Source organism: Schistocerca serialis, chromosome 5 (genome assembly GCF_023864345.2).
Source record: "Schistocerca serialis cubense isolate TAMUIC-IGC-003099 chromosome 5, iqSchSeri2.2, whole genome shotgun sequence".
In the NCBI taxonomy this organism is placed as follows: Eukaryota; Metazoa; Arthropoda; class Insecta; order Orthoptera; family Acrididae; genus Schistocerca; species Schistocerca serialis.
Genome location: NC_064642.1, coordinates 551,429,916 through 551,901,825, shown reverse-complemented (window position 1 = coordinate 551,901,825; position 471,910 = coordinate 551,429,916). Strand labels below are relative to the sequence as shown.

The following is a 471,910-nucleotide window of genomic DNA, read 5'->3' as shown; positions in this document are numbered from 1 at the left end:
ACAGAAGAAATATTGAATTTAATTGATGAAAGGAGAAAATATAAAAATGCAGTAAATTAAGCAGGCAAAAAGGAATACAAACGTCTCAAAAATGAAATCGAAAGGAAGTGCAAAATGGCTAAGCAGGGATGGCTAGAGGACAAATGTAAGGATGTAGAGGCTTGTCTCACTAGGGGTAAGATAGATACTGCCTACAGGAAAATTAAAGAAACCTTTGGAGAGAAGAGAACCACTTGTATGAATATCAAGAGCTCAGATGGCAACCCAGTTCTAAGCAAAGAAGGGAAGGCAGAAAGGTGGAAGGAGTATATAGAGGGTTTATACAAGGGCAATGTACTTGAGGACAATATTATGGAAATGGAAGAGGATGTAGATGAAGATGAAATGGGAGATAAGATACTGCGTGAAGAGTTTGACAGAGCACTGAAAGACCTGAGTCGAAACAAGGCCCCGGGAGTAGACAACATTCCATTAGAACTACTGACGGCCTTGGAAGAGCCAGTCCTGACAAAACTCTACCATCTGGTGAGCAAGATGTATGAGACAGGCGAAATACCCACAGACTTCAAGAAGAATATAATAATTCCAATCCCAAAGAAAGCAGGTGTTGACAGATGTGAAAATTACCGAACTGTCAGTTTAATAAGTCACAGCTGCAAAATACTAACGCAAATTCTTTACAGACGAATGGAAAAACTGGTAGAAGCTGACCTCGGGGAAGATCAGTTTGGATTCCGTAGAAATGTTGGAACACGTGAGGCAATACTAACCTTACGACTTATCTTAGAAGAAAGATTAAGAAAAGGCAAACCTACGTTTCTAGCATTTGTAGACTTAGAGAAAGCTTTTGACAACGTTAACTGGAATACTCTCTCTCAAATTCTGAAGGTGGCAGGGGTAAAATACAGGGAGCGAAAGGCTATTTACAATTTGTACAGAAACCAGATGGCAGTTATAAGAATCGAGGGGCATGAAAGGGAAGCAGTGGTTGGGAAAGGAGTGAGACAGGGTTGTAGCCTCTCCCCGATGTTATTCAATCTGTATATTGAGCAAGCGGTAAAGGAAACAAAAGAAAAATTCGGAGTAGGTATTAAAATCCATGGAGAAGAAATAAAAACTTTGAGGTTCACCGATGACATTGTAATTCTGTCAGAGACAGCAAAGGACTTGGAAGAGCAGTTGAACGGAATGGACATTGTCTTGAAAGGAGGATATAAGATGAACATCAACAAAAGCAAAACGAGGATAATGGAATGTAGTCAAATTAAATCGGGTGATGCTGAGGGGATTAGATTAGGAAATGAGACACTTAAAGTAGTAAAGGAGTTTTGCTATTTAGGGAGTAAAATAACTGATGATGGTCGAAGTAGAGAGGATATAAAATGTAGACTGGCAATGGCAAGGAAATCGTTTCTGAAGAAGAGAAATTTGTTAACATCGAGTATAGATTTAAGTGTCAGGAAGTCGTTTCTGAAAGTATTTGTATGGAGTGTAGCCATGTATGGAAGTGAAACATGGACGATAACCAGTTTGGACAAGAAGAGAATAGAAGCTTTCGAAATGTGGTGCTACAGAAGAATGCTGAAGATAAGGTGGGTAGATCACATAACTAATGAGGAGGTATTGAATAGGATTGGGGAGAAGAGAAGTTTGTGGCACAACTTGACTAGAAGAAGGGATCAGTCGGTAGGACATGTTTTGAGGCATCAAGGGATCAGCATTGGAGGGCAGCGTGGAGGGTAAAAATCGTAGAGGGAGACCAAGAGATCAATACACTAAGCAGATTCAGAAGGATGTAGGTTGCAGTAGGTACTGGGAGATGAAGAAGCTTGCACAGGATAGAGTAGCATGGAGAGCTGCATCAAACCAGTCTCAGGACTGAAGACCACAACAACAACTGTTCATATTATCAGGGGATGATGAGGATGCAGATGGTCCTGGTATTGAGGACATTTCCAAACTGTCGTTAACATCGCACCACTCTGTATCACGTTCTTGATCATCACCGTCCTCCTCCGATTGAAACATATCTGTGAAGTTCAATGTCAAACGTACAGGAATCAATATTTTCGTATTACCACTACACACTGCGATAGCACACACAAACAATAATAACATACCTTGTAATTGTTCCTCTATAGTTTTAGGTTGTGGGTTTTGATCCATCACTGTAACTTCAACAATTATCACCCTACCAAAGTACTATGCCTGCAACGACGTGAATCAATGCAGAGTGACGCAAATACTGCGATAGCAACTACTACAAAAGGCAACATTGTCGCATCATTATGGGCATGACTGCGCGTAGCAAACACTGGAGATGGTTCAGGGAAGTGCTGTCAGTGTAGCAGTGGACTAATGAATCATAGTCCACTATTACTCCATAAAAAATGTGACAAAGGCTCAGTGCAAAAAGTAGTAATTGGCCCCCTCGTCTATGTTTACCATACCAAATTTAAGTATGTGGTTTTGTATGGTTTTTATACTTCACATAGGCATTATTTCATGCAGGTAACTTAACACGGCAACAAATGTGAGTTAGTCCACTCTTGCTCTCAGAGCCTCATATGTTATTGGCCATGGCGTTTACAGCAGAATTTCACCAATAACTCAAATTTAAATTTTTTGGTGTTTGAGCCACTTTCTACTTATGTACCTTTATTTATGAAGTGAAGTTAAGAATAAGTTTCCTGCAATATTTGGAAAACTCACGAACAAAATTCTACACACTGATGCACCCTCAAACCAATGTCACTGTTAACTGCCGACTTGTCTTTTTTAATACTTCCAAATTACTTTCTGAATGTAAATTGAAGGGGATGACTTCCACCATGCATTCATACAACTTTCTTAAAGTTTGTCCCATATATAAAAAATCTATAGAATGCTTCGTAAATAGTTGTTCCCCTGTCCTTATATTGATTATGTGTAAGTTGTTGCAGTTTATGGTTTGTGCACAGATGTTTTGTGAAGATTAATGAGTTGCAAAAATTTCATTTGTCAATGAGATATCAAATGATCGTTTACCTCAGGTGTAATGTATGGTCCACCTTAACTGTATTCATAATACAGGCGACTGATGACCATGGCTGTTAAGTCCCATAGTGCTCAGAGCCATAATACAGGTAATCACCAGTTTGCTGCAGGATCCTACATTAGTTAGTAGATTGTTCCCATAAGGGGGCAGACACAATGTAAACTTCAATTTCTGACAGTAGTAGTAGTAGTAGTAGTAGTACCAGGAAGACTTTCCATTAGTTTAATTTTCATCTGCATACAACAAAATTATTGTAGCTGGAAAAATATTTAAGTAATTTTTATACTATTCTTATTTGGGTTTAACACTTTGTTGTCACTAGTATGGAAGCCTTTATTACTATATAACATAATCACTCATAATCATACTTATTACAAAACTGTTTGCAACATTTGTGTGTAGTCTATTTTCACACAGTACAATAAAAATATCAAAGTTATTGCATAAGAAATGCAAGCAGAAGACCTGCTGTTTTCATAACCCAAAATCTTCCAAAACTATGCTTCAGGTATTTTGTTTGTTGAGCTGGAGCAGCCAAGCTTGTGACTGAAAATATGACATAAAAATTACCTTTTCTGTGATCAGTCTCAGTTTTATTACACAACTGACTATAATGCATTTAAGGGAGCTCACTCCCATCTCCATACGCAATAACATATGGATGTGTGTGTCAAAGAAGATCCGATACAATTACCAAAAGATCCGATAAAACACTGCCAAAACAATTAGCCATATTGAGCAGTGCGACAAAAAAGAATGCCACAGCTACTAAAATTACATTAGATATTGTATGTTAAAGCACACTGTCAATATTTACAAAATATATGTCAATTCCAACCACAAAATAAACAATGTAGACTTGTTCACAATGGACTGCAAACTTAAGTACTATTCATATTTGCACCGCTAAGTGATCCACCGCTGTAAGTCCAGTATGCAACCTTCACAGACATCAAAATATGCAGTGTTGTCTATGCTGAATATATTTTGTGTGCACTGTTGTTATTGCAGATGTTCCAGGAAGTTAATAGCAACATATATTGACATCCTTTGTTCTGAATGTGGAAACTGCATTCTGCCGCACCAGTGTACAACTCTGAACAGTTCCTGAAAGTAATTTTATGCACATCGGATTAAAATTTATGTCACAACATTTTTGAAGATACTGCAGTTTTTTGTGATTTTGTTAGTGCAGGAAAAAATGTTCTTATGTTAAGAGAGGTAAAAACACTGGCTATTTTGGTTTTATGAACTGCCTAAATACAGTACATTCACACAACATATTTTATTTTTTAAAAATCATTGGTGGAGAACACAACCAGACATAGATACTTTTAAAAACCTTTATTTTCATGCCATTACCACTTTTGGGCTATGATGCCCATCTTCAGAAAGTTAAACTTCTAACATATTTTTGTGTGACTTCCAAAATGTACTTTCATTTATGTGTTACACAGTCTGTTTGCAGCTTTTATTTCTTCAAACATATAGTACAAGCTTAACACTATATCAATCAGCAGCTTGTACGGAAAGCGGGGAAAACAGAAAGAGGGGAAAATGCAGAGACCTGTAAAAGGCCCATAATTTTATTTAATTAAAACAGAGCAGACATTGCAACTTTCCCTACCAAAATGACATACAGGTGCATTGTCAGTAGAAAATGCTGAATCGCCTCAAGATATTCCTAACAATTGTATCCACTGTTTTGGGTAAAGAATAGAGAGATGAATTTTTGTGGAGAGCAGCAAAACATAGCATTCAGCACCTGACATAGCACCAACATGACGATGTGAAGGAAATGAAAATTAACGATAGTCTGCAATAAACTGATTCTAATTCACAATGAAGAAAGGACATTCAATAAATTATCTGTGTTTGGAGGAGACACAACAGGAAAAATCATGATAAATAGAAATGACAGTTTGAAAGAAAAAAAAAAAGGATAAATCAGGTTTTAACCTTCTATTGATGATGTCATTAGAGATGGAACACAAGCTTGGATGAGGGAAGGAAATCAGTCCTGTCCTTTTCAAGGGATCCGTTTACTCATAAATATGACAGCATACATATCACTGGACATCTGTATTTTAAAATAGCCAAAACTGGCTAGTTACTCAGAATACATTAAGTAAAAGTTCAACTTGTTCCAATAACTTAAACAGCTTTTGATGGACAAAATAGTTTTGACCTTTTGAAATGAACTATCCCAGCATTCTCCCTGATCAATTTAGAGTGGTTGAGCAAGGACTGCAACTGCTAGCCTCCTGAATACAAAAAAATGTCAGTTTGGGACACTGTGTGAGGGCACTGAGTAATGACAAGATACCTGTTTCATTCTGCAAGTTATGATGTTCAATCTGAATTTTGTACATGGCATGACATAAAGCTCAATTATGAGTCACTTTTGTGCAGCAATCTTTGGTGGCAGCAAATACCATTGTGATGGTGCATGTAGGATTACTTTACTTTGTTTCAATTTCCAAAAAGGTCTCAAAAGCTGATAGCTACAATCTTACTAGTCTACAGTATCTCTATATTGTATCAAATTATGCAGTAAACCTCATAAAAACATCGACATTCAACTACACTGCCTGATAAAAAAAATGAAGCATCCAAATGGAGAGAAAGAAAGAAAACATAGTTGCGGTAACTACAGAAATCCTTTTTGGATACCATTCATCATATAAACATTACCCATTGTGGCATGTTAAAGAATGTTCCAGCTTCTTGTCACATAGCCTACACCCAGCATTATGTTATGAATTAAGTCATGTAATCTCCTGACCACCACCTGTAGAGGAGCATGAAAAGTCCGAAAACTGATTTACGGAATAAACAAATACTTCAAAAATGTGACTGGGTGCAATTTACTGTACTTATATTGAGCAAACAGTCACAGATTCTTAAGCATCCATGACAGGTACACTTAATCTCCACAGGTTGACAGGGTATGTAATTTGTTTCACTGATTAAAACATTGAGTCATTTACAAAACTCTTTGCAGAGTGGACCCAATTATCAATACAATGAAGCACACCTCTAGCCTGGACACTTGCACTGATATGATTGCAAAGGATGTCATAAAGATGTTACATCCTCTCCTGAGGAAAGCTGGATATTTATACTGGGACAGAATTGACATTCAAGCTTATCGTTCTATTGGGGACGGATTTGGAATTCTTGCTGCCCACAAGAATATCTCAAAATCACACAGACAGTTCATAGAGACATGTTCTGTGCGTCGTTGAGGACTGTCCTATTGAGAAATGGCACCACAACAGTCAGATAAAAGGTAATGCATAAGGATACAGGATGTCCATTACATATTGTTATGCCATTTGAGTTCCCTCAGTCACTACCAGCTGTGATCTGAAGTCATAACTGATGGCCCCCTACACCATGATGCCAGGACTAACACTGCTATGCCTCTCCAAAACATTGGAAAAATGGTCCATCTCCCAAGTTCACCACCATACTTGCTGACAATGGTCATATGGGATAGAGCAAAAGTGTGATACATCACTGAACACAACGTGATGCCATTCATCAGTGGTCCACACTTTCTGGTCATAGCACCATTTCACTTGTCTTGTGTTAATGGCAGCCTAGACATAGGATGGTGATTTTTTAGTCCGGCTGCTGTTAGTCTCTGATCAATGGTGCAGGATGACACAGAATGTTGCAATGTGCAGTGGCTAAATGTGCTTGATCCCTGAAAGCTCTCCTTCATTGTGGGATTTACAAATGTGAAGACTGAGTGAACAAATGACTGAATAAACGTGAGACTGCCATAATGGCAGAAGGGGCAGTAATTTTAAAAATACTACAATCCTTCAGATGCAGGCTGTTGACTACTAGAGTTGTGTTTTGAAATATACGAATTCCATTATAACATCCCTTGTGAGCCACGATGGGGGTTATTGCACAACACATGCCACAATTCCAGTTATGAGAGTGAGTAGCGAATCTCTCAATAAGGCTATAAATGGTAATGATCCTAATTGTTATTGAAGTAGCCCCCTTGGCTGTCTATACATATTTTCCAATGTTTCTGGAGGTCTTGGAAGCAAGCATGGAATTTTTCAACTGCAGTGCTTACAAGTTTATTTGTCACAGCCTGTTGGATGTTTGTGATATCTTGATGAAGCTTTCCTTTCAGCCACCTTCTCACTTGAAGAACCAAGAAAAAAATCACCAAGCGAGAGGTCAGGCAAATATGGCAGATGTGGGATGGCAAAAACAAGGCTGTCTGACCAGATACCCAGTAACAGATAAGACAGTATAACATCTTGCATTGTCATGCAGTAAGAACCATTCCTGAGAATGCCGCGAATCAGGGTGGCGATGTTGAATTGCTTGTAGCAAACATTTCAAGACTCTGATGTAACAAGATTGGTTCACTGTTATACCTGGAAGAACACACTCGTGGTGAACTAATCATTTACTATAAAAGAATGCAATCAACACTGGCTTTGTTCTCAAAGGTTGCCATTTAACTTGTTTCAAGGCTGGTGATCCAGGAGTCCGCCATTCAGCACTCTGACGCTTCATGTATGTGTCTCACTGGTAGCACCAACTTTCATCCCCAACAATAATCTTTGACTGACATGTGTGACCACGCCTGTCTATATCCAGTAGTTCAGCAGAAATTCATCTTTCCTCTTTCTTTTTGTCTGTTAGTGTGTAAGGGACAAGTTTTGCATTAAGTTTCAATTTTCTTAAATCTTTGCATAAAAACTTATGACACACATTACATTCAAATCAAGTTGTTCTGATTTCGCACACACAATTACATGACAGCCTTCTTGCTATAACTGCCTTACACACTTCACATTTGCAGCAGTATGTGCTGTAGGCAGGCGAGCAGCTCTGGGATTGTCTTGCACTGAATCTCTGCCTTCATGAAACCTTTCGTGCCACTCAAAAATACAACTTCTTGAAAGTGTCTTGACTGCATATGCTTGCTTAATCATTGTCCATGTTTCACTAGGAGTTATCCTGAGCTTAATGCAGAACTTAATGTTCGCTCTTTGCTCACAATAAGCATCCACTATATAACCATAAAGAATGTCCCAATAACCCAAAGAGAGTGTTGCTAAGCACATCCCTGTCACGTACTGAGTTTGTGCGGAAACACTGCCAAGATCATTTCATCGATGCAAACATACCAGGTAAATTTAAAAAAATATTGGTTCCTTTTTAGTATTGCAAACTCAGAAAAAAAACCTGCCATGGAACTTTCCTGACAAAGTGAGTATTATGAGCACAGATTACACTTTGTGTTTTAAACAATGCATAGATATTGATGCATTTTTACCAACATTTGAACACATTTTTGAAAACTATAATTTCTCCTTTGTGCAGTTTGTTACTTAAAAAATAGACCACTCCTGTTGCAAAGATTAGAAATAACTGCATGATACAACAAAACTTCTATGGAATTTACTGACTCATTTACTCTTTTTCCACTTCACTTCATAGTCATTTTTTCTGAACACCCATTAGTTATACATCATCTTGTTACATTTTTTAAAGATTTTTTCCTCACTAGCATTTGAATGTCTATACTACCATCCCTTTAGTGGTAGTTAGTAGCACAACAAATATCAGAAAGAGTTCACAATCAAGAAATTGTATCTAAATCAGTGTCTTTTATTTGTTACTATCTTCAAGTTTAAAATGTGTCTTCTTTGAAGTGAGACACACTGTTAAGCTACAGAAAGACATCTCACCTTGTGTTATGAAGCAGACAAGATCAAGTTGTCTGTATACCATAGGGGAAGAATGGAAAAATCAGTTATGCCTGTTAGCTTCACTCCACAGACATCTCTGTTTGGACCCCAATCAAACTTCCACACAACTTCAAGGGATTCCTCCTTTACAGTATTTTTCACAAAGTCCAGAAACGTTTCACAAAAATTTAAACCAGCTGCTGCATTCCATGTATCCTGAAATTAACAACACACACAGTGACCTTTTGTTTACAACTGAATGAATGACAGCTAGATGTCCTGATCCATCACTTTCTTTTCAGTTTGCATACTTGTGTTAATATCCTGAATGTATGTATGTAACTTCTGCCAAAAATTTCTAGATAATGCAAAAATTACATGTGGCCCACCTTTTGGTTTCTTGTACGTGACTACAAATATGTGTAGGCTATTTACGTGAGTGGAACTGCAACTTTTCAACATTAGTAGTGACATACTATAGCTGTAAAAATTTATGCAAGGATTTTTAAATATATCTTTATAAATGTAAATGTCACCTTATGTACTCAAATCAAAATAACAGTACTGTCATATTATGCTGAAATGACAGTAACTTCACAAGTATATTATGATGAAACTACAGTAGCACTGAGTGAAACTTTATGGAAGAAACAATCACTTTCTTTTTCAAATTTATGTGATTGTTTTTGTGAATTCATATTAAATATAACACAACAAAAGGAAAATTTGGACAGTATGAGAGAGGTACTGGCAGAAGTAGAGCTGTGAGAGCAGGTCCTGAGTTCAGTCGGTGGAGCATTTTTCCATGAAAGGCAAAGGTTCAAGTCAAAGTCCAGCACATAGCTTTAATTTGCCAGAAAGTTTCACACAGCACACAATCCACTGCAGAGTGAAAATTCTTTCTGGAAAGACATTATGGCTCTTCATGGTGGTCAAGTATTTTTTTATTTTTTATTTTTTTTTTATTGTGAGGGTTAGTCATAAAGTTTTAATTAACATGTAAAATTAAGTTATGTAATTAACCCTTTTGCTGCTAGGAATTCTTTGCATTCCGTGCTGGGGCAGCTTTTGTTTTGGTTGTACTGCTCATCAAATGCTGGTGCCTGTGCTGAAAGACGGGGTTCTGAATGATATGAAATATTTATTATCCAATTTTTCAAAAACTAATTTTACTTAAAGTTGAGAGAAGAACAATATCTCATTTTATTCTCAACTTATTGGGTTTTATATCTAACTGATAGTTGGGCATGATGCATTCAGTACGGACTTGCTGGCTGCTATGAAGTACTTATCATCCGTTTTGAAGAAAATTATTAGGTGAAAAAATTAGATTTTTGCATATCTTAGAGTCTGATATCTTGGCTTGACAAAGGACTGAGCTTCTTTTTGTTACATGCCATAATTACTGTGCAGCATAAAGTTAAGTGAAAAGATACGCAAAATTTTAAAGATTTTGCAAAGGTAAAAACACATTGCATAAACTTTGCTTATGGTTGACTTTAGCTCATTAAATGAAAATAAGATATCAAAATTTTATATGAAACTGAGAGTAGAAGGATCTCTCTTTTTGTTCCCAAGTTATTGTGTTTTATATCATGATGTGACACGTCGTTTCCTATCCTCGTGCATCACGAATCGTGGTCATAACAATTGCTGTATCTCATAAACAATTCAAAATATCCAAACAAGGTTTTCTGCAAATGATAGCAAGCAATGAGGCACACGCGTTGTATGACAAATACACAAAACTTCTTTTATTCACCGACATATGGAAGTAATTTATCTCCAGGAGAGAGAAGCCGGCAGCTCAGAATATGTCCAGACATCCACCATACTGTAGGAAAATCCAAGCAGGGTGTATACATGTCAAAACACATGGGAATCAGTGTAGCAGGAGTGGTACACACACTTACAGCAGGAAAGGGTTGATTTTTTGTTTGTTTGTAGACACATGTCTAAAATCCTGGTGCACAGTGAAATCATTGCATTACAGTACTGTAGCATGCCATTAGAGCAGCCAAATCAAAATGGCACATGATAAAGTAGTGATGGGCTGCAGAATGTTGTCTTGACTGCTCTAATGGCATGCTACAGTACTTAGGTGCAAGGATTTCACTGTGTACCAGTATATCAGACATGTACCTGCAAATACAAAAATAAAAATGTAACTTTATTTTTTCAAGGTGATAATTAAAACTCATATGTTTCCATTTTATTATTTTTACTGAGTTACACAAAGACAGAAAGCTTTCATTGTTGTTTTTCCTGTGTCCTTTGGTGATACCAAATAAACAACAGCAACAAATAAGTAATGGTAAATAGCTGTTTTAACAAGGATGGGAGTAGAGTGGTATTGGTGTCCCATGGACATCTATGTCTCCATTCTCCACTGACCTCATTCTTTCTATGTTGGCTGTAAATCCTGTGTACAGTGGTATCTGTTCATTTAAAATATACCTCTTGTGGATACAAGCACAGGAATCATCAATTTCAGAGCCCTCTCACCTTCCATTGTGAACAGGAGCAATTTATCAATGAGGTCTTTACTGCTTCCTCCCCCTTACCTCCCCAGTCCAAACAGGAATGAGAAAGACTCCATAATCACCGAAGACGACCTTATCTTCATGACAGATTAAATCTCATCTGACAATACAGGTGTTTTTTATTTTGCTAGTTTTAATTCTGTTTTTTTTTTTTTTTTTTTTTTTTTTTTTTTCTTAACATCTGTTCATCATCTTCCTCTGCTTTTCTTTTTCTCATTTTAAATAGCTGGTTTGATGCTGGAGTGCACTCTTTGGTTGATTCAAATTTTAAATCTTGAGTCTTCTCTGATTACCAGTTGGTCAAAGAAAAGTCAAGGTTGCAGAGTCTCTCATTTATTAAAATGACCAGTTTTGGCACATTTAAAGTGAACAGCTGCGTGTAATCACGACAGTAACTGCAGTTACCAGTGTGATCACATGCAGCTGTACAATGCACCGCCAGCTCCAGCCAAAAGGTGATTTGTTGTGAAGTGATGTTTTTCCCAAATTTTTTATTCACATGCTCAACCCGGTCTTCTGATTGAACTCCCACCAACCATTCCTACCCTCATCATGTACATTTGTAAGGCCTTTTCTAGATGCATGGTGCCATTACCTTACATTTTCCTCAGTCATTGTAAAAAGGCCTACAGATATTATATACTACACAGTGAATTTCAGTTTCATTAAACACCTTTTTGAATTACAAAATCTTATTGCTGATTAGTTCAAATACGATAGGATTGTTTAACAACCATTTTAACTCACCATCACTTAAACTTTAAGTACTCATACACAGAGTGTCTGTGCACATAACTATACAATATGATCACTGCAGATAATATTTTCTAACCAACTAGCTCTTACTTTTTAGACACATTAGTTATTAGAGTACTTTAGTACACTGCACTTACAAAGAAATTAATGAACAACAGAAAATGCCTGTCCAAGAAATATTCATACTATACACATCATTTCATCACAGCACGTAAACATCTTTATCAGTGTAAATAAAACTCACCTTCGATGTTTTGGCAAGCTCTGGAACCATATATTCTCGAACTTCCTCTACAATACCTTCATCATTACGAAATCCACAAATAATACAATTTATGTTCACCAGAAAGCTTTGTGCCCACCACTTCATGAATTTGAACCTGTGAGAAGAAAAGTTATGATTTAAAAATGACATTGTAAAAGGAAATGACAATCATACACTCTTCTGTACAAAAACTGTTGTAACAATAATTGATAAACAAAGCACACAAATCTACAGACTTAAACTATTACTATAAGCTAATAACTAAAAGAAGACAATACTTGAATTAAGTAAATATATGTGAAGATAGATAAATATGAAAGAAGAACAAACTAGTACGTAAAGCAGGACAGATAAATGGTGTTATCAAGAGATATGGCTCAGTATTCAGTGTTATCATACTTTATCTTTTTCAAACATAGGGTGGGGAGTGGGGGTGGGGGTGGTGCGGGAGTATGGTATGCATGCACTTTCAGTTCTGGAATAGAACTTTTCCAATGTTTTCTTTGCATAAAAGTCTATTTTGAAATCATCTGTCACACTTGCTCGTATCTTTCTCCTCTGGCTCATAGAAGTACCCTGCACCAAAGATTTTTCTCTTTTATCAACCATGTACACCACAATTATTACATTAAACCGTTCTTTCGCCTCTAGACACATTCAGGTTGGTGATTCTTTCAACCATCTTTTCAAGAAGAGCTGACAAAAACTAAAATTAATGTTTTCTTATTTTGATATTTGTATGGTAAAACATCTACTGCTACACAGCCTATCTTGAAATACAAGAAGAAGAAGAATTTATGTGGAAATGCATCAAAATCCACTTTTTAAAAGAGAATTTAAATGATTCTGAGAACTTAGGAAGCCTATATAACAATAGATGCCCATTAAAATATGAAGAGGATAGCTGCTACTCACCATATAGCACAGATGCTGAGTCAAAGTAGGCACAACAAAAAGACTGTAAGAAACTGAGTTTTTGGCCAATAAGGCCTTTGTCAAAAATAGATAACATACACACATGCACACACCTGGTTTCACAGGTAGCCCTGCCTTTGATGGGATCGGTGATGTTTGTAACAGGACTGGAGTAGATGGAAGTGGGAGGATGTATGGGACAGGTCTTGTCTCTAGGTTTATAGGTTTATTACAGGGATATGAACCATGAAAGTATTTGTAGCAGGAGTTGTGTAGGGATGGACAAGGATATTGTGTAGATATTACTGGGTGGTGGAATACCTCTGTGAGATTGGTGGAAAGGAAAGTTGGTAGGACATTTCTCATTTAAAGATGCGACAAGAGGTGGTTGAAACCCTGGTGGAGATTGTAATTCAGTTGCTCCAGCCCTGGGTGATACTGAGTAACAGGGGAATGCTCCTCTGTGGCCACACGGTGGGACTTTTGGAGCTGGTGGATTACTGGAAAAATAAGGCACAGGAGATCTGCTTTTGTACAAGGTTGGGGGGGAGGGGGGGGGGGGTAATTACGGTCTGTACAGGCTTCAGTGAGACCCTTGGAATATTACAAGAGGAAGCATTCATCACTACAGATGCGACAGACATGGGAGGCTAGGCTGGATGGATAGGGCTTCTTGGTAGGGAATGGGTGGCATCTGTCGAAGTGGAGGCAATGTTAGTGATTGGTAGGTCTGATATGGCCAGAGGTACTAATGTAGCCATCTTGCAGGTGGAGGTCAACATCGAGGAAGGTGGCTTGTTGGGTAGGGTAGGACCATGTGAAGCGATTGGGGGAGAAGGTATTGAGGCTCCGGAGGAATGTGGATAGGGTGTCTTCACTCCTGATCTAGATCACGAAGATGTCATCAATGAATCTGAACCAGGTGAGGGGGTTTGGCATTCTGGGTGCTTAAAAAAGATTCCTCTAGATTCTCCATGAATAGGTTGGCATAGCACGGGGATGTGGTGTCCATAGCCATGACAACCAACAAGCTGTCTGTCCGCATGAATTCCCACTGTCAAACTGCGGCCACGAAACAACTGGACCACCCTATTGCTGAGCACACCACCCAACACGACAGTCCTCATTTCAATTACTGCTTCAAAGCCTGTGCCATGTGGATCCTTCCCACCAACACCAGTTTTTCTGAATTGCACAGGTAGGAACTCTCCCTGCAATATATCCTACTATCCACTATCCCATAACCTGCTTGGCCTCAACCTTCATTATAGTCTTTGTTCTCGTCCATCTAGGCCCTTCCCTCTTCCCATTCCAGCACTACACAGCCCTCTATTCCACCAATGCACCCAGTCTTTTTACTTCTCTCCTTTTCCGCTACCCGCTACCCCCTCCCTTTCTCCCCCACCCTCTATCTAATGCTCCCATTATTAGCACATTATGTCCCCCTGCCCTACCCTTCTATCACTCCCACTCTCTGCCCCAGCCTCCTCCTTTCCCCCACCCAATTGCTTCTCCAACACACACTACTGCTTGCAGTCTGGGTTCAACTGGTCATGTGTGTGTGAGTTGCGTTTGTGCGTACGCGATTGTGTTACTGGCCGAAAGCCCACTTTCTGACAGTCTTTCTGTTTTACCTATCTGTGACTTGGCATCTCTGCTCTATGGTGAGTAGCAATTATCCTTTTCTTAATACTGTCACATTCCACTCTGGATTTTACATTGTTTCATTTTGCCAGACGGCTTTTCTTCTGTCCTTAACCGAGTGCCGTTTTCCTTTGTTACTATTTTCTAATGCATCACTACACTCAGTGTCTGTCCAAATTTCTCTTCATTCTTAAGTTTCTCTTGTTGCCTTACAAACTGCACCTTATGCTCCACTTATGAGCCACAATGTATCAACCACCTTGGTCACGCACAACAGGCAGCTACAAGACCACACTGACTGTTGGTGCAGTATTCACATCCCATGTTACTCTCACCGATATCATTAATCCTATATCTTTAAATTGATCACTCTCCCTGCATCACACTTCATATTTTCACATGTTATTTCCTGTACCTTTCCTGTGCCACATGGACTTGTATCTCATCCTACCAACTCCTCCCCATCCCCCACTCTTTCTCCTCTCTATTCCAGTTTTTAGCTACTAATTTCAGCTAACCTTGTCACATCTTCCATCCCCCTTCTTCACATTTATCCATCCACAGACCTGCAACCCACATTTAAAAAAATTTTATATATTTTTTCTTTGATATCACTGTGACTTCACACAAATTTCAGTTGGTTTTTGCCTTTCACTATTGCCCTACTCTCTCAGATTTCTCATTTTTCCCCCCTTATTTCATCTGTTTCATACTTTTTGCGATTTTTTCCACATATTTGGGTATATTTTTGCAAATTTGTTTGGACATAATTCTATGTTATTTACATATTTTGACCTATTTTCCCACCACCATGGATCCTTGCTCCTTCCATCTGCATCAATTCAGAAAAGTTTCCTTATCCCTATCCAGAACCCAGCCCCACATATTTTTCTTGCAATGTTGCTTGGCTCATGGAATCCCCCCAAATGGCCCTACCATCAAATTACCCAACCTTGACTGCCACCCTTCCTTCCACAATGACTTCCGTCTGTTCAGATATTGCCAATCCTTAGCCCTCACCAACATATAGTCCAGCAAAACCATATCAACTGAGCCCAAATCTCCTTGCGATACCTTGTCTCCATCTGTGAAATTCTCCTACTACAATCCCAAATTCCTCCATCACATATCACACACTGAAACTCTCGCCCTCCAGGAACTAGAGCAACATGTACAATGCCACCTCAGGAAAATCTCCACCCTGCTCACTTCCTACTCCCACCTTGAACTACTACTGTCCACCACCTTTACAACAACCTCCAAACCTCCCTCACGTCCCTTCATAGCTGTGAAACCCTGTCTTGCAGAGAAACTACATTTACCCTACACTCCAAAACTACCTCCCACAACCGCACAAAATCCAGAACCTTAACAGACCTGAAGCATAGACACGAACCTTTCCTTCAAAAGCCTTAGACCTGCAAAAACTTCAGTCCTTTACAAAGGCCTCATCTTTTGCCACTCTCCCAAACTCTATCATGTATGACTTGTTAAAGACCTTCTCTACTTCTCCCAGTCCCTACAGCAGAAACACTTTCTCACCTCCAACCCTACCCATCAGACTCAACCACAGACCAATGCTGAATCCTGCCTGACTCAGTTCACTCCTCCATCCAAGCATGATCCACCCCCACTACCCCCAAATCACCCCCTGTTAATTTTTCAGAATTTCTTAACCTCAAACCTTGCCTAACCATCATTCCCCAAATCCCTCAACATGAAAATTAACCTTACATCCACAGAAAGAACTGCACTCCACCACTTACAAACTGATCCTGAACATATAATTCTACCTGCTGACAAAGGCCCCACCACTGTTGTTTTGAATCATAAAGATTACCTGGGTGAACCATAAAGGTTACCTGGGGAGAAGGTCTCCACCAGCTGTCATCCACCAACAAACCCTGCCACAGTGACACCATTCCAGAAATACAGCAGGATCTCCAATTTCTCCTCAAATCCTCAGACCCATCCCAGAACCTCTCCCCAGAGTCCATCTCTGTCCTCACCCCTGCCATTCCCCACACTCCTACCTTATACATGCTCCCTAAAATCCATACATCCAACCATCCACAACACCCCATTGTGGCCAGTTACTGTGCCCCCACTGCGAGAATCTCTGCTCTCATAGACTAACACCTTCTGCCTATTACCCACAACCAATTTCTCCATCATCAAATCTCCAAAGTTCCTGTTCCTTTACCACACAGAGCCCTGCTCATCATTATTGATGCCACCTCTCTTTACACTAACATCCCTAATGCACATGGCCTTACTGCTATTGAACACTACCTTTCTCAATGCCCAAAGGATTCCAAAATAACAATCTCTTTCCTAGTTGCCATGACTAACTATGTCCTCACCCACAATTATTTCTCCTTTAAAGGCATTACCTACAAACAAATCCAGGTTATAGCTACAGGCACCCGCTTAGCTCCATCCTACGACAACCAATTCATGGGCCGTCTACAGTAATCATTTCTGAACACTCAGAATCCCAAACCCCTAACCCGATTCAGATTCATTAATGACATCTTTGTTATTTGGATCGGGAGTGAGGATGCCCTATCCCAATTCCTCAAGAAACTCAACACCTTTTCTCCCATTCGCTTCACCTGGTGCTACTCAACATAACAAGCCACCTTCCTCGGTGTTGACCTTCACCTCAAAGATGGCTATATTGGTACCTCAGTCCACATCAAACTTACCAACCACCAACAGTACCTCCACTTTGACAGCTGCCACTCATTCCATGCTAAGAAACCCCTTCCATACAGCCTAGATTCCCATGGCCATTGCATCTGTAATGAAGAGCATTTCCTCTCAAAATATACCAGGGATATCACTGAGGCCTTTGCAGACTGTAATGACCCTCCCAACCTTGTACAAAAACAGATCTCCCAAAACTTACCTTTCCAGTCACCCATCGCCACCCAAAGTCCCACCAAGGACTGGAGCAACTGAATTACATTCTCTGCCGGGGTTTCGACTACCTCTTGCTGTGACCTGAAATGAGAAATGTGCTGCCAACTATCCTTCCCACCCTTCCCACAGTGGTATTCTGCCGCCCACCACACTTACACGATGTCCTAACCCATCCCTAAACTATCTCTGCTCCCAACCCCTTGCCTCATGGCTCATATCCCTGTAATAGATCTAGATGCAAGACCTGTCCCATACATCCTCTCACCACTTACTCCCATCCGGTCACAAACACTGCCTATCCCATCAATGGTAGGGCTACCTGTGAAACCAGTCAAGTGATCTAAGCTAAGCTGTAACCACTGTGCTGCATTCTACATAAGCATGACAACCAACAATCTGTCTGTCCACATGAATGACCACTGACAAATTGTAGACAAGAAACCTACTGGACCACCCTGTTGCTGAGCATGCTGCCCAACAAGACATTTTTCATTTCAATGACTGCTTCACAGCCTGTGCCATCAGGACCCTTCCCACCAACACCAACTTTTCTGAACTGCACAGGTGGAATTTCTCCCAGCAATATATCCTACATTCCCATAAACCTTGTGGCCTAAACCTTCATTGGTCATTGTCTTTACCCATATAGCCCCTTCCCTGTTCCCATTCCAGCACTACACAGCCCTCCACATTCCATCAACACAATCAGTCTTTTTTTAATTTTCTCCTTTTCTGCAAATCTCCTATCCCCTGCTCTCCATCTAACCTCCAACTGCACCTAGATGCCCTAACCTCTCTCCATCTTGTCCCTGCATGCTCCCACTAGCAGAATGTTACCACCCCCACCCCTACCCTGCTAGCCCTTTCCCTCCTCACCCCAGCCTTCTCCTTACACCCACACGGTTGCCTCTCCCATCATGTGCTGCAGCTCGCAGTCTGACTTCAGCTGCCAGATACTGCGGTCACGTGTGTGTGTGTGTGTGTGTGTGTGTGTGTGTGTGTGTGTGTGTGTGTGTGTGTGTGTGTGTGTGCGCGCGCACGCGCACACGCGCATGTTGTCTATTTTGGACAAAAGCCTTTTTGGCCAAAAGCTCACTTTCCGATAGTTTTTTTGTTGTGCCTATCTGCGACAGCATCTCCACTACACGCCGAGTAGCAACTATCCTTGTCATAATATTATTACATTCCAGCCTGAATTTTCCATCGTTTAATAGATGACATTAATATTTGATTACATATTCTGCCTGAAAACAAACATATTTTCAGGCAAAGCTATGAGGAAACAAAGTTCTGGGGTCTGGCTATTTAGTTTATGTGCTTTATGACACTTCAAACAGCAGCAAGTGATACGACTCTCTCAATGAAACATTATTTAGAATTATTACACAAAGTGTATGCAGTTGTCTAGAATCATCTATTAATATAAAATGCTCTGCTGTTTGAAAATAGTCCTGGACATCAACATTCCTACAGATGCCAGAGTAATGTCATGCAGCATCTGGCTGCAGACATAATTTCCAACAAACACTGAGGAAGAGGAGATCTGAATTATTTCTTTGGTGATTCTCTGTGGAACTCCGAGAAGGCACTTGCCACAGAGTTTCTAGAAGAGTAGTAGGCTTTTTAGATGTAAACTCAAATACAGCTAACACATGACACACCAAATCTTGATTTGCTGATGTCAGTCCATAACGCTTACACTAATAAGAAGTAATTCATATGATGTGCACACACAAACGCTGGCTGCAACTGTAACAAATTTAGAGCAGACTATTTTAGAAAGTACACTGGAATTTGACACCACAATTTATTTGGCAATGGAAGCATCATCTTATGATCAAATTATTTCTGTAAGTTCTGCAGAATATTTCATGGTTTGCAAAGTGAGACTAAATTGCAAGGAGAAGGTTAGTACTATTTATCCTCCCATTATTAAAAAGTTTGATTGCTGATGACATTATTCATAATCAAATCATAAACAGAAAAATATTTTTTTTAAAACACAAGGTATTTGTGTGATATGTATGGACTTACTTCATTGTAGTTATATACTGTATTATTTCCCTTGGGACATTTCCACTGCAGAGCATTATAATGTATTCCACTGTTAGTTCTGTCAGTTTCCACATGGTGGTAACAGGTGAAAGATATTTGGCACTGCTACAAGATTGTGTGTAGCTAATAACAGTTCAATTACATTTTGAAAATGACCATCTCAAGTTTTATCACAACCACTTCTCAAGTACAAAACAAGGGCTATCTGTATAGGCTACGTTTGTAAACTAACAGTCCTGCTTTAGCATCCTGTGACCTTTTCCCATGTGGACAGATAGAGGAACATTGATATAAACCGAAAACCATAGATAAATTGAAAGCAACAATCACATCTGTGCTCACAAATATTTCATGAGACATGCCAAAAATATCAGTTTTAAGTGTACCATATCAATTAGTAAAGTATGTTGCAAATGAAGAGGGTTAATCTGGAAATTACGCTGCAGTTAAACCTGACTTCAAGGTCTACTGTTTATGGTGATTTTATTGACTTATCTGCTGCAGATGAATCAGTTCATCATTTTATATTATGTAAATTGTACAACATATTAAAAGACGACTCAAGTGTTGGCAACCTTCTTCAGAATTACAAGTTGTCAAATTTCTAGGTCAGAGTATTCAATGGAGGAAATAAAAGAATGGCCTGCCACAAAACAGTGTTCTTCCCCCAGTTATCTTCAAATGAATGGTACCAGAAGTTTCATATATGTGGATAATCAAGCTATTGCCACTCAGCTAACCCACTTTGAGATGGGAAAAGAAAATCTGTCAGAAACTCTATCTGAACTAAGTGACTACTATATAGAAAACCAACTGAAACCTAACCCATCTAAAACTTAGGCATATCCCTTCCATCCAAAGAACAAGCAGGCTTCAAGGAAACTGCAAGTACTTGAGAGAAAATTCAGTTAGACCAGTGACCAACACCTAAGTATTTATGTGTAACAATGGATCACACCCTCACTTACAAAAAGCACTGCATAAATACCAAACAGAAAGTGTCTGCTAGAGGTAACATTACTCTGCAAATTGACTGGAATCAACTGGGTACACAACCACCTTGGATCTATGCTATCCTGCCACAGAGTATGCATGACCTGTTTGGCACAGATCCAGTTATGCTAAACAAATTGACACTTCTCTGCATGAAAAATATTGGGGTTTTGAGACAAACACCGAGTTATAAAGTTTACTGTTTGACAGGAATAGCTCCACCAGACATTATAAGAGAAGCTGCATCCAAACTGTTGACAGGAATAGCTCCAACAGATGTTAGAAGGGAAGTTGCATCCATGAACTTGCCTCATATGCACTGCTACTGTGTACAGATATTGACCTACCCATCAATGACTGAGACCTAGTAGTAGTTTCTTTCACACAATTCAAAATATCAGTGAACCTCCTAAGACTGCAAGGTTAAGATTACAGAGGATGAGAACGCTGTCTACCTGGGAATCATTAAACAGACTTTGTACTGATGTTTGCAGATCCAAAATGAGAATGTTGAAGTGGGGCTCTCCTAGCCCATCTAGGCTCTGCGAATGTGGCAAAGATGAAATCATGGCCCACTTCATAAACTGTAGTAAATGCTCTTTTGAATGCACATTGGAGGACTTGATGGCAGTGACAACGAATGTCCATGATTTAGCAAAATTCTGGGCAGACACTATTTTATATGTTTTGTCATTAAGTACCATTACATAATACAATTTGTATTTTTATCATTGTTTGCTTCAGATGCAATAATAACTTCCAAAATATTTTACATCTGTTTTCTTGGATTTTTGTGTAAATTCTGGTGGGGAAAGTCATATCCAAATTTTGTTTGTAAAGCTCTGACTTGTAGTGTTCAACTTTTTCTTTACACTTGTATCCACTACGCTACTTTCAACGTATAAATGAAGGTTTGTACAGCCCACAAAGAAATTGCTGTAACAATACATGTTACTGATAGATGGCTTATGAAATAAAAACATATGTAAGTAATGTAGGAGTGGAAAGAAGCAATGTCAAAGCAAAAATTCTGTACGTATAAACTAATAGCAATCTTTAAATGCGAACATTTTTAGGTTAGGCTTTACCGTGACTGTTACTAACATTAAATGAAACAACAATTTCACTGTTACCAGTCACCGTTTTTTATTTCCACGACGCGTTTCGAAGGTTTAAACCTCCATCATCGGGTGGGTTTACATTAGTAAGTATTACATTTGTGTGTGTGTTGTGTTACGATTTTTGGGGGAACTTGTGGCACTGCCTTCAGTGATCACAGGTTCCTTTTGCTGTCGTAACACATCACATGTATACTAATGTAAACCCACCCGATGATGGAGGTTTAAACCTTCGAAACGCGTCGTGGAAATAAAAAACGGTGACTGGTAACAGTGAAATTGTTGTTTCATTTAATAATAATAATAGCAATCTTAATCACAAATACACAATATCTATGTCAAAGATTTATTTGTTCAGTTTTCCATGATTTTCGGCACCAAGTTAAGCTCATAGGACAAAATATTAGTCATCTCCACAGAAAAGCAAACTGGTCACTTTGGACTGCTGTAGATGATGTGGAAGGGTGTGTACAAAGTGGTCATTTGACTCACCATTGTTGACATAATACATGACAGTGGTGTGTATGTGTCAGTCAGTTGCACGGAATCAATGCAATAACATGTGTCAACTTGGAGATGTGACGTAATGGCAGACAAGCTATCATGTTTGGACATGCCCATAACCATACTGTGATTAAACATGCTTGATTTGTTGTTGTATCAACACAGACTACCAATCTGTCTATGAGAAACGCTGTACCGCTCACAGATATGTAACATGGCATAAGAACTGTGGTTGTAAACAAAGATGAGTATCATGCCTTGTGAATGACAGTGGGTTTTAAATATGACAGGGATTACTGCTGACAGTGATTGCAGGTCTGCCTCAACCAGTTTCTGAGTGAACACTGTGAAGGAGGCTGCATGCAACGAACATTTGAGGTGGGTGCCATTTTGCACAGTGTGACATACACTGAGGTGACAAAAGTCATGGGATAGCAATACGCAAATATACAAATAGTGGGAGTATGGTATACACAAGGTATAAAGGGGCTGTCATTCGTATTAAGGTGATTCGTGTGGAAATGTGTCCGACGTGATTACAGCCACATAACTGGAATTAACAGTCTTTGAACACAGAATAATAGCTGGAGCTAGGCACATGGGGCATTCCATTTTGGAAATCATTAAAGAATTCAATATTCTGAGCTCCAAAGCGTCAAGAGTGTGCCAAGAATACCAGACTTTAGGCATTACTTCTCACAATGGACAACACAGTGGCTCACAGCCTTCACTTAATGACTAAGAGCAGCAGCATTTGCATGGAGTGGGCAGTGCTCACACATAAACAACACTGCATGAAATAATTGCGGAAATCAATGTGGGACACATGATAAATGTAATTCGTAGGACTTTGTGGTGAAATTTGGTGTTAATGGGCTATGGCAGCACACAATCAATGTGAGAGCCTTTGATAACAGCACAACATTGCCTGCAGCACGTCTCCTGGGCTTGTGACCATATCGGATGGACCCTAGGTGACTGGGAAACTGTGGCCTGGTCAGATGAGTCCTGATCTTATTTTGTAGGAGCAGATGGTAAGGTTCGAGTGTGACACAGACCCCAGGAAGACGTGGACCCAAGTTGTCAGCAAGGCACTGTTCAAGCTAGTGGTAGCTTCACAATGGTGTGAGCTGTGTTTAAATGGAATGGACTGGGTCCTCTGGTCCAACTGAACTGATCACTGGCTGAAATGGTTATGTTCGGCTACTGGGAGGCAATTTGCAGCCATTCACGGACTTCATGTTCCCAAACAATGACGGAATTTTCACGGATGACAATGTGTCATGTCACCAGGCCACAATTACTCTTGGTTAGTCTGTAGAGAGCAGTCTGGACAATTTGTGTGAATGTCTGATGACTCAGATCTCCCGACAAGAATCCCATTAAACATAATCAAGAGGTCAGTTCATGCACAAAATCCTGAACTGGCAACACTTTTTCAATTAAAGCTGTAGAGGCAGCACACCTCAATATTTCTGCAGAGGACTTCCAATGACTTGTTGAGTCTATGCCACGTTGGGTTGATGCACTAAGTCAGGCAAAAGGAGGCCCACATGATATTAGGAACTATCCCATGACAGCAGTGTAAAGCTATTTGTCTTCCATGGGCCTAAGAACACAAAAACTAGACAGCAGCTGACTGGAGGCATGTAGCGTGGTCCCATGAGTCACAAAATTTCATTTAGGTTACAATTAATCTTTGCTACACTGTTTAAGTTGTTATGAATTGTAAGAGATTAGGAGCTGTCATCAGACAACCCTTTTTTGGGGGGAGGGGGGGGGGCATGCTCAAGTGTAGGCTGACATTTGTGTTGCAGCATGGAAATTTATTAAATAAAGGAAAACTGATTAATATTGAAAGACACACCTGTCTTAAGATAACATTTTGTCAGTATTTGTGGCGTTTAAGTCTTAAGTTAATAAGTGTGTGTTATTTGGATCATAGCTCTGTTTGTGTGTTTTAATCTCCCAGTACAGCCCAAGAACTAATATTCACAGCCAAATAAATTACATGAGGCAGTTACCACTGTAAGACAAGGGTGTCTTACATACTCTTATGGTTATTGTCCATGTCAATTTTCTTATTAACTTTAAAACCTCTCCCCCCTGACTAATCAATGCCCTTTCTCTCTCAATGTTAATCAGCCAAATCAGGATTTTTATTTTTTATCTACAGAATAAATCACCTTTCATTTAGGCCAAAAATGAGGAGAGAGTTCAGGGAAAGGGCAAGTATTCACAATTAATCCCATACAAAGAGGCTATTTCAGTTACAGGGGGGAATTTACATTAGTTGGGAATTTATTAATTTTAATGCAACATTTCAATGTTGTAAATACTTTTAGTACTAAATGGGTAACAGATATAAAAATGCACATGTGTACACACACACACACACACACACACACACACACACACACACACACACACACACACACTCTTTGTATACAGTTATATAAAAAGATTTTAATTGCAAGAAATACAAGTTTAGAGGTAGACAGCTGCCACAAAATAGACACAGTACTTTTCTGAATTTATAGAACACTAGATCTGAATTGACTACAATGGAGAGTACTTAGCAGGAAAATAAATCGTTTAATAATGGCAAGTCTCTAAGGAACTATGACTTACAAACTGTAATCTGGAAAAAAAGCATACCTATGCTTTATTACTGACTGTCATATGTATATATTATAATTCTTGTGTGACACTAATTATTAGAAGATGTATGTTGCTGGCTTTTAAAGAATAGCTGTTGACAGACAAAGTCATTTACTAAGAGGTGCAGTCTTGTCACACCTTTTAAGACTTCTGTATTGCCCTGGATGTGTGATGATCCTGCTTGTCTTTATTTCCACAAATTCAGTCTTCTGTAATTCTTTTAGGTCTTTTATCTCAGTATCTGTTTTCACACAGTCCATTTCTGCACAGTACAGAAGACTATGATTTTTCAGTTTTGACTGGAAAGCCACACAAAACTCTGCTTTCTCATTAATGGGCTGTTCTATATCTGGGCAGCCTCCAGGACGTGCTGAAAAATATATCCACAATTTATGGAAAAATCTAAGTGACAGCTATCTTAAACAACTAACAGAAACTTATTACATATGAGAACAGGGCATTAAATACAAGAGGTGCACTTTGTAGCTACAACTTATGTGGATATCACCGTAATACTTAAGATCCTGGGATAATAAGGCTGTACTCTGACTCAGTAATCTCAATAGAGGAGCAAAGAACAACATGTATGTATATAAAATAAATGAATGACTTAAGATTTGCATCTACAATGGTGGTTTGATCAGTCTGGTAAAAAAAAAAAAAAAAAAGGCAAGAAAAACCTCTCGACATAGTGTCCTTTGAGGGGTAAACATTTGGTCCAGCAATCCTCCAGTTTTTTTCATCCCACTTGAAAAGTAGGTCGTGTCAAACTTTGCAAAATAAGTTGTTGACTGCAACTATCACTTCCTCATTTGATGAAAATTTCTCCCCAGCAAACCAAAGTTTCAAATCAGGAAATAGAAAGAAGTCACTTGAGCTTTAGTTTGATGAACAGGGTGGATGAGGAACCAATTCAAAGCCCAATTCATGCACTTTCGCCATTGTTAGCACTGATGTGCGGGATGGTGCATTATCCTGGTGGAAGAGCACTCTTTTGTGCACCAGCTTTGGTCTTTTTTCTGCCAATGCAAGTTTCAAACAATCCAACAATGAAGCATAGTTGTGCCTTTTTCTAAGAAATCTATGACGAAAATTTCTCAGGAACCCCAAAAAACAATGGCCATCACCCTACGAGCTCACAAAATGGTGTTTGCTTCTTAGATGCAGCTTCACCAGCCTTTGTGCATTGTTTTGATAGCCATTTTGACTCAACATTCATAAATCAGCATAAAAACTCTTGCAGGCTGTGACTAAACAGTGCCAGGCATTGTACTGAGAAGTTGTGCCAGGTGCTCTTTTGGTTGACTGTGAGCAATCGCAGTACCCACCTTCCACCCAGTTTCTTCATGCAGGATATTCTTCCGTGCAGAATATTATGCTCATTTGAGATTCCTGCAGTCTTGGCAACCTCAAGAATTTTTATTTGACAGTCTTGCATTACCATATCATGGATTTTGTCAATGGTTCCCTGTGTGTCGACATCAACTGGTTGGCTGGAGCACACTTCGTCTTCAGTGCTTGACAGTGCAGAGTCCATGTGAATTTCATCCAATTCTGTTTTGATTTGCGCGACAGTCCAACCCTTCAAACGAATATGTTTGATAACGGCATGAAACTCAGTTTTCTCCATTTTAAATGGCAGCCTTCATACTGACCAATTCACACAGTTGTCAACAATGAACTGTATGCTGTACATTGTTGAAATTCTTTATACAATCCTTGGAATAATCAAGCTCACCAACCATGAAGGCAGAAGAGAAATGTTCCATTCTATCGTGGAAATTTACCAGACTTATCAAACCATCCTCTTACAGCCAAGTTAAATTCTGTTTGTCTTGTAATGTCCTTTTTTCCAGTCTTCATTCTTTGCTTCTTCTTTCCATTAGTTTCCTTTTGGCCTAAAACAGGTGAGTCAGTCTCACCCATTGTTCTGAGTAAACTGCCAAACCTATCCTTACTCTCTGCCTGAGGATGGAACTGTTGTTGTTGTTGTGGTCTTCAGTACTGAGACTGGTTTGATGCAGCTCTCCATGCTACTCTATCCTGTGCAAGCTTCTTCATCTCCCAGTACCTACTGCAACCTACATCCTTCTGAATCTGCTTAGTGTATTCATCTCTTGGTCTCCCTCTACAATTTTTACCCTCCACGCTGCCCTCCAGTACTAAATTGGTGATCCCTTCATGCCTCAGAACATGTCCTACCAACCGATCCCTTCTTCTAGTCAAGTTGTGCCACAAACTCCTCTTCTCCCCAATTCTATTCAATACCTCCTCATTATTTACGTGACATACCCATCTAATCTTCAGCATTCTTCTGTAGTACCACATTTCAAAAGCTTCTATTCTCTTCTTGTCCAAACTGTTCATCATCCACGTTTCACTTCCATACATGGCCACACTCCACACAAATACTTTCAGAAACGACTTCCTGACGCTTAAATCTATATTCGATGTTAACAAATTTCTCTTCTTCAGAAACGCTCTCCTTGCCATTGCCAGTCTACATTTTATATCCTCTCTACTTCGACCATCATCAGTTATTTTGCTCCCCAAATACCAAACTCCGTTACTACTTTAAGTGTCTCATTTCCTAATCTAATTCCCTCAGCATCACCAGACTTAATTCAACTACATTCCATTATCCTCGTTTTGTTTTTGTTGATGTTCATCTTATAGCCTCCTTTCAAGACACTGTCCATTCCATTCAACTGCTCTTTGCTGTCTCTGACAGAATTACAAACCTCAAAGTTTTTATTTCTTCTCCATGGATTTTAATTCAAACTCTGAATTTTTCTTTTGTTTCCTTTACTGCTTGCTCAATATACAGATTGAATAACACCAGGGAGAGGCTACAACCCTATCTCACTCCCTTCCCAACCAATGCTTCCCTTTCATGTCTCTCGACTCTTATAACTGCCATCTGGTTTCTGTACAAATTGTAAATAGCCTTTAGCTCCCTGTATTTTACCCATGCCACCTTCAGAATTTGAAAGAGAGTATTCCAGTCAACATTGTCAAAAGCTTTCTGTAAGTGTACAAATGCTAGAAATGTAGGTTCGCCTTTCCTTAATCCATTTTCTAATATAAGTCGTAGGGTCAGTATTGCCTCACGTGCTCCAACATTTCTAGGGAATCCAAACTGATCTTCCCCGAGGTCAGCTTCTACCAGTTATTCCATTCATCTGTAAAGAATTCACATAAGTATTTTGCAGCTGTGACTTATTAAACTGATAGTTCAGTAATTTTCACATCTGTCAACACCTGCTTTCTTTGGGATTGGAATTATTATATTCTTCTTTAAGTCTGAGGATATTTCGCCTGCCTCATACATCTTGCTCACCAGATGGTAGAGTTTTGTCAGGACTCGCTCTTCCCAGGCTGTCAGTAGTTCTAATGGAATGTTGTCTACTCCCCGGGCCTTGCTTCGACTTAGGTCTTTCAGTGCTTTGTCAAACTCTGCACGCAGTATCATATCTCCCATTTCATCTTCATCTAAATCCTCTTCCATTTCCATAATATTGTCCTCAAGTACATTGCCCTTGTATAGACCCTCTATATACTCCTTCCACCTTTCTGCTTTCCCTTCTTTGCTTAGAACTGGGTTTCCATTTGAGCTCTTGATATTCATACAAGTGGTTCTCTTTTCTCCAAAGGTCTCTTTAATTTTCCTGTAGGCAGTATCTATCTTACCCCTAGTGAGATAAGCCTCTACATCCTTACATTTGTCCTCTAGCCATCCCCGCTTAGCCATTTTGCACTTCCTGTCGATCTCATTTTTGAGACGTTTGTATTCATTTTTACCTGCTTCATTTACTGCATTTTTATATTTTCTCCTTTCATCAATTAAATTCAATATTTCTTCTGTTACCCAAGGATTTCTAGTAGCCCTCGTCTCTTTACTTACTTGATCCTCTGCTGCTTTCACTACTTCACCCCTCAAAGCTACCCATTCTTCTTCTACCATATTTCTTTCCCCCATTCCTGTCAATTTTTCCCTTATGCTCTCCTTGAAACTCTGTACAACCTCTGGTTCTTTCAGTTTATCCAGGTCCCATCTCCTTAAATTCCCATCTTTTTGCAGTTTATTCAGTTTTATTCTACAGTTCATAACCAATAGATTGTGGTCAGAGTCCACATCTGGCCCTGGAAATGTCTTACAATTTAAAACCTGGTTCCTAAATCTGAGTCTTACCATTATATAATCTATCTGATACCTTCTAGTATCTCCAGGCTTCTTCCATGTATACAACCTTCTTTCATGATTCTTGAACCAAGTGTTAGCTATGATTAAGTTATGCTCTGTGTGAAATTCTACCAGGTGGCTTCCTCTTTAATTTCTTACCCCCAATCCACATTCACCTGCTACGTTTCCTTCTCTTCCTTTTCCTACTATCGAATTCCAGTCACCCATGACTATTAAATTTTCGTCTCCCTTCACTATCTGACTAATTTCTTTTATCTCATCATACATTTCATCGATTTCTTTGTCATCTGCAGAGCTAGTATGCATATAAACTTTTACTACTTTAGAAGGCGTGGGCTTCGTGTCTATCTTGGCCACAACAATGCATTCACTATGCTGTTTGTAGTAGCTTACCCACACTCCTATTTTTTTTATTCATTATTAAACCTACTCCTGCATTACCCTTATTTGATTTTGTATTTATAACCCTGTATTCACCTGACCAAAAGTCTTGTTCCTCCTGCCACCGAACTTCACTAATTCCCACTACATCTAACTTTAACCTATCCATTTCCCTTTTTAAATTTTCTAAACCTACCTGCCCAATTAAGGAATCTGACATTCCACACTCCGATCCATAGAATGCCAGTTTTATTTCTCCTGACAACGACATCCTCTTGAGTAGTCCTCGCCCGGAGATCCGTATGGGGGACTAGGAAAGCTGCATGCTCTCGGGAAAAATTACGGCTGTAGTTTCCCCTTGCTTTCAGCCATTCGCAGTACCAGCACAGCAAGGCCGTTTTAGTTAGTGTTACAAGGCCAGATCAGTCAATCATCCAGACTGTTGCCCCTGCAGCTACTGAAAAGGCTGCTGCCCCTCTTCAGGAACCACACACTTATATGGCCTCTCAACAGATATCCCTCCATTGTGGTTGCACCTATGGTATGGCTATCTGTATCGTTGAGGCACGCAAGCCTCCCCACCAACGGCAAGGTCCATGGTTCATGGGGAGGAGGATTGAACTAATAGTTCCAAAAGTAACAAACAGTTTTCCACTTTTATATGTGTCTTACTGGCAGTACTATTATTTTACCTCCTAAAGTTAAATGCATCATATAACTTTTTACAATTTTATAGCCTATCCATTAGACTCCATTCAGTCACAAGAGTTCTATCTTGCCCTATCACTGGTTGTCTATCAAATATTCTGCATAAATCACTAATAAACTTTAGTTTCTGATTGTTGGTAGTGTTTTACCATGCAGAATGGCCACTAACAGTGAATAATTATGAACTGGGGCAATTTGTCATAATGTAGAAAGCATTTAAAGTTAAACACGGGTCCAATTATGTTTTGAATGTACTTTTAGTGTTATATAACGACAAAACAAGCAGCAGCAGCAGCAGCAGTAGTAGTCGTAGTAGTAGTAGTAGTCTTCTATGCAGTCTGGAAAGTAGGAGAGTTTTAAATTTTGCATTTAAGAAATCGTTCATGCAGGCAAAACATGCAAACATACCATTGTTTGACCATCACACAGACTCTTGCATGGAGAACATAGTAATAAGCATCACTGGTGTGGAGAAACAACTGAAATAGTTGAAAACAAGTAGCCAGGTTCTGATGGAATCTCAATTCACTTTTACAAAGAGTACTCCACAGCACTGGCCTCTTTCTTAGCTTGCATTTACTGCAAATTTCTCACCCAGTGCAAAGTCCCAAGTGACCATAAAAGCACAGGTGACTCCTGTATAGAAGAAGGTTAAAAGAATAGACCCACAAAATTACAGACCAATATTGTTAACATCAGTATGTTGCAGAATCCTTGAACACATTCTAGTTTGAATGTAATAAATTTCCTTAAGAGGGAAAAGCTTCTGTCCACAGCCAGCATGGGGTTAGAAAGTGTCACTCATGCAAAACTCAGCTTGCTCTTTTCTCACATGAGATCCTGCAAACCATAGGTGAAGGGCAACAGGCAAATCCCATATTTGTAGATTTCTGTAAAGGATTTTACATGATGGCACACTGCCTATTGTTAATCAAGACAAAAACTTACAGAATAGGTTCCTAGGTATGTGAATGGCACAAATACTTCTTAAGTAACAGAACCCAGTATTTTTTTTTTCGGAAAGCAGTAAGTTGTTCTCAGAGGAGTGTTCATCAGAGACAAGGATATTGTCTGCAGTGCCCCAGAGAAGTGTGACAGATCGCTGTTATTTTCTACGTACATAAACGATCTGGTGGACAGGGCAAGCAGCAGTCTGTGGTTGTTCGCCCATGATGCTACGATGTATGCGAAGGTGTAGTCATTGAGTGACTGCAGGAGAATACAAAATGACTTAGATAAAGTTTCTAGTTGGTGTGATGAATGGCAGCTAGCTCTACATGTAGAAAAATCTAAGTTAATGCAGATGAGTATAAAAAATAAACCGATAATATTCAAGTACAACATCAGCAGCATGATTCCTGACACAGTCATGTTGATTAAATATCTAGGCATAACATTGGAAAGCAACATGACTTGGAATAATCATGTAAGGATTGTAGTAGGGATGGAAAATGGTCAACTTTGATTTATTAGGAGAATTTTAGGAAAGTGTGGTTTATCTGCAAAGGAAACAGGATACAGGATACTAGTGTGAGCCATTATTGAGTACTATTCAAGTGTTTAGGATCCACCCCAGGTCAGAATAAAGGAAGACATTGAAGCAATTCAAAAGTGGGCTGCCTGATTTGTTACCGGTAGGTTCAAACAACATGCAGGTACTATGAAAACACTTCAGGAACTCAAGTGGAAATCAGTGGACGGAAGGCAACATTCTTTTTGAGGAGCACTATTGAGAAAATTTAGAGAACAGGCATCATTTGAGGCTGACTGCAGAGTGATTCTACTGCTGCCAACGTACATATTGTGTAAGGATCATGAAGTTAATATTAGAGAGATTAGAGCTCATACGGAGGCATACAGACAGTCATCTCTCTCTCTCTCTCTCTCTCTCTCTCTCTCTCTCTCTCTGTCTCTCTCTCTCTCTCTCTCTCTCTCTCTCTCTATTTGCAAGTGGAACACTAAAGGAAATGACTAGCAGTGGTACAGGAGAACCTCCATCAAACACCATATGGTTGCTTGCAGAGTTACTGGCTGACAGAAAATATGGGGATGGCTGTTGTTAATGCCTGGGCAGCTCAAGCCAGTAACAACATGATCCATGGAAGGCACTGATCAGGATCTGAATCCCAGTGTAGCTTACAGTTTCAATCTCTCTGTGTGTTTAATTACAGTGTGCAGTCAACTGCAGGGTAACATCAGTCACTGTTCTCACCTTATCATGAGAGCTACTAGTCTCTAAAAATAAGTTATTTGTTATGAACCAGGTATGTCAGGCAGCAATAACCTATTTGAGGTCTAACTGCAGCTAGTAATTAAAGTGCTATAACACATTAAAACAGTAAATACTGCTTGCTTTGAGAACAAAATAAGAAAAGCTACTGCATTCTACAGTCTCTGCTGTCTTTCCATAAGTAAGTGCAAGATTAAAGCACGTTTAATGGTACAATGTTTCTTCATGATTTGGAACACACTAAGGCACATGAACACTCTCTTTTACACAGCACAATAAAATGTAGCAGTCATAAGGATATTCATAAACTCATGGTAGTCAATGAATTTTCACCTGTTGCCATATGTTGCTCAAATTTCCTGCCCCAAGCCATACATTTCTTCTGATGTTCAGAGGCCTGCAAACGCTGTCTTTTTGCATCTTCTGTTTCAAAAGCACACAGATAAATTGTACCTTTCCACTTTGTTGCACATATTATCCAGTCATCTCTTGTCTCATAAGGTGTACAAATAAGCATAGTAAGAAGACCACGGAAGCATACAAAATCTGTGCGTAACCTGTATAGAGGCAAAGAAAAGTAACCACAGTTATCCAGGATTTCCATGCATGCAAAATTCCTTTACTCTGACACATATTATAAATAATTTAATAACTGCTATAATAAAACATCAAACAATTGTTATTAAAACCTTCTGACACCCATTAAGTTGTTCCTAGAATTTTTTAGTGTTTAAACACCTATAGCAACTACAAATTTCTTACGTTTTCTCCCAATAGTAGCTTTGAAATGCTTTCATTCATGTCTATATTTACAAGAAATCTTCCTGCCCTGATACACAAAATTATGCAAGAATCACAAGTGACATTTTCACTAACAATCAAGGCAGTGGTGGTACTAAAGGGTTGGCACTAGGGGTACTTAACACTTAGGTTATTTTCACCTTACGGTAATAATTCAAAGAGAAATATAGTTTAAAGATACAATACATTCACTTGAAATTTATGAGATAAAAGTACTGATAATCTCATTTTGTTTCTCCTTCTCCCTGTACTCACTGCTGCATTCAGAGACAGGAAGATAATTTTTTATTACAAGTATTTGTTTAAAATCTATCACAAAATACATTAATGGTAATATATCCTGATTCAAATAGTATCACTGCAGCTGACCTCTGTCATAATATAAGATGCAGACTGTTGAACAGGGGGTTACTGATATTTGCGTGCAGTGGCTACTCCATATTGGTGATCCTCCAGCCAGAGAAGGAATCTGTGTGTCATTGGGTAATGTCTTATTGTAATTCAGGTTTGGGTTGCTTAATCCAAGTGGAATTGCTGAAAGATGGATTTCATGACCACATCTCATTGTCATACACTCCCAATCATCCTTCCTCCCATTGGTGTAATACACACTATCTTAATGGCTAGGTCACTGACTACAGACGAATAAGATCTCGCCACAATATCCTCGCTATAGCCACATTAGCTTCACTATCTGTTTGATCAGCTTTCCAAGTTTACATGTGCCCTTGTTTTTTGAGATTGAGAAAATACTCTTAAATATATTTCTAGCAAGGGAAAAACAACCTGACTATAGCAGCCCTGTGTAGGTCATCTCAAAGCAGAACTGAAAAAATTTTTTACTTGTCTAGAGGACTTACTGGAGAATACATCATTACAGAAAAAAGATGTGTTGTCTATTGGACACATGGATTCATTAAATAATTGCATTAATTAGTTACATAATGGTGACTTTTTATAGTGTTCTAACTACAACCACAAAAAGTCAGTACCTACAATAATTACTACAGACACAAGGATAAGCACTGGTCATGTTCTTACAAACATAACAGAGGAAAACGTATAAATAACAACTTTAGAAAACTGTGTATTTAACTACAGAGTACCTACTACAGAAACCAATGCAGGGACTATACAAAGAAAATTAATTACGCCCATAGCCTTGCTAGCTACCTTTCCCAGTGTCGTCCTGATACCAGACCCACCACCTCTTTGCTAATCCTCCTGGCCTAGCACATACTAATCCACAATTATTTCAATTTTTGGTACTGCCAGGGGTAACTGCATAGCACCATCCTATGCTAACTTATTTATTGCCCAAATGGAAAAATCCTTCCTATCTAATCAACATCTAAAATTCCTTGTCTGGTACAGACTCACTGATGATATTTTAATGATCTAGACTCATGGCAAAGACAGCCTTTGCCCTTCCCTCCATAAATCCACTTTATTTGGTGCTTCTCAACTCAATGAGCTATCTTCTTAGCAGTCAATCTCCACCTCTGAGATGGGCCCATAAATACAACTGTTCATATGAAGTACACCAACCGTCAAAATTACAGCTGTTAAAGTTGTCACCCATTCATGTCAAAAGATAGATACTGCCTACAGGAAAATTAAAGAGACCTTTGGAGATAAGAGAACCACTTGTATGAACATCAAGAGCTCAGATGGAAACCCAGTTTTAAGCAAAGAAGGGAAAGCAGAAAGGTGGAAGGAGTATATAGAGGGTCTATACAAGGGCGATGTACTTGAGGACAATATTATGGAAATGGAAGAGGATGTAGATGAACATGAAATGGGAGATACGATACTGCGTGAAGAGTTTGACAGAGCACTGAAAGACCTGAGTCGAAACAAGGCCCCCGGAGTAGACAACATTCCATTGGAACTACTGACGGCCTTGGGAGAGCCAGTCCTGACAAAACTCTACCATCTGGTGAGCAAGATGTATGAAACAGGTGAAATACCCTTAGACTTCAAGAAGAATATAATAATTCCAATCCCAAAGAAAGCAGGTGTTGACAGATGTGAAAATTACCGAACAATCAGTTTAATAAGCCACAGCTGCAAAATACTAACACGAATTCTTTACAGACGAATGGAAAAATTAGTAGAAGCCGACCTCGGGAAAGATCAGTTTGGATTACGTAGAAATACTGGAACACGTGAGGCAATACTGACCTTACGACTTATCTTAGAAGAAAGATTAAGGAAAGGCAAACCTACGTTTCTAGTATTTGTAGACTTAGAGAAAGCTTTTGACAATGTTGACTGGAATACTCTCTTTCAAATTCTAAAGGTGGCAGGGCTAAAATACAGGGAGCGAAAGGCTATTTACAATTTGTACAGAAACCAGATAGCAGTTATAAGAGTCGAGGGACTTGGAAGGGAAGCAGTGGTTGGGAAGGGAGTAAGACAGGGTTGTAGCTGCTCCCCGATGTTATTCAATCTGTATATTGAGCAAGCAGTAAAGGAAACAAAAGAAAATTCGGAGTAGGTATTAAAATCCATGGAGAAGAAATAAAAACTTTGAGGTTCGCCGATGACATTGTAATTCTGTCTGAGACAGCAAAGGACTTGGAAGAGCAGTTGAATGGAATGGACAGTGTCTTGAGAGGAGTATATAAGATGAACATCAACAAAAGCAAAACGAGGATAATGGAATGTAGTAGAATTAAGTCGGGTGATGCTGAGGGAATTAGATTAGGAAATGAGACACTTAAAGTAGTAAAGGAGTTTTACTATTTGGGGAGCAAAATAACTGATGATGGTCGAAGTAGAGAGGATATAAAATGTAGACTGCCAATGGCAAGGAAAGCGTTTCTGAAGAAGAGAAATTTGTTAACATCGAATATAGATTTAAGTGTCAGGAAGTGTTTCCTGAAAGTATTTGTATGGAGTGTAGCCATGTGTGGACGTGAAACATGGACGATAAATAGTTTGGACAAGAAGAGAATAGAAGCTTTCGAAATGTGGTGCTACAGAAGAATGCTGAAGATTAGATGGGTAGATCACATAACTAATGAGGAAGTATTGAATAGGATTGGGGAGAAGAGAAGTTTGTGGCACAACTTGACCAGAAGAAGGGATCGGTTGGTAGGACATGTTCTGAGGCATCAAGGGATCACCAATTTAGTATTGGAGGGCAGCGTGGAGGGTAAAAATCGTAGAGGGAGACCAAGAGATGAATACACTAAGCAGATTCAGAAGGATGTAGGTTGCTGTAGGTACTGGGAGATGAAGAACCTTGCACAGGATAGAGTAGCATGGAGAGCTGCATCAAACCAGTCTCAGGACTGAAGACCACAACAACAACAACATGTCAAAAAGTCTCTTTCTTACAGGCTTGTCATCCATGGACCCTGCACCTGCAGTGCAAGCCTAGACTTATTGAAATATGCCAATAAACTCACCAGAGCATTTATTGATAGATGATCTCCTAACCAGCTCATGCATAAACAGATCCCCCACACCATCTCCTCTTCTGGTACCAATAAAACTATTAATCAGCTGCTGAACAGTACTACTCTGATCATCCAGTATCACCCTGGCCTGGAATATCTCAACCACATCCTTCACCACTGCTTCAACTACCTCTCACCGTACCATGAGGTGAGGGATCCTATCCGCATCACCCAAAATAGTGTTCTACCTACAGAATATCCTTGTCAATCCCTATTCCAATTCTGCTCCCACTCTTCCACCCCATGGATCATTTCCTTGTGGAAGACCCAGGTGCGAGACCTGTCACATACACCCACCAACCTGCTACAGCAGCCCAGTCACCGTAATTTCCTACCCTATAAAAGGCACGGCCATGAGTGAAAGTGTAACCATTTTATACATCAGCTATGCTGCAGTCACAGTGCAGCATTCTGTGTGGGCATGACAGGTAACCAACTATCTACTTACACGAATGGCTACCGCCAAACTGTCACAAACTGGAAACTTGGCCATCCAGTTGCCAAAAATGCTGTGCACCAGAACAAAAATGCCTTCAACAGCTGCTTCACTGAGTGGGTTATTTGGATGCTGTCTTCCAGTGCAAGTTTCTCTGAACTATACGAGTGGTAATTGTCTCTTCAGCGTATTCTGAATTCATGCAATCCCCCTAGCCTACACTTTCGCTAACCTGTTTCCCACTTACTGAACTTTTTTTTTTTTCCTCTTCTGCCATTGTCCACACTGCTCCTTCCCCATCCAGATCATGTGTTGCCTTCTCCCACCACTCCCTCTTCCCCCCTCCTCCTCAAGCAGCCATTTTCTCTCTCCCCCCCTCTATCTATCTATCTATTCCCCCTTTCCACCCCTCTCCCTTTCTCTCCCCCCTCCATGTCTCCCTTCCATCTCCACCTTCTTCTCTTCCCTTCTCTCTATAGCTCTTATATGCTCCACCCCATGAGAATTACTCTTGTCCTTCTGTGCACTTGCCAAGTTATCTGCTTTTCCACTCCAGGCTTGCACTATCCCACTACCCCCTCCTTGCCACATGCCTCCTTCCCTACCCCTTCCATCAGCCCAGGCAACTGCTCTCTAATATAATCAGTGTCACCATGTCCATAATAGTGTGCATTTGGTGGGTGTCTGTGTGGTTGCATGTGTGACTGTGTGTACTTTCTGCCACAAGAAGAGCCAGGGATTGAAAACTACTTAATACAGTGTTCTGTTATCTGTGTATGTATCATAAATCAGTCCATTTTATTTTGCATGGCTATAATTATGATTGAATTAAGATGGTTAGAGAAAGTAATATGGGAACTAATATTAAGTGGAAATGATGTGAATGATAAATGGGAGAAGTTTTTGAAGTGTCCTCATACCGAAGAGTGATGAAACATACATTGTAACAACAACTGTTTATTAGTGATATAGAGAACAGAACTCAAATACAATGTCCACACAATTGAAGTACAAACTGAACTGTCTCTCCTAAATGTTGCCTGAAATGTGCCTTCATGATGAAGCCCTTAAGTCACGATAAGTGTTGTGGCACGAAGAGCCAAGGACGGTCATTGTTAGGATCCGACCTGGTACCAGAGTATGTCCTTGAGATGATGGTAGCTTCTGAGATGTCAGGCATCGACAGTTATTGGAGATGATGGCTCAGATGACAATAGATGCCAAGGAATGACAGTGCTTCTAGGATGTTGGGTTTTGGCAGATGTTGGACACAGTCCCTCAGATGATAACAACTCGCGGTGGGATGCGTGCAGTGTGGTGTGATACCTGGAAGCAGTAGATGGTGGTCCCGCATAGTATCAATGACAGATACTCATGGTGAGGGCTTAAGGGGAGCAGCTGAATGGCCAGCATGAAGCCCTGGGACATAATTGTCCTGCATAGTGTGACACTGGCAAAAATAATCTCTTGAAGGATACCCACATAGCATTGAGAACACATGTGCGTAGCATAGGAAAGCACTGCCCTGCTTACAGCACTTTTTGTCGCAATCGACACGATGCCTATCGGTGAGGTTTGTATTCCCAGTTGCTATGGTGTCTGCTGGTGGTTTGACTGTACACAGAACCATGGCTCTATTTACAAACAGCCTCTGTGGTTAGGCAGGGATCATACGTAGCCCAAGAAGCGCACACACACTGGTGTGGTGGCCAATATGTGCAGGGGCAGCCCTGCATACACCACATCCCTCCTCCCTTAAAAAGAGATGGTGCAACTATCCCATAGAAGCATTGCACCTAAGAAGGCGGCACAGCACAGCTGCTAGTGCTGACTGCTCAAACAACTGGTACGTAACTAATTACAGTAACACACTCTTGCATTCCATAAGTGCTGAACAGAAAGAAAATCTTGCGTATGAAAATGAAATGCAACATACAATGAAGAAGACTGCTGAGCAAGTGGTGTAGGAGCCACAACCTCTGATAAACAAGAATAGAAAAATGACAAACACTGCATAATAACTTCCAAAAACTCAACACAAGATATCTGAATATACTGAATCAAGCTACTAAAGAACTTAATAAATGGTTCCCAATACAGCAACCACATCGTGTCCTCATAGGGGAATGGTAACTGGCTTCTGTATGTGACAGCTTGGCTAACCAGGCCTAGGTGGAGCTTGCAGCAAAATTTCCAGGAAGGCACAAATCAAGACCCAGAAGAACATGACAGGATCGGCAATGTCAGCAAGAATGATGAACTGGCAGTTCAGCTGGCAGCAACAACAGGAGCAGCCACTGGGATGGCCACGGTGCCACAAAAGGGGACGATGGGGCCAGCTGCAGAGATGCCTGCAATGGCGAGAGGGTCAGCTGCGGCAGTTCTGGTGACAACAACACTGACAAGACAGCTAGTGACGGCAAGAGGAGTGGTGATACCAGGGTCAGTGACAACAAGACCGGCAGTTGGGTCGACACTGTTGATAATGATAAGAACTGACCACAAAAGGGCCAGTGGCAACAGGACTGACTAAAATGGTCACCGTATTATCGACAGGACGGGTGACGACAAGAGGACCAGCAATGCACTGATAGGATAAAATGACTGATGCAGTGGCTGACAGGCTTGACCACGACAGAAGGTCCGACCGTGACAGGGCCAGAGGCTGGCAGTTGCAGGACTGACAGTGGCGGTGTCAACAGCATGGGCAGCAACAACGGGAATAATGAACGAATGTATGCTGTCGCTGACACGTTGGGCGAAGACAGGAGGCTGACTGAGACAAGGCTGGTGATGCGTGGACTGATGACTGGAACTGATGTTGCTTACAGGCTAGCTGATGACTGGAGAGCAAGCCGTGACAGGGCAGGTGTCAACAGGAGTGACACCAAAAGGAGGGCGGCCAAAACAGGGCCGGTGCTGCTGGGAGGGCCAGTCGTGGCACAGTCAGCACTGACAGCAACAGTGATGAGATAGTAGATGCCTGATGGCATCATCAGCAAAAAATCTCTGTGAGCAAAAACTGAGGGCCACACCACATAGCAACACTGCAAATGACCTGACTAAGATGGCCAAGCTTGCCACACACAAAGTTTTAGGTCACCAGTCCAGACACCACTCACGATCGAGCTCATTGAACACTATGGGGAAGACTGTCCAACATTACCAAAAACATGGCACATGCGCTGCTTGGCTGGAGGCAGCTGTCACAACAAAAATGCAAATCTAACTGTCCCACTAAGAAGTTACGTCCTCTGTATGAGTGCCTGAGAAAAACTGAGAACACAAACAAGAAATTTTTGCACATACGCTGGCAATAAAGTGAACACTTCATTGTGTACCTTGAATGCCAAAGGCAAATCATCTTTCTGACCATCAAACACCCAAAAAGTTGGCACAGATACAGAAATGGTGTGCCAAGATGTGGCAGTAGTAGACAAAACCACAGTGAGGAATTACACCATTCAGTAGTTTCTGAATTTACTGCTCCTGTAACTGCACAGTTGAGACAAAGGCAGCTCCGATGATGGGGCAGATACGATAAGACAAAATGACACTCAAACCTTTCAGACCAATAGAATCAAATGAGAGAATTCGCACTTGTACAACACATGAACAGACTGGCTGAACTACACTACACAAGAAGACAATGACCAACAACCCTGTTTCACCAGTTTGCCTAGACTGATAAACTTGCCCCGTAGTAATAATCGTGAAATGTGATGAACACCATTGCCCTCAGAGTCTGACAATTCAAGAACCATAAAACACTGCCCCCTCAAAACAAACCAGCACACAAGCAAAAATACACTCACTTGAAACCATACAAAACAACTTGAAAATGAAACATGCTCTAACAAGGCAAACCAATACACAGCAAAAAACAATAAATAAGGCTTGAAGAAAACAGAAAAATGAAACCATGGAGTGTATGGCAGATGAGAGGAGACAGACATAAAAGCACTTTTAACACACATGAGAAACAGCCTCATTGCCAAGTATGGCTGACTAGAGAAAATCAATGAAAAACCACACACGACCTTTTAGCTCATCACCACTGAAGCACCCTCATACTGAGGAGAGATGAAAGACATGTTATAATAACAACTGTTTATTAGTGATATGGAAAACAGAACTCAAATACAATGTCTGTGGATGGATGTCCACACAACTGAAGTACAAACAGAATTCTCTCCACAGACGATGCTTGAGATGTGCATACACAATAAAGCCCATGAGTTGTGATAGGTGGTGGAGCTTTCAGGTCAGTTGAGCATATACCATCAACCCATATTATGCACGGACCAACAATCACTCTTACTCCCAGTTGCAATAAAATGGAGGCTGACTAGTACGCATGTTGGGCATGATCCATCTGTGATAATTCAGTGTTTTGAATATTCACGTTTATAAATACTTATTCTGCTTTGAAAAATATTAATAAATTATAGTATGGAGACTTTTAGCACAATGTAAATACTTTAGGAGTAAAGGAAATGACTCACTAGTTGGAAGCATTGAGATGTCGACAGGTGCACAAAACAAAATAAAACTTTGCTATCTTATGCACGAATGGATGAATCATTATGCATTCATAAAACCATACACATAATTCTAAATGAAAAACTCATTACACAGAGAGAAAATCTGTATCAATTAACAATTTTCTGGAATTGTAATTTTAAAGGATTGACTTAATGTGATTATTAAATGCAACAATTTTTTTTTTTTACGTGCCTGTCTATGATTCAATATCTCCACCATTTGGTGAGTTTCTAGATTTACTTTAATTATTGGCAACTAATTTACGTGCTTTACAAGACCAGGAAGATACTTATTTCTATGCCATCAATTTGAAAGTGAGATTTAAGATTTTGAGGTTCCTTTTGCTGTCTTTTCTGCATCAGATCTGTCTGTGTGTAACTGAATACATTAGAAGCTGTAGATCTGCTTGGTGATTTTACATAGGACCTAACCCAGAAAAACCATGGTGAAGTATGATAAACAAGTATATTCTGCATTTAAAGTGACATATATATATGTCAAATACAAATATAAAAAATATCTTTTGTGGTGGTGTGAGAAACAAATAGCATGAAAATATCAAAACCCAGAAAGAACCTACATGTAGCACAATCCTAACAGTGGAATTATCAAATATTACTACGGGAAACCAAAAGTTTCTGTTCAAAGACCATACAGTCCAGAATTGGTATGCCACTTAGGCAAAATCACTATGAGCACTGAGAGAGTCATCCCACTGCTGCACCAAGCTGCAGATAGCTATTTGGTAAAACATAATGTCCTGCTGCATGAAGAAGCCTGTAACTGCCAGCTGCACATCCGCATCTGGCAGGAAACACTGATTCTTCAAGGCCTTTTTTAAGGGACGAAGAGCATGATAATCACATAGGGAGAGATCAGGACTATAGGATGGATGCTTGAGTGTCTCCCACTTGAACTATGCATATAGATGAGGCTGGCCTCCCACATTGTCTAGCATCTTGAGTCAAATCATGACCAGCACAGAACTTGGCGCACCATTCCACAACGGAAGTTTTCGACAGACATGCTGCCCCATACGCTTTCATTATCCAATGAATGTCTACCAGTGTTTGTCCTTTAGCAGCCATGAAAAGAACAACAGCATGTTGGCCCTGTTTGGACGCATCTGGTAATAATGTCAACACACTTCACATTTCCATATTTGCTGCAAGCACCTCATAAAGAAACAAATGCCTCACTAATCCTTTGTTACATGTCAAAGTTTATACACCAGCATCAGAGTCATTCTACATTGCATATACTCTGCAGCAAGACCCTCAAATGGAAGCCTTTTGATCACCCCTTATTTATGGGGGCAAGAATCATGTATCTTCCAACTCACGAATTAAGTCCACTGAGCTACAATGCTGAATACCTGTCACTAATAACGAACCAGAAATTTTAATTGTTGACAACTGATCTAGTGATGTAAAGTACCACATTTCTCAGAATAAATGATGGAGGAACTATGGGACTTTACACTCAATGGTCACAAAAAATTTAAGACTTCACTGTTAAACACATTCAACGGAGACCACCAAGGCTCTTAATGTGGATATTATAGGCTCCAGGAATTAATAACAGGATTATGATTTAGATAAAGGCATGCTTACAGTGCAGAACTCAGAATATAAGGATAGAGAAAGCTGTATCAGAGAAACCCGAATTATTTTCAGTTGTGCTTTAAGGAAGACTGCTGGAGCTATTACTGTTTATACCATGTATAAAAGACACTGGAACTGATATCAACTCTAACATTTGCCAGTTTGCAGATGATCTGATGGTGTATCACAAAACAAGGTAATTAAGAGATTGTGAAACTCTCCAGGAAGATCTTGCTACAGCAGGGGAATGCACTGACAATTCTGTTCCAGCAGGTCCGGGGCAACACCTGAGTATAATGTAGTGGTGAAGATGTTTAATGAGTCAACTAACCTTAAGTATCTAGAGTAACGTTTAATAGTAAACTAAATTAGAATTTTCACTTAAAAGAAGTATTCCATAGTGCACACACAACCCTTTATTAAGAAGTGAGGCTTTTAAACCATTAATAAAAAAAAAGAAGGCATAGTGCTCCTTGATTAGGCCTTATTTGCAGCATTGTCATTCTGTGTGGGACACATATTGACAACATCCAGTTTCAGATTGTGAGTCAGTATAAGCAAGAGCAGCAAGATTTTTTCACAGAAATGTTGAGCGCTTTGGTGGTATCACTGACATGATAAATGACATGAAATGTGATTAGAATGACAGAGGAAACTGACAGATTCAGAGCATGCATACAACCCTTATATGCTGCAGTGCATAGGTGACTATTAACAGTATGATGAGTGAGGAAGAATGGAGAAGCTATGGATTAGACCAATCTCATAAAATAAATAAGCTACAATGAAAAATGTCAGTGACTAGATTCTCCTTCACACACAAATGGGGAACAGAGTGGTGCACATTACCAAACAAGGTCCTACACACATTCTCTGAAAGAGAGTATATATTTTCCTATTGTCACAGTTTCAGCCTAACATATTTGTAGTGTCTAAACAATATCTCATTTGTGAAAGAAGGATGGCAGTTTTAGTTCAGCCCAGGGCTGTTTTAGGCAGTATTAAATGAATATACACCTTTAACTACTGCTTAAACCACCTTTAAGATAAAGCATATGACTGCTGCCCTTCTTTCCACAAATGAAGCTGCATTTTGATACTACAATTATGATTTCAAGTTAAAATTATATCTCTTTATCTCTTGGGTACAGTAATTTAATTTGTTAATAATTATTATGTAGTATCAATAAATACAATGCTTAAAGGGCTCTATAACACTCAGAGGAAATAGTGTACTAAATAACAAGCCTTTCAATGCCTGATGTTTAATACTTTGTTGACAACAGAATATTTGTCAACATCCAGTCAATTTTATTATAATCAGTGGTTTTATAAGCTGCAACTGTGCCCTACGTGTTTGCAATACATGTGTCAAAATCACAATATTATGTATTAGCAATGACCCATGTATTTTATACAAGGAGCTACTAAATTTCATGAGAAGCTTTACAACAAAAAGTCCAATATTTCTTTTTTGAGCCTTGTCTGTCTGTCACTTGTTTACTAAAGTCCTGTAAATTTTACAGACTTTCTTATTTACTTAGTCAAGGATCATCTCACCAATTATTATTGTGAATCAGATCAACAATTATTCCCATTTGTTTCTCAAAACATACTTCAACATTCAATTTCCTTTTTGTTTGAAATATTTTATGCAATTTATTCATTATATGCAGTGCCACAAACTTACTGCTATTATCATTACTTGGTTTCCCAGTTACCCATATTCTAATAAAATATCACAAAGTTTTGGGTCAACCATAAAATCTGGTATTAGTGTTCCCCAAATGCTAGTATTGAGTCATTTTAAGACAATGACCATAATTCAGGAATTATCAGCCATCACAATCGGTATGCACAGAGATGGTTGTCGAATAAAAACATCAACGTCAGTTCGTAAGTGTGAATATAGTTTGCTAGAAAACATTTATTCTATCTGCTGTTTCATTTCTGTTTACTGTGCCAAATGAGTAGTCAGTGGTCAGTTTTTATTACAGAGTAACGACGGTTGCTTCATTCATGCACACACTGCAAAATATTCCATTTGTTTCGGTTGATTTGCTATTATTATTATTCTATCCATATTAGATGCCCTACAAAATGCTGCAAGCAATACAGATTTGCTTTCTGGGCAACACCAACCGCTACAGATTTCTAGTTTTATCTGTGCGACGGATAATGACGAGTGGATTCAACGTTTAAAAACTTTCACTTTAGAAACACACTAACACCTACTAAAAAAACACGTGTACTGGATGGAGCAACAAACAGAAGTATTTTCCAGTGCCGTCAAATGAAGCATAATATAAGCTCAATAAAACATTAAAATGCTCGGTATTATTTTAATGCTGTTCGAATAAAATACACTGCAAAGAACACACGTCACAAACCTAGTTCCGCTGTCATCTTTCAAATTATGAGCATTGCGGAGAATCCACTGCAATATCGTGTCCAGTCTCTCATTGACATCTTCATCTTTCTTAACAATATCTTCAATCTTGTAATTAAGGTTGTGTTTTCGTTTCCGTCTGTGGTGGGGAACAAGATACTTTAATTCTGATAAGTCATCACAAAACTGACGCTCTGTGTTGAGACTGTAGTAACCTAATACCTCAGGCCTTTGAAAAGTGGGGAAGGTCCTTGGAACTTCTTGCAAATGAACATTTAGCTTAGCCGACATTTTTCTAACTCACAAAAAGTCTGTCTGTTTACCGCGTGTACCCAACCGACAGAAACAAACAACACTCACAGCAGTGTCAGCAGACGACAACATTGACGACGCAAAGATAACACTTCACTGCAGTTAGCCGGCCAATCGGCCATCAAACGCCTTCCACATACAACTAAAATAATGTACTCTAGAGAAGTCACGAAAGTTGCATTTCAAAATAAATTCCAGTGGCGATACTCGAGTAGCATTTCACACTGCCAGTAGATTTTCACAAGCAACACAAGGAAGCAGTGTGTGTACTGGCGTGAGAATACTGAGTACATTGACTTTATCGAATACTGCTGTTCGTAAGGAAATTCACCGATATGACAACCAGTGGCGGCCGGTGGTATCTGAAGTAGGGTCTCGCACCGAAATTTCATTGTTGCATTTTTACATGAGATATTTACAAGGGAGAAAATTCTTCGCATTGACGCCTGGTTTCCCGACATTCGTTATGATATAAACTTCAGTTTTTTAGATCCACTTTACGAAGCCTGCAAAAAATTGAAGATTTGTGACAGAAAATTTCTGTGGCAAAGAGCCAACTTATGTAAAGAGCTAAATTTACAGTTCTAAAGGATTCTGACAGGACAAATGATCTGGAAAACTTATTTGGAACCTACAATTTGCTATCAGTACCGTAGTTAACTTTCCAACACGGGTGGATAAAGACAGTAGGTCCCTCATTGATAATGTTTTCTTTGATGAGACACAAACCAAGAAAATAGCTGTTTACCCAGTAACAAACACTCTCTCTGATTACGATGCACAGTTAGCCAAGATAAATGATATAGTGCCCTACAGTGTGAATACTCCTCAGTGGAACTCAGAATCATTAATGACTATGGGTAGGTGTTTTAAGAGTAGTTTACAAGAAACAACGTGGGATGAAATTTATTAAGAACCAAGTGCAAAATAAAATTTAGTCTATTCCATGATAAATTCATGTTAGCATTTGAAAATAGCGTTCCATGTAAGCTAATCAGAAGGGACATTAAACATGTAGAAAACCATGGATCACTAAGGAGATTGAAGTACCTTGTGAAAGGAAAATGTATCTTTTTCCAAGAACAAGTAGAGACTCAGCAGTAGTTGCACACTAGAAAAAGTACCCAAAATTACTAAGTAAGGTTTTACAAAATGAAGAAACATCGAAATAATGTCAGATATCACAACATCTGACAACAGAATTAAGGAGATATGGAATGCTGTGAAGTAAGAGACAGGACAACCAACCACAGAAGAGGATAACATTACTATTGAATTATGGAAGGGTTACAAATGACATGTCACAGGTAACAGATGAATTTAATAATTATTTCTTTAAGACAGTAGAAAACTTAGGGACCTACAGTTCAAGAGGAAGATCACAGTAATATGTTGAAGAAGTAACTCTCACAAAATTACATCATGTGAATGTACCACCTATTCTACTTCTGAAATTAAGACGGTCATAAATTCTCTGAAGAATATAAGCCCTTCTGGTTTTGACGGTGTTTCCAATAGAGTAATAAAGATTTGTTCCCTTATAATAAGTCCAGTGTTGTCCAAAATATGTAATGCATTACTAATTCAAGGCATTTTTCCAGAGAGACTAAAATATGCCATTGTTAAACCCCTCTTTAAGAAAGGCGATAAGAGAGACGTCAGTAATTACCGACTTATTTCACTGTTGACATCATTTTCCAAAATTTTTGAGAAGGTGATGTGTTCTAGAATAGTATCTTACCTTGCTAACAATAATATCCTCAGAATATCACAGTTTGGGTTTCAGAAGGCTTCCTCTCCCGACAATGCCATTTACGTGTTCACACACCAGATATTACAAGCATTAAATAACAAAATAGCACTGGTAGGCATTTTCTGTGACCTATACAAGGCATTTGATTGTGTGAACCAAAGTATACTCCAAGATAAATTGAAGTTTTATGGGATTGATGATATAGACAACCAATGGGTCATGTCATATTTAACCAAAAGAATGCCAAAAGTTGTACTTAGTAGTTATTCAGCCAACAGAATCCAGTGACATAACTCTGACTTGTGAAAAATCACATACCTACATTTATACTCCGAAAGTCACCCAACGGTGTGTGGCAGAGGGCATTTTATGTGCCACTGTCATTACCTCCCTTTCCTGTTCCAGTCACATATGGTTCACGGGAAGAACAACTGCCGGAAAGCCCCCGTGCGCACTCGAATCTCTCTATATTTACATTCGTGATCGCCTCGGGAGGTATAAGTATGGGGAAGCAATATATTCGATACCTCATCCAGAAACGCACCTTCTCAAAACCTGGACAGGAAGCTACAACGCGAGGCAGAGCGCCTCTCTTGCAGAGTCTGCCACTTGCGTTTGCTAAACATCTCCGTAACGCTATCACGCTTACTAAATAACCATGTGACGAAATGCGCCGCTCTTCTTTGGATCTTCTCTATCTCCTCTGTCAACCCGACCTGGTATGGATCCCACACTGATGAGCAATACTCAAGTATAGGTCGAACAAGTGTTTCGTAAGCCACCTCCTTTATGATGGACTGTTGTTGTTGTGGTCCTGAGACTGGTTTGATGCAGCTCTCCATGCTACTCTATCCTGTGCAAGCTTCTTCATCTCCCAATACGTACTGCAGCCTACATCCTTCTGAATCTGTTTAGTGTATTCATCTCTTGGTCTCCCTCTACGATTTTTACCCTCCACGCTGCCCTCCAATACTAAATTGGTGATCCCTTGATCCCTCAGAACATTTCCTAGCAACCGATCTCTTCTTCTTGTCAAGTTGTGCCACAAACTCCTCTTCTCCCCATGATGGACTACATTTTCTAATTACTCTCCCAATGAATCTCAACCTGGCACCCACCTTACCAACAATTAATTTTATATGATCATTCCACTTCAAATCGTTCCACACGCATACTCTCAGATATTTTACTGAAGTAACTGCTACCAGTGTTTGTTCCACTATCATATAATCATGCAATACGGGATCCTTCTTTCTATGTATTCGCAATACATTACATTTGTCTATGTTAAGGGTCAGTTGCCACTCCCTGCACCAAGTGCCTATCCGCTGCAGATCTTCCTGCATTTCGCTGCAATTTTCTAATGCTACAACTTCTCTGTATACTACAGCATCATCCGCGAAAAGCTGCATGGAACTTCCCACACTATCTACTAGGTCATTTATATATATTGTGAAAAGAAACTCCCCTGTGTCACACCAGAGGTTACTTTAACGTCTGTAGGCGCCTCTCCATTGAGAACAACATGCTGTGTTCTGTTTGCTAAAAACTCGTCAATCCAGCCACACAGCTGGTCTGATATTCTGTAATCTCTTACTTTGTTTATCAGGCGACAGTGCGGAACTGTATCGAACGCCTTCTGGAAGTCAAGGAAAATGGCATCTACCTGGGAGCCTGTATTTAATATTTTCTGCGTCTCATGAACAAATAAAGCGAGTTGGGTCTCACACGATCACTGTTTTCGGAATCCATGTTCATTCCTACAGAGTAGATTCTGGGTTTGCAGAAATGGCATGATACAAGAGCAAAAAAACATGTTCTAAAATTATACAACAGATAGATGTTAGAGATATAGGTCTACAGTTTCGCATCTGCTCGACGACTCTTCTTGAAAACTGGGACTACCTGTGCTCCTTTCCCCAAGCCTCAATGTTAGGTACACTACTATTTCTCATGTATGTAAATGATCTACCATCTAATGTGCAACAACCAGAATTAGTTCTTTTTTCAGATGACACGAGTATTGTAATCACTCCCAGTATACATACAGAAATGGAAGAAACGGTGAAAAAAGTTCTCAAAAGTGTCATTGACTGGTTTTCTGTGAATAGTCTCACCCAGAATTTCACAAAGACCCATGGAGGTGGAAAGTGATGGAAAGCTTCCGTTTCTGGATGTTCTGGTGTACAGAAAGGATGATGGGACACTGGGACACAGTGTTTATCGAAAGCCTATGCACACGGACCGTTACCTGCATGTTTCTAGCTGTCATCCATCATTCCAGCGTACGGGGGTCCTACGGACGTTGGCGAGAAGAGCTTATGCCATTTCAGATGGAGAAAGCTTGACACAAGAATTGGACCATCTTAAGGTTGTGTTCAAGCAGAATGGCTATACAGATAAACAGATCCGTCGTGCTTTTTTGTTTGGACCTTCGCCTGAACCGCCAGAAGATACCTGCAAATCAGTGGCTTTTCTGCCTTTTTCTGGGAGTATTTCCTCGAAGATAGGAAGAATTCCGAAAAGATATATCAAAAGTATTTTTCATCCGCCAGCCAAGATTAGAGCGCTTCTTGGCTCTGTTAAGGATGACTTGGGTTTGAGGAAGCCCGGTGTGTACAAGATCCCTTGCCACTGTGGAAAGGCTTATATTGGTCAGATAATCTGGACCATTCAGGATCGAAGTGTTGAGCACCAGCGCCACACAAGGTTGCTTCAACCTGAGAAATCTGCAGTGGCAGAGCACTGTCTCACCGAGGGACACAGAATGCTATATGACGAGCCACAAATGGTTGCCCCTGCATCTCGTTATTGGGACTGTGTTTGAAAAGAATCCATAGAGATTCGTTTATCTCATAATCTTATTAATAGAGACAAGGGTTATCTTTTAAGTAAGACTTGGGACCCGGTGTTATCTGACATTACAAAAACAACGGTTTGTGTTTCGACCGTCGGAATAAAATTTTAACTTTCTTTTTTAATTTTTTTTTTTTTTTTTAATTTTTGATAGCGATATCTAGATTTCGCCTGTTTCCATCACTGGCGGCGCGGTATGTTTACTTGCGCTAGAGGGCAGTTACGGCACCTTCTCGCGCACACGTTGTGGGCCTTCTGCGGCCTATATAGGGTCCACCGCTTGCGCTGGGAAGTCAGTTCCGGCGAGATCGTGCACCAGCACTCTAACCTGAAGATGGCGGCCAGTTGGACCGCGGAAATATTGTGTCATGACGTTATGATCTGGCTGCACACCTGAGAAGAATATTATCAATTATTACGCCAGGAAAGCCTTCATAGTCATGTAGACATCTGTTTAAGTAGTTGGGCATTCTGACTGCTGCTTCACAGTATATTTATTCCCTCATGAAGTTTGTTGTAAATAATCCACTACAGTTCAGAAGGAACAATGAGGTACATAATTACAATACTAGAAGAAAAATGACATTCATTACTCAACATTAAGGTTGTCTTTAGCACAGAGAGGGGTGCACAATGCTGCAATAAAAATTTTTGACTACTTACCTAGTGATATAAAATGTCTCACAGACAGCAAGGTAAAATTTGAAAATAAATTGAAAAAGTTATTCCATAGAAGAATCCCTATGTTATTAATGTGTAAAAGGTTGTGGGTATGAATTGCTAACTCAGTCTGGATATCTTGTTTTCATTTTGAGGAATAATAACAATAATATGGTGATGTTTAGAATACAAATAGATGTACAAATTAATTTTCAATATGAGTGTAAAATGACTCATTTCACATCATGACGATTTATCGTGCAAAATGAGCCATGGAACATAGAAGTAACTAACTAACTAACTTACTCTTACCTCACTCACACTGGAAATTCGCCCTGCTCTTCTGTTTTTTACTGACGCAAACTTGTCGGTCACCAGTTGATTTAAGTCTAGGATCTCCATCATGAGATCTCTTTCAATGAAAAGCATCGCCAACGCTGGCAATCTTGCATGTCTCATACCCATTCCAAGGTTGAAAATAACCTTTTCTGCTTTGGCCCACATCATGGAAATTTTAGAATTAGCAGCGTAGACAGCTTAGTGAACGTCTAGGTTGTTTGTTGTTATAAACTTCTATCGACTAACATCTACATATACATAGATACTCCGAAAGCCACCGAACGGTGCGTGACAGAGGATACTCTGTACCACTAATGTTCATTTCCTTTCCTGTTCCACACGCTAATAGAGCGAGGGAAAAACGACTGTCTATTTGCCTCTGTATGGGCCCTAATTTCTCGTGTCTTATCTTTGTGGTCCCTACGTGCAATGTATGTTGGCGGTAGTAGAATCGTGTTTCAAATGCTGGTTCTAAATTTTCTCAATAGAGTTTCTCGAAAAGAACGTCTCATTTCCTCCAGGGATTCCCATTTGAGCTCCTGAAGCATCTCTGTAACACTTACATGTTGTTCAAACCCACCAGTACCAAATATAGCAGCCTGTCTCTGAATTGCTTCAATGTCTTCCTTCAATCCTACTTGGTACAGATACCAAACACTCGAGTGGTAGTCAAGAATAGGTCACACTAGCTTAGTATATGTGGTCTCTTTCCCAAAATTCTCCCAACAAATGGAAGTCGACCATTCGCCTTCCCTATCATAGTTCTCACATGCTCATATCATTTCATATCGCATTGCAACGTTATGCACAGATATTTAAACGACTTGACTGTGTAAAGTCAGACACTGGTAAAACTGTATCCGAACATTACTGGTTTGTTCTTCCTACTCATCTTCATTAACTTACATTTTCCACATTTAGAGCTAGCTGCCATTAATCAAACCAACTAGAAATTTTGTGTGTCGTCTTGTATCTTCCTAGTTACTCAATTTCGACACATTACCGTACATTACAGCGTCTTCAGCAAACAACCACAGATTGTTGCTCACCCTGCCTGCTAAATCGTTTATGTATATAGAGAACAAAAGCGGTCCAATCGTATTTCCCTGGGGCACTCCAGGTGACACCCTTGTCTCTGATGAATACTCGTCATCGAGGACAACATGCTGGCTGATATTAATTAAGAAGTTTTCAAGCCATTTACATACCTGTGACCTTATTCCATGCTCTTGTACCTTCATTAACAGCCTCCAGTGGGGCATCATGTCAAATGCTTTCCAGAAATCTAGAAATATGGAATCTGCCCCTTGCCCTTCATCCATAGTTTGCAGTATATCATATGAGAAAAATATCAGCTGAGTTTTGCAAGAGTGATGCTTTCTAAAACCAAGCTGTTTCATGGACATAAGCTCCTCAGTCTCTGTAGCAAACTGAAGTCTATAATTTTGGGGGAATGTTCTTTACCCATCTTATATACTGGAGTCACCTGACAATGATGTAAATTCTAGTGCTATGTAGGTAGAAGATAATTCATGATGTCATTTAAGCTTATCCAAGAAAATACACAGTACGCAAAACATACTTTCTATCAGATATCATCAGCAAAGTTAGAAAAGCAGAAGGGAAACTTTTGTGGGAGAAACAATAATGAAGCTACAAGATGACCTCAGATATTATCTCACCACACATCTGCTGTTCATCTTTTTTCCACTTAGTTGTGTCCAACTTCCTTTTCTTCATTGACCAATCCATAGATTCACTACCACAGGGGTTGTCAATATCTCCTCGGATCTTGATCATATTTAATGGCTTCATCAACAGAGCACACATTAGTGTCTCCATGTTGTAGATGACCAAAGAGAACTTAAACTAATGGCATAACTTTACAAAGAATTGCAAACAATAATTAAAACTACAACTGGAAAGAACTTTTTTATGACCAAGTGCCTGGCAAATAGTAGTTGCACTCATTATATAGTTATTTTTCATTATGTGATTCATACATTCAGTATTCTGATGTCTTTCTTGCAGTCATGAACTGTGTTTACAGATCAAGATGAAAATTCCACCTAATAGGACAAGATCGAGACACACACTTTTCGCAACCTCATCAACGATCTCATTCTGGTGGGGGCTATTTGAGAAGAATGCACATATTCCCTGTGAACTCGAAAGAAGTATTTTCACATTGCAGTTGATTGATGCCACCGTGGTCATTGTAAGATTAGATTGATGGGCATAGCAATGAACATAATCTGCATCAGGATAGAATTTTCCACAACAGCTTGTACTGGAACACATGAACCAACCATAATTAATTTTTGGGGGTCTTATTTACTTTTAGTTTATGGCTGAGTGCAAATAATCGTAGGTAAACTTTACAGTGAGTAGCAAATACAATTTACAACAACTGTCTGTTTACTTCTAAGAGTCACTAAACGATGTTCCCAGGATGATGACCTATAACCAAGTGGGTGACAGCTGCTTTTCTATCTTCGAAGTAGACTTCTGCCTGTTATCGTCCGGTTATTGGCGGATTGTACTTGCAGGCAATTGGCCGAGGCCAAGTCGATATTTTTATCCTCAGCGCCGCCTGTGACACTGGTGGAACTCGCTCAAGTAGCGAGTCTATATGACACTGGAACCAGCTCACATCTTTGCGCCTGTGGGGCTTTTGTCCTGGTTACATCTTGTTTGGATGACACAACAATAAGACTAAAGTCGATTAGCAAAAATAAATATATCAGTTATCTATATTTTATAAGTTTCATTATTTATACCTTACTAATTATTTAGTTAAAGCCACATACAAAAAGAGTATTTGAATGTTTATTTTACAACAGAGGACACTGTTACAACTATTATTCGTTTAATTCATGTGACATTACCTGGTGTTGTCATTAATAAAATGAACAAAAACATGTTACTTGCTAATACTTTACACTGTATACAAACAAATAATCACTGTCAATGGAAATGAAATGAACACAAAGTTTCTCTCATTCAAATTTTTAAATTACTTCATCAACTGAGGTGCAATAGACAAAATATGTTCCCTTGGGAGTGACCTTTTTCCTCAGAAAACTCATCGTGATTTAATCTCCTGTCATTGGAATTATTTTGGCGATGTAAGATTTATTTCGGTCTCCTTTTTTCTTTTTTAACATGATCAAAACCAAGTTGTCAACGTCGTACATATTTTTGTTCTGTGGTTCTTGGTTTCCTTCCACATCACTGGAATCTCTACTTTTGCTTCCAGCATCTGTTGTTTCTGAAGACTCATGATCTTCACCAGGTTCCAGGCAGAGAAGACTATAAATTCTTGCATCTTCTCCTAAGCTGAGACACCTTTCCCTGAAAAAACTTTTAACCTTTTTCCCCGTTTTTTGTTTCGCTTGTGGATGTGTTTTTTTGGGTAAGTAGTCCTAAGCAGGAAACGTCGGCAGAGCTGTCCTTTTCCTCAAAATCAGGAATTTTACTTAACATCTTGTCTGGACTGAAGGGAACTAAACCGATCCACAAAATCCAAACTTCATATCTTCTTGAGTGCAGGTACCAACTTCATCAAAGGCCGACTTCAGCATGTGAGGAAACTCAATCTTTGGCAGTCTTCTTCTGTTCTTCATCTTGTAAGTGTTCAAAACTTACCGCCATGCATCCTCCAAAGGGCGAAATAATGCCACTTCAAGGGGTTAGCAAATGTGTGTTGTGTTTGGCAAAAGTGGCACAAAACTGCGTTGTTTTCTTCACAGGAATGGATTACCTCGGACACATTGCCTGATACGTTATCTCCAATGATGATCTTATGTCCATCCTTTCTCTCCATCTTGTTGAACCAATCACTGAACATTATCATGTCGAACCAGCCACTTGAATTTCTACTGAATGCTGAACCTTGAATCCCTCCATCACACCAACTAGAATATAAGTGTTCAGCTTTATGAGCCATACAAGGAGTGAGAGGAGTTCCATCAGTAGCTGCAGCCATCATTACACTCTTGCTAATTCTTGAGGTGTCTACGATCCTTTCCAGATGTTTGACACCATGTTTAACCAAGATTTTTGTGGACCCAGGATCACTAGAAAAGTTAGTTTTGTCAACATTTATTGCGTTTTCTGGGTGCACTCCTTCAATAGATTCTTGAAGGTTTTCAAAGTAGTGTTTCGTTTCTTTTCTAGTGATAGCGCATCTTGATTACTTCACATTCTCAAGCAATCTGACCGAAAGCTCCTTGTGATGTCAGAGGAAACTTTACATCCAATCCTTCCAGGTCTATTGTCTTTGAGACGCTTCTCGCGACTGCCCTCACGATTCAGATAGTTCTGAACAATATCCGTAACCAGCAGTGGCTACTATGTAACAGCACAAGAGCAAGTGAACGCCCTAACTTTCGACACCTTGCGGATTTATTGCTTATTTTTCTTTGGGTACTGTTAAATGTAACATCGATGCTGCATTCTGAAAGATACACCAGTTAAATCTACCACACTATTGCTCCTCTAGACTACGTGAAACTTTGTATCATAATCGTTAGCACACTTTCAGTTGTGCACGTTTTATGGAGCTTCTATGCATGCACAACTCGCGTGATGAAATTGCCTTAAGGGCCATATACGAGTACATACAGATATGATAAACAACATGCACGGTTCACAGGCCCTTGCCACTCAACTAGAAGGTCACGTAAGTGCCACCAGGTACTAGCACAGTGCGGCAGACGTTTATCTCTACTCGCTCGGGATAAATCCTCGTAGATAATAGCACACTCCTCAGATATGCTAATTCACTCACTAATATACCGTAATAAAATTAGATCGGTCGTCAGTAAATGTTGAAGTTGTACTGACAGTAAACATATTTTGTGGGTTTCTGAATGAGTTATAGCATATCTAGTTATGAATTTTATTATACAGTAAACCATTTGAGGTGCTGAGAATCGTTGTTGTTGTTATGGTCTTCAGTCCAGAGACTGGTTTGCTGCAGCTCTCCATGCTACTCTATCCTGTGCAAGCTTCTTCATCTCCCAGTACCTACTGCAACCTACATCCTTCTGAATCTGTTTAGTGTATTCATCCCTTGGTCTCCCTCTACGATTTTTACCCTCCACATTGCCCTCCAATACTAAATTGGTGATCCCTTCATGCCTCAGAACATGTCCTACCAACCGAGAATCGTATGGGTCTAAAACACATCACCATCTATTGTAAGACTGTAGTATTTATTCATGCTTCTGAAGTGTGTTGATTTTGTGGTGAGTCAGGTTTAGCTGTGCCGCAGGCCCACATTGTATATATGAAATTCCACGAAAAGCTATATCACTTGTTTCTGTGATATTCACTTAAACAAGGGATCGACAACTGTGTACTTTAGGCCCTTATGGACCTCAGTGCCTCCTTTGTATTCTAGTCGAGTGACCATGTTGGTAGACATTACTACTTCAGTGTAACTGTTTCCACATATGGCACTTCATGTTTGGAGTCGGCTGATTACTGTGCGGAAATTGTCTTTCGTGTGCAGTGTAAACATGAACTATGTTGAATCTAAAAGAAAAATAAAGCTGCAGGTTCGATTATTGGACAGCTTTGTTCTGTCATGAAGTTTCATATTAGAGCTAAATGGACTGCAGAGTGAAACTCTCATTCTGAGAACAGAAAAGTAGATTACCAGGAAAAGTTAGCTGGAAAGGAACTAGGGTCTCCAAAAACAGATCCGTTGGTTGTGAGAGTGACAAAATCGAATAAGCATGTATTCAAGCGAACATTTAATAAGGAAGGGCACAGTTAGCGCCAGTTGTTGTGTGGGAGAGCGTAAGAATAATTGATTTTCAGACAGGAAGTAAATTCGTGAACTAGTACATCTGTTAGTTATTTTGTACATTTGTCCGGAAAAAGCACGAAAACTTCCACTTATACAAAAATGCCAAATGGAGAATTGCGAAAGTTTACGAATTATTTCGTTATTGCTCTAAACCATACTTAATTATGTACAAAACAACAAAATTAAACAAAAAGAAATCTTTTTTTGTCAGATAAGTTTTACATCTTATTATTATTATTATTATTATTACTGTATTATTACTGCTGTTGGGCTGTAGATGTATTAACTTGTTCATAAGCATAACTTTCATATACCAGATGTTATTAATTTCTCACTCTCAGATTTATCTGAATCTAAAAATTTGTGAACACACAGAATGTCCATTCGTGACCCACCACTTTCTGTAACATCTCTAGCATGTAGTGGAAATCTCAGTACTCCACTGAGCATGATACTTTCTACTAAATTCTTTTCGTCCTCGGCACTAAGTGCAGTTCGGCGGCCACACCTAGGAAGATGCCTGTTGTGGATTGTGTCATTCAGTATTGTGTATGGCACCACATATTCCACTGATCCTCGCCTAATACTCATTGTACCAGCTTGGACAGCCTTAAATGCCAGTAAGAGATACTTGGGAGAATAATTTCTTTTTCCCGCTTATCCAGCTTTCTCCTTGTAAATTAGACGTCATGATCGACTTTACAAGGATACAGATTTTCTTATTCTAATAAATAACTACCTTAAGAGCTATTATTTGAAGAACAACAAATTCAGGCTAGGATCGTAACACAATTTACTTACGTATTCATTCTTCTTTTGCGCCTTGACGAGAACACGACTCTCTGTGCTGTTGTTCGATTCCGTCTGATTGAAAAGAATTGGAAATCACACCTTTAATTCAGATGATCGTTAAGTATAAAATGCATTGTTGCAGCGGAATTTCTTCGTTCATAAAATTGTGTTTACTATTTTAACTGAGAGTCAGTGCTGCCGTCTACGAAAATACTAAAATTAATCAAAGATAATAAACTCAATATAGAGAAAAATCACAAAATCTTAACGTCGAAGATCAACTTTACCCTCGACGAAATAAATCTCGGGTGAACAGCCTGGTATGAGTGTGCATAGGACACAATATTTGGGCAATCGACCACGTTGCTGACGGCACTTTGGGGCACAGTGTGTATAGGAGGAAGATGCACACCGATTTGTACCTACATGCGGATAGCTGCCACCACCCGGCCCAAAAGAATGGCGTGCTCAAAACTTTTGTACACAGAGCTCACACCATCTCCGATAGGGACAGTCTCCAACAAGAACTGGACCATCTGAAGACCGTGTTTCGGAGGCATGGTTACAAGGAAGGGCAAATTCGGAATGCTCTGCATCCCACACCTGCAACACCGGCGGAAACTGAGGATGAACCTCAGGAGGAGGCGGCCTTGGCTATTATTCCGTTTTGCGGGGACTTGTCCGAAAAAATTGGACTCATTTTACGCATTTTACGTAAACACCAAGTGAAAACCATCTTCCGTCCTCCAAGTAAAACCAAGAGCCTGCTTGGTAGTGTCAAGGACAGCCTTGATCTACGTAAATCAGGGGTTTATCAGATATCTTGCCAATGCGGTAGTGTATACATAGGGCAGACCATTCGTACCATTGAGGACCGATGCCGAGAACATCAACGACACACTAGACTTCAACAGCCCAGTAAGTCGGCAATCGCTGAGTATTGCGTGTTGGAACTCCATAGCATGGTTTATGACCAAACCAAAGTCCTGACACAGACTTCCAAATACTGGGACTGTGTCGTCAAAGAAGCCATAGAGATCAGAGTAAGGGAGCCGCAACTAAATCGTGACAGCGGTTACATCCTTAGCAAGGCATGGGAACCCGCGATCACCCGGATTAAGAAGAAAAAGAATATTTCCCAGAGTATACCGACTTCGAGGGAGGAGGGAAGAATAACGACAGCGGTACCGGCAGATCCTTCTGAGCGAGAAGACCTAGGACGCAACGCCCAGACGGCGGGAGAACGGACGCTGTACCTGGACCGCGCGCGGGGTGCAGACCGCACCGACTCATAGGAAGCGCATGTGGAGGAGCGGGAGAGGGATTGTTCTATATGTACATGGCACCGGCCCACCACCGGTCACTACATCAGCGCATCTGATGATGGAAACGTGGTCAATTGCCGAAATATTGTGTCCTATGCACACTCAAACCAGGCTGTTCATCCGAGATTTATTTCGCCATAAAATACGCCTGGAGAAATTGAAGAACCATAAGTATACCCTCATTTACGGTAATAACATTTTGCAAATATTTAAAAATTCTAATAATCGTCCTAGTCCCTTTACGGTAAGCGTCTCCTCATTGGAAAGGCGATAAAAGTCTGTACCTTGTAAATTATTTACGCTATTAATTGTCACTTGTCCTCAACAATCTGGACACTATGAGACAAGCTGGTTATTACTGTCCAGACTACAGAGTGTTTCATATATAGCAACACACAGAAAACTGGTATTGAGAACCAAAAGCCTCAATTGCCTTGAAACACCACCAAATGTATGCCCAAGGTTTTTAGAACTAAAATATACATATGTATGATAAACATAAACTTTATGAATGCAGTAACACCAATAATCGCATCATTCTCAAATGTCACAATTTTAGCTGAAAACCTAAGCTCTGTTTACGACTGAAAAAATGTAAAAATCGTTATGCTGAAAAGGGAATTTTCGCTCTGCATTTCTACCATCACAACAAATTTGTGAAGGAATCAAAGGTATTATGATTGCTATTGAAATATCAATACTGGTAATATTGTGGATCGTGTACCCTAGCAGCTGGGATAATGAATTAATGTGCAGGAAGAGAGAAAGCTGGGAGATGTGCCCTCTGTGTCCTCCTAACGGGGCATTTGGAACTGTTTGTAGTTGGAGAGTTTGCGTCCCGACTGCAACACCCTGTGATGTCACTAGTGAGCATGCTACCTGCTGCTATGAACAGGCCTTGATGTGCTCTTGCTTGAAGTACAATGGACCGTACTGTCCACCAGGGAGTTGGCACAGGAGTGAAACCCCTTGAATTTGCTTCAAGTGTAGCATTGTGTTCTGTTCCATTACAAGGCATTACAACAATGAATGACCAAAGGGAGTTGACTGTAAAATATCTCACGCTATATACTGGCTTCTCTACACAAAAAATAATATTAAAAAAGGGCACACATGAAGTGTAAAATTATGGGGAGTTGTACAACACAGTGTTGTCAACACTACAACAACAGCATGCATTGCCACTGGTGGCAACATAATTTACTTATACACTTATTAAAACCACAATTTAAAACCTTAACCCTCGTTGCAGATTTTACGATTGCTTACAGGTAGAACACAAGAACAACTATTATTGGAAAGTAATATGTTCATTCTTAAAGGTCGGATCACACTCAGTAATCTATCTGCACAAATATCTGTGGGTGTCACATCTGTGCAGACAGTGCATAGCACGCGTGCATGAGCACTAACCTGGATTTTGGAGAATTGGCAAAACTGTTCAAATCCCTAGGTTCAAATCTGGCGTGCGAAACATATTTGAGTCAGCTGTTCATCTAATTCTCCCCGTAATACTGCCATATCCCTCCTAAATTGTTTACTTTCTTCCTAGGCTTGTTCCATGGCTTCTTCTTGGTCTACCTCCACTTGTTCTTGCATCTGCTTTACCCACAATGGAATGCATTCATGTTTCCAGAGTTAGAACTGCTCTGTGCTTCCGACGATTCTGTTTTGCAAACCTTTCTAGTTCCACTCTGGTGACTTCCGGGTATTGTTTCTGGGTTTCAGGCAATGCATCTGCTGCTGACATCTCATCTCGAGAAGTTCCAGCATGAGATCCTCTAGGTCTACTGAATCCCCTTGCCTAGTAATTTTCGTTGCCTTCTGAGGCTGTACTCGACTAGCCCTGTCCATGTATGAAGGAGTTAAAATTGAATCTACCCATAAAATTTAACAACAAAGCCTACACACAAGAAGATCGCAGTCATAATATAATTCTCATTTATTGTTTCATCTCAGTTGCACATTTTTAATTAGATTATGGGTTTGATCACTCTGGATCATCTTCAGATGTAATTAGTTGTGTCAGCAACCCGTCATGTCTACTCAGAACCACATATCAGAGTACAACACTAAACAGTTGCTGAATCTCTCAAGATGATTATGTCAACTGCAGAGAAGATTGCAGTCTGTTCTAAAGACATGTATAGACAGCACACAAGCCTCATTAGCTAACATGTTATAGCTAACCCAAAGGGTGATGGAGTGGCTACAGTGTCAGAATGGCAGGCAGTGGAGGGTTGAGGCGGGGCAGCAGGCTAGTGGAGGCCCAGGAAGATGCACCTGTAAAAATTAATATTTTATTTTCTACTTGTATGTCAGTGCTGCATCAGTGCAAGGAAATGACACATCCCCACTCCTCTGTAAGAGGGCCGGGTGGCCTGTGAGATGTCAGCTAGTGCCCAGCCAGCTGGCTGGCTGGCTGCAACATGTATGTGTGCAGCTTTGTCAATGCCTGTGCTCAGTGTTTGGAATGCAACCCCACTGTGTAAGTCATCTGCCTTCTGGATGCCATTCGTTTACTGCATTCTTTCCAGTACACTCTCTACCATCCGGGCATTCTACGCATACTTCCCACATCCTCTCGCAGCACTATTAGCCCTCCAGGTGCAGTGTTTGTATTAATACTTTTGTTATCCTTGAAAATTTGCTCCAGATGTTTCCTCTTCGGCTGCCCCCAGCCCTTGTGGGTCCACCCGTACCATCCTCAGGATTGGTCCAGAAACCCACTCCATGGACACAGTCACTGGACAACATGTGTTACACCCTTGGCTGTTTCATCATTCAGTCTTCCATAACTGATAGTCCACCAGACTTACCAGATCTCACCCACTTCAAGACAAAAACTTGATTGAGAACCATTTCTTGTGTTTGTGTATTAAGCTCCAGACAAGGAGGAGAGGAGCTTCCATGATTTCACCAATAAACTTGTTACTAACAGCCTACCTGGGCATCAGTTTTCCACATTGGGATTCGACGTTGTGCCACAACAATCACAGTTGTATCTTTCACTTGGAATAAACATATCTTTGTAAGTACTGGTTTTATGACCGGACTTTTGGCAGTCTCCTGGTTCCTACCCATCATCAAGCCCAGGGTGGAGTCCTAAATGCCACTGTGAGCTAAAGAAGAATCATTCTTCCATCCACGATAGAGGTCATTCACTTCTAACCTCTACATTTGGTGATAGAAACACTGACATGTCAGAAGGCTTGGCGTCGGAAGTGCTGCAGCGTCTTACATTAGGCAACACGCATGGTGGTATATGCCGCCTCCACAGCTGCGTCGAGGACATTGTCTTCTGAATGAACACTGTTAGGCAAGTGTTTTTTTTTTTTTTTTTTTTTTTTTTTTTTCTGCCCCCTGCAAGTATTATGGCAACTCAGCTGATTTTCTATCAGATGTTTTCAAATGCAGGCTATGACAAGTGAACTCAGATTGTGTTTCGAGGATGTGTAACAATGTAAGTTAGTTTGCACCTGGGTAAGACAGACAATGTAGCTGATTGTGAGCAAGGATTTGGCTTTTTGTTGGGAAGTATATAAAGTGTTAGGTATGAGTAGCCACACAGGTGATGAAGTTGAGTTGTGACAAGAAGCTTTATCATAGAGTTAGGTTTAATTGCCCTCCTCACCATCCTATTTTGTTCTCCGGTTGTTTGCTTTTTTGTGTATTGAGTAGAGATTCCGCAATGTTGGAGTCAAAATACAGGAGTTACCCTTGACGAAACATTGCAAGTTTTAGCAGCTAAGTGCATATCATGCATAAGCAATTGATGGCTGTAAGAGGGGACAAGGGTTCACCTGCTGCTGCAATAGGTTCAACTACCATTGACCCAGTTATTTTTGTTGACAGTTTTACAGAGAGGAGACAAAAGAGAAATGAAAAGTGATCAGCTAGACATGCAGAGCAGACTGTTGAGCAATGGGTAAATTACTCCAAGCATAAGATGGAGAAATTAAATATGGGTAATACAGGTCTGAAAGCAGGTAGGGGAAATAGGTTAATATTGGGAGTTCAACAGCTGCAGAAGGTAGCAAAGTTGCAGAAGTTAAGGAAACTAATGTAGGATTAAAACTTCAAATATCTTGTGGGAATTCAGAGTTTGAATTGGTTGTAGTGTTCGACAAAGTAGATGTGTGCTGTACTGAGATAAATTAATGTACGAATAGCAATATGGATGATACTGATTTACATGCAGATGGATGCTGTAAACTGGTAGTGGTGCCAGGATGAGGTGTGGTCCTGGATGAGCATGTATGGAGAAGTGCGTATACCGATGATTGTGTCCTGTAGAGTGTAGCTGCAGTCACATTACTTCTAAAGGATGCAGATTTGTTGCCACTGGTGATGGTACCACTTTGTGAGGATGCAGGAGTCAAGAGAAGAAAGGAGAAAAGTCCTTTAATACTAATAATCAGGAGAAATCTTGAAGATGAGGAGATACGTAAAATTGATGATATTTGCAATGTAACATTTACTAGGGGTAAGGGACTGCATAATGCTAAAAATGACCTTCAGCAATGCACATTGGAACTTGAAAATATTGTTTCAGCTCAGAGGGAAGCTGTTGCCAATGAGGTACTGGCGCAAGGTTCATCTGTCTTGAAAGACAAACCAGTTAAACTGAGCACAAAGTAATTAATACTTGATTCCTGTGATGTGGCACAACAATACGCAAGGAAGCAGAACATTGTAGGAAGAATTCAACCTGTAAACAAAATTTAAGTAAGAGACGTAACTGGCCACTGATAGTATCATACACGGGTTGTGTGTCACTATAATTTAATGTTATATTTATCTTGCCGATAGATGTCACAAATCAGTGAGTGAGGAAGCAAGAGGAAATGCCAATCATGAGAGATCAAGTGAATATAACAATTTGCTTTTAAAGATGACCTGTTAAGGGAATTTTGTTTTTTTAATCTTTTTAGAGGGAAGAGTTTTGCAGTATTTCTTTTAGTCTTAAATAATGAAAAACTACAGTAGTTACATAATTTTTCACACCTAGCACATGTTTTGAGGCTTTTTTCTTATTTTCAAGTGCATTTGTGTATATAAATACTGGAGGGCAGCATGGAGGGTAAAAATCGGAGAGGGAGACCAAGAGATGAATACACTAAGCAGATTCAGAAGGATGTAGGCTGCAGTAGGTACTGGGAGATGAAGAAGCTTGCACAGGATAGAGTAGCATGGAGAGCTGCATCAAACCAGTCTCAGGACTGAAGACCACAACAACAACAACAAATAATTTTTGTTATGTTTGCACATGTAGTTTTCTCCCTAAAAAAGGAAACTGCAGGTTTGTGTACAGAAGAGATGAGAGGACCTATTTCAAATATGTCTGCTGCTCAGAGCCTCCTCTATGTGGTGAGTAGCAATTTATCCAATTTCAGTCTTGTTATTCCATCTTGGATTTGCAATTATTTGAAACTTCCTTTTCAGACATGCAGAAATCTTTATTTTGAAAACTCTTAATAGTTTAGCAAAAGCACTCCAGGCCATTTTATTTTCACTCTTCTGTTTATTTATTTTGCTGACCATCCAGTTGTCCAATTACAAAAACTCATCAACTGTTTCTCTGACTTATTTTCAATTTGTGCTAATTTGCCTTTCATGTAATTAGTATACATTATTTTAGTATTGTTACTGTTAATGCGACACATCGTTCAGAGAAGAGCTGATCTGCAGGACCCCAGAAATAACAAATGTACCATTTTGTGATTTTTCAAAAAAAATGTCCACTGCGCTGTGCCCTATGGATACTTGTATGAAATACACATACGACAAAGCATTTTGTGGCACAAGAAACTGCAACTTGACATATAGTTTTAAAGATTTTTACAAGGAGGATGGTGACATAATAATATAGACACTATATAAATAATATTCTTGATTAACCATTAGTTTTAGTCACTTTCATCATCATATGATTTATATATTCTTATCAATATAATCACTGATTGAAAGGAAAGTTCTTTGAACAGGAAGTAAGTTTCCAGCGCATTAAACATGATTGAACTTTCAGCTTACCAATATTTAGTACCAAATAGCATCTATTTGTCTGTGTGTCAACAAATATAGACAGACATTATCTGTACACCATGTTGGTATCTGAACTGTCCTCACTTAATTTGTCTGCCATATCCAATGTGAGCTCACTTAACTGATGTCTGCAGTAATACAAATTTTTCGATGCTAGATGTGTCAATCCATCTTCAAAGGAATCAAAATGTTGAGCAGTGAAGTCTAAAGAGGGATATGACAATCACCTAACATCTCAGAACATTTTACCATCAAAGACCCACAATGTTCAATGTGATAAAAACTTACCTTCTCACCACACAGTTTACATCAAGGAACTTTTTAAGCAATACTTATTTCATAATATGTCAACCAGATGATTGGAAATAGTTGTCAATAATGAATGTTATCTGTCTAGTAGCTTTTGGCAGTACAGGATGTAATGCTTTTCGACTATTGCAAAGAATTTTCTATAAAATCAATAATTATTTCTTAGGTTTTTGAGGGCAATGCCCATACTAATTAGCTGGTAGTGAATAATTTTTTTTTAGGCTTATAAACAAATAATGCAAAAAGCTCAGTAACATGAAATATGGCATTTGTCACTAATTTAACTGACCCACAAAAGTTATCCATCTACAACAGCTGAACCACCACACCAAAGACAATCACAGCGCACATAAGCACCAGAAAATTGAGTTGAAAGTGTTCCTTATGCCAAAGTTCTGTGCTGTGTCATATCATGGGATTTTGACAACTGCAAATGGCTAATGGCTTGGCGAGTGTCTCCTGTTAAAGAACTTCATTCTTGAGAAATTTTTGGCACATTCAAGATGCCAAACTTCCTCCTCAATAGACAATATTGTCTACCATACCTACCACTGAACCATCACAATGCAGAAAAAACTGTTTCTCATTATATGATTATTTAAATTGCAAATGAGAAAAAACATGCTACAAAAAATCCTGTGAGTCAGTCATAATTATAAAATGTGAATAAAAATTCCTGGTGTTTTCCTGCATATTTCACATGATTTTCTGATAATATGTATGCTGAGATTTTAGGTTCGAGTGTTGTCATGGTGTGTGTGACTGACAGTAGTATCTGCACATAAAATAAACCTTTTATGCAGTGTCATGTGTTTTGTTAAGTACAGTAAGTAATATAGATGTTTGGCAATAGCCTTCAGAACAGCAATTAATTCTCGTTCCTTCAGAAACCCCTTAAGAATGTATTGCTACCAGTAGCAAAATATTTGTAAGAGTTGATGAGTGACCAAGGAATCTCAGAGGAGCATAATGAAAATTAATGGGTTAATCATCATTTCCACAAAATTAAAGACATTATGATAACATTTTATGCCACTCATCACAGCTGTTTATCAAAAAATCTCTCTGGCAAAGTAAAAAATTTTACATTACAAACTCATTTCTAATAACAGAATAAATTACAGTATTACACCATAAGTAATATTTTCAGTCAGCGATATTTTGTACATGATTGTGCATAACTTACTCTGTACAATTCAGTTCATACGATGTATTTCATATAAATGACAGCTTCATCATCTATCAAAATTATATAAACATCAGAATAACAAAGGCAAGACATGCCACACTTACTTCAATACAGAAAAACTTGATACACTCACACACACACTTGCAACAGTATCGATAATTGCAGGGCAGGTGACACACAGGCTCTGTATGAGCCTTCAGGTACGTATTTCATTGTGCTGAAATTTTATATGTAAAATGTTAAAAGACTGTTGACATGCTTTCTACATATGTGTGGGCATTTTTGTATGTTAAAAAAATGACACAAATAAATTGTAAATATTTTGTACTATTTCATTTAAATTTTGACTGCAGTTTCAATCTCTTGGCATAATTAATAGATGCACACTTTCATATCAGTGAATGAGTGACTGTCATCTCTATGAGCTAGGAACTAGCCACAAAGCTCTCTGGAACATTTGATAAACTGTGCATTTTTGTCAGATATTAAGAGCCATACTATATCATAAGCAGCTCAAGATTATATATGCATGATGGCACTATTTCTTTAAAATTATTTTAATTTGGAAAACAAATATTTGTCAGAAAACTTCTGTAACTTTGTAAATGACAGTGTAAGTTTACATGCAGGAAGTTTTGTTTGACTGTCTACTATTTTTATTTAAGGACACCTAATTTGCGATGTTTGCCCTACATACCAATGGTACACTAATGTGAAGATATTCAGTTAAGGCCATCAAGGGTCTCTACAGGTGCTTTCATCCTTACACACTAGTCTCTTTTTTATTTACAAGTTGATCATCAAAATCTGTACTCTCATCACCATTGCAACACAAAGTCTCCAGTCCAGCTGCTATTCCCATTAAGGAGTCTCTGTCTCCATTTGTTACAATAGGTACAATGGCTAATGAATCTCTTACTGTACTGTCATCACTGAAATGCCTACAATGTTGTTCCTTCCCATGAGAAATATAACTGCTGGGATCAAATTCAGTCTCAGTAGGAACAGAAACAGTCAAACGTAGAATGTCAGAGACAGATGCGGAAACAGACACTGAAACTGAATCCATACTGTCTGTGAGATGTGTGCTACTCTCGGGCACTGTTTCAGAGCCCAGCTCTGATTCTTCTTCCCTCCAACTTGAGCGTTCACCATCAGTCCTGCAATCATCAGTGTCAAATGCTGCACCAAGCGGTCCACTGCCAGTTCCACATATAAGCGATTCACCACCAGACACAGAAGCGTTATCCTGAGTACTGCCTGGTGATTTACAATGTCTATGCATATCATCATCTACTGATTCACTGAGATCAGCAGCTGAAGATGCTGTTGGCTCCTCCACTTCTGGCACTGGACAAATACCCGCTCGAGTTTGGGAGCAGGTAGCTTCACTTGGTCCAGCGTCATCAACTTGTCCTTGCATGGCTGCTTCTTCTGCACCTATCACTAGTCTCTCAAGTGGAGGTCCCAGGCGGTCACCCACTCCTATAATAGAAAATGTGTAAGTTTCTTCTGGAATGCTTTGGAAAAATCAAGATTACTTTTACAGAGACAATCTAAGATAGATAGACACAATAAAAAGACACACAAACACACACACACAAAATTTCAAGCTTTCGCAACCAACGGTTTCCTTGGTCAGGAAAGAGGGAAGGAGAGGGAAAGACGAAAGGATGTGGGTTTTAAGGGAGAGGATAAGGAATCATTCCAATCCCGGGAGCAGAAAGACTTACCTTAGGGGGAAAAAAGGACGGGTATACACTCGCGCGCACATACACACATATCCATCCACACATATACAGACACAAGCAGACATATTTAAAGGCAAAGAGTTTGGGCAGAGATGTCAGTCGAGGCAGAAGTGCAGAGGCAAAGATGTTGTTGAATGACAGGTGAGGTATGAGTGGCGGCAACTTGAAATTAGCGGAGATTGAGGCCTGGTGGATAACGGGAAGAGAGGATATATTGAAGGGCAAGTTCCCATCTCTGGAGTTCGGATAGGTTGGTGTTAGTGGGAAGTATCCAGATAACCCGGACAGCGTAACACTGTGCCAGGATGTGCTGGCTGTGCACCAAGGCATGTTTAGCCACAGGGTGATCCTCATTACCAAGAAACACTGTCAGCCTGTGTCCATCCAAGCCAATGGACAGTTTGTTGCTGGTCATTCCCACATAGAAGGCTTCACAGTGTAGGCATGCCAGTTGGTAAATCACTTGGGTGCTTTCACACGTGGCTCTGCCTTTGATCATATACACCTTCCGGGTTACAGGACTGGAGTAGGGATGAACCAAGAGGTTACAAAGGTTAGGTGGACGGCGGAAAGACACTCTTGGTGGCATGGGGAGGATTTCATGAAGGATGGATCTCATTTCAGGGCAGGATTGGAGGAAGTTGTATCCCTGCTGGAGAGCCACATTCAGAGTCTGATCCAGTCCCGGAAAGTATCCTGTCACAAGTGGGGCACTTTTGGGGTTCTTTTGTGGGAGGTTCTGGGTTTGCGGGGATGAGGAAGCGGCTCTGGTTATTTGCTTCTGTACCAGGTCGGGAGGGTAGTTGCAGGATGCAAAAGTTGTCTTCAGGTTATTGGTGTGATGGTTCAGGGATTCAGGACCGGAGCAGATTCGTTTGCCACGAAGACCTAAGCTGTAGGAAAGGGACTGTTTGATATGGAATGGGTGGCAGCTGTCATAATGGAAGTACTGTTGCTTGTTGGTGGATTTGATGTGAATGGATGTGTGAAGCTGGCCACAGGACAGATGGAGGTCAACATCGAGGAAAGTGGCATGGGATTTGGAGTAGGACCAGGTGAATCTGATGGAACCAAACGAGTTGAGGTTGGAGAGGAAATTCTGGAGTTCTTCTTCACTGTGAGTCCAGATCATGAAGATGTCATCAATACATCTATACCAAACTTTCGGTATATATGTTGTTGTGGTCTTCAGTCCTGAGACTGGTTTGATGCAGCTCTCCATGCTACTCTATCCTGTGCAAGCTTCTTCAACTCCCAGTACTTACTGCAATCTACATCCTTCTGAATCTGCTTAGTGTATTCATCTCTTGGTCTCCCTCTACGATTTTTAACCTCCACACTGCCATCCAAGGCTAAATTTGTGACCCCTTGGTGAGGTTGGAGAGGAAATTCTGGAGTTCTTCTTCACTGTGAGTCCAGATCATGAAGATGTCATCAATACATCTATACCAAACTTTCGGTATATATGTTGTTGTGGTCTTCAGTCCTGAGACTGGTTTGATGCAGCTCTCCATGCTACTCTATCCTGTGCAAGCTTCTTCAACTCCCAGTACTTACTGCAACCTACATCCTTCTGAATCTGCTTAGTGTATTCATCTCTTGGTCTCCCTCTACGATTTTTAACCTCCACACTGCCCTCCAAGGCTAAATTTGTGACCCCTTGGTGCTTCAGAACATGTCCTACTAACCAGTCCCTTCTTTTTGTCAAGTTGTGCCACAAACTCCTCTTCTCCCCAATTCTGTTCAATACCTCCTTATTAGTTACATGATCTACCCATCTAATTTTCAGCATCCTTCTGCAGCACCACATTTCAAAAGCTTCTATTCTCGTCCTGCCTAAACTATTTATCATCCATGTTTCACTTCCATACACAGCTACACTCCATACAAATGCTTTCAGTAAAGGCTTCCTGACACTTAAATCTATACTACATGTTAACAAATTTCTCTTCTCCAGAAATGCTTTCCTTGCCATTGCCAGTCTACATTTTATATCTTCTCTACTTCGACAATCATCAACTATTTTGCTCCCCAAATAGCAAAACTCCTTTACTACTTTAAGTGCCTCATTTCCTAATCTAATTCCCTCAGCATGACTCGACTTAATTTGACTACATTCCATTATCCTCGTTTTGCTTTTGTTGATGTTCATCTTCTATCCTCCTTTCAAGACAATGTCCATTCCGTTCAACTGCTCTTCCAAGTCCTTTGCTGTCTCTGATAGAATTTCAATGTCATCGGTGAACCTCAAAGTTTTTATTTCTTCTCTGTGGATTTTAATACCTACTCCAAATTTTTCTTTTGTTTCCTTCACTGCTTGCTCAATATACAGATTGAATAACATCGGGGAGAGGCTACAACCCTGTCTCACTGCCTTCCCAACCAATGCTTCCCTTTCATGCCCCTCGACTCTTATAACTGCCATCTGCTTTCTGTAAAAATTGTAAATAGCCTTTCGGCACTGTATTTTACCTCTGCCACCTTTAGAATTTGAAAGAGAGTATTCCAGTCAACATTGTCAAAAGACTTCTCTAAGTCTACAAATGCTAGAAACGTAGGTTTGCCTTTCCTTAATCTTTCTTCTAAGATAAGTCGTAAGGTCAGTATTGCCTCACCTGTTCCAATATTTCTACGGAATCCAAACTGATCTTCCTCGAGGTCGGCTTCTACCAGTTATTCCATTTGTCTGTAAAGAATTCATGTTAGTATTTTGCAGCTGTGACTTATTAAACTGATAGTTCGGTAATTTTCACATCTGTCAACACCTGCTTTCTTTGGGATTGGAATTATTATATTCCTCTTGAAGTCTGAGGGTATTTCACCTGCCTCATACATCTTGCTCACCAGATGGTAGAGTTTTGTCAGGACTGGCTCTCCCAAGGCCGTCAGTAGTTCTAATGGAATGATGTCTACTCCCGGGGCCTTGTCTCGACTCTGGTCTTTCAGTGCTCTGTCAAACTCTTCACGCAGTATCATATCTCCCATTTCATCTTCATCTACATCCTCTACCATTTCCATAATATTGTCCTCAAGTACATCGCCCTTGTATAAACCCTCTATACACTCCTTCCACCTTTCTGATTTCCCTTCTTTGCTTAGAACTGGGTTTCCATTTGAGCTCTTGATATTCATACAAGTGGTTCTCTTTTCTCAAAAGGTCTCTCTAATTTTCCTGTAGGCAGTATCTATCTTGCCCCTAGTGAGATAAGCCTCTATATCCTTACATTTGTCCTCTAGCCATCGCTGCTTAGCCATTTTGCACTTCCTGTCGATCTCATTTTTGAGACGTTTGTAGTCCTTTTTGCCTACTTCATTTACTGCATTTTTATATTTTCTCCTTTCATCAATTAAATTCAATATTTCTTCTGTTACCCAAGGATTTCTATTAGCCCTCGTCTTTTTACCTACTTGATCCTCTGCTGCCTTCACTACTTTATCCCTCAGAGCTACCCATTCTTCTTCTACTGTACTTCTTTCGCCCATTCCTGTGAATTGTTCCCTTATGCTCTCCCTGAAACTCTGTACAACCTCTGGTTTAGTCATTTTATCCAGGTCCCATCTCCTTACATTCCCATCTTTTTGCAGTTTCTTCAGTTTTAATCTACAGTTCATAACCAATAGATTGTGGTCAGAGTCAACATCTGCCCCTGGAAATGTCTTACAATTTAAAACCTGGTTCCTAAATCTCTGTCTTATCTTTATACAATCTATCTGATAGCTTCTAATATCTCCAGGATTCTTCCATGTATACAACCTTCTTTCATGATTCTTGAACCAAGTCTTAGCTATGATTAAGTTATGCTCTGTGCAAAACTCTACCTGGCGGCTTCCTCTTTCATTTCTTAGCCCCAATCCATATTCACCGACTATGTTTCCTTTTCTCCCTTTTCCTACTCTCGAATTCCAGTCACCCATGAATATTAAATTTTCGTCTCCCTTCACTACCTGAATAATTTCTTTTATCTCATCATACATTTCATCAATTTCTTCATCATCTGCAGAGCTAGTTGGCATATAAACTTGTACTACTGTAGTAGGCGTGGGCTTCATGTCAATCTTGGCCACAATAATGTGTTCACTATGCTGTTTGTAGTAGCTTACCCACACTCCTATTTTTTTTATTCATTATTAAACCTACTCCTGCATTACCCCTATTTGATTTTGTATTTATAAGCCTGTATTCACCTGACCAAAAGTCTCGTTCCTCCTGCCACCGAACTTCGGTAATTCCCACTATATCTAATTTTAACCTATTCATTTCCCTTTTTAATTTTCTAACCTACCAGCCCGATTAAGGGATCTGACATTCCACGCTCCGTAGAACGCCAGTTTTCTTTTTCCTGATAATGACGTCCTCTTGAGTAGTCCCCGCCCGGAGATCCGAATGGGGGACTATTTTACCTCCAGAATATTTTACCCAAGAGGATGCCATCATCATTTAACCAAACAGTAAAGCTGCATGCCCCCGGGAAAAATTACGGCTGTAGTTTCCCCTTGCTTTCAGCCGCTCACAGTACCAGCACAGCAAGGCCGTTTTGATTAGTGTTACAAGGCCAGATCAGTCAATCATCCAGGCTGTTGGCCCCGCAACTACTGAAAAGGCTGCTGCCCCTCTTCAGGAACCACACGTTTGTCTGGCCTCTCAACAGATACCCTCCGTTGTGGTTGCACCTATGGTACGGCTATCTGTATCGTTGAGGCACGCAAACCACCCCACCAATGGCAAGGTCCATGGTTCATGGGGCAACACACAAACTTTACGAATGCAGAAACACCAATAATTGCAACATTCTCAAATGTCACAATTTTAGCTGAAAACCTAAGCTCTGTTTACGACTGAAAAAATGTAAAAATCGCTATGCTGATAAGAGAATGTTCGCTCTTCATTTCTACCATCACAACAAATTTGTGAAGGAATCAAAGGTATTATGATTGCTATTGAAATATCAATACTGGTAATATTGTGGATCATGTACCCTAGCAACTGGGATAATGAATTAATGTTGCAGGAAGAGAGAAAGCTGGGAAGTGTGCCCTCCGTGTCCTCCTAACGGGGCATTTGGAACTGTTTGTAGTCGGCGAGTTTGCATGCCGACTGCAACACCCTGTGATGTCACTGGTGAGCATGCTACCTGCTGCTATGAACAGTTGATTGTAAAATATCTCACATTATATACTGGCATCTCTAAATCAAAAAAAATATTAAAAAAGGGCACACATGAAGTGTAAAATTATGGGGAGTTGTACATCACTGCAACAACAGCATGCACTGCCACTGGTGGCAACATAATTTACTCATACACTTACTAAAACCACAATTTAAAGCCTTAACCCTCACTGCAGAATTTAAATGATTGCTAACAGGTAGAACACAAGAAGAACTATTATTGGAAAGTAATAGCCTATATTCATTCTTAAAGGCCGGACCACATGCAGTGATCTAGCTGCACAAATATCTGTGGATGTGACATCTGTGCAGACTGTGCATGAGCACTAACCTGGAGAGAGAGAGAGAGAGGGGGGGGGGGGGGGGAATTCCAATTTGTTGTCATATGAGATGAGCAAAGATAAGAAAAAAATAATAAAGTAACTTGGAAATTATTTATGCCTGTGACTTAGGGTGTAGATGGAATTTTTTCTTCATCTATTTGTTGTTATATTTTCTGTGTCAGTTTCTCTTGCAGTTGACAGAAGATGTGAAATAACGTATTAATGAACAACTTTAGGTCTTGTATAAACCAGTTTTTGGTCTTCTATTAACCAGTTTTTACTCCTACAATTGCTCTTCAGCATATATTATTTCTTAGTTATAAGCATACTTGTATTTCATGAAGCAGTTTCAAAATATCTCACTATCAAGTGAAACATGTCAACTGATTTACAAAAGTAATACTTATTGACAACTTATAGGAAGGACTTGTGTTTAGGTTTACACTGATGTTAGTATAAGCACACTATTAACACAGTGAGAACAACATCATAATGTAGCACTGTCCAAGCAGATGGTGAGCTCTGCAACTTAAAACATAAAGTTGATGGTTAGGACAGTAACAACATAGCTACTGATAAGGCCTCCACCACTGAAGTAGCTATCTAACAGGAAATTCCTCACCCCCTCCCCCATCCATCATCCTTGACCAACCACTTCATCCTTTCTTCCCCTGAATAACGATGCTGTGTTTTTAGGTGTTCTATTCACTATTTGAGTCATTGAGTCACTGGCAGGCGCAATGAAAGAGACTGAAAAAACAGGCTTCTGGGCAAAACCCTTCTTCTGAAGTAGAAAACACACACACACTATTACACAGGTACAACTCACACAAACATAACCACCCTCTTTAAATGCTATGTCTCAACAGTTGGACCCCAACGTGTGTAGAAAGTGGCCATGTGTATGGGAGTTGTGCTTCTGTGAATGTAAGTGTGTTACGTTGTATTCACTTCCTGTTTAATTTCAAAGAAAATACAAAGTTTTCAGCTGACTACATTCACATGATAACACTGTTTTCCTTTAGATCTAAGGAATTATCTATGTATTACATTTTGTGAAAGTGTTGGAAACACCCTGGTATGATTACTTAAGAGTTCAAGGAAGAATGTATGATGGGCCAGACATGAGTTTGGCAAGATGCATGTGGTGAGCTCCAGCTTTGAGAAAAACACCTTTTCTTTGAACATCACATTACTTAATGCCACAAAATTTTCTGCACTTTCATAGAATGAGATACATAGCTAATTTCTAAGATGTGTTGCAGCTATAACGTGCCAGTGCACCTGTTGCCTCCCTTTTGCAGCTGTCAGCCACCATTCCCCACCCCTCCCTCCAGCTCTTCACCTCCTCTCCTTCATCTTATTTATGTTGTTAATGATGATCCACTACTTCAACTATCCAGTGAGTTGTTACCTTTACTCCTTAAATTATTAATATTAAAAGTAAAAAACAAAGAACTAACCATACTCATCACTGCTTGCACTAAGAGCACCATTGGTGGCTGTGGTACGTTGTCGTTTAGAATGGGCAGTTGGCCATGAGTAGTCAATGCGTGGCAGACTGGCTGCAACATTGCTACTTGCATTCTCCATGTCAGATGATAGGAAAACAGCACTCTCAGCCCTTGTATCAGTATCACTGGCCACCCCGGCACCTGCAGACCTGCGGGCTGCCAATCCTGCAGCATGGCGGCGCTGTTTCCGAAAAAACTTTCTCGCTACAGTGCTCTGACGTGGATTGTAGAACATCTCAGCATTTTCATTAATGCCACCTGGAGGATCACTTGCTGCTCCGGCTGCTATAACATATTGGGCAGGCTGCCTTGGCAATAAGACGACATTGACACTTGCCTGTAATTGGAATGAAAAAGATGCATTAAAAATAGAACAAAGATTTTATCCCCTCAAAATAAAAAGTGAAAGGAGAATGTTAGTTGTGAAAAGGCTTAACTGTTATTTGACAAGGAAGAACAGCACTTGTGATGATGAGTGACATGTTCACAAAAGAGATAACAGTGATCCATATAGTTGAAAGTTTAGAATTTGTATAAGTCTATGATCAAAGAGTTTCATTACTAGTTTTGATTAGTTTATTAACGGAGCCTGATTTGAAGGTGATCATTACTGACTGAAACTAGTGTGTGTCTGTTCTTTCGGCCAATGATCTCTTCAGTGTGGATGCGCACCGGGCTCAAACTGTCATGGGAATTGGTCAAATGCAGCGAATAATGAGGATAATGGGCATGGGGCACTACATTCATAATGTGTGGATACGTTGAGGATTTGGGTCTGACGGGAGGTGTGCTACGATAGTCCGTGCAGTTGTGATGACCACTGTGTCCAAATGGCTTAGCACTTGGACCATTTACTGAGGGAGCGGGAGACCTGGGTATGAATACCAGTCCAGTATAAATTTTAAACTTTCCTCGTTGATTTAAATCAACGCCTACTTGCAGCCAATATCTGTAATTCCTTTGCAAACATAAAAAAAACCTTGCAATCAAAGATGACACAAATTCTACAATAACAACAATTATTTTCAGACCTTGTGAAATTCTCTGATTACTAGACTGAACAGCTACACTGAATGCAAGCATGGCAGAAGGACACAGAATCCTTACTCACATTCAATAATATTGTGACACTGCACACAGCTTAAAGAAACATTTTATCTCCTTTGCTGTTGACATGTGATTTTATGGGAGCCTTCAGTATGAACAATAATGAATTACACTATTAATGAAAATTATTTGTCATCTTCAGACTTCAGATTGAATATTGGACACAACACAAAAGTTAATTCATGCAAGTTTATAAAATAAATTGATTTTTAGGAAACTAAAGATACAATTTCATACTTCAAGAGTCAAAAAGATACAATATGATTAGTCGTAATAACAGTGAATATAAAAGTCGGAGCAACCACAGACCACTTGACACTTTAGTATTACGTGAATGATGAGGAGACTGCTCTGACTTAAACAAAGATCAATTTTCCTGTGAGATTATTTCATAATCCAATATGACACAATTTCAAACACACTGTACAGAAGTCAGTAACCATTCATAGGTTTCTTACTCCATGAAACCACTTTGTTCACTATATGCTGTCTACATATGATAGAATGACAATAGCAATCCTCTTACATGCTTCTGGGTTTTGTAATGTAGCCATTAATTTTATTCAGACCGAGATTTTCACTGCAGCAGGGTGTGCACTGATATGAAACTTCCTCACAGATTAAAATTGTGTGCCAGACTGAGACTCGAACTCGGGACCTTTGCCTTTCGTGGACAAGTGCTCTATCATCTGAGCTACCCAAGCACGACTCACAACCCACCCTCACAGCTTTACTTCCATCAATACCTTGTGTCCTAACTTCCAAACTTCACAGAAGCTCTCCTGCTAAACTTGCAGAACAAGCACTCCTGGAAGTAGTTTCGCAGGAGAGGTTCTGTGCAGTTTGGAAGGTAGGAGATGAGGCACTGGCAGAACTAAAGCTGTGAGGGTGGGTTGTGAGTCGTGCTTTGGTAGCTCAGATGTTAGAGCACTTGCCTGAGAAAGGCAAAGGTCCTGAGTTCGAATCTTGGTCTGACACACAATTTCCATATGCCAAGAAGTTCCATTAATTTGATTGTTTTTCATTATCTTTAATACCTACTTTCTGTGTTATAAAACCTATGTATCATAGAAAAATTGGAACGATGACTTGAAGCATCAAACTTAAATAGACAAATTAATATATTACAAATGCATGAGATATTATTGCCTGAAAATGTTGTACATGGTATAATCAGATATTGGAGTAACAAAGAAAAAGGTTTGTCCTATGTTTTGATAGTAAGTATATTTAGTACAATAATACTGTATGTTTGGTAGCTGAAGAACAGCAACGTTGGATACTGGATGCATCACTTACAAATTCTATAGACTACTATGACCAATTTCATTGCTTTGTGCAGTGAGAAAACCACTTACAACATTGAAATCACTGTTAAATAAAGACAGGCCTTTCAAGGTGATGGTGATGGTGGTGGTGGTGGTGGTGGTGGTGGTGACAATGAAGAAGAAGAAGAAGAAGAAGAAAGATGAAAGAAAGAAAGATATGTATTTTATCTTGCATCTGGCACAAAAAACCTTCAATAACATTATTACAATACTACCTACACTATTTTTGTTTTGAAGAAGCCCTAGAGTGACTGAACACTGGGTATGGAAATAATATTTGAGACAGTAAATCACAATGGTTGCAAGTGTTCCTCATCATAAGTTATTAGGAGAAAGGTCTCAGAAGTCACTTAAGGCTCGAATGTTAGGATTTGCTGATCCTATTCCTCCCTGGTCATATAAAGAGCATCTGGTCAAATTGCCAGTACTGCTGTAATAGCTGGTCAAGTACAAAAGTATATTACTTGCAGCCTCTCCTAATATTTATATTATGAATAACTACAGTATGAAAGGAATAATACTGTTGACATTTATCAGTTGAAATAATTTCTTCAACATGGACATAGGCTTCTTCCCAAGATTTCCATGCTGATCTTCACTGAGCAATCTGGATCCAGTTTTTTTTTCTGGATGTTGGCCGCATTTTGTCGGATGTCATCTCTTCATCTTGCCCCAGGATGTCTTGACACTTCTCTTTGACTCACTGCAAAGCTAATGCATTATGAGTTTTTGTCAATTTGAAGTTGTTACTGGCCACACATCTTGCCCAACAGCATTTCAGTCTTGCTTCGTTTTCGAACCTGTCTCTCAGATTCATTCCACTGCTCTCTCTCTCTCTCTGTTGCCTTTTAACCAATGCAGACTCAATTTGTGCTGCTTGTGTGTCACTTGTTTTGAGCCCATGTGTTGTTACTAACAGTGTCATAAACCTTCCTTTTTAAATTTATAGGGATAGACAGTTTGCAGAGAACGTAACCAAGTCTTCCAAATGCGAATGAGATGAGGATAATTCACCAGGTGACCTCTGCTGCCAAGTTACCTTCTCAAAGTTGGATTTTATGAGCCAGATAAATGTATTCATTTACTACTTTCAGAGCACACTTTCTGATGGAGACCATTGTACTGACAGGGCTGGAAACAAAGATGGTCGAGAAGTTTTCCACCTTTATGTTCTAATGATACATTCGGAACACATCATCCAGAACCAAGGTGAATAACTTATTTGTAAGGTTCTGTCTCCTTGACTGTTACCTCCTTTCATGGGAACCTTTTCAGTGATCCATTCTTCCATTATTGTCATGTAGAGAGGCATTCTTCTGAATGTAGCAGCTTATGTTGGTATATATGTAGCCAATGCAGGCTCTGTTCATCATTCATTATACTGCCCACGTTTCGATCATGACGAATGGCTTCTAGTAGTCTATGAAGGCCACACGAAGTGGGATATTATGTTCCATACATTTTTCTAACAGTTGTGTGCATACTGATTGAACATGATTAGTTGTAGTGTAACCTTTTCTGAATCCCACCTGTTTGACAGGCTGGCAAAAGTCAACATTCTGACTCATGCAGTTTGTAATGATTTTCGTTAGCAGTGTGTAAAAGACAGATAAAAGAATAATAGGTCTGCAATTCTCGATGTTTAGTGTTGTCACTTTTCTTATAGAGGAGAATGACTTCTTCATTTTTCCACGCCTCTAGAATCTTTCCGTCCATGGCACATTTATTTACCAGGATTTGGAGTGTTTTCTTAAGTGTCTCTCTTCCACTTTTAAGCATGTTGCTCATGATCTGATCTCCTGGCATCTTACAATTCTTCTCAGAGCTGTTGCCATACAATTTTTGTCAATACATTCACATTCTTTCAATCCCACATTCACAACAGCTCTTTGCGCTGTGGCTTGGGTAGTAGGTGGTTCCCTCTCACGATCCAAGTGAGAGCAAGATCATCTCAGGGAGTGGTGAACCCTGCCCTATGTGAGCACTTGCTCCTTTTCACTTCCCTAACTGGAATGGGGGGGGGGGGGGGGGCATTCCCTAAAATCCTTATCCATCCAAATATCTACTAATCCTTATACAACCCTTCATACCTTATCAATCCCTATTGGACTAGAATGAGATACGGTCCAAACCTCCCCTAAACAAAAATGTTGGACTTTAAAACAAGCATACCCCAAGCAAGTAGAGGTGGAGCCTCAGAATCTTGTACTGAAATGTCAGTCTGCCACAGGGATTATGGGAGCGAGAAGGGCAAAAAGACAAATAATCAAATTAAACAACAAAATATGCACAAAAAGGCAACAGGAACAACTCAAACAAAACTTTGTATGCTACTGCATGTAATATTTGCACCATGGCACTCACAAGAGCATATCGTCCATTCAGCACACAAATTACAGAACATCAGATGAGACATATTTGGAATCAGCAAAACAGGCAAAACAACTACTATCGTCAAGTCCTGGCACCTCCTATTTCAGAATAACTCCGACATAAATTTGCATATTGGATATAGCTTTGTTAATTCACAACGGGATGTAACACCTTCTCACCAGACCCCTGCCCATTTTAAGCAGACTGAACTATGTGATCCTTAAGTTGAATGCCAAGATTAGTCTCCAACTCATTTGTGCCTATGCACCTAATTCCACCTCAAGCTCTGGAGAATAGTTATATGATGATGTGACAACAGCAAATCAAACAACACATTTTCCTTAATATTTGGCAATTCTAATGGCAAGATAGGACTGAAATCCCCAGAAGATCCTCCCCTCATTTGAAATTTTGGACTTAGAATCCAAAACCAGAGAGGAAAAATGAAGACGAATTTTCTTAACAATGGATGTTTTTACTGCACGAGTACATTTCACAAGAAAAATCCGAAAAGGAAGTGGATTGGATAAAGTTTGTTGGAATGGCTAAGAATGAACTAGATTACATCCTCACATCAAACAAATTAAATGTTCTCAGAAGTGTCAATGAAGATAGTGACCACAAACCAGTTAGAGCAAGAATGCAAATAAACACTCAACTTGCGAGAAAACATGTTGTGAAAAGCAAGATCCGACTTACAATAAAGGAGCTGAAAGAGAAAAAAAGGCAATAAAACAATGCATAGACAAGAAATGACCAACAGAAAAGTTGAGAGAAATGGAACTGAGTGAACTCTCAACAGAAATTAGCAACAGTATTCGTACAACAGTAAAGAAAGTCCATGCATACCAAAAATGAAGAAATCCAAAATTCAGCATCAAAACAGAACAGCTTATAAAAGAAAGGAGGAACACTGATAAAGGCTCATCAAAATACAGATATCTCGAGAAAAACATAACGAAGGCTATCAGAAGAAACTGCAGAACACAAAATGCACAGACTATCAAAAACAATGTGAACTTGAGGTCTTTTGTTTCAGTCAATCAAATGGTAAGCTGATTCAGAATAGGTGGGCAGACCTTGTTACTGGAAGAGACAAAATTATAAGAACTGTTGAAGTTTTATCAGAAGCTCTAGAGTTAATCAGATAAGTCTACCTAAGGAGAAATAGATGAGCATCAAACTACTGGAACAAAACTCATTGCAGTATTAAAATATTTCAAACATTTAATTTGCAGTTTGAACAGAAAATATTCTGGAATGCAATTTTTTCTAATAGGCAGCTAAATGAAGATGTGTTACACCACATGATCTGTCATGTGTACTGGCCCGGCATCGACTCTGAAATCGCACACATGGTCGCTGCCTGCGGCCCTTGTGCGTCACAGGCTGCCGCCCTGAAGTCATCTTTGTCACCGTGGCCTTCGCCTGAGAAGCCCTGGAAGCGTATTCATACTGACTTCGCGGGACCTTCTTTGGGTACTTATTGGCTTCTCGTTATTGACGACTACTCTAACTTTCCTTTCATTGTCCGTTGCACGTCGCCTACCACCGCGGCAACCACCAACACTCTAGCTTGCATTTTCTCTTTGGAAGGCCTTCCCTCTAATCTTGTCACTGATAATCGTCCGCAATGTGCCTCTTCCGATTTTGTGGATTTTTGTGCCCGTCACGGCGTCATGCATGTCACGGACCCTCGGTTCCATCCACAGTCAAACGGTGAGGCTGAACGACTGGTCCGCACATTTAAGGCTCAGATGAGGAAACTCTTCTGCTGATGATGCGATTCTCCAATTTCTGGCTTCTTACCATTTCACCCCGGCTGAGCTCTTACATGGCGGACAGCCCCGCATGCTACTTCATCTTCTGCGGCCTTCCACCTTGTATGGGTACGGGGATATGGCAGGCAGCCAAAATGGCGTCCTGGCCACATCTTACGACACCGTGGCCAACGCCTGTATGAAATCCAGACGGACACGGGTGTTGCAGTGCGTCATTCGGACCAGCTTCGGCCTCGTGTGCCGGCAACACCTGTTCCGGATGCCGCTACACCTCCTTCGGCTCTACCTGATGCTCGGGATACTGGGGGATACTGGAATCTCTCATGACTCACAACACAGTCCTCTCACCATCATATCCATGCCAGCACAAGAACTGGCGCCACCAGGAGACGTGCCCATGCAGGAACCAGATGACCATCATCTGTTGGAGCAACTCTACTCACCTCCTTCTCCTACGGACGCAGACACATCGCCCATGTCTCCTGTTATAACAACCGGACTTGCTGCAACGGGCAGATTGGTGAAGGGGGTCCCAGCAGATTCGCCCCCTATGTCTCCTGTCATCTCGACCCGTTATCATCGGGGACACTTCCGTCCGTACGGGAAGCCTCCCCCTTGAGACTTTACGGCCAGTCAAACAACACCTATGGACATTAGCAATCTACAGGCCACCTCCATCAAGACCTGTGCAAAAACTTCAAAGGGGGGAAAAGTGTTGTGACTCGCCGATCTTTCTAAGTGCCGCCGCGCAGTTACGCGCATCCTCTACATGCGGCGCTGTCTGCCAGCCATGCAGCAGCAGTGCCACCTAAGCGGCCAGCCAGCCAGCGGCCGCTAGACTTGGACTCAGTTATGATTTGACTGTTAAAGTGTACACACGTCTTACTCTGTTTACTTGATCTGTGACTTTCATGTATTGCGTCTTCCTTGAAATATATGTTCAATTTGAAGTTATAACAAAATGTACATAAACAGAACTTTCACAAGAGTATTATTTTTTAAAAGATAAAATAAAATAAAACAAAACACCATGAAGAAGAACAACAACAACAACAACTAAGAATCTCAAGAGTGCTACTGGGAGAAATGATCCAGCATATTGTTTTAGACAAAGATGCTAAAAAATCACTAATTACATAATGGACTGTACAATATGTGACTTTTTCATGGATCTTTCTGAAAACAAATGTTTTAAGCCATGTAATCTCAATAAACATGTCTTCTATGTCTATGGTTATCATGTTGAAAACTATTAGCATGACATTTTCATACTGTTGGGAACCAAGTTTTTCTGCATCAGTGAAAGGAGTAGTTGAGCCTCAATACTGAATATATAATCAATCTAGAAATTAAACTGAATTTCAGATAGTTGGATTTTATTTAAACAAACCAAAGTAATAGTCTTCTGAAATTTACTTTTATTACAAAACTCAGTAATAAATGACGTGGAAATATGTCTTATGGCAGTCAGATTTTCTACTTAATTTTACTCAATAATGGAAGTATTTACAGTGTTTCCGTATATTTCATCCTGTTAACCATGATGTGTTTATGATGCACACTATGTTTAGAAGGTCTATATGAAAAAGCTTGACAACCCACAAAAACAAGTTTTTAAACACTGTCATCTTGCTTTCAGCTGTCAGAATTTTGTTTTACAATTTCAAGTTTGGTATTAAGACATTTTCAAGCATAAGATTTTGACATATCAGTTTATATTAACCTGTATGTCAAAGTTATGCTTAAACTTAGCTTAAAGCTGAAACTGCAATTGTAAAATAAAATTCTGGCAGCTGAAAGCAAGATGACATCATTTTAAAAAAATTATAGAAGCTGTGGACCCATGTTACAAGAAAGTAAATGACAACATTTTAAAGTTAAAATTGATACAAAATGTATGCCAAAAATGATTAATTTTGCAGTATCTGTGAACATAAAATAAATGTAAGTCTGACGTAGTCCTTCAAACCAGCGGTTAATTGTTTTTATATAAATATTCTTATATGAGAAGATATAATGTGCATCCGTACTCACCAATCCTCGCTTGTTGTCTGTTCGAGCAAGAGTCTGTGCAGCAACACCATTGGCTTCTATTATTTTTGGAACTGGTGTGGCTGCTGACACACTGGTGAGTGTTGCTTGCGGGACAGGCACTGGAGCAGTATCAGAAACTGAGCGGGTTCGACAACAGTGAGTGGAAGTATTTCTGCGCCCCACATCTGCCTGTCCCACAACTTCGCCATATCTGAGCTCAGCCCAGCACGTACGTACATCACGACGACCAACACAATAAAACGTGGCAACAAATAATCCGAGAGCAGCTGCTGAAAACCCAAACAGTGTGCCAAACAAGGCTTCTTGTCGCAGAAATCCAGGAATAGGGTGGACAGTTGCAGCAGCAGCAGATCCCCACGCAATTAAAAACAGTACAAGTGTCACTGCGTGTGCACGCACTTGGGCTGCAGGAGGACGTTCACCATCTTCTGCCTCGCTTGTATCTTCCTGCAAGCAGAGTGACTATTATTATTTACTGTTTCTTAATTACAATGTCATATGAAATCAAATATAGACTGCTATAATTCTATTTGAAAAAGATGGTGGAATGGGGAATGAAAATTCAAGTACTCATAAATGTACATACTCATTTCTATGAGATATTAAACTTTCAAACATCAAAACACAAATAAAAAGGCTGATAGCCATTAAACATTTCTGGTTTTTCATTTTTTATTCTACTTTTTATTTACAGATAATAAATTACTGAATTTCAAGATTGGAAGACAAGTTAGTGGACTAGGAAGAGAAGTTAAATAATATCAAATGGGGTACAGCAGCACTGTTAGATGAGCAAGGAAAATAAGGACCAAATAGAAATCAAACAGGACATATGTTTCAGACATACTAGGTGCTAGTCACTTACGAGGGGTTCTTTCCACTGAATATTACCATTCTCAATGGTGTTACGAAAGTTGAAATAATTTTTAATGGTAAATGGAATAAAAGTGGCACTGAGACCAATTGCAATAAGATTATAATAACATATAATCCACAGAATGATATGAAAATAATGAACGTTAACAATGAAGTCACAGAAACAGTCGATATGTCTTCTTACTTAGGGCAGTTGAAGGGAACAACTGACTGCACAGCAAAAGAAATGCAGAGAAGAACAGAAATGGTAAGGAGCTTTTTTTGGCAAATTAAATAGGGTATTAAAAACTAAGCTTCCTTTTTGTCTGAAAAGGAAAGTTTACACCCAATGTGTATTATCATTTCTGATTCATGGTACTGGAACATGGACCTTTAATATGAAAAGTATTAAAAAACTGAAGACTGTTCATCAAGAAGTGAAGAGAGGTGTGCTGGGAACTGCTAGGAGAGACAGAAAAACATTTAAATTGTTCAAAAAACAACTAGTGTGGAAGACATAATTTCAGGAATAAAAACAAAATAGAGAGGGGTAGAGCATCACGCACCCAGCTGAATAAAATAGCAGACAGACCAGAGACGTTCTTTGCTGGGTTCCAAGTGATAAAGATAAGAATGAGACAACAATCTAATGACAGATGGCTATATGACATAGAAAACTTGCAGGTAAAGCACGGATATGTATCGCTGAAGACTATTATGCAGCAAGAAGTCAAGAGGAAGCCTTTCTCCAGCAGTGGTCGTCAAAAACGGTGAAATTTCCACATATTTTGCGTATTGAATTCTTCAAATTGCATCATATGTTGAGGATGTAATTATATCCATTACTGAAAAATAATCCTTTCCTATAAGGCAGTTTGCATTCTTTTCCATTTTACTTGTCCTGTTGCAGGAAAAATTTATAGCTCGAATGGATAATGTTGTGTGGGGATGAGACTGCAAAAATCTGAGTCTACATGTGGTGAATACATAGTCAGTATAAACATTCTGGAGTTCTCCAGCTGGGTAACACAGGAATGTCCCTTAAGTTAACAGCATATGTCATAAAATCCTCATTTGGTATCTACACTGTGAGCCTAAATGTTATACTTTCTCAGTTTCAAGCTTCACTGATTCTTCCTCCATACCTCTTCTACTACTCAAATGTAAGTTGCGTGTACATTTCTGGAATCAGTAATTTAAAATTTGATGATGTAACTGCACTGTTGTGATATAAATGTGTTTATTTTCCCATGACTAAAATACGCATCACTTACATCAAGTGCTGCAAGCATGATCATTAAACACAATGTGAAGGAAGTCATTAATTATGGGAATTAAACAAACAAAATAGTCTTTTGTATTGAAGAACATTATTATGAATACTTCTGCATGATAAAATATGGTAATGGAAAGTCCAAAAATAAAGACACAACGAATAGTAGAGGTATTGAATCATCAAATGGCACTTAAACAAGACAGAGAATTTTGCAACCCCCCGCACACACACCCACACCCACACACACATACACTCACAACTTGTACAGCTACACTGTGCTGGCTGAAAACCAGTGCTAACAGGTGTGTGTGTGTGTGTGTGTGTGTGTGTGTATGTGTGTGTGTGTGTGTGTGTCTTCACTGTGTCTTTCGATGTATCACTGCCCCTATTATTCACTGATTTTTTACCTTTATTACTAAATTATAAAAATTATTAATAAGTTTGAACCTACAAAAAGAAAATGACAAACAGAAAAGGTGATATGTGAATTTTCATTTCCTCAGTATTCCTCCTGCTCCTGTGTCCAAAGACACCCTTAGTCCAGAAAGCTTAAGACTTCTTTTTCTTCACCTTTCTACAGATAATTGTTAATGTGCTGCTACTCTTTCCTGGAACATTGCTTCTCACAAAGTTTGATAATTTTAAATAGTTCCTTCATCACAGAAAGAGCAAATGGAAAGGAGGGAGGAGGCAACAGGAAGTAAGTGTATGTTACACAAGTGGAAAAGAAGGTGCAGTAGGAAGGAAGAGACATTTCAGTAAGAGAGAAACATGGGCTTACAAGGAACTCTGAGCTAATGACAAAGATTCAAATTCTAGAATATTAATAACAGGCTGCTAGAAACTCGTTAGTTGAAGATGAGAATTAAACCTGCAATAAACATCTGTCTACAACTGGAAATAAAAGATATAAAGGGTGGAGAAAAATTGTGTCACAAAATTTTAACCTTGGATAGCTGATACCAGTAGGAACCGAAATTACTAATGTTGTGTAGGTCGACAACGCACCATTTTTAAACTACGGAAACTTGGTGCCATGAGCTCATATTGGACATGGATTTGCCCTGTTGCTGTCTGTCGGTTGATGGGCAGCGTTACGGCTGTCAGTTCACGCATACAAACATCCCTCCATGATACGCACACGTGTCAAATAGGTCTCTCTGTTTGTCTCCACCAATCGGAGCGCATAGTGCCAAGTTTTCGTAGTTTAAAAATGGTGTGTTGTCGACCTACACAACACTAGTAATTTTGGTTCCTACTGTCATCAGCTACCCAGGGTTAAAATTTTGTGAAACAATGTTTCTTCACCCTGTACAAAGTAAAAAGTAAAGTATAGAACAAGTGTGGGGAAGGAAAGAGAAATCTGAACAAAAGTGTGAAACTAACAACTCAAAGCAAGGCAGAGTTCAAAGAGAGAGAGAGAGAGAGAGAGAGCAGATGCAAATGAAATAAATAAAGACTATGGGACGAGAATGGAGAAGTGAAACCAGATGGAGATGAGAACACGCTCTTCAATACACACTTGGTTCTTATCATACACTTGAATTTGGACACCAGTAACAAAATATATGTAAATGACCAAGTTAACTATGTAGACATATAACAAAGATTTTGATATGCTCGTACAGAAATGCATTGACAAAATTATGATATTCAGATGACTGCTCCCACAATTCAAAATGTGTACTACATGGCGGCTTAAGTTGCTTACACTGTGATAACTGTCCCTGTCAGCAGCTGCTGGAGGTGGAGGTGTTAGTGTCTCTAAGTCAAGATTCTCAGTCGCTTGAGTGCCTTCACCAGGATCACTGTCTACTGTGCGAGCAGATGCTGCCCTTGCAGCCAAAGCCAACAAGACAGCCAGCAACAACACCAAAGCACAGCATGGCACAGCTACTGCCCCTAGGGCTGGTCCACCTGAGAGGAAACAGCGACGCCGTCCAGCGTATTCTCGTAGATTTACAGCACCCGAAATGCCGCACACTATGAGTGCAACGCCCCATCCAACCAAGTAAAGGCCCAGCAATGGCTCTGGCACTGGTCCCTCTGACGGCAATCCATCATCGTCAGCTGCATTAACTGTGTCTGTTGTTTCTGGAGAGCGGGACAGACGCTTGTGGATGTGACTGAAAAATGTAAATAACTGATGTATGTCTAATTTATGTACATTAACACAGTTAATAAAGAACATCTGTCATGTAACAACACACAAATAATGACTGCATTTTTGTAGTGTACCATCCACTCACTAAGTCAATTATACCCACAGAATATTGTCTACAACTGATATTTACACCTTTGGTTTCTTTTTGATGTTTCAAATGGACTAAAATAATTTGATTATTTCCTGCTCAAATTGAGAGAATGTTTTAGGATGTGACTGTTTGTCTCATCTCATTTCCCTCTTCTTTTGAAGTAATAAACAACTTTAGAACAGACACTGGATCTTAAACTTCGTGATTAGCATTTGTGAGAGGAGTATTGCCTGTCTTCTGGTTGGTCCCATCTGACTTCTATTGCAGGTTGCAAATGAAATTCTAATGGTATAGGAGCAGAACAGACAGGCAATTTTACATGAATGGTTTCCATCGTGTGGAATACTTACATCTGAGTTACACTTTCTGTTTCTTTCTGATAAGTTTGATTTATTAGAGTGATTATCTATGAAATTACTATAGTATCAATTTGTTAATGTTACATATCAAATCCAGTTGCTAATTTTCATTCAAAAGTAGTTCCTATGCTCTGGTAATCATAGCCCTGAAAGCTGTACGCTTGCTAACTAATGGATGGTATAAGCAGTTGTAGGTGGTAATGGTGGCAGTGATTTTCTCAGAAATGTGACAATAGATAAGAAACTAGTCATCCTCATTACTTTCAGACCAACCCTTGTACAATATGGCCAAGGTTTTCATTCCTCAGTAGCTCACAGCACTGTATTTAACATGTATAAAACTAGTCTAACCACTTCAGTATCATCTGATATACAACTAGCAGAGGAACCGATACACTTTTTAAAACTGAAGTGTGCATAACTAATAAAAATGCTAACGTGATTACAGGCTTTCTCGGTGTATTTCAGCTATGAAATCTTCTTGCGTTACCAGATGAGAGGTGTTGTCATCTTGCTGCAATGCTTCAATGGATCCTGTATCCATCATCTTCAGGTGAAGTGTCAGGATGCAGTCTGCCACATTCCTTTATATGAGGGTGATTTGAAAAGTTCTCGGAATCACCATGAGAGGTCAGCACTAGTGCAATAAGTTGTTCACATGATATTCATTGGACAGTTGCCTGTAAACATGTGCCACATCAGTGCTCTTGGAAGAGAGCTGTGGCGGTGACGTGACTCTGTTGTTGTTCCCACGTAGTGATTTGTGAAGATGGAAAAACTCGAGATTCGAGCAGTGATTAAGTCCTTCATAAAGAAAAGTATGAAAGCAAAGGACATTCATTCATGCTGATTTCCATAATACACTGGAGGACTCTGCTCCTTCATATTCAACTGTTGCCAAGTGGACAAATGAATTTCAATTTGATCGGGGGAGCTTAGATGATGAACTGCGCAGTGGTCAGCCAAGATGTGTCACTACTCCAGAAATCATTGCAAAAGTGCACAAAATGGTCATGGAGGATTGCCGATTGAAAGTGTGTGAAATTGCTCAGGCTTGCCAGATGTAATCTGAAAGGGTATATTGCATTTTAAATGAAGAAATAGAAATGAAAAAAATATCTGCTACTCTTGATGCATGAGAATGGACATATCGGAATAACGTTTGGCCCATTTCAGAAGAAAAAAACAAGATTTTTTGCAGCAGTTTGTGACCACAGATGAAACTTGGGTGCATTACTATACCCCAGAGACAAAACAACAGTCAAAGCAGTGGAAACATGCTGATTCTTCACCACCATAGAAAGCAAAGACAATTCCTTCAGCAGGAAAGATCACAGCATCATTTTTTGGGATGTGAAAGGGATTCTGTTTCTTGATTATCTCCCCACTGGGCGAACAATTACTGGAGAATACTATGCTAACCTCCTGGACAAATTATTGAAAAAGGGGGGGGGGACAGGTTTAGCAAGGAAGAAAGTCATCTTCCATCAATACAATGCACGCACTCACACATGTGCCATCGCCATGGAAAAATTACACAAACTTAGGTATGAATTGTTGCCACACCCACCTTATTCACCTGATATGGCCTTGTCAGATTTCCACCTCTCCCCAGAACTGAAAATTTTTCTTGGCGGATGAAAATTCACTTCAAACAAAGAACTGATAGCCGGAGTTGACAACTATTTTGCAGGCATGAAGCAAACCCGTTTTTTGAGATGGGATCAAGGAACTGGAACATGCTGGACCAAGTGCATTAATCTACAAGGGGACTACATTGAAAAATAAAAAAAAAGTTTCAGTGATGTAAGTACTTTTTTTTCTATTCCGTTCCGAGAACTTTTCAAACCACCCTCATAGCTCCTGGACCGCTGTCAGATTCTGCCCACCAGCCGATCACACAGCAATGGAATTGCATGGTGTGTTTGGAGCCACTGGTGATGGGGGGCATACACACTGTGGCTCCAGTGCAGGCATTGAGCCCTGGCCACAGTCCCCTTCAGATCAGAGCACTCCTGCCGAATCTTCCTAATTGCAGGATTCCATGCTGAACTGAGAAGACAACCACTGTCTCGAATAATTAATTTGTCTTATAAATGAATCTCTACCACCTCCTTGATCATCAAATCCCAAAATCTGTTAGTGGTACATAAGTGTTTCCTTAAATTCGAAGGTGTGTTCTTTACCGATGCTGTGTTCTGTACGCAACATCAGTGAAAGACACATCTTCTAATTTTTGGAAATGAAGAAGTTATGTAACGCTGACAGATTTTGGGGTTTGGTGATCAAGAAGGTGGTAGAGATTTGTCCACACGAAAAATTAACTAATTGGGAGAGTGGTTATCATCTCAGTTCAGCATAGGATCCCGCAGCTAGGAAAACTCGGCAGGAGTGCTCCATTGTGAAGGAGACTGTGGCTGGGACTGGTATAAATAGACACCGAGACTTGACACCTGCACTGGAGCTGCAACATGTGTCCCATCCACCACCAGCAGTGCCGAGTGCACCACGTGATTCCACTGGCGTGTGATTGGCCGGTAGGAGGAATCTGACAACGGTCCAACGGCTATAAAGGAACACGCCAGACAGCATCTCGACACTATGCCTGAAGATGGTGGATACGGAATCCATTGAAACGTTGCGACAAGATAATGACGCCACTCACTTGATAAAAGATTTCAAAGTAAAAATGCTGACACACCACTGCAATGTTTTAATTACTTTCTATGAACAATGTGCAAATGGCACGACCTGGAGAAGGAAACCGGATGAAACTGTATCTCACAACATGTAGAAATTTCTCCAAAATCTTTTGCTTCAACATCATTTTATCCATATCTCATGGTCTTCCCTACTGTTATGACACATCGCCTCCCCCAGTTTGCTCTCTCCAACTCTGTGCTCTAATTACAGTCTCTCTTTACCACTAATTTGCCTATCAGTTTATGTAGAAATTGTTTTCTTGTATTACCAGTCAGCTTTTGTAATATCCCCATCACTCAAATTTATATTTGGTCCTTGTCACATTCCTTCAAACTGACACTGAAGATTTCTTTCTCAAAAATCACCTCTATCTTTTTCATTTTCACTGCAACCCCCTAACCCCTCTCTCTCTCTCTCTCTCTCTCTCTCTCTCTCTCTCTCCCTCACACACACACACACACACACACACACACACACACACATACACATACACACTCTTCCTTCATTTGCTTTTATTTTATGACTGAGGAGTCATATTTTCCCAGATGTATAAGTATCATCTACATAAAATTTATTCAGCAACTTCTTAAATCGTTGCTTCTTTTATTAAATCTAATATTTTCAAGTCTACATCAGTGTACAACAAATATGCCTTCAACTGCTTCACTTTAGAACAGACATTCTGTGTATAAATACACATCAGCCAACAAAATTTAAAATCATCTTTGTGTTAGAGTGATGTACATCAGCCTATTTCAACTACTAGCATAGCTGCTATTGAAACATTAGTGTATATAACAACATATTGGAGAAAGACTCTAAACTTACCTTATACTGACAGCCATCCACAGCAATGAGCACAGAGTAAGATAGTGTAGCAACAAGCCTACACTTTGACAGATTTTGATGTCTTCAGTTTGATAGATGCCTATGCTGTAGAGGAAAATAAATTTCATTTAATTCCATAGAATTCAACATTATAGTACTACAATATATTATATTTTTTAGCAACACAATGGTAGAAAGTTTGTCTTGCAGAATGGGATAGTATATACAAAAGCAAAACCAAGTATCATTAACAAAAATGAGTGCAACAGCACAAATGAAGCTAGATGATACTTTTAAAAAAAGAGACTTCTTATCACTACACTAACAACAATAAGTCATGAGATGTTAGATCCTTCACTGAATTTGAAAAGTATTTAATACAGAATACTCTATTATACAGTATATGCATAAACCCATCATATGAATTTGGTGATTTAGATTGTATTTGGGATTGTCAGTTCTGTCGTTACTAGTCCCACAAATTAATTTCCGCCACAAAAATTCTGTCAGGTTTCATAAGGCTCTCACAAAAAAAAAAAAAACTCAGCCTTTATCATTCTCAGGCATTTAATAGAGGCTATTTACTGGTTTGTGAAGTAGCATTTCAGGATTAAAAGAAATGTAAAATGGGAATCTTCATGCTAATAAACTGTATCTAGTATGTGAGGGCATTTATCCCCCTCCCCCCCCCCCCTCCCTTTTCCTTTTGGAATGAAGCTTGCAGAAGGCTAAGATATTGATGTGTCATCAGGGGCAGTGTGGTTGGGACCCACAAACGAAGATAAGTGAAGGTATAAGACTGACTTTGTTGAATGTTTTATTTTGGACTTTGTCTAATCATAAAAAGGAAACTATGAAAACTTACAAACTGTATTTGCATTAACAAAACACACACACACACACTATGTGATCAAAAGTATTTGGACACCTGGCACTTACAAGTTCATGGCTCCCTCCATTGGTAATGCTAGAATTCAATATGCTGTTGGCCCACCCTTAGCCTTGATGACAGCTTCCACTCTCACAGGCATATGTTCAATCAAGTGCTGGGAGGTTTCTTGGGGAAATGCAGCTCATTCTTCACAGAGTGCTGCACTGAGAGGGGGTATTGATGTGAGGTGGTAAGGCCTGGCACGAAGTCAGTGATCCAAAACATCCCAAAGGTGTTCTATAGGATTCAGGTCAGTACTCTGTGCAGGCCAGTCCGTTACAGAGATGTTACTGTTGTGGAACCACTCTGCCGCATGCCGTGCATTATGAACAGGTGCTCGATCGTGTTGAAAGATGTAATCGCCATCACCGAATTGCTCTTCAATGGTGGGAAGCAAGAAGGTGCTTAAAACATCAATGTAGGTCTGTGCTGTGATAGTGCCATGCAAAACAACAAGGGGTGCAAGCCCCCTCCATGAAAAACACGACCACACCATAACACCTTCTCCTCCGAATTTTACCGTTGGCGCTACACACACTGGCAGATGATGTTCACTGGGCATCCACCATAACCACATCCTGCCATCGGATTGCCACATTGTGTACCGTGACTCGTCACTCCACACAAAGTTTTTCCATTGTTCAATCATCCAATGTTTATGCTCCTTACACCAAGCGAGGTATCATTTGGCATTTACTGGAGTGACATGTGGCTTGTGCAGTTTGGAATTCCTGTGTGATGGTCTGGATAGATGTCTACCTATTACACATTAAGATCTTCTTAAAATGTCGACAATCTCTGTCAATCAACACTTTTGTGCTGTACGTGTCCCTTCATGTTTCTACTTCACTATTACATCAGAAACAGTGGACCCAGGGATGTTTAGGAGTGTGGAAATCTCATGTACAGACGTATGGCACAAGTGGCACCCAATCATCTGACCTGGTTCGAAGTCCATGAGTTCTGCAGAGCACCCAATTCTGCTCTCTCATAATGTCTAATGACTACTGAGGTCGCTGATATGGAGTACCTGGGAGTAGGTGGCGGCACAATGCACCTAATATGAAAAACGTATGTTTTGAGGGAGGGATGTCCGGATACTTTTGATCACATAGAGAGAGAGAGAGAGAGAGAGAGAGAGAGAGAGAGAGAGAGAGAGAGAGAGATAGTGTGTGTGTGTGTGTGTGTGTGTGTGTGCATGAAATGTTTAGGATTATGAAGTGGAATTGCTGCCCAGTACTCCCCTTCAGGAAGTGAAATATCAGTGCTGCAGATAAACACGCATAAAAATCCACAAGACTATGTCAGCTTTTGAAATTAATAGTACTTTCCTCAGGGAGGATAGGGGGATAGTTTGGGGAAAGATAAAAAGGTAGGACAGGTCACTTAGACCCCAGGCTGAGGAGGACTCACCTGTTTTGAGAATGAGAGGATACAAAGATGAAAGAGGTCACAATATCAGAGAGAGTAGGAAGAGAAAGTGGTAAACACAGTGGCAGCTCCAATCCAAAGTGCTTGAAAATGGCCTATGGCTGAAACTGGCCAATTGCATGGATAATGAAAAGAATAGTGGTTATTTGGACCAGATTTTCATTCTCAAAATATGCTGAGGCTGTGACTCCTCCCACAAAAAAAAATTACAAAAATAATAAAAACAGAGAAGTAAAAATGATATTTAAGAAAGAGAAGTGAATCATGCAATTAAAAACCAGGAAAAAGTTCTTCAGTTCACAGATGATGCCAACTAAGTGAGAAATAAAAATGGATGAAGAGAAAAAGAAATGAATGGTGCATTCAAGAACTATGCACTATTCACATTCCTTCCTCTTAACCTATTTTTACTTTTCACTCCATTATCATCTGTCAAAAGCTGTGCCAGTGCTTACCACTGTACACTAACCTCCTACTCTCTCTGAGCCCCTCCTTCGCCTCTCTTTTCCATTTTGTCCTTCTTGTCCTCAAAACAGGTTGGGCCCCTCTCATTCTTAGGTCTAAGTGACATGCCCTTCCTTCTTACCCTTCCCCAATCCATCCCACTCTCCTCCCAGCGGAAGGAATTATTACTTCTGGCAGTACTGATATCTTGCTGCATGAAAGTAAGTAATAGCCAGCAAATCTGTCTCATAATTTTTAAAACTGCTAATTACTCTTTCAAATAACTAGCCCAAGACCTCAACACTTTGTCAGCATACTTTCTACTCTGCCAGTCTTCCATGTCTTATTCCATGCCCAATCCGTTTTCTGCCTAGGTGGACCTCTGAGTATCTTTCAAGTAGGTTACATCAAGACAGGCTGGTTTCATTACAGCTTCAAAAGCAGACAATGTGAGCAGGCAGGTTAGAAAAAAATGGTGCAAATGGCTCTGAGCACTATGGGACTTAACATCTATGGTCATCAGTCCCCTAGAACTTAGAACTACTTAAACCTAACTAACCTAAGGACAGCACACAACACCCAGCCATCACGAGGCAGAGAAAATCCCTGAACCCGCCGGGAATCGAACCCGGGAACCCGGGCGTGGGAGGGCAGGTTAGAATTTAATGTCCTGCTGATACCAGTAGAGACTGAACACTAACTTATATGGAAAACGACATGGATGGAAAATGAATGTGGGGTCACTATATCTACATCTATACTCTGCAAACCACTGTGAGGTGCATGGCAGATGGTACAACCCACTGTACCAGCTATTAGGGTTTCTTTCTGTTCCATTCAGATATAATACATGGGAAGAATGATTGTTTGAATGCCTCCGTCTGTGCAGTAATTACTCTAATTTCATCCTCATGATCCCTATGTGAGTGATACATAGAAGACAGTAGTATATTCCTAGAATCATCATTTAAAGCCTGTTCCTGAAACTTTGTTAATACACTTTTGCGGGATAGTTTATGTCTATCTTCAAAAGTTTTCCAGTTCAGTTCCTTCAGTTCACTCATTGATATTATAGTCATAGGATACTTTTTTTTTTAAGTGAACAGTTTTGGATTTCTGAACATTTATAAGCTCCCAATCTTTGTACCACTTTGAAATCTTATCAAGATCTGATTGAATATTTATGCAGCTTCCTTCAGATAGTACTTCATTATATATAACTGCATCATCTGCAAAATATTGCCTGTTACCTGAAGAAAAGTGATTGAATTCACTGGAAATGTTTATGGAAACAACAGAAAAGTTAGAATCCAGCTCCTCCAAAATGAAGGTCTAATAGCTCAAAGATTGCAGCACCATGCTACTTAACAACTAAATTGTTTCATTTGTAAGTGTTGTACCTTTTTATCCTGAGCTATGACCCCAGAGTCTTCCTGGTAAACATGCCACTTACTATGCAGATGGCACTTGGCCACTATATTCCATTTACAATGGTGGAAGGTATCTAGTGTTTGGATACTGGTTGGAGGAACATCATAATTAATATGTCTCATTTTTAGCTCAAAAAGTATTCAATGTTCATTCATTCACCTTCTGACACATTACTTCTACAACATGTCTATATTATCTTCCATCCTTTAGAAAGGTGAAACATTTGAACCATTTTCAACACAGGGATGAATCAAGGTAACCACTCACCATACAGTGGAGCTGTTAAGCAACAGAAAAGCACATAAGTAGGAACTGGAAGATGGTAGTTCAGTTCATGGACTTTCATTCTTTTTCAGAATACAAAGACACATACACAGTTACATTTTCTCATTGATGTGGACCAAAGTCTATTTGCGACTCAATGCTTACACTACTTGGGGAGAATCTTCATTAATTCCACTGTTTGAAATCATTTTCAGTATCCACATTCCTTGGTTTTACTTCAGTAATGCCAAAACAATATTTTAAATGTGTTGTTTCAGTATGCTGCTACATTTTTTGCTACAAGACTTTCAATACAATGTTGTGCTACAGCATAACATGCCTTCTTTTCATGCACAAATACAAACAAGGCATTTGATTTCTCCGCCAGTTCTGCCACTTGACCACTCTAGGATTTAATGGACAGCTATTTTGTGCTTTCTTGGGTTTAATGCTCTTCACACAACACTGATTAAACAGTAGTTCTCAGCATTTCTTCTGTAATTCTTTCTATTATGATTACACACTAAGTGAGGTAAAAAAATCAAGTTCTGTAATTATTTGGTTTTCCTTTTCTTCTGTTTTAAAATACAAAGAAAATGAAACATTTAATCTAGTCTTTGTTCATTTTCCCTGGTGCTGTTTTTTGGCCCAACTGCTGAAATCCTTGTGCTCTGATTCCCTTACTGAATTAGCATACAGCAAAGAAATGGAGGAGGTGTTGCTATTGTTGCTAAGAACTATGTCAAGTATGAAGCAACCGATGTACATGATTTTTGTTTAGACCAACATTTAGAAGCATGTGCCATTGAATTTTCTGTAAGTATTCTATCCTCTTAATTGCAGCAATTAGGGAATCTTGACCTCTTTTTGAAGCAACTCAACTTACTTTTACTGCACCTATTTAAATGCAGAAGAAATACTGTAGTTCTTGGAGACTTCAGTATCAACTTCCTAACATAGAGTAGTGGGAAGAGACGCCTGGAAAATTTGATTTACACTTACAACATAGGCACAGTGGTCAATTTTCCAACCAGAGTAACTTCAAATTCAAGCACGCTAATTGACAACGTATTTATAGACCAAGGGGAATCATTATTAATAAAATATTAAATGGTCTTTCTGATCATGGCGGTCACAAAGCTACAATTAATAATATGAACTTCTGGCAGAATAAAACTGAGCCCCAATGGAAGGTGTTCAAATCCATAAATGATGAATCAATTTAGGCCTTTAAATCATGTCTCCAAAAAGCAAATTACAAACACATATATTCTGAAACAGAGGTCAATTCCAAACATAATCTGTTTTACAAAAGCAATTTTTGGAGTGACAAAGTAACTTTTAAGGCAAGTGGCATGGTGGACAGACCTGACTGTGTATACTGGGATTCTATGAATCTTCATGTGCCATTGGAGACAGAATTAAACTTCCTGGTTTGAGTGTTTGGGCAGGAATTTTCAGCAGTGGGTTCACTGGGCATTATTTTTTTTAACATACTGGCAATTCTGTAAGTTACCACCCCTCAAAGAAGTGTTGTTACAACTGGAAAATTGTCCACTTCTTGAACACATGCAACTGGTTAAGAAAAAGTTGGATGGCAACAAGATGGAGCACACCCACATTATGGAGCTATTGTGAGAGACATTTTAAATGAAAACTTTGATGTATGGATAGGCAGACCACGTACTACTGAATGGTCTCCACGCTCTCCGTGTATCACACCCATGGATTTTTTCAATTTGGGGTACACTAAAAAATGGGGTTTGTTCCACCAAGATTCATGATGATGACGAGTTTAAGGGACAAATCCAATCAGAATTTGAAAAACTAAAGTTGTGGAAGATCTGTGACAAAATTTGTAAATCGGTGTTTAAAAGATCCAATGTTTGCTTAGAACAGCATGGAAACCACTCTGAGCATCTTTTGTAAGCTCACTGAACTCTACATGTATTTTTGTGTTGACAATAAACTTTTATTTTCATTTGCTTAATATTATTGCACAACACGCATTTTTTGACAACTGACTTATGGCCCACCGTGTACACAGTATTTTGTTCTTTATTTTACAGTATAATTTTATTTACAATCAACTGTTTTCAATGTCACATGATTGTGATGAGTAATTTTTTCTGTGGTAGAAATGAACAGCCTATCTGACTAGTCTCTTCCTGCCTCTGCTGAAGTTAGTCACACACCACTTACTTCAAACTATGCTCTAAACATGCCAATGTTCAAATTATGAACTCGCATCACAACTGTCTTTTTCTCTTACATGTAGCTGTGACACTTAGGTGTGAACTATGGTCAAGGCTCTTTTATTGGTGTTTTGAAATGGCTTGATAATACCCTCACTCACATACACTATGCCAGGTTTAGTATTTTCACTGATTATTAAGACTACATAATTTCTCATATCTTCTTTATTTGTACGTGGATGCAGTACGCAATACTTCTTTCAATGACTTGCTTATTCAATACAACTCTTGCCAATACGTGGCTTGTGTATAATGGCATGTAAAACTTTTACATAGATGCTTTTGTGTAGCATTAGGGCTTTAAAATGTATGACAAGCATTACTTCTTGGATGTGCTATCAGACAATCAACAGTTTAAGATTCACCAATTAATTTTTGTGAAGAGGTCTGCTTTTCTGACAAGTTAGGATAAATCTATTCATAGAGATTAATTTGCTATCTTGATTACAGCTCTTCACATTCTTACCTCACTGCATACTTATTTGCTGTTTATGCTAGCAGACAGTACATGTAGTAACACTGTTCACGTTTACGTCGCACTTTACTTAGCGTAGACCGGGACTGCGTCCTAGGCATGCCCGATGTTAACTGACTGGGCATGGCCCGCGCTGCCTGAGTTGTTGTTGTCGTTGTTGTTGTTGTTGTTACGCCGGGAGAGGTCGCGTCCGAATTCTCGCGTGCCCTCTGGTGGACGGGACTCTACTTGCAGCAACTACCGTCCGAGACGCGCCGTGCCAATGTGTGCCTCCCACGATCTTTCTGGTGGCTACAGCACTCGTCCTCCTTCGGGGGGTGAAGCCACTGTGATCCACTGCGTCGGAAGGTGGAGCGTCGGGCAGAAGCGATGACCTCCACATCCATTGGAAGGCCTGAGTCGAGGGGATCTGCCAACCCTCGAGCCAGAACCTTCGAATACGGCTGGAAGTGACCCACACGAAGACGCCCCCGTCGTCCCACCACCGGAGCCTGGGACAGAACGGGCGACAAATTGTCGAACTCCGGATCCTGTTCCACCTCGGGAGGGGCAAGACTCAGTGGCGGGGATGATGGGGAAGGGACGACCACAGGTGAACCAGCCTCCTGAGAAACCGGGCCTGCGAGGGGGGCCGGCTCTCACTCGGGCATGTCGAATGATGGCGATGCCGGTGCTGGAGCTACTGGAGGCTGCCAAGGCTGAGAACCATTGCAGTGCGGCAGAGTCACAGCGGGGAGAGGCGGTAACGGTCCCTGAGAAACCAACATGGGTGCCGGCAATGGGGAAGCCGGTGTCCGAGAGGTCGGAGGGTGGGTGTCCAAACGTGGACATAGCTGATTTTGGTGACGACCTACCACCCGGTCCCCCGCCTGCAAGGTATAGAGCCGGCGGCCATTTCGGTGCAGGACCACCGCCGGTATCCAACGTGGATTGCGACCAAACCCACGTGCCCAGACCGACATACCCACTGGAAAGCCAGGTACTCTGTTTTGCGAAGACTGGCGAGGACCAGGCCGGAGGAGGTGCAGGAGAGTCCTAGGTTGGCGCCCATGGAGGAGCTCTGCGGGGCTGCGTTCCCCTATTGGTGTGGTCCGATATGCCATCAGGAAAAACGTCAATGCCTCCTCCGCACGAAATTCGCGCACATACTTTTTCATCTGTGTCTTAAATGTGCGCACCATGCGCTCGGCTTCCCCATTCGATTGTGGATGGGAGGGGGGAGAGCAAACGAGCCGAATACCGAAGCACCTACAAAAATCCTGGAAGGTCTGCGAAATAAACTGTGGTCCATTGTCCGAGACCAGGGTGATTGGCAGACCTTCCACAGAAACGATTTTTGCTAGTGCCTGGATTGCAACATCTGAAATGGTTGAGGAGCAGCGAACCACATATAGGAATCGGGAATAAGCATCAATGACAATGAGCCAAAAGCCATTGAGAAATGGGCCCGTAAAATCGATGTGAACACGTTCCCATGCTTGGGTTGCCGGCGGCCATGAAGAGTACACTGCCCTGGGAGACGCCTGTTGGCTCGCACACTGGGAACATGCGGCCACCAAGTGCTCAATTTCTCTGTCAATACCGGGCCAGTACACATGTCTGCGAGCCAAGGTTTTAGTACGGGAAACACCCCAGTGCCCCGCATGTAATAACGTGAGGACCTCCCTTCGTAAACTTGCAGGAACAACCACGCGAGGAGCTGTATCATCGGTAGCCAGAAGGAGAACTCCTTAAAAGACCGAGAGGCGGTCTCGTAGAATAAAATAATTACGAAGAGGGTCCGAGGCCCGGCCTGGAGGGCGGGATGACCACCCCTGCTGAATGAGGCGAACTAGTTGCCGGAGAACAGGGTCAGCTGCCGTTTCCCTGGCGACTCGAGAACTAGTGATCGGGAAGCCATCAACCGCTTGGCGGGATGCTACATCCAAATGAAAACACATAATCTCCTCTCGATCGAACGTAGGATCCGGGCCCACCGGAAGACGGGAAAGAGCATTGGCGTTGGCATGCTGTCCTGTAGGGCGAAAATGAATGTCATAATGGTACTTAGAGAGGAACAAGGCCCAGCGCTGTAGTCTGTGGGCTGCCCTATCCGGAATCTGAGAGGCGGGGCCAAATAACGATATTAACGGCTTATGGTCAGTGATTAACTGAAACTTCGTGCCATACAAGAAAGGGTGAAACTTGGTAACAGCGTAGACAATGGCCAAAGCCTCTTTTTCCACCTGGGAGTAATGGGCCTGTGCAGGACTAAGAGTTTTAGAGGCAAACGCCAGTGGTTGCTCGGAACCATCTGCGTTGCGATGAGCCAGGATCGCCCCCACCCCATACTGCGAAGCATCTGTAGCCAGGACCAACGGCTAATGGGGGTCAAAAGTAGCCAAACAAGGCGCCGACGTGAGGAGGCCCTTCAACGAGGTGAACGCTCGCTCGCATGCAGGCGACCAATCAAAAGGAACTCCCTTGCGCAGAAGGCAGTACAGGGGGCGGGCTATGGTGGAAGCCCTGGGAATGAACCGGTGATAATAGGCTATCTTGCCTAAAAAAGCTTGTAACTCTTTCAGCGAAGCAGGCCGAGGAAGGTCGACGATACCTTGGACCAAACTTCCTAGTGGCTGGACGCCGTGCCGAGAGATGGTGTAGCCCACATACTCAATGGACGGATGGAAGAAGTTTGACTTATGCAGGTTGCAACGCAAGCCCACAGATCTGAATTTAAGAACGAGGGTGCGAAGGTTGTGCATGTGTTCCTTTGTGCTGCGGCCTGTGACAATTATGTCATCTAGGTAATTAATACAATGAGGGATTGTCGCCGTGACGTGCTCAAAATAACTCTGGATTATCGCTGGGGCACTGGATATTCCGAAGGCCAACCGCTGGTATTGGTAAAGGCCAAACGGGGTGTTGACGACCGCCAGCCGTTTGGAGTCCTCATCAAGTGATATCTGATGATAAGCCTCCGAAAGATCGATTTTCGAAAAATATTGGCCTCCCGCCACGGCGGAGAGCAATTCATCAGCACGAGGCAAAGGATAGGTGTCCACCACCAATTGGGAATTAATGGTGGCCTTGAAATCGCCACAAAGACGTAATTTTACCGAGGGCTTCCTTAAAATAACGAGGGGCGAAGCCCACTCACTAGAAGAAATGGGAAGAACGACCCCTAGGGCTGTCAGCCGGTCTAGCTCTTTCTTTACCTGAGGGCGGAGAGCCAAGGGGATCTGCCTCGCGCGTAGAGAAAGCGGGCGAGCCGACGCCTTCAAAATCTGAAACATGCCCCAGGCCCTCCTCAAAGATATCTGGAAAGTCTGAGATCAAAGATTCCAATGATAGATAGGGAACATCTTTGGAGACCAACTGTATGGTGTCAGCGATAGAAAAACCGAAAGCTTGAAAGGCATCCAGGCCAAAAAGGTTAGCGGAGCTCTCATCACTGACAACAATAAAAGTAATAGGCCGAGTGACTAATTTGTAAGTCGCGTCGGTAGTGAATTGACCCAGTAGTGGAATGAAATGTTTACCATAACCGCGTAGACGCCGGTAAACTGGCGCTAACGGGGGCGATCCAAGGTCGGAATAAGTTTGTGCATTCAACAACGTAACTGCCGCGCCCGTATCTACTTCCAGTTGTAACCAGCGCGACCGAACTGACACCTCGATAAAGAGTTTGCGTGCCGATGCGTCGGGAGCCTGGCCCGATGAAACTTCCTGAATGTCAACGTCCATGTCCTCTGTACCTGCTTCCTTCGAGTCTTTTGAGGCTGAGCGGCAAACTTTAGCAATGTGACCTTTTTTATTACATTTGCGACAAACGGTCCAACGCTGGGGGCACTCTGACCGATCATGATGTATATAGCACGACGCACAGGACGGCAACAGGGGCTGGCGGCCGGAATTCTGTTTACGCGCCGTGCGGGAGCGGCCGTAATGGCTGGATTGTACCGCTCGCACGTCGTCCACCCCAGACACAGTGGACGCGGCCATGCCGCCCTGAACCGCCGCGACGTAGCACCACGCTTCTAGCTGTTGACCTGCGGCATGAGAGACTTCATACGATTGAGCAATGGACAGGACTTCCTCAAGGGAAGGGTCTTCTAACTGCAGGGCCCGTTGCCGGACCTCCCTATCAGGAGCCGAACGAACAATGACGTCGCGTACCATAACGTGGGCATATGACTCTCGCGACTGCTCCGTGACAAAATGACACTTGCGACTAAGACTGTGCAGGGTAGCGGCCCACACCCGGTAAGACTGATGGCGCTGTTTCTTGCATTGATAGAACTCGACCCTAGCCGCCACAACATGCGTGCGGCGGCGATAATATGAAGACAGCAATGAACACAATGCGTCAAAAGACAAGGATGAGGGTTCCTGCAACGGCGCTAGCTGCCGTAAAACTTGATACAGTGAGGGAGATATCCAAGACACGAAGAGAGCACGACATACCTCCGCATCGGTAACATGAAACGCCTGGAAATGCTGCCGAAGGCGATATTCATATGCGTCCCAATCCTCCGCCGTCTCGTCATACAGGGAAAAGGGAGGAGGGAACTGCGCTGGAGCGGATGGCATGGAGAGCAACACCGGAAGCACTTGTTTCATGGTGGCCATGAGCTCCTTCTGCTGCTCAACCAAAACCCGCACTAAATCCTCCATGCCGTGGAGAAGCTGCGAAACCTGAACAACAACGCAACACGCGAAAGAACGACCCTACTCGTCGCCAATTGTGTAGTAACACTGTTCACGTTTACGTCGCACTTCATTTAGCGTAGACCGGGACTGTGTCCTAGGCATGCCCGATGTTAACTGACTGGGCACGGCCCGTGCTGCCTGAGTTGTTGTTGTTGTTACGCCGGCAGAGGTCGCGTCCGAATTCTCGCGTGCCCTCTGGTGGACGGGACTCTACTTGCGGCAACTACCATCCGTGACGCGCCGTGCCGATGTGCGCCTCCCGCGATCTTTCTGGTGGCTACTGCAGTACATTCCATCTGGACATTCAATTAGCCTCCTGTATCTGACTGTGATTTACCATGGCAGATTGCATTGTTGTTTGGCAACAACAAGAAATATGTACACTAATGTTATTTCTCTCTCAACTCGTGAGAAATTACATTCCCAATTTAAAATAATATTCTTTACACTATGTCACACTTATTGACAATCTGCACAATTAGCTGATCATGGTGCGAGAAACATTTATCAAGTACAAAGTATCACTTTTCAAGGTGTACTAGCTTAAATCGATGAGTTTTAATACAGTCTTATTAAGTGAAAGTATACAGAACAGTACTGAGAGAAAACATGAGTTTTTTGCATTATTCTAACGAAGGAGTAATTCAGATACGTACCTGAACAGAAAGCAAAGAACAGCCATAGCTATCCATGTATTTACAAGGGAATGCTTGGATTTTTTTGACATCTGGATTGACTCATGGCAAACAATATAAGTCACAATTGTTGTCACTAAGCAGATTACATTCACAAAGCTTCCAAAATATATTGTGGGATGTGAATATCGAAATTTGGCTCCTGGAAGTCTGGAAGAAGAGAAAGGTATTACAAAGGTGTACTAAGATAATTCGACTTCGTCCTTATTTCATTTATACATGATGGACAGGAAAAGCAATAACCTTTACACTTCCATACATGCAAGTATTTGTCCTTTTATCAGAAAGGAGTTAGCACCAAGTTCTCTGATTCTCCTCAAAAGAAGATTTATCATTATTTTAAAATTAAGCTTCCAGTTTTATTGTAGCATACAACTTCACAAAGAAGGCAGGAGACAAATGTACAGACTGAATGACTATGGTTCACTAAATTATCACTTAAGCACAATCCAGTGGAATAGATGAAGCCACGGATAAATTCTTGGCAACATCTATGAGTACCTGTGTACTTAGTAGTGGCATGTTCAGTATATATGTGGAACAGCTTCAGTGATTTAGGTGACTCTTGAATTCATGTAAGTTTTAAACAGAGTGCATTCTACTAGACACTAATCAGCATGATCATTTGAAACCAGGGAGCATCTACTTTATACAAGCTTCAATACCATGAGAAGGAAAGTTGCTACTTACCATACAGCGGAGACGCTGAGTTGCAGATAGGCACAACAAAAAACCTTTCACAATTAAAGCTTTCGGTCATTGGCCTTCGTCGACAATACACACACACACACACACACACCACACACACACACACACACACACACACGACCAATAAAGCAGTCTGACAATACAAGTGAGCCACATTGAGAGTTAATTGACAAACATTGTAAAAGTCTCAAGAAGATGAATAGAATCCTTCAACATTAGACATAATAGCAACATTGTGAAAACAACAAATATACACAATTTTTAATAATTATTTCATTTGTATTATTGAACAACCAACTTATATCATAGATGCCCATGTCAAGGCCCCATGTCACCTCACTGAATGTAGCAGGTTTGAATTTATGGAGGAAAGAACAAATATTCATCTAGATGGAATGGCACGTCCTGTGCAATTATTAAAGCTTTCTTAAAAACAATCTCAAGACCTATTATCTATCTGACTAATCGCAGCATCAGAGACAACATTTGTCCAAATATTTTAAAGATGAGTGTTTTGAAACAAGTGCTTAAGAAGGGAAGCACACAAGATGTCTCCAACTACAGGCCAATATAATTTATTCTCATCTTTAGTAACAATATTAGGAAAAGGATAGATGACTACTCACCTTAAAGATGACCCACTGAGTTGCAAACAAGTACAACGAAAAGACCATTATAAATGATAGCTTTTCGCCAAAGCCTTCTTTAGCAAAGAAAATACACACACATTCGCACAAGGAAGCACACCTCATCCACACATTACCACTGCCACCAGCTGTTCCAAACTTTAGCAAGACATTCAAAAGTATTATCCTGTCCCAGCTTCAGGCCTTCTTCACAAAATGCAAAACCAGTGTTTGAAAAGAAAAGTAAGGAAGATGTTACCAACAATAGACTGATATAATTAATTGCCACGAGTATTGAGATAACCAGAAGTATTATCCTGTCCTAGTTTAGTGCAGTCTTCACAAAATAAAAACTGCTTAGGGGTTCTCAGAATGGCTTTAGAAAAGAGCTAAGTAGCACAACTACAGCAATCACACAGTTCTCCCATGACCAGTATTGTTTGTTGGACCAGAGGATGCAGACTGCCGGTACATTTTTAGGGCTTCCATAAGCTTTCAACTCAGTAAATCATATGAAACTTCTAAAAAAACTGTAGTAATGTTGTATCAAGTATCCATCCAAGCATCGTCTACCCATATATCTGTTGAATCATAAGTAATGCACTGAACTGACATATAAACTAAATGATAAGACTGTAAACTTTCAATCCACCAATGATACAGTAATACAAGGTGTACCTTAGGGAACAATCCTTGGTCCCTTTCCCTCTCTCATATACATTAATGACATTGCACAACCCATGAACTACCATATAATAAGCTAAGCTGATGACACTTCAGTCTTCTTCTTTGGAAGAGAGTATAAGGAGCTAGTACCTTTCATTACTAGTGATGTAACAGAATTAACTAAATACATCTATGATCAGAACCTCAAGATGAATATCACCGAACCTCAGTTACTGGTATTTAAAATACGCACTTCTCACCACATCCATGTAAATAACGAATGTAACTTCTCAGGAACACAACTGGCACTTGTAAATTACTGGGTGTGTACACTAATAAAAATCTGTGTTAATTTTCTATTTTGAAAAGTTAGTAGCACCTTATATCTTCTTAGCCAATTCATAAAGATAGTTCCTAGCAAAATATTAAAAATGTGCACTATGGAACGATTTATCCTTTTCAGAATGAGATTTTCACTCTGCAGCGGAGTGTGCGCTGATATGAAACTTCCTGGCAGATTAAAACTGTGTGCCCGACCGAGACTCGAACTCGGGACCTTTGCCTTTCGCGGGCAAGTGCTCTAGCAACTGAGCTACCGAAGCACGACTCACGCCCGGTACTCACAGCTTTACTTCTGCCAGTATCCTTTTATTTTCTACGAGATCGAATTAAGTGGCTGTGCAGTTGAGGTTCACCTAAAAAATGTATTGCTGTTACAGAAAAGGGGTATAAGACTTATGCAAGTGATAGGCCTTACAGAATCACGCAGTGAAATGTTTGTACACCAAAAATACTTAACAATATATTATGTATACAAATCTAAATTACTTAAATTTTTATGGGTTGACCAAATGACATTATCAAGTGGAATGATGTGCATAATCACAACACAGATTAAATATAACTACTTTAGGCAAAGACAAAAAATAAAAATAACAGATTGTAGCCTATACATCAAGGATTCAATTTCATTTAACAAACTATCAAATTCTAAAGGGGAATTATTTTGGCGCAAAATCAGAATCTTCTCTGATAGAAAAATGTTCATATTCATTTAACAAATTTTAAGGCATGCTTGTGATATAACCTGTAGCATATCAGCTGCAAAGTAATAAATGTGTAAAATAGATATAAGATGCAACAATTGTTGTGTGTCACAGATTGCGTAAGTATATAGATCCATTCAAATAAAGATTTAAAAAATAACCTCTCATTGGAGCAGTGGATGACAGGAAACTGGCATCGACCTTTTCAAACCAGAGAAAATGTAAATCATAATGTCTGGATAAGGATTTGTAACGTGTTACACTTGACCATGATCCAAGTCTATGACCAAAAACGTGTTTAATGTAAAAAATGAGCTTGTTATTTTGAATGTTGTTATTGTTGATAACCTCGTCTTTAATATTCATTCACAATGTGAGCATGCAGTTAGGTACATTCATCAAGAAACTTCGTAAAACATCTATCTTTATTTTTTTGACATTATTATGATGTCACAATGGTTTACAAAAAAAAAGCACTCTGTAATTTTCTGATAAATACCATGACAGACATCAGTGCCTACCATTTTAAAGAGTAAAATGTGTAAAAGACTTTGACTTAAGAAAGTGTTGAAGAATTTTTTATTTGTTTCATTGTATCTCACTTTTTGTTATGTAATGGGTATCATGTACAACATGGTGTTTATCTTAAAAAGACTTTTAATAACTTTCCTATGGTAGTTACAGGAGGCTTACTGCATCACACCTCTTGTCAGCAAACATGTTTTAACTAACCATCTGCTGTTTTATACATTTCTCAATATCTACTGTGCAGTTGGTGCCGTTTCTTCAGAAGATTCCTGATAATGAGATTTTCACTCTGCAGTGGAGTGTTCGCTGATATGAAACTTCCTGCCAGATTAAAACTGTGCCCCGGACCGAGATTCGAACTCAGGACTTTTGCATTTTGTGGGCAAGTGCTCTACCGTCTGAGCTACACCAGCACGACTCACAGCTTCAGAGTTTGAGTCTCGGTCTGGGACACAGTTTTAATATGCCAGGAAGTTTCAAGATTCCTGATATTTTTCGTATACTAGGGAGATCACTATCATATTTAATTATTTTGGCAGACCAATATTTTTCCAAAGCTGGCTCAATTATTCACTAATAATTGAGGCACAATTTCTCTGTCTTTTCCTTACTTAAATTACGTGATTCTAAATTCTTTCTGAGTTCAGGAGAGTTCACCAGGTCAAATACTTGGGATTTTGGTTTACCTGTAGCTACGGCAGAGAAATGGACATCAAGGAAAAAACAGCAGTGGGAATAAAATGCATGTAATCCCTCAGGGAAACACTCAGCTCAAAATCAATACCAGTGAACACTAAGATGAGAAAATATAACACAGTGATACGCCCAGCATCATGTATAGTTCAGAAACCTTGAGATTGACTAAATGAGAAAAGGATTAACTGTTAATATTTTAAAGAACAGCAATGAGGAAGCTATGGGAGGAAGAAGAACAAGGAAATCTATGTCCTGATGCAACCAACAAAAATCCTACAGAAGCTGGAAAGCAAAAGAATCCAGTGGGTGGGCCATGTAGCTCATATGCAAGAAGAAAGACAGGTGAAAATGACACCTGAAGGGAAAGCAGATGCTAAATGCCCCATAGGACAACCAATGTAGCTCTGGACAGATGACCTGGTGAAGGACTTGGCAGCCCTGTAGATTGATGACACCTGAAGGAGCTGAGCACAAAACAGAACGGAGGCAGTTCTGAATATCCATATTGCTGATATACTCTGTCACCTTTTCAGAAGCATGCATCAATTTGGACTGGTCACCAGTGAAGGCTGTCAATTGGCAATCTTCAAATATATGCTTCATGGCTTGCCTACAGGTCCACAATCATAATTGGAGAAGCTATTTTTCTCCAGTCTGTATAAAGACTCAGCACATCTGCCACATATTGTTTGTATTCAATTTAGGGTAGACTAGGTTTTGCTAGGCTTGTTGAATCTGGGTGGTCTGGTGGTGAGGCAAGGCATGATATGAAAGGCCTGATTGGTCCACTCCTCTATCCAGCAATCAACTAGGTTGAATCTGTTTTCATGCAAAATTGTTGCACTCTTAAAGGGTGAATGGTTAGAGCACACCCTGGGTCTCTTACTGTTGTAGCCAATTTGATGGATTTGTGAAAGAGAGTTGTTCTCGACCTTTCTGAGTTCTCTAATTAGTGATTTCTCTTGGTGCAGTTGAGGAGGAGTTATAAAGTTTAGTGGGGCTACCGAAAAGGATGGTGTTGCCTACTATGCTTGTTACACGGTCCACAGTTTGATTTAGTTAAATATCAACGAGACTAGTGCGAATATTGTTAAGCCAAACCAGTGCACAATACTCTGCTACCAGATAGACCAGACCTAAAGTTGAAGCCCACAGTGGGGCACCTGAAGATTCCCATCAACTCCTGGCAAGCTGCTGCAAGCTATAGTTCTAAGGTCGGCACCTGTGTCCGAAAAGTGATTCTTGATGCTCAGTGATCTAGTTGTGGTGACACTTGAGTATTATGGATGTCAACTGTGGGTCAGTAGTTTGTTCTCAAAGTAAATACTGAGTTCTTTGTTGACCCATTTGATGTTGAGATTGAATGTAAAGATTTCTGTCTTTGTGGCAAGAGGTTGAAATCTCCAACTGCGAAAGTTATTCCCAGTAACTTTCAGATCCTTGGTCAAGACACCCTCAGTGGCCTCTATATCATTACAGCTTATTGCCCGGGCCAAAGTGTCAGAATATCCAAACTTCCAAGAGTTGGTTTCGGGCGTATCAGCCATACAACGGCTAACAAAAAGAGGAAACATAACAGATCCCTTTGGAAGGCCATTGTTCAGGTTAATCTGAGTACTCTATCTGTCACCCATGATCACCTGGCAACAACTATTAGAAAGCTTGGCACTGACGATGATGATGGTAGTTTTTCAGGGGATCACTTTCATGAGTTTTAGTATCATGCCCTGTCTCCAAAATGTCATATGCTGCTATAATGATGACACAGACAGCTGAAGTTTTAAATCATTTTTGGTAGCTCACTTCTACGAACTTAGTTAATGAGAGAACTTGAGCCAAGCAGCTCTGATGATAGCGAAATCCTACCTGTTCAGTTAGGATATGTTGAAGAGTCTGAGGTTTGATCTTGTTATATAGTAATCCTTCCAAAAGTTCGTAAAGCATGCTGAGCAGAACAACTGGTCTTCAGTTTTGAGGGGATTTTTTTTTTTCCTGGTTTTAAAATGGAGGCCACCTTCGCTCTCTACAGTTGATGGAAAACATTGTTGTCTGCAAGATATCGGTGAGACACCTGCCAAGCCACTTTCTTGTGTAATTACTGAAATACATGAGGAATTCTGTATGAATGCCACTGAAACCACGGGCTTTTCCTAATTTCATTTCCTGACAAGCTTGGCAGCCAGAGACAGTGGACATGAGTATGAGTAGTGTCGGCGTGAGTGTGTGTGTGGTGGTGTCTGTTTCAGGACTTTTGACCAAAAACTTATTTAGCAGTCTTTTTGTTGTGTCTGACTGCAGCTCAATATGTCCACTAAATGGCAAGTAGCAATCTATCCTTTTCATATACTGTCATTATTCTATCCTTGATTTTCCATTGTTTGATGCAATCAATGTTAGTTTATTTGTATATAGTTTTAAAGTCCTGATTGGAACAAATAATTGAAGTATTAAAGGTAATCACTCACTGCAGAGGTAAAGCATTGAGCAGTCAACAGTCACACAAATTAGACTTAAATTTTTACTGGTTTGGGAGAACCTCCAGACAAAGGTGCATGTAGTATCACACACACTGTCTAGCATTGATTTCAATCTTGTTTATGTGCTGATTGACCATTCAATGCCTTGAGAGTAATATACTTATGTTTGTACCTGTCCACACTATCATATGCATTGTCAGTCTTCTGCAACAGTCCAAAGTACCCGAGACGATCACACTGGAAGACAAGGAGGCCGTGCAGAAGGTGTGATAGCTGGCAGCCCTTTGTAGACCAGCCACCAGCTCCTTCATTCATGTGAGGGTTCCACCATGCTGGTTTGGGAGAATCTCCAGTCAAGGGTGCACGTAGCATTACATAAACAGGTTCTGTTAAATTTGCCACCTCTATTCCCGCTGTGAGAATATAAAAATACATTTGATTAGAATAACATTTAAAATTATCTATCTGGAGTCTATATCTGTCTACTGCACTTCTCAGCTATACATATTGTCCATCATCACATTTGTTATCCATCTGTGAAGTAGGATCACAAGAACATGAGAAAATATGATTCTGTCATGGTTTTCATCTGGTTTTTGTGGTTATTTGTGAATTCTATGACTTGGAAACTGTTTGTACTTGCTGGATATTTGGACTAGCAGCTGTATTGATGCCCATGTGCATATTTACATTTGAGATTTCTGCCTGAAAATACGAAACACTCAAAATTGCAACTGTGCAACCGCAAAAAACAAAATAATTTTGAGAGCAGAAAGCATAAACAACAACATTTAATAATTTATGTTACAATCTTAAGAACAATGCTTCAGTGGAAATAATCTTTAGCTACGTGATACAATGAGACTGTTTTGTCAATAACAACATACCAGGAAACGTAAATGAACATAAGAGCCTAGTTAAAAATTGCTGCTTATGAACTGAACTTTGTGTATGTGTATGCACACACAACTTAGTAAATAAACAATTTTAGATCGTTTCAGAATTTCTCATGATCTCTACTACACAGAGTTAACTGCAAAGCAAGACTTTTATTTCATCGGCAATATTTAAAAATCTGGTTCCTTCTCTTTCTGACATCACAATTAAAATATCTAAGTTTAATGTAATCTCTCTCTCTCTCACTCTCTCTCTCTCTCTCTCTCTCTCTCTCTCTCTCTCACACACACACACACACACACACACACACACAATGATTACAATCAATGAAGTGCAGCAACAGCAGAAATTCTTTCTATACTATCAGTGCTTTATTTCTACTGGGTAGAAGAAATTTTCTTCAACAGATCTCTCTCTGTCAACTATCATTAGTTGTCGAACACTAGTCATCTGGACTCTGGAAGTTTCCTTGCTTCAGAGTCATGGTACAGAGTTACTGTTAAGTCCAACTTTTGAAGTGTGCCACATTGCAGTAGCTACATACAATTTCAACAACCACTGCCTGGACTCTACAACATTCCTTTCGTACTAGCAGCGTATGGGAAAACCCTGTAGGTAGAACTGGCTCTGTACTTAACAAACTTTATGAATTTCACTTTTGTGCAAGTCTTCATTCTCAACAAATGAAATACATTGATCATCCAATGAGTAACTGAAAGGAAGTAACATCACATGTTTTAAAGTGGCTTTTAATTGATTCAACTTTTTGGACTCTGAGGTAATTCACTTAAAATATCTCTGGTTCACATGAATCAGGTAATGTTATAAAAGAAATGCATTATAATGGACGGAAAAAGGGATAGTTGCACATCAAAAAGAAGCAGCTAGTAATTAATGTTGATGTAAGTTACACAAAACCAACATAATATGTAACAGAAATGAAAGTACTAACAACCACCAATTACAGAAGGAATAAGGCAGAAGAAACAAAGACCCAAAATAGTAGTCGATAAAGGATTTGTTGAACTTCTGAAAACTTACACTTCTGCCTACTTACATTTGGATTGACTACCTTGAAGTGAGTTACATAGTAGATCCATGGAAGATATGCCAACGGAACACTAGTTCCTGCGGTCTCTTCATAACAAATCTCAATGAAACCATATCTCTAGTCAGTCTAAACTATATTTAATTGAGAATACATGTAGCAGTTGGAAATTTTATATCTTGATATCTTGACATGGCTATCTGTACCCAATGGGTTTCATATATATACTAAATCCAGTTATCCACATCATATATATGTGATGTGTGCCCAAAGCTGTAAACATGTTTTTCAGATAATATCATATGTTGTGCAACCTCATTATTCAGGTGTTAATTCTCAATATGATGACTATAGTAAAGTATTCAGATTTGCTGAAAACCAGGTTAATGTAAACAACTGCAACTGTTGCTACAGCATGTAACAGTAAATTTCAACTCAGCTAATCCATAGTTTTGAAAATATATACATACACCATTAGAAAGAAACTTTACTGTAACATGTTTTAATTTTTCAGAGACTAATTAACTAAAAAGGTAATTGGTACTGAAGTTGTGATATGCCTATAACTGATGATGTTTTTTATGCCATTGCACCTATTTAATCCCCAAGTTTTACACTACACTTTCATTGCCCTAAATTTTCAGCACCAAATGACATCCTTCATTAATCAAGTAAGTCCCTAAATATGGCAATTGTACTCATAAATAGGCAATTCATGGTGTAGGTATACAAAATAGTTCTGTATTTTTTTTTACTTGTTAATTAACCATTTACTATAGCTCATTCACTCTAGTAAATCTCAGCCTAGAAATTTTATATGAAGAACATGTACTTTTTAGAATACTAAATTATCATAACCTTCCCTTCCCAAAAACTTCCAGTCTGACACCAGCAACAAAATGAGTTACCTCAACGCATTGTGTCTGTGTCCAGAGAGCAAACGAGCAACATCTATGTGAAAGTTCACTAACATCTGCATCTAGAAGTCCACAATCATGTAGTCAGATTGTTGCCTAAAAAGTACTCAGTTAAGAGTTTCTATGTGAATTAATGCTCATTCAGTCTGTATTATGCAATGAAATGTTTAGAAGTCCATTCAACATCATAACTGTAACAGTTAACATTGTCGCATCATTTCTTCTGTTAATAACATGTATTAGTGATATATCTGTGTGAACTTGTTTGGTTTTTGTGAGCACAGATTGTGTCACACTAAATGTTTATGGTGAATTTAATAACGAAGTGTGTTCAACTGAAAGTATCTCTGTAAACTTCAATTTATGAGATGAGAAGATTCATGATGTGTTGCCACTGAAAATTATCACCAATTGGGTGGTCTAGCCTGGTTCTGTAGATATGCGAATAAAAGTTTTAGTGAACTGGTCATCATACAACAGGCCAATTTAAAGCTGATAAATGTGTGACCCACTGTAACTAAGAAATAGTAGTGCTGCGTTCATTATTTGTATAATATGGTACACCACCCAAAAAGTTTTCAGTTCTGAGTCAACAAACTTATGTGCTAACTAGAAGACCAAGAAGATGCAGTTCAAACCATGTTAGTATAGTTTCAATGTCAGTTTTGATTTATAGCCTTTCCATACTGCCTTCATAATGTCTGTGGCACCTTACCGTATTTGGTTATGCTGTTATGTTCTGTTTTCAGGAACACCTGATCGTTACAGTCATTCTATAGGATGATAGGCCTATGTTGTAACTTACATAGCTACAATATGAAAATGCCAATATAAGCTGAAACTAATTCCATATACATGATGCAACAAACGAGAGGTCATGATAAAATTAAAATTACAACCTTGATGGGAAAATTTGAATTGTGGTACATATGACTTCAACGCACTCTTACTAGAAGACTGTAAAACATTAATAATATGTCTAATGGCAAATATTGCATTATTTAACATATTTATTTGTGTTATTGCTAATGGTGGTGTAACTGAATTAAGGACAAAAGAGTTACCTAATTTGGCACCAATGACACATGATGTAATATCTCTTTCTGGGCGAGACGAATTGAATGGTATGCTAGGGAAAAGCCAGTTATTTTCGAAGACGGACACAAGTAGCTGCCTGGATGATGTAACTGAGTGTCCTTGTTTTTCCAGCTGGTAAAAGAGTGTACTGGGAACCTGAACAGAAGCTTCGATCACCTGAAAAATCATAAAGAAAAATGTAAATATGTTAATAAATTTTTTATTTATTTTATCCAAGGACACATTTTAGAAGCAACAAGCTAATATTTAACCCTTCAGTTGCAAACAAAGTATGTAACATAAATTAAGGAACACTAATAAACCTTGACTATGGCAGTATTTTGCTGTACACCGAAAAGGGAGAAAGAAATCAAACAAATGGTTAACAAATTCTGCAGATTTGGAACTCTGCTCTATTGAATATGTTACGGTATAAGGTATTTCTTGTAGGTCCTCCATTTTCATATTTCTTAAGCACTTACTTTTACATAAGTTTAGGGTAATATATATCTATGATGTCTAATCAGGCCTGCTTCACAATTATGTTATGCATAAAATATAATAATACTACTAAATGATAAATCTTACAATTAGACTTTGTATAACAATAACCATTGAAATCAGACAATGGAAAATCCAGGACAGAATGCAACAATATTATGAGAAGGAAAGTTGATACTCACCATAGAGCGCAGATGCTGAGACACAGATAGGCACAACAGAAAGACTTTCACAATTAAATCTTTCAGCCATTGACCTTTGTCAACAATACACATACACACACACACACACACACACACACACACACACACACACACACTTGTGCAAATGCAACTCACACACACGACTGCAGTGTGTGTGTGTGTGTGTGTGTGTGTGTGTGTGTGTGTGTGTGTTGTTGACGAAGGCTCAGCATCTCCGCTATACGGTGAGTAGCAACTTTCCTTCTCATAATATTGTAATAACCACTGAAATATTAATAAGAGTATTGTGATAATAGTTATTATTATTATTATTAATTATTACACAGCATCTCAATGTTGGTCCTCAAGTGCCCTGTACACAGTGGAAAATGTTTTACTTGACAAAAAATTAACGCACAAGACAGTTCAAAGTAACAAACCTCCTGCATCAAACCAACTGCATGTAGCACTATGACTGCAATTGGCTAATTTGTGTACAGCTTTGAGATGTTGACTTGCCCATCATAAACTAATGAAATTTGCACCACGTACCCAGGATAACAGATATATGATTTGTGATTAGTTAGTGTAGAAGTAAATTTGCCACCTGATCTAGGCTTTTGTACCAAATACTCTTAACAGACGACATCCTCTTTTTTCTTTTTAAAAAAGAAGTTTTGTGGTGAGAAAGATCTCTTGCTAGAACTACATAGCTTTTTATTTCCCACTTTGTGTAGTCAGGGTTACAAAGACATAGCAGAATGCCAGCATATAACATGATTTGTAAGAGAAGAAAGAAGCAAAACAATTCTCAAAAACAACAGTACCCATTCACACACAGATTTTCAAATATTATACTTGCAGAAACACGGTCTATCGAGGATCGAATAGCTGTTAAGACCCTCAGATCTAAATCAGGCATGAGGTATCCAGCTAACAGCACAGTTCATCTTGAATTATTTATAGTAATTACATTTTTAACTAATGCACACCTGTGCAGTGACCCTGGACCTGGAGGTTAGATGATTGAAATACTGCTGAATTTTCACTGCCATTATTTGGCTGGCAAGGGGAGGAGAGCTGATGGTGTAACGTTCCCGATTACCAGTCTTTGCACCAGTGTCCTGGATTAAATTCCAAACTTCTCTGCAGTGCTTCATGAAGTGAAGGTGTGTGACCTTGTTGATAGGGATCCATCCACTGGATGGGGATTGGCCCCCTTGGTGGTTTTCGAGAGGAACAGGCCATGTGCCAGCACTGGGTTTCAGTCTCTCCCTTCCCCTTATCCACAACAACACAAACCCAACACTACACTGCACACACACTCATCAATCACCCACATGAAACAGATGCACAATTGACACTTCATAATAAGTTGATGGAAGGCAAAGGCAAACCACCTCTACCAGGACCTTGCCAAGTGTGGCAATGCAGGATTCCTGCACCTGCTCCCTTGCGCTTATTTCCTGAGTATGGGGCCATCCTGGCTTGATATTAGTTATCTTGGCTTGATTAAAACCATTCTTTTCCTCTTTGGAGTTCAGGTTTCTTTTCTTTCAAAATGGTACTTGATTTCGGTGTTGTTATTGATGAGCTGTGAGTCTTACTATTAACCCCATAACATGTAAACCATTGCCCATATGCTTTAGGTCCTTAATTCACAATGGAAACTATAAGTGCAATTGGTTACACTTTTAAAAAGAATATCATCAATAAATCTGTTACATGTGTTGTGGGAGAAATGAAATGTACATATACTCTCACAACTAAATTTTGTAATATAGTGTACAAATTAACCAACAAGCATCCAGAATACCTTACTGCTTACTCCTTGCCTGGTTGATCTATGGTCATCTCACTTTTTTCTGGCATTTCAGTGATGCATCTACATGGTACAGACACAGACACATTTGTTTATAAGCTTGGGGACAACTGTGAATGTACAATTGCATAAAAATAAATCAAACTATTTTTCAGCAACTTGACTCAATGGAAACAGGTCAGTAGAGTTTCTTCAAGATACATTTTTTTGGTGTAAGAGGTCTTTCAGAAAATAACTGTATTTTATTTCAATTTTACAGATAATTCATCCTCATCCCCTTCAAAGGACTGCCACCCCATAGCTCATACTTTTTCCCAGTGGTGTTTCTCTTTCATGGAGCAGTCCTGGATAGCTTCATTTGAGATGGCCTTTAAGGTCAGTGACGAATTTGCTTTGAAGCCCTCCATATGATGAAAATGGCATCCTTTCAGCACTGACTTTAATTTTGTAAATAAGAATAAATCATAAGAGCCATGATGGGCCAGTTAGGAGGCTGTGATTCAACAGTCATCTGATTTTTGGCACAAAGCTGAATGTGTGGGTGGACTGTTAATGGTGCAAGAACCATGAGCTGTCTCGCCACAACTTTGATCTCTTTTTGCAATTTTTTTTTCATGTAACTGTTGCAAAATGCTTTGATAGTACACATGGCTTGCTGCGTCACCTTTTCTGAATGTGTGGATCATCAGTCGAAGTGGAAGACCTTCCAGGTTAAAGATCATCTTCAACTGGCTAACAGCTATTTTTCAAAACACAAAAACCATTTATAACATTATGTAAGACCCAGAGCATCATCTCCTTAAGCTTGTTTCAAAAGCTGAAACATTTCTGTAAAAGTTTTCCACATTTCCACACAAAATTTTACATTGCATCACTGATCCAGAAAATCACATATTTTTGCCATTGGCACTTAAACACATTATTATATTCAAATAACAATATCACAAAAACTAAATGAGATATCAACACTCCAAAAAAGGAGATAATGTGCAAAGCAGTGCTGCCAACTGCATATCACTAAATATCTCCATTGGTGCGTAATTAAAAATGTTCAATTATTTTCTGAACTCACATTGTACTTGACTCTTTTGTGACTACTGTATTGCTGGACATTAACAGCAGTGCAACCAAAGAGAAAATCAATTGAGGATGCTACCACTCCATCAACATTATGACCTATATTTGCTGGCCAAGATATGTGTCACATTGCAGAAAAAATGCAATCAGATGGAATCAGTTTAAAGGTATACTCATTGGACTACACTTCATATGGGATTCGGTTGTGGACACACTCTGAAACCTTATAGTGTCTGCTACTGATAACTGTTCGTCATACCACAGGAGTTTCTTTCAGTGCTCATTTCAGTGATTTTATTTCAGAGCATTCTTATTAATGGTTTGCACACTCAGCATTCATATTACTATATTGGAGACAATATGTGTTCAATAAGTAACAAAATCTATCTCTAACAGAAACTTGAAACAAAGTGGTTTTCATTCTATTATCACTTATGCCAGCCTATAAAAATTACATGGAACAAGTTCAAGACCGCGAATGAGTCACTACTGGCATTACACAAGAATAACAAAGTACAGTACCACAGGCCTCAGAGTTGATCAGCAGTATGTGTCGTCAAAAACTGAAAAAGTGGAGCTGTATGTATGTTATGAATTCATGGTCCACAAGTAAAATGAATCCTCTTCAGCTGTGAAAGAGTGCAATCGTTCCATATACTTTCTTTGAGGAAAATTCTGGCATTCATCCATGGAACTGGGTTTCATACAGTTGTGTTAGCCGATTCTCAAATTTAATATATATTTTGTCAAGGAAAAAAGAACCACATAATTCTGAAAAGACTCATATAATGAAGATGTCCTGGCAGTACTTAACTAACTACATCTTCTTCATGTAAACAAAAATATTTACGTACATTTAAAAACAAAGATGATGTGACTTACCATACGAAAGTGCTGGTAGGTCGATAGAAACACAAACAAACACATACATACACACAAAATTCTAGCTTTCGCAACCAATGGTTGCTTCGTCAGGAAAGAGGGAAGGAGAGGGAAAGACGAAAGGATGTGGGTTTTAAGGGAGAGGGTAAGGAGTCATTTCAATCCCGGGAGCGGAAAGACTTACCTTAGGAGGAAAAAAGGACAGGTATACACTTGCACACACACACACACACACACACACAACATATCCATCTGCACATACACAGACACAAGCAGACATTTGTAAAGGCAAAAAATATTTATGACAACATTAAACTATTTTTGACTCAACTGGGTAAAAAGAAACTCTCCATTGATTATTTGCACACTTTTAAGAAACATACATTGCCTGTCATCCTCTACACACAATGTAACTCTACTGAGGTTACACCTGGTCAGGTTCAACCGGTGTGTTGCTTTTTTTTTTTTTTTTTTTTTTTTTGTGGTTTTAGGGCGCACAATTTCAATGGTCATTAGCGCCCTGACTACGTTAAGAATGCACCGCGAGGCACAAGTTTAAAACAACAACTAAAAGGGAAAACACGATAAAAGACAGACTGACAGGCATAGGATTAAAAAACAGCATCATCAAATGTCCTTAGAGAGGTTTGTCAAATTGATAAAACGAAGAACACGAGCAGCTGCTCGTGGGTCATCCGCTAAAATGGCATCTAAAGTACATGGCAGGTTAAGATCGAGACGCAGTGTGTTAAAATCCGGACAGGACAGTAAAATGTGGCGGACCGTCAGCAATTGCCCACATGGGCAGAACGGCGCCGGCGCAGCAGTCAGCAGATGGCGATGGCTGAACCGGCAGTGTCCAATGCGTAACCGGGCCAAAACGACCTCCTCCCGCCGAGAAGGGCGGGAGGAGGACGTCCAAGCCGCGGGAAGAGGTTTCAAGGCCCGAAGCTTGTTGTCTGTAAGTGCAGCCCAATCGGCATGCCACAGCGATAAAATGCGCCGACAAATGACCCTGCTACAGTCTGATGAAGGGACACAACAAGAAGCTGTCCGAGGCTGGAGGACCGCAGCCTTGGCCGCGGCATCTGCAGCTTCGTTCCCAGGGATACCGACATACCCACATAACGCTAACCGGAGAACTGACGTCCACCAGCTGCTGAAGAGAGCGTTGGATCCGGTGCACGAAAGGGTGAACCGGATACGGATCACTGAGGCTCTGGATGGCGCTCAGGGAATCAGAGCAGATGACATAAGCAGAATGTCGGTGGCGGCAGATGTAAAGAACAGCCTGGTAGAGGGCAAAGAGCTCAGCTGTGAAGACCGAACAATGGCCATGGAGCCGGTATTTGAAACTTTGTGCCCCGACAATAAAAGAACACCCCACCCCGTCATTGGTCTTTGAGCCATCTGTATAAATGAAGGTCATATTGATGAACTTTGAACGAAGTTCAACAAAACGGGAGTGGTAGACTGAACCGGGGGTAACCTCTTTTGGGAGCGAGCTGAGGTCGAGGTGAACGCGGACCTGAGCCTGGAGCCAAGGTGGCGTGTGGCTCTCGCCCACTCGATAGGTGAAAAATTAAGGTGTTGAAGGAGGCGACGAAAGCGAACTCCAGGGGGTAGCAGGGCAGAGACATACAACCCGTATTGATGGTCGAGAGAGTCGTCAAAAAAGGAACGATAAGACGGGTGGTCAGGCATTGACAGTAGCTGACAGGCATACCGACAAAGCAGTATATCGCGCCGGTAGGTGAGTGGCAATTCGCCAGCGTCAGCATGAAGACTCTCTACGGGACTAGTATAAAACGCTCCGATCGCAAGTCGTAAACCCCGATGTTGTATGGAGTTGAGGCGGCGTAAGATGGATGGCCATGCAGAGGAGTATACGAAGCTCCCATAATCCAGCTTGGAGCGGACGATCGACCGATATAGACGAAGCAGGACGGTTCGATCCGCTCCCCACGACATACCACTGAGAACACGGAGGACATTTAAAGAACGGGTACAACGGGCAGCCAAATATGACACATGTGGAGACCAGTTAAGTTTCCTGTCAAATGTAAGACCTAAAAATTTTGTTGTCTCCACGATTGGGAGAGCAACGGGACCGAGTCGTAAGGACGGTGGGAGAAACTCTTTGTAGCGCCAGAAGTTAATACAGACCGTCTTCTCGGCAGAAAAATGGAAGCCATTGGCGACACTCCAGGAGTAAAGACGGTCAAGAGAACGCTGAAGACAGCGCTCCAGGACACGTGTACACTGCGCGCTGCAATAGATGGTAAAATCGTCCACGAAAAGGGAGCCTGATACATCAGCTGGGAGGCAATCCATTATTGGATTGATCGCGATGGCGAAGAGAGCGACGCTCAAAACTGAGCCCTGTGGCACCCCATTCTCCTGGTGAAAGGTGTCTGACAGGACAGAACCCACACGTACCCTGAACTGTCGATCCATTAAGAAGGAACGAATAAAAAGAGGGAGACGACCGCGAAGGCCCCATGTATGCATGGTGCGGAGAATGCCCGCCCTCCAACAGGTGTCGTAAGCCTTCTCCAAATCAAAGAACACAGCTGCGGTCGGGCGCTTCTGCAAGAAGTTATTCATAATGAAGGTCGACAAGGTAACCAGATGGTCAACAGCAGAGCGTCGAGACTCGAGCAGCCAAACCAATCGAGAGTTAACCATTCGCTCCATCACTTTACAGACACAGCTGGTAAGCGAGATGGGTCGATAACTGGAAGGCAAGTGCTTGTCCTTCCCCGGCTTAGGAATCGGGACAACAATAGACTCGCGCCAGCATGCGGGAACATGTCCCTCAATCCAGATGCAATTATAAGTACGAAGAAGAAAACCTTTACCTGCAGGAGAAAGGTTCTTCAGCATCTGAATATGAATAGAATCAGGCCCTGGAGCGGAGGACCGTGATCGGCCAAGTGCGTTTTCGAGTTCCCGCATGGTGAATGGGGCATTATAACTTTCACGATTCGAGGAGCGGAAGTTAGGTGGCCTAGCCTCCTCTGCCTGTTTGTGGGGGAGGAAGGCAGGGTGGTAATGAGCGGAGCTCGAAACCGCGGCGAAAAAGCGGCCGAAGGAATTGGAGACATCCTCAGGGGCCACTAGGACATCATTCGCGACCGTCAAGCCAGAAACTGGTGAGTGGACCTTAGTGCCAGATAGCCGGCGCAGGCTACCCCAGACAACAGAAGAAGGAGTAAAACTGTTGAAGGTGCTTGAGAAAGCAGCCCAGCTGGCTTTCTTGCTTTCTTTAATAATACGACGACACTGAGCACGTAATCGTTTATAATTGATACAATTTGCCACTGTAGGGTGGCGTTTAAAGGTGCGTAAAGCACGTCGACGAGCACGTAAAGCGTCTCTACATGCTGCAGTCCACCAGGGGACCGGTACGCGATGTGGAGAAGAAGTAGGGTGAGGGATGGAATATTCAGCAGCAGCGAGAATGACTACCGTGAGGTGTGCGACCTGACGATCGCAGCTTGTGAAGGTTTGATCCTGAAAGGTCGCCCTGGAAGAGAAGAGCCCCCAGTCTGCCTTGGAGATGGTCCAACTAGAGGAGCACGGAGAGGGAGTATGCTGCAGGAGATGGATAACACACGGGAAGTGGTCGCTCGAATATGTATCAGAAAGTGCATACCACTGAAACCGGCGTGAAAGTTGGGGAGTACATATAGAGAGGTCTAAATGGGAATAGGTGTGAGATGTGTCCAAAAGAAAAGTAGGGGCGCCAGTATTGAGGCAGACAAGATTGAGCTGGTTGAAAAGATCTGCTAACAGGGAGCCCCTCGGGCAGGATGCTGGAGAGCCCCAAAGGGGATGGTGGGCATTGAAGTCTCCAGTTAACAAAAATGGTGCAGGTAGCTGAGCAATAAGTTGCATCATGTCTGCCCTGGTAACGGCAGATGACGATGGAGTGTAAACGGTACAAATGGAAAATGTAAAAGTGGGGAGAGTAATGCGGATGGCAACTGCCTGCAGGCCGGTGTGCAACGTGATGGGATCATAGTAAATATCATCCCGGACCAGCAACATAACCCCTCCATGAGCCGGGATACCTACCACAGGGGGTAGGTCAAAACGCACAGAGGTGTAGTGTGCCAAGGCAATTTGATCACATGGGCGTAGCTTCGTTTCCTGGAGGGCTACGACGAGTGGACGGTGCAAGCGGAGCAGCAACTTCAAGTCCTCTCGGTTGGAGCGAATGCTGCGAATATTCCAGTGAATAAGTGCCATCGTAAGAAGAAAAGGAAGATGAAAGAAGGGGTCACCTCGAAGGCCGCTGAGGGCCTGGCTTCGAGCGAGCACTGCCGCCGCTATCAGTAGGCGGACAGTCATCGTCCATTGGGTCTATAGGTTCATCGGCCATCGTGGGAAGATGGCCGGGAGGGGGAGCTTCCTCCGCCGGTGAACGGCCAGATGTTCGGCTACCAGCGGTGCGGCCAGGCGAAACGGATGACGGCCTGGGGCGGCAACCGCTGGGTGGCGCAGGAGAAGAAATGCGCCGTGGCGGAGAAGGAGAACTGTGCTTCCTATGAGCCTTCTTGGAAGGACGTTTGGTGGAAGTACCGGTCGAAGGCTGGGAGGTCGAGGTACGTAGGAAGTCTGCACGGGACGGTTCCTTCTTGAAGGCCCGTGCATCTGACTTCTGGGTCTTCGTCTTAGCAGAAGCTGATGAAGGTGCTTGTGTCTGAGGGGTGACGGGAGGAAGAGGAGACGTCGACCAGGCGATCTTAGCACTGGCCGAACGGACGACCGTGGTGCTGAAGGTCAGATCGCATGTCTGGGTTGCCACCTCCCGGGTAGTCCGAGGAGAGGCGAGGACAGTACTATTTCCCCGCTGGGAGCAGCGTGGGCTTCCTACTAGCCAATAGCTTGCGAGCAGCCGAGGTGGACACTTTCTCTTTGACCCGAATTTCTTGGATACAGCGTTCTTCCTTATAGACAGGACAGTCGCGGGAGGATGCGGCATGGTCACCCTGACAGTTCACACAACGAGGAGACGGAGGTGGACAGTCACCCTCATGGGCATCCCTGCCACAAGTGACACATTTAGCCGCATTGGAACAAGACTGTCGAGTGTGATTGAAACGCTGACACTGGTAGCAGCGCGTAGGTGTCGGGACATAGGGGCGAACAGAAATAACCTCGTAGCCCGCCTTGATGCGCGATGGCAGCTTAACACTATCGAAGGTCAAGAAAAGTGTCCGGGTCGGTACAAGGTCATTGTTAACCTTTTTCATGACCCTATGGACAGCCGTCACGCCCTGCTCAGCGAGGAATGATTGGATCTCCTCGTCAGTCAATCCGTCGAGGGAGCTAGTATAGACCACACCACGAGACGAATTCAAAGTTCGGTGAGCCTCCACCCGCACAGGGAACGTGTACAGGAGTGTGGCCCGAAGCAGTTTTTGTGCCTGAAAGGCGCTCTCAGTTTCTAGTAATAAGGTACCGTTACACAACCTGGTACAAGATTTGACAGATCCGGCTATGGCATCTACACCCTTCTGGATAATGAAAGGGTTGACAGAGGAAAAATCCTTTCCGTCCTCAGATCGAGAAACGACGAGGAACTGCGGGGCAGGCGGTAGTACTTTTGTCACAGGTGGCTGGTCACGTTTCCGTTTTTGGGCAGAAGTCGAGACAGATGGAGTGAAATCCATTGCGGAGGAATCCCCCATGATTGCCAGCGTCTCCGATGGCGCGCTCCTTCCTTGTGGGGACCCTCTCAGAGGGCACTCCCGCCTTAGGTGAATGTTTACACCTCAGGTCACACCTCCCGAGAAACAGACGGAGGGACCAATCGGCATGGTCAGAAGGTATCAGCTCAGGCAATCACCCCTCCCCGGGCCTGGCCTTTACCAGGGGGTACGCGCGTGCCTTACATGTCTACCCAGGGCGGGGAATTACGCGTTACCCCGTCACCGGCTACGCGTGCGAACGCGTGGGTTGGCCTTCAGGCACGCACAGGGAGGAAGGAAGAAGAGGAAAAAGAAGAGAGAGAGGGAGAGAGAGGACAGACTGTCTCAAACGCCGAGGCGGAGACCAGAGAAGGCAAGGAGAAGAAGGTAATGAGAAGGCAAGGAGAAGAAGGCAATGAGAAGGCAAGGAGAAGAAGGCAATGAGAAGGCAAGGAGAAGGCAAGGAGAAGAAGGCAATGAGAAGGCAAGGAGAAGAAGACAAGGGAAAGAGTAAGGAAGACAGTGAGGTGGAAAAGAGCAAAGAAAGGAACCAACCAAAGGAAGGAAGAAACGAGAAGTGAAAAAAGCAAAATGACCGCAAATAGAGGTCGTGGAACCGTCCGTCTCCGGACGCAGGCGCTAACGACCCCCTTGAGGGGTGGGACTCCTTTTAGTCGCCTCTTACGATAGGTAGGAATACCTCGGGCCTATTCTAATCCCCGGACCCGCAGGGGGTAGGTGTGTTGCGATTGGCTAACCTTACCTAGACCATGTGGATTGAGGTACATTGGCTCCAGACAGCGACGTAGTAGGTACTGATCAGATTGTCAATGGCATAGGTGGACAATGGCTTTACAGGTAGATGGTTTCAGGTTCGACAAGTAGAGACATCTACTAACCCCAAGATGTCTTTCTGTAAGTGTTTATTAGCACAATAAGACACCATTACAAGACTCTGGGGTCAATCTGTTACTTCATCATACATGTATAGCATATCACAGATCTTGGATGGAATGTAACAATATTATGAAAAGGAGATGTACTTCCCTTTCACATCCCTCAACTCTTAATATTGCAGTGTGGTATCTGTATAAGTGATAAGTAGTATTTGGCTCTCTGTATTTTGCCCCTGCTACCTTCAGAATTTAACTCAAAGTTTTCTGGAGGTATAAATAGTTCCCTTATCAGATCTCTGGGAGGGGCGAACTGCATTAAATGCTGCTGAGAGTAGGAACATGAATCTTGGAAACAAAGTAAGGATCGGTACCTGGAACATACAGAGTTTATATCAAGCTGGGAAATTAGCTAACTTAATGCAGGAAATGGGAAGATTGAAAATAGATATTCTAGGAATGGCAGAGACATGGTGGCCAGATGCTAGAATGTGTGAGGTTCACGGAGGAACTATCTACTATTCAGGGAACCAAGACAATAAGACACAGAAAAGGAGTCGGAATAATTGTTTCAGAAAAAGTTTCAAAATTTGTAATACATTTCTTCCCTCATTCAGACCGAATGGCTTTAATTAAACTTAATGTCATTCCAATTAATGTCAACATCATCTAAGTATATGCGTCCACATCAGATTCAACTGAAGATGAAATTGAGGTATTCTACAAAGAGTTGAAACAACTTCTTAGGCTGGTAAAAGAACATGAGATAAACTTAATTATGGGTGATTTTAGCTCTAAAATAGGAGAAGGAAGATTTGAAGAACTAGTCAGTCCATATGGACTAGGAATACGAAATGATCGAGCGAATGGCTTTGTCAATTTTGTGTCAAGAGGAAAAGATGAAGATAACATACACTTGGTTTGAGCTACCCCCTAGATGCTTGTACACATGGAGAGCTCCAACTGGTCACCCTGACAATATAGTACGAAATCAAATAGATTACATTCTGATTAACATGCACTTTGGATCCTCAGTAATGAGGGCCTGCACCTATCCGGGAGCTGATGTTCCCTCAGACCATGTCCTGCTAGTAACAGAAATAAAAATAAAAATTACAAATGTCAAAGAACATACACAACAATGGAAAATAGAATATGATCACCTTAAAGATGAAGATATCTAGAATAGGGTAACCACAAAAATCAGGAAAAGAATTACAGATACAGTCAAACCACAACTAGAAGAAGGAAGAGATATAAACAACATATGGGAGGAAATGCAGAAAATTGTGACATATGCTGCAGAAAATGAAATAGGTTACAAACAGAAAACATGAGAGAAAGACTGGACGACAGACAAAATTTTGGCATTATTTGAAAAAAGGAGAAAACATAAAAATGAAAGAAACCAGGACAAATACAGGGACATGCAGAATGTCATAAGAAAGGAGATAAGATCAGCAAAAAATAACTGGCTGAAACAATAATGTAAAGAGTTGGAATGACTGCAACAAATACATAATGACTTTAGCTTACATATGAAGATAAAGGAAATGGTTGGTATATATTATAAGAAAATTTTATCAAATATAGAAAACGACCAAGGAGAAATAGCACAGAATTATCAGCAAAAGAAAACTATATAAACAATCTTTTTGCAGATGAAAAACCTGAAATAGTAAATAAAGATGATGAGGGTATAGCTTGTCCTGCCATCACAAAAGATGAAATCAGAAGAGCAACAGTAACGGCAAAAGATAGAAAAGCAGTTGTTCCAGACCAAATAACAGTTGAAATTCTGAAATTATTAGATGATCATGGATCCCAGTTCTCCAAAAAATATTTAATCACATTTATCATACAGGTAAATTTCCTGACAAATGGCTGACATCACACTTCATCCCTTTGCCCAAGAAGAACAATGCAAGAAAATGCACAGGCTACAGACTAATTAGCCTGATACGCCATACCCTAAAGATATTTCTCAAGATCATTTAATATAGAACCACGGCCAAGTGTGAAAGGAATATCAGATATTCACAGTTTGGATTTGGATGGGGTCTAGGTACGAGGGAACCACTGGTTGCGATTCAGGTATTTGTTCAAAAGTGCTAGATCAGAGGAAGAATGTAATGCTGTGCTTCGCAGACTATGAAAAACCACTTGACAGAATGCAACACCAAAAACTTGTACAAATTTTGAGAAGACTGGAGATGGATGAAAAGATATTCTTTGTGTAGAAAATATGTACTGGAATCAAACTGCTGTGGTCAGAACTGTTGGCCAATTGACAGAAGCACAAAAAATCTGTAGAGTTAGACAAGGCCGTGTACTCTCATCACCTTTACTCAGAACTTATATTCCAGGAGGCGCTTGAAGATTGCGAGATAGGTATAAAAGTAAATGGGGTACGGATTAACAACATACGATACGCAGATGACACAGTCTTAATTGCAGATAACACGAATGATCTGCAAGATCTTCTGACTACAGTGGGAGAACACAGCAGGAATCTGAGTCTCAAGATCAACACCAAAAAGACTAAATTTATGATAGTCACTCGCAATACACATGAGCATCAAAATGCAGAATTAATGGATATTAATCAACCCACAGACAGGGTGAATAGATTTAACTACTTGGGAATATGGTTGTGCGAAATCTTGAAAGAAATGAAGGACATGAAAACCAGGGCTGCAAATTCTAGCAAATTTGCTTACAGAAAAGAAAGTGCAATTGTTTCTTATGTCCCACAAAATAAAGATAACAAACAAAAAAAAAAGTTTCACTGTTCTCAAGTATGCATTATGATGCTGAAACTGACAGAAACACAGGAGATAAAAGAAAACCTATTATGATAACTTATTATAACACGTACAAAATTGGAGTTGATATGGTCGACAAATTGTGCTCTGCCTACAACATTCAGAGGGGTGCACAACGATGGCCCATGGTCGTATTTTGTTCGATACTGAATGTTGCCGATATAAATTCAAAGATAATTTATATGGGAAATGGCTAGGAAAGTTTCCGTTGACAGCTGTTTCTTTGTCAGCTTGGATGGGAACTCCTGGAAGATCAATTGGTAAAACGAAGCCTGCTTTCCAGTCTACCTCGGACCCTTACTACATGCATTATTGAAATTCTGCCGCAAAATTGCTGACCTTTAGGTCTTGTTGGTGAGAGAGCCAACAGTGCCGAAGCCAATCCCGGAAGAAGGAAGCGTTGCAAACCCTGTCTCACAACTAGTACAAGATGACTGATGAAATACTCGTTTAAATTCTGCAGACAACATCTGTATCTTCAACACTGTGATTTTGTTTGCCGTGAAGGATGTGAATTGGGTGTTCCTCCAGAAGAAACACGAAAACATCTCTTATTTGTCATATTTTTAGTTGTAAGTTGCTTTTCTGGACTTTGTATGTCGTACATACCATGTAAAACATTTCCTGAACATTATATTTTTCCAAGTGCAGTTCCTTATTTCTATGTTGTATGTTCATGAAATAATTCTCTAATAAAATTATTGAAAATAAATGTAGCACCTTACACAATTCTGGAGCTCATCCATACGTGATATTTTTGAAGTATTGTTAATTTGAATGAATGGATATCACAGATCCGGTGCCAGCATCTATGTGAGTTTAGGGTCACCAGCATAGGAGTGTTAAGGGTATCACCTTCTAAAACTGATAATCAAGGGGAAGATTGAAGGCAAAAGAGAATTGGCAGGAGAAAAATGTCATGGCTCCACAACATCAGACAGTGGACAGGAATAAGACACGCCTGTGACTTGATCAGTGCTGGAAGAGATAGAGAAGACTGGGAAAATGTGATCGCAAACATATCTTAGAGAATATGCAGCAGCAAAAGAAGAAGATCTTCAGAATTTCAAAGAGAGTATTATGGTCAATATTGTCAAAAGCTTTCTCTAAGTCTACAAATGCTGTAAACATAGGTTTGTCTTTCCTTAACCTATGTTCTCAGAGAAGTTGGGGGGTTAGTACTATGTTGTGTTCCTACATTCCTCTGAAATCCAAACTAATTTACCCTGAGGTCAGCTTCTACCAGTTTTTCCATTTGTCTGTAAAGAATTTGTGTTAATATTTTCCAACTATGACTTATTAAACTGATAGTTCTGTAATACTCACAGCTGTCAACACGCACTTTCTTTTGAATTGGAATTATTACATACTTATTTAAGTCTGAGGTTATTTCGCCTGTCTCATGCATTTTGCACACTAGATGGAAGCGTTTTATCATGGTTGGCTCTCCCAAGGCTATCAACAGTTGTGACGAATGTGTTCTACTCCACAGGCTTAGGTCTTTCAATGCTCTACCAAATTCTTTTCACAATATCATGTCTCCCGTCTTACCTTCATCTCTCTCCTCTTCCGCTTCTATAATATTGTGTTTGTCTCAAGTGCATAGACTCCTATACATACTCCTTCTAACTTTTAGCTTTCCCTTCTTTGCTCAGTATGGTTTTCCATCTGAGCTCTTGATATTCATACAGCTGCTTCTCTTTTCTCCAAAGGCCCCTTAAATGTTCCTGTATGCAATTTCTATTGTTCCCCTAGTGAAATATGCTTCTCAGTTCTTACATTTGTCCACTAAGCATTCCTGCTTAGCCCTTTTGCATTTCCTATCAATCTCATTTTTTAGTCTTTTGTGTTCCCTTTCACCTGCTTCATCCGCTGCATTTTTATATGTTCTTCTTTCATCATTTAAATCCAATATCTACTGTGATATCCAAAGATTTCTACTAGGCCTCGTCTTTTTTACATATTTTATCATCTGCCACCTTCGCTATTTCATCTCTCATGGCTCCCTATTCATCATCTACTTTATTTCTTTTCCCCGTTCTAGTCACTCGTAGCCTAATGCTCTCTTTGGAACTCTCATCAACTTCTTGTTCTTTCCACTTATCTAGGTCCCACCTCCTTATATACAGAATATTTTGGCTACTTTGTCACACTGCAAATCCAATACAACAGAAGCTGACAAAATCTCACACTTGATGAAAGGAGCCACAAAAGACATGTAAAAAGTTCTTTTGGTAAAGAATTGTCACAACAATTGACCAATTCATCAAGCAGTGCCAGCATATCAAGGAAACAAAACAGAATAGAATCGGACAAAAGAATTATGACTGATTACCAAATGTGGTTCCCATGTCAGTTGTGGAAGAGCATCACAATCTTGCCGCTCTAATACATCAGATAATAAGAAAATATATAAGCAGTTAATAGCAGCTAGAACTGTCAGACCAAGTAAGTAAGAGATAGTAGCCACAAATTTCGACCCCATACGTCAGGAAGTAATAGAGAATGTTGAAGAAGAGGTGTATCAATCTTTAGTAATAACCTCTTCCACCAGTTGAACATGCCAAGAAGAATGCACTCAAACAACTAGGACTTGGGCCACAGTCATCACATGACAACTCAGCACCCTATCAATTCAGATGCAACCATCTCCTTCACCAAGCATAACACCCTGCAGCAGAACAGACATTCGAAGAACGGAGTACAACACACTGATAGGTTTCCACTGTTGATGCTCTGGACACATTGTACACTACTACAGGGAAAGAAGATGATTGTTTGATAACTACTACACCACCATACATCAACCACCACAACAGTTCTATTCATGCCCATGAACTACAGACTACTGCAATCGAGGTGACCATCTAAGCAGGCGAGGCTACCAAAGATTAAAATCCACCACGGATGACAGTCACCAAGATATCAGGAAATCTCTGATGCATCATCAATGGCCAGCTTGTCTGGGCACTAGTCCAGTCAAGGGCTTCCTTTTTTGTAATTGTCACCAGCTAAAGAAGAATTTGTTCCATGACACAAAAGCGATTATGCTGAAAGTCGCAAATGGGATACATGTACTGCTGACAGGAACATGTACTGCAAAAATAGTTATCAATGATAGAACATACCCCTTCAAATTTGTTGTTTTAACAGAATGTAGACATAATCTTATTCTTAGATGGAACTTCTTGTAGGCATCAAAAGCAGTCATAGACGGTGGGAAATCATAGCTCCATATTGCTGAAGCTGATTTCAACAAGAACACATACCAAAGATTGCTCTGGGTGGTTTTATGCCATTGAAGACGTTGCTAATCTACCATTACAACTAGGTGAGTTTCAGTCATAAATCTAGATGTCCAGTTGAGCTGTTAGCTTTTGCCAGTTGCAAAATGCTACTCAGTTTCACTTAAGAAATCTACACACTAGCAACGATTGTTGATCATGAGTATTGCAGCTGGTCAAGGAGAACTTTGGTTCACTAACTGTCACAATCAGTCACATTTCATCCCTAACAGTATGGGCACAGTAACAGCCTAACCAGTCCAGTAGAGGCAACTTAATGCAACAGATGGAAAACAATGCTCAACTACTACAACAGAAAATGCTGGGAGGAAGCTACTAACAAACTCCCAATAGGATTTGGTCTGATCGAGGAACAATACTAGGCAGTTAACACTAGACAGTTTTAGCCATTCACACCAATTTTTGGATGCTTCAATCTGGATAGGGGACAAGACACACCAAATGCCCCATGGTAAAACACCATATCAACAATGGGGATCATCCACCAATTAGCCAGCAGTGATATAGACTGTCACCAGCTGAATGACAGGAAAACAGGAAGAAGTGGATAAGATGTTGAGAAATGTCATCACTGAATCTTCAGAGAGTTCTTGGTCTCCTCCCACAGTCCTTGAGTAGAAGAAAAATCGCACATCGTGTTTTTGTGTCAGTTACTGATGATGGGACAAAATCATGAAAAACATTGTCTACCCACAGCTGCACTACTGATGACACCCTATTCTGCTTGAAACAAGCAAAGTACTTCCCAACTAAGGCCATGCTGACAGGCTACTGGCAAACTGAGGTCGACGAGGCCGACAGGGCAAAGACTGCCTTCATAGCTCTTGATGCGTCTATGGGGTTCAGAGTTATGCAATTTGGAATATGGACCACACCAACCAACTTCAAGCATACAATGGACAACCTGCTTCAATATCTTACACGGATGATGAATCTTTGCTACCTGAATGCCACTGTCATTTTATGAACATATCTGATGAATACCTAAGCTGCCTGACAACTTTGTTTAAGTTTGCTCAGATTATAGTGCTCTGCCTGAATCTGAAGAAGTGCCTTTTTGTCCTCCACGAAATAAAATTCTTGGGGAACCAAGTTAATGGCAATGGGGTTCGTCCAGATAGAGGAGAACAAGGACCAGTCACAGATATTCTGACTTCTCATCATGTTCATGCTGTGAGAGGTTTTCTTGGAATGTACTCATAATAACGGCGATTCAGACCTTTCTGAATCACTTGTACAGACCCATCCCTTGTACTAAGATAGGTCCCTTGCATGAACTACTGCAGGAAGACACCAAATGTTCGTGGAAAGGTTTGCAAGGTGCAGTCTCAGCATCATATGATAGGAATGCCGAGACACCCACCAATGCTAGCGGTCACGGGATAGGTGCAGTTCTAGTACAAAATCGGGAAAGTGCTGCAAATACCATAGTTTATGATTCAAGAATAGTCTCGAAGTGTGAGATGGACTTCTCTACAAATAAAAAAGAGTGCCTTGCAGCTGTTTGGACATCAATAATTTTCAGCCATATTTATTTAGTGAATCATTCACTGTTGTGATGGATCACCTTCCTTTCCATTGGCCAACTAACCTCAGGGATTTGTTGGGTAGACTGGCAAGATGTACACTGAAGGCTCAGGAGTATGACGCCACAACAGTATACAAGCATTGGTGGACACATAAGGAAGCTGACTGCCTTTCAAGGAATCCCTTGGCGGAACACAGCAGGCTGAAGAAATCTCAGTCATTAAAAAACATTGCTGCTGAAAAGAGGAAAGAACCAGAGTTGCTGAAAGCCATAGAAGCCTGAAGAGGAAGCAACCAACCAAAGGAGAATTTCAATTAATAAATGGAACAGTGTGTAAGAAGAACTATGACCTAATGGGATGGAAATGGTTGCTCATCATTCCCGCTTATCTGCAACCACTTACGCTGAAGTATTTCCATGAAGGTCCAACCTCTGGCCACATGGGATTTGTGAAGACTCTAGACAGAACTAGATGCAGGTATCACTGGCCAGAGCTCTACTGGCCCATAAAGCAATATTTGAGCCACTATAGGGAATGCCAGCAACAGAAACGTATGCCCCAGTTAACTCCAGGGCAGCAGCAACATTCCACCAAATTGAAATTGACCTCTTGGTTAGGTTCCCGAAGTTGATAAACACAAATTAATGGATAACAGTGTTACTATGTGAGCCACTGTAACGAATCCCAGCAACAGAAATGAACACTGCAGTTACCTAAAGAGCTTCTGGTACAATATTCTGCCTGCAGCAGCACCATTCCATCAAACTGGAATCAACTATTGGGCTGATTGGTGAGATAGTCACTGACCGTCCAGCAGTACGTCGTCACAATGGTATGTAAAAATGAATGCAAACATAAGAATGCTGACTGCTTTTTAATGAATCATTTGGCAGAACACAGCAGTGTGGATAAAATATCAGTGATGTCTGCAATAAATAACATAAGATCTAGCATTGCCAAAAACCACAGAAGCTCATCTGCACCCAGGTGTCCTCAAGTATTTCCATGATAATCCTACATCTAGTCACATAGGATTCATGAAGACTCTAAACAGAACTAAATTTTGGTATCACTGGTCAGGTCTCTACCAACCCATTAAGTGCTATGTGAGCCACTATAAAGAATGCCAGCAATGGAAACACATGCCACAGTTAACTCCAGGCCATCTGATACCAATTCTGCCTGCAACGGCACCATTCTACCAAACTGAAATTGATCTCTTGGTTAGGTTCCCAAAGTTGATAAACAGAAATCAATGGATAATAGTCTGCACTGACTACCTCACCAACTAAGCTGTCACCAAAGCTGTTATGACTGCCAATGTTCGACAAATTGCAAGGTTTCTTGTAGAAAACAACATTTTGAAGCATGGAGCATCCCATGTGATGATTTTTAATCACTGAAAAGTTTTCCAGTTGAAACCAGTATCAGAGGTAATTTTACACTGTGACATCACCCACAGGATGATGACTACCTGCCAGACATAGACGAATGGCCTCACAGAATGCTTTAATAAAATGATGGCAAATAGAGAGACTGGGTACAATACTGCCCATTATGACATTCGCCTACGGCACAGCAAAGCATGACACTACATGCTTTACACAGTTTTTTCAGCTCTATGGTTGTAATGCAAATCAACAATGGATATGCTGTTCTCGTTTCAACCACACTATATTACTCAGGATGACTATGTTCAACACATCATACCCGGATCGAGGAAGCAAGGTAGCTTGCTTGCATATAGGTCCTGGCTGCCTATGAGAAGGACTGAGTGTGTGAGGTGTGTTTGCTTGAGTGTATGAATGGTGTGTGTTTCTCTGTTGTCCTTTAGCTGATGACGGCTGTGGCCAAAACCTTTTCGTAAGTGACTTTTCATTGTGTTTTGTGTAAGTCTCTTTTCATTGTGTCTGTCTCCAACGTAATGTGTCTCTTTTATGGGATGTAGCAATCTATCTTTTCCTACACTGTTGATATTCCTACGCGAGTTTCCATTATTTGAAGTGTTGCAGTCCTTCACTGGTGACCCTGCTTTCGATTTTGACCTTGATTGTGGTTACAACATGATAATATCATTGCTTTAATTGACTTAGCATATAGCACCTCTTGATGGATCAGGCAATGAGGCACTCACAGACTAATTTCTCCCTTATCATGCTAGTAAGCCCATTTTGCCCTCCCCACATTGACAGTACACTGTTTGTTGTGATGCTGACCAGCTGTTTCCACTCCCTCCCAAAAAAATAAATTACCAGCTCCACAGCATCAAACGTGTCCTTGTCAGCAGAAGTGTCCTTACGTGAAATTTAACTGAGAATCATCTCCAGCTCAGCTCTTACTCTGTGCACAAAAATCACCAACTGTGCTGTTTTTGGGAATTTGTGGTAAGGTCTTATGGGACCAAACTGCTAAGGTCATCAGTCCCTAAGCTTATGCACTATGTCATCTAACTGAAACTAACATACGCTAAGGATAACATACACACACCCATGCCCGAGGGAGGACTCGGATCTCCTACGGGCGGGAGTTGTGTGGACCGTGACAAGACGCCTCAGACTGCGCGGCTATCCCGCGTGGCAACTGTGCTGTCTCTCACACGTCAGTGGGATTGTCATGTGTGATGAAACATGGTAAGAATTTGGATGCCCTTTAAGTCAACTGACACTGTACATCTGCAGTCATATACCACTGTGTAATTCGTCGCACTTCAAAATTTCTCCTGGACAAAAAACCTCTGCTGCCTGTACTATACATTCTGTAATGTATTCTCTATCCCAAATGGTGTTCCACTCTCTGCAATTCTGAAAGCTATTTGGCGGCTCACTTGTAGCAACGGCCTCTCAATGTCATTTTCCTCTTGTAGAAACAAACTTTATATTTTTAATCGCTTATACCTGCAAATTGTACAAAAAGCTGTGATTATCTTCCATTTGTGTTGCTCGTTTTCTTCTGTTACTCCAATTATTTAGTTATGTATTTATAAATTTCTTTCTTTACACCTTCATAAAATGCAATTTATAAGATTTTGTCACTTCTTTACTTATCTTTAACTCAGTGTTTTCTCTAAGTGCTCCATTTCATCCACCATTCTTTCTCTTACATCACAAGACAAATGCAACATATTGTCTTTGTGGCTGGTGTTGCAATAATGCTCCAACGTGCAATTCTTCCAGCTCGTTATAGTGTGATAGCATTTAAGCACTTTGCTCAGCCTTCAAAAAATATGAAAAGCAAAGAAATCCCATTCCACGTTGAATGATATAGTTTCTCTGGGTTTTCTTTTTATGGAAAATTGCACAGATACCACAGTATTCCTAGTGCAGAATGTAAATCTAATTTAACACAACTGGTGTTGTTAGCTAACTGCTTGGTGTGTGACAAAGTGACTGTCTTGATCTAGTGGCATCTAGCTGCAGGCTTCCTTTTCTTCTTTACCCTTCTGACAGAACTGTCACTCACCCCTCTGCCCCACTTGCCAATATGTTTGAAGTGCTAGACCAGAGAGCTTGCAGAGTGCTGTTTGGCCACGTCTGATCTAGTCTTGTGCCATTAGATTTTCTCTTACAAGAAACTATGAAAAAGCAACATCATACAATAGCCAATATTATCACAGATTCAGTGGATAAACATTGCTGCTTATAAGTTAGCCAAGTTCTCTTTTTCTCCTGGGTAGGGCAAAAAGTCAGCACAGACATAAACCATGTACATCAGTGAAGACCAATAGACTTGTAAAGGTCTGAAGTTGTGTCAATTTCAAACAATTACATCACATACAGGTAAAATATGTATCATGCACTCTCACATAGTAGTCATTAATCAACTACTATCCTTCAAAACATTGGAATTTCTTTGCATTATCAGTGTCAATAACAACAAATTAGAATGTTACCACATTCAACAGATCACTCTAATATGACATTATTTCCAGACATAAGCTTACCTTGGATTCCAAAAAGCTTGTGCTGTTGCTCGTTGAACAAATAAAAAGTCGATTAGGAACTTTTCCACTGTGGTCATACCAACGACAAGTCATACCAGGGAAATCTTCTTTCTTGAAAGGAAATTTTTCTACAGCAAGATTTGACTGCAATGTGAAACCAATAGTATTACCATTATCTTATGTTTTCCTGGAGACCCATATTTGCATCAGGTGTGTAATAACTACTGAAAATGCATTTTTTTAAAAAGAAAATAATGCCTTAAAGTGGAAGAAAACCTCCACCATTAATTTGATTTTTAACGTAATTCTCATTTTGAAAGGAACAAGTGTTTCAATTTCTTAAAAATTAGTCTATTTCCTCAAGTCTTGTGTAATGTGTAACAGTCCAAAAATAATTAGGATACTGGCTGTATTCAGAAGTGCTCATATTCATTTTCCATTCATGGCTACAACAAATAATACTGAACATAAAGTCTTACCTTATGGGAAGGCATTGGAACTGATTCTGCTAGAACCTCTACGGCAGAAACCAAATTTGTGCATGTTCCATTTTCCACCTGAGCTGCTGCCATTAGTGGTTTTGGTAGGTTCATCAAGGAGCTCACTATATCAAGCAACACCGCTCCTAACTGAAAGACAAACAAATACGGTAAGGCAAGTGAATGCGTGGTAAAAATATGAGCTAGAAAGATGAGGTTTTACAAAAAGATTAATTAAATATCTTACTTACTTCTTTCTCCTTGGGGACATAGCTAAGATAGTTGTTAATAGTTCTGGAAATAAAGACTATGTCCATTTTATCTTTCAGCTGTCTACCATCCCCTGTAAAATTCCGGAGTCTTCTTGCACTCTCCAGTATACCGGTTTTTGGAAGACTCAGATTTGCCTATAACACAAAAATAAAGTTTAATTGAATGTAGCGTACCTTGAAAATCAGCATATATACAGGCACTACTACCTTTTCAAATAAAACAGTCACTGATTCTTAGATCATATTACAAATAAACCAGAACACCTTTTCAGTGTGCCACTTAATGTCAGCTTGACTATCCTTCATTTCATTTCCTTGATTCATTTTCTGCATCCTTACACCAATAGTAAAATTTATTTGGAATTTATTTGGAATGTAACCATATGAAAACCAGAAAACTATGTAACAACTATATATGGTTGTTCTCTATTACTGTTATCATGCTGAAATTCTATCTACATGCTGAAACAAACTATTGATGTGAATATAAGCATTACCTGGACATTAATTTTTCTGATTGTCTTTCTAAGGTCTATTACTTTTGAATTGTCAAAACTGAAAATTTAGTCTCCATACATGAATCTGCTGTTAGTCAAGAAATTATGAACTGTTGTGAATTGTGAAAATGTTCATATTCGGTAATATAGTGATAGTGTTATATCAGTGTTTTTCTACTACATGAACTAATACAACTTTGAGGCACTACTGGCATATATATTTATTTTTGGTTCACCACTGAAGAGTATTGCTGATTTGTGTTTTCTTTATGGTCCATATAATGATCAATAAGTTTGGTGTTTTTTAGGAAGATTAAGTGATCGCTGTACCTTAGGTTATTAGTTTTAATGTAAACAAATTACAGTAGATCCAAGACATGGCAGAAAATGAGAAATTCCATCTAATAAATTATTTTCTTCACCACTTAAAAAAATGTACACCAGTCATAACGGAACTCTTTACAGACTTCATAACATATACCATATCATTATGATCTCAGCACCAATCTCACTTCAGAGGGCAACTGAACAGACTTATAATGGGTACACTGTAAACAGTTCATTTAAATCTCACAGAGGCTCATAGCGTCCAACAAATAAAAATCACCTGGTTATGACAGAGATGCACATTAATGGTAACATACTAAATGAAATCCACACACTTAATGAAATTCCTTAAGGTCTATGTGGATAACAAACTAAAATGTAGTCAACACAAAGAGCACTTGATGACCAGGGCGCTAGCTTATTTTGTGTGCATTGTCTATTATATGGAGTTATCTTCTTGGGTAATTCAGCTAAAGTAAACACAGTATAAGGAAAAAATCATTTACTGAATATATTCATACAAATAATAAAAAATTTTCAAAATAGCACCCTCTTGTGTCGATACACTTCTGGAGGCGGTGTTTCCATGCCTAGAAGGCAACAAAAAAAAGTCAGCAGGAGCCAAGTCAGGACTGTAGGGAGGCCAGGGAACCAATGGGGTCTTAGTCCTGGCCAGGAACTCGTTGACAATTAAGGCGCTGTGACTCGGTGCATTGTCGTGGTGAACTTTCCATGTGTCCTTGATGTCGCTTTGGCAGCGCGAGACCCTCCTTTTCAGTCTTTTGAGCACTTCCAAATAGAAAGCTGAGTTCACTGTAGTCCCGGTAGGTACGAATTCATGGTGGACAATGCCTCTGACATCAAAGAAGACAATGAGCATGGTTTTGATCCTGGACTTGCTCATGCGTGCCTTCTTGGGATGGGGCGACGATGGGGTGTGCCACTCTGAACTCTGCCTTTTTGTCTCAGGGTCATACTCAAAAATCCACAACTCATCACTCGTGATAACTGAGTTTAAAAAATGAGAATCATTTTCACACATTTCCATCATTCCTCGGCACCGAAGCACTCGTATGTGCTTGTGTTCGTCGGTCAACACTTTTTGGACGAGTTTGGCACACACCTTTCTCATGTTCAAACCTTCGGTCACAATGCAGAAAACAGTTGTTTTTGACATGTTTAGAGTTTGTACTATCAATTGAAGGCTCAGCCGTCTGTCAGAGTTCAAACAATCGCGCACATGTGTCACATTTTTGTCGACTCGTGCGGTTGACGGCCTCCACTGTGAGGTTCGGCGGTGATCTCCTCTCGGCCCTCCATGAACGCCTTGTGCCTTCGGAAAACTTGTGATTTGGGCAAGCAATCATTCCCAAAGGCATGCTGAAGTAATGGACATGTTTCAGTGGCGGACTTCCCAAGTTTAACGCAAAATTTGATAGCGTACCATTGCTCTACAGAATCATCCATTGTGCCGTGTTACATAAACTCAAAACGGGCTTGACGGAAATGCAGCTCCTGACTCTCCGGCAGCTCACAGCCGAATGAGACAAAGAGCGTTTTGAAGCTAACACCCCCTCCACTTAGCCCAGCAAGTTACAACATGCTGTGGTGTACCGTTGCGTCAGAAAATAATTGGTCACATTACTTATGGAACGCACTCTGTACTTATTCCGCAAATGCAGACAGTACAATATTGTAAAGCTATGTTACTCAATATCTCTTCAAAAATTTTGAACATTTGATGCCCACTTCCCAGCATATTCAGTTTGTGATGACATCATTAAAAATAGAACTTGAACTGTGATTTACACAGTTCCAAAAACAGGCAGAAAAGTAAGTTCCATACTTTCTTGTTCATCGTGCACAGTGCAGTTTTGCAAAAGGTCTTCAAGAAGTTTCCATCAGCAAGAAGTGAGAAGCCCTAATAATTTAAAAAAAGATTTCTGAAATTCAAGAACTGGAGTTCCCCATTAGGTACATCAGTAGCCACAATCCTCACTGTAACACATCTCATTCCAGCAGCACACAGACAATTGTTCTATGATAAATACCAATATGATCATATTGATTTTAGATGCCAATAGGGCATAAATGGTGTTATTTAATACAACTGAGGAAGCAACAGCTTTTTTACCAAACTGTTCACAGCAGTTATAACATAGTTAACTATTAATGCAGTTTCTAACAGATGTTTCACTTTGTAAACTTAAGCTTTGAGTTGTATCACAACTTTCAAGATTCTCTTTCATGATAGGACCTATGGAACACAATGACTGAATGAATTTCACCATGCTAATGTACTGTTATCACATATGATAATGTTTACAAAAACATTCACACAAGACACTAGAAGGAGGGAGAGTAATAAGCTGAGGATAAAATGTCAAGTGGTGCACTAACACTTGCTCCATAAAAATAAAAATAATGTTATAGATGCCATGCTTGAAGTATAAAGGCCTCTGTATACGGTCAAACATGTTTAACACAATCGCTCTTATCTAGCCACAGATTTGCCAAGCAAGCCCTTACATGTTCAAACTATGTTTTTGTACGTTTTACCTCACTTTGAAGCAGACACCATTTGCCTTCGTGTGTATTTTGAAAGTAGTGAGAATGGCAACAACAAATGCAGAAACAGCAGTCCCGGCATTGACTTTGGCACTGTGTTTAAAGGAAAGGGAGAAAACAAGACCCTGGGCCACAGAATGACTTAACATGAGAGATTTATAAATGAAAATATTCTAATTACTCTCAGAACCCGATGACTACATCAACTTGTTTCGAATGGACACTGGAACTTTTTAAAACTTGCTAAGACCCTCCTAAAAGAGCAAACTTGCCTGTCAAGTTCCGTCTTATCTAGCAATGGATTTGTCAAACAAACCTAAACACATACTGTTATAACGTCAAGTTTAACAATATATATTTCAGAACGACACAACACATATAAGACACAGAGTAAGTTGACAAGCAAGACATGTGTACACGTTAGCATTCGAATGAGCACTGAGTCCCAGTCAAGCGGCCGCTGCTCGGCTGGCCACTTAGGTGGCGCAGCTGCTGCATGGCTGGCAGACAGCGCCGCACGTAGAGGACACGTGTAATTGTGCGGCGGCACTTTGAATGATCGGCGAGTCACAACACTTTTCCCCCCTTTGAAATTGTTGCACTGGTCTTGATGGAGGTGTCCTGGAGATGGCTAACGTCCATAGGCGTTGTTTGACTCACCGTAAAGTCTCGAGGAGGAGGCTTCCTGTACGGACGGAAGTGTCCCTGATGATAACGGGTCTGCCACGGTGTCTGAAGATGCGGCCCGGGCTCCATTTTGGCCGCCTGCCATATCCCCGTACCCAGACGAGGTCGTCGGCAGTGAACCGGCCAAGTGAAGGCACCCGTGGCCATGAGGTGGAAGACCGCAGAAGATGAAGTAGCGTGCGGGGCTGTCGGCCATGTAAGAGCTCAGCCAGGCTGTGGTCGCCCATGGGGGTGAAACGGTAAGACGCCAGAAACTGGAGAAGCGCATCATCATCAGCAGCAGAAGAAGTCAGAAGTTTCCGCATCCGAGCCTTAAATATGCGGACCAGTCGTTCAGCCTCACCGTTGGATTGTGGATGGAACGGCGGGGCCGTGACATGCATAACACCATGACGAGCACAAAAATCCGCAAATTCGGAAGAGGCAAATGGCGGACCATTATCAGTAACAAGAGTAGAGGGGAGGCCTTCCAAAGAAAAAATGCGGGCGAGAGCACTGGTGGTTGCCGCGGTGGTAGGCGACGTGCAACGGACAATGAAAGGAAAGTTAGAGTAGGCGTCAATTACAAGGAGCCAATAAGTACCTAAAAAGGGTCCCGCAAAGTCAGCATGAATGCGGTCCCAGGGCTTCTCAGGCGAAGGCCATGGTGACAAAGATGACTTCGGGGCAGCAGCCTGTGACGCACAAGGGCCGCAGGCAGCGACCATGTGTGCTATTTCAGAGTCGATGTCAGGCCAGTACACATGACGCCGTGCCAGAGATTTTGTGCGAGACACACCCCAGTGCCCTTGGTGAAGGAGGCGCAAGACCGAAGCACACAAAGACGCAGATACCACAACACGCGGCGAAGCATTGTCAGTGGAGAGAAGGATAACACCATCCCTAGCCGTGAGGCGGTAGCGCAAAGCGTAGTAGTTCCGCAATGGATCAGAAGTCTTAGCGGACGGGCGATCTGGCCAACCCTTCTGAATACAGCGTAAAACCCGGGAGAGGGTACGGTCAGAACCCATAGCAGCCGCCAGCCTGTCCCCAGTGATGGGGAACCCGTCCACAACCTGCTGCTCGGCAACATCCAGGTGGAAACACAAAAGTTCGTCCCTATCGAATGCCGGATCAGGACCCATGGGAAGGCGAGACAGAGCATCAGCATTTGCATGTTGAGCCGTTGGCTGGAAATGAATCTCATAATTGAAACGAGACAAGTAAAGAGCCCAACGCTGGAGGCGGTGTGCAGCCTTGTCGGGAAGTGACGTTGATGGATGAAACAAGGAAACAAGTGGTTTGTGATCCGTAACAAGATGAAATTTTGAGCCATAGAGAAAAACACGAAACTTATGAAGAGCATAAATAATGGCCAAAGCTTCTTTTTCAATTTGAGAATACTTTTGTTGGGCACCCGTGAGAGTTTTGGAGGCATAAGCAATGGGTTGTTCAGAACCGTCAGAAAAACGGTGCGCAAGGACTGCACCAGCCCCGTATTGAGAGGCGTCTGTGGCAAGAACAAGATGTTGGCCAGGTCGATAAGTAGCCAGGCACGGGGCCTGTTTCAGCATAGCCTTCAATTTCTGGAAAGCCGCATCGCATGACACGGACCAGTGAAAAGGCACGTTTTTATGCAACAGGCGATGCAACGGCTGAGCCACCGAAGCCGCAGACGGTAAAAACTTGTGATAGTATGCTATTTTCCCCAAGAAGGCCTGCAGTTCCTTAACAGATGTAGAGCGAGGAAGGGCATCAATCGCAGCGACAGTTTGCTGAAGCGGACGAATACCATCCCGAGAGAGTTGAAACCCCAAGTACGTGATAGATGCCTGAAAAAATTGTGATTTCTGAGGATTACACTTAAGACCGGCAGTCTGTAAGACATGAAAAAGTGTGCAGAGATTTTGAAGATGTTCTACAGTGATGGAGCCAGTGACAACAATGTCATCCATGTAATTGATACACCCAGGGACAGGGAGCAATAATTGTTCCAAGAATCGCTGAAAGAGAGCAGGGGCGCTAGCAACCCCGAATGGCAAGCGTTGGTATTGATAGAGGCCGAAAGGTGTGTTAAGGACCAGAAACTGCCAGGAAGCAGTGTCAAGAGGAAGTTGATGATAAGCTTCTGACAGGTCAATTTTAGAAAAATACTGGCCTCCAGCAAGTTTAGTGAACAGTTCTTCAGGATGGGGCATAGGGTAAGTGTCGAGGAGGCATTGAGCATTCACAGTGGCTTTGAAATTGCCACAGAGACGAATATCACCATTTGGCTTAGCAACGACAATGACAGGAGAGGGCCACTCACTGGAAGTGACAGGAAGCAAGACCCCTGAAGTAGTGAGACGATCCAACTCCCGTTTTACCCGATCATGAAGGGCCACAGGGATGGGCCAAGCCCGAAAAAACTTAGGCCGAGCAGTGGGTTTGAGTGTGATATGAGCTTCAAAGTCGTTTGCACGGCCTAACCCAGGAGAAAAAAGGGATGAAAATGTCGTCGACAAGGAATCCAGTTGAGCATAAGGAATAGCATCAGAGACAATATTGACAGAGTCATCTATGGAGAACCCAAAAACGCGAAAGGCATCGAAACCAAACAGATTTTCTACGTTGCTCTGCTCGACCACAAATATGGGAACTGTGCGAACGATGGATTTGTAAGATACCTCAGCAGTAAACTGTCCCAAGAGAGAAATCTTCTGTTTATTGTACATCCGTAATTGCCGAGTGACAGGTGACAGGAGTGGAGAACCCAACAGAAGATACGTCTGAGAATTAATTATAGTGGCAGCAGAACCGGTATCCACTTGTATGCGAACATCTCGACCAAGGATTTGGACAGTGAGGAATAACTTCCCTGAAAGGGAAGTAGTGCAATTGACAGACAACACAGAATCAGAATCAGCGTCATGTTCATGAACATCATGCATGCGGTCGGATTTGCAAACGGAAGACACATGACCTTTCTTTTTGCAATTGTGACACACAGCCCAACGTTGGGGACAATCCTCGCGTGAATGTTTCGTAAAACACCGCGGACACGAAGGAAGTTGCCGGGGGTTTTGCTGCAGTTTCTTAGCGGGTTGTTTATGGCTAGGTCGAGGCTGCGCGTGGGAGCGCACTGCGGCCACGTCGGCCGGCGGGGACGCGCCGCACACGTTGTCAACAGTGCACAGAGGTTGTATTTCCCCCAACATCACTCCACGCCTCTATTTGCACCCCAGCGGCGCGAGAAATTTCAAAAGACGGCGCAATGGAGAGAACTTCGTCTAGAGTTGGATTCACCAACTGAAGGGCACGTTGCCGAACTTCTTTGTCGGGTGCCGACCGGATAACAGCATCCCGTACCATGGAATCGGCATAGGATTCTTTGTGAACGTCAGTAACAAATTGACACTTTCGACTGAGGCCGTGAAGTTCAGCAGCCCAAGCATGATAGGATTGATGTGGCTGTTTTTGACAACGATAAAAGGCAACACGAGAGGCTACCACATGCGTTTGCTTTTGAAAATAGACAGACAGAAGTGAGCACATTTCAGCAAAGGACAAAGATGCAGGATCCTTCAAAGGAGCCAATTGCACAACAACCGATACATTTGAGGTGAAATCCAGGAAAGGAACAGAGACTTACATGGTTGTTCGTCCGTGACATGAAATGCCAAGAAGTGCTGTGGAAGACGTTTTTCATAATCAGACCAGTCTTCCGCCATCTCGGTGTAAGGAGGAAAAGGAGGTACTGCTAATGACGAGAAACGCCCCACATTTGATGCCGCGACGAAATCGCGAATCGCCGCTGTTAGAAGCGTTTGCTGTTCAAAGAGATTTTGCAATAGTTGCTCGACAGTAGCCACGGAACCCGGTGGGTCAACAGTGAAGAGGAAAAATACCATGCTCGTTGCCAATTGTTATAATGTCAAGTTTAACAATATATATTTCAGAATGACACAACACATATAAGTCACAGAGTAAGTTGACAAGCAAGACATGTATACACGTTAGCATTCGAATGAGCACTGAGTCCCAGTCTAGCGGCTGCTGCTCGGCTGGCCGCTTAGGTGGCGCAGCTGCTGCATGGCTGACAGACAGCGCCGCACGTAGAGGATGCGCGTAATTGCGCGGCGGCGCTTTGAATGATCGGCGAGTTACAACACATACTAAGAAAGCTTGTCAATTTAACCACACTTTTTAAGCAGACAGTTTTCATGGATGCTGTATTTTGATACTAGAGGGACTGGCTATAAACACAGATCAAACATTTCTAACATTGCCTCTGATGCTGCGTTTAAGGAAGAAGAAAACGAGACACTGGCTAGGGAATGGTTTAAAATGAGAAACATACAACTGGAAATGTTTCACTCAGAGCCTGATGATTACATCAACTTTCTGCAGACGGGCAGTGAAACGTTTAATAACCTGTTTCACGTGACTTCACCTTCACACTGAAAAAGAAGACACAGGTATGTGAAAATTTATGCTTTTCTACTTGGTCTTCTAATGACAGATCATTAAAATACCACAATGTGGGAACGCATAGCCCACATCATCTGTGTAAGAACCAAAAGACTTTGATTTCTTTTATTTCATTTCACTCCACTTGTATGCTATACATACTGATTTTGTTCATAACCGCTTCATGTGTAATATATGGCTGGGTAAAATGTGGTACCTCTACCATTTTGGTAATTGTCAGTGCTATTTTGTTTTTATATTTGATCATAGTTTTTATGGTAGTGGACAGTCACAATACAATGAGATAAATTGTAATAAAACAATTTGTCACTAAACAAATGTGGCAAAATATCGACACAAAAAAGTCCGCCATCTTGTCAAAATTCCTGTCAATGAAAATTTCTCGCAAACATGATCTATGCTTGACAAACACATCAAACTGCACCACACACAGTCATTTGTTTGGCAAGCATAGTTAAGTGTGACAAAATGTTTGATTGTTTGATGGGGCCTCAACAGAATGAGATAGAAATCCAGCAGGGAGTTGAAGCAATTACTCCGAAAAATAATGAGAAATGAAATACATGGAAATATCTTCAGTGGTTTAAAAGAATCAAGGGAGGCATTAAAACTTGGTTCATAAATAGTCTAAACTGATTTTGTATGTTATTTAAGGTTTCCAGCATTTTACTCATTTCTCCCTCTTTTGAAATCCTACAAATCTTAAGTGCACAGTTTCTCTATACACAATAAACTAAACTGATTCACAGAAATGATAAACACAGGGAAAACAACACACAGTTGGGTTTTGAAAGGCAGATACAAGCTCCTTACAGAAATTTATAGCACCACAAATCCAAATGTATTTGTTAATACATACATGTTAACTTTTTTATTAAATGCCTCATTTTTCAGATGACAGTGGTGTTTCATAAACTATTCATAGATGCTAGGTTGGGAATAGAAGATTGGGAACTAAACAAGAAGATTTTTATTTACAATATAAATACTTTACAAGTAAAGAAGATCAGTTATCGAAAAGTAGAAGCTTTGTCCCTCCTCTACCCCCCCCCCCCCCCAAACATGAAGAAGAAGAAAACTTGCTAGCTTTTGGAATGAATCCTTTCTTGAGCTAGAGTACAAATACACACACACACACACACACACACACACACACATATGAAGTGTGTGAGAAAAGTAATGATACTGACACCACTGCGAGCGATCTTGCAATGCTATGTTGTTCTCCGTGTGTAGGTTGGTGTGCTCATCCTTTCCAGATGGCCAGTCTGAGTGTCAACTCCGAACAGTGATTTTTGACAATGCTATCAGTGAAATTGTGTCTTCGTTGTGTGTTACAAAAATGGAATGACAGAATTTAGAGCAACATTATAAAATCAAGTTTTGTGTTAAACTTGGGGAATCTGCAAGTGTGACATTTAAAATGTTGGAACACAACCTGTGGGGAACATTCCTTATCAAGAGGACAAGTTTTTGGCTGGCACAAATAAGTTTTCAATGGCCAAGAACATGATGATTACGATGAACATGAACCTGTCAGGGAGCCCTTCAGTTTCAAAAACCAATGAAAATGTTGAAAGTGTGCATGCACCTTTGAGATCAGACTGAGGTTTAACAAAATGGATGACTGGTGACCTGTTCAACATTTTCACCGAATACCAAATTCAGACAGAAGTTTTGCATTAGTAAAAGGTTTGTGCCAAAATAGCATCAAAAAAATCTCAAAACTGAGCAGGAGGACAATCGAAGGTGTACTGACCTTTTTGAGGGGATTGCCAAACACCACAAATGGTTTATTCGTGTAACCAGAGGCGATGATTCCTGAATTTTTGAGTATGATCCTGAGACAAAGTGGCAAAGTGATGAGTGGCAGAATGAGACACTCCTTGATCGAAAAAAAGCTCGAATGACCAAATCAAAGATCAAAACAGTGGTGATTTGCTTTTTTCACAGTAGGGGTATCACGCATAAAAAATTTGTTCCTCCATGACAAACTGTCCACCAAGTGTTTTACAAAGACGTCCTTGAAAGTCTCAAGAAAAGGGTGAACTGAGTGTGAGTGGACACCACAGACAAGTGGATGCTGCATCATGACACTGCCTGATGCCACATGGCCACTTCCATCACTGAATTTTTTTATCTCAAAAAGCATTCCTGTTATTCCACAGCCCCCTATTCACCTGATCTTCTTCCTTGTGACTTTTTCTTTTTCTGAAATTGACAAACGTATTATAGGATGTCATCTGGAATACATTCAAAAGAATGTGACCGGCACATGTTACAGGCCCTGCCAGCTGAAGCCTTTCAGCACTGGCACCAAGACTGGGAACAACTCCACCGGTGTGTAGCTGTTGAAGGGAACTACTTTGGAGAGGACAATATTGTTGTCTGAAATAAATAAAAGCTTTGGTAGGTAAAAAACCAATAAACGTTTTGGTAGATAAAAAATCAATTTTATTATTTTTCTCACACATCTCACATGCAAGCATGCACACATGAGCCTCTGCCTCTACATGGTGCCAGTTGGATGCACAGTGCTAGGATTACAATTTGGCACATGGGCTGGGCTGGGGTGGGGGTTGTACGGTGTGTAGCGGGTAGAGGGAGAGAGAGGTGAAAGGTAGGAACACGGACTGGGGTTGGGCAGCTAGCAGCTTGAAGGGACGCAGCTGGTTTGCTGGCTAGGAATGAGGGAGGGAGGGGTGGTAGATACATGAGCTAGGCATGTGATGCACACCTATCAGAGCCAGTGGGAAGCAGTGCACTATGAAGGTGAAGTGTAGACATGAAATGGGAGGTGGTGATAGGAGAATGGAAGAAAAACTGTTGGGTGAAGGGTGTGGGGACATTGGGTTAATGGAGACTGAGGTCAGGAGCGTTATGGGAGTGATGTATTTGTTACAAAGATAACTTCAATCCGCATAGTTCAGAGAAGCTGGTGGTAGAGGGAAGGATACAGACAGCCAGCCCAGGTTGTGAAGCAGCCATTGAAATCGAGCATCTTGTTCTCAGCTGCATGTTGTGCCACCGAGCAGTCAACTTTGTTCTTTGTAACAGTTTGGTGGTGGCCATTCATTCTGATGGACAACTGGTTGACTGTCATACTGACACAAATAGCTGTGCAGTGATTGCAGTGGCTGCTTTCACATGTGGTCCTGCTTCTGATGGGGTTGGATAAGCCTGTGGCAGTTGCAGGATATGACATGCTAGGAAGGTGGATTGGACAGGTCTTGCAGTGGGGTCTTCCACAGGGATATGGGGCCTGTGGCAAGTAGTTGGGAGTGGGATTGGCATAGGATAGAGTAAGATGTTGTGCAGGTTGAGGGGGGTGGGGTGGGGGTTAGTCTCTTGGGTAGGATGTCTATCATTTCAGGCATAAAAATAGATAATCAAAGCCCTGGTGAAGGATACAGTTCAGCTGTTCCAGTCCAGTGTGATACTGGGTGGTGGGGGCTCTACTTTGTGGCCTAGTCTTGTGGGCAGTGGGAGGATTAGGGTTGTATGAGGATATGGCAGTGGAAATCTGTTTTCAGACCAGATTTGGAGGGTCGTGCCTGTCCATGGATGGCCTTGCTGTGCTGGTACTGCGAACGGCTGAAAGCAAGGGGAAACTACGGCTGTAATTTTCCCCGAGGGCATGCAGCTTTTACTGTATGATTAAATGATGATGGCGTCCTCTTGGGTAAAATATTCCGGAGGTAAAATAGTCCCCCATTCGGATCTCCGGGCGGGGACTACTCAAGAGGATGTCGTTATCAGGAGAAAGAAAACTGGCGTTCTACGGATCGGAGCGTGGAATGTCAGATCCCTTAATCGGGCAGGTAGGTTAGAAAATTTAAAAAGGGAAATGGATAGGTTAAAGTTAGATATAGTGGGAATTAGTGAAGTTCGGTGGCAGGAGGAACAAGACTTCTGGTCAGGTGACTACAGGGTTATAAACACAAAGTCAAATAGGGGTAATGCAGGAGAAGGTTTAATAATGAATAGGAAAATAGGAATGCGGGTAAGCTACTACAAACAGCATAGTGAACGCATTATTGTGGCCAAGATAGACACGAAGCCCATGCCTACTACAGTAGTACAAGTTTATATGCCAACTAGCGCTGCAGATGACGAAGAAATTGAAGAAATGTATGATGAAATAAAAGAAATTATTCAGATAGTGACGGGAGACGAAAATTTAATAGTCATGGGTGACTGGAATTCGAGTGTAGGAAAAGGGAGAGAAGGAAACGTAGTAGGTGAATATGGATTGGGGCTAAGAAATGAAAGAGGAAGCCACCTGGTAGAATTTTGCACAGAGCACAACTTAATCATAGCTAACACTTGGTTTAAGAATCATGATAGAAGGTTGTATACATGGAAGAACCCTGGAGATACTAAAAGGTATCAGATAGATTATATAATGGTAAGACAGAGATTTAGGAACCAGGTTTTAAATTGTAAGACATTTCCAGGGACAGATGTGGACTCTGACCACAATCTATTGGTTATGACCTGTAGATTAAAACTGAAGAAACTGCTGAAAGACCCAGAGGTTGTACAGAGTTTCAGGGAGAGCATAAGGGAACAATTAACAGGAATGGGGGAAAGAAATACAGTAGAAGAAGAATGGGTAGCTTTGAGGGATGAAGTAGCGAAGGCAGCAGAGGATCAAGTAGGTAAAAAGACGAGGGCTAGTAGAAATCCTTGGGTAACAGAAGAAATATTGAATTTAATTGATGAAAGGAGAAAATATAAAAATGCAGTAAATGAAGCAGGCAAAAAGGAGTACAAACGTCTCAAAAATGAGATCAACAGGAAGTGCAAAATGGCTAAGCAGCGATGGCTAGAGGACAAATGTAAGGATGTAGAGGCTTATCTCACTAGGGGTAAGATAGATACTGCCTACAGGAAAATTAAAGAGACCTTTGGAGATAAGAGAACCACTTGTATGAACATCAAGAGCTCAGATGGAAACCCAGTTCTAAGCAAAGAAGGGAAAGCAGAAAGGTGGAAGGAGTATATAGAGGGTCTATACAAGGGCGATGCACTTGAGGACAATATTATGGAAATGGAAGAAGATGTAGATGAACATGAAATGGGAGATACGATACTGCGTGAAGAGTTTGACAGAACACTGAAAGACTTGAGTCGAAACAAGGCCCCCGGAGTAGACAACATTCCATTGGAACTACTGACGGCCTTGGGAGAGCCAGTCCTGACAAAACTCTACCATCTGGTGAGCAAGATGTATGAAACAGGCGAAATACCTTCAGACTTCAAGAAGAACATAATAATTCCAATCCCAAAGAAAGCAGGTGTTGACAGATGTGAAAATTACCGAACAATCAGTTTAATTAGTCACAGCTGCAAAATACTAACTCGAATTCTTTACAGACGAATGGAAAAACTAGTAGAAGCCGACCTTGGGGAAGATCAATTTGGATTCCGTAGTAATACAGGAACACGTGAGGCAATACTGACCTTACGACTTATCTTAGAAGAAAGATTAAGGAAAGGCAAACCTACGTTTCTAGCATTTGTAGACTTAGAGAAAGCTTTTGACAATGTTGACTGGAATACTCTCTTTCAAATTCTAAAGGTGGCAGGGGTAAAATACAGGGAGCGAAAGGCTATTTACAATTTTTACAGAAACCGGATGGCAGTTATAAGAGTCGAGGGACAAGAAAGGGAAGCAGTGGTTGGGAAGGGAGTAAGACAGGGTTGTAGCCTCTCCCCGATGTTATTCAATCTCTATATTGAGCAAGCAGTAAAGGAAACAAAAGAAAAATTCGGAGTAGGTATTAAAATCCATGGAGAAGAAATAAAAATGTTGAGGTTCGCCGATGACATTGTAATTCTGTCAGAGACAGCAAAGGACTTGGAAGAGCAGTTGAACGGAATGGATGGTGTCTTGAAGGGAGGATATACGATGAACATCAACAAAAGCAAAACGAGGATAATGGAATGTAGTCGAATTAAGTCGGGTGATGTTGAGGGTATTAGATTAGGAAATGAGACACTTAAAGTAGTAAAGGAGTTTTGCTATTTGGGGAGCAAAATAACTGACGATGGTCGAAGTAGAGAGGATATCAAATGTAGACTGGCAATGGCAAGGAAAGCGTTTCTGAAGAAGAGAAATTTGTTAACATCGAGTATAGATTTAAGTGTCAGGAAGTCATTTCTGAAAGTATTTGTATGGAGTGTAGCCATGTATGGAAGTGAAACATGGACGGTAAATAGTTTGGACAAGAAGAGAATAGAAGCTTTCGAAATGTGGTGCTACAGAAGAATGCTGAAGATTAGATGGGTAGATCACATAACTAATGAGGAAGTATTGAATAGGATTGGGGAGAAGAGAAGTTTGTGGCACCACTTGACCAGAAGAAGGGATCAGTTGGTATGACATGTTCTGAGACATCAAGGGATCACCAATTTAGTATTGGAGGGCAGCGTGGAGGGTAAAAATCGTAGGGGGAGACCAAGAGATGAATACACTAAGCAGATTCAGAAGGATGTAGGTTGCAGTAGGTACTGGGAGATGAAGAAGCTTGCACAGGACAGAGTAGCATGGAGAGCTGCATCAAACCAGTCTCAGGACTGAAGACCACAACAACAACAACAGTGTGTGTGTGTGTGTGTGTGTGTGTGTGTGTGTGTGTGTGTGTGCGCGCGCGCGTTGTATGTTTATTTGCACTCTAACTCGGCACTTCTGCTTTCTTTGGTGAGTGGTCTCTTTAACTCCTAAAGTGTTTACAATCTAACAGAACTTTCCTATTATAATTATACACTACTGGCCATTAAAATTGCTACACCACAAAGATGACATACTACAGATGCGAAATTTAACTGACAGGAAGAAGATGCTGTCATATGCAAATGATTAGCTTTTCAGAGCATTCACAAAAGGTTGGCGCTGGTGGTGACACCTACAACGTGCTGACATGAGGAAAGTTTCCAACCGATTTCTCATACACAAACAGCAGTTGACCGGCGTTGCCTGGTGAAACGTTGATGTGATGCCTTGTGTAAGGAGGACTTTTATAAAGGTCGGATTGTAGCCTATCGTGATTGCGGTTTATCGTATCGTGACATTGCTGCTCGCATTTGTCGAGATGCAATGACTGTTAGCAGAATATGGAATTGGTGGGTTCAGGAGGGTAATACGGAACGCCGTGCTGGATCCCAACGGCCTCGTATCACTAGCAGTCGAGATGACAGGCATCTTATCTGCATGGCTGTAACGGATCGTGCAGCCATGTCTCGAACCCTGAGTCAACAGATGGGGACATTTGCAAGACAACAACCATCTGCACGAACAGTTCGACGACGTTTGCAGCAGCAAGGACTATCAGCTTGAAGGCTATGGCTGCGGTTACCCTTGACACTGCATCACTGACAGGAACGCCTGCGATGGTGTACTCAACGACGAATCTAGGTGCACAAATGGCAAAACGTCATTTTTTCACATGTCTCCAGGTTCTGTTTACAGCATCATGATGGTTGCATCCATGTTTGGCAACATCGCGGTGAACGCACGTTGGAAGCGTGTATTCGTCATCGCCGTACTGGTGTATCACCCGGCTTGATGGTTTGGGGTACCACTAGTTACACGTCTCGGTCACCTCTTGTTCGCATTGATGGCACTTTGAACAGTGGACGTTGCTTTTCAGATGTGTTACGACCCGTGGCTCTACCGTTCATTCGATCCCTGTGAAACCCTACATTTCAGCAGGATAATGCACAATCGCATGCTGCAGGTCCTGTACAGGCCTTTCTGGATACAGAAAATGTTTGACTGCTGCCCTGGCCAGCACATTCTCCAGACCTCTCACCAATTGAAAACGTCTGGTCAATGGTGGCAGAGCAACTGGCTCATCACAATATGCCACGCACTACTCTTGATGAACTGTGGTATCGTGTTGAAGCTGCATGGGCAGCTGTACCTGTACACGCCATCCAAGCTCTGTTTGACTCAATGCCCAGGTGTATCAAGGCCGTTATTACGGCCAGAGGTGATTGTTCTGGGTACTGATTTCTCAGGAGCTACGCACCCAAATTGCGTGAAAATGTAATCACATGTCAGTTCTAGTATAATATATTTGTCCAATGAATACCTGTTTATTATCTGCATTTCTTCTTGGTGTAGCAATTTTAATGGTCAGTGGTGTATTTATAAGAAATTTATTCAATAACTCACTGCCAATATTAATTGTAATATGATGGCAACATCATATATTTTATTCTAATGGATAAAACTATTTAATTCATGTGCAGCCTACCTTTGAAAATTGCTCAAGCACATTAGTGATGTGGCTAGTATATGGACAAGCAGAAGTATCGAGGGCATCCCACTGCCCATCAATGGTGCAGTTGTGGTGTGCTTGCTGAGGTCCACTTCCATGGCCCTTGATCTGCTCTCCCTGACAGTCTACTACTACTGTATGACCCACAACAGTTTTGGGCCATATGTACACCCCTTTGTTGTTAGATGTTACTGAGAAAAGAGAAAACATAGTCCACTGATAGACATCAAAAGTAATTCAGAACTTAAAGAAAATTTGTTATTCTTTAGCATAAGAATCACTATGCTAAACATTTTTGACAAATTACAACAAATATATGAACCAAGGCTTAAAATCAGCTCCATGATCTGTGATGGCCATTACAGCCCATATTCCAACAGTCTTATCTGTGACGTGATTTTTTTCAGACAAACGAGCCTCAATTTCACAACTGCTGGAATTTTGCAATTGTTCAGGAAAGGTATGTCCACAATTTATATTCATTTGGATACTTATAATCTTCCAGCTCTATGGAGCTGAGCTGTAAGAAACTAAACCAAAACTGTGAATGAGAAAATTAAACACATTAATTTTATAAAATACTTACGGAATAGTTCATAACTTTTCACACATAAGATAAGCTTGTAGCCAACTCTAAATCAATATGGAAAGAACTAGCAGCTCTAAATTAGATGGCAAAGTACAGAGCACAACCATACAAGAACAGAATTGTAATACTGCCAGACTACCTCCAAAAGGGCTACATAGTTGCTGCAGACTACAGCTGTAAAATGTAATGAAATCTACACTGGAGACCACTGAGACTGAGTAAAGCTGTGCAAAGGATCAGTGTTCTAACAAGGTAATGGACTTGCTGAAAGTAGTCATATTTCTTAAAATATGAAGGGAAAAAATAGACTGGTCTGAAACTCTGAGGCAATTGAGCAAGTAGTTTTTGTATGTACAGGAGAGTTATAATTAAAATTTCAGTACATGAGAGAGCCTGAAAGAAAAATGAGTGATTGTAGGGCAATGAAACTTTGTGGAAACATTTGCAAGAACCAGTGAAAGAAAAATAACTAACCATTGAAAGAAGCACATTTTAATTTTCATATTAATGGATAACATTTGTTAATTGCATAGCATGTTTATGCTCCAGTTAGGAGTATTGCTCAGTGTGATGACCACCCACAGCCACGACAACCTAGAACTGGACTAGAGATATCGTTCCACAATTGTTCGCAGCACTTTTCAAACAGTGGACCGTGGAGTGATGAGCTGCTGTGACACAGCACATGTACTGCTTGAAGACTGCATGCTGCATCCAGCACTCTCAATATGGCAATAGTAACTTCTTCAACGATTTTTGGTGTAATTAGCCGTCAGCCTCTCCCAGGAGCAGTTCTCAAGTCACCAATTATTTCAAACTTTTGAATCACATTCTCCAACACCGATGTGAAAAGAGGACTTTTCTGTGTTCCTTTAATGTGTCGATAATACTAGTGAGCAGCAGCAGCAATATTATTGTTGTTTTTATAAAACAGCTTTACACGCAAATCATGCAGTCTGAACATCATTCCTATGAAGTTGCATATGCACACAGTAAATAGTCTTCCATCTACATGTCTCAAGTAATGAAAGTTTAATTATAACCCCCTTCTACATCCTTTTGTCATTCTTCATAACAATATTTTTTTGAACTTTGAGAACAATACTTATTTCTACAATGACTGCATAACATATCCAACTCCACTGCTGGTCATGATTTTAGTACTCCCATTGCTTATGAACTATTTGTTACCTGAAAGCTCATTACACTAGACAAGAGCACAAAACATGTATGGTGCACGTCTGGAGGGGACAAGAGTCAAAATATGACTAAACACTAAAATTTAAAGAGCAGATGTTTTGTCTCTTCAAATTAATTGAGATAAAAGTTATTACGAAACAGCAATGCTTCGTAACTAGAGGTTTCTGACAATTTAACGGCATCTGTCTGCATTGAAACTGGCCCCCTTCTGCGAATGATCCACCTATGAAACAAACACATCCACAAAACAATTGATCCTTTTATTTATTTCTTTTTAATGAATAGTCAATTTCTGTGCTCTTAAAGAGTAACTTTCTAGTACGTACTACACTTCATACACTGACATTTCTTTATTAATTGCTGTAAGCTGAATGATACAGTAGGACATCACTTTTCACTTCAGGACATTTTTGTCACCTATGGCCCTTAGAAATCAAGTGTATCGCACAAATGGAATAAACTTTTTAGAAGCCAACATATTTTATTTTGATGGTGACTTTGTATGTGTGCATGGGGATAGAGGGCGGAGATACCAAGTAATATACTAGCATGGAGAAAAATCTACACTAGAAAATGCTTCAATTATTGATAGTAGTATACATATGTGATAGCATCTAGCTTTTTTCCTACTTCTATCTAAACTAACTGGAAAAAGACATTCTCAATTCCCAATTCATAAACAGCTTTTGCTTTTTCTCACACAGTTATGTGGCTATTATCTACCACTCGGCATATTTATTTGCAAGTGTATTCAAGATTTTATCCCTCCCTAGCAAGGTTTTGAAAATTGATATTCCCAACATTTAGTTAACATTGAAGACACCTGCAGTGTTGGGTAGGAGGGTTTGCGTGCTTTGAGGATGCTGAGGGCTACGCTGGCGGTAGCACCAACTTGTACAGGCCTTGGCAGAGGAGCCAGGCAAAGTGTGATCCACTTCAGATGGCAAGGAGGGCTCAAAAAGTGCAGGGAAGCCAAGCTTTCTGGGGGAGAAAACCCTAAATATTTAAAGTTCTTCATCATGGGGCTGGGAGTGGGACCAATAACCCCACACTGGAATGAGTCATATTATGCACCCACAACCAGAGCCTTCGATAATTAACATACACGATATGGCTTCAGCAAAGGAAAAGGACAAAAGATTTGGCAATAATAACCTGTAATATACAAACAATGTTGAAAACAAAACAAAAAATGAAAGAAACCGTTGAACAGTTCATGAAATTTAAGTACATATTGTGACACTATAAGAAGTGAGATGGCAAGGGCAAGGAAAGATACTCGTAGATATGTTCTAGTATTTTCTGCTGTATAGTGGAGCGAAAAGAAGAAAAGGTTAATCTGGAGTAGGATTTATAACAACAAAAGGGGTTAAGACAAGCCCTTAGGAATTTGAACTTAGGCTTAGGACAAAAGGTAAATTCAGGAATATAATGATAACACAGCATATGCACCAACACAGGAAGCATGGGAAGGAATAAAAGAACGGTTTTTTGAAGACCTTGAAAGTACATGTAGTGAAGTACACAACTACAATCTACTGCTAGTTTGACGAGACTTTAACGCAAAGGTTGGAGCTTTGCAATCTCAGTTTGCTCTTATTAATAATTTACCACACAAGAAAGAGTACCTGTTTTAGACATGGAATAATACATCTTAGAACATGGAGATTAAGTTTAAGTTAAGTAGTTAATCAAACAGACCATGTGTTATAAAAAGCACGATTTACCTTGTCAGCCGTAGATGTATGAGCTGCAGTGATTCAGAGCACTATGTGGCAAAAGTCATAGCAAGAGAAAAATTAGCTAAGTTAGCTGGAATACAGAAAACTGTAATGGAAAAAAGCAAATTGGACTATAGAAAAACTGAATATACTGAAACTGTAAAGATGCATTAAACAAAAATTGAAGATGTTCTGACAGCATGTGAGGAAACAAGATAAAAAAGAGATGAAAGGGGCAGTGAAACAGGCAGCAGAAGAAACAACTGGGACAAGAGGACAGGAAAGAAATAAATGGTTTGGTGACAAATGTAGACTAGCAACAGAACATAAAAATGCAGGAAGACTGAGAATGCTACAGAAAGAACCAAGAAGAAATGTGAAAGAATTATGGCCTAATGCTCATAGGATATATAAGAAAAAGGAATGGCTGAAACAAAAATTTCAAGGCACAGAAAAACGAAAGGAACAGAATGAAACAAGAAAATGTTATCATGCCATAAGAAGGACGAAGAAAAATTTTTCAACCAAACCAAATGCATGTAAAAATAAAATGGCAAGATAATCATAGATGAATAAAATATATTGCAAAAACGGGCAGAATATTTTGAAGATATGCTCGATACCATCTCAGACCATATATCAATATAAACTAAAAAACTGCTGTGCACCTGGTGAAGATGGGGTGGTGTCGGTAACATATGGGAAAATGAAAGTGAGCCAGAGGATTGGAAAACTGGAATAATATGTCCTGTATATAAGAAAGGAGAAAAATTAGTGCATTAGAATTATAGAGGCATAATTTCACTGAATACAACATATAAGATATTTTCAGAGATACTGACTGAAAGGATAAAAATGTGTGCTGAAAACATTCTCAAAGAATACCAGTCACATAAAGGTACTTTAGACCAGTTGTTTGTTATTAGACAGATAAAGGAAGTATTTTATGAATAGGACATAGAGCTCCACTTCCCATTTGTTGATTTTAAAAAAGCTTTTGATAGTGTCAACAGGTCAGCATTGCATAAAGCGTTGTAAGAATTGGACATCTGTGACAAGCTAAGATGGTTAGTTGAGTTAACAATGAAGGACACAGAGGCAAATGTAAAAATGAATAACAAAATAACCAAGAGATTTAACTTTAAGGGTAGAGTGAAACAGAGTGATGGTTTCTTTGCCATCTTGTTTCACTTGGCACTGCACAGCCTGATACAAAAAGTAGACAAGAGAGGTATAATAATGATGGAATTCAGTCAGATACATGCATATGAATATGCAGATGATATTGCAATTGTGGTAAGAGATGTAAACACCCTTAAACAAATGTACAAAATAATGGAAGCAGAAAGAGTAAAAACTGGACTTACTGTAAAGCAAGACATAATATGTGGTAATCTCCAATTCTAAGATTAGAAGGACGCCACAGAATCTGAAGACCTCTAATAAATGTTTTAAAGAAGACAGCTGCTTCCATTATCTACATGTCTTTTTAATCAGTGATAGTAATATGAAACAATGTATCAGAGAAAGGATAAAAGAAGGAAATAGAGCATATTATCCAACCTTACAGGTATCTAAGAGTACTCTACAAGAATAACCAGGTTAGAGAGTTGTAAAAATAGTTGTCACAAATTGGTCAGAAATGTGGACAATGGCAGAAGGGGATATAAAAAACCTAAGGACTCTTGGAAGAAAACTCCTGCAAAAAATTTATGGGCCTATGAGAGAGGCAGAGGGTTAGAGAGTAGAGGCAGAGGGTTAGAGAGTAAGATACAACCATGAAATATAACAGGTTAATGCGAAAGACATAGAAAAATTTATTTAATCTCAAAGAATACACCAGTTAGAACATATGGAGCGCATGGCGGATCACAGGATGCCCACACAAATAATGAAAGGCAGGTTGTATTCAACCAGAAGGAAAGGTCTACCAAAATTGTCATCAAGGGCTGTAGTGTGAAAGAAGATGATGATGATGATTTAGGTTAACACATAATAGGCCAGTATTTTACAGCAGTCATTAAAGTCATTTTATCTGTGCCTGGCAGTGGCCATGCATCAGATTGATGCCTATGGCTGTTTCGTAAATCAATAAATCTAGGAAACCCCTTCCAACCATCCAAACTCACTCTCCCTCTCTGTATTACTTATGTGAGCATTGTCCCTCCAACACATTCTTCAGTTCAGTAATTCACCTGGCATCAATCTCCACAAGTACCTTCATCTATTACTGCCCCTTTTATCCATTCCTTCCTCTCACCCAGGATTTATTCCTCACCAACTTCATAATGAGTTCCTCAGTATAATTTGATTCATTGGTATGCTCTTTGCTCACCCTCTCCCTTTATTCTATCCTGCATTCTCCCTCCCTCCACCATGAATTCCAGCCTCATATATCACCACATGCAAGAAACTACCTTACCTGCACCAGGACAAGCTCTCTCAAGTTGCATACTCTTATCCTTGTTTCTTTCTAAACATCATTCTCCTAGTGCTTGTCCAACCCTTTCCTTTCTTTTCTTCTGCTTTCCGCTTTCCTTCCTTTCTTCCCTATGCTCCTTACTGACCCACCTGTCACAAATCCTAACTGAAGATGAAAGAAATTTTATACCAATCTACTTCTCAAGCTTCCACAGAACACTGTCTGGTTATCTCTGTGTATGTATTCCACTGTTTGTATTTCAATCAGCATTATACAATTATGTGAACAGCACTCATGACGGAGTAAGTGGCATTTCCCAAAAGAGTGCTACACCTGCTGTACACACATACTAAGAAACAGTTTCTTGTCTCTCAGTAGTAGATTTACAAGGATTTTGTTTATGTGCATTTCTTGTGTTATTATATTAGTTATCAACATCAGTTAATACTATTTATATACTTAGTGATAGTGTTATGACTCGCTAATATCATGCCCTGAAATGAGATCCACTATGTCTGACATTTTGCCCATCCCTCTAGACTGACTTTTTAGCTACTCCCACTCCACCTGCAAAAATCTCTGCAATATCCTGGTCAGACTCTATGCGCCTTCTGCATCCATTTCCCTATCCTACAGCTCCTACTACTGAGACCTTCCCCGCTGTAAAGCTTGCCCTATGCACCCTCCTAACACCACCTATACTAGCCCTGAACTGGCAAAACATATACTTTCATAGGTATAACCATCTGTGAAATCACACGTCGTGTACCAGCTGTTATGTAAACACTATTTGGCCTTCTACATTGGTATGACTACTGCCCAGTTATTAATTATGATTAACGGGCAAAGACAGTGGGTGTATATTGGCAACACACAATATCCTGTTGCCCCATGCTCACAATATCCCATTGTTCCATGCTTTACAACATGACAGTCGTGACCTCGGTGCCTATTTCACCACACAGGCAATCTGGATTCTAACCCCTGAAACCAATTTCTCAGAACTATGCAGGTGGGAACCAGCATTACAACATGCCCTTGGTTCTTACCACCCACCTGGTCTTAATTTACATTACTTTCTTCAGTCTTAACATTTCCTTTCAGTAACTATTCTTTTATTTTCACACCCTTTCAGTCTTTTAAGTTTTCCAATCTTTTATTTTATGACCTGTCTATTCTCTCCCCTTCCACCCTCACGGGTCTACCACGTGTAACACACTTAGGTTTTCACTCTTATTAACTTTTGCACAATGTTTTGTCAGCAATCTTTGCCTTGATTATTAATCTATCTTCCACCTTTAAGTTTTCAAATCTTGTTCAGTGCAAATCCCCAACAAACGGTCTTCCCCTCTCATCCTGTCCGATAAGTCTCCCCTGACTCAGATTCTGGGAGACTTTTGGGTAACTCTCCTCATTTCCTAAACACTGTCTCCTTCCCGTTCACTCATTCTGCCTGAAGAAGGAGCTACTGGCACCAAAAGCTTGCACATTTTCTTAAATTTTGTGTGTTTTCTCCTGCCGCCACCAGGTGAGTGGATTTCTTATCTATTCAATTATACTATATATATTTAGTGAGATACTTAGTTATTTAGAAATGATGCACACACATACTACATTGCATGAAATTGCGCACAGTATAATCAGAAGGTATTTGTAGAGTAAAGACCATCTGGTAATCTAAAAGAAGAAGAGAAGGGATTATAGTGTCTGTACTTAACAGATGGCACAAATGGACTGTTAAATAATGTACTGAGTCCCAATCAGAGAGCTGGAATCCATACAAAAATTATCCTTGCCACAACAGTACGCATTGGAAACAAATGTCAAAATAAGCTATATGGTTAACTGTAATCATCATGGAAGAATGCTACGAATTTGTGCAGGCAATATGCCATTATAGACAGTTTCAACAAGTCTGATCATTTGACAAATGCTGGAGGAATTTTACAAGAATCAAGAAATAATGCCAACATTGAACAAATTACACGGTGAGGCAAACGTCTGGATACACCCCTATAAAACTTCAACGATGTGAGAAATCATAATGGCATCTAGCATGGGATGTCTGTAGATGGGCGCGCAACATACAGGAGCGACAGCAAAGGTGGCAGCCATCTTGAAATCTGCCATGTTGCATCTGGGTTGGTTTGGGTTGGGTTGGTTGGTTGGTGATTTGGGGGAGAGAACCAAACAGTGAGGTCATTGGTTTTGGGTAGGAAGAGGTCATGAAGCATATCATTTTGAACTACCTCTTTCTCAGAAATACACACGTGAAATCTGTCTTAACTTTATTTGTGTAGTAGTTATGGCCTGTTAAAGTTTGAAATTACAAGGAGGTGATCAATTCTGTTAATTATTGCAGGTGATCCACAATGTCACTTAAACAGCAGAAACACATCAAAATTGTGTTGATAAGTCGCAGACGAAGTACCAGAGGTATTGCTGCTGGCTTCAATGCCTGGCATCCTAAGAGAAATGACATTTCATATATGACAGTATTCAGATTATTGGACAACTTTTGCGCAGCGGGTTCTGTGGTGGACAAGCCAAACAATGGACATCCAAGAACAGCCACCGACGAGAAGACTGCAACAGCAATTGTAGCATCATCTATAAAAAGTCTACATCACAGCACATGGTGGTTATGAGCAATATCCGGTGTCAATCAGTGCTTAATCCTGCATGTGTTGCACACACACAAATGGCACCCATACCATTACAGTTGCAACATTATATCTTGGAGGATGACCCTGATCAGTGGGTCCAGTTTGCAGAATGGGCTCTGGATCAGGGTAACAGGAATCCAAACTTCATACAAGAGGTGTTATTCAGTGCTCAAGCTAATTTTTAAGTGCAAGGAAAAGTAAACAAACAGAATCATCGCTACCGGTCAGATGCAAGCCCCTTGTGAATGGATCCCTGTATGATGCCACTTACAAAAAAGTGATGGTTTGGTGTGAGACTGGGACAAAAGAATCGTGGGTCCAGTGTTTATTGATGGAACCTTGAATGGGGAGAGGTATTCACGATTATGTGCTTCCTAAACTGTTGAATCTGCAGGGCGATTTACCAACCTTCTTACAAAAACACAGTGCACTTCTCCACTATTCTACAGATTTCAGACATTTTCTGGATAAACAGTTTGGAGGTCACTGAATAGGCAGGAGGGGTACTACCAAATAGCCACCATGGTTCCCTGATATTACATCTCTTGACTTTTATCTGTGGGGACATTTGAAACCATTTATGCTTAATGCCAACTCTGACAAGTGTCCTGAACTTTAATTCCTACGCAAATAAAGATATCTTACAACAGATTTCACATGCGTATTAATGAGAAAGAGGCAGAACAAAATGATGTGCACATGACACCATTCCCATTTTAAATACGTAACCCAACCCAAGATGGTGGATTTCAAGATGGCTGCTGCTGTCGCCACACCTCCTATATGTTGCCCGCCCCCCTCACAGACACCTCATACAAAATGCCAATATGAGTCCTCACACCATTCGACTTTTATAGGAGTGTATCCAGACTCTTGGCTCATTCTGTATTATATTAAAGCTTTTCTGGTTAGGACTGTCATTAAGCAACTGAATAAAGTCAATAATGTTTTGCCTGGTATGTTTTGTCTCAATTTATTAAGGCATCAGCAGTGGCTGTATGTATTGATATTGTTCTATATGTGCTCTTGGTGACGTATTTGTTCTGCCTATAGTACTAAACACAAGTTTCAGCGCAGGATACAAATTGCACACACACTCTTCCACCATATTAACAATGATGCTGTGTGCAACATGACTAATAAGACCTGACATGTGACTTACAGTGAGATACAGGCATCTATGAGCATATCAATGACTGCTGTACTTTAGACTTAATTTAGCTGAGAAAGATCTATTCTTTGTCGATTTCATACACACTGACCAAAGCTCCAAAACATGGTAGCGTCAATCGATGTGAGAAAATGCTAGAAAGCTTGACCCAGGAAATGCAAAATCTATATAAAACAACATAACAGGAGAAGAAACTTGTAAATATTCATATAAGCTGAAAACTAAGTAGCTGTCAGCTGGTGATTAGTATTGTACATGAAGCACTTCCAAGAAAATGATCGCTTGTTACTTTGGTTACAGTGGACGTGTCATGTACATTGCTTTGAAAGATTAAAGAATAGCTAATGCTGAATGGTATATAACAGTTTGTTTGCCACAACTCATCAATGAAATCAGGAAAAGTAACAAAGAAGATGACTCAGTCTTCATCATGACAATATCAGGTGGCACATCAAAAAATAGGCTATTTTGCAGAGAAAAAAATCTAATTATTGTCTAATTGAAAATATTCACCTGATTTATTCTGTAATAAATTACTTTTGTTCCATTATGCCAAACATAAAATTTGTGGACAGCAATTTTCATCACAATTTTATGAAGCACCAAAAGCAGAGACACACAAATTTGTTTTCATCATTGGTTTGGACACATTAAAATGTTCATTAATTCTGAAGCCAAATATTTTAAGGAAGAATAAAATTATTTGTACAAAAGATGTTCACTTTCCACTGTTGTTAAGTAAAAGCTTAAAGTGTAGCCCTCACAGCAAAGACGCAAATGAAGATGCAGTCATCAAGGCCCAGCAGAAATCCTTGGATAAAGCATGAACATTAGATTTAATTAATAAAAAGAGAAAATATAAAACTGCAGTGAATGACACATGCAAAAGTGATCACAGACATCTAAGAAGAGTCTGACAGTAGTACAAAATGTGAATGCAGGAACAGCCAGAAGAAAAATCCAAATCTGTAGAAGCATACATCAATAAGGAAACGCTAAATGTCAATTTTTAGGAAAATTAAAGACATCTTTGGAGAAAAGGGAAGCAACTGTATGCAAATCGATAGTTCAGAATGCAAGCTGGTACTAAGCAAAGAACAAAAGCTTGAAACTGGAAGGAACATATAGAAGGGTTAAATAAAGGAACGGCAGCTGAAGACAATACTATGTAAAGGAAAGTGGATGAGGATGAAGTTGAGATGGGGGGAGGCAGGAGCAATACTGTGAGAAGAAATTTGCAGTGCACTGAAAGATCTAAGTTGAAACAAGACAACTGGAGTAGGTGACATTTCCTCAGAATTAACAAAGGTCCATGGGAGAATCAACCATGAAATTCCATTTGATGCATTGGATATATGACAGACAAAATGCTTCAAGGAGAATGCAATAATCCCAGTACCAAAGAAAGCAGGTGCTGACAGGTATGAGAATTACTGATTCATCAGTTTAATAAGCTATGGTTGCAAAATAATGACACCAATTATTTACAGAAGAATGGGAAAACTGAAAGAAACTGATCTCAGGGTGGACCAAGAAGGCTGAAGAAAAACAAAGCTATATTTTTATACTGATATGCACATAAGATGGTGGGGTGATGTGCCTTGGTAAGGATCAATGTACCACATGACACTCAGCTAATACCATCATTCTGGCACTTCTGTCTGTAGTGTGTGATGTAGAACTTTTAGCATTCAATTTCATGTTAGTTTAGGTATGTTGAGGATACTTAGAACTGTAATGTTCATTATGGGTGGCATAATGCATACATGACAAGTATTGAGTGAAGTGGAAACAGCAATGGATTTCCAAGCATACAAATGTTTGCAGGGAAAGTCAGAAGCACAAGCAGTGATCCAGAGTGACATTCATCCCTGTCATAGCTCCAATTACGAGAGCAGACAATGGATGGAATACGCAGGTGTGGAACATGGACAGAGAGCCCTTCTTAGTTACAGATCACTATAAAATTATTTGCAGAGCTGAACAATGCTTTTCTCTATGTTGACTGAAGAACAAACTTCGAAATCTGAAGTTATCAGGTATCACATACAGGGTGCAAAAATTAATCTAACACTTATTCAGAAACCTGACACAAAGAAGAAAGGAAAGATTCTCAAAATTTCTAAGTGAAATGATGGATGCCAATAAACTGCTGCCACAATATTTCTGTGCATTGTCTTCTGGCCACTTTCAGGCATAAACTGGCAAAAGAGCACCGAAATGAGTCGTTTAAAGCCAAGCTGGTGCATAAGAGGTGTGACCAGTTGTCACTGTGCATGCGTTGCTACTGTGAATGCGCATGTGCTGCAAGTCTGTGTGGTGCAAGCTCACCATATCACTATAAGACTGATCATCTTCATATGACAAAATTGCAGAATGATGCCACTTATGCAGGGTGCAAAGTTTTATTTTTATAACAGGATTCCATGCATTATCTAACTCAAAACAACAGTCCTGATTGATAATGACCTCAGACAGTGATATTTCCCATGATTTGTTGATAACATAGTTCCAAAAGTTTCACAAGAAAGGAATGATTTGAGGTTTGCTGTTGATGTTATGATTCTGACACAGACAGTGAAGTACTTGGGAGGTCAGCTGAATGGCATGAATATTGAATTTGAAAGAGGTTATAAAGTGAACATCAACAAAAGTAAAACAAATGTTCTCAAATTAAGTCGTGATGTTGACAGAATAAGATTAGGGCAGTGGTTTTCAAATTTTTTGGGTCATGGCTCCCTTGACCTGAACACGAACACCGCAACTCCTTTCACACAAGACATCCAACTGGAAGTGTGAGGTAAATAAATAAAGTTTTAAAAACATTAACATCAATAGTCATTTCTATATTAACTATTGACATTGCACATTTCAACCAACCTTTAATGTTATTATGTCTTTTTCTTGGAACAAAAACAATGGGAGAATGAGCTTGCTGCTTCATCATCATCATCATCATCATCATCATCATCATCATCATCAATTTTTCAAATGTCGCCACAAGATCGGAAACTGTGGCTTGCATCTCCTTCTCTACATTAATTAACCATCAATATTTTGTGTTATTGACTGCCAATGCTTGAAAACCTATCTCATAAACAGGATGTTGCAAAAGGTATTAAAATTTGTACATCCTTGTTACCTACTTAGGGTCACTCCTGCTTCATCAACCTCCAAACTCAAGCAATGATGAGGAAATGAAGTTTGATTTCTATGTGTAGCCTGAAGAAATATCAATAACTAGGTCTTTCCTTCAGCAGTAAGTATTGATGGAAGTTCTGTACTGAAAGAATCTTTGATCCACTGGCCCAGTTGTACTGATTAACTTCTGGAAAGTACTTCAAAAAGGCATCAGTGAATTCAGTTAAATGACCCAGAAACACAAACTTCAATTCTTCAATCAACTGAAAGCCACTGTCTTCTAGAACAATATAAAGAGCAGGGAAAAACATGATGTACATCTTTATCATCCAACTTTTTCTTCCGCAATACTAGTCTGCCATGTACAACGCTGCCAAGGTAACAACACTTATTTGCTGGCCCACTACTAGTGCACAGGTTGTTCCTTTTCTCATAAAGCAAATAAACCAAATTATTACTCTTATCTAACCACTGTGACACTCCTACTGCAATGCTGTGATGCCCCTTGGAGTTGGGACACAGTTTGACAACTCCTGGATTAGGAAATGGGCTACTAAAATTGGTAGACAAGTTTTACTATTTGAGCAACCAAACTGAAAAAATAGAAGTACAGATAACAAATATGCAGCTGGCAACTGCAAGAATCGCTTTTATGTAAAAGAAAAATTTGTTAACATCAAATATAAATTTATATATTATAAAGTATTTCTTGAGAATATTTGTCTGGGGTAGCCTTATATGGATGTAAAATGTGAACAAAAAACAGGATAGACCAGAGGAAAATAGAAGCTTTTGATATTTCGTGATACAAAAGAATGCTGAACATCAGATGGGTAAATAGGATAACTAATGGAAAGATACTGAACTGAATCAAGGAGAAAGGCAATTTATGGCACAATTTTACTAATATAAAGATCAGGTCGATAGACACGTTTTGAAGCATCAAGGAGTAGTTAATGTGGTAGAGGAAATTGTGAAAATTACACTAAGCAAGTTCAAATGGATGCTGTAATTACGCAGATATGAAGAGACTTGCAAATGACATACCAGCCTGGCAGACTTCAATAAAACAGTCTGCAGATCAAAGTCATTTGATTCAAATATTTCAGTTTTATATTTTTATAATAATAACTCATTTCACTGCTGTCACCACTTTTTCTCCCACTTCCACTTACCGTAAGCTCTTCCCTTTATCTTCCCCAACTCATATTCCCTTTGATAACTTCTTTCATTTGTACCATCCAATTATTTCACATTTTGTATAACTTTTTTATTACATGTTGTTGTTGTTGTGGTCTTCAGTCCTGAGACTGGTTTGATGCAGCTCTCCATGCTACTCTATCCTGTGCAAGCTTTTTCATCTCCCAGTACCTACTGCAACCTACATCCTTCTGAATCTGCTTAGTGTATTCATCTCTTGGTCTCCCTCTACGATTTTTACCCTCCACGCTGCCCTCCAATACTAAATTGGTGATCCCTTGATGCCTCAGAACATGTCCTACCAACCGATCCCTTCTTCTGGTCAAGTTGTGCCACAAACTTCTCTTCTCCCCAATCCTATTCAGTACTTCCTCATTAGTTATGTGATCTACCCATCTAATCTTCAGCATTCTTCAGCACATACATTCATACATTTCAAAAATTTCCATAGCCCTGAGAGACAAAATTCTGGTATACACATGTGTTATAGACAATACATTTACAATTTCCCTTATCTCTAATGACATTATTGCTGATAATATGTTAAAAAGTCCAATCTGTTACTCTGATTTAGTAAACAACCTGTCAGAGTTAGGTACAGGCTATATTACTATGACTTTATTGTTAATTTGATACAATACTTTGAAACTGACCGTTAGCTGCAAGCTGTGTCACTGTAATTTTATTGTTGTTGATAAAAGGGTGATATCCCGACAACATGTGTTTCTTTCTACCACACTCTGACTACTCCATTCAACATTGTTTATTCAGAACTATTAATTAACAGATACATAAAAAATTATACAATACACAGCTGAATAATACATTTCAGAGCAAGCCTATCTACACTGAATATTTTCCAATTTCACTCAACTCATAAGCATGTTGGCATTTAGGGTCACAATTATGTATTTGGGATCGCTGTAAGAAATGACAGAGCATTAAAAAAAGACTGAAAAAGTAAAGTACCTGTCTGGGGGCAGTATTTAGTTTCTTTTGATATTACAATTAAAGTAATTGCTTGTGTCTGATTTCCTTGATCGGACACCAAAATGCAGTTCCATTGTCCACTATGTTCTTGAGACAGGTGTTGAATGTCAAGTGAGCTGAAAGAAAGGGAAAAATTTGAGCTGCAAATGTATTATAAAATTACAAACTAAGCATAAATTACAATGTAGTACTGTATTGGAGCTGACTATGTCTCTTAAAAATAGCCATAATGCCTGTGAAAAATGACTTTATTACTCAAATTGGTCACTTGATGCATTTCAGGTTTTTTTCCATCATCAGATAGCTAAAACGTAAGATGAGAACAAATTTGTACATAGAACATGCAAAAATATAACAGGCATTAACAAAGTACAAAATCCAATAAATGAAACCTGCTCAAGTGTACAGAGAGTCGCACAATAAAACCATTATTAGTTGTAAACTATGTGATCAAAAGTATCCGGACACCCCCAAAAACATATGTTTTTCATATTATGTGTATTGTGCTGCCATCTACCGCCAGGTACTCCTTATCAGCAACCTCAGTAGTCATTAGACATCGTGAGAGAGCAGGATGGGGTGCTCTACAGAATTCACAGATTTTGAACGTGGTCTGGTGATTGGGTGTCACTTATATCATTCGTCTGTATGCGAGACTTCCACATCCCTAAACATATCTAGGTCCACTGTTTCTGATGTGATAGTGTAGTGGATAAGTGAAGGGACACATACAGCACAAAAGCGTACAGGCTGACCTCATCTGTTGACTGACAGAGACCGCCGACAGTTGAAGAGGGACATAATATGTAATAGGCAGACATCTATACAGACCATCGCACAGGAATTCCAAAATGCATCAGGATCAACTGCAAGTACTTCGACAGTTAGGCATGAGGTGAGAAAACTTGGATTTTATGGTCGAGCGACTGCTCATAAGCCACACACCATGCCGGTAAATGCCAAATGACGCCTCCCTTGATAAACATTGAACGACTGAACAGTGGAAAAACGTTCTATGGAGTGACAAATCACGGTACACAATGTGGCAATCCTATGGCAGGGTGAGGGTATGGCGAATGCCCGGTGAATGGCATCTGCTAGCGTATGTAGTGCCACACTAAAATTCGGAGGCGGTGCTTTTATAGTGTGGTCGTGTTTTTCATGGAGGGGACTTGCACCCCTTGTTGTTTTTCGTGGCACTATCACAGCACACACATTGATGTTTTAAGCACCTTCTTGCTTCCCACTGTTGAAGAGCAATTCGGAGATGGTGACTGCATCTTTCAACATGATCGAGCACCTGTTCATAATGCACGGCCTGTGTGGAGTGCTTACATGACGATAACATCCCAGTGGACTAGTTTAATTAACCACAATGCAGGAAGACAGATTGCTACTTATCAAGAAAAAAAGACACATTAAGTCTGCAGGCAGGGACAATTAAAAGACACTTACATAAAGCTTTCGGCCATAGCTTCCATCAACAAAAGAGAAATATATGCCATTCATATACACATGCAAGAACACCTCATGCACACATGATTGCCAACTCTGGCAGCTTGGGCCAGAATGCAACTATCACGTGGGATGCAAGTAGCAATCTGGAGGAGGCAGTGAAACGGAAGGGTTACTACTGTAAGGGTGGGTGGAGAGGCAAATGCTGTCTGATGGAGTGTGCAGTGACTAGAATGCCAAGAGGTGCAGCATCACGAGATTGTGTGGCATGAAGATGGGGAATAAAGGAGATAGGAGCAGGGAAAGATGGATGGGTATATTGGCAGAGGGCGACAAACAAAGAGGCTGGGAGACAAGAATGGGGAGGAGATGATAGGACAGAGGGGCTGGAAACTGTTGGATAGAGTGTGGGGACAGTATGTTACCATAGGTTGAGACCAGGATAATTGCGGGAGTGGAGAACATGTTATAAGGATAACTCCCATCTGAACAGTTCAGAAAAGCTGATTGTGGAGGGGAGGATCCAGATGAGCTAGGTAGGGAAGCAGCCATTGGAATCAAGCATTTTATGCTCAGCTGAATGTTGTTCCACAGAGTAGTCTACTGTGTTCTTGGTCACAGATTGGTGGTGGCCGTTCATTCTGGTGGACAGTTGGTAAGTAGATATATCAATATAAAAAGCTGTGCAATGATTGCAGCAGAGCTGGTAAATGACATGATTGCTTTCACAGGGGGCTTGATCCCTCACGTGGAAGGATAAACCTGTGATAGGACTGGTATAGGAAGTGCTGAGCAGGATTGGGCAGGTCTTGCACATCAGGGTCTTCCATGGGGATATGATCCCAGAGGCAAGGTGTTGGGATTGGGAATGGCATAGGGATGGACTAGGTTATTGTGAAGGTTAGGTGGGCAATGGAACACCACTTTAGGAGGGGTTGGAAGGAGCATGGGCAGGATGTCCTCATTTCAGGGACATGACAGGTAATCAAAGCTCTGGCGAAAGATATGGTTCAGTTTTTCCAGTCCGGGCTGGTACTAGGTGACAAAGGGGGCACTCCTTTGTGGCTGGTTCCTGGAGGTGGTGGGAGGATTGGGAGTGTGAAGGGAAATGGCGCAGCAGATCTGTTTGGGAACTAGGTCTTGGGGATAATGACTGTCTGTGAAGGCCTTGGAGAGATCCTTAGTATATTGAGCAAGGGAGTTTTTATCATTGCAGATATGCCATCCCCGGATGGCCAGGCTGTATGGGAGGGATTTTCTGGTGTGGTATGGGTCACTATGCAACATTGCCTAGTGGATGGTAACCTTATTTGTATACATACAGTGCATTTTTTCTTTTCTTTTTTTCAGTTAATCCAAACATTTCTGAATCCAAACACACCAAGCCCCCAATTTGTTTGGAATACTGGGTTCTATTGTAAAGCACACATATGAGGAATAAAGGGCCCAAAACAGTAGCAGTTACTTACCTTTCAACAAGACCCGAATCCTGCAACATGCTGCTTTCTATAAGAGAGTCTGTATTTGATGTAGTAGTACTTTCCTTGATCCAAGTAATAAAAGTGACACCTCTGTCTTGGGTGATGCTGGGAGCACGACATCGTAGTTGCAAGGAGTCTCCTTCAAATACAACCTGTAGGAGGTAACGCAGTCTTTGAAATTTTTTACACTATCAAACATAAGCAAATGTAATACATTGTGAAAAATAGGCAGAAAGACACAGTACTGTATGATTACACCATTGCAGAACTGTCACTGGAAGCAGTCACAACCATTAAATATCTGGGAGTGTGTGTAGGGGACAGTTTAAAGTGGAACAACCATATTAAACTAATCACAGGTAAGGCAGATGTCAGAATGAGATTCACTGGAAGAAATCTCAAGAAGTGTAGTTCAACCGATGAACAAGGTAGCTTATAAAACCCTTATTCGACCAATATTTGAATACTGCTCATCAGTCTTGGATCTGTACCAGATAGGTTTCACAGAGGAAATAAAGAAGATCCAAAGAAGAGCAGTGTGTTTTAAAATTTTGGAATTTCATGCGATGCGCTATCCCTTTAAAAAAAGGAATGTTATACAAGTTGGTTGTGTAGCACAATGGTTAAGGTACGATCCTCCAATGCAAAAGGCTCTGGGTTTCTAATCTCATCAGGCACTTTGAAATTTTTTATTTTTTAATCTCTATCAAAATGACTTAGATAAATATTTTATTCAATTAATTGGTTTAAATGTAATTTTTGTATTTGTATTCCTCTGTCACATCATTTTAATCACCATTTCAACTTTTTCACTTGTCCTCATTTTTTCTTCATATCATTCTCTTTCCACTTGGAATCTCTGTTCATGTGATTTTAATTCTTTTGATGCATTTACTTTGATTTAACTTATTCCATTATATCATCATATATTTTCATCCATGTTTTTGCATTCATTATTTCAATTACTCATTTTGCTTGAATTTTGTTTTACTTATGATTCTTTCTTTTATATAAATCTACATCTGTGCAATTATGTCAATAGTGTAATACAAATTTATATTTTACAAATTTGTACGATGATTACCATCCAAAAAATTTACATTTTGCAATGAAACATACATTTTTGACACCGCACCACAGACAATATAAATAATTTCATCTTTGGCAATATTATGAAAAGGATAGTTGCTACTCACCATATGGCACAGATGCTGAGTCACAGACATGTACAGGCCTTCATCAGAATTACACAAGAAAAACACACACACACACACACACACACACACACACACACACACACACACACACACACACAAAAACCAGTGTCTCTGGCTGCCCAGGCCATTCTGACATTGGCAGCCAGAGACTGTGGTCGTGTGTGTGTGTGTGTGTGTGTGTGTGTGTGTGTGTTGCACTTGCATGTGCACTTGTGTGTGTGAGTCTGTGTTTTGTCTAATTCTGTTGGAGGGCTGTTTGGTTAAAAGCTTTGACAAATTTTTTGTTGCACCTACCTGGACTCAGCATTTCCGCTACGTGGTAAGGAGCTACTATCCTTTTCATAATGTTGTTCCACTGTTTAATTTCATCTTTTGTTTTTTAGCTGATAGATCAGCATTTTCAGATGTTTAAATATTATGATAAATAAATAAAAATAATTCAATTAATATGCATAAAATCTCCTAAGTGCAAAACAGAATGATAGGAAGAAAAAAAATGAGAACAATTGAAAAAGTTAATGTAGTGATTAAAATGATGTGACGAAGAAATAGAAATAACAAAATTACATTTTAATCAATTAACTGAACAAAAATAATGATCAATGTCATTTCAACAAAGATTTAAAAATGAAAATTTTCAAAGCATGTAACGAGGTTCAAATCCACAACCTTTTGCATGTAAGGACTGTGTCTTAACCTTTACACTACACAAACAATTTGTGTAATGTTCCTTTTTTTAAAGATGTAGGGCATCACCTGAAATTCTGAAACTTTTTTTTCATCGGTTAGTTGCAAACGAGTAAACAGCTACAGGGTGTGATACCTGGTACCTTAATCTACCTAACTGTATAGATGGTTTCAAAAAATCAGTAGCACCTCTGGGGACCTCCTTGTGAGTAAAAAATTACACACAACTCTTCTAAAACATTTTCATGAACACAACTTAAAAGCTACAAGCAGTACAAAAATAAATTTGAACTTCTAGCTTGAAATAGCAGTCAGTCTGTAAATAAATTTAGTAATCCTATGTATAAACTTAAATTCTTAGTTTAGAGAGCAATATAATACCCAGTTTTATTTCACCATTAACAACTTCTCCACAAATCTGAACTTAAAGTGGATGAAAAGCTAGTGGCAACTTGTACATCACACTTCATTGTATTACAGCTTGGATACTGACTGGTCTGTAGTGACTGTTTTTATTGTCTCATTTACTCTTCTAGAAAGAAATGAGGTACAACTTAAAAGTTTCTTGATTTATTTTTGTACGAACTGTAAGACCTAAACAACTGACAGGAGGTAGAAAGAGTCAAATTAAGCCATCTTCAAGCTCTTGATGAACAATTCTGCCTGAGATTGATCTTTAACTAGTTCCAATGGATCGATTAAAGGAAATTGTCTAAGTAATCTGAATATCTTTATGCTGGTCTCTACTTTCTGAAAATTCACGAAGATTAGATTTAGAGTTATTCTGATCAGAGTGTTGTCTGAGAATACCTTTCATTTTTGGACAATTAGTCTTTACTAGAACAATAGTACGCCAAACTTATTCAGTTTCAAAAAGGTCTGTGTAAGTAGTAAGGACATGCTTTCTCAGTTATGAGGCTACAAAACTGACATTAATAACCAATGATTCACATACAACAAAAGCTACACATTTAAAGTCCAGGTAGACCTCCATTGCACTCTAAAATTTGCATTCTTTATGCAAGTGTTCTCCTCACTGACAAATGGTACACCTTCTCACCTGCCATAATGTATGCATGCAGGTCAATTGGTAGTGATTTCCTAGTAGAGGTTCACAAGTCTGTGAACGTGTGTGCAGACAATTTCCAAGCTGCAGTCAATTTATTTATTGCAGCTATGGTGATACTGCTGTCTAATCAAAGAATGGTGACTTCCTTTCATCAGAAGATTTCTCTTAGGTTTCCAGGTTGAAGTTCCTAATTCACCTATTTTTCAACTCCAAATGAATCACTTATCTGTTGTTATTCCAGGTACAGCTCAGAATGAAAACAAGATATATACAAAACTAATTTTTTGTAGTTGTTCAAGAAACAATATTCCATGGGATACCTTGAAAGACAGGTACTGAAGACAAATTTAAAATGTCTGATTACGAACTTCATTTACACTGAGAAAATGCGTACTACATGTACAGTTGGGTTTTATTTTACCATACAGGCTTCTTAAACTTAGTCTAAAATCAATTTAATGTCACTATATACAATACTGTGAGAAATTGCTACTTTGCACTGAAATTAGTAAAACTGAACTGAACACTGAATATTCAGTACTGATCTACAAAATGTGTGTGTTCAAATATGGATCAGATAGAGAGGGAGAGGGGAGGGTCAGGGTGGGGTGGGGGGCAGGGGGAGAGGGAGGGGGGAGAGGGAAAGGGAGGGGGAGGGAAGGGGAGTGGATCAGATAGACAGGGAGAGGGGAGGGTCAGGGTGGGGTGGGGGGCAGGGGGAGAGGGAGGGGGGAGAGGGAAAGGGAGGGGGGAGGGGAGGGGGAGGGGGAGGGGGAGGGAGGGGGGGGGGGAGAGAGAGAGAGAGAGAGAGAGAGAGAGAGAGCGCATGCTGCATGACTGTGAGTGCAAATGTGTGTAACAAGCACACGAGAAACTCTCCCCTAGCTGTCACTTCAGACTGCATCATCTGCATGGTAACTAAGATTTTATATACAGTATGGCATAGCAAAAATGTAAAAAAAATTTGAAATAAACAGAAAAAAAATCAAGGAAACTTAAAAAAGTTTAGTTGATGCTGAAACATGAATTCTACAATTTCATTAGGGATCACTTTTAAAAATTGCATCACCACCCTTTTCACCATACATATTTAGTACTCTAATTCTGAAGAATTTGCACAGCACGGCACAGCACAATGTGTTCTTGTAGATGTTGGCAACTTACATGCAACCTGAGTCTTGAGCTAAGCAAGGTCTGATGGTTTAATTTGGTGTACAACACTCTTCAGATGTCCCCAACAAAAGCACCCACAGACTGAGATGTCTGGACATCAGAGCAGCTAAGCGATGTCAGCATTCCTTGGAATTATGTGATCCCCAGATATTTCACAGCAACCAATGTGTGTGGTGGCTCCATCTTGTTGAAACCAAGTGTGCTGAATGTCAAGATTTGGAAGAGAAGGGAGCTGTTAAAAATGCCTGCATCATATTGACATAATGTTGGGGTATCACTCTGACAGCAGAGCCTTCATCTTCAAAGAAGTAACAGCCTATCACTCCACGATATGACACTGCAAACCATGCAGAAACTTGCGCAGCTGACAATAGTGAAGCGTGACAGGATTTGTCTGAACCCAGTAATGCATGTTCTGTTTATTCATGTATCCACTTAGGTGAAAAATGGACTTCATCTGACATCCAGAAGTTTTCAATGAAGTTAGCATCTTCACTGATTCTAATCAATAGGTTTTCACAACATTGTATTTGCAACATAGAATCATTAAGTTTTAGTTCCTGAACAATATGAACCTCGTAAGGATGGAATTAAGGCTATGGAGTATTCTTCGCATGCTCCAGCGCCCGAGCCCCAATGACGAGGCAATTTTTTGCTCAAAACAACCAGAACTCCTTACCACTGCAGCTTACACAGCATCAATGTTTTCTGGAATATATAAAATGATACAAACATATACTAGGCTCTATTTTATTTTCAAAGCCAAACCAATATCTTCAAATTCATAAACTCATGTTTTGATTGTGTGTGAAGAAGGAACGTAATGGCAGGGCGGCATTCCGTAATGGTGCTGAAACACACTTTCGTGCAGCTGTCACACTGTCACCGTGCCGGTAATAGGCACTCACAGTGAATGCATGCTCTGCACCACTCCTCTGCAACTATACGCCTGTTAGTACTTAACAATATGGTGTTTTCCCCCACTTATTTCACATCTGCAGAGCTGCTAACATCAACTTCATACATCCCTCTTTCTTTGTGTCAATCTATATTTACATCTTTCTACATTGATATGAGTGTAAAAAATGTAAATATTGAAACTGAGATAAATGGGTGATAGGTACCAATTATCAAACTTAGAAACTGAGAAACTCTTGAAAAATGATTCAGAACTAGATGACCTTCTAAACTAAAATGGTGAATTTCTGGCAGACACCAAGAGAGTGAAAATGTGCTGCGGATACAATATATTATGAAGAAACTAAGGCACAAGTTTCAATTACCATGGTTTGTTGTTCAAAGAGGCAAGATACTCTTGTTGGCCACACAACATTGGCTTGTGTGCTCCTAAGCACTTAAAATTTTTCACACTGCACTGAATTTTATAATTTGGAATAATTTCAGAGTAAAACATATTACATATAAACTGAGTGTTTAGTAATGTCTGATGAATGATTTCAATTCAACTGTCAACCATTCAAAACATGTGCGAAAACAATATCATTAGAATTATATCTACAATTCTCATATCAGTGAATGGAAAACCCATGATGGAATAACAATATGAAAAGCATACATTGCTACTCACTACATAGAGGTGGTGTTGAATGGCCGACAGACAAAATGAAAAAGACTGCTAGATATTATTCAGCTTTCAGACTAAGCCTAATCGGGCCTTAGAGCTCAGAGACGACAGTGGCAGCATGCATGTGTAAGTTGTGAAGAGTTCAGCTGCCTACATGTGATGAAGGACTTACTCTGATTTCTGAATAATATTTAGCAATCTTTTTCACTGTGCCTGTCTGCCACTCAATGCTTCCACCACAAGGTGAGTAGCAATCCATCCTTTTAAAATTGTTGTTATTCTCTTACAAGAATAATATGAAATGGATGGATTGCTGCTCGCCACATGAAGGGGGAACTGAGTGGCAGAAAGAAACATTGAAAAAAGATTGCCAGAAATTATCAGCTATTGGACAGTTGGACAGAGCCCTTCATAAGAGGTAGACAAAGCAAAGGTACAACTGTGACTGTGTCTGAGGTGAACAGCAGTCTTGGCAAAGTTGGGTTTGGGTACACAAGAGGTATGGGACAAGGAGGGGGGAGATATGGCAGGGTAGGGTGGGAAAACATGCTAGTGTTGCCTGTAGGAGTATGCAGGAACACGGCAGGGACAGAACAGTGAGCTACTAGGTGGAGCATGGGGGGGGGGGGGGGGTGGCTGTGCTGGGGTGGATATGGGAATTGGGGAGGGGGAGTGCGAAGGTGGAGAAGAGAGAAATGAAAAGGACTATGCTGGTACTTTGGTGTATTGAAGGCATGTGTAGTGCTGGAGTGGAAATGAAAGTCATGACTAACAAAATTTGAGACCAACGTGATTGTGGGAATGAAAGGCATGTTGCAGGGAGAGTTCCCATTTGTGCAATTCAGAAAAGATGTTGTTGATGGGATGAATCTAGATGGCGCAGACTGTGAAGCAGTTGTTGATGTCAAGCACATGATGATGGGTGGAATGCTCAGCAACTGGGTGGCCACAGTTTGACAGTGGTCATTGTGTGGACAAACAGCTTTTTAGTGCCTGCAATACACTCATGAATAGAAACATGAACAACTGAGTTTGTTTCTGTTATTCCAGATTTTGATCAGAGAAATTGTCATCAGACAGTTGACAGAGGACTGTTTTTGTGATTAAAGAAACTATTTCTAGCTCGCTGGTAGTCATGTCAATGTCAGTGGACAGAGCTAAAACGGTAGATCACATGACTGCTTTCACAGATGGTGCTACATTTGATGAAAAGGAGAGGCATGTGACAGGACTGAAGTATGTGGTAGTGTGAGGATAGATGGGACAGGTCTTACATCTAAGTCTATTCCAGACATGTGAGCTGTAGGGCAATGGGTTGCTGGGAGCAGGGGTGGAATAGACACGGACACAGATATTGCACAGGTTGGGTGGGCAGCAGAATACTGCTGAGGAAGAAATAGGGAGGCTATTTACTCATTTCACAGCATGATGGTTGGTAGTCAAAAGTCTTGCAGAGAATGTGGTTCAGTTGTTCCTGTCCTGGGTGGTGCTGAGTAGCAAGGGGAATGCTCCTTGATGGCTGTTGAGTAGCTATGTAGGCAATAGTAGGTGACTGGTGGGTCAAGACACGTGAAATCTGTTTCTGGACAAGGTGGAGAGGGTAATTTCAGTCTTTGAAGGCCTCAGCAAGGCTCTTTGAATATTTGGAGAGCAGCTGATTGTCACTATGCATGCAACAACCATGGGTGGTTAGGCTATATCGAAGGAACTTCTTGATATAGAACAGATGGGAGCTGTCAAAGTGGTGGCACTGTTGGTAATTGGTGGGTTTGATGTGGGCAGAGGTTTTGATGTAGTCATCCCTGAGTTGAAAGTCAACACTGAGGAAGGTGGCTTGACGGACTGAGGAACCAAGTAAAATCAAAGGAGAAGAAGGTGTTGAGGTTCTCGAGGAACGTGGCTAGTGTCTCCTCACTCTTGGTCCAGATTGTGGAAATCTCATCAATGAATAAGAAGTTGGTGAGGAGTTTGGGATTTTCGGCACCTAGGATGGATTCCTCTAGATCAGGATGGTGCCATGGGGATGCTGCTTATTGCTGCACTATAGATTCTTCTTCTTCTGCTTCTTCTTTAAGAAGGTGGCAGCCTCAAAGGAGAAGTAATTGTGGGTGGAATGTAGTAGGTCACAGAGGCCAGGAAGGAGGAAGGAGGCTGTAGACTTGAAGTGAGTTGGGCGCTGGGAAAATTAGTGTTCAATAGCCAGAAATCCACAGGCATCGGGGATGTTAGTGTAGAGGAATGTGGCATAGAGAGTAACTAGCAGGAACATGAACTGTAGATAATATGTAGAGTAAATAGCTAATGTATCCCTCCCCTCCTCAGGTCTAATCTGTATCTCCCCCCCAACCTCCCAACTGAGATCACTGCTCACCTCAAAGGCAGTCAGGCCTTTATGCTTGGAGACAGTAGCCAATGTTGTGTGAGTTGCTTATGTGTGTGTGTGTTTTTCCTACATCTGACAATGGACTTAGTCCATCAGCTGATAATTTCTAGCAGTCTGTTTTTCTATGTGCCAGTTTGCTACTCAATGTCTCCTCTGTGTAGGTAAGAATATATCCATTTCAAACAATGGAAACTCCAGGTTGGAATATCAAACATGTAAGGAGAGAGAGATTGCTGCTTACGATAAAGATGATAAGTTAAGCTGCAGACAGGCACAATTAAAAGACAATCACACATTAGCTTCTGGTCACAGCCTTTGTCAGAAAAAGAAACACACACCATTTTTTTTTCTTTTTCTGACAAAGGCTATGGCTGAAATGTAATGCAAGTGACTTAATTCTGCCTGCCTGCAATTTAAAGTGTCATCTTTGTGGTAAGTAGCAAGCTATGTTTTCAATACATCCATTTAATATTGTTGTTATTCAAGATCAGATTTTCTATTGCTTGATTCTTACACAGGGTGATCAGAAAAAGCCTGGAAAGCTTGAAAGACTGTTACAGGGTGAGCTGTGCTGAGAAATAAATGTTCATAAAAAAACTGATATGTTATGCCATTTCAGAGTTAATTAGCACTGAAGTTACCCAACTGAGCCATTGTGCATGCAAATTCAAGTGGTCAGCCAGATACAATTAATGTCAGTTGCTCTCACAATATAGATGATTGCACATGAGACTGCTCATCCTTTAGCTTGGGTTCGAACCTTACTACCGTCTAATGCCTAATTTTTGTACCCACTCTCTCGATCAGGTTTAGGAAAACAAATGAGGAACACATTTGACAATACCATCTCTGGCAGATTGCTTGAATTTCCATGAGCAATTGTTTGATTTGCTAACTTCAATGCTAATTAACTTGGAAACGAGGCACCATATCGAATTTTCTTCTTAACAATTACTTCTCAGTACAACATACTCTGCAACACTCTTACAAGGTTTTCAGACTGTTTCTGACCACACTATATACAGATTTTTTTATAAGCAAATACCTATTCTCTTTTCAAATCCAGTATTGGAAGTCAAATAGATGATTATGCTGACGATAGGTTATGAATGTGATGTTTCATACTTCAATGTGAGCACCAGTCAAATTTGATTGAAATTTAATGAAAAACAAAAGACTTAAACCGTGGTAAATTGACACCAATTCTTGTGTCCCTGAAGTTTTTTATACTTGTCATTTCATATGTAAAATATTAGAGTTACTATATATATATGAATAATCCACATATATTTTTCCAAAATTTAAGGATGAAATACTGGGATGTATGGATTAATTGTAATATGGTTGGTACTATTCCACCTCTAACAATAGATCCTCCTGTAGTGTTGTTGCGGCCTCAGTCTGAGATGTGTCACTGAAGTGAAGTATTAACCACATGTTAACTTGTTAATTACAGCCATAAGTTCTTGTTATCGTTCATATACCGCTAAATAATAATAATGATAATTATAATAATGTTGTTGTTGTGGTCTTCAGTCCTGAGACTGGTTTGATGTAGCTCTCCTACAAATAAAAATAAAAATAATAAACTTAAAATTACTGAAGAAGAAGAAGAGAACATAAACACTGCAGTGTGACGAAAGCACGATATGTGTGAAGGTTGTACTCACTAGTGAAAAAAACCAAAGAAATAAACTAATCACCAAGTGTTTCATGGCCAAAAAGCAAATCATCCAGACATTGAAAAATGGCTCTGAAATTATGCAGTTAAGAAGCAACAATATGGATGCACAGTGACTAGTGAAATGTGCCACCTTGAAGCACCGGCTTTAGCCAAAGCCTTTAGCCTCACAGGTTTCAAAACTAGCCAGGGCTGGCTATCAAGGTTTTTCAGTCAAAACAGATTAGGCTTCCAGAGAAAAACTACCATCACTCACTGGTTTCACCGTGATTACGAGTTTACACCACTACGTAATAAATTTGTGCCGCAAACATTCCTATATATTATTGCAAATTGGTAACACAGATCAAGCACAAGTCTATTTTGAGATGCCGCTTGACAACACCATGAACAGAAAATGGGAATCCAGCATCATGATATGAACAGGCAACAATGAGAAGCAAATTTGTACAGTGGTGGACAAAAATTACCACTTTTTATGGTAGTTTTCTGAAAATATCACTAAAAGGCATATTGGTGAGAGTGAATCTGAAAGGATGGATGGACAATGACTTTGTGGTTGACTGGGTGACACATGCTTGGCTATGTTGCCTTAGTGCGTTAACGATTTTTTTTTGGAATAATTTTCCTTCTAAATATCACATAAAGTGGTAACCTGCACCAATCATGGTACATCTTTGCTTCTCACTGCGACTAGTTCATATCATTAAGCTGGATATTCCCCTTTCCAGTTCATGGTGTTATCGAGCAGCATCTCAAAACAGCCTGCCAATTGATCTACCTTACCAATTTTCAATAATGTACAGGAATGTTCGTAACACAAATTATCATGTAGTGATGAATATTTACTACTTTATCCTTGCAACATGATGGTCCTGGGCAGCTCCCGCAGACATACAACCAAGAAAGTGCAAGACAAGTTACAAAATGGGAAAATTGACTTGTTCATTATCCGTGGAGGCCTAACATCCATCCTGCAAACATTAGATATGAGTATTAATAGGCCATTCAAAGCTGCACTTAAACAGTGCTAAACACAATGGATGGCTGATGAAAACCACAAGTTCATGTTGAGTGCAAAAATCAAGAGGCTGGATTTAACACAGATTTGTGAGCGAAATGTTTGTGGGGCTCCATTCCACTACAACTGGTAGAAAAATCCTTTAAAAATGTTGTATCACATGTTCACTGGACAGAACCGAGGACGATGTTCTATGGGAAGATGGCAATGACAACAATGATTCTTCCGCTAGTGATGATGATGAAAGTGACAATGAATAGAATCATTATTTTAGAATCTTTTTTTTGTAAATAAAACACTAATTAAAGCCAATATTTCCTTTTTCTTCCCCCTAAAACTAGGGTACTCAGATTATTCAATGGTGCTGATTATTCACGTATATATGGTATATTCATTCAGTCGCATTCAATAAAATGCAAACCTTCCTTTAACTTCACTATTTACTGATGTTGATTAACTTTAACCATAGAAAAGAAGTCAAATATACACTATTAGTAAACGGTATTGAAAGTATACTTTTCATGTGCACTGAAACAACTCCAAGTGTAATGCATCTTAATTATTTCGCACACAGAGCTATCCAAAGGGCCTACTACAGTAGGAAGACTTTTCATTTTTGTTTAGATGTGCTTTAGATACACTCATGTTAAGAAAAAAACAGAACACCTTGAACAACTAGAGACAGGATGTTCATACTCACTGGACACAGACATTAATATGTTCAGCAGAGTGATTAGCATTTCAGTCACCTTGGTTCAGCACAAGTCCTGTTGCCTAGAAGGCACAGGGTCCACCATGGGCCCTGATAACTAGTTCCATGTGTGATTCCATCGATGTGAATAATGTGTGAATTGGCGTCCTGGGGAAAAGCCATCCAAGCTGCATTTACCTTGTTCCAAAGTTCATCTGTGGCGGTTGGCATTGGGTCATTTTGCTGCACCCATTGTTTCACCATATCCCACACATTTTTTATTGGTGGCAAGTCTGGTGGTCTGGTGGGCCAGGAAAAAGGCTCACATCCTGTGACATCAAGAAGACACGTATTTGTGCAGCAACATGTGGTCGTGCATTGTCTTGTTGAAAAATGGCGTCTGGGGTTGTGATGCAGAAAGGGTATAGCTACAGGTTACAGGATGTCATTCACGTAGGTCACCCTGGTCACAGTGCCCTGGATACACACCAACTGTGATTTGTGGTTGTACCCGATAGCATCCCACACCATGAGGCCTTGAGCTGGCGCTGTATGTCTTGGGCGACTGCAGTCATTGTTATGCCACTGCCCCTTTCTGCAGCAAACCAAAGTGCGGTTATCATTTTCAAACAAACAGAACCCAGATTCATCCTAAAACACTATCTGACACCATTCTTGCCACTGTTCCATGATGTCCCATACACCATTGCCATCTAGCATGTTTCTGCACATTCAGCAAAGGTAGGCAGAGAAGTAATGTGCACGTAATCCATTCCACAATGAATGGTGACAGACAGTCACCCCTGACACTGTACGATGTGTTCCACTGTTGTGGCAGTGCTAAGGAGGACGCATATCTGTGCTACAATGCCATTATGATGAGGTGTCTGCCTTCTCCGGGGGTGGTCTGGGTTGTGCAACCTGACCCATCTTGTCACATTCTATGATCTTCCATGAACCATTCTGCATGCATTCATTGCACTGCCGAAACCCTTTGTCACACATGAGCAGCATTTTCCCAGATGGATGCATCACATTCTCCCATGCAAATAATGCATTCTCAGTCAAACTCACTGATCTGATGGTATGGTTCGCGCAAATGTCTGCGAGATATCCTGCACATCTGCTCAAGTCACACTGATCCATTACCTTCGGTTTATAAGGACAATGACATCTTACCAGTAGGTGGTGTCGCGCCACGACATCAATGCTGACCTTGAACCCGTGGGCCGACAAGGTTCATATGCTAATCATTTTTGCAGAACATACTAATGTACGTGTCCTGTGAATATAAATGTCCTATCTCTAATTGTTCAAGGTGTTCTATTTTTTTCTGAACATGAGTGTCTTTTGTGACCACTAACGTAAACACTAAAAAATAAGCCAACCATGCAACAACAACTTGTATCCAATTTTGAAGGTGCAGTGCATATTCCAACATACATATTTCAGGAATAAGTGAATTGACACACTGTTCACATTACTTTCTCTATGCCACTGCTGACAATACTTAATTGCAAATAAAACACGTCAGAAATATGAGAGATAATGAAAATTTTGGTTTCTGTCAAAATACATTACACATAAATATCTTTTACACAAAGAATTTAAATATGACCTGATCATGAGAAGGTTGCAATTCAAGAAGATCCGATGACTGAACATCACAAGGAAAGTCTGTGTCTGGCTGAAGTTTTCGTAGTAAATGGCCTTTTAATGATCCTGGTGAATCACATTTGGCCATTGGTGAAATCTTCACTGACATATTCTGAGCCCATGTCAAAATCCAGCTCATTTGGCAGTCACAGTGTAACGGATTGTCCGAGATGTCCCTGAATCCAATGAAAAAAATCATACTTTCCTCACACATATTGAATTTTAACACTAACAACTCTTTTTTAAAATAAGTTCTGACAATAAATATGTATAAATATTTAAAATATATTTTGCAAGTAAATCAGTCAAATCTGTAGACTTTTTTTTAGTTTCTAGACACTTCACAACAGCTCTGAAATATTACTGTGTTCTGTATTATTCCTTACAGTGTATTTGAATAAATGAAGTTGTAATGAGTAAACACTAATTTCTGGAAAAAATTCGAAACTGCAAAATTCGAGTTACAATATTTGAACCACACTAGTCTTAAATTTTATTGGCAGATAGGCATATAAACTGTTTGTCTACAACAGTTAAGTAGACATTAATAAACTAAAGAAACAAGAGCCTGAACCTGCCAAACACATACACATGGACTTTTTTACTTACAACTGCTTTAAGGCAAATAAGTTATCAAATGTCCCCTCACGTATCCTCATTAGGCGGTTCTGATTAAGTTTCCTGAAAAAGAAAACATCAAGTTAAAGAAAGCAATGCATGATTCTCAAAAAGAATAAAACTTTAACTAGTAAATCAAACTTGCCTAACAACACATGCTGATGTTTTCCATTACTACTTCCTTTTCATGCACTTTCAAAAAAAATCAGTACAGCATGCAAATTTCATAAATCTTTAATGGATACAAAATCAGCCCACACCATTCAAACATACTTAAATTGTTCATATCCACTTACAACTTCTCTAAATTTTCAAGTCCATCAAAAACAGTGTAGTCAATTCTCCCTAGTCTGTTTGCAGACAAATCTCTGAAAAAGAGGAAAACATATTATGGAAAGATATCGAAGTAGTTTACACGAGGAAGCCAGCAGTATTTCTACTTCCCCCACCCTGCTTTTTCCAGTATGCAGGCAGTGATCACAGTTCTCTAACGACCCAATAATCTCTAAATTACCCACAAATGCTATGTCAGTATTCTTCATTTATGATTAGTTTTGATATTAGATGATCATCAGATCAACACAGTATTATACAGTGAGCAAGGGCAGTTTACTGACATCAGACATGCAAGTGGGACACTAGAGCCCACTGTATCAGCATCATGGCTCCATAAATACTTGAGTTCACTAATATGACATACAAACAAGTCGCTTGTAAGTCTGATCTCAACAAATGGCCTTCCATGCTGTACTTAAAATACTAACTAACCTGATGATGATGATGATCTATAATTGAAACTATTGTCCAATCTCATCTCAACTTTCATTTCTGTTGTAAAATACTGGCATTCTGAGCTCAAAGATAATATGGTATATTGAACAGACTGAATTCCTCCACGTCAATCAGCTTTGATCCTAAAAACACTGATTTTATGAAACCCAACTTGCTCTTTTCTCACATGATAAACTGAAAGCCATGGGTCAAGGCAATTAGGTGGGTGCAATATTTCTTGACTTCCGAAAAGCATTAGATTCAGTACCTCACCAACAACAAAAGTACGATTAACTTGGATATCAAAGAAAATTTGTGAGATGATTTCTTGGTGGGGAGGATATAAACACATCAAAAAAGTTTTGCATCACCTTGGTTCCGAGAGTTCCAGAACCTGTACAGAAAATTGGAACAGAGATCAATATAAACATCAGTTCCGCCCTTTTTATTGCACCTGAAAACCACACATTGCATGCTGTACCACCATACAGCGAGACCTTCAGAGGTGATGGTCCAGATTGCTGTACACACCAGTACTTCTATCATCCAGTAGCACATCCTCTTGCACTGATGCATGCTTGTATTCATCGTGGCATACTATCCACAAGTTCATCAAGGCACTGTTGGTCCAGATTGTCCCACGGCGATTCGACGTAGAAACCTCAGAGTGGTTGGTGGGTCACGTTGTCCATAAACAATCCTTTTCAGTCATTCCCCGGCATGTTCGATAGGGTTCATGTCTATAAAAACATGCTGGCCACTATAGTCGAGCAATGACGTTATCCTGAAGGAAATCATTCACAAATTGTGCATGATGGGGTCGCGAATTGTCGTCCATGAAGACGAATGCCTCGCCAATATGCTGCCGATATGGTTGCACTATTGGTCTGATGGCATTCATGCATCGTACAGCCATTACGGTGCTTTCCATGACCACCAGTGGTGTACGTCGGCCACACATAATGCCACCCCAAAACAGCAGGGAACATCCACCTTGTAGCACTCGCTGGACAGTGTGTCTAAGCTGTTCAGCCTGACCAGGTTGCCTCCAAACAAGTCTCTGACGATTGTCTAGCCAGACAAGGCGTATGTGGCACTCATCGGTGAAGAGAACGTGATGCCAACCCTGAGCGATCCATTTGGCATATGTTGTTGGGCTCATCTGTACCGCTCTGCATGGTGTCGTGGTTACAAATGTGGACATCATCATGGATGTCGGGAGTGAAGTTGTACATCATGCAGCATATTTCACACAGTTTGAGTCGTAACATGACGTCCTGTGGCTGCACAAAAAACATTATTCAACATGGTGGCGTTGCTGCCAGGGTTTCTCCGAGCCATAATCCGTAGGAAGCGGTCATTCACCGCAGTAGTAGTCCTTGGGTGGCCTGAGCGAGGCATGTCATCGACAGTTCCTGTCTCCTGTATATCCTCCATGTCCCAGCAACATTGCTTTGGTTCCCTCCAAGACACCTACACACTTGCCTTGTTGAGAGCCCTTCCTGGCACAAAGTAACAATGCAGGTGCGATCGAACCATGATATTGACCATCTAGGCATGGTTGAACTACAGACAACATGAGCCTTGTACCTCCTTCCTGGTGGAATGACTGGAACTGATCAGCTGTCGGACCCCCTCCGTCTAAGAGGTGCTGCTCATGCATGTTTGTTTACATCTTCGGGCAGGTTTAGTGACATTTCTGAACAGTCAAAGGGACTGTGTTCAAATAGTTCAAATGGCTCTGAGCACTATGGGACTTAACATCTGTGGTCATCAGTCCCCTAGAACTTAGAACTACTTAAACCTAACTAACCTAAGGACATCACACACATCCATGCCCGAGGCAGGAATCAAACCTGCGACCGTAGCGGTCACATGGTTCCAGACTGAAGCGCCTAGAACCGCACGGCCACACCGGCCGGCAAAGAGACTGTGTCTGTGATACAATATCTACAGTCAACATCTGTCTTCAGGAGTTCTGGGAACTGGGATGATGCAAAACTCTTTTTGATGTGTGTAGTATGTTTTTTTTTTTTGGACAGTCATCAACAGAAGTACCTTCACAAGTGCCCCAAGGAAGTGTGTTGCGATCCTCAATTTGCATGTTGTACATTAATGATCTTCTGGGCAATATTAACATTAACATGATACTTTTTGAAGGCAATGCAGTGATCTATAATCAAACACTGTCTGAAAGATTCTACACCAATATGAAATCAGATCCTTACAACAATTCAAAGTGAGGCGAAATCAAACAATGGAAACTTGATGTTGGAATATCAACAATAAAAGAAAAATAGATAAATTGCTACTCCCATTAAAGTGACACATTGAGTTGCAGACAAGTACAACGAAAAGACACTTAGACATTAGCTTTTGGGCAAAGCCTTATTCAGGGAAGGAAATACACACATAATCATGCACACAAGCAAGCCCAACTTACACACACATCACCATCTCCAGCAGCTTGAACCAGAATGCAACTGCCATGTAGAATGGAAGTAGTAATCTGGAATGGGCAGACAATGGATAGCAGGGTACGGGTGGGGTGCTGTCTGACGAAGTGTGCAGGGACTAGATTGCCAACACACACAATGTCAGAAAGCTGTGGGGCAGGGAGAAGGGAAGGGAGGAGGGGGGAGGGGGAAACAGGGAGTGCAAAGGGAGGCGAGTGAGGAAGGGGAAAGACATGCAAGTGCACTGGTAGCAGCAAAAAAGGAGAGGAGTGAAGAAGGAAAAAGATGGGTGAGTGTGCTGGTAGAGGACAGAATGCAAAGAGGGTGAGTGGACAAGAATAGTTAGGAGGTCATAAGACAGAGAGGTTGGAAGTTGTGGGTATATGAGGTTACCACAGCCTGAGAATGCGATAATTCAAGAACTGAGAATGTGTTGTGAGGCTGTTGAAGAAGGTGCAAGCATATGGAATTGATTCCGAGATATGTGAGTGGCTTGTAGACTTCTTAAGTTATTGGTCCCAATATGTTGTCTTTGATGGCAAGTGTTCATCAGAGATGAGGGTATCGTCAGGGGTGCCCCAGGGAAGTGTGACAGGACCACTAATATTCTCTGTTTACATAAATGACTTGGGAGACAGGGTAGGCAACAATCTATGGCTGTTTGCTGATGATGCAGAGGTGTACAGTAAGGTGTTGAAGTTGAGTGACTGTAGGAGGATACAAGGTGACTTAGACAAAATTTCTAGCTGGTGTGATGAATGGCAGCTAGCTCTAAGTGTCGAGAAATGTATGTTAATGCAGATGAGTAGGAGAAACAAACTCATTATGTTCAGATACCGTATTAGTAGTGTCCTGCTTGAAACCATCACATCATTTAAATACCTGCACGTAATGTTGCACAGCGATATCAAATGGAACGAGCAGTGAGGATCATGGTAGGAAAGGCAAATGGTCAACTTTGGTTTATTGGGAGAATTCTGGGAAAGTGTGGTTCATCTTTAAAGGAGATGGCATACAGGATGGTAGTGCAGCCTATTCTTGAGTACTGCCCAAGTGTTTGGGACCCGTACCAGGTTGGATTAAAGGAAGACATCGAAGCAACTCAGAGGCGAGCTGCTAGATTTGTTACTGGTAGCTTCAAACAACATCCAAGTGTTATGGAGATGCTTCAGGAACTCAAATGGGAATCTCTGGAAGAAAGACAACATTCTTTTCAAGGAACACTATTGAGAAAATTTGAAGAACCAGCATTTGAAGCTGACTGCAGAATGATTTATGCCTCCACCATATACTGCATGTAAGGAACATGAAGATAAGATATGAGAAATTAGGGCTCATACAGAGGCATATAGACAATCATTTTTCCCCTCATGCCATTAGCAAGTGGAACAGGAATGGAAATAACTAGTAGGGGTACGGCATACCCTCTGCCATGCACCGTTATGTAAATTTTGGTGTATCAATGTAGAAGTAGAAATGGTGCAGGAGGATCTGTCTGTGGACTAGGTCGTCCCTGGGTGGCCAGGCTGTATGGAATGGATGTTTTGGAGTGGAAGGGATGACAGCTGTCGAAATGCAGGTACTGTTGGTGGTTAATGGGTTTAATGTGGACAGAGGTATGGATAGAACCATCAGGCAGGAGCAGGTAAACATCCAGGAAGGTGGCACACTGGGTTGAGGAGGACCAGGTGAAGAAAATAGGAGAGAAGGTTGTTGGATGTGAGGTCTGCCAGTTATGCAAAACACCGTTTTTTCTCAGTACTCAAACATGTTTCGGCGCCACTGTGCCATCATCAGTAGGTTTTCATTTTTATTTATCCTGTAATGTGAACATATTTGTTAAATAATTATAAAATTATGTGCATCTTTAGTTCAAACAACAGAATGTTTCTTTTTGTAAATACCTCTACATTTGGTATGCATGTTCACATTGCAGAATAAATAAAAACGAAAACCCACTGATGATGACACAGTGGTGCTGAAACATGTTTGGGTACTGAGAAAAAACGGTGTTTTGCGTAACTGTCGGACCTCACATCCAACAATTTTAACTGCGTACGCAGCCAATACGAAGAGCTGCAAATCAAAATGAGGAGCGAAGGTGTTGAGGTTGTGAAGGAATGAGGGCAGGGTGTCTTTGCCCAAGTCCAGATCATTAAGATATCACCAAGAACCCGAGCCACACTATGGGTTTGGCATTTTGTTAGGCTAGGGAGGTCTCCTCTAGGTGACCCATAAACATGCTGGCATAGGAGAGTGTCATGCGAGTGTCCACGGCTGTGTTCTGCATTTCTATGTGTACCTTCCCTTCCAACCTGAAGTAGTTGTGTTAGGGTAAAGTTAATAAGGTGTATAAGGAATAAGGTAGAGTGTTTGGAGTCTAAAGCACGTCGGGAAAGGTAGTGTTCAATAGTGGTCAGATCATCGGTACGAGAGATGTTTGTGTATTGGGAAGTGGCGTCAACAGTGATGAGTAGGGATCCAGGAAATAAAGGGGTGGGGATGGTAGATACTCAGCGAAGAAAGTGCTTGGTATCTTTGACATGGGAGGCTAGATCACAGACAATTGGTTGGAAGTGTTTGTCAATGGTGGCTGGCACAATAACCAGCTACAATGGGGCATACAGGGTTGTTGTGTTTGTGGATTTTGGGGAGCATGCGAAAGGTGTGTGTGTGTGTGTGTGGGGGGGGGGGGGGGGGAGGGTGTCATAGGAGTGATGGGGGAAATGGATTCAGGGGACGTGTTCTGGGAAGGGATTGAAGGTTATGTTGGACTTCTAGGATGGCGTCATTCTGGCAAAGTTTATAAGAGGTGGTGTCAGATAATTGGCAGAGGTATTCTGCCAGGCAGTCACTGTGACTCATACCAACAGTGGTGGAATCTTAATATGCAGGTAGGATGATTAGGTCAGGATTTGTTTTGAGGTTTCTTCTGCTGAAAGGTTGGTGTTCTGAGGGAGTGACTTGAGGAAGGATGGCGAGATCAAGTTGGAGGCAAGGTATTCCTGGAAAGTGACAAAAAGGTGGTTAGGTGAGGGGATCACGGTTGGATGATGGTATGAACTGGTAGAGACAGGGTTCAATGTTGAAATTAAGTTGGCTTTGGTTGGAGAGACTGGTGGCAAAGAAGTGTCTCCACTGCAGGGATCGGTATAAGGATAGTAGTTGGGTGTAGGGCTAAAGAGGAGGCATTTGGATAGACTGAAACATCTGTTAGGAACAGGGTGGTGGAAAGGATACCAACAGTGTTATGGGAATGTTTTAGCTCTGGATTTGGTCGAGTTTTTGAGGATGTGGCAAGCTGTAAATGTCAGATAGGCAGGGCCTGGGTGCTATGAGGGTTTGACAAGGAGGATAGTGGTGCTCTGAGGCAGCTGTAGGACATCAGCAGATTGGATAACTTACAGAGGTGGTGGCTGGAATGTTCCTCAAAGTGCTGGAGAACAAAAGATTCAACTTAAGAGAACGTAGCAGGGATTGCAGAAGAGCAGTAACTTGTGGAGGCAGCACATGTGGTTCTGTGATGCCTATACCATGGAGATGTGCTTTAGCAGTAGCAGTTTTGTAAGGACTGGTGGAATCTGAAAAGGTGAAGGTCACTGTGAAAGGAGAGGTGGGATCCAGAGAAGGGAAGTTTTATAGTTAGGCCATTGGAGGGAGTCTACGATTTAAGCAGGATTCATGAAACAGGATGTGGGACTGGGTTTTAGACATTGAAAGAGATACTTTTCTGAGCAGATGCAGAAAGATGAAGCAAGGGTCCATTGTGGCAGGGATGGCATAGGGGAAACAGGAATGATGTGGAAATGGGACAATGAAGCTGTTACATGGTTGTGAGGGTAGATGTACAACAGAAAACACAAATAAAAATATCTGAAGACTTACAAAAATACACACAGATACATAAAAATACACACAAATATGTGAAAATATGCACAAATAAGTAAATATGCACAAAATGAGGTGAAATTATGTAAAAATATGCACAAAAACATAAAAGTAGTTCAGAAATGTGGGAGAAAAGAAATGGATGAGGTATGTAAATATGAATGTGTTGGGATAAGGGATGAGAGGGGGGGAGGGGGATTGGTTAGGTTGAGGATCACAAGTTTGGTGACAGGTGTAGGTGTTGAAAATAAAATGCTACAGTATGTGAGGCTGAGGGGTGACAGGAAGGAAGGAATAATTATAATTATCAGTGGGAACAATTCGTGGCATCAGATGGTGCATCAAGAATCCGGACATCACGTAGCTGCGTGTTGCGGTGTGGACGAGATTGTTGATACAGTGTGTCTCGGAAGTGTGTGTGATTTGGAAGGCAGTGAAAAAAACTCAAAAAGGAAGAGAATGAGCAGAAGATGAGAAGAGTAATGCTACAGAAAACACTAAATGGAAGAAAAGCCATTAGGTAAAATCAAACAGTGGACATCCAGGTTGGAATATGAACAATTTAAGGAAACGATAAATTGTTAAATACTCTAAAGTTGCAGACAGACATAATAAAAAGGCACTTATACATTAGCTTTCGGCCACAGCCTTCAGAAAAAGAAACTCACACACACACACACACACACACACACACACACACATTCATTCATCCACAGAAGCAAGCACAGTCAAGCACATGACTGCCATCTCTGGCAGCTCAGACCGAAATGCAACTGTCACGTAAAATGGAAGCAGCAATCTGGGGGTGGGGGACAGCAGGGTATAGGAAGGTGGAGAGAAGAGCACTGTCAGACAGAGCATGCAGGGTCTAAATTGCCAACTGGCACAGAATCAGAAGGCTGAAGGCTATGAGGAAGGGAGGTGGGGAGAGGGGAGGAGGTATGGGGAGCAAAAAAGGAGAGGAGCGAGGATGGGGAAAGATGGGCAGGTGCATTAGTACAGGGCGGCACATAAAGAGGATGAGAGGACGAGAATAGGGAGAAGGCGATAGGACAGGGTGCAGGGTGTGAGGATAGTAGGTTACTGAAGGTTGAGGTCAGGATAATTTTGAGAGTGGAGAGTCTGTTGTAAGGATAACTCCCAACTGAACAGTTCAGGAGAGCTGGTGGTGGAGAAAAGGTCCAGATGGCTCAGGTAGAGAAGCAGACAATGAAATCAAGTATGTTACACTGACCAGTCAGAACATTATACTACCGACCCACTATCGATACAAACCTGTCCAGGCAATAGCAGCATCACCTGGTGAGGAATGACTGCTAGTCAAGACACGTGTGGTGCATGTACTATCAGTGAGCATGCTGTCTGTGTGTAGAATGAAGAAGGTGTGCAACCTATCTGAGTTTGACTGAAGGCAGATTGTGATGCCCCAGAGGCTCGGTATGAGCACTTCAAAAACTGTACGACTTGTCAGATGTTCAAGGAGTGCTATGGTGAGTGTTTCCAAAACATGGCAAAATGAAGGTGAAACCATATCCAGATGTCACGGGGTTTGGTGGCTAACTTCATTACGATGTCAGATGTTGTAGGCTGGGAATTGATTGATATATTGATTGAGAGAGGTTATGGGAACTTAACGGTGAGGTCGTCAATCAGACGATTTCAAAGTGACCCACGAAAAAGAGAGGGTCAGCTAAACGTGGATGGATCCTGTCAGAGGAGTCACACTATAAAACGAGGAAGTTGAAACACACATAGTAGAAGGCATAAAAGGGTAGACCAAATCTCAGAACTGGAAAAAAGCACAGAGAGATTTGACGTAGATCTGCATATCCACAGCTGGAATCATGAAAGATGTGGGGTAAGTATCTGTTTATCTAGCCAAACGGTCAGTCAGTTCATTACCTGGGATACCCACATGACTTGGGACCCATAGAAATACAACTGAGCACACAGCATGGCCAAGGGCAGAGAAAAGGTCATGGATAGCAAAGACCAAAGGATGATAAGACTAGCATCGGTTGATTGTCTGCAAAGCTGTTTGCTGAGTCGGTACATATTAAAACACTGTGGAGGGACACCTGAGTAACAAAATGGAGGGCTCTGTTAATGACTAGCAGCACACATGATCCTGGCAGTAAATGGAGTATTAAGCCAGTAGGAGACATGAAAGCCTATCCCACTTTATCTATCATCTTAGAACCATCAATATAGAAGTCGTAGCACTCTGGAGCTCTGGCAGGATGGGATGTACAAGATGCCAGAAGACTATAGGGGCAACAGAGACCTTTGGACCTTGGAACAGGTTGGTCCTCATCCTTGGTCTAGGCAACATCCAAGGTGGGCAAGGGGGTTGGGGAGGAAATACATGGGGTGCATTCCAGTGGGTGGAGATGGAGATCTCAACAGAGGGAAGTGAGATGCATTCCAACCGGCAATCCCGCCACTGAGCCATAAATCTGACTATGATAATCTAGTCTGCACAAGACCACAGCATGGTAAAGATGGAGAAGAGTAGCACTGTCTGCACCCCAAGATGTGTGGGCCAGGAGGCTGAGAACAGTAAGTTTCCACATGCATGTAGTCTTCAGGTGGCAAATATGGGGCAACCATGTTAGCTTTTTGTCAAAAATAAGGCCCAAGACATGGGACTGTGCTACAACACTAGGAGCTGGTCACTTAAATAAAGTTCTGTATCAGGATGCACTGTGGGTCGATGACAAAAATGCATAACCTGAATTTTGGAGGGAGAAAACTGGAAACCATGGGAGAGAGCCAATGCAGAGGCCTGTTGGATAGCACCTTGGAACCAGCACTCAGCAGATGCTACCGAGCTGCACCAGAAGCAAAGATCATCGACATACAATGCCGGGATAACCAGAAGCCCAGCAAAGGTTGCATGGCTATGAGGAAGAGTGTGACACTTAACACAGAACCCAGTGGGACACTGTGTGACACTTAACACAGAACCCAGTGGGACACTGTTCTCCGGAATTCGAGAGGTGCTGAGTGAAGTGCGAACTTGAATCCCAAAGAGCCAGAGGGATAATAAATCACAGATAAAAATTGGAAGAGGGCCACGAAAGCCCCTGTAATGGAGGGTAACTGAAATGAGATGGGGCCAAGCTATGGCATATGCCTTATGTAGATCAAAGAAGTCCACAAGTTGCCGATGGTTAGTAAAAGCCTGTATGACTGCAGTTTCCAACCTGAGTAAATGATCAGTTGGAGATGGTCCTTCCCTGAAGCCATATTGATATGAGGACAAAAGGGCCCAAGATTCGAGTACCCAACACAATCAGAAGCTAACCACCCTCTCAAGCAGTTTAGAAAGTATGTTCATCAGGCTAATCAGGTGGCAGCTGTCAAGAGATGTTAGGTTCTTCCTGTGCTTAAGGATGGGGATAACTGTACTGTCTCACCATTGTGTGGGGAAGGCACCTGTGAGCCAAATGGGGTTGAAGACCCTGAGTAGACATTGCATCTATATAATGTCCAAGTGTTGGATCATCTGGTTGTGGATGCAACCTGGGCCTGGGGCCATGTCAAGTGAAGAGGTAAGAGCCTGCATGAAGTCCCATTCAGTGAATTATTCATTATTGGGTTCAGCTTGGTGAGAGTTGAAACAGAGGCAGGTCTGTTCAATTCAGCATTTCTGTCACAGAAACGTAGCAGGATAGGAAGAGGATGCCAATGCTTTCGCAAAATGTGTCGCAAGATGCTCTGCAACGACCAATGGAGCAGAACACAGAGCACCTTGAAGGACAAGGCTCTGGACAGTTGACCGTCACTTGCGGCCCAGAAGGCTACCTGCGATAAAGAGGCACATGTCCCCAGGGAGGAAATACAGCAGTCCCAGCATTCCTTTTTACTTTGCTTCATAAGGTAACAAGCCTTTGCACGGAAACACTTAAAAGTGAGGAGGTTGGTCTGTGAAGGATGTTGTTTAAACTACTGCAGCGCCCATCGGCAGTCCTGGACAGCAACTGCCACGTTCTTGGTCCACCATGGCATCAGTCGACAACGAGGGAGGCCTGTGGGGCGGGCGGGGGGGGGGGGGGGGGGGGGGGGGGGACAGCAGTGCCAGCAGCATGAAGCATAGTGGCAGAGATGCCCTGCATGACCTCATCAATGCAATTCGAGAGAGAGGTGTCAAAGTGCACAGCAGAGGTATATAAAGGCCAATTGGTCCTGCGGAATTTCCAACGTGGGGGCCTGGTTCAAACAGCTCTGAGCACTATGGGACTTAACTTCTGAGGTCATCAGTCCCCTAGAACTTAGAACTACTTAAACCTAACTAACCTAAGGACATCACACACATCCATGCCCAAGGCAGGATTCGAACCTGCAACTGTAGCAGTCGCGCTGTTCCAGACTGTAGCACCTAGAACCGCTCGGCCACTCCGGCCGGCGTGGGGGCCTGTCTGCCTGGCAGCGGCAGGGGAATGACAGACCAGAAAGTGGTCACTGTCACAAAGATCATCATGGGCTGACCAACGTAGGGAAGCCACAAGAGCAGGGGAGGAGGTCGTGAGTGGCACTGAAGTGGGTAGGGGAACCATCATTGAGAAGACACAAATCACAGTTTGTAATAAGTTGGTCAATTACAAGAACCTTACCTGTTGAAGTGGCACTCCCCCACAAAGGGGGGTGTGCATTGAAATCCCCATGGAGGAGATACAGAGGCAGGAGTTGCTGTATTAAGGTGGACAATTCAACATAACGAAGTGGCTCACTTGGAAGAAGGTGACTGCTGGAGTCTTTTGCACTCTAACTACTATGGCTTCCAGATTGGTATGAATAGGGATCCAGTCACTAATGACATCAGTGTTAACCAAAGTGCACACCTCTCCAGACACTATCCCGGCGCCAGCACAGTTCCGACAGAATGCCCAACAACCATGGAACATTGGAGAGTGGTCATCACAGAAGTGCATTTCTTGAAGAGGAGGAGGAGGAGGAGGAGATTAGTGTTTAACGTCCCATCGACAACGAGGTCATTAGAGACGGAGCACAAGCTCGGGTTAGGGAAGGATGGGGAAGGAAATCGGCCGTGCCCTTTCAAAGGAACCATCCCGGCATTTGCCTGAAGTGATATAGGGAAATCACGGAAAACCTAAATCAGGATGGCCGGACGTGGGATTGAACCGTCGTCCTTCCGAATGTGAGTCCAGTGTGCTAACCACTGCGCCACCTCACTCAGTGCATTTCTTGAAGAGCTAGACAGAACACAGAACAGGAGAAAACAAGGCGTAGTAGTAGGTGACAATAATACCTGTTGCAATTCCACTGGATTATCATGTGTTGAGAGTCCAGGTTAGATGTAAAGAAGCCAAGAGGAGGTCATTCCACTCGGTCAGTGATCATCACCAACAAGGATGGGGTGACATCCATAAAAACTGTGTCTGCTTTGGGATGAGGAGGAGGGGGCAAAGCCCCCTGGGAAGTTGGGGAAGTCTTATGTTTTGACTTGTGCTGCTTCTTCTCTCTTCCGAGGGCGGTGGAGGTGCTATCAGTAAGGGAACAGGTGGCAGTGATGTCGGGATCGGAGGGAGAGTGAGTGGCTTTGGGGCCCTTGGAGTGTGGGTCTCTCGCCTGATCCGAGGTTGCAAGCCTCCTATTCTGAGAAGGACAGGGAAGGGTGTTCCGACAGGGAACCTCATCCCCAGCAGGAGACAGAGAAGAGAATGTCTTCCTGGCCGAGGAGAAGGAGCGGTCCCTGGAGGGGAAGGGATGGGAGCCACTGAGGGTAAGGAAAGGGAAGGCGGGCAGGATGGATGGCCAAGGAGCAGGAGGAGTCGTCCCTGGAGAGGAAGGGATGGGGGCCACCGAGGATGTAGAAACGGAAGATGGACAGGATGGCAGTAAGTGGGAGGGGTGAGGAGGGGAAGACGTAACTGAGGCAAACATGGAGGAGAGATTTACAGGGTGAAGTCTGTCAAACTTTGGCTGGGCCTCAAACTAGCTGAGATAGTCAAGGATATTATTTCTTGAATTCTTTTTCCCTTCATGTACACTGGACACACTGGTGAGTGGGGAGAATGTAGACTAGAGCAGTTTACACAATTAGGCGGTGAGGTGCAAGGACTTCTCACATGAGGAGCATGGCCAAGTCACCACAGATGGGAGTGGCATCATATCACGAGGACATGTGGCCGAACTTGAGGCAACGGAAGCAACACATGGGAGGTGGAATATACTGTTTCGCATCGCATCTGTACACCATTACCTTGACCTTCTCGGGCAGCGTATTCCTCCCAAATGCCAGGATAAAAGTGCCAGTCTCTAAACCGTGGTCCTTAGTGCCTCTCTAGCCATTCTGGACGAAATGAGCACCATGTTGTTCCAGATTAACCCTCAGTTCATGATCAGACTGGAGGAGAATGCTCCTATGGAAAACTACACAATGTGTCATATTGAGTGACTTGTGAGAAGCAATAGTCAAGGGGGTGTCTCCGAAACAGGGGCTCACCTTTTGGGCACCACGTAGCCACAGCAATAGTCACCTGGCAGGACAGTCATTGCTAGGAGTTCTGATGCCCTAAAAAAATGGGCAATCACTCTTAGGCAGGCAGTAGTAGCTAACCGAGACAGACACAGCAACAGGGAAGTAACCGCTTTTGTGACATTTACGAATTCCTAACCAGGAGCGAATTTTATTACATAATCTGTGAGCTTTAATAGTTTAGTTTCTTGAGTTTCTGCGTGTAAATTTAATATCTAATAGCCACTGTTCTCGCGTTTTCGTTGGCGTCGCAAAGGAAACCGATTTTGTGGCATATTACAAGTTCCTAATCAGGGGCGAATTGTTTAGTTTCACCTGACTGCTTCGGTAGTTAGGTTTTTGAATGTCTGCGTATTATTAGACACAGATCCTGCGTTTTTATCAGGGTCAACAGTAGAGTTGCGCAGCGCGTACTGATAGTCCGTTTATCTGCACAGTTTCGTTTTCCATGGTCTTTAGTATGGACAGGGACTTCGATTGTTGTGTGCAGATGCGAGCCAAGTTGGTGACACTCCGCTCTCAGCTTCAGGCTGTGATGGCTTCAGTTACACAGCTTGAGGCTGCAGTGAATGGGCATCACTGTTGTGGGCCGGCCGTGGAGATCCAACGGACGTCCAGCACGTCCAAGTCCTCTGATCGATGCTCACCGGTGGCCAACCCAGTTACTGATCGCACTTAGGCTGATCCCCCACCTGTGGTCGAGTGGGAGGACGCCCCGGGGCAAAGCAGGTGGCGAAAGACTTCCCAGGCGGCTGCACATATGGCCTCCCCGGTTTGTCTGACAAGCAGGTTCCAGGTGCTGTCTGTGGCTGACAAAGTCGCTGAGCCCAATGCTCTCACCTGTCCTGTTTCAGAGGAAACCACTCAGCCTGCAAGATCCGGGCAATGAAAGAGGGTGGGATTATTGGTAGTTGGGAGCTCCAACGTTGGGTGCATTATGGGGCCCCTTAGAGACTTGGCTAACAAGAAGGGAAAGAAAACCATTGTGCACTCCGTGTGCATACTGGGTGGATCACTCCAGATGTGTAATGGTTTCTCCCAGATGACATAAAGAGCACAGGGTGCAGCCAACTGCAGGTGGTTGTTCACGTCGGTACCAATGATGTGTGTCACTTTGGATCAGAAGAGATTCTCTTTGGATTCGAGCAAGCATCTAACGGAAGTGGTAAAGGCTGCCAGTCTTGCTTGCAAGATGAAACCAGAGCTGACCATTTGCAGCATAGTTGACAGGACCGATTGTGGACCTCTGGTACGGAGCTGAGTGGAGGGTCTGAATAAGAGGCTCAGACAGTTCTGTGACCATGTAGGCTGCAGATTCCTCAACTTGCACCAAACTGTGGTTGGGCTTCGGGTTCCGCTGAATAGGTCAGGTGTCCACTATCCACAGGAGGCAGCTACACAGGTAGCAGGAGCTGTGTGGCGTGGACTGGGCGGTTTTTTAAGGTTAGAGGGTCTCAGAAAAACACAAGAAGGGCTTCAGTCTCAAAGGGTGCAGGCTGAACACAGGAACCATTGGTATAACAGTTGTAAATTGTCATGGCTGTGTTGGGAAAGTACCAGAGCTCCAAGCACTCTGATGCTCAAATTGTTATAGGCACTGAATGCTGGCTAAAGCCTGATATAAACTCAACCGAAATTTTTGTGAAGAACTTAACGGTGTTCCGAAAGGATAGGCTAAACACAGTTTACGGTGCCGTGTTTGTTGCTGTCAGAAGTAGTTTAACTGGTCACGAAATTGAAGTAGATACTGTGGTGTCACCGCCAGACACCACACTTGCTAGGTGGTAGCCTTTAAATCAGCCGCGGTCCATTAGTATACGTCGGATCCGCGTGTCACCACTATCAGTCATTGCAGATCGAGCGCCGCCACACGGCAGGTCTAGTCTAGAGAGACTCCCTAGCACTTGCCCAGTTGTACAGCCAACTTTGCTAGTGATGGTTCACTGTCTACATACGCTCTCATTTGCAGAGACGACAGTTTACCATAGCCTTCAGCTACGTCATTTACTACGACCTAGCAAGGCACCATATTCTGTTACTATAAGTACTATCTTCAAGAATGTATTCTGAACAGATAATATTGTGACTCATGTACCATCAAGAGCAACGTTCATCATTAATGGATTAAAGTTAAGTATCAAACTAATTACGTCCGCTTTCTGAATTCTAATTCCTTGTCATGTTCCAGACCTCACGTCAGTATAGTTCTTCCCTCCTCAGGTCAGCCTGCGTGAGCTCAAACGCGTGCATTTTGGCCTCCACTCGTAACACGCTGTTGGCTCTTCTGCTAACACAAAATTGTCGACGAGGAGTAAAAACGGTGTTCTTAACTATACTGACATGTCGTTGAGACTGCCCTGATTTCATTGTGTAATGGCTTCGCCACAATCTCCAGCCGTACTGTCCGAATTTTATCGCTTACAGAATCAGCAAATGCAGGCATTACTGGATGCCCTTGGACAGCTCGTCCAGGGTCAACGTGCAATGCAAAACGATACGGCAGCTGCCGCTCCACCGCTAATGCAGCCACAACACGCAGTTGCACCGACCTTCAGACCTTTTGATGCTGCCCTAGAAAGCTGGACGGATTGGTCACGCCAATTTGGATTCCATCTCGCCGCCTACAGAATTCAAGGTAACGAGTGGCAGCCTTTTCTTTTGTTGTCCGTCGGTGTGCAAACCTACCATTGTTGTTGTTGTTGTTGTTGTTGTTGTTGTCTTCTGTCCTGAGACTGGTTTGATGCAGCTCTCCATGCAACTCTATCCTGTGCAAGCTTCTTCATCTCCCAGTACTTACTGCAACCTACATCCTTCTGTGTCTGATAGTCAAATTATTTCCCCGACGCGACGTAGCAACTCTGTCCTACGAAGAACTTTTGTCTGCATTAGATGCATATTTCAAACAATCAGTCAATGTAGTTGCGAAACGGTATACCTTCTTTCGTACGAAACGTACGGCAGGTCAGACTCATCGGGAGTGGGTTGCAACCTTGCAAGGCCTTACTAGGGATTGTGCTTTTGAGTGTCAATGTGGACTCCCATATTCAGATACTGTGGTACGTGATGCAATTGCACAGAACGTTTCTGATGTTTGTATAAGGGAACAGATTTTTAAACTAGTCAATCCCTCCCTTCAACAAGTGATGGACGTATTGGATCGGCAGGACACACTTGACTTTGCTCTGGAATCATTTGAAACTTCGCCAGCAGTGTGTCAGGTTAACCGGCCCACCGGGCGAGCTGCACGGAGCAGTAAACAGCCCTCGCGCCCGGCCGCGCCGCTGCCGCCAGGCTCTCAGGCACGTGTGCCGCGCCGGCAAGCAAATGCAGTGCTCAAATCATGCCCGCGGTGCGCTACTAAACATTCGCGTGAGAACTGCCCGTCACGCCAAGCTATTTGCTTTTACTGTACTAAAAAAGGACATGTTCAGAGTGTTTGTCAGAAAAAGCTCAGATCGGAAACTCAGAACCATTCCAGGCCCTTTGCTTCGCGCCGGAATCAGAATCGAACCAAGAATACTCAGGCTCGCGAGACTTCGCCCATGGAAATTCATGTCGTTCATTCCACTCCGCCCAGTGTCACTCTCTCTTACAGTGACTGTGTTCGTCCCACAAATAGTGTGCGTCGACATCGCCGGAACTCCCGTCAAGTCACAAGTGATTTTGTACCAGTGTCAGTTCACGTTGCCCGAGACAATCGCTCTTGTCGTCAGCAGGACAATAAACTTTTTGTAGACTTGGACATTAACGGCAAAGTGATACCATTCCAGCTCGATACCGGAGATGCAGTTTCACTGATCAACCAAGACACTTACAAACAGACACTTACAAACAGCTGGGCACACCTCCGTTGCGTGCCACAAATGTTACGTTAACTAGCTATTCAGGTCAAGAGATCCCTGTGTTAGGACAGTGCAGCCTTCTTGCAACATACAAAGAACAAACAAAAAGTTGTGTCATTTTGCGTCCTTCGTTCTTCTTCTGCAGTGAACTTGCTTGGTTTCGATTTATTTCAGTTGTTTAACTTGTCTATAGTAAATCAGGTCCTATCAGTGAACCAGACTGTGCCTTCAGACAGTGTTTCTTGTCTATGTGAAGAATTTGCAGACATTTTTGCACCGGGCCTCGGTTGCGCTAAGAACTATAAAGCACATTTGGAACTGAAAGTAAACACGCAACCAAAATTTTTCAGAGCGCACAATGTTCCCCACGCATTGCGTGATGAGGTCGCAAAAACATTACATGATTTGGAATCACAAGGTGTAATTGAACGTGTGCAGGCTTCTCTCTGGGCATCACCCTTAGTAAGTTTGCCAAAACCTTCGGGAAAATTGAGGCTCTGTGTGGACTTCAAGGCAACAGTGAATCCACAACTAGTAATTGCAACTTTTCCTTTACCCCGACCGGAAGATCTTTTTGACAAACTGTGCCCAGGCACATATTTTTTGAAGTTGGACCTAGCAGATGCATACTTGCAAATACCGGTGTACGAAGAATCCCAGTGCGTTTTGGTGGTTAACACGCATCTTGGTTTGTATAAATTCAAGCGACTGCCATTCGGGTGTGCATCTCACCTGCACTGTTTCAGCCATATCTACAAACTGTTTGTGCGTTAGTCCCTACTGCAGCAAACTATCTGGACGATATTGTGATCTCCGGGAAGACGGAAGACGAACATTTAGCCAATCTCAGAACATTATTTCAGGTCTTGCGACAAAATGATCTTCGCTTAAGGAAGGACAAATGTGTTTTTTACTTGTGACTTGCCATACCTGGGCCATGTACTCAATGCCCAAGGCATACATCCCAGTCCCATGCACCTCCGTGCCGTACAAGACTTGCCTTCGCCGCAGAATTTGAAGCAGCTACAGAGTGTGCTGGGAAAAATCAACTATTATCACAGATATGTGCTGCATGCCTCTTCCATTTCAGCTCCATTTCATCGCTTACGCCGTAACGGTGTTCCGTTCGTCTGGACGACGGAATGCGAACGCGCCTTTCGCCGGTTGAAATCTGTGTTGCTTTCCAATACTTGCCTTACACCATTCAATCCCCAGAAGCCCCTTTTGTTGATGGTGGATGCATCGGATTTTGGAATCGGTGCTGAGCTTGCGCACAAAGATTGCTTGCACGATCGCCCTATTGCCTTTGCGTCAAAATTGCTCTCGTCTGCACAAAGAAATTATTCACAGATCAAGAAAGAAGCATTGGCTCTCATATTTGGTGTTACAAAGTTTCATGACTTCTTGTATGGTCGTCACTTTACCATAATCACAGACCACAAACCTTTAACATCGCTTTTTCATCCGAACAAGACTGTACCTCCACGTACAGTGCAGAAATTCATTCGCTGGTCTATTTTCCTCTCGCAGTACTGCTATGATATCTTGTATCGATCCACTGCTAAGCACGGAAATGCCGATGCGTTGTCCAGTTTGCCTGTTGCTGAGAATGGGGCATTCGATTCCTCTGAACTTGCTTGCGTGTTCACTGATTCGGAAACCGATGACGTGGTCGAATCATTTCCGATTGATTTTCATTGTGTAGCTACAGCCTAATCTGCCGACCCTGTCCTTGCTACCATCCTGCGTTTTGTTGCTACGCAATGGCCCTTGTCGAAGTCACGGATCAGGGACCCGTTGGTTCGCCGATTTATTGCTCACAACGAGAGACTTTTTGTTCGACGTGGTGTTTTGCTGTTGCGTTCTGATAATGATCAGTCCAAGGTCGTGGTCCCATGTTCGTTACAGTCCTCTGTCTTCAAGCTTCTCCACCAAGGACATTGGGGCATAGTGAGAACGAAACAACTTGCTCGTCAGCACTGTACTTGGTTCGGAATCGATGCCGTGATTACGAATATGTGCTCTTCTTGCATGGTGTGTGCCGAACAACAATCAGCGCCACCGCGGAAATTCTTTAGATGGCCAAATGCCACTTTCCTTTGGCAACGCTTACACATCGATTTTGCTGGTCCATTCTGGAATGCTCGATGGTTGGTTGTGATAGATTCATTCAGTAATTTTCCTTTTGTTGTCCGAATGTCTTCCACGACATAATCTACCACCACCCAAGCATTATCTGCTATCTTTTGCATTGAAGGTCTTCCACAGACAATTGTTTCCGACAATGGCCCACAATTCATGTGCGCAGAATTTCAGTCATTCTGCAAGGCCAATGGTATTCAACATCTGACGTCCACGCCGTTTTCGCCACAGTCAAACGGTGTCGCTGAACGATTGGTCAGGACTTTCAAGTCACAGATGTTGAAGTTGAAAGAGTTGCATTCTTGGGAGGGCGTGTTATTGCTCTTTTTGTCCTCGTATTGCTCTCAGCCCCGAGATGGTCGCTCGCCAGCTGAGTTGCTCCACGGTCGCCATCATCGAACCTTGATGTCTTTGCTACAACAACCGCATTCGGTTCCTGTGCAGCAGCAGACACCTGCTTTTGCCCCAGGCGACGTTGTCTACTACCGCCACTATCGAGGTTCACAGCGTTGGCTCGAAGGGCGCATTCTTCGCTGCCTCGGACGCACTATGTATCTGATTTTGGGGGCCTCTGGTGAGGTGCACCAGCATATCAATCAGATGCGCCTCTGTCGTCGCGTGGGATCTGCCACTCGCTGTCTGCTTTCAGTGACGGTGCCGTCCGGTCAGCGCCCCGGGGACCCATCTACTGGCTCGCCTCAGCCCCAGGTGCTACTGACGCTGCCTTCCATTTTGCCCATGGCAACACGCCGCCACCGCCTGTTCTCCCGCCGGGGACGCCCGCAGTGGACACGTCGCTGCAGCCGCCGGGCACCCTCCTGGGTCACGAGCCACCGATCGCTCCCCGTGACCAGTTGTCCTCCGACATGGAATTCTTGCCCGCTCCAGACCATATGTCGTCTTCGCCCGTTGGATGCCCCGACCCGATGGAGATCGACCCTTCGGTCCCTCCTGTCTCTCTACGGGTGCATACACCGCATGTTGGCGTGCACTCTGGAGTAGGTTTTCAGGCATTCCCTAGCTCCCCGCGGTCCGAATGGCAGGAAGCGGGTGGCACAGCCTCGCCTGTTGTTAGGCTCCCCACCTCATCGCATACATCAACATGGGGTCCTCCCCACGGCAGGCGGAGGCCTTATACCACAACCGTCCGCCGATTTGCGGGGGAGGAATGTGGTGTCACTGCCAGACACCACACTTGCTAGATGGTAGTCTTTAAATCAGCCGTGGTTCGTTAGTACACGTCGGACCCGCATGTCGCCACTATCAGTCATTGCAGACCGAGCGCCGCCACACGGCAGGTCTAGTCTAGAGAGACTCCCTAGCACTCGCCCAGTTGTACAGCCGACTTTGCTAGTCATGGTACACTGTCTACATATGCTCTCATTTGCAAAGACGACAGTTTACTATAGCCTTCAGCTACGTCATTTGCTACAACCTAGCAAGGCACCATATTCAGTTACTATAAGTACTATCTTCAAGAATGTATTCTGAACAGATAATATTGTGACTCATGTACCATCAAGAGCGACGTTCATCATTAATGGATTAAAATAAAGTATTAAACTAATTATGTCCGCTTTCTGAATTCTAATTCTTTGTCATGTTCCAGACCTCATGTCAGTATAGTTCTTCCCTCCTCACGCCAGCCTGCGTGAGTTAAAACGCATGCATTTCGGCCTCCACTCGTAACACGCTGTTGGCTCTTCTGCTAACACAAAAGATACTTCCTGTGAGTTAGTATGGGCAGAGGTCATTGTTGGCAACTGGAATAAAATAATAATTGGATCCTTTCACTGACCTCCCAATTCAGATGATACAGTTGCTGAAAGGTTCAAAGAAAACTCGAGTTTGATTTCGAACACGTACCCGACTCATACGATAATAATTGATGGTGACTTTAATTTACCCTCGATATGTTGGTGATAATACTTGTTTAATTCCAGAGGTATGCATAAAATAACATCTGAAATTGGGCTAAATGCATTCTCTGAAAATTATTTAGAGCAGTTAATTCACGAGTCCACGCGAATAGTAAACGGTTGTGAAAACACACTTACCTCTTAGCAACAAATAATCCTGAGTTAATAAGGAGCATCAAAAATGATTCAGGATTTAGTGAACACAGGGTTGTTGTAATTGAATATTGTAATCCCCAAATCCTCGAAAAATAAGCAAAAAATGTAGCCACTCAAAAAAGCACATAAAAATTCACTTAACACCATCCTGAGAGACAATCTCCACTCATTCCAAATTAATAATATAAGTGTAGACCAGATGTGGCTTGGATTCAAAGAAATAGTATCGGCAGCAATTGAGAGATTTATACTAAATAAATTCACAAACGACGGAGCTGATCCTCCTTGGTACACAAAACGGGTTAGAACACTGTTGCAGAAACAACGAAACAAACATGCCAAATTTAAACAGACGCAAAATCCCCAAGATTGGCTATCTTTTACAGAAATTTGAAATTTAGTGCGGACTTCAATGCGAGATGCTAATAACAGTTTCCACAAGGAAACTTTGTCTCGAAACCTGGCACAAAATCCAAAGAAATTCTGGTCATATGTGATGTATGTTAGCAGCAAGAAACAATCAATGCCTTCTCTGCGCGATAGCAATGGAGATACTATTGTAGACAGTGCTGCCAAAGCAGAGTAACTAAACACAGCCTTCCGAAATGCCTTCACAAAAGACGACGAAATAAATATTCCAGAATTCGAATTGAGAACAGCTGCCAACACGAATAACGTAGAAGTAAATATCCTCGAAGTAGTGAAGCAACTTAAATCACTTAATAAAAGCAAGACTGTACACCAATTGGGTTCCTTTCGGAGTATGCTGATGCATTAGCTCCGTACTTAACAATCATATACAACTGTTCGCTCGACAAAAGATCTGTACCCAAAGACATGAAAATTTGAATAGGTCACACCAATAATCAAGAAAGGTAGTAGGAGTAATCCACTAAATTACAGGCCTATATCGTTAACATCAATATGCAGCAGGATTTTGGAACACATATTGTGTTCAAACATTATGAATTACCTCGAAGAAAATGGTCTATTGACACACAGTCAACATGGGTTTAGAAAACATCGTTCCTGTGAAACACAACTAGCTCTCTACTCACATGAAGTGTTGAGAGCTACTGACAAGAGATTTCAGATTGATTCCATATTTCTCGATTTCTGGAAGGCTTTTGACACGTTACCATACAAGCGGCTCATAGTGAAATTGTGTGCTTATGGAATATCGCCTCAGTAATGTGACTGGATTTGTGATTTCCTGTCTGAGAGGTCACAGTTACTAGTAATTGACGGAAAGTCATTGAGTAAAACAGAAGTGATTTCTGACATTCCCCAAGGTAGTGTTATAGGCCCTTTGCTGTTCCTTATCTATATAAACAATTTGGGAGACAATCTGAGCAGCCGTCTTCGGTTGTTTGCATATGACGCTGTCGTTTATCGACTAATAAAGTCATCAGAAGATCCAAACAAACTGCAAAACGATTTAGAAAAGATATCTGAATGGTGCAAAAAGTGGCAGTTGAACATAAGTAACGAAAATTGTGAAGTCATCGTTAAACTTCAGTTACGCGATAAATCAGTCTAATCTAAAAGCCTTAAATTCAACTAAATACCTAGGTATTACAATTACGAACAACTTAAATTGGAGGGAACACGGAGAAAATGTTGTTGGGAAGGCCTAACCAAAGACTGCATTTTACTGGCAGGATACTTAGAAAATGTAACAGACCTACTAAGGAGACTGCTTACACTACGTTTGTCCATCCTCTTTTAGAATATCCTTACCAGATAGGACTGACGGAGTACACGGAAAAAGTTCAAATAAAGGCAGCACATTTTGTATTATCGAGAAATATGGGAGAGAGTCTGACAAAAAGGATATAGGATTTGAGCTGGACATCATTAAAAGAAAGGCATTTTTCGTTGCGATGGAATCTTCTCACGAAATTCCAATCACCGACTTTCTCCTCCGAATGCAAAAATATTTTGTTGACACCGACCTACACAGGGAGGAATGATCACCACGATAAAATAAGGAAAATCAGAGCTTGTACGGAAAGATATAGGTGTTCATTCTTTTCGTGCGCTATACGAGATTGGAATAATAGAGAATTGTGAAGGTGGTTCGAAGAACCAGGCACTTAAATGTGATTTGCAGAGTATTCACGTAGATGTAGATGTTAGGCTTGCACAAGGCGTTCACAGCCTAGATACCAGCAGTGTGATCCTTATGGTGTCAGGGGACTCAGCCAGAGGGCTACATAACAGCCCCACCACACAGACTGGCTACAGAGCTGGTGACCTAGCAAGGAGGTGAAAGGGCTATGGTGAGAGCGAGGAGGAAGGGAAGGAGGAAGGCAGAGGTGGAGGTGGAGGTAGAGGTAGAGTGGGAGGGGGAGAGGGGGGGGAGGGAGGGGGAGAGGGAGGAGGGGTAGGGGAGGGGGAGGGAGATGGAGGAACCCATGCCAAAGACACTAGGAAAGGAGTTCTTCCCCATCTGACTCACACTACAAGTTTCAAATTTAGAAATGGAGCTCGAACCCTTATGGGTGCCCAAAAAAGAAAGGCCAAAAATGAGGATGAATAGCAACCTATGAAGCAAAAGCAGCAGGATAGCTGGAAAGGAATAAGGGAGAGAAAGAGAAGGAAGCGAAAGGTAAAGCAGCCTGGAAAAGAATAAAGGCTGCAATAGCTCGGGGACCTGTGTGCATAACATGTGCCCACAAAACTGTGGTGGAACTAACACATCGAACTTTAATGCTGGACAAAGTACAAGTGTGTTGGAACACACAGTGCACTGAAAACTCATAATGAAGGGCCTCTGCAACCGATGACCACTGCTAGTGCCAATGTTAAGATCACAACATTAGCAACTATGACTGCAATAGGCGTGTAACCCTGGCATTGAACATTGTCGCAATGGCAGAGCGGTGCATGGTCTGATGAATCCTGATACCTTCTTCATCATACTGATGGGAGGAAGCAAATCCATCGTCTTCCAGGGCAACAGCTCCTTGACACATGTACCGGGTGGAATGGAGGCAATCTGGCAGCAGCTCCATTGTGCTCTGGGGAAAATTCACATGGGCAGTGGAACTTGAGCAAGGTACCATGATGGCCAACGAATATTGTAAACTGGTTGCAGACCACGAACACCCCTTCACGGCGATCATGTTTCCTGATGGCAGTTGCATTTTTCAAAAATATAATGCACCATGACAGAAGGCCAGGAATGTGATGGAGTGGTCTGAGGAACACTATGGCGAGTTGCAACTGATGTGATCCCCCCCCCCCCCCCCCCCTCAATTCACCACATCTGAACCCAATCAAACACATCTGGGATGTGACTGAACATGGCATCAGAGCTCATCGGTCCCCTCCCCTGAATTTACAGGAATTAGGTCACTTGTGTGTGCAGATGTGGTGCCAACACCCTCCAGCGACCTACCAATGCCTTGCTGCTTCCATGCCACAATGTGTTGCCACTGTCATACGTGCCCAAGGTGGACATAATGGCTATTAGGTAGGTGGTTATAATGTTGTGGCTGATCTATGAATAGTCACTGCATGTTGTGCCATGGCGGTCTACGTTGGTCTCGGCCACAGTTTGGCAGTGGCTATTGTTGGACAGCTGGTTGGTAGTCATGACAATACGAAAAGCTGCGCTATGCCTGCAGCAGACCTGGTATATGACATGACTGCTTTCACATATGGCCCAACCTCTGTTGTGGTGGGGCAAGCCTGTGACAGGACTGGAATAGGAAGTGCTGGGTGGGCGGATTGGGTAGGTCTTGCACCTCGGTATTCTGAAGGGATGTGATCCCTGCGGCAAGGCGTTGGGAGCCCTTCACTGCCCAAATCATCTAGTTCCTCCTCTCCACTTTCAGCTATTCTGAACTGCACATATGAGAGTTGGCCTTACAACACATTCTCCACACTCGAAATTATCCTGGCCTCAACCTACAGTAACCTACATGCTCCAGCTCCCTCTGTCCTATTACCTTCTCCCTATTCTTGTCCCCGCAACCTCTTTGTTTGATGCCCACCCATACACCCTCCTCTCTTGCCCATTTCCCACACCTCCCTCTTTTCACTCTCTGTCGGTCCCCTCCCCAACTCCCTGCCCCACAGCCTCCCGATGCTGTGTCTATTCACAATCTAGGCCAAGCATACTCTGCCAGACAGCACTCTTCTCTCTCCCCACCTGTACCATGCTATCACTTTTCTGCACCCTCCAGATTGCTGCTTACTCTCTACAGTTGCATTCCGGTCCCAGCTGCTGGACATGGCAGTCATGTGTACATAAGGTGTGCATGCTTTTGTGTGTGTGTGTGTGTGTGTGTGTGTGTGTGTGTGTTTCCTTTTCTGAAGAAGACTTTGGCTGAAAGCTAATGTGCATGTGTCTTTTAACTGTGCCCATCTGCACCTCAACTACAGTGAGTAGTAATCTATCTTTTCCTTATATTGTCAATTTGGTGTACAGATTGACAACTTGTTTCAAATTTTCAAAAATTTTAAACTGTGCACTTCACAAAACACACAAAAGTAGTATATCCTGTGAATGTAACATTAATGACTCGCCATTGGAATTGATCAACTCACACAAATAACAATTTGCAGGTTTCATTTGTGTGCTTTGGTAGTTAAGCTTTTGAATTTCAAACTGTTTTTTAATATTTAATAGTCTCAGTTCTAGCGTTTTCATTTGTTCCTACCATGAGCAAATTATTTAGTCTCACCTGCGTACTACAGTATTTTAGTTTACTAATCTCTGTCTGTTAATTTAATTTATTAGACACAGTTCTTGCATTTGGTCATTGTCTACAGCAGAGTTTTGTAACTCATGTTAACACCCATTTGTCCATTTGTTTTGAAAGCTAGTGATAGCTCATTGGCATTAGTCTGTCAGTCAAGCAGCAGCCACCTGCCAACAAATAGCAGCAACAGAGAAGTAACTGATTTTGTGACTTTTACAAGTTCTTAACCAGTGAATTATATAGTTTCATCTGTGTGATTTGGTAATGTACGAGGCGTGTTTTTTTAATTAGTACCATTTTGAAATTAAAAAAAAAAAGACATGCTAAGATATCTCAATAATTTTGTTTTTACATGAAAGCCTGTACCTTAATCTACACACTGATGCCATTACAGTCTGATTCTTCCTTGTTTACATTGTGTACTGAGTGTTTAAGTTGCCTCCGATAATCGTGAGTCCCGCCGACTGTGAAGTACGGGCCGTTATAAGATTTCTTAGTGCTAAAGGCCTAAAAGAGATTGATATTCATCGTGGGATCTGTGCAGTTTATGGAGAAAACATTGTGAGTGATGGAATGGTAAGAAATTGGGTGAGAGCATTTAAAGATGGCCACACAAATGTGCATGATGAACAACGGAGTGGGCGTCCTTCGGTTGTTAATGAAAGTTTGCTGCAGGAAGTGGACAATAAGGTGAGAAAAAACTGACGCTTTATGATTTCCTCCTTGCGGGACGACTTTCCTAATGTTTCTCGTAGTATGGCATTGTGACGAGCACTTGAATTACTGAAAATTGTGCACACGTTGGGTACCAAAAATGTTGACGGATGTGCACAAAACCAAAAGTTTTGACAGTGCACTGACTTTCCTTGAGCAGTACCACGACGACGGTGATGATTTCTTAAGCCAAATTGTTATGGGCGATGAAACATGGGTGGCCTACGTTACACCAGAATCAAAGCAACAGTCCATGGAAGTTGAGCAAGGGCATTGTTTTGCTGCAAGACAATGCCCGTCCACATGTGGTGAATCAGACCAAAGATCTCATCACATCTTTTCGATGGAAAACTCTAGATCATCCGCCGTACAGCCCCGATCTTGCACCCAGTGACTACCATCTGTTCCTGCACTTAAAAAAACAATTGGGCGGTCAGCATCTTCAAGACAATGATGAAATCAAAACAGTGGCAGTGGTTAACAAGTCAGGGTGCAGACTTCTATGAGGAGGGTATTCAAAAACTGGTACAACGTTATAACAAGTGCCTCAATATTGACGGAAATATATAGAAAAGTAGATTAAGGTACAGGCTTTCATGTAAAAATGAAAATTACTGAGATATGTTAGCACATCTTTTTTTAATTTCAAAATGGTACTTACTTAAAAAACATGCCTCGTAGTTTTTGAATTTCTGTGTGTGTGTTTAATACTTAATAGACACAGTTTTAGCATTTTTGTTTACATCTGAAAGAGAACTGATTTTGTGACATTTTACAACTTCCGGCCCAGGAGAGAATTATTTAGTCTCACTTGTGTGCACTGGTAGTTTAGTTTCTGAATCTCTGCATGTTAATCTAATGTATTAGACACTTTTCTCGCATTTTCGGCAGTGTCTACAGTAGAGTTCTGTAGCATGTGTCAACAGTCCTTTGTTCGTGTAGTGTAGTTTTCCATGGTCTTTAATACAGATAGGGACTGTCATTGCTGTGTGCGGATGTGAGCTGTGTTTGTAACACTACACCCTCGGCTCCATACTGTGTTGGTTTGGTTACACAGATTGTGGCTATAGTGGATGGGCATCACTGTTGTGGACTGGCCGTAGGGATGCAACGGACATCCAGGATGAGCCACAAGTCTGCCAAATGGTTCACACCGGTGGCCAGCATAGTTACTACTTGCACTGAGGTTGATACCTCACCTGTAGTCAAAGGGGAGGTCGTCTCAGGGCGTGGCATGCAGCAAAAGACTTCCCGGAGGAGGAGGGGGGGGGGGGGGGCAAATGAAAGGTTAGCCTGGCAAACAGTAATAGGTGCATTATGTGGCTGACACTGTCTCTCAGGCACAAGCAGTCACCTGTTCTGTTTCAGAGGAAACCTCTCAGCCTGCAAGTTCCAGGCAGTCACAGAGACTGGGATTACTGGTAGATGGGAGCTTCAATGTTAGATGAGTTATGGGGACCTTTAGGGACACGACTGTCAAGGACAGCACAGGAAGAAAACCAATGTGCACACCATATGCATACCAGGTGGAGTCATTCCAGATGTGGAATAGGTCCTCCCAGATGCCATGAAAAGCACAGGCTGCAGCCAACAGCAGATGGTGGCTCACGTCGATACCAACGATGTGTGTTCACTTAGTATCAGAGGTAATTCGCTCTGGTTTTAAGCAGCTAACGGAAGTGGTAACTTGTGAGATGAAAGCAGAGCTCACCATTTACAGCATAGTCGACAGGACCAATTGTGGATCTCTGTTACAGATTGAATGGAGGGTCCGAATCAGAGGCTCAGACTGTTCTGTGACCGTGTAGGCTGCAGATTCCTAAACTTGCATCATAGGGTGGTGGGGTTTCGTGTTCTGTTAAATAGATCAGGAGTCCATTAAATGCTGGAGGTGGCTTCATGAGTAGCGGGGCTGTGTGGCATGGATTGGGCAGTATTTTAAGTTAGAGGTCCTCGGGGAAACACAGAAAGGGCTTCAGTCTCAAAGGGTGCAGGTCGAACACAGGAAGATATAACAGTTGTAAATTGTCATAGCTGTGTTGGTACAGTACCTGATCTCCAAGAGCTAAAGAAAGCACTGATGTTCAAATTGTTACAGGCACTGAAAGATGGATAAAGCTGGAGATAAGTTCAGCTGATATTTTTGTGAAGGACCTAATAGTGTTCAGAAAGGATAAGCCAAATACAGCTGGGTGGTGTCATGTTTGTTACTTTAGAAGTAGTTTATCTTGTAGTGAAATTGAAGTAGATAGTTCCTGTGATTTAGTGTGGGTAGAGGTCAGTCTTGGCAACTGCAATAAAACAAAACTGGATTCTTTCATTGGCCTCCCAACTCAGATGATACAATTGCTGAAAGGTGCAAAGAAATCTTGAGTCTAATTACAAACATGTACCAGCCTCATACAATTATAGTTGGTGGTGAGTTCAATTTATCTGACATGTTGGCGAAAATACATGTTTAAATCCAGAAGTATGCAAAAAACATCATTCTCTGAAAATTATTTTGAGCAATTAGTTCATGAGCGCATTTGAATTGTAAACGACTGTGAAAACACACTTGACCTCTTAGCAACAAGTAATCCTGAACTAATAACAAACATCAAAATGGATAGAGGGATTAGTGAAAACAGGGTTGTCATAGCAAGACTAAATACTGTAACTCCCAAATTCTCCAAAAATAAATGAAAAATATATTTATTCAAAAAAGCAGATAAAAATTAACTTGACACCTTCCTGAGGGACAATCTCAACTACTTCCAAACTAACATGGTAAATGTAGACCAGACGTGGCTTGAATTCAAAGGAACAGTATCAACACTAATTGAGAGATTTATACCAAACAAATTACACATGATGGAGCTGATCCCCCATGGTACACAAAACAGGTCAGAACATTGTTGCAGAACCAAGACAAAAAGCACGCCAAATCCAAATGAATGCTAAATTCCCAAGACTGATGATCTTTTACGGATGCTTGAAATTTAGCACGGACTTCAATGCGAGATGCTTATCATAGTTTCGACAATGAAACTTCGTCTCAAAATCTGGCACAAAATCCAAAGAGATTCTCATCACATGTAAAGTATGCTAGTGGCAAGACACAATCAATGCCTTCCGAAATTTCTTCACTACAGAAGATGGAGTCAATAATCCAGAATTTGAATCAAGAACACGTGCCAACATGAGTAACTCAGAAGTAGATATCCTTGGAGTAGTGAAGCATCTTAAATCACATAATAAAAGTAAGTCTTCTGGTCCAGACTGTACACAATTAGGTTCCTTTCAGAGTATGCTGATGCAATAGCTGCATAGTTAACAATCATATACAATAGCTCATTTCACGAAAGATCTGAACCCAAAGACTGGAAAGTTGTACAGGTCTCACCAATATTCAAGAAAGGCAATAGGAGTAATCCACTAAATTACGTCAATATACAGCAGGATTTTGGAATATATATTGTGTTCAAACACTATGAATTATCTCAAAGAGAACAGTGCATTGACACACTGTCAACAAGGATTTAGAAAACAGCATTCTTGTGAAACACAACTAGCTCTTTACTCACATGCTGAGTGCTATCAACAAGGGATTTCAACTTGATTCCATACTTCTAGATTTCCAGAAGGCTTTTGACACAGTACCTCAAGAGTGGCTTGTAATCAAACTGTATGCTTATGGAATATCGTCTCAGTTATGGGATTGGATTTGTGATTTCCTCTCAGAGAGGTCCCAGTTTGTAATGATTGATGGAAAGTCATCAAGTAAAGCAGAAGTGATTTCTGACATTGCCCAAGGTAGTGTTATAGGTGTTCTGCTGTTCCTTGTGTATATAAAAGATTTGGGAGACAATCTGAGCAGCCATCTTAGGTCTTTTGCAGATGATGCTGTCGTTTATCGTCTACTAAAGTCAGCTGAAGATCAAAACAAATTGTAAAAGATTCAAAAATGATATCTGTATGTTGTGAAAATTGGCAACTGACCCTAAAAATGAAAGTGGGAGGTCAGCCACAAAAGTGCCAAAAGAAATCAACTACACTATGAATTACAATCACGGACAATTTAAATTGGAAAGAACACACAGAAAATGTTGAGGGGTACACAAACCAAAGGCAGCATTTTATTGGCAGAACTTAGAAGATGTAGCAGATCTAATGAGGAGACTGCCTATATATGCTTGTCTGTCCTCTTCTGGAGTACTGCTGCACAGTATGGTATCCTTGCCACATAGGGTTAACAGAGTACACTGAAAAAGTTCAAAGAGGGGCAACACATTTTCTATGATCTGAGGTGGATATCATTAAAACAAAGGCATTTCTCATTGTGGCAGGATCTTATCGCAAAATTACAATCACCAACTATCTCCACCGAATGAGAAAATATTTTGTTGATGCTGATCTACATAGGGAGAAATGATAAGCATAATAAAATAAGGGAAATCAGAGCACAGAAAGATATAGGTATTTGTTTTTCCCATACGCTGCTTGAGAATAGAGAATTATTGTGAAGGTGGTACGATGAACTCTCTGCCAGGCACTTAAGTATGATTTGCAATGTATCCATGTAGATGCAGATTTAGATCATCCTTCTGGCAGACAAAGGTTCCACCACTGTTGTGACGAATGGGAGTGACCTGGCAGAGGGCGTCCGCCAGTTGTCCAAACCCTCCACCTACAAGCTCTGCCAAAGTGACTTCATCCCAGAAGTCCAACATAGCTTCCAATCCCTGATGAAGTCCTTAGGCCCTTCCCAGGACCTCTCCCCTGAATCTATCTCCTTACTCACCCCAACAACAGCCCACACACCCACCTTCTACATGTTCCCCAAAATCCACAAACCTAACAATCCTGGATTCCCCATCGTGGCCGGTTATAGTGCACACATAAAAAGAATCTCGGCCCTTGTTGACCAATATCTGAAAGCAATTGTCTAAAATCTAGCATCCCACATTAAAGATACCAACCACTTCCCACACTGGCTCTCCACCATCCCCACACCCTTACCTCCTGGAACCCTTCTCATCACTGTAGATGCAACCTCCTTATATAACAACACCCCTAACGCCAATGGCCTTGCTGTTATTGAACACTACCTCTCCCAATGCCCTGCAGATTCCAAACCCACCACTTCATTCCTCATACACCTAACCAGCTACATCCTACCCCATAATACTTCACCTTCAAAGGGAACATATAGAAATAAATTCGTGGCACTGCCATGGGTACCTGCATGTCACCCTCCTATGCCAACCCCTTCAAGGGCCACCTAGAGGAAACGTTCTTAGCTTCCTGAAACCCCAAACCCCTGATCTGGTTCAGGTTCATGAAATCTTTGTAATCTGAACCCAAGGCCAGGACACCTTGTCCTCATTCTTCTATAATCTCAACACCTTCTTTCCCATCCACTTCACCTGGTCCTTCTCCACCTATCATGCCACCTTCCTACATGTCGATTTCATCCTCTCAGATGGCTCCATCCACACCTTGGTCCACATCAAACCCACCGATCACGAGCAGTACCTGCTCTTTGACAGATGCCAACCCATCCGCAGCAAAAAATCTCTCCCATACAGCCTGGCCACCCATGGGAGACACATACGCAGCAATGATAACTCCCTCGCCCAGTATGCTGAAGGCCTCACAAAGGCCTTCACAGACAGGCAATGTCCTCCAGACCTAATACAAAAACAGATCTCCCGTGCCACGTCCCCACGTACATCTGATCCTCACATCCACCCAAAGAACCAACCATCTTGTCACCCAATACCACCCAGGACTGGAACAGCTGAACCACATCCTTTGTTAGGGATTTAATTCATTCCCTGGAATGAGGGACATCCTACCCAAGATACTTCCATCCCCTCCAAAAGTGGTGTTCTGCCCCCCCCCCCCCCCACCCAACCTCCACAACATCCTAGTCCATCCCTATGGCAGCCCCACTCCTAATACCCTGCCTTGTGGAAGACCGAGATGCAAGACCTGCCCAATCCACCACCCAGCACCTCCTACTTCAGTCCTGTCACAGGCTTATCCTATCCCAGCAGACGCCGGACCACCTGTGAAAGTAGCTATGGTTATACACCAGCTTTGCTGCAACCATTCCACAGCACTTTACATTGGTATGACAACCAACTAACTATCAAGCAGAACAAATGGCCACTGCCAAACTGTTGCCAAAAACAAAGTGGACCACACAGTAGTGCAACATGCAGCAGAGCACAAAATGTGTGAGATTTCAATAGCTGCTTCACAACCAGTGCCATCTGGACCCTCCCACCACCACCAACTTTTCTGAGAGCTGCACAGATGGGAGCTATGCTTAGAGTATATCCTTTGCTCCCGTAATCTCCCTGGCCTAAACTCAGATGACTCACTGCCTCCCAACCCCCACCCAACCAACGGTGTGTGTGTGTGTGTGTGTGTGTGTGTGTGTGTGTGTGTGTGTGTGAGCCCGCACTCACTCGCGCCCACCATCCCCTGTCCCATAACCCTGCCAAATTCGTGTTAGTTTTGTTTTGCCATCTCGCATCACAGTTTGTGAAATCGCGTGCACCGCCGTCTGCCAGCTGTCCCCTCCAACTGCACCTATAGCAAGCCCATAGACGACTCTCCACTCTACTATGAGCCGCTAAATGCTTCCTCCCAACCCCCTTGCTGCCTCTCTCCTCAACTCATCACACCACACCACACCACACCACTCCACTCCACTCCACTCCACTCCACCCCACCCCACCCCACCCCACCCCACCCCACCCCACCCCACCCCACCCCACCCCACTACACTCACTGTGGGCCAAGAAAGAGTTGGCAGTCAACTGAGCACAATGTAGGGAGACAGTTGTGTGCATGAGTGTAGGTCTGTGTGTGTGTATGTGTGTTTCTCCTACTGGCCTGAAAAAGGAATTTCATTCTCAAAGCTACCAAAGCAAAGCCGTGTATCTAATGTTCGTGCAACTGTCGACGACACAGTGCTTCTGCCTTTCAGTGAGTCATCTCCTTTATTCCCAAATAATTCGTAATAGATGTAAACTTTAATGATCTCACAGGCTCAGTCAGAGGTAAGGCATGTGGCAGACTTTGGTTCATTGTCAGGATATTGGGAAAATCCTGTCAGTCTACAAAGGTGGCAGCTTCAAGTCATGTATGCATCTCATCTTAGAATATTGCTCATGTGTGTGGGATGCATATCAAGTAGCACTAACAGGGGAAACTGAATGTGTACAGACAAAAAATGGATCAAATGGCTCTGAGCACTATGGGACTTAACTTCTGAGGTCATCAGTCCCCTAGAACTTAGAACTACTTAGACCTAACTAACCTAAGGAAATCACACGCATCCATGCCCGAGGGTGTATAGACATGGGCAGCATGAATGGTAATAGTTTTTTTTTATTTAGAGGAGGGCATCATGGAAATGAAAAATCTGATTTGGCAGACTCTTGAGAGTAGATGCAAATTATCTCATGAACCAGTATTAAGTGAAGAATTCAGAGAGCTACTCCAGCCCATTGTGTATCACTGTTGTAGTGACTGTGAAAAGAAAAGAAAACAGTAGACTAATTACAGCATGCACACAGACTTTGAAGCAGTGATTCTTTCTGTATAAAGTGTCAAAACTGAGTGACTGTAAGAGGATACAAGTTGACTTAGACAAAATTTCTAGTTGGTGTACCATCAGAAAATACAATGCTTTTCGGATCCTAGTTTCCATAAAAATGTAAGTTATGCAGATGAGTAAGAAAAATAAACCCATAATGTTTACATACAGCATTAGTAGTGTCCTGTGTGTCACAGTCATGTTGTTTAAATATCTGAGTGTAACACTGCTAGGTGATATGAAATGGAATGAGCATGCGAGGAACATGGGCAGGGAAGGTGAATGGTCAACTTCGGTCTATTTGGAGAATTTTGGTAAAGAGTGGTTCATCTGTCAATGAGGTCATGTACAGGACGTTTGTGCAACTTATTCTTGAGTACTGCTCAACTGTCTGAGATCCGTATCAGATTGGATTCAAGGAAGACATCACAAGCAATTCAGAGATGGGGTGCTATATTCGTTACCAGTAGGTTCGAAAAACATGCAGGTGCTATGGAGATACTCCAGGAACTCAAATGGAAATTCCTGGAAGGAAGGTGACAAATTTAGAGAAGTGGTGTTTTAAGCTGACTGACGAATGATTCTACTGGTACAAACATACATTTCATGTTAAGGACCACAAAGATAAGAGACGACAAATTAGAACTCATATGGAGGCATACAGACAGTCATTTTCCCCTCCCTCTGTTTGCAAATGGAACAGGAAAGGAAGCGACTGGTAGTGGTTCAGGTTATGTCCTGCCATGCATTGTCCGATGGTTTGGTGAGTATGTATATAGATGTAGATGTAGACATATTATTCTTGAAAAATCATATTACCCAGACTGCTAACAATTCTTTTTATTACTACGGCCATACTAGACAGATCATGCTGTCATCATCACATCATGTAACATTATTAGTTGTACATGCTTGGTACAAGATCCGATGATGACAATGTAGACCTGATGAAACTGGTCAGAGCAATAAAAAGAATTGCTGACGATCTTGGCTAACCTGATTTTTCAAGAGTAATATAACTTTCAGATGGCCCAAACTGATGCAATATAAAACATATACAAGATGTAGAAGTGTCTACAAATGGCTGGAAGAGAACAATCATGAATGTAAAGTACTTCCCTGGCCTCCAAAGACCACAGACCTGAATTCAATCAAACATCTCTGGGATCACAATGATCACTGTATTCACTGTGTTAAAAACAGGACTTGCCAATCTAACAGCCATATGAAGTGTCATGATCTTAGAATATTTTAATTATAGGTTAGATTACAAAGAATATAATAGAGGGAAACATTCCACATGGGAAAAACATATCTAAAAACAAAGATGATGTGACTTACCAAACGAAAGTGCTGGCAGGTTGATAGACTCACAAACAAACACAAACATACACACGGCAGTGTTCTGGGAGACACAAGACGGCAACACCAACTAAGTGTAAGTGTGCCTATTCATAGGTGATTCATTATCTTACTTTTGTAGATTTCAGCTCAAGTCAAAATTAACGTCTTTCTCTCATCTTGTCAAGTGGTACACAGAATTTTTCTTGCTAATTTCGGAACATTATGAGCAGTTACATTTAGTCACGTATGCAAGCTGTTGTTCTGCTCTACCTCTGTTGAAACTTGTGTACTCATAACGTATCTTCACAGTCAGTCTGATTTAGTTCATTGTTGATCTCACGAGTATAGTATAACTGAACAAATTTCTGAAACTTGGCTAATTTAGATTTAAGTTTGTAATCTAGTTTCCATGTGTCTTTGTAATCTCAGCATGTTTTAAGTACAGATCTGAGAGCCTCAAGTTCGCAGATCGTATCTCACAGAAATATATCCTGTCCAATTTGGTTAGCTATCCTGAATTTTATCACTCGTTTTTTCCAGAATTTCTGTTTGTGACAACCAGATGTTCGGGGATTGTGTGTCATTACACGTCACAGTTACTGATTCTCGGGGTAAAATTCCAAATTTGTTTCAGAAGCTCTTCCATGGTGCAACAATTAACAGTTTATTCTTATCAGTGAATTCTTGTTCACTTGCTTCATGCACTAAAGACAAGGGAACAACCGTTTGCCAACCACGTGCACACTGGAGAAGTTTTTCTCCATTGTTATATTTGTCCTGAATTTCTATTATATGTGCAAAAGTGCGTGAATGTCACAACTGAAAGATTTCTCTGACCTTTCCATAATTAATAAGCAAAGATAAATTCTAATGGTGTCTCTAAGACGCAGTTGTAAATGTGACTTCATAATTCAGCAGGAAGTGTTATAAAAAAAAAAAGCAGTCATCACTCATTTATTAATTGTTTAGCTTATTATTTTGTTCAGCTGTTCTTGAATAAATGTGATATTTTTACCAGAGCACATCCTTATGTATTCTCTCTCAAACTTCCATTTTACGTCCTACTGATATCCTTTGTGCAATAGATGAACATGGCCACGTTCTTTATTTAATATTCATTCAACTATCTTAATTGTGCAGATCGATCTCCCACAGATACCCTTCAATAACACTAATACTTCTCACCTTGCCAAAGGAGCTTAGGATCAAGGTCAAACATATGATAAGAAAAATGAAGAGAAACTTGACAGGAAGAAAGAAAAGTTGAATCTGGAATGTTAGACTAGAATTGATGTGGTCATGTGTAGATGGACTGTTCCAGAAAGATAAAGAAGCTGCACAACCACAGTCACCTGAGAATGAAATAAAAGGATTCAGTATTCATTATTCACTTTCAAATATAATGTATCAAGTATGAACTGATGTATCAAGCAGACAGTGATGCCCAGCAGCAGCTGCTGGTGGAGCTTTAGAAACTTCCAATACGAGAAGATGGCAACACACTGTGATGAACACAACTGCAACTGCTAGATCAGTAGCTCTTTATGTTTTCATTAGAATAGTGTTGAACAGAGACAACCTGTCTCTGGCTCAAATAATAATTGCTGAGGACTTCTTTTAATAGCTGGAACTAGTCACTGCTTGGTACTTGTGTCCTCTAATATAGGTCAAGTATGAAATTAGGCCTAGGGGCCAGTGATTGATTACACTAGTCAACAGCCATTTTGCATCTGGGATGTGATACATCAACTAGTATGTATTTTGGTGAGTAGAATCCGAATATATCTTTCAAAATGTTCTAGCATGTACCACTTTTGAGTACTTAAAGGTTTTTTATTTTTCGTATTCAGTATTTTGCTTTTTGCTGTTTTTGTGTTTTGATGTTTAATTGTCTGTTTTTGATTTGCAGAGGAGAGCTAGAAGATTTATAAATCGTCAGTAAATGGTTGGTGTGGTAATCCAGTGGTGTGAAAGAGATCCTCAGTGAGTGTTTCCTGTGAAAGATCATGCAAACTTTTTGTATTTAAAACTTACACTAAGAAAAATGGCAACTAGTAAATCTTGTTGCTGTCTAAACCACCCCAACAACTTTTGTTATGTGTGTGGAAAATTCACTCCAAAAGCCCAAAGAAAACCAACCACTGGTTAGGTTAAGAAGGTATATAAATTGTTTTCTGATTGTCCTATTGATGATCATGATAAAATTTTGCACCTCATATTGCCTGCATAACCTGTACTACAACCTTAACCAAGTGGTTGAAATGAAAACACCGAGCCATGCCATTCACTGTTCCAATGGTGTGGTATGAGCCTAAAGACCATTATTCAGACTGTTACTTGTGTCTTCAAAAATTTTGGGACATTCAAGCAAAACTAGACATAAAATAAAGTATTCAAATGTATCTTCAGTGCATTTGCCTGTGCCCCAAGATGAGGGGTTGCCTGTTCTTGTCTGTAACCAGAAAGCCACGGAACCAGACACCATGTCAAGTGAATCAGAAAGTACTGAACATATAGAAGTGTACTGCCCTCAATATCATGACACTTCGCCTCAGCTCTTTAATCAAAAGGAAATGAACAATTTGGTTCGCGATCTAAAATTTTCGAAACAGCAAGCTGAACTTTTGTGGTCAAGACTACAACAACGGAACGTTCTAGCTCCAGGGACAATAATTTCCTGTTTCAGATCAAGAGGTGCTTCCTTCACTCAATATTTCGATAGGCAGAATTCAATGTGTGTATGTAGAGATGTCAATGGTCTGATGATGCAGCTAAGTGCACACCATAATCCACAGGAGTGGCGACTATTTACTGACTCCAGTAAAACCAGCTTGAAAGCAGCGCTACTGTATAATGGCAATGCATTTCCAATGGTACTTTTGGCTTATGCAGTTGACATGAAAGAAACTTATTGAAAACATGGCTTTGCTGCTAGAGGCAATCAAATATAAGGATCATGAATTGCAGATCTGCTGTGATTTAAAAGTTGTTGCACTCCTTACAGATTTATATGCTAGATTCACGAAATACTGCTGCTTTTTGTGCCTTTGGGACAGCTGTAGACACGAAGAACCACTATACAGTCAAGGAATGGCCTATAAGGAAGTCATATATTCCTGGAAACGTAAATGTGAACAATACCCCATTGGTTGAGCCCAATTAAATCATTTTGTCTCCCCCTCATATCAAGTTGGGCCTTATCAAGAACTTTGTAAAAGCTCTGGATTAAGAAGGTGAGGCCTCACTCACTTAAAAGAAAAGTTTCTCAAACTAAGCGAGGCAAAGCTGAAAGAGGACATATTTGCTGGATCACAAATAAGAAAATTGCTGAAAGATCCAACCTTTGATACCAAACTCACAGATATCCAATTATCTGCTTGGTCTTCTTTTAAAGCAATTGTGAAGGGCTTTTTGGGTAGCAGAAAAGACAAAAACTATATTACCATTGTGAATGATGTGTTGGACAACTATAAGAATATGGGGTGTAGAATGTCACTTAAAATTCACTTTTTACTTTCTCACCTTGATTTCTTCCCAGAAAATCGGGAGCCGTGAGCGATGAGCGTGGTGAACGCTTTCACCAAGACATTCTTACCATGGAACATTGTTACAAAAGCCATTGGAACCCTTTGATGACGGGTGACTATGGCTGGGGTCTTGTTAGGGAGCGTGATGAAATGGCAAACAAATGAAGAGCTCCGTTGTCGCATTTTTCAGAAACCAAAGACAATTAAAGGTGAAAATATCTTCTGAACTAATTAGGACCTTTTATTGGCATCTAGCCCATATATATATACAAAATAGTATTGATTTCACACGTTCTAAATGTGTATTTTTGTTTGACTTAATTGTGTCAATTTTCGCTATTACCGTTTTTTATTCTGCTGTGTATCTACGAAATGTGATGTCATAGAGAAAAACTGATTTTACCAGTGTATTCAGCACCCCAAAATTAGGTAAATCCACCCATTTACAAACCAGATGCAGAAAAAAAGTTTAAATTTGGTAACTAGTGTTATTTAGCCCAAGTGATTAGTGAATCAGTACTTCACAGAACAGTAGCAAAAAAATGCACTCATCTCTGATAGAAATTGTAGTGTGTGTAACGAGAGTAGGATATTGAGAAGAGGTTCTAACTGAATCTAGAGGAAACTATCTGACTTTATAATGTATACCAAGGACTACTCGGTCAGACACCTCACATGTCAACATGTTTACGAGAAATGAATCTGTTTAAATTAAATTAATAACCTGCTACTTCGGCACATCATTCCTGCCAAAACCAACTCTTTGCCACTACTTGCCTACACCTTTCTAAGCAGTCAAGGAGTTTCTGCATCTCCACTATAAAGGTTGGTCAGAATAATTAAAACAATATCAAGATTCACACTGTCTTCAATGTTCATATTGCGCAGGCCCTGCCAACTCTGTATTGGTGGACAGGACCTGTGGCAGGATGCAACAAAAGCACTGAAGAAAGGATGGTTTCAGAAAGCAGTGAAAATTTACCAGCATCTCAATGAGTGTTGCTGTCAATAGTAGCTGCCGAACACTAATAATAATATGCACTGCCACAGTATGTATTTATGAATAATCAAGCGTTACCAGCATCAACTTGTGTTAGCTGCTACTTCCACACAATCTGGCTGGTATTCTTCATATTACAAGCACTAATACTTTAATATATTTCTGCAGTGGAAGAAAACTGCTTGCGGCACCCTGCACACTGAAATAATCAATAAATAATAATTCAAAGGAAGTCTATAACTTTCAATGAAAAAATGTAAACTCCAGCAAAGAGTGACAATACTATGAAAAGGTTTAACTGATACTCATCACAGAGTGGCAGAAAGACACATTGACAAAAAGATGGTCAGATATTATTAATCACACTGAAAAAAAGATTGTTAGGTATTATTAATATCTAGTAGCCTTTTTTTCAATGTGGCTGTTTCCCACTCAATGAATCCTCCCTGTAATAAGTAGCAGCCTATCCTTTTTATATTACTGTAGCTTTTCATGAAATATATTTTAAATCATGACTGTGTTCCTAACTAAAAACTAAAAGAAAATGAAAAATTGTACAATTGGGATAAAAGTTCCGGTTCCTTCCACCATCACTTGCCAACCCTTTCTCCTACACCCCCCCCCCCACCCCCCCCCCCCCCCCCCCCCCCCGCCGCCCATGTTCTTGAATAGAACATAGTAGCAGAGATCAGTCCGCCGAGCAATGAGGTGTCCCTAGAGGTGGAGGCACTTCCAGTCCCCACATCCCCTCTGAAACACTCCTGACACACGTAGGCCCAAAAAGCACGACAGGGGCATATGATTAGCAAGTGCATATTTCCTCAGCACATGTCCAAGAACCAGCCAATAATGGTGTTGAGCTGCCGCAGAGACTTTTTGCAGGAATCCCAGCACCTCTTTTTTCCTTTCCCCAATAAATAAGACAAAAGCCTGACCACTTATGGCCCTACATGCTGATTAAGAGGAAGGGGTCTTGTATATGACAGTGATTTGGTTTTTCCAAGCCACGGTATTGATATAGAGTATGAGATACTGCAGCTGGCAAGATATATTGTACCTGTTGGCTTCAAAGACAGCAAAAACTGAGAGTACAATGGATGTACTCTCTGGTGGATTTCTGTGCTTAAGTACGTGCATATGGTCACAGATTGGCACTTGCCTAGTATAACTTGAAGCCAACAGAACATGCCATTTAATATGTTGCAATTTTCTCTCTCTGGCATTAACTCTGGACTGATCTTGTATGCTTATGACGACTTTGTTGTGTTTCGGACTCTGTTTCTATCCAGCCTTTCACTGTGTGACCTTAGTCATTATTGACCACAAAAAACTGGCATTTGTTCCTCCAACCAACATGTCACTGTATACTCAGTGATACTTAAGTTTTTCTACATAAACCAAGTACAACAGTAAAATGACTTCTCCTAGAAGATGGTTACGGGAAGGCAAATCTATGTTTATAGAACTTGTAGACTTACAGAAAGCTTTTGACAATGTTGACTGGAATATGCTCTATGAATTTCTGAAGGTAGCATGGTAAAATAAAGGGAGCGAAAGGCTATTTGCAACTTGTACATAAACCTGATGTCAATTACACAAGTCAGTGGACATGAAATGGAAGCAGTGGTTGAGAAGGGAGTGAGACAGGGATGTAGCCTATAGCTGATGTTATTCAATCTGTGAATTGAGCAAGCAGTAAAGGTAACCAAAGAAAAATTTGGAGTACGAGTTAAAGTTCAGGGAGAAGTAGTGAAAACTGTGAGGTTTTCTGATGAAATTGTAATTCTGTCCGAGACAGCAAAGGACATGCAAGTGCAGCTGAACAGAATGGACAGTGTCTTGAAAGGAGGATATAACATGAACACTGACAAAAGCAAAACAAGGACAACGGAATGTAGTCAAACTAAATCAGGTGATACTGAGGGAATTAGATTGTCAAATGAGACACTAAAAGTAGTAGACAAGTTTTGCCATTTGGCAGCAAAATAACTGATGTTTGCCAAAGTAGAGAGGACATAAAATGTAGACTACTACTTCTGATAAAGAGAAATTTGTTAACACTGATTATAGATTTCTGTTTCAAGAAGTCTTTTCTGAGGGTGTTTGTCTAGAACATAGCCACATATGGAAGTGAAACACAGATGATAAACAGTTTACACAAGGAGACAATAGAGACTTTTGAAATGTGGTGCTACAGCAGATTGCTGAAGATTGGATGGGTATATCACGTAACTAATGAGGCAGTACCGAAAGGAGTTGGAGACACAAATAATTTGTGGCATAACTTGATTATAAGAAGGGATCAGTTGATGACACTTTCTGAGGCATCAATTTCATATTGGAGATGGGTAAAACTTGTAGAGGGAGACCAAGAGATGAATACAGTTAGTAGATACACAAGAATGTAGGTTGCAGTTGTTATTTGGAGATATAGAGGCTTGCAGAGTATAAAGTAGCTTGTAGAGCTGCACCAAACCAGTCTTCGGGTTGAAAACTACCACCACCAACACCAACACCAACACCACCAACAACAACAAAATGTTCCCAAAATTTCTCTGTAATTGTTTTGCTGCACCTCATATTAGGCTGCATTAATTAATTACTCGGATTTAACTAATTATTCTTGATTTCTCTGCAATAAATTGTGTAGTGTTTTTTTGTTTATTTACAGGTACCAGAGAGTGGTGATCTGGTGGCATGATGTCACAGTTCCAGCAAAGGGTGAACATCAAATTCATTTGCAGATCAGGCAAATTTAGCCTTATAAATAGTTTATGGGGGAGCTGCTTTGAATAAAACAGCCATTTATGGGAAGTTTTCAAGATTTTGGGATGGGCAGGAATCGCTGGAAGATGAGTATCACAGTGGAAGACCATCAACCTCCAGAAGAAGGAATGGTCAAGCAAGTTAAACAGTTAATCAGATTCAGACAGACAATCAACTATCAATGAATTGGCACAAGAATTGTAGACTTGGATCCATTCATGCACCCTGTCAGACAATTTACAGATGAAACGTGTCAGTGCAATGTTTGTCCCACGATTGTTGACACCGCACCAAATGGAAACTCATTTGTTGACTGTGGCCAAGTTTTTTGATAAAAGTGTAGAGGACCTGATGTTTCTTGAGACAATCATTACTGATGATGAGACCTGGGTGTACATGTATGACCTGGAGCAAAATAGGCAGCATCAGAATGACACACAAAACCCTCTTATTGACCAGAGAAAGCATGTCACATCAAATCCAAAACAAAAGTGATACTCATTGCATTTTTCAACAATGAAGGTGTTGTGCACCATGAATTTGTACCAGCTGGACAAACTGTTAATGGCCCAGCCTATGTGCAGGTTTTGAAATGGCTGAGAGAGGCAATACAAAGAAAAAAATCTCTCAAAATGGCAAGCCAGGTTGGACACTGCATCATGACATTGTTCCCTGCCACATATCACTTGTGGGGACATGACTTACCAGAAATGAACATTCCACTCTTGTATTAGTGTCCCTACTTGCTGGATTTAGCACTGGCAAATTGCTGGCTATTCCTCAAGCTCGAAAAGGGCCTCAAAGGTAACCATTTTGCCTCCATAGAAAGCATCAAAACCAACGCAACAGCTGAACTTTGAAAGGACTTTTATCATTGTTTCCAGCAATAGCAGAAGCAGTGGAACATGTGTGTGTGCACTGAAGGAGCCTATTTTGAAGGGTATTAAGTAAAAGTGTATCTATATTGTCATAATAAGTAGTTATAATGAAATTCTGGGAACTTTTTGACTACCCTTCATATAATAATAGAACAGGCATCAGTAATTAGTCTGTAGAAAGCAACATGACAGTAAATAAACACACAATCACAACATTTAAAAATGTAATAGTAGCTCAGAACACTTCCAGAAATACAGGCAAAGAATAAAATAACTGAAATTGCCACTTAATTACAAATAAGACAGAAAACAAGTACCGAAAATGTTCATATTATCTTGCTGCTTTCCTTTGCTAGGAATAATCTGCCAAGATACTCAAGTTGAGCTATATATAAGCTGTGGTACTATCTTAGTGCAATATAAAACTATTAAATACTTACAAACGTTTCAAGTTAGTTAAATTCATGAATGCTCCACTTTCCACTTTAAAAATGAAGTTGCGGCTCAGATCCCTGAAACAAAAAAATGCATTAAATATGTATAGCCTATTAAGAAAAAAAAATTCTTCTTCTGAAGAAATGCAGCCCTAAAAAATATATATAAAAATTACAGTGCTGTGTAAAAATGTTAAGCTAACTAAAAATGAATAGATTTTTTAATAAATGTTCTATAAAAGCATATCAGACTATCTACATTTATGGTCTCAAATACTAAATACGATAACGTAAAGTCCTTGGTGGAATAAAAATCTTTTTTACTAAAAGATAGCAGAAGATCCACAGCAAAGGTGCAAGATTCTGGTGCTTGGAGTTCTTTCCTCAAGTATGAAACACAAAGGAGAGAAATGTACATAAGTGAGCTCCTTTTTAGCAACAGAAGTAAGAGAGAAAGCCTTCGGAGTTTCTGATCAGGAGTGAGAGGCTAAAAGAGTAGTGGCACAGATTTGCTACCTTTAAAGGCTAGAACACTGTATAGAATAGATGGAAGCTTACAAAACAGGAATGTGGTAAGGCAAAATGGGGTAAAAAATTTGAAACTGCAGTCTTCAAGGTGCTCGGCAGCATGTTCATTCATCCTTCCAAATTAATTAAATCTGTTCATTTATGAGAATGATGTAATAAAAAACATAAAACTTTAAAAAGAGAGAGATCAGATCATCAAGAAACACTACTGTCCTCTCAAAAAAAAGATAGAAAATAAATGTAACTAAAGTGTATGAACTATAATGTGTTGGTAGTTGCAACCATTTAAAAAAAAAAAAAAAAAAAAAAAAAAAAAAAAAAAAAAAAAAAAAAAAAATTAAATTTCACTTCCTAAAAGTTTAAGGATGGAATCAGTGTCCTGACAGAATTTTAGAAGTGTTAAAGCCTAAAATACAGACAATGTTTACAGAACGAAATTTGGAAAGTAGGAGAGACATAATGGCAAAAGTAAAGCTGTGAGGATGGATTGTGATTCGCACCTTGATAGCTCAGTCAGTAAAAGTATTGCCTGCAAAAAGTCATGTTGAAGGTTAAAGTCTCAGACTGGCCATGAAGTTTCAGAGAGCAAGTTGCCAAAGAAGCCAGTAGATAGCTATTGGTTAACATATAAACCACACAATCAAAATGTAGCTCATTGCTTAGGTAGTGCCACAGGCATCACATACTTATACGGTAAGTTCTCTCAATGGAGGAGGAAACTGTGGATTAAAAAACCATGTTCTATATGAAGTTCAAACTACCTCATTCCATCTGAGTGAGTGGATGGAGGTATACCGTGGTTGAAAAGTTATTTCACCAGTTTAGATTTATTTTTTTCTTACTCCCAACCACTCACTTGCCCACCTTTCCACGACTACCCTTCTGAAAGCTAATATTAATGAATGAAAGAAGAAGCACATTCAGTCATCAAACTTTCCTCATATGCCTAAGTAACTGTTGGATCAGTATATCTAATTGCTATGGATTTTAATGGGTTCCTGAACCCAATAAAAATGTTTTTAGAGGGAGGGAGGGAGGGAGGGAGAGAGGGAGGGAGGGAGAGAGAGAGAGAGAGAGTGAGAGAGAGGGGGGGGGGGGATGTGTTTTCGGACAAGCTCGAGCTTTATCAGATAGATTGAAACACCCCAAAAATGTCAGAGCACATGAGAAACTTCAGTGGGCAGTCTCATTTCGTCCATGTAAGAACTGAGAAAATATGATATGCATCAGCACATTTCAGTAATTGTGCTATTTAATTAACTACACAGACCACCAAGACTTAAATGTGGGTTACAAGGAGACACTAGGTTGTGAAACACTGCTTGGAACCAGCTTTATGAAACAAGTTTCATAAATGGCTCTTTACACAGTGACACCACGCTTGTCTGCTTGAATTCAGTAAAAAAGATATGTTATGAATACGGAGAAAATATCAGTTTGGTTGATCAGTCACCTTCTTGAAAGAAACTGTTGTGGAGGGGCTTCAGATGCTGTTTCAGCCACCTAAGAATGCTATCAAAACACTTCAAGGATCTTCTTAACAGAGTCCACAATTCATAAAGGAAAGGAAAGTGTGAACTATCATCATCAGAACTGAAACTGTACATTATGCTGAATTTTTTGGTGACTGAAGATTCTTATTTGTCTCTACAGCTTCTATATAATTTTCCAAGGCTTACAATTGCTAAATTTGTTCCAGATGTCTGTCATACCCAGAAGTTAATTGTGCAAATGGAATCCCCAATCCACAGTCATGTACATACCAACTTTCACACGCTATCATGTTAAGGATGTGCTGTTAGCTTCTCAGTTTTGGGAAAACTGCAAACAATAATGTCAAATGCTGTAAGCACCAACATATTGACAGTAGAGGTGGTTTATAACAAGGGATCGACATGCCACAGTACAGTGCATCACTTACCAAGTCAGTGCTAAACAGCAGCAACCAGTGACTAACCATACCAATACCATCCAGAGCTACCAAGCTTGGTTCTTTTTGTTTTTTTGGGAGAGTGGGGGGAGGGGGGGGGGGGGCACAAGGACACCTAAGGTCATATGCGCCCATGTCAGAACTGTGGAACATGAAGACAAAAAAGGAGTCAAAAATGGCTACACATTACACCCAATCGACGGAAGGAAAGACAGCTAAAACTGTGGACTTGGAGAAAGGTCAAAATACTCCATAGAGACAACAAAGGCCCTATACTAAAGATTAAGTGTCCTTCGCCATATTACTATGATGAATAATAAGCAAAACGCGGTTGATAGCCCAACGTGTCGTTCACTAAAATGGCCAATAGCTTTGACAGCAAACATAAATGAAAATGTAAGTGGTTCAAAAATGGGCATTTCATCAGGAATTGGTGAACTGTCGATGGTTGAGGACAATGAGCACAAACTGGTGGGGGATCATCACCTAACAAATGGTGATGGCTAAAAAGACAGTGCCCAATATGCAAACTAGCCAAAATGATCTCCTCACGGCGAGAGGGCCGAGAGGAGGTTGACCAATATGATGCTGGGAGAGGTTTGATTACCCAGAGCTTGTTTCCATGAAGGGAAGACCAGTGGCGACACCAAAGTGACACCACCTGCTGACAGAGGGCAACACAGAAATCATCTGAGGGAATGGAAGAACTAGCGGGCCAAGGCTCAAAGACTGCAGCCTTGGCAGCAGACTCAGCAGCCTCATTGCCCATCAGACCAGTGTGACCAGGGACCCACATAAACATCACAGTGGCTCCAGCAAGAGTGAGCAAGTGAAAGTTTTCCTGGACCCGTCTGCAGTAGTGTCCTTAGGAAGCAATTGAAGTCCAAGGTGAACAAAGGCTGGCACACGAAGCCAAGGTGGTGAAGGATTCACACCCATTGGGAAAATGCCAGGTAGTGTGAAGTTAAGCCATCGGAGCAATAGCTGAAAGTGAACTCCAGGAGGTAACAGAGAAGGGGGACCCGCCCCCATACGCTCAATCAAAGGAGTCACTGAAGAAGGAGGCATAAGTTGGGAGGCCAAGTATGCCAGACAAATGGCAAGCATATCTGCTGCTGAGGAGAAAATCATGGCGGTATGACAGCGGTAGTTCGGCAGCTTCTGCATACAGACTTTCAACTGGGTTAGGGTAAAAGGCACCTGTGGTCAAACAGATGCCACAGTGGTGGTTATATTGAGGCGGCATAAGATGGATGGACGTGCAGATATATAAACAAAGTACCCAGAGTCTAGTTTCAAACAGATAAGTGACTGGTACAAACGGTGGAGTGTGGTCCGATCCACTCTGGAAGTACCGCTGAGGACACATAGGACACTAAGGGATGGGGTACAGCAGGCGGCCAGGTGACACACGTGGGAGGACCAAAAAAGTTTCCTATTCAGCATGAGCCTCAGGAATTTCATAGTTTCAATGAACGGAAGAGCAATGGGCCCAATACGTAAAGACAGCGGAAGAAACTGATTGCGCTGCCAGAAATTCATACAAACGGTTTTGTCAGTGGAAAAGTGAAAAACAGTGTCAATGCTCCACAAGTAAAGACAATCAAGACAATGCTGAAGACACCGCTCAATGAAAGAGGTCAGTGGAAAACTGCAATAGACGGCAAAATTGTCAACAAAAGGGAGCTGAAGATGCCAGACGGGAGACAGGCCATAATAGGGTTAATGGCGACAGCAAAGAGTATGATGGTCAGGATGGAACCCTGAGGCACACTACTTTCCCGGTTAAAGGTGTCCGGCAAGGCAGGACCCACAAGTACCTTGAAGACTTGAACTTTTAAAAATTTCTCAAGGAAATGGGACATGTGACCTTGGAAGCCTCACGTAATGAGAGTATGGAGGATACCAGTCCTCCAGCAGATGTTGTAGGCTTTCTCCAAATCGAAAAACACGGCTACAGTCTGGTATTTCCACAGAAAACCATTCATGACATGGGTTGTCGAGGTGACAAGATGGCCAACTGCAGAAAGATGTGCTAAAAATCCACATGTGTAGTGGTTAGTAAATTGCAAGACTTGAGCCACAATACCAGCCAGGCATGAATCACACATTCCGTCACCTTACACACACAGCTGCTGAGAGAAATGGGACAGTAACTACAAGGAAGATGTTTGTCCTTACCGGTCTTAGGTATGGGTATGACAGTGGCTTCACGCCAGCATCTGGGAAATGTGCCCTCTGCCCAGATGTGATTGTACATATGAAGGAGAAAGTGGTTGTCTGCAAGAGAACGGTTCTGCAATATCTGAATGTGAACACTGTCTGCCCCTGGGGCGGAGGATCGGGATGAAGTGAGGGCATGATCTAGCTCCATCATAGTAAAGGCGACATTGTAGCACTCACGATTTTTAGAAGAGACGGGTAGCACCCGAGCCTCCTCCATTCGTTTCCAATGGAGGGAGGCAGGGTGATAGAGCCACCAGCTTGGTGTGTGGTACAAAAGGCATCCCTCCTCACTGTGCTCATGGGTCACAGAGATTAGCATGGGCATAGGAAAATCACCATTGGATGCTTGAAGTGTAATAAAAAGGGCAGCTACACTGATGAGTCATATATGTGTTGATATGCTGATGGCACTACTGTTTATATATGGGGTATGATACATTAAGAAACATATGATGTGAAGCATGTGTTTGCCATTAGGGCACCATTCAGGCAGTTAATCGCTGTGTTCTCATACTGGCGATTATTACACTGGATGAAATGACGCTCTGATACACCTCCCATCATCACTCACTGGCGAACTTGATACGAACATACTATAATGTTATGTGTATCTCCTTGTTTGCCTACAGCACTTAACATGTGGCCTGCATCACCACCAAACCACTTCTGAAATGTCCTGGAATGGACCATTTTACAGACATATAGAGTGCTGGTCACATGGTTTCAGTCCCTTTGAGCACACCACGGACATCACCGAGTATGATATGCACACACTGAACTCAGTTCTGATCAATCTAACCAAGCTATGCACAGTTAGTGAAAGTCGTATATGAGAAAAGCTCCCTAATACTCTCGGTGTAATGTGTAGACCAGGCTACAATGTGTAAACAGTGGCATCAATACAAAAGACAATTTGCTCCCTACTAGTTAGGGTATTATAATTCAGTTGCTCTTGAGTACATACTGACTAAAGTGTTGTTTGCAGACAGACACTATGTTGCAAAAATGAAGTTCCAAGTTCATGGCGCCCTCCATCGGTAATGCTGGAATTTAATATGGTGCTGGCCCACCCTTAAGCTTGATGACAGCTTCCACTCTCGCAGGCATACGTTCGATCAGGTGCTAGAAGGTTTCTTGGTGAATGGCAGCCCTTTCTTCACGGAGTGCTACACTGAGGAGAGGTATTGATGTTGGTCGGTGAGGCTTGGTACGAAGTCAGTGTTCCAAAATATCCCAAAGCTCTTCTATAGGATTCAGGTCAGGAGTCTCTGCAGGCCAGTCGATTACAGGGCCGTTATTGTTATGTAACCACAGGCCATGCATTATGAACAGGTGCTCGATCGTGTTCAAAGATGCAATCGCCATCCCTGAATTCCTCTTCAACAGTGGGAAGCAAGAAGGTGCTTAAAACATCAATGTAGGCCTGTGCTGTGATAGTGCCATGCAAAACAACAAAGGGTGCAAGCCCCCTCCATGAAAAACATGACCACACCATAACACCACTGCCTCCGAATTTTACTCTTGGCACTACACACGCTGGCAGATGGTATTCACCGGGTATTCGCCATACCCACACCATGCCATCGGATCGCCACACTGTGCATCATGATTCGTAACTCCACGCAATGATTTTCCACTGTTCAATCATGCAATGTTTATGCTCCTTACACCAAGCAAGGTGTCGTCTGGCATTTACCGGCATGATGTGTGGCTAATGAGCAGCTGCTCAACCATGAATCCAAGTTTTCTCACCTCATGCCTAACTGTCATAGTACTTGCAGTGGATCCTGATGCAGTTTGGAATCCCTGTGTGATGGTCTGGATATATGTCTGCCTATTATGCATTACGACCCTTTTCGACTGTCGGCGGTCTCTAGCAGTCAACAGACGAGGTCGGCCTGTACGCTTTTGTGCTGTGTGTGTCCCTTCACATTTCCACTTCACTATCACATCGGAAACAATGGACCTAGGGATATTTAGGAGTGTGAAAATCTCGCGTACAGATGTATGACACAAGTGAACCCAATCACCTGACCGCATTCAAAGTCCATGAGTTTCGTGGAGCACCCCATTCTGCATTCTGCTCTCTCACGATGTCTAATGACTACTGACGTCGCTGATATGGAGTACCTGGCAGTAGCTGATAACACAAGGCACCTAATATGAAAAACATATGTTTTTGGGGGCGTCCGGATACTTTTAATCACATCGTGTATGTGTGCTTTTTGATTAGGTGGCATTTCAATAAATGCAACATGAAATGAGACACTTATTGCCCCCGCCCTTTTTTTTTGCACTTTCACTTTGAGTAGGTATTTATAGGACATCACTGATGATAATCATCATAATTTGTGATATAAATATTGAAGGCTTGATGATGTCAGAGGTACTGACTGAAATACATTCTGTAAAGAGTATTAAAATATCTAAGATTAATTAGAAACCTGTTCCACATTTGGAAAATGTTATAAATCCTCTTAGGTCAATATGAAACAATCCTGAAGATACTATCAAATTGTTCAGCAACAGTACAAGCACAACTGCACAAATACAGAAGCTATTCAAGGCCAAAGATGTGGAGCTAATGACAGAAATGCAAAATTTAATATACACAAAGCAAAAATCTTTGGAGAAACTAATACGGCATGTACTGTATACCCTGCACTCTGATTCATGTCAATAGCTAATAAAGGTCTGATTCATCTCAGTCAAATGGAACATTGAATTATTCTACTTACCACACAGTGACAAAAGCACTCGCACTCTCTCTCCCTCTCTCTCTCTCTCTCTCTCTCTCTCTCTCTCTCTCTCTCTCTCCCTCCAGCAGTTTGCACCAACCCCCCTCCCCCCTTTAAGTTTAATATTTTTGAGATACTAACACTTCTCTTTATATTCTTTTTTCATTCTTTGTAGTTAATTAGTTTGCTAGTGTAGAATCACACCATCTATAATAATGAAATTGCATAGATTGACCTCTTGTCATAGCTGTCTACCTGCAGTAACTAGTTAGTATCCCATTGTTTGGATTAGTACATTCTTTTATGTTACTGCTTAGTTATGTGTGGTGTGGGATGGATAAGGACTGTGCTGTGCTGTGCAAATGCAAAGGGACATTGTCACTATCTAGAAACTGCTACAAGCTGCATTACCAAGGATCAACAGGCTTTAGGCTATTGGCATAGGTTCCAGTGACATTTGGATACCTTTGGCATAGGCTTGGCACCAATTCTGCCTCTGGAACCTATCACAAAGCCTGATGTGTCTCTGGAATCTCTCGTAAAGCCTATGTCACTGGCTATTCCATTGTGTTTGATTTGACATTTGAATAATGGGCAGGCGAACAATGGACAGCTGTTGGTTGTGAATCTCTGTATTGACAGCAAATGTGGGTAATGGCTCCACAGTTGTCCCTTATGCCTTAACTGATGTGAGACAGTGCCAATTGCTGAGAGTGCATCTGAGGCAAGATGAGATGCCTCATTGTTTTAGGTGTCTTGGATTCATCTTCTTCCAAGTCTACGTAAGCAAAGAGGGTGGGTGTGCTTGTCACTGGGAGCTCCAATATTAAGCAGATAATCGAACCTCTCAAAAAATATCTGGCAGGTTGTGAAGAATGGCCAGTGTGCACTAGGTATGATTACCAGATGTTCTCATCTGGCTGTGCAACTAGCTGCCAACTCTAGAAATGTTGGAACAATTAACACCTGTCATCTGTGATCAAAGGCAATCTTCAACTACTTTAGATGGCTGGCTGAACTGCTGAAGGCACAGCTCTAGATTTGCACCTCTGTGCCCAGAATTGATTGCAGTCTACTGGTTTGTAGTGAAATGGAGGGGTTAAATCAGAGATTCACATAATTCTGAAAGGATCTCCGATGTGGATTACTTGACCTCTGTAACTGGCTAGAGAACTGATCCCCCCCACCCCAATCTTGCACTAGGTCCAGCATGCACTGCACACAGTATGCAGCTACTTGGGTAACAGAGTATGTGTGACATGTACATGGGGTTTATTTAAGTTAAAGAAACTCCTGCATAGTTTCAATGATGAACTACACACCTTATTCAGAGAGGAATAGTATCAGTCACATGAAAAATGGGGGGGGGGGGGGGGGGGGGGGGGATGTTTGTCCTTCCATGGTAGAATCAGAAAATGTTATACAACATTAGTCAACTGGAGTTTGGCTCCCAGATTTAATCTCACTTACATCAGTAATAACAACAATCTTGGGCTACAAACAGAAAGCTCACTGAAACCAGAAATGACTTGCAGTAAAATCTGTGAGAACTAACACTTCACACTGAAAACCAATTCAGTGAGCACGCTCAAAATACACACAGAGCTGAAATTGCTGTCGAACATTCTACTTATACATAAATAGAATGTTGCAGAAAATTTCAATACTTCATCAATAAGTAATAAAAGCCTCACCTTTAACCCACAACCTAAGTTCAAACATGGTGGACTTGCAAAGGACATACTTTCCTTTACTCATTCTCAGTACTGGAAACATTTCTTCACCACACACCCCACTAACAACAGTCAACCGAAACCCTATATCGAATCTTGTTTAAAACAGTTCCAGCTTCCCTCCAACTTCGATCCTTCTCCCCTTCCACCCAATCATCCCTTTGCAATTTTTCAAGAATTCCTCACCTCTAACCTGGCCTCGCCTTTCCTAAATCCTTCCCTAGGCCCCCAACAATGCTACTATGGAACACAATGCTATCCGTAACGTGAGAAACAATCCAGACCTCTCAGCCTTCACATTGACAAAGGCTCCACCACTGTGGTCATGAATAGTAGTGACTATGTGGCTGCCAGCTTTCTGGCACCTGTCACCGTGATCCTATTCCAGAAATTCAACATGATCTCAAGCAGCTCATCAAGGCCCCTGGCCCATCCCAAAACCTGACACCTGAATCTATCTCTCTCTTCACATCAGTAACCCCCCCTCCTCACTCCTAGATTTTTCCTACTTCACGAAATCCAACAACCCCAACCCAACAGGTATCTCCACTGGTTGTCCTACTGTGGTTGGTTACAGTGCTCACACATAATGAACCTCTGTCTTTGTTGGCCAAGACCTCCTCCCCCCCCCCCCCTCCCCGCGCTACATCCAAGACACTGCTCACTCCTTCATCACTTTTCCACAGTTCCTGCCCTGCTACCACCAGACTCCTTGTTGGCTACTGTGGATGTGACATCTTCGTACACCAACATATCCCATGTCCATGGCCTTGCGGCCCTGGAACACTACCTTTCTCATCATCATCCTGGTACCAAACTCATCACTTCTTTCTTAATCCTCCGGGCCACCACATTCTGATCTACAATTATTTCACTGTTGCAGGCCAAATCTATAAACAAATCCATGATAATGCTATGGGTACTGACATGGCACCATCTTATGCCAACTGATTTATGGGTCATCTGAAGGAATCTTTCTATCCATCAACACCTAAAATCCCTTGTTTGGTTCAGAATCACTGATGACGTTTTCATGATCTGGACTCACGATGAGAACAATCTTTGCTCTTTCTTGCACAACTTCAGCACCTAGTCCCAAACCCACTTCACTTGTTCTTTCTGAACATAAGAAACCATCTTCCTAGATGTCAAGCCCCACCTCTCAGATGGCTCCATAAATGCATCTGTTCACATCAAGTTCACTAACCACCAACAGTACCTCCACTCTGACAGCTGTCATCCATTCCCTGTCAAAAGGTATCTTCCATAAAGCCACACAACCCACGGATGTTGCATCTGCAGTGGAAAGCAGGAGTTGTCAAAATATACCAATAACATTACCAGAGCCTTTATTGGCAACCAGTGTCCCATCCAAATCATCCACTAACAGATCAAACATGCCATCTCCTCCTCTGACATCACTAAACGTGCTAACCAGCACTCCTGTGATCACCCAGTATCACCCCGACCATGAAAAGCTCAACCACATCCTTCACTACTCTTTCAACTATCTTTGTCAAGTCCTGACATGAGGGATATCCTACCCACCCTCATCACCCAAAGCAGTGGAAACATCCCCCTAGCTGTGGATAAGCCATGTCTCCGCATATCCTTTCTTCCAGGAGTGCTAGTTTTGCAAGGTCTGCAGGAGAGCTTCTGCAACGCAAGAGATGAGGTACTGTTGGAATTAAAGCTGTGAGGACAGGGCGTGAGTCGTGCTTGGGTAGCTCAGATGGTAAAGCACTTGCCCAAGAAAAGCAAAGATCCCGAGTTCGAGTCTCGGTCTGGCACACAGTTTTAATCTGACAGGAAGTTCCAAACCAACTGTCTGTTCACATGAACAATCACTGCCAACCTGTGGCCAACCACAAACTTGAACAACCAGTTGCTGAACATGCTGTGCACCACAACACATATGAGTAACAGCTGTTTCACTACACATGGCAGTTGGATACTCCCTTCAAGCAGAAGTTTCTCTGACCTACAAAGATGGGAATTGTCTCTCCAGGATATCCTGTGTTCTCACAGTGCCCCCCTGCTAATCTTTGTCCCAATGTCTCAAATTATATTTTCCTTTTTTCTTCTCTCTCTCTCTCTCTCTCTCTCTCTCTCTCTCTCCACACCACTCCTTCCCTGTCCAGATTGTATACTACCTTCTCCCAACACTCTTCACTACCAACCTCCTTCCCCCCTCCTCCACCACCCTTGTGGGCACTCTCTTTTTCTTCCTTCCCCTCTTCCCTCCTCCCCCTTTCTGCCTATCTCCCCTCTCTGTTTACCTCTCTGTCTCCACATCCCTCTTTTGGCCCCATTCCTCCACTCCTCCCTCTCTTATATGATCTAGCCATTGACACTCCTTTCATGTTGTGCTATTGCTGAGTCATCTGTCTTTCCCACTTCTGCCGTGCACTGAACCCTAACCCCATCTCGCGTGCATCCTCCCTGCACCCATCAGCTAGGCAACTGCTCTCAATAATTAATAATCAATAATCAGTGTCGCTGTGGATGTGGTAGTGTGTGTCTTGATGTCTGTGTGATTGTGCCTGTGAGTGTGTGTATGTTTTACTAGAAGAAGAACCAGTTCCAAAAAGCTGGTGAACACTATCTTCTGTTACATGTGTTTATGCATCATACATCAGTCCCCTACCGGTGAGTGGTTGCCTTTCCCTTTTTTACGTATTGTTCCATCCAAGAACTTTTGTTACTGTTATACGACATTAGTCAGTAAGTCACTGAACCATTCAGAAATAATAAATCTTGAATGATAATATAACGGCAGGAAGTGCGAACCAAAAAGGTGATCCACCCTTCACCGGAAGTGACTTTAACTGCTACACTGCAGCAAATTAAGCACAGCACGTCGCAATATAAATCCCAAGGATAGAGGAGTTCAATAATGTCTAGTAAGATTATTGCTGATTCTGAAAATGAGACTATCTAGGCGATGGCAGACCTCAAACATTGACCCAACATAGTAATTAGATGCTTTTAAAGGCCATATCCCAACCCTCAGGAGCTGTAATAAAAGAAAATGCAACAGAATACTTAATGAATAATAGGTGTAAATTTCGTGATCATGTTGAGGATGTAAAGAGAGTTTGTAACTAACCAGCTACAGAATATGACAGTCACATGATTAAAACAGATACCAGGGTCAGGGACACTTACTGGACTGTACTAATCATTTTTATGTAAATTACATTCACTGGTTAGTTTTGTACCGTGTATGTATGGAGCAGAGTGGAGTGGTGGAGTGGAGTGGAGTGGAGTGGGAGGGAGGGGGGGGGGGGGGAGGAGGGGTCATCAGTTTTCTGACTGGGTTCATATAACTCGCCACTGACTTCGTCTGTTGTGCCAATCTCTTCATCTCAGAACAGCAGCCGCACACAACATCTTTAAGTTTTATTGGACCTATTTCAATGTATGTCTTTCCCTATAGTTTTTATCCTGTACAGCTCCCTCTAATACACAGAAGTTATTCTCTGATGTCTTAACACATGTCCTATCACCCTCTCCCTTTCTAATGTCAGTGATCTCCATTTACTCCTTTCCTCACTGATTCTGCAGAGAACTTCCACACTTATTACCAATCGCCATAATTTCCAATATCTTTCTACAGCACCACATCTACTACACTTCAGTTCCATTCTTTTCTGTTTTTCCTACTGTCATGATAAATTGCATTTAATACTGTGCTCCAAACATACATTCTCAAAATTTCTTTCTCAAACTGAGGCCAATTTTCAATACTCGTCAACTTGTTTTGGCTGGGAATACCCTGTCTGCCCGTGCTAGTCCACTTCGTCATATGTCATTTTGTTTAGTTAGTTGGTTGGCTGATTGGATTAAAAGAGGGGAGAAGGGACCAAAATACAAGGTTCCGAATAAAACAATGCCACAAATGTAAGAATGAAACAAATGAGACTGACAACACAAAACGGAATGAATGGAAAAAATCACAAGAACGATGAAAGGCAACAAATGTGTAAATGAACAAAAGGGGGACAAGAAAATCACAGAAACACAAGAAAAGGGATGAAGAGAGTACAACAACAAAGCAGATGACAATGGCTGTATGACCATGAGAATAAAAAGGAGATGCCAGCCACTCTGCAACACATGAAAACCTCCATCATAGAAGCACTAGGGTGGAGGACACAGGGGGACAAAGGACATGCACTAAAACTTAGATCAAATGATAAAACCCACCCTTACGAATAAAACATAAAACTGAATTAGCCAATGAGGCATTGCCAGATAAAATTAGTGGCAACGAGTCCGGTAGCCCAAGAGTCTGTCGCTGGGCAGTCAAAGTGGGACAGTGCACCAGAAGATGGGCCACTGTCAGCCAGGCGCTGCACCAACACTGAGGCAGGTATTCAGGGTGCAGGAGGTAACTGTGGGTTGCCCAAGCATGGCCAATGTGGAGCTGGCAGAGGACAACTGATTCCCTGCGAAAGGCCCGTATGGAAGACTTCCACACATTTGTAGTCTCCTTAATGACACGTAGTTTGTTGTGCATACTGTTATGCCATTCCATCTCCCAAAGCCAAAAAACCCTGCAGCATAAGTCAGAATGCAGGTCAGATTCAGAGATGCCCATCTCCAGAAGCGGTTTCCGCATAGCCTGTTTGGCCAGCCTGTTGGCAAGTTCGTTGCCTGGGATTCCGACGTGACCTGGGGTCCAGACAAACACCACTGAATGACTGGACCGTTCCAGGGCACAGATGGACTCCTGGATGCTCGCTACCAAAGGATGACGAGGGTAGCACTGGTCAATAGCTTGTAGGCTGCTCAAGGAGTCAGTACACAGAAGAAACAATTGCCCGGGACATGAACGGATATACTGAAGTGCATGAGAGATGGCCACCAGCTCTGCAGTGAATACATTGCAGCCATCGGGCAAGGAATGCTGTTAAAAATGGTCTCTGGGGACGTAGGTGAAGCCAACATGGCCATCAGCCATCGAGCCATTGGTGTAAACTACTTCAGAGTCCTGGAACACGTCAAGAATCGAGAGGAAGTGACAGCGGAGAGCGGCGAGAGTAACTGAGTCCCTAGGGTCATGCAAAGGGTCCAGACGAATCTGTGGCTTAGGTTTACACCATGGAGGTGTATGCGGACGGACCTGGATGGGAGATGGAAAAGGGAACAATTCCAGTTCAGACAGAAGGGATTGCACGTCAACCACAATCGTTAGCCCTGACCTTGGCCAGATGAACTGCCATGGGTGGAAAAAGGAGACAGTAATTCGGATGCTCAGGAGAACTACGAATGTGTGCAAACAGCTCTGCACGTCGGATCTGCAATGGACTGGCTCCAGCCTCTACCAGGGCACTGGTCACCGGACTCGTTCTAAAAGCTCCCCTCACTAGGCGAATGCCGCAGTGGTGCACTGGGTCCAGTACACGCAATGCTGAGTGCACTGGCGAACCATAAACCAGACTCCCATAGTAAAGTCGGGATTGAACAAGGGCTTTGTAGAGCTCTTTAGATCATTTTGTAATTGGAATTGATCATCCGATGATTTTACTAGACGATAAATTACAGTGTCACCTGCAAACAGTCTAAGGGGGCTGCTCAGATTATCACCTAGATCATTTATGCAAATCAGGAACAGCAGAGGGCCTATGACACTACCTTGCGAAATGCCAGATAACACTTCTGTTCTACTCGATGATTTACCGTCTATCACTACGAACTGTGACCTCTCTGAGAGGAAATCACGAATCCAGTCACACAACTGAGATGATACTCCATATGCACGCAATTTGATTAATAGTCGCTTGTGAGGAAAGGTATCAAAAGCCTTCTAGACATCTAGGAATATGGAATCAATCTGAGATCCTTTGTCGACAGAACTCATTACTTCATGGGAATAAAGAGCTAGCTGTGTTGCACAAGAACGATATTTTCTGAATCTGTGTTGGTTATGTATCAATAAGTCATTTTCTTCAAGGTGATTCATAATGTTCGAGTACAGTATATGCTCCAAAATTCCACTGCAAGTGTGACCTGTGCTACTTTCCAGTCTTTAGGAACAGACCTTTCGTCAAGTGAGTGGTTGTATATGATTGCTAAGAAAGTTGCTATTGTGTCTGCATACTCTGAAAGGTACCTGATTGGTATACCATTTGGATCGGAAGACTTGCCTTTCTTAAGTGATTTGAGTTGTTTTGCAACACCTAAGATATCTACTTTTATGTCACTCATACTAACAGCTGTTCTGGTTTCAAATCCTGGAATATTTACTTCGTCTACTTTCATGAAGGAATTACGGAAAACTGTATTTAGTAACTCTGCTTTAGTGGCACCATCATCGATAACATTACCATCGCTATCGCGCAGTGACGGTATTGACTGTTTTTTGCCACTGATGTACTTTACATACAACCAGAATCTCTTTGGGTTTTCTACCATATTTTGACACAATGTTTCACTGTGGAAGCCACAACTTGGAAATTTTAATATACAAAAATTCTGATATTGGAGGAAGTCTTATCAAAGATTAAATCAACAATTCCAAAATTTGAAAAAGGAATCTACAACGATGGAAGACTGTGTGATCATGGATAGAGTAGAAATCTTTTTGAAGGAACCATTCTACCATTCTCATAGGCAGCTTCACTTCCTTCACAGTAAATATCTCCAGGATGCACAGCACCTTCCTTGTAGTGTCTGGCACTGAAGCTGGATGAGTACCTCCAAGGCACTTTTGCAGTTGATTTGATCTGTACAGGGAGATAAAGCAACAGTGGCCTTAGCCAGATATTGCCTGTGCTGAAACAGAGTTTATTGTACCATTTCTCTTCCTATCATTCGTGTAAAGCCAGCCAGTACCCTTAAATAGCAGTAGGCAGCTCTTTATTAGTTGTTTACTCGATACAATTTCTTTAGGAATGAAAGACCTGAAAATTTGGTGTCTTTTAGCCTTCACACTTCACTGAACGATTAAATGTGGTGCAGTTTCACCCCACTTGTTGCATACTCTCTACTTAGGGGCTTCTTTCTCTATATCTATTGTGTGCAAGTGTATCTAAAAGTTCATACGGCCAGTCATTAGTCCTCACACGAGTTTCATCCGACTCCTGTTCAAGCCTAGGATTGTAGAGCTCCTTTTAAAACATGACTTTAGCACTATTAGGTTACCATGTTTTTGTTTTCAGATTTTACAACATTATGTATGCTGCTTATTAAGACAGTTGGTCCAAAAAATGAAGTCATTGTTCCTGTTCTGACCAGCCTATCAGCTTGTTCATTACCACTAATTGATGAGTGACCAAGGACCCACCGCAGGTTTAACCTGTTGCTTTCCCCTAGCTTCAGAAGGGTTCCATGCAATTCTGGAACGATCTCTGATCTCACTGAAGGGGCACAGAGAGATTTCAGAGCTGCTTGGCTGTCTGAAAGAGTGTAGATGCCACAATCCTTGTAGCACCTATGCGGATTCTCCTCTGTGCATACTCTGATAGCAAATATTTCTGCCTGGAATTCTGTACCCACCTCCCTTTCAGAGATTATTCTCTCTAGTCAAGGCTGTTCCCCCTTATACCCTGGCCCCAGCACCTTCATCTGTTTCCCACCTGTTAGTAAACCATACTATGTCTCCTAAACAATATCGTGGTTCACTCTTCCAATACTCCCTAGTTCCATTATTACTTTGAAAGGTTTATTGAAGCAAATGGGAGGTATTGTATAATCAGCTGGCACTTCCCTGACCATTCCTATATCTACCATTTCCATGACACTTTCGCTCTTACTAAATGAACTTGTGATGAAACACAAGTGTCCTCTCTTTTGGATCTTCTCCACTCCCATCTACAACCCTACTTGGTAAGGATCCCAAATTGAGGACCATTACTCAAATATCAGGGTGGAGGGATAAGGGTTTTGTAATATATGTCCTTCATGAGTGGACTATACTTCTTAAGGATTCATTGAATCTGTCTGGCACCTGTCTTAACTATATTTAGTTTTACATGCTCATTTCATAGCAAATTCCTCCATATACATACTTCCAGGTATTTAACGGACACGACTGTTTCCAGTCATTGTTCAGCAACTGTTTAATCAAACTTGCGCAATATGTTAGATTTGTCTGTGTTGAGGGTCAGCTGCCAATCCCCGTCCCAAATGTTGATGCCCTGTGGGTCTTTTAATATTATGCTACAGTTTTCTAGTACTGTGAGCTCTCTATATGCAACAGCAGCATCCATAAACAGCCTTGTTGAGCTTCTGACTTTATCCACTAGGTCATTTATATATAGCGTAAACACTAATAGTCACGTAACACTTCCTGGGGGCATGCCCAAAGACACTTTTATGTCTGACAATTTCTGTTCATTAAGAATGACACGTGGTGTTCTATTTGCAATAAACAATTCAATCCAGTAACAAAGCTGGTCTGATAGTCCATATGCTAGTATTTTTTCATTATGTAACAGAGTGGAACTGTACCCAATGCGTCCAGGGAGTCAATAAACATGGCGTCAACCTGAATGCTGGTACCTACTGTCTTATGGGTTTCAGGGACAAAGTCACATAATGGTTGGTTGTGGAATCCACATTCATTCCTACAGCGGACATTTTTGGTCTGCAGAAAAGTCATAAAGGCGTACATCAAATAGGAAGTAACTTCGGTGAGGACTTGTTCAGGAATTTATATTAGAATAAAAACTTGGGCAAATTTTACTTATGCAGCAAGTAACTTGAGCAAATTGATTTCAGGAACTTGCTGCAAGTACTTGTAGAAGTGTTTCCACACGAGTCATGTGATACGCAAGCAGAAGTTTACAGTATCATACTTCAAAATCAGACCAGCTGACACTGTTTTGCATTATTATTATTTTCATCAAAGAAAAATCATGATGAAAAATGACAAGATCAAAAAAGAAATGTTTGGGTGAAGAAATGGCTACAAAGCCACATATGTTTAAGTTTTCAAGGTGCACTATATTACTATCTTTTCAGTAGTGAGTCCACAATTTGTGAATTTCTTCACGTATTTTGGCACCTGTTGACTGAAAATCTGCTGCAATATTTTTTTACAAGTCCTGCTTTATAAACCTGTTCTTAAAATCCTCATGTTTTGTGTACCACAATGCAGGAACATTTCCACTTTCTGGAACTAACAATTTTGTTCTTTCATTGATCCACATGTATTTCTCACTTTTTAACACTGACATTTTTTTACTGGTCCTGAATGCAACAAACTTCTGCAAGTCCGAGAAACCCAGCAAGAAACAGTCCCTACTAAGTGACCTGCAGCAGTTTACTTGCTCCTGGTCACATTCCTTAATACACAAGCATAAAACACGTTCCAAAATTATACAAAAGACTGACGTCAGCAATATAGGCATCTAGTTGTGTGTGTCTGTTCCATGGCTGTTCTGGAAATTGAGAATGATGTGTGTTTTATTAGTCCAGCAAACTGTCATATACTGCTGCTAGAAGGAGTGCAACTTCTTCAATATACTCTATATGAATAGTGAAGGGATCCCACCACATTCAGCTGACTTTCCCCTGTTCAGTAATTTTAGTTGATTATCTATCCCACGGTCACTTATATCGATATTTAACATTTCAGAGGTTATGGGATAATTGAAAGGAGGGATCACAGTACAATTTTCCTCTGCGAAACAGTTTCGGAAAATGAACTTTTTGTACTACAGCCTTCTCTCAGGTACCCTCCACTATTGTTACTGAGTGCCTACATAGAGGCTTTGAACCATTTACTGACATAATGTCAGACCAAAACTTCTTATGATTCTCCTTCCAATCAACAAACAGAATTTTACTTTAAATTCATTGAGTTCTTCATGCATGGCTACCACTGCATTCATTTTGGCCTCATTGAGTTTTGTGTACAAGGCTTAACTATGTTTAAATCTGTGGTGAATTTCTCTTTTCTTTCAGAGTAGTCCACTAATGTGGCTACTGAACCATGATAGGTCTTGCTCATCCCCCATAACTTTGCTCGGCACATACCCATTTTGTACAACACTCTCTGAATTTGTTCATTTATACTTCAACATTTTAATCTGAAAGAGTACTGCTGCTCAAGTAATCTGAAATTTGTTTCTTATCACACTTATTAAGCAGAAATATTTTCTTACCACCTTTCTTAACATTCTGTTGAGAACTGTAGTCAAAAACAGCCTGATTCTTAATACTTTGTTTGTTGTAAACTGAATTGTACTTGTAAACTTTGAACCTATTTATAAGCAGAAGATCTAAATTTGACCCATTTATAAACAGAAGACATAATGAGCCACATCACTGACTAACTACTTAAGATAATTTTTGGCTAAGACTATCATAACAATAGCACATGAGACCCTATTCATACCACGCATCCTAACCACCTGACTCTCCAACTCTACAGCAGATAAGCTGAAATGTCCCTGTAATTCCTTACCAGGTAATTTATGTGCAATCTTCTCCAAGCTGTCCCTGGAATGTCCCACAATTGTGATTCCTAAGACAGGTGATCTATAAAAGCACCAAATTACCATGTTTGAGCCTCCTTTAACACTTTATCTCCACCAAAATTATTTCATATTTGGAAGCTGTACTAATCTCACTAGATATTGCCACATTATTACGGCTATAAATACACTTATACAACTGGAGACCAGTCTATCTTTACAATGTGTATTCCAGTCAGAATTTAAAATTTCACTGCTATTAACTTCTGCTTTCACTTAGCTTCCTGTTCCTATAAATGTGCATGCCAAAGTACTCTGGTACCCTAGTAGCTGCTTCCTGGATGCAGTGTAGGTCTGACTTACGACGAAGAGTAGGCATTCAGGGCTCCTACAATTCTGCATCCAATAATAGAAGTCAAAAAATCTGCATAAAAATCATCACAGACTCCTATGATTAACAATTTCTTGCTACACAAACACACTAAGCTTCCAAATTCAATGACAACATACCTATTTGTAAGTAGTTATGTACTGGCTATTGACATTAAAAGTAATTAATAAGACTATATTTTATGCTTTTTGGGTCACCTCAATGTAAACACAGTCTAACTGATAGAGCAAACCAAGTAATCCCTAATAGATTATAAGAAATTACAATAAATTTTATTTCACTTACAGTTTCTGCAAATTTTGAAGAGTTGAAAAAATTCCAGATGGTATTTCCGTTATATCATTTCCTGAGAGATTCCTGGAACATAGGGATTGGCAGCTAAGGTCAACAAAAATTATTTTGTTCCCCACATAATTAAGGTACTAATGAAGTAAGTAGTAGTTGCTTTTAAAAAATGAATACATGTAGATACACATACTTTCATGCTATTAGAATAATCCAACAGACAATGAAATGTAAAATAATTTTGTTGTATATTAGGGTCAATTCTTTGAAAGTAAACTTGCAAATAATGTCTGTTAACAGATAAGCATGAAATTTACACACACTGGATGGGAGAAAAGGTCTACCTGTAACGACAAGTATAAAAATAAATGTCTGATGAAAAGTAGGCTAATCAATTCATCAACTCAACTTGTAACAAAATAAGTAGTCTACAGTTAAATCCTACATGCAGTTCCTTTTAATTTTGCGGTAAGTTCAGGTTTTGTATGTTATACTGCAAAACAGACAACACACTAGTCAACAGGGAATGACTATTAATTTTGCGATGATATTATGTTTTGAAGATGTCAGGAAAAAGAATTCATAATATTACTGCTTTACAAATGGTTCAAATGGCTCTGAGCACTATGGGACTTAACTTCTGAGGTCATCAGTCCCCTAGAACGTAGAACTACTTAAACCTAACCAACCTAAGGACACGACACACATCCATGCCCGAGACAAGATTCGAACCTGCGACCGTAGCGGTCGTGCGGTTTCCAGACTGTAGCGACTAGAACCGCTCGGCCACTCCGGCCGGCATCTAGGTCGCCTACAAAATACAGTACCAGTCACTGTTTGCCAGAACACCTGGTGTATGACAGGTGAACCAAAAATTTTAGTTCCAAACTTTTATCTCCACATGAGCTCTCTAAATTTAAAAATGAGCTACCATTTTATGAGTAATGCCTCTCTCGTAGATGCTCACACTGACTATTTATGAAACACCACTGTAATGCTCTCATGCTGACCAAATAAAATAATTACAACTGCAATCTGTTTTTGACTTTTTCAATTTTCCAAAACTTTCTACTGTACAATGACTCCAAATATAGGTCTACTCAGCAGTGGGTCATGAGAGTACCATTGTCTTTGCCTAGCAGCTACCTTCTCCATTACAGATTCGCATGACAGTATGTTACGGCAGCCACAGCAAATGCAATGGGGCTATGACAAGCAGATATAATCAGAAAAACTATTGGACATCAGCATTTGATAAATCTCATTGCACTACAAGGGCTATCTGAAAAATTCTCGGCCTCGCCCAGAGAACGCAGAACTACTCATGTGATTCGTCCCCCTTATGTTGGTACACATGTTAGTAGATGCCCCATAAAATTGTAAGTCATCCCAGGCAGTAAATGGCTGTAGACAGTTGTAGTGTGCTTAGTGGTGAAAACAGCAAAAATTGAGCACTGCGCAGTGATTAAATTCTTCATAAAAGAAGGTTTAACACTGACCAAAATTCATTAGCAGTTTGTAAATGTGTATGGTGGCTCTTCCCCTTCAATTTCAACCATGAAGAAATGGATGGCCAAGTTCAAATGTGGCCATGAAAGCATCCATGATGACCCATGCGAAGGATGTCCAAAAAGGCAAGCACACCAGAAATCACTGACAAAGTAGGTGATATGAGTTTGCAAGATCTGCGTATAAGGGTGTGTGAAGTTTCTAATGCTCTATGGGTGTCAAAGAAATGTGTCGGTCACATGTTGCAACAAGAACTTAACATGAGAAAACTCTGTGCAAGATGAGACCCACGTTTGCTCTCTGCAGATCACAAATGCATTCACATGAAACTTTCCAAAAAGTGCTTGGCAGGTGTTAAGAAAAGCACAAGTAACTGTTCTCCGCTTATAATAAAACTGGACACAAGCATTCATGAAAACAGACCCTGCTTAAAGAAGGAAAAAATTGTCTTCGATCAGGACAATGCACCTGCCCACAATGGTGTCTTGGCAAAGGGGAAATTGAGGGATTTGCAGTATGAAGTGTTGGAACATACACCCTATTCCCCAGATTTGGCTCTCTCGGACTTCCATCTATTCTCAAAACTTAAGAAATTCCTCACTGGTCACCACTGTTCATCCAATTAAGAAGCCATTGCGGCTATAAATCGCTACTTTGCAGCACTTCTGGAGGAACACTACAGAGAGCTGATAATGGCTCTGGAACACCACTGGATGAAATGCATTGATATTAGAGGAGATTATGTTGAAAATTAAAACTTCTTTGAAAGCATATATTGTCTGTTTCACTATCAGGCTGAAGACTTTTAAGATCATCTTTGTACTGCGGACAGGCAGTTTCCTGCAGTTTATAAATTCTTCAACCATCAAACAGATACTAATAAATTTTGGTGCTCTTTGAACTTCTATCATTTCTTATTCTCAAGCAAACAAATCTGGCTAATTATATGTTATGGTCATCCAATACAACAGATTCAACATACAAGGAATATTTTATAAATAAGGCACAAGTTGGTATTACTGTGGAGTGTTTGATGCAACAACAATGAAAATTACATCAGATGTAGTTGAAAACTTGAGGAAGACATATATGTTTTTGTTTTTTCACTGTGCCCTCTAACATAAAATTGGTGAGAGGTAGAAATGTAACATGCATGGGTCTTGGGTACAATGATGTTGAAGGCCACAGATGTCATACAGCAAGATCAAAACTTTACATAGCAAAAACCCGAAAGAAATCCACAGTGCATTAAGTGAAGTTTGACATGAATTTACAGTGGACCATAGTACAGTTTCAAATTGGGTTAATGACTTTTGTGGTTGTTGTATGAGCATGGACGATAATCCAAGACCTGGAAGACTGAAAACATGAACAAAGTATGAAACTTGTGGCAGGTGCTGTTGAAGAAGATTGCAGTGTGACTTCTGAGGAACTCTCTAAAGCCACGAGAATTCTTCCAATGTCAGTATTCCATATTCTGATGCATGATTTGAGAAGACAAAAATTTCTGCAAGATGAGTCCCAGACTGTTTGACTGCTGAAGAGAAGAACAGAAACTCCTGGACATTGCAACCTTGCTCAAACAATGATTCGACCATGAAGGTAAAGGATTCTTGTGTCAAATTGTCACTATTGATGAAATGTGGGTGACAGACTTTGAATTAGAGTTGGAATCACAGTCCAATGAATGGAGAGCTTCAGATTCTCCATGTCCAAAAAAATTTTGACGCTCTCAATCAAATGATGATTTTTGCTTATTATCACCAAGGAATCATCATGACAGATAGAGCCCATGTGGAACAAGTGTCACAGCAGTGTTTTATCGTAACTCGATGCAAAACTTGAGCAGAAAAATGCATAAAACCCGACCTCAGTTGCTTGAGGCTGGACCACTCATTCTCCACAACAATACTCGCCCAAATATCAGCTATTTTGTTGCCCAAAAACTGCATGAAGTGTTACCCCATCCTCCATACAGCCCAGACATCAGTCCACCTGAATCTGAACTGTTACCGAAGTTGAAAAAACCTATATCATGGATACTGTTATCTTTCTCTGGAAGAACTTTCTACCATCGTTACCCAAGCCATTCGACAGATGAACAGAACTGGTGTCCTGGATGGTATAATAGTGCTTCCAAGGTGTTGGAATCAGTCATAGAGAAGCAAGAGAAACTATATTGAAGGACTGTAGAGAGAGAGACTGGGGAAAAAGAATTTAAAAAAAGTGTAAGTAAAAGAAATTAGTGTTCATTATTTATGAGATGTCCCTCAATATACAGGGAGTTTCAAAACTACATCGACAAACTTTGAGCAGGCATAGAAGGTGTCTGAGGAACAAAATGAGGATAGGAACCCATGTCCAAAAACATCATCCAATGGTGCTACACTACATTGAAGTTATAGATACTGGCGCATGCTTTTAGGCCTTCCTTCCAGCAGCAGGTATGTCTTTGTACACAAACAGACCATGGGCAGAATGTATCGCAATGTACCTGACAGCAGTCTGGACATTAGATGGTGCTGAATGCAGCCATGCCTGTCACATTATCCTTGTAGAGACCACTGACAGCTGTAGCAGCAGAGGGGAATGAAAAATATATGCAGTAGAAACACAGTGCTCAGTCACAGTTAGTTGTGTGCTGGTGTGGCACACCATGGAGATGTTCACATGGGCTGAGCAACAGGACATGCACTTCATGTATGTTGCAGCAAGAGGTAATAAGTATGCAGTCTTACATGTCCATGGGCAACGATATCCCAATAGGCATCAGCCACACCACCCCATGTTTGTGGTCGTCCGTCAACATCTGGGTGAAACAGGTGGTCTCACAGGGCATCCACACAACAAACGTTATGTTTGCAGCGTACGCACACCACAATTCCTGGAGGATGACTAGAGAGGTTTGACACAGACCCGTCCACAAGCACCAGCGCTGTGGCACCCAGAATGACAAGATCCCACTCAGTGGTTTGACAAGTGCAGTACGAGGAGGGAAGGCATTCATTCCATATTTAGAAGATAAAGATGCTGTTGGTCAACAATTTTTCTGCATGTGTGGAGTTTGGGCAGTGGGCTCTGCAGTCAGAAAAACTGACAACAGCCAGGAGAGCAGTGTGCTGACCACATGCCTGCCCCCCCCCCCCCCCCTTATATCCGCATCCAGTGATGCCAATAGGCTGAGGATGACATGACGATTGGTCACTACCATTTGGCCTACTGAGGCCTGTTTGGACAGAGTTTAGTTCGGTTTAGTTTATGTGTTATTTACAGATGAGATGTCCTTCACCCGTGAGGCATGTTTAACATCCACAATTGACAATGCCGGGTGGAGGCGAACCCTAACAAACAAAGTCATCAGAAAAAGTTCGCCATCAATGTATGGGCTGTCATGGTCCACAACTACTTGACTGACCCCTACAAACTTCCCCCCTCAACACACCAGCGATAGCTACACAACATACATTTGGGATGTGCTGCCAGAATTACTGGAGGTGGTGCCACTTGCAGTGCATCAAAGTATATGGCTCCAGCATGATGGGGCACTCACGCACTTCAGTTGAGCTGCCAGAACATACACAGATGTCAGGCCCACAGCAACACTGGAGGCAGGCATTTTGAGCACTTACTATAATTTTATTTAATTCAAAAATAAGTGGTGAAAGCACTTTGTGGCGAGTACCAACGTACCGATAAACTAATTTAAGTGAAAAAACCAGTCTCAGGCAGTTTGTTTCACATGCTGTTTACTTTGTATAATGTATTTAATTTCCTGTGCTAATGAAACAAATGATGATGTATATACTTTGGACCCTGTTGTCTGATGGCTGCCACAGTGCCTACACATATGGTTCCTCTCCATTTCCTGGCATTCATGGTTACTGTCCTTTAAATTTAATAATGGTGCCAAAATCTTGGGATATTTATCATTATTCATGTAATACAGAAGATTATCGCACACTCCAGTGGAGCAGACGGTAACGGCTGCTGTGTAAGCTGAGGTTCCCCCCGTAATTTTGATGTTGTTGTTCTATTTCTGTTACATCCTGTATACTACACCACAAAACATTCGGTCTATTCACATAAAACATCACGCCTGCTGTCGAAGAGGAGGCTTTGCGGCAGGTACCAGTGCCTATAACTTTGACACTCTGTAGCGTCATTGGATGATGCTTCGAGACACAGGTTTCTAAACTTATTTTGTTCCTCAAGAAACATTCTACATCCCCTCAAAGTTTGCTGGTGAAAAATATATTCTTTGTAGCAGCAACAAGAAGCAAGGCATCAACAGTAGAAAGAACACCAACAACAAACAACACAACAGCAGCAAACGGAACATATCTTATCAAAAAGTGGTGCAACACAAAGAAGTGGAAAGCTCTGACATATTTAGCAAGTCGTGGAACATGTATAGGAAAGACAGATTAGAGACTATATGAGGGAGATTGTTTACTGTAGTTGACAAAAATATTGTCTCTATTGAGATCAAAGTTGGTGTGACAGTGAAGTCATCTAGTCACGTATAACAGGTGTAGGTGAAACTAAGTTAATTGTCGGATGTTTTTACCAGCCACCCGATTCCACTGTGACATTCTAGAGTCATTCAAAGAAAGTCTACAGTCAGTAGCGCAGAAATACCCAGATCATGCAATACTGTTGTAGGTGACTTTAACCTGCCAAGTATAGACTGGGATGTCTATGGATTCATTGGGGGAGGGGGGTACAGACAGACAGTCATGGGAAATACTTTTGAACACATTTTCTGAAAATTCTCTTGAGCAGCTAGCTCAGCAGCCCACACGCAATGGAAATATCTGACCCTTGTAGCTACAAATAGGCTGAACGTTATTGACAAGGTCAGTATAGAAACAGGGATTAATGATCATGTCATTACAGAAAATATGATTATGATATTTGATAAATCAGACAAGAAGGCAAAGAGTGTGTTTGGGCTCGACATTGCATATACGCAGTTATTAACATCTCACTTAGGCAGTGAATCGGCATCACTTAGTTCCAATAACATGGATGCAGAGGAATTATGGGCAAAGTTTAAGCTAATTGTAAATCAAGGTCTTGCCTAGTAAGTGAATAAAGTATGGAAAAGACCCACCATGGTTTAATAACGAAATTCGGCAGATGCTGAGGAAGCAGAAGCTGTTGCACTCTAGGTTCCAAAGGGGACATACAAATGACAACAAGCAAAGGTTAGTAGAGATTCACGCATCTGTGAAAAGATCTGTGTGCGAAGCATACAATAACTACCACTGTCAAACATTTGTAAAAGATCTGGCAGACAACCTGGGAAAATTCTGGTCATACATAAACTCACTATGCGGGGCTAAGGCTTCCATTCACTCCCTCGTTGACCAGTCTGGTGTGGCAGTAGGAGATAGCAAAATGAAAGCCAAAGTTTTACATTTCACATTCACGAGATCGTTCACACAAGAGAACGGTACAAAGATACCATCATTTGACCATCAGGCAGACTCCCATATGAAAGACATAGAAATAAGTGTACCTTGTGTAGAGAAATAACTGAAAGATTTGAAACCAAATAAATCACCAGGTCCAGATGGAATCCCAGTTAGATTTCAAAAAGAGTACCCTATGGCATTAGCCCCGTGGCTAGCTTGCATTTACTGTGCATACCTCACCCAGCACAAAGTCCCAAGCAACAGGAAAAAAGTGCAGGTGACTCTAGTATATAAGAAAGATAAAAGAACTAATCTTCAAAATTACAGACCAATATCCCTAACTTCTGTTTGCTGCTGAATCCTTGAACATAATCTCAGTTTGAATGTAATAAATTTTCTTGACACTAAGAAGCTTATGTCCATGAATTAGCATGGTTTTAGAAAGCATTGCTCTTGCAAAACTCAGCTTGTCATTTTCTCATATGATATACTGAGATCTATGGATGAAGGGCAACAGGCTGTTCCATATTTCTAGATTTTCAGAAAGCATCTGACACTGTGCCCCATTGCAGGCTATTAATGAAGGTACGAGCATATGGAATAAGTTCACAGATATGCGAGTGGCTCAAGAGCTTTTTAAATAACAGAACTCAGTATGTTGTCCTCAATGGCGAGTGTTCATCAGAGACAAGAATATCTTCAGGAGTGCCACAGTGTGATAGGATTGCTGTTGTTCTTTATATACTAAATGATTTCGTGGACAGGGTGGGCAGCAATCTGCTGTCGTTTGTTGATGCCATAGTGTACGGTAAGGTGTGTAAATTGAGTGACTGTAGGATGATACAAGACGACTTAGACAAAAATTCCAGTTGGTGTGATGAATAGCAGCTAGCTCTAAATGTAGGGAAATGTAAGTCAATGCGTGTGTGGGGGGGGGGGGGGGGGGAGACTGTAATGTTTGGTTATATATTACTACTGTCCTGCTTGACATAGTCAAGTCGTTTAAATATCTGGGCGTAATGCTGCAAAGCGATATGAGGTGAAATGAACATGTGAAAATTGGTAGGGAAGGCAAATGGTCAACTTTGGTTTATTGTGAGAATTTTAGGAAAGAGAGGTTCATTTGTAAAGGATACCGCATATAGGACACTGCTATGACCTATTCTTGAGTACCGCGCGAATGTTTGGGATCCGCACCAGGTCGGATTAAAGGAAGACATCAAAGCAATTAAGAGGTGGGCAGCTAGATTCATTATTGGTAGGTTTGAACAACATTTAAGTGGTATGGAAATGCTTCAGGAACTCAAATGGGAACCCCTGGGGGGAAGGCAAAGTTCTTTTTGAGAAACACTATTGAGAAAATTTAGAGAAACGGCATCTGAAACTGACTGCCAAACAATTCTACTGCTGCCAACATACACTGCGCTTAAGGACCACAAAGATAAGATACAGAGGTGTACAGAGACATGCTTTTGCATGCTCTGCACAGAGTCATTATTATAAGCCACATCTACATATCAAAAAGAAAAGGAAACCATTCAAAAACAGTTCTGTTATGCTCACATATCAAGAAACTTTAATTTAGTATATTGACATGAGTGAATAGCAATGAACTTATCCTTTTATTATGCTGATTCGACAGTAGTTCACCCTTTGTTTGGGCATACGTAGAAGCATTCACTCAAGTTAAAAAATTTGCAAAGCTGTATCAACAAATAATTGTTAAGATACTATGGTAGAGTTTACTGATAGCCGACTCTTGCGCCAATATAAAAACAAGGTAAAGATTAAGCTAACTACATAACTACTATCACCATCATTTCTCAACTATTTGTGTGTATAATTATAACCTGGGGAAAGACAAAACAATAGTGCTGTTATTGTGGTTTCACCTATCCCAATTTCAATAAGTAAGATAATGGTAGAATAATTCATGAAACAGACACGAGTAAAAGCGGCCAGAATATCCATCAGGTATAATTGACGTACTAGTGAACGAGAAAATGATGTAAGTCTAATGGAACAAAAATAACGCTTTCTTTAGATATCGCTGCTATTCTCGCAACTGAATACACAATATTAACAACACAAAGAGTGATGCACCATTTATGTAACAGGTATTGCATTTTTACTTGACTTTAAATCATAGGAAACAAATGTTTTACTTACAGTTGAATGATTTTGCTAAAGATGTTATCGAACCGAAGCTCTCCTAGGGAAGATATCCTTGTTTCACCGCCACATTTCAGCTTCAGGCCGTCTTCCGTTGTGAATGGAGGTACTTGCACATGGAGTTTCGAACATCGACATAATGTTCCACAAACTGATACGTTCTGGAAACAATTAAATTCTCTTGCTCCAATCAATAAAAGCAGCAAAAGCCACAAACAAAGCCTTTCCTCGATAACGAAAGTCATTTCGTCCTTTGTTTACAATTGACAACAACTTTGTTGATGCACTTTAGAAACATGACTAACGATTCTTAACAATGAATTCATCATCGTATGGTAATGAGACTTCTTGTAAGAGTCACCGGGTTTGTAAATAATATTTTGTAGCCTGGAGAGCGACATTTTAGCATCTTTTGTAACGACTACATACCGTTCACATTTCAAAACAATGACAGTTCGGGTGACAAAAATTCTGGTTATGTGGGAGTATCATTTAAGTACCTCATCTTTATTGTTCGTTCATTCTGAGTTTGAGCCCATACTTCAAGTGCTTTCCACACTGTAAACATTTTCTTGACACTGAACTTACTTTTTCTCACAAACGCACTGTATGTCAGCAAAACAACTCATGTTGACAGCCGATATGTTACCTAAACTGAAAATATCAAAGATATAAGTATCACACAGCTTGGAACAAAGAGGTTATCTTCTAATTTGAAAGTTGCTTGTGTAGTATAAAGATACGACTTGAATTTTACTTCTCTACACTGAACGACATTCGCTGTGAAATTATTCAACGTTAAATTAATTCAAATTGATTTTACAATAAGACAATGACCTTCGCAGTTTCTCTGAGTTTCGCAGTTGCGCTCAGTGTGCTATCTTCAGCAAAGAAATTGCGAGGTGAAAGCAATGTGTGAAGTTTTAAAAACATGAAATGGAAAAATATCAGGGGACATGTGATAAAATGAATTTTCTTTCTTTTCACACAATTTCATAAGTGTCAAGAATTCCACCCCAAAACTAATTTCACACGATTTTTCCTTGCCATTGGCATTATCGATGACGTGTATTTTAACTGTGAGAAAGGGCTAAGGTTAAGGGATGCGTGTCTTAACGCGTAATTAAGTTTGTCAGTGAGTATCATTTACGGCAGATAAAAAGTGAAATAGTGTACCGCGTATGATGCTCCGGAACATTATTTCACAGCATTCTGTGTTGTTTTTTGCGTTAACTGTGCTGTGGCCAGGATGTTTACCAAGTGTTGACTTCTTCGGTGAGCAACAAATTTGAATGTTTACGAATTGGGTTATTCAGACTGCAGTAGGAAATATTTAGTTGTGTTACACCATTATTTGCAAATAGGTGTTCTGGTTGTCTGATGGCATTGGAATTATTTTCCAGTTGAAAGTACGGGTCCTCTCCTCGAAAATCTCGATAATTTTGACTTTGACATTTTCTTTGAAGTTATTGAACCAGAGGAATTGGCTTATACATACAAAATACGCCCAGCGAAAGATTTTGGCATCCCACTGGTAAGCAGTAAATTTTGTCGCCGGCGTAAAAGCCAAATATCTTCAGACAGAAGCAAAGTAGAATGAGAATGCACCTTTTCTTTCATGATTTCATTTTGTATATTTACATTTAGTTCCTTTCTGTTATACCTTAGGAAATGTTTTGATAACTTTCTCCAAGGAACGCATCAAATTTCGGATCATAATCTTTTTTTTTTTATTTTTTTTTTTTTTATAAAGAAATTGTTATTGACATTTAATCCATAACCTGTCCTAATCCTATTCGATTATTGACAATCGCGCACAGAAATTAGCATTTTTATGTTTAAAATTAGTTGTATTAAATTTTTAAGTTCAAGTCATCAGAACAATCATCTTTAAACATACCGTGTAGGATCTCAACAACCATTAACACGTGTTAAAACATAAATCACGTGAAACACATACAGAAACTTACTAAATATCATCTTCCAACTTGTTAAATTACAGTCAAAATCAAACAGTATAATTCTTTTTTGATATGAATTCAGTTAGTGCTGAAAGAACTTGCACATAGTTCTCAATGACAAATAGCAATGTTTCTTGGGGACAGGGTGGCAGTGAACTCAACTGCCAAAAAATTGTTTCCCTCAGCTTTATAGTTGCTGTGAACATTTTCCTTATGTTTGTAAAACTATAGTCTTCAGGTTATTATAACAATTACAGTATTGTATAATGCCTATTTCTTCAGGAACATTGTGGAAACTCAGTTGCGGGCTTGGCACATTTGTCTTTACCTTCATCACTTGTGCTCAACTATTGTATTCAAGGCAAGAGTCATGATTTTGATACCATTTGAACTACACAAAGATCAGGTAGAATATTTTATTTGTAGGATAATGTACACAAGTGATTTATAGTACATGTTTAATGACTGTTAGCCATTTATTTTCTAATGATCAATCTTTTGAATACTTTTATCCCATAAATAAAATGTATGTCATTACACCTTTCAAATAGTAATTCATATTAGCAGCACACTTTGCTGCAGAGTGAAAATTTTATTGTGGAAACATCCCTCAGGCTGTGGCTACCTATGTCTCCGCAATATCCTTTCTTCCAGGACTGTTGGTCTTGCTACTTTTGTAGAGTGCTTGCCTGTGAAAGGCAAAGATCCTGAGTTCAAGGCTCGGCCTGTCACACAGTTTAGTCTGCTAGGAAATTTCGATACAAATATGGCTTGAGAGAGGGTGTGGGAAATTACTACCCAATCTACTTTTCTCCTGTTTTTTCAAAAGTGTTCCAAAAAGTTGTTGCTAAACAGGTTGGCGTACAAAAAAATTTCATACAAAAGTTAAATGTAATTGCAAAAAGATCAGTGTGGTTCGCATAAAAACAAAACTACTACGTAAGTGGTTAATAGCTTTGTGGAAAACAATGGCTGCACTTAAAAAAATTAAAAAAGTGGCAGGAGTTTTCTGTGGACTTATAAAAGGCATTTGATGGTGTGAACCAGTCTCCACTACACTGTGAACTAGAAACTATGGAAAGTGTTTTAGAGTAGATCAGCTGATGTTTGTGAAACAGAAAGCAGTGGATTAATGTAGTCTCAAATAATGGATATCATTTCTCCAAAAGTATTTCATCAGGTGCCCCACAAGGTTCAATTCTGGATCCAGTTGTTTTCCTCTTCTGTGTAAATAACTTGCTTGCAAATTCTCTTGCAACACTATTCATAGATGGTACCATGGTGTTGATCGAAGTAGAACATATGGAGCAGTCACCACCAAACTTCATAAATACTTTAAATAATTTAGACACTGTTTCATTTAAATGACTTAGAAGTAAACTTTGAAGAAATCCAAATTGTGCTGTTTAGGACTAAATAATCACAAACAAATAAGCTTCAAATTATTCATAAAATCAGGAGCTGCAGGAAACAGATCACAACAAATTCCTTGGATATGTCTAGATAAAAATCTGTCCTGAGGCACTTACAAACTGCCAAATAAACTAAGTAGTTTAGTGTGTGCAATCCCTGGTTGTTTGTATTGAACAAACATGAGAACGAGAAAGATTGTGTACCATTTATGTTTTAAATCAGTTTCAAGATACAGATTTATTTTGGGGGAAAATGCAAGTAACATGTCAAAACTACTAACTATACAGAAAAAACAATTAGAAATGTGTGGGCTTTAAGATTTTCCAAGCGTAGGGAGATTTAGAATATTTCTCAGCTGTGTGGCATCATCCAGAAGGTGTGATATTTTGACAAGCCAACTTTTGGCATATTCAGTCTTCCCTGGTGACTGACGGACTTCTGCTGGGTACTACTTCTATATCCGTCATGCTGCCTGTGGCCCCTAGCTGGCTGCTGTGGGTGCAGACCTGGTGCAATGCTAGGGGAAACACCACCAGGACTCAATCTGCTGCCCCCATTTCCCGTACCGCTGGATGGAGGTCTCTGCTGGTTTGGCAACAGTAAATCCTTGTCTTCTTCAGTTGCCTTGACAGGAGTGGATTTCCACAAAGATTGCCACTGTGCTTTGACCATGCTCAAGGCTGGGACCCAGGCCATGTTTAATTGAAAACTGCTGTCTTTGTTTATAAGTTCCTCGTGCAGCCAGATCTCTGCAGCCTCTTTCAGAGTGCAGTCCAGATGGTGTTAGACTGTTGCAACAACTTGATGCTGTAGTAATCCTTACCATGTCCCTGGGTGATGGAGTGCTCTGCCACAGCAGACTTTGTCAACTGTTTGTTGTCTGTGTCACTTTTATACTCACTGGATCTCCCCTGTAATGTCCTGATAGTCTGGCCTACATACACTTTTGTACAGTCAAGAAATGCAGTAGAATCCTGGTTTCTGGAGACTTACATCATCCTTTACTGATCCCAGGAAGGCTTGCATTTTGGATGCAAGGTGGAATGTGCACTTGACATTATGTTTTTGTAGTATTCTTCGGATTTTTGCTGATTTGTTCCTGACATATGGGATAATCACTATTGCAACAGGTTTCTCATCATCCACAGCAGGCTGTGGCCTTGGCTTCTTGGGTCTTATGGCATCTTGTACCTGGAAGTTACACCATAAGCATAATGTCAAGTGTGTGTTCTGCTGACCAGCCAATGCAAAAGCCTTGTTGGGATCAGCCAAGGATGACCTAGGACCCCGGAGACAGATACTACACCACATTTCTTAAAAATGCAATAAATGAATGTAGTCCAGACTATCCGAATGGTACAGGGGAGATGCACTGCTCATAAATGCCACCCAGACAGTCCACAAAGTTCACTGTGGCAGGGCACTGTATCTCCAAAGGACATGTGATGAATTACTATGGCAGCAAGTTGTTGCAACAGGCTTATCACCTTCTGGAACTGCATTGGTAAAAGAGTCTGGAGAGATTCAGCTACATGAGAAACTTATAAATAAAGACAACCAATTTCTAGGCATGACAAGACATGTGTCTTAACATTAAACATGGTCAAGCAAAGTAGGAGTCCACTTGGAAATCCACTCCTGTGATGGCAACTAAAGAAGATGAGGATGAGGACATATTGTTGCCACGCCAACAGAAACCTGCATCTGATGGTGGTAGATTTAAAGGTGGCACCCAACAGAAGTGAGTCAGCCATCAGGAACCTCTGAAGATGACAAGATGTCAGCTTTCCGAAATATTGTGCCTTTGATTTTGGCTGACACAGCTCCCTCACCTCACTCCATTTTATTATTTTTGTACAACTGTTTTACCTATCTTCTCCCCCCCCCCCCCCCCCCCCTCCCCTCTCTCTCTCTCTCTCTCTCTCTCTCATTTGATGGTATGTGGTGTGTTTCCAGAATGAAAAAAATTTCAGCAATCAAGTAATCATCATATAGATGAGGAGTGATGTTGTTCGTAACTTATAATGCCGATATTTATATTAAGAATATGAATGCCGATGTTTTTTCCCTTCAGACTGTCTTCATATTACACACATTTTTAATGGTTTTCAGTAATTGTAGAAGTGCTTTGCGACAGTATAAGGTCAGGGATTGTTTCCTTACCCTGTACGTGTTCATTTCAGTCTCCAGATAGATTCCCTTGATGCTTTTTCTTGATACGTCACTTCAGATGCAAATCTTCGTTCCATCTTGTGCTATTATTAGTCTGAGAGGTCGACAGGAGCATCCGATCCAACGCGTCGGCTATGACCTGTGACGTAAGGGTGTTGTGGTGTGACGGCGCGGAGTTTGGTTTGTGCGTGTGGCGTGTTTCTAGATGTCGTTGTGTTGTGGTTTGTTGTGCGTTCTGGTGGTGTGTTCAGGGTTTTCGTTTGTGTGGTGTAATGGGCTCAGTTTGCTCTTGCTCATTATCCAGAATTGTTCGAGTGTCGGCTGTGTTTGTAGTGGAATTCGTTTCAGTGAGTTAATGATTTTGTGTTGTTCGCTGTGTCGTATGGTAATTTTAGTAAAATTAATCGATTGTTGTTTTTGTTCAGTAATGGATATGAAGGGTAAAATTAACAGTGCACATCTGAGGGATATGATGGGGAACACTCCTTTGGGACTGATCAAGTTTTTGCAGCTTTTTGGTTTAATTGCTGAGGTTGTGAAATGCTCTATTTGTGGCGAAGAAATGAAGTTGGCTAAAGTTCCGGCGTCTCGGACTAGGGAAGGTTATATGTGGCTCTGTCGAAAAGACGACATTTGGTGTTCCATATGGCGCGGTTCCTGGTTCGAGAAGTCTAGGTTGGGCATGCACGAGATTGTACTGGTGACTTATCATTTTTGTTATAGATCCCCACACAGCTTTTGCGCGCATGAGACTGGTGTGAGTGAGAGGAGTGTGCTTGATTGGTTTTCTTTTTGCCGTGAAGTGTGTTCTGAGTTCATTAAGTACAGGGATAAGCTTGGGGGGAGGGGGGGGTTGTGGAGGTGGACGTGGACAAGTCGCAGTTTGGGAAAAGGAAGTAGGGGGGGGGGGGGGTAAGTCTGTGGTTGGTCTCTGGGTGTGGGGGGCTGTTGTTCCGGGAGGTGGGTGTTCTGGATGTGTTTTTAGGGTTGTGGAAGGGAGGTCTAAGGCAGAATCAGTGGGGTTAATTGAGGAGTACATAGAACCGGGGTCCACAGTAGTTTCAGATGCATTTTCTTCATATAGGGGGTTGGGTGAGAGGTTGATTCCATCATTTAGTCCTTAACCATAGTTTAGAGTTCAAAAATTATGAGACAGGGGCTTGCACAAATACAATAGAGGGGATGTGGGGGGCTGTTAAATCAGTTCTTGGGAGGGGGAAGAGGTGCTCTTCCAACCTTCAGTCTCATTTAGATGAGTACTGTTGGCGGAAGAGCGTCCCTGAGGGCTATTGTGTTTTTCGCATTTTTTTAAGGGCTGTTAGTAAAATGTATAGGCGGAAAGTGGTTGGTTAGGGTGGTTTGGGTAGGTGGGTGGGTGGCTGTGGCTCAGGGTGGGGTGGGTGGTTTCTTTCGTGTTTGTGAGGGGGGGGGGGGGGAGTGTGTTGGTTTGTGTTTTAGTTGTGGAGGATCTATTTTGTTGAAGTTTTTGTTGAGTTGTAGTGTATGATTGAGATTTTTTTATGTTGCATTTGGTTTTTGTTTATAGTTTTTTTTTTTATTTTGGGGTGAGGGGGAAGGTTGGGTTTGTTGGAGGAGGGAGGGGGTTGAGGTGTGGATGGGTCGGGTCTTTCTTTTGGTTGAGTATTTTTTTCTTTTTTGTGCTAAGTTTTTATTTTTTTGTTTTTAGTTTGTGTGTTGGGGTCAAGGGAAGTGTTTTATTGAAATGTGTGGCTGTGAATGTGAGTATTGGTATCGGGAGATGTATTTGAGCTACATAAGTCAAGGGAAGTGTTTGATCCTAATTTATGGGATCGGGAGCTGCTGTTGAGCTATATAGGTCAAGGGAAGTGTTCGATCTCAACGTGTGGCTGTGAATGTTGGTATTGGTATCGGGAGATGTTTTTGAGCTACATAGGTCAAGGGAAGTGTTTGATCCTAATTTATGGGATCGGGAGTTGCTGTTGAGCTATATAGGTCAAGGGAAGCTATCGATCCCAATTTATGAGATCGGGTGCTGCTATTGTGCTATGTAGGTCAAGGGAAGTGTTCGATCCCAATTTATGGGATCGGGAGCTGCTGTTGAGCTATATAGGTCGAGGAAAGTGTCTGGTTCCAGATGATATTGTGTTTAGTGGTATTTGGGGATTTTTGTGATGTGTGTTTTTTTTTTTTTTTTTTTTTTTTTTTTTTTTTTTTTTTTTTTTTTTTTTTTTTTTGTATGGGGGTGGGTGTCTAAATTTGTTTATATTTAGTTTGTCCCCACCCAAAAAAACCCCATTTCCCACACTTGTCCTGTTAGTGTCATTAGGCTTTTTGTGGAACATGTGTATGTTTGTTTTTCGATGTATTTTCGTCTTCATAATGTGTACATAACGACTTTATATGTGCCATATTGGAATCGTGGTGATATTGTGGGTCAAAGCAGACGGGTGGAATCGGACGCTTCCGTATTTCCAATCTCAGAAGTGGAATTACCAGTGCAGCTTAAGAATGAGGTTTGGTACTCAACATTAAGTTTAACTGGCAGTGTGATTTCATGTAGGTTCTGTAGTAATGCAAATGTGTTACAGTGGTCGGAGATGGTTTTATAGTAAGCTTTGTGCTATCTATAAACTTTTCCTTTTACATTTATCCTTCAACATTTAGTTTAATATCAATTAGGACATCATTACAAAAAACAGTCTGTGTCATTGTGGTTATATGTGAAAATTGAAAACACAATTGACTAGGCTTGTTTTAACAAATGCCAAAACTCTCATCTTTAAATTTGAAAATCTGTTTCTGAAATACTTGAAATTAATCATCTTCGAGGCAGACCAAATGTGGACTCTTCCACAGTTTGATATGGTCACTTGTTTTGCGGCCAGCCGCTGTGGCCGAGCGGTTCGAGGCATTTCAGTCTGGAACTGCACTGCTGCTTCAGTCGCAGGTTCGAATCTTGCCTCAGGCATGGATGTGTGTTACGTCCTTAGGTTAGTTAGGTTTAAGTAGTTCTAAGTCTAGATGACTGATGACCTCAGATGTTAAGACCCATAGTGCTTAGGGCCATTTTGAACTTGATTTGCACCTGGAACAATTGAGTAATGTCAGAAACTCTCAGCAAAAATCAAAATGTGAAGAGCATCTGTGCTGTGCCACTATGTAAACATTTTCCCCTCAACTCTGCATTATCTGTTCTTGACCTTCCAGCAAGTTAGCTTGAACAATTGCTTGTTTTGTGTTTATTTAGACATTTTTTTCTGGTCACTTAATGTTGTTAGTTTAATAATAGTTTATTGCTCATCACATTTCATATCCTTTTTGCCGCTGTCAACATATAGTAAATAGAGTTAACAGTTGTAGCGTATGCTCTTTATGTTGCCATCACATCTGATTTATGTGATTATTGTTTCAGAATGAATCCTTTGCTGGCCAGGGGGTGGACCTGGTTCTTGTTTATCCAGCTACTGGTTGCGGCTGGCCGTCAAACGCTGAAGAAATAGAAGGAAATGTGGCTTTGGTGGAAAGAGGGTAGGAAATAAATAGTCAAATGATAATAGAATCTGCATTTTTATAAAATGATTGTATTTATCCATATTAACAGATTAAAAATTCATCATAAATATATAGTGGTAAATTGTAATGAGTTTTGAAGCCACAGTACTATAAACTAAGTAATTCTCCTTGCCCCTCCTGCCCTTAACTTTAGTATTCAGTTTTACTCTTTTTAAAAAAGAATAGAAACTTTATTGGCTTTCCGTATACTTCACAGAGAATTGGCTTTGTAGTGCGTCCCATACATTAAAAATGTAGTAATGATTATTTTGCATAAATATGTATGTACAAAACAAGTAGATACATATGAAAGAATATGTACAATAGTGTCATACATAATTGTGCTTTATCTTAAGTATGCATGCACAAAACAATGCAAATAATCTATCTGTGCTGGTGCAGTACAGTCAAACACATACAGACATAGTACTAATGTAGTTATCATCAAAAACAATCAATTATTGACAAAATTATTTAATTGGATAGATAAAAAAGCTACTCACCAAGCAACGGCAGAACATACACATAAAAAATGGTTGTAATTGGGAAGCTTTTGGAGCCAGTGGCTCCTTCTTCAAGCAGAAGGGTTGAAAAGGAAGAAAGAGGGGTGAAGGAAAAGGACTGGAGAGATCTAGGAAAAGGGGTAGATTTAGGGAAAGTCACCCAGAACTGCAGGTCAGGGGAGACTTCTTGTATGGAATGAGAAGGAAAGACTGATTGTAGGGGACTGCGTTGGACAAGATAAGAAAACCTGAGAACTTAAAGGTGGAAGGCAGGGTAATATGCAGACGTCTTGCATGAGTTAATAAGCTAAGTGTGTTGTATGTAACGGGAGGGAGATGGTGAAAAATGGACAGGAAAGACAATGAAAGATGTAGAAAACTAAACCGGAGTGAAGCACAGAGTAGTTACAGTGAAGAAATGCTGAGGTGGAAGAAATTAACGTAAAGGGAGATGGGTGCAGAAGGAGAGTAGGGTCTGACAAGAATATTGCGGAGACTTGGAGGACAATGGAAAGCTACTCTAGGAGTGGTGAGAAAAATTTCAGACAGAATAGATCTCATTTCTGGGCATGATTTTAGGAAGTCATGGCCCTGTCGAATTAGTCGATTAACACATTCCAGACCAGGATGATACTGAGTCACCAATGGTGTGGTCCGGAGCGGTTTTTTGGAGGGATCAGCAGTACCAGGATTGGATGTGATGGTCCCGGAAATCTGCTTTTTAATTAGGCTGGTGGCGTAATTATGTGCAGTGAAGGCTGAGATAAGAATGGTGGCGTATTACTGTAAAGAGTCTGCATCAGAGCAAATATGTTTTCCTTGGATGCCAATGCTGTATGGGAGGGAATGTTTGACATGGAAAGTATGTCGACTGTCAAAATGTAAGTACTGTTGGTTGTTGGTAGGTTTAATGTGGACGGAAGTGTGTAGCTGGCCTTTGGTGAGGACGAGATCAACATCAAGGAAAGTGGCATGGGATTTGGAATAGGAGCATATGGAAATTTAATTGGGAGAAGGTATTCAGAGATTCCAGGAATTTTAGCAGGTCAGCCTCATCATGGGTCCATATGGTAAAGATGTCATCAATGTACCTAAACCAAACCAGAGGCTGAAGATTTACAGATCACAGGAAAGTGCCCTCCAAGCGACCCATGAAGAGGTTGGCATAGGAAGGAGCCATCCTGGTTCTCATGGCCATATCCATGGTCTGTTTACATGTCTGCCCCTCAAAGGTAAAGTAGTTGTTGGTAAGTATAAAGTCGATTAAGGTGAGTAGGAAGGATGTCAGGTTTGGAATCAGGTGGGTGCTGACTGAGGAAATGTTCAGCAGCAGACAGACCATGTATGTGGGGAATGTTGGTATAGATGGAGGGGGCACTAGTGGTGACAGTCAAAGTTGAAGCCAACAACTGTAGGATGGCCAGGGTGATAGGGTTTGTGGATCTTTGGACGAAGGTAAAAGGTGGGGGCGTGTGGTTTGAATGGGGTGAGAAGTTCTGTGGATTGAAGTGTTAGTCTTTGTAAGGGGTGTGAGGTTTTAATGTCAAACATTCCCTCCCATACAGCCTTGGCATCAGAGGCAAACATATTCGTTCAGATGCAGACTCTTCACGGCAATACACCACCATTCTCACCTCAACCTTCACTGCACATAATCACCTCACAAGCAGATTTCCCAAGACATCACATCCAATCCTGGTATTTCTGATCCCTCCAAAAAACAGCTTTGGGCCACACCATTGGTGACTCAGTATTATCCTGGTCTGGAATGTGTTAATCAGCTAATTCGAAAGGGCCATGACTTCCTAAAATCAAGCCCTGAAATGAGATCCATTCCATCTGGAATTTTTCCCACCACATCTAGAATAGCTTTTTGTTGCCCTCTCAATCTCTGCAATATTTTTGTCAGACACTACGCTTCTTCTGCACCCATCTTCCAACCCTATGGCTCCTACCCCTGTGAGTCCCTGCTGCAAGACTTGCCCTATGTACCTTCCTACCACCACCTATAATAGTCCTGTAACTGGCAAAACATATTTCTTCCATCTCAGCATGTCTTCACTGTCACTACTCTTTGCTTCACCCCATTTTAGTTTTCTATGTATTTCATTGTCTTTCCCATCTATTTTTCACTGTCTCATACCGTCTCACCATTACATACAATGCATTTAGCTTATTAACTCATGCATATTGTTCACATATTACACTGTCTTCCACCTTTAAGCTCTCAGGTTTTCAAATCTTGTCTGATGCAGTCCCCAACAATCAGTCTTTCCTTCTCATCCTGTAGGTAAGTCTCCCCTGACCCACAGTTGTGGGTGACTTTCCTGAAATCTATCCCATTTCCTAGATCTCTCGAGTCCTTTTCCTTCACACCTCTTCCTTTCTTTTCAACCCTTCTGCCTGAAGGAAGAGCCACTGGATCCAAAAGCTCGCCAATTACAACTGTCTTTTATGTGTGTGTTCTGCCGTCACTTGGTGAGTAGATTTTTTATGTGTGCAATTAAATAATGTAGTTGTCAGCTACTTATTGTGTATCTCTTGTCTCAATGTTAAAAAAGTCATCTGTTGAGTAGCATGATGTACGTTTGAACCACACTTCTGTGATATGCTTGTTCAAGGATAGATGACTCACTGGTAGTTTATAATAGAATTTCAAGGGCGACCAACATTTAATCAATATTTTAAGGGAAAATACCAATATCTGATTATGAATTTAAAGGAGGATTTAGTAGCAGTAAAGTTCAACTGCACAACTATGTCATATTTTCTTGGAATGAGTGACAGTGAAGATATAAATACAAAAAAAGTGGCATATTTTACTTACTTTTTCTCTGTTATGTCATATAGTATCATATTTCGGGGCAACTCCACAAACCGAGAGAAAGTATTTAGAGTGCAAAAGCATGTAATAAATCTCATTTGTGGTGTAGATTCAAAAATGAGTTATATTATGTTTTCTGGCACGTTCTGCACCTCTGAGTATCTCCTCATTTCAGTGTGTGTGTAACTGATAATGAATCTAATGTAATCTAAACAAAACAGTTTGTTTGTTCATTGCATATAATACACAAATATAATCACAATGAAATTTACCAAATTAGCACATATATGTTGTGTGTGTCCTACAAGTATTTAGTTACAGAAGCTGCAGAACTCTGCAGTCATTTATCTTCCTGTGCAGATTTAAAATGCACTTTGCAATCATGATCAGAATTGATTTAATTCATAACCTCAGACTTAATTAGTCTGCTGTTGTTTCTCTGAACAATCCACTTATTGTTCATAAGCAAAAGAACCATTTTGAAGTGTTGTGAAATGTTCTTGTGCTGTGCAAGTCAATTGAGAAATAAATAATGTAATTAACATATTTAAACATAAACACCTCTATAAAATTCTTTCATGAGTCTTTGTTACTTCTGCGCATTATTTGTATGATAGCTGCTAACCGGAATGAGGCGAGTGCATCCGTGTGTTGCCAGTGCTGTCCAAGAAACAAGTAAACATTCTTGCTCCCTCTGCACGCAGAGGCTATGTCAATCTTTATCTGCTCCTTGCATTCCCTTTAGCTAAACTGTCTGCTTTCTGTAGAAGCACAAACTGAAAAAGACTATATGTCGACAGTAATATCGACTATTATATATGAAACTTTTCGAGATTTGTTGGACAGGGAACTTGAACTATTGATAGTACTTTGTGGGATTAATATTTGCAATAGTGATTGTGACAAAATGTATGGGACAAACAGGCAGCCACTAGGGAGCTGAAAGGATTTAAAAATATTGCCGTAATAAGGAGAACCTGTGAAACACAGAAGAGTTGGGCACATTAAAAAGCTCATCAAAGGCTTTCTCCCAAGCTCTAGCAAAATTTTCATTTTCTTTTTGTGTGTGCCTCTCGATGGCTCTACACTTCTACTATTCAGCGAGTGGTCTCCTTTACTCTTAAATTATTTTGATTGTGCCAGAATTGTCTTTACTATCTTTATAGTGTGTAAGTTTTTTTATAAACAAGCAATTCCAGTAATTTAACATGGTTAAGTGTCTCCAGGTTGAAGTAAATTTCTTCTATTTTTATTTTATTTGTAGATAAAAGGTCGGTCCTGCACCACTCATTGCTCATTTATTGTACTACTTTTTTGTACTCTTTCATGGGTGTTGATATTTGGTTCCCTTTTGCTTCAATATGACTGAAATAAAATTTACTCCCTCTATATATATATTCTGTCATCATGTTGCATTTAAAACACCAAGTTTACTTTAATTCTCTTATAACTTATTCCAATAACAAAAAACATAGTCATAACTTGTGACCTCTTTCAAGGTTGCAGCTTAGTTCCCGGTGGTAGGAGGAAATTTATTTGGAAGAAGTCTTGAGAAAACTAAAATTTGACTGAACATATAAAATAAGCTTTAAAATGAAAATTTGGGAGAGGGTTTAAAGTAAAGTAGTTGCTTTAAAAAATATTAAGATCCACAAGAAAATTGAAAAAGAGCTATCAGTTACATAGGAAGGTAAGAGAAAGGTGAGATGGACAAAAAATAAGAAACTATCTGAAGCAGTTTAATTAAAGATAAGTATTTGTAGAACTGTTAAGAGAAAACTTCAATAAAACAGAAAAAAATGACAAAGAGACAGAATCGGGCCAGTGTTTTGCCCCCTGAAGCTAAGTACTGGTCTGCCAGCCTCTCTCCTTATAATTTAATGGCTACCTCAAGTGAATTTTCGTTTTGATACAATGAAAAAAATGACGTGGAGTCATATAGCCGTATAGTTAAACTTACTGTAATACGGACAGCCTAAAGATTTGAGTGTGATTTATATTTGTGTCTCAGATTTCATGAATTTGAGTCAACACACTTTCCTTGGCCAGAAAAGTTCTGCAGGATAACTTGCAAGATTGCCACTCTCCATTCCTTCTTTGTGAGCAGTGATTGGTCCTCATTTATCTTGCATGTATTTTAGACTATAGTTGTGGGTGAAGAAAACAGCAATCAGTTTTTTAGTTGCAGGGAGGCAGAAGAGAGTGATTAGCCTAACCATATCAGACACAAGGAACTAATGGAGACATTAGCTATACTGCAACTGCAAGACACTACACAAAACTTCATAATGTGAAAATAGATGTAGCAAATGAAAATAAATAAATATGTAGATAAATAAATAAATAAACATTCTTTGATACCTTTTGTGGATATCATTTACTTACTGCTGTTTGTCAGCTGACATACTTAATATAATGTATTATCTTTTAACAGAAATGTGTAAGTATTGTTATATAAAGGGCGAGTCAAAAGTCCTTGGACACCTTCATACGTTGGAAGATTAAAGGGAAAATTGGAATGTGATGATGGGAACATAGGTTTGATGTGGGGCCTCAACTTTTGGAGTGAATGTCATTCATGGCCACCATATTGAAATCCACCATTTTGGATTCAAGTCTTTTTTTATAATGGGAAGGGGGGTGTATGACACATCAAATAACACTCGCTTGAGCTCTGGAATTGAGTGGTGTAATTTGTTTTTGTCTATCTTGTACAGTTTAGAGGTTATTAATGTTCAAAGTTGGAAAGTTACCTGCATACCGACTGCTACAACACATGTTCTACTTGTTGTCCATCCCATGCAATGCACAATTGTAGTCACCGCAACCACTCTGACTGCGCACTGAGGAGAGTGTCTCCTGCAATTTAGTCACAGGCGTGGTGTATGTGTTCCTCTAGGTGTCTCAAATCATGGATGCTCTCAGCATACACTGTCTGCTTAAGATGTCCCCATAGATAAAAATCAAGGGGCGATAAGTCAGAGGATCTGGGCGGCCACTCCAGGGGACCACGGCGGCTGATCCACTTCCCTGGCAGTTGTTCCTCCAACCATTCACGGACACCAATGCCATAGTGTGGAGGAGCTCCATTGTGCTGAAAATGAGATGGAAAAATGCCATCAGCGTTCAGGGTGGAAGGGAACACAAGGTCGTGCAGCAGCATCAGATATCCCACTTATCGGTGTGCAATATTCGGACAACGGAGGTTTGGCTTATTCCACATGCTAGGACCACACGACGGATACTTCATTTAAGACTTTTCACAAATGATGCCACAACCGCAGTTGCAGTTTCCTCATTGGTGGCAGTCCTTGGTCACCCACTACGTGCCCTATCATGAACAGAACCCGTCTCCCGGAATTTGGTGATCACGTGAGCCACCGTGCTGTGCGATACCGGTTCTCTGTCTGGGTGCCATCTGTTGTAGTCAGCTGTTATTGTTCGGTATCTGCGTTCCCCTGATATAAGGATGATTTCGATCTTCTGTTCACATGACAGACCCATTTTAGATCGCCTGGAACAAAGAGAGACACGAGTCGGGATCAAGGTAACTTTGAACATTAATAACTTCTAAATTGTGCAAGATAGACAAAAACAAATTACACCACTCAATTCCAGAGCTCAAGCTAGTATTATTTGATGTGTCATGCACCCCACTTCCTAATAAAAAAAATGACTTGAATAAAAAATGGCGGATTTCAAGATGGCGGCCATGAATGACATTCACTCCAAAAGTTGTGGCCCCACGTCTGACCTATGTTCCCATCATCACATTTCAATTTTCCCTTTAATCTTCCAACTTATGAAGGTGTCCAAGGACTTTTGACTCGCCCTGTATTTCTGTAATTGCATTTATACGGGACCATTGTCATAATTTTTTGAGTCGTTAGAAATTATACCAGTTTTGAGATTTAATCAAATTCTACTTAGCAAATGGCAACAAAGTGACATGATGAAAATTTGGGCTGGACAAGAAGCATGTCTGGATGTCCAAGGAGGTTAAGGCAACCGTTCTAGGGAAGTAGAGTCCTGGTCTGACACAAATTTTCAACCTTTACTGTTGATTTATTTCAGTATCTATAGGCAGCTGAAGTTCAGATATCTCGTAATATAGTAAGGAAAGAAATTCCAATTGATAACTAAATAGTAGGTAATTTTCTGTCCAAAGCAAGATTTGAAAGTATCTGACGATAAAGTTTGTTTTATTTTCTTCAGGGAATGCTCTTTTTTGAGCAAAACTATAAAAGCAGAAGAGGCTGGTGCAACAGCAGTGATTATTGCTGATTATGATGAAGAGAATGATGGTGTTTTTATAGAAATGATTGATGACAAGACACATAGGGAAGCTCATATACCAGCTGCTTTCTTATTAGGAAAAAATGGGTGAGTAAACAAATAAAATTTTACTTAGGTTGTGGAAAAAGTGGGAACACAGGAAGCCTTTAATTTTGTTATTAAGGAGGAATAATGTTTTGTTTAATTTACAAAATGATTTTTCTCAGAATCAATATGCTTGGGTCAAATAATATAAAAGATAGTTTTGTTACATATTTTATGATGTCCAGTACTTTGTGTGTGAAAGAATGTGGGAGGAAATGTAAATTCATTTGCCATTTCAAAAACTTAGTTTAAAATTGAGTCATGAGTTGGCCAGGGGAGACTTCATGGAGTTCTAACAGTGGGTAAAGTGGTTATGGATTTGCTCTTTATCGCAGTGAAAGAAGCAAAATTAAGGAAGAAGTTAAAATACTGATGTCCATATACCTGCTGACAGAGTTTTTCATCTGTGGATAATAATGGAATTAACAGAATAACGCATTTATGGTGTATTCAAGATGTCTTGTTACACTTCTGGCACAGAATAGCGGTATCATTTCTAAAACTAGTCTCAAATATCCAACAGTCATCCTGCCTCAGAATTTGGTTTCTGTGAATTGTCGTGTTTAACTCAAACATGTGTTTGTAACTGATTAACATTGGTATAATCTAACAATGGGAATTCATCTTGGAATATAACAGTGTAAGGAAAATAAAGATTCCTACTTACCATTAAAATGACATGTGAAGTTCGAGACAGGTGCAATTGAGACACTTACACATTAGCTCTCGGCCATAGCCTTCATCAGAAAAAGAAAAACATGAATGTTAATTCACACAACCAATGCACACATGACTGCCATCTCCAGCAGCTTGGACCTGAATATAACTATTACACGGAGTGGAAGCAGCAGTCTTGATGAGGCGCGGAAGTGCCTGGGTGGGAGAGGAGAAGAGCAGTGTCATTTGGTGGAGCATGTAGGGACTAGACTGTCAACAGATGTTCCATCAGGAGGCTGTGGGGTAAGGAGATGGGGGGGGGGGGGGCAGCATCTGAATATGACTCCAGTGAATATGTATGACTCTGGCTCACCAGTAATAGTGTGTATTAGAAAATCTTAATGAAGAAACCCATAACTTTTGATCAGGAAAACAAAAGATGATTAGGAATATTATCACTTGTCCCTATCATAAGGTTGCACATGAAAGCAAATGTTCTATTTGGGTTACAACAATCTGTTGGAGTGAAAACTGGACGTGTATTTCTAATCAGGTGGCTAATGCTTTCAAACATGGTCCTGAATCATTCCTGGAGAATGATGGAATGGCCCATCAAGTAAAACCATGAGTGATCTCTTTTTTGAATTTGTCAGGATGATGTGCTATAATGGTTTGTCGAATGAAAGTGCTATTGAGTAGATCACTAGATACTAAACCAACGGTGCAGTGATATATCTTGGAGCTTTCCAAAGCTGTCACTCTTTTGTATTATATCTGTGTGATGATAAACAAAAGATTTGCAACTGTTTATGTGTAATATATTTACAAATATATGCACAATCAAACAGAGTTCAATTTTTCTGTCTTTATAATTTTATTAAAGTTTGCTGTATGACCACAAAAATTTACTACTTGTTTGTTTTGTTTTCTAGGCATGTGATACGAAGGACACTTGAACGTCTGAACAGAAATTATGCTGTGATTAATATACCTGTTAATTTAACATTTATTCCGTTACATGAAACAAATCAGCCTCCTTGGATAAGATGGTAGCTAAATAAATACTCAACAGCTGACCGAACTAGTCATCAAACTTCAGTCGAGTAAAGTCAAGAAGACATTGTTGATATTAACTCCAATAAAATTATTTGTACATTGTTGTCTTTAATAAATATCTGACATTGTTTGCAAACATGATTTCCATTTTAAGACTTACACTTAAGTGGACTTGCTGTCTATGTCTAATGCTCAAACATTTTTTTTGGAGAGAAACGTATTAGTTGTAGTGGCAAAACCGTAGTAGTTATAGGTTAATGAAACAGGAGTCTAACATGTAGCCCTTTTATTATTGGCAGACAGTAACGTGATACATTTGACAGTGTTCATTAATGTGCAAATAAGTGCTGATTGTTTTTGTATTTTTCAGGCATGTGGCACATAGATTAACAAATTCAGCGAAAAAGTTCTTTATATATGTCTTGATTAGCTGTGTGTAGTTAGTGGTCCCACTCTTACAAAGAAATAGAATCTTTCAGTTTTTTCTCTAGGTTACTGTCCAAAAACAATAATAGACTCAACAAGATCTACAATGAAACTCATGAATTTGAGAAAAGAAGTAGAAAAATATTCATTATAGGTTAGACTAAATTGTTTGCTCGAATCTGACATATTAAGGAGTGATTAAACTTGGTGGATGAGGTAGCCAGAATGTCATATGAAAATCAGTGAGTGTGAAGTTGTATCAGGATAAAGAAAATGGTTTGTGTAACTGTTTATGAAGTACCATGCTGTCATAACTTGTAAATTGTTCAACTATTTCAGCTGCTGTTGATTGCTTTATTTAGAGTCATTAAACCAAGATAATCTTGGATCATTACTATTTTTTATCTTTTGAAAGGGTTGATGAACTATAAAATAAAATCGGAACAAACCAGAAAACACAGTAAAACATCTTCAGTCACAGGATTTTTCTCTCTGAAGAAATTATTAATTTGGCATTTATTATGCATGTATAACTTACTTTGCTTTAATTCATATGCTACAAAGTGAGGGCATTTTGCAATTAAATTAAACCATTTAAATGAATGCAAATTCTGAGTCATCCAAAAAGTTCACATTTTATGCCACCAACATACCGAATTATGCAATACCTATTGCACATGGTATCTAGCCATTGTACTTATGTTCATGGTTTTCCATTGCGTATGCATGACTATATCTGGTACAACAGAAAGAAAGGGGAAAAAAGGGGGGAAGGAGGAAGAAACTGAAAAGTTTGTTGACATCGAGCAGTAAATTTTGCCACACTGTGACAGTTGAAAGACTACTATCAACAGTCAATGAAGCTCTGCCACATTGCATTTCAGGTCACTAGGATGATTCTGATGCAAAGAAATAGCACATCCTCCATGCTTTGCAACAGTACTTACTGTATTCCACAGCGAGATATCAGATTTATGTTTGTTTAATGCATAATTTGGGTGACTGCACAGTTTATCAAGTTATTCACTAATATAAAGCAGATTCTCAACAAGTGCTGGTTGTTGTTGATTAGCCACATTTATGGCTTTGGAACGAACATCACCCTGGAAAACAGTAATTCTAAATGAATTTTTAAGATTCTCTGGACTCCTATTTCACCTGCCTTCATTTCATTTCAATAACATCTCACCCAATAAGAGAGAGATCAGTTTCCTCATGATATCATTGTTTCACTCTTTCCTCACTCTCTGAACTTTAGTCAAGCCACCTCCTTACAAAGGCTTCCTCGTGCATGGATGTACACATGAAGTTGTAATCAATCTGCAAATGATTATGCACATTAGAATGACTCAATTAGTCAGACATTGAAATGATAATAAAAGAGCCACAAAGTTTCAATTAGTGGCTCCTTTTCTCCCCTAACGATATATCTGTGACTTTTTTCTCACTTTCCATTCATACTGGCAAAAGAATCTATATGTATCATTGTGTAATGGTTGGGTTTCAGCCTCTGCTGTAATTATCCTCACATTTAAGAAATTTCTTTATTGTATTGGTACTGCTTTGTAGTGTTTTCATGTGCTGTGCAATTACAAGCTTATTAATTATTTGTTTGGTGATCACCCAGCTGTACAGTTTCCTTCCATAAACTTAATTTTTTTTGAGTAACAGCATTTACATCTTATGAGCTTATAAATTTATAACTTGTTTATTGCATTGGCTGTGCAACGTATTTCCTGGCAAAGCAGCCTGATTATCTGGCCAGGATGGCAGCACAGTCATGTTTACGCTCTAGAAACAGGGAGAGGAGGCTGTAGCGGTGTGTTGTTACAAATGGAACACTGGCACAAGCTGCATGTCTGTACACAATGCCCTGCTTAGCCCAGTTTAAACGTTGGCCTGTACTCCTGTTTGACAATACTCCTCAGACACTACCAGTTTGTGCTAGCATTTATTCACATTGTATGGCTGAAAAGTAATCCCTCCGAATGTTTTACGTGAAAACTGTTAAAAGCCTTTCAAATAAAACAAATATTACAGTCTACATCTTTATTCTTCATGTCTACATTCTCAGCAAAATCGCCCTGGCAACAAACACATTTCTCCCAGTGAGAGACGAGTTTGTTGATACTGTCACTGTAGAATGCTTGACTTTGTTGATGGAGCCACAACCTCAACTCTGTTTAAACTACATCATCACTATCAAAGTGAAGTCATCTAAGTTATTCTTTAAGTTTTGTTGGAACGGATGAAAATTGGAGGGGACCAAGTTGGGAGTGTATGGAAGACAATTGATGACATTGAACTCAAGGCATTTGATTGTTGCGGATGTTGTAGTGTTCATGTCTGGTCTGGCTCCGTGTGTGTGTGTGTGTGTTTTCTTCGAATTCGAAGCTCAATTACAGCACACTGTTTTTCATCCACCAACACAGTTATGTTACACGCCATGTTACACACTACAATTTGGAGCACTCAAGCAGCTGAGGGCTGTCAATATGTAGGCATGAAGAATAAAGATGTAGATTATTAATAATGTTTGTTTTTATTTTACAAGTGTTAGGAGTTTACACAAAAAAATCTAAGTTATTACTTTTCAGTGTGCCTTCGTAATTCGTATGATTCCAAGTTTCATCTAATTCTGATGACTCATACTTGTGCAAAAATCTAATGCAGTTTGTATTTTTGAAAACTGTCATGTCATTCATAATTATAATAACTCATTTATTTTAGCACTTTTAAAAACAAATTTCACAGATAGAACAATTTTTCTCACAAGGGGATACTGGAAGCTGAGGACGAGGATTGTAGAATGGACTGAATAATGGTGTGGTTTAAGGTAGCAACTATCTCAAACCAAAGCTATTCATACTGGTGCACTTTCAGACATGGAGAGATCATTCTCCAAAATCAAACTAGATCAATTTTTATGTGAATCATTAAAACTGACATTATGCTAGTGGTGGTGAGGCAGTTGAGCGGGCAGGGCATCAGACTGACATGCTTGCTGAATACGGTTCGATTCTTCATTTTTACTGGTGAAAAATGTGTTGGTGTGTATGGCCAAAAGTAACATATGAAAAACCAAACAATGGAAAATCTGGCATGAAATGTAACAATACCAGAGAAGGAAAGTTGCTACTCAACATATAGCGGAGATGCTGAGTCACGATAGGCACAACAAAAAGATTCACACAATTATAGCTTTTGGCCATAAAGGCCTTTGTCAGCAGTAGACACACATACACACATGCGCACACACGCACTCACACAAACGCAACTTTGCATGTGTGTGTGTGTGTGTGTGTGTGTGTGTGTGTGTGTGTGTGTGTGTGTGTGTCCTGCTGACAAAGGCCTTTATGGCCGAAAGCTATTATCGTCTGAATGTTTTTGTTGTGCCTATCGCGACTCTGCATCTCCGCTATATGGTGAGTAGCAACTTTCCTTCTCTGATATGAAAAACCAGTATTAACGAAATTTAATGATGTAAGTTTCCGGTTAAGTTTATTGAAAATGAAATGCTACTTTGGTGACTATCATTCTAAATATTATAAATTGTAACATCTATACACATTATAAATTAAAGTACCCCACTGTTTTTTTCTGTCTATATGTGATGGCTAATCTCAGGCACTATTTTAGGGGTTTTGACATGGTTTTCACTAACAGATTGATTGATTTATGAGGAATGTTTGTATATATCACTACACTTACAAACAATTTGTCCAACAATAGATACAGAGTGCTAACTGCATAACATGAGATGGGTCACTAATAATGAACAAGTGATATGTACCTTCTGCATTTAAAACCAGTTTTATTTTATCTCTTTCTCATCTAATTTGTAACCAATGTGTTGAAGGTGATTAACAAAAGTGATAACAGAACAAAAATAATTAAAATCACTCCACTCCATGACTACCGCAGTGACACTGGTGCAGCAACAGTAATAGATCTTTAGAACAGGAAGAAATGGTATTGATTGCACAAGATAGGTTTATTCTTTGGTCACATGTGACGCGTTTTGCCTGTTCTTTCCATCATGAGACAGTGTCCTGACTTTGTTGGTGGTAATATTATTTTCCGCAACCTGTTTTAAAGTTATTTGACAATTTGCTGTTGCACATATATTACAATATGTTTTATTACTATCTGACAGTTGTAGAAATTTCTACAACTGTCAGACAATTAAAAACAATATTATGAAAAGGATAGTTGCCACTCATCATCTAGCAGAGATACTGAGTCACAGATAGGCACAATAAAAAGACTTTCAGAAAGTGAGCTTTCGGCAAACAATTGCTTCATACGAGAGAGAGAGAGAGAGAGAGAGAGAGAGAGAGAGAGAACACACACACACACACACACACACACACACACACAGACGCAATTTGCACACACGTGACTGCAGTCTGTGGCTGCTGAGCACTCAAACGCAAACAACACTTGGTGGGTGTTCTACTTTTCACAGAAAATTGCAATTCCAATTGTCATCCATCATCGTGAGTGTGACCTCAGCAGCCAGAGGCTTGGTTTTTTGTGTGTGTGTGTGTGTGTGTGTGTGTGTGTGTGTGTGTGTGTGTGTGTGTGTTTTTATCTCCAACGAAGGCCTTGTTGGCCGAAAGCTCACTTTCTGATGGACTTTTTGTTGTGACTATCTGTGACACAGCATCTGCACTATATGGTGAGTAGCAACTATGCTTTTCATAATATTGTTACATTCCATCCTGGATTTTCCATTGTTAGACAGTAAAAAAAAGTATTATAATACACATACAACAGCAAAATATTGAACTGCTTCAAAACATTGCTGAAAACAATAATACAACCAACTACTACTGATAGCATTAATAGGTTACTCAAAGTTGACATATGTCCATCTACAACATCAAGACATTGTCTGATGATACCTAGAACAGATGAAATGTGTCACATGTGAAGATTGAATAAACCTATCTTGTGTAACCAAGACTGTTTCTTCTGTTCTAAGGAACTAAAATAAAGAAAACATTGTAGAAAATCAAAATTCAGTCTTGAATAGGGTCAAACCCATGCCCCTCTGCATGATAGCTTGCTATCTTGCAGGCTGTGGTCATTTTTATGGATGATAACTAAAGGCACCTCATCTGCTTTATGAGGATATCTCATGAATGAAGGCCCATCAAGGTGAGCAACTTTGGGGTGAGGTACATTATACTTAAATTAAATAACTGTTTTCCAGTCTCTGTCCCTGACCTCATGCCCTTCCCTTAACAGAGTTCCTTTTTGTGGTTTGAAGTTCATTCCTGTGTGACAGAAGCTGTGTGTGAAGTTTTTGCAAAGTTGGTATTCATTGTATTGTTTATAATACCACAGTAATTGCTGCCTAACAACTCATTTACCTGTATAATCAGAGGCACATTTATTGAGTGCACTTTGAAGCTTTTTCTATGGAGTAAATACTTTAGTTACACTCATCTCAGTATTGTCTCTCTTCAACCAAAATTTGTGCACCAACAACTTGCTGAGATTTCATATTTTGCTTGAATATTGTGTCACCTGTTCCATCTACACTGTCCCTACCTTTTCCTTATCATTGTCAGTAAATTTAATGTTTGGACAGCAATGTTGTACCATCAGGTAACAGCACACTAAACTTAAAATGGAGTGTGGGTGCACAGTATTAGGTTAGTTTCTGCTAAGGTTGTATCTGCAGTGTCTCTTGCCGAGTAAAACATTATTGAGTTGTTTATGAGCTAACTGTAGCATTAGCTTGGAAATAAAGGTCAAATTGTGATGATTATTATGTGGCTTCTTAGCTGATGAACCACACTTGAAGCAATTGCACTGCTTGACAAAGAGTGAAGCACATACCACTGGTGGATATGTAAATGACTGGAGTTGCAATTTTCTGTGATAAGTAGAATGCCCACTAGATAACATAAATGTTGTTTGAATTTAGTGTTGTTACCAGGCATGGTTGGGTATATAAGGGGCTTGAATGTGTCAGATGTTAAGTGATCACTCTGAAGGACACAGAGAGGACATGTACTCATGTGAGACAGCTTTATCAGTTCCTGACAGAGTTTGGAAGGGGCCTCATTGTGCGTCTCCATTTTACCAGTTGGTGGAATCGTGTATTGAAGAGATTTTTGGGGCATTTGCACGTGACAGTGGCCCAATGTTTGACTGCATGGGAATGTGAAGACAGGCAAACTCATCATCAAGGTTTTGGTTGTCCATGTCCGAGCACCACAAGAGAGGACCACTGAGCTGTGGACCAAGCACATCATAACACCTTTGAATATGTGCCTGCCATCCAAGAAAAAGTAATGGACTCCTTTTAACTTTCTTTGTATCCGGCACCATTGATCAGAGGCTAGCAGCAGACGGACTAGGGAGTTACTGTCACATGGCGTATGCTGCCATTAACACCACAACACCAGTGACTGCACTTGGAGTGGTGCTCTGACAAGGAAGTATAGACTGCTGATGATGGCTAGTGGTGATTAGTGGAAACCTTTCAGCACAGTGGCACATGATGGACATCCTAAGTCCTCATATATTGCCTCTCATGTGAAAGTGTTGTGGTGTCATTTTTCAACAGGTATGTTTGTCTATGAAATGTGTGCGTGATGCTAAGGTACTCCCATGGCCTGCAATATCCCTATATCTGTCCCCAATAGAAACATAGTTGTGACTGACTTGGATGTTACCTCCATTTCATGGCCTGTATCCAGGATACGAATGACCAGTTACAACATCTGTTAGCCAAATTGCCACAGGAGAAGATATGGCGACTATAGGATGCCCTTTCCAATCAAACCAGTGCACACATCCATGCCGGAAGGTGGAGGGTTGCATTGAACATCATATTAATGAGTGTTCTCATTGTGCCAAGTTTTCTGTAAATTTGACTTGATTCTGTAATCACTGATATAATATCACATACCCTGTCAAGTCATAATTTTGTTTTCTCTTCCTTTCCTGAGTGTTTCACATTGTTTGTCAAGCAGTGTACGATGTAAATGATCATGAAGATCATGCAAGACTACTGACAGAAAAAAGTTGAATGCATTAGGGCACAATGTAATCTTCATTATGCCAATTGCCTTTTTGAAAGAGAGTGGACAAGAAGGTAGATACTTAGGACACATTTTTTTCTCTTTAACTGTGTGTCAAATCGAAGAAACAGAAATGGTGAGTGTCATAGGGATGGAGAAGGCAACAAAAACCACTGCAATAAGGAGACAAAAATGTATCCAAATGACACACATTGCGCTAAAAATAATCTGACTATGAATACTAGTGCCAGATTTGCAAGAAGCGAAAGAAAGAAACCTCTGTGACTAAATAAGTGGTTCCGGAGTTTCAAATGGAGATTGTTCCAGAGGTTGTCATCAGGTGAAGATATAAAACCCTAATGTTCTAAGAATTGGCAGAGGGAACGTTGCCAAAGTTTTGCTGTCATGGAGGGGTATCTGCAGACACAGATCCCCACACATTAGAAATTTGCAAAGCTGTAACATCTCTTAATATTTGTCCTGTGTGTGCTTCACTGAATTTTCTGAGTTAACGCGAAATAAATAATGTAAGGAGAGAAGGTAAGGGGGGCGCCAAGTTATCGACAGGCATGTTAATAAGACTGAGAATGTTACTAGGTTTCTGATGGATCCTTCTTCAAAGATATAGACTACACATACACCTGTATGGCTGCATTGCCCTGCCTGACTATGTGTTCCAACACTGCAAGTCATGTACAGTGGGATTTTTATTCAGCAGGAATTAGATTTACATATATGTGTAGCCATCCCAATTTTGGTATTCTGTAGTTCTCTACACAACACATCGTAAATGCCAGAATGGTGGCTGTAACCACCCCACATTTGAAATTGAAGCCGCAACTCTCCTGTTACTGTCATCTTACTTTAGTGACCCAGGATAATTAAAATGGCAATTCTACTATTTATGATGGTTTTTGTAAAGATATCTTACCTGTACTCCATTCGTGAACTGAAAAAGAAAGACTGTAACAATCAACCTCTCCTGACTAGAGAGAGAATCATTTACGTACAGGACAGAGGATAAGGCATGCCAGTGAAGAAGTGGACAACAAAAGAAAAATTTTGTTTTTCACTGAAAGTACAGGAGATGAAAACTTGTCTCTGAATTCACTAATAAAGAAAGACATTGTTTCACATGCAAGAACAGTGCCATAGTAAACTAGCAGTGACTGAAGCTTTAGATGTAAAAAGCTGAGCTATTGTTGTGAAGTTACTTTAAAGAACAGCAAAATGGATGAAAATGTGTCCTGGTTAAGAATACTTTTTTGTTGTTATACCCGTTTTTGTATTGAGCTTCATTCTAAAAGTTAAACGCAGTTTTGTATCATTGGAGCATATTATTTAATATAGAACTAAAAACTGTTCAAAAAGATTTTGCACCACTCTAATGACTTAAAAATTTCAGCCTGAAAGTAATACCTCACATTTTTTTCAGTTACTATTTATTCCATATGATGAAAACTGTACACATGAAAGAATGATGTTTTATCTATACACACTATCTTTCCATATAATCCCCTTCCAGGTATACGTCCTTTCTCCATAGAAACAGAAGGGCGCATATGATTTGTCAGTACCAGTCCTCGTTCTGCACGAAGCTATTTCTTCGCTACGTGAATTGCCTCCTCACCCTCAAAATTTTTTCCACAAATGCTATCTTTTAATGGCCCAAAAAAGTGGAAGTCTGAGGGAGCTGGGTCAGTGCTTTAGGATGGATGGGTTAAGACTGTTCAGTTCTGTTTCATAATGTGTTCAGAAGTCCTCAAACTTATGTGAGGCCAAGCATTATCATGTTGAATCAAAACATCCCCTTGGTTGTTATGGTGCTGAAGTCCCTGGAAATGCTCATTGAATGTTTGCAGTGTTCACATATGCCTCCAAATTAAAGCTACTGCCTCTTGGCATCACATAGAGGAGAATCACATCTTCACAGTCCCAAAAACACAGTCATTGTGACATTACAAGCATAAGCAGTTGAAATTTTTCTTCTGTGAAGAGTGAGGATGACACCAGTCTGTCAATTGTCTTTTTGTTTTGGGCTCAAAATTGTGGGCCCTAACAAACGTTCTTTCTGTGAGGTTTGTGTTCCACCAAAAGAGATCATGGAACCCACCTTTTGAGTATGCAAGAGCACTGATAATTGCATGCATACTTTCTTTCCTGGTTGACAGTGACAGATCCAAATGCCAAGTTATAATGCATCAATCCTTGCGAGTAAGAACATCAGCTCACTGCAACATGTCGATGTGATGACCATGGATGGTCTCCTCGCTCACTGCAAAAAGGAAACTTCACAGAATTCTTACCTAACATATCACACTTGTGGCATTGTTATCACCTGAGAAAAAGAAAATGGGTGTTACTTTCTTAATGACACTGATTGATTGGAAGCTTTTTTTATCAGTACAGTTCAGACCATTAGAAATTGCTGTATGAGTCACCTGTGTAGTGGAGGTGAAAGTAAACCTATAAAAATCTTGAATGGTTGGTGCACCACAGCTTTTAGATATTTGTTGAAGGGTATCTTTTAAACACCATGAATTGCACTTAACATGTTTATTAGCCAAACAGGTATTTGGGTGTATCAGTGGCATCTGATTCATATTCAGTAGAAAACGCTGCGTCTGCAATTGTGAATGGGAAAATGTAGACTGTTAAGGTTTATTTCAAGTGTAGACCATGCACACATTATCACTTAATGGCATTAAGAGTTGTCCACTCAGGAAGCTGCCCACTGAATTGCACACATCTCAGTGATGTCATTCGAACATTCAGCCACAATTTTGAGACATGAAACATTGAAGAGCACATAGTAATTGCCTACAGACATCAGCCAGTGACGTTACGAAGAGCAGTATAGACCCCTCCCCACCCCCCTCACAGGAAAAAGGTAGAGGGGGAACATCACAAATAGAACAGGGATTAATAGTATCTGGTTTTCTTCATCAGAATTTGTCTGGCTCTCAGTGCTGCTCATGGAAAAATATGGGGATAGCCAGACATTGGTGTACATCTCATTCCTGTGGTCCTAAGGATTCAGTGGGGAGGTGGATTGGTCATGTCTGTGGCAAGTATCATGTACAGGTGTCGGTGCCTCTCATCTGTCAGATGTGATTTTACAGTTGTGTAGCATCAAGGATTGGTCAAGAATCTGGTGCTGGCATTGTTGTGCATGACATTAACACACTAGCACATTGAGAACACCTTGTGAACACCATTCTGCTGGAAGTAGGTATTAACCGAATGTAATTGTCTTTGGTATCTGGTACTATAAACCTGCCTGAGCATGTGTGGCACCAATTGAAACTTGCAGTGCATTGTTACGAGAAACCTACTCACACATTGGATGGCATGTTCATGAGGATACTACACTCCTGGAAATGGAAAAAAGAACACATTGACACCGGTGTGTCAGACCCACCATACTTGCTCCGGACACTGCGAGAGGGCTGTACAAGCAATGATCACACGCACGGCACAGCGGACACACCAGGAACCGCGGTGTTGGCCGTCGAATGGCGCTAGCTGCACAGCATTTGTGCACCGCCGCCGTCAGTGTCAGCCAGTTTGCCGTGGCATACGGAGCTCCATCGCAGTCTTTAACACTGGTAGCATGCCGCGACAGCGTGGACGTGAACCGTATGTGCAGTTGACAGACTTTGAGCGAGGGCGTATAGTGGGCATGCGGGAGGCCGGGTGGACGTACCGCCGAATTGCTCAACACGTGGGGCGTGAGGTCTCCACAGTACATCGATGTTGTCGCCAGTGGTCGGCGGAAGGTGCACGTGCCCGTCGACCTGGGACCGGACCGCAGTGACGCATGGATGCACGCCAAGACCGTAGGATCCTACGCAGTGCCGTAGGGGACCGCACCGCCACTTCCCAGCAAATTAGGGACACTGTTGCTCCTGGGGTATCGGCGAGGACCATTCGCAACCGTCTCCATGAAGCTGGGCTACGGTCCCACACACCGTTAGGCCGTCTTCCGCTCACGCCCCAACATCGTGCAGCCCGCCTCCAGTGGTGTCGCGACAGGCGTGAATGGAGGGACGAATGGAGACGTGTCGTCTTCAGCGATGAGAGTCGCTTCTGCCTTGGTGCCAATGATGGTTGTATGCGTGTTTGGCGCCGTGCAGGTGAGCGCCACAATCAGGACTGCATACGATCGAGGCACACAGGGCCAACACCCGGCATCATGGTGTGGGGAGCGATCTCCTACACTGGCCGTACACCACTGGTGATCGTCGAGGGGACACTGAATAGTGCACGGTACATCCAAACCGTCATCGAACCCATCGTTCTACCATTCCTAGACCGGCAAGGGAACTTGCTGTTCCAACAGGACAATGCACGTCCGCATGTATCCTGTGCCACCCAACGTGCTCTAGAAGGTGTAAGTCAACTACCCTGGCCAGCAAGATCTCCGGATTTGTCCCCCATTGAGCATGTTTGGGACTGGATGAAGCGTCGTCTCACGCGGTCTGCACGTCCAGCACGAACGCTGGTCCAACTGAGGTGCCAGGTGGAAATGGCATGGCAAGCCGTTCCACAGGACTACATCCAGGATCTCTACGATCGTCTCCATGGGAGAATAGCAGCCTGCATTGCTGCGAAAGGTGGATATACACTGTACTAGTGCCGACATTGTGCATGCTCTGTTGCCTGTGTCTATGTGCCTGTGGTTCTGTCAGTGTGATCATGTGATGTATCTGACCCCAGGAATGTGTCACTAAAGTTTCCCCTTCCTGAGACAATGAATTCACGGTGTTCTTATTTCAATTTCCAGGAGTGTAGCTTGTTACAATCTAAAGATGTTATTGAGTGTGTGTGTGTGTGTGTGTTATTGTTTATTTTTTTCTGTTTGTAGATATGTAGGTTACGCAAAACTTGTTTTGAGCATTTTATATCCGAGGTGAGCACTTGTGAGGTAGAGACATTTTCCATTGAGTGTTATTAAAGTGCACTTGCAGAAATTGTGAACCTTTATTACAGAGCCTAGTGGAAGGTCTGAATCTGAGACTTGGACAGATCTGTAACAATGTAGACTGCAGATTCCTCGACTTGCGCTATAGGGTGGTGGTATATAAGGTCCCCCTTTGTAGTTTAGGGGCCTGCTACACACAGGAAGTGGCTACACAGGTTGTGGGGCATGTGTGCAGTGGACTGGGCAGTTTACTAGATTATAGGATCTCAGGAAAGAGCAGATATGCTTCCCTCCTCAAAGGGTGCAGGTGAAACAGAGGACAAGGGTTGACATAGGAACCATAGGTATTATAGTAATAAATTGTTATAGATATTTTGGGAAAGAATCAGAGCTCCAGGTGCTAGCAGAAAGCACTGAAGCACAATTGATTATCGGTACTGAAAGCTGGCTAAAACTGGAGATAAGTAGAGCCGAAATTTTTATAAAGGTCCTAACAGTGTTCAGAAAGGATGGATTAAATCAGTTGGTGGTGGTGTGTTGGTTGCTATTAGATGTAGTATATCTTCTAGGAAACTGAAGTAGATAGCTCCTAACAGTTAGTATGGGTAGAGATTATACTTGACGATCAGAGTAAGTTAATAATTTCTTTCATTTTGCCGAAGAGTTCAAAGAAAACTTGAGTCTCATTTCAAATAGGTACCCCACTCATACAATTATACCTGAAAGCAACTTCAATTTACCCTTGATATATTGGCGAAATTGCAAGTTTAATGTCAGTGTCAGGTGTGATACACTGAAATGGTACTAAATGCTTTCTCTGAAAGTTATTGTGAACAATTATTTCAGGAGCCCACTCAAAGTGTAAATGGTTGTAAAAACTTAATCAGCCTCTTTGTGACAAATAACCTCAAAGAAATAATGAGCATTATGACGGATACAGAGATTAATGACCACAAGGTCGTTGCGGCGAGACTGAATTTGTAGCAACCAAATCCACCAATTCTTTCAAAACTAACTATGAAAGTGTTCACAATTCAAAGAACAGTATCGACAGGTATGGAGAGATTTATACCAAATAAATTAATAATAGATGGAACTTACAACCCCCCCACCCCCCCACACACACACACAGAACAGGTCGAGCACTGCTGCAGGAGGTATGAAGAACGCATGCAAAATTTAAAAGAACGGAAAATCTCCAAGATTAGCGAAGTTTCACAGAAGGTCGAAATTTAGTGTGAACATCAATGCAATATGCTTTTATTAGCTTCTATAACGAAGCTCTGTCTCGAAATTTCTCAGAAAACCCCAAGAGATTCTGGTCGTATGTGAAATATACCAGTACCAAGACACAATCAATAGCTTCACTAGGAGGTAATGAAGGTAATGTTACCAATGACAGTGTCACTGAAGTGGGGGTACTAAATACAGTTTTCCGAAACGCCTTCACCAAAGAAGAAAGGAGTAAGTAGGCCCTACGGTATCCCATAATTCGAATCCAGAGCTACTGCCAACACGAGCAACTTAGAAGCATATAACCTCAGCGTAGCAAAGTAGTTTAAATCACTTAACACAGCAAGTCCTCTAGTCCAGATACCGTAGATATACTAGCTCCGTACTTGACAACGTATACAATCGCTCGCTGGACGGAAGATTCATACCTAAGACTGGAAAGTTGCACAGGTCACACCATCGGCGACCCTTGATCATGTGCTATAGATCACTGTAAATATAGCACTAAAATTCTGTCGTTTCTATTCTAATGCAAGCCGGAAATCACATTAAAATTACACCATTTCTCTTCAAATGCGAGCCGCAAATCCCACTAAAATGCCGCCAATAATTGGGTAAGACAATTATTGTCGTTGAATAATTAGTGGTATGCAAAAAGCGGACGAAACAATATTTTGTGCTTTTTTCCGCGATAAATAGAAACCGACGTTGCGTGTTGAAATGAAAGTCACCCGTGCTGCAATCAACACTGAATGAATGCAGCTGTCTGTTTTTCGACTGCGCATGCTCTGATACCTACCGGTACTGAAGGGTGCTACGTTGACCACAGCAGGAAGTCAATAATTTTCTTGGAGCTGCTTGCTATACTGGGAGATGGCAATCCGGCCGCTGTGAAATACTTATCATCCAATTTTAAGAAAACTATTAGGTAAAAAAAATGTTTTTGCACGTCTTACAGTCTGATGTCTTTGTTCGATAAAGAACTGAATTTCTTCTCACTATTTGTCATAGTTATTCCTGCTGGTTTGCATAAATGTAATTAATAATGGCTGGCTCTGAGCACTATGGGACTCAGCTTCTGAGATCATTAGTCCCCTAGAACTCAGAACTAGTTAAACCTAACTAACCTAAGGACATCACACACATCCATGACCGAGGCAGGATTCGAACCTGCGACCGTAGCGGTCTCGCGGTTCCAGACTGCAGCGCCTAGAACCGCACGGCCACTTCGGCCGGCTGTAATTAATACATCCAATTTAGTTACCATTACTGCCCTTCTTAGTCAAATGGCTATAGGCCATCATATCGTAACATATTGGTAAAATTTTGCACGAGCTGCCACTGGGTCACACAAATACCCAGGAACGGAAATAGGAGTAATCCGACGAATTATAGAACCACACCGCTGACGTCAATTTGCAATAGGATTTTAGAACATTTACTGTGTATGAATATTACGAATTACCGCGAGGAAAACAATCTGTTGACACACGGTCAACAGGGATTCAGAAAACATCGTTCTTGTGAAACACAATCACCTCTTTCTTCTCACGAAGTAATGAGTGCTATGAAGAGGGGGTTCTCAGACTGATTCCATATTTCTAGATTTTCAAAAGGTTTTTGACACTTTTCCTGAAAAGAGACTTATTTAAATTGCGTGCCTATCGAGCACCGTGTCAGTTGTGCAACTGGCTTCATGATTTCCTGGCAGAAAGATCACAGATTGTAGTAATTGAATGAAAGTCATCAAATAAAACAGAAGTGATATCTGGCATTCCCCGAGGAAGTGTTATAGGGCCTCTTCAGTTCCTAATCTATATACACGATTAAGAAGACAAGCTGAGCAGCCATCTTAGATTGTTGTCATAAGATGCTCTCATTTACCGTCTAGTAATGTCATCAGATGATCAAAACCAATTCCAGAATGTCTTAGACAAGATATCTGTATGGTAGTAAAAGTGATAATTGACCACAAATATGAAAAGTGTGTGGTCGTCTACATGAGTACTAAAAGAAATCCATTAAATTTCGGTTAAGTGATAAATCACAGAAATCTATACGCTGTTAATTCAACTAAATACATAGGAATCACAGTTATGAACAACTTAAACTGGAACGATCACGCAGATAATGCTATGGGGAAGGCAAAACAGAGACTGCGTATTATTGGCAGAAGAGTTTGTAGGTGCACCAGGTGTGGTTAGGAAGGTGGCTGCACTACGCTGTCCGTCCTCTGCTAGAGTATTGCTGTGCAATATGGGATATTTATCAGGAGCACATCGAAAAAGTTCAGAGAAGGACAGCTTGTTTTGTATTATCGCGAAATTGGGGTGGCAATCGTAAAACAAAAATTTTTTCGTTGCGATATCTTTTCACGAAATTTAAATCTCCAACGTTCTCCTCTGGATGCGAAAATATTTTGTTGAAACCCATATACATAGGGAGAAATGATCATTGTAATAAAATAAGAGAAATCCGAGCTCGCATCGAAAGATTTAAGCTTTCGTTTTTCCTGCGCGCTCTTAGAGACTCCAATGGCAGAGAAACAGTATGTATGTGGTTCGATGAACCCTCTACCAGGCACTGAGAAGTGCAGAGCAGCCATGTAGATGTAGATGTAGAAATCTTGCACTTTTGGGCTCTCCTCTTACCTTGGTGCCGGAAGTGGCCGTTACTAATTGCAGTACTCTGTACAAAAATATTACAGCTGTGGGGCCATCTCAGCTTGGTGCCCCAACGTTAATGTGCTAAATTACTGAGAACTACATTGTCCATTTGCATATTATATCTCGAAGGACAACACACACAGTGCGACAGCTCGCCATTTACCGATGTACTGGCGAGACTACTGGCACAGGGGTAAGCTTAGGCAACCCGCAGGGGCGGCTCGAGTGATCGCCTGCCCATTGTCTAACCTGGCCTTGGCTTCGACGCCCTAATTGTTGGTACTCCTAACGCAGCAGCGCCAGGGGCAGAATCCGAACCTCTGTCACTGCATCAATGAGCTTGGCCTCCACACGACGGCTATCATGTGGAATGCTAATGTGACCCCTGTAGGATAGGTTTGTGCACAGTTGAACAGCGATGGCTTCACGATTGTTTACGACAGCCACTCTACGAAATGATTTTTCAAGCGTTTTTCCGCATGAAGCGTGTTTTACACATTGCTGTCTTGACTGATTAATTATGAGTCTACTACAGTGACCCTGGCATATTATTTCTGTAATGATAATAGCCTATCGCGTATGGTCGTTTTTGTTTTCAAGTCAGCGCCAAAACTGCGTTTGTTGTGAGTGTTCTGTTGTGCAGTTTGATACCTGAACGGTGAAAGTGAGGTTAGGCCCAGTTCCTCTTATGAACAATCGAAATTCAGTAACGGAAACAAAATAGCAATGATAATACAGTTTATCAATGACTAAAACAAAACTGGCAATGGTCGCGGAGTAAATACTCAAAATTTCTGAGAAATGAAGTAATAAGAAAAGTGAAGTGCAAACATTTCAAGCCATCAACATTTATTTATGAGAGAAATATATGCATCCAAACACATCGCTACAGACTGCCGTTTTACTTTATTTCTTGTATTGTTTTCTTTTTAAATACCAAATAACATCGAAAACTATTTTTCTTCTTCATTCCAGTGGACTTTTCCAGTGTTGCAACAATTTTAATTATAAATGTTCTTCATCTACTTACGTTCATATTTATGCCCAAGTGTAGTCTTTTCTTTGCCAGTGTATTGTAAAACCTAAATAACTTTTTGTTTTCAGATGGAACATTCAATACAAAAGCGTCATGTCTCATGCATCCTTCACAGTGTCACGAAAAACAAAGCAAGAAGACACAAAAACCTAAAATCCATTACTACTTTCTAATACCAAAATAGGACGCACTACGGAGGAATTATCCAAATGGGAGGGAATTCGGTAGATGTGACATACATGTACAGTTGAGAACGTTTGGAGCTTTATGGGCAGAGCCCTCCAACCATCTGGGTATTTTGACGATCTAACGCTCCAATTGGACAGAATTTACGATAATATCTCTCCGGAGGACATCCAACAACTCTGTCAGTCAACATCAAACCGAATAACTGTTTGCATAAGCGCTAGATGTGGACCAATGCGTAGAGTTTCTCAATTTGTGAAGCTCTTTCTCTTGAATAAATCAACCATTTTTTCTGAAATTGTAATTATTTGTTTGTAGATGTACATCATACACCTACCGATTTCCGTTCCGTTCCGATAATTCCTTCATGGCGCGTCTTTTTTTTTACATTTTTTACTTTTTTCCCCTGAGAGTGTATAACATAAGCGAGGGAGAATTGGTCAACTTCCGATGTTGTAGAGGACGACGCCGTCCCCTGGATGTGCGCATTTACGGTCCTCAATATACTCAGGATTGTAGAAATGTGCAGTCTGCAAAATCAGTTTATCATAGACGTCACGGACCCCCTCGCGACGTGGTTGATGGCTAACTTACACATACAAGCAAGTGAAGCGCACCCACGGCAAGTAGTAGATATTGAACAGAAAATCACTCGTGTAAAAAGGGGCTGAGAAGAATTCCGATATTTCATCATTTATTATACATTACTTATTACAACTGCATACCAGCAGTTTACGTAGCACTCTGGTACAGTGGCACAGCTTTGAGACCACCCTTGATGCTACTCGAGACTTACATTTGGAGGTATAGAAATGTGTTTTAGATCTGAAGGTGGTCTAATTCTGCCGAAAACCGTATATTACAGTTAAACAAGATACGACATCTAGACTTTTCTGTTCATAAAATTTCTAATTAAATAGAAAAGATGACTTTTCTATGTTGCCTGTTTAACTGTCTCTGACAATCCAGAACAGATTCTCTTCCTTGCACAGGAAACTACTCTACCTATTATCCATTTCACAATGATTGACCCATGACTTTGAACTCATATTTTGGCACGTCGCACGACCAACATCAATGTGCTGTACCTTGCCGGAATCGTGGAAATGTCTACTTTTACTTGGTATATGAACATTGCATTTTAGTTGAAAGGGAGCGGCATACGCGCTAATATTTAAGAGAAAGCGTGCTTTTTCGACCATATTTTGGCGAGTGACAAATTTCAGGAGACACACTAGTCAGACCGGAATTAGGAGAAAAATTTCCGTTGCACAGTTTAAAGATACAACCATACTCAGCTTCCAGACGAACTGTCGTAGCTTTCCTATTAGTCGTTTTGTCATAATAATGGTGGGCGTAGACTGCTGCAATTCGCCTAATGGTGATACATATTAACAAGACGAAAACTGTAAATGCATGCTCTATTGTTGCCTTTCACAGCTGTTATATTTTTCGCACGTAAATCTATGAAGTGCTAGTATCACATCTTTAATTTATTTGCTTTTGCGCTTCTATACGCCGCGTGCTCTTGTGTGCTGTGTTGCCAGACCTTCGAACAGTATTTCCACTTCATTGTTGCAGTGTTTACATTGCGGCTTCCCGTAAAATAGGAAACAATCTTGCTCCCGTTCATTGTTATGTATTCGTGTGAGACAGTGCTCGTAAAGTTACATCGTACTTGGGTGAAACCATGGAGTATTTACGGAGTTGTGAAAAGTCTACGGTGATCAGTATGCATGCTTACTTTGAAGCAAAAAAGAATAGGGCGCGAGAAGTTCCGTATCACAGCCAAAAAAAGAACTTCTGAATGTCTCGGTATTAATGAAAGTACAGTGAAGTGAATTTCGAGAGAATGTAGAGAAACATCATGTCTTGTATCACCAAAAAAGAGTTCTGGCAGGCGTCAGAAGTTTGTGTTGGACGAGATGACAGAGAATCGTAAGAAGAAAAATCCACGGCTTCTATGCGGAAAAGTGGGTTCCAACACTGGCAGCCACATTGGAGAAATTGAGGACTGAAGTGGAAGATTTTCGTGATATGACTGAAACAAGACGTGTTCTTGCGGCAAATAAGACACTTGTGCAACACTGGACGGACTGTTTATTAGACTGATGAGAGTTGGTATGATGCAAATGATTACAGAAAGTTTGGGTGACAGGAACAAACAATGCGTTATACATGAGAAAATGTATACGATTATTACAGAGAAAGGATTCAAAAGTGCATTGTCTGGAAAGGAGGAATTCGAACACCGTCCAGTCCTGAAAAAGGATCATAATGTGCCACATTGGGAATAAAGATGGTTTCGTGCAAAATGCTGGCTTATATTTTATTGGGCAAAAAGCAGGTACAGATTATCATCCTGAAATGAATGCCAGACACTACGAAGAGTGGTTCAAGGTCGGGACACCCATGTCCGGACCGTGTCCTTGTCGAGACACGTTCGAGTATCGGCCGTCACCCGGACAACGAAATACATCATTAAAACAAATGTAGCGGGCCCCACTTGACCGGGCCGTGAACGGGGAACGTCAATAGGCCGGGGCCGGGCCAGGCGGGATTCGCCGTATTTAATTTTTCACATGACGGACACGGCCTGACGGTAGAATTGTCTTTTGAGCTGTGCAACTGCGCAAGACTGTTCTGTGTACAAAACATGGATGTGGAACGACTAATAGAAGAAGTTCGTAAGTTTCCTGTTCTTTACGATCGGGGAAGTGAAAACTACAGGAATATCGAGTACAAAGACAGAGTTTGGAAGACAGTTGCAACATATCTACAACCCAAAGGTAAGATAATTGCTATTGCCCCGTGCTAATCCATACATCAAATGGGCATCTGCTAACCCCGCATTTGTAAACATTGCACTGACTGCAAAACCATGTTCGTGATGAACACTAACCTGTTGATGCTACGTACTGATGTGCTTGATGCTAGTACTGTAGAGCAATGAGTCGCATGTCAACACAAGCACCGAAGCCAACATTACCTTCCTTCAATTGGGTCAACTGGCGGTGAATCGAGGAAGTACAGTACATACTGACGAAACTAAAATGAGCTCTAACATGGAAATTAAGCGTTTCCGGACACATATCCACATAACATCTTTTCTTTATTTGTGTGTGAGGAATGTTTCCTGAAAGTTTGGCTGTACCTTTTTGTAACACCCTGTATGTAGCAATACGATCTGTTTGTGGCGAAATTACGTTGCTTGCTTTGCAATATGTTTGCGTGTGATACTCAAATGTTGAAAATATGTTTCATTACGAAGAAGGATCACCATAAGATGGAGGTAAGTGTTTTAAGTGATGTATTTAACTCCTGTTAATTGTTGAACAATTAATTTGATAGAACAGTGCAAATGGCTTATTTCACTCTATTTCTGATACTGAAATTTCGTCAGCTCTCCCTTTGTCTCCATAATTAGCCAAGAGAAACATAATATTCTAAGGAGAGATGAAAACCAACATCTGCATGTTTGGAGATGTTGGTTCACACAGACAAATAGGGACTGGCCTCTTGAGAGAGACAGAGGCAGGAAGCGAGTCCGGAATTTTCCAATCAACAGAACGCCGCCACGTGCTGCTTTGTTTGGATGGCCGTCAGATCAAACGAGGCCGATATGCTGTGCGTGGTCAGAGGTATTTAGTAATGTGATCTGTAATTAGAGATTGGTCAGTTTTGAACTTCACGTCGGCGCCCTCACAGTGGCCACGCATGCGGGAGACCCAAAACGGGCACTTAATTCCATTCGTGATTTGTAGACCACTTCTGCTGGGTTTAAGTGTCAGAGCAATTTGACTTCTGTACGTTTTTCGATGTGAGCAGAGTAGTTTGCCAGTGAGAGCCCCGTAATTTGTCGATCTGAAGGAAGTGGCGGTCAGTGCTCCCACACCGTCAGCAGCAATTTGGTGGGTAAATTCAGTAAGAACCAATCAGAATGCTCCATTCACAGGAAGTTCCATGACGTCAGAGAGTCGCAAGACATCTTTTGTGGAGGGCAGAAGAGTCTCTACAGACTGGTTTGATCAAGATGTGGGCAGAGCAAGATGTCTACAGAAAGTTCTGTGGTGTCTGAGAGTGATTTGATGTCTTCTTTGTTCGAGTGTTCAGAGACAACTCCAAGCAGACCATCATCCTCTGGCTTGGACAGGCGGAATGCTGTCCCCTCCCTCCCGCCATTGTGGCATCAGGGCACGTTCAGAGCAGCAGTTGTAGCACATCGAAAATTCACTGGAAATTCCAGCCATTGTTCTTGTCTGTAGGGCAGTGCTTCGAATTCTGTTTGTGTGTTTTTTTTTTTTCACCATCTGTTGTGGGTTTCGAAATATATCATGAACTTTTAGACATGTAATTGTTCCGATTTTCCCATTTGTGCTTAGACACCTGTGTGCTGCGAAAAGTGAAGAACATAAAAAAATAAGTGCCTTAACAACCCAACTCCAGCAGCAAATATAAAACTAAGCCCACTCAACGTTTCCTTGAGTGATCGGAATAAAAAAGCGGCGCAATTGCTTATATATGCCATACTGCCTTGTCACCCATAAATTGTTTGAATAAACAGTATTCCGTACACTGCAGTCAGTTTTCCAACAAATTGTTTAAATAAATAAATGAATTATATTCCAAACACTGCCTTGTGTCCCATAACCTGTTTAAATAAACAATATTCCACACATTGCCTTGTCTACAAGAAATTGTTTAAACAATATTTCACACACTGCAATCGATTTCCCGCCAATTCTTTAAATAAAAAAACTATATTCCATACAGTGTCTTGTATTCCATAAATTGTTTAATTAAACAGTATTCCACATATTGTCTTGTCTACCAGGCAATCGATTTCCTGTAAATGGCAAATCAACTGAGCATTTTTCCCACCAGTTTCCAGGTGGGGGAGGGGAGGGGAGGGGGAGGGCTGGGAAATTTTCCAGAGGGAGAATGTTAGTTAATTGATTCACTTAATTAGTCAATCAAATTAAAAGAGTGGGAGGGAGCTATTCAAATAACTCAGGTCTGGAAGTGTACTTCTATGAGCGAGGGGAGTTTTCAGAGGGGTGGGTGAGTAGGAGGGTGCGGGGGAGGAGGATGGGAAGGGGAAGCAGGAGGGGAGGGACTGATTATCCCTAGGGGTCATAATCCACTTAACAGAACAACAGGTTAAGGACCCATCAATCCAAAGAGTACAATAGGTTTTCCCCTAAATGTATGTTTGTTTATGATGGAGGCAACCCGCACTAACAAAATGCACTGACGTCAGGCTTCCCCTATTGCTTGCAACTACGCAGAAGCTGATGAATTGCGCTGATGGCGCTTTACAACAGTGGCAGCTCGATTGTGTGACAACTATGCTACACCACAGCCTCGTATGTATTGCGGCTCCTAACACAATTGCTTTACAAACTCTTAACTAACAATCACGAGGAGTTTTAATTAGTAAAGAAATATGATGTAACGAACAAAAGTTCAAGCTGAACACCAGTGTCTTCTCTGTCGCAACAGCTACAACGCAGCGTCTTGCATTTTACATTATATCAATGAAGCGAGTAAACAGAAAATATCGAAAATCAACCTGTAAATAGAACAAGATTGTATCTTTAAACTGTTCGAAGGAAATTTTTCTCCTAATTACGGTTTGATTTTTATACGTCCTTAAAGTTGACACTCGCAGAAAAAAGCCAGAAAAAGCACGGTTTCTTTTAAATATTACAGCGCAAGTGGCCCTGATTTCAACTAAGATGTAATATTCATACGTTAAATAAAAGTAAACGTTTCCAGAATTCCGGCAAGGTATAACATATCGATGTTCGTAATGCAGTGTGATCAGAATATGAGCTCAAAGTCAGGGGTCAATCGCCGGCCGTAGTGGCCGAGCGGTTCTAGGCGCTACAGTCTGGAACCGCGCGACCGCTACGGTCGCAGGTTCGAATCCTACCTCGGGCAGGGATGTGTGTGATGTCCTTAGGTTAGTTAGGTTTAAGTAGCTCTAAGTTCTAGGGGACTGATGACCTGAGAAGTTAATTCCCATAGTGCTCAGAGCCATTTGAACCATTTTTTTTTCAGGGGTCAATCATTACGAAATGGATAATAGGTTCAGGAAATTTCGATCTGGCTTAAACTCAACGCGTCAATAATGTGTAGTTAAAAAGTGCCAGGAAATGAATTAAAAAATCAGAGCGAATAAGTGATAAAAAATGAAAGATTAAAAAAAGAGGAATCTAGTGATACTGCAACTACCAAACGACCACTACCCTTCTCATGTTCCATTGCACAATTAAATGTAAGATCTTTCTCAGATCCGTTTTATTGTTCTCAGTGTTGCCTAGTCCTCTAGGTTGTGTTCATCTCTGACTTGCAGGGAGTAGAACCTAGGAGACAGCAAGCCATCGACAGATGAGTTAATGTCCTTCATATTACCAGGTATGTGGATTATGTTTTCAGTGGGGTCATGGCTGGGCCATTCGTACATGTTTCGTCAATATTTCTGTACATTGCAGCAATGGTGACGGCAAGCCTTTGGCAACAAAAAAGACTTCTTCAGTAATACAACCCAGTATGTTGTGCTCGACAGCGAACGTTCATCAGAGATAACGATATCGTCAGGAGTGCCCCAGGAAAGTGTGATAGGACCGCTGTTTTTTCTGTATATATAAATGATTTGGCGGACAGGATGGTCACCAGTCTGCGGCTGTTTGCTGATGATGATGCTGTGGTGTGCATGAAGTTGTCGAAGATGAGTGACTGTAGGAGGATACAAAATAACTTAAGCAAAATTTCTAGGCGATGTGATGAATGGCAGCTGGCTCTAAATGTAGAAAAATGTAAGTTCATGTGGTTGGTTAGTGAAAACCAATCTTAATGTTCGGGAACAACATTAGTAGTGTCCTGATTGACAATATCACGTCGTTTAAATATTGGGCACAACGTTACAAAGCAATATGAAATGAAACGAGAATGCGAGGATCGTAGTAGGGAAGGCGAATGGTCGACTTGTGTTTATTGGGAGAATTTTAGGAAAGTGTGGTTCGGCTGTAAAGGAGACCACATATAGGACGCTACTGTGACCTATTCTTGAGTACTGCTCAAGCGTTAGGGATCTGCACCAGGTCAGGTTAAAGGAAGACATCGAAGCAGTTCAGAGACGGGCTACTAGATTTGTTACCCGTAGGTTCGATCAACATGGTTTGGGAACTCAAATGAGAATCCATGGAGGAAAGGCGACGTTCTTTTCGAGGAACACTAATGAGAAAATTTAGAGAACCAGGACTAGAAGCTGAATGCAGAACGATCCTACTGCTGCCAATAAACTTTCGCTTAAGGAACACGGAGACAAGATACGAGAACTAGGGCTCATGCAGAGGTATGTAGACGGTAGATTTTTCCTCGCTCTGTCTGAGGGTGGAACAGTAAACGAAACGACTAGTGGTAGCACAGGATTCCCTCCGCCACGCACCGTACTGTGACTTGCGGAGTATATATATAGATGTAGATGTACCATGTTCCTGGAAGATTTCACGCAGCTTTCTCTTCCTGCTGGTGGTGTTCTATACCGATGTAAGTCATGTAGCTGTTTCATCTTCCAGCACACTTTTTTTACTGAGGTCCTGCTAGGCGACAGTTAATTAGTTATTCATTCATAGATCATTTACAAAATGTTATCAGACCTGTCAAGATCACTCGCAAAGGAAACAATTTTTTAAAATTCAGTAATTCGTACGTATAGTAATGTTATCTCATATAGGTCTAGATTAACACGTGTTACACTACAATCACGACACTACAAATCTCACCAAAATGAATGAAATGTTGAACTCGTGAAAATGGAAAGAGGCTGGAACTACCCATCATAGATCCTGGGTATAGGATTTTCCAGTAAGACTTAGTAAACTATGATAGTTCTTTATTATTAAATAGCTTTAATTTTTTACTATTTCCTACTCTTATGTTTTTTTTGCTCTGATTACTATTGCGGATCGTTAAACTCTTCTTTCCCTAGATAGACTACTGATCCTTAAGGGAAACCCTTTGTTATTTCGTTAACCTTGTGCCACAGCGTTTCTTTCTCAATGTCTGGGAGAAATTCTTATCATAAACCATCAGTGCTGACTGTGTATTATCCTACTACACTACATGATCATTTTTAGACATCTTATGACTGATTCATTTGCTGCATTTTTTTAAATTTTGTCTCTAGTTCAGTGTAGTACCTCGTATATTATCCAACGATTCCTACAAAGCCTTGTCTTTTTGCGTCTTTGATCCTCTGCCGCCTTCATTATTCCTCTTCTCAAAACTACCTATTCGTCCTGAATTGTATTCATTTCTCCTGGATCATTCAGGTTTTATATAATCTCCATCTGAAGCTCTCAGCGACTTCTGGTGGCCCGCATCTCGTGGTCGTGTGGTAGCGTTCTCGTTTCCCACGCCCGGGTTCCCGGGTTCGATTCCCGGCGGGGTCAGGGATTTTCTCTGCCTCGTGATGGCTGGGTGTTGTGTGATGTCCTTAGGTTAGTTAGGTTTAAGTAGTTCTAAGTTCTAGGGGACTGATGACCATAGAAGTTAAGTCCCATAGTGCTCAGAGCCATTTGAACCATTTGACTTCTGGTGCTTTCAGTTTATCCAGAGACCATCTCTCTAGTACCCTACCTTTCTGCAATTTCTTCAGTTTTAATATGCAGTTTAATTACCAATAAGAACTGGCAAAGAAGGAAAGCTGGAGAGTAGAACGAATATGCAGATGAGCTGTACAAGAGAAATGAATTTTAAGACAGTAATATAGGAAAAGAAGAGGCATTAGATGAAGATGAGATGGGAGATATGATACTGTGGGAAGACTTTGACAGAGAACTGAAAGACTTAAATCACAACAAAGCCCCTCGAATAGACAACAGTCCTCAGAATTATGAGATTCTTGGGAGAGCCAGGCATGACAAAACTATTCCACCTGATGTGCAATACGGTATGTATGAAACAGGCGAAATACCCTCATACTTCAGAACAATGTAATAATTTTAATTCCAAAGAAGGCAGATGATAATAGGCGTGAATATTATCGATCTATGAGTTTAATAACTCATGACTGCAAAATATTAGCTAGTTATTTACATAAGAATGGAAAACCTGGTAGTAGCTGACTTCGAGAAAGATCAGTCTGGGTTAAGACAAATGACCTAAGACTTAGCTTAAATGATGGATTGACGAAAGGCCTACTTACGTTTGTAGCATTTATAGATTTAGAGAAAGCTTTTGACAATATGGCCTAGAATGCAATCTTTGAAATGATGAAGGTTACAAGAATAAAATACAGAGAACAAATGGTTACCTACAACTTGTACAGAAATCAGGCTGCAGCTATAATAGTCGAATAACATGGGAAAGGAGCAGTAGTTGAGAAGGGAGTGAGACAGGGTTGTAATCTATCCCCAACGTCATTCAATCTTTACAGTGAGTAAGCAGTAAAGGAAATCAAGCAGAAATTCAAAAAAGGGAGAAGAAATAAAAACTTTGACGTTTGTCGATGACATTGTAATTCTGTCAGAGACAGAAAAAGACTTGGAAGAGCACTTCATGTAATGGTAAATGTCTCAATATATTTGGAAGATTAAGGCCAACAAAAAGAAAACAATGATAATGTTACACAGTCGGATTAAATCAGGTGCTAGTGAGGGAATTAGATTAGTAAATGAGTCACTAAAAGTAGTAGGTGGATTTTGCTATCTGGGCAGCAAAATAACTGATGGTTGAACCAGAGAGGATGTAGAAAGGAGACTGGCAATAGCAAGAAAGTATTTCTGATATAGAAGAATTTTTTGACATCAAATACAAAGTTAAGTGTTAGGTAACCTTTTCTGAATATACAAGTACCAGGTGGTTATAATTAAACTGATAATGTCCTGATCACTACAGTATGTGCTGTATACACAATAGGACGCTGAAACATTGAAGTACCTTCATTAATCGTTGCGCTCCAGCGTACGCTGAAAAAAATAATAGTTCCACTTTTTGCTACCAGGTCAAAATATGGCGCTGTAACCAGTCATAATATGGTGTGCATACAGAAAAAGGGGAGGAATGATCAAACCCATGATAACTGTGGTTCTGGCACGTTTATTAGAATATGGTCACAAATTAAAACTTGTGTTCAATACTATCTTTTGATTCAGCAATATGCTACATCCGTAACGTGGCATGGACGACAGTTATTTGCAGCATATCCGGTGTAATCAGCGTAGTATGTCATTGTGTGCTATCGTGCAGACTAGAAAGAGTCCAGAAACATAAGTGAAAGACACGTTCTTTCAGACATCATCATAACCACAAGTATTTAGGTCGGGGGAACTGGAAGGCCACACATCTTGAAATTGCCTAGAGATGATGTGGTCCCTAACGAAGGTTTCTTGAAGAAACTCTTTCACCTGGCAAGCAACGTGTGGTGTCGCCTCATCTTGCAAGAAAATAGTGTTACGGACAGAATTGCTTTCTTGCAAAAATGGAACTGCGTGTTGCACAAGGAGGTCCTTATAATGTGAAGATGTCGTTGTACACCTAGCAGACTTGTGTGTTGCCGGCCGGAGTGGCCGTGCGTTTCTAGGCGCTACAGTCTGGAACCGCGTGACTGCTACGGTCGCAGGTTCGAATCCTGCCTCGGGCATGGATGTGTGTGATGTCCTTAGGTTAGTTAGATTTAAGTAGTTCTAAGTTCTAGGGGACTGATGACCACAGCAGTTAAGTCCCATAGTGCTCAGAACCATTTTTTAGACTTGTGTGTTGTCATCTCCTCGAACAGAAACGGACCGAAAATGAAGGAACTTGTGAAACCACATCAGAGTCACGTAAGCTGACTGTAGTGAATGTTCCTGCGACCCTATATGCGACAGTTCTGTGTGTGCATTCATGGCACTGTGCAGAGTAAAAGTATCATGTTCATCCAAAGAATATGCCATGGCCACATGTCATTCATTTCCATATGTGTCAAAAAACGAAGAGTAAAGTCACAGCACTGTAGCCTATGTTTGGAATTCATTTGATGCACATTCTGTATCTTGCTGGGATACTAGCATAAATGCAAAAACTTTTGATCTCTTGACCAGGGAAGAGACAATTTCTGTGACACAACTCGAGTACTGGATGCAGAATTGAGGCATGTGCTGCACGCACGGCTATAGCTACAGCAACTTCATGAAAAACTGCCACGGCAATGGGCCACCTCCCTCTTCCTGTTTCAGCGTCCAGGGATGTATACGGCACAAACTACAGCACTCTGAACACTTGCCAATTTAATTATAGCCAACCATTATTAGTCTTTTATGTAGTGTGACGCGGACGATAAAGAGCTCAGAAAAGAAGAGAATGGGACCTTTTGAAATTGGTGTTACAGGAGAATGATGAAGAATCGATGCTTGGATCGAATAACTAATGGAGAGGTTATCAATCGACAGGGGGAGAAAAGAAATTTGTGGCACAACTTGAAAAAAAGAAGGGTTCGGTTAATATGACTCATCTTGAGGCAGCAAGTAATTGTCAGTTTCGCAATGGAGGGAATTGTAGAGGGTTACCAAGTCTTGAATACAGTGAGTAGGTTCAAACGGAAGGAGACTGCTGCAGTAATACAGAGATGAAAAGGCTTTCACACGATAGACTAACGTGGAGAGCTGAACCAAACCAGTATTCGGACTGCAGATCGCAACAACAGCAAGGAATGCCAGCTGGAGTTTTTTCACAGTCAGAATTACATGTATTGCTCGGACTTCAATTATTCTTTCCAGGCAGCTCTAGTATGGTAGTATCCAGTTGTGAATCAGTTGCCTGGTGGCCTCTAAGTTTTTTTTAAACTGAGCCGCTGAGACTAGTTTTAAAATATAAACATGTCACTCAGTTGCTGCTGTTTCTCTGGAATACTGCCATTGTAGTAGGAGCCGTGCTTTAGTTAATGTCAGGACTACAAAGATACGTGAAGAATGATACCTTTACATTACGTTGGTATTCCGCTGCTTACGAGACACAAGTGTCTCTCTCGACGAGACGCTGAAGCTTGAACCATACGGAATACTAGTGAAGACAGCAGTGAAATAATTTTTTAGTTCACATTGATTAAAGACACATATCGCAGATGCTGCCGTACATACCGCAGAGTTCGTCAATATATTGTCTGCGATAATAGGTGTAAGCTGCTAAGCGGATGCAGATATTGAAGTAACATTACACCGTAATACGCTTTAATAAGGCCATACATGTATTATGAATGTCTTTGTTTTTGGTCAGATCCGGAGACACGTGTAAGCAGATTAAATAAGTGGCAGTATGAAGCACTTATTGTGTCGAAGCAGTGAGATCTATTTTGACTAATGCTCACTTAGTCTAGGCAAGTGGACCATGGGAAGGTCGTGCACTGGTAAAACCTTGGACTCACATTTGGGGGGACAGTGGTTCAAATCCCTGTCAAGCCTCACATTTTTACATTTTCCTTGATGTACGTAAATCTCTTCAGGCGAATGCCTGGATGGTTCCCTTGAAAGTTCATTGCCAGCTTCCTTCTCCAGTCTGAGTATGCGCTTCACTTCAGTAACCGTCTCGTCAATGTAACGTTACAATCTAGTCTCCCTTCTTTTGGCTACGGAAACCCAAATGATTGCGTTTTGAATTAGTATTTCTCGGACCACAGAAACACAGAGCTCATCTACACCAGTGTTACGAAGATGAATGCGGTTGTTGAGCTGTCGCAAGGGCAAGAAAGCTGTGCTGCCTAGGGAAATATCGATTATGACAACTCAGATTAAGGCTATGTAGCGAGGGCTTCTATCTGACTAGAAGCATCTGGATGATTAGACCGTTATCATCTCCGATTCCATATTAGCGCTGGAGTTACTGAAATACACGGTATGATAAACAGGTGAAACAACCAAAAGGTGAGGAGGAAAATATATGAAACTTCATGGGTTGAAAGGGTTGTTGTTGTTGTGGTCTTCAGTCCTGAGACTGGTTTGATGCAGCTCTCCATGCTACTGTATCCTGTGCAAGCTTCTTCATCTCCCAGTACCTGCTGCAGCCTACATCCTTCTGAATCTGCTTAGTGTATTCATCTCTTGGTCTCCCTCTACGATTTTTACCCTCCACGCTGCTCTCCAATACTAAATCGGTGATCCCTTGATGCCTCAGAGCATGTCCTACCAACCGATCCCTTCTTCTAGTCAAGTTGTGCCACAAACTCCTCTTCTCCCCAATTCTTTTCAATACCTCCCTATTAGTTATGTGATCTACCCATCTAACCTCCAGCATTCTTCTGTAGCACCACATTTTCTCGGGAACAGTGTGTGTCTATTTTCAAGAGTGTGTCAGTTCGATTTCTTCAACATCTCTGTGACAACATCTCATGGATTAAACAAACCTGTGACCATTCTTCCAGCTCTTCTCTGTATACATTCAATATCCCTTGTTAGTCCTATTTGGTTTGGGTCCCAAACACTTGAGGAATATTCTAGGTTGGGTCACACGCGTGATTTGTAAGCAATCTTCGTTGAAGTCTGACTGTATTTCCCTAGTATTCTACCAGTAAACCGAAGTCCACCACCCGCTTTAGTCACGACTTAGCCTATGAGTTCACTCGATTTCATATCCCTACAAAGTGTTACACCCAGGTATTGGATGAGCTGACTGATTATAATGATTCTCACTGATACTATAGGCATAGGACAATAAGTTTTTTCGTTTTGTGAAAAGCAGACTTTTATAGTTTTGAACATTTAAATCAAGTTGCCACCCTGTGCAACACTTTGGAACCTTATCAAGATCTGATTGAATATTTATGCAGCTCTTTTCGAGCAGTACTTCATAATATATTACTTTATCACCTGTAAAAAGTCGAAGGTTACTATTAAAATGGTCTGCAAGGTCATTAATATACAACATGAGCAGCAAGGGCTCCAACATACTTCTCTGAGGCACACCTGTAGGTGCCTCTTCATCTGCCGATTACTCTCTATCCAAGATAACTTAAGCGTCCTCTCTACCAAAAAATCCAGGCACAAACTTCGGTCGATACGCAACATGGTCATACTTTTGATAATAAGCGTAGATGCGGTACTGACTCAAATGCTTTTCGGAAATCAAGAAATACTGCATCTATCTGACTGCCCTGATCCAAAGCTTTCGGTATATCATGTCAGAAAAGTGCGAGTTGGGTTTCACATGATCGATGTTTTCGGAATTCATGCTGGTTAGTATAGAGGAGGTCGTTGTAATCGAGATAGCTCATTATGTTTGAGCTCAGAATATGTTCTAAGATTCCACAACAAATCGATGTCAAGGATACAGGACGGTAATTTTGTGGGTCACTTCAAACACCCTTTGTGTAAATGGGTGTTACCCGTGCTTTCTTTCAGCTACTGCACACTTCTTTTATTCGAGGGGTCTACGATGGATTATAGTTAGACGAGGGGCTAACTCAAATGCAATTTTAGTATAGGATATGATAGGGATTTCATTGGGCTCTGGTGCTTTGTTCAATTTGAACTACTTCAGCTGTTTCTCAACGCCACTGACAATGACAGTTATTTCACTCTTCTTTTCAATGGTACGAGGATTAAATTTGGGCAATTCTCATGGGCTTCCCTTCGTTAAGAAACAATTGAAGAAGGAGTTAAGCATTTCTGCTTTTGCTTCGCTGCCCTCAGTTTGAGTTCCTGTCTCATTTGTGAGTGACTGGACACTAACTTTGGTGCCACTAACAACCTTTACGTATAGCTCGAATTTCTTTGCATTTTGTGAACGATCATTAGAAAAATTGTGCTATGGCAGTGACTGAAGACTTGACGCATTGTTCTCTTGACAGCTAGACATGCTCCTTGCACCTTTACATACCCTACCGGGGTTGGTAACAACACTAAACATAAGCAACGCTAATGCACTCTGCTAGCTGTTCTATCACAGAGAACTGCAACTCTAACCATTTCCATTCTGTACGAAGAATTATCCCCGACCACATGTCATCCACTTCTGTGCGTCATAAAAAAAGGCATTGCAGAGTCAAGGCACCGTACCCTTTCTTGGGGCTTCATTTGGTGCACATTCTGAATCTTGTAGCATACCAATGTATAAACGCCTCAAAATCTTTTGAACTGTGGACCGGGGATAGACAATTCGCGTGACATAGCTCGAGCACTGCCCGTAGAATCTGAGGCTTGTTCAGAAAAGAAGAGAAATCTGGTGCCATAGAAGAATACTGAAGATTATATGGGTAGATCGAAAGCTAATGAAGAGGTAGTGGAATCGGCGAGGGGGCGGAAGAAATTTATGGCACAACTTGGACAAAAGAACCGATCGGTTAATATGAGTCATTTTGAGGCATCAAGCAACCGTCAGTTAGGTAATGGAGGGAATTGTAGAGGGTTACCAAGTGCTGAACACAGGAAGTAGGTTCAAATGGAAGTAGATTGACACAGTTATCCAGCGATGGAGAGGCTTTCGCAGGATAGACTAACGTCGGAAACTGTTTCAAACAGTATTCGGACTGAAGACCACAACAACAGCAAAGGATATCAGCTGGAGTTCTTTCACAGTCAGAATCACATGTATACTCTGACTTCCGTTATTATTTTCAGACACCTCATGTATGTTCAGTGTCAAATTGTGAGTCGCTCGCCTGGAGGCCTCCAAGTCTTTAATTTCTTTTAACTAAGCCGCTCAAACAAGTTTTAAAGAAAATTATAAACACGTCATTCTGTTATCGCTGTTTCCTTGGAATATTTCCATTGTAGCACGAGCCGTGCTTTAATTAGTCACAAGACTACACATATACGTGAAGAATGATACCTATACATTACATTGGTATTCCTGCTGCTTACGAGACACAAGTAAAAAATTGGAAATTTGTTGTAAGGACTAAGGGACCATACTGCTGAGGTCATCGGTCCCTAGGCTTGAACTAACTTACACTAAGGACAACACACACACCCGTGTCCGAGGGCCGGTCCCTGGTGGCCGAGCGGTTCTAGGCGCTTCAGTCTGGAACCGCGTGACCGCTACGGTCGCAGGTTCGAATCCTGCCTCGGGCATGGATGTGTGTGATGTCCTTATGTTAGTTAGGTTTAAGTAGTTCTATGTTCTAGGGGACTGATGACCTGAGATGTTAAGTCCCATAGTGCTCAGAGCCATTTTAACCATTTTCGTGTCCGAGGGAGGACATGTACCTCCGACGGGGAAGACACAAGTGTCTCTCTCGACGAGATGCTGAAGCTTGAGCCATGTGGACTACTTGTGATGGTAGTAGTGAAATACTTTTTAGTCCACATTGATAATAAATTCTGATTCAAGTAACATATCGCAGATGCTGCCGTAAATACTGCAGAGACCATCAATACTGTGCCTGCAGTAATGGATGTAAATTGCGAAGCGCATGTAGACGTTAGACTAATATTACATCGTGACGTGCTTTAATAACGCCGTATGCGGATTAAGCACGTCTCTGTTGTGGGTCAGATTCGGAAATTAAATAACTGGCAGTAGGAAGCACTTATTGTGTGGAAGCAGTGAAATCTATTTCGAGTAACACTGTCTTAGCTAGGCAAGTGGGCCATGGCGAGGAGGTGCAATGATAAGACCTTAGTCTCATATTCGGGAGGACGATGATTCAAATCCATGTCATTTCACGCAGATTTAGGTTTTACGTGATTTACGTAAAACCCTTAAGGCGGATACCAGGATGGTTCCCTTGAAAAGTCGTTGTCAATTTCCTTCTCCAGTCTGAGCATGCGCTCCGTGTTTAATAACAAAATTTGTCGACGGACTTTTAAACTCTTAATCTCCCCTCTTTTCGCTATGGAAACCAAATGATTGCGTTTTGAATCAGTATCTCTCAGACCATAGGAACACAAAGCTCATATACATCGATGTTCTAAGGTGGATGTGGTTGTCGCACCTGTCGCAGAACCAAGAAAGCCCTGTTGTCTACGGAAACATCGATTATACAGCTGAGATTATGCCGATGTAAGGAGCTCTTCTATCTGCCGAGAAGCATCTGAATGATGCGACGTTATTTCAGTGCTTCCATAATCGAATCAAATTTACAAAGAACATGGCAGTATGTACCCATTTATCAGTATGACGTTGCAGTCCCCTGTGACCTGGATGGATGTACTGAGTGAGTTGGGAATGGTGTCGTAAAGCCGTGGTATCCTCTCTTCAGACAAGCTGGTCCACAACTGTTGTAACTTGTCCTTTGGTATTGGCACTGGCAGGGAGTTGACGTCCGAGTTGGTTCCACTTATGTTCCATTGGGGACACGTCTGGAGATCTTGCTCGCCACGAGAGGCCTCAAAATCACCCAGACGATTCACGGACAATGTGTCATGTGTGGACGAGCATAGTCCTGTTGAGAAATGGCATTGCGATACTATGGTATGAGATGAATCACACGAAGACGCAGGATGTCCGTGAGGTATCACTGCAGCAGCGTGTTCCCTATCATTACCAGCCGTGACCTGAAGTCATACCCCAAGGCTCCTTGCACATGTACCGTAGGTCTCTAGAAGAGCGTAGCGTTCCAAAGGATTGGAAAAGGGCACAGGTCATCCCCGTTTTCAAGAAGGGACGTCGAGCAGATGTGCAGAACTATAGACCTATATCTCTAACGTCGATCAGTTGTAGAATTTTGGAACACGTATTGTGTTCGAGTATAATGACTTTTCTGGAGACAAGAAATCTACTCTGTAGGAATCAGCATGGGTTTCGAAAAAGACGGTCATGTGAAACCCAGCTCGCGCTATTCGTCCACGAGACTCAGAGGGCCATAGACACGGGTTCACAGGTAGATGCCGTGTTTCTTGACTTCCGCAAGGCGTTCGATACAGTTCCCCACAGTCGTTTAATGAACAAAGTAAGAGCATATGGACTATCAGACCAATTGTGTGATTGGATTGAGGAGTTCCTAGATAACAGGACGCAGCATGTCATTCTCAATGGAGAGAAGTCTTCCGAAGTAAGAGTGATTTCAGGTGTGCCGCAGGGGAGTGTCATAGGACCGTTGCTATTCACAATATACATAAATGACCTTGTGGATGACATCGGAAGTTCACTGAGGCCTTTTGCAGATGATGCTGTGGTGTATCGAAAGGTTGTAACGATGGAAAATTGTACTGAAATGCAGGAGGATCTGCAGCGAATTGACGCATGGTGCAGGGAATGGCAATTGAATCTCAATGTAGACAAGTGTAATGTGCTGCGAATACACAGAAAGATAGATCCTTTATCATTTAGCTACAAAATAGCAGGTCAGACACGGGTTCACAGGTAGATGCCGTGTTTCTTGACTTCCGCAAGGCGTTCGATACAGTTCCCCACAGTCGTTTAATGAACAAAGTAAGAGCATATGGACTATCAGACCAATTGTGTGATTGGATTGAGGAGTTCCTAGATAACAGGACGCAGCATGTCATTCTCAATGGAGAGAAGTCTTCCGAAGTAAGAGTGATTTCAGGTGTGCCGCAGGGGAGTGTCATAGGACCGTTGCTATTCACAATATACATAAATGACCTTGTGGATGACATCGGAAGTTCACTGAGGCCTTTTGCAGATGATGCTGTGGTGTATCGAAAGGTTGTAACGATGGAAAATTGTACTGAAATGCAGGAGGATCTGCAGCGAATTGACGCATGGTGCAGGGAATGGCAATTGAATCTCAATGTAGACAAGTGTAATGTGCTGCGAATACACAGAAAGATAGATCCTTTATCATTTAGCTACAAAATAGCAGGTCAGCAACTGGAAGCAGTTAATACCATAAATTATCTGGGAGTACGCATTAGGAGTGATTTAAAATGGAATGATCATATAATGTTGATCGTCGGTAAAGCAGATGCCAGACTGAGATTCACTGGAAGAATCCTAAGGAAATGCAATCCGAAAACAAAGGAAGTAGGTTACAGTACGCTTGTTCGCCCACTGCTTGAATACTGCTCAGCAGTGTGGGATCCGTACCAGATAGCGTTGATAGAAGATATAGAGAAGATCCAACGGAGAGCAGCGCGCTTCGTTACAGGATCATTTAGTAATCGCGAAAGCGTTACGGAGATGATAGATAAACTCGAGTGGAAGACTCTGCAGGAGAGACGCTCAGTAGCTCGGTACGGGCTTTTGTCAAAGTTTCGAGAACATACCTTCACCGAAAAGTCAAGCAGTATATTGCTCCCTCCTACGTATATCTCGCGAAGAGACCATGAGGATAAAATCAGAGAGATTAGAGCCCACACAGAGGCATACCGACAATCCTTCTTTCCACGAACAATACGAGACTGGAATAGAAGGGAGAACCGATAGAGGTACTCAAGGTACCCTCCGCCACACACCGCCAGGTGGCTTGCGGAGTATGGATGTAGATGTAGATGTAGATGCTAGGAGTAACACTGCTGTCCCTACCCAAAACAACGGGTGAATTGACCTCTCTCCAGATCGCCGCAACACTCGCCGACGATGGTCATCCGGGGTAGTGCAGAACGGCTATTCCTCACTGAACGTAATGCGACGCAGTTTGTGTTGTAATGTTTATGGCAAACTACGCACAGTACGATAATGCACAAGTCCATCTGTGGTTAGTGTCTGACCAGTGGTGTAGGATGACACAGATTGTCACAGGGAGTCCTTCACTTCTTTGCAAATGACAAGTGCACATGTGAAACGTTATGAGGTGCTCCATACACAATACAGTGGTCCTCACGATGGTCAAACGTGATCGGCTGCAATCTTCAGCCGGCCGGTGTGGTCGAGCGGCTTTATGCGCTACAGTCTGCAACCATGAGGCCGCTACGGTCGCAGGTTCGAATCCTGCCTCGGGCATGGATGTGTGCGATGTCCTTAGGTTAGTTAGGTTTAAGTAGTTCTAAGTTCTAGGGAAAGGGAGAGAAGGAAACATAGTAGGTGAATATGGATTGGGGGTAAGAAATGAAAGAGGAAGCCGTCTGGTAGAATTTTGCACAGAGCATAACTTAATCGTAGCTAACACTTGGTTCAAGAATCATAAAAGAAGGTTGTATACATGGAAGAATCCTCGAGATACTAAAAAGGTATCAGATAGATTATATAATGGTAAGACAGATATTTAGGAACCAGGTTTTAAATTGTAAGACATTTCCAGGGGCAGATGTGGACTCTGACCACAATCTATTGGTTATGAACTGTAGATTAAAACTGAAGAAACTACAAAAAGGTGGGAATTTAAGGAGATGGGACCTGGATAAACTGACTAAACCAGATGTTGTACCGAGTTTCAGGGAGAGCATAAGGGAACAATTGACAGGAATGGGGGAAAGAAATACAGTAGAAGAAGAATGGGTAGCTCTGAGGGATGAAGTAGTGAAGGCAGCAGAGGATCAAGTAGGTAAAAAGACGAGAGCTAGTAGAAGTCCTTGGGTAACAGAAGAAATATTAACTTTAATTGATGAAAGGAGAAAATATAAAAATGCAATAAATGAAGCAGGCAAAAAGGAATACAAACGTCTCAAAAATGATATCGACAGAAAGTGCAAAATGGCTGAGCAGGGATAGCTATAGGACAAATATAAGGATATATAGGGTTATCTCACTAGGGGTAAGATAAATACTGCCTACAGGAAAATTAAAGAGACCTTTGGAGAAAAGAGAACCACTTGTATGAATATCAAGAGCTCGGTTGGAAATCCAGTTCTAAGCAAAGAAGGGAAAGCAGAAAGGTGGAAGGAGTATATAGAGGGTCTATACAAGGGCGATGTACTCGAGGACAATATTATGGAAGAGAATGTAGATGGGGATGAAATGGGGGATAAGATACAGCGTGAAGAGTTTGACAGAGGACTGAAAGACCTAAGTCGAAACAAGGCCCCGGGAGTAGACAACATTCCATTAGAACTACTGACAGCCTTGGGAGAGCCAGTCCTGACAAAACACTACCATCTGGTGAGCAAGATGTATGAGACAGGCGAAATACCCTCAGACTTCAAGAAGAACATAATAATTCCAATCCCAAAGGAAGCAGCTGTTGACAGATGTGAAAATGACCGATCTATCAGTTTAATAAGTCACAGCTGCAAAATAATAGCACGAATTCTTTACAGACGAATGGAAAAACTGGTAGAAGTTGACCTCGGGGAAGATCAGTTTGGATTCCGTAGAAATATTGGAACACATGAGGCAATAGTGACCTTACGACGTATCTTAGATGAAAGATTAAGGAAAGGCAAACCTACGTTTCTAGCATTTGTAGACTTAGAGAAAGCTTTTGTCAATGTTGACTGGAATACTCTCTTTCAAATTCTAAAGGCGGCAGGAGTAAAATACAGGGAGCGAAAGGCTATTTACAATTTGTACAGAAACCAGATGGCAGTTATAAGAGTCGAGGAGCATTAAAGGGAAGCAGTGGTTGGGAAGGGAGTGAGACATGGTTGTAGTCTCTCCCCGATGTTCAATCTGTGTATTGAGCAAGCAGTAAAGGAAACAAAAGAAAAATTCGGAGTAAGTATTAAAATCCATGGAGAAGAAATAAAAACTTTGAGGTTCGCCGATGATATTGTAATTCTGTCAGAGACAGCAAAGGACTTGGAAGAGCAGTAGAATGGAATGGACACTGTCTTGAAAGGAGGATATAAGATGAACATCAACAAAAGCAAAACGAGGATAATGGAATGTAGTCGAATTAAGTCGGGTGATGCTGAGGGAATTAGATTAGGAAATGAGACACTTAAAGTAGTAAAGGAGTTCTGCTATTTGGGGAGCAAAGTAACTGATGATGGTCGAAGTAGAGAAGATATAAAATGTAGACTGTCAATGGCAAGGAAAGCGTTTCTGAAGAAGAGAAATTTGTTAACATCGAGTATAGATTTAAATGTCAGGAAGTCGTTTCTGAAAGAATATGCATGGAGTGTAGCCATGTACGGAAGTGAAACATGGACGATAAATAGTTTAGACAAGAAGAGAATAGAAGCTTTCTAAATGTGATGCTACAGAAGAATGCTGAAGATTAGATGGATAGATCACATAACTAATGAGGAGGTATTGAATAGAATTGGGGAGAAGAGGAGTTTGTGGCACAACTTGACAGGAAGAAGGGACCGGTTGGTAGGACATGTTCTGAGGCATCAAGGGATCACAAATTCAGCGTTGGAGGGCAGCGTGGAGGGTAAAAATCGTAGAGGGAGACCAAGAGATGAAAACACTAAGCAGATTCAGAAGGATGTAGGTTGCAGTAAGTACTGGGAGATGAAGAAACTTGCACATGGTAGGGTAGCATGAAGAGCTGCATCAAACCAGTCTCAGGACTGAAGACCACAAGAACAACAACAAGTTCTAGGGGACTGATGACCTCAGATGTTAAGTCCCATAGTGCTCAGAGCCATTTGTACCATTTGCAATCTTGACAATGAGTATGCCACATACCCTTGAAGTCCAACATTGGGCCACTGCCACATGCATCATCATCATCATCATTATTGTTCCGCCAAAAGGTAGGTTTTGACATGGTAGTTCTCCAGGCTGTCCAGTCTTCTGCCATCCTCTTCAGGTCCACATAATTCCCTCTTCCCTTTGTGTCGTCTATCATCTTGTATCTCCTTCTTCCTCTCAGTCTTCTCCCACAAACCAGTCCTTCCAAAGGATCTGCTAGCAAGCCCTCCCTTCTCAGTGAATGTCTCAACCAGTACTTTTTCCTCTTTCTTATAACCTTCAGCAGACGTCTTCTCTCACCAACCCTTTCCAATACTCTTTCATTACTCACTATTTCCATACAGCTTATTCTCTCTATTCTCCTCTACATCCACATCTCAAATGCTTCCATCTTCTCGTTTCAGCGTCCACGTTTCTGCCCCATATACTTCCACACTCCAGACAAAACACTTGCCGTACCTTTTACTTAGACCTTTATCTAATTGCCACATAACAGTCTGTCTCATTCTGTTGAATGCCTCCTTCCCTATGGCAGTTCGAGTTTTCACCTCTTGGTGACATCTCAAGTCTTCAGTGATTGTGCTTCCGAGATATTTAAATGCACTTACTTAGCTAATGGTGGATTGTCTATTTTAATATTGGACAGTCTGCGTCTTGTTCTGATGACCATACTTTTTGTTTTTGCTGTGTTTATTTGCATCCCATATTCCACACAAACTTTATTCGGATCTTTCAGCGTGTCATTCACTGTCCGCTCACTTTCTGCCACTAATTCCATGTCATCATTGTACATTCTGTTCTCTTTCCACCAATACATATTCCTCTTTTCAGATCTAAGTCTTTCGCAATAATCTCTTCAAGGTATGCGTTAAACAACAGTGGGGAAAGGCAACAAACTTGTCTATCACCTCATCCAATGCTGCTTCCTTCTGACATTTCGTCACTCCACGCAACGTTTTTCCACTGTTCAATCGTCCGATGTTTATGCTCCTTACACCAAGCGAGGCGTCGTTTGGCATTTACCTGCGTGATGTGTGGCTTATGAGCAGCCGCTCGACCACGAAATCCAAGTTTTCTCACCTCCCGCCTAACTGTCATAGTACTTGCAGTGGATCCTGATGCAGTTTTGAATTTCTGTGTGATGGTCTGGATAGATGTCTGCCTATTACACATTACGACCCTCTTCAACTGTCGGCGGTCTCTGATAGTCAACCATCGAGGTCGTTCTGTACGCTTTTGTGCTGTACGTGTCCCTTCTGGTTTCGACTTCACTATCACATCGGAAACAGTGGACCTAGGGATGTTTAGGAGTGTGGAAATCTCGCGTACAGACGTGTGACATAAGTGACACCCAATCACCTGACCACGTTCGAAGTCTGTGAGTTCCGTAGAGTGCCCCATTCTGCTCTGTCACAATGTCTAATGACTACCGAGGTTGGTGATATGGAGTGCCTGGCAGTAGGTGGCAGCACAATGCACCTAGTATGGAAAACGTATGTTTTGGAGGGTGTCCGGAACAAGAAAAGAATGTCTAATAAACATGGGCTCTAACGGGCATACTTTAAGAGATATGAGCACATGCTAAGTAGAAGAGAGTATTTCATAGTAGCGATGATGAACCAGTATCCATAGCCCATGTTTACCGGACGTTTTTCTTCTTCTTTTGGTCCATATTGCAACCTACCAAAATATGGAAAGCAAAGAACTTGCAGTAGAAGTGATTTGTTTCACACTAAAGAAGAAGTGCTCATTGTCCTTAAGGTATGCATTTTAGAACCCATGTTTACCAGACTTTTTGCTTCGAATAGTTGTTTCTCTCGTATCATAAATATTGACCATTCTTCCTGTGACGTCCGGTACATGAGAGGAGCTAATATGTCAACTATCATGGGTAATTCTAATGTCTCGAGCGATGGTTCAAATGGTTCTGAGCACTATGGGACTCGACTGCTGAGGTCATTAGTCCCCTAGAACTTAGAACTAGTCAAACCTAACTAACCTAATGACACCACAAACATCCATGCCCGAGGCAGGATTCGAACCTGCGACCGTAGCGGTCCCGCGGTTCCAGGCTGCAGCGCCTTTAACCGCACGGCCACTTCGGCCGGCTCTCGAGCGATGATTATTGTATCTGCTAGATAACAGATTAAAAATGAAGGAGCTGTTATCTTTACATATTACATGGCAGTAAAATAATTCTTTTAAATGTTATGAGTATATATTGGTGAATACGGCCCTCACGCTCCAAGTGTGCTAGCGACCCTGCGCGACCTTAAACCGGTCCTGATGATAACAGTCCCTTAAGCCAAGCGAACGCTGTTGTACAACTGGCCGTAACATAGAGAAATATTCAAGCACACACTGGGACTGCATCATCGTGCAGCACAGAACAGGCTGTGTCGACAAAGAGAAAAACTGCTGCGACATTTAGGAGGTGACCCGCTCGATAGAGATACAGGGAAGTGGTCCCTGGGACACGTGGAATGCGTGCGTATAGTGTTCATCACGTCTCCCACGCGTTGCCGCCCCGGCCGACATTCCTGGCGTCGAGTTTGATGACCTTGGTCAGCCTTGACCGTCCCGTCCGGAAAGCCCAGCGTCCCGCCGGCTAGCGACTGGCGCGCCCCTCACGGATTCCTTCCGAACTTCCACGTCGCCGGCTGCCTGCAGACGACGTCTCGTGTTACGGTTGCTGGCGCGTAACGGCGGGACTTCATCATAACACTCTCATCGCCTCATTCCTTCTCCATTTGGTATTTTAACCTCGTGCGAAGACAATTAAGTTTTTTCTGTTTACTGAACCCTGCCCTGCAATTCTTACCTCATTCCAAATCCTATTACCTTACCGAGGTATATTGAACTACAGTATCGAAGCAAATTATGCACACCTTAAAAAGACTCAATCATTCTCTAGACACATTATGTTAATATCGTGTGACTCATCCACTAGCACTGATGTTGTTGTGGTCTTCAGTCCTGAGACTGGTTTGATGCAGCTCTCCATGCTACTCTATCCTTCTTCATCTCCCAGTACCTACTGCAGCCTACGTCTTTCTGAATCTGTTTAGTGTATTCATCTCCTGGTCTCCCTCTACGATTTTTACCCTCCACGCTGCCCTCCAGTACTAGATTGGTGATCCCTAGATGCCTCATATCATGTCCTGCCTACCTATCCCTTCTTCCAGTCAAGTTGTGCCACAAACTCCTCCCCAATTCTATTCAATACCTCCTCATTAGTTGTGTGATCTACCCATCTAATCTTCAGCATTCTGCTGTACCACCACATTTCGAAAGCTTCTATTCTCTTCTTGTCTAAACTATTTATCGTCCATGTTTCACTTCCATACATGGCTACACTCCATACGAATACTTTCAGAAACGACTTCCTAACACTTAAATCAATACTCGATGTTAACAAATTTCTCTTCTTCAGAAACGCTTTCCTTGCCATTGACAGTCTGCATTTTAGATCATCTCTACTTCGACCACCACCAGTTATTTTGCTCCCCAAATAGCAAAATTCCTTTACTACTTTAAGTGTCTTATTTCCTAATCTAATTCCCTCAACATCACCCGATTTAATTCGACTACATTCCATTATCCTCGTTTTGCTTTTGTTGATGTTCATCTTATATCCTCCTTTCAAGACAGTGTCCATTCCATTCAACTGCTCTTCCAAGTCCTTTGCTGTTTCTGACAGAATTACAATGTCACTGGCGAACCTCAAAGTTTTTATTTCTTCTCCATGGATTTTAATACCTACTCTGAACTTTTCTTTTGTTTCCTTTACTGCTTGCTCAATATATCGATTGAATAGCATCGGGGAGAGGCTACAACCCTGTCTCACTCCCTTCCCAACCACTGCTTCCCTTTCATGTCCCTCGACTCTTATAACTGCCATCTGGTTTCTGTACAAATTGTAAACACCCTTTCGCTCCATGTATTTTACCCCTGCCACCTTCAGAATTTGAAAGAGGGTATTCCAGTCAACATTGTCAAAAGCTTTCTCTAAGTCTACAACTGCTAGAAATGTAGGTTTGCCTTTCCTTAATCTTTCTTCTAAGATAAGTCATAGGGTCAGTATTGCCTCACGTGTTCCAACATTTCTACGGAATCCAAACTGATCTTCCCCGAGGTCGGCTCCTACCAGTTTTTCCATTCGTCTGTAAAGAATTCGCGTTAATATTTTGCAGCTGTGACTTATTAAACTGATAGTTCGGTAATTTTCACATCTGTCAACACCTGCTTTCTTTGGGATTGGAATTATTATATTCTTCTTGAAGTCTGAGGGAATTTCGCCTGTCTCATACATCTTGCTCACCAGATGGTAGAGTTTTGTCAGGACTGGCTCTCCCAAGGCTGTCAGTAGCTCTAATGGAATGTTGTCTACACTGATGATAGCCTTAATTCGCCGAGGAAGAGAGTCCAAGAATTAGTTCGAAATTATCATTTCTAGCTAAAGCACTCATTGATGATTAGATCACGTAGTTCTGATAAACTGTAGGGCTTTGATTGCTAAATTTCATTAACTGTTCCAAATAGTCACAGATATTTTCTGTTGTATTAAGATCGGGCAACGTATGAGTGGCCAAGTAAGTGGTCCCGACAGTCGGGAAACCAGTTACTTTGGAATAAGGCTGGGCATCTCGGACATATTCTGAGTCGTGGTCACCTTTGTGCTCATATGGCAAAGACTACCAAATCCACCGGTTAGTCCCTCAACCGTCAGGGGTAAAACTCAATGGGACTCGGGGCAAGTAAGGCTAGCAACCTGCTTCCCTGGTACTTTAAATATGATGCTGGCAACAATCAGAGCAAAATGCCTCGGACCTTTGGAGGTGACGGAGTCCCACCTCTAACTGACAAACCAGGGACTCCTAAGATACGACTTGGCAAGCAAATGGTAATGAGATGGGGAGCTATTAATATCAATGGGGGCTACTTTGGGAAGAAGGTAGAGCTGGCAGAGGCTGCAAGTAAGTTAGGGCGTTTTAGCTGTTAGTGACATTCGGGTAAGGGGTGAGAAAGAAGAGGAAGTGGGAGAATACAAGGTCTACCTATCAGGAGTCAAAGCAGGAATAGCACAATGGGGTGTAGGGCTTTACATCAGGAAAGAAATGGAACCCAGCGTAGTTGCAATAAGGTATGTAAACGAACTAATGATGTGGATGGATTTGACAGTGTCTAGCAAGAAAATTAGGTTTGTGTCAGTATATTTGCATTGTGAAGGGACAGATCAAGATAAGATGGATAGTTTTTATGAGGCACTCAGTGATGTAGTTGTTAGAGTAAAGGACAAGGAGAGTGTTCTGCTCATGGGTGATTTTAATGCCAGGATTGGAAATCGAACAGAAGGGTATGAAAAGGTTATGGGTAAATTTGGAGAGGATGTGGAGGCCAACAGGAACGGGAAACAACTCTTGGATTTCTGTGCCAGTATGGGCTTAGTAATCACAAACTCCTTTTTTAAACATAAGAACATTCACCAGTATACTTGGGAAGGCAGGGGAACCAGATCTGTCATTGACTATATAATAACAGATCAGGAATTCAGGAAGGCTGTGAGGGACACACGTGTATTCAGGGGATTCTTTGATGACACTGATCATTATTTAATCTGCAGTGAAATTGGGATTGTGAGGCCGAAAGTGCAGGAGGTCAGGTCCATATGTAAGAGGATAAGAGTGGAGAAACTTCAGGATAAGGAAATCAGGCACAATTACATAACACTGATCTCAGAAAGGTACCAGTTAGTTGAATGTAGTCAGTTACAGTCATTGGAAAAGGAATGGGCAAGGTACAGGGACACAGTACTAGAATGTCTTGGGACAGTAGTGTGTAAAAGTAGGATGAAGCAAACAGCTTGGTGGAATGGCACAGTCAAGGCAGCCTGTAAAAGGAAAAAGAAGGCGTATCAAAAATGGCTACATACTAGAATTCAGGTAGACAGAGAAAGTTTGAAACGTCCCCTTTGAACAATTTATACAGGGCTGTGCTTAACCTGACACACAATATTTTTAGCGCAACGCAATCTGACTTTCAGAAATCCCTACAAAAGAATGCCCCTGACTAACATTAACCTATGCATTTGACAAATCGCTTACCTCACAAAAATCTTGGTTACTCGAACTACTGCAATACAGCGGGCGCCACTACAGCCAGCTAAATAAAAGATTCAAACTATGGAAGGCACTAACTACTGATAGGGATAGTTAGCAAATGAAAGATTTTAATAAAGAACAAACAATGTATTTACCTTAATAGTCATAATATATATAGCAGTTCATGAAAAATTACAAAACTCCGCCATCTCTCTCCCCACATCCACCACTGCTGGCGGCTCACTTACAACTGCGTAACGCTACGCGCTGTTCACATCCAGCTGCCGCTGCCCAACACTACAATGGCAGACAACAATGCAAACTAGCCACAGACTGCACACAGCACAGCCAGTGATTTTCATACCTAGGTGGCGTTACCAATAAAAAAACCTAAACAGCCTACTTACATAGCCCCCATGCTCCCCACAAAAAATTTTACAAATTGTTTTGGGCAGTGGCCAATAATGATTTGAAAAATTTTTTCATAATTACAATAACAAAGATATCAATTGCACACACTTATTGATACAATGTCGGTCAAAAGCTAAAATTTTCTCACAGTCTATAAAGACAGTCCTGATTCATCACAGTAAAATTACAGTGTTTTTCATTTTTTTCAAAGTCTGAACAGTAAAAGAGAATGCACACAGAAGTAGTGGATTTCCATGCAGTCTTGAAGAAGTAGTGTCCTTCCAACGGAAAGACAGTGCTGACTCTTGACATGCAGACAAGTAATGGGCGACAACAGAGCAAACCCACAGCAAAGTCATTCGACGTTTTGAAGAATATTGGTAGGTAGGTCATCACAGAGTAGACCCACTGTAGTCCTGGTAGAGAGTATGGTATTGGTGGGCCACCAGAGGTGCATACCCACTGCAGTCCTTGTAGAAATAATGGTATTGGTGGGCCATCAAAGATGCAGACCCACTGTAGTCCATGTAGAGATGGCCAGTAGCCATCTGTTGTGACTGTGCAGGTGCACAATCACCATTGAAGAGTCTTGCGGATAATATAGCAAGTCCATAACCACCACTTGTGCACTCACAAAGTTTTTGGAATTGTCCTTAGAACCAGCAATGCTGTTATCCAGTCCCTTGCTGAATTATTAACACACGTGCAAACACTAACAGTCCCTACTTCTCACATATTGTCCATATACTATGACCAACATAAACGTGTGCAGTGAAATGTAACTTACAAGTTAATAATATGATGAATGGTGACAATTACAATTTTATAACACAAGAATACAATTACAAAGATACAGAAAACATCATTAAAAACATAATAATACAGATAACATTTGTAGTAATACAGGCTTTACAAAAGAATCGAAATAATATATACATGAGTGTTACAGGAATTATGACATGAATACATACATAGAAGATCAGAATAACTTTCGAAACATCAACTTCACACATGAGCATTGAAACAAAACAAAATAAATAATGTCTAAACATCTTTACAAGGTAAATAACATATTATTAATGCCAATTATATTTGAGGATAACAGTATTCCTCATCATAGTGAATGTAGCTTAGTATGAGAAAAATTCTACAACATAAGTCTTATGAGGTAAACATATAAAGACAGGAAGAACATAAATATGCAAGAGTACACAAACACAGCGGAATAACAGAAAGGGAAAGGACAGGGTTTGTTTTACTGCAGTATCTTGCAAACAAAACTTTCTTTACTTCTTGGAGATCTCCCTTCGTTCTTCATTATTCCCAAAACTACTATCTAAGCCTGCTTTCTGTATTCTGTTCACATCCTCTTTCAAAATAGTTTTTCTCCACTGTACACTACCCTTTTTTTTTTTTTTTTTGGCCAAACCATTTTCTTATATCTTCTCAATGCATTTCTTCCAATTCATCATAGTTAGTTTCTTATATAGTCTACCCCCTCTTAAGCTAACTTAAATCTACTGAGTTCAGGTGCTAAACTAAGGGACGAGGCAATGCAGCAGCACAAAACAATTAATGCAAATAGCAATGACAAAAAAAATACAAAAGGCAAAGCAAGCAGCATAAATTACAACTAATATAAGGCAATGAGCAGCAAACAAGAAAAATAAATCAGTAGTAAACTGGCTTAGCAGAGTAACACAAATTAAAATTCAGTAGCACTATGCCTGGCAAACAGCAGCAGTAAATGCTATAATGTATACCTAAGCATGACAAAGCTCAAGCAGAAAAAAATAGTACACTAAAAACAACAATGCAGATAAAGGAAATAAATGTATAATCGCATCTTAATGTCTATGTAATTAAAGTGGTGCACCACAAGAAGTTATTCTACCAAAAAAGTTACCAAGTACTTGAAAAGAAAATTATGAATGCAGTTCCTGTGAAGGTAAATGTCTTTTTGTGCTCCCTCATTTTTTTTGAAAAAATTATTATTTACTCGATCTGTAGACAGAAAATATTTATATTAGTACATCTATAAAATTTTATTTTAACCAATGCTGCAGTGCAGCTAGAAACTTGTAATTAAACAAAATGAGTAAATAAATACATAAAGCAAGCCATATGGCATTTCTCTCAACAAACAAGACAATAGCCGTGAAATGTTTCTCATCGTTTCATTAGGCATTTTAGTAAATATCATAAATTAAGAGCTCCACAGAGAGTGTCGTATTTGCGATGCTTTCTACAAAGGAATGTCAATAGCGAGGATAATGGCCTCCCTTTTTTTTTTTTTGCACCTAATGGCTTTCTTTTGTCAGACATCTACCTCTCAGCTGGGCGCCCAAAACGCATTACGTGCAGGTGGTCACTTAACTTTCTTACAGAAATATTTACGACAGCAGTTTCCGCTACAGTGGCAGTCTCATATAAAAAATTTCAGAGGTCGAGAATTTTCGTTGCAAATGTGTAGATACAAAATCCTATGAATATAACAGTGTTCAAAACGTTTTCGTCGGCATTGTGATACATTCATGCATTTACACACATTTCATAACTCTTAAAGTACGATTCTTGGTTACCAACAACCTTTTTCACAAATCAGTGTCCCTAACCACTACTCATTATTTCTTACCTTATTCGTCGACACTTCTTCAATATTTCATCACAGATACGCAGCATAATCAAATAACTCATATAGCATCAGCTTATTGATCATAAACATACCGCAACAGCATAATACACATAGTCATCGTAATAATAACATCATAACACCTCAGTCAACTCTCAAAATCGTCGTAGCTTCCTCCAATAATTTCAAAACCTAAAAAATTCACTGCTCATGTCAAAAGTGTCATCTGCCTCAAAAGCACTTCAAAAATCATGATCCCATACCAAATACATCATTCAAAGCTCTCGTAGTATCACAATGGTTCCGAAAAAATATGAACAGTTCACAAAGTACAGACAAAATACAATTTCTTAAGTGTGAAGTTATCCAACTGTGTAATTCCGTAAACATCTGTCACTGACGTAGTAAAAAGAATGTTTGTTTCTCTGTCAAATAATCAGATAGCTGTGTAATTCTGTGTTAGAGAAATATGGTACCGATGTGTAAAGTTGTATAAGCAAATACCATATTAGCTAGGGCTCCTTGTGCTTGCCAAACACATGGTACACAAAGTAGGCGTGTACCCCCCTGAGGATTAATGTAATTATACCCTCAGGTGTTACAGATTACAGCAATGGAATGAAATGTGTCACGGAAAACCTTTGTATCATTTTACTTCAAATATCTTTAAAAATAAATGATTTAAGTGCAAAATTAATCACTCAAATGCGTGTCCTGTAGCGCTAAATGTGCGTCTTGCTGTAAGATAATCTCTGTGGAAGTGTCGTAGTTATTGTCCTCCGAAAGCTAAGTTCTGCAGAAGTCAATGTACTTACCTCATCATAAACGAAAGTGAAATTCTTTGCTTATAGATATCGTAGTTATTACGCTTATTACCGTGATGAAGAAAGTACTGTGCTGTAACGTATTGTTGTGCTACAGAAAAGGCTGTCTCCTTGTAGCTATACCACGAAGTTACTACTAAAACATATTTTACTATCCAGAATAATTCAGAAAAACTGTGCAGATATAAAACAGATACACCGCAAAAGCAAGATTGTAAATTGTCACTCATTAGTAGCGTCGTGATAAAACCGTGTAGTTGTCACATAAACTCCTGAATGTATTTTCAAGTAAACCAAAATGTTGCATTAAAATCTCATTAGCAGTACCGGTACATGTTCGAAGTATGTAAGCCTGATAGTCGTTATGTAATCGTGCAGCTAACAAGCAAGAATGTAGAAATAACAACACTATGTCGTATGTTCACAATAACAATGCATTCGTAATTTCTGTTTAAATAAGTTCTCTTGGTTCTTGACTGGATATTTAACTTCAAACATTGTTGCATATTAACAGATTCTAAGTCTGACAAAGCATACTAGTAATGTAAAGTGAAAAGTTATGGCAAAGACAAAGTTAAAAGCAGATTATCTTTCAATAAACGGTTTTACATGTGAAATGTGGTGTAAACCTTTACTCTTCCTAGTACGCAGAGTTTCATCCTGAACGCAATTATCATGCGGTATACATCGACAAAGAATACTGGAGTTTTTCTCAAGGTTAGCGTCTATGTTATTTTTCTCTGTGCCAGCCGGCGTACGCAGCTGCCTGCGGTGCAAGTCATTGTCTGTTTCTTTGTTGGCGCGCGTCGCTATTGGGATTAGGAGACCTAACTTCTACAAATTCGCCTTGGCGAGAGGGCCCAGCTCTGTTATAATCCCGCCAGTTCTGATGCAATTCAGGTCTGTCGTTACGATCATATCGTCTGTCGTCATGTCGGTAGATGCCATAGTTTCTTTCTTGTCGGTCACGTGGTGGAGAATTTCTCCCTGAATCGTAACTGCACGCTGGACCGTTGCGTCTAAAGTTATTCTGTCTCCCTTGATAATAATTATTTTGGTTCCCATATTGTCTGTTTCTCTGATTGTCTCTGTGATAGTCACTACCGCGGAGAGGTGATCTTTCCCTGTAATTATTACTACACTGCCAACGGTTGTCATACGAGTGGTGTCTGTTTTGGTCACGATATGTGTTGTGAGAATAGCCTTGTCGTGTCCAGTTATTATTTCTGTCGTCACGGAATTGTGACGGATGTGACCTGTAATTGCTGTGTTCCTGGTTTTGCGTTCCGCGATTGTCAGTGTCAATTACTAATTCTTGTAAGAACCCCTGAAAAGCTTCAATGTCGTCTTTGCAATGTCCTGCCAAAATAATATGCCGTAAATGTTCAGGTAATTTGATTAAGCAAATGCGGATGAGTTCTGAGGGGCTGTATGGGTTTGAAAGATACTGATTCTTATGCAACATGTCTTCAAAATATTTCACTAGACTGGAAAATTCAGATTGTTCGAAATGTTTCATCATTATGATGCCATGTTTTACTCGGTCTTGTGTGGCTTGAGACCAATATGCTGAGAGGAAGGCATGGTAAAATTCTCCTTCACTGTGGCAATCGTGAATGATTGATCGCATTCTTACAGCTGGTTCATTCTCTAAGCAGCCACACATAAATTCTAATCTGTGCTGCAATGACCAGTTGGGAGGAAAACAATGAGAGAATTGATGGAGCCATGCTTGTGGATGAATGTCGTTGCCAGAATTCTTAAATGTTTTGAATTTACGTGTAGTAATAAACAGCTTATAGTCAAAATCATCATGTCGGATAGTCGCATGTCGGTCATTGTTACGTAGTTTCGGCGGTTCCATCTCAAAGTTCGGTGTACCTTGCCAATTTCTTTCATAATTTCCGAAGTGCCCTGAGTTATTCTTTTGTGGCTGTTCCGTATTTCTATGTCCCTCTTCCCGTATTGGGGCGCGAGTGTCCTCTGAAATACGTAATTCTTGTATTACCTGTGTCAGCTGATCTTGTACTTCGCGGATTTCTCTTTGGTGTTGCGTATTAATTTGATTCAGATTTTGTTTCAGTTTCCTAATTTGTTCGCACTCTTCTGTCTCATCAAAGCCTACCGGTTTTGTGTCATTCAGATTATCATCTACCTTCGTAGATAAATTATTTAGCTGATCCGAAAGTTCAACTACTTTCTCTGATAATGTACTAATTTCCTCCATGTGTCTTTCTACTGTGTCCTTTAAGTTTTCCTGAGTTTTTGCAAGTTGCGTAACCGAATCGGTAGACGCAACTGAGTCAATTTTAGCTTGCAAGGTCTCATGATTTTGATGAACAATAAGTTGCAGTTCTTTTATGGCTGCTTCGTGATTCTGTAATGCACTTTCATGCCGCGAAAAAATAGGTTGAAAATGCTCACAACTTTGTGTTTTTACGTCATTACAGACTTTTTGACATTTCGATTCGATGTTATGTAACTCAGTAGTTAAATCTTCACGTGTTTGTTCAAGCGTGGTGTCTAACTTTTGAAGATTTTGTTCCATTGTGTCTAACTTTTGTAGCTTTTGCTGTGTTTGACTCTGATTTTGTTTCATTTGTTGCATTAATTGCAATAATAATGTATTAGTGTCTGGAATCTGTTCCTCTATGCTTTTCGGCAGTGCATTTGCTCCGGCAACATTCACATTTTGACAAGCAGAAAATGTGTCTTGACTTATTTGAGAAAACGGTGAGGACCCAAAACCTGAATCTACAGTATTTGCGAGATTGTTTCCTGTCATTTCGGATTCCTGAGGCGAACTGTTGCCGACAGATCGATCGATAATGCTTCCCTGTTCACTATTTGTTTCACTGTCTACGCCATTGTTTGCCGCCCACTCCATTTCCCTATGCACTATTACCAAATTACTACTTTGAATGTCTGTTACTTCATTACACAGTGGTGCTGATAAGCTACGCTCGTCGTCACTATTATTTCTCAGTTTACTTTGGAGCCTAGTGTTACGTTTTTCACACGCCATTATTGTCACAATATTTCACACGATAACACAGAAAAGCACAATTTGAAGAGCAAAAATAAGAGAACACATTAACATAGCACTGAAAATAATATCTAGTTAATTGCAAGCGCAGCTGCGAAATACTTGGTGCAAATCTAAATGCATGCCACAACTGTGTATAACAATGAAAAACTACAACTACAAAGGATATTCTCTCTATAATTACGCACTAGCAATAAACAAAAGCTACACTAATTACACAAACTACAAGAAAAAATCAGAAGATTCCAGTGAGGTATCCTGGCAGGGTCGCCATATGAAACGTCCCCTTTGAACAATTTATACAGGGCTGTGCTTAACCTGACACACAATATTTTTAGCGCAACGCAATCTGACTTTCAGAAATCCCTACAAAAGAATGCCCCTGACTAACATTAACCTATGCATTTGACAAATCGCTTACCTCACAAAAATCTTGGTTACTCGAACTACTGCAATACAGCGGGCGCCACTACAGCCAGCTAAATAAAAGATTCAAACTATGGAAGGCACTAACTACTGATAGGGATAGTTAGCAAATGAAAGATTTTAATAAAGAACAAACAATGTATTTACCTTAATAGTCATAATATATACAGCAGTTCATGAAAAATTACAAAACTCCGCCATCTCTCTCCCCACATCCACCACTGCTGGCGGCTCACCTACAACTGCGCAACGCTACGCGCTGTTCACATCCAGCTGCCGCTGCCCAACACTACAATGGCAGACAACAATGCAAACTAGCCACAGACTGCACACAGCGTAGCCAGTGATTTTCATACATAGGTGGCGTTACCAATAAAAAAACCTAAACAGCCTACTTACAAGTTATGAAGAAAGAAACAAAGCCAAACAGATAATTGCAGCATCCAAGAAGAAATCTTGGGAAGACTTTGGAAACAGGTTGGAGACCATGGGTCAAGCTGGTGGAAAACCATTCTGGAGTGTAATTAGCAGTCTTCGAAAGGGAGGTAAGAAGGAAATGACAAGTATTTTGGACAGGTCAGGAAAACTGCTGGTGAATGTAGGTGAAAATATGATCAGTAATTTTTTCAGATTTCGAGGTACAATGGGATAGGAATGACGATTCAAATAGGATCACATTTGAGGAAGTGGAGAAAATGGTCAATAGATTGCAGTGCAATAAAGCAGCTGGGGTGGATGAAATTAAGTCGGAACTCATCAAATACAGTGGAATGTCAGGTCTTAAATGGCTACACAGTATAATTGAAATGGCCTGGGAGTCGGGACAGGTTCCATCAGACTGGACAAAAGCAGTAATCACACCAATCTTTAAACATGGAAACAACTCCAGAGGCATCTCTTTAATCAGCGTTGTGGGTAAAATCTTCTCAGGTATTGTTGAAAGGAAAGTGCGAGTATTAGTTGAGGACCAATTGGATGAAAATCAATGTGGGTTTAGGCCTCTTAGAGGTTGTCAGGACCAGATCTTTAGCTTACGGCAAATAATGGAGAAGTGGAACAGGGAACTGTATCTATGCTTTATAGTTCTAGAAAAGCCATATGACCGGGATCCTAGGAGGAAGTTATTGTCTGTTCTATGAGATTATGGAATAGGAGGCAAACTTTTGCAAGCAATTAAAGGTCTTTATATGGATAGTCAGGCAGCAGTTAGAGTTGACGGTAAATTGAGTTCATGGTTCAGAGTAGTTTCAGGGGTAAGACAAGGCTGCAACCTGTCTCCACTGTTGTTCATATTATTTATGGATCATATGTTGAAAACAATAGACGGGCTGGGTGAGATTAAGATATGTGAACACAAAATAAGCAGTCTTGCATATGCGAATGACTTAGTTGTGATGGCAGATTCGATGGAAAGTTTGCAAAGTAATATTTCAGAGCTAGATCAGAAATGTAAGGACTATGGTATGAAGATTAGCATCTCCAAAACGAAAGTAATGTCAGTGGGAAAGAAATATAAACGGATTGAGTGCCAAATAGGAGGAACAAAGTTAGAAGAGGTGGACGGTTTCAAGTACTTAGAATGCATATTCTCACAGGATGGCAACATAGTGAAAGAACTGGAAGCGAGGTGTAGCAAAGCTAATGCAGTGAGCGCTCAGCTACGATCTACTCTCTTCTGCAAGAAGGAAGTCAGTACCAAGACCAAGTTATCTGTGCACCGTTCAATCTTTAGACCAACTTTGTTGTATGGGAGCGAAAGCTGGGTGGATTCAGGTTACCTTATCAACAAGGTTGAGGTTACGGATATGAAAGTAGCTAGGATGATTGCAGGTACTAGTAGATGGGAACAATGGCAGGAGGGTGTCCACAATGAGGAAATCAAAGAAAAACTGGGAATGAACTCTATAGATGTAGCAGTAAGGGCGAACAGGCTTAGATGGTGGGGTCATGTTACACGCATGGGAGAAGCAAGGTTACTCAAGAGACTCATAGGTTCAGCAGTAGAGGGTAGGAGGAGTCGGGGCAGACCAAGGAGAAGGTACCTGGAGTCGGTTAAGAATGATTTTGAAGTAATAGGTTTAACATCAGAAGAGGCACCAATGTTAGCACTGAATAGGGGATCATGGAGGAATTTTATAAGGGGGCTATGCTCCAGACTGAACGCTGAAAGGCATAATCAGTCTTAAATGATGATGATGATGATGATTAAGATCGGGTGGTATGGCGTGTGAGTGTCCGTCAAATAAGGAACGCATTTGTGCAGCCCTGTGAACGCTGTTGTCATCTTGGGAGGCAGAAGTATCCACAACATTCTCACCACAAAGATGTAGATTGGTGGGCAACACTTAGTCACCGATAAGTTGAAATAAACATTCTGGTTCATCTTTACGGTAACGCGAATGAGAGGGATCAATCATAGTACGAAGACCACGCCAAAGACCTCACAGAACTTAATCCAATTCGAACAGCATCCTTCACACACACCTTGCATTTATTAGAAGAGAGGCAATATCGTGACTCGAAGGACCACCGCTATACGCCCCCAGGTCTGCTACTATCAAGGTTTCTGGCTAGCCCACTGAAGCCGTGCGGCTCAAGTACCACTTGAACAATGGCCTTTTGCGAAGTGCACGACTCCAAATGTCCATTGCACGTAATGTACCTGACAGAACATATAGAAGAAGGGCACGAAAATAAAAAGATTACAGAACTAGCATTGGTCGATCTCATCGCACCATACGATACAGTCAACCATAGGTTGCTCTTCCAGAAACTCTCTAACGAACCAAGAGATTACCATTTTGTCAAGACCACAAAGTTTCTCTTACAGAATAGACAATTTTTTTACATGATCTCGGTGGAAAAAAGAGCCAATGGAGAAACCAAAGAAATGGTCTGGCCCAGGGAATACTTCTGGCCTCCTCCCTTTTTAACCTTTGCACTAAAGACCAGTAAACATCTAATCATACTAAGCATTTCCTGTATGCAGATGGTTTGGTAAGCACAGCTCAGGGGAGGACTTTAGCGTAGGTAGACCAGAGCCTTGTCAGAATACTATCAAGATAACTTCTTTAAACCGAATCTTTCAAAGATTCAAGCAAGCGCTTCCCACCTTGGATCTCGGCAAGCAAAGCGAAGACTCAATGTTTCCTGATATAATACCACAATGGAACACTGAGGTAAACCAACCTACCTGCATGTAAAGCTGGCTAGATCTGTGGCATATAGACAGCACTGTGAAAAGGTCCGTCGGAAGATGGCCTCCAGAAATAATATTTCGCGGAAACTCGTAAATAGCAAATGGGGAGCAAAACTTACTATCCTGAGAATCACTACCCGTGGATTATGTTTCTCTAGAGCTGAATATGCCTGTCCAGTATGGACCAGATCAGCCCAGACGAAGAGGGTCGACATAAGTCTCAATGAAACACGTCGAATCGCAGCAGTGTGTATGAAATCCACCCTTTCCAATACTCTTTCATTACTCACTATTTCCATACAGCTTATTCTCTCTATTCTCCTCTACATCCACATCTCAAATGCTTTCATCTTCTCGTTTCAGCGTCCACGTTTCTGCCCCATATACTTGCACACTAATTGCCACATAACAGTCTCCTCATTCTGTTGAATGCCTCCTTCCCTATGGCAGTTCGAGTTTTCACCTCTTGGTGACATCTCAAGTCTTCAGTGATTGTGCTTCCAAGATATTTAAATGCACTTACTTAGCTAATGGTGGATTGTCCTATTTTAATATTGGACAGTCTGCGTCTTGTACTGATGACCATACTCTTTGTTTTTGCTGTGTTTATTTGCATCCCATATTCCACACAAACTTTATTCGGATCTTTCAGCGTGTCATTCACTGTCCGCTCACTTTCTGCCACTAATTCCATGTCATCATTGTACATTCTGTTCTCTTTCCACCAATACATATTCCTCTTTTCAGATCTAAGTCTTTCGCAATAATCTCTTCAAGGTATGCGTTAAACAACAGTGGGGAAAGGCAACAAACTTGTCTAACACCTCGTCCAATGCTGCTTCCTTCTGACATTTCGTCACTCCACACAACGTTTTTCCACTGTTCAATCGTCCGATGTTTATGCTCCTTTCACCAAGCGAGGCGTCGTTTGGCATTTACCTGCGTGATGTGTGGCTTATGAGCAGCCGCTCGACCATGAAATCCAAGTTTTCTCACCTCCCGCCTAACTGTCATAGTACTTGCAGTGGATCCTGATGCAGTTTTGAATTTCTGTGTGATGGTCTGGATAGATGTCTGCCTATTACACATTACGACCCTCTTCAACTGTCGGCGGTCTCTGATAGTCAACCATCGAGGTCGTTCTGTACGCTTTTGTGCTGTACGTGTCCCTTCTGGTTTCGACTTCACTATCACATCGGAAACAGTGGACCTAGGGATGTTTAGGAGTGTGGAAATCTCGCGTACAGACGTGTGACATAAGTGACACCCAATCACCTGACCACGTTCGAAGTCTGTGAGTTCCGTAGAGTGCCCCATTCTGCTCTGTCACAATGTCTAATGACTACCGAGGTTGGTGATATGGAGTACCTGGCAGTAGGTGGCAGCATAATGCACCTAGTACGGAAAACGTATGTTTTGGGAGATGTCCGGAACAAGAAAAGAATGTCTAATAAACATGGGCTCTAACGGGCATACTTTAAGATATATGAGCACATGCTAAGTAGAAGAGAGTATTTCATAGTAGCGATGATGAACCAGTACCCATAGCCCATGTTTACCGGACGTTTTTCTTCTTCTTTTGGTCCATATTGCAACCTACCAAAACATGGAAAGCAAAGAACTTGCAGTAGAAGTGATTTGTTTCACACTAAAGAAGAAGTGCTCATTGTCCTTAAGGTATGCATTTTAGAACCCATGTTTACCAGACTTTTTGCTTCGAATAGTTGTTTCTCTCGTATCACTAAATATTGACCATTCTTCCTGTGACGTCCTGTGACGGCCAGATTAACTCAGACCTTCGAAGAAGGTCTACATAAACTTCAGTGAAACATGTCGAATCACAACAGTGTGTATGATATCCACGTCTTTACCAAGGCCTTACAGGGCTGTTGGTCTTGCGAGTCCCAGCTCCGGTAGAATGTCTCATGAATTCACAGAGAGGCTCAGACACACCATCGATGACCGACATCCTCTCTTTGGCACTAAGTGTGAGCTTGGACGACCGGAATCCCGTAAAAGGTTCTTAAACAGGGCCATTGAAGAACCACCACCTGGCTATCCACCAGCACAGGTAGTGCCTGGCGGCTCCACAACAAATTCGAAAACATGGAAGACTCTGAACCGCATAAGAACAGGAGTGGTCCTAGTGAAAACAAACATGATTAGGTGGCGCCATGGTGACGTTGACGACGAAACGTGCGACTGTGGGGCTGTGCAAGACTTGCGATACCTCCTGGGCTGTTCAACCTGTCCCTATAGATGCAACCTCGACGATTTGTGGCGGGACAAGAAAGCAACCCTGCCCTGGACGTGGCCCACTACTGGGCTGAAAGACTATGATTAGTTTCTGGATACGAAAAAGTACAGTTTCTTAATATTCACTCGAAAACTGGTTGAGATGGACATTGTAAAGGGACACCGTCCTCAAATATTACTTTTCCTCAACAGAAGTAGTCGATATCAAAAAGAATTAGAACTTTTTTAACAGGTTAATATTATCTCAGCTGTTTTTCTAAATAGAATTTCATATGATTTTGTACACGATGTGGTATATTTCAGGCTATAATACATAAAAAGAAATTATTTTCGTTGTCATTCATTTGTCAAGAAAATTTGTAAACTCTTTGAAATATTGTTAGCACCACAGAATCGATGAGTAGAAGTGGGCATGCTTCTGCATCTACATATACACTACTGGCCATTAAAATTGCTACACCACGAAGATGATGTGCTACAGATACGAAGTTTAACCGACAGGAAAAAGATACTGTGATATGCAAATCATTAGCTTTTCAGAGCATTCACACAAGGTTGGCGCCGGTGGCGACACCTACAACGTACTGACACGAGGAAAGTTTTCAACCGATTTCTCCTATCCAAACAGCAGTTGACCGGCGTTGCCTGGTGAAACGTTGTTGTGATGCCTCGTGTAAGGAGGAGAAATGCGTACCATCACGTTTCCGACTTTGATAAAGGTCGGATTGTAGCCTATCGCGATTGCGGTTTATCGTATCGCGACATTGCTGCTCGCGTTGATCGAGATCCGAAGACTGTTAACAGAATAGGGAAGCGGTGGGTTCAGGAGGGTAATACCGAACGCCGCGCTGGATCCCAACGGCCTCGCATCACTAGCAGGCGAGATGACAGGCATCTTATCCGCATGGCTGTAACGGATCGTGCAGCCACGTCTCGATCCCTGAGTCAACAGATGAGGACGTCTGCAAGACAACAACCATCTGCACGAACAGTTCGACGACGTTTACAGCAGCATGGACTACCAGCTCGGAGACCATGGCTGCGGCTATCCTTGACGCTGCATCACAGACAGGAGCGCCTGCGATGGTGTAGGCCTACTCAACGACGAACCTGGGTGCACGAATGGCAAAACGTCTTTTTTTCGGATGAATCCAGGTTCTGTTTACAGCATCATGATGGTCGCATCCGTGTTTAGCGACATCGCGGTGAACGCACATTGGAAACGTGTATTCGTCATCGCCATACTGGCGTGTCACCCAATGAATACCCGTTTATCATCTGCATTTCATCTTGGTGTAGCAATTTTAATGGCCAGTAGTGTATGTAGACATGAAGAATAAAGATGTAGAATGTTGATAAAGTTTGTTTCATTTACAAAACTTTAAGAATTTGAGACAAAAAATTAGTAGGCATTACTTTTCAGCACGTCCTCGTAATTGGAGGAAGCAGCCACCAAGCGACTATTTAAGTTGATTTGTAAAGTCTTTGAGCCTGTAGACATACTATCAGATTTACGGAAAAATTTTGTACATACAATCCCGAAGACAGGAAGGGCGAATAAGTGCGAGAAGTATCACATAATCAGCTTAACGTCTCTCGCATCCAAGTCGCTGACAAGCAGAATATGGAGAAGAGAGGAAAAGAAAACTGAGGATCTGTTAGATGACAAACAGTTTGGTTTTAGGAAATGTAAAGTACCAGAGAAGCAGTCTTTTCTTTTTTATTTAGTAATGGAAGCAAGACTGAAGTAAAATCAAGACACGCTTATGAGATCTGTCGACCTAAAAAAAGCGTTCGATAACGCCAAACTGTGTAAGATATTTGAAATTATGAGAAAAATAGGAGTAAGGTATGGGGAAAGATTTGTAACACAATACGTACAAGAAAACACGGTTATGGTATAATATGTACAAGAACCAAAAGAGAATAAGAATAGAAGACGAAGCACGAAGTGCAAGGATTAAAATAGTGCAAGGCAGGGATGCAATTTTTCTCCTCGACTACTCAATCTATACACGAAGAAGCAATGACGGAAGTAAATGAAGGATTAAAGCCGGCCGGAGTGGCCGTGCGGTTCTAGGCGCAGCAGTCTGGAACCGAGCGACCGCTACAGTCGCAGGTTCGAATCCTGCCTCGGGCATGGATGTGTGTGAAGTCCTTAGGTTAGTTAGGTTTAATTAGTTCTAAGTTCTAGGCGACTGATGACATCAGAAGTTAAGTCGCATAGTGCTCAGAGCCATTTGAACCATTTGAAGGATTAAAATTCGGGATGAAAGGATATCAATGATAAGATTTGCAGATGACTTTGCTGTCCTCATTGAAAATGAAGAAGGCTGTAGGACCAGTTGAAAGTATTAAACTGTCTAACGAGTACAAAATATGGATTTAGAGTAAACCGAAAAAAGACGCCCATAGCTAAAGGTGCAACATGAAGTATTACATCGCATGCGTAAAGGAAGGAAAATGAACTTTCTTGAAATAATGGAAATTGATAACCATATTCTACCTGCCTAAAGTTAGTATGGAATGATCAGACACAGATCCCTTACTCGCCACTTCTAACTGCAGATACTACTCATAGTCCCAACCAGGCCATGTTATAAGTTACCACTCTTACTCAAATGCCCAATTTTCCCTTATTATTGTTACTACAATGTTTCTGGCGTGTTAAAAAAATTTACTTTGTATAATCACAGCTGCTTCACTTACCTACTTAAACTCACTAGTGTATCTTATCTGTTTGTAATTTAGGACGTATTTAAGACAAGATTGAACGTATCACCAAACTTTTTTGTTAAATTTATTTTCTTCTACGAACAGCTGTTGTAATTTGTATATAGTTCACTAGTTATTATGTCACATACTTTATCGTTTTATTCCTAAATCCAACATCAACATTTTCGTATCTGTAAATGGCGGTACTATGAAGATGCAATCTTTGATCCAACAACATTTCACTGCAGCACATATTTAATTTGTATCTTAGGATAGTGTAACAGAAGAAAACAGGTTTGTGAAATAAATAATAAATATTGTAGAATATTACAAAAGTGTTTTGTGTATTTTCATTCATTAATATTAAAGTAATGTGCAGTAACAGATATGAGAGAAGCGATCAACTGAACATCAAAATTCGTCGTCACAAAGTAGACAACATTAAGGAATTCTACTTCCTTGGAAGCAAAATTACACACGATGGACGAAACAGGGACATAAAAGTCATACTAGCACAGGTAAAGAGCGTGTTCCAGGCCGCAATAAGACTATTAGTACCAATAATTGGCCTTTATTTGAGAAAGAAAAATGTGAGAATGTACACTATGTGATCAAAAGTATCCGCCCCCCCCCCCCCAAAAAAAAACACTTTTTTTTCATATTAGATGTATTGTGCTGCCGCCTACTGCCAGGTACTCCGCATCAGCGACCTGAGTAGTCATGAGACATCATGAGAGAGCAGAATGGGGCGGAACTCACGGACTTCGAACGTGGTCAGGTGATTGGATGTCACTTGTGTCACACTCCTAAACATCTCTTGGTCCACTGTTTCCGATGTGATAGTGAAGTGGAAACGTCAAGGGACACGTACAGCACTAAAGCGTACGGGCCGACCTCGTCTGTTGACTGAGACTGCCGACAGTTGAAGAGGGTCATAATATGTAATAGGCAGACATCTATCCAGACCATCACACATGAATTCCAAAATGCATCAGGATCAACTGCACGTACTACGACAGTTAGGCATGAGTTGAGAAAACTTGGATTTTATGGTCGAGCGGCTGCTCAGAAGTCACACATCACGCCGGTAAATGCCAAACGACGCCTCGCTTGGTGTAAGGAGCGTAAACATTGGACGAATGAACAGTGGAAAAACGTTGTGTGGAGTGACGAATCACGGTACACAATGTGGCGATCCAATGGCAGGGTGTGGGTATGGCGAATGCCCGGTAAACGTCATCTGCCAGCGTGTGTCATGCCAACAGTAAAATCCGGAGGCAGTGGTGTTATGGTGAGGTCGTATTTTTCATGGAGGGGGCTTGCACCCCTTGTTGTTTTGCGCGGCACTGTCACATCACAGGCTTACGTTGGTGTTTTAAGCACCTTCTTGCTTCCCACTGTTGAAGAGCGATTCGGGGATGGCATCTTTCAACATGATCGACACCTGTTCATAATGCACCCTCTAATGGACTGGCCTGCACAGAGTCCTGACCTGAATCCTATAGAACACCTTTGGGATGTTTTGGAACGCCGACTTCGTGCCAGGCCTCACCGACCGACACTGATACCTCCTCTCAGTGCAGCAGTCCGTGAAGAATGGGCTGCCATTAACCAAGAAACATTTCAGCAACCGACTGAAAGTATGCCTGCGAGAGTGAAAGCTGCCATCAAGGCTAAGAGTGGGCCAACACCATACTGAATTTCAACATTACCGATTGAGGGCGCAACGAACTTGTAAGTCATTTCCAGCCAGGTGTTGGATACTTTTGATCACGTTGGGAGCATAGTATAGTATGTTAGTGAATCGTGGACAGTGGGAAAACCGAAAAGAAGAGCATTTAAGGGTGTGAGATGTGTTTCTATAGATTGACGTCGAAAAATTAGGTGGAATGAGGAGGTTTCTCAGCAGAAATGGAAAACAAAGAGTAGAAGACGAGACAAGATGATAGAATATGCGTTAAGAGATCAGAGAATAGCTTCCATCGTACTAGCGGGAGCTGTATATGGTAAAAACTGTAGGGGAAGACAGAAGTTGGAATAGACCCAACAAGCGGTCGAGCTGTGGTGCGCAAACATGCAGTGCACAGGCAAAACGTTGGACATGCATGCGAGCGTGGTGCATAAAATCCTAGGAAAAATCCTGCTTTGCTATCCATACAACAATCACCCTTGTTCAGGAGTTGCTTCCTGCTGATCTGCCAGCAAGACAAACGTTCGCTCTGGAATTTTTTGTTCGCTAGGAAGTGGAAAATGAATGGCCATGAATCATCCGGTGGACAGACGAAGCCCATTTCCATCTTTCCATTCTTTGTTTCCTGCAAGGGGACAATCTCATTGGGCCATATCCTCAACCTGGCCGTCTGAATGGCCACCTGTACTTGAGATTCGTGCAAAGAGTTCTACCTGAGTTGTTAGAGAACGTACCCTTGGCTGTTCGTGAGAGGATGTGGATACAACATGACGGTGCACCGCCTCACTTCAGTGTGGATGTCCGCAACCATCTCAGTGCTGTATTTCCTGGTAGCTGGATCCCATGGTCTGATAGGTCACCTGACATGAATCCCCTCTATTATTTCCTAATGGATACCTAAGGTCGCTTGTGTATGAGATACGGAGATGGAATTAGTTGCCAGAATTGTAGCTGCCTGTGATGTGATTCGAAATGCACCAGGGATATTTGTCAAGGTGCGTCAGAATCTTGTTCGGATGTCATGCTTGTATTAAGGTTGATGGCCGTCAGTTCCAGCACGTTTTCTGGGATAAGTACAAATGGTACGTTCATTGTGTCAGTGATGATATTTGCAGCTAACTGCAGATAATATAAATAAAAAAGTACACAGTAATGTGATTACCGTATTCCTATTACTTCCTAGGCTGGCTTCTCCGACAGCAGGTTCCCTACCTCAAATTGTTTAGATCGTTTAGTGGAGCATCCTTTATGTCCTGCTAAATTTGTGCACGCTCTCACGTAAACACACACACGCACACACACACACACACACACACACACACACACACACACACACACACACAGAGAGAGAGAGAGAGAGAGAGAGAGAGAGAGAGAGAGAGAGAGAATGCTATGGGCACCCACACAGGTACGCGTAGACTCAAGGATTGTCGAGGCACAGACGTACCAGTGTAGGCAATGTAAACAGCCTATCAACGATAAGTTCTAGAAGTAAATATAATTGTAGTTAGTCGGCAAACATCGAGTAATTCCGAGGCTGCCTGTAGCAAATCTAGTAATGTAAAATGGACAGTATTCGCTTGGAACTTCAAATTGATTCTTTTTTAATTCTTATTTTTAATTTTTCCATTTTGTTCCTACATTAATATTTCCTCCATTAATATTTCTATTTTAATACTTCCAATGGTTGCTGTTACCATAATTTATTACTATATACAAAATAGAAATCATGTGGCACCATGATCATTGAATATGTAGTACCAGATTAGAGTTTACGGATAACATGTCAAAAATTCGTGGTAATAAACTGAAATTGCGAAACTGAGTTCAGATTCAACAAGGCTAATGACTGGACTAGTTTTTATTTTGTTTAAGATGAAAAAATCTTTCTAAACTTTCTAACTGCTTTGAGGCAAGCGCGATTTGCTGCATGCTGTAACAGTCTCTTCTTTCTCGTTTAGGTTATCAACGTGACTGGTAGTATATTCATAGCAGTTTTCTCTTTGTAGGCATATTACGTTGTTTTTCCTGGGATTGGAGAGAGGGGAACGGAAATGTAACGAACGTGGGACGCAGTGCCTGTATCAGTGTGAGCAGCGGGCAAAAGCAGTCCTACGGTCTTGCGGAGCACTTGCTGAAGAAGCCTGGGGCTGCCCCCGACGTGAAACCGTACGCAGAGAATGAACGCCTGCTGCCAAGAACGCAGCCGGCGACCCGGCCGTCGCTCACGCGGCATTCTAAAAGCCAACATTGGCTGCAGCTCGGCTGCCGCAGTCACGGCGTCTGCTGAAGTAACGGTGCGTTTACCCGTATGCACCTTGTGCCTAGCCGCATTGCGCCCTGACTGGCCTTACACGCAATAAGAGGCATGCGTGCAGGTGCACGCTCCTTACTCAGCCCGTGCGCGAGCATCTACATCTTCATCTACATTTATATTTATACTCCGCAAGCCACCCAACGGTATGTGGCGGAGGGCACTTTACGTGCCACTGTCATTACCTCCCTTTTCTGTTCCAGTCCGTGTGGTTCGCGGGAAGAACGACTGCCGGAAAGCCTCCGTGCGCGCTCGAATCTCTCTAATTTTACATTCGTGATCTCCTCGGGAGGTATAAGTAGGGGGGAAGCAATATATTCGATACCTCATTCAGAAACGCACCCTCTCGAAACCTGGACAGCAAGCTACACCGCGATGCAGAGCGCCTCTCTTGCAGAGTCTGCCACTTGAGTTTGCTAAACATCTCCGTAACGCTATCACGCTTACCAAATAACCCTGTGACGAAACGCGCCGCTCTTCTTTGGATCTTCTCTATCTCCTCCGTCAACCCGATCTGGTACAGATCCCACACTGATGAGCAATACTCAAGTATAGGTCGAACGAGTGTTTTGTAAGCCACCTCCTTTGTTGAGGGACTACATTTTCTAAGGACTCTCCCAATGAATCTCATCCTGGCACCCGCCTTACCAACAATTAATTTTATATGATTATTCCACTTAAAATCGTTCCGCACGCATACTCCCAGATATTTTACAGAAGTAACTGCTACCAGTGTTTGTTCCGCTATCATATAATCATACAATAAAGAATCCTTCTTTCTATGTATTCGCAATACATTACATTTGTCTATGTTAAGGGTCAGTTGCCACTCCCTGCACCAAGTGCCTATCCGCTGCAGATCTTCCTGCATTTCGCTACAATTTTCTAATGCTGCAACTTCTCTATATACTACAGCATCATCCGCGAGAAGCCGCATGGAACTTCCGACACTATCTACTAGGTCATTTATATATATTGTGAAAAGCAATGGTCCCATAACACCCCCCTGTGCACGCCAGATGTTACTTTAACGTCTGTAGACATCTCTCCATTGAGAACTACATGCTGTGTTCTGTTTGCTAAAAACTCTTCAATCCAGCCACACAGCTGGTCTGATATTCCGTAGGCTCTTACTTTGTTTATCAGGCGACAGTGCGGAATTGTATCGAACGCCTTCCGGAAGTCAAGGAAAATGGCATCTACCTGGGAGCCTGTATTTAATATTTTCTGGGTCTCATGAACAAATAAAGCGAGTTGGGTCTCACACGATCGCTGTTTCCTGAACCCATGTTGATTCCTACAGAGTAGATTCTGGGTTTCCAGAAACGACATGATACGCGAGCAAAAAAACATGTTCTAAAATTCTACAACAGATCGACGTCAGGGATATAGGTCTATAGTTTTGCGCATCTGCTCGACGACCCTTCTTGAAGACTGGGACTACCTGTGCTCTTTTCCAATCATTTGGAACCTTCCCTTCCTCTAGAGACTTCCGGTAAACGGCTGTTAGAAGGGGGGCAAGTTATTTCCCATACTCTGTATAGAATCGAATTGGTATCCCGTCAGGTCCAGTGCACTTTCCTCTGTTGAGTGATTGCAGTTACTTTTCTATTCCTTGGACACTTATTTCGATGTCAGCCATTTTTTCGTTTGTGCGAGGATTTAGAGAAGGAACTACAGTGCGGTCTTCCTCTGTGAAACAGCTTTGGAAAAAGGTGTTTAGTATTTCAGCTTTACGCGTGTCAGCCTTATGACCAAATGCGTCCAAACATGACCAAAGTACTATCATTTTTTTCTTGGCTGCCAAAGGCTGAACACCGGTAGAGGTCCATCGCAGAATGAAAAATATGTGTGAGGCAATATGTGTGCCGAAAACTGCGTTGTGGAATGGTGTGACAGTGGGTGCTGCTGCTTCATGGTAGCGCACGTCCACATGTTGTAAATGTCGTAACGCGGAAGTTACACCATTTCAAATGGAAGACACTCTAACACCCATCCTATAATCCTGATCTCTACCCATGCCTTTGGTCCTTAAAAAGGCTTCGAAGAGTCGACGATTTCTGTCAGAGGAGGATGTGCAGCAGGCAGTTCCGAACTTCTTCACGCAGCAGGACACGATGTTTTATCTACAACCTGGAGCTTCGGTGGGATGACTGTCTCCATGCTCACGGTGATTTTGCCTATGTAGTATACCATTTCTGAACTGTACGACCTTCGAACGGTAACTTTTTGGCCGCCCCTCATACGATGAAAAATCGATAAGGTCTATCGGTAGTCGATAGATTGAATCTAACGATAGCAGGTACGCACGAACTTCACGATGAAAATGGGGTGGAGCCTCATCCTACTGAAAGATGAACGGAGAGTCCGATTGCATTTGAGGCATCAGCCATTGCTGCAACATGTCCAAGTAGGAATGTCCAGTGACAGTGCTCTCGGTGAAGAAGAATAGCCCGTACAGTTTTCGACATGACAAGGCACAAAAACATTTATCTTTGGGGAATCACGCTCAAATTCAATGCATTCGTGTGGATGCTTTGTACCCCAGATTCGACAATTAATGTGGAAAGTAGCTTCGTCATTAGAATTTTAAGCGCTCAACAATGCCATCTCCATCTTCATTCAGTTGTTGCAGTTGCCAACAAAACTCAAAACGCTTGTCTTTGTCGTCGTCATTGAGCTTCTGCACTAGCTCCAATTTGAATGATTTCATAGACAGCTTCTGTCGCAGGACTTTCCACACTGTCATTGGAGCCATTTCGAGTTCACGGGATGCACGACGCACCGATTTCTTTGCACTCCTTTTGAATGTCTCTCGTACGCGGTCTACATTCACGTCACTCACACTGGGACGTCCGCTTCTCTTTGCCGGGCACAAGCAACGCGTCGTAGCGAATTTGTTGTGCCAGTGGTAAAGGGTCTTCCTTGTTGGTGGCTTCTTACCGTACTTGGTTCTAAATATCCGTTGAACAGCTGTAGCACACTTGTTTTTGTCGAACTCCAACACGCAGACAGCTCGCTCCGCAACTGAACTCGACATATTTGCGACTAGCGGTGACTATCGGCAAATTACCGAGCTACACTGAGGCGGTATAAATGAAAAAAAAAAAACTTTCAGGGTTTCTCGTAAAAATGACATATGTATGAAATCTGTACAAAGTTTTGTTCTTGGGCAATAAATAATTGAAAGTGTTTGCGGACTTTATGTCCACCCTGAATATATCCACGGGACATGCGGCCTGCAATTGAAATAGTGTCAATATGATCTCTCCATCGACAAAAGATTCCGGAATATCTCTAGGAGGGAACTGCCAAGGACTAGGTAAACAGGAGAAAGATATTGAATAACCAACGAAAGGGTAACATTCTGCGAGGCTGGGAGTGGAATGTCAGAAACGAACGTGGTAGGGAAGCTATAAAATCTGAAAAGGGAAATGCACAGGCTCAGTCTAGATGTAGTTGTGGTCAGTGAAGTGAAATGGAAAGAAGACAAAGATTTCTGATCAGATGAGTTCAGAGTAACTAATATGAACAGCAGCATAAAATGGTATAACTAGAGCAGAATTCGTTATGAACAGGAAGGCGAGGGAGACAGTGAATTACCGCCAACAGTTCAGTGATAAGGTTGTCCTCATCAGAATTGGCAGCAAACCAACACCAACAACAATAGTTTAGGTGTACCTGCCGACGTCGCAAGTGGAATGAAGAGAGAGAGAAAATATGTGAGGATACTGAACAGGTGTTACGTATAGGGAGATGAAACTCTAATAATCATGGCGGACTGGAATGCGGTTGTAGGGAAGGGATTAGAAGACAGGGGTGCAAGGAAATATGGGCTTAGTAGTAGGAATGAGTGGAACGGCCTTGCCGCAGTGGATACACCGGTTCCCGTGAGATCACCGAAGTTAAGCGCTGATGGGTGTGGCCGGCACTTGGATGGGTGACCATCCAGCCGCCATGCGCTGTTGCCATCTTTCGGGGTGCACTCAGCCTCGTGATGAAAATTGAGGAGCTACTCGACCGATTAGTAGCGGCTTCGGTCAAGAATACCATCATAACGACCGGGAGAGCGGTGTGCTGACCCCACGCCCCTCCTATCCGCATCCTCCGCTGAGGATGACACGGCGGTCAGATGGTCCCGGTAGGCCACTCGTGGCCTGAAGACGGAGTGCGGAGTAGGAATGAGAAAGGGGAAAGACTAAATGAGTTCTGCAATAAATTTCGGAGCTGGTAATAACGAAAATAGTGTTCAATAGTCACAAGAGAAGGAGGTTAAATTAGAAAAGGTCTGCAGGAGCGGGAAGATTCCGACTGTATTACATCATGGTCAGACAGAGATTCTAAAAACAGGTATTGGGTCGTAAGGTGTACCCAGCTGAAGTTCAAGAGCCCCATCCGCAAAAACCAATGTGCAAAGAATTGGGAAATTGAAGTAATGAGAAACGATTACATTCGTTTGAAGTTCTATGTTATAGATACTGCGATAATGAATCCCACAACAGGCAGTTCAGCTTTGGAGGGGTGGACACAGAAGGTGAACAGGCAAACATTTATACCAAGAGAAATCTTGGCTAACAGAAGAAATACTGCAATTGATCAATGAAAGAAGGAAGAACAATGATGTTTGGGTATATTCAAGAATACAGAAATATAAGTCACTTAGGGCTGAAATGAATAGGCAGTCTGGGGAAGCCAAGGTGAAATGGCTGCAGGAAAGATGCGAAGAAATTGTAAAAGAAATAGTCATTTGAAGGACTGATTGAGTCATAGGAAAGTAAAATAATATTTGTTGAAATTAAAAGTAAGGGCACCAACACTAAGTGTGCAATAGATACCCAATCACTAAGCGCAGAGGAGAGAGCGGATGAGTGTAAGGAGTGCACTGAGGCAGAGGAATTGTCTGACGTCATGGTAGAAGAAATTTGAATAAATGCAGAAGACATGAGGCATCCAGCATTAGAGCTTTGAAAGCGTTGAGTTAAATAATTTGGAAGACATACGTAGAAGGCAAGTAAGGGGGATATGAATGCTCTGGGAGAGATCTAAGACTGTCTATGTCATTGTCGTGTGGGTTGACGTACTTCCACCTCGTCCCTTTATTTATGCCCTGTCCCTGCCGACCTGTTATTCCATCTCCTCCCACTCCATTGCTTTGTGACCGTCTCCCCCTGTGAATCACAGAGGATACTATAGGTTCCACGCCAAATTATTACCTTGCTGTAGCCAAATCCTTACCCCCCACACTGGCAGTGACCTGATAATCTTGATCCCTGTAACCAAGGTGGCCCCCTCTAAGCCAATTGCCTTAAGTATGAAATGACGGGAAATTCAAAAGGAGAGATGAGCTGTTGGAGATAATATTACAACCTGCAAGGTTGCCAGATTCCCCAAGATCACGGTCCAAGATAGCGAGCCAAAATGTTGGAATGTCATAAGGACACTGTCGATCAACAGCTGTTGTATAGGTCTGGCAATTCAAGATGGCAATCTGGGATAGTAGAACTAGTCCATTTGCCCCGGATGGTTCTAAATGATTAGCAGACAATCCATACATATCCCAATGCCCCTGTCAAGAGCCACCCAATTTCACTGCAGACCAGTTTAAATTGATTTATGGTCAAAAATCCTACCAGGGCCATTGAATTCTAGGCAGACACTAGTGGCAGGCAGGCTGTGACATTCCTTAAATCCTTCAACGTCATATAAATTACTCCCATTGTTTACTGACTACCCAAACGTCTAAGTATTGGTATTAGATTCACTGGTGGAATAAGCTTTCGCCCTATGATGAGGACTTCTCATAGCCGTGAGCTTGCTATTGACAAAACAGCGTTTAACTTTCTGTACATATCCCTTAGTGCAGAATCCTCCCAAGCCGCAGAAATATTAATGGAATTTTGCCCTAGTTGCTATCAGAAAGAAAATCCACAACGGAAATCTAATCATCGGACTTCAGATTGACAGATCAGCGATTTAACTTTAGCAAATGTTTCCTAGTAACTTCCTCTTGCAGAGTACATGAGCTCGGTGATCGTTGCAGAATTGATGGCGTGCTGGTATGCACACTGGGGAAAAGTTTAACGTACTAAATTGAAACTAAGAGGAGATTTATTTATGAGGCGGAGTGTACCCCTGAATCATGGAACACATGAAATTCTATCACTATGGTTCTGTAAGAGCAATCTGTATTAACCTTCATTATCCAGTGAGGATTAGACTAGATCAGGGGCGCAACATGGATGTACATATGCTCACACGCAAAGTCCCAGCCATTCACAAAATTACCAAAAATAATACTCACCATTTTCTATACAAAGCTGAGTCGTCAAAAGCCGCGCGGGATTAGCCGAGCGGTCTCAGGAACTGCTGTCATGGAGTGTGCGGCTGGTTCGAGTCCTCCCTCGGGCATTGGTGTGTGTGTTTGTCCTTAGGATAATTTAGGTCATAAGATTTCACACACATTTGAACTTTTTTTTTTGTTTGAGTCGTCAAATCTGGCTTAATGCCTCCAAGCGGAAAGAGAACACGAAATATAATCAAAATCACTACACATAAAGTGAATCGTGACTGGGTAAAGCACAAGTGGTGCGGTACCTGACTTTAATTAAATGATAGCAAAATTATCACTCACGAGAACCCTATAACGCTTCCAACAAATGACTACGAAGTTATAGAAATGTTCCAACTCGAAAAATCTGAGCTAAATCCCATCCAAAATCACCGCATATGTACACACGAGAATGACACACCGTACTCACCACACACCAGCATACTCTCGCATAATTAAGCGCATTCACGCAGCCGCCTGTACTTGTAAAGGTTCATACTCCATAGATAAGCGTCTTCAACAGAGAAGACCAAGACATGGACAGTGCTTCGTCAAATTGATACAGCCTCATACGTAGGTGTTGTTCAGTCGATGGATCAATGAACAAGGCATTCATCTGGACCAAGATGAAAGGACGGCGGGCCTCATCCTCATCTAAACCAATCATCCTATCTGGTTCGTTTGGCCTGCTCTACACTGGCAACCTACAAAGCTGACATTACCTTTGGCGTGATTCATTCTGCACTTCCGACTCACTATATGGTGAATCAAGACATTTGTCTTGTTTTATCATTTCATTGAAATATTATATTGGATTACTATAATCTGACTCATTATATGCCTCCATCAACAGTAACCACATTTTTACTTGGTCCTGCGTGCTCCTAGACTAGAATTCAAATAAAAATGCACACCTGAATTCTCTATATGTCTTACATTCTCAGCTGAGTAAGCTGAGTCAAACTGATCAAGCCACATATGTGGGTGTTTTTCAGTCGTTGCAGCAGTGAACAAATCATAATTCAAGGCCAAAGAAAATGACGGCGGGAGTCATCCTCGTCTAAATCAATCATCTTGCACGGTTAATGTCGCCTACTCTGTGAAGTCAACGCACAAAACTCACATACCATTTCTTGTAATTCTTTCAGCTCTTCCGATTCGCTACGCATTCACTATTTCCCCGTACTGAGCCCACCATTTCCACTGTCGCTTCCCATATTTTGATTGTGGTCTGTGGTCTGAAGGTCATGCAACGCTTCTCTTTTCCATCTGTTTATCTCAGTCTAATTCTGTTTAAACTACAATAGCAACTATGCTTCTGTGTTGTCACCTACCGCTATGGGACAATGGCGAAATGAGTCCTCAAATATATGGAGAGAAAAGTTGCTAAACAGCAGTGGTTAGCAGTTCCAGCTTACGCAAAACTTATACTACCTCCACTTCTCATTGTTTTAATTTAATACTTCGTCATGCCACAGGGCTTTCTGAAACACGGTCAGTATCAATTCAATCTGCTCTCTGGTAATTTCATTTACGACTTTCCATACTTGTGTTCGGTCAGTTGATGCAGCACCGTTTCTCAAAGCCAACTCTCCTTCCAAAACTATCATTCGATTCTCTGTTTCTTCAGTTACCTTTGCCTGACGTTCTGCGACCTCTGCTACCTTTTTGCTTACGTTTTCGCCCCAGTGATTCACTTTTTTTAAGTCTGTTTTAACTTCACTCCTCTCGCTCCTAATTTTATCCACAGTGCCTTGCTTTCAGCAATTATGCACCCAACTTGTTGTGCTCTACAATCCTTTCCCCTAGTATCTTCTCTAAATCAGCACTGTGCTCTTCCATTCTCTGTCCTAGTTTCTCTAGGCCAGTGTTCTGCGTTTCCACTCTCATAACAGGCGAGCCTACTCTTCGCATTGTACTTGACCTTGTGGGTTCAAGGAACTCACCCTATAACTGCCCTTTCATGCCGTTGGACACTTCTAAAGAGTGCTGGCTGTCTCTCACTGCAGGTGTCGCCGAGGGTATTGGCTTCGGTGCACCGGTTAGCCCTGTGTCTGAAGCTTCCACGACACTCCACTTATAACCCCATCATGTCCCTTGATAAAGCTATGCCTTCCTGAGAACAGGAATCGACGTAGCTCTCACTGTTGTTCCATCGTTCATGGTTCATCTCGGAAAAGCCCTTCATCTGTGACCGAGTGCATCTACACATATCTTCCTCTTCTGCCACTCCAGGGTTGGGCTGAGGGCCTCTTTCTGTCTAACCATCTCATTCTCGATTTTCCCAAACTTCTGTTGCCCCATAGTTGATTGTTAATGTAGGAAGCCGCTATGGTGACTTACGAAGCACATGTTCTCTCCACTTTTCTTCGCATTGGATTGCCTTTTGGGTTATTGGTTGGATTCCTAACTCTTCCCTTTTTATTTAGTTTCTAATTTTGTTTTCCTTAGTGCAGCCTTTCACAGATATAAATTCCATTTCTGATGCTTCTAGTTTCCGTGAATCTTTATTTGTCAATGTCCATCTTTCTGCCCCACATAATAAAGTGAAATTGCCATGACTTTATAAAAATTTCAGTTTTGTCTCTTTCCTTGTTTCACTTAAGTGTTCTTATTGTGCCACATATACGCTAGTAAGTATCATGTTTTTCTGTATATCTGTATCTTGATCCTATGCTATGTCACATCCTAAATACTTGAAATGGGCTACCTTTCTATTAATTCGTTCTACATCTACATGATTACTCTGCAGTTCACATTTAAGTGCTTGATAGGGTTCATCGAACCACAATCATACTATCTCCCTACCATTCCACTCCCGAACAGCGCGCGGGAAGAACGAACACCTAAACCTTTCTGTTCGAGCTCTGATTTCTCTTATTTTATTTTGATGATCATTCCTACCTATGTAGGTTGGGCTCAACAAAATATTTTCGCATTCGGAAGAGAAAGTTGGTGACTGAAATTTCGTAAATAGACCTCGCCGCGACGAAAAACGTCTTTGCTTTAATGACTTACATCCCAACTCGCGTATCATATCTGCCACACTCTCTCCCCTATTACGTGATAATACAAAACGAGCTGCCCTTTTTTGCACCCTTTCGATGTCCTCCGTCAATCCCACCTGCTATGGATCCCACACCGCTATGTCTGTTTGTACTGAATGAATACCTAAAAACCATGGTTTTAGTTGTATTTATAGACATAATCAGTTTCTAGTTTGCACTTAATTGGTTTATGTAATGCCATTTGTAATTTATCTTCACTATCTTGTATGATAACTTGATCATCCGCGAATAACATCTTGTTGATATTTTTTTCCCTCCCAATATTTATGCCTGATGGTGTTCTGTCTCTTTTCTATTACCTGATCATGTCATCAATATAGATACTGAGTAACATTCGTGATATGTTACGCCCTTGTTTTTCTCCTAGGTTTGTTTGTATATCAGATGTTATCTCTTTAGTCATGTCAGTTCTAACTCTGGTGTTCATATACAAGCCCTTTACTATTTGGATTAAATGTTCAGGGATTCCTCTTTTTCCCGTTATTGCCCATAGCTTGTCTCTGTGAATTTTGTCAAACGCTTTTTCATAATTCGTAAATGGTAGGCGAGTTTCCAGATTAAAGTCCTGTCTCTTTTGACTTAGCGTCTATGCATGATATTTCCTTTCGGAAATCTGCATCTAACCACATCAAAACATAAAATAGAAGTATGCAAAAACTCAGGTGGAATGCTTAAATGAAATTGTTTCCTCTTAATTAACCGTAGTGATACTCATGAAAACTATGCTTAATTCTTTTGCCCACGCTCAGTCACTGAGATTCAAACTATGTAAAAGTTCACTCACGAATGAAACAACCCGATAAAGTCTATAAGAAAAATACAAAACCAACGCTGTTGTACAGTACTGTATCTCATCGCTGTTTTACACAAGACAGAATTGCATAACGTCCTGAAAGAGAAATTTTATGGATTAGACACTTCACTAAATTTAATGACTAATCAAAAGTTCTGTGATATAAAGAAAATCCTGGCCAGCATTTGCAGATCAAAGATTTCTGTTACTTTTTGTATTTTAATATTTTCTTTATACGTTGATGCTACCTATCATACAATTACTGATTCATTCTGAAATTTGATTTTATTAAAATATGGGTCCACCTTTTTACTATACTTCACGGACTTAGTGAAGCCTCTGTGCTTCTCATCTTGAGCAGGCAATGCTTGTCTATTTGCAAGTTCCACTGACTGAAAAGTCGTCAGAAGTCATTAAGAGAACTTAAATGAATTTGGCCCAATGATTAAACTATAATGCGCAAGAGAATCTGACCATAGTGACTTCAGCACGACTCGTGAGGGAATAAATTTCATTAATCCCATAGAAGAAATTTCTCCAGCAGGGCAGCTGTTATTAATAATCACACGAGGTGGAACAGAATGGCAGAATATGTCTGAGCGAAAAGACTAATCAACTATTCTCCATTAAAAAGAACATTTATTAAAACGTCGGTAGCTTCTGCTGGAATTTTGCGTCAGTAGAAGAAAAGTTCACCGTCAAACCAAATCTGGTTGCCATAAAACCTAGCTTGTGACCAGTCATTTTGCTCAAGAAAATCCATAGAGAACAACGAAGCCATTTTAACAAGGTTGGATAAGTGAAACCGAATCGCTCTTGCAAAAACTAAACGGAAAACTAACTAGGTTTCCACAAGCAAAATTCAGCCACGTAATTCCCTTGATACCTGAATTTAGTCACTGCATGATTTGCCTACATTATCAAATGAAACATCTAACCAGAACCTCCAAATAACGGCTGCAGTGCTAACATTAAACAGCTACATAGGTAGTTAGGCTATTGCAGTAGTGTGTATGTGATGTTAACTTACCATAGCGCTGATGGATGAACCAAAATCGGGTTTTCACTTCTTACTTTTCCAAAATTAGAAACTTTCAGAACACAAAAAAGCACGGAAACAATAAATGGCACCACTTGCATTCAATTCAACTGCAGGTAAGAAATGACTGATTGACAAAGCAACTGAACTCACGTAAGGCCAACAGTGTACAATAATTGGTCTTGGCTAAAGAAGGGATACAAGCAAAGATTCGGAAAGCTGAACGAGCAGTACGTCTCGTATATCTTGCACAAAATCAGCTGACGAGCAACAGCTGGGTGGTCTGCTCAGCAGCCTGGGATGTCGTCATCAAGTAGCTACTGCTGCTGCATTCGTGAGGCGACTGCGCTAAGTGCCTTCCGTCCGGCATCGCGCAGACAGTGATGTCACTCTTCATTGAGATTCGCACCATTGTTTAGAATAGAGGCAGAACGTTGTACGTATACGCTCTACGGTTCTACTTATCTTGGCTTGTTACTTGTTGCCAATACATACCATCGCGTCCTGTCTTCACCATACGCATCGATTATTACTTAGAAACTATTGACGGAGCCCCGATACTTTGTTCCACTCTGCAGTGCTCATAGAAAATGTAGCCGGTTACAAGTATCGCATTCATTGATAAAATAGTGATGTCATACTAAATGACTGGCAAGTGACCAGAACTTCTGACAAGGCTGTTTGTAGCCTTGCTCCTATAAATTTTTTAAAGATGTTGTAACAGCTTTTAATATTAACTAGAGGGCTGTACAAGCTTTGGGAATTTGTATTTTCAACGTCTCTATAAAAAGCGAACGCTCTGCAGCGGTTGCTAGCATAATTTCAGGCATATCCAAGAACACCCTGGTTCGCACTCACCAGGGTTGATGGAAGTGGCTACGAGTCCCCTGAGAAAGCGACCTGCAAAGCTGATCTGCCCACCTTTTGCTGCACGAGTTCGTCCGAGGCTGCGCTCCTTCTGATTGCACATCTGTTTACCTGAAGGTAAAAGATAGGACAGGGAAGAGATTGGCTAGCCTGTAAATAAGTACGCAACCTGTTTGATAAAAACCGACTATATTGTCGAGTCCCATTAAATCAGTATACATAAATTTCTCATTTGATCAAAGTACTTGAGCCCCGCACCAGAATACAAGGAACCTCATGGAGCCACTAACTCAGAGTAATAGTCTTAAAAACGAACTCTGCAAGAACGCGTGGAATACACAGGGGCGAGAGCTCAACACTCGCTTCTGCAGACACCTATTAAAATTTTCCAACCATTCAGAACTTTACTCATAAAAATCAAGAAAAACTGAATCATTGATCCGATACCATATTGACCCAAAAAACACTACTTTTGTCACGTTTTAGATGCCCCTTCGCTATTAGACGGCCATCAGCGAACAGCAATACATCACTGAGAAAATTACTCACAAGGGAACCTCCCCATCGTACCCCCCTCAGATTTAGTTGGCACAGTGGATAGGCCTTGAGAAACTGAATACAGATCAATTGAGAAAACAGGAAGAAGTTGTATGGAACTATGAAAAAATAAGCAAAATATAAAAACTTAGTAGTCCATGTGGAAGAACAGCAAAATCAAGGAGAATGTGAGCTCAGGAGCGCCGTGGTCTCGTGGTAACGTGAGCAGCTGCGGAACGAAAGGTCCTTGGTTCAAATCTACCACCGGAACTCATTAAACGTTTAAAACTGGAGGATTCGTGGAGAGTGAAAAATCCCGCACTCACAGAGTTCACATACTTCTACAGAAACGGAAGAAGCAGACTTGATAGAATTTACGTAAGCAGAGACTTGGCAGACAAAATATCGCGAGTGGAGGTCTGCCCAGTCATGTTTTCCGACCACTCCTGCTAGGAGTGCAGCATCCGTTTGGAAACAGAGAAGACGGCGGGAAGAAGCTCCTGGAAGCTAAACACCGACCACCTGCAAGACGTCGCTCTGAGAAAGGAGATAGCAGCCACGTGGCAAGAATGCTTGGCGCAGAGAGCAGAGCACAGCACCACAATAGCCTGGTGGATTACGCGCTAAACCAGCGCTGAGAACACTGCTAATTCGGTTCTGCGCCGAAAAAGCGTTCTGGAGAAGGAACACTGCCGACTTTTATCAACAGTGCCTGAAAGATGCCCTAAATGCGCCGTTAGACGACCCATCTTTCTTGCCTAGGGTGAGGAGGATCAAAGCAAAAATGCTACTGATCAAACAACAGCAACTGAGGGGAGTAATCACAAGAAGTAAAACGTACGGCGAAGTGGAGGACGAGCCCGCTACCCTGCACCACATCAACAGGGAGAGGGAAAGGGCGGCGAGCAAGACCATTAAGGAACTGTGCGACGGCGAAGGGCGATCTCTCAAAACAGAATCAGAAATTAAAAAACACGTAGAGACGTACTTCGAACAACTCTTCCAAAAAGAAGAAATAAAACAACGAGCAGCAACAAAAATCCTGCAAAACACAACACGGATGCTAACGGAGGCAGACAGAACAAAACTGACGGAGACCTTCGACGAAGATGAAGTCGGAGCAGTCCTCAAGAGCAGCGCCAAAGGAAGATCACCGGGCACCGACGGCATCCCGACCGAGTTTTACATCGAGTACTGGGACATAATCGGAGGGAAAGTGACGGAGATAGTAAATGAGATCTTAGGCGGAGCAGAGATACCAGCCAGGCTCACGGATGGGACCATCATACTCATACCGAAACAGAAAAAGGCCCGACGAATAGAAGACTACCGTCCCGTCACGCTCCTGAATGCCGATTATAAATTAATAGCCAAATGCCTCGCAAGCAACTTGAAGATTGCAATGACCAAAGCAATAAGCCCGTGGCAGACGTGTGCAGTGCCAGGTAGAAGTATATTTAACGCTACCTCCACCTATAGAGACGTGATAGCACATGCAGCTACCAACAGGAGTACAGCAGCAATAATATCCGTAGACTTCAACAAGGCTTTCGATAGGATCGATCACAGCTACTTAATGAAGACGTTAAAAAGACTAGGATTCGGACCAAAATTCAACGGCATCGTCGAGAAACTACTAAAGAATGGCAAATCCAGAATAGCCATAAACGGCTGGACAACAAAATACCTAGCGCCAAACAGGTCAGTGAGGCAAGGCTGCCCCCTGTCAATGGCCCTTTTTGCAGTAGCACTAGACCCGCTATTGAAGAAGATCGCCAATAGCATAGCAGGCTACACAGTGGAAGACAAAACAGTGGCTTGCGTAGCCTACGCAGATGACATGGGAATCTTCATCCAACAACGTGAAGAAATAAAAACAGTGGAAGAAATACTGCACACCTTTGAAGAAGCGTCAGGTGCAAAAATAAACAAAAAGAAAACAGTGCTACTGCCAATTGGGAATAAGCAGATAAATGCAGCGAGTCAGTGGTATGAAGTAGTCGAGAACCACAAAGTACTCGGCATCTTCATGCAGCCTTGCCCACAAAAAATGGCAACATACAACTGGAGGAACCCACTACATGTAATACGAGGCCTCACGAGAGTGCATTCAAACAGGAAACTAACCCTCCATCAAAGAATAGACCTCATAAACACAACGATCCTATCGAAAGCCTACTACCTGGCACAGATCCTGACCTTACCCAAAGAAATAGCTAGGGCAATCACGGGAGCCGTATACTACCTCCTGTGGCGAAGAGAAATCTTCAAAGTGGCGCAGGAAACATGCTCGCTACCGATAGAGGAAGGAGGACTCGGTCTTGTGGAAGTAAGAACGAAATGTGCGGCGCTTCTACTAAAAAGGACGCTGGAAATCAAGGAGAAGAACCCAGAAAGCATCACAGCAGCACTGATAAGAAGAATGAAACCTGCATCTGAAGAACCGCCAATAAACACGAGCCACATCCCATATAAGATTTGCCACGTAAGACAATACTACATAGACAAGAGCTATGCATTGACAACCGTGGCAAATCCCAGTCACAGGACAGCGAGGCAAATATACAGGGCGCTGAGGGGAAGGCCTGCCAGAAACAAAATAGAAAACAAGTTCCCCAATCACAACTGGCCACAGATATGGAAAAACATCACGGAAACCACGCTACCAAAGCACGTGAAGGCGAGCTGGTACCGAATAGTAAACAAGACGGTAGCAACAAACGAAAAATTAGCCAGAATCAAACTGAGAGATTCAGATAAATGTGAAGCATGCAACTGTGTCGACACATTAGAGCACCGCTTCACATGTAAAAACGGGGTGAGCATATGGGAAACGTGCCAGAGAATGGTGGCAAAAATAAATAGAACGGACCAGCGAGCTATAACACCTACGGTCATCACTGCGCCCGACATCAAACCATTTCCCAGGCCGAAAAGGCTAGCAACCCTGTGGATCCTCGTCATGACAGGCCACGCCATCGTGACGAAGCGGCAGACGGACCACGTCGAATTCCTGATGGACCTCTGGGAGGAACATAAGGAAGCCCAGGAGCACAGGCGGTACTACGAGAACTTCCAGAACTTCCTCCGGATACCCCTGCAGGCAGCCATCGACGACGTCTTCCCCGGCGGCACGTGAACACCAGCGAATCTCCCCACAGCATCACAGCAACCTCCAAGTGCAGTGCAGTGATCAAAGTGAGAACAGATAAATCCGAAAAGAAAATGAAAGTAGAAGTGCGCCAAAGTGTTTTAAGAAATGCAGCAAAAAAGAAAAAGAAAGTGTTTTATCTGTGTGAACACCCTAGGGTGTAGTGTTTCAGTGCTACAACCTCCCAATCACCACCGGATAACAGGTACATATTAAAGTGTTCTTTCCCTTCCTAAGTGCCACAAAGTCATAAGATGTACTAATAAACCTTTGCACTCATCTCTACTTTCACCTTCGTCCTTCAACTGTCAGATCTGTCTTTCCATGTAAGTAATATGTGATGCATGCTTAAACGCCGAACTAAAACCGGACCTCCTTTGTTTTTACCATCCTTTCATGCCTTAAATGCAATATGTAATTTAAATGTATTTGACTTAATGTAATCAGTATCTAAATAACTATGCTCATTTTTTGTTTTGTTTGTTTGTATGCACATTGCAAGTGAATAACTCTGTGACATCAGAGAAATGCCAGTCGTGTCATTATTTGCCACAACAAACTTGGACATAAACATATAGCAATGAAAATGGACTACTCTCAATAACGAATATAGGAAAAACTTATCGAAGTGCTTAAAAACGAAAAGAATGAAAGGAAAATTACCAAATGGACAGCATGTCTTACAAAATAAATAAGGGTAACAAATACCATAAAAAGATGAACAAAAAAAAATTAATTAGAAAACTGTAGTGCACAACCATGCAGATGATTTATTTTGTTGTTTCTTTCTTATTTCTGAAATAAAGATTTGGTTACAAAAAAAAAAAAAAAAAAGTGAAAAGTTTAATTTTTTATTTTCAGTTTATGTGACAAACTCTTATGTTTTCATCACTTTTTTGGGAGAGATTATCACATCCACAAGAAAACCTAAATCGGGCAAGGTAGAAGAATCTTTTTACCCATTCGCCAAGTGTACAAGTTAGGTGGGTCGACAACATATTCCTGTCATGTGACGCACATGCAGTCACCAGTGTCGTATAGAATATGTCAGATGTGTTTTCCTGTGGAGGAATCGGTTACCCTATGACCTTGCGATCAAATGTTTTCGGTTCCCATTGGAGAGGCACGTCCTTTCGTCTACTAATCGCACGGTTTTGCGGTGCGGTCGCAAAACACAGACACTAAACTTATTACAGTGAACAGAGACGTCAATGAACCAACGACAGATCATACTTTTGCGAAAATAAAGAAAGTAAAATTTACACTCGAGGGAAGACTTGAACCAAGGACATCTCCTTCCGCAGCTGCTCACGCTAACCACGGGACCACAGCGCTCGTGAGCTCACATTGTCCATGATGTTGCCTATGTCGCCCATGGACTACTCAGTTTGTATATTTTGCTTATTTTTTCACAGTTCCACACAACTTCTTCCTGTTTTCTCAATTGATCTGTGTTCAGTTTATCAAGGCCTATCCACTGTGCCAACTTATAACTAAATCTGAGGGGGGTGCGATTGGGAGGTTCTCTTGTCAGAGAGCCTCCAGCAATGTGACAGTCCGTTGCTGACATTCAGGGTTTATGGATTCATGAGGTTGTCTCCAAATCCATACAAGTCCATCCGCTCGATACAATTTGAAACGTGGGTCGTCCCGACCAGGCGACATGTTTCCCGTCATCAACAGTCTGATGTCGGTATTGACGGGCCCAGGCGAGGCGTAAAGCTTTGTGTCGTGCAATCATCAAGGATACACGAGTCGGCCTTCGGCTCCGAGAGCCCATATCGATGATGTTTCGTTGAATGGTTCGCACGCTGACACTTGGTGACTCAGCATTGAAATCTGTAGCAATTTGAGGAAGAATTGTACTTCTGTGCCGGCCGCTGTGACCGAGCGGCTCTAGGCGCTTCAGTCCGGAACCGCGCTGCTGCTACGGTCGCAGGTTCGAATCCTGCCTCGGACATGGATGTGTGTGATGTCCTTAGGTTAGTTAGGTTTAAGTAGTTTCTAAGTCTAGGGGACTGATGACCTCAGATGTTAAGTCCCATGGTGCTTAGAACCATTTTTTTTAGCACTTCTGTCACGCTGAACGATTCTCTTCAGACGTCGTTGGTTCCATTTTTGCAAGCATCTTTTTCCGGCTGCTGCAATGTCGGAGGACTGATGTTTTACAGGATTCCTGATATTCACGGTACACTCTTCAAATGGGTACCCCACTTCATCGCTACCTCGGAGATGCTGTGTCACATCGCTCGTGCGTCGACTGTAACACCACGTTCAAACTCACTTACCTCTTGATAACCTACAATTGTAGCAGCAGTAACCGATCTAACAACTGCGCCAGACACTTGTCTTATACAGGCGTTGCTGACCGCAGCGCCGTATTCTGCCTGTTTAAATATATCTATTTGAATACGCATGCTTATACTACTGTCTTCGGCACTTCAGTCTAGATTCCAGAGGAAAATTTATTTAATAGGAGAAATTTGCCTATTAAGTTTCTCGATTCATTTAATATGTGCACAGTCGACCCCGTTGTTGCAGTCATTTGATTCATAATTTCCCCTTTTGTACGTATCGTGATTGAATTTTATATCAGTTGGATAATTCCATACTCTTCCTTTGTAAAACCTGGACGGAATGATAATTAACTTTCCTGCACTTGTGTGCGCGTGAAATATCTAGAAAGAACCTCAAGTTCATAACATTACCACAGGCAACAAAAGTTGGTTATAATACGGAACTCCAAAACAATTTCGCTAAAGAGACTGCGTTAAAACGCGTGGTTGCTGGGAAATAGGTGGAAAAATGCGTTGCTTACATCGTAAACGTGCTTAAACCCACGGTTGGCCATTCGGAGCGGGTCTGCGGCCAAGTTTCTCATAGTGCCTTTCACGCAGTGACGTCATCCGTCAGACAGCGAGTAGTGTGCGAATAGCGCGCGCGAGGGTAAATAAGGTGCTAGTTGTGATGATACATAGTTTATGTAAGTCTGGAAGCAGCCAGTTTATTGCGATTTTGATGTGTCAATGAACAGTAACCTGCTGCTAAGATATAATAATGAAACTTGAACGCTCAGGGCTGTATGTTGTGGCCGTAACGTGTGACATGGGAAGAAAAAATTCTAGAGTACGGAATGAGCTTTGCGTCGACACATCCATAACATTTTTGACAAATCCAGTAACGAAGAAATTAATTGAGAGCTTTTTAGACAGTCAGAAAAGTGGCCTAAATACGAGTATAACACACACCACTCATCATAAGCTCACACTAGTGTCACAGGTAGAGCGCGACAAAATGTCAGGATGGCTGCTCGTTTATTTTCACACTGCACGGCTAAAGCTCTGTTGTATGTTCTAGGAAAGGAATGTGGAAGCATTTTTTTTAATTAGTCAATGACGTGTTCGACGTTTTGAGGTCTAGAGTTCTCTTTGAGCATGGCACGACTCTAAGTGGTGGGCTCGATCTGAATCTTCCAAGTCAAGAGAACACTTTAAGAACGAGATGTTTGCCATGATATGCGCTTTGGAAACAGAAGGGCTTTGTTGCCGTTTCAAAAGGGGTTGATCATCACATCACTTCACTTCTAGGACTGTCTGAAGAAGTAAGAAAAGATAAAGGAATGTATATCCTAACATCTCGACTAAGTCAAGACTGCCTGGAAAATTATTAATCGAGAATTCGAGATCTTGGTGCTTTCTATAAGAACCCTTCAGCAGTCGAGGTCAAACACAGAATTCGGCTTCTTGTTTCAACAGGAAATGCAGACGACGTACCTTTATCGAACAGTGCAGGGTTTCTGATGAGAGAATCAGTAGTACAGCTGCTTCAGATAGCGAAACGCGCGATGACGAATTCAAAAATTCATTACCAGTGAATTCTGTACTGATGTGACAGACGAAAACAAAGTGAATGCCCAGTGTGCAAATAGTTGCGACACTGCACACATTGCCGAAGAGGAAGAAGAACTCATGAGAACAATCCACGAAGTAGAGGGAAAAAATTCTGATGCAAAGGACGTTTCTCCTGACTCTATACACTGCGCGGGAAGCTATCTTGTCGACCCACTGACAAATCCTTGGCATCACGAACTGAAATGTGCTCAGTTCCTTGAACAAGTCCTGACTGCTGGATGTCTATTGTTTCTCGTGGGGGTCTTTTAAATCCGACAGCAGACTGGGGGAACACAGTACAACAATTTAAAGTTACATTTTCGGGGTTTCATGGACATACCATTTCTAAGTGTGACAAAGTAGTTAAAACTTTGATATCAATCATCGAAGCAAAGTTTTCTCTGGTGCACGAAGTCATAATTGATCTGTATACAAGAACGAGAACATTTATTCGCATTAGGCATTTGAATAAAGAGAAACAGTTGCAAGCAAGGAAGAAGAACGCAGTAAAGAAGAATTTGATGTGGACAGTATCTGGACCAACTAAAAATTGGTAATTCTCTTCCATTCGTTCGCAACAGGTGATTACTACATCTAAAAATTACAGGATTCAAGTATGTCCGTTTGCATCTAGTGTGGAATCACACACATCAAAAAAAGTTTTGCATCACCTCGGTTCCGAGAGTTCCGGGACGGTACAGAAAATTTCCGCCTTTTTTATTGTTCATGAAAAACACACATTGCATGTTGTACCACCATACAGCAAGACCTTCAGAGGTGGTGGTTCAGACTGCTGTACACAACGGTATCTATAATACCCAGCAGCACGTCCTCTGGCACTGATTCATGCCTGTGTTCGTCGTGGCATGCTATCCATAAGTCCATCGAGGCGCTGTTTGCCCAGATTGTCCCACTCCTCAACGGCGATTCGGTGTAGATCCCTTAAAGTGGCTGGTGTGTCATGTCGTCCATAAACAGCCCTTTTCAATCTATCCCAGGCATGTTCTATAGGCTTCATGTCTGGAGAACATGCTGGCCACTCTAGTCGAGCGATGTCGTTATCCTGAAGGAAGTCATTCACAAGACGTGCACGATGGGGGCGCGAATTGTCATCCATGAAGACGAATGCCTCGCCAATATGCTGCCGATATGGTTGCACTATCGGTCGAAGGATGGCATTCACGTATCGTACGGCGCCTTCCATGACCACCAACGGCGTACGTCGGCCCCATATAATGCCACCCCAAAACAGCAGGGAACCTCCACCTTGCTGCACTCGCTGGACGGTGTGTCTAAAGCGTTCAGCCTGACCGGCTTGCCTCCAAACACGTATCCGACGATTGTCTGGTTGAAGGCATATGCGTCACTCATAGGTGAAGACAACGTGATGACAATCCTGAGCGGTCCATTCGGCACGTTGTTGGGCCCTTCTGTACCGCGCTGCATGGTGTCGTGGTTGCGAAGACGGACCTCGCCATGGATGTCGGGAGTGAAGTTGCGCATCATGCAGCCTATTGCGCACAGTTTGAGTCGTCACACGACGTACTGAGGCTGCACGAAAAGCATTATTCGACAGGGTAGCGTTGCTGTCAGGGTTCCTCCGAGCCATAATGCGTAGATTAATATTGTAATCTGGAAGGAGACGATAGAAACCACGACGTTCTTTAGCATTAACTTGTGTTATCAGAAAACCGCGAATAGAAATTGCTTAATATAGTTTTAAGCACTAAATTTCTGTATCGCGACATCACTCAGAAGTGGCCGAGCGGTTCTAGGCGCTTCAGTCTGGAACCGGGCGACAGCTACGGTCGCAGGTTCGAATCCAGCCCCGGGCATGGATGTGTGTGATGTCCTTAGGTTAGTTAGGTTTAAGTAGTTCTAAGTTCTAGGGGACTGATGACCTCAGAAGTTAAGTCCCATAGTGCTCAGAGCCATTTGCACCATTTGAACATCACTCAGACGACCTGAGATGAACTGTGCCCTCATCGTGATTCGCGACTGCTGTACACTCCAGTGGCTGTTGTCGGCTATATCTGGCGCGAAAGCTGCAGTTTGTCTACGAAAATGGACGCGCTTTAAACTGCTACGTTAGCGTTATTGAAACGCACATTTCCTCCTTTGTACATGTGCCAGCCATATTTTCCTATCTGTAGTACACATAAATAAAAATTTAAACTCCATGGATATGATACAAGGCAAAAGGAAAAGTTCCATGATGAGTTAGTAACACTATCAGCTCTTAAATTTTCGTTACAATAGTGGGGTGCAAGCTTATAATAAACTTCCACACAAAATAAAAATTATTTGACCTCTCTCAGCTTTTACTAAGAAGTTAAGAGTATTCTTATTAGACAATGGCTTCTTCCAGTAGCAGATGTTTTAGGGTATATAAGATACAAATCTGAAAGAGGAAAGTACAAAATCTCCTTTTGCAAACACTCAGATATCCAAAGGCATTTATTTATTGCATTGCCATTGTTATACTTTCTGTACTTCATGAAGGAGTAATTGTGCGAGCACGTGTACATGCAGGTACATTTTATAACATGTAAACAAATAAATGTTGAATTTATGACGACAGCAATCTTGCAGTTTATTGGTCTACGTTCCTTGACACGTTAACAAACTCTAGTGAACCCACTCCTGCACGAAGAGAGCTCTCTTATACATACACAACATCGAATATTACAGAGTATACCTCTATAAAATCAACAACAAATACCAAGAATGTTTAAAAATATAAAGGTGAATACAAATCAGTACATGCAGAAAAGAGGAAGCGAATCGGTAATCTTTCGGATGAAAATTCGCACTTCAATCGATTAGGCAAATTTTTTATGGATATAGACGGAGGGGGTGAGTGAAAACTTTGTACCGGGGCCGGGAATCGAACCTGGCTCAATTGCTTATTAGGCAGCTGCGTTAGCCACTAAGCCACCGTTTTTTTTTTCGAAAGGAAACAAATACTCCAATTATACTGGTTTCTCCTTCCAGTAAACAAAAATTAGTCTCCTTCACCTTGATGGCGAAGAAGCAATCTTTTGGAACGAAAAAACGTTTCTCAAAGCCAAAATCAAATTTCTTTTTCCTTTAAGAACGAATTATGAAGGATAAATAAGGAAAAGTTTTTTTAATTTTTTTTTATTTTATAGTTAAAGTCGTCGTGCGACTTGTAGTTAAATACCAGTTCTTACAGGAGCCTACAGCAAGCCAGCTCGTCCAAACGTGTCTTCTCATTGCTTAGGCGTGGGTTCTGGGTAGCAGATCTATTCAGTTCGGTTCGGTTAATACAGTTTTCAGCTTCTCAGGGCGTGGACGTTCCAGCTACGAGGTGGGTCATCGAAGGTGCTCCGTAAGAAATTGGAAAAATATTGCTTATAGCGTGGGCTGCGTATTAGGACGCAGTGTCGTTTGTTGAGATAAGTCCAATATCCTAGCGTAGACTTGTCGCCAGAAGTAAAAAGATAGCGGCTCATGTGGCCACAGATCCAATTCACAGAGTGAGTTTTGGCGGAGGGGTAGAAAATCTTATCGAGGTACAAAAGCATGTGGACGTCTATCTGAGCTGGTGTCTGTCGAATAAGAAACGCCAAAATTCGCCGCGCAAGTGTCCAGACGTCGAACGCTGTGCCACAGTGGAACCGGTGGACATCCGTGTCATCCACTCCATAGTGGGTGCAGAGGGATGAATCGGCGAGATGGATGCGGTGCAACGATCTCGGTTAACTTGTTTGCCATTCACAGTGATGTACCACGCTGATTGAATGTCTGATTCGAGAAAACGCGCATGGATCGCCTTCCATATGTGTCGCCACACGTACTGTGGATACTTACGTTCGATGGGGTTGGACGGGCAGCACCGTTGTAACAATTCGTAGACTGTTTTCGTGAGGTACAAACGTGTAACTGGTAAGGACCGATAGACGTAGCTGAACTCCATGAAAAATCGTTGGATGTAATAAAAGGGGGTTGGAATGGTCGATACCAGTACTGGGGCGGACAAGGAGGCCGGCGCAAAGTTGTGAAGCAGGAGGCTAGTAAGGCTCTGCGGGCAACGATGCCAAAGTTTTAGTTGGGAGCTGACGTAAAGTGCCTAGACACGAGTCGGCACGTGGATGAGTCCAACCCCTCCACGGTCTCGTGGCAGTGCAAGGGATTCATATTGCACCTTGAATAACATCCCCGAGCTGACGAAGGAGCCGAAAGCCATCAACAGTCGTCAGGCCAGGAATTTAGGACTGGTAGTACTTGAGCCACGTGTGGTATACGGGAAGCATGATACATGTTCTCGTATTGCACGCGTTGGATAACGTCGAGAGCTCGTAGCCGGTGATCTGCGAGATTTGCTCTGACTGTCTGTAGCAAGAGTCTACCATTGATAGTCGCTGAGCGGCGATCTGCTGCGAAATCAAGTCCAAGACATCGTATGTTGGCGGCGACACTAAGGGTGGCAACGCATCTCTCCGGCAAGCCCTCACCAACGAGCAAGACCTTGGATTTTGACACGATGAAGCAGCTCCTCGACGCTTCGCCGTAAGTCGCCACCCAGGTCAGTGCTGATCGTACTTCATCTTCACTGCGCAGATATAGTACTATGTCGTCTGCGTAGGCTGTACAACAAAAACGGTGGCCGTGCACAGCCATACCTTCCAAACGTTGGCGCATGCCCTGGAGCAGGGGTTCCAAGGCGAAAGCATACAAAATCGTGGAAAGAGGGCAGCCTTGTCGTACAGATCGTACGATGACCAGGGGCGGTGTGAGGCGACCATTGTACATGATTTTAGAGGTTGCACTACTCAACAGACGCATAACCACTGTGACAATACCGCCAGGAAAACCCATATATTGAAGAACTGTCCGTAAATAGAAGTGGTCAACACGGTCGAAAGCCTGGCTGAAATCCAGTGAAGCCAAGGCGCCAGGGAGACTTTGATAATGCGCTAATGCTATCATGTCTCTGTAACGGCAAAGGGCCGTACGGATGTTGTTGTCGCCTCCTAGGGAAGTCTGGTCGCAGGATGTGACGTAACGTGCGACCTTCTTGAGTCGCGATGCCAGTAGCCGTGTGAAAATTTTCATGTCGCTGTTGAGCAAAGTAATTGGTCGATAGTCCTGGACTCTCGATACCCCGTGCGGTTTATGTACGGGGATAATAATGCCATCTAGAAAGGCGCTCGGGACCACTGTCGTCGGTGACATCAGCTCTTGAGCTATTGCCGTCCACGTGGAAGCCAACAAATAGTGAAAACTCTTATAAAATTCGATGGGTATACCGTCAGGTCCAGGAGATCTGTTATCGGAACCCGCCTTGAGAGCATCTACCACTTCATCTGTGGTTACATCGTCTTGGAGGTCATGCACTGCATCCTCCGGAAGAGTGTTCATAGTAAGCTGAGCGACTTCTGTGATCAGTGCTGCAGAATGCGGTACGGCTGCGTATAGCCCGGCAAAATGATGCTTTGTTGGGTGTCGTGCCGGCGCCCTTTCACATCAGTGAGTACTTGGATCAGAGCTCGTCGTCGTCGTCGTTGTCTTGCCTGAAAGAGGTGGTACATCGACGGACGTTCTTGAGGGATACGATTAGAAGCACGAGAACGGACTACAGTTCCTTCCAAGTGACGCCGCATGATCAAGTAGATCTGCGCCTTCGTGCCTTGGACCATCGACTGCTGGGCTGGCGAGAAAGGCATCGTCGCACAGTCACGTAGTATGGTGTAGTAGAAGTGCAGGGTATTAGTTTGCCACGCCTTAAATTCCTTCCCATAACTCATCAGTGTCTTCCTGAGGGTCGGCTTTGCACAGGAGAGCCACCATGATAAGGTGGAGTCATAGGCTTCTCGACGATGGCGGCAGCGTGCCCACGCTTCTTCGACCATACGGCGACAGTCTGAGGAGGTCAGGTGAGCGACATTGAGTTTCCACAGACCACGACTATGCCAGACTCGCTGTCGGGCGAGAGTGACGTCACAGAGGTACGCATCATGGTCTGAAAAGGCCAAGGGCCAGACTTCCGCATGACGTGTGCCATCAGCAAGGGAGCGGGTAACGTAGATGCGATCTATGCGGCTTGACGAGTGAGAGGTGTAGAATGTATAGCCAGGTTGAATTCCGTGGAGCTTCTTCCAAGTGTCAACAAGTCGTAGACGGTCGATGACCACTGAGAGAGATGCACAAAGTGAATGTCGCGGGAGCTGGTCCGCGGGCCCTTGTGTCGAGTTAAAATCCCCACCGAGTACCAAATCGTCCTGCGGACCTGTGAAGAGGGGTGTGACGCTTTCGGCAAAAAAAGTTTGTCGGTCATGACGGCGGCCAGTGCCGGACGGAGCGCAGATATTAATAATACGCACGCCGAACAGTGTGAGGGCCACACCTCGCGCAGTGGGGAGGTAGATGACGTCCTCTGCAGGGAGTCCGTCGCGTAACAGGGTGGCGACGCCGCTACCGGTGTCGGATGCGAGGGAAACATGGGCGTTGTATCCGGTGGGAACTAGGAAGTCAGCCACAAACACCTCTTGCAAGAGTGCTATATCAACATCCGCAGAGTAAATAGTGTCTCGGAACATGGCCAGTTTATGGGGGGCACGAATGGTGGCAAGATTCATCGTGGCGATACGATATTGCTGTGTACGGCCATCCTCAGTATTTGCAGAACGTGCGGTAGAAGTAGCTGGCAGGTGGGGACCCGCCGGTGGTGCCGCAGTGGTGATAATTACTGGCGGGGCGCCAGCCTCAGTGTCGTCGTGGTGGACTCCTGTGCAAACACGCTGGCAGTCTGTTCCACTTCTTCTTCAACGTCATCGGCCCAGGAAGCTGACGACGTGGACATGTGACGGTCACGTACTTCCGGAACGGGTGTTGTGGATTCCGCAACATGAGTGGCAGGGGGACCGCCGTCATCATTCGTTGACAACGGGGAGGACACGTCCCAGGCGTCAGAGGAGGGGAGCCTGTTGCTGCCGCATCGTTTGATTGGACGCAATGTGGGAGATCACCGTCAGACATCAGGTCGACATCTCGCGGGGCCGTCTGAGAAAGGGCGTCATCGGAAGGCGTTCGTCGCCGCTTCCTGTGTTTGCGAGGCGACCGCTGTTTTCTGATGTGGCCTTCTGAATCAGAATGTGGTGTCCCGTCGTCTGACGCCGACCCTGTCTGGACAAAGGCAGACGTCGGCACGACACCGAGGTCGACGTCCATGGTTCCAACAGGAACATCGGTTTCGGTCTGCAACCCGGACGGTCCTGAAGCGACCACTGGAGGCGACGCCGTGCTTGTGTCGTCGGCGCGTTGTGCTGCGGCGGGTGGCATTGACGATGCTGCTGGCGCAATCGGGAATGGCACGACGGGGTCCTGTGCAACCTTGGCGTAGGTGATGGGTAAGGAAGTGACCGTCGAAGCCTGGGTCTCTTCACGTAACGGCGTCTGTATTAAACGGCGGTGTAAGCATTCGGAACGTACATGTCCCTCCTGGCCACATCCTGCGCACGTCCGTGGCTGTCCATCGTACATGACGATGGCCCTCACACGGCCAATCAGCAGGTACGATGGGACATGTTTCGTCAGCTCAATTTTTATTTGCTGGACGCCATTTAATACGGGGTAGGTCGTAAATGTTTTCCACTTCTCCGCGACGTGACCCAAGACGGTGCCATATGGTTGGAAAGCGGCAATGACCACATCCTGAGGCACCTCGAACGGGAGCTCAAACACCCGCAATGTCCGGAGACCGAATCCAGCATGGGCGACTGTGACAGCACCCATATGTTCATCAGAGTGTTTAAATTTTAGTCCGGTGGCATGACGGTTAATTATGGCAGTGCAAATTTCCTCGGTCGACATCTTGATGTAGACAACACTTCTAGTGATGGAAAAATGTATGCCGATTACGTCCTGGGGGTTCAAACGTAGATCCTCTCGTATGAACTGTTCGACTTCGAAAGCTCTGGGTCGTGGATGTTCGGCCTGAAACGTTACTTTGATCGTTGCACGGCGGTATGAGTGCGCCTTGGAGTACGTTAGTACTGGACTCGATAGACACAAACTCCGCGACGCGGAAGTAAACACCACCGAGAGCGGAGCGTCGGACGGCGCCCGGAGCAGCTCCGCACGCTAACACGTTGTGAGCCGACTTGACCTTGGCACAGCGGTTCGTCCACCTGCACAGATTCCCCTGGTACGCTTCCCTCCTTGATCCAAATTATCACTGTCGACCCAGTCTACAGTAAATTCCCCGTTACACTCGAATAGAATTGCTGGGGGTTTCCATGTTTCTTTACTGATCGGAAGATGTTGTTTGTAAACATACACACGATTACTATGAGGGGTAAAAAGCCGCACTCAAATAAAAAGTAAAGCACCAGTAGGGACACATTAGATACGTCTGTGGAACAGCAGAGTGAGCTCCTGTATAGAGTTTTTCCTCAGTCTAGCAGAATGCGGACATGCATTATCTTGAAGTAGCATCACTTCACGCAGTCTTCCGGGTGGTTGTTCTTGGATTGCGTCTGCAAGACGCCACAGTTGTTGACAATAAATGTCAGCAGTGATGGTTATGCCTCGGAGAAGCAATTCGTGGTACACCATACCGTCGTTGTTCCACCAGATGCATAACATTATCTTTTGTGGTTGCGCGCAGTATTTGCATGGGGAGTTGCTGCATTGTTTGGGCTCAAATATGCTTAGGTTAGTATAAAGACACCATTTCTCGTCACTAGCAGCAATACAGGATAGGAATGGGCGGTGCTGTTCCCGAGCCAATTATGATGAACAAGCAGAGATGAACGCATGGCCACCCGCTAGTTTTTGTGATTTTGGCTCAGAGCATGCGGTACCCGTACACCCAATTTCTGAACCTTCCCCATCGCTTGCAAGTGTCGCACGATGGTGGAATCATCACAGTTCATCACATGTGCCAGTTCTCGAGTACACTGACGTGGAGCATTATGGATTAATGCGTTTAAACGATCATGAAACCCGGACGTCTTTCTGAACGTGGAGAGTCACTAGCGTCAAAACTATATCCCTTAGGAAGAGAAAACCATTTTCTTGCCGTGCTCTGTCCAGTGGCATTATCCGCATACTCGGTGCAAATGTTTCTGCCTGCTTCCGCTGCTGTCATTCCTCCACTGAACTCAAACAGAAGAATATGTCGCAAATTTTCCGATTTCTCCAGCTGGCACACCATTTTCTAGCGTTCAAAGCTCCACTCCCTATCTCCAAATGTCAATATGTAAACGTGTCTAGCAACAGTCAACAACAAATAAAAAATGACAATCGATAAACATAATAATAACCAGAATACGAATATATAAAAACAAAAACTCTACGAACTTATACACCAACCTAATACACGTCGATGAAACGAATATCACACTAGACTAATTTGAGATCGTGCCAACGAAGAGGCACGTAAAATTCCGCTTTAAAAGTTATTTTGTCTGTAACGGTAAACAATCCAACGCATTCCGTCGGCACTGGGCGTCGTACGAAAGGCATGGTGAGCAGCATTTTTCTGGTCTGACTCCAGCTACACAGTATAGAAAATAAATAGCAAGTAACTAGCGAAATACCAGAGACTGTGCGCCTGACGATGTTTAGGAGGATACCTGCCGCATGTCAATCATTAGATTTATGGATCAGCGATCTGCAATCGGATTTTTTCAATGCCAAGTATGTCGTAAACTAATGATGTTTTTGTGTCGATATTTTAGTCAATAAAAGCGTCTTCTATTGGATGAAAAAATTAGCTGTATCAAAGATTTACAATTTGTATATCGACCGTGATACTTCAGACACTGGCGAAAATTAAGCGAATCGGCGTGACATATCAGGCTTTGCGAGATGTTGATTTAAACGACTCCCCAAAAAACCTACTGCCAATAAGATGTAGTTCTGACTTCCAACAAATGTTAAAAACGCGGGGGATAATTTCTAAAAGACAAGTCAAATATGAAACCTGAATCAGCGGGATCACACGAAAGAAAGCTGATAACGTGAATATACTATAAAAGATCTATATGGGAAGAGACGGATAATTACAACGAAATTTGTGCAGTAGTTGAAATCCTCTGTTGTGTAACATGAGTACCAGCTTTTATTAAGCGAGAAATCGAACGAAGTTTCTTCCTTCTGAAGCAGTCGATTGGGTGGGATCTTGAAATAGATCTTTGATTTTCGAAAAGAGCGGAAAATTCAATAGAATTATGCGATATACTTATACGGACCTTGCCGCTGGTGGGGAGGCTTGCGTGCCTCAGCGATACAGATGGCCGTACCGTAGATGCAACCACAACGGAGGGGTATCTGTTGAGAGGCCAGACAAACGTGTGGTTCCTGAAGAGGGGCAGCAGCCTCTTCAGTAGTTGCAGGGGCAACAGTCTGGATGATTGGCTGGTCTGGCCTTGTAACACTAACCAAAACAGCCTTACTGTGCTGGTACTGCGAACGGCTGAAAGCAAGGGGAAACAACGGCCGTAATTTTTCCCGAGGGCATGCGGCTTTACTGTATGGTTAAATGGTGATGGCGTCCTCTTGGGTAAAACATTCCGGAGGTAAAATAGTCCCCCATTCGGATCTCAGAGCGGGCACTACTCAAGAGGATGTCGTTATCAGGAGAAAGAAAACTGGCGTTCTACGGATCGGAGCGTGGAATGTCAGATCCCTTAATCGGGCAGGTAGGTTAGAAAATTTAAAAAGGGAAATGGATAGGTTAAAGTTAGATATAGTGGGAATTAGTGAAGTTCGGTGGCAGGAGGAACAAGACTTCTGGTCAGGTGACTACAGGGTTATAAACACAAAATCAAATAGGGGTAATGCAGGAGTGGGTTTAATAATGAATAGGAAAATAGGAATGCGGGTAAGCTACTACAAACAGCATATTGAACGCATTATTGTGGCCAAGATAGATACGAAGCCCACGCCTACCACAATAGTACAAGTTTATATGCCTGCTAGGTCTGCAGATGACGAAGAAATTGAAGAAATGTATGATGAAATAAAAGAAATTATTCAGATAGTGAAGGGAGACGAAAATTTAATAGTCATGGGTGACTGGAATCGTCAGTAGGAAAAGGGAGAGAAGGAAACGTAGTAGACGAATATGGATTGGGGGTAAGAAACGAAAGAGGAAGCCACCTGCTAGAATTTTGCACAGAGCACAACTTAATCATAGCTAACACTTGGTTCAAGAATCATAAAAGAAGATTGCATACATGGAAGAAGCCTGGAGCAACTGACAGGTTTCAGATAGATTATATAATGGTAAGACAGAGATTTAGGAACCAGGTTTTAAATTATAAGTCATTTCCAGGGGCAGATGTGGACTCTGACCACAATCTCTTGGTTATGAACTGTAGATTAAAACTGAAGAAACTGCAAAAATGTGGTAATTTAAGGAGATGGGACCTGGATAAACTGAAAGAACCAGAGGTTGTACAGAGTTTCAAGGAGAGCATAAGGGAACAATTGACAAGAATGTTGGAAAGAAATACAGTAGAAGAAGAATGGGTAGCTTTGAGGAATGAAGTGGTGAAGGCAGCAGAGGATCAAGTAGGTAAAAAGACGAGGGCTAGTAGAAATACTTGGGTAACAGAAGAAATATTGAATTTAATTGATGAAAGGAGAAAATATAAAAATGCAGTAAATGAAGCAGGCAAAAAGGAATACAAACGTCTCAAAATCGTCAGGAAGTGCAAAATGGCTAAGCAGGGATAGCTAGAGGACAAATGTAAGGATGTAGAGGCTTATCTCACTAGGGGTAAGATAGATACTGCCTACAGGAAAATTAAAGAGACCTTTGGAGAAAAGAGAACCTCTTGTATGAATATCAAGAGCTCAGATGGAAACCCAGTTCTAAGCAAAGAAGGAAAGCAGAAAGGTGGAAGGAGTATATAGAGGGTCTACACAAGGGCGATGTACTTGAGGACAATATTATGGAAATGGAAGAGGATGTAGATGAATATGAAATGGGAGATATGATACTGCGTGAAGAGTTTGACAGAGCACGGAGAGACCTGAGTCGAAACAAAGCTCCGGGAATAGACAAAATTCCATTAGAGCTACTGACAGCCTTGGGAGAGCCAGTCCTGACAAAACACTACCATCTGGTAAGCAAGATGTATGAGACAGGCGAAATACCCTCAGACTTCAAGGAGAATATAATAGTTCAAATCCCAAAGAGAGAAGGTGTTGACAGATGCGAAAATTACGGAAATATCAGTTTAATAAGTCACGGCTGCAAATTACTAACGCGAATTCTTTACAGACGAATGGAAAAACTAGTAGAAACCGACCTCGGGAAAGATCAGTTTGGATTCCGTAGAAATATCGGAACACGTGAGGCAATACTGACCTTACGACTTATCTTAGAAGAAAGATTAAGGAAAGGCAAACCTGCATTTCTAGCATTTGTAGACTTGCAGAAAGCTTTTGACAATGTTGACTGGAATACTCTCTTTCAAATTCTAAACATGGCAGGTGTAAAATACAGGGAGCGAAAGGCTATTTACAATTTGTGCAGGTACCAGATGGCAGTTATAAGAGTCGAGGGACATCAAAGGGAAGCAGTGGTTGGGAAGGGAGTGAGACAGGGTTGTAGCCTCTCCCCCCATGTTATTCAATCTGTATATTGACCAAGCAGTTAAGGAAACAAAAGAAAAATTTGGAGTAGGTATTAAAATTCATGGAGAAGAAATAAAAACTTTGAGGTTCGCCGATGACATTGTAATTCTGTCAGAGACAGCAAAGGACTTGGAAGAGCTGTTGAGCGGAATGGACAGTGTCTTGAAAGGAGGATATAAGATGAACATCAACAAAAGCAAAACGAGGCTAATGGAATGTAGTCGAATTAAGTCGGGTGATGCTGAGAGAATTAGATTAGAAAATTAGACACTTAAAGTAGTAAAGGAGTTTTGCTATTTGGGGAGCAAAATAACTGATGATGGTCGAAGTAGAGAGGATTTAAAATGTAGACTGGCAACGGCGAGGAAAGCGTTTCTGAAGAAGAGAAATTTGTTAACATCGAGTATAGGTCTAAGTGTCAGGAAGTCATTTCTGAAAGTATTTGTATGGAGTGTAGCCATGTATGGAAGTGAAACATGGACGATAAAAGTTTTGGACAAGAAGAGAATAGAAGCTTTCGAAATGTGGTGCTACAGAAGAATGCTGAAGATTAGATGGGTAGATCACATAACTAATGGGGAAGTATTGAATAGGATTGGGGAGAAGAAAAGTTTGTGGCACAACTTGACTAGAAGAAGGGATCGGTTGGTAGGACATGTTCTGAGGCATCAAGGGATCACCAGTTTAGTATTGGAGGGCAGCGTGGAGGGTCAAAATCGTAGAGGGAGACCAAGAGATGAATACACTAAGCAGATTCAGAAGGATGTAGGTTGCAGTAGGTACTGGGAGTTGAAGAAGCTTGCACAGGATATAGCAGCATGGAGAGCTGCATCAAACCAGTCTCAGGACTGAAGACCACAACAACAACAACTGATACATTTCTTCCGAGAAAAGGGGGTTATGCCTTAACATACGTGTAAACCATACATTTAATGCAGGCGACCGTCATTTGCCTTGAGTGTAGAGTAGTGGTTGTTTTGTTGATGAAGATGTGATAGGGTGAAACCCGACATCGGCAGTCAATCTACTGTTCTCGAATAGCGTAAGGCAGAGGTTACGGATACGGTGCCCAGTAGGCCGACAGATGACGGTCAATCATGTCACATTCAGTTATGATACAACCCTGAAGTTGATCGCCATTAACTAAGGGCAACAGTGCACTGTCTGACGAGGAAGTGTAAGCTGTCATATTCCCTCTTGTTGCGGGCCAATCTTCGGAGATAACTTCTTTTCATAGTCGAGATGCCACCTACGACATCAGCAAAAATCACATGAATAACTGACGTCTACAACTGTACTTTACGAACCACTTTGAAGTGCGTGGCAGTGGGTACGTCCCACTGTACCAGTTGTTATGGCTTCTTCCCGTCCCATTTATGGATGGAACGCGAGAAGGATGATTGCTTAAATGCCTGTATGAGCGCTGTAATTAATCTAATCTTGTGACTACTATCCCTACGAGAGCGATAAGTAGTGAGTTGCAATATATTCCTAGGATCATGATGTATGCCTAGTTCTTTGTAAGCTTTGTAAGTATGTTTCCTCGGGATGTTTGCGTCTATATTCAAGCATATGGTAGCTCAATTCTTTCAGCATCTCCGTGGCACTCTTCCATCGTTTAAACAAATGTCTGAGCTGAGGATTAAACTTATTCTGGGTGTTTTAGCGCATCATTGTATAAAATAATTATAAACTTAAAACCAACCTTTCGACCATATTACAACGACTGTCCTCAGGGCAAGACTGGTTTTGGTAGAGGAAAGGTGGCTGTATTTATTGCAGACGATCGGTGTCAATATATCATATTTTTGAAACTTTATTGGCCATAGAATGTAAAAGGATAATCATGAGCCGGCCGCGGTGGTCTCGCGGTTCTAGGCGCTCAGTCCGGAACCGCGCGACTGCTACGGTCGCAGGTTCGAATCCAGCTTCGGGCATGGGTGTGTGTGATGTCCTTAGGTTAGTTAGGTTTAAGTAGTTCTAAGTTCTAGGGGACCGATGACCGCAGCTGTTAAGTCCCATAGTGCTCAGAGCCATTTGAACCATTTGATAATCATGACCTAAGGAGGAGGGTAGGAAAGAAGCTATTAGTGTGCTAGCTGTCTTCTCAGTGATCGCAGTACGCAAGTCGGTATTTGCCTTTTAGTGCGCATGTTTTCTTCCTGGTGTGCGCAGAAATACACTTTCTTTATTTTATCGTATGGTTAGGGCCTCCCGTCTGGCAGACCGTTCGCCGGGTGCTGGTCTTTCAATTTGACACCACTTCGGCGACCTGCAGTCGATTAGGATGATAGGATGATGATGAGGACAACACAACACCTAGTTCCTGAGCGGAGAAAATTCTCCAACTCACCCGGGAATCGAACCCGGGCCCAGAGGTCTGAGAATCCGTCACGTTGACTATTCAGCTACCGGGGGCGGACGGAAATACACTGACGGTTCACATGTAGCTGTTTGTTTTGGCTGTCACGCCCCAGCCCGGTGAGGCTTCTGACCGCTTGCGGCCCGTTGGACTGGGATAGCTGGCGGCCAAGACGCCATAAGTTTGTAGCCGTCCTCTCTATTAATGTTGTCAGACTGCTTAATAACTTCTGTCTTCTCTAGAATTGTGCGTTGCTGCGTCCACGAGGCTCTCGCCAGCACATGGGCTTCCTGGAACAACATAGGCTGTCCACAGTGTTTCGCTATCGCTGATTTATTATGCTGTGCTAATCACACATAACGTTCGTGTTCTGCTACTCGTGTGCTAACTGGTCTCCCTGTCTCCCGTGTGGGCAGCTCCGTACTCACAATGTAGTTCATATACTCTTGCAGTATTTAGTTTGTCAACTTCATCTTTGAAGAAACCTATTTGTGCTCGTTCCATTTCATATCCTTAAAAACTGTTGCATCCACGTATTAGTATGTGTTGTGCGAGTCCAAGTTGACTCATTGTTACTGTAGTGACATGATACTATGAGTTTTAGTTTCGTAAAGTGCAAAATTTTATATTTATGAACATTCAAAGCAAGTAGCCAAACTTTGCACCACTTTGAAATCTTATCAAAATCTGACTGAATATTTGTGCAGCTTTTTTCAGACAGTACTTCATTGTAGATAAATGCATCATGTGCAGAAAATCTGAGATTTCCGTTAATATCGTCTGCAAGGTCATTAATATATAACACGAAGAGCAAGCTTTCCATTACGCTTCCCTGGGCTCAACTGGAGTTACTTATACATCTGTCGATGACTCTCCATCCATTACATGCTGCATCCTGCCTGCCGATAAATTTTCAGTCCATTTACAAATCACGCTTGATACCCCATGCGATCGTGCTTTCGATAATCAGTGTAGATAATGTACTGAGTCAAATGCTTTTCGGAAGTCAAGAAATAACGCATATTCCTGATCGCCTTAAACCGTGGCTTTCAGGAAGTTACGTGTGAAAAGTGTGAGTTGGATTTCACATGATCGATGTTTTCGAAACTCGTGCTTGTTATCATGGAAACGTAACCTTGCTTCTGCAATCATCGCAGTTTCCTATGTGGCTACACCTTAGTGACGAGGTACCAGACTAGCTTGATTTCTATACACACTGTGTACAGGCTCCAGAAAATGTCCATCAGTATCACAAAACGTGTTACGGAAAATTTCTTAACTATTATAGCTGCAATTACAAATGCAGTTTTAGATTGGCTTCTATGTAATGCAGCAGAAGGTTTCCATCCACAGTTTTACGACACTGGCTTCCTGCGACTTATTGCAGCAGCGTTAGGTGGACAGGCTGGATATAGTGTGCGTGACTCTTGGCTTTGTTCTTCTCAACGTTCTCCTAACAATAGCGTCCTGCCCTCAGGGCTGCCACTAACCACGAGGTGCTGTTGTCCAACGGAGAAAAGCGGGAAAAACGACGATAAGAACACCACAGCTAAGGAAGGTGAGTTGCACCTGGAGGGGTGGGAGGTTTTTGCCGCGCCACGTGTATGCGAGGGCCGAGAGTCAACGGCCGGGCGTCCAGGCCTCTCCGGCGATACACGTGTCTGCCTTGTGGCTTCTCCAGGTCTGCACTCATTAACTATTTCAAAACACCGTGGGCGAGACTTCTAATCGGAAGAACGAACAGCCCATCTAAATTTCCGGCGGAGAATAAAATAGGTGATGTGTGGCTGCAGTAGCTGAACGCTCGAGAACTCGGTAGGTACGCTGGCGATGATTGCATGGCTAATTAATCATAAATTCGACGTGGTGTGTTGTAGAGCTGTTCTGTTTGGTTCTGTTGGTTAGCTGTGTGGACGTCAAATAAATGCAATGCTTTATTACCTTTTCGGAATTCAAAGAGCACGCGATGTAGAGCAGGAAAGACAGTGAAAAGCAGCAAATTCCGTTCAGAGTAGGCAGTGATAACAGACACCGCACCGGATGTTTTGAAAGTCTGGCTTTACTCATCAGGAATGATAGTATAAATAAACTATTCCCGTAAATGCACAACCTAAGTGCGTCACCTCTTTGGAACGATAAGAGTACGGGAATAGTTTAATAACTCGCCTTTCGAAAAACTGAAAAAAGGGTTTTTAGAAACTGTCACTGGTCCGCTACTTTAATTAGGCATTTACGCAATTCTTCTTCTTCAGTCCATCTCAGCCCACTGCTGAATATAGGCCTGTTCCATAAGTTTCCATTGTCTTCGATTTTTAGCCACCAGTGAACAATTCTAGGGATCCACCAGCTGTTATCTTGCCGAGCTACGTGTCTGACCAACTACCAATTCAGTCTTGGAATTCTCCCAGGACGGCTGTTCTCTATCTAATGTCCCCTGATCGAATCCTATCCCTGTGAGTCAGTCCTAGAGTCGCTCCTTGTGTGCACTGTAGTTTACGAGAACTTGCCTTAGTCAGAGTCATCGTTTCCAGGCAGTAGGTTGTAACTGGCAGTATGCATATTTTAATACATTAACTTTCATGCTCTTTGGGAAATTATTGTTGGTCAATCTATATCTCAGTTTCTGGAATGCTGCGCTGCTCAGTCCTATTCCGTGAGGAATTTCTGCATTTGGTCCTTTGTTTAACCCTATGGCCAAAGTAACGTGTTGGACCTTCCTTTCTCCAGCGTAGTGCAGCAGCTCGACATGGCATGGACTCGACAGGTCGTTGGAAGTCCGCTGCAGAAATATCGAGCCGTGATGCCTCTATAGACGTCAATGATTGCGAAAGTGCTGTCGTTCCAGGATTTTGTGCACGTACTGGCCTCTCGATTATGTACCATAAATGTTTGACGGGCGAGACACGGGTTCCCAGGTAGATGCCGTGTTTCTTGAATTTTTTGATACAGTTCCCCACAGTCGTTTAATGAACAAAGTAAGAGCATGTGGACTATCAGACCAATTGTGTGATTGGATTGAAGAGTTCCTAGATAACAGAACGCAGCATGTCACTCTAAATGGAGAGAAGTCTTCCGAAGTAAGAGTGATTTCAGGTGTGCCGCAGGGGAGTGTCGTAGGACCGTTCCTATTCACAATATATATATACACTACTGGCCATTAAAATTGCTACACCACAAAGATGATGTGCTACAGACGCGAAATTTAACCGACAGGAAGAAGATGCTGTGATATGCAAATGATTAGCTTTTCAGAGCATTCGCACAAGGTTGGCGCCGGTGGCGACACCTGCAACGTGCTGGCAAGAGGAAAATTTCCAACCGATTTCTCATACACAAACAGCAGGTGACCGGCGTTGACTGGTGAAACGTTGTTGTGATGCCTCGTGTAAGGAGGACAAATGCGTACCATCACGTTTCCGACTTTGATAAAGGTCGGAATGTAGCATATCGCGATTGCGGTTTATCGTATCGCGACGTTGTTGCTCGCGTTGGTCGAGATCCAAAGACTGTTAGCAGAATATGGAATCAGTGGGTTCAGGAGGGTAATACGGAACGCCGTGCTGGATCCCAACGGCCTCGTATCACTAGCAGTCGAGATGACAGGCACCTTATCCGCATGGCTGTAACGAATTGTGCAGCAACGCCTCGATCCCTTAGTCAACAGATGGGGACGTTTGCAAGACAACAACCATCTGCACGAACAGTTCGACGACGTTGGCAGCAGCATGGACTATCAGCTCGGAGACCATGACTGCGGTCACCCTTGACGCTGCATCGCAGACAGGAGCGCCTGCAATGGTGTACTCGACGACGAACCTGGGTGCACGAATGGCAAAACGTCATTTTTTCGGATGAATCCAGGTTCTGTTTACAGCATCATGATGGTCGCATCCGTGTTTAGCGACATCGCGGTGAACGCACATTGGCAGCGTGTATTCGTCATCACCATACTGGCGTATCACCCGGCGTGATGGTATGGGGTGCCATTTGTTACACGTCTCGGTCACCTCTTGTTCGCATTGACGACACTTTGAACAGTAGACGTTACATTTCAGATGTGTCACGAACCGTGGCTCTACCCTTCATTCGATCCCTGCGAAACCCTACATTTCAGCAGGATAATGCACGACCGCATGCTGCAGGTCCTGTATGGGCCTTTCTGGATACAGAAAATGTTCGACTGCTGCCCTAGTCAGCACATTCTCCAGATCTCTCACCAATTGAAAACGTCTGGTCAATGGTGGCCGAGCAACTGGCTCGCCACAATACGCCAGTACTACTCTTGATGAACTGTGGTATCGTGTTAAAGCTGCATGGGCAGATGTACCTGTACACGCCATCCAAGCTTTGTTTGACTCAATGCCCAGGCGTATCAGGGCCGTTATTACGGCCAGAGGTGGTTGTTCTGGGTACTGATTTCTCAGGATCTATGCACCCAAATTGCGTGAAAATGTAATCGCATGTCAGTTCTAGTATAATACATTTGTCCAATCAATACCCGTTTATCATCTGCATTTCTTCTTGGTATAGCAATTTTAATGGCCAGTAGTGTAAATGACCTTGTGGATAACATGGGAAGTTCACTGAGGCTATTTGCGGATGATGCTGTAGTATATGGAGAGGTTGTAACAATGGAAAATTGTACTGAAATGCAGGAGGATCTGCAACGAATTGACGCATGGTGTAGGGAATGCCAATTGAATCTCCATGTAGACAAGTGCAGTGTGCTGCGAATACATAGAAAGAAAGATCCTTTATCATTTAGCTACAATATAGCAGGTCAGCAACTGGAAGCAGTTAATTCCATAAATTATCTGGGAGTAGGCATTAGGAGTGATTTAAAATGGAATGACCATATAAAATTAATCGTCGGTAAATCAGATGCCAGACTGACATTCATTGGAAGAATCCTAAGAAAATGCAGTCCGAAAACAAAGGAAGTAGGTTACAGTACACTTGTTCGCCCACTGCTTGAATTCTGCTTACCGGTGTGGGATCCGTACCAGATAGGGTAAATAGAAGTGATTGAGAAGATCCAACGGGGAGCAGCGCGCTTCGTTACAGGATCATTTAGTAATCGCGAAAGCGTTACAGCGGTGATAGATAAACTCCAGTGGAAGACTCTGCAAGAGAGACGCTCAGTAGCTCGGTAGGGGCTTTTGTTGAAGTTTCGAGAACATACCTTCACCGAGGAGTCAAGCATTATATTGCTTCCTCCTACGTATATCTCGCGAAGAGACCATGAGGATAAAATAAGAGAGATTAGAGCCCACACAGAGGCTTACCGACAATCTTTCTTTCCACGAATAATACGAGAATGGAATAGAAGGGAGAACCGATAGAAGTACTCAAGGTACTCTCCGCCACACACCGCCAGGTGGCTTGTGGAGTATGGATGTAGATGTAGATGTAGATCTGGGTGGCCAAATCTTTCGCTCGATAGCGCAGATTGTTCTTCAAACCAACCGCAAACAATTTTGGCCCGGTGACATGGTGCATTGTCGTCCATAAAAATCTCATCGTTGTTTGGAACATGAAGTCTATAAATGGCTGCAATGGTCTCCAAACAGCCGATCATAACGATTTCCAGTCAATGACTGGGTCAGTGGACCAGAGGACCCAGTCTATCCTCTATAAACACAGCCTACGCCATTATCGTGTCACCACCATCTTCCACAGTGTCCTGTTGATAACATGGGTCCTTGGCCTCGTGGGGTCTGCACCACACTCGAACCATACAATGAACTCTTACCAAATGAAATCGGGGCTCATCTGACTAGGCCACTGTTTTCAAGTCGTCTAGGGTCCAACAGATATGGCAACGAGCCCAGGAGAGGCGCTGCAGGCGACTTCGTGCTTTTAGCAAAGGCATTCGCGTCGGTCGTCCGCTGCCATAGCTCATTAACGCCAAATTTCGCCACACTGTTCTAACGGATTTGTTCGTGCTACGTCCCGAATTGATTTCTGCGGTTATTTCATTAAATGTTGTTTGTCTGTTAGCACTGACAACTATGCAAACCCGCTGTTCTCAGTCGTTAAGAGAAGCCCATCGACCACTGCCATTGTCCATGGTGAGAGATAATGCCTGGAATTTGGAATTCTCGGCACACTCGTGACACTCTGGATCTCGGAATAGTGAATCCCCTAACGATTTCCGAGATGGAATATCCCATGCGTCTAGCTCCTACTAATATTCAACCTTCAAAGTCTGTCCATTCCCTTCGTGCGGACATAATCACGTCGGAAAACGTTTCACGTCAATCATCTGAGTGCAAATGACAGTTCTGTCAGTGCACTGCCTTTTTATCCCTCATGTACGCTATATCTGTATATGTGCACATCGCTATCTCATGACTTTTGTCACCTCAATACATGCGCTCATCAACAGCTTCTGTAGACTGGTTTACGACTGTAAGTGGTTAGTTATCTCGATTTAGTAATTTTACTATACTGGTTTTCATTCTAATCCAATCTTCACAGAGGCAAGTATTAGTTATTTGATCATACTCTTTAGTTCTCCCAAATTTTCACTTGTGAGCGTAAAATCACTTATGAGCAAAGAGCAGATGGTTCATTTGTTATTGCGGTCTAGTGATTTGAATGCACCTTCCAATACAAGGATGAACAGTTTCGGAGACCTCCTTTGCCGATTGAGATCTTGCTGGTGATAAGGTCTTCATCCCCTCTAACTGACATTGTTTCCTAGATCTATTTTAGGAGCTTCATATATTTTGAAATTATTATAGGATTTGCAAGGGCCTTCATGGCTGCCCAAATCTCCACAGTGTCGAAAGCTTTTCAATAGCCTAAAAAGCCCACATGAATCCTAATGTTATACTCAGCTGTTTTCTCAAGAAGAAAGCGAATAGTATGGAATGATCAATAGACGTAAAACCTTTCCGAAATCCCACAATGCCACTTGCTCAACATGTTAGTGGAAATCCAATTTTCGTATGAGACAGTTTTTTACAATTGTAGACAGGAGTTTGTAAAGATGTGATAAAAAACTAACCAGGCGATAGTTCTCCAAGTTTTTCTTATCACGCTTTTTGAAGAAAAGTACCATCTCAACATTTTTCATTTTCTAGATATCCTTCTAGAGTTGATGCATTTGTTGATTAGTATTCTCACAGCTTCCAGCAGCTTGTTGTATTGTCCTGAGGGTCCTTTGTGTTTTTTAGTTGTTAGGTACACCTTCAGCTTCAGCAGTGACTACTTCCAGCGTTTCTTCCCTTTTGTCATTCAAGGCTACTTGTTCTCTCTCGGGTTGCCCATCAATGGTCGCAGTACAAAGCTCTCGATACAAATCTCTTACAATTTCAGTAATGATACGTCTATCCGTGACTATTTCTCCTTCCTTGTTCTTGAGGTTCATAATTTTACATCTTCCTGTAGACAGTTTTAAAGACCAACACGTCTACGGGAAGATGTAAAATTATGAATCTCAAGGCTTCTTCAATCGTCTGCATGATCAGATAATTGTTAAATTTCCTCACATCTTTTCTTATTCCATTTCGGATACTATTATTAACAATTGTATGCTAGTATTCTACTGTATCCCACCTCTTTGCGTCCTTTCTTCGACGATCAATGGCAGTAACTGAAAGACGGCTATTCCTCTTAGATTTCTGGAGTGGTACCAGGTTTGCTGAAATTCGGATGCTTTTTGTAATTTTCTCAGCGAGTTCAATTACTTCTAAGGATTTCAGATCTGCTGTCGGACCAAGTTTCTCAGATACAGTGTGCTGAAATGATGTTTCCATAAATCATTCGCTCTCGGAAAAGTGTGCTTCCTTGTCATTTCTAACCGTTCAAATTTGATGTCAAATATGAAAGTCATTCGACCTGGCCTGTAGTCGCTTCCGGTGTGGAATCTGTTGACTGCAAACGTATCTTTGCAGTTCTGTTTCTTGTTAGTGTGAATGAAGTCTATTTCATTTTTGGTTTGACCATCAGGATTCTTCCACGTCCATTCACGTTGGATGGGATTCTTAAAGAAAGATTTCATGCAATAGAAATTTTCTGTTCTAAGATATTCTAGCATTCGTTCGCCCATTTCATTTCTGCAGCCTAACCCAAAGTTACCAATTTTCCATAGGTCTTCATATTTCTTTTGCCCTATTTTTGCAATGAAATCTTCCACGATGATATCCGTTTCTGTCTTCTCAGAAACCTTTGCTTGAGTGATATCTTCGTACATTTCTCCTGAACTGCTGATTGGAGCATAACTCTGAATGGCCTGTACGGAAAATTTGCTGTTCAGTTCGGGGACAATGTATATCGCTCTAGGAGAAACACATACCAACTTGTTTATGAATTCTTTGATGTTCCTGTTGACTAGAACAGCAACTCCATGTACAGAAGCATACCCATTATTGCGTAAAATGACGTGATCTGATACAAGGTTTTCAGCCTTTTTCCTTGTAGCCGTGTCTCACAAAAACATAGGGACGTCTTGTATTTCTTGTTCTAGTCCCTCAAGTCTTTAGCTTGACTCATAGTTCTTATGTATGTGGCTACTATTATTTCTTTACTCTCTCTTCTCTAATTTTTGCCTCCCCAAGAATCTTTGAGGGAGACTGAAGAATCATCAGTGTGAGATTCTGGGCATTTCACTCTATTAACCTGGGGTAGTTTCGTTTGAAAATTCGAAGTCATCATTTGAATTTATGGAGGTTGTTTGCCAGGCGTGTTGGTCGGTTAATATTCAGCCGCCCCTAAGGCGGGGAACAGACGATGTTGGTAGTCTCCCCTGACCTGGAGAACAGACGCTACCTCTTCATATTTCTCTGATATCATCCCTAAAAGTCGAGTAACCAGCAAGCGAACATCCCCGCCGAACTGCTGTACACAACAGTGACGTCATTCGAACAAACAGCTGGTAACTTGAGCCACAAAACATTAAAGATGTGCCTCGTAGCCGGTCAACTGAATACCGCTACCTACAAATTATGGATCGAAGTATCCCGAGGGAAGGAAAGAAGATTAGAGTTTAACGTCCCATCGAAAGCGCGGTCATTAAAGACGGAGCGCAGGCTCCCATTGCGAAAGGATGAGGAAAGAAATCGGCCACGCCCTTTCCAAAGGAACCATCCCGCATTTGCCGACAGTGATTTAGGGAAATCACGGAAAACCCAAATCAGGATGGTCGGAATCGGATCTAACTACAGCGAAATTTGCCTGTTATCTACTGCATATGAAGTATTCGCCAATATCCTCTTTAATAGGCCTGCACCTTATTTTTGAAATACTGTTGACAACTACCAATGTGGATTGTGTCAAGGGAGGTCTACTGTCAATCAGATCTTGACGATCCGGAAAATACTGAAAAAATGTGAAGATTGAAGTCAACTTATGACAGTATTGACAGAAGGGAGCTGAAAAAAGCGAAGCAAGGGTTAGAGATTTTCAATAAATTGATCATCTTAGAGAAAATTACCGTGGCAGACACCATTAAGATCATTCAGTCAAATTAAGATGCAGAACATATTACCAAGTGGTAGGGTGTGTCATGAAATACTGTGACACAAAAAAAGAAGTAAGATATGGCGATTCATTATTCTGCATCATGTTTCACATAGCCTTGAAAAAGGTTGTAGAGGACGGGGGCATCAATACAAGGGGGACTGTCCGTTAGAAATCCGGTCGTGTACTGGCAAATGCGGATGATATTGACAAAATTTCAGTAACGCCAAGAGCAATCAAAGAGGCGTTTATAAGCCCTGAAAGAGATGAGAGATAGATAGAACTACGAATCACTGAAAGGCAAGTTATGTATAGGCCTGTAAGTAAGAAAGATTACACAAATGAACCCTCATCTGTAGAAACTGGTTAATGTACGTTTGATGTTTTGCGAACTTTCACTTAACTTGGATCATAAGTAATATGTGAAAATGGACCGCCCGGGCAGCCGTGCGGTATAACGCACTGCTTCCCGAGAGGGAAGGCATGCCAGTCCCCGGGAAGAATCCGGCCGGTGAATTAGTGTCGAGGTCCGGTGTGCCGTCTAGCCTGTGGATGGTTTTTAAGGCGGTTTTCCATCTGCCTCTACGAATGCAGGCTGTTTCCCCCTATTCAGCCTCAGTCACATGTCCGCGATTGCTGCACAAACACTGTCTCCACCTACGCGTATCTAGGCGCTCAGTCCGGAACCACGCGACTGCTACGGTCGCAGGTTCGAATCCTGCCTCGGGCATGGATGTGTGTGATGTTCTTAGGTTAGTTAGGTTGAAGTAGTTCTAAGTTCTAGGCGACTGATGACCACAGATGTTAAGTCCCATAGTGCTCAGAGCCATTTGAACCATTTGTTGTGGGGTGTTTACCACTAAGGGCTACGGCGGGGACGAAGCCTCTCCGTCGTTTCTAGGTCCCCAGTTCAATACATACATACCGACATACTACAATCTGTAAGAATAATCAATGTCAGACCTGAAATTCAAAAATGAATATTGTCCGCCAACAAGTGCTATCATGGCGTCAGAAAACATCTGAAATCTACGCTGCCGTTCAAGAAAACTAAAATTATGATGTACAGTTTTAATGAGGCAGATGTTAACATACGGCACTGAAAACTAGACGCTAACGAATTTGACAGGAACCAACTTGACGTATTTAAAAGGAGAATGATCTTACAGATCCTTGGTCTAGTTGAAGGAAAAGATGTCTAGAGGATGAGATTCAATTATGAACTATACTGAGTGATTACGTGATGATGTTAAAAACTTTCAGGGTTGATGGAGAAGGGTAAATGTATCAGTTTGAGGTAAGGGGCCTTCGTCTGGAAATGTCCGAATCGAAAGTTAAAAACTTAGGCCGTTCTGATACCCCCGGCAGTGGAATACATTTCCCGTTACTGCAGCTGCTAAGATTGTGGTAGGCAACTTTCAGGCGTGTTAGTACGGACCAAAAAGAAGAAGGGAAGCCTAGTAAAGAAGAGCTCTAAAATACGTATCTCAAGATCTATGAACACTTGCTCATCTTCTATACTGTAGAACACATCACTTCTACTGAACAAGTTATTTATTGTTTTATCACAAGTTGCCAACTTAGGGTTCACTACAAGGGGCACATAATATTAATACATGATTAGGATGGTGGTTCTATGTCAGGAGTCATTCCCGTGCAGAAATTAATCACAGGTAATTCCCACCTTACCATACCACTGAGGCATCTTGCATAAATTGGTGACACTGCCACAGATTTTTATTCGTAGTCAGTGAACTTAAATGTGATTTCCATTAATATCTCTTGTGTCAGGGACTGTCAACATTTAGATCCAAGGTAGTAAAGGTTGCTGGCGCGAATTTGGTAGCTTATTTTTCATATATTTGTTTGATGGTTTCTGCACCACGTATGATTAATGCTTTAACGGCGTCGATACCAGCGTTTTGCATTCTTTTGAAAGGTTTCGTGTATATACAAACTTTATCTGAATGGGTTTTATCGTGTGCAGGGAACCAGATAGCGCTAGTAGTTTTTTTTTTTTTTTTTTTTTTTTTTTTTTTTTGCGGGTTTAACACACCCGTCAGTGTGTTAGAGGGTCATTGATGAGCCACAACATTACGGCCACCTGTTTAACAGCTAGTTTGTTTGTCTTTGAACAAAATGCATTACTGATTCTGCGAATCAGGCATCTGACAATTTGTTGGTAGATTTTTGGAGGTATGTGGCATTAGATTTCCACGCACAGGTCATGTAATTCGAGAAAATAACGGGCCGCTGATTTTCGTACGCGGTGATGACGCCCGATAGTGACCCAGATGGGTTTCATAGGATTTATATCAGGCGAATTTTGTTGCCGTGACAGCAACGTGAGTTCACTATAATGCTCCTCAGACCACTGTAGCACGGTTCTGGATCCGATACACTGACAATCATACTGCTGAAAGATGACATCGCCCTCGGGGAAGACATCAAACATGACGAGACACACGTGTTTCGCAGCTGTCAGGGTGTCTTCGATTACTACAACAGGTCCCACGCAAGCGCAGGAGAATGTTCCCAACAGCATAATACTGTTCCCACCTGCCTGCGTCCGTGGTGCGCTGCACGTTTCGACCCGCTGTTCGTCTCAAAGACGGTGTTTGTGGAGACGACCGTTGACCCAGTGTAGCAAAAATGAGATGCACCCAAAGAGGCGACACGATTCCATTGATCGACGGTCGAATCTCCCTGGTCCCGTGTCCACTGCAGTCATAACTGACGATGACGTTGGGTCAACATGTGGACACGTAGGTGTGGTCCGCTGTGGAGCTCCATGTTCAACAATGTACAATGAACGATGGGCTCCAAAACACGTGTGCGTGCTCCAGAGTACTGTTCTTTTGGCAGAGATGCACATATCACCATCTATTCTACTTAACAAAGCCTCCAAATCCGACGCTCTGTGAAGAGTCATGGACGTCCAACTATTTAGCACCTAGTGGCAGTTTCACTGTCGTACCTCTTTCTGTAGATGCTCACGACAGTAGTTCGTGAACATTTGACCAGTTCACTGCTTTCGACATACTCGGTCACAGGCTCTGCATAATAATAATCTGCCTTTGTCAAATTCGCTTATCTCAATAGATTTCCCCATTTGAAGCCCAAATCTTCGCTAGGGTGATATCCCATCCACATCTCCTCCACTCACATACTTTTGTTAGTGTGCCACATGAATAGTAGGGTAACAAGAGTATCAGCACAGTTAGTTATTGTCAGTTGCCTACATTCAGGGGGAAGTACACATTCAGGGGTAAAGCTATTGTTCTCTTTTGTTTGACTGCTCCTTAATCTATTGTTCTGCTAAGTGAATTGTGATTCCCTGGGGATAATCTGTCCTTAACTGATTTTTCAGTTAAGTGAATTACCATGTTACACCTAGCCCTTCCCTGCTCCTCCTCTTGGAAACCTGGCACCACTTATGATATCAAATTGACTGACTTATTAATTACACTGATTGAAAAAAAATTGTGGTAACTACCTCAATTGTGCCACTCTCGGTATTCACAAGCTGCTTCAGGTTATTCGAATAGCCTCCCCCCTTACCACTGTACCAAACTGATGGACTAATTAATTAATTAAATCGATATCCTTCAATTTTCCTTGCCCCTCCCTTCTGCAAATACTGATTGATCGATTGAGCATATGGAATAAACACTTTTGACAATGTGTGGAATATTGTTTATTTAGACAATTTACACAATACAAGGCGGTGTATGGAATATAGTTCATTTAAAAATTTGTCAGGAAATCGATTGGAGTGTGTGGAATATTTTAACAATTGCGGCGCATTTGCATTCCAATCATACGCAATAACACTGTGACAGATCACTTAAACATGTCTGAAAAACTTTCTCGCATATGACTACCCAAGCAAGCTACCCCGGCGACACACACCAGGGCCGACAAAGGCTGTCGGCTGCCTCTCTGTGCAGGAGTGCAGCAGCACACTCAGGCATATGAGCAAGGGGACTTGGAATCGCCAGTGTCCGTGCTGGCCACTGCAAGTAACAGTGAGCTAATCCCTGAGAACAAAAGCACACCTCCTTGCTGGCGTCCTCTGCCATCTCAAATGGTCTGTATGCATGAACCAACCTGTCAGATACCAACACATGCGAGAGATGCCTTCCTTCCAAAGCAGATACCTCACTGGGGATCGGAATAGAAATACTGCTGAAGTTAATAAATAATTAATTTCTGGTCATATGATCGCGATGTAGGGGATATAAGGCAGACGTGGTAGTTATTTTACACACACACAAAAATTGACGATGTCGCAAAACTAGTGGTAGGCTGATTTAAACTACACCTTAAAAAAAAAAAAGATTGTTGCATACAAGGAGAGAGAGAGAGAGAGAGAGAGCTGTAGTTTGTTTTGCAGATGACACAGGAACTAGCATGGGACGTTTCAACAAATACAGCACTTTTCCAGTCCGCCATGGATTCCACCAGTTGAAGGAGCATGAAACTGGAATTTCCCTATAGATGGTGCTAGCCGTCAGTGTAGGGCCCGTGAGACAGTGTCTGCAGCACCATCTGATTCCTGTAAACGGCTCACGACGAATGTCACCACACAGTAACCCAAGTTCCATACATCGGTAACTGTTTCGAAACGATAAACATGTCGAGTTTTGTGCCTACGAACTACGATTTGCGGACAACATTGGTTTTCTGTTATCATTTCAAGAAAACTGCTACAGAATCGCATCGCACTCTTTTCGAAGCTTTCGGCGAACGTAGGCTTGGGAAAACAAAGTGTTTCCAGTGGTTCGAAAAATTCAAAAGTGGTGAGTAAAGACGAGCGCGGGAAACTACCGAAAAAGTTAGAAGACAACGAATTGCAGTCCTTATTTGATGAAGATGACACTCAGACTCAACGGGAACTCGCGGAACAATTGAATGTAACGCAGAAAGCCGTTTCTCTTCGGTTGAAAGCTATGGGAAAGGCGCAGAAAGTGGGAAAATGGGTCCCACATGAACTGAAAGAAAGACAGCTAGCAAATCGAAAGACCACTTGTAAATGCTACCCCCCAGATACAAAAGAAAGTCGTTTTTCCATCAAATAGTGACAGGTGATGACAACTGAATATATTTTGAGAATCCTAAGCGTTGTAAATCATGGGTGAATCCAGGGCAAACCATCAACATCCACTGCAAGACCAAAACTCTTTGGAAAGAAGACAATGCTCTGTGTTTGGTGGGATCAGAAGGGTGTCATCTATTATCAGCTGCTAAGACCTGGAGAAACCATTAACACCGATTTCTAACAACAGCAAATGGTCAATTTAAATCGAGCATTACTGCGAAACGACCGGAATATGGAAAAAGGCAACACAATGTCATTTTACTCCATGATAACGCCCCATCACACACAGAAAAATGGACCAGGGAAACGACTTAGGCGTTAAGTTGGGAAATGCTAGGGTTTGGGGCTTATTCTCCAGACTTGGCTTCGTCCGATTATCATCTGTTTGCATTACTGGAACACGCTCTCGTTGAACAACGCTTCAATTCGCATTAAAATGTGCGAAATTGGCTCGCTGACTGGTTCCCTTCAGAAGAAGAACTGTTCTTTTTTTTTTTTTTAATGACATTCATAGCCTGCCGGAGAGGTGGGAGAAATGTATAAAGAGTAATGGATATTATTTTGAATAAAATATTGTTTATCAGCTTCAGACAACAAACGTGTAATAATTGCAATCAAATTTCCGTTTCATAGTTCTACATCTGCTAAACTACCTCAGGTTTCCTGCCGCAATTTCTTGTGGTACATGTCACGAACTACTTCAGGAGTTGTTAAATCTGGTGCGGAAAATAATATCTTAAAGATGTCACAAATGTTACTTCAGAAGATGCGCCACAAGAAATATTAATTAAATCGTTAATACAGGCGTTTAAACAATTTAATTCAAACACACCCACACAGTTTAAAACTACTTCAAATTAAAAAAAATCGACATTACACAGCAGTTGCGTGCATGAACAATAGTGTTATGTTTTAGAGAGGAATTTGATTAAATAAGCCAAACCCATTATTATCTGACGACACGATTGGAAGTGATGATGTACAAAATGTAATTAGAATTGCAAATTTCGACGTGAAATATACCACCACGACTATGGAGTTCCTGAACTACGGACCTACTAAGTGTATTTTCTTTTTCACAAGTACTATACAATTTCTAAGTTGACTGGTTCTCTTAGTTACACCAGGACGAAGAATGAAAGAGTCTACCGCATGATAGGACAGTCACAACAACAACTGCTCTGTGATGACCTACCTACCAATATTCTTCAAAACTTCGACTGACTCTACGGTGGATTTGCTCTGTTGTGGCCCGTTACCTGTCTGCATGTCAAGAGTCAGCACTGTCTTTCCGTTGGAAGGACAACACTACTTCTTCAAGACTGCATGGAAATCCACTACTACCGTGTGCATTTTCTTTTACTGCTCAGACTTTGAGAAGAAAAAAAAACACTGCAATTTTACTGTGATGAATGATCAGGACTGTGAGAAAATTTTAGCTTTTGACCAACATTGTATCAATAAGTGTGTGCATTTGAACAGTGTATCAATAAGTGTGTGCATTTGATGTCTTTGTTATTGTAATTATGAAAAAAAATTTCAAATCTGTATTGGCCACTGCCCAAAACAATTTGTAAAATTTTTGTGTGGGGATCATGGGGGCTATGTAAGTAGGCTGTTTAGGTTTTTATGTTGGTAACGCCATGCAGCGCTCTATATGAAAATCACTGACTGTGCTGTGTGCAGTCCGCGGCTGATTTGCATTGTTGAAATTTGCTGTTGTAGTGTTGGGCAGTTGGCTGTTAACAGCGCGTAGCGTTGCGCATTGGAGGTGAGCCGCCAGCAGTGTTGGATGTGGGGAGTGAGATGGCGGAGTTTTGAGAGCGGATGATCTGGACATGTGTCCATCAGAGAGAGTAAATTTGTAAGACTGGATGTCATGAATTGATATATATGTATTATGACTTTTGAACACTATTAAGGTAAATACATTGTTTGTTCTCTATCAAAATCTTTCATTTGCTAACTATGCCTAGCAGTAGTTAGTGCCTTCAATAGTTATAATCTTTTATTCAGCTGGTAGTATTGGCGCTCGCTGTATTGCAGTAGTTCGAGTAACGAAGATTTTTGTGAGGTAAATGATTCATGAAAGGTTTAGGTTATTGTTATTCAGGGCCATTCTTTTGTAGGGATTTTTGAAAGTCTGATTGCGTTGCGCTAAAAATATTTATAATTTTTCTAAGGGGACGTTTCAACAATATTAAAAGACGCCTGGCGCCGCCGGGAAGTGTCAGTGAACATTTTTTCTCTAAATCCTGGTATACACGGAACAAGACACACCAATCGCGCAGCTACACTGTCAAACTTTTGCTCAGTTTTTTGCTCTGTATTTCGCTCAGTCATACCGAAATCGTCATTGGAGAAAAACTGTTAGTGACGACAGGTGTACAGTGTTCGCTTAAACTAAAGAAAAAAGCAGTCTACACGTCGGTCCCGAGAGTCGTTATTGAAGAGAGGGACATTCTTCCAAGTGGAAAACTTCTCAGAGAACTACAACAGAAACCAGAGGATTAGCGCAATAAATGACGCATGGACACAGAAACATAGTGTAAATTCTTGTAACGACAGAAATTGGAAAATAATGTAGAGTCAGCCCCCACGAAAGACTCACCGCAACGTTCAGAGTTTTAGCAACTGCCAGCAGCTACAATGACCTTGAATTTGCAGAAAATAGTTTGTAGTTTGCACAAATTTAGATATCGTTGCCGAAATTAGCAAAGTATTTAGAAATTTCTGATAAGCTTGAGGAAATATTATAAGTATTATATTTATTATATTACTCTTTGAAGTAATAATAGGCTGAACTGGACGACTGATACGTGAATAACTCATTGTGTTAGTGACGAAATTTCTCTGATAATTATGAGGAAACTTCTGCCCTTCAGAGGAACGACCAAACAATTGTGTAGTCTTTTGTTGACGCTTCCAGCTTGCCGCGCGGGATTAGCCGAGCGGTCTCGGCGCTGCAGTCATGGACTGTGCGGCTGGTCCCGGCAGAGGTTCGAGTCCTCCCTCGGGCACGGGTGTGTGTGTCTCTCCTTAGGATAATTTAGGTTAAGTAATGTGTAAGCTGAGGGACTGATAACCTTAGCAGTTAAGTCCCATAAGATTTCACACAAATTTGAACATTTTTGAAACGCTTCCAGCTCAGCTTAAAAAATAACATCACTGACAAACTTTTGAGCAAGTATATATGTTGGTTATACGTTCACGTAACTGATGTGTTACATATATCCCGAAAGCATACAATTCACCGTTAGAACGAATGGCTCTCTATGCATCTGCGATCTTCTCGGGTCTTCGACTTTCAAGAAGGAACGTAAATCAAAATTTCATAAAGAACTTTTATACATTTCTTCCGTTCTAGCTCCAGATTGCGTGAACGCTTTTTCTTTCGCTCTCGCTTTGTCGTAAACTGTTTCAAATGGGTTGATCTTTTTGGCGACCAACTATTTCCTTTGCTTTAGGATTCACTCCTTGTAATTATTATCTCAAGGCTTCCCAACCTGTGGTCCGCGGACCCCTAAGGGGTCCGCCGGCTCTTTCTAGGAGGTCCGCGGGACCTTTCACCAAATCTTGTAAAATAATGAGTAAAATTATTGAATAAAAATGTGAAAATCAAATTCATCACAATTTTTTTTCGTGTGAAAAACGTGTAGTTTTACTTCAGGTCGTATCCCCAAGCAGCCTTTGCGGTTCCTAAGTGAGAACGTATACACAGTTTAGTGCCGGAGAACGCGGCTTCTCTGATCGGCTGTTTAGCAACAATGCGGGGGTCGTTTGTGCCCCAGCTCACGGCGCTAGATGAGCTGAAACCTTTTACGCATGCGCGGAGCGAGCTTTGTCGACCAATCACAGCACTCGCTGGCACATATGCGTCCCCAGGCATCATTAAATGTTAAACTTGCTTTGTCAGTGCACTATCTATTTCATAAGTCGATTTTTAACCAGTATATTACTTCTAACATGGATCGGTGGCTGAAGTCAAGATCATTGAAGAAGGGTGCAGTTTCTCCATCGCCTTCACAAGGGAAGTTTCCAGTTGAAATGAATGAGGAGGAAGGAACCACACACACACACACACACACACACACACACACACGCACACGACTGTTACGAAATATGCATGCTCCTTACACAGCAGCAGCCAAATAGTGGAAGTGAACAGACCATAAGCGGCAGCTTGTCAACAGCGAACAGTTTGGACGTGACGTTGATTGCTCTTGCAGGAAGACAGCTCCATCGTGTGAAATCTCAATTACCAAGTAATTTTAATCAGGCTATAGTGTTTTGAACAAAGTGAGTAAATCCACTAGTAAGTGTCTGGATATAGTGGGAATTCAAATTGGATCGTTAATTTCAAGTTGTTTTCATTCATCTCTAAACCAAAGACTATTGATACTTCGGTCGAGGGGGGACGGGGGGGGGGTCATTGGGAACATGTCACTTGCATTAAGAAGCTTTCAGTTCCCACGGGTTTCGCTCTGAAATTTAAGGTTACGGTGCTCTTGACTGACTAGGGGTCCGCCATGGATTTTCAACTGAAGAAGGGTTCCGCCAGCTGAAAAGGTTGGGAAGCCCCGATATAAAAGCGATTTATGCCTAGTTTTTCTTGTCTCGATTGCTGTAATCCTCAGATTTTACTTGCCAGAGGCAAACTCTACGAACTCCGTGAAAAATTCGTGATTCCATTTTCTTTTGCTACTACACGCACTGAAATAACAGTTGGAGCCTACAGCGTCAGCGAGAGCAGATTGGCAGCATAACTAAGTTAGAGCGATAAGCCTGTAATGCGTCCACATGGACAGGCTTCGCGGCAGTCTTGCATGTACGCAAAGCTCCAGCCCATCAGTCTTTTGCGACTTCATCGAAGTTCATTTAGTTCATTCAGGACTGTCAAACTTCTGTCCACATGTGAAGTTTTATTTGACAGATCTGTCATGATCATTACGACAAAACGTAACGTGTAGACCATGCTTAAAAAAAGTTGTTCCCCATGACGTGATCTACCACCTCTAGATGTTTGATGCAAAGACTTATAGTATGTGTGTGTGTGTGTGTGTGTGTGTGTGTGTGTATACGAGCTATGTGTGTGTGTGTGTGTGTGTGTGTGTGTGTGTGTGTGTGTGTACGAGCGTGCTTAACGGGGAAACGACAGGGTAACAATCTAAAAAACTGGAAATTTTTATTACAGAATTCGAATAAATATATACATGAAGAATTATTCCCCAACATATTATGCGCGAACTCCAAAAAGTAACGATTCTATTAGCGTTTGAAGCCTAGTATGCACGGCACGCCTCAGTGTTAGGGAAACGGTTCGGTGCTCACGTTCCTCATTCATACCGATTTGAGTAAACATGATTTGCTTGAGCGTTGTTTGGGCGTTTTTACTCAAAATGTGAACGAAAGTTTCAATAGTCTCATTTGGAGATATGCTCCAAAAAACACATCCACCCGAAACTAATAGGTCAACATTTGGCCGTACGTATATTCAATGTAGGCCACACTGCATCAATGCACGTGGGAAATGATCTTCAAATCAAAATCAACGATAAAATGCTCCGATGCGGCGATGTGCTCAACGACGAAAAGGGCTTTGAGAACAAAAATGAGGGCTTATCAGGTCAAAGTAGCAGAAAGCGGCAATCCACTGTTCGGGACGATAGTTATTACGGATCAGGCATCGATTATATCTCGGAAGTTTCAAGCTTAATCCCTTTTTTTAATATGATAAATACTTGTCAAACTGTAAACGAGTTTTGCTCACAACCGTGTATTTCGGCATGGTTGTCGTCGCCCGCGCTACGATTTTCATCCGAATTTAATGATCTTTGGTCTCCCCTGAAGCAAATCTAATTCTCTTCAGTTCATCTTTTACGTTGATATTTAGTACGTTTCGGCTCTAAAAGAAGGGTCTAAAAATGGTATTTTCTCAAGTATCTATAATTCTGCCAAAAAAGATTTTTTTTTTTTGCAAATCCCTGCGACGAAATAAAATTACATCTACATGGATACTCTGCAAATCACATTTAAGTGCCTGGGAGAGGATTCTTTGAACCACCTTCACAATTCTCTAGTATTACAATCTCGAATAGCGTGCGGAAAGAACGAGCTCTTATATCATTCCGTACGAGCTCTGATTTCCCTTAGTTTATCATGGTGATCGTTTCTCTCTATGTAAATCGGTGTCAACAAAACATTTTCGCATTCGGAGGAGAAAGTTGGTGATAGGAATTTCGTGAGAAAATTCAAATGGTTTAAATGGCTCTGAGCACTATGGGACTTAACATCGGAGGTCATCAGTCCCCTAGAACTTAGAACTACTTAAACCTAACTAACCTAAGGACATCACACACATCCATGCCCGAGGCAGGATTCGAACCTGCGACCGTAGCGGTTGCACGGTTCCAGACTGTAGCGCCTAGAACCGCTCGGCCACCATGGCCGGCGTGAGAAGATTCCGTCGCAACGAAAAATCCCTTTGTTTTAATGATGTCCACCCCAAATCCTGTATCATTTGGCTGACTCTCTCTCCCCTATTTCACGATAATACAATATGTGCTGCCCTTCTTTGAACTTTTTTGACGTACTCCATCAATCCTATCTGGTAACGATCCCGCACTGCGCAGCGGTATTCTAAAGGAAGACGGACAAGCGTAGTGTAGGCAGTCTCCTTAGTAGATCTGTTACATTTTCTAAGTGTCCTGCCAATAAAACGCAGTCTTTGGTTAGCCTTCCCCACAACATTTTCTGTGTGTTCCTTCCAATTTAAGTTCTTCGTAATCGCAATTCCTAGGTATTTAGTAGAATTTACAGCCTTTATATTTGACTGATTTATCATGTAACCAAAGTTTAACGGATTGCTTTTAGCACTCATGTGGATGATCTCACACCTTTAGTTATTTAGGGTCAATTGCCAATTTTTCGCACCATTCAGATAATTTTTCTAAATAATTTTGGAATTTGTTTTTATGTTCTGATCACTTTATTAGACGATAAACGACAGTGTCATCTGCAAACAACCTAAGGCGGCTGCTCAGAAGCCGGCAGGTGTGGCTGGGCGATTCTAGGCGCTTCAACCTGGAACCGCCTGACCGCTACGGTCGCAGGTTCGAATCCTGCCTCGGGCATGAATGTGTGTGATGTCCTTAGGTTAGTTAGGTTTAAGTAGTTCTAAGTTATAGGGGACTGATGACCTCATATGTTAAGTCCCATAGTGCTCTGAGCCATTTGAACCATTTTTGGCTGCTCAGATTATCTCCCAAATATATATAGACAAGGAACAGCAAAGGTGGCTATAACACTACCTTGGGGAACGCCAGAAATCATTTCTGTTTTACTCTATGACTTTCCGTCAGTTACTACGAAATGTGATCTCTCTGACAAGAAATCACAAATCCAGTCACATAACTGCGACGATATTCCATAAGCACGCAATTTCACTACAAGCCGCTTGTGTGGTACAGTTTCAAAAGCCTCCGGAAATCCAGAAATACGGAATTCGCCAACACCACTCAACACTTCATGCGAGTAAAGAGCTAGTTGTGTTTCATAAGAACGATGTTCTCTAAATCCATGTTGACTGTGTGTCAATAGACCGTTTTCTTCGAGGTAATTGGTTGGTTGCTTTGGGGAAGGAGACCAGACAGCAAGGTCATCGGTCTCATCGGATTAGGGAAGGACGGGAAAGGAAGTCGGCCGTGCCCTTTGAAAGGAACCATCCCGGCATGATTTGGGCCTGTAATTTAGTGGATTACTCCTACTACCTTTCTTGAATATTGGTGTGACCTGTCCAGCTTTCCAGTCTATGGGTACGGATGTTTCGTCGTGCGAACGGTTGTATATAATTGTTAAGTATGGAGCTAATGCATCAGCATACCCTGAAAGGAACCTAATTGGTATACAGTCTAGACCAGAAGACTTGCTTTTATTAAGTGATTCAAGTTGCTTCACTACATCTGTAAGGATCAGGGCGATGTGTTAATTTCGTGTTTCGGATAACCATAATCGTAGTTCAGCGGCAGCTCTCAATCTACATCCTTTCAAAGCTGCCTCGGGAAAACCCCGATTATTCAGTGAAGATATTATTTGTTCGATAAAAACTTCAATCTATGCTTAATTCATTGCAACAAACTCCCTTTGTTCACTACAGTCCAGTGCGGAGAAAAAAAAATCCGTAATTTGAGCAATATTTTCTTCCGTTACACGGTCTTCCCCGTTAATGGGCTGTATGTTCCGTTGCCTCTGGGCATGCACACTGCAGCACTAGTTGTGCCTGGCTGAGAGAAGCAGTAGCGGCAGCGACTCGGTAGGCAGCGCGCGGCCGCGCAGCAGCGCCTCGCCACCCTGCCTCGAGGTGAGGCTAGGCCCCGCTTTAGCCGACAGCGGCAGCCACAGCGGTGCCCAACAAGGAGCGGCCGCCGCCACGGAAGGGAAGTGACGCGAGCCACCCGCGCCGCCAGCCTTGGCTGACTTGTTCGCCCGCAAGGTCGGAGGCGCGTCTCACGTGGAGGGGCGATACCGCGCCGTGCCTTACGGTGCGCTCGAGGTTCTCGGCGTCCACGTTAATCACACTTTAACTAATCAATAGAAAGAAGGAGTTATGATGTTCCTCTAGGGAAACAGCCAGGCATTCAGAGAAAAACCACAGCTTACTTCATTCGTACACATCTTGCAAACGCACACGCATGTAAACAAATAAACAGCATCTTCCTGGATTTCCTAAGCCGCTCGACGCTGTACCACATTGTAGACAAATAACCGAGATATGACGATACGGAGTGTCTCGTAAAATGTGAGATTCGTCATATGAATATTTGACTAATAGAACCCAGTGCGTTGTACTCGACGGAGAATGTTCCACAGAGACGAAAGTAACATCCGGCGTGCCTCATCGGGGCGTAGCAGGATCAAAAATTTTTCTATTATATCGGGTGGTCCATTGATAGTACCGGGCCAAATATCTCACGAAATAAGCGTCAAACGAAAAAAAACTACAAAGAACGAAACTCGTCTAGCTTGAAGGGGGAAACCAGCTGGCGCTATGGTTGGCCCGCTACATGGTGCTGCCATAGGTCAAACGAATATCAACTGCGTGTTTTTAAAAATAGGAACCCCCGTTTTTTATTACATATTCGTGTAGTACGTAAAGAAATATGAATGTTTTAGTTGGACCACTGTTTTCGCTTTGTGATAGATGGCGCTGTGATAGTCACAAACGTATAAGTACGTGGTATCACGTAACATTCCGCCAGTACGGACGGTATTTGCTTCGTGATACATTACCCGTGTTAAAATTGACCGTTTACCAATTGCGGAAAAGGTCGGTATCGTGTTGATGTATGGCTGTTTTGTTTGTGATCAAAATGCCCAACGGGCGTTTGCTATGTATGCTGCTCGGTATCCTGGACGACATCGTCCAAGTGTCCGGACCGTTCGCTTGGTAGTTACGTTATTTAAGGGAACAGGAAGTGTTCAGCCAAATGTGAAACGTCAACCACGACCTACAACAAATGATGATGTCCAAGTAGGTGTTTTACCTGCTACCGCGGCTAATCTGCACATCAGTAGCAGACAAATTGCGCGAGAATCGGGAATCTCAAAAACGTCGGTGTTGAGAATGCTACACCAACATCGATTGCACCCGTACCATGTTTCTATGCACCAGGAATTGCGTGGCGACGACTCTGAACGTCGTGTAGAGTTCTGCCACTGGGCACAAGAGAAATTACGGGACTATGACAGTTTTTTGCACGCCTTCTATTTAGCGACGAAGCGTCATTCACCAACAGCGCTAAAGTAAACCGGCATAATATACACTATTGGGCAACGGAAAATCCTCGATGGCTGAGACAAGTGGAACATCAGCGACCTTGGCGGGTTAATGTATGGTGCGGCATTATGGGAGGAAGGATAATTGGCCCCAATTTTATCGATGGCAATCTAAATGGTACAATGTATGCTGATTTCCTTCGTAATGTCCTACCGTTGTTACTACAAGATGTTACACTGCATGACAGAATGTACTTCCAACATGATGTATGTCCGGCACATAGCTCGCGTGCGGTTGAAGCGGTACTGAACAGCTTATTTGATGACAGGTGGATTGGTCGTCGAAGCACCATACCATGGCCTGCACGTCCTCGCATATCTTTCTGTGGGGAAAGTTGAAGGATGTTTTCTATCGTGATCCACCGACAACGCCTGACAACATGCGTCAGCGCATTGTCAATGGATGTGCGAACATTACGGAAGGCGAACTACTCGCTGTTGAGAGGAATGCCAAATGCATTTACGTTGACGGACATCATTTTGAACATTTGATGCATTAACGTGGTATTTACAGGTAATCACGCTGTAACAGCATGAGTTCTCAGAGATGATAAGTTCACAAAGGTACATGTATCACATTGGAACAACCGAAATAAAATTTTCAAACGTACCTACGTTCTGTATTTTGATTTAAAAAACCTGCCTGTTACCAACTGTTCGTCTAAAATTGTGAGCCATATGTTTGTGACTATTACAGCGCCATCTATCACAAAGCGAAAAAAGTGGTCCAAACAAAACATTCATGTTTCTTTACGTACTACACGAATATGTAATAAAAATGGGGGTTCCTACTTTAAAAAAAAAACGCAGTTGATATCCGTTTGACCTACGGCAGCGCCATCTGGCGGGCCAACCATAGCGCCATCTGGTTTCCCCCTGCAAGTTTCGTTCTTTGTAGTTTTTTCGTTTGACGCTTATTTCGTGAGATATTTGGCCCTTTCACGATCAATGAACTGACCTGATGATATTTTTTGTCTTTGAGAACTATTATGAAGACTCAATCTTGTTCTCAACATCACAAAAGTAGACCCACGTCTCATCATAAATTATGATTCTCTTAAGGAACATCTCGTTCTCATTTGCGCGATCCAAGAGCTCTTCGCAGAATGCGGCCTTGCTCATGAGGTGTGGGACGGACCTGGTGGCAACACGATTCATTCCATGATACTGTGTTAGGATTTCACGAAATGATCCAACGTGAAATGTTACATTTTTCTGCAGCTTCTCGGACAGTTCAGTCATCGATCGACACGCACTATTTCGTTGACGTTCCTCACATGAGCGTCGTCCGTAGGCGTCGAGGGACGTCCTGAACGAGGGTCACCTCTAACTTACGTCCGGCCACTTTTAAACCGTGTGAATCATTCGCAACACCGAATATGGCTTAAGCACTCATCACCGTAGGCTCTCGGTGTCATTTGGTGTGTCTTCGTAAAGGTTTTCTTGAGTATCACGCAAAATTTAATGCGGACGAGTTGCTTCTCTGTCTCCACCATCTCGAAATTCGCAAATAGTGCGACACCACATTCTACTCAATACATCACTTAGAAATAGTTGACAGACATACAGCAATGAAACTTCTGGCAGTTATACATTAAACACAGGCGTGTGCAGAGATGCCTAACGCTTTCCGCTCGAACACACCATTGGCGCGAAATTACGAATGTTCCGGAATTTTTTGAACAGATCTAGTACTGGTTTGAGACTGCATTATCAGCATCGGACAGAGTTTGTAAGGGTCTCATTGTGGTTCTCCATTCGGTCGGCTGGTCGAACAGTGCAGATTTGTGGAGCTTTCAGATGTGGCAGCTACCCAATGCTGGACTGTGTGGGAATGTAAGGGCAGGCATAATCGTCGTCAAAATTCTGACCGATACGACTGACCACAACAAGGGAGAAACGCCACATTGTGCCACAAGCACATTGTAGCACTTTCACATCTACAGTTGCCATCCGAAAACAAGTAGGGGATGGTACCCACTACTCACGTAAGGTTGCTTAGGAGTGGAAAGACGAGACAAAGTAAGGATTGAACATCATTCGTATCAAGACTTTAACACACCCATAAGAACAATTACTGATTTTCGATCAACAATGTTAAATAGTTCAGTGAGATTAACGACTAAAGATTATAGTGTTAATTAAAATACTTCCTCTCAACTTTCCAAAAGATCATTCATGGCACTATGACATTGTTTGTTGTTGTGGTCTTCAGTCCTGAGACTGGTTTGATGCAGCTCTCCATGCTACTCTATCCTGTGCAAGCTTCTTCATCTCCCAGTACCTACTGCAACCTACATCCTTCTGAATCTGCTTAGTGTATTCATCTCTTGGTCTCCCTCTATGATTTTTACCCTCCACGCTGCCCTCCAATACTAAATTGATGATCCCTTGATGCCTCAGAACATGTCCTACCAACCGATCCCTTCTTCTGGTCAAGTTGTGCCACAAACTTCTCTTCTTCCCAATACTACTCAATACTTCCTCATTAGTTATGTGATCTACCCATCTAATCTTCAGCATTCTACTGTAGCAGCACATTTCGAAAGCTTCTATTCTCTTCTTGTCCAAACTATTTATCGTCCATGTTTCACTTCCATACATGGCTACACTCCATACAAATACTTTCAGGAATGACTTCCTGACACTTAAATCTATACTCGATGTTAACAAATTTCTCTTCTTCAGAAACGCTTTCCTTGCCATTGCCTGTCTACATTTTATATCCTCTCTACTTCGACCATCATCAGTTATTTTGCTCCACAAATAGCAAAACTCCTTTACTACTTTAAGTGTCTCATTTCCTAATCTAATTCCCTCAGCATCACCCGACTTAATTCGACTACATTCCATTATCCTCGTTTTGCTTTTGTTGATGTTCATCTTATACCCTCCTTTCAAGACACTGTCCATTCCATTCAACTGCTCCGCCAAGTCCTGTGCTGTCTCTGACAGAATTACAATGTCATCGGCGAACCTCAAAGTTTTTATTTCTTCTCCATGGATTTTAATACCTACTCCGAATTTTTCTTTTGTTTCCTTTACTGCTTGCTCAATATACAGATTGAACAACATCGGGGAGAGGCTACAACCCTGTCTCACTCCCTTCCCAACCACTGCTTCCCTTTCATGCCCCTCGACTCATAACTGCCATCTGGTTTCTGTACAAATTGTAAATACCCTTTCGCTCCCTGTATTTTATCCCTGCCACCTTTAGAATTTGAGAGAGAGTGTTCCAGTCAACATTGTCAAAAGCTTTCTCTAAGTCTACAAATACTAGAAACGTAGGTTTGCCTTTCCTTAATCTTTCTTCTAAGATAAGTCGTAAGGTCAGTATTGCCTCACGTGTTCCAGTATTTCTACGGAATCCAAACTGATCTTCCCCGAGGTCGGCTTCTACTAGTTTTTCCATTCGTCTGTAAAGAATTCGTGTTAGTATTTTGCAGCTGTGGCTTATTAAACTGATTGTCCGGTAATTTTCACATCTGTCAACACCTGCTTTCTTTGGGATTGGAATTATTATATTCTTCTTGAAGTCTGAGGGTAGTTCGCCTGTTTCATACATCTTGCTCACGAGATGGTAGAGTTTTGTCAGGACTGGCTCTCCCAAGGCCGTCAGTAGTTCCAATGGAATGTTGTCTACTCCGGGGGCCTTGTTTCGACTCAGGTCTTTCAGTGCTCTGTCAAACTCTTCACGCATTATCGTATCTCCCATTTCATCTTCATCTACATCCTCTTCCATTTCCATAATATTGTCCTCAAGTACATCGCCCTTGTATAGACCTTCTATATACTCCTTCCACCTTTCTGCTTTCCCTTCTTTGCTTAGAACTGGGTTTCCATCTGAGCTCTTGATGTTCATACAAGTGGTTCTCTTATCTCCAAAGGTCTCTTTAATTTTCCTGTAGGCAGTATCTATCTTACCCCTAGTGAGATAAGCCTCTACATCCTTACATTTGTCCTCTAGCCATCGCTGCTTAGCCATTTTGCACTTCCTGTCGATCTCATTTTTCAGACGTTTGTATTCCTTTTTGCCTGCTTCATTTACTGCATTTTTATATTTTCTCCTTTCATCAATTAAATTCAATATTTCTTCTGTTACCCAAGGATTTCTACTAGCCCTTGTCTTTTTACCTACTTGATCCTCTGCTGCCTTCACTACTTCATCCCTCAAAGCTACCCATTCTTCTTCTACTGTATTTCTTTCCCCCATTCCTGTCAATTGTTCCCTTATGGTCTCCCTGAAACTCTGTACAACCTCTGGTTCTTTCAGTTTATCCAGGTCCCATCTCCTTAAATTCCCACCTTTTTGCAGTTTCTTCAGTTTTAATCTACAGTTCATAACCAATAGATTGTGGTCAGAGTCCACATCTGCTCCTGGAAATGTCTTACAATTTAAAACCTGGTTCCTAAATCTCTGTCTTACCATTATATAATCTATCTGATACCTTTTAGTATCTCCAGGGTTCTTCCATGTATACAGCCTTCTTTCATGACTCTTAATCCAAGTGTTAGCTATGATTAAGTTGTGCTCTGTGTAAAATTCTACCAGGCGGCTTCCTCTTTCATTTCTTAGCTCCAATCCATATCCACCTACTACGTTTCCTTCTCTCCCTTTTCATACACTCGAATTCCAGTCGCCCATGACTATTAAATTTTCATCTCCCTTCACTATCTGAATAATTTCTTTTATTTCATCATACATTTCTTCAATTTCTTCGTCATCTGCAGAGCTAGTTGGCACATAAACTTGTACTACTGTAGTAGGTATGGGCTTCGTATCTATCTTGGCCACAATAATGCGTTTACTATGCTGTTTGTAGTAGCTTACCCGCATTCCTATTTTCCTATTCATTATTAAACCTACTCCTGCATTTGATTTTGTGTTTATAACCCTGTAGTCACCTGACCAGAAGTCTTGTTCCTCCTGCCACCGAACTTCACTAATTCCCACTATATCTAACTTTAACCTATCCATTTCCCTTTTTACATCCTCTTGAGTAGTCCCCACCCGGAGATCCGAATGGGGGACTATTTTACCTCCGGAATATTTTACCCAAGAGGACGCCATCATCATTTAATCATACAGTAAAGCTGCAAGCCCTCGGGAAAAATTACGGCCGTAGTTTCCCCTTGCTTTCAGCCGTTCGCAGTACCAGCACAGTAAGGCTGTTTTGGTTAGTGTTGCAAGGCCAGATCAGTCAATCATCCAGACTGTTGCCCCTGCAACTACTGAAGAGGCTGCTGGCCCTCTTCAGGAACCACACGTTTGTCTGGCCTCTCAACAGATACCCCTCCGTTGTGGTTGCACCTACGGTAGGACTATCTGTATCGCTGAGGCACGCAAGCCTCCCCACCAACGGCAAGGTCCATGGTTCATGGGGGGGGGGGGGGGACTATGACATATGAACATTTAAATTTAAAACAAATGTTATTCTCTTTACAAAATATAAAATTTTTGTGTGCCATTTGTTACTGTTGCTGAAATATTTACAGGCAATTTCAATAAGAGAAGCATGACAATATTTCAGCAATTGAAGTTACATAACAATCTCGTCAAAAGTTCGAAGAATTCAGTTATACATAAAAAAGGAGTTCATTAAAAGGGAACAAAAAAAAGTTAAAGCTGCTTGACATTAAACCACCATGCGTCGGGCAACGTGGTCCGGACGAACGGATCGGAAATTACTTAGGGCAGGCCCACTACGCTGCTCAGCACACTCGTTTCCTAACCAGCTACTGGGAACACGCCTCAAAGATCAAAAATACAATGATAGTCTAATGAACAGAGAAGTAATTTTTAAGTAAAACGAGTAAAAATATAAGTCACGGAGTGCATGCTGGCATCAGTGACAAACAGTTGTAAAAAGCTGCTAAAAGGTAGTAAGGTAGCTGGCCAAGGCAACCACCCCCATTTACATCTGATATTGACGAACTTCAGCGGCCAACCGAGATTAAGATTCAAATCACGCCATGACGCGGAAACGGTCAACAATAAACCTTCGCACGGGACGGAAAGCATAGGTGGTAGGAAGACGGGGACGGTTGGCTGATGAACCTCACCTATGTAAACACAAGCTTGATTCAGAAGTATAGCCCACCAACGTATATGCAACAAGATTTACCGCGCTAAGGCGCATAAACTTGCGGATTCCAGACAACTAAAGGAAGCGACTTGATGATTTAGTGGATAACACACCAGACAAAAAAAAAAAATACTTTGAACATTCTAAATAATGACACATCAAAAATGAAAAGAACTTACAAAACCCCAATTATTTAAAGCACGCCATCAAATCACAGCTATATGACAGTTACCAAACAGAAGCTATTACGTTTTGATACGAGCGACACGCTCCTCAAATAGCCTGGCCAGACACAGGAATATTGAACAACAATAACAGCAAAAGGCTGAACCGTATCCGGTATAGAAGCAACAGGGGACAAACACGTGCAGGAAGCTAACGAGTCATAATTATCATACTCACAGCGGAGAGCAAGGTCAGTCTTTACAAATGCCGCGTGGTCTCGACGCCGAAGGAACGGACTAAAAGTAGATCACCGAGCATACAAAGCCTCTGTGCAATGACAAACAGTAGAAAAATTTGAAACCAACGGAAGATGTGTGGATGATGACGACCCACCTCTCGTCTCTAGCCCTAATCAGGCAAAGGAATAATGTGTCCACTTCCGTTCCCGTTTGCAGATTCCTCGTGTCCAGAAGATGGTCACACAGGCGGTAGAACAAGCAGATGCCCCGTTGCCTCCAGACCTGCACAGTCCGTGCTGCTTCACACGCCGTCTCTCCCGGCACTCGCGATAAACGTACCACGGCCCCCTTTACGCCAAAGATGTGTCTTCCAGGACACGTGGCACGAGCTGTCGATCGTGCTACGCTTGTCAGTCTTCTTTTAGAATACTGCTGCGCGTTGTGGGATCCTTACCACATACGATTGACGGAGTACATCGAGGAAGTTCAAAGAAGGACAGCACTTTTTGTATTATCGCGAAATAGGGGAGAGAATGCCACTGAAATGATCCAGGATTTGGGCTGGACATCATAAAAACACAGACGTTTTTCGTTGCGGAGGAATCTTTCACGAAATTTCAATCACCATCCGTCTCCTCCAAAGGCGCAAATATTTTGTTGACGCCGATGTGCATTGGGAGAAACGATCACCATAATGAAATAAGGGAAATCAGAGTTCGCACTGAAAGAAAAAGGTGTTCGTTTTTTTCCGTGAGCTATACGGGATTGGAATAATAGAGAATTATTGTGAAGGTGCTTCGATGAACCCTCCGCCAGGCACTTAAATGTGATTTTCAGAGTATCCATGTAGATGTAGGTGTAGATGGCTCACCTTCGGGGCTGGGAGACTGGCGCGCGGCGCGTTACGCTATACAAGCAGGGTGCTCACCACAACACTAAAGAGTTTAAACGAATGAAACAGAATCTTATACATTGTACATTCAAGTTATTAGGATTACGACATCTGCAACAGGTAATTCTTGCGGTATTATTAATTTTGGTCATATTCCCCACGTTTGAGATGTTGATACCTTAATGTTTACCGGTCCATAAATCGCCATCTCAGCTGTTATTTAAAAAAGTGTTCAAATGTGTGTGAAATCTTATGGGACTTAACTGCAAAGGTCATCAGTCCCTAAGCTTACACACTACTTAACCTAAATTATCCTAATGACAAACACACACGCCCATGCCCGAGGGAGGACTCGAACCTCCGCCGGTACCAGCCGCACAGTCCACGACTGCAGCGCCTTTAGACCGCGTGGCTAATCCCGCGCGGCAGCTGTTGTTTAGAAAATACTTTAATTTACTCTACCGGTAACGTTCGTCAAACACCGTCAGGTGACCTGTAGTACAACGTACAATAGACGCACATTAAAACATGTAGCTATCATTTTAAACTGAAATATTTAATAACGTTATGGAAAAAACAGCATTCCGTTGAAGGAAGCAGTGACTGAATCACGAACTTCAATTTATTTTTGACGCAATCAGTTTTAATGATATAATAATCATCGATTTCGGATCGAAATGGCCATCTTCAGATTCTATTGGTCATGGGCGGCGTTTGATGAACAAACATCTATGCATAGTCAAAAACGACAGTTTGACAACGCAAATGCCGTTTACTGCACATAAACGTTTATTCGTCAAATGTCGTCCATGAGCAATCGCATCTGAAGAGCTGAAGGCCGTAACCGGGAATGAATGCGTCAAAGGTAAACATCTGAATACACCAAGGACAAGTGCTATGGTACACCTAAAAACACTATCAAAAGTATGTACCTTTGTGCCTAACCACGTGATATAATGCCATGCAGCACAAATACCGTTGTAAAGCTTCTCATTATTATGTTAGCTGAATCTTCCTTCAGTCCTTGGTAGAATAACATTACAATAAATGAAAATCACTAGTTTTCTTTTGTTCAAGAATATAAAATAAAATTAGTGCATAACAAGGCTATCAGGAGGTATAAAACACAGGGAGTGATAGACAAACCAATTTAAACAAAGAATTATCAACGTAACTACAGAATATGCGAGGAACACAAGCAGTATCTATAAGATAAACAGAAATGAATAAAGGCAGGAAAATGGAGGAATGTGAGGGAACATACAGTAAATGCCATTTCTGAGAGTATGGTGATACTGCATTTTCTTTATTATCTTACAACAGCAGATGTGCTTGGGTATTTTATCAAGAGGCTAAGAACAGGAGCTACTTGCTAGTGAAACTGTTTTTCACGTATCAGAGCACTCCACAAGGTCCCCGGCACTTGTATTCAAATGCGGAGAAAGATGGTGACAGCTACATAGTTTGGTGTGCATCTCTGTTAAGTTGTGCTACAGGTACTAGATTTCCGGAAAGAGTCTGATCCAGTCCTACAATGAAGTCTATTAACGAAGGTCCGAGCATACGGAGTAGGTTCTTAGATAAGTGAGTGGCTCAAAGACTTTTAAATAATATACCCGAATACGTTACCCTTGGACCCAGTGTTCATCAGAGAGAAACGTATAGTTAGGAGTGCCCCAGGGAAGAATGACAGCATCGATCATGTTCTCTACATACACAAGAGCATCAGTCTGCGACTGTTTGCTGATGATGCGGTAGTCCACGGGACAGTGTCGTCTTTAAGTGACTGCACGAGGATTCATGGTAACTTCTAATATATATTTGGTGTGATGAATGGCAGCTTACCCTAAATGTCGAAAAATGTAGGTTAATGCATATGAATACGAAAAACAATTCTTATGTTCGAATATAGTGATCGTAGTGTGTTACTTGATATATACTGAAGGAAAAAAATCTCAGCAGGAAGAAGGAGTAGTGCGACATAATCGGAAGTTGGTAGGTGCGTTTCTACATCTGAAAGACGATATCTATTCAAATTTCGCGCCAGTCGCATAAGAGTAACGCTAGTAAAGCCACTGTTGTTGTTGTTGTTGTGGTCTTCAGTCCAGAGACTGGTTACATGCAGCTCTCCATGCTACTCTATCCTGTGCAAGCTTCTTCGTCTCCCAGTACCTACCGCAACTCACATCCTTCTGAATCTGTTTAGTGTATTCATCTCTTGGTCTCCCTCTGCGATTTTTACCCACCGCGCTGCCCTCCAATGCTAAATTGGTGATCCCTTGATGCCTCAGAATATGTCCTACCAAGCGATCCCTTCTTCTAGTCAAGTTGTGCCACAAATTTCTCTTCTCCCCAATCCTATTCAATACCTCCTCATTAGTTATGTGATCTACCCATCTAACCTTCAGCACTCTTCTGTAGCAGCACATTTCGAAAGCTTCCATTCTCTTTTTGTCTAAACTATTTATCGCAATCGTTTCACTTCCATACATGGCTACACTCCATACAAATACTTTCAGAAACGACTTCCTGAAACTTAAATCTATACTCGATGTTAACAAATTTCTCTTCTTCAGAAACGCTATCCTTGCCATTGCCAGTCTACATTTTATATCCTCTCTACTTCGACCATCATCAGTCATTTTGCTCCCCAAATAGCAAAACTCCTTTACTACTTTAAGTGTCTCATTTCCTAATCTAATTCCCTCAGCATCACCCGACTTAATTCGACTACATTCCATTATCCTCGTTTTACTTTTGTTGATGTTCATCTTATATTCTCCTTTCAAGACACTCTCCATTCCGTTCAGCTGCTCCTCCAGGTCCTTTGCTGTCTCTGGCAGAATTACAATGTCATCGACGAACCTCAAAGTTTTTATTACTTCTCCATGGATTTTAATTCCTACTCCGAATTTTTCTTTTGTTTCCTTTACTGCTTGCTCAATACACAGATTGAATAACATCGGGGATAGGCTACAACCCTGTCTCACTCCCTTCTCAACCACTGCTTCCCTTTCATGGCCCTCGACTCATAACTGCCATCTGGTTTCTGTACAGACTGTAAATAGCCTTTCGCTCCCTGTATTTTACCCCTGCCACCTTCAGAATTTGAAAGAGTATTCCAGTCAACATTGTCAAAAGCTTTCTCTAAGTCTGCAAATGCTAGAAACGTAGGTTTGCCTTTCCTTAATCTATTTTCTAAGATAAGTCGTAGGGTCATTATTGCCTCACGTGTTCCAACATTTCTATGGAATCTAAACTGATCTTCCTCAAGGTCGACTTCTACCAGTTTTTCCATTCGTCTGTAAAGAATTCGCGTTAGTATTTTGCAGCCGTGGCTTATTAAACTGACAGTTCGTTAATTTTCACATCTGTCAACCCCTGCTTTCTTCGGGATTGGAATTACTATATTGTTTTTGAAGTCTGAGGGCATTTCGCCTGTCTCATACATTTTGCTCACCAGATGGTAGAGTTTTGTCAGGACTGGCTCTCCCAAGGCTATCAGTAGTTCTAATGGAATGCTGTCTACTCCCGGGGCCTTGTTTCGACTTAGGTCTTTCAGTGCTCTGTCAAACTCTTAACTCAGTATCATATCTCCCATTTCATCTTCATCTACATCCTCTTCCATTTCCGTAATATTGTCCTCAAGAACATCGCCCTTGTATAGACCCTCTATATACTCCTTCCACCTTTCTGCTTTCCCTATGCCACTATGAGGTTGCAAATCAGTTTTGTTTTAAATACACGCTGAAACGGTCGTGAGGGTTAGTTAACTTTCAAATTGGACGTGCTGACTTGATGTTAGACAAGAATCCCTTTAACACTACAAAAGCGCCATTATCAACACATGACTGACTTTGAGCCAGGTCGAGTAATAGGGCTACGAGAAGTTGGATGTTCCTTCCGTGATAATGCAGAAAGACTTGGCAGGAAAGTAGCCACTGTACACGATTGCTGGCTGCAGTGGTTATGAGAAAGTACGGTCGCAAGAAGACCGGGCTCCAGACGGCCACGTGGCACTACCGAGAGGGAAGACAATCGTGCTCGGCGCATCGCTCTGTAGCAGCAATTTCATAGCAGTTGGCACCACTGTGACACAACGAACTGTTATAAATCGGTTAGTCAAGGACAGCTCCGAGCCAGAAGTCCAGTAGCGTGCATTCCACTTACCCCAAACCCCGCCATCTGCGACTTCACTGGTGTCAAGCGAGAGCTCGTTGGGGGGCAAAGTGGAGGGCTGTTGTTTTCCCGAGGAAAGTTGATTCTGCCTCGGTGCCGTGATGGTCATGTGTTGGTTAGGAGGGCAGTTGAGGACCTGCCGCTAACCTGTCTGTGTACTAGACACAATGGACCTACACCTGGAGCTATGGTCTGGGGTGCGATTTCGTATTACAGCTGGAGCACTGTCGTGGTCATCCCACCTACAGTGACTGCAAAAGTGTACGTCAGTCTGGTGATTCGACCTGTTGTGCTGCCATTCGTGAACAGCATTCCAGAGGGTGTTTTGTAATAGGATAACCCTGGCCCATATACCGTTGTCGTAATCCAACATCCTCCACAGAGGGTCGACATGTTGCCTTGGCCTGCTCGACCATTAGAGATGTCTCCAATCGTGCACATATGAGACATTATCGGACGACAACTTCAACGTCATCCGTCACAGCATTAATCGTCCCTGTATTGACCGACCAAGTGCAACAGGCATCGAACTCCATTCCACAAACTGACGCCAGGCTCATGTACAACACAATTCATGCGCCGCGCGGGATTAGCCGAGCGGTCTCGGGGCTGCAGTCATGGACTGTGAGGCTCGTCCCGGCGGAAGTTCGAGTCCTCCCTCGGGCATGGGTGTGTGTGTTTGTCGGTAGGGTAATTTAGGTTAAGTAGTGTGTAAGCTTAGGGACTGATGACCTTAGCAGTTAAGTCCCATAAGATTTCACACACATTAGAACATTTTGAACAATTCATGCACGTTTGCATGCTTGTATTCGCATTCTGGCGGTTGCACCGGTTGTTAATGTACCATGACCACGACGATCTTTTCGTGAGACACTATGGAGGAAGTTTAGAGAACCGGAATTTGCGACAGACTGCAGAACAATCCTACTGCCATCAACATACATCTCACGTAAGGACTGTCAAGGCATCTTAAGAGAAATTAAGACTCGTAAGGAAGCATACAGACAGTCGTTCTTCCCTCGTTCCACTTGCGAGTGGAACAGGAAACGGAATGAGTGCTCTGGTACAAGGTACCCTCCTCCATGCACCATATCGACTTGAGGATTATAAATTCCTGCTTCGATCCAATGCATATTCTGCACGTAGGTCTAAAGTGCGACTATTTTCACTGACTGTTTCCGTCAATTGTTTCTTTGGTCTTTGTGAACGTCTTCCTTTAACGGCATGGAGCTGGTATGCAGCCCATGTCTTGCTCTGCGCTCTCCACATGCCAAAACCACCGAAGGCAGTCGCCTCTCATTTCATCGCAGGTTGACTTCAGGCTCACCTGTTGTCTGGTGTGATGACTTTTGATCAGCCTGTCAAACAAATTCCTGGCACCAAATGAAGTATTCGCACGTGGAGGTGCTGTCAGATAGAAATGAATTTTACAGACTGCGAAAGTTACAACACCATAAGACAACAGGTCAGCCTGAGACAGTTGCCGAGAAAATGAGAGGCGAGCCGCCTTCGGTGGTATGAGGGTCAATAGTCTGTCGGCACGCCTTGGTCATTCTGCTGTTATGGATAAAGAAAGAAAATTGTCGGAGGGATGAAAATGTTCAGCTTTTGGCTGTCGGGGCAAGGGCGCCACGCTGTCTGATGTGACACAGTTTGAAAGCGGGCAAGTGGAGTTGCGAGGGTGCACAGCTATATAAAGTTGGATGTATGCGAAAAATGTTTAGCATACAGCTACTTTTATGATGTTATCTATTACTCACCGGACTCTATGTATTTAATAATGTAACTATAACTGAGACACTTCAAGAGAGACAGAAACTGCCAGGAAAATAGTTTTCTCGTATAATGGTGTAAAACTGGGTCAGTGCTGAAACTACAAAGTCGACAAGTGAATTGCATAGTAACAGAACATTAGGATGTATTTCCTATTTAATATTAATGCTAGCATTGTTAACCAGCTTTATGAGAAATTTTGAATTACGCGTGCCGTCGACGTGAGATGTATGACGAATATAACGATTCGATTATTGTAGGCTAACAGACACACTACAGCTCACCTTATAGATAAAAGGCAACTGGTGGGGACTAGACTCGTTTAGCACAATATTACAGCGAGTGCTGTTGCGTGTAGGGCCAAGAAACTTTATAATGATGTCTGCACCTGTTTACACCTGTTAGGAAAACATCTAAAACTCTCAACTGTATTGACATTGAACTGCTGCTGCTGCCGACAGGTAGCCTTCTTAATAAGCAACGTATCCTACTTCATGGAATAATAGCGTAAATGGCTAGAAAAACTGGTCATTACTTTAAGGACCGAGTGAGGTGGCGCAATGTTTAGCACATCGGACTCACATTTGAGAGGACAAGGGTTCAGTCCCGCGTCCGGCCGTTCTGATTTAGGTTTTCCGCGATTTCCCTAAATCGAGTCCTCCGTCGGGCATGGGTGTGTGTGTGTTGTCCTTATCAAAAGTTAGTTTAAGTTAGATTAAGTAGAGCGTAAGCCTAGGGACCAATCACCTCAGCAGTCTGGTCCCATAGGAACTTACCACAAATTTCCATTATCATGGAGTATGCGTAGGCAGTGATTTAAATTGTAACGACCACATAAAACTTGTCACAGATAAGGCAGATGCCAGACATGTCCGCTGTAGGAATCCTCAGGAAGAGCAGGCCATCCACGATGGAGGTAGCTTATAAAACCCTCATTTGACCTATACTTGAATATAGGTGTAACTCTGGAACCCGTACCATATAGGACTGATAGACGGGACAAAGAAGAATCAAAGAAGAGCAGCGCGTTTCGTCACAGGTTCACGTAGCAAAGTAAAAGCGCTATGGAAGTGATCATTCAACTCCAATGGCAGAAGCTACAAGAGGGAGCCATTGTACATCACGCTGAGGTTTTTGTAAAAATGCCAAGAGCTGGCGTTCCTAGAAGAATCTACCAATGTATTGCTTCCTCTTACGTATATTACGCAAAAAGACCGTGAAGGTATAATTAGAAATTAGAGCCCACATAGAGCCTTACCGATAATCGTTCTTCTCGCAGGTCATGACAATGGTGCACAAAGTACCCTCCGTCACACACCATAAGATGGCTTGCGGAGCGTACGAGGATTATTCGGAAAGTAAGGTCAGGCGGTCGCGAAATGGAAACCACTGTGAAAATCAAAACTGTTTTATTTGCAACAGTTAGCTACACCTTCCAGCTACTTTTCTACATAGTCGCCACTCCGACTGACATTTGTCGTAGCGTTTCACCAACTTTCTAATACCCTTGTCATAGAAGGGAGCCGCCTGTGCTTTCCGCCAATTCTCTGCGCTGTTCTGCAGCTCGTTGTCTGTGCCAAAATGTTGTCTTCATAGGCAGAAGTTCATGAAAGCAAAGATAAAATTCAGGGCAAGCCAATTACGAGCTATATCGTGTGTGATCAAACGCTTCCCATCGAAAACGCTGCAGGGGCATCTTCATTGCCTCTGCAGAGTGAGGCCGAGAATTGAGAAGCTCATTTCCAGGTACCAGGTCCGAAAAAGTGAAAAATGAGATAACAGGTGGCAGCACTATTTAGCCATTACCCCTGCGATGAAAACAGTTATGTATGTCAAAACGCAACATATCCGTTGTACACTGATCAGCCAGAACATTATGACCACCTAACTAACAGCGGCGACACGTCGTGGCATGGATGCAACGAGGCCTTAGTAGGTCGCTGGAGGGCGCTGACACCATATCTGCACACACAAGGCATCTAATTCCCGTAAATTCCGGGGAAGGGGCGATGAGTTCTGACACCATGTTCAATCACATCTCGATGCGGTTCAAATATGGCTAGTTTGGAGGCCAGCACAGCAAGTGGAACTCGTCTCTGTGTCCCTCGAACCACTCCGTCACACTCCAGGCCTTATGACATGGCTCATTATCTTGTTGGAAAATGCCATTGCTGCCAGGAAACATGATTTTCATGAAGGGTTTACGTGGTGTGCAACCAGTGTGCCATCCTCCTTTGCTGTCATGGTGCATTGCACGAGCTCTGCTGGACCTAATTATACCCACGTGGATTTTCCCCAGAGTATAATGGAGCCGCCGCCAGCTTGTCTCCATTTCGCACTGCAGGTATCATGGGCCTGTTCTCCTGAAGGATGACGGATTCGTGCCCTCCAAAATGGTTCAAATGGCTCTGAGCACTATGGGACTTAACATCTATGGTCATTAGTCCCCTAGAACTTAGAACTACTTAAACCTAACTAACCTAAGGACATCACACAACACCCAGTCATCACAAGGCAGAGTCGTGCCCTCCCTTCGGCATCATGAAGAAGGTATATGGATTCATCAGACCATGCAATGCTCTGTCGCTGTGCCGAAGTCCAGTGCCGATGATCACGTGCTCATGTCAGATGTAGTTGCCCATGTCGTGATGATAACATTGGGACATGCATGGGTTGTTGGCTGGAGAGGCCCATCATTAGTGGTGTTCGGTGCACTGTGTGTTCAGACACATTTGTACTCTGCCCAGAATTAATGTCGATATTAATTATGCCACAGTTCAATGCCCATTCTATTTTACCAGGCCGGCCCGCATATGGTGGCCGACACCCGTCTGGACGTTGTTCCACCAAGGTTTCGCCACACGTTGAATACCTTCATCACAGCACTCCTCGAACACACGACAAATCGTGCAGTTTCCGAAATGCTCGTATCTAGCCTCCGGACCATACAATCTGCCCTCGGTCAGACTCAGACAGATCGCGCGCCTTCCCCACTCTACACACGGACAGCACGCTCGCTGATACTACATGCTCCGTATATGTCTGAATAGCAGTCATTCCTCGCCAGGTGACGCTGCTATCGTCTGGATGTGTTTATATCGATTGGAAATCGGTGGTCATAATGTTCTGGCTGATCAGTGTGTATTTCACTTCAAGACTTCTGTTCTACATCTACATCTACTCCGCAAGCCACCTGACGGTGTGTGTCGGAGGGCACTTTGAGTACCTCTATCGGTCTCCCTTCTATTCCAGTCTCGTATTGTTCGTGGAAAAAAAGATTGTCGGTATGCTTCTGTGTGCGCTCTAATCTCTTTGATTTTATCCTCATGGTCTCTTCGCGAGATATACGTAGGAGGGAGCAATATACTGCTTGACTCATCGGTGAAGGTATGTTTTCGAAACTTTAACAAAAGCCCGTACCGAGCTACTGAGCGTCTCTCCTGCAGAGTCTTCCACTGGAGTTTATGTATCATCTCCGTAACGCTTTCTCGATTACTAAATGATCCTGTAACGAAGCGCGCTGCTCTCCGTTGGATCTTCTCAATCTCTTCTATCAACCCTATCTGGTACGGATCCCACACTGGTGAGCAGTATTCAAGCAGTGGGCGAACAAGTGTACTGTAACCTACTTCCTTTGTTTTCGGACTGCATTTTCTTAGGATTCTTCCAATGTAGCTAAATGATAAAGGATCTTTCTTTCTATGTATTCGCAGCACATTACACTTGTCTACATTGAGATTCAATTGCCATTCCCTGCACCATGCGTCAATTCGTTGCAGATCCTCCTGCATTTCAGTACAATTTTCCATTGTTACAACCTCTCGGTATACTACAGCACCATCCGCAAAAAGCCTCAGCGAACTTTCGATGTTATCCACAAGGTGTTCATAGCAAAGGTACCAAATCCAGCCTTATTTTGTTTCCAAGAAGTATCAAATCCTGGCAGCCAATAGTAGGTCTTCTTGGTAATGACGTCACACACAATATGGCTGATGGCTGACATTTTTTTACAGGACACTGTATATTGTAAGGACTTTTTTACGTTCATTGTGAGTTTTTAATTAAATTTGGTGTCTGATATATCAAATAAGTGGTGTTGAATCATCAGCAGAAACTACAGAACAACAGTTACCAAACTGAACACATTCTTCTGCCGAAATGTACAAATCCATTTTTATCAACGCAATAACAATTAAACAAATAAACATTTATCAGAGATACTTGCCGTAATGTGTTTCAGCATCTGTCGGAATATAACAACAAAGCTACAAGACGTAATCTGATGCCATTGTGGTTGTAAAACATTTTTGTCTCTCTTGCTAAATTAAATTTTATGGATTTGGCACCTTTTGGAAATGAGCTCCTCAGTTGTCGTGAAGAAGAAACCACACGGGGTGCATGACATCAGGCGAAATCACTCACCAGGTCCTCATACTTGGCGGGGGATATTATTATCTAGGCATCTATACGTGCGCACTATGCGCTCAGAACTGAAAACAGCGACGTAATGCGATCGTCGGGCATGCTAGAGACACTACCCAACACATCTGTGAAGTTTTATCGGATTTTCACTGTGGTTCCCATTTCGCACCCGATCGGGCCTTACTTTCCGGACAGACCTCGCAGATTTAGATAAAGGCATTCCTTGCCTACTTTTCCTACGAATATGTCGTCGAAGATGTGGTTGAATGCTCAATCACTTCTTATCCGGAGGAAATGCATTCTGTAGCAGATAGTGCACCTACAAGTGTCTGAGGATGAACGCGACCAGTAACTTAAATTCCTTATCTGGTCCACAAATTTCACTTAATTAAAGATCTGTGGGATCACTTCGATCATCGTGTTCACGATGTGGATCCTTGACCCTTAAAAGCTGTGGTGAAGCACTGCCTACAGAATAGTTGCACTAATTTGGTGCAAGTCTCTCGGCGCTTCAGCTAATATTTTATTCTCTTGTGATACTCAAACAAACATTTCAAAATAAGTTCTGCTTTAAACAAACCATCGATCATCAGACTATCTAAATGCGCATACTGCAAGCACTGACATCAAATTAAGCGAATATTGGTAGATAAGTTAACCCGTCAACGAGAAACCGAATTACGCTGGAAAACTGTTAGTTCCAATTTTGGCCAGCAGGTGTAAATCTGGCGCTGTACACTGTATGGCGGTATCATTTCACATGCCTTAAAGAGAGTGAACACTATGGCTATTCACAAGAGAGACCGTACACTGTTAGTGAAACTGTTTGAAGTGAACGGCAGCAGTTACAGTGCTTCGTTGAGAGAGTGTTAATGGCTGCACGCCATAATTAACTTTTTTGGCTCATTCGTAACTGGGTCGACACCATACAATGAATTACAGTAATGAATATAAAAAAAACAGAACCTTTTACCATGCCAAGTCACCCAACAATCTTACAATGACTAAAGACACAAAATAAAACATACATAGATTATTAATAACAATACTTTTTAAATTAAAAACACAATTAAATCTACGACACCTACATTATACAATTGCGAGTGCCGTTTGGTTGCAACTAGTGAATAAAATAATGAAATAATGTAGTATTAATAGCGATGTGCCACATCCGTCCGATATGGACAAGACCTAGAAAACAAAAGGTTCCTCGTAATCATCTGACGATAAAAAATCTTCGAAATTTAAACAGCCGTGGACTATATCTATGGCTAAAATTATTTCTTTTTTTTATTACTTACAATTACGTTTTCTGCTAATAAAAGTTCAGCATGCAAATGTGCCTTTAAAAAGCCATGACAACAAGACAGCTTTTCATAAAATTCCAATACCTAGACAAGTTAGTAAAATATTTTTTAATAACTCTTCTGCGTACAATCGCCTTCCTTGACACTTACTTCAACTATAAGGCAACGCCATGTGTTACATTACAAAATTTCTGCAACAAACTTTAACCATACGTCATGTTCTAACAATAAGAAACTACACATTTACAAACCAAAAAATCTGGATTATCTGAAAGGTTGGCTTTTATCATTCTTCCTTGATATAATCTCATTAGTTCAATATCTTTCATCAAAAAATGTTATTACAAAATCCTTTTTAAATAATGCTGCCTCCACTACATGGTAGGCTAGCTTCCATTCTTTTCAAACCAAGCACGTTGCCAGACTGTCCAACACAAATTGCGACTACGCTCTGATTAACTCTGACCAACATCTCTGTCTCAAACACAGTCTTACAAAGAATATGATTATGTCGATATTACAGAGGTTGAGTACATTTGTCAATCTCGCAACTCCAACGCTTTCTGAAAATCTTCGTAGTGTGGAAAATAGGACAGCTCAGCTCCTTTCAGCCGACACAGAATGTAGAATGTTTCACGTATGAGACAAGCGGAGGGGGAGGGGGACCCCTCGTTGTTCGGCCGCGTGCCATTGATGGCTTGGAAATATCACAATGAGGATTCAGCCTCCTGGGAGAAAACGGTGTTCTTTCTCAGGGCACAGTGGCTTCTTTCCTTATGGATATGTTGTGAGGGTTGTGGAGTATGTGTATTTGCAGAGTGTAGGTGAGAATAATGTATGTGTGTATAGTGTAATGTTATGTTTGCGTTGCACGATTACTAGTGAAGGGAGAGAGTTAAACATGGTGCCAGCATATAATCTACTCCTCTAGAATAGCACCAAGGGGGCAGCCCAGCTTCACGTTCCCCATACGACGGGCTGTCACCGGCAACAGTGTCACATGCTCTCAGTTCCTAGAACACTGCGGAGATTTGGAATTTAATCCAGGACACTGGCGCAAAGTAATTTCACGCCACCAACTTTCCTCCCTTAGCTGGTCAAATACTTGAATTGAAAATTTTATGACAGATTTCGCACCAAACTTACCGCACGTACGTATATGTCGTCTGAAAAGTTGCGAAAATCTTAAGAACATCGACGGTTGACAAAAGGTAAAAACAGATGTTCATGATAATGTTCCAACACGCACGCAATTAGCATTGGTTGCTTGTGTGCTTTAAAGAGTCGAACCTCCTCGTACAGGCTTGCGTTAGCGACGTCGGCCATGGGCTAGTGGCGGCCACGGAAAGAAGTCTGAGAGAATCGTCACGCCAGTTGCCACTACAGACTGGTGTGTCAGCGGCACCTGGTCAAAGAGCTGTGCACAGACTGAAACCTTACCTCACAAAGAAAGGGTAGTCCATCGAATGACTAAGTCAAAAAGTGATCATCGGCGTCAGTACTTCAACCAGGCGCAAATCCAACAGAAAAGGGGGGGAGGGGGGTAGCGTTCATTGTGAGTCACCATGACTCCTTCCCTGCAATATTCCTTCCCAGATCAATCATTTGTAACGAACTCGGATAACACTTGTGTATTACAATATACATTTTACAAACAGCAATAACCGCAATCAATGTAAGCGCACTTTTAATAATCGAAATAGTAAAGTTGCGCTTTCTAAATACAACTGGGAACAAATTATTGGGAATACTACTTGTTGGTAGTTTACTTTTCTTGCTTTCTAGTAGGTAGTCTGCAGACCATCTCCAATTCTTTGTCTATAAAAGTGGGCTTGATTATTTTGTCACTGAAACACTTTGCTGCCCATTACTTGCAGAGTTTTATGTTTTTAAAATTACTTCTTAAATGAAAATATAAAACTCGTAGTACATCCACTGCGAACACTATACATTATTTCATTGGTGTGTCCTCTCTGGTCTTGCTGGCAAACGTTAGTACTGAGACAAAGTCGATTCTAGCGCATATTTCATATCAAATTTATATGCTAATTAATTAAATTGGCCGACTAAACCAACCCTCCCCTTAACCTATTGCTATGTTAAGTGATTTATGACCGTGACCTATTGTTCTGCTAAGTGGTTTATGACCATGGTGGTTGATTTATATGACTCCCCAGGGGTTAATCTGACCTTTTAAGCAACCCCCCCCATCCCCCTCCTCCTCCCCATCCTTGGCAAAAAAGGACACATTTTCATCACCTTCTCCCAGTTTAGTTCTGAGCCACTTTTACCCATCCTGGGAAATCCTCCAGCCCTCCCTTCCCCTCCTCCACTTCCACCTCCATCTGGAAACTGGTGGGAAAAAGACTCAATCTGTTCTGAGCTGCCAGACTGGGAGGATCTAATGACATGAAAAGGGTGATAAATTCGAGAAATATGTTGATGACTTATTTAAACATTAATTTAATTAATTAATTGAATTGGTGGGAAATACTGGACTTCTTCTAAGTGTTGTGGACAAACATATTATAACCTCTCACATATGTTTTGTGAAGAGACTGCAGTGAAAAAATTAGTGGCTAATACAAAGGTTTCTGCTGAGAGAGAACCAGAAACAGAAGTTCTGTTTGTTGTTTTCTTGATAAATAAGAGACAGCATTCTTCCGTGAGTTTTGTGTGTCTGTAGACGGATGGACTGACATTTTACTAGGTTGGCCAGATTTATGTCTACATCTGTATGCATATTTTGCAAGCCATTGTATGCTATGTGGGGGAGGGTACCCTGTACTACTAGTCTTTTCCTTTCCTATTCCACTTGCAAATAGAGCGAGGGGCAAAAACTGTCTATATGCCTCTGTATGAGCGTTAATTTCTCGTCTCTCATCTTTGTTGTCCTTAAGCGAGTTGTATGTTGCCAGCAGTAGACTCCATCTGCAGTCAGCTTCAAATGTTGGTTCTCAATAGAGCGTCTCAAAAAGAACATCGCCTTCCCTTTAGGGATTCCTATTTCAGTTCTCAGAGCATCCACCCACTAATTTGGCAGGAACAAATAGGAACTCTTCTGCAGGGCTGTATTCTGAGGGAAATCATACACGTTTTGGATGGGATGATCAACAGACAGGTATTTTGCTATTGTCCACTGGGTCAGCCGTCACAGCACATTTCGAAACCACATGTCAGAACGTTTCAGTTTGCAGGTGGGAGTAAGGAAGCATATGTTCAACATCTTGGTATTTAGCTCAATTACTTTAAGCGCCCAGTCCTTCTGAGAAAGAGAGGACGACTTTCGCGAGTGTGGGATCATTAACAGCTGTCCGGCACCGTGAGGAGTGGCTCTTTGCCTGGGAGCTGTACAGCCGCAACATGCGGGCGGACGTTTGTGAGCCTATGATGCCGGTGACAGCTGTTCGCATGCGTGCTGCTGGTGGTGCTGGGGACGAGAGTAGAGGTGTCATGGGGGTGGAGACAAAAGTGAAAGATCCTACTGTCTCCATAGACCGCTAGATCTCAGCAAGATTAGTTCGGGAGCAGCACCCACCAGCATGACAAAGCAAGCGACAGGCAGAATATAATTAACGTTGGATATCTTCAGCTACTTGATGACAGTTACCACCCATATTGGTATGAGGGGGAAATGACATGTGGGAAGCCTCTAGAGGCGCTACAGAAGCGACTATAGCGGTTAGCTGGCGAGTGTAATCTGACTGCAGGAAGAAATCGCTCACCACGTGAAGGGACCATTGAGATCAATTTAATTAATCTGTCAATCAATTTGATATCAATGATGTGCTGCCTGGCAGGTGGAAGCGAGTGCGAGGGTGACACAAATATGATTCGCAAGTTGGAGTGGTAATCACGTGACACATAGTATTAATACGATATTTACAATTCTTCAGCTGCTGTTTGGCTACCTCAAGAGATGTTGTAGGTGACGAGGCATCTGGCTACCTTAATAGAGGAGGCATTCTGTGATGGAGGTAGAGCATGTTCTTAGCACTCTATCATGAGCCAAAAACGAGTTTAATGGTCTAGTCCTGTGGTGCAGGACGTAACACGTATTAAGCTGATAAGAACAGTTTTCTTTACCTGATGAGAGAATATTTAGGGGAAATATAGCCTATTCCCTATTGTTGTACAGAATTTTCACAACAAGTAACGATACGTTAGTAATATGAAACCATAGGTGTGCTCCGATTTCTTCTGTGGTCGAAAATAACTCGTATAAAAGAGAGGAATCTACATTTCGTGTGAGATGCGACGTGTATGGACAACAACATCCCTGTCACAGATTGGGTGAAGTAGATTTTTTAAACTGGGAAGAGTCTATGTCAGCGGTAGAATTGCATTTAGAACTACACGTCCAAGCTGCACTGGCTTACTTTGCAGTGTACCACACCCAGCAGTCTGGGCATTCATGGGGGCTTGGCCCACCAGGAGCCACGGCTTAGCCAGTGCAAACCGGTGAGTTACAAAGACTCGGATGGACAAGACCCGATAACTTTAGTGAAGGCAACTTCCCCACCATCACGAAACGGATCTCCCGCCATGATATTTCTGTTACTGTAAATGCTACCATTTTCTCCCCAGACATTCCACACAGCAAATGGGAAGCATGACTTTCTGTCATGATGTGGCGAATGGAAGCAACATTCGAGCCATTTTCCGTGAGGAACAACAAATTTCCATTATGCTGACAGGGGCAAAGAAAGAACTACAAGTCAGAAGCATTTCGCAAACTTGTCAAAACACAAACTGGTTTCATTATAACTAATGCATGTGCTTCACCTACCTAGAACTGTGAATATGGTTTACAGTAACAATACTTGCAGATGTTCAGATGTTTACTGCATGCTGTATCCATGGACAATAACAAAGGAATGTGCCCTCATTTGTTTACTGCATTCTGTAGGTCGTGCGCAATAGCAAAGAGCTTGCAATACGAGAGACGTGTTTCGCAGCAACGAAGATGAACAAATGTTCACAGAGATTAGGTTTGCACTTTAGATCCCATATTTGTTGGCTATTTTTTTCTTATTTTAGAACATATCTCACAAAATCTGGAATACTTTTTTTAGCATCCTGTATATCATTCACATTTGTAGTAGTGCGAGAATTAAACTGGTGCGATACTCCTGGAACTGGAAACTGGAGTTCAGCATTTCTGCTTTTGATTTGCTACCTTTAGTTTTAGGAAATAGACACTAACTTTCAGGGCACTTTCAGCCTTTACATAGGCCAGAATTTCTGTGGGTTTTGTGAGGGATCTTTTGGATAAGATTCTGCTATGGCAGTTGTAGAAGACTTCATACATTTCCCTCCACATGTTGTGGAGCCCAGGTGGAACAATGTACTTCTATCGACATTTAGCATCTGCGGAGCCGCGAAAATAAACTCCCCTCTCGTTCATGACATCTTAATCAACGCGTTTCCCGCGAAGTGGACTGACCGAAACACCGTCTTGCGCCACGCCACACAGTAGGCCATTGTTGAGCGCAAGGCCTACTTCCCTCCCGCCTGTCTCACCCATTGTCGCTGATGTGTTGCGTCCTTCGGTGGCAATTGCGTATTTCGCACGACCCTGACAGCCGAAAATGAGGTTGCAACGACACCTCATGGCTCCACGTAAATTCCTGCGAGGTATCACTACAATGAGAAAGGACTGAAGCATAATGTTCCTTTGAGTCTAGTTATTAGATACAGAGGGCTAGTGCGTATCTGAAAAGGGCTCCAGAAGAAAGTAGTCATGGCATTACTAAGGAACCATCCCAACATTTCCCCGAAGCGATTTACGGAAATCACGGGATATCTAAATTACCATGTCGTGGCAGCATTATTTGAAGTCCACTAGTTACAGATGGCCACCCAGTTTCTTAACCACCGTTGCTCTTCACTGCATCCTAATACCGCAGTATTACACTCTCAAATTAAGGAGAGGAGAGCAGAAATAATTTTGTTCTTCTTCTTCTTGTTTACTGGAGGGCACGCTGACTAGTCTATGTCCGAACTGTCGCTTCATTGGCCTTTCTGTAACACCCGATAACTCATTCCTGACACTGAGAGCTAATGAGAGGCTACACGACCACTTCGACCGTTTTACAAAAAAAAATGGCCCTGAGCACCATGGGACTTAACACCAGTGGTCATCAGTCCCCTAGACTTAGAACTACTTAAACCTAACTAACCTAAGGACATCACACACAACCACACCCGAGGCAGGATTCGAACCTGCGACCGTAGCAGCAGCGCGGTTTCGGACTGGAGCGCCTAGAACCGCTCGGCCACAACGGCCGGCGACGGCTTTACACTTGCTAATCTTATTCATTACAGAGTCTTTTTATTCTTTACCTTTTTTCCCTAGAACAACCAACAGCCCAAACCAAACGCATTTCTGTGGGTTGTACCTACGCAGTTTCTTAATAGTCAAAGTTTCTCTTCCGTTTACCGTCGGGATTGCCAGTTTTTTGTAGAATTTTACCTTCCTTCTCTCATTCTTCACTGGCATTTGTTTTGTTCTACAGGTATAACTGGATTTGTAAAGTCTAGACGTACCGGATAAATGTGATGGCTATTAGTTTATTAAGGCCTGATCGTCGGCGAAGTGGAAACAACAGAGAAAATACGACGAAAATTTGCACAGAAATGTAGGGCAGTGTCGCTAGTACGCCCATTGATCGTAGTACCAGCAGGATAAGAACTTTTTTAAAAAAATTTTGTTTCGTTTTTAAGAAATCGCCGGCGATGCGTCCAGCGACGGTCGGTTGCGAAAGCTGAAACTGCAGACGAGAGCTGCGCATTGCTACAAGAATAGCGAAGATTGCCTAACAACACTACAGCGTGGCTCTGGGCGAAATACAATAGACTTTGGAGCCTGATGCGTTCCTCTTACAAAGAGGGGTGTATTTCCGCTAATGGTCTTTGCGGTATTCGTATTTTCGACAACTTTGGATAAACAAGTAGATTACAGAGTCGAAGAAAGTAGCTTTGTATCCTGCTAAATGGAATATCTTTTACGTCTTAGGGTTTTAACACTGTAATGGAAATATATTCTGTATATTCTGACAGTTACTGGCTATTTACTGACCATCTTTTCCCAATCAACGAAGTAATGAACAGATTTACTGCTGGTAGCAGCATCGTTAAGCTACTGGATACATTTATTAGTAGATTAAAAAGAGTAATGTTTATCGCTTGCTACCACTTTGCGAGCTGTTACCTACTTCCACATTTGTACTGTGTAATCACTGATAAGTGCATGGCAAAGGGTACTTCACATTGTACCAGTTATTAGGACTTTTCCGATTCCATTCTAGCGCGAGAAGAACAGCTGCTAAAACGCCTCTGGGTGCGCTGTAATTATTTAATTTCGTCCGCGTAGTCTCTATTGGAACAATATGTAATGGGTTGAAGTGTAGTGCTAGATTCATCATTTAAAGCTGATTCTTGAAACAAATTAGAGCTGTGGGAGGGGTTTAAAACCTCGGTTTCCAGAGAAATTCCGGAAAGAAAACACACGCACACACACACGAACACACACACACACACACACACACACACACACACACACACACACAGTAAACACTAGCCCCACCACACAACCAAAAATGTGCCGCACAGTTTATGGCAGACATTGCTGTTTATGGCACGGGAATAATATATTCAAACTACCACATGCTGCTATATCAGTATTTCTATTTACCATTTGTTTCAGTCATAATCATTATTAGGTTGACATACATTGAAGAACCAAAGAAACTGCTACACGTGCCAAATATTGTGTAGGACCCCCGCGAGCACACAGAAGTGCCGCAACACGACGTGACATGGACTCGACTAATGTCTGAAGTAGTGCTATAGGAAACTGACACCATGAAGCCTGCAGGGCTGTCCATAAATCCGTAAGAGTACGAGGGGGTGGAAATCTCTTACGAACAGCACGTGCCACGTTGCAAGGTGTCCCACATATGCTCAATAATGTTAATGTCTGGGGAGTTTGGTCGCCAACGGAAGTGTTTAAACTCAGAAGAGTGTTCCTGGAGCGACTCTGTAGCAATTCTGGACGTTGGCGTGTCGCATTGTCCTGCTGGAATTGCCCAAGTCCGTCGGAATGCACAATGGACATGAATGGATGCAGGTGATCAGACAGGATGCTTACGTACTTGTCACCTGTCAGAGTCGTATCAGGAGCGTATCATGGGTCCCAGATAATTCCAACTGCACACGCCCCACGCCATTACAGAGCCTCCACCATCTTGAACAGTCCCCTGCTGACATGCAGGGTCCATGGATTCATGAGGTTGTCTCCTACGCCCATCAGCTGGACACGCCCATCAGCTCTATACAATCTGAAATGAGACTCGTCGGACCAGGCAACATGTTTTCAGTCATCAACAGTCCAATGTTGGTGTTGACAGGCCCAGACAAGGTGTAGAGCTTTGTGTCGTGCAGTCATCAAGGATACACGAGGGGGCCCTTGGCTTCGAAAGCCCATTCGATGATGTTTTGTCGACTGGTTCTCACGCTGAAACTTGTTGATGGCCCAGCATTGAATACTGCAGCAATTTGCGGAACGGTTGAACTTCTGTCACGCTGAACGACTCCCTTCAGTAGTCGTTGGTCCCGTACTTGCAGGATCCCTTTCCCGGCAGCTGCGGTGTCGGAGATTTGTTCTTTTACCGGATTCGTGATATTTACGGTACACACGTGAAATGGTCGTAAGCGAAAATCCCCACGTCGCTACCTCGGAGATGCTGTGTCGCATCGCTCATGCGTCGACTATAACACCAAGTCCAAACTCACTTAAATCTTGATAACCGGCCATTGTAGCAGCAGTAACCGACCTAACAGCTGCGCCAGACACTTGCTGTCTTTTATAGGCATTGCCGACTGCAGCGCCGTATTCTGCCTGTTTTCATATTTCTGTATTTGAATATGCGTGCCTATAGTAGTTTCTTTGGCGCTTCCGTATAATATTATAAATATAACACACAAGAGTATTTAGTTGATCACAAACATGCGAATGAGATATGAGGGCCCAACGTATTGAGATACAGTGTGCAGTACACAGATACCCCAGTAGGGCTGAACTAACATGTTTACCAGGAGTCAATAGTACAAGAAAATGACTGATCTGGTCAATGTAATGAAGTCATGATGAAGTAATAATTTATGTGGTTTTTTTCTTTTGTTTTTCTTGTGCCATTCTCCTGCATCGGCGCAAGTTTGGCGTGGTTTGGAACGGATTTGGCATAGGGATGGCAGGGTGCCCTTCCTGTCGCTACGCTATTAGCCCCTAGAACGTAATCTGTGTACCCCGACTGTCAGCAATAGCATTATTCATGTTAAAATGAGTGAAACTTTTTCAAATATTTGCCTCAATCGTGTAACTGAGACAGGAAGTGGGTACCAGCCCGGTATTCACCTAGTGGGATGTGGGAAACCGCCTAAAACCCACATCCAGGCTGTACTGCACACTGACTCTCGTCGTTAACTCGCTGGACAGATCCGATCTGGCGCCGACGCACGTCCCCTTCCCGGAAGCAGCGCCTTAACACGCACAGCTACCTGCAATGCTTTTGCGTAAGTTAATGAAAGCTTTGTCATCGTCAGGATTTTTAAATATTCGCCAGCTCGGTATTGAACGTACCGTGCGTGGACGCGGCCGGATGAACCGCAAGTCGTACAAGTTTGTGAGTGACCATCAAACACGACGACTGCACAGGAACCACATATATTTATGTACGATGTGATATGTTTGTGAAAGTGTACTTTGAGCTATTTAAAACTGGAAATTTGTGTGCAGAAGACAACTGTTCAGGGATCTTATTTATCACTTTGCTGTATGGGGAAATCACTACATTTATTTGTGCAATGGTTATGTCGAGTGGAAGCTCGAATATTCAGATAGCACAAACACCAAATCTTACATGGGTCACAGTAACTTCATGCACGTTCCCATCGCTATGTTTAAATTTCGTCTTACCTCCCTCCACCCAAAAGGTTCATCTATTTTGTCACAGAGTTCGGTATTTTTCAGCTTTACGTGCACAACAACGTTCATAAGTGAAACATGTATTCCTACTACATCTTCGAAGGTTTTCCTCGAGCCATGATTCAATATCAGAAGAATTTGGTCGCAAATTTGAGAGGTTCCATGCCTCCTTTTTTTTTGCATGTCACCTCTCATTTTCATCAGTTTTATTAATTTTATATCATTTTACAGCAGGAACGGACCAGGTTCCACGTCTTTTTTTGCAAGTCGCCTCTCATCTTCATCAATTTTATTAATGTTATATCATTTCACGGTGTGAATGGGTCAAATAAGGTTATTCTGACGAGAGTATTTGTACTGAGAACTCAAATTACTTTTCACTTGATTGCTAGGCATGTTGGGAACTGTATATGGCCTTGCTTTTAGTTTTCTCTGTTACTTCCCTGTGTGGCTTGTTGCGAGGCGAGAACCGGAGGACGCGACACACTGCGTTTTCGTGGGGCGTCTGCACTTTCTCGAACATGGAGAGGGTCGTAGATCATTGGGCTTGAACGCCTGGCAGGACGACTCACCTCGGTCGAGTTTTGCGTATTGTATGGAGGGTGAAACGACCTGCAAGCCAACTGAGTGTCGCCACAGATTATGTGTTTACCATTCCGGTATGCCTGGAATGAACACTGCTGGTGCCGACTGACTGTATTGTCTTCATGATTGTGGGAATATTTGTGGACCATGCCCTGCTGGGTGCGACTGACTGGCGACGGATGGCCATTGGTGTTGGCACGCTGTCTTCGTAGCCAGTCAAACGGCAAGTTCAGTGCCCCCAGCTAAATAGCAGAGGTATGATTGGTCAACTTAAACTGAGGCCAGTTGACGTCATAAATCCCTGCACGAAATTGGGGGGAACAGTCGCTATTATCGTGAATGATGTTCTGAGATAGTGTGGGGGAACTTTGGAATCAGCACTGAATGCTGATTCGCGGTTTTTCGCGGGTAGTGGGGAGCTGAGTGACGTTGGCTTCGCTCTTGCGTTGCGCGGGCACATGACACTCAGGTGTGGAGCATGACTTTGGTCATACTCCAGTTTCATTCTGCGGCTTTCCAAAATTCTACTCCAGGCGGGTGTAAAATGAATGTGTGCAACGGAAAATACTGAACGCGAAAATGAAGATTTGGCCCTGTCTGACTACCCCCCTGAAGCAGATCTTAGGATCTCTTACTGGTGATATTATTTCCTACTTCTTGCTCTTTAACATATAAATTACAACATAAACATAAATGAATGATTAAGGGAACTAGTAACCACAAATGATAAATGCTGTTTCTGCTTATACACTTACTGCAGATTAAAATCCCTTTATATATTACAAATGTTTATATATCAATGTCCAATGGACACAAGGAGATAAAAATGGGTTTCCTAACTAATATAACTGATCAATTGTCCAAATGTGCCCCTTTTCATGGCTACACGATCTAATATACATAACGCAAGATGACTGACATCATCTACGTACCAAGCACTAGAGGACACTACTTTCAAAGGTGATCTACAGTGGTGTGCAACCTCAGTGGGAATAAGATTTACATAATTACAGATGTTTAGCTTTATAGCCTTAATGAGCCGAAGCAATTAGCAATATCACCGTATGTACTTAGTCCGGTGTGTCGGTGTGATGGTTTTCATATACGTCTGTGACGACGGAAGAACTCCGGCCACAAAATATAAAAAAAAACAACCCTCATTCAAACACTAGGACGGCAGAAGACGGTCCTCTGACTAATATAATCTAATACTGTCTTCTCCTCTCTGTGTTCTGCAGACAAGAAACGCGAACTCCCAGCCACAGGGACGGAATTCAGATAACGTCTCAACGTGAGTACAGGCAGAAGAAGTGCATTCAATCACTTAACGCTGCGTACTCGACGGCTCCCTACCCAGAGGCGAAGTCCAGAATCGTATGTTCGCAACAGTACAGTGCCTAACTGTTATAAATATAAAATCTCCTGAGAGTAAAGACAGCAAGTCCGTCTGTAGCATCAAAGCTGATACTGAGCGACCATCAAACACGGGCGCTCAAAATGAAAGACCTCTTTCTCTCCACCGCTGGCTTCCCAGCGAAGTTCGGCTCCCCTCCCTCATAGCTGCAGAAGGCGAATCATATTCTCGAAACCACGGAATATTCTCCCTCTCTACAGATTCTTCTGAACGCCGACCAACCATATTTTAGTCTTTTGTCGTCCAGCGTGGAAAGTTTGCAAGGAAATACCTATCCCCGTTAATTAGGAACACATGCAATGGTACGCTTCTCAGAGTAAAAAGCCTCAGAAATAACCCAGCCTGCGCGATTTCCGAGGTAACACTTCCTCGTTTCTATCTGCTGCGTCCAAGATTTTCAGAGTTTCCGAAGTATTATCCAGTTATCCTTCCAGCCCCACTACAATACCGGCTGGCCGCCGCTGTATTGTGCTTCAGCGCTGAGGTGCCCCGACCGACCGTCTTGGCTACTTCCTGTGTTAAGCAGGACCAACACACCCGTGCGGGCTTTTCCACCCAGGGCTTGAGTTACAACTTCTACCAGTATAGGCAATCATTCATTACGCCATTTCGATAATAAAGACACTCTGTCACCTTTCATGCAGTAAGCGTTAACAACTATTTACAAGGTGTACGTGACAATGTCAGTCTTCTTTAAATATTCATATATACGATGTACAACCTATCAAATAATACCTAATTCCGGTTGTAAATCATAGAAAAGTATGTAGACGAGTGCTTCTAAGGTGAGAAATTATCGCCACCTTACAACTTAAGACCCAGATTCTTACTCTGGGTTTTCGCACCTACGGAATATAAGACCAGCTGTGTGGTTGGATTGAAGAGTTTTTAGCAAACAGAACACAGCACGTTGTTCTCAATGGAGAGACGTCTCCAGACGTTAAAGTAACATCTGGCGTGCCACAGGGGAGTGTTATGGGACCATTGCTTTTCACAATATATATAAATGACTTAGTAGACAGTGTCGGAAGTTCCATGCGGCTTTTCGTGGATGATGCTGTAGTATACAGAGAACTTGCAGCATTAGAAAATTGTTGCGAAATGCAGGAAGATCTGCAGCGGATAGGCACTTGGTGCAGGGAGTGCCAACTGACCCTTAACATAGACAAATGGAAATGAGCGTTTGGCGTCATTGGCCGGGAGGCCCCTCGCGGGGCAGGTCCGGCCGCCATATCGCAGGTCTTATTACATTCGGCGCCACATTGGGCGACCTGCACGCCGGATGGGGATGAAATGATGATGAACACAACACAACACCCAGTCCCTGAGCGGAGAAAATCTCCGACCCAGCCGGGAATCGAACCCGGGCCCAGAGGACGGCAATCCGTCACGCTGACCACTCAGCTACTGGGGCGGACAACATAGACAAATGTAATGTATTTCGAATACACAGAAAGAAGGATCCTTTATTGTATGATTATATGATAGCGGAACAAACACTGGTAGCAGTTACTTCTGTAAAATATCTGGGAGTATGCGTGCGGAACGATTTGAAGTGGAATGATCATATAAAATTAATTGTTGGTAAGGCGGGTACCAGGTTGAGATTCATTGGGAGAGTCCTTAGAAAATGTAGTCCATCAACAAAGGAGGTGGCTTTCAAAACACTCGTTCGACCTATACTTGAGTATTGCTCATCAGTGTGGGATCCGTACCAGATCAGGTTGACGGAGGAGATAGAGAAGATCCAAAGAAGAGCGGCGCGTTTCGTCACAGGGTTATTTGGTAAGCGGGATAGCGTTACGGAGATGTTTAGCAAACTCAAGTGGCAGACTCTGCAAGAGAGGCGCTCTGCATCGCGGTGTAGCTTGCTGTCCAGGTTTCGAGAGGGTGCGTTTCTGGATGAGGTATCGAATATATTGCTTCCCCCTACTTCTACCTCCCGAGGAGATCACGAATGTAAAATTGGAGAGATTCGAGCGCGCACGGAGGCTTTCCGGCAGTCGTTCTTCCCGCGAACCAAACGCGACTGGAACAGGAAAGGGAGGTAATGACAGTGGCACGTAAAGTGCCCTCCGCCACACACCGTTGGGTGGCTTGCGGAGTATAAATGTAGATGTAGATGTCTCTTCCTGGAGATACATCCTCGTTCATCCAGGAGTTTCTCTGCTTCGGCTACGAGACCAGAACTTAGAATTCTCGGACAGCGTTCGAGGCCACGGGTTGAAACAAGAGTTGCTGCACAGCAAGAGTCGGCGCCTACATCAGCAGAATACTGTCTACTGACGACGTGCTGCAGGGATCAGGACTGGTAAAGTATTTTGCTGCTCCGACATTGTAGGACCTATCATTTCTATACTGAAGTCCTCAGCAGCACGCGCGCTCGATTTGCTCCAAGTCCACCTCGTTTGTTCCTTCCCATTTGAGCTCTCGCTACTAATCACGATACTGATTCCTTAGAACTTCCAGTCATTATCGTCAATCTATTGCATCACAGAGAGAAAGAACACCTTGTTCTCAAGCCAACTCTTATGCTCAGAATAGTTCAGTATACCCTATCATTTAGCCTACAGTTTGTATCGACAATCAAGTACCTTTGTGTTCTGATTTATAATAAATCTCACTGTGATATGCATTTTCAACTTCTCGCGGCGTAATGAATATCCCATTAAATTTCGGGCATGCAGCCGTGCAAATAAAATTATTATTTGCTCGGCTGCATGCCCGAAATTTAATGGACTACTCACTGTGATCTTTAATCAGCTTATCATTTCGTAGATAAATCCAAAATCCCATTTCCTGTCGTTTAATATGATAAAATTCCCTTTTTTACTGAGTAGATTACGATTTTTATAAAATTATTGTGAGTGTATACTCCTTATTTTACCAACTAGCAGGGTCCACCATCAATTCCTTTCGTTACCGTTGTGCACATAATTAATTAGGAGGTATATAATGAGGGGGTTGAGTGCATGTCTAGTTTTCATGCAGAATTGGCCAGAGTTAAAGAGGTACAAACTCTTCTCCACCCTGGCACATCGCACATTGTCCAAAATGAATTTCAAGATATCTTTTCGTGTTGGTTGCGACATTTAGCATCCTACATCAGTAATTCCTTCAGTTACGTACTTACTCACTACAACGGAAAGGCGTTTAGTTTACCCGCCAGGGATTTGTTGAATGCAGACAACAGCGAGATGCAGCCGTCCACACACACACACAGCCCTTGCCATAGGCAGACAACGAATGAGTTGCCATGCACGACTCACGACGCGCTCTAAAAGCCTTACTTGTGCTAAAATGTCGCTCCTAACGTCTAAACTCCAGAGACGTACTCCTGCGTATCTTGCGGGAGTAGCACCCCTAGAACAAAAGGACGTTGCCGACAGATGAGTCAACCAAAGCCTAGGAGATCGTTTCCAGCATGAAGCTCTCACAGTACAGTGGAGACATATCTTGCAAATAGTAAATGCAACTGAAAGAGCACATTCTGTCTTCCTGAACTTCCGAAAGGTGTTCGACTTGTCGATTAATGTCCAAGACCACACTGTCGATTAATAACCAAGGTACTGCCATACGGAGTATGTTCACAAATTTGTGATTGGCCCAAAGAATTTTTGAGTAATGAGTTCCAGTGTTTTATACCGAACAACGACTGTTTAACGGAACTGTAACACTGTGTGCGTCCCAAGAAAGTATCAGAGGACCGCTAGCGGGATCGTCATTATTGATTGTAAGTTGTTATCAAATAGTAAATTAGGTTGGTCTGTAAGTTCGTGGTGTCTTAAAAACATGGTGGTATTCCTGTTGCTATGGGCTTATTTATAGATTGCCATTCTTTTATTTGTATTTCACTTTTGCTACCTGAGTTACTTATTGTCATTTTGTCATTTGGATATAGTGAGTGGAGCTGTGAAGGCTAGAAAATGGAGTGCCAAGTGGATAAATCGGAATATTTCCAACATATGCTTCTGTTTAAGTTCAAAAGAGGGGTGACAGCAGCGTAGGCAGCCAGAAACATTTGCGTCATGTATGGGGATAATGCCACTGGTCAGAGCACGGCAAGAAAATGCTTTTCTCGTTTTAAGGAGGACCTTTTCGACATTTGTGACTACTCGAGCTCAGGAAGACTTTCGGGGTTTGATGAATGTCTTTCAAACGCATTGTTTCACAGTGATAGACGTCAGTGTACTCGAAAACTTGTAAATATGGTAAACTGTGATCGTTCCACCTACGTGTGATATCTGCAAGCAACGGGGTAGGTTGAAAAACGAATATATGGGTATCGCAGGCTCTAAGCGAAAGTCACAAAAACCATTGGGTTGCCATATGTGCATCTCTGCTGGCTCGTCATCAATTGGCTCCTGAAAAACACCGACCATTCGTATCCTGTATCGTTACTGGTGACGAGAAGTAGAGTCTTTATGCTAACATAAGGAAAAGAAACGAATGGTGGAGCCCAAACATATCAGGAACTCCCCATACAAAGACCTGCACGCACACACAATAGATAATGTTATGCATCTGGTGGAACAGCGACGGTGTGGTGTACTACGAATTGCTTCCCCGAGGTGTAACCATCACTATTGACTTTTATCGTTAACAGCTGACGCGTCTTGCAAAGGCAATCCAGTAACAACGACCAGGAAGACTGTGTGAAGTGATGCAACTCGACGATAACACCCGCCCGCAATCTGCTAGACTAATGGTTCAAATGACTCTAAGCACTAAGGGACTTAACATCTGAGGTCGTCAGTACATTAGACTTAGAACTTGAAAGGTGGCTACACTGAGCCACAGCGCCAGAGATCGCGCCAGAGAGTATTATTCAGCCGCCTCCACTGGCAGTGATTATTGAGAAGGAGCGGTGAGCAGTGCTTGTCGAGAACTCGTAGTAGTGAGTGCTTGCTGAGATGTCGTAGTGAAGAGTTCTTGTCGAGAAGTCGTGGTGGAGAGTCCTTGTTGAGATGTGGTAGTAGTGAGTCGGTGTTGATATGTTGTAGTAGGGAGTGCTTGTTCCATGTTTTATGCAGTTGTTTGATGGGCTAGACAGCAGATGTTGTTCGAATGGAGATATTGTAATGATCAGAGTGCTTTTCGTCAATATATATGAAGGTAAAATATTTCCTGTTTTTTCATTATTTCAGTGTCTTAAATAATGCGTCATTACAGGTTCAGTCAACAAAGCATCTGGCTCGTGTTCTTGTATTAGAGTGTGATTCTGGTTTTCTTGCGCAATTATAGTATTTCTATTTTTTTTTAATTACTTCAGTATAAATGGTATTTAAAATTTCTTGTCTTATTGACGAAGAACCGTGCCAGATGTGTACGTTGAATCACACACAGAACAATGACACTTGTGTTTTGGTTTCGTAGGTTTTATAATTGCTGGGGACTTAATTAATTAATTGCATTAACGGAAATTTTCATTTTTTTCTTTGTTGTTGTTCTATACAGTCAGATTGCGTACTAAAACTAGTCAGGACCAACCGAATACGAGACAGCGTAACCGAACAGTTAGCTACTAAAAAATTAAAAAGTATTTTGCATTCATCATATTTATATAATTAAGCCCCCATGTACGTGGCGACCGCTGCTTCGGATCGTCCCTTGGAATTCTTCTGATTGTAAAAATAGTAGACAGTAGTATTGTTGTAGTAATTTGTAGTTTAGTAATTGTAGTCTATATTGCATGTGTAGATTTGGTAATTGGCATTCTTCTAATGGTATTTTGCAAAATTTAATTGTTGTTGTCTTGTCGACAGGTTTGACAATTTAGAGCAATTATTTCAATTGTTCGTTAATCGTGTTTGAAGGAAACATTTCGTGTAAATGGTATTGTTGGAGATAAAGAGTCATTGCGTGTAATTTTCGTACAGTGACGAGTTTTGTATGTTTTGTAAATGATTACGCGATCGATGAAAAAGGCAAAAATGATGGATAGTGAGAATGACGAAATTGTTAACATGGCGAACTCGCCAACAGAGGAAAACAGTATCTTCAATAATGAAGTGGAAAACAATTTAATAAGTCGGGAAAATAGTCCGGAACCATTTCAAAATTTTTCTCAATCAGAAAATTCACAGAATCCGAGATTAACGACAGAAGATTCTGGAATAGTATCGAACACAGATAGCTTTATGGCTATGCAGAAGGAAGTTAGTTTTGCGGGAAATGTTAGGGGCGAAAAGAATTTTGAACCATTTAATATGGAGCATTTGATGGGTGCAATATTAAACTTGGGATCTCGGTTAGACTCACAAATGGGAACAATGGAAACACGGTTAGGATCTGAATTTAAAACAGAGATGGGAACTTTGGCAACACAGTTAGACTCAGTGCGATCACAAATAGGAACAATTAAAACTGTGATAGGAACAATTAAAACTGAGATGGGAACAATGGAAACACGGTTAGACTCACGAATAGGGACAGGTTTCAAAAATATGAAATATGAATTAAAGAAAGAAATTAGAGAAGAAGTACAACCGATTTTGAATTCTCACAATAATAGATTAATTGCAGTAGAGATTAGACAAAGGGAACAGGATAGAGAACAGGAAGAAAGAGATCGCGTGATAGTATAGAAATTTTCAGAGTTAAATTTTCAACGTGCAAACGATAAGAAAGAAATATTTGAGAGAATCGAGGAATCCGTACCAAATGACAGATTAAATAACCTAACACAACAATATGAACAGTTAACTACCAAATGTGTCAATACTGAAACCCGAGTCGCGACACTTACGGAAGACGTAAATAAACAGAAAGAAAAAATAGGTGACTTATCAGAAAGAGTTGAGGAGATTTCAGATAAATTGACAAATCTTAGTTTACATGGGGACAGAGATTCGGATGATACAGCTCCATTACCATTTGCAGAAACCGAAGAGTACCAGAACATAAATAAGCATGTTGAAAATCAGGGAAAATTTAATGAACGCGTGAAAAGGGAATTTGAGGCATTACAAAAGCAAGTCAAACAAATTGAAGGCGAAATCGCAGGCAAAGACAGCAGAAGAAATTTAGAATCACAGATAGCAGAGGGGTTTGAAGAAAGTAATTTGTTTCATTTACGGGATGCAACAAGAGAGCGCCAGGCGCGTGAACTTGACAATAATCAATATTGGGACTGGGACAGACGCGGTAGGTCTTTGTCGCCACGAGGCGAAAACTTTGACAATAAACACTTTTTGACTGTTCGGAAATTTAAGATCTTCCGCAATTCTAAGAATGACATACATCCATGTGCATGGTTAGATCAATTTATGTACGCACTCCCACCAAATTGGCCACTAAGTCACAAACTGGAATTTATGTGTGGATATTTAGAAAACGAACCGGCGGCGCGGATGCGCGCACTCATTAGAGATTGTAATAATCTGAATGATTTTTATCATGCATTTCTATCGGCACATTGGTCCGAAAACACACAAGACAGAGTCAAACATAGTCTGATTATGCAGCGTAATTTTAAACAGTCTGAGTTCCGCACGCCGGCAGAATACTTTGAAGACATGATTCGAAAGAATCAGTTCCTGTCCAACCCTTATAGCCCGACTGAATTAATTCGCATTTGTTTAACTAAGCTGCCACAATCCATAAGACAAATTGCTTTAGCCGGAAGATGTAAAGACGACATTGAGACTTTTAAGAATTTGTTACAAGAACTTGAGTATGACAACGACGACGGGACTTCTTGTAATTTTTTTAGAACAGTAATTACAATAGATTTTCAGAGAAAAGGGATAGTGATCGGAACGGGCGTTACATGGGTAACTTTGAGAATGACAGACGTAACAGACAAGACAATAGATACCAGCCTTATGACAATAACAGACGTTCTAACAGAAATTACACAGACAATTATAATAACGGTAATTCCTACCGAAATGATCAATCATACGGAAACAGTAATCGGTATCATCAAGACAGAAATTATTCATACAATAATAGAAATTCTTACCACAGAAATAACCAGGGTAGTAGATACAACAATAATTTCAGAAGTGACAGTCCAAATTACACAAGAAGTAGTTATGCAGACAGATAGGAAAACAGAGATTTTAATAACAGACACAACCAAGAATTTGCATCTAACAGACAGGAAGGACCTAATTGGCATCCTCCACGTGACAGAACTTCAGAGAGACAAGTGCAAATAGTAGAAATTGATCCGCGAAATGACGGAAATAATCAAAGACGTGACGCAAACAATCGACAATGACTTGCAGCTTCGGCTTTTGGCAGCAATATAGACGGTTCAGAAAGTAATGACACTACGACTTTACACTACGTACGCTTGGAAGACATGAGAGACATTTTGCTAGACGAAAAGGAAAATAATGTAGACGCATTTTTACATCCTGTTATTAAAGTATGTGTGGGTAAGAATAAGTTCACTGCAGTTTTAGATTCTGGGAGCCCACTGAATGTCATTAGTGAATCAGTTTTTCGTATATGTGTAAGAACTATTGCTTGTCCTGTGTTACCTGTTTCTAAAACTATAATTCGAGGAGCGATTTCTGGAAAAAGTGTGGAAGTCAAACAACAGACCAACTTAAATTTCATTTGTCAAGGATACGAATTTTCTGCTAATTTTATTATTGTTTCATTACTCAGTACACAAATTATATTAGGTATGGAGTTTCTTAACACACATAAGGCAATTTTAAACTTTAAAGAAGGAAGTGTGAATTTGACTGATGCCGGAATGCCGAAATATTTGAAATTTTTCGAGTGTTTAACAAGATCTGAATCAGATACAAAATGTTTAAGGTTTCTTACTTCTGATGTTTATGACGACAGTGTGTTTATTCATGACAATGACAATAGATACAGAGACGCGATGGATGATATAATTAACAGCGAAGAATTAATTAATGAAAAGGTTAAGAAAGCTGAAGTGCCAGATGACGTTGCAAGAGAAGAGCTGCACCACATTTTGACTTCACATGCTACAGTATTTAGTCACCACACAGGAACTATACAAGGCCTACAATATTTATTTAAAGTAAAGGAACACACACCATTTCGGGGGAAAACGTACGCTACTCCTTTGGCTTACAGAGACAAGGTTAAGAGTGAACTTCAATACATGATAGATCAAGGCATTATTGAGCCAGCAGTCAGTCCTTATACCAGCCCATTACACGTTGTTCTTAAAAAGGATGGGTCAATTCGTTTGGTTCTGGATTCCAGACAGATAAATAATATCATCATTCCTGAAACTGACCGTCCACAAAATTTAGATGAACTTCTTCAACATTTCCATGGAATTAAAGTTTTATCCACGATTGATATGCGCGCAAGTTTTTGGCAAATAGAACTCCACCCTAATTGTAGAAAATATACTGCCTTTTTAGCCTTTGGTAACTGTTACCAGTTTCGGAAATTACCGTTTGGACTTACTGTATCTTCTGCAGCATTCATTCGTAGTTTAAACGAAATCTTACCTGTTTATCTTTGTGACAATATTACTTCATATGTTGACGACATTCTTATTACTAAACGTTCTTGGAGTGAACACAACAAAATTTTGGATTCATTATTACGTATTTTTGCAAGAGTTGGCATTACAGTGAACTTGGAAAAATCTGAATTTGGTCGTTCTCAGGTGAAATTTCTCGGTCACATTATTTCTACAGAAGGTATTCTTCCTGATCCAGAAAAATTAGACGCTATTCGTAATTATGCTGTTCCTACCACAAAACGTGATGTTCGTAGTTTCCTTGGTGTCTGTAATTTTCTTAGACGCTTTGTTAAATTGGACGATTTGGCCACACCTCGTTTATGTGAACTATCTGGAAAGAATTCTAATTGGTGTTGGGATGAGGAAGCTCAGTCAGAATTTGTTACAGCTTCGTGATGCTTTAGTTGCTGCTCCACTTCTTTCACATCCAGATTTATCTAAAGATTTTTGTTTGGCGACGGACTCATCATACAAAGGCCTAGGTGCACATTTATTTCAAGAGATAGAAGAAAACGGCTTTGTAGTACAGAAGACTATTGCATTTGGAAGTCGTGTTCTCTCTAAATCAGAAAAGAATTATTCGATTACGGAACTTGAAGCTTTAGCTGTTGTTTGGGCTTTCACAAAATTTCGCATATTTTTGTACGGCAGACATACTAAGGTTTACACCGATCACCGAGCTCTGGAATTTCTTATGTCAACAAAATTAACTCATGGCAGATTGTCACGATGGGCGTTGTATCTACAGGAATTTGACTTTCGTATTGTTTACATACAGGGTTCTTCAAATATTATTGCTGATGCTTTATCACGTGCACCTATGGGTTTGAAACAAAGTGCTGAAGAGGACTGCATAGAAAACAATTATTGTTTGATGTATATTCAAGGTGTTGCGTTTGAGAACTTTATTTCGTCTTCGCTCCAGGACATCGCTAAGGAGCAAAATAAGGATCCAATCTGGAAGGACATTAAGGAGAAGTGGAGGAGAAAGGAAAGCGTAGCGATTAGACAGCATTATTTAGTTCGTAATGACATTCTTTTTAAACGAAAATCGCTCGACAACTCTGTTTGGTTAGTTTGTATTCCTGATGAGTGGGTCAATTAATTGATTTGGTACACACATTTCAGTTATGCACACTTTGGTCCCAGAAAATGGTTTCATAAATTACGAGAAAATTGCTACTTCAGCAATATGGAAAAACGTATTCGATCTGTTCTTGCCAAATGCAAATTATGTCAAAAGGCTAAGCCGCCAACTATTTCTCACAGAGCACCGTTATTTCCTATTATTCCAGCAAAATTAAAGGACATGGCTGCAGTCGATTTGTTCGGTCCAGTGGTTCGTTCTACTAATGGTTTTGCGTATATTTTCGTAGCAGTGGAATTGACATCAAAATATGTGTGTTTTACACCTTTACGCAAAGCAACAGCTCGTTTAGTATCTAATGCTTTCATCAAACATTTTCTTAAAGAAGTGGGTCATGTTGATAAAGTTATATCAGATAATGGATCACAGTTTCGCTCTAAAATTTGGCTTCGTACTCTAAGGCGTCGTAAGATTAAACCAATTTTCATTTCACTTTTTCACCCTCAATCTAACGCTTCAGAGAGATGGATGAAGGAAATCAATAAATTGTGTCGTCTTTATTGTCATCAGAATCACAGAACGTGGGATCAGTATCTTCATATTTTTTCAAAACATTCTGAATGAACTTCCTAATGACTCAACTTCTTTACCGCCTATACTGATATTAAAAAATAAAGCACCGACAAATCGCATTTCTGAAATCGTTCCTTTTCCGCCTACACGGAAACTGCGGCATTCTGAAGTTGTGAACTTGGCTCTACGAAATATTGCGTCTGCGGCCGCTAGAAGAGAGAAATCAGCTAAACATCCTGGTCGTTTAAAAATTTTGTCAGTTGGTCAGAAGGTGTTAATTAAGTCTCATCGTTTGTCTCACAAAGGAAAAGGTTTGTGTCGGAAATTTTTTCTGCTTTATAACGGTCCATATAGAGTTCGCAAAATTATTCATGATAACACTGTTGAAGTAGAAACTCTTAAATCTCGGCGCCCTAAGGGAATACATCACATATCGAACGTTAAAATTTTTGTGGAATGACATACTTTAGAGAAACTAACAGCTACATGTAAACATGCAGAGAGTACAAGGATACCGCGCTGTGTTTTGGCGGCGGCACATACTCAAAGCAACAGTCAAGTCTGCACGCCGCACAAGGCAGTCGTTGACCACAAACAATTACTTCTTACGTCACCCGCCCACAGCTGATCGAGCGCTCAGTGCGAATGCACTGACAGCCGTAAACAAATACACAGTCTAATTTCTCCGATTAAATTCAGTATAAAGCTATAGTGACTTGATAAATTATGTTATTAACGTTCAATATTTTTCAGGATACGGTTGTACAAAATATTTAAGAACTTCAGGTAAATTCTGTGAGTGTCCGACGAAGAGGACTTGCTATCGAGAAATTTTCAGGAAGAATGTCATTTCGAAGAAGAAAGTAATAAACTAAAAAGGGTAACTATTAATTGAGTTTATTTTTCAGGTAACATATTTCCACTTAGGTACGTGCTTTAGACGTAATTTGCTGCTCGCGATTATGTGATTCATACTTTGTGCTAAATTTCATGTTCTATGAATTTACTTGTGAAGCGACGTGCTTGCGTACATTTACTGATTTTGACAATGATTGATTAATGAACAGGGTTGTTATTTGTATATATTATGCATCGCTTGGCTGCACTGCTTTTTCACTGACGTCACATTTTTTAATTATGTGCCTGCTGTGCTTATTTATTTAAATTATAATTGTCACCTGATTAGTTGTGCTGATATGGTTATGTATGTCGGTTATACTTAGTGATTTATCTGCTTTCGCCTTCATGTTTACTTATTAAGATTACATATGAACATTTATTTGCTTATACTGATATGATGCTAATGACCTGTTTATTACGTAAGATATATGTTTGCTGCTGTGCATATGGATTGCATATTTACACATTTCTGTTTTGTTGTCATAACTGCTCTTCAATATAGAATATAGCAATGCTGATGTACAGTGTACGAACATAGAGTTTAGGTTACACTATGGTATTAATTATTGTTCGCTTGGCAGAGCCTCGTTGCAGGGATTGTGCTGCATCCACTTGTTGACATTCTATTCTCTACTGGTATATTTACTCGCTATTGCATGTTTTGCTTACGCTCAGTGCCTTATATTTTTAAGATAAGAAAATGAACTGCTATAATTCGACGAACGACATTAGTACAAGAAACTTCATAGAGGTCACATGAGCTGGAGCTTTTATGGAAGCTGTATAAATTTATGTTACTAGGAAGGAAGCTAACGACATGACATAACAACACTAGGTTAGACCATTGACAGTTATTACACTGCATTCTTCGTGAGCAATTGAAATAGGAAGTGACACTCGACACAAAAAATACTCCACATGTTTGCTTCTGCCATGATTCTTGAAGTGGTGTACACACTGTGAAATATTATGATCATTCACACTCCGTAATCGTACTTAATTACTGAGAGTTATTCGAACTAAAGTCTGTTAGAGGTCATGTATGCATTTCTTTTATTTAATGATGGACAAGGTAACCAAAATGTATCTTATAATTTATAATGAGTAGAAGATTTGGGTCAGATGGATTACACAGAGGTTGTGTGTTGACAGTGTGTCTTCGGATTGTATGGGATGATGAGGTTTGCATTAGGATTTTATCTGTACTTGTTCGAGGAGACTGACCAGAGGAAAGAGTTCTTATGGAAGTAAAATGATATTGGTGCTAAGGTTTTTATGTATCGACGTATTGAAGAAGTATTATTGAGGTATTGAGATTATGTGAAGTTGATGATTATTGGAGGTTTGGTGGTCAAGAGGTAAGGTAAATGATATTGATGATAAGATTTATAAGTATCAACGTAAGAGGTATTATTGAAGTATTAAGATTATGTGATGCTGATGATTATTGGAGTTTTGATGGATAAGAGGTAAAGTAAGTGAGGAGCATATTTTTTTTGTTGGTTTATATGGAACAAGGAGGATGAAGATGGCAGACTAGAACACTCAAGTAGAAGGAAGATTGTCTACACACACTTTGTTAAATCAATAAGCAGTACATACTTCTTTTTGGAGAGATGAAGTAATTGCATATCTTGGCACACTGACAGTTGTTCAGCAACAGTACATTTGATTTGGCTTGGCAAACATTGGTCTTGACATGATGACTATGACGTTGACTAACTATTATTGACTGTTATACATTGCTGCCACTACTACTTGATACACATGATGAACATCAAATTTTGACAGAATTGCATTTACACAGTTAACACTATTCAATTACACAGTAGCACTAATGTGGACGAAAGATGAGTGAGTGTGTTTTGTGTGTTTTCCTTTCCTAATCCCAAATAATTAGTCCCAACCTATCTCTTAAATATCATTTTACTTGTTTGTAGTGGCTTGCACTGACACCCATAAATATTATAAGTTTATTGATATTTGTGTATTTGTAATAGTTAATATGACAATTATCTGATATCATTTGTGTGTTTATTATAATTTGTATGTTTAGTGTAAGAGCATTGATAATAATTTTGTAAAAGCAATTGTGTGTGCATTCAAACTATTGTTCATGCCTGAACTGTCTGATTAGTGATGGTGAATATTATGGACTGTTACCTGCACTTCTTCAACATAATGGGTGCCACTCAGAAATGCTTAATTTCTGCTGATGAACTGTGTGATTACTGATAGTGAATATTATGGACTGTTACTTGCACTTTTTCTACATGATTGGTGCCACTAGGACATGTTTAATTTCTGCTTATAAACTCTGATGAACAGTGTGATTAGTGATAGTGAATATTATGGACTGTTACTTGCACTTTTTCTACATGATTGGTGCCACTAGGACATATTTAATTTCTGCATACAAACTCTGATGAACAGTGTGATTAGTGATAGTGAATATTATGGACTGCTGTCTGCACCTGTTCAACATTACTGGGTGCCACTAATGGACTGCTTCTACTGAGATAATGTCACTTGTTGCTGTCTGCACCTGTTCAACACTGCTGGGTGCCACTGATGGACTGCTTCTATTGAAATAATGTCACTTGTTGGTGTCTGCACGTGCTCAAAATTGCTGGGTGCCACTGATGGACTGCTTCTACTGAGATAATGTCACTTGTTGGTGTCTGCACCTGTTCAACAATGCTGGGTGCCACTGATGGACTGCTTCTACTGAGATAATGTCACTTGTTGGTGTCTGCACCTGTTCAACAATGCTGGGTGCCACTGATGGACTGCTTCTACTGAAATGTCACTTGTTGGTGTCTGCACCTGTTCAACAATGCTGGGTGCCACTGATGGACTGCTTCTACTGAAATGTCACTTGTTGGTGTCTGCACCTGTTCAACATTGCTGGGTGCCACTGATGGACTGCTTCTACTATAATAATGTCACTTGTTGGTGTTTGCACCTGTTCAACATTGCTGGGTGCCACTGATGGAACTGCTTCTGCTGAATGATGTCACTTGTTGCTGTCTGCACCTGCTCAACATTGCTGGGTGTTACTGCTGGAACTATCAACTACTTGTTTTTTTTTTTTAATCTTTGAAAGCATTTTATGTGAACATTTGTATAAACTGATTTTTTGTGTATTGTGTAAACTATTTTGTAAAGTTACATGTATGAAAGAAATTGTATTGCTTACTGTATTTTATATATTAGGTTATTGAAAGGTCAGTGCAAAGCCAAAATTTTATCTAATTATGTGATATTTACGTATTAATATTGTCTTTTATTTTTGTCTGTATTTTTGTGGATGAATTTGGTGGTATTTTCACCACCAATGCTGGCAAAAATACCATCAAATTCTGGCCTGTGGAGGAAGGGCATATGAAAGGTGGCTACACTGAGCCACAGCGCCAGAGATCGCGCCAGAGAGTATTATTCAGCCGCCTCCACTGGCAGTGATTATTGAGAAGGAGCGGTGAGCAGTGCTTGTCGAGAACTCGTAGTAGTGAGCGCTTGCTGAGATGTCGTAGTGAAGAGTTCTTGTCGAGAAGTCATGGTGGAGAGTGCTTGTTGAGATGTGGTAGTAGTGAGTCGGTGTTGATATGTTGTAGTAGGGAGTGCTTGTTCCATGTTTTATGCAGTTGTTTGATGGGCTAGACAGCAGATGTTGTTCGAATGCAGATATTGTAATGATCAGAGTGCTTTTCGTCAATATATATGAAGGTAAAATATTTCCTGTTTTTTCATTATTTCAGTGTCTTAAATAATGCGTCATTACAGGTTCAGTCAACAAAGCATCTGGCTCGTGTTCTTGTATTAGAGTGTAATTCTGGTTTTCTTGCGCAGTTACAGTATTTCTATTTTTTTAATTACTTCAGTATAAATGGCATTTAAAATTTCTTGTCTTATTGACGAAGAACCGTGCCAGATGTGTACGTTGAATCACACTTCCACACACAGAACAATGACACTTGTGTTTTGGTTTCGTAGGTTTTATAGTTGCTGGGGACTTAATTAATTAATTGTATTAACGGAAATTTTCATTTTATTCTTTGTTGTTGTTCTATGCAGTCAGATTGCGTACTAAAACTAGTCAGGGCCAACCGTTTACGAGACAGCGTAACCGAACAGTTAGCTACTAAAAAATTAAAAAGTATTTTGCATTCATCATATTTATATAATTAAGCCCCCATGCAAACTACTTAAACCTAACTAACCCAAGAACATCACACACATCCATGCCCGAGGCAGGATTCGAACCTGCGATCGTGGCAGCAGCGCGGTTCCCGACTGAAGCGCCTAGAACCGCTCTACCACAGCGGCCGGCTGCTAGACTAACAAAAATCAGTACGGAAGAGTTGGGTCGGGAGGTCATTCGGCATCCATCTTGTACACGTTATCTTGTGCATTCAGATTTTTACCTTCGGTCTCTGTCAAACAACCTTCAAGGAACTTCCTTTCCGGATGAAAATTCGCGCCGAACATGGCTCGACGAGTTCTTGGACTCTAAACCAAGTGATTTTTACAGTAGCGGGATCGAAAAATTACCACAGCGCTCGCAGACTGTTGTAAATAATGAAGGAGTCTACATTATTGATGACTCAAAAAGGTTCAAATGGCTCTAATCACTATGGGACTTAACATCTGAGGTCGTCAGTCCCCTAGACTTAGAACTACTTAAACCTAACTAACCTAAGGACGACACACACCTACATGCCCGAGGCAGGATTCGAACCTGCAACCGTAGCAGCAGCGCGGTTCCCGACTGAAGCGTCTAGAACCGCTCGGCCAAAGCGGCCGGCTACTGATGACTAAAGTTTCTGTTACGTGTATCTGTTGTGTTTATTAAACTTATGGAACAAAGCAACGAATTTGTTCACCAGCCCAATAAGAAAAAATACTATTACGATCAAAGACTTGTAGAAATCGCATTCGGGAGGACGACGGTTCAATCCCGTCTCCAGCCATCCTGATTTAGGTTTTCCGTGATTTCCCTAAATCGTTTCAGGCAAATGCCGGGATGGTTCCTTTGAAAGGGCACGGCCGATTTCCTTCCAAATCCTTCCCTAACCCGAGCTTGTGCTCCGTCTCTAATGACCTCGTTGTCGACGGGACGTTAAACACCAACCACCACCACCACCACCACTTGTAGAAGCTCTACAATCAAGGCAGGGATTCGCTGTTATTTCATCGTGACGATGTCACAATTCAGGAAAACGTATCGTCTTTAATGGTGCAATTTCCACAGACGTTACTGCATTACATGCAAGTGAACGTGAAACACTCGTTGGTCTTTAGCGCCTGCTACGAAAACAGAATGCGGCCTTGGCACACGCATGCACGATGAGCGCCCCGCCTGGGACAGGTCTATTCAGCTGCGCCCCGCGTTGCGTCTTTAGGAGGGAACGGACAGCGATGGGCGAGTGCCGGCAGACCGGCCTTGCTGAGCGTCGGAGCTCGTCACCGGCTGAAAGCAGCAACCGCCCCGCGTCCAATCCACAGCCGACACCGCTCTCTGTTCTTTCATATTGTAATTAGCCGCTTAGAAACAGGACTAAGGACATATGATTCATTCAGAAAATTTTGCCTCGAAGGCCGAAGTGTTGTTTTCCTCGGGTTTGCCGTGAGAGACTTATGGTTACAGTCACAAGTACAAGTAGACATACTCACACCCAAAAACACAAAATGTTCAAATGTGTGTGAAATCTTATGGGACTTGACTGCTAAGGTCATCAGTCCCTAAGCTTACACACTACTTAACCGATATTATCCTAAGGACAAACACAGACACCCCTGCCCGAGTGAGGACTCGAACCTCCGCCGGGACCAGCCGCACAGTCCATGACTGCAGCGCCTAAGACCGCTCGGCTAATCCCGCGCGGCCCGCAAACACAAATATAATTTTTTATGTTAGTCTGGGACAATGGACAACATAGTCCTAGAAATACATTAAAATATAGTCTTTTGTATGTACGGATTCTCAGCCACTGTGAATTTCTTGAAGGAAATCATTTTCCTGTATAGGCTGTTGTTTCACTGTCAAATAAACACTTTATTTCACAATTTGGTAACTAATATCGTTCCTTGGACACTTACCAGCAACCTACCTGTTGAGACAAACGGTATTAGAGGTTATGGAAACTCCAAGAATATACCATCAGTCCAAAATCTTGCGAGACTGAATTAACAGAAAAACAGAGAAAAATTAATATTACCGTCTTCATGCTTCAGAGTCTTGCATTATTTCTTTCTGCCTTCCCCTCTACCCCCCCCCCCCCCCCACAACTGTGTAAAACTCACAGAACCTTCACACGACTATGTGAAACTGTCACAAAAATCCTTCTTTTGGGAATTGTTTAACTTGCAAGTCACATTCACGCCTTATTCGGTCTTGGCGAACTATCAAAGTTATAGATGTCTGACAGAAGAGGCGCCTCTCATGCCTGTAATCCTATGGGCGCGACGGCTGTTTGATGGAAAAATTTAAAGCGGATGCACAACCAACGCCCGAACTCCTAAGGGAATCAGAAATCTGCGAGTATGGGCTTTATGGCTGCGGGTCATAGCGGTGCGGCGAGCTTGAAGTTTGGCATTTGACTCTGATGGAAAGCGCCTCCGGGTTGCTGACATGGTTAAGGCAACCGCGCTAGAGAAGCGGAGCATCCGGGTTTGACACCCACGCCGGTACAAATTTTCAACTCCTTCCGTTGCATAGCCGCAATGTCCTGTGCGGCTTGAATTCATTGTTTCCTTCCTACTTCTTTCCCATCCTGTTCCTTTTCCAATCCTTTCAATTACTCATGAAGCATCAGAAGCTCACTCTGCACTTTATCGTTTTGTGGTAGGTTTACATAAATAACACCGAGTCTCGTCACCCACGACAATTTTTCCCAGAAAATAAGTGTCCACGTTTTTTGTTCGAATAAAGTTCCGGCAGGCATCTGCGCATTGTTGTTTTTGTTCTGGAACCCGTGTGCGTAGGACAAACTTCGCACACACGTTCAAAACATTCTGGAGAATGTTTGAGCACTTGATTTAAAGGTTCTTCTCCGTTGTGATATGTGACATGACAACGGTGACACCCCACTGCTGCACGTTCACAACTTAACACTGCTCGCCCACAACTGACTGGTCGAATGCAAGTCTCTTGATTACAGTTGCTAATTCAGGCTGCCACCGTAGTTACTGCGCTCACGCTCTTTAGATGGAATAGGTATACCGGGTGGTTATAATTAAAGTGCAGCCACTCACAGAGTTACAGGGTAAGTCGTAATTATCGTATGACTCCGAAACTCAGTAGATACTCTAACTTGTTAATGGGGAATCGAGTTATGCTGCAAAAAAAATAGTTTCAATTTTGGTCACCGTCTGAATAACACTGCACAAGTATTTAGTCAGATCTTCACAAGATGTCCAAACAACGTAAAGATTATAAACTTTGTTTAAAGTCCAGAAATTTAAAAACGCAGTGTCCTTACAATATATCAACGAGTCACAACTCGTAAAAATACCTTCGTGTAACAATTTGTAGGGATAAGAAATGGAACGATCACGTAGGGTCTGTCGTAGGTGAACCAGGTAGCAGAATTCGGTTGACTGATAGCATACTAGGGAAATACAATCAATCTACAAAGGAGAGCGCGTACAAAATACTTGTGTGAGACATCCTTGTGTCTCGCTCAAGTGTGTGGGACCAGTACCAAACAGGGCTAATAGGAGTTTTGAGGGTATACAAAGGGAGGCAGCATGAACAGTCACAGGCTAGTTTGACCCATAGGAGGGTGACACAGAGATACTGAAAATTGAACTGACAGGCATTTGAAGAAAGACATGAAGTATCCCTAGAAACCATACGTATAAGGAGAAATAAAATGTATGGACATGGGTTCAAAAACGCTTTGTTTCCATGTTACATCTTATTTTCTACTTGTCTTATGATCACATTAATCATGACAAGCAAAACTGCTTTGAATCATAACAAACAAAAAGCAAAACGTTGTGCTGAATAATTGTAACAATGTTGAAAGGAGAAAATATAGTAAGAATGGAGAAATCACGGAGGGAGTCCCACAAGGTTCAATTTTGGGTCCACAGTTATTCCTTATTATGGAGTATTGATAATTCTCAGGAAACTGTACAGTTACATCAGTAAATATTTTCTGTTAACGTTTGGACCGGAATTTTTGGTGACTGTTAGGGCCTCATGTTATTCCAGCCAGGCTCAACGGAGAAACTTACCATTACCATGCTTTCTTAGGAAATACTCTTCCTGTTCTGCTAGAACATGTGCCTTTGGCCGGCCTGGGTGGCCGAGCGGTTCTAGGCGCTACAGTCTAGAGCCGCGCGGCCGCTACGGTCGCAGGTTCGAATCCTGCCTCGGGCATGGATGTGTGTGATGTCCTTAGGTTAGTTGGTTTTAAGTAGTTCTAAGTTCTAGGGGACTGATGACCTGAGAAGTTAAGTCCCATAGTGCTCAGAGCCATTTGAGCCATGTACCTTTACGGTTGGGTCAAAACATGTACATGCACGTTGGAGCTCCTTGTTATTTCATTGTTATCTTTTGTAGGCTTGTAAGCACCAGATAGATAAGTAGAGGTGGATCAGTTCATTGGCCTCCCCCTCTTCGTACCTAAACCAGCTACAACTTTTACGATGAAGTGACAAAAATCATGGTATAGCTCCTAATGCCGTGTCGGGACGTCTTTCGTCCGGCTTAGTGCAGCAGCTCCACGTGGCATGGACTCAACAGGTCGTCGGAAGTCCCCTACAGAAATATTGAAACACGCTGCCTCTATAGCCGTCCATAACTGCGAAAGTGTTGTCGGTGCAGGATTTTGTGCACAAATTGACCTCTCGATTAAGTCCCATAAATGTCTATGAGATTCATATCGGGCGATCTGGGTGGAATCATTCGCTCAAATTGCCCAGAATGTTCTTCAAACCAATCCCCAACAACTGTGGCGTGGTGACATAGCCCATAGTTATCCACAAAAATTCTATCGTTGTTTGGTAATATGAAGTCCATGAACGGGTGCAAATCGCCTCCAAGTAGCCGAACATAACCATCTCCAGTCAATTATCTGTTCAGTTGGTCAAGAGAACCCAGTCCATTCCATGTAAACATTGCCCACACCATTTTGGAGTCACCGCCAGCTTGCACAATGCCTTGCTGACGTCTTCGGCTGATGACTTTCGTGGGGTCTGGCCACACTCGAATCCTACCACAGCCTCTTTCCAAATGAAATCGGTACTCACATGACCAGCCCACCGTTTTCCAGTCGTCTATGAACCAACCGATATGGTCACGAGCCCAGGAGCGGCGCTGCAGGCGATGTGGTGTTGTTAACAAAGGCACTCGCGTCGGTCGTCTGCTGGCATAACCCCATATTTCGTCGCACATTCCTAACGGATACGTTCGTCGTATGCCCCACACTGATTTCTGCAGTTATCTCACGTAGTGTTACTTGTCTGTCAGCACGTTAGTAGTAATACTGCCTTAAGCACAGGGCAAACACAAAGTTTATGCATGACCTCTACTTAAGACAGTATTACTACTCAGGGCACATGTCGGTTGAAAGCACCGATGATGGCTGTTAATCAGTTGAAATCGATTTGCAAAAGTGAATAAATAAATCATGATTTTGCGACTGGTTGGCGCATATTTGGTAATTTTATGGTTTACGGTCGCTGCACGACTTGGGAACCACATGGAGCCCACCATTCCTATATTTTATTCTCACTCATGTGAATAAGGTTATGCACTCCGAGGCATAATATTGGGGGAGGTAACAGGCTCCATCAGCGAGATTATTTTCGTTTGATGTTGCTTTCTTTTGACATCACTATTGCCATGGCGCCAGTTCGGCTCTTGGCGCTATTGAGTAACAAACAAACAAAGGAGATTCTCGTTTCTTTGTGACAAGGAATGTTCTCCTTCTGTATCTCGAGACGACCTTGTGAAAGACATGATGTACGGCACATCTGCATTGCGCATGGCACGCCAGTGTCAACTTTTATGGACTAGGATGCTACCACTTATGAAAGCAAATTAGCAAGGTAGCGCTTTATAAGCGCCGTTATGGACGCCCTTTATGGCGACAGCACGTAAAGGTTTGTAGTACTTCCGTTTCCGAGAGGTGTTATACAGCCTTTGTTTTAGTGAAATCAGAGCCACACGTCATGTAACCCACAATTATGTACTTTCCTGAAGACGTGCCCATATCTATCTTAGTGAGCTTCTGGACTAAAATCGTTGTCCTGTGAAAGTGATTGTACGTGTTGAAACTTCCTCTTTGTATGTAAAGAATGACAGTGTTGGAAAAACTCTTACGTTATTTGATTTTCAAACAGTTGAGAAAAACTGAACGTACTCAGTTCTCTCTTTACTTATTCTGATCATCACTAAACTGACACACAATATTTTTATCGCAACGCAATCTGACTTTCAATAATCCCTACAAAAGAATGACCCTGACTAACAATAACCTATACCTTTCATGAATCACTTACCTCACATAAATCTTCGTTACTACTGCAATACAGCGAGCGCCAATACTGTCAGCTAAATAAAAGATTCTAACTACTGAAGGCACTAACTACTGATAGGCATAGTTAGAGAACAAACAATGTATTTACCTTAATAGTGTTCAAAAGTCATTATATATATCTGTTCATGACATCCAGTCTTACAAATTTCCTTTTTCTGACGGACACATGTCCAGATCGTCCTTTCATAGGAACCTCTCAAAACTCTGGCATCTCTCTGCCCACATCCACCACTGCTGGCGGCTCACCTCCAACTGCCCAACGCTACTCGCTGTTCACATCCAACTGCCCAACACTAAGCAAGTGAATTTTCCAACAATGAGCCCAACCAGCCACAACTGCACACAGCGCAGTCAGCGATTTTCATACAGAGCACTACTTGGCGTTACCAACGTAAAAACCTAAACAGCCTACTTACAATAATGTAACGGATTGTAAGCCTTTCATCACAGATTGTCTGATTATTTCTGTTTAGCTCGTCTACCTTATAAGTTCAGGACTTCTTCAGAAGTTGCTATGTTCATATCCGGTGTTGCAGTACATGATTATTCTACAATCAGTTCGTTCTACTTACAGCATTCTGTAGTGCTTAGGTACCGATAATTATGTGCTCTGTTCCATGATTATTTTCAGAATGTTGATTTTCGCATTTTCTATTTTACTTAAAATTGTTATTACAAATGTCCAGCACTAGCTGCGATCAAAACACGCCTTCATTTTATAAAATTTTTCTCTTGCGTCCCATGTTGCCATCTTGCCTATCTCGTTTGTAGTGGAAGGTTCAAATGGTTCAAATGGCTCTGAGCACTATGGGATTCAACATCTATGGTCATCAGTCCCCTAGAACTTAGAACTACTTAAACCTAACTAACCTAAGGACATCACACACATCCATGCCCGAGGCAGGATTCGAACCTGCGACCGTAGCGGTCACGCGGTTCCAGACTGAAGCGCCTAGAACCGCACGGCCACACCGGTCGGCTGTGGTGGAAGGCGGTATTTTCTTTTGTTGTGATTTCAGTCCAAAGATAGATTTCATGTGGCTCTCCATGCTAGTTTATCCCATGGAGGTAAAAAAAAGAAGGGAGCTTTCATTAGGCAACAAACTTGAAGCCGTTGTCCATCATCTTAATTAACCCAAAACATTAGGTTCACCGCATCCATACCTCCATGTTTCACCGCTTTGATACTTCCCCGTGACGTCACTCTGATGTGCCTGTGCCCAGTTTTGACCGTGTTGGGTGCTTTGATTGAATGGAGACGTAGTTGTTTCATCAAAAATGGCAGCTTGCATTGTTTACGGTTGTACTAATCGATCAGATCTTAATCTAAAGTTTAAAGCCATCATATTTCTTTCGTAAGTGGAGCAAATCAAGCAATATTTTCTTTTGTATACATCAACTATTGTTGCACTGTTTACTTTTATTGTAATGGTTTTATTTCTGTCATTTGAGTTTAGATTTACCTTGCTTTGCTCAGTGTCCGTTCTTTCTCTTCTTTTCTGTGTTTTTAACCGCCTTCCAAGTCGCAAACGCTCCGACATCCGAGCCACACTGTCAACTGTCTTGTCCCCGCACGACACAGGGCAACGTAACCGCGATGACTGTTGTGGCAGTATCTGATGCGCTAAAGACCTTCCACCGATAATTACTATTCATTGTTCACATTTCTTCCCCTTTTAAAAAGGAATCTGGCTGGAACAGCCGGAGACAGCGATCATATGTGCGTGACTTTCGTGTGTTTCATTGTATGAACGCGTATGTTTGCTGTACCTACTTTCTGAAGAAGGCCTTGGCTGAAAGTTTATTTGAACACTCTCTTCGTCGCGCCTGCCTTGTGCTCGGCATGTGAGTAGCAATCTATCCGTTTCACAGTATAGTTATTCTCGCATGAAGTTTTTTTTTTTGTAAATAATTCACTGCACTTCAACAGGAAGAATGATGCACATTATTACAATACCAGAAGAAAAAATGGCATGACATTCATTAACACACGTTAAGGTTGTTATAGCTCAGCCAGGTGTTCACAATGCTGCAACCAAAAGCTTTGATCACTTACCCGTTAACATAAAATGCCTGACACATACCAAAGTAAAATCTGAAACTAAACTGAACACATTTCTCTTTGATAACTCCTACTATTCCGCAGTAGATTATCTATCACTGTAGCGTGTACATGTTGGTGGGTACGAATCACTAACATCTGCCTGCCTTTAATTAAAAAACGTAAAAACTAATAAATGATCAGCGTGGAGCCACATATCCAAAAAAAAATGATGTCAATATATAATGACTCGTTCCAGATCATTACTATTTATCGAGCCAATGATACGTTGAATGTGAAAATAAGTAACTAACTATTGGTATATCACAAAGCATATTATAGACTTATATACTTTGAAAACATCAAAATGAAATTCAAAGGTAAAATCGAGCAGATGATCAACGTAGACGTACATTCCAATTGTACTATATTTGATTATTCTTGAAAAACTGAAAGAGTTACTAGCGAGAAATATTCCGGGAAAAGGAGCGATTTGCTCTGTTTGAAAGATGGGGCTACACCCTAGCCAGGTTAGGCTGTAGTTCAAAAAATGGTTCAAATGGCTCTGAGCACTATGGGACTTAACATCTATGGTCATCAGTCCCCTAGAACTTAGAACTACTTAAACCTAACTAACCTAAGGACATCACACAACACCCAGTCATCACGAGGCAGAGAATATCCCTGACCCCGCCGGGAATCGAACCCGGGAACCCGGGCGTGGGAAGCGAGGACGCTACCGCACGATCACGAGCTGCGGACTAGGCTGTAGTTACTAAAAAGTTACTCACATACATGTCAAAGCAAAATATCCATTTTAAGGCGTCTTCAGCGTTTGAGATCATCCCCTTAATTACATTTATAGCATTCCAAAATGCTGGAAGATGTTTAAAAAATTATATCGTATTTTTAGCCTGTAAGTTGTTGTTATTTACCACACGCTGTATGACGCGTCATAGGTCAGATTTCAGTGAGAATATGGGTAAAGTACTGTGAGATTACAAGGACTCTATTCTGTATGGAGGTATACTTCTAGGCAGTTCTATTTCCGTGACGTTTCAATGATCATTCAGTTTGAATACGTGCACAAATACGATAGCATGCCTTGCTTCTTTCCTCATAGCACACATTCTGGGCTAGCAAAGAACACGTAGGTAAGTGCTTTGCAAACGTAAACACTAAAAATGTTGTGCATACGAGATGAAAGCTGAAAATGTAACGAACAAGAAGCAGTACCGATACCAGTAAGCAAACAACCACTAGTTTCGGAGTTCCAGTTTCATTTGCTATCGATACAAACACAATGGAAACGCAATTAAATGGAGTACGAAAACATACTGTTCACATCATTTCCTCCTGTTTTGGGTTATCCGAAATATAGCAGCAGAAAATAAGTTACGTTAACGAGGCCAAATGTGTCATATTACTAGGGCAAATACTCCTTCAAGGAAAACGTTCGAAATTGCCTTCCTGACACTATGTTATTCATGAAAGCTCTATAATTTGAAATATTTAAAACAGTTGTTGAGCGCACACGACAGAAATAATGAACAAGAAACGATAGTAAACTGTAGGCTGCTAACGTTTCAGGCTACTTAAAATGGCGGCAGGGCCCGCCCACTGTTGCTTCATAACAACGTACAGCGTAAGTCTGTAGTGTCACCTGCCTTCCTTTTTTTTTTACTTCCATGCTTTATCCCGTGCATGATTATGCTCTGCATAACTATGGCAACCTACATCCACAGGAACCCACTTGCTGTAGTCTGCCTTGGTCTCACTCTGAATTTCTACTGGCCCGTACTTCCCCCCATACTCCATAACAAATCTGAAGATACCTTGAAGTCTCAACATGTGCTCAATCGGTCCCATCAGGTTGTTCCAAGAATTTCTTTCCTCCCCAATTAAATTTAGTTTCTCTTCATTAGTTACTCGATCTAGCATTTAATGTTCAGGATTCTTCTACAACCTTATTTTAAAAGCTTCTATTTTGTACCTATGTAGCTATACTGCTCATCAGCCTCGCTTTACTTCAGTACACAGTTAAAAATACCTTCAGAAAAGCCTTTCTAACACAAATACAACGTGTTTCAGGAGGAATAGTAAATACACTCCATGGAAAAAAAGGACGCACCACGAAGGAATTATCCAAGTAGGACGGAAGTTGAGCAAGTAAATAACGTGCTGGTCCACATCTGGCCCTTTTGCAAGCAGTTATTCGGCTTGGCATTGATTGACAGAGTTGTTGGAAGTCCTCCTGAGGGATATGGTAGCAAATTTCGTCCAACTGACGCATTAGATCGCCAAGATCCCGATCTGGTTGGAGGGCCCTGCCCGTAATGCTCCATTCTCGATTGGTGAGAAATTCAGCGACCTTGCTGGCCAAGGTAGCGTTCGGCAAGCACAAAGACAGGCAGTAGACACTCTCGCCGTGTGCGGGCTGGCATTATCTTGCTGAAAAGAAAGCCCAAATGGCTTTCCACGAAGGGCAACAAAACAGGGCGTAGAATACCGTCGACGTCTCACTGTGGCGAAAAGCTGCCGCGGATGACAACCAAAGCGGCCCTGTTATGAAAATAAATGGCACCCCAGACAATCACTCCTGGCTGTTGGGCCAAATGGTGGGCGACAGTCAAGTCGACATCCCACGGCCGTCCCGAGCGTCTCCAGCCACGTCTTCACTGGTTATCGCGGCTCATTTCGAAATGGAACTCGTCACTGAAGACAATTCTACTCCAGTCAATGAGATTCCAGGCCGAAGGTGCCCGATACCACTGCAAATGGTCTTGTTGATGTACAGAGGTCAACGGTAGTCGGCAAAAGGGGCGCCGTGAGCTCAGCCCCCTTTCTGTGAGCCACCTATTTACATTTCTTGTGGTCACTGAAGCACCATTTGCACGTCGAAACGATGATAACGATGAATCCGGGGCTCTGAGTGCCCCTCTGACGATTGCTTGGTCATCACGTTCTGTCGTCTCTCAAGGTTGATGGTTCAAATGGCTCTGAGCACTATGGGACTCAACTGCTGAGGTCATTAGTCCCCTAGAACTTAGAACTAGTTAAACCTAACTAACCTAAGGACATCACAAACATCCATGCCCGAGGCAGGATTCGAACCTGCGACCGTAGCGGTCGTGCGGTTCCGGACTGTAGCGCCTTTAACCGCACGGCCACTTCGGCCGGCCATCTCAAGGTTGACTGCTTCCTTCTTGACGCTTTGTTCGGCCAGGTTTCACCCATTCCTGCCAACATCGTCGAATAGTAGCATCTCTCCTATTCAGATGTCAAGCTATTCACCTATTATTCCAACCGGCTTCTTTGAACCCTGCTACATGTTCTCTCTCAGATGCTGACATCTGCGTATATTCTTCAAGCGCCTATCTATGGGGCATAGTTATTATCCAACTGAGTACACGGAATGAAATAGGCAAATGTTTTATGCCCTGGTATTGACATCTCCCCTGTTTACTATTCTTGCCAACTGTGCAGTGAAATTTTTCTCCAGTGTCATACATTCATCCATTGGCCACCCAAGTTTACAATTTTGCATTTCCGGTCGACATATGAACATCAATTTGTTACCAATGTGCATAACTCCTTCGTGATGTGTCGTTTTTTTCTGTGTTACAGAGTATTTTAGGAGGTTATAACCTTACGAGTAGCCAGCCCATGATCAAGCGGATGGGGCATTAACTGCAAGTGCAGCAGTGTGGCAGGGTTGACCAGGTAAACAGAGAGGCCAGGGGACGCAGGATTTTCCGTGGCGGGACCACACAGACGTGGGTGAGGCGGTCAGAGAAGACATAATGACGACCGGTCAAAAAAATATAAGAAGGACATTCAATTTGCAGGGAAACTGCTTTACAGACGTTACAGAAATGACACAACAAAATACCGCGGCGATGAGACAAGTTCATTGCAACATTAAGTATAGCTCTACAATACGTTTAAGAAAATTACAGCTGATTTTAATTATGAACGTTACACTAGAACAGAACTTTCCAAACTTTTCCTTGTGGCGACACCTTTATAATACATACAGTTTTACGAAACACCCTTTCACTACTATTAATGTAAGAGATTCCAATGTAACAAGTGACATTTTAAAGAAGTATTAATTTTTATATTTCATTTCCAAGTACAGTATAATTATGCACTGTTCATCCAGAACATTATGACAACCTAATAGCCGGTATGTTCACCTTTGGCACGGACAACAGCGGCGACACTTCGTGGTATGGAAGTAATGAGACCTTGGTAGGTCGCTGAAGGCAGTTGGCACCACCTCTGCACACACAAGTCACCTAATTCTCGTAAATTTCGGGGAGGGGGCGATGATGTCTGACACCATGTTCAATCACATCCCAGACGTGTTCGATCGGGTTCAGACTGGAGACTCGGGGCGTCAGCACATCACCTACAATTCGCCACTGTGTTCCTCGAACCGCTCCATCACACTCCTGTCTTGCCACATGGCACATTATCTCGGTTAAAAATGCCATTGCCGTTGGGAAACATCATCATCATGAAGTGGTGTACGTGGTCCACAACCAGTGCACGATACTCCTTGGCCGTCATGGCGTCTTACACGCCGACCGCTGTGGCCATGCGGTTCTAGGCGCTTCAGTCCGGAACCACGCGGCTGCTACGGTCGCAGGTTCGAATCCTGCCTCGGGCATGCATGTGTGTGATGTTCTTCGGTTAGTTAGGTTTCAGTAGTTCTAAGTTCTGGGGGACTGATGACCTCAGAGCCATTTTTGTCATACACGAGCCTCGCTGAACCCATGGATGTCCACGTGAATGTTTCCCAAAGCATAGTGGGCCGCTGTCACCTTGTCTCCGTCCCGCAGTACAGATGTCAAGGCGATTTTCCCTGGAAGATGACGGATTCGCGCTCTCCCATCGGCATTATGAAGAAGGTATCGGGATTCATCAGACCATGCAACGGTCTGCCATTGTGCCAACGTCCAGTGCCGATGATCACGTGCCAATTTCAGTCGTAGTTGCCAATGTCGTGATGTTAGCATTGGTACATGTATAGGAGGCCCATTGTTAAGAGTGTTCGGTCTACTGAAGTGTGATGTTAGTTCCGCCATAGAGTGCCGACTATCCTGTTTACCAGTCTGCCCAGCCTACGACGTCCGACATTTGTAATGGGAGGTCCGCCCAGGGCCACGACGTCTAGATGTGGGTTCACCTTTGTTTAACTGCGTCCTGTAGACACCACAGCTCTCCTCGAACACCCAACAAGTCGCACAGTTTCCGAAATGCTGTCTGTCTTCCGTCAGACTTAGGTCGATCGCGCGCCTTTCCCATTCTACACACGGACAGGGAGCTCACTGCTACTACATTCACCGTGCGTGTGTCTATCGCCTGGACGGATTTATGTCGATAGTAGGTCGATGGTCATAATGTTCTGACTGATCAGCGTGCGTGAAACACCTTTACACAGGTACAAAACTTTTCATTGCTAGAGTATTGTGGCCGAGCGGTTCTAGGCGCTTCAGTCCAGAACCGCGCTGCTGTTACGGTCGCAGGTTCGAATACTGCCTCGGGCATGGGTGTGTGTGATGTCCTTAGGTTAGTTAGGTTTAAGTATTTCTAAGTCTAGGGGACTGATGACCTCAGATGTTAAGTCCCATAGTCCTCAGAGTAATTTGAACCATTTTAGAGTATTGTGAATTCAGTGACGCACATGGTCTCGAGAAGCATTACAGTTCCTCATTTCACTGTCTCGTACTTCCACTTTTAACTATTTTTGTGTTTCATATGATTATGTTGTAGAAAGCACTTTTATGTTCTTGCTACTTTTTTTTTAAGAGGTGGAGCCCCTCCACGCCCACTCTGGCATGATGGCCAACTCAAAAGGTCTACTGCTATCTCTGCATAAGGGTTAGTTTTCACTAAAGTGACGTGTCGCAGTAAGTGGGTACTGCGATGTTTGCGTGAATCTGGTTAAGGATAACCATTAATACGCGCTCATCTGGATATGGATTGGTTCGAAAGTCGAACGAAGGGTAGCGGCTTGAAGGGCAGAGGAAAAAAGTGCCGAGGCAAGAACCAAGGGAAAAAACCTCTGCGATAAAATGGCTCTAACAACCATGGGACTTAACATCTGAGGTCATCAATCCCCTAGACTTAGAACTACTGAAACCTAACTAACCTAAGGACATCACACGCATCCATGCCCGAGACAGGATTCGAACCTGCGACCGTAGCAGCAGCGCGGTTCCAGAGTGACGCGCCTAGAACCGCTCGGCCACAGGGGCCGGCTAAACCTCTGTGATAGTTAGGTCGGGTAGTAAGAGCAGAAGTGGATGTCTTGGTGCCTGCAAGGGTAGGCTATGTTAGTAGTGGGTATCATGCATGTCGATACCTTTGACGTTGTGCGGTGATGTTGCTTGACGGCTGCTGCTAGGTAGTTCTTGCTACTGCTTGGTGGAGCAGAGCAAAGGTCTGAGAAGCCCATTTGATTGTAGATCTGTAACGACGGAAGTTTCAGACATATTGCTAAACTGCTGCTTTGCATCTGATGTTTCGTAAACTGCCGAATGTCTCCTTCTCACAATAAATTCATCCATTTCTGGAGATTTCTATAAACTATATCACTCTCAAAGAAGATGTCACGATCGAAATAAACATAATGAAGGAAAAATATACAGTCACCCATTACCGCCGCTCGAAGAGTTTGTTAAGACAGACCGATAGAGAGCACCAATGTACAACAGCAGAATAGGGACATCTTGCGCTATAACTGAAAGTAACATGCAAAAAAAGTGGAATTCAGCTTACTGATCACTCGTTTAATACGTGATCTATGGTTATACGAAAGGGGAAGAGACTGATGTTTTGTATTATTTTATCACAAGTTTTTGATTAATTTTACATTTTGAATTTACTAGTCTCGCGACACCCTTGATGCTACTACCGGCCACCCAGGAGTGTCGGGACACGCAGTTTGGAAAACTCTGCTCTAGGTAGTAGAAATCAAACCACTGGGGCGATGACACAGCGAACACCACAGTAGGCTATAATTCCAATCTTGCATGCATACCAAAAACTGCAGACTATCTTATAATAGACATATGGAAATTTTCCACGGTTAAAATCCTTCTCAAGCTACTCATAACGTAGCAGGGCTCCACGCTTTCGAGCCATTACAGAGGAAGGGTTTAAGCAGCTTCGAGCCAGATCTCAAACTTCTGTGTCGCAACTGGGGGAAATGGGGGGGCCTTCAAAAATGAGATCTTTAATTCTTCTGTACAGTGTATTTTACTGCAGTTAATATTGAGATTCGCATGTGATGGACTGGTTTTGCTTATTTTCACGGTGATTATTTAGGATAACGAGCTTTAGTTTTCTGTCACGATTAATAACGAAAAACTGTGCTCTTGGAGTGTTGGATTTTGAATTTTGCGATTAATGAGCTGTTAATCGAAGTTTTCACGCAGGTCTTTCATTTTCTGGCTCTTCTACACTACTTTCATAATTACTTATCTTCATTTTGACGTGAATCCATAGTTGCGCAAGATCACCATTAACAAATGTGTGATTATTTATTATAAACATTTATTAGTTTTGAACATAATTATTTTGCTTCAGCAACATTATTAATCCCCTGGGATTTATCTATCCTGCTTACTAAATTATAATGCTCTCATGATTAGTTTTTTTAGTAAAGACAGTGAATACAGAGCGCTGGTGTACGACCGAACCCAATGATACTGAAGCAGGCAGAGCTGGTAGCGTAAGCCGTGCATTGCCAACTCCAGAAGTGGCATTTCAAACTGCCGATGCAATCCTAAGGTGGTAGTACAGACTAATTCGAGTAAAACATTCCATATAACATGTGTCCCATTTTCACGCACAAAATGCGTTAAGCAAAGGCAAATAATTAACTTCAAAGTTGATCTTTTTTATACATTTCACCTCAGACTACAGTGCAGTCACCACATTACTTGTAGCTCTGCTTGGCGTTCTTTTACGAGCTCAGAACTATTATTAGTTCGGCTCTTGCGTTTACGTTTTCTTTGTAGATTTCGCCTTTCAACCATCTCCACAAGCAAAAGGTCCTGGACCTTGGTGGTCAAGAAATATGACAATTTCTGCTGATCCCTTTACCGCGAGATTTAGATGACGTGGCCCCTGACGACGAGAAAGTGTAGGGACCCGGTCATGCTGGAAGAACATATTCATCCTTGTAGCCAAAAGCATTTCTTCCAGAAATGCTGGAAGATAATGGCGCCCTGTGAGACGCTGTGTTAAAACAATAAGCTGATGGTGTATGATACCATTTACAGAGGAGCGTTCTTGAAAATTTACCTCCAGAAAGTCCTTAAGGATAAAGGGCTTGCATACGTAATGTCCGTCATAGTCTTGTAAAGGAAGTAAATGACGATGAGATACGACAAGTGCCTCAGAATTATTGAGATCCTTGGGTGCATTCCACTTAGTGCGTCAGATACGTGAGACATACATGTGAAATACCCTGACACTTCAAGGAGAATGTAATAATTTCAATTCCAAATGAGGTAGATGCTGATAGGTATGAATATTACCGTTCTCACAGTCATGAAGTCACGATTGCGAGATACTAACATTAATTATTTAAAGAATGGATAATCTGTTAGAAGATGACCAGTTTCAGAAGAAAAATAGGATAACTTGAGGAAATATTCATTTACTTTAGAAGCTAATACCATTTCTAGATTTAGAATACTGCCGACTGGACAATACTCTTTGAAATTCTGAAGGCAGCAGGGCTGAAATACAGAAATGAAAGTTGTAGTTCAGAATGTAATGAGACAGGGATGTAGTCGATCCCCATTATACACACACACACACACCAAAAAAGTTTTGCATCTCACCAGTCCCCAGAACTCCTGAAGATAGACGTTGACTGTGGATATTGTATCACAGACACAGTCCCTTTCACTGTTCAGAGACGTCGCTAAACCCTCCCAAAGATGTAAACAACCATACATGAGCAGAGTCTATTTCCAGTCATTCCACCAGGAAAGAGGCACACGGCTCATATTGTCTGTAGTTCAACTATACCTAGACGGCCAATACCGCGGTTCGATCGTGTCCGCAGTGTTACTTGTGCCAGGAAGGACTCTCGGCAAGGGAAGAATCCAGGCGTCCCGGGGTGAACCAAAGCGATGTTGTTCGGACATGGAGGAGACACAGAGAGGCAGGAATTGTTGATGACATGCCTCGCTCAGTCCACCCAAGGGCTACTACCGCAGTGGATGACCGCTACCTACGTATAATGGCTCGGAGGAACCCTGACGGCAGCACCACCATGTTGAATAGCGCTTTTCGTGCAGCCACAGGACGTCGTGCTACGACTCAAACTGTGCGCAGTAGGCTGCAAGACGCGCAACTTCACTCCCAACGTCCATGGCGAGGTCCATCTTTGCAACCACGACACCATGCCTCGCGGTACAGATAGGCTCAACAACATGCCGAATGGACCGCTCAGGATTGGCATCACGTTCTCTTCACCGATAAGTGTCGCATATGCCTTCAATCTCACAATCGCCGGAGACGTGTTTGGAGGCAACCCGGTCAGGTTGACCGCCTTAGACACACTGTCCAGCGAGTGCAGCAAGGTGGAGGTTCCCTGCTGTTTAGGGGTGGCATTATGTGGGGCCGATGTACGCCGCTGGTGGTCATGGAAGGCGTCGTAACGGCTGTACGATATGTAAATGCCATCCTCCGACCGATAGTGCAACTATATCGACAGTATATTGGCGAGGCATTTGTCTTCATGGGCGACAATTCGTGCCCCCATCGTGCACGTCTTGTGAATGTCTTTCTTCAGGATAACGCCATCGCTCGACTACAGTGGCTAGCTTGTTCTCCAGATATGAACCCTATCGAACATGCCTGGGATAGACTGAAAAGGGCTGTTTATGGACTCACCAACCACTCTGAGATATCTACCCCGAATCGCCGTTGAGGAGTGGGACAATCTTGCACCAACTTGTGGATAGTATGCCACGACGACTACAGGCAGGCAATGCAAGACGTGCTACTGGGTATTAGAGGTGTCGGTGTGTACAGCAATCTGGACCACCACTTATGGTGGTACAACATGCAGTGTGTGGTTTTCATGAGCAATAAAAGGGCGGAAATGATGTTTATGTTGATCTCTGTTCCAATTTTCTGTACAGGTTCCGGAACTCTCGGAACCGAGGTGATGCAAAACTTTTTTTGATGTGTGTGTATATATATCGTATGGCGCTCCAGTATGTATATGAAAACATGCACGTACTTTAGTGCAACACTGCGTCAAAATTAGTGAGGAACAGAACGAACATTTACATGTGTATCATAAAAATGTAAATGTATATAAAGAAAAATGTAAATGTTCGTTTGTTCAAAATCTTAAATCTCCGAAAGTTATTCAACGATTGTTCGCCTGCTTAGCTGAGTGGTTACATGCTTTCCTACCATGCAGCGTGCCGGGGTTCGTTCCCGACCGGAGCCGGCCGGAGTGGCCGTGCGGTTCTAGGCTCTACAGTCTGGAACCGAGCGACCGCTACGGTCGCAGGTTCAAATCCTACCTCGGGCATGGATGTGTGTGATGTCCTTAGGTTAGTTAGGTTTAAGTAGTTCTAAGTTCTAGCGGACTGATGACCTCAGAAGTTAAGTAGCATAGTGCTCAGAGCCATTTGATTCCCGACCGGAGATTTTCTCCGCTCGTGGACTGGGTGTTGTGTTGTCATCATCATTTCATCCTCATCACCGGCACGCAAGTCGCCCAATGTGGGGTCGACTGTAATAAAACTCACACTCGGCGGCCGAACTTCCCCGGATGGGCCTCCCG

The 471,910-nt window shown here is 41.6% G+C and overlaps 3 protein-coding genes across 8 annotated transcripts; 1 reads left to right on the top strand and 2 right to left on the bottom strand.

Annotated features, from left to right (window-relative positions):
- Positions 1 to 3,345: 3,345 nt before the first annotated feature.
- Positions 3,346 to 46,495, bottom strand: LOC126481409 (decapping and exoribonuclease protein-like). 3 transcript variants are annotated; one of them, XM_050105145.1, is made up of 7 exons: positions 46,136 to 46,336; positions 45,915 to 46,052; positions 33,005 to 33,228; positions 25,287 to 25,518; positions 12,313 to 12,448; positions 8,770 to 8,985; positions 3,346 to 4,144 (listed from the first exon to the last, which is right to left on the bottom strand). In XM_050105145.1, the coding sequence occupies exons 1-6, from the start codon at positions 46,186 to 46,188 to the stop codon at positions 8,776 to 8,778; spliced, it is 993 nt and encodes a 330-aa protein (XP_049961102.1). In that variant the 5' UTR covers positions 46,189 to 46,336; the 3' UTR covers positions 3,346 to 4,144; positions 8,770 to 8,775. The 3 variants fall into 3 exon arrangements, with proteins under 3 accessions (XP_049961102.1, XP_049961103.1, XP_049961101.1); XM_050105146.1 differs by lacking the exon at positions 45,915 to 46,052 and having other exon boundaries at positions 46,274 to 46,495; XM_050105144.1 differs by having other exon boundaries at positions 45,915 to 46,336.
- Positions 46,496 to 67,142: 20,647 nt separating this feature from the next.
- Positions 67,143 to 262,966, bottom strand: LOC126481023 (adhesion G protein-coupled receptor A3). 3 transcript variants are annotated; one of them, XM_050104484.1, is made up of 20 exons: positions 262,328 to 262,966; positions 253,233 to 253,304; positions 232,981 to 233,052; positions 188,626 to 188,697; positions 188,321 to 188,392; positions 187,674 to 187,887; positions 174,537 to 174,700; positions 171,592 to 171,728; positions 156,489 to 156,703; positions 139,676 to 139,831; positions 139,425 to 139,574; positions 138,946 to 139,089; positions 116,278 to 116,467; positions 112,524 to 112,764; positions 105,566 to 105,754; positions 92,987 to 93,091; positions 88,553 to 88,967; positions 84,690 to 85,157; positions 76,016 to 76,403; positions 67,143 to 68,796 (listed from the first exon to the last, which is right to left on the bottom strand). In XM_050104484.1, exons 1-20 carry the CDS (start codon positions 262,573 to 262,575, stop codon positions 68,075 to 68,077), a joined length of 4,434 nt encoding a protein of 1,477 aa, XP_049960441.1. In that variant the 5' UTR covers positions 262,576 to 262,966; the 3' UTR covers positions 67,143 to 68,074. The 3 variants fall into 3 exon arrangements, with proteins under 3 accessions (XP_049960441.1, XP_049960442.1, XP_049960443.1); XM_050104485.1 differs by lacking the exon at positions 188,626 to 188,697; XM_050104486.1 differs by lacking the exons at positions 188,626 to 188,697; positions 232,981 to 233,052; positions 253,233 to 253,304; positions 262,328 to 262,966 and adding an exon at positions 188,475 to 188,599 and having other exon boundaries at positions 67,144 to 68,796.
- A 235-nt stretch (positions 262,967 to 263,201) lies between these two features.
- Positions 263,202 to 280,966, top strand: LOC126481018 (PRADC1-like protein). 2 transcript variants are annotated; one of them, XM_050104477.1, is made up of 5 exons: positions 263,202 to 263,465; positions 264,574 to 264,697; positions 271,271 to 271,386; positions 278,953 to 279,120; positions 280,707 to 280,966. In XM_050104477.1, the coding sequence occupies exons 2-5, from the start codon at positions 264,662 to 264,664 to the stop codon at positions 280,825 to 280,827; spliced, it is 441 nt and encodes a 146-aa protein (XP_049960434.1). In that variant the 5' UTR covers positions 263,202 to 263,465; positions 264,574 to 264,661; the 3' UTR covers positions 280,828 to 280,966. The 2 variants fall into 2 exon arrangements, with proteins under 2 accessions (XP_049960434.1, XP_049960433.1); XM_050104476.1 differs by lacking the exon at positions 264,574 to 264,697 and adding an exon at positions 263,734 to 263,864 and having other exon boundaries at positions 263,202 to 263,605.
- The last annotated feature ends 190,944 nt before the right edge of the window (positions 280,967 to 471,910 follow it).

Excerpts from the sequence above, each read along its gene's own strand:
- LOC126481023 (XM_050104484.1), bottom strand. The coding sequence starts at position 262,575 with ATGACTTTCGTTATCGAGGAAAGGCTTTGTTTGTGGCTTTTGCTGCTT. Across the intron at positions 116,468-138,945 it reads CAAGCTTTTTGGAATCCAAG|GTGATCGAAGCTTCTGTTCA; the intron begins GTAAGCTTATGT and ends ATGATTTTTCAG. Across the intron at positions 93,092-105,565 it reads GTTCTTTGCTTTCTGTTCAG|CATAGGCATCTATCAAACTG; the intron begins GTACGTATCTGA and ends TTTCCTCTACAG.
- LOC126481018 (XM_050104476.1), top strand. The coding sequence starts at position 263,512 with ATGATGCTCCGGAACATTATTTCACAGCATTCTGTGTTGTTTTTTGCG. Across the intron at positions 263,606-263,733 it reads ACCAAGTGTTGACTTCTTCG|TTGAAAGTACGGGTCCTCTC; the intron begins GTGAGCAACAAA and ends ATTATTTTCCAG. Across the intron at positions 279,121-280,706 it reads TTCTTATTAGGAAAAAATGG|GCATGTGATACGAAGGACAC; the intron begins GTGAGTAAACAA and ends TTTGTTTTCTAG.
- LOC126481409 (XM_050105144.1), bottom strand. The coding sequence starts at position 46,204 with ATGTCGGCTAAGCTAAATGTTCATTTGCAAGAAGTTCCAAGGACCTTC. Across the intron at positions 33,229-45,914 it reads AAAGATGACAGCGGAACTAG|GTTACGCACAGATTTTGTAT; the intron begins GTTTGTGACGTG and ends GCCTCTATACAG. Across the intron at positions 8,986-12,312 it reads AGCTTGCCAAAACATCGAAG|GATACATGGAATGCAGCAGC; the intron begins GTGAGTTTTATT and ends TGTTAATTTCAG.